The 538,518-nt window shown below is 35.5% G+C and overlaps 1 protein-coding gene and 1 non-coding gene across 2 annotated transcripts; both read right to left on the bottom strand.

Moving 5' to 3' along the window:
- Positions 1 to 24,994: 24,994 nt before the first annotated feature.
- Cand1 (Cullin-associated and neddylation-dissociated 1) lies at positions 24,995 to 439,842 on the bottom strand. Its single transcript, XM_090392833.1, has 32 exons — positions 439,483 to 439,842; positions 435,206 to 435,307; positions 401,148 to 401,215; positions 388,347 to 388,459; positions 370,907 to 371,007; positions 343,050 to 343,116; positions 331,633 to 331,731; positions 307,747 to 307,873; positions 293,132 to 293,294; positions 278,937 to 279,037; positions 269,107 to 269,261; positions 262,854 to 262,971; positions 258,107 to 258,292; positions 255,500 to 255,611; positions 249,845 to 249,938; positions 245,286 to 245,403; positions 226,059 to 226,190; positions 219,107 to 219,240; positions 214,866 to 214,951; positions 196,618 to 196,732; positions 165,960 to 166,045; positions 142,723 to 142,890; positions 142,550 to 142,617; positions 114,785 to 114,879; positions 82,651 to 82,754; positions 71,098 to 71,165; positions 61,912 to 62,101; positions 44,136 to 44,324; positions 38,576 to 38,647; positions 37,411 to 37,582; positions 35,352 to 35,498; positions 24,995 to 25,775 (listed from the first exon to the last, which is right to left on the bottom strand). The coding sequence occupies exons 1-32, from the start codon at positions 439,522 to 439,524 to the stop codon at positions 25,642 to 25,644; spliced, it is 3,726 nt and encodes a 1,241-aa protein (XP_090248959.1). The 5' UTR covers positions 439,525 to 439,842; the 3' UTR covers positions 24,995 to 25,641.
- A 9,673-nt stretch (positions 439,843 to 449,515) lies between these two features.
- TRNAE-UUC (transfer RNA glutamic acid (anticodon UUC)) lies at positions 449,516 to 449,587 on the bottom strand. The gene has a single exon. It is a non-coding gene; the product is annotated as a tRNA-Glu (tRNA).
- Between the last annotated feature and the right edge of the window lie 88,931 nt (positions 449,588 to 538,518).

The raw sequence follows: 538,518 nt of genomic DNA on the forward strand, positions 1-538,518 counted from the left end.
GCCTCCAACCACTGTTTTGTGGTCCTGGCTGGTAAGTCCTGTTGGAGGGTCCGCTGTCTACCGTGAAACAAAGTATTGTTCAGGGACCATACCACAGGTTCCAGTACGGTGCTTTGGTACACTTTTGCGGAGGTTTTGTCTCCTTTCTCGCAGAAATGAAAGTGAGATACCCCCTTTCAATGGCGAAAATCTTCTCATATATTAAAAGGATATCTCTGTGTCTGTTGTTTAGGTACGTACCGCCGGAGAAGTGCGTTTGATTTTATAACCCTCAGCCGCATTTTGGTGTTAGGAGGTATCCGTTAGAATAACGATAGGCTCTCTCCCCTAGGTCATTAGTTAACACAAGTGACTTCGTTCTCTGTGAAACATTCATCTGTCATGTCACTTTCGGTGATCTCACAGGATTATGGCGGAGGTGTGCATTCACTGCCCTCACAAGCTATGTTAGGGTCGACCTGTTCTTTGGTGGTCAAATGGTCAAATACATCTTCTGTATCGTTATAACGGTTAATAATCCGATACACAAACATCCTACTGATCCGGAGTGTTTTCAGCGTGTTGAAAATAACAGGTGGCTGCATTCTAACCTTGTGAAGGGCAATTACTGCTACAGGCTAATAATCTCCCCACTGCATCTTAACCCGTACAGCGAGACAACTCTCTACTGATAAGCACGCGAATGTTGGCTGTGCACAGCCAACGTCACTAATGGAACCGGACACTACCCATTAAAAGTGGAACATTTTCAAGATTTCACAGATGGTCGAGTAGCGAAGATCATTGACGTGATCGACTGGTGTGAGATCACCTCTCTGGTTATTGAAGATCTGAAGTGGGTTGGAAAAAGTCCCATGCAAGACCTTTAAATAAGCATTCCCGATTAACCAACCCTAAATTTCATGGGTCTAAGACAGTGATGGCGAACCTATGACACGGCGTGTCAGCACTGACACACTTGAGGGTTTCAAGTGACACACCTTGGATATTGAAAGATATTGGTATTCCGATGAAAAAACTGCGATAAATCGTGTAAGATATCGCTCTCAGCTAAGGCGAAGGTAGGTTTCGGTTCAATGAAAGAATTACATTTTATAGTTAGCCTAATTCTATTTTATTTTGTAGTTACGTTTTCTTTCTTAACCATTATAATTTCTCCACAGTCATATATTATAAAACTTATAAAAATTATTATCACTATTATACGATACAAACTTATAAATATTATAAATATATTATATAATATTTATAAGTTTGTATCGTATAATAGTGATATTAGTGATAAATATAATAGTGATAAATATTATAAATATAAATATATTATAAACTTAAAGTTTTCATTTGACTTCTGTGTGAAATTCGTTCATGCATGCATTCCAAGTCTCTCGACTGAGTAATACAAGTTCTAGACATATTTAAACCACTTTAACAGAAAATATAATTCGCAGCATTAAATACTGAATTTATCTGAGTAAATAATGAAAACATTTTTATAGTTGGAATAAATTCAGTAAATTTTGTTAAATAATGCAAGTAGTGCCAATTCATAAAGCATTCTGATGAAAGCGAATTCATGGATCTTAAATTAGATGGCTTTGAGTGGTTGGATTTAAAAGATCTCAAATGCAACCAGCTGACTTCCAGTGTAATCCTATCTGGAAAAGAAAGTTTATTGCTCTTAGAAATGAATTAGAAGAACTTGAAAGCGCCTCCGTAGCGCAATTGGAAGAACGACGGTACATTGCACCCTTCGATTGGAATAGGCCTAAGTTCGATTCTCGTCGCGACGGGAGGAATCTTTATGTGGATTTTTTCAATCTAAGGTGAGTTAGCCGATCTCCTACGGAGGTAGCAGGGTTTTTCATCCCGCATACAGACAAATCAGCCCTCCAGAACACACGCAATTTACAGACATAGAATACCAGTTATGGTGGAGGTGGGCGGTAGATGGTGTTGATGGAGATGATTCGTAGTAGAGGTTCGGTGTAGTGGTTGAGACAGTTGTAGGTGTCCTCCCGCGATGAGTCTTCGGACTCCTTGGAGGTATCAGAAATAATAAAAATTATTATTCCTGACACCTCCAAAAATTTTTACCGCGTGTAAAAATTCAGACTGTGAAATTCTAAGCGTGTGGAATAGCCTTCCCGAAAACTTTCATATTCTTAAAATTTTTGCTAAAGTTCTAACAATTTTCTCTTCTACATACTCTTGTGAAATTCTAATTCCTGCCTTAAATAATATCAAATCGAAAGGGAGAAATAGATTGAGCAATGATTTGAGCGCTGCACACACTATAGCCCTTCTATAAAGCGACTTTTTACCAGTACTCAGCAATAGAAAAGTCATTAAATGTAATGTAAGTTTGTAATTTCACTTTATCAAAGTAGTTAAATTTAAAATGCATGTATGCAAGTGACTATCAACAACGTCAATATTTAAAAAAAAAAATTTTTTTTGACACACCCGGGTAAAAAGGTTCGCCATCACTGGTCTAAGATCTAAAGGTTTCCAACTTTATATTCATAGGATTCACATTAAAAAAGAAAAGATAGACGCTGGATTGTGTCTGAAATTACTGCTGAAGGTACCAAGGCTATATAAGGCCAGTGTGTTGTCTCTTAATTTTTTTTTTGGGGGGGGGGGAGTGAAAACGCCGATTTTCTAGGAGCAAATACCTTTTATCCTCTGCAAGAGACTGGCTAATTCACCTGCAGTTGAAAACCCTTATACGAGAGGGAGTTCATAACTCTGTTACTAGTATGTTCTTTCTTGTGGATATATCAGTTGCTTTAATATTATTAGCCATACATGGGATTCAACCCAGTTCCTTTCAACCCCAAAGGCATCTTTGGCACCGAATAAACTACTGAAGCTCTAGATAAAAGATTCCAAAATATTAAAAGAAGAACAGCATACCTTTCATGTCATATATGCTTACTAGAATAATTTAAGTTTGCAGCATTACAGGTTCAAAAATTCGTGCAAAATTAAGTTTAGATTTCTTAATAGTACAAGATTTTATTTGACAGAGTAACATGGTTTGGTATGAAAAGGGTGCGCACTATCTCTACTCATAGTCATCTATGTGGATCGTATTATGAAGGAAAGTGTCATTAAAAGTACCATCAGAATTCTAGATATTCAACTTAGCTCTTTACTTTATGCAGATTATGTTATCACCAATAAAAGGACAAAATTATAAAGGGAAGAAACATTATGGAGAAATGAAGAAACAAGGAGTCATGGAAGAAGTGAAAAGAAGAACAGAAATGGGATGGGAAGCTTTCGGTAAATTGAAGAGATTTTTAAACAGCAAAATAAAAGCTGAGAACAGAGCAAGACTGTTCAGCTAATGTGTATTGCCTGTATGACATACGCAGCAGAAACCTGGCCAGTCAAAAAGGAAATAATAGATGAAATGCAAAACACAGAAAGAAGAATGGAAAGATGTCTACCAAACATAAGACTTAAAGATAAAATCAAAAATGAAGAAATAAGAGTTAAAAAGGACATTTTTAGAGTTTGGAGAAAACATACTTCGAAAGAAATGGAAATGAGCGGGATACATCGCAAGACTCAAGGACCACAGATGGACAAAGGTTTACTGGAGTGGCGGACATATGAAGGTAAACGATCTGTGGGAAGACATGAAAGAAAATGGTCAGATTATATAAGAAAAACAATTGGAACTCTTTCGCACCAACAAGCTCAGGGCAGAAACAATGAAGAGAATTGGGAGACATCTATAGCTAGAAGTGGCTATAAAAAAAAAGATTAAAAGAAGAAGAAAACATTATGGAGAATTTATACAACAAATATTTTTCAGCTATTTAAACAAGTTTTTTTTTAACACAAAGGCTGTAAAATATGGAAACAGGCAATAGAATAAACAAGTTAGCAACATGGCAACCTATCACAATGCCTCTTAAACTCCCCCAGTTTCCTTCTCACAGCCATTTCACCCGAACACAGTTGCACTGACTTGTGAGCATCGCATTCCTTTAAGTTATACCAGCTACAAACACGTAACTCGTTACATGGCATGATGTACCCTGTCCATCGCAGTCGTCGTTGACTTCTTTCCAAGCAGTATAAATAAATATAAATAAAATAAAATCCGCTAATGCCTTTTATTCCCGAAATAAAAATGTATATTTTGGGTACACTTATTTTCCAGTTGAATAAAAACATGTAATTATGGAAAAGGAGCTTATAAATCTCACAGTTCCTTTTCCCTGACTAAGCAGCAGTTAGGTTGCTTAGAAAACATGTGATGCATTTGCTTCCATAGCTTAGAGGAACGCTGTACACACAACTCTCCCCTAATGAAATGCAAAAAAGGGGGAACGGCCTTTCTTACAGCAGTAGTACAATACTTCTAGATGAAAGGCTGTTTTACGTTCGATTACAGGTTATTTGCTGTAGGTTCTAGTTGCAGATTAGAGGATTTTTTGAGCATTTTTACCCAGTTCCCTAACAGATTTTTCGCACAGGCAAGTTTTTACCCTCCTGAAAACTCGGGTTTTACTCCCTGCACCTCATAAAAATATCTTAGATTTCACACTATTTTAGACAATAGTGATCATTAACTCAATTATCAATAATGAATAAGAATCGAGCCTAGCTGCCTGCTGACTTCTAAATGCTTTGCAACAAAAAGCTGTAGTGCTTTTTTTTTTAATAAGATAAGAGCGACCAATCATTTGTAAAATACAACCTAAAATTTTTACAAACACATGATTTACCACAGATGTGGAAAATATTCTTGCAATAATTGTCCCATGGTTAACCAACACTATCGTGCGATTATATACACATTTTTATTTTCAACGTCTTGGCATCATTACTGTAGGAGCTATTAGTCTGATTTCTCAGAATTATTTGGTTTCTGCTTATCCCGACATTAGTCACGTGATCTCATTCCAAGCATGTTTATTTTCCTTAAGTAATTTTCTACAATAATGAATGAGGTATTAATGCTACTATTTTTAATACCGATTGATGGTTATAGCATGTGTGCGTGTGTGTGTGTGTGTGTGTGTGTGTGCGCGCGCGCACATAATCTGTTTAGTGAGGTCATAAACATAACTGTAAGAAACTTAATACACGGTAGTTTCTTACTGTTATTTAAGTATAAGTCTTAATTTGCAAGATTAGAGCAGTCTACATAGACTAGAATTACAGCCGCGAAATTCTTTACGTTCCCCTTTCGTTATTAATACTTGATAATATATATGCATAGCTATATAAAATAAAATCGTTATCGTCGACTGAGCTATGCAGACTCCGGTTTGTAATTGAAAAATTTTTACGCTTTTTGTGTAAAAACATTTTTTGTTTTTATACAAAAAATTAAGGCAGATAAAGGCAACAGTACTGTGATACTGAACACCAAGGACTATGAGGATAAAGTAAACAATCTACTATCGGACTTGTCCGTTTACGGTACTTTAACGAAAGATCCTACATTAAAAAACCACCATCATACAAACGAATTACTACGCAATATGTCCAACTGGCCAACAGATCTGATTAAAAAACTAAAATCCATGCACCTTTTAACTACAAGACTCTATGGTGTTCCAAAAGTACACAAAGATGGTATTCCTTTACACCCTATTGTGAATGGAATCAACTTACCTACCTACTTATTGTCCAAACATCTCTCTAAACTCCTACAACAACATATCCATAACTCAGAGAGTTACATCAGAAACTCACAACATTTTGTGGAAAAATTAAAAAAACATTACCATATCAGAAAATGATCTTCTAGCTAGCCTAGATGTCACCTCTCTTTTGACAAACGTTCCAATGGTGGAGGTCATCAAAATCCTAGGTACCTTGTTCCCACAAGATATAACCTCACTGTACGATCATTGCCTAAATTCAAACTACTTTTCTTGGAAGAATACGATTTACCAACAATTAACTGGCTTGGCAATGGGCAATCCACTTTCACCTTCTTGTGCTGACCTATTTATGGAACACCTCGAAAATAAAATCCTATCTCAAATAATTCCTAAACCAACAATTTGGTGGCGATATGTAGATGACATTTTCATTGTATGGAACCACAAAAAGAATGACCTACTTGACTTCCTCAATAAGATCAACTCCTTTCATCATTCTATTAAATTTATTCTGGAACTTGAAAGAGACAAACAACTGCCGTTCTTAGATATCTTAATTAAGAAGCAAATTAATGACCATATAAACCTATCAGTTTACAGGAAACCTACGATTACAGGTCGCTATCTACATTTCAGCTCCTCTCACCATTTTTCTCACAAAGTCAGCGTAGTACACATGTTAAAGAAAAGAGCTCTCCGCATCACAACAGATAACAAGGACCTTCAAGACGAGTTAACATTGATATCTAATAATCTTTGCTTGAACGACTACCCACGAAAACTCGTCAACAAAATCCTTTTCTCTGAACCACCACAAAGAGAGCGAGAGGATACTCAATATATCAAACTATCGCGATTCCGTATGTGAGTGGCATCTCCAACAAGCTTGCTAATCTCCTCAAACCACACAAAATAAGAGTGATATTCAAACCTATAGAAACAATTCGTAAACTACTAAAATCTCCAAAAGATAACCATCCTTTCTATAAATATGCTGGAGTTTACAATATTCCATGCTCATATGGTTCAAGTTACATCGGGCAGACATCAAGAAGCCTCAAAATTAGACAGAAGGAGCACATTGGTTACGTCAAAAACAACAGACAAGACATATCAGGCCTGTCATCTTATTTTTCTACAACTATGTCATTGAGTGGGATAAAAGCTGTTCCCCTTACTTAGAAGACAACCACTTCCGAATGTTTAAAGAAGTAGCTACAGTCGCTCGCTCTGTTGATAACCTTAGCAGGAACCAAGGTTTAATACTCCCAGAGATATGGAAAACCCTAATTAGATCTCTCAACACAGGAAATGAACTTCAATGCAACCTACAGAACGTTCCTTAGCAACAACTAGTTTATCATGTACACGCGATGCGTGTATCCCTCAAGTTCAATGCTATTTCAGTTTGCAACTATAATCGTTAGAATTTTACAGTTATTCATATTTGTGTAATATTTCTTAACCAGTGCTTGTACTCTGAAGATGCTAACATCTAAAGTTTGGTGAAACTAGTAGGTTTAATAAATATTTATTAGTTAACACTTGATCTATTGTCCAAATAATTACTCTAACATTTTTTGTTGGTAGCATGTAATCGGACTGACATAAATTTCCAAACAAACAGCCGATTGGTAATTTCAGAAAAAAAAAAAATACACGTTTATAGTGAAGCAAGTAATATCAACCACGAGAGAAGACAGGTTTTGACAATTAAAACAACATACTCCAAAAGATCACTCACATTATCCGACAACACAACTGATGAAAATTCAAAACAGTCAGCTGCAATGCAGTTTCCTCATCCAACTATGGCAAAAAACTATAATAAATTTAGTTTAATCCTTTATCCAAGTGTAAGCAAACAAAGTTTGCACCTGAAGTATCTTCAGGACTGAGGCAACTCGTGGTAAGGGTGGACTCAGTTCTCATTACTAGTATTTCCCATAATGCAGCTCTCACTAGTATCTCCCATAATGCAAAGCACATCTCCTCGCAGATAATGCAAAGCACATCTCCTCGCAGACATGTATAATGCTATGCATTAAGGGAAGGCCCACTACCCAGACCGGTTTCCATCTTTATTGAGGTCTCGTCAGTTAGTATCACCACCTCTGGGTCCAGCTCCTACTGACAAGACCTCAATAAAAATCGAAATCGGTCTGGGTAGTGGCCCTTCCCTTAATGCATAGCGTTATACATGTCTGCAAGGAGATGTGCTTTGCATTATGGGAGATACTAGTGAGAGCTGCATTATGGGAAATACTAATAATGAGAACTGAGTCCACCCTTACCACGAGTTGCCTCAGTCCTGAAGATACTTCAGGTGCCAACTTTGTTTGCTTACACTTGGATAAAGGATTAAGCTAAATTTATTATAGCCTAACCAAGTGAGAAAAAAAAACTTCCAACATCTTTCTCTAAATCCAGAGTAATTTAATAATAAGGTGGTACACCGGTTGGCAACTCATATGGGTAAATATGACATCTCCATTGCTTCCACCTTAATATCACCACCTCTGGGTCTGGCTCCCACAGACGAGACCTCAATAAAGGTTGAAACCGGTAGGAAGCTTGCGTGATTAATGGCAATGCTGCAGCCCATGAAATTTTAACGGAGGCTCAGCTATTGCTGTCACCCAGGTCCTGGGTGGGTAATGAATGGTAATGCTGTAGCCCATGAAGTTAACTTAGGCCTGGCTGTTGTATTATCCCCTCAGATGATATATGAGCGGCTCTGCTCGGTGGTGGTGGGGGGGTGAGCCTTCCACGGGTAGAGCCAACACTGAGTTCTTCTCAGTGGCAAGGTGAGGGGGAACAACGCAGAGTTTTTGGAGTTTGACCTGTACTTGAACATTCAAAAATGTGGGTAGTGGCCCTTCCCTTAATACATAGCAGTGTATATGTCTGCAAGGAAATGTGCTTTGCATTATGGGAGATATAAGACAAGTAGTGATGAAAGCTTGGTCCACTTTTACCACGAGTTGCCCCAGTCCTGAAAAACTTTGTTTGCTTACACTTGGATAAAGGATTAAACTAAATTTATTATTGTCTAACCAAGTGGGAAAAACTTCCAATATGGCAAAAAAGGCTTGGATATTCTAATTTTGGTCCAAGTCATGATTAAAAATGTTAGGATATCAGAAATTTTGAATTATTCCAAATGGGTATCAATTCTACTTATGAGATTATAGATTCGATACGATTCTTTTAGACGCTTATTTGAAGCAGTTCACTTCATTGTTCAAGGGTTTTACTACTAACGAATGAGGCCGGTCTAAAGTAAAATTCGAAGTGATAACTCACAAACAGAAACCACAATAACCATCCTCAAATCTTTCCAACGGACACCATAGTGGGTTAAACAAATAATCACGGCGCCGAACTTAATAAGATGTAGGAGCTCCTTTCATTGCGATGACTGCAGCAATCCTACGCGGAATACTTCCCACAAAAGTACTATAACGATCGATGGGAATTTTGGACCATTCTTCCTGTAGTCATGTAATGAGGTCCTGGAAGGTTGTGGGGGTGGACGTCCCTTGATCTCGCCTGACTCTCCAGTTCATCCCACAAATGAATGTTCAGTAGGGTTGAGATCAGGACTCTGTGGAGGTCAGTCGAGTGTTGTGACGTTCAGGTTCACAAACCTCGCAGTTACAGCAGCAGTCTTATGACACAGTGCATTGTCTTGCTGAAAGAAACAATAAGCAATTCTGTAGAAAATCCACAAAGTAGGAAGCATTACATTTACCAGAATGGTCAGATAACTCTTGGAGTTCAATGTTCGTCGCAGCACAAACAGAGGTCCGAGGTCAAACGATGAAAAACAGGACTATATCATCACCGTGCGAATTTCATAGTTGAGGTTACGCACTCTAGTATAAGAGACGTTCACCGGACCTTCGCCACACCTGTCCATCTACTCGGTGTGGCGTGATTTATTGCTCCATAACACAGCTTTCCAAGTCCCACTGGACGCTTTTTTTGCACCACTGAAGAAAACGCTGCATCTTCGGGTAATGTGGGACTTACATATTGCGGTACTATCGTGGAAACCCATGTTGTAACCCTCTGTTTGGATTGTTTTTGTGCAGATTTGTGTTGCAGTCGATGCCGACAAACTTCGCATTCAACGTGTCGGCCGACGAACGGCAGTTTTTACATATTATCCTTCATAACACTCTACGGTCATCACGTTCGGTGAGCGGGGTGAATAACACTGCCAGTAGCACTTGCAGTTGACTCCTTGCATTTCCATTTCAGTATGGTATCTCTGATTGTTGACCTGGGATGGCCCAATTTCTCCCATTTATGCCGGCTACAAGCACGTGACTCCTTACATGCCCGATGCACCCTGTCCACAGGGGGGGGAGGAGTTCCATTGACTTCTTTCCAAGCAGTGTATGCGACTTTAGATAAACCATCAAAGATATAGAAATAGGCTGAATTAAATTTTATAATCACAAAAAAAAAGACCTGGGTTCAATTCCCGTCCATCACGCAAGGAATCATTATCAGGTCTTTTCGACTAATATTGAGTTAGCCAGTCTCATACGGAGGTAGATTATTTTTTCTCTTGGAAACTCAGATTTTTCTTCTCTCAAAACAGGCAAACCGGTCCCATGACCAAACACACACACACATCTAGAGACAAACATTCACTGCAGGGAAAGAAAGGCAACGGAAAACCATCTTGTTCCTTAATCAATATTCCCTAGAAAAGTAGCATATTGCTATCCCATCAATCATAAGGTTGAAGGGAAAAGAAGATATAAAATAAATCATATTTTTTGCTCAGGAATTAAAAAAAAAAAAAATCAGAGCAGTTCATTCAAAAGCGATGATTATACATTTTACCAAAACTTTTTGATGTCCTATTTCAACATCGGGAGAAATATTTTAAGACTCAAAATATTAAATATTAAAATATCATTTAATATCTGGCTATAAAATTTAACTAAGTATTTTTACATCATCATCAAATTCCTGCCATGTACCCTCAAGGGGTGTACAGGATATGATAGTACTACATGAAAAAAATTACATCATTATTAATTTCCTATCTACAATTTTCCTCCAAATCAGTCTGTTACTTGTCAAGACTCCAACATTATCAGATCTTATATTTCTATCGTCTAAAGCATTTTGTACCGTATCAATCCACCTATATCTTGGTCTTCCTCTGGGTCGTTTTGCTGCCAACCTGGCAGAAAACACTTGTTTTGCTAATCTTTCCTCGCCCATTCTATTTAAGTGACCATACCACCTAAGATTAGCTCTGCTAACGCATTCCTGGATGCTGACAATGTCAAGTTCTTTCCTAATATCCTCGTTTTTAATATGATATTGCCATTGATGCCATCTGTTCATGCCTATAATCTTTCTCAGGACTCTCATATCTGTGGTCTCTAGTCTTTGGTCAAGTGTTTTACTTCTGACCCAGCTCTCAGATCCATAAGTTAAAACTGGTTTGAACACTGTCTTGTACACAGCTAATTTAGTGTTCCGACTGATTTCTCTCTTATTCCATATGAATTTATTCAATTGACTTCCCACACCAGCTTTGCTGATTGTTGTCTATTTCTATATTTAATTTACCATCTTCACTAAAAATCGTGCCTAAATAGCTGAAATGTTTTACTTGTTCCACAGGTTCTCCATTCACAACACAGTTGACATTTTCAATGATTCTGCCTATTTTCATTGTCTTTTTATTGCTGACCTTCATACCATATCTATTACAACAACTATTCAATTTAGTCAGAGAATCTTGCAGACTTGTAGCAGATTTATTTAGAAGTATAACATCATCCGCATAAAGCAAAGAGCTTAATCACCTGCATTTGTATTTATAAGACTTTAGTATATCTAATCAATAATGTGACTCAGTTTCAAGAGTTCTTGGTCAAATGTTTTACTTGAGATGCAATGTAGCAGTACCCTATCTTAGAAACAACTGGATGATTACGATCCAGTTGTTTCTACCATAAGGGATAATTCCGTTTTCACAAAAATTGTCCCCTCATCTCGGGACATGCTTTCGAGCCCCGTTTTTCAATATCCGATTCATGTTTTTATGTAACATCCAAAAAACAACTGTTGCAGAAATAAAGAGTATCATCATCTTCTAGTAATTTGCAAGTCATGTAAGGAAAAAAAAAAGCCAAAATGTTGATCACAAGTGTAACAGGCAACCAGTGAAGATGGAAAGAGTAACAGACCGTTTTAAAATGCTTAAATTTTTCTTCCAAAACTTTTGTCATGTACAGTTCGCAAAAATAAAAGAAAAGACGCATTCTCATTTGAAGTCAAATCTCAGATTGAAATCTTTGACACGCAATTAAAATGACACGCAATGAAGAATAGTTATCTTATGCTGTTCAAAACTTATTGCATAAATGGATTAAATTTTCTGACACATTCGCAATCTAAGTTTTATTTAGATGAATTCTATAAATGCAGTAACATAAAAGGAATGGACTCATCCTTTCGAACTACTTAAATCTATGTCCTGGATAACACTAAATAAAACTGTAGAATGGAAAAGAAAACGTCATCACTAGCTTGATAACTATAAATTCAACTAGGATTATTTAAAACTGATCCTTCTACAGGAAGCCTCCGTTTTATGCGGAGATGCGTTCCAAGAAATCCGTGTAAAGTGAATATCTGCGTTAAATGAGGAATATCGTTTTTGATTTTCTATTCATTGATTGATTTTTTTCATTATTATATATTCTTATTGCGTGGTGACGGGCAACGATTTTTGGTTTAAATCTTAAATCCACGCAATTTTTCTAACTCTCGGATAGTTGAACTCTGAGAATGGGCGCTTATCTTTGCAGGGAAATGAGTATCATTTTCACCTGCTTCTTTAATTTTAATGTTTATTTAAAGAGTGTTCTTAATTTAAATTCATGTGTGGCGTCGACGATATTAAAACTGCACTCCAGTTTTTCTATGATTTTTAACTATGAATTCAAATTGATACCAGCACGACTCTATGTACAAGCGTATCCTGATTGTTGTGACTTTCCTTCGCTAGTCTCATTGATATATTAAATAACGATGGATATTACATCTGTAATAAATTATGTAAGCGTGGAAACAATAGCGACGGAAGCGTATCGAAGCGACGTTTACGTATCTCTTTAAAGTAGGGATGCACAGACCGAGCGCCGCATGCGGCCCTCCGTTGATTTTCTGGCGGCCCGCCTCACCGTGTATTATTTTAACTTTCACAAGTTACACGATAGGTAATTTTTTAAAAATGGTACATGCGCAAAGCAAAGTAGCTGTGACGTCACGATTGCCTGTCTACTTACGATAATAGGTTAGTAAAAATGTTAACAAATTTTATAATTCGTCTATTTGTCATGAGTATTTTGTTTTCGTAGGTGCGGTTGCTACAAGGAATTATCACCCCTAGGAAACGGTAGAAAATAAATTCTACAATGGATAAAGCAGGGCCAAGTAGGAAACGCAAACTACAGGATAAAAGACGGCAGTTTCAGGACAGCTGGACTGAAAAATATGGTTTTGTGCGGTCGTTAAATAATATCGTGTGCTTGATTAGCAAAAGTGCTGTAGCCATACCAAAAGAATACAATATAAGGAGACACTATGAAAGTCTGCATTCTACATTTTCAAATCTACCCGAAGAACTACGTAAACAAAAGATTTCATTTTTGAAACGAGAATTGACAGGTCAGCAAGTGATGTTTACAAAATCTATTCAAGATTCGGAAATCGCAACAGAAATAAGTTTTGAAATATCTCGCCTTATAGCAAAAAGGTGCCGACCATTTATAGACGGAGATTTCGTTAAAGATTGCCTGGAGATAGCTGCTAAAAAATTTGTCCTGAATCAGCCAAAAATGTTGAGAAAATTCAGTTAAACAGGATGACTGTGCAAAGAAGAATTACTGCAATGTCGGAAAATGTAAAGGACCAGTTAACATCTTATTCAAAGAAATTTGCCTATTTTTCATTGGCTATTGATGAGTCAACTGACATTACTTCCACAGCCCAGTTGTTAATATTTGCACGTGGAATAACGCAAGAGTTTGAAGTAAGTGAGGAGCTAATTGGAATGAGTTCATTTGTCAGATCAAACGAAAGGTAATGACATTTTCACTGGGCTTTTGGAAGTGTTCCAAAACTGATTTAGATCTGACAAAATTATCAGGTATCATGACTGACGGAGCTCCTTCCATGATAGGAGCTAATTCTGGATTGGTAACATTATTGAAACAGCATTTGGGATGGCACGACGATGAGTTGATACAATTCCACTGTATAATCCGCTAGGAGAGCCTGTGCCCTAAGAAACTTGGATATGAACATGTCATGAAAGTTGTGGTTTCAACGATTAATTTTATAAAATCCCGTGGCCTTAATCACCGACAATTTAAAAAGTTTCTTGAAGACATTGAAAGTGAATATGGTGACTTAATTTTTTACACAGAAGTGAGGTGGCTAAGTCGTGGACAAACATTGGAGCGGTTCCTAAATTTAATTGATGAAATTGAAATCTTCATGACTGAAAAAAAAAACAAAAACGTCCCTGACATAAAAAATCCGGATTGGCTATGTGACTTAGCCTTTTTGGTTGACATTACTAATCATTTAAATACGCGACTTCAGGGCAAAGATCAATTGGTTACTCAACTTTACGGCCACATTGTCTTTTCAGTGCAAGTTAAATCTATTTCAAATCCAACTGAAGTCAGGGAATTACATCCATTTTCCTAATTATAAGAAAGTTTCTGAAAAGTTCAATGTCAACTTCAAAACTGTGTATGTTGAAAAGATTGATAACTTGATATCAGGCATCAAGGATCGGTTTTCTGATTTTAAAAAATTGAAACCATTGCTAGATTTATTTAGCAATCCTTTTGCCATTTTGCCCGAAAATGCACAGCTTGAACTCATCGACATTCAAAACGATGAGAGCCTGCGAAATAAATTTAACGAAGGCAATTTATTAAACTTCTATCGCTGTGTCGATAAAAACAATTATAATGGTTGCTAGATAATGCATTAAAATATGCAAGCCTCTCTGATTCAACATATATTTGTGAACAAACTTTTTTAGCCATGAATATTAACAAATCGAAAAATAAGAACTGCTTGACTGATGAAAATTTAGAATCAATTTTGCGGTTGGCTACTACAAAACTCGAACCAAATATCAAAACAATTGTCAAATCAATGCAATGTCACGCATCAAATTAAATCCACTTACTTTTCATTACCTTTTTTTGTAACAATTATGATAGGTATAAAGAAAATAAACAATATATGGTAGATAACGTTCACGTTTTTTTGGCGGCCCTCCCATAAGTAACAGTGGAACTATGCGGCCCTCGGCCTTAACAAGTTTGTGCATCCCTGCTTTAAAGGGTTCAAGTTCGTCTTGAAATCAGCAACGAAACGCTCATTGAAACGATTCCGCATAAATCGGGGATTACTTTTATCTGAAACGTTATATTGATTAAAGGAAAAATTGCATTTTGCCACGATCGTCAGATTTCTGTAATGAAAACCACTCTGGAATTTATTGACAACAAAGAGGCATTCTACTGAAGAGTGCATGAAACAAGAACGCACCAGATGCATCGGCCGTTATATCAAAATTCCACGAAACAAACTGCTGACTTCGGGTGCAAAAATTTGAACTACTTGTTACGTAATTTACTAAATTTTTTTTTTTTCATTTTACTATTTAACCATTAATTATTACTTAATCAGCTTATTTATCATTACTTTACATAAAATATTGTACGAGGTGAAAACTTTTTAAAAACCTAAATTTTTCCATTTTGCGTTGTCGATTTTTGTAAAGTAGCGTGAATGTTAATTTTTTTTTTTTTTTGAGGAAATCTCGAAACCCGTCGCATTCGACGATTAATGTCCCATTTTTTATTTCTAAATTATAGGCATCCAGTTTGAACATAATTTAAGTATATGTGTTATATAACCAAAATGCTCGCACAACATGTAGTGTGGTAGAGTGTAACTGAAATTAAACTTGAAACATTTTAAGGACTTAAAAAAGTTAAGATTACTCGCAAAACATGGTCACGCATTTTACTGTTGAGCTTTTCTAATACAGTATTTCACTCAGAACACGTAATTTACTTATAGAATAGTACATCAATTTGTTACAGGGATATCGTGGCGTCTTTCGTTCTTTGTATTCCTGTTTTACACTCATGCATGATTAGACCCGCACCATACTATGCAGGCTTCCCAAACCAGATCCAACGGAACAGGCCGGTTAATTATTCTCTCAGTAGTCTCTGTTATGTTGCAGTTTGCTGGATGAAAAAAAAACCGTGCCTTCCCCATATACTGTAAGATCAGCCAGCTCACCTTCAGATGAAAAGTCCTGATAGAAGTTCTTCACGTCCAATACAAGATTCGAACCAAAGCTTTTCCAACCAAAAGGCTTCGTCGCAGCTGACTGAGATGCAGAAGCGCTTCTTTGCCTATATTTTTTAAATTCACTCTACAAACTACCATTTTTCGAAACTTCTTTGTGTACAAGGATAAGTATGAGGAAAGGTCTGTTAGTAGAAGCAAGAAACATGTGAGAGAGTAAAAATTGTAGGCTTGCTGCCAAGATATGACAGTACTGAGTTAATAGCAAATGATTCCATGCGCAGGCTGTGTGGAAGAAATGGAGCGTTTTTAGATGTGTCTGGCAGAAAAGACTTGTTTAAGGAGGATGGCCTGCACTTCAATTCATTTGGCATCAGGAACTTGGAAAAAAATTACTTATCGGTGCGTAGAGAGAGAGTCAGGGAAACTAAATCAAGGGAGGAATAGGGAAAATGTGTGTGAAAGTTCAGCTATGGTATGCAAATATAATAAAAATATGAATGACTTTGAACATGGTTATGCATTTGGCAAAGGGGTGGGTTCGGACCTTTTGAGTATGTCTGGAGGGGGGGGGGGGGAAGAGAAAGTTCTATGAGGTCAAATAGGTTGCATATCTAATTATAAGAATAGGCTAGGTGGTAATTTGTTGTCTATACACAAACGCCAGGAGCATCAGAAACAAAGGGTTGAGTTCGCTACTTTATTGAACACAATGCGGCCTCAGATTGTTGGCATTAGTGAAACCTATCAGGATCGGATATGGTAAGTGGGATCGAGTGTGATGGGTATACTATTTTTAGGAATGACAGAAGAACGAGGGGGAGTACTACTAATGATATCAAGCGACTTAGGGTAGAAACGTATGAAAACAATGTACTGGTACGTTTGAGGCTATCTGGTGTAAAGTGGAAGCTAAAAAATGAAATATATGGTGAGGTGATGCTACAGACCTGGCGGCTCAGTTGCAGGGGACGAAGAAATGCATCGCCAATTTAGCTTATGGGCTATCAGAGTGGTGCTTAGTGATCTGATAACTTTGAATTTAGAGTAATTTTTTTTAAAAAAAGTTGTAGTGTCCATAATGGTGGCCGATGGTGAGACGTGCCAACAGTATTCGCAAGAATATTTAATATTTGGATTTATACCATCATTTACTAATGCAACAACCTATGTGCCTATTAAAGGAATTGCTTTTAAATTGAGAAATTTATTATTGATAACATTCATTTAACATGGGGTCGAAGGATCAAGGATTCCATGAAGGGGTCAAAGGTCTAAGAAGTTTGCAAACCCCTGCTCTAGATGTACATTAGGTATGATGACAGATGCATTTTTGTCAAGTTATGCAACTAATGCTGGAATACACTGATTCATTCATTCTTTCAGTAAACTTCTGGATATCAGCAACATTTTAAATTTGACTGAAAATTCAGTGTGTACACATGACAAATGAACTTCTCTCAGTATTCTGGAATATCTGCTTCTAATCTCAAAGCCATCTTTACAGTGGGATTCGGGTGACCTTGATTTCCATGCTGAAAAGATTCAGCTCCATCTTATATATCATAAAAAGGCCATTTTTCTTCCATCCTACTTTTAATAATGTTCAGGGCACTGGAAAAGGCAAAATTTCTCTTCATGGGATGACCTGGCCTCAGTCTATCATGGCATAAACAATTCAAATATTGCCTTCTTGATTTCTCCCACTCCCAAGTTCTCAGCAGAGAAGAGAAAGTGGATTAATTAACCCCTCCCATCATGTCATTCACTTTCACACCTAGTCAGGATTGGTATAGGTAGTTCAAATTTTTCTTTCAATTCATTCATTCACTCTTTTACTGATAATCTCTGGAACAGCCTCCATTCTAATATACAACTATATATGCTATAAATAACATGACCTGCCCTATCGAAAACCAATGTTAATGGTTCTTTTCCCTGAACTTTGTCATCCTAAAACTAAAACCAAGATTTATCAACCTTGTATATGCAACACAGTGCTACCACTATATTGGATGAAGAGATTTAGGTGTATGAGAAGGAAGTTTTAGAGTGTTGCATAATCTGGATAAGGATTCGGCAATAGGAAAAAAAAAAAAGATGAGATATCAGCATGCATGCATACTAAAGGAATCTTTATCTAAATTGGCTAGATAAAGATGATATATTTGTATAATTTGAGTCATAGCTCAGGAAAGATCTTACAGGAATGGAAAGAATGACTTGTATCTCTAGGGTGATTGTGAAGATTTTAGAGAAGTTGGTAAGAATTTGGATTTAGAAGTGGATGGATAAACAAGCTATACTTTGCAAGGAACAGCATGGATTTACTAAAGAGAGGTCATATCTGAGCAATTTATTCATATTTTATGTTGCAGACGAATTCAATAAACGGAATGGATATACTACGATACTGTTGGAGCTTGTAAGGCATTTGATAGGATACCACATGAAAGGCTGTCGCATAAACTATTTGCTTGGATGGGAAGGGGTATAAATCTACTAGATTTAAGGTGACCAGTGGTGTACCCCAGGGATGTTCTTTGACCATTGTTGTTTAATCTCTCTCTCTATGTATGTATATATATATTGATACTGGGAAGGGCAGGATATCTTCAATTATTTGCTGATGAGATTTACAGCATTTACTCGATGATTTGAATAGGGTCAAAGTGTGGGCAAAAAATAATGGTTGTCAGTTCAATGGTAGTAAGTACAAAGTTATGCACTTTGGTGTGACAAGTTATCCAATGGCACATTATATTGGCAGGATTATGCTTAAAGTAAGTGATAAGGCGACTAGATCTTGTAGTTATGGTGGACAGAAAGTTAAAGTTAATGGACCACATAGGAAATATTACAAATATCACTCAAAGGATAACTGTAATGTTGAAACCAACTGCCATTTTCACCATATAATTATAGCGATGTGAACAACTTAGTCTATGTGCTCTTTGTAGATGTACACAATTCAAGTACATATTCCCATTATTTTTTATCTATATCTTATCTGTCAAAATTTTTGTTAACCACTTTTCAAGCATATTGGCATAAATCTTACTTGGAACATTCAATAAGAAAATGCTCGCATAATTTTTGTATTCAGTTTTTTCTTTTTACAGATGGGTGTTATGAGAGTTCTATTGCAATCATCTTAAATTCAACCTGTTGATCAGGTGTTATGAATTATGCATTGTAACACTGGAAAAACTACATCTGGTTTCTGATGGCTTTTTCTACTTGAAATACTGATGGATAGGTATACTCCTGACTACATTTCCTTCCAGTATATTCTACTTTTCTGTGTTCATCTTTCAAAGCAATTACAGAATCCTTTCACAGTATTCTTTCCTGTATTTTTACTTTTTTTTTTTTTGTTGATAATCTCCAGAACATTCTGCAACCTTCATATTTATCATTTATTATTCTTAAATTCTCTATGAGCACATACTGGTTAAATGACCATGAACATAAAATGTTTTAAGCTTTCAAGTTCACCATGAAGCTCTGATTTTCTGTCCTCTCACAGAGTTTCATCAGATGCTTCCATTGCTGAGTTGGGCATGTTTTTCCACTTAGTCTCTAAGGCTTGGTTCTTCAATTTTCTCCAATATTTGTATATCTGAGTCCATCTCTGAAAGCTGCATGATCACGATTATTACATATTTTTCATTTCAGTATGATGCACATTTTAATCTGTTCAAAACTAAATGTTGATCACTTCCTATTTCACTGGTGTCTGTGTAGCCCATAAGAAATGTATTTGCAATCATAGTGCTAACCTGCCTGAAGGAAGAGCATTTAAAGTTCCATTCTAGCAGCCAATCAAAGGAACTTTTTTTTTTTTTAATTTTTTTTTAAAGCCTTTCGTCTACTAGTTCCAAGTTTATCTCTGGGTTGTGCAAGCAGAGTTTCCCCCTCTCGGAAACTTAGGCTTTCAATCCTGCAGCTCCAAAAATTGACAGTGAAACTTATTACAGATAACATGACCATTGTTATGACTTAGGATCACAAGATAGCAGCAGTTATCTGCTGTATATTCTACTGAAAAGCTTTGATTTATTGATAGTATGGACTTGCTAAGTAAACACTTGAAAGATGGAATTGGCTGCCCACTGGTCTTCAAAAATTAGTCAGGGCTAGAACAGCTGTTTCATATTTTTATTTTTTATTCCTATAACTCAAATCCCCATACACTCTTATCTGAACTACTGTGAAGATATCAACAAACAATAACAATCAGACTTATTTGTGTGTTCTCTCCATGTGAATTTATGCCCATCCTAACTCTACTGGAACATGAAGTTAGGAATGTTGTCCATGTTCTGAACAAAAATCCAGCAGATACTATAATTGCTTGTTTCCAACTTTTCCCCAAACATTCCCATATATCTGGTATTAAATTTCCACTGTGCTGTTTTTGGTCTTTGAGAACCAGTATTTCCTTATTCTCCTCTCTCATTCAAAAAATGACTTCTTTTCCAAATCTTCTTTGAAATTACAAGCACTAATGTCTCTGTATACTTTTAATAACAGCTTCACACATGTAAGAGAAAACTAAATATAATTTATTACTCCTATATTTATTTCTTTCGCTATGCGTTCCTGCTTCCTATGCAGGGTCCGCATGTTACTTAGATGTGACTACTTGTTAGTACCACTCCCAACTGACCTGTCGCCTAGTCTGCTGCTGGGGGGGATATATTTTTTTACTGTAGAAGCGTATGTTCACGGGGCCGGTTTGCCTGCTTGCGGAATGAAAAACGCCAGATAAACTGGCGGAAAAAACCCTATTACCCACCCCCAAGACCGACTAACTTGGCTATGCCTGAGGAAGATCCTCACGTCTTCGACGGAAATCGAACTTGGGACACTCCTTCCCCAGGCATATGGTTGCGAAGTGCAAAGCCACTAGGCTAACCGCACGGACTTATTACTCCTATATATTTCACTCAATATGTCTGTCTTCTCCATGAAAGAAGTTCATGACATATTGAGTGAAACAGACCTGTGTCATAAACCTAAACACTATTTCTAAAGATTACAACAGCAAATTCAGATGAATCAGCTTTTGGCAATTTGTATAACTGACAATTTTGAGTAGAAAGTGGGTATACATTCAAAATTTTGAATCACGAGCAAAGGGGTCAAGTGGTAACAGGATAAAAGGATGCACTAAGTGAATTGTTTGAAGGAAGATCTTTTTGTGAAGTAATAAAGTCAAACTTGGATGTCTCAAAGCCATCACTAGATATTTTTATGCAGGGAAGAATTATCAGAAAGCTTGAAGAGGACTGCAGAATTACTGATATTGCCAGTTTCAAATCTCACATAGCACTGTATCCAGGCTCTGGGCAGCATTTCAAACCAAGGAATGTGTTCCAGACATTTGCTAAGTGGTATGGTTGCTCTCACTCCACTATGGGGCATGAAGATAGATTTTTGGTTTTAACAGCAAAACGTAATCAATGTACCATGGCAGGTCAGCTCCATTCAAGCACAGGTACATGGATATCTCTACAAACTGTGGCAAGACATCTGCAAAAAGTAGGCCTATATGCTTGTAGTCTGCATCCCCTTATCCATAGCTCATCTCAGAGCAAGTTTCCAATGGTTTTGTATCCATAAAAAATTGAAACAAGACACCGATGAGCTAATGTACTCTTTACAGATGAGTCGTTTTAGTCTTTCCTCCAATTCTAGATGAATGACACTTGATCTGGCATGAAAGTGGTACTGCTTGCATTGCAAGAATGTTCTTAAAAGGGATAGATATGAGGTCATGGTGTGGGGAGACATTATGCTTAATGAATGCACTGTGCTACAAGTGTTAGAAAAGGGATTATAGGTGGTTAACAATATTGTAATGAAGTTCAATGTCATGTTTGATTGTTCCATGGTGCTGTAAGCAAAGAATTCATTTTTATGGATGGCAATGCCACACATCACACCTGAGCAGTGGAGATACTTGTAGAGACTGAGGATATCAATCGAATCAATGGCCAGCATGCTCCACAGATCTCAATCCCATAGAACACATGTGGCATGCAATAGGGAGATGCATTGCTGCTCAAAATTCTCCTTCAGAAAACAAACAAGGCTTTATCCTTGCTCTTAAGGAGGAATGAACCAGTTTGCCTCAAGAACTCCTGAATCACTTGGTGCTAAGCATGGTAAGACACTGTGAGAGCTGCATCACAGGGTGGGGGTGAACATATTTGATACTGAAATGTCTCTCCGTGTAGTTTCCTGGATGCACTGTACATCAATTGCTTAACTAGGTCCTTATGAAATTTGCAACTTTTACCAAAACGTACAGCAATTTAATTTGTATAAAATTCATAACACTTTTTTTTCAATACAATTTATTAGTATGCTGGCAATAAATTAATATCTACATTTAGCTGTAGTCATGAAAATGTTTTCATATACAGGGAAAAATGTAGTTCATCCTTATTTTAATTTTTTTTTTACACCAGTGTATATAGGAGGAATAAATTATATTAGGTTTTCCCTCTTACACGTGAAGCAATTATTCAAAAAATATAGTGTCTAATGTGCATGTCTCTATTAAACAACTGGTAACTAATATCTCATCATCCAATTTTCCACATCACTCTACTTGATGTTGCCTGCAATTCAAGATGACCATCTTAATTTTTTAAGAATTTATTCCAACTTGAGTTTTCAATGTTTGCCATGCAGAACCTTAGTGAGCCAGGCTACACACCATCATGACACTGTTCATGATGTATCATAATAATTGTGGTGGTTTAAGCTGAGAAGGAATACAGTATAGCCAGCTACTTTCCAAATTGTAAGCTTATCTTCATTCATTCATTCAGGATCCGGGGTGGGGGGGGGGGGATACCTAATAGCAAGGTGCACCATGAAAAGCTCAGAAGCCCTGATCAAAATTTTAATATTTCTTATAGGCTATATTTTTTTAATACCAATTCCACACACCAAAGGTAGAAAAACATAAAACACAGTGTCATATGCAAGATGGTCAAGAAGAAAGGAAACCACTGACATGTTTTCTAAATAACTGGAGGTCATAATTCCCAGGGAAAACTGTGTAGAGAAGGATGCTCCAAAGAACAGAAACAAAACATATGAGAGAACGGGCTGAGAACCTGGCTCTGTATACCCAAACTGTGACAATAAATGGATGATGACTAGCAGCTGTTCATATGTTTATGAGTTTAAGAGAAAGAGGAGTGTCAGCTACTTTAGCAGAACAGCACCAATGACAACACATACACAGAAGAGGCCTAAAGCAGAAACACACACACACATCCACGGTAAAGGACCCACAATCAAGTGTATTCCCCACACAGATGTCCCAGTGCTTCATTCCCTTACCTACTCAGGACATTATTTCTCAGGTAGGGCAGAATTGAGACTTAGTGTCAGGTGCTGTACAGGTGAGAAATAATGTTCTGGGTGTAAAGCATACTTAATTTTCTAGATGCAGAAGCAGCCATGGATTCAAAATGTCCATGCTAGAAGAGGCCAGAGATGCAAGTCATCCAAAGAAGAGACATTTAATCCCGCATGGAGTTCTGGACAACATCAATGGTCAGAGGAGGTGAAGTGTTGTCCTATCTACACAAAACAAGGTAAGACTTCATCCTAAAGTTGACAAGACTTCCCCCACTTCACTGAAATACAGTGGGAAGATCTGTATCTACCCTTTGTGACTCGGTTGCCAATTACCTCTCTGGTCATTTGAAAGGCATTGTTGTGCCCAAGTGCCCTGTTAAACAAAGATGATGAATGGAACACACGGCCATCAACAAAACCACAGACAGGATTTGTGATTAGTGACAGTAGTTCATTTATGAATAAGATAAAGAACATGAGCAAAAGTATAAAGCTCAAGGGCACTTTGGCACTGGTGAGTAAATCCAAAGAAAGGAAACTACGTTGACCAGAGAGGAAATCAGCAACCCAGTCACAAAGGGGTGACTGACAGGACCATATTATGGATCTAATAAGCAGATCCCCATGCCAGACAATCAAAAGCCTTGGAAATATTCAGAGCAACTACATGCGTTTCACCAGCTCCTCCACAGCTTGGACGGATAGATGAGCAATACAGGGAAGGAGATTTTCAATGTGATGTGGACTGAGTGGTAGAATCCACAATAGCAAGCCAACAACCAACAGCAGACTTCCAGGCAATGAAGGAGCCAACTGCTGATGAACTTTTCCACTATTTTTGGTAGAACTAAGGTGAGAGCAATGGAACAATACCCCTTCTCCATGGGACTGCCTGGATGCAGGCCTGCTCAGAAACACACCTGGTGGGGGCCATCATCAGGACCAGAAAATTTGTTAGCATACAAACAATTTAAGGATCTTGATAAGCCCACCTGACAAAAGATGCCTAAAGCAGAAACTTCTTTAGACCATTACCAGAGTGTAGAGGTACCTTTCCCTAATTATCAGTGCAGGAGGACAACCTTGTCTCAGTGATGCCATAATAGTACTATCTAGATATGAGAAATGTGAAAACACATAGGCGAAATAAAATTTACTTTATTCTACTTAACTGAATGCTACCTGAGCAGCATGCAAATTTTTTTTGCACTTGGCTCTCTTAGAACCAGATAGTCCTATCCAGCTTCTATGTGGGGCTTCCTTCCATTTATTTAACCTTGAGGCTTCAGTAACTGAGTTTAGATCAATATATTTAAATAAGAAAAATTCCTGATGTAAACAGCACACAAGGTAAACTACTAAAATCTCAATTGTTGGTACCTTTCAAATATATTTTCCAGTTTATGCCCTAAATTGTTATTGTATTTCTGGAGTGTAAATGTAGAACTTTATACATCTGTATTTATATGTTTAATAATATAGGTAGTATGTGTAAGCAATAATGAAATTAATATTTAATACTTATTTGTGTGTTTCACAGCATTTGTAAAGTTTACTTTATTCCATTTAAATAACTTGACACCACATTCTAATTGAATATTTTATTAGGAAACTGGCATTCAAAGCAAGGAGTACACTCCTGAATCTGAGAGATGGAACCATTTGTAAGTGATTAACTTGCTGCCATCACCCAAGCAGTCTCATGTAATGGCACAGAACTAGGCAATCTTCTCAGCACATCACTCACAAGCTGCAAAAGATGGCATTATCACAGAAATAACCACTACTGGACTGTCAAAACCACAATGGAACACCTGGCAAACACACAGGCACTGGTACCCTGGTGTGTTTGCTGTTGATCTTGCACTTGCTAATAGTAAAGCGTAAAAAATAACAACAGAAAAAAAAAAGCAAATGTAGAGTTAGTCTACACGTGAACAAAAACTCAGGAATACGCATTAGTTGCATAAATATATATACGTGTATACATTTATATATATATTTAATTAGTCTTCCCAAATAAAAGGGCTGACTGAAGTGGAATAAAATCTGGAGAGAAAGAAGGAAAGCGAAAAGGGAAAAAAAAAGAAAAAGAAAAAAAAGTAAAAAGCATCTCCAATCAGTTCTTTTTAAATGCTGTGGTTTGACATTTCAGTGATGTGGGTTACAGAGGTGTTCCTGCACTCGGTATTTTATTGACAAGTCATATAAAGGGATGGTAGAGGATGGAAATTTAGCTGATGTCCATTAGAGATGCTGATTCTGAGACTGTTCCTGTGCTGTCTTTTTGAATACTGTCGAAGAGTGTCTGGAGATCTGCTGTTGATTTTATTTGTGTTAAAAATTCATTCATCAAAGGATTCTTATCTGAAAAAACAAAACACAAACACTGTTTTAATAGGTTCAATACTTAAATTATATAGGGCATCTCAGAAGTGACAGAACAGAAGAGTCACTAGAATTTCATTTTATAATTTATTATTTTGGTTCTTAATTTTTGTTTGATGTTTTGTTGCATTGAAATATTATGTTCTGTTAATAAATTTTTTCTGCTTAAATGTGGATTCTCTGACTGCACAATTACTTCTGGTCCACTCTGTATAGTAATTACTCATAAAAATATAATTTTTTTTGTGAAAGACATTAAAAATACAACATTTATGTATTATAAAGATTCTTAAAAATACTCAATGCTAAACTTTTGGAATTTAACAGTACTGATGTACTTTAATAAGCAAAAAATTAAGCAGCACTGTTTAATCAGCATTTGGGCCTGGAGAATCTTCACAACTAAATTATTTGGAAACAGTGATTATGCTACTAGTTTATAGTATACCTAAATACCAATACGTTGCGCTAATTTTATGCTGAAACACCAGTATTTTCATTATCAAAGTAATGAGCTTTCTTTATTTTGAACTCTAAGCCAATAATTCAATTTAGATGAAGATAAACTATTTCAATTTGCACATGGTTGCCTTATGCATAAAGCAACCATGTGCCTATGTCAGAATGTGACTGGCCTTGAGCAATGAGATTTCCAACAGTCATGGCTAATGATATCTAACGACCAATTAATGAACAGTTCCCTAAATTCAGAGTTTGACAAATGCCAGCAACGCACCTTGTAAAATGTGTGTTGCTGGCATTTGTCAAGTTTATAAGTTAAATTAGTTAACTTATTGGGCTCAGTTTTACAGGGATTCAAACGCATGTATATATAATGAAAAATTAAAATTAAAATAATAATTAAATAATACTTCATATTCTTGTAAAGTGAATAAAATAATTTCTGTTGAAAGTTGTATGAAAAACTAAAGAGAGGGAATTAAACAAGATTGGAAAGGTGAATCAGCAAAATTAAAAGTTCACAAGGTCTTGCGAACAAAAATTAAGCACCCACATTAGAGACGTTTGAAGGGAGAGAGGTGAAGTGATGTCATCATACAAAGGGGCAATCACGGAAACTTCAGTATTGAAATAAAGGATTAGAAAGATATTTAAGGGAACTGGGAGCTCTCTTTTTATTTGTCCTTTACCTGCTCAGAAGATGGTGCCCTTTGAACATTAGTGCTACATTTACCTCTATCAAACCAATTCAGAACTCCAACTTCACCTCCAAAGAATTGGATTTCCTTGACCTTTTTCTTCACTTCTTCTTTATTCACATTCCTCTTTTCACTCTCAGTTTCCTTAGTTTTTCTCTTGCCAGACATCTAGCTCAAAGGGCACAATTAAACTGCATATAAGCAAAATACAGAGTTATATAGAGTTACCTGTACTTTAAATAATCCAAGAATGGTATTAATAGTGTGAGGTTTTGATGGAATACCTAAATCTTCCAACACTATTTTAAGAAAATTGCGATTAACTATACAGAAATTAAAAAATGTTTTATTAAAAGATAACTGAGTTGAAGTTAAATGGTACAATTCACTTGTCAGACTTAAGTCTACCTTTTGACGAGTAGACAAGCACTAAAAATGGACATTACGGAAACTATTAATGTTCTCAATAGGAAATTGTGCCAAAAAAAATACCTTCACTTTAAAGAAAGATGTAATTTGCATTACTATATATGGTGCATCAGTATTGATAAAGGTTGGAAAATTAAATGATGATGCAAGGCGGCAACTTCGGTATGCACATGGAATTCTACTTGGGTGTAATTAGTATTTTTATCAACAGAAGCAGAGTAACAATGAAATAGAGGGTGCGGAGACTAGTGAAAATTTATTGCATGAGGATGACAACTATGAGGACGAAAATGATCAATGTAATAATCTAAATCATAACAAGACTATACAATAAAAACAAGTCATTACGATATTCTAATGTTCACCTACTAAAAATGTGCAAGCTTTACAAAAATATATAAATCCAAAATATGGTGAAGATCTCACTTAGAATGATTGATCTTAATTTTAAAATTAATTTCTCTCAAGAGGAATTCAATGCTATAGAATAGGCAAAATCAGCCTAGTCTTCCACTGAAGCTTACTGGTGAGGTGTTTTGTTTTCAAGTTGCTAATGCAAGTGCAACTTTACAATTTATGATGAAATCACTTGCTGAACAAAAATTTTCTCCATCCAAAGGATGTATGGTGCATTAAAATTTAATGAAGAATAAGAACTGATTTAGAAAGCACTCTTTTATACCTCCATAATACTAAAGATGAAGAAAATCAAAACTGACAACACAAAACTTTATTACAAGAATTATTTATATTTTTGTTCAAAGACTTTCTGGAACAGTGGAAAATGAAAATGCTGCATTAAGGGCAAAATTGCAAACTCTCCCTTCAACATCCATCTTTGAACTTAAGATTCATTTCACTTTAATTTTTTAAAAGCTTCCATGAAGGCAAATTAGATAGAGGTGAATGGGAATATGAATGGAAAAACTCTAAAATTAGTAATCATGCACTTAATAGAAGAAAAAAAATTCAAGTCTACGTTGAGCGAGATAGGTTAATCACTATGGAGAAAATGCAATAATAATATTGGGAGAGAAAGAGGTTAGAGTTGCATGAAACATAACATGGAGAAGTTTATACTGAAGCCATAGTGGAACTAGATGATGTCTGTAAGGAATTTGGCATTACAGATCTATGTAATGCCAAATGCTAGATTAATCTATATATGGTACAGAAAGATAAGAGGAAAATATAAATTCAATACGTATTTTCCTGAATATGTTGAACTTAAACTGCTCTTCTGTTTTGTCCAATGTACAGATGTATTCATCTCAACATTATGCACAGGTATGAGCATGCATGAGCGTGTGCGCGCACACAGACTCTCTCTCTCTCTCTCACACAGTGAGAGAAAGTTTATAGAAATTACTAGAAAGCCTTTGCAATGAAGGATATTAAACAGCAGAAGAAATAATAAAGCAGGAAAATATAACTGAAAAACAAAGAAATACTGGCCAACAATCAAAAATGCATCTAAAAACAATATATCTGAAAAGTTCAAATCCTGATAATAACAGGATAAAAAAGAAATCAAATATTTATATTTCTTCTTCCTAACATGGAATTTAGGCCAAATGGCCTGTTCCGGTCTCATGCCATCTCTTTCTTGGTCTTCCGATTCTTCTTTTTCCACTTATTTTGTATCTGTATAATATTTTTGGTAGTCTGCTGTTGTCCATTCGATTTAAATGCTCTAGCCATTTTTGTTTATACTGTCTTATGTAGTAATTATTAATTGGTTTTATTTTCAGGGATTGTAAGATTTCTTCATTTGTTTTGTGGTCCCACTTGGTATATCCAGCTGTTTTTCTGAGGAACTTCATTTCTGCTGTTTGAATTCGTTTTTCACCTTTCATTTTCATGGTCCATGTTTCGCTTCCGTATAGTAGAGTTGGTTTTGACAAGACATTATATAATCTGATTCTAGTGTGTTTTTGTACCAGGGACGGCTTAAATATATTATTTATTATGCCATTTACTTTGACAAAGTTTGATATTTTAGTGTCTATGAATTTTTCTTTTTCGTATGATAGATCACATCCCAAGTATCTGAAAGTGTTTACTAGTTCTAGTATTTTATTATCTATCACTATTTTAGTTCTTATTGGGTTTTCTCCTTTGAATACCATTATTTTTGTTTTTTCTTTAGATATTGTCATATTATATTGCTTTGAGATATCATTTAATGATTTTAATGATCTTTGTAAGTCATCTTCTGATGTAGCTAATACTATTTGATCATTTGCAAATAGTAGTGTATCTATCTTCATTTGCGGGGTCATTTGTATACCAAATGGGTTATGCTGTTTCCAGATTGTTAATATTTCATTTATATATATATTGAAAAGCAGAGGTGAGAGGGTACATCCTTGTCGTACTCCTCTTGATATATCTTTCCATTCTGAGATGTGTTCTAATTTAACTGCTATTTTATTTCCTGTATATATTTCTTGAATAGATTGTAAAAGTTGGTTTGGTATGTTTAAATCGGTTAATATTTTAAACAATTTTTGTCTACTAATTTTGTCAAAGGCTTTTTCATAATCAATAAAGGCCACGTGTATTTCTTTTTGAAATTCTCTTCTCTTTTCTATTAATAATTTTAAAGTAAAAATTGGATCTATGCAGGATTGGCCTTTTCGGAAATCATTTTGTTCTTCTAGTAATTTGTCTTCTAGAATGCTGCTTAGTTTCTCTTTTAATATTCCTGCATATATTTTATATCCTGTATTCAGCATGCTAATTCCCCCTATAATTATTGCAATTGTCTTTATTTCCTTTTTTATAGATTCGGATAACCAGTGCTTTTTTTCAAGAGTTAGGGGTTTTTCTGGACATCCAAACCATATTAAAAAATTTCAGAAGTCTTTCATTAAATTTTTCACCTGCATTTTTGTATAGTTCGATATTTATATTGTCTTCTCCTGGTGTTTTCCTATTTTTCATCTTCTTTATTATATTTTTCAGTTCTAACATGTGATATTTTCTACTAGGTCATTCTTTGTCTTATAAAATGTTCATTTTTTTAAATTTTTATACTTAGAATATAAATATTCTAAATAAAATATTCTAAAACTTTGTTGCAGTATGCAAAAACTACAATAAATGAACTTAAACAAGAAATGAAAAAAAAAAAATGATATAGAAAATTTCAAATGCAATTCCAACCCAACAGTTTTGCAGATGACAGCACATTGCACTCCTCCCTTTCATTTGACAAACCCTACTCTAACAACTCACTTCAACATACAGAGCATCAACCACCACTGCCCAAAATTCCGACTTCCAAGCCATCGTCCAATAGCTCAGATAACTTCGTCAACTTCAACGCTAGTAAAACCCAGTTCTGTTTTATTTCTCACAAAAAAAGAACCATTTCCCCCCAAGCATTATTTTTGATAACACTCAAATTCCCAGACAAGATGAGATTTCTCTTCTCGGAATTACCCTGACATCGAGCCTCTCCTGGCATAAACACATCACAACCACTGCATCCTCAGCTTCCAAAAAACTAGGTTTTCGTTACTTCACCTCTAAACAGCTGTTAACCTTATACAAATCACAAATCCACCCAGATATCGAATATACTGCTCTCACATTTGGAGTGGTGGTCCTAAAAGCTCCCTCAAAATGCTTTACTCAATACAGAGGAGAGCAATTAGACTGATAAATGACCCATCTCTTACCAACTTGCTCCCCTCACTCTCACATAGATGTTTGGTCTCCACAAACTTCTATAAACATGGAAATGTTTATAGAATATAAACATTTCCATGAGAAATGTTCATCTGAAACAGCATCAATAATCCCCCCACTCTGTACTAAGCCCATTGGAACATATACAGCTGCTGCCCAACATCCTTTCGCAGTACACCTTGAAACCCACAGAACAAGTTTCTTTTACTCCTCCTTCATCCTTGCTACTGCTATACTGTGGAACAGTCTTTCCCCTGACGTATTTCGCAAGGAATACAATATACAGGCTTTTAAATCAAATGTAAACAAGTTTTTCCTTTCCCAACCCACTACCCATATACGGTACTAACGTACTATAGGTTGACCAGCCAACTTCTCGTATATGGGCCCAACATAAAAAAAAGATTTCAAGATTATATACATGCATGCATACACACACACACACACACCTGTATTTGCTTCAGAAAATTCGCTTTATATAAATTTTTTGCTTTTTGCATATGACTGCATTGTAAACAGGACAAATGTATCGTGTTATATTTGGTGCGATAGTAAAACTTTTGCTTGCATGTATGCAGCATAGTGTCTGTAAGAAAGGAGATCTTTTCATTATGTAGAGTCATTTTCACTCCCATTGTCTCTAATTATACTAATTGTTACTAAATATAGTACATAGACTGTAAAAGTCACTCATGGTACTATAATTAGTAATACAATAAAACCACTTATTTTTTTCCTTGCAACTGTAATAATAGTGTCGGTTGGAACATTTATATGGTCGGTAATAAGTAAAAATGAATCCCATGTATTATAAGAGAACTGCATCCATTCATCTCCAAGAAAATATAGAATCAATGAGATCTCTTATTAATAAGATAGAAGATAAAGGTAGGATTTGTGAACTGGTGGATAATTCTGATGATAATTTGGACATTATTTATGTATATATTATTGTAAAAAGTATATGCTGATCATCAGTGAATAAAAGAAAATTTCTAGAAACCAAAGCAAGATACAGCCAGTTCTTGACTTATGAGAGACCCTGTCCTGAAAATTCCATTGTAAAAATCACTATATGAAAGAAGGATAGGATATGTATACAATTAACATGCCTGAATGTCAAGTGTGTCTGTTCTGTTACATTTTTCACTAATTTTACTTTGTTTATAGCAAAATAATACAATGTACAAATTATAATTTAATATTACTTCAGTGTGCGTACCAGTAAAATAATCAGGTGGAAAAAGAGGAGGCTAGTTCATCAACAATAAATTCTTCATATTCAGGAATTGCAGCTAGGCATTCTGAAGTTGGTTTACCAGATGCACAAATTGGGGAAGGTCTAGGTTCATCTTCAGTGGTGATATGACTGCAGAAGAGGGCTTTTCTTTAAACTAAAAAACATTACATCCAGCTTAGTCTGCACAGTTTGTCTTTTATTGCATTTGTACATAAATTTCTCTATAAAAGCAGTTTGCATCACTGATTCTGTTTACTTTGCTAAATCTCTCCAATGTTGTTAGGGTACATTTCCTCAAACAACCTTATTAACAGAGGCAAATGTCTCTGCCAAAAAACGTTTTTTGGGAAACTGGCTTCATCTTCATGTTCTTTTTCTCTCTCTCTTCTTTTTCTTCCAACTTTTTTACACTTCTGGCTCTATAAGGTCTTCATCTATGAGCTCTTCATTGACATCTTCTACCAACTCCTCTATATTTCCATTGTCAACCGACAACTCTTTAGCTAGCAGTACTATCTTGTATCATATATTTTGAGCAGCTTTTTCCAAACACCATTCATACCCTCTGCTCTCACCTCACTCCATATATATATATATATACATCTCACAAATGAGAGGTATAAGAACCTATATGTGAGGTGCAGATGAGGGTTGAGAAAGAAAAAACCTACTGCCATTCTTCTTAAAGGGCTGTAGGTTGAAATTGTTGGAAAATGTATTATGGGGAAGGCTGTTCCAGAGGTAGATGGAATAAATGAGGAATAGGAGAAGCAGGCTAAATGAGTTTGCAGCTGTATTGAAAAGGGATGTTGGAGATCTGTTGCTCTTGTTTTAACAGGCCTAACATCAAGTGGAGGAATGATGTTTGCCAATTCATTGGAGTAGTGACCATGGAAGTACCTGTAGAAGAGACACAGAACAGATGAAACATTGCATCTATCCAGCTACAGAGAGTTGCAGGTAGATTGAAGGAAAGCAGGTTGCAAAACAGGCCTTGATGCCAAACATGATTGAAAGCCCTGGAAATGTGAAGGGCAAAAGCACACATTTCTACAAAATCTATATCTACATTCTTTGTACAATGTATTAATTGCTGTCAAAAGTCTGAAGTTTCTTGAGAAAAGCAATTCTTAAATAATACATCTTGAAGGCAGCAATAACATCATGATCCACAGGTTGTAGTAGTGAGGTGGTATTTGGTGAATGTATTAACGGGATAACTGCTGTAAGTGCAAGTGGTCATAAGCTGCATACAGTGTAAGTTGAAGGCTGACCGTATAAATAAAATACAGAAATAAATACATATAACAGGCACTATAAATTGTATAAACTGATCTGCTGCTCTATCAACTCATGCACATCCCTGCCATGCTTAGATGAATCACATCTGATCAATCTTATTAGTTCCTTGGATAATCTCCTCCCTATAGTTATAGTTTACAAAGAAAATCTCATTTCCTCTCCTCATAATTTTTTTTTTTTAATTATGCCCGTCAAAAACGCAAATATGCATGCCTAGACTTTACAGGATCACATGCAATTCTTTCTACACTGGCAACTTATTGAACATACACATATAACGTACAACTGTAAATTATTAATAATTCATTTGTCAGTAATGAAAGTATTTCTATTCACACTTGTTCTTTCTTATATCTGCCATTCTCACATAACTTAAACAGTGTTTAATAATTCAAATATGCCAACCAAACATAGAATTTTCCTTAATTACTGTTTTTCTAATATATCTTGAAACAAACAAACAATGCCATGTGATGTGTGGCACATCTGCTGATACAAAAATAAGAAATTGTGATGGGGACGAGATTTTCCCCTCATCTCACCACAAGGTAAATCAAGCTACACAATATCTGTTATTCATTTTCTATGTGAATCTCATTATGAAGGACAAAGCATTAAACTTCATATCAAACTTGGATATATTAAACTCAGTTCTTCATTGTACGCAGATGATGTCATACTCAAAAATAACTTCTAAATTTACAGGATTAATTAAATTACATAACTGCTGAAACAAATTTTGTATGCAAATGTATTAACCAACAACAAATATGGCATCAATGACAGAATCTATCTGAAAAGATATGAACATATCTGAAAAGAACTCAACATTATTACCATTTAAGGATGTGCATGAATTGGAGAGAGAAAAGGTATGCTTAGTTTGGTTTGAGTGGAATTATAGCAAAAACAAACTAAGATTCTAAAGCTGATATGTTATGGCTGTTAACTATATCATATATAATGCTGGGTACCTGATATGTACCTTATGAGATACATCAGAAAATGATGGTAGACTAATCTAAATATCATAAGGCTTAGCTCTGCAGGTTAGTCTGGTAGTTCATGTGTCAACATCAGACATTCTGCTGGAAGAATGTTATTGTAAAATATCCTATTTAATGCTTCATCTTTCTACTTTTTAAACACCAATTAATTTCTCATGATTGATTTTTTTTAAGTACCAATTACTGGACTTTTTGCCATTAATGTTAGTATAATTTACCTGCTAAAAAAAAAAATAAATAAATAAATAAAAAATCACAACTGGTAAGCTTTTCTGTCTTCACTGAAGACCTCATAATAGCTTGTGATATCCTTAATAATTTATTACAGACCTTTTGTTTATGGTTCTAAAGATGGCTTACGAAATACTGACAAAATATCAATTAATTAGATGGCAATTAACCTATGTGTGATTATTTGTTAATTATCTTTTAGTAATAAAATCTTAATTGTACTGAAGTGAAATAGCATTCTGTATACTACTTATCAGGCAAAGATATTAAGTACTAAGAAGACTTTTGTGTAGAAAAAGGGTGAGTATATAGCTGCCCAGGTTCTTAACAAGAATAGGCAGGTTTCAAAGAAACAATTGTGAATTTTCTGTGACTGAATATATTAAATTTAAAACACTCCTAAGTTTTAATCTCATAATATTTAAGTTCTGTATAGTTATAAACCACCAAAAGTTGAAAATAAAGAAAAAAATTCAAACTAAAGTAGTACCTGCATCAGGAATAGCAAGGAGTGCTGCAAATGCCCTCATCGCCGACCTTTTTAGCTCATCTTGTTTTTCAAATTCCTGTTTCACCGAATTGGCCTTTACTTTGCTGGTACATGTGATTCGTAAAGGTTCTATTAGCCGTTCAAGTCCTAAAAAGATTTTATAGCTTACAGAGTAGATCTAAAAACTGTTTCATAATTCTTTTTTATTTTCTCCAACATTTTCATCAACTGATTCAAGAAGTAATTTATTTTTCTAAAATGAATTTATATTATATACTATGTTTACATGTGATGATGTGTGTGATTTTGATGTGTGTGTGTGTGTGTATACCTCACCTATGGATTCAGCTATTTCATATTACCTATATCACTATGCAAGTTATAAAATAAAAACAATTTCCTAAACTTATGTAGCTATGGATAAGTCCCAATAACAAGTAACTCGTTGATAGATTATTATATTTCAAAAAAGATCAGATATTTGCAAATATTTATCTCTAAAGTTAACCATAGTAGTAATCAGTAAGCAACATTAAGTAGAAACAGGAATAAAGTTTTTATCAGATGTGCTCCATGTGTGAACTTCTAGTAATATAGCCTATATCCAAGTCCATATTCAAACTCTTGCCAGTATCTTATGTAAATTTATATTCACTGATGATATGGCTTTATTTCTTGACAGTGGCTGAATGCAAACGATCCCCCCCCCCCAGATAATCCATAGAAAACCTCTCATGAGAGTCAAGAGATCTTGACATCTGTGGAATATGCTATAGCCCATGGTCACAATCAGTTCTCCAGCCTATCCAGCCAACTCTTAGTGCAGTAAACTCATAGAGAACAAACAAACAGTGGAAGGTTTGTGAAGTGAATTTCCTTCAGCAGAGGAATGCTGCTGTCCTATGGCAAAGATTTGGTGGGAATTTATTGTAGTGAGTGATTTCATAATGGTAATTAGCTACAGTGAAAGTTGACTATTCTGTTAATAAGGGCTTTGGTCATGACAAACAACCAGACATTTATTCTGATAATGCACTTTCACTTCTGTCAAAGATAATTCTGGAAAGTTTTGATTCATAAACCAAATCAAATTTTCCAGGATACAAACAGGAGAAGTGTGCTGACTGACTCTGCTGGTTCATAAGCACAATCCCTTTGTATATTTTTTATTCAAAATAACACTATTTTTTAAATAATGGTTTCATAATGTAAAGGAAACTAGAATTTATTAAATGCTCCTATATATTCACTCAATGTAACATGAGCATTATTCAGGGAGAAAGCAGAAGAATTGGCATTTAAAAGAGGAACACATGAATGAGTCATATAGATGTGCATACTTCCATGTGTCTTGGCCACATCTGAATGAGTAGGAGAAAACAACATCAAAATTCCAGGGAAACAGGTATATCATGTAATTTAAAAAAAATTATAAACAATTTTAATCCCAAGATTAAGGAGATGGCATAAGGCTTCATGTAATTCAAGAAACAGACAATCAAATTTAACCTATTGTACTGCAACATCTTTGTTTGATCTCTGGAATCAAACAAAGTTCAGAAGTCCCTTTAAGGTACTTCTGAACTTCTGTAAATCCTTTTAACATCAGACTGCAATCTGACAAAAGGATGACAATTATCGATTATTTTCTGTATCATCGTTTCATTATATCCATTAAGTGATACAGCTTTATTTTGTTTAACTCTTTTAAAAGAAGAGTCAAAAGAACAAATTGTGAATTCTTGATGCACAAGGTTTTTGATAATACCTATATTTTGTGCAGGATGATGTGAACTAGCACTGCACCTCCTCATGAGGCAAATGATATTTTTGATTCACAGCTGTAAAGTAATCTGCAGGTAGAAAAAGAAATTGCTGCTTTAGTAGAAAGCAGCAAAAGTAGAAAACTTACCCCCCCCCCCCTTCCCTAGATGGCATTTAACTGCTTACTGCTTCTAATAAGTAGAGGTATATACTTCTATATAAAATCTGCCCAATTAAACCTATGTAATATTTGATAACGAAAACATATCTAGTTATTAAATTATGTACCACTTACTTTGGAGGACTGCTGAAGGACAAAGAGAAGCTAACCTAACAAGCATCAGGTATGTGAGCATTTTGATATCATAGTGGTCCCTTAGTCCATCTTCAACATGATTTAGGAACTCAAAAATATCAAGTCTGTCAAGGCATGAATCTAAAAGGGTATACATGCACTCAAAAGCTGCCTAAAAACAATAAAAATTCAATGAATGGTGATAAAATAATCACTGAATAAATGCATAAATTACCTACACTTAAAACAAATAAACATATAATAAACAGCATTAAGTATGATAAAACTGCATGTTACTGGTAAGATGCTAATCTAAGATATTTTAAAAGTCCTAATGAGTTCTGCCATCATATTTTCTCTACTGTTAATGTGCCAAACATGTGAAACCATCAAAATGCCAGGAAAGCACTTCCATAGAAAAAGGTATCAAAATCAGGAACTATAGCAGAAATATTATATAACTACCTTTAATACTTTAATAGTCATTTGATAAGATAAGTACTTGCATTTCATCATGATGAAACATGTATTCAATTAAAAAGTTTCATACTAAAAAACAAACCCAACTTTCTTGTAAATTATGTTGAAATTAGTTTCATATTTGATTTCTAAATGCTGTCTCTATATTATTAACATATAATAGTTATTTCCCAATGAACCTGTATTTGAAAAGCATGCTCTCCACAAAAACACATACACAAAAAAAAGCTAAACTTTAACACAAATGTGGAAATATTTAAGATTAGTTTTCGATAAAACTTCTACTAATATTTCTATTAACTATCTTTATTAAAGCTAAATCTAAATAAAGATTACTACTAATCTGATTTTTTTATTTTAATTTTTAATTTTTTTTTTTTTTTTTTTTGCACATAAGCAACCAAGCCTAAATAGATCAAGATTTTTAATTTAACAATTTTAACAATTACAACTAGAAATTTTGCATAAATGATTTTAAACAAATTAAAAATTACTATAATAATAAAGCTTTTCACAAATCAACTAAACTGTCTTAATGAGATTACATAAAGACAATTAAAGCAAAATTAATTTTTGTGTGCTAAGATCATGATATTAAATTTTGAAACTCTGGAAACAATTACGATTTTATAATACTGTTTTATTTTTCTGAAATTAACTGTGCACAGATCTAAGTATAGCTTACCTTTCTGATATCTAATCCATCATCTACTGTGTGCTTAAATGGACCCATTTCAACTTCTCTAATAAGCTCTTTCTGGAAACGAAATGAAAGAGAAAATAAGTGATCACTAAAATTATTATTTTTTTTATACAGGCATTTCCATGTAGTCTGAAGAATCACTAGAGAAAGCCCATGCTAACCATTATTCATACTTCATATAATACTGATTCATACTTCCCATGAATTTATTTACTGACAATGCACTCACAATCACCTCTCCACTCATTCACCATGCTCCAAGCACATAATGAATAATTATGGTCATGTAATAAACAATTTCTTCTACATGTCTTATAAAATCCCTATAGTAATTTACATTTTTATATCAGATCCCAATCTTTTTCTGCCTTCAATCCCAAATGAAGCATTCCACAGAACTATCACCATCTTGGTCACTCACCTTTGAATCCTCTCCATCATTTCATTTTTCAGAAACTCAGACAACCAAGTTGGTAAATAACAGTCCAGATGGTTGTATCAAAGCCTCATAATAACTTCATCTCTGCTTGTCAATATACTTTTTTTTTAAATTACTATTAGTAACATTAGTAATTGTTGTTGTTGTATGCTATCTAGCTGTTAATATCCTCGATCTTTCCCAACATAAGTTCCTTTTATAAAGATTCAGCTGGTGGTATAACATGTCCAAAGTATACTGGCTTCTGTTTAGCAATCAATACTGTAAAATTCGATGTAGCTTGGAATTTTACAAGTGCCTTACATCGACTTTTACAGAGGTCACATCTCAAAAGATTGTAATATAAAAGGAACGTTTGTAAAAAGAATATATTTAATCCTACGATAAATTTAACCTGGCCAAGACATAGTAAACAAAGAATGAATAAAGTTTGCAAGAAACAAAAGAAATGCTATGCACGGAAGGTCAACCTATATGTTATTGTTTAACTAAGTGCTTTTGAAACCATTGTTCACAAGCTCTGTGAATGCCCACCATCAAGGTCATTCTTAAAAGGGACGATGAAATTCACAAGTAGTTCAGGTGTCCGTCTAATTGGATTTTGTGTGTAGTAAGGAGAAGACAGAACGGGTCGGTCGAAACAGAAGACCAAAGAGGCATGCCGAATTCTTCGGGGGCATCAACCCTTCGCGCAAGGTCCTGGAGATGGTGAAATAAAAAGGCATTGAAGATCGACAGAAAAGGTCATTGGCAGTTAGAGGCAGAAATATCAGGAGTAGGATTCAGAGGACAGGATGTTATGGTGAGGCCACACCAGAGGAGAAGCCAATGGGAATGATGAGAGAATAGCCGATGTAAATACCCGAGGCAGTTTCGGTCGGATGTCAAAGCCGCGGGAGGTCAACCGAAACCAATAACCGCAGAGCGAACTTCAAGTGCCGGAGAACTTGCCCGTATGCTGAAACCTCTTGCCTGAGCTATTCGAGTGCAGGAGATTGAAGTCCAAAGTCCACTACTATCCCGATGAAACGCCCCTGAAGCAAAACTCTCCAGAAGGAAGCCTAAGGCCCAAGATGAAAGGAAAAGCATAGGGACTTTAGTACTAGACCTTAGATGAGTATGTGACACAGAGCCTCTGTAAGTTTGTTCCATCTTTTGTAATCTAGGAGATACATTATAGATGGACTGATAAGAATTGAGTTAATAGTAATAAGATGTGTCTATAAAAGAGTCATTTGGCATGTTAGTAATTGGTATAAATTTGTGAAATAACTTGACACAGTTAGCTAACCTCTTTTGTGAGTGGATTAGAATCTCAATAAGTTGATTTTGTAAGCAGAGAGTAAATAAGTAATTGTGCTATAGAGTTATTTAATATTGAAGTGAAAAAGTTTCTCTTTATGCTAAAGGTTTAACAGATAGGTAGAGAGGGCAACCTCCCTATTGTTTGATTGATGTACCTTTTATACTAGTGTAAATAAATGTGTTTTGTTTATATGTCAATAGAGTGCTGCCTGATCTTTCAAATTACAATGCACTGTTCCTAAATAAACGTGAACCTAAGAGCAGGAACCAAGTAACATAGCAGAAGCGTGTAGTTAAGTTCAAATTAGACCACGACTGTTTGTGTTAAAATTTATTAAAGGAATTTGTGTTAGAGAGAGAGAAATCAACCGGCCATATTACTGAGTTTTATGCCAATTAGATGATGCTGGTGTGCAGTCTTAACAAACAAATTTTCCAGTATTCATAGACATACGACTCAGTACAAAAGGTCAATAAGCCTCTTACGCAATAGTAGGATATATAAGGAAAGAGTGTAATATAATAAAATAAAGGTATATACAAATAGCGGAAAATAATAGCCTCATTATTACAGTAACAGAAGCAAACCCATTTACAATTAGGGGCTCGTCCGGGATAGTAACGGGCTTTGGGCTTCAATCTCCAACACTCGAATAGCTCAGACAAGAGGTTTCAGCATACGGGCAAGTTCTCCGGCGCCTGAAGTTCGCCCTGCAGCTATTGGCTTCGGTTGACCTCCCGTGGCTTTGATATCCAACCGAAACTGCCCCGGGTCTTTACATCGGCTATTCTCTCATCATTCCCATTAGCTTCTCCTCTGGCGTGGCCTTGTCATAACGTCCTGTCCTCTGGATCCTACTCCCGATATTTCTGCCTCTATCTGCTGATGACCTTCATTTATTTACATTAATACAATAATACATTAATTAAATGATAGGGAGGTTACTCTTTCTACCTATTCGTTAGACTTTTAGCATCTTCTTCTTCTTCTTCTTCCTTATACCCTCTTTTACCTTGCGGTGTCGAGGGTCCATTGATCATCGGACCTCAATCCATTTACAGGATAAGGTGGTCAAGCCTTATGCCCCGGTGTATCCTATGGCCTGTAGTGTTGAGTTCTCAAGACCAGTTTGCCTGCATTGCGGGATGAAAAACCCCAGAATAAACTGGGGAAAAAACCCTGCTGTCCACGCCCAAGACTGGCTAACTTGGCTATGGCTGAGGAAGATCCTTCAGCTCCTCACGTCACCGACGGGAATCGAACCTAGGACACTCCTTCCCCAGGCATATGGTTGCGAAGCGCATAACCACTAGGCTAACCGTGCGAACCTTTAGCATAAAGAAACAAAATTTCCCTTTTCGCTTGTAAAATTCCAAGCTACATCAAATTTTACAATACTTCTAAGGACCAGCTTCCAAATCAATATATCACCATTGGAAGATATATCATGACTGCTTTAGCAATTTCAACTTACTAACATTTCTTTCAAAATTTTTATCAAGTTTAACATAGCTTCGATCCAATAGCCATCCTACTTTTAATTCCTAATTCACATCGACCATCACTTCCTACCACCTCTATTTTATCTCCTTCAATCAAATTCACTGGAAGAAGCTACTGGTATTTAAATTAAGCTTGGCATTTTTCTTTTCCCTCTTATTTCATTAGAATGAACTATTCCAGATCTTCCTTGCCTCATAGCATATCTTAAATTACTTATTTTCTCTGCTTTGAATCTTAATTCCTGCTGGGTCTTTATCTAAGTCAGTCATTCTTATAACATGTTCACTATAAATATTAAAAAGATAGGATGATAATATATCCCCCCCACCTTATCACCTTTCCCACTCAAACACTGTCCATTTCTTTGCATACTGCTCTCAATAATTCCATTACATTCCAATCAGCTCCAGGAGATTTTCCTTTTGGCAATACCATTTGCTTATATCACCTTGCTTTTCATAATCATAGGTTCCTCAATAAATTTTCTCCATTAAATTTTTTTTCCCAAATTACTTTTTACTATATCCAGTCGAAGGATAAACTATTCCAACTTTATTTATCTTTCTATACAGAGCTCTTTTTCTTTCTGTCATGTTACTTTCTTCAACTGTTTTGTACCTTTGGTTCTGATGTTTGTCTTTTCTAGTTTATCTCTGAAAATCTGCATTCAATTGTCTAACCCATTCTTTGTCTTCCTGAAGTTTTCTTCTTCTTCTATTTGAATAGCCTCTTCTGACAGCTTACAATGTTTCTTTCTTGTTGATTTAATCAGATTTTTCTTTGCTTTATTATCACTATTATGAATCTTCACAAAAATAATGAATTCTCCAGTATCAGAGATTTCCCCCAAATTAAGTCTTAGCATAAATATTAAAAATAATATAAATTAGTTATAATTAATGATTAATTCCAAATTCTATAAATTTTCCTGTTCATTATCTCCTCCAAATCCCTAGCCTCTTCACTTCTTGCAGCCCAGTTCATCAATTTAATTTTTAATCCTAAATTGCCAAGATGAACCAGCAACCATTATTATCTGACTATATACATTGTCAGTCTCTTTAAATTACCCTACATGATCTCGTATCACTTCATTAACTACTGTTTTTCCCAGTTCTACATCATCAGCAAACAATTAGCTATCCCCCCCCAAACCGTTTCCATTATTGTTAATGTACAAATCAAACAGCAGAAGCCTGAAAAAGGTTAAAAATCTGAAAAACTCATAACTAATTTAATGCAATGTTAATAAAAGTGCAATGATTCAACTTTCTTAACTCAAAAGTAGATACAGCACTAAAATGTGTTATCCACATTTGAGAAATGCTGGCATTAGTCCACTTTTATGCTCAATGTTTCAATTAATAATAAAAAAGTTATTAAATTAAATGTTTAAACCCCTCCATGACTTATGGGCCATCCTGTACAATCCAGCTCCAAACTAATTGCACCAACTTCTCATCCTCTTCTCTCATTCCATCTGTTTTTCAGAACACCCTTTCCGATATCATTTTCCTCCAATGAATGCAACCTTCACCCACTTCTTCAAGAAACTCATCAGCAAAGCTTCCTTTCTCCCTAATTACTTGCCCACACATGGCAGTGCTGAGTTAGAGGTTTTTTTATAGCCTCTTATGCATGTGGTTGACATCAGCATTATACATGTCAACTACTGATTATATCTTTTATTTAACTAACTAACTTGTCTTGATGTGCATACAAGTGATGTGAAGTAATTATTAAAAGTGCAATATCATTGATACTACAATGAAATATCACAGATCATGCAGTTAAACATTTTCATGTGAATATATTTATGGAATGGTGGAACATTTTATGGTTGAATAGATCTCCTTATTTCCAAGTAACAATGATTCACAAATGACAATTAATTGCACCAGCATTTAAGAACACATCTTACAATATCACGTCTTAGTATGAAGATTGTGAGGACTATTTATCTTTCCACTTATCTACAAACAATATTCACCAGATACTTTTCCTGCATATCCTCTCTTCACATAGCAATTAAAAATAAATAAAATATAAAGCAGATATACATCTTTAAACAAATATTAAACTGAAATTTTACTGATGTTTAAAATGCAGCTAGTACAATTAATGTGCTAATCATTCTCATACTAAAATTATTTGAAAACAGAATTTTCTCTCTCTGTATATATATATATATATATATATATATATATATATATATTTAAATAACTTTATTATCAAAAATAATTATGTAAATAACAAAAAAAGATATAAAACGTGAAAAGACTGTACAAACTTACCCTAACTTTTGTTTCATTGTACAGCTGAGGAAGAATAGAATCTAAGAGATCTCTCACAAGAGACGGCTTATTGTGAGCAGCAGAATTAAAGGCTACCAGTGCTACTCTCCTGACATTGAGATCAGGATCCTGTAGAGTTTTTAAGAAATCACCTATACAACCACGAAGAAGAGCATCAATTGGTTGAGGCTATTTAAAAACAAAAGAAAAATAAAATAAAATAAAATAAAATAAACACAGCAATCCCATTATATAGCAAAGTGTTTCCAAACTTGTAAATGAGAGTTAATTAACAGAATTTAAAAACTGGTAGTCATTAAGTAAAGCTAATTCACTGTTATAACGTGAAGCTTATCATACATACACTGATCGGAAAGATGTCAACGGACACCATAGTGAGGAACAGCCATGGCACTCACCTTCATAAGATGTAGGACCACCTTTTGCTGCTATGAATGCAGCAATCCTACAAAACATACTTTCCACAAGTGTACAGCAGTTCATGGGAATTTTGGACCATTCTTCCTGTAGACATGTAATGAGGTCCTGGACTGTTTGTGGGGTTGACATTCCTTGACCTCACCTGACACTCCAATTCCATTTCAACCCACAGATGTTCAACATGGTTGAGATCAGAGCTCTGGAGACCAGTGAAGTGTGGTGTCATTCATGTCCATAAACCACGCAGTCACAGCAGAAGCCTCCTTATGACATGATGCATTGTCTTACTGAAAGAGACAATAGTCAGTTCAGTAGAAATGTCACAAAGTAGGAAGCATTGCATTGTTCATAATGTCCATATATCTCTGAGTTTGATGTTCATGGCACCACAAACAGAGGTCCAAGGCCAAAACAGGAAAAACAGGACCATACCATTACACCGCCACCTCCGAAAAACAGGACCATACCGCCACCTCCGAAATTCATAGATGGGGTTATACACTCTGGTAAAAACATTCATTCACCACACCCACACTCATCCATCTGCTCAATAGAGGGTGTATTGAGCAGATGGATAAGTGTGGGTGTGGTGAATGAATGCACCCATTGTATGATTTGTTGCTTCATAACATAGCTTTCCAAGCTTCCGTGTTCCTGTACATACTCTTTGCACCACTGAAGACTTGCTGCATGTTGGTTCAGGTAATGTGAGGCTTGCATATTGCAGTAATACCATGAAAACCTACGTTGCGAGCTGAGCCTTAGTTCTGAATGTTTTTGTGCAGATTCTTGTTCCAGTCAATGCCTGGAACTCTACATTCAATGGATTGGCCAATGAATGGCGTTTTTGCAAATTATCCTTTGTAGCACTCTATAGTCACATTTGGTGAGTGTGGTGGGTCGTCCACTGTGAGTAGCACTTGCAGTTGACACCCTGCACTTCCATCTCAGTATGGCATCACTGCTTGTTCACCTGGATGTCCCAATTTGTCAACAATTTGCCAAACAGACAGGCCTGCAACTGGCATGCTATCATAATGCCTCTTTCAAACTTCGTTAGTTCCCTTTTCACAGTCATTTCACACCCAGACACATAGCACATCACATCCCTTCTATTTATACTGGCTATAAACACAGAACTTGTTACATGGCACAATGCACCTTGCCCATGGGATGTCTGTTGACATCTTTCAAAGCAGTGTATGCATTCCACCTGCACGTATTAAGGGTTAGATAACCTGCTCTAGAGACTAAACATGGCACTTTTCAAACCACTTCATGTTTCCAATAAGGACGGTCACACACACACATAGCAATGAAGATCTTCTATGAACCATAGTACAACGAAGGTCTAAAACTTAACTCTCTATAACTCTATACATGCTAGCCTGGTTGGCTGAGTGGTTAGCGTTTCTGCTCTCCAGCCAAAATGCTGCGGGTTTGAATCTCACCATGGGCATGGATGTTTGTGATTGTCTGTGAACCTACTAGTGGTGGTAGGCAGTAGATGGCATTGGTGCAGATGATGCAGTACACTAGTTCGTGGATTAGCTGGTGGAGGCAGAGAGTTGTGGAGTAGGTGCCTTCCCTCAATGAGAGTTTGGACTCCCTGGAGGTGTCATGTAATAATAATAATAATAACAGTGAAAACTATACTAAGTGTCAAATGTAGAAACTTAGAAAAAGGCATGCTGCTGTGTATGATACAAGTAAAATGCTAAACGATATTAAGATGTTTAATTCATGAATTTAAAATGCTATATATAGGTACTTATAATCAAAGTTTTCAACAATTCTTTTACTTCTGCAGTAAAATTCAGCAATAAAAAAAATCAATCGAAATAAGAATTTCGATATGTATCATTAATCATCACATGGGTTGCTTAAGGATCAAGGCCAAATAACTGGGAGGAGAGCTCCACAATGCCTTTAAGGAATGCAGTGAACTGACTGGGGTTTCTGACCTAACATCCAATTCTCAAGCTTCTTATGTGGTGCACCCATTAAGAGATATTCAAGGGGTACTGAAGGAATGAGGATAGACTGGCAATTTCAGACTTTGCCAACCAAATCGTACTCTACAAAACAGATATCACTTTTTGTCAGGGAACCAGAGTGAACAGTGAAAAGCCAGCTACTGGACCAAACTCTAACTGAACATCAAGAAGACAAAGAATAAAGCAAACATCAGAACCAAAGATAGGATTTGGTTTCGTTTGGTTTATGTTTTATTGGCACAAAGACTATAAGGCTATGGTTAAACTGCATCAAAACAAAAGTTTGCAGCAGTATACAAGATTTACAGAAAGTTATGAAAAAATTAAGCAAAAGAGTATTTACACATAGACAAAATGACAGCAAAGGCTACAGTTGCACACACATAGTAAAAGATACATAAATAAAAAGTAAATAAAGATATATACTAAAATGTACAAAGTTATACAGTGTCTTCATACAAATGAAATTACAGCAAAAGTTACAGCTGTGCATAAGATCAGAGGCCATAGTGGCACACAAAATAATCAAATATACATTAGTACATAAAAATGTAAATGAAAATATGTATTAAACTGTATAAGGTTAAACAATACATTATCTGCACATAAATAAAAAACAACAATACATGAAGTTAAAAAGTTATAGCAATTCACAGATAATCACTCTATATGAACATTCACTGGGCATCATATAGATGCCGTATGGTCACTCTGATGCTCAGTGATGTGCCACACCAGGCCTCACCATGTAGTCCTGTTGTTTGCTTTTCTGGAAGCCTCAACTCTCTGAAGATTGGTCACTCCACACACACACATACACAATTATCTCATTGATCTACCCCATCCTCTTTTTCCAGGAACTTTATCTTCTATTACTGTTCTGAGAAGTTCCCCCTTCCATCCTTTCAACGTGTCCAAAATATTTTAACTTTCTTCTGTCAATATCCTTAAGGAGCCTTAGAGTTCTACTGATCTTTTCTAACACCCATTCATTTGTACGCCTTTCAGTATATGATATCCTCAACAGCCTTCTGTAAGTAACACCACTTACAGAATTATTACTTATATTAATTAATTATTAATTATTACAAAATATTACTTGTACCACCACATTTCAAAAGCAGATATCCGTTTCTTATCTGAATTCTTTAGGTTCCAAGTCTCACATCCATAAGTCACTGTTGAAAAAACAACTGCATTCAAAATCCTCAACTATGTTCCCATAGAGATAGATCAATCCTTCCAGATTTTAGACAAGTTTCTGACTGTTGTTTCAGCCATTCCTAACCTTCTTCTGATAACTTCTGAACAGCAATTCTTCACATTAATAATGGATCCCAGGTACTCAAACTTGCTGACTTCCTCAATTCTTTCTCCATCAAGGTATACTTGTTTCTCAAGAGCTTCCCTGTTTGTATTTCCTTTGAGAACCATAATCTTTGTCTTGGTAAGATTGAGTTTTGTTTGTCTGAAACGTTTGTTTCGTTTCGTTTGAAGTCCTCTGCTATTACTGATTTTGTTAACTTGGTCAAGAATTAGTCCTAGTTCTTCCATGACATTACAAAGGAGTACTGTATTATCAGCATACCTCAGATTACTGATCAATCTACCTCCTATCCTAATTCCTGTCTTGAGCTTATCGAATTCTTCATGCATCATGTCCTCCACATACAGGGTGTTCGGGATAAATTTGACATATTTATAATTAATTATATTTTTCCGTAAGTTACATGTATTAACACACACTTCTCTTCATTTAAAAGTTTGGACCCTTCTTCATTCATATACAAGATGTCAGAAAGGATGGATAGCTGGAACCCACCTGAATCATGGAAGAGAATAACTTGTATCATGATGATTCGTGCCCGCCATCAAAATAAGGATATTACGACTGCTGCCCAATGCTCCCTGAATACAGTAAAAACAATCAGGCATGAACTAGAGACTTGCAATGGTGACTACGAGGATGTAGCAAGAAGAAAGATCCCTAGCAGACGATCTGATTGCGTTCGTACAGCAGAATTCCTCGCAAATCTGCAGGAACAGGTGTTGAAGAACCCTGGCATTGGAATTCGGGCTTTGTTCGTGGAGTTGCTAACTGTAGTCAAGCCCTGGATAACAAGGGTAGCCAATGGTAGGCCGTATGTATGGCAGCAGGATTCGGCCCCTTGCCACACCTCTGGGAAAAGTCAAAAATGGTTGTCTGAAAATTTCTACGACTTCACCAGTCCAAATGTTTGGCCTCCAAACTCCCCAGACCTTAACCCCATGGATTATTTTGTATGGGGTGCAGTTGAAAAAGACACCAATCGCACTTCCAGTAATACAAAAGCCCAGTTAATGGATAAAATTAAAACAGTTTTTGCGGCCCTTCCCAGGGAGACTGTAGCATCAGCTTGTTGGAGGTTCCGAAGCAGAATTGAAGCTGTGATCGATGCTAATGGTGGTTATTTTGAGTAAATCTTGTTGATAGTATTGTAATTAACTCTGCCTATAATGTTTTTTTGTCAATTCATTAAATTTAATAGATACAAAGAAGATTTTCTTTTTCCTTACGAAACTGTCAAATTTATCCCGAACACCCTGTATATACTAAACAAGTGAGAAAGTCCTTGCCTAATTCCAATTCCTTTTCCAATCTGAAGCCAATCAATCAATCCGACACCTGTTCTTACCGTGGCTTCTTGCTCCCTGTACAAGTTGGCTATCAACCTAATAGTGTGTTGAGGAAAACCCATTCTTTTCATTACTTCCCATAGTTTCACATGCTCAACACAGTCAAAAGCTTTAGAGTAGTCTAAGAAACACATTATCAGAGGGAATCTAAATTCTTTATATTTTTCTATGATCTGTCTAAGGCAAAGGATCTGATCTCTGGTGCCCTTACCTTTCCTAAAACCTGCTTGTTCCTCAGGCATCTCTGCCTCAACTTTGGCCTCAATCCTATTTAGCATGATCTTTAATAAAATTTTGCTTGCATGAGATATTAAACTAATAGTTCTATAGTTCTTGCATGCCTTCATATCACATTTCTTATGTAGTGGTATGAAAACTGACTTCTTCCAGTCTCTAGGCCATGATCCTGTCTCCCATATGTAATTAATCTATGAAACACTCTTATCCCTCCATTCCCTGTGGCCTTAACTCTGCTGGGATATTTCATCTGCACCTGGGACCTTATTGATGTTAATCAAGGATAAAATCAATGTGTATACATTGTGTAGGAACAATCAATATAAGAAATATTACTTGTACCATCATCATTTTACTTGTGGTTTAAGCCAATAAGAATAATTTGGTTGGCTAAATCTCAAACTTCTAGCCCATTCTCATTCATTCATAACAGAGTGCAACCAAGAGAAGGTGAGGACTGGACATTAGGTTAGAACCCTGGTTGGTTCTCCATTCCTTTAAAGGCTATGTGGAGGTCTCCTCTCAGTTATACAGCTTTGACCCTTAAGCACCTCATAAGAAGTATTAATGGAAAGGAAATCGAACTTGCAGAACTGGAGAAGTACAACGTGGACATAATTGGCATTACTGAGACAAAGAAGATAAAAACAGGTGAGAAGGGAGGAAAGAAGTAGTGATAGCATTCCACACCAAACATGGACATAAACTTCTTCAGTTTCCAGTAGAGTTATGTGGGCAAATTCCAAAATCAGGAAAGGGAAAATGAAATGTATTTGTGCCTATAGTCCCCAAAAAAATAAGATTCTCCTAAGGAAAAAATAGAAACATTTTTTGTCAACAGAACAGGCAGCTGACAAAGAAAATGGAAAAAGTGTGCTACTTGCTGGAGATCAAAACAGCACAGTAGGAAGTGAATCCCACCAGGCATGTAGGAATGGTTTGGAAAATGGAGAAAAGGGCAAAGTTAATAATAATGGTAAGTACCCCTGCTGTATTTCTTCTCAAGATATGGGCTAATCATTACTAACACAATGTTCTAACATAAAGTTATGCACAAGTTCATGGAGAGATGATGCAAGAAATAAGAAAAGCCTCATTGACTATATCATTGCTGATAATGATATCTTTATGCAGTTTAAGGATACAAGAGTGTATTAGGGGGATTAGAAGTCAAGACCATCACATAGTTCTAAATAGGATGCAATATTCATTTTCAATATTCAAAAGCAACTGACACAATGAAAAAGGAAAAGTTTGCCCTTTTTGGGGATCTAAATAGCAGAGTAGGAAATGATTGTCAGACATACAAAATTTTTTTGGGAAAATTTGGAGAAAATAGCAAAGCTAATAATAATGGCAAATGCCTGTTGGATTTCTGCTGAACATGGACTGGTTATTACTAACACCATGTTCCAACATAAAAATATCCACAAATTCACTTGGAGAGAAAAGGCAAGGAATAAGAAAAGTCTCATCAACTATGTTATTGTCGATAATAGTGATGTTTACTCTCCTTGGTGTAGGACACCAGAGTGTACAGAGGATGTGAAATTGGAAGTGATCACCATTTAGTCTTGAGCAGGATAAAATTGAATTTCATATTGAAAAGAATTACATGTAAGAAAGTTTTAAACCGAATAAAAGTTAAGCAGCTCTCAGATGTGAACTGTAGACTAAAATATACAAAGATTATTGAAGAAAAAATGAATGAGTTTGAGAACAGGAACCAAACATCGGAGATTCAGTGGTAAGCCTTGAAGAAATCCTGATTGAATCAGCCAGAGAGGCATGTGGTGAGGTTGTCTGCAAGGATAGAAAAATCAGAACTCCATAGTGGACACAGGAAATTAAAGAGGCAGTGAAAGAAAACAAGAAAGTATATCAAATGTTTCTAGCAAATAAGTCAGCTTGTGCTCTTAGAGAATACAGAAACAAATGTAAGAAAGCTAAACACTGTGTAAAATTAGCTAAACAAAAGTCATGGGAAGACTTGGGTAACAACATAGAAAATAAATATCAAGAAGGTGGCAAAATATTCTGGTGGTTGTTGAGGAAGCTCAGAAATGGAGGAAAGAGTGTTGTAAAAGGAATTAGAATGATAAAGGTGACATGAAAAGTGGAGAAAAAGATATCCTTGAAGTATGGAGTAATTACTTTGAAAATTTGCTAAATGAAACAAGCAGTGATGACATCACAGTGATAAAAAACACTGACCAGGCATGCAGTCAGGAATAGATATCCATACTTGAAGTAGAAAAAGCCATCAAAGTCTTGAAATGTGGAAAGGCAGCAGGAGTAGATGATATTCAACCAGAAATGCTGAAGTATGGAAGTATAAAAGTCTTACGGTGACTGCACTGCATAGTTCAGAAGGCCTATACAGAGGGACGAATTCCCGATGATTGGAGTAGAGCTCTCATAGTACCCATATATAAAAAGTAAAATAAAACTGAATGTGAGAATTACAGAGGTATTTCCTTAGTGAGTGTTCCTGGTAAGATTTATGCAAGTATACTTCAGAAACAGTTGAGAAGAATTGTGGAAGAAAAGCTTGGTGAAGAACAAGCTGGATTCAGGCCAAATAGAGGCAGTCAGGATCAGATCTTCACTTTACGAGAAAGAGTTGAGAAATCATGGGAATATAACAAAGATCTGTATTTAAGTTTTGTAGATCTGGAAAAGGCATATGACAAGGTGCCAAGAGAGAAGCTGTTCAAAGTGCTACAGTTGTATGGTGTGAATGGAGTATTACATCAAGCGATACTTAGTTTTTATTTGAGTTGTAAGTCAGCAGTAAGAATTGAAGGAAGTACAGGAAGATGGTTTAACGTTAAATCTGGTGTCAGACAAGGATGTACATTATCCCCTCTGTTATTCATTATCTATATGGATCACATCTTGAAGGAAAGTGGTATTAAACCTGGTATCAAAATTGGAGATGTTAATCTCATCTCTTTCTTTATGCGGACGATGTTATACTTCTAAATAAATCCGCTAGAAGTCTGCAAGATTCCCTGACTAAATTGAATAACTTTTGTAATAGATATGGTATGAAGGTCAGCAATAACAAGACAAAGACAATGAAAATAGGGAGAAGCATTGAAAATGTCAACTGCATTGTGAATGGAGAACCTGTGGAACAAGTAAAACATTTCAGATACTTAAGCATGATTTTTAGTGAAGATGGTAAATTAAATATGGAAATAGTAGGAAGTTAATTGAATAAATTTGTATGAAATAAGAGAGAAATTAGTTGGAACGTTAATTTAGCTGTATACAAGACAGTGTTCAAACCAGTTTTAATTTATGGATCTGAGAGCTGGGTCAGAAGTAAAACACTTGACACAGCTCTCTGCTTTATGCAGACGATGTTATACTTCTAAATAAATCCGCTAGAAGTTTGCAAGATTCCCTGACTAAATTGAATAACTGTTGTAATAGATATGGTATGAAGGTCAGCAATAACAAGAAAAAGACAATGAAAATAGGGAGAAGCATTGAAAATGTCAACTGCATTGTGAATGGAGAACCTGTGGGAAAAGTGAAACATTTCAGCTACTTAGGCACGATTTTTAGTGAAGATGGTAAATTAAATATGGAAATAGACAACAGAATCAACAAAGCTGGTATGGTAGGAAGTCAATTGAATAAATTCATATGGAATAAGAGAGAAATTAGCCAAAACATTAAATTAGCTGTATACAAGACAGTGTTCAAATCAGTTTTAACTTATGGATCTGAGAGCTGGGTCAGAGATAAAACACTTGACCAAAGACTAGAGACCACAGATATGAAAGTCCTAAGAAAGATTAGGGGCACGAACAGATGGCATCAATGGCAATATCATATTAAAAATGAGTATATTAGGAAAGAACTTGACATTGTCAGCATTGAGGAATGTGTTAGCAGAGCTAATCTCAGGTGGTATGGTCACTTAAACAAAATGGGCGAGGAAAGATTAGCAATACAAGTGTTCTCTGCCAGGTTGTCAGGAAAAAGACCCAGAGGAAGACCAAGATATAGGTGGATTGATATGGTAAAAATTGCCTTAGATGATAGAAATATAAGATCTGATAATGTTGGAGTCTGGACAAGTAACAGACTGATTTGGAGGAAAATTGTAGACAGGAAGTTAGTAATGATGTAAATTTTTCATGTAGTACTATCATATCCTGTACACCCCTTGAGGGTACATGTCAGGAATTTGATGATGAAGATCACATTTTTACTTTATGAGAAATAAGAATATAACAAGGATCTGTACTTTAATTTTGTAGATCTGGTAAAGGCATATAACAAGGTGCCCAGAAAAAATCTTTTCTAAACACTACAATTATATGGGAAAAAAAAGAAACATTCTACAAGAGCAATACATACCATATTTAAGTTGCAAGTAAGCATTTAGAATTGAAGGAAATACAGGAAGACAATTTGATGTAAAATCAGGAGTAAAACAAGGATGTACATAATCTCCACTCTTATTTCTATATGGGTCACCATATGAAAGAAAGTGGCATTAAACCTGATATTAGAATCAGAGATAACAAACTTAGATCTTTGCTTTATGCAAATGATCTCCTCCTGAACACATCCCATGCAAATCTACATTCCTCTAACTTTCATAACAGCTGTAAAATATGGCATGAAAATCAACAATAATGAAACAAAACTATGAAAATAGGCAGAAATACTGAACACATCAACAGGATTCTGAATAGAGAGTATATAGAACAAGTAAAATATTTCAGCTATTTAGGCACAGTTAGAAAATTAAATTTGGAAATAGACAATAGAATAAGCAAAGCTTGTATGGTCAGGTGTCAGTTGAATTAATTTATATCGAATAAGAAAGAAATTAGCCAATAGACCAAACTAGCAGTACACAAGGTAGTGTTTAAACTAGTTTTAGGTTATGGATCTGAGAGCTGGGTTAGAAATAAAACACTTGATCAAAAACTAGAGACCACAGATATGATGATAGTTCTGAGAAAAAATGGGAGAGTGAAGAATCAATGGCAGAATCGTTAACATCGTTAGCATTCAACAATGTGTGAGCAGAGCTAATCTAAGGTGGTAAGGCCATTTAAATAGAATGAGAGAACATAGGTTAGCAAAGCAGGTGTTTGATGCAAAAGGTGACAGGAAAGAGACCCAGAGGAAGATGAATATCTAAGTGGATTGATTCAGTTAGTGCCTCAGAAATACAAAATGTTAGGTACAATATTGGAGTGCTAACAATTAATATGGTAATTTGGAGGAAAATTGCTAATGGAAGATTAATGATAATGTAAACTTAATCATGTAATGCTGTCACAGTAGCCTGAACAATAATGCAGAGAAATGACCACACTTCTGACCCTATGCTTAATCCAGACTTTCTTTTGATGAGCCACATTAGCAGGAGTCCACCTGGATACTGAATGCATGAGGATAGGCATTCTGCTGCTCAGTTACACAAGGTCCCTGCTGCTTTTATCAGGGACCTTGTGTAACCAGGGAAAACAGTGAAAATGTTAGTTACAGGAACAAACTCAAATGGAACATCATCAGAACTGAAGATAGGCATTATCAACAGAAAAGAAGCATAACTGATAAAGTTATGCTTCTTTTTTAAGAATTAGAGAAATACCATACTATCATAACTGGTGTTAACTACGACAAAGGAAAAAAAAAATCTAATTTGTTAAATAACTATAAGATGTTATAGTTAGACAATGGTGATCAAGGAAAGGAAGGAAAAGGAGCCATAGTATTTAATATTAAATGCAAAGATAAACTTTTTGAATAGTAGCCAATTTCAAGAAAAGTGATGTGTGGAAATTTCAAACAGTGAAAATGGAAAATAAGATAGATATTTATGACTATGAACAATGGATATTTGTGCTTATGGTCCTGCAGAAAGTTCTATTAAGCAAGAAGTGAAGAAGTTTCTCAAGTCATTGGAGAAGGTGGCTGACAATAAAAAAGGAACAACAGGTTCTTGTTGGAGATCTAACAGCAGAGTAAGAAATGAATACCAGACAGCAATCCAGCAGGCACTTAATAGCAAAGCTGATAAGTACCTGCTGGATTTTTGTTTAGGACATGGACTAGTCATTACTAATAATATGTTCCAGCCTAGAGATACTGTATATACAAATTAACACTGATAAATTTATCAGTGTAAAGAAATAAGAGAACACAAGGATTTGAAATAGGAAGTGATTGCTATTTAATTTTGGACAGGATAAAAATCATCATACTCTTAGGAAAAATATGTACAAAAAGCTTTTAAAAAATCAAAGTCAAGCAGTTTTTTAGCAGTGAGCTGTAGACTCAAACAAATATTATTCATGAAAAACTGAGTTTGAAAGCAAGAATCAAATCTTTGAAATTCAGTGAAAAAACCTAAAGAAAACATGATTGATTCAGCCAGGGAAGCACATGCAGTGAAGTGTGTGTGCAAGGGCAGAAAAGTCAAAATTTCATTACGGAACACAAGAAGTTAAAAAGAAAATACAGAAAAAAACATGCTCTTTGTAGCTTCCTCTTATCAGATTTGTCAATCAAAGCTGAGATATATCAGCTTTGATTGATAAATCAAATATATCTTAGGAATCTGTGATTTCACCCACATGCTTCCTCCTATATATTAGTGACCTGCTCTCGTTAATCTCAAATCCCATCCGTAGTTTTACCAATGACAGTACACACCATTCTCTTGCTTCATTTGGTAAGCTTTATAGTGCTCAAATTATTCAAGCTTCAAAATTTTTCCATACTAAACACTAATCTCCTCACCATTTTCCAGTGGGGGCAGGGATAATCTGATGATGAATTTTAATGCCATCAAAAGACAATTCTGTCATGTTTTAAAAGAAAGCCCCCCACACACACTCGTCTGATATTTTGATCTCTAGCTATGATCAATTTTCTTTTGGACTGACTGATTTCCAAATTTAGACCTTTTTGGAACTTATGAATCCCATCCATAGCCTTCAAAAAAGTACCTTAAATTTTTAACACTTCCACCATCTTACCTGCATAACTGCTGATCGCATATAAATCCCAATCTTAGCATACTGTTCTCACATTTTTTGTATCACTGCCTCAAATATCTGGGGTGGTGCAGTAAAAACTTCCCAGAGAATGAAGTTCACACAAATTATGGACTCTACTACCATGTTATAAATAATTATTTTAATTTCCCAATGTTTCGACCTTCATATTAAGGTCATCATCTGGAGTATACACATATATATACACACACAGAGACAAGCTAAATTGCATTTCACACAGTATGCTGAAGAGAGAATGAACTGAATAACGTACTTAAGCTCTTACAAATTGCCTACTGGTTTCACTAGTAACTGACTAGCTTTCTCAAGGCTTGCATAGCACAAAAAAAGGTAAATGCAAAAAAGGTTTAAAAATACAAAGAACTGTTAGTACCTGTTAGGTAGCTAGGGTGGCACATTCGCATGACATAACTACTCAGCATCATGAACACGCGTTACATGCAAACGCGTAATATGATTATTTGCATACTGTAGCTCTGTTGAACTGAGGGAGTTATTAAATTTTTCCAGGTATCGTTCAGAATGGCCCCTCGATTTCTCTTTAGGTTACTTGCCGTACGTAGTACAACTGCCGCTTCTTTAAATACTCGATGTCTGTAATCCTCGTCTACGTAGGGTATGGAGCTGTTATTCCAGTCTATAGTGTGGTTCGAAGTTGAAAAGTGATGTGCCAATCCTGAGGTGATCCTTCTGTTGTGATTAACATCGCCTACATGTTCTTTCTATCTTATTTCCAGGCTTCTCGAAGTCTGTCCAATGTAGGAAAGACCACATGTGCATGGAATATTATACACACCTGGATATTTATAAAATGGCACGCTGTCTTTAGGAGATCTTAGGACCTGTCTTATGCTATTTGTTGGTTTAAATACAACCCTGATGTTATGTCTTTAACAATCTTGCAATTTTTGTGGAAGTTGAACCTATAAAGGGGATGACTGCTGTTGAGATTTGTTAGGCGACTGTTCTTTCTTGTTGGTTATCTTTGTATAGAAATTTGTTGATGATGTGTCTCGGATAACCATTTTGTGATAGAGTTGTAGCTATTTGAGACAGTTCTGTTTGAACTTCTTCCTCGTCAGAGATAAATTTTCTAGCTCGATTTCTTAGCATGTGGATGATGCTGTGTTTCTGTGACCTATGATGGTTAGAAGAGTAATGTAGATATCTTCCAGTGTCCGTTGGTTTTTTGTAAATCGACAGTTTGATACTGTTTCCTTGTCTTTTTACTAGTAAGTCCAAGAAGTGTAGCTGTTCGTTATTTTCTACTTCTAGAGTAAATTTTATTTTATTGTGGAGTGCATTGATTCTGTTAACAAACATATGTAAGCTTTCTAAGTTGTCTTTCCATATGATGAAGATGTCATCCACATATCTCCACCATATAGAAGGTTTAGGAGTAATGCTGGTGAATATTTCATCTTCAAATTTCTCCATGAAAAGGTCTGCACATGGTGGCGACAGAGGGCTGCCCATGGCTAGGCCTTCTAATTGTTTGTATATCTTTATTGAACTTTCCAGTTCAATAAAGCCAAACAAATTAGAAAATTTGATGAACTGTACAAGAAAAAATACCAGACACACAATGGCCTCCCAGTTAACAAAGTGATCTTCAACCTGTCGAATCACTGCCTTTCGAAACATGAATCGGAGATTCTAAAAAAAGGTTTTAACTTTTCTATCACTCCTAATTACATCCCAAAAATGGACTTTATGTGTGGAATTGAAAAAAGTCTCTACCCACTACCACAAGGTGTAGCCAACGACATTAGATTCAAAAGCACTATCATCCTAGCAACAGCAAAACAAACACAACTGAATACCACTCCATATGATAGGAAAGTTATTGGGGACTTAAGGAAGAACAAAGAAATAATAATTATGAAAGCAGACAAGGGGAATGCCACCGTTATCCTTAACTCAAAAGACTACATTAAGAAGTTAAACGACTTACTATCTGACAGTTCCATGTACAAAATCCACACCAGAGATCCTACAATGAAGAACCACAATGAGACAAACTTCCTGATCCGTAACATGAATACTTCGCCTGAAGAACTAAAACGAAAACTTAAATCCTCACATCCCATCACTCCTAGACTGTACGGGGCGTCTAAAGTGCATAAAGAAGAAGTGCCACTTCGTCCGATTGTGGATGGCAGGTCCTCCCCAACGTACCTATTGGCTAAGCACCTAGTGAATTTACTTAAAGGAAAAATTAGACAAACAGAGTCCTACTTAAAAAAATTCTCAATACTTTGTGGACAAACTAAAAAACATAAAAATTACACAAACAGACATAATGGCCAGCCTAGATGTAGTGTCCTTGTTCACGAATGTACCAGTAGAAGAAGTAATGAACATTATCAAAGATCTCTTTCCTGCAGACATCACAAAGATGTTCGAGCATTGCCTACAATCAAATTTTTTCAAAGTTAACAAGATATACAAACAATTAGAAGGCCTAGCCATGGGCAGCCCTTTGTTGCCACCATGTGCAGACCTTTTCATGGAGAAATTTGAAGATGAAATATTCACCAGCATTACTCCTAAACCTTCTATATGGTGGAGATATGTGGATGACATCTTCATCATATGGAAAGACAACTTAGAAAGCCTACAGATGTTTGTTAACAGAATCAATGCACTCCACAATAAAATAAAATTTACTCTAGAAGTAGAAAATAACGAACAGCTACACTTCTTGGACTTACTAGTAAAAAGACAAGGAAACAGTATCAAACTGTCGATTTACAAAAAACCAATGGACACTGGAAGATATCTACGTTACTCTTCTAACCATCATAGGTCACAGAAACACAGCATCATCCACATGCTAAGAAATCGAGCTAGAAAATTTATCTCTGACGAGGAAGAAGTTCAAACAGAACTGTCTCAAATAGCTACAACTCAAGGGGCCATTCTGAACGATACCTGGAAAAATCTAATTAACTCCCTCAGTTCAACAGAGCTACAGTACGCAAATAATCATATTACGCATTTGCATGTAACGCGTGTTCATGATGCTGAGTAGTTATGTCACGCGAACGTGTCACCCTAGCTACCTAACAGGTACTAACGGTTCTTTGTATTTTTAAACCTTTTTTGCATTTACTTTTTTTGTACTATGCAAGCCTTGAGAAAGCTAGTCAGTTACTAGTGAAACCGGTAGGCAATTTGTAAGAGCTTAAGTACGTTATAAATATATGGTCTATGTAACAATAAATCTTTATTTTGTAATACTTTATGACCAAAACATGTACAATTTAGAGAATGAACTGATCAGCAGTTATTTTACTGGCCTGACCTCTAGTGAAAATAAAATAAAATTACAATAAATAAATAAAATAACTACATCAAAGCTATATTCTATTTAAGACAATATCAGTGAAACATTCTTTCATATATATAGTTTTGTTACATTAAAAAAACGATGTCCTAATTTAACAATGACAATTGTTATGTTAGATTTAAGATCCTGGATTACCTATGGTCCTATCTGTAATCAACTCTTAGGGAGAAAGGTTACGTGGGTAGAATATGTGCCTTCCATATTCTTGGGATTTTTAGATCATCATTATTATTAAGATTAGGGTGATTGATAAGAATCTCACAGGCCTCCTTAAATTTACATTCATACCATGTTTTGGTATGAATGTAAATTTTACATGATGTAAACAACAGGTGCTTTTCCAGTCAATTCTATGCAAGTGTTCAGGGCATGATCAGAAAGACCAGCTTGACCATAGTTATCATATTTAATGTGTCGTTTATGTTCCTTTTTTCTGATAGGAATCGTGCATCCTGTTTCTCCTATATAGGGCAAATTACAGATGCAATGAATACGGTGTTCTCCAGGGTGGGCCAGCAGAGGGAGTGGATCCTTGGATGAGTTGAGCAAGTTCTTTAATTTTGCAGGAGGTTTAAAGGTGGCTTTAAGGTTGTATTTCTGTAGTATTCTGTTTATTTTTTTTTCTGATATCCCTTTAATGTATGACATGGTTACAGTTTTATTGTAGTCCAGTTTATTTTTGTTTTTAAGCAAGGTCTTTTACAGAATTTTGTTTATAGTATTTTGGCTGTAACCATTTTTAGGAAGGTATTGCCGATAACTTTTAATTCATCTTGAAGTGCTTTTTCATTGGAGCAAATCTTCAAAGCCCTGTTTTTTTAGTGTATTAATGACTCCCTAATTTTTGTGTTGGGTGGTGGTAGGAGTTTATGTGTGTATATTGGCCAGTATGCATCAGTTTCCGGTAAACAGTGAAGGAAAGACTGCCAGAAGGAAGACGTGTGACAGGTGTATCTAGAAATGGAAGTGTGTTCTGCTTTTCAATCTCAATTGTGAGTATATTTGTGTTGTTTGTTTAGGTGGCTGAGAGAAGTGTCTAATGTCTGGCGACCATGGGTCCAGATAGCGGAAACATCGTCAATGTATCTAAGCCAGACTTTGAGCTTTAAAGGAGGGGAACCAAGAGCACGTTGCTGAAAATGTTCCATGTAAAAGTTAGCAATAGTGGGGCATAATGGTGAGCCCATGGCTGTGCCTTGGGCTCACCGTTATCCCTCTTTCTGTTCCGTAAAACAGCTTTCCCTATATCCTTTTCCTTGATGATTACAACCTCTAGCTCTTCAAGAAACACATTTAACAGATTTCTTATTTCTCCCTAATCATGTGCCCACATATAGAGCAGTGCTGCATTATACATTTCGTGATCTTTGCGTGGGACCGATATTAAAAAAAAAAAAAAAAGAAAAGAAAAGAAAACTGATATCCTTCAATGTGTCAGATGACACTCAATACTATCATAAAGCTTAATTCTATCAAGAAGACAAATTCACTTAACAGGAAGGACTGGTAGGAGTGTTTGAAAGAAAGAAATCCCCTTTCTCACAAACTCTCTCCAAGTGCATTTCACAGGCATTGTTTGTACATGTATCTTTTTTTTTTATATGTTTTCATAAGTCATGTACTATTCCTCCAAATATAGAACATGAGCACATTTGTTATTCAACATCCATGCATGTTTCAGCTCTGCACAATGAACTAACTTTTTATTCTTTTATTCTCCTCTTTTGTTCTGTCTACTTCTGTTCTGTAAAATAGCTTTTCCTATACCTTTTTCTCAATGATTACAATCCCTAGCTCTTCAAGAAACACATTTAACAGATTTCTTATTTCTCCCTTAATCATATGCAGATATGATTAGGGAGAAATAGAGCATATAGAGCAGTGCTGCATTATGCATTTTGTGATCTTTGTGTGGAACTGATATTAAAAAAAGAAAAAGAAAAGAAAACTGATATCCTTCATCGTGTCAAGATAAGCATTTACATCATTGAAGATTAAACAAAAAAAGAACTTACCTGATCCGATATAGTAAACTTCATCGCTGTTACAACTGTACTACGTGCTAATGGTGACTCAGCATTTAGATAGCTCTTAAGTTTTGGCAAAAGATGTGGTGGGTCAATAAGTGTAAGTTTCCCTAGACATTCTGCAACAACATTCCGTGTGCCCTCTTCTGTACATTCACAATGGTTGAATAGCATAGCCCTATAATAATAATGCAATTACCTTATCTGAAAAAATATGATACCTATTATGTCTGTTACATATGTTTAAGACTTAATTAGTACTTAAGAAATTGTACAGTGCATATGAAGCAAGAGCCAGCTAAATTATCTTAATTTGCTGGTTATACATTTTTTTTTTAAATTATTAGTAAGGCAGAGACTTTTAGTCCCTGCCATTAATTTTATTTTTAAATAAGAACCAATGGAGAAATTGTTCTTTAATGGCTTAATAATTAAGTGAATATGTATATTTTTTTAAAATACCTTACTACATATCATTATCCAAGAAAGAACATCACATAAAAACAAGGAACTGCAAGTTTAATTAAAAGTGAAAACCACTTAACTGATTCTTTTTAAGACTTTCATACATATTTCTCATTTTGTAAATTTCATTTTTATCCTGTTCTGAAGATATCCTATTAGCAATAAGTCAAATGTCAATAACTGCTTATTTCTTGCATTGTATGTTTTCTCCATGTGAATATTCATATATATTTATGCTGATTGTGGTGTTCGGTAATTACTCTTATTTTCACATTTTTACAAACATTCTAGATATCCAGGAGTCATTTCCTGCTTTGCTGTTTAGGTTAGCAATGAAATCCATTTCTCATTTTTAAATTTGTTTGCAACACTGTATCTCGAAATTGAATGTGCCCTTATCACTATTTCCCAAATATAACATTTCAAGTTATTATTTAGCACTATCTCACCAGTTCAGGTCTTCATCTTTGTAACACCAATTATGTCAACATGATATTTTTGTTATTCTTCCGCTATGTCAATCTGTTTTCCAATACATGGGCAGAATAAAGTAAATCGTGGCCAACAGCCCAACATGTAACACACTCCAGCACTTTCTAGCAATCACTAGTCTGCTGGAAGTTGAAACTTTAACTTTATTTGATATTCGCCACATCAAATTTGCTAGTTTTCAGCTTTGTCATTTGTTTTTCACGATATTTCCTGATGATGGTTGGCAGTGAAGGTATTGTCAAAACTGTCCCTAAGTCTGAAGTTGAACTGCATATTGTTATGACTAGCGTCTGTTTATATTTCTGCATGTTTAAAGAAAAGTGGATGAATGATGGTGCGAGTTCAGTGGAACAGTGCCAAGGAAAATGCTTGTAGAAAAGGTATAATGCAAAAACCTGAATGAAAAAGAAATTGGAAGGAATTGGGTGGATGGATGGAGGGGGGGGGTAAAGAGAGAGCAATCACCTGTTAAACAAGACTACCCTCTTCTGGGTAGAATCAAGCATTTTAGGAAGGTTTGACACACACAACTCCAAGAATCGGAATACTCAACAGTATTCCAAGATTTTAGGATTCTGAAGATAATTTTGATGGGTTTCTGCCAGGAAAGTTAGTTGTGTGCCATCCCACAAAGAACAATTGGATCATGCCTGAAGATCTGGGTATTATCAAAGATCGGGGGAAGAAACAAACTCTTACAAGAAGCAAGACAGAATTATTTGACTTCAAACTTCTTTGGTTTTTACTATTCATAATATTGTCTCCAGTATAAATCAGAATTAAAAGATTTTTAATGGCATAATTCGTATCAGAATTAAAAGTATTTAGATCTGAAAACAAGTAGTAGCAGAATGACTTATAACATATAAACTGATGATGGAATTATTATTAAACTTATAATGCATATCATGTTGAGATGTCATACATATGATTTATTACTGATCTGTGCTATGTAATGCCCATCACAGTGTAGTTCTCAATCGCTTAGGTCCTCTATGTAGGTTGACCACAGTTGGTTTAAGATAAAGCCTTAATTTTCCTTATAGTGCATTACACATTGTACCATTGCAGTGGCTTCTTCAGATTTTCAAATATAGCTGTTAAATTTAATAAATGGCCTTCAAGTTATCTAAAAAGTCATGAGTTGCCAAATAACATGACTGCTAGTTTATTTCAACGGTATTGATAAAAAATTTTATTATTTTATTAAATAAATAAACTAGCATGTATTGCCAACACATAAAGCTTGTCTACTCATTTCAAATAACCTATTTTTTGCTACTTGTAAGAAAAGATAGGACTGATTTATGAGCTTTCCTTTTCTCTATATCTATGATCTGTTCTTTAATGAAGTTTTTCCTGAATGTCCCATCTGTCCAATGTAACCCATGCACAGAACATTTTATAAACACTATCTTATTACCTTATCAGGAAAAGATTTAAGAGGAAATATTCAGTTGTTTGCTGATGATGCAAAACTGGGGAGAGCAATAGTTGATAAAGGTGATGTAGATATCCTGCAGGATATCTACATCACCTTTTAAATTACCAGATTTAAATAAATTGGCATTGTGGACAAAGGATAATGATTGTCAATTTAATGTTGCAAAATGTAAGGTTATGTACTTTGGGTTGAAAAGGTTGCATACGGTGTATTATATTGATGGTATCGGTTTACATGAAATTAATGAGGTTACAAACTTGGGGATGATGGTGGACAAAGAGTTAAAGTTTAGTACTGCAAATACTGCAAAAGTTGGTAAAATAGCTCAATGAATTACTTGGATGTTGAAAAACATGCTGACAAGTAAAGAATAACGAAGTTATTATCCTTCTTTATAAGGCTATGATTTGGCCACATCTTGACTACTGCACTCAGATTTGGTCACCTGGATTTCTTGGGGACCAGGAGGTGGTTGAAAAGATTCAGAGACAAGTGACCAAGATGGTAACAGGTCTGGAATACTCCTTATGAGGATAGGTTGAAAGTTTGTGGATTACAAAGTTTAGTTGATAGACAGAAAAGAGGGGACATGATAGAAATTAAGATATTAAAGGGGTTTTATAAAGTTGATGCAAATGAAATTTTTCAATATATGACAAATAGAGAACTAGAGACCATTCGTGGAAGTTGTGTAAGAGTGTGGTTAATAGAGATGTGTGGACCAAATTTTTGTGTGGAGAGTGGTGAGTGAGTGGAATGGATTTAAAGAGGGATATGATAGGATTAGTGTATGTAATGGTTGATTTGGGTCTCTTGCGACGAGTCTCCAGAGATGCTGTAAATAATAATCTCTTAAATGGTGAATGAGGGATGATCAAAGTAAAATTGAGGCTTTTGCCCTGGCCTGACATTTGAACTAACATTCAAAAGAGAAGCTATTCAATACGCTACAGTTATATGGTGTCAATGGGGCATTATATCAAACAATACTTAGTCTTTATTTGAGTTGTAAGTCAGCAGTTAGAATTGAAGTACGGGAAGATGGTTTAATGTTAAATCTGGTGTGAGACAAGAATGTACATTATCCCCTCTGTTACTCATTATCTATATGGATCACATTATGAAGGAAAGTGGTATTAAACATGATATCAAAATTGGAGATGTTAATGTCAGCTATTTGCTTTATGTGGACAATGTTATACTTCTAAATAAATCTGCTACAAGTTTGCATGATTCCCTGACTAAATTGAATAACTGTTGTAATAGATATGGTATGAAGATCAGCATTAAAAAGACAAAGACAATGAAAATAGGTAGAATCATTGAAAATGTCAACTGTGTTGTGAATAGAGAACCTGTGGAAGAAGTAAAACATTTCACCTACTTAGGCACAACTTTTAGTGATGGAAATAGACAACACAATCAACAAAGCTGGTATGGTAGGAAGTCAATTGAATAAATTCATATGGTATAAGAGAGAAATTAGTCAGAACACTAAATTAGCTGTATACAAGACAGTGTTCAAACCAGTTTTAACTTGTGGATCTGAGAGCTGGGTTAGAAGTAAAACACTTGACCAAAGATTAGAGACCACAGATATGAGAGTCCTGAGAAAGATTAGAGGCGTGAACAGATGGCATCAATGGCAATATCATATTAAAAACGAGGATATTAGGAAAGAACTTGACATTGTCAGCATCCAGGAATGCATTAGCAGAGCTAATCTCAGGTGGTATGGTCACTTAAACAGAATGGGCGAGGAAAGATTAGCAAAACAAGTGTTCTCTGCCAGGTTGGCAGGAAAACGACCCACAGGAAGAAAGATATAGGTGGATTGATACGGTACAAAGTGCCTTAGACAATAGAAATATAAGATCTGATAATGTTGGAGTCTTGACAAGTAACAGACTGATTTGGAAGAAAATTGTTAGGAAGTTAGTAATGATGTAAATTTTTCATGTAGTACTATCATATCCTGTACACCCATTGAGGGTACATGTCAGGAATTTGATTATGTTAATTCAAAGAAAAAATAGTCTGCACTTTTGTCTGCAAAATGGCCTAAAACTGCATCTTTCACCTCACTGTCATCTGCAAATTTTCTTCTTTGAAGGTCTTTCTTCAGTTCTTGGAAGAGGTAGTAGCTACTAGGGCTAGATCTGGACTGCAGGGTGGATGTTAAATCTCCTGGAAGTCAGAGTCCTTCACCACAGCCTTTGCAACAATAGCCATAAGGAATGAGCATTCCTCATATTTTCTCCTTCATGATGTCGTGCAGTTTGAGCAGAAGTGAAGCATAATATTCTGCATTCGTAGTGGTATTCCTTTCGTTGAAGTCAATCAAGAGAATTCCCCAGAAATTCCAAAAGATTGTTGCCATCGTCTTCTTGGTGGACTGAGTGATCTTGGCTTTTCTCGGCGGTGCTTTGCCTGGTTTGTGCCACTCCATGGATTCCCTTTTGGAAAGCAGATCATAATAAAGGACCGTGGTTTCATCCCTGGTGACAATGGATTCCAGCATTTTTCTCCAATTTCTCTGGCAAAGCTCTAAAAACTTGTGAGAAAAAGGTCACATGATGCTCCTCATGATGTGAAAGATGGTTATTATAGAAAGCCCAACTTTGCTGAGATTTCTTTGACCTTCAGCCATCTGTCATTGAGTAGTTGACTGAAGAGATACATTTTCTTCAGTCATCACTTCACAGGTTGACCATCACAAGGATCATCTTCGATGCTCTCTCTTCCCAGGCAAAACTGTTTAGCCCATTCCTTCATGGTGGAACACAAAGGAGAAGTTTCCCCATAAACGCCATCCAATCACTGTTTGATAGCACTTGGAGAAAGTCCTTCTTTGTCAAAAAACTTTATCACAATGCAGTACTCAATTTTTAACATTACAGCCACTTAGAGTGCCACGTGTTAATCAATTTAATGTTTCTAACTGAATGACATAGGCAGACAGCTGGTACACTAACCTCACCATAGATGGTGATATGTCACGTACAACGTTTTAAAATTGGCGCAAATTTTGTATGCCAGGCTAGAAACTTTTGGGACCTACTTCGTATGTATATATAATTTGCTAAAATGGGAAAAATTGATGCTCCCATTGCTAGATCCTTCTTTCTGTTCATAGCAGGTTTTCAAATTTAAACATTTGAAAACTGCTGATGGCATCTGTGAAACACAGCTTTTAGTAGCAATTTTGTCTCTCCAAAAACTTAATAGATTTCGTCAACAAGATCAAGGACACCATTTTTGGATCCAACAGATATGTTAGTGAACTTAGATAAGTATTTTTATCGATATTCCCAGAAAAGGCAGGATATCTAAGTTATGCTTTTTTAAGCAGGCTTTAATATTCTGATTGAATCAACAATTCCAATGAAGGAATTATTGTGTCTTCTTAGTTTTGGTGGACTTCTGATGAATCAAGTGCTTCAGTTCTCCTTTGTGCTGGTCGTGATGGGGGGGGGGGGAGAATCAGAGAACATATTATTATTATTATAAAATCCTTCATGGAGTCAGACTCATTGTGGGAGGATCCACTGTTATACACACAGTTTATCATATGCCTTAAATATGTTCACTGTCTCTGCACTCACCACACTTTCGGGCAATGCATTCCAATCACTCATGACTCTCCATGCAAAAAACTTGCTCCTCACCCTCTTGCTTACACTCTCCTTATACAGTTTCTAGCAGACGACCTCTTGTTTTCTTCCTATCTTCACCCATTCCATGCAAAAACACCCTTACATTAATCTGGTAATAACCTCTTAACAGTTTATATATCTTGATCATATCCCCTCTCTTCCTTCTATCCACCAATTTCTGCAAATTGCATTTTATTAATCTGTCTTCACACTCAACATTCCAGAGACTAGAAACCACCTTTGTCAATCATCTCTGAACCTTTTCCAATCCATCTCCATCTTTTTGAAAACCAGGTGACCAAATCTGCACACAGTATGTGGCCTGATCAAAGCTTTATACAAGGGACATTCTTACTTCTACAAGTCAGTGCCCTCTGTGTCATTCCCATTATCCACTGTGTTGTCCTCACAATTTTAATAACATGTCCATGGAATTTTAGGTTCTTGTCTACAAACACGCCCAGATCTCTCTCTCATCTCCAAGATATTTCCACAGATTGTGTAATCTACATCTCATCTCTGCTTCCCAAACTTCAAAACCTTGCACTTTATCAACATTCTTACTAAACGACTTAAGGAAATTACAAAGTGCAATAGAATATACATTAAAATAAACTTTAATATATTTCCGATATTTCGGCAACTTCACGTTGCCATCTTCAAAAGGAACTTACAATAAAGATATGTGCACACAGGCACAAAACACGATAAATGAGAATGAAGCGAGGTGGCTATGGTTTTCCTAAAAGTCCTGATGGTGCCCCCTAGCGGGCTATGTAGGTATTCTTGGCCGTTGGGCTGAAGATCTACTGATGCAAGCCTCCCAAATTTGGGGCAGTCTCATGCAACCAAACTTGTGAGGTTTGGCATGTTTCTTAGGGCTAAGGCTGATTCCATGAATAGTATTTCATATTTGAATTTGCTACGGTGTATTATTGTGGCTTTCTTCCACCGTATTCTGTGGCGCGTATCCAGAGCATGGTCTGCAAGACAAGAGTGGCTATACTGGTGAAACCGGATGTAGTCCCTTGTTCTGAAATTCTGATATTCGCTGAACAACTTACAGCTGCAAGGGACCTGGTATACACCAGGTAGGTCTAAGGGGAGTGGTTGGTCTTTAGTGGAGTGGATAAGGGATGCCAATTTTCTATATGGTCTGTAACAAGAGGACAAGTCATTTTTTTTAAGATTTTGGTAATTTTTTCCGAGGTGTCTTGGATGTAGGGAATGGTGATGGATTTAGAGTAATCCTTGTTGTGATGGGGGGGGGGGGGGGTTGTGGTTTACTTGTTTCAATATTTTTGGATTTTTTTTTTACAGGGGTAGCCATTGACTGAGAAAGTGTTGAGGATGTGATTTAGTTCATTGGTTAGGGCATTGTCATTTGAATAGATTAGTTTAGCCCTGTTGTATAGTGTCTTAACAACTCCATATTGTTGTTATGGGGGATGGTGGGATTGTTGGTGAATGTATCTGCCTGTATGGGTGGATTTTCTATAAACTGAGAAAACCAAGGTTCCATCAAGCTGGCGGGTGCCTAGGAAAGGGAGGCTGTTGTTTTCCTCTTTTTCCAGGGTGAACTTGATTCTAGGGTGTTGGTTGTTTAAGTGTGTTAATAAGGAGAGGAGTGTATCAGAGCCATGTGGCCAAATAGCGAACACATCATCTACATAGCGAAGCCATATGGTTGTTTTTTTGTTTTTTTTTGTGGGGCAGAGTTTAAGGCTTTCTCTTCAAAGGTCTCCATAAAGAAGTTGGCCAAGGGTGGGGAGAGTGGTGAACACATGACTGTCCCTTCTATTTGTTTGTAGAATTTTTCCTGCCAAATGAAATAGCCTGAGTTCATTGTGAACTGAAACAGGACTGAGATATCAGGAGGAAATTTAGCTTGGATTAGCTTTAAGGTTTCTTTGAGTGGACATTTGTGAATAAGGAAGAGGTGTCAAAACTGACCATTATGTCAGTATGCTGGAGTGTAAGGTTTTCTATACTGGCTTTGAAGTGGGCTGAGTTTTTTTATGTGTGATGGTGTGTTGCCAGTATAATGTGTGAGCGCTTTGGCCAAATGTTTAGCTAATTTGTATGTGGGGGAATCAATGCCATCCACTATGGGACGTAATGGCACATTTTCTTTATGTATTTTTGGGTGTCCATATACAAGGGGGGGGGGGGTATAGAGTTATATGGTTTTAATTTGTTAGTAACTTCTACAGGCCAAGAAGTGACCTTCTTAAGGAGCCTGTGGAGTTTTCTAATTTGTGAGTTGGTGGGATTGTATTCAATGGGGAGGTAAGTAGTACGATCTAAATATATAGAGCTTTAAGCTTACTTGTGTAGTCCGTTTGGTTAAGTACTATAATGAATTTCCTTTATCCGCTTTGGTGATTATTATTTCTTTGTTCTTCCTCATTTCCTGCAGAGCTTTATATTCCTTATTGGATATATTGATTTTTCTACAAACAAATAGTGGGGACAGCCATGGGTTCACCACTCTCCCCACGCTTGGCCAACTTCTTTATGGAGACCTTTGAAGAGAAAGCACCCCCCCCCCCCCCCACCCCCCCCCCCCCCCACCCCCCCCCCCCCCCACCCCCCCCCCCCCCCACCCCCCCCCCCCCCCACCCCCCCCCCCCCCCACCCCCCCCCCCCCCCACCCCCCCCCCCCCCCACCCCCCCCCCCCCCCACCCCCCCCCCCCCCCACCCCCCCCCCCCCCCACCCCCCCCCCCCCCCACCCCCCCCCCCCCCCACCCCCCCCCCCCCCCACCCCCCCCCCCCCCCACCCCCCCCCCCCCCCACCCCCCCCCCCCCCCACCCCCCCCCCCCCCCACCCCCCCCCCCCCCCACCCCCCCCCCCCCCCACCCCCCCCCCCCCCCACCCCCCCCCCCCCCCACCCCCCCCCCCCCCCACCCCCCCCCCCCCCCACCCCCCCCCCCCCCCACCCCCCCCCCCCCCCACCCCCCCCCCCCCCCACCCCCCCCCCCCCCCACCCCCCCCCCCCCCCACCCCCCCCCCCCCCCACCCCCCCCCCCCCCCACCATAAAAAAATTTTTTTTTGGAAAAAAAAAAAAAAAGCTGCAATGATATATAATTTTTTTAAAAGTAACAATTACTTACCATATTGATTCTACAAAAGGCTGTAAAGTTTTAACTGAAGTTGGACTAGCAGACTGGCAAGTAATTATCTAAAGAAACAAAAACAATAATAATAAAAAAAAAAAAAACTGTCACTGAGCAGAACTTGGGCAATTCACAGAACAAAACTGCTCTATTTATAAGTAACACAAAACAAAAGATATTATTTAAAAAGAATTTACTATGAATAGATATGCATAGCCAGTCAAAAACACTGCTGCCAAATTCAAAATTACTTTCATATTCGAAATATTAATTTCAGATGTCAAACAGTATGAGAATCATTTTTACAAATAATGAAAAAATCTCAAATAAAATTTTAAAATGTTTTCAGTTTTTGTTTATATCTCCTTATAATAATGACATGAATTAAAATTCCAATCTACAAATTACTTTTACTGTCTCTATAGAGGATTACTTTTACTAAGAAACAGAAAGAAAATCACAGCTTTGAGAAAGGTTGCACTACATTCCATATTTTATTCAATTTATATCAGTAGTTATTTTGTCAGTATGTATCACAATGATAGTGTGTGTATGTGCATATATATATATATATATATATATATATATATATATATGACTAAATTTACATTATTGTTGGATAGATTCACTCACATCAATAATTTTCTTTCAAATTAAGCTGCTAGTTGTTAGATTTCCAATACTGTTAAGTTTTTAGATTTCAGTCTTAACTGCATCAATCTACCTGGGTCATGGGATCCTGTTGATATTTTTCCTGTCATCAAACACTTTTAAAAACCTTTTCTCTTCCATTCAATTGATCATATCACCTTAGATTATTCTGCTTACACATTGTAATGCTAAAAATGTCGAGTTCCTCTCCAAAATGGTTGTATCACAATTTTTCCTTAGAACCCTCATCATATTTGTGGTCTCCAGTTTCATTGCTATCAAAGATCTCTGAGCTTTGGCTCATAGATCTATAGTTTTGACTATATCAAATCTTAAAAACTACTTTCTATTTAGCTTGAAATACTGTTTCTTTCATGAAATATCGATATCCCCTAGTGAACATACAAGAATGTAGAGGATATTTTGACAATATAATTAATATTTATAACTTGATTCTGATCAATCATCTTCCAAACTGCCTTGTAATTTGCCAGGTCTCTAATTAGATCAATTTGTACTATCTAAGGCACTCCCAAGTGCATCAACACACCTATATCTTGGTCTTCTGGATATTATTCTTATTTTTGTTCGCACCGGTTTTGCTAATCTTTTATTTCCAATTCTCTTTAAGTGACTATATCATCTTAGACTGCTATGCTTATACATTCTTGAATATTAATGTCATAATCTTGCCTATCTTCATTTTTAATATAATTTTGCCTTGAATCATCTCATTATCCTCAGATCTCTCACATCCACGGTCTCCACTGATATGTTAAAACTTATTTGAACACCGTCTTGCACACTGCAAGTCATCTGGCTGATGATGGGAAGCCAATTAAACTTATTTAACTAGCTTCACACCATCATCTATTTCTATATTCAATTTGCCATATTTGCTAAAAATTGTGCCCAAATAGCTAACCAAGTAACTTTTTCTAATTGCATTTGCAGAAGTGAATATATTAATGTTTTCTGTTTGCTTGCCTATTTTAGCTGTTTTAGTTTTTTTTTTTTTTTTACTGATTTTCATACCAAATTATTATAACAATTATTTAACTAAAGACACCTCTTGAAGGCTTAGCAGATTTATTTAAGAGGAAAATGGGTTCTGCATAGGGCAAAAAATTAAGCAAAATATCTTCTATTTGTTTATTTCTTAATGACATGCTTCATATGAATTATAGTGGAAACAGTGTAGAACAATTTTCACCAATTTTTCTTACATAACGATGAATAAGAATATTTTAATCTTTTCAGATTAAAATATTCAGTTTTATTTATTTTTTTCCATAAATTGATAGAATGAGAGCTCTACTCTAATTACTTGGGATTCAATATTATAACCAGGCCATCAGAATTATGAAGAGTTGCCACCATAAACTTTTATTTATTTTTATAATGACTTGAAACATGAAAGGTCACAAGACTAATAACTCAACAATGCTATATGTGGTAAGTAGTTAAGGAGAAATAAGTAATCTGTTAATATGTTTCTTAAAGAGTTGATGATTGTACTCATTGGGAAAAACACTATGGGGAAGACTGTTTCAAAGTACAGTGGTGGATGGAATGAAGGGAGATGAATTCATTCGGTATGTGTGGAGTTGGACAGGATATGGGTGTTGACCAGTGGCTGCTCTAGTTCTTAATGACATAATGGTTAGAAGAGAATGCGAAGGAATGGTAGTAGCCAGTTCAGCAGAGCAATATCCATTAAAGTACCATAGAAAAGGCATGCACAGTGTAAAAATAGAATGCCTATGGGAAAGTGACTGAAGTGAGTCTGTGTGAGAGAGAGGAATTAGCTATTAAACAGATTGCTGTCTTCTGTATATCATCAAGAATTCTTAAGAAGGTTTTGAGTTCACCACCCCAAATGTGAGAACAATATTCCAACACTGGTTGGATCTGAGACTTATGAAGTGATAGGAGTTGAGCAAGAGAGAAGTAATGTTTTGAACAAATAAGCATACCAAGTTTTTAGCGGCCAAGGAGATTACTGATGTAATATGTTTGTACAAGGATGAGCTGAATGTGAGCCCCCCCATACCCCCAGAAAACTGATCTTGAGAGGATACTGGAACATTATCAAAATGTGAAAGAGTGAAGAAGGATTTTTCTTGTGGTAATAAGACAGGCCTGAGCTTTAATTGCATTTAAATTCACTAAGTTGTCTTCACTCAATTTGAGAATGGTGAGGAGATCAGTATTTAAGTCATTAGTTATGGAAGATCTTGAGTGAAGACAACTTAGTGAATTTATGACAGTATCCATTCTTTTTCATTTGAGTATTACAGGGTTTCACAAATGAAAAAGAATGGATATTGTGATCAGCAAATGAAGATTACGAGCAACAAAACTATGAATACGACTTGAAGTCAGAGAGAGAGAATCATTGATGTAAAGGAGAAAAGCATGGGTGAGTGCACATAACCCTAGGGTACTCAGCACTGATCTTGAGTGCTATGTGTGTGATAAGGTTAAGTTAAAATATTAAGAGCAACCACATGGATTTCTCAAAATCTTTCCATGGCCTGCTGTAGAATGAGAACAGCAGAATCTATATTGATGATTGCTAATTAATTGGTCTCTAGTTGGAAGATGCCAGTTGTTCATGATCTTCTGTATCATTTTTGAGAGTACTGAGGTGAGGGAAATGAGATGATAGTTTGATGGCTGACTTATCTCCCCCTTTTTTTAAGATACAGGGTGGATAAAGGCTTGCTTCCATGCCAATGGATAAATTCTAAATGAATATGACAGCATATACAGGTGATACAGGATGTTAATACCACCATATGTTGAATTTCTTATAGAATATCACTACTGCAACTGCCTTTTCATGTTTCAGGCTTCTAATGGCATTTTATATAAAGTAGTGATGTATATTCCTAGTCTTATGCTAGGAGTGCAAAATCATTTGTTTACCTTATTTAATAATTTTTCAAAGTACTACAAACATTAGGTTGGGAGTAGCAGACAAATATCACTATTGCCAGATAAACCTCAAATCATACTATTGTTCTAAAATACGGCAAAGTTCCACAGGTGATTTTTCTGAGTTTTGGGATTAAAACCCTTCAAAATCATTGACAGCCATAAGCACAGTTTCAAGTGACAACTAAGAATACTTCCAAAGTTAGGGAATAAAGATGCTTCACTTGCTTCCTGAGGAATAAAGGGTGATTTGTTCATTATCCACAACTTCAGTTTGTATATATCTTTATATATTATTTTTTTTTTTTTTGTAGTCTTATCCATTTCTAGGCTTTCTTAGTAAGCCTTCATAGAATAACTTTCCAACATTTGGAAAAGTTCTCCAAAACCTCTTTATTCCATGATTCTGCCCACAAGAAGGCAGAAAGATTAATTAACTCAATCTATACATGTCTCTTATTGCATACAGTGTCACATGTTGCATGCACTTTTATAACTACTTTTTCACTGGCATAGTTTGAAAATAAATAATGAAAATAGTGGGGACTTACATCCATCCTGGATATCAACAACATAAACTCATAAATTACCAAAATTCATACTTCATACCTTTACAGTACATATATATACAGTCAACTATATCAGGTTGTGCTGAAGGAAATAGCAAATTTCCTTCAGCACAGCTTTCTTCTTAAAGGACTTTGGCTGGCTGGGACCTTTTAGTAGTTTGTTATAGCAAATAAGTTGGTTATAATGGTGCTAGAGTTAGAGTGAATTGTATCAATTACCAAATATGTTCAAGGTCAGTAATGTTTGTGAGAGAAAATCAGTATCCACACCAAAGCCCCAGTCCTTCTAGGCTGAAAAAAAGGAAAAAGAAAAACTTGTAAATGTGACCCAAGCTGAAATGGGTAATAGAAGATTCACCATATGTTACACACATACACACCAGCATGCACACACGCACTGCTTATCTTTGAGATCTCCATTCCACATAGCCTTTTAAGGAGTGTGGGTAATCAACTGGGGTTCCTGACCTAATGTCCAATGTGCATCACTGCATCATTAGGTCAGAAGTTGATGCTCCCCATTAGTAGTTATTTGCCTGAATACTGAACAAATAAGGTTTAACTGGCAACATTGATTTAACTGGCTACACTATATTTTGTACTGGTTTAAACCAAAACAAAATTATGGAAGTACATGATTAAATTTCATGCCATCTAGGACTTCATCAAATTTCTGATATGTATCCAGAGAGGGAAGGGGGAACAGGATATTATGATATTAATACATGAAAAGTTATACATATAATAATTAATACATAATGCATCATTACTAACTTCCCATAGACAATTTTCTTCCAAATTAATCTGTTATCTGTCAGGATTCCAATATCATATCTTATATTTTGGTCTTCATCAAGATCTTTTTTCTTGACATCCTAACAAAAACACATATTTTGTTAACCTTTCCTCTCTAATTCTGTTTAAGCAGCCATACCACCTGAGTTCAGCTCTGGTAATACATTTTTGAATGCTGACAATGTCAACTTCTTTCCTAATATCCACGTTTATAATATGATACTGCTCCGATGCTGTCTGTGCACCCATCTGATCTTTCTCAAAACTCTCTTATCTGTGGTCCCCAAGTCTTTGATCACAATTTTTATTTTTAACCAAGTTCCCAGTTAAATAAGTTCAAATTGGTTTGAACATTGTCTTGTATATAGCTAGTTTAGTGTATTGACCAATTTTTCTCTTATTCCATATAAATTTATTCAGTATGTGGTCTATTTTCATATTTAATTTGCCATCTTCACTAAAAATTTGCCTAAATATGAAATGTTTTAGTTGTTCCAGGTTCTCCATTAAGGATGTAGTTGATGTTTTTCAATGTCCCTGCCTATTTTCATAGGCAGTCTTTTTTACTGTTGATTTTCATACAAAATTTATTACAGAAGTTATTCAGTTTATTCAGGGAATTCTGCAGACTTCTCCTAGATCTCTTTAGGAGTATAACATCATCTGCATAAAATAAAGAAATGAGAATCTCCAATTTTGAATCTCTAATTCAGCATCCATATGTGATCCATATAGATGATGAATAACAATGGAGATGGTGTACACCCTTTTCTCACATTTGATTTAACACTAAACCACTTCCCATATCACCTTCAATTCTAAATGCTAACTTATAACTTCTATATAGCATGTATCACTTGATATAATGTTCCATTTACAACATACAATTTTTGAACAGCTTTTCTCATGGCACATTGTCATAGTCTTTTCAAGATTTACAAAACTTAGAATACAGATTCTGGTTATATTCCCAAGAATTCTCGACTAAATGCATTAAAGTGAAAATGACGGCGACTATGAGAGCTCTACACCAACCATCTGGAATTCAACTCTTTGACCAGGCCTTCTGAATTACGGAGTGTAGTCACTAAAACTTTTATACTTTCATATTTGAGCATTTCTAGTTTGAATTACTTTAAAATTTCAGGTTTTTGATGCCTTTTTCTACCTCTAATATGCACTCCTGATTGCATTCCTCTTGAATGTTTTCTATCAACTTCTTGTTGCATTTAGCAATGCCATTAGTTTTCTTAAGTAATCATCACCATTATCCTTTGATTTCTTTTATAGTACTTTTGACTCAATTTCTATTTTTTTCAATATCCTCAAGGACAATATTTTGTCACTTTCTTAATATGTACATATCTTCTATTGTTACTAGTCGTCCCATGACTTTTGTATAGCTACTTTTACATTTTTCTTTCCATTCTCTCAGAGCACATGACGATTTACTCACCAGGATCTTTCCATATGCTTTCTTCTTTTCCTTAACTGCTTCTTTAATTTTCTGATTATCCTTATAATGTACATTTCAAAATCCCAATATCTTCGTTACTCTTCTCTTTACATGTTAATGTTCTGATGAGACCTCAAAAAAGGTTGAAACCGGTCTGGGTAGTGACCTCTCCTCATAATGTAAAACAGTACTACATCTCTTAAGAGCTGTGTGTTTTACATTATGAGAAAATATCAAGAACAGTGAGGGATCTTGCTCCACCTTTGCAACGAGTTGCCGTGGTGTGGCACTACCAAGCGGTCACTTACGCTTGGATACGCTGACAGTTCGTCGGCATGAAACGTTACAGATCATAGTTTTCGATCTTAGTTTCGCTTACTGGCTGAAAAACAATAAGGGATTTTTATCCCCTTAACTTATGTTAATGTTCGTTTCAGCTTTGCAATTATCCTCCAATTTGTACTTGCAGTTTTTGCAATGTGACCTTTGAACTCCACTTTCTTAACCAGCATAACTCCAAGATCAATAGCCTCATTAATTTCTTGTAACATAATCCTTTAATATGCCATTGGAAATTTCATCATGCCAAAGTTTATAACTTTTATACTTACCAATAGTGAATTGACAGCCATTATCATTTGCCTACTATTTCAGCTAATTACTGATACACAGCCCTTACAGAACATCTTCTATTAGGGCTTTCGCAGTATCATTAATACATAGATTGAACAACAATGGTCCAAGGACTGATCCCTGGAGTACATCTGGTCACCTTAAATCTAGCATATTCTTCATACCCACCATACACCACTTATAAATCAATAGGTTACATTTTGGAAAATTATGGAGACAGCTACCATGTTTGAGTAAAACAAAATCCATTCGACGTTTCGACCTTTATATCAAGGTCATCTTATGGAGCATATATACTATATACAGAGAAACAAGCTGCACTATAATCTACATGTTGCTAAAGTTACTGACCAACTGTTACAACAATTATTGGCCTGACCTCTGGTGAAAAAAAAAAACTTACTACATCAATGCTAGAGTCCTATTATTAATATTATCTATTGGTTGTAAAATTACATTGGGAGCAACAACAAGTCTATATATATAGACTTGTATTCAGCCTACCTATTTATATATAGATATAGGTAGGCTGAATGTGTGCCATTCAGATTCTTGGAATTTTCATGCCACCATTATTGTTGATATTTGGGTGGTTTATCAGAATTTTGCAGGCTTCCTAAAATTTTCTTTCATAACAGGTTTTTGTATGGTATAAAGAGTGGGTACTTTTCCAGTCGATTTGGTGTAAGGTGTTGAGAGTGTGATCTGAGAGGCCTGCTTCACCAAAATGGTTATATTTAACGTCTTAAGTGTTCTTTCTTACGTATAGGGATTGTATGGCAAGTTACAGGTGCAGTTGTTAGATCTTGAATGAAGAGTTTTCATTCTAGAAAATTTTCATTCAGGATTTAACAAGTATAATAAATCTACAAAGAGATGCTTGTGCTAAGTAAAGAAGCAGACTGTAAAAAGTGCTATAAATCGAATACCTATTATGGAATTTATTTAATCTAAGTAATATGATCTGTTTTGTAAACTGTAACAATTAAGAGGTATTCTATATGAAATATTTGTCATGAGATAAAATCAAAGGTTCAAAGTCCACTGACGAAACATTCGGGTGAACGTTTGGCCTAAGGCAGTGGCACTTGCACGGAGAACAGCGCGCGCTCGTATTTCTCGGAAGACATGGAGGAGAAGATCGTCCCATGTGCACAAGGAGACGGGGTATAGGGGACCGTCCAGCATGAAAAGGATCAGTACTGTGTGCAAGAAAAAACGTAGCAGTGACGAGGGCGCCAAAGGTGCAAGATAAAACAAGTCTGCTCCCCTTCAAGAGGGCTTTTTCGTTCTTCATGGATGTTGGGTCTCTCTCTCTCGTCTTCATGGATTCCGGACCACCTTCGGTAGTTTGATGTCGACAACCGTCATTCCAGAGTCCTGGCTCGGCACATTTTTGGAAAGGAATAACTGAGTACGGCAGTCGAGTCGACAATGCAGACGACGACAAATGGCAAAGGGACGAGTCAAGAGCAGGCACAACGACAGCCTTTCGAGATAGCCAGATCGAAGGGCCGCCATGAGTGACCACATGGGTCAAAGCCAGACTGAGATGTTCTAGTCACATTAGAGGAAATAGGACCGAGCGGTGCAAGCTGAATTAAGAACTAAGTAACGAACCTGTTGAACATCCTGAATATTGGTGATGTACAGCTTTTAGTTTTCCTTTTCCTTTTGAAGAGAAGAATTGTTGCAAGATAGTGTGCAAGGACATAATCACTTAAAAGTGAAGAACTTTTAAGTGATTATTGTAGATAGCAATTGCATAACTCCAAGTTATGCAATTGTTTCTTTAGAGAATGTTAAATAGATGCATTATGTCAATAATGTTATGTGAAGTGATTAACGAAATTAAGTAGAATAATTGTATAGATGCAAATTTTGTCAGTATAAATATATGAAGGGAATGTTTAACCTTGTAGAGAGAGCTCATGATAGAATCCAGCTGAGCTGATATTCAGTTGTCCTAAATTGCTGCATAACTTAGAATGATATTAATTTAGTAGAGTGGTATGTATGTGAACTTGTAATCTTATGATCTCAATAAATATGCTTTGTATTTTACCTGAAATTGAATTCAATGCACCACTCATTTAATCTAGAACCAGAGTGGGATAGAATAGTAAGTCAATAACCACGACTGCAAACAACAATTGACAAAGGTGATATAGACAATCAAGTGCTAAGTATTAATGGTAGATTGATCATTGCTGTATGTTTATCTGAGAGTTTTCCTTGGTTAAGGAAACCTTCTAACCTAATGATACTGGCTGGCACAGCAAAACAAATAAATTTGCCAGTATCTAGTCGGGAAATATTTCCAGACAGTAATAACAAAGGATTTCTCTCCAGTCCGAGGTAAACCCTTTGTCTAAGTAGTTAATGCATGTGATCAATCTAGGGATCGGCCAGATTGTATAGATAACATCTATATGTAGCACCGAAGCTCGTATTAAAGTTAGGGTCTCAGACGTAGATAAATAAGAGAAAAGGTATATAAAATTAAAATAAATAAACTATGGAGAAAGGGACGTAACACAGTGGATGCAATAAACTCCAGGATGTGCCAATGGGAGGAGAGGATCCTTAGAGGAGTTGAATATGTTTTTAAGATTTGTAGGTGGTTTAAAGGTGGTATTGAGATTATAATGGTGTAGGATTCTGTTGATTTTTTTTGATAACCCTTTAATGTATGGGATGGCTATTGTTTTACTGTAATCTAGATTCTTTTCTGATGATATTTTATGAAGTACTTTATTAATAGTATTTTTGTTACAGCCATTATTTATAAATGTGTCGCTGATGATTTTTAGTTCCTGTTTCAGAGCTTGCTGGTCAGAGCAAATTGTTATAGCTCTGTTTTTAAGGGTGTTAATGACTTCATATTTTTGTGATGGGTGGTGGTATGAATTAGCATGTATGCATTGGCTAGTGTGTGTCGGTTTGCGGTAGACTGTGAAGGAAGACATGTGACCAACGTATCCAAGAATGGGAGCGAGTTCTGATTTTCAATTTCGACAGTAAATTGTAAGAGTTCATGTTGTTTGTTCAGGTGGCTAAGGAATATGTTTAGCGTTTGTCGCCTATGTGGCCAGATAACGGACACATCGTCAACATATCTAAGCCACACTGCAGGTTTTAGAGTGGAGAAATTAAGAGCACATTGCTCAAAAGTTTCCACATAGAAGTTAGCGATTGGGGGGAGGGAATAGTGGTGAGCCCATGGCCGTACCTTCTTTTTGTAGGCAAAATTTATTTTGCCACACGAAGTAACTGGAACGTAGTATGTGGACAAAGAGGGCCGTAATGTCGGGTGGAAATTTGTTCCGTAGGAGAAGACTGACTAGTAAATCATCTTTGTCGAGTGTTATGTTTTTAGTTTTGCTTATGACGTGTTGTGTGTTCTTTATGTAGGAGGGGGCAATGACCTACCAACTCCTTGAGTGTTGACACTAATCCGCGCTCAATAAACAATGACTGATACACCACGTTCCATGCTTATGGTGTTATGCATCAGTTTTAATTTATTTGACTGTGTTACTCCATTTTTCTTTTTTACTAGTAAATGTTAGTGTGTACTGTTATACTTGTCCTGAAGAAGCCCAGACAGAATAGCTGGTGAAACTTGTTGACAATTCGTGCATACCATTTACAAATATCTGGTCAACAAATAAAACCAAGAAAAAGCTAAAGTTTTAATGTTTAAGTGACCAAATACAAAACAAACATATACTCTGCATATTCCACCAAACACACAGAAAAACTTTCAAAAGCTGAAAACCAGATTATATCTATGGCAAAGTGGATTCTCTACCATTTGCTATTGATGTTTTATTGTTGCACCCACCTCTTGTCTCTAGTAACAGGTCAGTATAAAAATGATACTAGGCATTTACAAGAATACAGTGCAGCAGAATCTGGAACAGTTACAACTTTGATAATTTTCTGAGTTGCTGCAAATGAAACAGAACTTAATTCAAGTCCTGAAAGGCCTTAAATTGAACTTATGGATAAAAGAGTTACAGTAGTTTTTTTTTTTTTTTAATTTAGTTGCACAGAATTTTGTTTTCTATTTTTCATGTTATTCAGCATTACACAACACAAAATCTCGCTATAGTCAACTCTTAGGGACCAAGGGAATAGTTCAATCAAGAGTAGCACATTGTTCTACAGTGAATATCCTTTAGCATAACATTGATGTTATGGGACTCGTTTAATAGATTTAGTGAGCAAGTGAGTTCCCTAGAGTGGTGTTTTCTATATTAAGTGAGTGCTGGCTGTATGTAGCTTTATTATCACGAAATTTTCCATTAAACATTTTTATTTGTTGAAACAGTTGTTTCATATCTTTTCTTTATGAATAGAAGCACAAATGCTCAGGAATTGTTGAAAAATAAATTTGAATAGATTCAATATTTCTCTCTCTCCCCCTCTCTTTTTTCAACTGCTCTGCTTTAATTTAAAAACTATCACAATTAATTATATAATTAGGAGTATACTTCTCACCTCTTTAAGTGAATGAAGTAAAAGATACTGGCGCTTTGGTTGGGCTTCAATTTCTCGTAGCACAAAAGGAAGATATTCCTGCAGATTACCTACTGCAACACTTCCTATTAGCAAATAAATAAGCATTAATGTCTGAATACAGAAAATATTTCTGAAATAAAACTGTTTTGTAGTCTAATTCCCTTTCATCGATAAAAATTAAAAATGGTAAATATTCCTTTTAATGAAAATTTTCTTTTTTTAACAGTAATGACTGGCCACACTGAGAGGGGAATGGACAGGAGATTCAGCTGATGGGCTTAAAATTACCTCATTCAAGTTGGAACAACTCCAAGGAGGCTGAGAAAAGAATAATACAGGAAAAACAAGAAACAGGAAGAGAAGAAAAAAAAAAAATATATCAATGAAGTATTAACTGATTATTTAGGAGAGAGAAGAGCTGTACACATTTAAAATGTAAGAAAGTAAAGGGAAGAAATTTTAAACCTAATATATATCCAAGTGCAACTTATTGTTCTAAATATAAAATTCGGCAAATAAATTTCTCATAAGAAAGATATTACTTCACTTCTCCTTACTTTTGATAATATTCAGATCTCTAAACATAATCAAAGTTCTCTTCTTGGGACAACTTGCATTTCTAGTCTTTCCTCATAGAAATATCTCAGCCATAGCTGGGATTTGGGATGTACACCTAAATATCCCTAAGCATTCTTGATGCTATCCAGAAGACAAACCAATTAACTGATCTGTTCTGCTTGTGCCTTTATATCTTTTCTATAGGCATTTTCACAGACAAACATTTTTCTGAACATTGTCTGGCCATCATCATTCCTCCACTTTCTTCCAAGAGTAAGAATATGCGTGGCTGCTGGTCAACATCACTTTACTGTTCAGCTTCAAATATAATTCTCATTCTCCTCATTTTATATCTTTATAAAATGAGGATAAGAATTAGATTTACAACAACGGGATAAGAAGATTAACAGGGTAAGATTTCTTCTTACCCTGTTGCCTATATATGCTATGAGTTGTGCATCCTTTTGTGTGTGTTTGATATAAAATAGTAATATCAAAGGGAGGATTTGAACTTCTAAGAATGCAGTTCAATATCTAATTTTTTCTTCCAAGTAGTAGTGTTGGTTAAATCTTTCTCCAATACAGCTGAAGGAATTTGTGAAAGTTATAAAAATAAAAAAAAAATCAGCTAACGCCTTTTTATTCCCGTATACAGGGAGTAGCGAGGCCATTTAGCCTTATCTAACTTTTGGAGACTGAGTGGGCAGTTTCAATCTCCACTGGTACCAATCAGAGATAGATGGCCCAAGGCTATCACTAATTAAGTGGTACACAGTGAAGAGAGACGGCTCAAATGTGCTGCCATCTCGTGGTCCCTAATACAATATATTTAATGTCTGAAATAATGTTGGTTCTACGGTCGATTTTCTTGAGTTTACAGGATGAAAAAACCGAGTTTCCGGGAGGAAAAACCCGCTTGCCCGTGTCAGGGATCGACTAACTCGGGAACCTGTCGAAAAAAGGCTTAGAAAAATTTCCTCTAGTCACCGACTAGATTCGAAACCAAGTCTTCCTTCGTGCGGCCAAGCGCCACATCCACTGAGCTACACAGGCTCTGGAATTTGGAATTTGTGAAAGTTATAAAATTTTATTGCTTTAAAAACTCATGGCTGCTATATTTGCAATTTACACACAAAAAAGTTACAAGGCAATGTAAATTCTTTCAAAATTTTCACTGTAAAAATGAATTACAGCATATGAATGTTTAGGGAATAAAATATGAATGTTCATCCAACAGAAGTTCAAAAGAACTTGGCAGTAATAAAAAATAAGTGATCCTACAATATGAATAGCAAATACAACAGGACACAGCACTACTTTGGCAGGTCTATTCCTAATAAAGCAGAACCTAATTATCAATCAACCATATCTCCACTGTGAAGTGAGATGAACAAATACTGACACCCCTTTTTCAAATTTATAGGTCAAATTTTAACAAATTACTATATCTTTTACTATACAAAAATGTACAATATCAATAATAATAAAGATCACTTATCCATTCTACACTTATCTTCATTATTGATAAGGCAAAAAAATAATACCTTTCTCTATAATAGGCAAATAAAGTAAAACAATTATTTTTTCTTCAAATGGTATCTCCAGTAAATATTGGAGATACCATTCTGCAGTTGTCTAGTTTTTCCAGTTCAATATTGACTATTGGATTTGTATATCATGCATGTTTACACAAATGTGCATGATCCTTTACAAGATTACAAAGATATCTATTGAGAGGATGGAATGCAGTTCCCAGTCCACACATACAAAGTTGTGAACAGCTAATCAGAAGAATCAGTCAGAGGTCCATAAAAGCAAGAAGGAATGTCCTTAATAGTGAACATGCCTGCTACTTTGTATATCTACATTACTTTCTCTTAATTTTGCATAGCTGAAGAAAGACAAAGAAACAATATTCATATAGAAACAGTTACACAGAGCTTACTCAAAAACTCCATTTTGACTCAAGGCATATTTAAATATTAAAAATAAACATGCTGTTCTAATTCAACTTATTAACAAACTAAATTTACATAAAATGTTACAAAAATATTACACCGAAAAACAAAAAGAGTAAAAAATGACCAATCAGAGCAACTAAGGCATTGAAACTTGTATGTTACAGCTGACTCCTATGAAAACTCACAGGTAATCACAGAAATGATTTGTTACAGTGCATAGTGTTATATGAATTTCTTTTAATATGACATTCTAACTATGTTCTTATTTTTAGAGGGACCTGTGGCATAGTATAATTATTAAAAACAACACGTAAGTCCAGTAATAACTTTAATTAATAAATAAGGTAGATATTTTGTACTAAAACTAATAGTACATCTTCAGTGTTACAAACAGATAGGAATAGAATACAAGTAACTCGGTGGATCACCTATTAAAATACAATGTTGTCGCGAGCTAGGAAATGAAAGAAATTAATAAATAATTAATATTTAAGATAATTAGTTTTTTAATGATCACATAAAATAAAAGTCTCCAAGATCTTCGAGAGAGAGAGGCAATCATTTCGATTTAAATTCGGTCGGTGTAAAAAAGCTTCACAACTTTTTTTAAAGAGACGTTCATATTTGAACCTGCATCTATGAAGGAGAATAGCTTTATCCCACTGGATATTATGGGTAGTGGTAATACTGTGTTGTGCTAGACCAGACTTCTGAGGTTTGCTGTAATCAATATAATATTGATGTTCTTTAATTCTTTTTTTACATAACGGCCAGTTTATCCAAATTAAGAAACATTGCATTTACAAGGAATTTGGTAAACGCCAGCCAAAGACAGAGAGGACAGTTTATCTTTTGTAGAAGGCAATAAGGAAGAAATTTTGTTGGTAGGAATATAAGTGTTCAATTGGTACTTTTTTAAAATTCTACCTATAGGTTCTGAGATTCCTGGAATGTAGGGGATTGGAACTCTGTGAACTGTTGAAAAAACCTTAGGTATTGGAACATAAGATTCAATTATCTGTTGGAGTTGATTAGGGTGGTAATTATTAGATACCATTAACATTTTAATGATGGAAAGTTCTTGTTGTAAGATTTCTGGAGAAGAGCAAACTTTATGTGCCCTATTAATTAGAGATTTAAGAATGCCAAATTTTTGAGATGTATGGTGAGCAGACTTTTTATGAATTTATCTGCCAGTAAATGTGGGCTTTCGAAAGACGCTTGTAGATAAGGTACCAGAAGAAGTTCGAGTAAGCAGGATGTCCAAAAGTACCAGAATTTTTCTTTTCCATGGTGAATTGGATATGAGGATGAAGGCTATTTATCTGTTGTAGAAAGGTGGAAAGCTCATCTTCAGTATGTGACCAAATGGCAAAAACATCATCGACATAACGATACCAAACAGATGGTTGAGGGTGAATGGATGAAAAAAAAGTTTCTTTGAATTGTTTCAAAAAATAGTTAGCCAAAGGTGGAGACAAAGGACTACCCATGGCAGTACCTTCAACTTGTTTTTCCAACTAAAATAACCTGAATGGATAACAAATTCGAAAATTTTTGCGATATCTGGAGGGCAATCTTCATATAATAAATTGACTGTGTTGGCTAATGGGATATTGGTAAACTTCTTCTGGTACCTATCTACAAGCGTCTTTCGAAAGCCCACATCTACTGACAGATAAATTCATAAAAAGTCTGCTCATTATACATCTCAAAAATTTGGCATTCTTAAACCTCTAATTAATAGGGCACATGAAGTTTGCTCTTCTCCAGAAATCTTACAACAAGAACTTTCCATCATTAAAATGTTAATGGTATCTAATAATTACCACCCTAATCAAATCCAACAAATAATTGAATCTTATGTTCCAATATCTAAGGTTTCTTCAACAGTTCACAGAGTTCCAATCCCCTACATTCTAGGAATCTCAGAACCTATAGGTAGAATTTTAAAAAAGTACCAATTGATTCACACTTATATTCCTATCAACAAAATTTCTTCCTTATTGCCTTCTATAAAAGATAAACGTCATCTTTGTCTTTGGCTGGCGTTTACCAAATTCCTTGTGAATGTGATGTTTCTTATTTTGGATAACCTGGCGATTCTGTGAAAAAAGAATTAAAGAACATCAATATTATATTGATTACAACAAACCTCAGAAGTCTGGTCTAGCACAACACAGTATTACCACTACCCATAATATCCAGTGGGATAAAGCTATTCTCCTTCATAGATGCAGGTTCAAATATGAACACCTCTTTAAAGATAGTTGTGAAGCTTTTTTTTACACTGTCCGAATTTAAATCGAAATGATTGCCTCTCTCTCTCTCTCGAAGATCTGAGAGACTTTTATTTTATGTAATCATTAAAAAACTAATCATCTTAAATATTAATTATTTATTAATTTCTTTCATTTCCTAGCACGCGACAACATTGTATTTTAATAGGTGATCCACCGAGTTACTAGTATTCTATTCCTATCTGTAACACTGAAGATGTACTATTAGTTTTAGTACGAAATATCTACCTTATTTATTAATTAAAATTATTACTGTGGACTTATGTGTTGTTTTTAATAATTGTAACTATGTGTCTTTTGGTAGTTTGTTACAATGAGAGTCAACTCATGGTAAAATCCGCTAAATACATGTATTCTCTAGCTTGCCTGTTTAGCGGAATGAAAAATCTTGCTACTTACAGTACCAGTTCCAACCTTCAGTTGAAAGGACCAGACTACAAAAGAGAAAAGGAACAGAAACTTATAAACAAAAGCATAGTAATAAGACAGGGAGAGATATCTCTTCTTCCTAAATATTATTCTGTAGTTCAATGATATTTGAGAGTGCCATTTTTGGTTAAAACCTAACTTCAACCTTGGTAATTTGAAAAATTAAAACTTTTTTTTTCAGACTATTGGATCCTGAATGAGAAAAAAAAAAATCTACATTTTGAATTAAAATTTATTTTCTTATGATTAGTAACAACTATTTAAATGAACTTTCAAAGATACTGTAGCCCAGACAATACAAAAACAAATGGAGGAAAAATTGCTATTTATCATCGTCATCAAATTCCTGACATGTATCCCCAAGGGATGTACAGGATATAATAGTACTACAAGAAAAACTTACATCTTTACTAACTTCCTATCCTCAATATTCCTCCAAATCAATCTGTTACCTGTCAAGACGCCAACATTATCATAATAATACAAATTAAAGACACCAAGAAATATATTCTTGGTTAAATCCTTTATCCAAGTGCAAGTAAACAAAGTTTGGATCTGAAGTATTTTCAGGACTGGACAATTCATATAAAAAAGCTAATGACTTCATATCACACAATGTGCTTTGCATTATGGGATACTAAAGCAAGTGATGTGAAGTCACTTAGCTTCTTTCTTTGATTTGCCCAGTCCTGAAACTAGTTCAGGTGCAAACTTTGTTTGTTTACACTTGGATAAAGAATTAAACCAAGAATATACTGTATTTTTCCGTGTATAAGACCCCGATGAATCCTACTTTTTCTAACCCAAAATTAAGAAATCAATATTTTAAACATCTCCACTGTCTAATCATACACTCAGTGGTAGGAGGTCCAAACTGTATCTCTGAAGATTTATTTCCATGTTCTTTTGTATAATTGATGACTTTTAACTTGAATTTTGAAGAACATGACAATTGTTTTTTTATTTTTGGACATTTTTATAGGCTAGTGCTCAAAATATTGTTAATGCATTAACTTACCTCACCAACAAGTTCCAAACGTATGAATGCTTTCAGAGTTCCGATTGGTTTATTCAGAATCAGCTGTTAATGGCGTCAATCGACAGAATTAACAAAGGCTAGTGATTGGCAGAAGCCTGTTCGCACAGATAAAGTACGGCAGTTTCGCAACAGCAGGTCTCTGAAACAGTTACCCCCCCCCCCCCTCCCCATGTATAAGATGATCCCCAATTTTTGGTCTAAAAATTTTATAAAAAAGTATAGTCTTATAAAAGGAAAAATACGGTAATTTCATGGCATCTTTAATTTATAGTATTACCAAGTGGGAAAACTTCCAACATTATTAGTTATTATATTTCTGTCTTCTAAAGCATTTTTTACTGTATATCAAAATCCACCTACATCCTGGTCTTCCTCTGATTCTTTTTCCTGCCAACCTGGGAGAGAACACTTGTTTTACTAATCTTTCCTCTTCTATTCTATTTAAGTGACCATACCACCTGAGATTAGCTCTGTTAACACATTCCTGGATGCTAATAATGTCAAGTTCTTTCCTAATATCCTTCGTTCCTAATATGATATTGCCACAGATGATGTCATCTGTTCATACCCCTAATCTTTCTCAGAACTCTCATATCTGTGGTCTCTAGTTTTTAATTTCTAACCCAGCTATCAGATCCATAAGTTAAAATTGATTCGAACAGTCTTGTACACAGCTAATTTAGTATTTTGACTAATTTCTCCCTTATTCCATATAAATTTATTCTGTTGACTTCCTACCATACCAGTTTTGTTGATTCTGTTGTCTATTTCTATATTTAATTTACCATCTTGACTAAAAATCATGCCTAAGTAGCTGAAATGATTTACTTGTTCCACAGGTTCTCCATTGCAGTTGACACTTTCAATGCTTCTACATATTTTCATTGTCTTTGTCCAGTTATTGCTGACCTTTATAATAAATCTATTACAACAGTTATTCAATTTAGTCAGGGAATGCAGACTTGTACCGGATTTATTTAGAAGTATAACATCATCCGCATAAAGCAAAGAGATGAGATTAACATCTCCAATTTTGATATCAGGTTTAATACCGCTTTCCTTCAAGATGTGATCCATATAGATAATGAATAACAGAGGGGATAATGTACATCCTTGTCTGACACCAGATTTAACATTAAACCATCTTCTTGTACTTCCTTCAATTCAAACCTGCTGACTTACAACTCAAATAAAAACAAGTATTGCTTGATATAATACTCCATTCACACCATACAACTGTAGCACTTTGAACAGCTTCTCTCTTGGCATCTTGTCATATGCCTTTTCCAGATCTACAAAACTTAAATACAGATCTTTGTTATATTCCCATGATTTCTCAACTATTTCTCGTAAAGTGAAGATCTGATCCTGACAGCCTCTATTTGGCCTGAATCCAGCTTGTTCTTCACCAAGCTCTTTTTCCACAATCCTTCTCAACCGTTTCTGAAGTATATACTTGTGTAAATCTTACCAGGAACACTGAGTAGAGAAATACCTCTGTAATTCTCACATTCAGTTTTATTTCCCTTTTTATATAAGGATACTATGAGAGCTCTACTCCAATCATCCGGAATTTGTCCCCCTGTCCAGACCTTCTGAATTATGCAGCGCAGCCATTGTAAGTTTTATACTTACACACTTCAGCATTTCTGGTCGAATATCATCTATTCCTGCTGCCTTTCAACTTTTCAGGCCTTTGATGGATTTTTCTATTTCAAGTATGGATATGTATTCCTGACTGCATGCCTATTGAGTGTTTTTTACTACTGTGCTATCATTGCTTGTTTCATTTAGCAATTTTTCAAAGTAGTTATTCCATACTTCAAGGATATCTTTTCCTCCAGTTTTCATGTCACCTTTGCCATCTCTAATTCCTTTTATAGCATTCTTTCCTCCATTCCTAAGCTTCTTCAACAACCTCCAGAATATTTTGTAACCTTCCTGATATTTATTTTTTATGTTCTTACCAAAGTTCTTCCCACGACTTTTGTGTCTGGCTAGTTTTACAAGTTTTAGCTTTCTTACATTTGTCTCTGTATTCTCTAAGAACACAAGCCGACTTATTTGCCAGGAACTTTTGATATGCTTCTTCTTTTCCTTTACTGCCTCTAACTTCCTGTGTCCACCACGGAGTTCACATTTTTCTATCCTTGCAGACAACCTCACCACATGCCTCTGTGGCTGAATCAATGTTTTCTTCAGGATTTGCCACTGAATCTCCAAGGTTTTTTCCCTGTTCTTAAACTCTCATTTTTTCTTGAATAATATTTGTATTTTAGTCTACAGTTCGCATCTGAAAGCTGCTCAACTTTTATTCACTTTAAAACTTTCTTACATGTTCTTCTTTTAAATATGAAATTCAACTTTATCCTGCTCAAGACTAAATGGTCATCACCTCTAATTTCAAGTCCTGCACCAGTGAGAAAACATCCAGTTCCCCATTCTGATATTTGCCACATCACTCTATTTGATATTGCCTACCATTCAAGATTATCCTCATATTTAGTGTTAAATACTATAGCTACTCCTTTTCCCTGAATGTTACTGCCTGAATATAACATTTTGCATTTATTGCTCAGAAAGATCCCACCAGTTTTTGTCTTTTTTTCTTGCTGTCACCCCTATTAGTGTCGATCTGGTACTTATCCAATTCTTCTGCTAGTTCCATTTGTTTGCCATTCAGATTTCTTATGTTGATAGTACCAATCTGGAACTCTGCTGATGTCGAGTTGGAATGTATTTCAGATTTTGTTCCAGTAGCTGACTTTTTGTTGTTCGCCCTGGTTCCCTGGCAAAAACAACAGGGCTCTTGTTTAACCAGGCAACACCCCAGCCCAGCATGAAATTTTGCCATCTTGTACTATCATTTTAAATTGTGGTTTTAGCCAATAAGAATACAAATTGGTCGGCTAAATCCCAAATTGTAGCTCATCGTCGTTCGTTCAGTATCCAGGTAGATACCTAATAGGGTGCAACACAAGAAGGTGAAGAATGGACATTAGGTCAGAAGGCCCTGGTAGATTCTCTGCATTCCTTTAAAGACTATTTAGAGATCTCCTCTCAGTTATACAGCTTTGTACCCTCAAGCACCCCAACAGCTGTTTATTATCAACATTAAAATAATTATAAATTTTTTTGTATTGCACTAATTTTCACACGTTATGCTTCAATCTGTCCAGTTTCCATTTGAACAGGGTCCTTTCTATCATACTCTGGCATGTATCACATGCCTTGAATGATTCTTACTTATTTAAACTAGTGGCTGTGGCTTGTAATCATTTTTCTGCTGAGACTAGTTATATTTCTGAAATGTTTGCAATTTAAGTGTTCAATAAATATTAATTTTAACATGGCTACATTTTTTATCACAACTAAATAAATAAAATATCGTAATTGTGAAAAAAAATAAAATAAAAGATTTAAAAGTCAAATAATTTATTTTTTTTCTATTGAAAAAGCATATTTCTGGCTGTTTCTTAAAGGAATTAAGTGCATAGTGGGGTTTCTTCTTATGGATTCTCACTTTATTTTAATTATAATTATCATCAGAACCTCCATGGAGAAAAGACACATTGTGGGAGGTCCCTGTGTCATATACACACAGCTCATCATATTGTGCCTTAATGTATTCACATTCTTTGCAGACACCACACGCTCTCAGGCAATGAATTCATATCATTCACCACTCTCCATGCGAAATATCTGCTTCTCACGCTCCTTATTCACATCTGTCATCTACATTAATCTGGTAATAAGTCCTTAGTAATATGCTCAATCATATCTGCTGATATGATTGAGACACATTCTTCATCCCCTTCCTCTTATCCACCAGTTTATGCAAACATTTACACTTCCTCAATATGTCTTCATATTGAACATTCCTAAGACCAGCAATCAACTTAGTCATCTCTGATCCTTTTCCAATATCTTTTCATCCTTTTGAAAACCAGGTGACCAAGGATTAGTCCATATGTGGCTTGATCAAAGTCTTATATAAAACAGAACCATAACACCCCTAATTCTACACACATCAGCATCATTGCCATAATCATCTGCCCTGTCCTTACGATTCTAAGTGTGGCCATGAAATTTTAGGTCCTTATCCACAGAAACTTCCAAATCCCCATCTTTACCCCCTTCCTTCAAAATGTTCCTACTAATTGTATACTATGCATTCCATCATTTTTAATCTTTTAAATCCCAAATTTTAAATCTTTACACTTTGCAATATCAAACTGGCAATCCCAGTTCTCTCCCAAACATTGCATCATCTGCAAACGACTGCATATTACCATTCAAATCTCTCCTGATATCATTAACATATAAGTTAAACGGCAATGGGACCCCAAAAAGATCCTTGGGGCATAGTAACTTTCCTCTTCTGGGATAGCACTCTTTCACACATAACATGCTGATACCTATCAGACAGCCAATCTCTTATCCAATGCAGTAATCTACTATCAAACCTCATTCTTTTCAGTTTAATTACCAACTTGTCATGGCAATCTACCAAAGGCCTTTGCAAAATCTAAATATACCACTGTGCTTGCATCACCTTTATTCAATGCATTAGTTACCTTATTATAATAAGTAGAGAGATTACTAAACCATTTTTTTTAAATATAATATTTTACATTTAGTAAAAACTTTTATTAGAAAAAATAATTCAAAATTTTATTTTTTGTATTTTTATTTGCTTACAGTAAATTCAAGACAAAAAAAGTGCAACAGAGTACCATTTCATATTTAAGTAACAATGTTTTGTGTTTTAACATGACTGCATAGACATGCCCATTCATTAAGTTACTTAACTTCAAATGTAACAAGAACAAAAACACTCTTGCTATAACTGTGCATTACAGAAGACTGATTGAGGTCTACAATAGTACATGAATTCAATAAACAGTTTAGATTACCCAGGGTATTACAATTACCCAGGTTACACTGTACTGTACTGTTTTTAATTTACTAGTCATGAATGAATTTGAAATGTTTCAAAATGAATAATGAATCACATACTGGCCTTCTAGAGTTCATTTTTTGCTTCAAGTATTTTATGCGTAAAGTGATTTTAGTAGAGAATAACTTAATGATGGATGTTCCGTTATCATTGATACTTGTGTCATAATTTATTATTCCCATCTCCTTGCATAAAATGCAACTACATTCTCCACATTCATAAATATAAACAGGATACCTGAAAGCTCACAAATGGAAATATACACACACAAGTTGACAAAAGTATTTGGGCACTTAATGTACCATGCAAAATATTCAGGGAGAGCCTGCCTAAGTCTGCTAATAAAAGGTGGAATGGGCTGCATATTTTGCACTGTAATCGATGGCAATGTTCAGTTGAACTGACAGGCCTCCAATGTGGGATGGCAGTTGATGTCACATCAGTAGTCTTTCTGTCTGTGACATTACTACCAGTTTCAGTATACTGAAATCCACTGTTGTTTATGTCATTTGTAGATGTTCCTGCTGTAGTAGCACTATCTACAAATGCCCTGGGAAGCCACCAACACTGACTGACCGAGATTGACAAGCTCTGTCTTAGAATATTCAAGCGTCCCACATGTCATCAGCAATAGACCTTGCAGTCAACCTGGAAAATGCTACAGGAACATCTGTCAGCACTAAAACTGTCCACAGAGAGTTGCGTGCCTTAGGTTACCACAGCAGAGCTGCTGCAAACAAGCCACATATCACCCTCTCCTCAATGCCAAATGATGTTTGTGGAGCGACGAATCATGCTTCCAAATGTTTCAATTTGATGGTTATGTTTGGATCTGGACATTATCTGGGAAATGGTTCCAGAAGGACTGCATTATTCCAGTAGGATGAGCTTCCACAACTGCTAAGTTTGATGAAGGCTTGGTAATGGTATGTTTCAGTTGGATGGGACTTGATCCATTTTTGGATGTGTCCAAAACCATAACATCTGATGGCAACCTGGACAACTGTACTTTGGCAGTGACCCTTGTATGTTTCAGTATGACAATGCTTCATGCCATACTGCACTGCATGTCCAAGACTGGTTTCCACAAAACAATGTTGATGTGTTGGAGTTCAGACCTCAAACCCCCCCCATCAAACATCTTTGGGATGAATCAGAATGCTGAATTTTCTCCAGACCACTAAAGCCATCACCAGCATCAGCAATGGAGCTTTGCATGAGTAATGAAAGAACATTCATGTTGCAGTGTATAAGAAATTAGTTGGTTCACATATTTACACCTTTTAGTAAGATAGTTATCACTGATCATAAAAATAATTACCAAATAAAACAAAACTTTAGCCCACATATGGCATTTATTTGCTATAGGCCTCGTGGTCTCATGTATGGGAGTGAGATTATATATATATATATATATATATATTTTTTTTTTTTAAAGAATAAATTTTAAATGACTTTAAACCGAGATAAAATATTAAATTTTAATGATACAACTAGTTTCAGACTTTTACAGCCTTCTTCAGGTATCCACTAAAGATAGAACACAGTAATAAAAAAATTGATTTTTTTTATTACTGTAATAAAAAAATAAAAAACACAGTAATAAAAAACGATTACAAAAAACTGAGAATTACAGGCAAAAAATGCAATACAAAAACGTTGTATTTTTCAAGTCGTTCTAACTAACGTGCTATTGTTTGTTGTATGCGTATTTGCAGGTTCTCGTGAGCGCCAGTATTGAACAACTGCAGTATGGCTATCAGGGATGTTATAACTCAAATTGCAGTTCAAATGTTCAGGAATAAGGAGGATTTCTCTGGACTCCACGATTTTCCTTTCAAACTCATCACTACAGCGAAAAATGTTTTCGGATTTATCCCAGCAAACTGAGTGACTCTGTAGATCGTCATGAGGGTTATTAGAGAAAAGAACATGACTGGATAGCGCAGATGCATGTGATCTTTTATAGGCGATGTCTCTCTTATGCTCCTAATATGCAGTTCAACAGATTTGTTAGTCTGTCCAAAATAAGGAATATTACAGTCACACCATAACTTGCAAACACCTGGATATTTCAGGTTATGATGAATAGGCTTCAGATGGCTTATAAGAGAACGGACTTTAGGGAGTGTAGTGAAAAACGTCCTGATGATGTATTTTTAAGGACTTTAGCCAATTTATTGGAGAATGAACTAATGTAAGGTATTGAGATGCTACCTTTAAAATCAGTAGTTTCCGTAGTACGCTGCCTAGGAGGATCCAGAAGAAATTTCTTAATCGTTTTTTCAGAATATCTATTTTGTTTACAGATAAGAGAAAGTTGTTCAATTTTTTTTGGGAGTTCATCTGGTTCATTTAAAAGAGATCGTGCTCTGTGTCCTAATGTAGAAATAGTTCCGAGCTTTTTTGGTGGAAAGTGATGAGATTGACAGTGCATATATCTGTTAGTATGAGTTGGTTTTCGGTATATGGAGATTTTAAATCTATCAGAGCATCGTGTAAGAATTACATCCAGGAAAGGAAGACAGTTATTTCGTTCTAGCTTGGCAGTGAATTTTATATTAGGATGCTGGTTATTAAGATGTTGAAGAAAATCCATGAGAAATGTGTGTCCGTGACTCCATATAATGAAAATGTCGTCAACATTCGGCTTAAATGAGAAGGACGATATGGCTTTTGTTTCAAAATCTTCAAAGAAAATGTTTGCTAGAACTAGGGATAAAGGGTTGCCCATTGCTAGGTCTTGGTTTTGTTTGTAAATGGAGTCCCTATATCTGAAGTAGCCAGATTGAATACAGTGCTTTAATAAAGCAAATATCTTTTTAGACAATTTGTCCTTAAGTAATGTTAATACCTCCTCAGTGGGGACGTTAGTAAATAATGAGATAATGTCAAAACTTGCTATGATATCATTTTCACTGATTGAAATATTTTTGATATGAGAAACGAAGTCTGTGGTGTTTTTGATGAACGATGAAGATTTATTGGAGAACCACTTGAGGTATTCTGCAAGATGTTTCGAAAGCTTATAAGTAGGACCATCAATTCCTTCCACAATTGGGCGAAGAGTTATATATATATATATATATATATATATATATAACTAGATAAAAATTATTGATTTCTAATGTATTCTGAAACCCCACCTCTCCCCTCAATTTTGGTTTCAGTTGAAATACATACCAAATTTGCAAAAATGTAAAAACTATGAAAAAATAGTTTTCACTGAGTTTTTATTATTATTATTATTATTACCACGGGCTACTCCAGGAGTCCTTAGACTCATCGAGGGAGGCCCTAAACATCATGTTCACACACCTGTTCAACATTCTCACAGTATCTATCATACCTTGCCTTGAACTCGCTCACTGTCATAGCACCCACAACAGACTCGGGCAGCTTATTCCACTCATTTACCACTCTAAAAGTAAAGAACCCAGCTCTAACACCTCTGCTAACCACGCTCTTGCCCAGCTTCCATGGGTGTCCTCTAGTTCTCCCACCACCAGTCCTGATCACAAAAATATCATCTGAATTAATCCTATAGAATCCTTTTAGCAATTTGAATGTCTCAATCATATCTCCCCTTTTTCGCCTATCAACTAGTTTCTGCAACCCACAAATCTTCAACCTGTTCTCATATGGTGCATTCCATAGACCTGCTATCATCTTAGTCACTCGCCTCTGGATCCTCTCAACCTCCTCCCCATCAAGAAGGAACCGAGGTGACCAAATCTGGGCAGTAGTCGAGATGAGGTCTTATCAGGGCTCGGTACAGAGGTACAATAACTTGTTTTTCTCTGCTCGTCAAGGTATTTTTCAACAACCAAGTGAGTTGATGAGCTGATTTAGCTACTTTCGCAATGTGCCCCCTAAACTTCATCTCCCTATCCACCAACACTCCCAAGTCCCTGGCCTCATCAATCTCTTGGAGTACAGTTTCACCAATGTGGTATACTGCTGCTAATCTTTTCACTCCGAAATGCATAACCTTACATTCTGTCACATTAAATTGACATCCATTCTCCTTAGTCCAGAACTCCAATCTATCTAAGTCATCTTGCAAGACTTTGACATCTTCCGCATTCACTATCGCCCTACCCAACTTTGCATCATCAGCGAACAAATGAACTGACCCACTTAGACCATTCCCTATATCGTTAATGAACAGATTAAACAGCAGTGGTCCAAGAACAGAACCCTGTGGCACACCACTAGTCACAGGCCGTTTTTTGGACTCTACTCCTGAATAAACTACTCTTTGATATCTCTCCATCAACCACCCAGCTATCCATCTCACCAACCCTATATCCATTCCCATATGTTGTAGTTTACGGATTAGAATTCCATGTGGTATCCTGTCAAACGCCTTTGCCAGGTCCAGCAGTATCACTGTAAACCCATTTCCCTTATCCAGTTCAGCCGTCACCTTGTTATAAAACTTGAGCAAGTTACTGAGGCATGATCTACCCTTCACAAAGCCATGCTGTCCTCTGTACAGTATCTCATTTTCATCAATCCATTCCTGTATTTTTCCCTTGACTACTTTCTCCAAGACCTTGACAACGACTCCTGATATGCTGATCGGTCGGTAATTTGCAACCATAGTCTTGGATCCTCCTTTATGCAGTGGAACTATTTTCCCCTCTTTCCACGCCTTCGGGACTAAGCCAGACCTGAGACTCAGATTAAACAACATGGTCAAGGGCACTGATAATTCATTAGCCGCTTCATGCAAGACCCGTGCCGGTATACCATCCAATCCCACAGATGTATTCACATTAAGGTTCTGTAATAGACTATTCACCTCCACTTCATTCATCACAATTCCCATATAAACTAATGGTTCCTTCATTTTTTCAACGTCACCACCTGGATGATATACTTTTGCAAAGTGCGCGCTCAGTAACTCCACTATATCGGCTGGTTCAGTGAACTCTTTACCATCGTCATTCCTTAAAATCATTTTGCTTAATTTAGTCTTTCTTTATAAGTTTTATAACAATACTTACTAAATAAAAGAAAACTTTAGCCCACACAGTGTGGAAGTGTTATAGACCACAATTTGTGGTATGCCTACTGATATGCAGAGAGGAAGTACAAGGTAATATTCATCCTCGCCCAGCATGAACATGTTAAATTATTCTTAAATCATTATCAGAAATTATGAATTACAATATCCAGACATTCTGATTTCTGTCGCTGTTTATACTTCCTCATAAAGTAAGAGCAATATACATGTCTCTGAATGCACCCAGTCAAGTAAAATCTTTCCCACTTTCTTCTTTACAGATAGACCCCCCCCCCCCCACAAAAAAAATCTACATATAAAAAGATTACAAAATCCATATAGCAGGTACTTACAAAGCAAATATATAGAGATCGCAAATTAATCTTGACACAAGGTTCATTAGAGCAAATTTAGAGAAAAAGTATTCACAACAATCAGTTCTTTCAGAGCTGGATGCTAACAGGAAGATCTGTTAACATCCATTCACTACCATTATTATGGCAAGTCAGGGCTGGCAGGACACCCCATCACACAGGATTAGATGGAACAAAACCAATGTACTATTTATAAGTTGTTACAGATCAGAAAGATTATTTTTAGAGTTAGAAGAATTCTCTGAACCTGAACAAATATGGTTGAATTAATTTGCCAAAAATTTGGTGTTATATTGCTTTTTCTATTTTATTTCATTTTTTTTACCTTGTCCAGAAACCTTGAGACCAAACATGAAACTTTTTCAAGCCACTTCAGGCCTCCAATAACCAAGGCATGGTCTCACATCAGACAATGGAATCCATCCCCCACCTAAAAACAATCACAAACATCCATGCTCATGGTGGGATTCAAATTCACAGTCTGTTGACTGGAGAATGGATATGCTAATCGCTTTGCCAACTAGGCTGATTTTGGTGTTGTAATATCATTAAAATAAGTTATGAATAATGTCCAACACCTATGGCTAAGATCAGCTATAATGTTGGCAAAGTGATTAGCATATCCATTCTCCAGCCAACAGGCTGGAGAATGAGAATCATTATACACTAGTTCCCATAAAGAAATTCTGAGCCTTATTGGGAAATCTTTTTTTCATCAGATGTTAAAGAATTATTCAAACATTGTTTATACTCTAATTTCTTCAAATGGAATAACCATCTTTACAATCAACTATTTGTTTGGTTGTGGCTGCATTATTCTATCCTGTAGCAAATCTATTCATGGAAAAATCTTTAAGAAATTTCCTATTTCTAGTTAGCCAAAAACCTGCTATCTGATGGAGATATGTCAATAACATATTCATCACCTGGAAACACAGATGTCTCTGACCCAAACGATTTTCTTCTCTCCCTCAAATTCATTTCATCATGATATCAGGAAATGATGGAAAACTACCTCTTCTAGCCAAGCACTAAAAAACCAGAAAGCAGAATTTCTTCAGATATTTATTTACAGAATAAAACTGTCAAACTAGATACTTTCATTGACCTCCACACTCTTAAAAAGAGGACATTTACCATTCTCAGGAAGAACTCTAATTACTAACTCATTTAGCTTATCCTTAATGGTTATCCAAAGAAGAGAATTTATAACTATTTACAGAAAAGCCACCTCACCAAATCTCTTAACATCCAGCACAGAGACACCATATCTATTCCATATATTGAAAGACACCAAGAATTGCAACACTACTAAAATCAAACATCAACATTACTTACAAACTAACAGCCCTAAAATCTCCTAAGATTGCCAAAAGATGGCAATGCTTTCTATCTAGTCTACCAAATTAATTGTTCACGAGGTTTGCTGTATACAGACCAAACTAGCAGAAATTTTGAAATGAGAAAAAAAGATAATTTCAGTGATGTGGCCCATAAAAAGAAAAAAAAAAAATCTAGCTATGAATGATTTGCTACAAATCACAATATGGAATGGTATATAGCTACATGTCCTATTTAGAAGAAACTTTTTATCAAAATGTATCAAGGAATCCACTGAAGTAATCCATTTGTACAACTTCCTCAACAACAAACAACAATGGAGATTGATCTTGAATAACAGTTTTTACTTCAAACTCTAATATGATCTTTTAACACACAAATTCTTCTAATTATCTATAAGTTCTCTGAAAGAATATGATACACAATGGCACATTACTGAGCTCATCTTTTCATATTGTACTCTTTATATAAATAGGTTCTTACCATGAAGAAGCAACCAACTATCAGCTAGCAAAATTAGTCAGTTTGATTAATAACTGGTGTAATGTTAATGACTGATTAATAAAAGTCTACTTTTATTTCAAAAATAACAAAGCAAAGCTAATTTATTTTTGAGTAGTTTGCTAGAATACAAGGTGTTTTTAAGTAGCATGAATGGAAGGGTACTAACCTACTGCTGTGTTCTTCATTAGTGCAAGAGAAGATTCAGATTGTTAGTCTGAAAAATAAGAAAGGAAAAAGAAAATGGCCAAGTAATCTTGGTAAAAGTAGACCACACTTTTTCATCTATACCAACATTTTTGAACTGAGATCAGTAAAAAAAGAAAAGATGGCATACAGGAGTGCAACCTGGACTTCAATAAGAAGTGGAGATGCATATTGATTACCTATATACGTTGATGCAACCCATTCATACATAAATGTGTTGTGGACATACCTACCTAAAAACATGTATACATAAATATAGTATACAATGAGGGAATGTCACAAGTGCAAACACATTCATAAAAAATAAATCAGTGGCTATGTAAGACAGGCCCCATTAGACTTTAATTAAAAAAAAATTCAAAATTTTAAATAAAAAATGTCTTTCTGAAACCTGTTCAAAAAATGAAATATAATTTGTTAACTTGAAGACCACTAATGCACTTTTGGCAAAACAAGGTAAGAGAGTCGGTTTCACTATATGAAGTTCTTTGGTCACTTTCACAGTTATTCTGCTTATTTCTGTAAGTAGAAAGCCAGTGAACCTTCCTGCTATGCTGACATTGTCACTGATATTTCATAAACAGTAAAAAAAATTTAGATGCCTGATGTAGAAGGATAGATTCTTAACATTTTTCTGAAGGTAAGAAGGGAGAAGTCATGTTCTTACAGAAAAAAATAATTTTTGCCCATTTGGTTTAAGCATCTTATTCAGGATAAATATATAATCGATAACAGAATCGGCTTCCTAAGTAGGCCTTTAATACCCTATCAAAATCAGGGTCATATGAATACAAATAATTTCACACTTTGCATTCATCATCAACAATTTTCTTCAGGTTTAGCATCACAATCTCTTTTGCAGTATCTGTATACACACACATTCCAATACAACAGATTCTATGATACGGTGCAAAAAAAAAAAAAAAAGCACTGAACTTCAACATCCCCTTCACAGTACACATGCTATGAGATATGCCATTTGACTGCATGCACATTAACAGACAAGCATGTGTAGAGTCTACGGCATTACATTTAGCTGTAGCAATGGTGTTGACGTTTATTGTTGAGCATATTTTCGTTATTAACGAAAATATGCTCAGTTGGTAGAGCAAATGGTCCAAGCCTGTGACATGTTTGTGAGCAGTCTGTTCATCATATCCATAAGCATGCCCCAAGCAACAGCGTCATCATTGCCTTAATCAAGAGGTTCCAGTGTACTAGGAGTGTTCTGTCGCAATGCAAAGGGCATTTGGGGAGACCACAAACTGAAATGAGAATCACAGGCATGTACTGGAGCAAGTGTTACAGTCTCCAAAATGCAGTCAATGCTGAACATCAGTAAAACTTGGGATACCGAGGGAGTCACTACAGATAATCCTTAAGGAGCTGGGCGTCTTTTCATATGTCATTCAGGTGAGTCAGTTTAACAGCAACGGATTACACTGCATGACATGCTGGCCAATGTCTATGAAGATCCATCTTCCTCTATAATGTCTGATTCATTTTTTTAGGCAATGGGGGGAGGGGGCTCTTACCTTTTCTATAATCAGCAGTGATGTTATTTTCATCTTGCTGAAAAAAGCAAAGAAGAGCAATAGTTGAAATTACTTAATGGTGAAATTAAGAAGTGAAAGCAGTAAAGCAAGCTTAGTAAGTCAAAATAAATTCGGGTAATATAAACTTTAGCTGTAGCAATGGTGTTGATGTTTGTTGTTGAGTATATTTTTGATAATAACAAATATATGCTCGGTTGGTAGAGCAAATGGTCCAAGCCTATGTTTGTGAGCAGTCTGTTAATCATATCCATAAGCATGCCCCAAGCAACAGTGTCATCATTGCCTTAATCAAGAGGTTCCAGTGTACTGAGAGTGTTCTGCCGCAATGCAAAGGGCATTTGGGGAGACCACAAACTGAAATGAGAATCACAGGCATGTACTGGAGCAAGTGTTACAGTCTCCAAAATGCAGTCAACGCTGAACATCGATAAAACTTGGAATACCGAGGGAGTCACTACAGATAATCCTTAAGAAGGTGGGTGTCTTTTCATATGTCATTCAGGTGAGTCAGTTTAACAGCAATGGATTACACTGCATGGCATGCTGGCCAATGTCTACGAAGATCCATCTTCCTCTATAATGTCTGATTCATTCTTTAGGCAATTGGGGGGGGGGGGGCCTCTTATCTTTTCTATAATCAGCAGTGATGTTATTTTCATCTTGCTGAAAAAAGCAAGGAAGAGCAATAGTTGGAATTAATGGTGAAATTAAGAATTGAAAGCAGTAAGGCAAGCTTAGTAAGTCAAAATAAATTCGGGTAATATAAACTTCAGTCTGATGAAGTGAAAAGGAAACATTTCAAAATGAACTGAATTTGAATAAATCAAAACTGAAATATTAACTTATTAATTTTATATCAGAATTAAGAAATTAACCATATTTCAAAATAAAATGAGAAGTGTAAATAGTTTTCTAGGAAGTGACCATATATGGAATTAACCAACTTTTCTCATTTAAATGGGATGCTTACGGGTCAAGGTTTTTTAACTGAGAGACCTCCACATGGCCTTTCCTTTAGAATTACACGGTGATCAGCATTCATTTTAAAAATTTATGGAATTAACAACTATGTTAAAAAACCTTTTTTTTTATTATCCCAACATTTCGATCTTCACATCAAGATCATCATCTGGAGCATACATCAATATACAAGACAAGCTGAGTTACGTTATTAACTGTAAGCTAAAGAAACAATGCTTTGATTACATGTTATTCTACTGGCATGACCTCCAGTGGGGGAAAAAAAAAATATTACAAATTACATCAAGCTAAATTCCTGTCATTGTAAATAGAATTTAGCTTGATGTAATATATATTTTTTTCACTAGAGGTCATGCCAGTAGAATAACATGTGATCAAAGCATTGTTTCTTCAGCTTACAGTTAATAATGTAACTCAGCTTGTCTTGTATACTGATGTATGCTCCAGAAGATGGTCTTGATGTGAAGATCGAAATGTCGGGATAATAAAAAAGTTTTTTAACGCGGTTGTAAATGCCATAAATTTTTAAAATGAAGGACCTCCATATGGCCATAAAGGAATGCGGAGAACCGACCAGCGCTTCTGACCTAATGTCCAATTATGGTGCACCCTGTTAGGAATCTACCTGGATACTGAACGAACAAGGATGGGCTGGCGATTTGGGATTTAGCTGACCAAACTGTATTCTTATTGGCTTAAACCACAATATTAAATGACGGTACAACGTGACAGAATTTCAAACCGGCTGGGGCGTTGTCCGGTTAAACGTGTCCCCCCCCCATTCCTTTCACGAGGGAACCAGGGCGAACAGCGAAAACTCAGCACTGGAACAAATCTGAAAAAACACCCCAACTCAACATCACCAGAGTTAAAGATCAGTACTATCACCATAAGAAGCCTAAATGGCAAAGAAATGGAGCTAGCTGAGGAATTAGGTAAGTACCAGATCGACATAATAGGGGTAACTGAAACAAAAAAGACAAAAACTGGTAAGATCTTTCTGAGCAATAAATACAAAATGTTATATTCAGGCAATGACAACCAAGGAAAAGAAGGAGTAGCCATTGTGTTCAACACTAAATACGAGGAATCTTCTTGAATGGCAGGCAGTCTCAAGTAGAGTGATGTGGGCAAATATCAGAATGGAGAACTGGACAATGAGACTTATTTGTGCCTATGGTCCCACAGAAGGTTCTACTAAGGTAGAAGTGGAGGAATTTTTTTGAGGATCTCGAGAAAGCTACTGACACAATGAAAAAGGAAAAGTTGGTCCTTGTTGGGATCTAAATAGCAGAGTAGGAAATGATTGTCAGACATACAAAAATATATTAAGAAAATTTGGAGAAAACGACAAAGCTAATAATAATGGCAAATAACTATTGGATTTCTGCTCAGGACATGAACTGGTTATTACTAACACCATGTTCCAACATAAAAATGTGCACAAATTAACATGGAGAGAAGAGGCAAGAAATAAGAAAAGTCTCTAATAAATTTAGTTTAATCCTTTATCCAAGTGTGAGCAAACAAAGTTTGCACCTGAAAGTATCTTCAGGACTGGGTTAAGGTGATACAACACCAGGGCAACTCGTTGCAAAGGTGGAGCAAGCTACCAACACTCCTATCTTAGTATCTCCTATAATGCAAAACACATCTCCTTGCGGATATGTCTAATGTTATGCATTCCCTTAATGCATAACATTAGACATATCCGCAAGGAGATGTGTTTTGCATTATAGGAGATACTAAGATAGGAGTGTTGGTAGCTTGCTCCACCTTTGCAACGAGTTGCCCTGGTGTTGTATCACCTTAACCCAGTCCTGAAGATACTTTCAGGTGCAAACTTTGTTTGCTCACACTTGGATAAAGGATTAAACTAAATTTATTATACTCTAACCAAGTGGAAAATAAACTTTCAACAAGAAAAGTCTCATTGACTATGTTATTGACGATAGTGATGTTTTCTCCTTGGTGCAGGACAGCAAAGTGTACAGAGGATTTGAAATTGGAAGTTATCATCATTTAGTTTTGAGTATCATAAAATTGAATTTCATATTGAAAACAAGAACATGTAAGAAAGTTTTAAAGCGAATAAAAATTGAGCAGCTCTCAGACGTTAACTGTAGACTAAAATACATAAACATTATTCAAGAAAAAATGCAAGTTTGAGAAAATGAACCAAACCTTGGAAATTCAGAGGCAAATCCTGAAGAAAGCATTGATTGATTCAGCCAGAGAGGCATGTGGTGAAGTTGTCTGCAAGGATAGAAAAATCAGAACTTGATGGTGGACACAGGAAGTTAAAAAGGCAGTGAAGAATAAGAAGAAAGCATATCAAAAGTACCTGGCAAATAAGTCAGCTTGGGATCTTAGAGAATACAGAGACAAATGTAAGGAAGTTAAACACTGTATAACACTAGCAAAACAAAAGTCATGGGAGGACTTTAGCAAAAACATAGAAAATAAATATCAAGAAGGTGGCAAAATATTCTGGAGGTTGTTGAAGAAGCTTAGGAATGGACGAAAGAGTGCTGTAAAAGGAGTTAGAGATGATAAAGGTGACATGAAAACTGGAGAAAAAGATATCCTTGAAGTATGGAGTAATTACTTCGAGAAATTTCTAAATGAAACCAGCAGTGATAGTACAGTAGTAACAAACACTCAACATCAGGAATACATATCCATACTTGAAGTAGAACAAGCCATCAAAGGCTTTAAACGTGGAAAGGCAGCAGGAGGAGTAGATGATATTCGACCAGAAATGCTGATGTATGGTGGTATAAAAGTCTTGCAGAGGCTGCACTGTACAGTTCCGAAGGCCTGGACAGAGGGACGAATTCACGATGATTGGAGTAGAGCTCTCGTAGTACCCATATATAAAAAGGGAAATAAAACTGAATGTGAGAATTACAGATGTATTTCCCTACTGAGTGTTCCTGGTAAGATATATGCAAGTATTCTTGAGAAACGATTGAGAAGAATTGTGGAAGAAAAGCAAGTATATTTCAGAAACACTTGAAAATTGTAGAAGAAAAGCTCGGTGAAGAACAAGCTGGATTCAGGCCAAATAGAGGCTGTCAGGTTCAGATCTTCACTTTACGACAAATAGTTGAGAAATCATGGGAATATAACAAAGATCTGTATTTAAGTTTTGTCGATCTGGAAAAGGCATATGACAAGGTGTCAAGAGAGAAGTTCAATACGCTACAGTTATATGGTGTCAATGGGCATTATATCAAGCAATACTTAGACTTTGAGTTGTAAGTCAGCAGTTAGAATTGAAGGAAGTACAGGTATGTGGTTTAATGTTAAATCTGGTGTGAGACAAGGATGTACATTACCCTTCTGTTATTCATTATCTATATGGATCACATTATGAAGGAAATTAGTATTAGACATGACATCAAAATTGGAGATGTTAATGTCAGCTCTTTGTTTTATGCAGATGATGTTATACTTAGCAATAAATCTACTACAAGGCTGCAAGATTCCCTGACTAAATTGAATAACTGTTGTAATAGATATGGTATGAAGGTCAGCAATAAAAAGACAAAGACAATGAAAATAAGCAGAATCGTTGAAAATGTGAACTGCATTGTGAACGGAGACCCAGTGAAACAAGTAAAACATTTCACCTACTTAGGCACAATTTTTAGTGAAGATGGTAAATTAAATATGAAAATAGACAACAGAATCAAGAAAGCTGGTATGGTAGGAAGTCAATTGAATAAATTCATATGGAATAAGAGATAAATTAGTTGGGACACTAAATTAGCTGTATAGAAGACAATGTTCAAACCAGTTTTAACTTATGGATCTGAGAGCTGGGTCAGAAGTAAAACACTTGGCCAAAGACTAGAGACTGCAGATATGAGAATCCTGAGAAAGATTACAGGTGGGAACAGATGGCATGAATGGCAATATCATATTAAAAACGAGGATATTAGGAAAGAACTTGACATTGTCAGCATCCAGGAATGCATTAGCAGAGCTAATCTCAGGTGGTATGGTCATTTAAACAGAATGGGAGAGGAAAGATTAGCAAAACAAGTGTTCTCTGCCAGGTTGGCAGGAAAACGACCCAGAGGAAGATCAAGATATAGGTGGATTGATACAGTACAAAGTGCCTTAGATGACAGAAATATAAGATCTGATAATATTGGAGTCTTGACAAGTAACAGACTAATCTGGAGGAAAATTGTAGATAGGAAGTTAGTAAATTTTTCATGTAGTACTATCATATCCTGTACACTCCTTAAGGGTACATGGCAGGAATTTGATGATGATGAAACAAAAAAGACAAAAACTGGCGAGAACCTTCCGAGCAATAAATACAAACTGTTATATTCAGGCAATGACAATCGAGGAAAAGAAGTAGCCATAGTATTCAACACTAAATACAAGACTAATCTAGAATGGCAGGCAATATCAAGTAGAGTGATGTGGCAAATATCAGAATGGGGAAGTGGACAATGAGACTTATTTCTAACTATGGTCCTACAGAAGGTTCTACTAAGGTAGAAGGGGACGAATTTTTTGAGGCCTTATTGCCTGCCATTAGAGAAACAACTAACACAATGAAAAATTGGTCCTTGTTGGGGCTCCAAATAGCAGAGTAGGAGAGGATTGTCAGACATACAAAAATATTTTGGGAAAATTTGGAGAAAAAAGCAAAGCTTATAATAATGGCAAATATCTGTTGGATTTCTGCTCAGGACATGGACTGGTTATTACTATCACAATGTTCCAAAATAAAAATGTGCACAAATTCACATGGAGAGAAAAGGCAAGGAATAAGAAAAGTCTCATTGACTATGTTATTGTTGATAGTGATGTTTTCTCCCTAGTGCAGGACACTAGAGTACTAGAGTGTACAGAGAATTTGTCTTGAGTACGATAAAATTGAATTTCATAATGAAAAGAAGAACATGTAAGAAAGTTTTAAAGCGAATAAAAGTTGAGCAGCTCTCAGATGGTAACTGTAGACTAAAATTCACAAATATTATTGAAGAAAAAATGAGAGTTTGAGAACAGGAACCAAACCTTGGAGATTCAGTGGCAAGCCCAGAAGAAGAAACTGACTGATTCAGCCAGAGAGGCATGTGGTGAAGTTGCATTCAAGGATAGAAAAATCAGAACTCCATGGTGGACACAGGAAGTTAAAGAGGCTGTGAAGGAAAAGAAGAAAACATATCAAAGGTTCCTGAAAAATAAGTCAGCTTGTGCTCATAGAGAATACAGAGACAAATGTAAAAAAGCTAAACACTGTGTAAACTGCAAGAAGATGGCAAGACTGGAGGATGTTGAAGAAGCTCAGAAACAGAGGAAAGAGTGTTGTAAAAGGAATTACAGATGATAAAGGTGACATGAAAACTGGAGAAAAAGATATCCTTGAAGTATGGAGTAATTACTTCAAAAAATTGCTAAATGAAACAAGCAGTGATAGCAAGTGGTAAAAATCACTCTACAGGCAGGCATACAGTCAAGAATACATCTCCATACTTGAAGTAGAAAAAGCTATCAAAGGCTTTGAAATGTGGAATGGCAGCAGGAGTAGATGATATTCGACCAGAAATGTTGAAGTATGGAGGTATAAAAGTCTTACAGTGGTTGCACTGCATAGTTCAAAAGGCCTGGACGGAGGGACGAATTCCCGATGATTGGAGTAGAGCTCTCATAGTACCCATACAGAAAGCGAAATAAAACTGAATGTGAAAATTACAGAGGTATTTCCCTACTGAGTGTTCCTGGTAAGATTTATGCAAGAATATTTGAGGAATGGTTGAGAAGGATTGTGGAAGGGAAGCTAGGTGAAAAACAAGCTCAATTCAGGCGAAATAGAGGCTGTCAGTATCAGATTTTCACTTTACGACAAATAGTTGAGAAATCATGGGAATATAACAAAGATATGTATTTAAGTTTTGTAGATCTGGGAAAAGGCATATGACAGGGTGCTAAGGAAAAAAAAGCTATTTATTATGCTACAGTTGTATGGTGTCAATGGGGCATTATAAACAGGAATACTTAGTCTTTATTTGAGTTATAAGTCAGCAGTTTAGAATTGAAGGAAATACAGGAAGATGGTTAAATGTTAAATCTGGAGTTAGACAGGGATGTACATTGTTTGTTGTTATGTTCCATTCAAGTTGTTTTCGACTCCTGGTGATTCTATAAACATACATTCTCCATTCAGATCAGTCCTGCCATATCTTTCAGAATCTCCAAGCGTATTCCAGTTGCATCTTTAACTCCATCCACCCATCTAATTCTTGGTCTTCCTCTACTCCTGCTTCCATCAACTTTAGCAAGCATCATCATCTTCTCCAGACTGTCATTTGCTCGTAATATGTCCAAAGTGACAATTTTTGTTTGATGATCATAGGTTCGAGGGAGCAATCTGGCTTTATTCTGTCTATCACTGATTTATTGGTTTGCTTTGCAGTCCATGGTATTCTTAGTGAGCATTTCCAAACCCATAATTCAAATGCATCTATCTTCCTTCTTTCACTCTTTCTCAGGGTCCAACTTTCACATTCATACAGTACCACAGGGAATACCATTGCTTTCACGATTCTGATTTTTGGTGCGAGGCTAATATCTTTAAAGATCTTGCTTAAATTTATCTTAAAAACGTTAGAAGATTATTATTCTTTCCGAGTAATAATCTTCTTCTAACATCTTCAGTACAATAACCATCTTGATCAATTCGGGATCCTAGGAACACAAAATTGTTAACTGCTTCCATTTTCTCCTCATCTACTTCAAAATCATTAAGTTCACATGTTGCCATAACTTTTGCCTTTTTGAGGTTAAGTTTAAGACCATATTTAGCACTTTCCTCTAACTTTCATAATAACTTCCTCCAAATCTTCTTTGCATTCTGCTAGCAAGGTGGTATCATCTGCATACCTCAAATGAAGGCTCCTCCAGCCCTGCCATTCTTAAAATGTATTCGCTGTACAAGTTAAACAGGTACGGAGATAAAATACATCCTTGTTGCACCCCTTTACCTGTTGTTAAATATTCAGTTTCTCCAAGATCTGTTTGGACAGTAGCTTCTTGTTCATAATAAATATTCCTCAGAAGGATAATGAAATGTTCTGGGATTCCCATTGTTCTTAACACATTCCACAGTTTCACATGATCTACAGAGTCAAAAGCCTGGCTATAGTCAAGGAAACAAAGGTAGACATTCTTTTGATATTCCTGTGCTCTTTTTTCCTATTATCCATCTGACATTGGCGATTTGATCTCTTGTTCTTCTGCCTTTTCGAAATCCTGCTGTTCATCTGATATTTCTCTCTTCATGAATGGTTCCAGTCTTTTGTGAATGATCTTAAGTAAGACTTTTACTTGCATGAGAAATCAGTGCTATAGTTCTGTAATTTTCACACTCTCTCACTTGCATTGCTTTTCTTCAATAAAGGTATCTAAACTGATTTTTTCCATTCCCTAGGCCATTTAGTTGTGATCCAAATTCGCTGACATAGAGCTGTTAAAATTTTAACTGCCTCTTCTCCCAGGGCTTTGAGCAGCTCAATAGGTATTCCCTCTCCTCCTGGTGCCTTCTTACTGGATAGCTGTTGCAGTGCCAACCTCACTTCACTCTCCAGTGGTACTGGCTCCTGTGTATAATCCTGCTCTTCAAATTTCTCAGTAATTTTGGAGTCCTTTCTATAAAGGGCTTCTGTATACTCTTTCCATCTTTCTTTGATGCCTGCAGCTTCTGTAAGATATCCTTTGTGTTTACTTTTCAATATCGTCACCTTGGAACTAAACTTCCCTGTTAGTTCTCTGATCTTTTGAAAAGATCTCTTGTTTTTCCTTTCTTGTTTTGGTCTTCTATTTGTTGGCATTCCTGGTTCAAATATTTTCCCTCATCTCTTCTGGCTTGTCATTGAAACTCTGCATTCAAATGCCGTACTTCCTGCAAATTTCCTGTGGCCTTCATTTTCCTCCTTTCCTGAGCAGTTTTGATGGCATCTAATGACAGCCATTTAAACTTCTTCTTACAAACTGTTGGAATATTCTTCTTTGCTTCTGTTTTAATTATATCTTTAATCTCTTCCCATAGTTCATCTGGTTTTCTTTCACACAAATTGAGTGTGTTGAATCTGTTCTGTATACTAATATTGTATTCAGTGGTATGTTTCCAAGATCATATCTGATCGATGTTTGTGTTGTTTTCAGTTTCCATAATTTCACATGTATCGTAGTCACGAATAACTCATGGTCTGTTCCAGAGTTTGCACCTGGAAAAGTCTTGACAGACTGAATTGCACTTCTCCATCTTCTTTGTCCAAGTATATAGTCAATTTGATTTCTGTATTGTCCATCAGGTGATATCCATGTGTACAAACTTCTTTTGTGCTGTTTAAAGCAGGTGTTAGCAACAAAAAGAAGTCTCTGCACAAAACTCAACCAGTCTCTTCCCTGCAGTGTTACGAATACCTAAACCAAAACGACCTGTTATTCCTTGTTCCTCCAGTCTCTCCCACTTTTGCATTCCAATCTCCGATAAGTAACCATAAATCGTGCTTTGGTGTTGCATCTATCACTTCCTGTAACTTGCCATAAAATTCTTCAATGTCTTTCTTCTGGTGCCTCTGTAGTGGGTGCATAAACCTGAATGATGATCATATTCATTAGATGTCCACTCAACTCTGAGAGAAATGATTCTGTCACTCACCTGATTATAACTTAATATATACCTAGCCATCTTTTCCTGAGTAAGGATGCACGTTATCCTCTCTGTTATTCATTATCTATATGGATCACATTATGAAGGAAAGGTATTAAACCTGATATCAAAATTGGAGATGTTAATCTCAGCTTTTTGCTTTATGCAGATGATGTTATACCTCTAAATAATTCCGGTACGAGTTTGCAAGATTCCCTGACTAAATTGAATAACTGTTGTAATAGATATGATATGAAGGTCAGAAATAACAAGACAAAGACAATGAAAATAGGCAGAAGCAATGAAGATATCAATTGCATTGTGAATGGAGAACCTATAGAACAAGTAAAAACATTTCAGCTACTTGAGCATGATTTTTAGTGAAGATGGTAAATTAAATATGGAAATAGACAACAGAATCAGCAAAGCTCGTATGGTAGGAAGTCAAATGAATAAATTTATATGGAATAAGAGAGAAATTAGTCAAAACACTAAATTAGCTGTATACAAGACAGTGTTCAACCAATTTCAACTTATGGATCTGAGAACTGGGTTAGAAATAAAACACTTGGCCAAAGAGATCGCAGATATGAGAGTCCTGAGAAAGATTAGGGGCATGAACAGATGGCATCAATGGCAATATCATATAAAACTGAGGATTTCAACTTATGGATCTGAGAACTGGGTTAGAAATAAAACACTTGGCCAAAGAGATCGCAGATATGAGAGTCCTGAGAAAGATTAGGGGCATGAACAGATGGCATCAATGGCAATATCATATAAAACTGAGGATATTAGGAAAGAACTTGACATTGTTAGCAGAACTAATTCTCAAGTGGTAAAGTCACTTAAACAGAATGGGAAACGAAAGATTAGCAAAACAAGTGTTCTTTGACATGTTGGAAGGGAAAAAACCCAGAGGAAGACCAACATATAGGTGGATTGATACAGTAAAAAGTGCCATAGAAGATACAAATATAAGATCTGATAATGTGAGTCTTGACAGGTAACAGATTGATTTGAAGAAAAATTGTAGATAGGAATGGTGATGTAAGTTTTTCATGTAGTACTGTCACATCCTATACACCCAGTGGTGAGCTATAAGGGGCTCGTGCAAGCCCTTTGTTAAATTTTTCTCAAATTTGCGAGCCCCTTGTTCTTCTTATTTTTTCAAAAAATAAAAAAATAAATAATTTTTTCGAAATATATTAAGCGACAAACTCATACGGTAGTGTATAGATTATTTGGAATTATTGTTTCAACACCTCTATAACGAATGCGCCCAAGTTTGAAAATAAAATAAGCGCATGCACTATCTTTACCCTTCTCCCTTCTGGTAGCCAATTGTATGGTAAAACCGTTGATTATCAATTGAAGTATAAAAACAAAAGAGAAATATAATGTATTTCAATATTATTATGTTTAGATAATATTTATTATTTATAGATTGTTTGTCATAAAAACTCTTATCGCAAACAAAACAAATTTTGTTTATAAAAAATGCGGACTATTTTATATGTGCGATTATAAAAGATTTTATTCTTATATTTTGATAGTTAAAAAATGTTTTTCTTATGTAAGATAAATTAACACAGATGATTGTGTGCAAATATTTCATGTTTAGATCATGAAATATTTGTTTAAAAATGTAGCTTTTACAGGTTGATTGTCCCCTCATACTTTTTGATTGGCATTTGTACACAAGTTGTACTAATAAAAAAATTTTGTGTGAAATACGTCTTTTTTGTGTTCGAAGATACGAGCCCTTTGTTAAAATTTCCATAGCTCACCACTGTATACACCCCTTGACGGTACATGTCAAGGGAATGAGCTATGTTACTGTGAATATCTGTCAACTTCAAGCAATGAACTGAAGATTCTTTTTGATGGTCTGGTGATGCTTTATAATCCTATTACACACTGTCCTTCTAACTGTTAATTAATCTGACAGATTGTTGACTTGTTTCCCCATTAAAAAAAAAAACTATGTATTTCCTTACAGAACCATATTTCTAAACTAATGATTATTCCAAAGTATGAATGCAAATTAATCTTCTGTATGTCAGTGCTTGCAGGCTTATGTTGCAAGACTAGTAAATTGCAAATTAATTTAACTGAACAGCATTTTGCTTTCTAATCATCTTTAAGAGGATTTAATATGTTACTGAAATAGAAGAAAAACAATATGGAAATAAATTTTAGGAAATTAGTTTACCTAATGCAAAGGATGCAGCAGTTTTGACTTCTTCACTTAAAGAGATGAAGGCATCTAAGAGAATGATCTTTAAATCTGTTATGCTGCTGAGATCCCTAATTAATAAGAAAGGAAATAAAAACAATATAGATGCTGTTCTTTCAGAGTTGGCTTGAAAATAATTTCAAGTCAGCTTCAAAAATGTCAGATAAAGATACTATATATAAACCAGAATTAAAACAGTATTAGTTAATTACTCAGGCCAGCAAAATTCGAGTCATGAAAAGTTGTTTGGAAACTATTAACTGTTTCTGATTTATTTTTGATGGCTGATTTATTCCGTAAGGATTTTTCACAAAATGGATCTCAATATTACAGAAAATAGCTTTAAAATGCATTATATTAAGTAAAATAACAGTATTTAAAATTTTCCGTAAACTTTTAGAATGAAAGTATTGGAACAAATTGTTTTAATTAACGTAATTAAAGATTAATCTTTAGTACATATTTTATATTTCATTCTGGTGTCTTTTTCTTTTTCCTTCAAAGCTTCTTTTTGAACTTTTTCTGTGAAATTCTTTTCCCAGGTCATCTCTGTGCAACATCCAGCAATAGTCTGCCATCATGTTGACATTCCACCTGCCCTGATGTCTTGGTGGAATTGCTCTCCTTGCTCTTCGCTGACAGTTCCCAGATTCTCAGGCAAGTAGTCTAAATGAGAGTTGAAAAAGTGCACTTTTAAGCTCATGGAGCATCCCAAATCCTTCCACAATCATTTTATAGTTGGGTCCCTTGTGATTTCCTAAAAATTTGGTTACCACCTCTTTCAAAGCTTTCCATGCTTGTTTTTCAACAGTTGCCATTTTTTCTTCAAAGAGTTTATCCCTCATAAGTTTCCTGATGTCCGGACTGATAAAAATAACTTCTTTCAATTTTGCTATAGATAATCCTGGAAATTTTGCACAGATGTATTTAAAACACTCTCCTTCTTTCGACAAAGCCTTGACAAATTGCTTCATCAATCCCAGCTTTATGTGAAGCGGGAGTAAAAGGATTTTTTCCTGAGCAACCAAAGTTTTGTGTAACACATTTTTACTTCCAGGTTCTAATGCGACTCTTTCTGGCCATTCCTTCTTGATCCAATGTTGCTCTCGATCTCGGCTGTCCCACGCGCACAAAAAGCATGGGTATTTGGTGTATCCTTTTTTATAATAATCATAGATATGACTTTAAGAACACAGCAAACTCTCCATCCATGATCATTGTACTTTGCTGAGAATGAAGGCTAAATTTTCATATCGTTCTTTCAAATGCAAGGAACGTGCTATTGGTACTGAAGCATACTTATTGTAATTATGGAGAAGCACAGGGTTGAGGCTTCTTTTTGAGGAATTGATAAACAACCTCCAATCAATGACTTCATATTTTACGTTGAATTTGCTTATCAGTCTGGGAATATCGCTACAGTAAAACTAAATCATCTCCCTCTGAAAAGTAAGGAAGAAAATCTCTTTCTTCTTAGAAAATATGCCACCTTTCAGAAATATAATAACCACCTTTCAGAAATATAATAACCAAGTAATCAACGACTAAAGTTCAACTAAAGAATCACACAAGAAAATGTGTCTGTGACAATAGGAACGTCATCCATTATCTCGGCAAATCAGATTCATAGTAGCCACCTGCACTTTTATCTGCATTCTTCCCTCCCTCTCTTATCTTAAGAATGAGAAGTTTCGTGAAAATTTCTTTATTTACCACAAAACTTCAAAAAAGCACTTATACAACAAATTAGCTGTAAATAAAGAAGAAGAATGAAAATAAATACCAATGTGCTGAATTTGAATCCAAATACTACTAATAAAAACAATAAAATTAGAAATTGGGTAAAATTGGTGAGTGATGGAATTTTTTTACTATTTTTTCTGAACTCAGCACCTAAAAATCTATTATTACTTCTCAGGCAACTTTTCCATCGTAGGCCTGTGTTATCAATTATTGATTTTTCTGTAGGCTATCTATCTACAGTTCTTTTGCAAAGCAGAAATTTTAGTGAACACACGCACGCACTTAAATTTCGAGTAAATATGTCTAAATATGTTTCAAAAATTAGGCATTAATTCAACCATTTAGAATACTTTTGATTTAAATAACACACATTAACTTGAAGGTTAAATGACTGTCACAACATGTAAAAGAAGAACAATTTTATCACCAATATTTTATTTTCACTTAATGACGAATTATCAAAATTAGAGCAATTACAATGATTACAAAAGCATCCAATGCTCTGAATGCCCTCTAGGTGCAATGGGGAAGAGGGACAAGGATTGTTGTTTTTAGAAGAGAACAAGTCTCAAAAATCTCTCAGTTTTTGCAGCCAAATTTATTTAAACTAGGAGTGTTCAGTAGAGCACATGCCATTTCCAGAATATACTGTATCACTTTCTGAAGCTATGTCCTCATAATATAATGGTTTTCCTCGATCTTATAGCACAAAGGGTATCAAGCACATGATTTTGTTCTGCATTTATCATACTGATTTATAAATATGTAGGTTTGGTCTTCTTTTTATTTTAAGCTTCAGATCTACCAATTTTATATTGATATACAAGTTTACAATGGAAGCTAGTTTGAATGCTGATTTATGGGCAGTTCACATTTGAAATTTATTACCCCCCCCCCCATAACTCATCCTCTTCAGTGTTTACTGATGGAATATCTCTTACATGTAACTTCTATATTAAAAAGTGTAGACTTCAGAACTTCTTTCCAGTCAATGTAGACAACAGCCATTTATCATCTTCAAAAGACTGTTTCTATTAAAAAAAAATGGTGTTTGGATAGAAACAGTCACCTACCACGATATGAACTGGTCAGCAGCTTTGGTGCCTTAGATGAACAATTACATTCAATCCTAACTTTTCATAGTTTATCATAGTTATACACTCACACAGTAGTCTAAACAAAAACCAAGGCCTCATCTTGCATGACAATTGATATATTCATCTGTCATAGGCGTGCTTAAGGGTCAAAGCAGTATAACTGAGAGAGATCCTCCACATAGCCTTTAAAGGAATGCGGAGAACCGACCAGGGCTTCTGAACTAATGTCCAATCATCACCTTCTCGTGGTGCACCCTGTTGAATATCTACCTGGATACTGAATGAACGAGGATGGGCTGCCAATTTGGGATTTAGCCAACCAAATTGTATTCCTATTGGTTAAACCAAAATAGAAAATGATGGTACAACATGACAAAATTTCATGCCAGCTGGGGCGTCGCCCGGTTAAACAAGGCCCCCCGTTGTTTTCGCAGGACTGGGGCGAATAGCGAAAAGTCAGCTACTAGAACAAATCTGAAAACACACCCCAACTCAACATCACCAGAGTTAAAGATCGATACTATCAACATAAGAAGTGTGAATGGCAAAGAAATGGAGCTAGCGGAGGAATTAGATACGTACCAAATCGACATAATAGGGGTGACTGAAACAAAAAAGACAAACACTGGTGAAATCTTTCTGAGCAATAAATATAAAATGTTATATTCAGGCAATGACAAACAAGGAAAAGAAATAGTAGTTATTGTATTCAACACGAGGCTCATCTTCTTGAATGGCAGGCAGTGTCAAGTAGAGTGATTTGGGCAAATATCAGAATGGAGAACTGGACAATGAGACTTATTTGTGCCTATGGTCTTACAGAAAGCTCTACTAAAGTAGAAGTGGAGGAATTTTTTGTGGCTCTAGAGAAAGCTACTGACACAATGAAAAAGGAAAAGTTGGTCCTTGTTGGGGATCTAAATAGCAGAGTAGGAAATTGTCAGACATACAAAAATGTTTTGGGAAAATTTGGAGAAAAGAGCAAAGCTAATAATAATGGAAAATACCTGTTGGATTTCTGCTCAGGACATGGAATGGTTATTGCTAACACCATGTTCCAACATAAAAATGTGCACAAATTCACATTGAGAGAAGAGGCAAGGAATAAGAAAAGTCTCATTGAATATGTTATTGTTGATAGTGATGTTTTCTCCCTGGTGCAGGACACCAGAGTGTATAGAGGATTTGAAATTGGAAGTGATCACTATTTAGTCTTGAGCAGGATAAAATTGAATTTCATGTTGAAAAGAATGACATGTAAGAAAGTTTTAAAGCGAATAAAAGTTCAGTAGCTCTCAGATGTGAACTGTAGACTAAAATACACAAAGATTATTGAAGAAAAAATGAAAGAATTTGAGAACAGGAATCAAACCTTGAAGAAAACCATGATTGATTCAGCAAGAGAGGCATGTTGTGAAGTTGTCTCCAAGGATAGAAAAATTAGAACTCCATGGTGGACACAGGAAGTTAAAGAGGCAGTTAAGGAAAAGAAGAAAGCATATCAAAAGTTCCTGGCAAATAAGTCAGCTTGTGCTCTTAGAGAATACAGAAACAAATGTAAGAAAGCTAAACAGTGTGTAAAACTAGCTAAACAAAAGTCATGGAAGGACTTTGGCAAGAACATAGAAAATAAATATCAAGAAGGTGGCAAAATATTCTGGAGGTTGTTGAAGAAGCTTAGGAATGGAGGAAAGAGTGCTGTAAAAGGAGTTAGAGATGATAAAGGTGATATGAAAACGGAAAAAAAAGATATCCTTGAAGTATGGAGTAATTACTTTGAAAATTTGCTAAATGAAACAAGCAGTGATGACATCACAGTGATAAAAAACACTGACCAGGCATGCAGTCAGGAATAGATATCCATACTTGAAGTAGAAAAAGCCGTCAAAGTCTCAATATGTGGAAAGGCAACAGGACATTTCTGGTAGATGATATTCGACCAGAAATGCTGAAGTATGGACATAAAAAAATTCTTACAGTGGCAGCACTGCATAGTTCAGAATGCCTGGACAGAGGGACGAATTCCCGATGATTGGAGTAGAGCTCTCATAGTACCCATATATAAAAAGGGAAATAAAACTGAATGTGAGAATTACAGAGGTATTTCCCTACTGAGTGTTCCTGGCAAGATATATGCAAGTATACTTGAGAAACAGTTGAGAATTGTGAAAGAAAAGCTCAGTGAAGAACAAGCTGGATTCAGGTCAAATACAGGCTGTCAGGATCAGATCTTCACTTTACGACAAATAGTGGAGATATCATGGGAATATAACAAAGATCTGTATTTAAGTTATGTCGATTTGGAAAACGCATATAACAAGGTGCCAAGAGAGAAGCTATTCAATACGCTACAGTTATATGGTACCAATGGGACATTATATCAAGCAATATTTAGTCTTTATTTGAGTTGTAAGTCAGCAGTTAGAATTGAAGGAAGTACAGGAGGATAGTATAATGTTAAATCTGGTGTGAGACAAGGATGTACATTATCCCCTCTGTTATTCATTATCTATATGGATCACATTATGAAGGAAAGTGGTGTTAAACATGATATCAAAATTGGAGATGTTAATGTCAGCTCTTTGCTTTATGCGAATGATGTTATACTTCTAAATAAATGTGCTACAAGTCTGCAAGATTCTCTGACTAAATTGAATAAATGTTGTAATAGATATGGTATGAAGGTAAGCAATAAAAAGACAAAGACAATGAAAATAGGCAGAATCTTTGAAAATGTAGACTGTGTTGTGAATAGAGAACCTGTGGAAGAAGTAAAACATTTCACCTACTTAGGCACGATTTTTAGTGAAGATGGTAAATTAAATATGGAAATACACAACAGAATCAACAAAGCTGGTATGGTAGGAAGTCAACTGAATAAATTCATATGGAATAAGAGAGAAATTAGTCAACACTAAATTAGCTGTATACAAGACAGTGTTCAAACCTGTTTTAACTAATGGATCTGAGAGCTGGGTCAGAAGTAAAACACTTGACCAAAGACTAGAGGCATGAATAGATGGCATGAATGGCAATATCATATTAAAAATGAGGATATTAGGAAAGAATATCCTTGACATTGTCGGCATCCAGGAATGCATTAGCAGAGCTAATCTCAGGTGGTATGGTCAATTAAACAGAATGGGCGAGGAAAGAATTGCAAAACGAGTGTTCTCTGCCAGGTTGGCAGGAAAATGAAACAGAGGAAGACCAAGATATAGGTGGATTGAAACGGTACAATGTGTCTTAGACGATAGAAATATAAGATCTGATAATGATAATATTGGAGTCTTGACAAGTAACAGACTGATTTGGAGGAAAATTGTTGATAGGAAGTTAGTAATGATATAAATTTTTCATATACTATCATATCCTGTACACCCCTTGAGGGTACATGTCAGGAATTTGATGATGATGATGATCTATGTCATATATCAGATCTCTTCTACACTAGAAATTACCTACATGACATAAGAAACAATGGTCTACACACAACAAATATTCTAATGTTTCACACATTTTACTGTGATCTTGTCTATGAATTATTTTTAAAAATAACTATTCTACGTGTTTTCAGACTTCTCATTTGCTGTTTAAAAGTGCTATTTCCTGATCATGCTACTGGAGGGTTGATCTGGTTGGGAAAAGTGGTTAGCATATCCACTCTCCAGCAAGAGGCTTGGGTTCAAATCCCACCAAGGGAATGGATGTTTGTGATTGTCCTACTAACTATTTACCATATGTACTGCTGTAACCTGTGTTCTGGTGCAGTATGACCTTTGATGTTATTGTGCAATAAAAATCAAATCAAAATCAAAAATCAAGCTGGTGGAGGTTAGACAGTAAGACATGCAAATGAATTATCTTAATTGTTATTAAAATAAAATTTTGTAAATGATATATTTCTCCTATATCACTTAGTTTGTGTTAATAACTTTATAATGCCATATTTAAGTCATCATTGTCATCATCAAATTCCTGCTGTGTACCATCAAGGGGTGTACAGGATATCATAGTACTACATGAAAAATTTACATCATTACTAACTTCCTATCTACAATTTTCCTCCAAATCAGTCTGTTACTTGTCAAGACTGCAACATTATCAGATCTTATATTTCTATCTTCTAAGGCACTTTTTAACGTATCAATCCACCTATATCTTAGTCTTCCTCTGGGTCGTTTTCCTGCCAACCTGGCAGAGAACACTACTTGTTTTGGTAATCTTTCCTTGCCCATTCTGTTTAAGTGACCATACCACCTGAAATTAGCTATGCTAATACATTCTTGGAGGCTGACAAAGTCAAGTTCTTTCCTAATATCTTCGTTTTTAATATGATATTGCCATAGATGCCATCTGTTCATGCACCTAATCTTTCTCAGAACTCTCATATCTGCTGTCTCTAGTGTTTGGTCAAGTGTTTTAATTCTGACTCAGCTCTCAGATTCATAAGTTAAATCTGGTTTGAACACTTCTTGTATATAGCTAATTTAATGTTTTGGCTAATTTCTCTCTTATTCCATATGAATTTATTCAATTGACTTCCTACAATGCCAGCTTTGTTGATTCTGTTGTCTATTTCCATATTTACTTTACTATTTTCACTAAAAATTGTACCTAAGTAGCTGAAATGTTTTACTTGTTCCACAGGTTCTCCATTCACAACACAGTTGACATTTTCAACAGTTCTACCTATTTTCATTGTCTTTGTCTTTTTGTTGCTGACCTTCATGCCATATCTATTACAGCAGTTATTCATTTAGTCAGGGAATCTTGCAAACTTGTAGTGATTTTATTTAGAAGAATAACATTGTCCACATAGAGCAAAGAGCTGATATTAACATCTCCAATTTTGATATCAGGTTTAATACCACTTTCCTTCATAATGTGATCCAAATAGATAATGAATAACAGAGGGGATAATATACATCCTTCTCTGATACCAGATTTAACATTAAACCATCCTCCAGTATTTCCTTCAATTCTAACTGCTGACTTACAACTCAAATAAAGACTAAGTACTGCTTGATTTAATGCCCCATTGACACTATATAACTGTAGCATTTTGAATAGCTTCTCCCTTGGCACATTGTCATAAGCCTTTTTCAGATCGACAAAACTTAAATACAGATCACTGTTATATTCTCATGATTTCTCCACTATTTATCATAAAGTGAAGCTCTGATCCGGACAGTCTCTATTTGGCCTGAATCCAGCTTCTTCATCCCCAAGCTTTTATTCCACAATTCTTCTCAACAGTTTCTCAAGTATAATAGCATAAATCTTAAAAGGAACACTCTGTAGGGAAATACCTCTGTAATTTTCACATTCACTTTTATTTTCCTTTTTATATACGGTACTATGAGAGCTCTACACCAATCATCGGGAATTCGTCCCTCTGTCCAGGCATTCTGAACTATGCAGTGCAGCCACTGTAAGAATTTTTTTACGTCCATACTTCAGCATTTCTGGTCGAATATCATCTACTCCTGCTGCCTTTTCACATTTTAAAACCTTTCATGGCTTTTTCTATTTCAAGTATGAATATGTATTCTTGACTGCATGCCTGGCTAGTGTTTTTTACCACTGTGCTGTCATCACTGCTTGTTTCATTTAGCAATTTTTCAAAGTAATTACTCCATACTTCAAGGATATCTTTTTCTCCTGTTTTCATGTCACCTTTATCATCTCTAAGTCCTTTTAGAGCACTCTTTCCTCTATTCCCAAGCTTCTTCAACACCCTCCAGATTATCTTGTTACCTTCTTGATAATTATTTTCTATGTTCTTACCAAAGTCTTCCCATGACTTTTGTTAAGCTAGTTTTACACAGTGTTTAGCTTTCTTATATTTGTCTCTGTATTCTGTAAGAGCACAAGCTGACTTATTTGCCATGAACTTTTGATGTGCTTTCTTCTTTTTCTTCACTGCCTCCTTAACTTCCTGTGTCCACCATGGAGTTCTGATTTTTCTATCCTTGCAGACAACCTCTTGCAGACTCAATCAGGGTTTTCTTCAAGTCTTGCCATTGAATCTCCAAGGTTTTGGTTCCTGTTCTCACACTCTTTCATTTTTTTCTTCAATAATCTTTGTGTATTTTAGTCTACAGTTCACATCTGAGAGCTGCTCAACTTTTATTCCCTTTAAAACTTTCTTACGTGTTCTTCTTTTCAAAATGAAATTCAATTTTATCCTGCTCAAGACTAAATAGTGATCACTTCTAATTTAAAATCCTGTGTACACTCTGGTGTCCTGCACCAAGGAGAAAACATCACTATCGACAATAACATAGTCAATGAGACTCTTCTTATTCCTTGCCTCTTCTCTCCATGTGAATTTGTGCACATTTTTATGTTGGAACATGTCATTAGTAGTAACCATTTCCTGTCCTGACCAGAAATCCAACAGGTATTTGCCATTATTATTAGGTTTGCTCTTTTCTCCAAATTTTCCCCAAATATTTTTGTATATTTGACAATCATTTCCTATTCTGCTATTCAGTCACCCCTTTTTTGTTATTTCAGTTGCTTTGCCTAAAGCCACAAAAAATTCCTCCACTTCTACCTTAGTAGAGCTTTCTGTGGGACCATAGGCACAAATAAGTCTCATTGTCCAGTTCCCCATTCTGATATTTGTCCACATCACTCTACTTGAGACTGCCTGCCATTCAAGAAGATTAGCCTCATATTTAGTGTTGAATACTATGGCTACTCCTTATTTTCCTTAATTGTCATTGCCTGATTATAACATTTTGTATTTATTGCTCAGAAAGATCTCACCAGTTTTTGTCTTTTTTTTTTCAGTCACCCCTATTATGTAGATCTGGTACTTATCTAATTCCTCAGCTAGCGCCAGTTCTTTGCCATTCAGGATTCTTATGTTGAGAGTACAGATCTTTAACTCTGGTGATGTTGAGTTGGGGTGTGTTTTCAGATTTGTTCCAGTAGCTGAATTTTTGCTGTTTGCCCTGGTTCCCTGGTAAAAACAACCACCTCCTTGTTTAACCGGGCGACGCCCCAGCCGGCATGAAATTCTGTCATGTTGTGCCATCAGTTTGTATTTTGGTTTAATCCAACGAGAATACAATTTGGTCAGCTAAATCTCAAACTGCCAGACCAACCTCGTTCCATCAGTATATCCATTTAGATACCTAACAGGGTGCACCACAAGAAGGCGAGGATTGGACATCAGGTCAATAGCCCTGGTCGGTTCTCCGCATTCCTTTAAAGGCTATGTGGAGGTCTCCTCTCAGTTATACAGCTTTGACCCTTAAGCACCCAATTGGGTGAATATAGTCAGAAACACTAATCAGTAATTGGTTTCTATTTGTATAATAAATTTTATTCTAGGATTTAAGCTATTTATCTGTGTTAAAAACATACTTAATGTGTCCTGGCTGCATGGTCAAATAGTGAACATTATCAATTAACAGACAAATTCTACTGCTTCTCTACAAATAAAGTCAGTGAATTACTAAAAATACTAAATTGACCATCTGAAATAAATAATAAGTTATATCTACACTGTCCTGTGTATTCTCCATACACAGTATATACGAAACACTGAAAGTCAATAAAAATTATACACCTCCCTACATACAACTATGTCAAATGTTTAGTACAAAACTAACACAAAACATTATTATTATTATTATTACGGGCAACTCCAGGGAGTCATTGGACTCATCAAGGGAGGCCCCAAATCATATTCATCACAACTATTTGATATTCATACAGTATCTATCATACCTCGCCTTAAACTCATTCACTGTCACAGCATCCACCACAGACTCAGGGAGCGCATTCCACTCATTCACTACTCTAAAAGTAAAGAACCCAGCTCTAACACCTTTACTAACCACACTTTTGCCCAGTTTCCATGGATGTCCCCTAGTCCTCCCACAACCAGCCCTGTACTCAAAAATATCTTCTGAATTAATTTTATAGAAACCCTTCAGTAATTTGAATGTCTCAATCATATCTCCCCTCCTCCGCCTATCAACCAATTTTTGCAACCCACAAATCCTCAACCTGTTCTCATACGGTTCATTCCACAGACCTGCTATCATCTTGGTCACTCGCCTCTGGATCCTCTCCACCTCCTCCCCATCAAGAAGAAACCTAGGTGACCAAATCTGAGCACAGTAGTCTAGATGGGGTCTTATCAAGGCTCGATACAGAGGAACAATAACCTGCTTGTCATCGTATTCTTCAGCAACCAAGTGATTTGATGAGCTGTTTTGGTCACTTTTGCAATGTGTCCCCTAAATTTCAATTCCATATCTACCAACACTCCTAAATCTCGTGCCTCGTCAATTTCCTGGAGCACGGTTCCACCAATGCAGTAAACTGCCGCCAATCTTTTCACCCCAAAATGCATAACCTTACATTTTGCCACATTAAACTGACATCCATTCTCCTTAGCCCAGACCTCCAATCTATCCAAATCATCCTGCAAAATTTTGACGTCATCTGCATTCACTATTGCCCTACCCAACTTCGCATCATCAGCAAACAAATGAACTGTTCCTCTCAGATCATTTCCTATATCATTTATGAACAAATTAAACAGCAGTGGTCCAAGAACAGATCCTTGTGGCACACCACTAGTCACAGGCCGTCTTGTGGACTCTACTCCCGAGTAAACCACTCGCTGATATCTCTCCGTCAACCACCCTCCTATCCATCTCACCAACCCTATGTCCATTCCCATATGCTGCAATTTACTGATTAGAATTCCATGTGGAATCCTGTCAAAGGCCTTGGCAAGGTCCAGTAGAATCACCGTAAACCCATTACCCTTATCCAGTTTAGCTGTCACTGTGTTATAATACGTGAGCAAGTTACTGAGGCATGACCTACCCTTCACAAAACCATGCTGTCCCCGATACAGTATCCCATTTTCTTCTATCCAATCTTGTATTTTCCTCTTGACTATTTTCTCTAAGACCTTGACAATGATTCCCGATATGCTAATCGGTCGGTAATTTACTACAGCAGTCTTGGAACCACCTTTATGCAGTGGAACTATTTTCCCCTCTTTCCACCCGCTCGGGACTAACCCAGACCCGAGACTCAAATTAAACAAAATGGTCAAGGGTACTGACAATTCTTTAGCTGCTTCTCGTACAACACGAGCTGGTATACCATCCAATCCCACAGATGTATCGACATTGAGGTTATGCAATAGACTACTCACCTCCACTTCATTAACCACAATTCCCGTATAATCTACTGGTTTATTCGTTTCTGCAATGTCACCACCTGGATGATATACTTTTGCAAAGTGCTCACTCAGTAACTCAACTATCTCAACTGATTCAGTTACCTCCCTACCATCGGCATTCTTTAAAATCAATCTGCCATGTACATTTTTCCTTTTACTTGCTACATAGAACTCATTCCGTTACATGTTAGAACTTGATTAATATATAATGAATACATGAATATACTGTATAACTGAAACTGGTGTCTGTATGACTACTGCAGTCCTAGTGATGCTGATAGTAACTGGTGCCTTTGAAGACTCATATAATCAGACACCCACCCTCTCAATAACAACTGATCTAGTCTGAAGATTTTTTAATAAATTGTAACAGTTTGCTTTGTTTTGAATGTAATTTTAATGCTATTAAGCGCTTCTTTAATGAAGACTAAATTATTCTATTCATTCAAGAAATGCTTCTGATCTACAAAAAAAAAAAAATAAATAAATAATTAATTGATTAAAAAAAAGAATGAAATTTCCAGAATAGATTTATGCATCACATCTGAATGAAAATATCAAGAAATGAACTGTAAAGCATATTCCCAATTATGCACAGAGATAAAACCAAAAAAAAAGTATCAAGCGCCAAAGATGTCATTGTTTTAATCTGTTTGATTTTATTTTTTTAACTTCACTTTTCATACTTATAAATAAATCCAGTACAAGTCTGCAAGATTCTCTGACTAAATTGAATACCTGTTGTAATAGATGTGGTATGAAAATCAGCAATAACAAGACAAAATGACAATGAAAATAGAGTTATGGAAAATAGACAACAGAATCAATGGAAGTCAACTGAATAAATTTATGTGGAATAAGAGAGAAATTACTCAAAACACTAAATTAGCTGTATACAAGACAGTGTTCAAGCCAATTTTAACATATGGATCTGAGAGCTGGGTCAGAAGTAAAACACTTGACCAAAGACTAGAGACAGCAGATATGAGAGTCCTGAGAAAGATTAGAGGCATGAACAGATGCCTCTAAGAAATTAAAGATACCAAGAAATTATATATTTAATCCTTTATCCAAGTGTAAGCAAACAAAGTTTGTGCTTTAAGTATTTTCAGGAATGGGGCAACTCATAGTAAAGGTGGTATGACTTCACATGACTTGCCTTGGTATCCCATAATGCAAAGCACATCTCCTTGTGGACATGTATAATGCTATGCATTATGGCAGGGGTGTTCAACCTGTCGATCAAGCAATTTTTGGTCAATCTCTTGTGTATTCCTCCTTACTTTAATTAAATTACAAATTTAATTAAAACTGAAAACATAATATTTTATTTATCATTAATTTTGCATTATTTTTAATTCACTTTAAGTGCATTGCTATTGTTTATTTATTTTTCGTTAAAATTGTCAAATCAGTAATTTTCTTATAAGTCCGGGTAAATGAATTAATTTGGATCAGTGGAAGTCAAACAGCGAGCCGAGTGAATACGATTATAAGCAAAGTGTAAAAACTCGATTGTAGCTTAAATATTAAATATTCCAAAGCACATTACATCAATTTTTTACTTAGGTTAAGTCCCATGTGAATATTGTAAAAAAATAAACTTTGCTTGTCTCGGTATAGTTTGAATTAGAAGTTTTTGTAAATAAATTTTTTGAAGCTAACTGTATATACTGCTTTAATAAGAATATGTTAGAGTGTTAAAAACAAAGGCAATATTTTTGTCGCCGAAGCTGTACATGGTGGCATTAGAAAGATTGTTATTTATACTTGTAAGTATGAGAAAGGCTTGCAGACTCTAAATGTAAACGTCTCCGAAGTCAGTCAGAAAGAGTTCAAACAACTTTCCGATGACCAGCAACTTACAATCAAAAGAAAGCGGAGGAGAACAAAAGGTGTGCCGAACTTGAAACTTAAGATGAAAGACTCACATACCGATTCTTTGGGGGGGTTGCCAAACTTCATGCGAGGTCTCAGAGGAGGCCTAATAAAAAGGGACTGAAGCAAGCAGAAGGGGTCCCAGTTCCAGAATTGCTGTCAGAGAGGAGGCCGCCCGGTCTAGAGTCGCTGTCAGAGAGACTGCCTGGATCCACGTTGCTTGAGAGAGTATCCCACTTCCAGAAAGGAGCTTCTCGGTTCGAGACCACTTCTAGGCCCCAGACAAGGTTTCAAATTGCCGAAAGGAAGAGTTCCAATTGCTGGAGAAAAGTTTCCATGCCAGGTTAATGTCAGACATTCACCAGTATGTTGCGTTTTCATTACAATTTGATGAATCAAACGACTTCACTGATATTGCTCAGTTAATGGTATTTATTCGCATGGTATTTCAAGATTATTCAAGTAAAGAAGAACTTTTGAAAATTATACCATTATTGGGAAGGACTAGGGGAGAAGACATTTTTTCGGCATTTGATGAATTTGTGAAACAACACAAACTTTCGCTTTGTAAACTTGTGTCTATTACTGCTGATGGTGCTCCTGCAATGATAGGTAATATTCAGGCTTCATTTCATTATGTAAAAACGATGATAAATATCCAGATTTTTTAACATACCACTGTATTATTCACCAACAAGTAGTGTGTAGTAAAAGATTAAACACAAAAGATGTTTTGAATATTACATTTAAAATTGTAAATTCTGTTTGAAAAGCCCTGCAACGGCGGTTATTTAAATTACAGGTAGATGATGATAGGGAACTTCTGTTGTACAATAATGTTCATTGGCTCAGCAGAAGTCAATTTTTAGAAAGATTTCTTGTATTAATTAACGATATAAAAAATGTTCTTGATGAAAAAGGAGGTATTTATCCACAATTGAGTGATAAAAGATGGTTGTTACACTTATCATTTTTAGTAGATTTCTGTACGAAATTAAGCAATTTAAATTTAGAGTTACAAGGTAGAGATAAAAATTTAATTGAAATGTTAAGTTCAATAAAAACTTTCCAACAATACTTTCTTTTATTAAAGAAAAATATAAATGACCGCGAATTTAGGCATCTCCCATATTTATTAAAATTTTTTGAACAAAATCAAGAAATGCTTCGTTATGATTTAAAAGAATTTATTCGTTTAATAGAATTAGTTGAGGAAGAAATAAATTCAAGATTTAAAGATTTTAATAAAACTGAAATGATTGTATCTTTTATCAGTAATCCATTTCAAGAAAACTTGAACATCACAGAAATTTTAAATAAAATTAGTCAGCTGTTTGATATAAACCAAGCTGAAGTAGTAATTGAGATAATAAACATTCAGAATAGTTTACATTTAAAATCAATAAACAATAAAGTCCTTTGGAAGAATGCACATGAAAAATTCCAAATATTAACTGATATTGCGCGAAAAATTCTGTCGTGTTTCGGATCAACATACTTGTCAGAATCCGCTTTTTCAAATATGACCGTTATAAAAAATCAATTAAGAAACCAAATTACAAATGATTATTTGGATGATTGTCTGCGATTGGCCACTTCTTCATATCAACTTGACTATGAAAATATTGCGAGGTCCAAACAATGCCAAATTTCACATTTAACTTTTTTTTTAATCAACCAGCATTTCCAGTAACTTGTGAGTTTGTAATCAATCTGTTGTTTTTTCTAACTTTGGTTTTCCAAAATAGAGAAATAAATATTTTATTCCAACATATTTTTTTTTTTTTGTTGTATTAAAATAATTAAAAGTGATAGATAAAATTTTTAAATACACAAATAAAGTTTTCAGTTGTGTATTTTTTTTAGTTGTTTATTTGTGCGTAATTAGATATCAAGTTGGGGGAACGTGATCTATATAAGAGAGTAGATTGCCGAATAATTTTTTACAGAAAAGTAGCTTGTTTAGTAAAAAAGGTTGAACACCACTGCATTATGGGAAGGGTCACCACCCAGACAGGTTTTGACCTTTATTGAGGTCTCATCAGTGGGAGCCAGACCAAGGTAGAAGCAATGCAGAAGTCATGTTTTTATATACGAGTTGCCAAAATGTGTCACACCTTATTATTATAATACTCTGGATTAGATAGATAGTTGCTGAAAGTTTTTCTACTTGGTTCTACTATAAATTAAAGATACCAAGAAATTATATACTTGACTTGAGTGTATAAGAAATTATACACTTGGATAATGGATTAAACCAAGTATATAATTTCTTGGTATCTTTAATTTATAGTATGAATTAGTGGAAAAGCTTTCAACATCTATCTATCTATAATCCAGACTATTATAATAATATGTCAGCCACATGTTTAATCCTAGATCTGGTCATTTTATAAGTCTTTGTTAATGCCATAGCTACTAATTTTTATCCTGTTGAAGCAAATAACTACTTATGTATTAGTATATTTATAAGTCTGTGAAGAAAAAATTTATGTATTTTAAAAGTGATACTAAACCATTTATTTTTTTTTTTTTACTGATACTATTTTCTGCTATGTTTTCATGTCTAACGCTTATTTGTCTAGAATCACTTTTATGGAAAAAAGCAATTTCTTCTCTGCTATAAAAACTAAAAACTTTTAAATAAAGTAAAACCCTTAGATCCACACTATAACAACATTATTGAATTTCTGAATTCTGACTGACTCTGAAACATTGCTGGATGTACAGGGCAAGTGAAGACATGGCAGCAACTCGGAAAACAACTGCAAAATGTTTATGTTAGAATCAATATAAAGAAATATCTTGGAAAAATAAATACTTCTCTCTCAACTTTCCAACCTTTAATGTCCACTATTAATGATCAAATTCTGCATATTCTATCACAACTTACTGGTCTTGCAGTATGACTGTATGCTCTCTAAAGATAAAGTGATGCATGCACATCCTGTCCTCTCACAGGTCATATTCCATAAAGACAAAATCAGTGATACTTGACAAAACAAATACAGGTAACCCTCGTATAACACGGTACTTATACAACGCGGTTTCGATATATGACGGTCTACAAACTGTAAGAACCCTTTATCTTTTCATATATTTTTCAACGCGCGACTTAAAAATCAAATTTTATCTTCATTAAACTTGTGTCTTCCCGTATCGCGTAAGTAGTGAATTTATATTAGGGGAAATAAAATACCATTTAGCACGCATGTAACTTAATTGTTTACCGTATAAAGTGCTTATTGTTGAAAGTTGTCCTTGTTTTCTCAAGGAAAGCGCATTAAAAATCATAAGTGTGATCATCTCAAGCTGAGCACGTTATTTTTTTGGTGAGTGACATACAATATATAACACTCTTTTATGTGAAAAACTTATTTTTATAGTAATGGCCACTTAGAGCTCTTTTGCGATATGGTTAAAAACAAAATTAGTGAATTAATTGATGGGGAAATAGATTTAAATGAGGAGAAACTGGTACAATTACGTCAAAATGAGGAAAGTTTTGATGAAGATTCTCATTGCGATGAATCTGTTAAAGAAATTAGCAGAATTATTGGACTTGGTAAGAAATTTATTTTATGGATAATGATTTCTCAATGGAGCGCTCTGGAAAATTCACACGACAATTGGATATTTATTTAGCTCCGTATTATGAACTTAATAAAAAATTGCAGCATAGTGATAAGGAAGGTCTTATTACTGACTGCTTGATAACTAAACCAGCCGAAGTATGCAATGAGAATTATGACAATGATGCCCAAGAGATTTCAAGTGATGACGATGTCCGGCCACTCGTAAATAAAGATTATCTACGAAATGTTAGTTTTGAAGAGTGCAATGACGATTAAAATATGCACTGCATTTTATTTTGCCTAAAACATTTGTGCATTATGGGCAATGAAGTTTACGCAAAATTTATATTTTTATAAGTGTACATTTCTAAATCACTTAAGGAATTGAACAACGTAGATCCGAATATAAATTACACTTTAATAAATATTTCGGCAACGTCACGTTGTCATTTTCAAAAGGAACTTACAAAAAGGCACGTGCAAGCAGGCACTACAACACAATAACTGAGAATGAAGCTATTGTTTTCCTAGAAGTCCTGATGGTGCCCTCTAGCGGGCTAAGTAGGTGTTCTTGGCTGTTGGGCTGAAAGTCTGCTGATGTATGCCTCCCAAATTTGGGGCAGTCGCATACAACCAAATTTGTTGAGGTTTGGAGAGTTTCTTAGGGCTGAGGCTGATTCCATAAATAGTCTTTCGAATTTGTATCTGCTACGGTGTATTACTGTAGCTTTCTTCCACTGTATTCTGTGGCATGTATCCAGAGCATGGTTGCAAGACCAGAATGGCTGTACTTGTGAAACCAGATGTAGTCCTTGTGTTCAGAAATTCTGATATTCGCTGTCCTGCCTGTTTAGCCAAAGTAAGGCAGTTTACAACTGCAAGGGACCTGGTATACACCAAGTAGGTCTAGGGGAAGTGGTTAGTCTTTGGTGGAGTGGATAAGGGATGCCAATTTTCTGTAAGGCCTGTAACAAGAGGTGAGGTCATGTTTTTATGTTTTTTTAAAATTTTGGTAATTTTTTCTGAGGTGCCTCGGATGTAGAGAATGGTGATGGATTTAGAGTAATCTTTGTTGTGTGTGTGTGGGGGGGGGCTGTGGTTTGTTAGGTTTTAATATTTTTTGGATTTTTTTGGGGGATAGCCACTGGCTGAGAAAGTGTTGAGGATGTGATTTAGTTCAGTGTTTAGGGCCATGTCGTTAGAACAGATTAGTTAAGCCCTGTTGTATAGTGTTTTCACCACTCCATATTGTTGTGAGGGGGGGGGGGGGTTGTTGGTGAATGTATCTACCTGAATGGGTGGGTTTTCTATAAACTGAGAAAACCAAGGTTCCATCAGGCTGGCGGGTGACTAGTGTGTCTAGAAACTTAGTGGAAATTAACGAAGCTATTCGTGCCTTTGAAGATGAGCTTTCGTGCACTTTAAATCACGAACTGTAATCTATTTTACATGACGTTTCATGTACCGCTCCAGACAAAGAATTTGAAAAAATATGAGGCCGACAGATGAAAAAATTTAAAAAATTAAAAAAGAATTCTACCGTCAATCCAAAACTTGCTTCCAACACAGTAATCAACCTTTCTTCAGTCACCCTGAAGCAATCAACGCGCTTCCACGTGGCCACAACTTTGCCATTGCTCCCAAAAAAATACCTAGTGAGGATATTATGATCCAGATCAAACGTGGAATTCGCAACCTTCCACATCAAATCGCCAACAGTGTAAGAGTGGATGTAGCTTGTGTCCTCTCCAAAGCAAGAACACCAAAAACCAACATATCCAACAAGGAATTTAAAGCTCTACAAGAAATGAGGAATAATAAAGAATTAGTTATCACCAGAGCGGATAAGGGAAATGCAACTGTAGTACTTAACCAAAAGGACTACAAAGGTAAGCTTAATGCTCTTCTATTAGATCGGGCTACCTACCTCCCTATGGAATACAATCCCACCAACTCACAAATTAGAATACTTCACAGGCTCCTTAAGAAAGTCACTTCTTGGCCTGTAGAAGATACCAACAGATTAAAGCCATTTAACTCTATACCCCCCCCCCCCCGTATTTACGGACTCCCAAAAATACATAAAGAAAATGTGCCATTACATCCCATAGTGAATGGCATTGATTCCCCCATATACAAATTAGCTAAACATTTGGCCAAAGAGCTCACACACTATACTGGCAACACACCATCACACATAAAAAACTCAGCCCATTTCAAAGCCAGCATAGAAAACCTTACACTACAACACACTAAATCACATCCTCAATGGTCAGTTTTCACGTCTCCTCCTTATTCACGAATGTCCCACTCAAGGAAACTTTAGAGCTAATCCAAGCTAAATAATTTTCTCCCGATATCTCAGCCCTATATCAGTTCACAATGAACTCAGGCTATTTCATTTGGCAGGGAAAATTCTACAAACAAATAGAGGGGACATCCATGGGTTCACCACTCTCCCCACTTGGCCAATTTCTTTATGGAAACCTTTGAAGAAAAAGCTTTAGCCTCTGCCCCACAAAAACCAACCATATGGCTTCGCTGTTGCTGATGTGTTCGCTATTTGGCCACATGGCTCTGAAACACACCTCTCCTTCTTAACACACTTAAACAACCAACACTCCAGAATCAAGTTCACCCTGGAAAAAGAGGAAAACAACAGCCTCCCTCACACTAGTCACCCGCCAGCCTGATGGAACCTTGGTTTTCTCAGTTTATAGAAAACCCATCCATACAGGTAGATACATTCACCAACAATATGGAGTGGTGAAAACACTATACAACAGGGCTTAACTAATCTGTTCTAACGACATGGCCCTAAACACTGAACTAAATCACATCCTCAACACTTTCTCAGCCAATGGCTACCCCCCCCCCCCCAAAAAAATCCAAAAAAATATTAAAACCTACAAACCACAGCCCCCCTCCACAACAAAGATTACTCTAAATCCATCACCATTCCCTACATCCGAGGACCTCGGAAAAAATTATCAAAATTTTAAAAAAACATGACCTCACCTCCTGTTACAGGCCTTACAGAAAATTGGCATCCCTTATCCACTCCACCAAAGACCAACCACTTCCCCTAGACCTACCTGGTGTATACCAGGTCCCTTGCAGTTGTAAACTGTCTTACTTTGGCCAAACAGGCAGGACAACGAATATCAGAATTTCTGAACACAAGGACTACATCTGGTTTCACAAGTACAGCCATTCTGGTCTTGCAGACCATGCTCTGGATACACGCCACAGAATACGGTGGAAGAAAGCTACAGTAATACACCATAGCAAATACAAATTCAAAAGACTATTTATGGAATCAGCCTCAGCCCTAAGAAACTCTCCAAATCTTAACAAATTTGGTTGTATGCGACTGCCCCAAATTTGGGAGGCATACATCAGCAGACCTTCAGCCCAACGGCCAAGAACACCTACTTAGCCCACTAGAGGGCACGATCAGGACTTCTAGGAGAACAATAGCTTCATCTCTTCATTCTCAGTTAATGTGTTGTAGTGCCTGTGTGCATGTGCCTTTTTGTAAGTTCCTTTTGAAAATGGCAACGTGACGTTGCCGAAATATCGGAAATATTTATTAAAGTGTAATTTAATTTATATTCGGATCTACGTTGTTCAATTCCTTACGTGATTTAGAAATGCATAACCAACGTATAAGCCTGTCTATGAGTATAAGTGTACATTATGAATTTTGTTTCATGGTTTATATGTTTTCTTAACTTACATGAATTACTGAATGAAATAAAAATATTTTTTTTGTTGGATATGCCATTCTTTATATAATCTTAAAAAAAAAAAAAAACGGTTTTGGAACCTAATCCTATTTCTATGTGATCTGAGTCTCGCATAATGTGATTTATATAATGCGGCATTTCTATGGAACCTAACATCTGCGTTATACGAGGGTTACCTGTATTTGCAATGGTCAGTACTCTCCAACAGATGAGAAACATAAGATAAACATAAAAAAATGCTTTACAACATAAAAACAGAATCAGCAATAATACATTAATAAATCAGAAAATTAAGTGACTTTTCTGATCCCCCCCCTCAACTAAAAATTCCAATTCGTTACATTTTTGAAGTATGGCTATGAGTATGGTTGTGTCAATGTCCTTTTGAAAATCTTTTTTGCAGAGGCAATGGGTAATCTTCACCCCACAATCTCTTTAAATGACAGTTCAAGTAGTGAAGAAACCGCAATTATTATTAAAAAAAAAAAAAAAGCTCACACAGTTCAATACCTTCTTTCTTTAACAAGCAAATATTTGGAAACTTAACTGATCTATTCTTAAATATTCATCAAGCTGATTTTCTTCATTACTGCTTTAAATGAAAGCTGAAGTAGCATAGATTTGCAAAAAATTTCATAGCTCATACATTTCAATTTATTAAATAACCAACTTTGGAAACAGACAGTATCCATGATCTGTAGGAGAAGTTGTTCTCTTGATAAATTTTTAAATAATGTAATAATACTTTTTTCTTTCATTTAATATTAAATGAAATAAAAAAAAAAAACCCATTAATATAGCCTGTCAGAATCATTCAACTTTGCAAAGTTGAAAAAATACAGTTTTTAAATTAAGCATCCTTTAATATTTCACCCTGATTTTGTTGATTTAATCAAGAATCACTAGTATTTTTTTATGATTCTAAGCATTTTGTTTTCTCATGATATTTGACAAGTAATACTGTTTGTCCAGTTTGCTGAAATTTTTATGCAATACACATCTGTATTGCATAAAAATTTAGTTATCAGTATATCAAATTTCCTCCTTGTTAATTTTAAAAGTATCCCTCCCCCATTTACTGTATGAAAGCCATTAATAAATAGAACAGTGCTATACTATATACTTTTGTGGGTACCCATGTTATGTTTGCTTCATGGCATAACTACATAAAACAATAGAATTTAAGGTCAACTGGTTTTACTTGTACTATTATAAACTTCATCAAGAACCAGAATTAATTTTTTTTTTTTATTCTGTAATATCAATGCATATGATTTGTGTACTATGTACAAGTTTTATTATTTGGTAAGCATGAAGATCAGACATAGTTCACAAATCAATTCTTGATTTTTGTTGTAGTGAGTTGGCATGTATAACACCTATGCTATCTCTTTGAGCTTTCTTAAATGTGTGGACATTTTGGCTTCTTGCCATAGTGCCATATGTTTTTTTTTCTGTGATATGAAAAGCCAAACCAGATTTGTGGTTACCCCTCCCCACCACCACCCACCAATATTTTATAACTGCTCACATTTTCTGAATTTCCAGGAACCTACTAGATTGACTGGAAGCAAATGCCACAGGACAGATTTTATATATTCCCTGTATATTATGGGAAGGAGAAAGAGATTAAATTCCCAAGTGCACACTCTTTTTAATCTAATATGCATTAATCATTTCCTCCTTAAATATTGTAATCACTTCACCATGAAAAAAACCCCAAATAAACTAGTTCTGTCAAAGCTGTTCATTGTTTAATCGCAATTTTAAAAAATTTTGACCAGCAGCAGTTATACCATTTCTGTATTCCTAATAAGTATTTTGAAAGAAAGAAGCAGCAGCACAAAATATAAAGTCCCAGACAAGACAGCGTTCCAGATAAATGAAGACAATGTCTTAAACCTGAAAAGGAGGACCTTATTAGATGATAAAGCTGGAAAAACAACAGAAAAGATTTGTTTTTCAACCTTTTCAGGTTGAAAAACAACAGAAATTAATTTTGTTTTAACCTTAAAACAAAGTAAGAAACCCAAACAGAGAAATTTACAAATAGGAACATTTAATTGTAGAACATTAAGAACAAAAGAAGATTTGGTCATTCTCGAAGAAGAGCTAAAGAGAATAAAATGGGATATAATAGGATTAAGTGAGGTAAAAAGGAAGGATGAGGAATTTATGCAACCTAAAAGCTGCTGCAAATTATGAAACAAATACAAAAATAGGAAGAGTAGGATTTATCATCAAAAAATCCTTAAAAGAAAAGATAGAAGAAATAAATTGTATCGAACAGAATTGCCGAACTCCAATTGAAAATCAACATAGGTACAAGCTAAAAATAGTACAAATTTATGCCCCAATGAAATTTATTCAGAGGAGGAGAAAGAATAGTTTAATGAGGATATGCAAAAAACAGAGGATAAAAATAATAAAAAAACATTTTTTGATTATAATGGAAGACTTTAATGCAAAAATAGGAAATAACCCTTTCCCAAATTGAAATGACTGGAACTCATGGATTAGGGGAGACAAACAGAGAAGTTAAAAATGAAATAGACTATATCCTCTGCAACAGGAAATATATAATACATGTATCAGTCATAAATCAGTTCAGAATAGGACGTGATCATAGACTAGTAAGAGATAAAGTTGTGCTGCCCATCAAATCAGAAAGAAAGAAATTAGTAAATACAACCAAAAAAACTTGACCCTAAGACAATAATTGCAAAACACAAATATAGAAACACAATAAATCAAAAATTAGATAAAATAAACATTTTTGAAGAGGATGTTGATAAATCAAATCTAGCAATAACAGTAGTAACATCTGCAAATAATTTTAAGGGTACGTCAGCAAAGAATAAAGAAAACAATCTTTCACAGGAAACCATAAACATGATGAAAAAGAGAAGAGATATGAAACAAGATAAAAACTCTACTTCAAAAATAGAATATGCATAACCGCAAAACTGTAAGGAAAAGAGTAAGACATGAAATCAAAGCTTATAACAATAAAAATCAAATAAATAATAGAAATTCATTATTTATTTGACCATTACTGTACCATTCATCAGGCTTCTAAGAAGAAGCCTGATGAATGGTACAGTAACAAGAAATCCAAAAGGAATTATCAAAAGACTGGAAGAATTTTACAAAAAACTTTATAAAGCTGAATCATATAACACCATACAAAATAATAGAAGTAACTCCAATATTGAAAATAATTTTGAACTACCAATAACTTATAAAGAAGTACATGAAGCTATATACCAAATGAAAAATGGAAAAGCTCCAGAAGAATATGAAATCCAAAGTGAGTTAACACGTTCGCTGCCACACTGCTTTGGCATAGTCTGTTCCCGTACGCCGAGCAATTTCACTTCTTCAAGGTCAGTACAGTAATCTCGTTGCCGGCGGTAAGCGTCATACGAGTATACTCGTAGTTGGCTTGTGCACAGCATATACCATCTATGAGAATACACAGTTTTGATGCTAGCTCCACAAGCCAAGCATTTTCGCTTCTTCAAGGTCAGTACAGTAATCTCGTTGCCGGCGGTAAGCGTCATACGAGTATACTTGTAGCTGGTTTACCAACTACGAGTATACTCGTAGTTGGCAGCGAACGTGTTAATAAAGAATGCTGGCAAAGAATTAATAAAACATCTAACAAACCTTACCAACTTGTGTACTGATAAAGGGAAAATACCTACAATCTGGAATAATGCAATATTAAAAAAAAAAAAAAAAAAAAAAAAAAAAAAAAAAAAAAAAAAAAAAAGCCAAAAATTACAGACCAATTAGCTTATTATCAGTTTTGTATAAAATACTTACAAAAACAATAACTAACACAATAACATCTATTCTGGATTTAAAATAACCAGTAGAACAGGCTGGATTCAAAAAAGGATATAGTACAATCGACTATATACATGCACTGAAGCAATTCATGGAAAAAAACAGAAGAATATCAAAAACCTCTGTTTAGCATTTATAGATTGTGAAAATAGCCTTTGACAGCATCAAAACTTCTGCAATAATAGAAACTCTAGAAAATCAATCCATACCAAGTAAATATGTGGAAATGTTAAAAGAATACAAAAAAATGGAACAGCAACTATAAGATAACAAATAAAAAGCAACAAGATCTCTATACAAAAGGGGATAAGACAGGGCGATTCTATATCCCCTAAAATTTTTACGGCAGCATTTCAGGAGATGATTCAAAAAAATTAACTGGAGTTCCAAAGGCATGACAATAAAAAGTGAAAAATTAACCATTTTGAGATATGCAGATGATACTGCATTAATTTCAGAATCAGCACAAAACCTAGTTTAAATGATAAATATTCTAAACATAGAAAGCAAGAAGATAGATCTTAAAATAAATAGAGAAAAAACAAAAGTTCTGTTCAACAGGTACTTAACAGCAAAAACAATAAATTTGATGATGAGCCAATAGAAATAGTCTCCTCTTATGTGTACTTGGGACAACTTTTGACATTTAAAATAGATTACAGAGCAAAATTAAAAGAAAAATACAGTTAGCCTGGTATTCATTTGGGAAACCGAACTCATTTTCAAAAATAACTTACCCATCTGCCTGAAAAGTAAAGTATTCAACTAATGTATATTACCAGTACTCACCTATGGCTCAGAAACCTGGGCACTAACTACTAAACAAATACTGGTGATGGAAAGAAGAATCGAGGGAATCATCCTAAGAATAACACTAATGGATAAAAAGAGGAAGGAATGAATCAGATCACAAACAAGTCTTGAATACAATACAAATTGTAAAAGCATCCAAATGGAGATGGGCAGGACATTTGGCTCAAGGAACGAACAATTGATGGACCAGAAAAATAACAGAATGGATACTAACCAGAAAGAGAAGACAAGGACACTCAAAAACAAGATGGGCAGATTAAATAGAAAAATTGGCTGGAAAGAGATGGATGGCAGCAGAAGACCGAGAAAATTGGAAGATCATGGGGAAGACCTTCATTCAGCAGTGGATTGAAAATGGCTGAGAAAGGAAAAGAAGAAGACATTTAATTTGTCAGTTAATATAATATTGATGTGCTTGTATAGGTATGAGCCTTGTTCTGATAAAGAAGCTTATTTGATTTGTGATTAATTTCAAAAAAATTTAAATGAAGAATTTTGAAATAGGGAAAAGCAAACTAAACAGCTTGAGGCTAGAAAGGGCAGGGGGAGAGAGAGAACTTAGTGCTTTGGTATGGTCAAACTAATACACAACTGATTTAAAATAATTGAGATTGTGGTTAACAAATAAGCCTTTCAAATACAAAGCAGTTCTACATCCCAAAAGAACTTTTACTGGGTGGTAAAAATGCAACAAAATATAGGATAATCCTGAATACACATCAGTCATCTGATAACACTATTATTATTGCATGTGACATCACCATGGCTAAGTCTCATTGTGGAGGTTCACCCTACACATATCAACTGTTTACATCATAATCAATTATTTATGCCTAATACCTAAAGTAAAACTAATCACTTTCAGGAATGACCCATCTAACTCACAATGCTTATCATACATTTAAACTCATTCAGTGATGCTGCAGCTCACTACCCTCTCTGACAAGATACTTTGCTTGTCACAAAAAAAATCTGTTACTTAATGTTCTGCCAACTGAATTCACATTAAACTCCATGAATGACATCTGGTTCTTTTAACTCTTTCTATATATTGAAAAATATCCACTCCATCTACTCTATAACCTTCCTCCCACACCAACTTATATTTTCTATCTTACCTTTCATCTACATATGATCATAACTTTTTTTTTATGAAAGCAAATGTGGTGAAACTAGTGGTGAAAAAAAGATAAATAAAAACAATAGAGTGAAGATATTCACATTGCTATCAAATGAATTTTGCACTATTTTGAAATAAATGAAATACTTATAAGACAAATGGAAATAAAGTTTTTTGAGAGTGGAGGTGTACATGTATACCTCCACTCTCAAATTCAAAATCCACTCCCACTTTTACATCAAAATTAAAAAAAAAAAAAAAAAAGCAATGCCCAACTTTAACCTGTGGCACTTGAAATAAACATATTTACAATGTTTATTGTAAATATGTTTTTAAATAAAATAAACCAACTTTATTGCAATATTCTTTAACTGGAGCACCTCTAACACAGGAATTGAAATTAAAAACAAATTATTTACATAATGTGAAGAGTTGAAACTATCAGTTTTGTTTTTAACCAACTACTTATGCAAAACAGACAAAAAAAAAAAAAAAAAAGGCAGCTAATCACTACAAACACCGAATGTTACACTCCTGGTTGAGAACACACAACCAGGTGGATTTGACAATTTGTTATTCGGTTATAATGAAGGACTCAGTTATCTGATAATACATAAGTCACTGTACTTCCAGATATGAAGATCAGACTAACAATAACTTTACTTGTATATAATAAACAAACAATACTTACACATTTTTTCCAATTTCTCCAACAGCAAGAAGAGCAAACAACTGAATAGAATCCATACTTCTATTCATCTAGCAAAACAAAATGCATTATAAGATGTACATAAAATTTCTGAATTGCATAATTCCAGCAGAATTATTTCAAAATTATCACAAAAAAACTGAAAATACTTTTACCTGTAATTCATGTAAGAACTGATGAACAACAGAGAGAGCTTCATTTGGACAAGTTACAGTAAGGGCAGCAACACATTTGGCAATTGAATGGTAAGCTTGTTTATGTATTGCATGTGAGGGAGCACCTTGATTTTGTCCATTTACTTGATAGATTGGAGCAGTTAATCGCTAAGTAAGAAACAAATAAACATGAGAAAGATAACTAGTATCCGCAATCAACATATGCATTACTCAATTGGGAAATATGACTATGTTTTGCACTATTGTGTATTTATCTAATATATGTCTGGCAACAATGCAGGAGTTATGTGGTATAGCAGTTTAAACAGCAAGTAAATCACAAACATGATCACTTGAGAAAAGCAAACAATTCCATGAATATTTCATTAAAAAAAGAATAATACATTAAGCAATTGTAATTTAATTTTTTTGACAATTAGCTAGTCATTTCAATTTAGAACAATTAGGGCAGGATTAATAGATACTTACAGAAAACAATTAGAAAATGGTACACAATTAGTTGAGACACATGTACAACAATATAATGATCACAGATGGAAAATGTGAAGTTTGGCAGATAAATATACATATATATCTAATGAAGTTAAAAATGTTCCCATTAAGGATGACAAACTTCCCATGTTTTCTAGATGGGCGTAATTCTTGAATATGTAGGAAGACTTCAGAAGATTATTTAAGCAAGCACTCAAATTTGTGTAGCTACATACCAAAGTGTGTGCCATCACTTTGTTATGTGGTCTGTACCCAAGGCAAAATTTTGCAAACCAGATATTTCATATTGGTGAAATCAAATCTAGTTCATACAATCTTGTTTGAATAACAGTATGTTTTATCCAAGATATTATTGAACTTAATTTCAGATAACAACTAGATGCCAAACACATTGTCCACAAACTGAAGCCGACAAGCTTGGGGGGGAGGATAAAATGAGTCAAATTTAGTGAAATAGGATTACATATTGCTTGCATTTCCATGTACATTTGTCTTTTATGAAAAATATCCTAAATGAATAACATGATCAAACAGATAGATTACATACTGAGAAACTTTTTTTTAAAACATTTAAAGTTTAAAAAGAAACTTAATTCTATCTCCTCTCAAGTTCAAAAGTAGGCTTATTTCATTCCATCAAACCATTCATGTGAAATTTGAAATGTGGAATAAGCAGGCCAGTCAAGTTAATGCATATCACAACACAAGAAATTGAGAAGGAAAAGATAAATCAGAATTAGCCACATATACAACAGAGACAAAACAAGCACTGTGGCACAATACAGAAATGGCCTACAGTGATTAAAATTTCTTCCTAGGAAAATTGAAAAATCGTCGGAAATTTTTAAAAAATTAAAATTAAATCAATGTGACACGAAATGAAGAATGATCCTATATCAGGCTCGGTTGTATTTCATATAAAAAAGACACATGCAGATATCAGACATTTACATTACATTGCTAATCATAATGGCTTATAAAATGCACATGAACAACAATGCTAGTCAACTTCTATGTTCCCTACTACTGATATACTGTTAATTTGCTTGTTGTATGCCCATTCACTGTAAAAAGTATAGTTTTATTTCATTCTCTTTAAGATTGTACTATACAGCAATCCCTCAATTAATGAGCCACCGATTAGTGCATCATATTTTCTGATAGCCAAATTCGATTAGTGCACCTATATATCTTAAAAAGAAATGTTACAGATTTTAAATATTTCAATCTATACATTTTTTATGACTAACTATTTAAAGAAATCACTCCCCAGGATGAAATAATTTAGTTACCGATTTGAAACATTTTACAAAGTTATTTTTTAATGGCATACTACACTATGTTCCAATTTACCGCCAACATTTTTGTCGTCTGCTTTACATAGCATTTTGCTGATCATATCAGGTGCAATTGTTTTGGTTACTTTTTTATTTTAAATTACTTTCCTAACCTTTAATCATGAGTAAAAGAATTAGTGAGCAAAAAATAGAAGTGTGAAAATGATTCGAAAAGTAATCTCATTGGAAGAAAAACTTGAAATAATAAAGAAAATGATCTAACAGATAAGCTTAGGCATTGATGGTTATTCATGACTTATTTTTCACGGTATTAACAACACCACAAACACTTTTATCAACAAAGATGTTTTATTAACGCTAATATTTCGCTGATTTTCAACTCAGCATCATCAGAGCACAACACACATGTAAACGCGACAGTGAGTGAGTGAAACAATATAATTGCACAAGACAAAAGATCTAAAGTCCTATTTTTGGCACCCTCTAACAAAAAAAAAAAAAAAAAACCAGCAGTTATCCAGGAGTTTTTGTTAGGATAACCGTCTCCCAAATTTTTGGCAAATTAATGCAACCATATTTGTTAAGGTTGGGAGAATTCTTCAAAGCCATTGCTGACTCAAAAAATAATCTTTCAGCTCTATAACGACTCCTAAATAGCACATTCGTTTTCCTCCATCTAATCCTGAGTGAAGGAGTGTCCAAAGCGTGGTCTGCCAGTCCCGACTTGCCATAGTAATAGTAGCGAATGTATCTTTCATGTTCTTCCAGGCAGATGTTCACTGATCTTCCTGTTTGCCCATAATAGGCCAAGTCACAGTCATATGGAACTTCATACACTCCTGGGTGTGCTAAAGGATGAAGTTTATCCTTTGGTGAGCAGATCAGAGTTGCCAGCTTGACATGAGGTTTGAAGGTGGTGCGAAGGCCATGTTTCAACAATACTTTGGCTACCTTTTCCGATGTACCTCTGATATAGGGAATACAAATGGTCATGTTGTATTCTTGTGTATTAGGGGAGGGCAGAGTAATGGGCCTATGTAGTATTTTATCTATTTTGTAGGGATTGTAGCCGTTGGCTAAGAACGTATGGCGCAGGTACTGGAGTTCAGTGGTCAGAGCTGTATCGTTAGAACAAATGGCTCTGGCTCTGTGTGTAAGTGTTTTTAAAATGCCGTACTGTTGGACTGGATGATGATGCGATTGTTTATGTAGGTATCTTCCTGTGTGTGTAGGCTTTCTGTAAATAAAAAAAGATAGTGATCCATCTGAAAGGTGGGTGACTAATGTGTCAAGAAATGGTAAACAGTTATTTGATTCTTTTTCTACTGTGAAGTGAAATTTAGGGTGTTGGCTGTTTAGGTAGGTGACAAAAGCATCCAAAGTGTCTTGTCCATGGGGCCAGATGGCAAACACATCATCTACATAGCGCAACCACACTTGTGGCTTGTATGTAGCTGTGGTAAGTACATTGTTTTCAAAGTGTTCCATGTAAAAATTTGCTAACGGGGGAGAGAGGGGGGAACCCATAGCAGTACCATTAATCTGTTTGTAGAATTTCTCTCCCCATGTAAAGTAACCTGCATTCATGGTAAATTGAAATAATTCAAAAATATCTGGGGGAAATTTAGACTTGATTAAATCAAGAATGTCTATAAGTGGTATATTGGTAAATAGGGAGGTAACATCGAAACTAACCATTATGTCTGAATTTTTTAGGATTAAATTTTTAACCAGTGTTTTGAAATGGATTGAATTTTTGTAAAAAAATTCAATCCATTTAATTCACAGCTCTATCACAGCTCTACAACAAGAACTAATAAACGTGTTAAATCCTGAAATATGGACTGTCCCAGCAGATCTCCGAAGTTGCAGCAAAAAAAGAATTCACAAAAGTAAAAAGCAAACACCTAAAAAAATTTGAACTACTACAACAGCGCCAACATACGAAGTCCCGACCGCAACTTCGACGAGACCATGTGGTCGTAAACCTATCGTCGGAAACACTCACTGAAGAAGCCAAGAACGCTCTCAGTTGGACATAACTTTGCTGTCGTGCCCAAACAAATTCCTAAACTCGAAATTATGATGAAAGTAGAACGGGGTATCCACGATCTTCCACCAACAATGGCCAATAACGTGCGACTAGACATAGCAAGTATTATAAACAAGGCTAAGCCTCCAAAAAGCAATATGCCACGTAAGCAAATAACTGCCCTAAAAAGTTATATAATAATAAAAATGTTATTATTACAAAAGCCGATAAAGGAAATGCAACAGTTATCATGAATAAAGAAGAGTATAACAGAAAAATGCAAGATCTCATATGTGACAGTTCCACATATCAAATTATACATCGAGACCCTACGATGTCGCAAAAGAAAAAAAGTCCGAAAATTACTGAAAAAAGTGACATCATGGCCCAAAGAAATCATCAGGAAAATAAAACCAATTCATGTTAAAACACCCTGTATTTATGGATTACCAAAAATCCACAAAAATAATATTTCCCTACGCCCCATAGTTGATAGCATAGATAGTCCCACATATAAACTGGCCCGGCATTTAGCTAAGTCGCTTGCCCCTCTTACTGGCAACTCCTCTACTTTTGTAAAAAATTCAATCCATTTCAAAACACTGGTTAAAAATCTAATCCTAAAAAATTCAGACATAATGGTTAGTTTCGATGTCACCTCCCTATTAACCAATATACCACTTATAGACACTCTTGATTTAATCAAGTCTAAATTTCCCCTAGATATTTTTGAATTATTTCAATTTACCATGAATGCAGGTTACTTTACATGGGGGGGAAATTCTACAAACAGATTAATGGTACTGCTATGGGTTCCCCCCTCTCTCCCCCGTTAGCAAATTTTTACATGGAACACTTTGAAAACAAAGTACTTACCACAGCTACATACAAGCCACAAGTGTGGTTGTGCTATGTAGATGATGTGTTTGCCATCTGGCCGCATGGACAAGACACTTTGGATGCTTTTGTCACCTACCTAAACAGCCAACACCCTAAAATTCACTTCACAGTAGAAAAAGAATCAAATAACTGTTTACCATTTCTTGACACATTAGTCACCCACCTTTCAGATGGATCACTATCTTTTTCTATTTACAGAAAGCCTACACACACAGGAAGATACCTACATAAACAATCACATCATCATCCAGTCCAACAGTACGGCATTTTAAAAACACTTACACACAGAGCCAGAGCCATTTGTTCTAACGATACAGCTCTGACCACTGAACTCCAGTAACTGCGCCATACGTTCTTAGCCAACGGCTACAATCCCTACAAAATAGATAAAATACTACATGGGCCCATTACTCTGCCCTCCCCTAATACACAAGAATACAACATGACCATTTCTATTCCCTATATCAGAGGTACATCGGAAAAGGTAGCCAAAGTATTGTTGAAACATGGCCTTCGCACCACCTTCAAACCTCATGTCAAGCTGGCAACTCTGATCTGCTCACCAAAGGATAAACTTCACCCTTTAGCACACCCAGGAGTGTATGAAGTTCCATATGACTGTGACTTGGCCTATTATGGGCAAACAGGAAGATCAGTGAACATCTGCCTGGAAGAACATGAAAGATACATTCGCTACTATTACTATGGCAAGTCGGGACTGGCAGACCACGCTTTGGACACTCCTTCACTCAGGATTAGATGGAGGAAAACGAATGTGCTATTTAGGAGTCGTTATAGAGCTGAAAGATTATTTTTTGAGTCAGCAATGGCTTTGAAGAATTCTCCCAACCTTAACAAATATGGTTGCATTAATTTGCCAAAAATTTGGGAGACGGTTATCCTAAGAAAAACTCCTGGATAACTGCTGTTTTTTTTTTTTCGTTAGAGGGCGCCAAAAATAGGACTTTAGATCTTTTGTCTTGTGTAATTATATTGTTTCACTCACTCACTGTCGCGTTTACATGTGTGTTGTGCTCTGATGATGCTGAGTTGAAAATCAGCGAAATATTAGCGTTAATAAAACATCTTTGTTGATAAAAGTGTTTGTGGTGTTGTTAATACCGTGAAAAATAAATCATGAATAAAGAAAATGAACAAGGCGAGTTCAGAGTAGAGATAGGACAAGAACACAAAAATGGGTGAATCAACTGCTGAATACAAAGAGAAAGTTAAGACTGCTTCAAGTTCATCATGCATGCACTCGAAATCAAAGTATTATAATAATTGAATTAGAGACTAATTTTACGTGGATCGAAGATTGTAACCAAAAACGGATCCAGCTAAACACTGGCCTTATTAAATCAAAAGCATTAAGTCTTTTTGCAACCTTGAAAGAGAGAGCTATCAATGATGGAAAAGAAGAATTCCACATTAGTGCTAGGTGATTTGAGCGTTTCAAAAAGAGAAATAGCCTACATAATGTTCTAATCACAGGAGAAGCTACAAATGCAGATAAGGAGATATCCAGATTTTGAAGAAAATTGTGTAAGGAGACTACTGTGATCAACAAATATTTAATGTCGATGAAACCGGCCTTTTTTTTGGAAGCAAATGCCTTCCAAGACTTTTCTAGCCAAATCTGAGAAATCTCAGCCTAGTTATAAAGTTGCAAAGTCGAATGAAATCTGCTAGCAATATGCAAGCCATTTGGAAGCACATTCTTCCACATCGTGTAAATGACTTTAGAGGCTTTTCAAATGAATTTAAGTTAATTAAATCTCATTCTGAGAAGTTGAGTGATTCTGACATGCTAAATTTAGATGCACAGAGGAAGATATGAAGAAAATTTAATCACTGACAAGCCCAAAGAGGTTTCACAGAAACAATTTGAAAATAGTTTTCGTACAATCGAAGTTTTTAAGTGCTTAGAAACTGACACTGGTGAAGAGAGAGCCAGTAAAATTTGCAGAAGAGGCAATAGGGTCATACCGTCAGTTGGATGAAAAAAAGAAACAGAATGCTCGCCAAACTACGTTAGCTCAATTCTTTGTAAAGAAGCAGAATAATAAATTTATATTCTGAATATGTTTTATTGTCTTTCAGCTTCGTGGTTTTCCTTTAACTAGGCCTGAGACATACCCTAATTCTTTTATAAAAAAATTAGGGGTCAAAAAAGAAATCTGAGGAACGAATTATACATTTTCCCATATATTCGATTAGTGCGTTTTCTATTAATGAGCCTGTTTTAAAGAACACATTAGGCGCACTAATCGAGGGATTGCTGTACTGTACATTGTTATCAATTTCTTATGTACTCTCACGTGTCTTGGCTACTATGACAGCACAGGTGATTAAGTTTACATTATTAATCTCCAATCAATAGTTTTCCCAAAAATTATTCTATTACTTGTCAGCACTCTAATATTGTTGAATTTAACATTTTATGCATCTAAGGCACTTCTAAAGGAAGATGAGATGAGAAGGCACTTCTAACTGAATCAACCCACAAAGACTTTGGTCTTCCTCTGGGTCTCTTTCCTGCCATCTTGGCATTAAACAGCTGCTTTGCTAACCTATGTTTCCCCTTTCTATTTAAGTAGACATATACATCTTAGATTAGCTCTGCTGACACATTCTTGAATGCTAACAATGTCAAGTTCCTTTCTAATATCTTTATCTTTAATATGATTCTGCCACTGATGTTAATCTAGTCATCATTGATGCTATCTAATTTTTCTCAGAACGATCATATTTGTGGTTTCTAGTCTTTGATGAAGTGCTTTATTTCTCACCCAACTCTCAAAGGCATAACTTAAAACTGGTTTGAACACTGTCTTGTACTGCTAGTTTGGTATTTTGGCTAATTTCTTTCTTATTCCATATAAATTTATTCAACTGGCACCCTACCATACCAGCTTTGCTTATTCTGTTGTCTGTTTCCAAATTTAATTCGCCATCTCCACTAAAAACTGTGCCTAAATAGCTGAAATATTCTACTTGTTCTATAGGGTCTCCATTGAGAATGTATCTTTGATTTTAATGCCAAATTTTACAGCTGTTATACAAGTTAATTAGAGAACCCTGGAGCCTTGCACTGGATATGTTTAAGAGTACATCATCATCTGCATAAAGCAAAGAGCCAAGTTTGATATCTCCAATTCTAACAAAACTTAATGCCACTTTCTTTCATAATGTGATTCATATAGATAATGATTATTATTATTGTTCCGGGCAACTCCAAGGAGTCGACAGACTCATCGAGGGAGGCCCTAACATCATGTCAAGAACAACTATTCGACATTGACACAGTATCTATCATACCTGGCCTTGAATTCATTCATGGTCGTAGCACCCACAACAGACTCTGGAAGCTTATTCCACTCATTCACCACTCTCCAAGTAAAAAACCTAGCTCTAACTCCCTTGTCAACCACGCTCTTGCCCAGCTTCAATGCATGGCCCCTAGTCCTCCCACCACCAGTCATATTTTCAAAAATATCTTCTGGATCAATCTTATGAATGTCTCAATCATATCACTCCTCCTTTGCCTATTGTCCAATCTCTGCAACGCACAAATCTTCAACCTATTCTCATAAGGTTCATTCCACAGACCTTCTATCATCTTGGTCACTCGTCTCTGGTTCCTCTCCACTTCCTCCCCATCACGAAGAAACCCTGGTGCCCATAACTGGGCACAGTAGTCCAGATGGGGTCTTATCAAGGCTCGATACAGAGGAACAACAACTTGTTTGTCTCTGCATATTAAAGTATTTTTCAGAAGCCAAGTGATTTGATGAGCTGATTTAGTCACTTTTGCAATGTGTCCCCTAAACTTCAATTCCCTATCCACCAACACTCCCAAATCACTGGCCTCATCAATCTCCTGGAGTACGGTTCCACCAATGTGATATACTACTGCTGCTATTCTTTTCACCCCAAAGTGCATAACCTTACACTTTGTCACATTAAATTGACATCCATTTTTCCCAGCCCAGTCCCCCAAACTATCCAAATCATCCTGTGCACTCACAATTGCTCTACCCAACTTTGCATCATCAGCAAACAAGTGAACACTTCCTCTCAAATCCTTTCCTATATCATTGATGAACAAATTGAAAAGCAGTGGTCCAAGAACAGAGCCCTGCGGCACACCACTAGTCACAAGCTGTCTTTTAGACTCCACTCCTGCATAAACCACTCTCTGGTATCTCTCCATCAACCAACCTCCTATCCATCTCACCAACCCTATATCTATCCCCATCTGCTCCAGTTTACTGATTAGGGTTCCATGTGGTATCCTGTCAAAGGCCTTGGCAAGGTCCAGTAGTATCACTGTAAACCCATTACCCCTATCCAGTTCAGCCGTCACTGTGTTATAAAACGTGAGCAAGTAACTGAGGCATGATCTACCCTTCACAAAACCATGTTGTCCCCCCTCCTCATACAATATCCCATTTTCATCTATCCAATCCTGTATTCTTTTATTGACTAATTTCTCTAAGACCTTGACAATGATTCCTGATATGCTAATCGGTCGGTAATTTACAACAGCAGTCTTGGAACCACCTTTATGCAGTGGAACTATTTTCCCCTCTTTCCACCCCCTTGGGACTAACCCAGACCTGAGACTCAAATTAAACAAAATGGTCAAGGGTACTGACAATTCTTTAGCTGCTTCTCATACGACACAAGCTGGTATACCATCCAATCCCACGGATGTATTGACATTGAGTTTATGCAATAGACTACTCACCTCCACTTCATTCATATAATTGACATTGAGTTTATGCAATAGACTACTCACCTCCACAATTCCCATATAATCTATCTGGTTTACTCGTTTCTGCAATGTCACCACTTGGATGATATATACTTGCAAAGTGCTCACTCAGTAACTCAACTATATCAACTGATTCAGTTACCTCCCTACCATCGGCAAAGATGATGAATAAGAGCGAAGATAAACATCCTTGTCTTACCCCTGATTTTATATCAAACTATATTCCTGTATTCTTCAATTCTAACTGCCGACTAACAACTTAAATATAGACTATGCAGTGCTCTGTATAATGTTTCATTTTATATTGTCATACCCCACGTGCCCTCGAGAGCACAGAGATCTGACATATGCCAGTTTACAGGCCGAAGTTACCCTGTGAGAATGGCCAGTCCTCAGCAGAGTGCCAGCAGCATCGAATGATTGTCCCCTTCCAACTACTAATTGCGCTCAGACTTGCTTAACTTTTTGCATGAGCCATTAGTAGCAGAAACTCTACAAATCAACCAACCTTTGCTAGTATAATGTTTCATTTACTGCATATATAATTGTAATGTTTAGAAAAGCTTTCCCCTGGACATTTTGTTGTATGCCTTTTCCAAATTCAACAAAACCGAAGTACAGATCCTTCTTATATTCCTATGATTTTTCAACTATTTGTCATAAAGTGAAAATATTATTTTAACCACTAATTGCCCTGAACAAGTTTCTCTTCCATAAATCTTAAATGGAATACTTAGTAGAGAAATTCCATAATTCTCACAATCAGCCTTATTCACTTTTTTTATACATGGGAACTATGATATCTTTAGTCCAATTGTCTGGAATTAGAACCTTCTGGCTAGACCAGAGGTGGCCAACCTATGGCGCATCGCATGATTAGAAGTGGAGCACTGAACCCTAGAGAAAAATTTTAAAAAATTTCTATACGATTTATATATATATATATATATATATATATAAACACACAATTAACCTACCACCGAATTCTAGAGTGTGCACTTATTATACTTGTTTGATCTTGAAGCAACAGGCACCGGCAAATGCTGACATGCGTCACCAGTTACTCAATCAGTTTACAGCTGACTCTCGTGTCATAACGTTCGATGAACTTTTGATTCGATGTGACTGAACAATCCCGCGTTTTCAAACTTATATGTTTTTATTAACAGTTCTTTAAGTTTAAGATAAGATTTCTGTTTTCATGAAGGCTTAATATAGTTCTGTAAATTTAAAAATAAATTTTTTCATTTTGAACGCGTATCTCAAGTTCTTTCCCGCTCCCCTAATTTGCTGATTACTGAAACCTGCAATTATTCAGTGTATTTGTATGTGTGGGTTTTTATGTTTTTTTTTTTTTTTTATACAATATCTTTCCTTTTTATTTATATATAGTAAGTCTATTCCTAAAATTTAACTGATCATTAGCAAAGCTTTCATAATGAGGATGTTTGGGTTGTGTGTGTGTGATTGCCAGCTGATCGACTGTTTTATGGCAGGAAGCGATCTCGTATTTCATTGGACATAATATATTACGAGAGAGAGACGAAAACTCTATGAAAAAAAAAAAATGATTTTTAAACTTATAGAACTGTATTAGGCCTTCATGAAAACAGGAATCTTATCTTAAACTTGTAGAACTGCTTTTGAATGTTCATAATGTTAAAAACGATAAAATAATTTAATAATTTAAATAAATTATTTAATAATAAGCTTTACTTTTTGAGATAATTTTTTTTACAGTTATCCACTACTTTGCAAAAGAAAATGAGCAGAAGAAAAGCAGAAGGTGATAGCAAAAAAGGCATGATCTTAACAGACACTATAGAAAACATCAAGCTGAATTAGAAGAAAAACTGAAGTTAGTTTCTGGGTCTGAGTTGCGGAAAGAATATGTGGTTAAGAAAAAGGAAGAAATAAAAAAAGAGACAAAATATACAGGGTGTTCGGGATAAATTTGACATATTTATAATTAATTATATTTTTCCGTAAGTTACATGTATTAACACACACTTCTCTTCATTTAAAAGTTTGAACCCTTCTTCATTCATATACAAGATGTCAGAAAGGATGGATAGCTGGAACCCACCTGAATCATGGAAGAGAATAACTTCTATCATGATGATTCGTGCCCGCCATCAAAATAAGGATATTACGACTGCTGCCCAATGCTCCCTGAATACAGTAAAAACAATCAGGCATGAACTAGAGACTTGCAATGGTGACTACGAGGATGTAGCAAGAAGAAAGATCCCTAGCAGACGATCTGATTGCGTTCGTACAGCAGAATTCCTCGCAAATCTGCAGGAACAGGTGTTGAAGAACCCTGGCATTGGAATTCGGGCTTTGTTTGTGGAGTTGCTAACTGTAGTCAAGCCCTGGATAACAAGGGTAGCCAATGGTAGGCCGTATGTATGGCAGCAGGATTCGGCCCCTTGCCACACCTCTGGGAAAAGTCAAAAATGGTTGTCTGAAAATTTCTACGACTTCACCAGTCCAAATGTTTGGCCTCCAAACTCCCCAGACCTTAACCCCATGGATTATTTTGTATGGGGCGCAGTTGAAAAAGACACCAATCGCACTTCCAGTAATACAAAAGCCCAGTTAATGGATAAAATTAAAACAGTTTTTGCGGCCCTTCCCAGGGAGACTGTAGCATCAACTTGTTCGAGGTTCCGAAGCAGAATTGAAGCTGTGATCGATGCTAATGGTGGTTATTTTGAGTAAATCTTGTTGATAGTATTGTAATTAACTCTGCCTGTAATGTTTTTTTGTCAATTCATTAAATTTAATAGATACAAAGAAGATTTTCTTTTTCCTTACGAAACTGTCAAATTTATCCCGAACACCCTGTATTTGTGAAAAGAAGTTGTGAAAGTGTGGCAATACTGGACGTGTCTTATGAAATTGCCTTTGTGTTGGCTAAAAAACACAAGCCTTTCTCTGATGGAGAGGAAGTTGTTAAGCCCTGTCTCGAAAAATTTGCAAAATGTCTTGGTGATAAGAATGTTGAAAGAAAAGTAAACCAAATTGCTCTGTCCGAGCAAACAATTACAAGACGCATCGAAGAACTTTCCCATGATGTTAATGAGCAATTGAAAGACCATGTTCATGCTTGTTCTTTCTTTTCTTTAGCCTTGGACGAATCAGCTGACATATGTGATGTAGTCCAATTAAGCATTTTTATAAAAGGAATTGATGGTAATTTTAACATCTTTGAAGAACTTATCAGTCTTGAGTCACTTCATGGAAAAACAAGAGGGTCAGACATATTTGACAAAGTAAAGTCATGTCTAGAAAATCAACAACTAGATTCTAGCAAGCTCATCAGTGTTTGCACTGATGGAGCACCGTCAATGGTAGGTAGAGTTTCTGGGACTGTAACCTTACTTGAAAGGTTTTCAGGTCATTCTCTACTAAAGTATCACTGTATTATACATGAAGAATCTCTGTGTGGAAAAACTCTAAATTTGAAGCATGTTATGATACCAGTTGTAAAGTGTGTGAATAAAATTAGAGCAAGAGGGTTAAACAGAAGAGAATTCAGAGAATATTGTGAACTGCTAGATATGGAATATGGTGATCTCATCCTTCATTGTGAGGTTCGCAGGCTTTCTGAAGGACAAGTTCTCAGTAGATTTGGGAAGCTGAAAGAAAGTGTTCGTAATTTTCTGGAAGAGAAGGATGAGCTGCATGAGGAAAAAGCCCTGTTGTGTGATGGCAAATGGCTATTTGATTTAGCATTTTTAGTTGATGTTACCAGCCACCTCAATGATCTAAATTTGAAACTGCAAGGCAAGAACAAATTGTTTCCTAGCTTAGTAAATGACATCAGTGCATTCAAAATGAAATTAAAACTGTTCATCTCCCAGTTAGAAAACTGGGATTTAAGTCAATTTCCACATTTAAAAGAACATAGTGAATCTGTTGAAGATAATGGCAACTTTACAGAATATAGTGAGAAACCCAGATTATTGTAAGAGTTCTTTAACAGTCGTTTTAGCGATTCTACCGAAGAAGAAGACTGCATACTTGCATTTATAAATCCTTTTTCACTTACTGAACAAAAAAATCTCGACGAAGCCTAGTAACATACAAATTGAACTTATTGATCTCAAAACCAATTCTTTATTGAAAATGAAATTTAACGAACTTTCATCACACCCAGATGCTTCTGATATAATTAATTTCTGGTGATCGTTGCCCTATGAACATTTTCCAGACCTGAGAAAATTTGCTCAGAGTTATATCTGTCGTTTTGGAACTACATACAGATGCAAACAAACATTTTCATCAATGAAAATGATTAAGAACAAACTACGGTCACAACTGACTGATTCAAATTTGAAAAACTGTTTGATACTTTCTGTAACTGATTTAACTCCAAACACTACAAGCTTAGCAAAAGCAAAGCAATTTCAAAAGTCTCAATAAAATAATTTATGTTTATCTTGTCTTTATATGAAATCCTTTTATTTAAAACTGCTAAAAGTGTCTATATTACCATATATATAATAAATCATTTTATGCATAACTGTTAAATATATCCATATTACCATATTTTAAAAGGGCTGAAAAGTGTAAGTTTGCATGGTGCATATTAACTTAAAAATGAAAAAATTGATGCATGAACTATAAAAGGTTGGCCACCCCTGGATCAGACCCCCTATGAATATTGCAGTGTAGCAGCTGCAGAACATCATCTACCCCAGCTATCTTTTCACATTTCAAGTTTTTGATGGCTTTTTCCACTCGAGTATTGATATGTACTCCTGTTTTTTTTTTTTTTTTTTAAATACTTGATTTACACACACAAAAAGCCATGAGACCTATACCACATTAGTGTCATGTGTGGGCAAGAGGAATGTAAGAAAGGAGGAATTTGTTCACATTATCTTGAACAGCTCAGGGTTGTAATCTTTGGGGAAGGCAGAATGGGAGAGAGGAGACTGCTCCAAAGGACAGAGGTAGATGGAATGAAAGAGGAGGCAGTGAAATTGGTTCACAGAGTTTCAAGATGGAGTGGGAAAGAGTGTTCATTAGGAGTGGCTCTTGTTTTAATGATTTTGGAGGAGAGTGGAAGAAATAATAGTGGCCAATTCAACAAAGCAGTGTCATGAAAGCATCTGTAGAAGAGACACAAGGCCGAAACTGAACATTTGCGAGACATGAGAGGGATTGAAATGGGTATGTGAGAGAGGGATTATTAATTAGCTGGAATGCCCACTTCTGGACAGAATCTTGAGCAATCTTAGAGAGGATTTTGGTGCATCACCCCAAATATGGGAGCAATATTCCATGGCTGGGTGGATTTGACTTTGTAAAGAGTTGGCAGCTGGAGGTGTAAAGTAGTGTCTTATGCAAAAAAAGTACACCAAGTTTTTTAGTGGTTGCAGAAGTAATAGTTGAAACGTGTCAGGAAAGACTGGAGGTGCAGATCAGTACAAGAAGAGAAATTTGATCGTGTTTGGATATCTCAGTATTATTGAAGGTTTCGCATTCAGCTTGAAAATTTTCTATTATGGGTTCTGTACCTGACTGTTTCATTTAACAGTCTTACAAAGTAATTACTCCAGACATTTAGGATATCCTTAACTTCAGTTTATCATTTTAACAGTACTCTTTCTTCCATTTCTAAGCTTTATCAATAGCCTACAGAACATTGTCACATTCCTGATATTTATATTCTTACTGAAGTTTTACCATGACTTTAGTTTAGCTACTTTAACACACAGCTTAGATCTTTTACATTTTTCTCTGCATTATTTCAGAGAATCTGGTGACATATTTGCTAGGAACTTTTGGTATGCTTTCTTTTTCTGGGATGCTTCTTTAACACCAAAGCATTTTTATTTTTCTATCTTTGCAGATGACTTCGCCTTCCGTGGAGCCATAATCACAAATGAATTTCACTGTCCATTTTCTCATATTGAACTTTGCCCATATAACTCTACTTGAAACCATTCTTCTTATTATTTTTTTTGTCTTCTTTATCTCAGTGACGCCAATTATGTCCGTACTTCTCCCTTTCTGCAAAGTAGATTTACTTTCCATTAGTGCTCCTTATATTGATGGTAGCTATTTTTGTTTTTCTGATATTGGGTTTCTTCTTCTTCTAGACGTTAAGTTGGAGTTTATTCCAGTAACTGACTTTTCATTGTTTGTACTGGTTCCCTGAAGAAAAGAGTGGAGGCCTTGTTTAACAGGGCAATGCCCCAGCCAGCATGAAATCTCATCATGCTGCACCATCGTTGGATTAAGCCGATAGAGAGTATAATTTGGTCAGCTAAGTCCCAAACTGCAACCCATTCTTGTTCGTTTAGTATCCAGTACACATCTACAAATGGAGTGCTCCACATGAAGATGAAAATTAGACATTAGGTCAGAAACCAATCAGTTTTCCACATTCCTTAAAGGTGATGTGGTGGTCTTCTCCCAGTTATATGGCTTTGACCCTTAAGCGATCCTATATTGTACATGAAACTAGTAATTATTATAATAAACTGTGATTTGTTCAACCAACATTTCTCATATATTAAATATACTGGACATTAACTTCAAAATAACAGACTAATTTGGAGAAAAATTGTTAATAAGAAGTTACTATCATATCATGTACACCTCATATCCTCAAGGGGTGTACATGATATGATAGTACTACATGAAAAATTTACATCATCACTAACTTCCTATCTACAATTTTCCTCCAAATCAGTCTGTTACTTGTCAAGACTGCAACATTATCAGATCTTATATTTCTATCTTTTAAGGCACTTTTTACAGTATCAATCAACCTATTTTGGTCTTCCTCTAGGTCTTTTTTCCTGCCAACCTAGCAGAGAACACTCCTTTTGCTAATCCTTCCTCACCCATTCTGTTTAAGTGACCATACCACCTGAGATTAGCACTGCTAATGCAGTCCTGAATGCTGACAATGTCAAGTTCTTTCCTAATATCCTCGTTTTTAATATGATATCGACGCCATCTGTTTATGCCAGTAATCTTTCTCAGGACTCTCATATCTGCGGTCTCTAGTCTTTGGTCAAGTGTTTAATTTCTGACCCAGCTCTCAGATCCATAAGTTAAAATTGGCTTCAGCACTGTCTTTTATACAGCTAATTTAGTGTTTTGACTAATTTCTCTCTTATTCCATATAAATTTATTCAGTTCGCTTCCTGCCCATACGTGTTTTGTTGATTCTGTTGTCTATTTCCATATTTAATTTACCATCTTCACTAAAAATCGTGCTAAATAGCTGAAATGTTTCACTTGTTCTACATTCAAATTGCAGTTGATATTTTCAATGCTCATGCTTATTTTCATTGTCTCTGTCTTATTATTGCTAATCTTCATACCATATCTATTACAACAGGTATTCAATTTATTCAGAGAATCTTGTAGACTTGTAGCAGACTTATTTAGAAGTATAACTTCATCCGCATAAAGCAAAGAGCTGACATCGACATCTCCAATTTTGATGTCAGGTTCAATACCACTTTCTTCATAATGTGATCCATATAGATCGGGGGTCTTCAACATATAACCAGCAGAGCTCTTTGTCGTGGCCATTCAGCCATTTTGAAAAAATAACTACTTAACGCAATTAAATAAAAAATAATTTCAATAAAGCCCACAGGACACTAAGCTATACTGCGATATTTAGAACTGTAAGATGCTTTCCAAAGGAATGCTGTGCATTTTATACTTCACATAAAATCCTATAAAAATAAATATTAAATAGACATGCTTCTTCAGTCATCTACCAGTGGCAAGCGATACTTAAGTACAAGTACTAACGTCGCAGGTAGATGGCAGAAGCAGTAGTTCATTTGAGTGAGCTGTCGTGGGTTCTCGATACTTCGTTACTTTCATATAAATACAAGAGGATCTCATCCACAGTCAGTCGTGAACAGCGTGATATTCGTGAATAAGTGCATGCAGGTTCGTCGTGTCAGCCATAGCCTATTGTGATTTTATATTTCCCGACTTTTTTTATTAGTGTGAGACATATTCAGTGGATAATAACCATTACACGACCATTTTGGATCATTTTTTGGGTTCACCTTCCATCACTATGGCGTCTACAAGTAAAAAGAGTAAATCAAGTGATTCTTTCGGGATTTTAATGAAAAGTGAACCAATTTGTACTTTTTTGTGCCGATTGATGATAAGCAAGTGTTTAATTTGTCGTGAGTCAGTGTCAGCATCAAAAGAATACAATATAAATCAACACAAGACAAAGCACGTTTCCAAATTCGATCACCTTCAAGGACAGCTGAATCGTCTCCAAATTGATTTAAAATGCCAGCAGAGTACGTTTAAAAAGAAGAGGGAAGAGAGCGAAACGTGGGTCAAAGTAAGTCATGTAATAGCTGAAAAAATTGCTAAAAAATCAAAAGTCTTCTTGGACAGCGAGTTTCTGAAAGAGTGTCTCATAGCTGCTGGGAAAATTCTGTGCCCAAATAATAAGGAAGTGATTAAAACACCGAGTTTGTCTGGGCTAACTGTAGCACAACATGTCAAAGAACTTGCCAATGATATTGAAGGAACTTTAAAAAATCAGTAGTCTGAATTTACGTAATATTCACTTGCTTTAGATGAGAACACAGATGTGAAGGATACAGCAAAACTGGCTATCTTTGTCCATGGCATTGTTCAACAATACACTGTGACCGAAGAACTGCTAGTGCTCATACCTATGAAGGGAACGATGAAAGGCACTGATATTCTTGAAGCCACCAAGAAAACGCTCCAGCATTCCAACCTCAGCTTAACCAGCCTCAAGGGTGTGGTAACTGATGGTGTCCCTGCTATGGTGGGAAAGAACGAAGGGTTTATTGCGCTGCTACAGAAAGAACCGGAACTAGAAGGAAAAGATTTTGTTTATTACTACTGTTTAATCCACCAGGAGAATTTGTGCACAAAAACTATTGGATTTGAGAATGTCATGAAAGTTATTGTGACGTCATCATTAATAGGGCAACAGGGCTAAATCATTATCAATTCCAAGAGTTTTTGACCCAAGAGTGTGAAGTGGATCACGGCGATGTGGTTTATTATAGTGATGTGCATTGGTTGAGCAGAGGGAAGGTTCTTAAAAGTGTCTTTGACTTAAGGAGCAAAATACAGAAGTTCATGCAAACCAAGGGAAAGCCGATTGTGGAATTCAATGATCCGAAGTTGATGACAGACTTTGCCTTTGTGATGACATCTCGTTGCATATGAATGACTAAATACGCGGCTTCAATCCAAAGATCAACTGATGCACGCTCTGTTTGATCACATTGTAAAATTCGATGTAGCATCATAATTCTTACAATGTTTAATTGCATCGATTTTACAGGAGTCACATCCGAAATTCAAAGAATTGTAAACTTGTATATAATAGATGTAAATAATAATATCAGCCCATATAAAATTAGCCAAGAAAAATTTACATGATACTGTAGATAGAAGATATATGAGTGTGTATTTCAAAAGAAAATCCCTTAGAGTGCAGAAGTATGTTAGAATTACCTACATAAGTAATACAAAATGCCCATCTGTAGAGACCCCAAGGAATTAAACATGCTAAAATAAAGTAAACAAGTATCTAAAAACAGAAGTTTAGGGGCAATTACCTTAGAGTTCGGAAATATATTTGATGTATCATTTGGTATAGGGTAGAATGGAAATCCATTGTAACCAAAGCAGTCCGACACCGCCGTCAAGGTCGATAGCAAAAGGGCCAGTATACATCAGAAGCTGTTACGCTATACTGAAAAGGGGATTAAACTACACTTCAGGGAGATAGAAGTCGGAACTTTCTAGAAGGAAAGGAGTTAGCACGTGATAGGTATGGGGATCTCAGACCTTAATTCAAAGTTTGTGCGGAAATATCTGGGGTCTAAGAAACTTCGCGCAGGGTCCCACGAGAGGCGAAATAAAAAGGTCAGCAATGGACTGACAGGCATCAACTAAGGTGAATCGACTATTGTGCATCGGGAGATTTGACGCCAAGAGAAGAGGGGGAGGTCGATCTATGGAATCCCGGTGAATTCGTGGAGGGTAACCGGAGGCGAAACCTTATAAAGCAAGTAGCAGCTCAGGAACCGGATAACAAGGCTTTGACCGTCAGACCGTACGTCCTGTGCCTACAACACTGAAAGATCGAGCACCAGCCCTGCAAGAAATTCTAGAGGAGAACACAGTTTCCATGGCGCATCTGAAGCGATAGAGCAAGCCTTAACAAATGGATGGGGGATCCAGAATAAGCCCGAAGAGAAGATACGACTAAAGTGCAATTGTGCCTACGAAAGAATTAATGTGAGTTGAATTTTTTGTTGAAAACTTTCTCTTACTTATGATGTGAAGGACTGTTTTGGATAGACTGAATTCTTAGGATTGAAAGATGTAATAGATTGAAAACTTATTAGCATGAAGTGAATCTGCTTTTTAGAATAATTGAAAGGATATTAATGAAAGTTTAAGCTTACGTTGTATTACATTGAAATGGTTTAAAAGAACTGATAAGAAAATTATAGAATTTAGAATTGTAATAGTATGAAAAGTTAGTTGCTAAGTGAGTCTTACATTTTTTTGTGAAAGTTAGAATTGGAGATTTTATTAGTCAAAGCATGATAATTCTTAGATTGTAAATGGGATGATAGTTATTTGATATATATAGAATTAATTGTTTGATGATTTATGTCTTTGATGTTTATAACATGCCTAAGAGTTGTCCTATATGATGTTTTAATTTTGATACTTAGCCTGAGAGGAAATGATAGTAACATCATTTAAGTGTATAAATTGTATTACTGTCTTAGTCTAAATAAATATGTTTGTTTTATTCATAAGAAGTGCCGTCTGATCTTTTTTTAGCAACTGTAAGTATAAGTATAATATACTGAAAGTAGAGAAAAGGAATTAAGATTAACTGACTATATAGAAAGGTAACGGATAAGGATAAAGTATAATAAAGTTAACGAAGGAAAATATAGGAACCAAGTATAAAGAAATCGACAGACAGATCAATAGATAGATATATTACAACATCGATATACAAATTAAAGAAACATTAGTAAATCTACATTAAATAAAGAACATAGAAATATTACAATGGCACAGTAACAATATATTAAATCAAGAAACAAGGAAATTAACAAAATCAAAGCTTTTGTGGCCAAGCTCAAACTTTGGGAAGCACAACTCACAAAAAAAGACTCAACTCGTTTTCAGCTTCTCGCCAAGTCCAACTGTTCGTCTCTTGATGAATACACTACAAAATTAGCCTTGTTACGAAGTGAGTTCGAAGAGAGATTTAGTGATTTTCGTAACCAACAGTCTTCTTTAGATTTATTTTCAATGCCATTCAGTGTCAATGCAGCCAAAATGCCAGGCCCAGTACATATGGAGCTGCTTGAACTCCAAAACAACTCTTCTTTGAGAGAAAATTGCTTACATTTTACAAAGAGTATATTTCTGAAGACGTATTCCCTAATCTTTGCCAGCATGCTTTGAAGATGTGCTCTTTGTTAAGAAGCACATATACTTATGCGAGCAGTTCTCCAGAATGAAGCATTTGAAGTCCAAGATAAGAAATCAGATTACAGACCAACATCACCAGAATACTCCGAGCATAGCAACTTCTAACATCGAGAAGCTGGTCAAGGAAAAGCATTGCCAAGTTTCCCATTGACATTATAAAAAATGAATGTTTTCTTCATTAAATTGTCTTTTTTCAAGTGTTGACTGTATTTACTTATTATGAACCCATCTCCTAGCTACAATATTCAATATTCAAGCTGAGTTTGTTTATTTTTATAAGATTTTATGTAAAGTATCAAATGCACAGGTTTCCTTGTAAATCTGGAAAGCACCTTACAATTCTAAATACTGCAGTATAGCTCAGTGGTCTTCATTGAAATTTTTAATGCGGTCTGCACTATCTGAAAAGTTGAATTCCCCTGATATAGATAATGAATAACAGAGGGGATAATGTACATACTTGTCTGACAACGGATTTAACATTAAATCATTTTCCTGTACTTCAATTCTAACTGCTGACTTACAACTCAAATAAAGACTAAGTATTGCTTCATATAATGCCTCATTGACACCATATAACTGTAGCGTATTGAATAGCTTCTCTCTTGGCACCTTGTCATATGCCTTTTCCAAATCGACAAAACTTAAATACAGATCTTTGTTATATTCCCATGATTTCTCCACTATTTGTCGTAAAGTGAAGTTCTGATCCTGACAGCCTCTATTTGACCTGAATCCAGCTTGTTCTTCACCAAGCTTTTCTTCCACAATTCTTCTCAACCATTTCTCAAGTATACTTGCATATATCTTACCAGGAATAGTCATTTCCTACTGTGCTATTTAGATCCCCAACAAGGACCAACTTTTCCTTTTTCATTGTGTCAGTAGTTTTCTCTAAAGCCTCAAAAAATTCCTCCACTTCTATCTTAGCAAAACCTTCTGTGGAACCATAGGCATAAATAAGTCTCATTATCCAGTTCTACATTTGCACTGATATTTGTCCACATCACTCTACTTGAGACTGCCTGCCATTCAAGAAGATTGGCCTCTTATTTAGTGTTGAATACTATGGCCATGTTGAATACAAAGCCAATAAGAATACAATTTGGTTGGCTAAATCCCAATTTGCCAGCCCATCTGCGTTCATGTAGTGTACAGGTAGATACCTAACAGGGTGCACCACAAGAAGGTGAGATTGGACATTAGGTCAGAAGACCTGCTCAGTTCTCTGCATTCCTTTAAAGGCAATGTGGAGGTCTCCTCTCAGTTATATACAGTATTGACCCTTCAGCACCCCTAATGTAAACTTAATTGGATAAAATACTATTCACAGATCCCGTATATGTCCCTTGAAAGAGAATTTCAGGAAAGCGAGACTGTCTACAAATTTCTATGAAATTAAATTTTGCATGGAAGTGTATTCAAGAGGTCCGTGTCGTTAGCTGAGTAGCTATGCGCTTCACAACCATATGCCTGGGAAAGGAGTGTCCTGGGTTCGATTTCTGTTGCTGAAGTAAGGAGCTTAGGATCTTTTTCAGACATAGCCAAGTTAGCTGGTCTTGGACGTGGACCGCAGGGTTTTTCATCCTGCAAGCAGGTAAACCGGCCTTGAGAACGCACTGCTTCTACAGACATAATATACACCAGGAAGCATAGGGCTTGACCACCTTATTCTTGTACAGTTGTGGTTAAATGAATAGGAAAAAACCCTGAACACCGAAAGGTAAAAGAGGGGAAAAGAAAGAGGAAGGAGAAGTGTATTCAAGATTTAAATGAATTTATTTCATTTAACATGGGGATAATAATAGTGCACATATGCCTGGAAAATGTGCAGAGATAACAATGAAAAGTACTTTATATTTAAGTACTGTCTTTATTTCTTATGACAAGCCCCATTACCATTTAAAAATATGATCATTAGTTATCACATTCTTAGGAACAATTTCACACTTCTGTATTTAAACAAGTCATGAAGAAACAGGAACTAGAATAATTTTAACTCTCATGTAGTGACAATTACAAAACATGGTATTAAAAAAGATCTTCCCCACTGAAATATACTGCATTTCCAGAGACAAGTTCAACAGATGATATCCAATATCTAGGATATCAGGTATATTAAGAATACATTTTATACAAGGAATGCCATCAAGAAACCTTTGAAATAAAATAATTTAAAATAGCTTACTCTTAATAATTCCCTGTATCCAAGTCCTGGAAGTTTGGACTGCACTAAAGCCTGAAAAAATTCAAGCATGGCATTCAATGCAGCACCTGCAAAATTATCAGAGTCAATGAATATATATATATATATATATATATATATATAAATCATAAACATATAAAGAGAACAAAATCATATCTATCTGTACTGCAATAAAAAACAAATGATTTCCACATTCTGTACAGGTAGCCTGATATTTAGGACATTACATCAGTAATCTACTTTGAAGCTTTTCAATTATAAACCAGCAGAATCTTTGCTCATCCCCATAAATTTTTCCACTATCGAAAACCATTTTGATATTCAAATATGAGTCAGGTATATAAACTTCTCATCTCAATACCCATTAAGTAGTTTCAGTGGTTGTGCCAGATGGAATTGTCTATTAATTGCATGTGCTCTCTAGGAACAATTTATCTGGCTGGTCTATTTCATGGGATGAAAAAAAACCTTGCCATCTCTGTATGAGACTGACTAACTCACCTTCACTTGAAGTTATAAATGTTCCCAGCATCCTAGATGCCATTAAAATTCCAAGTCTTTCTAAGTGAAGGGCAAATGTCACAATTTCCCTGCACTATCAAGGTGAGTCTTAGAAGTAGCAGCAAGAATTCACCGCTATTGATTAGATGCTTTACAACTCTCAATCAAACTCTATCCCATTCCATCTTCCTTAATATATACTGCTTGGATAGAAGTCAATGGACACCACAGTGTGAGGAACAAACAGCCATAGCACTACCTTATTAAGATGTAGGACCTCTTTTCACTGCTATGACTGCAGTAATCCTATGGGGCATACTTTCCACAAGCATACGATGGTGATCAATAGGAATTTCACTATTCTTCCTGCTGGCATCTAACGAGGTCCTGAACTATTGACAGATAGACATCCCTTGACCTCACCCAATTCTCCAGTTCATTCCACAGATGTTCAATAGGGATGAGATAGGGCTCTGTGGAGTGTAGTCATGTTCATGTCCACAAACCATGCAGTTACAGCAGCAGCCTTATACATGGTGCATTGTCTTGCTACAGTTTAGATACCTCTCAGAGTTCAATGTTTGTGGTGCCACAAATAGAAGTCCGAGGTCAAAGCAGGAAAAACAGAACCATACCATCACACCTCCATCTCTGAATTTCATGGGTTTATGCACTCTGGTAAGAGATGTTCTGCCACACCCGTCCATCTGCTCGGTAGAGGGTGTAGTGCAATTCATCACGTCATAACACGGCTTTCCAAGCTTCTACATCCCATTGTACATGCTCTTTGTACCACCAAAGATGATGCTGCACATGCTGGTTTGGGTAATTTGAGGCTCGCATATTGCAACCCTACCATGGAAGCCCATGTTATGGGCCTCGGTTCTGAATGTTTTTGTGCAGATGTGTTCCAGTCAATGCTTGGAATTCTATATTCAATGTATCAGCCAACACCAATGAATGGTGGTTTTTACATATTATCCTTCATAGCACCCTACAGTCACATTCAGTGAGTGTGGTGGATCATCCACTGTGGGCAGCAGCAACACTTGCAGTTGACTCCCAATATAGTATCACCGATTGTTGACATGGGATGGCCCAATTTGTCAACCGTATGCGAAACAGATAATCCTGTAATGTGGCATCCTATCACAATGCCTCTTTCAAACTCCATCAGTTCCCTTCTCACAACCAGTTCATCTGGACGCAGTTGCACTGACTTGAGAGCATCATATTCTTCCAATTTATATGGCTACAAATTCATGGCTCGTTATATGGCACAATGCACCTTGTCCATGGAGGTTGGGTGGGTGCCACTGACTTCTTTCCAAGCAGTGTACGTGGCCAAATGGAATGTTATGAACAAACAACATATTCTATACCTAGCAAAGTAGTTAACGTTATCTCTAGTCAATTGCATGTTATCTAGCTTGGAAAAAACACTAGATTAAGATCTCCAGCACTTTTACTTTTGGCTAGAAAGTCCTTTCCTCATGTAACAGACTGATTCAAACTCTAATCTTTCTATTCAAAAGGTTCTGTGACTGCTAAATACACTACATAGGTGGTTAACTAACTAAAACTAATTCAGATAGGGACAGTAAAATTTGCTGGTTTACAATACACACTGGAATAGCTATTTTGTTAAGCCTGCACAATGTTGTCTGGAAAAAGAAAACATATGTGAACTTTAGAAAATATGAATCATTTTGCGCAATTAACAGACAAAACAGTCCTCATAGACTCAAGTACTTCGATCTTAATTCAAAACAGCCTAATCCAATCCCAACACAGGGATTATATGTAAGGAAATGAAAGTGCTTTTGCTTATTTCACTAGTACACTTAACAGTTTGATATTTACACCCAAGAGATTCTGCAATGATAAATATTTGCTACCACACACTAAATGTTACAGTGTGAAAAGTCCTAAAAACTTTCAAAATAGGTTATTAAATGTGAAATCTCTTGGGTGTAAATATTTGTCATTATTTGCTCTACTCATAGGAGCCTCTACTGTTCAGTTGATAACAATGATGCTCTTTGAATAGAAAGACTATTTAAAGAGCAGAATTGAAAGACTGGATTCAAATCTTGACCAGAATGCATAGAACCCTTATAAGTGCTTCTCAAATAAAGGTGAACTAACTTGATTCATATGGAGGTGGCTGGGATTTTTCTCCCTGAATTTCAGGTTTATTTCACAAAACAGGCTAACCAACCAAAGAAACGTGGCAATTAATAAACAAAACAGTCCTCATACTCATGTGCTTTGATCTTAAATCAAAACAGCCTAACCCAATCCCAACACAGGGATTATATGTCAGTAAATGAAAGTGCTTTTGCTTATTTCACTACACCTAACAGTTTTTAATATATAACTTAATTTAATTAATTTATATAATTTAATATATAACAGCTTTTCTATTAAGAATCAAAATTGCAAAAACACAAATAAATCTGCACAAACACTAAGTGGAAAAGATTAGACTGAAAACCTAAAGTCCTAGGTGGGATGCCCTTTATGGGTGCTTTTGGCTAGCCTTAGCTGTGTTGGAGGAGGGGGGGGGGGGCTAAGAATTACAGTTTCCCAAATTTGGGGAAGTTTAATACAACCATATTTATTAAGATTAGGTCAGTTTTTAATTCTGCTGCTGATTCTAAAAAAAAATCTTTCAAATTTGTACTTTTTGTGGTGTACTCTTTTTCCATTTGATCCTGTGCAAGGTATCCAAAATGCATGGTCAGCAATTCCTGGATTGCCATACTTATGGAGACAGTTATACCTTTTTATATTCTTCTAGGCAGATGTTAGCAGTTTGACCATAATATGATAAGTTGCAGGACCAAGGAACTTTGTAAACGCCTGGAACAGAGAGAAGAAGCAGAGGATTCTTGGCAGAGAGGATGAGGGTAGCCAATTGTAGATAAGGTTTAAATGCCATACAGAGATTGTACTTTTTTTTTTTAGAGTTTAGGCCATTTTTTCTGAGATGCCTTGGATATAAGGAATGTTATAAATTAATAAACAAAACAGTCCTCATTATCATTGTAATGTTATCATTACAATGATAACATTACTATAGTCAATATGTTGAGAGGAATGAGAGAAGGTGGGAGGAACAAATAATTTGTTGATCTTTTTGGCAAATTAACAACTAGACAGAAAAGTCTGGCAAATAAAGGAGAGCAGCAGAAAGATCGGTGTCGGCAGAACAGAAATTAGAGGCTTTATTAACCAGGGTTTTGATAACACCATATTATTGAGAGGGTGGATGATGGGAAAGTTTGAGTATGTGTGGGTGAGTTTTCTGTAAACTGAGAAGGAAAGGGTGCCATTGGGAAGACATTTGTATTCGGCAATAATTGTATTTTAATAGGTGATTCACTGAATGTTCGTTACTGTATTCCATTCCTATAACTGTTTGTGTGACGCTGAAGATGTACTATTAGTTTTAGTATGAAATATCTGTATCTTTATTAATTAAAAGTTATTACTATGGTCTCACATGTTCTTTTAATAATTATACTATGCCACAGGTACCTCTAAAAATAAGACGTAATTAGAGTATCTAGAAATAGAATGTCATTTTCTTTTTCTATAGCGAACTGGATTTTAGGGTGCTGTCTGTTTGTTGGGATGGATAAGGAAGATGTCTGAACCATGTGGCCAAATAGAGAACACATCATCAATATATCTCAACCAGATAGAAGATTTGAGAACAGCAATTTTTTGCATGAGCATGTTTTTCAAAATGCTTCATATAGTAATTAGCTGAGGGAGGGGAGCCCATGGTCTGAAAAGTTCTTGGACTAACAATGAAAAAACGATTTTATAATTTCAAAATTATTTTGAAATTATCTCCCTTAAGACTAATACTTTTATTCCAGTGATGCTCCAGTGCCATTATCCCATCCATGTAGTGGTTCTTAGTAAGATCTGCAAAATACTCGTCTCTCGATTCGAAGAAAAACGCTGACCAGCAAGGAGAAGAGTTTTAGTTTTGGGAAGAGATAGAAGTCAGAGGGAGCCAAATCTGGGGAATAGGGTGGATGTTCCAACAATTCACAGTGCAGATCCCTTAATTTTCCCATTGCCAAAACACCATTGTGGGCAGGTGCATTTTTTTTTTCCCTTCTGCAAACCGGTTCTTTTCTAACAAATTGTTTCGTTCTAGTCTGGTTAAAAGATCAAAATATTCCTCGGTTATTGTTTTACTCTTTTCAAGATAATTAATAAACAAAATGCATTTAGCATCCCAAAATACCAATGCCATGACCTTTCCTGCTGATGGAACAGAATTTGTCTTCTTTGGCGCTGAACAACTGGCTTCTGTCCACTGTTTTGATGGATTCTGGTGTGTAATGGTGAATCCAAGTCTTATTTTTGTTAAAATGCTCCAAGCACTGTTCAGAGATTTTCATGCGAGTGAGTTTTTGATCTGCTGTGAGCAAGCACAGAACCCATCTTGCACAAAGCTTTTTCATTTGCAATTCTTCATGCAAAATATATCCTACATGTTCTTTTGAAATGCCTATAGTCTCTTCAATTTCACACACTTTGACTCGCCGGTCATCCAATACCATATCATGCACTTGATCAATGATTTCAGGTGTTTGACACCTTTTTGGACGTCCTTCATGTGGATTATCTTCAAGGTTGGTACAGCCACGTTTAAACTCAGCAGCCCATTTATTAATTATCGAAAATGTAGGAGTGCCCATAAACCTTTATGAACTTCGAATGAATTTCTTTTGCCATTAAACCTTCTTTTATGAAGAATTTTATAACTGCATGATACTCAATTTTATTCATTTCAAAGGATACAGACAACACTTTTGCTTCAGACAGCTGTATAAAACAAACTATTTGATAGAATGACTTGCAATTTCACATGGATGCTTATAACAGATGTACCAACTTAGAAAAAAAAAAAATCTTGCCAATGGTGTTGCCATTTATGGTCGAGGCCGAGAACTTTTCAGACCACCCTCGTAAATAATATCGTTCCAAGTGAAGTAGCCAGAATGAATGGTAAAATTAAAAAGATCAATGATATCTGGGAGGAAAACATTTTTTTTAGTAAATTTACAGTTTATCATCTGCTCATACCTGAGACACATATATTTGCTCTCCCAAGGATCCTCTACCTCCTCAAGGTTGAGGATCCTTGGGAGAGTGAATATATACCTCCATTGGTACCAGGTGCCTACCAAGTTCCTTGTTCCTGCAACTCATCATATTATGGTCAAACTGGGAGATCTGTCTAGAAGAGCATAAAAATATATCTGTCACCATAAGTATAGTCAGTCAGGGCATGCTGATCATGTGCTGGATGCTTTGTACAGAATCAAATGGAATAAAACTACATTACGTCATCACAAAGGATAAATTTGAAAGACTATTTTCAGAATCAGCACAAAATTAAAAACCAAACCTAATCTTAATAAATATGGTTGTAAACTTCCCAAGATTTTGAAAACTGTAATTCTTAGGTCTCCCACCGAACACAGCTAAGACTAATCAACAGCACCCATAGAGGTTATCCCTCATAGGACTTTAGGTTTTCAGTCTAATCTTTTCCACTTAGTGTTTGTGCAAATTTGTGCGTTTTTGCAATTTTAATATTGTTCCCTGACGATGTCTCAGTAACTGAGATGAAATTAGGAATGATTAAACAGTTGTTTAATTATTGATATGAGCTGTATTTTTAATATTAAACCTCATAATAAGTTCAAACTGACATGTAAGTTTAAATAGCCATTTAAAAAAGTTTTTACTTATCATGCAATAATATGAAAATCATTATTAACCCTTCTGGAAATGACGTGTACATATTATTATTATTATTATTATTATTGTTCCGGGAAACTCCAAGGAGTCGACAGACTCATCGAGGGAGGCCCTAACATCATGTCAAGAACAACTATTCAACATTCACACAGTATCTATCATACCTTGCCTTGAACTCATTCACAGTCGTAGCACCCACAACAGACTCTGGAAGCTTATTCCACTCATTTACCACTCTCCAAGTAAAGAACCTAGCTCTAACACCCTTGTCAACCACGTTCTTGCCCAGCTTCCATGCATGGCCCCTAGTCCTCCCACCACCAGTCATATTTTCAAAAATATCTTCTGGATCAATCTTATAAAAACCCTTCAGTAATTTGAATGTCTCAATCATATCACCCCTCCTTCGCCTATCGTCCAATTTCTGCAACCCACAAATCTTCAACCTATTCTCATAAGGTTCATTCCACAGACCTGCTATCATCTTGGTCACTGGTCTCTGGACCCTCTCCACTTCCTCCCCATCACGAAGAAACCCTGGTGCCCATAGCTGGGCACAGAAGTCCAGATGGGGTCTTATCAAGGCTCGATACAGAGGAACAACAACTTGTTCGTCTCTGCATGTTAAAGTATTTTTCAGAAGCCAAGTGATTTGGTGAGCTGTTTTAGTTACTTTTGCAATGTGCCCCCTAAACTTCAACTCCCTATCGACCAACACTCCCAAATCCCTGGTCTCATCAATCTCCTAGAGTATGATTCCACCAATGCGATATACTGCTACTATTCTTTTCACCCCAAAGTGCATAACCTTACACTTTGCCACATTAAATTCACATCCATTTTTCCTAGCCCAATCCTCCAAACTATCCAAATCATCCTGTAAAATTTTGACATCTTGTGCACTCACAATTGCTCTACCCAACTTTGCATCATCAGCAAACAAGTGAACACTTCCTCTCAGATTCTTTCCAATCTCATTGATGAACAAATTGAAAAGCAGTGGTCCAAGAACAGAGCCCTGTGGCACTCCACTAGTCACAAGACGTCTTTTAGACTCCACTCCTGAATAAACCAATCTTTGATATCTCTCCTTCAACCACCCTCTTATCCATCTCACCAACCCTATATCTATACCCATCTGCTCCAGTTTACTGATTAGGGTTCCATGTGGTATCCTATCAAAGGCCTTGGCAAGGTCCAGTAGTATCACTGTAAACCCATTACCCCTATCCAGTTCAGCCGTCACTGTGTTATAAAACGTGAGCAAGTTACTGAGGCATGATCTACCCTTCACAAAACCATGTTGTCCCCCATTCAATATCCCATTTTCATCTATCCAATCCTGATATGCTAATCGGTCAGTAATTTACAACAGCAGCTTAGGAACCACCTTTATGCAGTGGAACTATTTTCACCTCTTTCCACCCGCTCGGGACTAACCCAGACCCGAGACTCAAATTAAACAAAATGGTCAAGGGTACTGACAATTCTTTAGCTGCTTCTCGTACAACACGAGCTGGTATACCATCCAATCCCACAGATGTATTGACATTGAAGTTATGCAATAGACTACTCACCTCCACTTCATTAACCACAATTCCCGTATAATCTACTGGTTTATTCGTTTCTGCAATGTCACCACCTGGATGATATACTTTTGCAAAGTGCTCACTCAGTAACTCAACTATCTCAACTGATTCAGTTACCTCCCTACCATCAGCATTCTTTAAAATTAATCTGCCACGTACATTTTTCCTTTTACTTGCTACATATCTAAAAAACTGTTTAGGATTCTCTTTAGCCTGCATGGCCAATGTTCTTTCGTAATCCTTTTTTGCTTTTCTTACCACACTCGTCACCCTTCTGGCCTGCGCTTTATACCGTTCATGTGCCTGCCGGTCACCCTTCTCCTTAAATTCCCTCCATAGTCATTTCTTTTTTTGCAACTCAAGCTTAATGGTGTTATTCATCCATTTAACCCCTACTTGATTTATTATTCGGACTCTAGGTATACAGTCAGCCATTGCTTCATGCAAGCACTTCTTAACTAAATCCCATGCACTATCGACTTCTAGTCCTTGCAGTTGTACATGCCATGGCACTGAACCAATCAAACTCCTAAGCATGTCATACTTTCCAGCCCGATAATTCCACATGTACCCTGTCTTAACTGAAAATTCTACACCTTTAGCCACCTCCCAAGTTAAGACCCTATGATCACTCTCACCGATTGGTGGCAATGTGGTCATATTTGTTACAGCCAAATCCTCAGATGTAATTACTAGGTCAAGCACTCTCTGACCCCTAGTATTTTCCATTACATGCTGTCGCAGATAGTTATCCCTTAATAACCGCATAAAATCCAGTTCCTTCCTCCCGTGTGTCCTCTCCTCACTCCAATCAATGCGACCATAGTTGAAATCTCCCATAATAATCACCCTCCTTCCACCCATTTCTTCTATTTGCTTGTGCATACTGTCACCCCCATCTTTTCCATCACCTGGTCTATAGCAGCACCCAATTGTATATTTAGTTCTGCTAGCCATAATCTCACACCAAATGGCCTCAAATGTGCTCTTTTCTCTATCCTGCAATTCAACTTCTATTCTCCTTGGCTGTAGCTCATCAGCTATCATCAACAATACTCCTCTCCCCATTTTATTCTCTCTGTCATTCCTGAACACACTATACCCATCACATTCAATCCCACTGGTTAAATTATCTACAGTCAGCCATGTTTCACTAATACCTATAACCTGTGGTCTGGAAGTGCCAACCATGGCCAAAAACTCTTCCTTCTTGTTCCTAATACTCCTAGTATTAGTGTACATGAATTTAAGACCCCCATTAGCCCCAACCCTACCTTGATGCCTTATATTAACTATCCCACTCAGATTTGTTGTCCTTATTTGCTCTGGCATATTATATTCATTCTTACATTCAACTGCCTCCATAAGGACTGTATCTCTACTCCCCCCCCCCCTAACAAATCTAGTTTCCCTGAATTTGCACATCCACTACATTCAGCAACACTTTCTCAAGTCTTCTTACACTATATCCATTCAAATGCAAGCCATCCATCTTATATAGATCCTTTCGCCCATCAAACTCACTCCACACATCCATAAATTCCACACCACTCGTCATACATAACCCATGCATAAAGTCATTCGCAGTTATAGCCCTCCTTTTAAACATTTCACTGTCATACCGTGGCAAAAGACTCATCATTCTAACTCTCTCACTCTTTTCTTTTGCTACCTCAAACAATTCATTCAGGTCTTCTATCATTTCCATTTTATCTCCTTTCAAATCATTCGTACCTGCCACAACAATCATTTCTTTCACCCTTTCCTTTTGCTCTCTAATAGACGCAGTTACGTCCTTTATGGTCGCACCAGGTTGGTACGATTTTGTCAAATGCTCTACTAACACACCTCGTACTAACGAGTCTCCATACAGCACTCTATCCTTCATTTTGTTCATGTTCACATTCATACGTCTATTTTTCCTGTCATACCTTTTATTATTGGTTGGTTCATTCAGTCTACTTTTGTTCATGCACTCTAGCTGCTGTTTTGCTCTTTCTATTGCACTATTCAACAACGCGATCTCATTCAATACATCTAGCTCATCTTTTTTGTTCTCTGAGAAACCATTTATACTATCATTCACACTTTCTACATTCACACTCTCACAATTTTCATGTACAACCTTGCCGTTTCTTGTCATATCCCTATTTCCTTCATTCTGAAGGTTGACAAAAATATCACACTCACGATCCGAAATACACTTCAATTCCTCATTCTCCCTACATTTTCTACACACATTCAATCCTTTATTATCATCTAACCACACTCCGACCGCACTCCGCAAAGCGTACATTTCACAGCTAGTACACTGACTCATTTCTTTTATGCTACCGTTCTTTGATAACGATGGCGAACCTTCATTACTGGCCGCCATTTTCCTTATATCTCAGTCAAAACATGTATGCAAAGTGTATGATGCTTGATATATGTCATCCATTGTGCCATTTGGTGGGGTGGTGGAATATCCATTACTATTTTATAGTAAAATAACAAAACATTGTTTGGTGATGAGACTTAAAAAGATTTGAAAGTGACTGAGAGTGTGAGAATACAACCTCTGGCATGAGAGTTGCTTTGGTATTGTACTATTTAAAGCATGATGATTTTTGCCTGGACATGTACATATTCACTTTCTTTAGCACTAAAGAAAGTGGATATGTACATATTCACTTACATTAGTGCTACTGATTCTTTTGCTGGCTTATCAGCTGTTTTGAAATGCTGGTTATTTGCAGAGACCTAGCAAGAACAAAAACTATCCTCAATAAATCTCATGCAAGCTGCATTTTCATAAATGACTTTTTGAGTAATGTGTAATCTAAATATAGAAGGAAAGTGCCTAAAAAAAAATTATTTGCCATCAAAACCCATTAAAAGAAGAGATAATAAAACAGCTTTAACATGAGCTGCTTAGGTATTGCACTATTTAAAAGTTAGCAAACTGTCCCATACATTCACTTTTTTTTAAAAAAATATTTTTATTAATATGTCACTAACTTCACAAGCAATTTTAAACTGTTGGCTCTTATTAGATAACAAGTAGAAATCCTCATGTTGGAGGCTTCATGGATTTTTACAACACTCAAAAAGAATTAAAATAGAATTTAATACTTCCTATATTTCGTCCTAGTCACTAGAACATCTACGAGGATTACAAAAACAATTAATGTAACATATACACAAATAACAAACAATACTAAGCCCAACCACGTGGGTGACACTAAAGTCCTATCTAGGTAGAGCACCCTCTAAGTGGTAGTAGGTGGCCTGGAATGTAAGGTGGGAACTCTGGTGATGAGTGTTTCCCAAATCTTCGGAAGCTTAATGCAACCATATTTATTGAGATTTGGTTGGTTTTTGAGAGCTGCTGCTGCTGCTTCTAAGAAAAGTCTCTCTTTCTTGAATTTGCTGTGGTGGAGCATGGTGGTTTTCTTCCATGGTACCCTGTGGGTGGTGTCCAAAACATGGTCAGCCAAGCCTGAATGGCCATAGTTGTGTTTGAAGATGTAAGACTTGTGTTCCTCTCGACGGATGGATGCTGATCTGTCTGTCTGTCCAAAGTACGCCAGCTTACAGGAACAGGGTACTTTGTAAACTCCAGGCAGAGAGAGAGAGAGGAGGGAGCTGATCTTTCGTAGAACGGATAAGGGTAGCCAGTTTGCGGTGGGGCTTATATGCTGTGTGTAGATTGTACTGTTTTAGTATCTTGGCTATTTTTTCGGATGTGCCACGTATGTAGGGTATGGTGATGGCATTTTTAAAATCTTGTTGATGAGAAGGACGGGGAATGGGGGAGGAGTTGATTATTTTTTTGATACTATGATCGCTGTAGCCATTGGAGAGGAAAGTGCTGTGTATGTGGTTAAGCTCAGTAGTGAGGGCGGTTCCACTGGAACAAAGATTGTGGGCTCTCTTGGTAAGAGTTTTAATAATGCCATATTGTTGAGAGGGGTGGTGGTGGGAGAGTTTGTGAATGTATCTGCCTGTGTGTGTGTGGGTTTTCTGTATACGGTGAAGGTAAGTGTATCATTAGGCAGGCGTGTGACTAAGGTGTCTAGGAAGGGTAAACAATTGTTCTTTTCCTTTTCCATAGTGAACTGGATTCTTGGATGTAGACTATTCAGATGACTGAGGAAGGAGTCTAACGTGTCTGGGCCATGAGGCCAAATAGAGAACACATCATCTACATATCTTAGCCAGATAGAAGGTTTGAGTGGGGCTGAGTCTATGGCTCGTTTTTCGAAATCTTCCACATAGAAATTGGCAAGGGGGTGAGAGGGCATGGGATAAGCATAGAGGGAACTGCCATGGGACCCATGGCAGTTCCCTCTATCTGCTTGTAGATTTTGTTGTTCCAAGAGAAATACCCAGAGTTAATGGCAAAAGAAAAGAGATCCAAGATGTCAGAGGGAAAAATGTTTTCTAAGAGAGATAAGGTGTCAATTAAGGGAATATTGGTAAACAATTGTTTACCCTTCCTAGACACCTTAGTCACACGCCTGCCTAATGATACACTTACCTTCACCGTATACAGAAAACCCACACACACACACACACAGGCAGATACATTCACAAACTCTCCCACCACCACCCCTCTCAACAATATGGCATTATTAAAACTCTTACCAAGAGAGCCCACAATCTTTGTTCCAGTGGAACTGCCCTCACTACTGAGCTTAACCACATACACAGCACTTTCCTCTCCAATGGCTACAGCAATCATAGTATCAAAAAAATAATCAACTCCTCCCCCATTCCCCGTCCTTCTCGTCAACAAGATTTTAAAAATGCCATCACCATACCCTACATCCGTGGCACATCCGAAAAAATAGCCAAGATACTAAAACAGTACAATCTACACACAGCATATAAGCCCCACCGCAAACTGGCTACCCTTATCCGTTCTACGAAAGATCAGCTCCCTCCTCTCTCTCTGCCTGGAGTTTACAAAGTACCCTGTTCCTGTAAGCTGGCATACTTTGGACAGACAGGCAGATCAGCATCCATCCGTCGAGAGGAACACAAGTCTTACATCTTCAAACACAACTATGGCCATTCAGGCTTGGCTGACCATGTTTTGGACACCACCCACAGGGTACCATGGAAGAAAACCACCATGCTCCACCACAGCAAATTCAAGAAAGAGAGGCTTTTCTTAGAAGCAGCAGCAGCTCTCAAAAACCAACCAAATCTCAATAAATATGGTTGCATTAAGCTTCCGAAGATTTGGGAAACACTCATCACCAGAGTTCCCACCTTACATTCCAGGCCACCTACTACTGCCCTTAGAGGGCGCTCTACCTAGATAGGACTTTAGTGTCACCCACGTGGTTGGGCTTAGTATTGTTTGTTATTTGTGTATATGTTACATTAATTGTTTTTGTAATCCCCGTAGATGTCCTAGTGACTAGGACGAAATATAGGAAGTATTAAATTCTATTTTAATTCTTTTTGAGTGTTGTAAAAAATCCATGAAGCCTCCAACATGATGTCCTCACAGCACTTAAGCCTCTACACACGTTAAGTAGAAATCCTATTTTCAATACAATGAAACTGCACATTTGAAATTTGTATTTTTCAATATAATTGTAACAAAACTACATTTGCCATTCAGAATACAGATAATGTTTTCTGTTGCTGTCAGTTTTTATAGTGTGTGTGTGGTAGTCAGATAGTTGCATGAGTTGTTCCATTGCTCACAGATTGTGGAACCAACAGTCAAACAGCATCCCAGAGATACACCCTCTGTCCAAAAAGAAACTGAACTTTTCGAAAATAGAAGAAACTAGTGGCGCCACCTGTTGCATCTTTTTGTTGTCGAAAGCAGCAACCTTCATTAGTGTTGTGTCAACTGTCTATGACACTTGTTTCATTAAAAGTCAAGTTATAGTGCCAAGAGTGATAGTGTGTTCTGACGAACGGTCGGAAAATGAGTTTCGAACAGAGAGCTGCAATTGACTTTTGTGTTACACTTGGTAAAAGTTTTACTGAAACGCATCAAATGCTCCAAAAAGCATATGGTGATGAATGCTTATCCCATACTCAAGTTTACAATGGTTTAAGCGATTTCAAAGTGGTCGTGAGATGCTTGAGGATGACGAAAAGCCGTGCTGTCCAAAAACTGTACCGAGCGAAGTTAACATCAAAAAGTGCACGATTTCATCAAAAAAAAAACTGAAATTGTCCATGAGATTGATTGAAGATAAACTGGGGATTCCAAAATCAACTGTGGACAACAGTTTGACCAAGAGTTTGGGCTTCGTAAATTGAATTCGCGATTTATTCCCCACAAGTTGACCAACGACCAAAAAAAGTACCGAATTGAACACTGCAAGGACCTCATTAAAACTGCTAGTAAGAACTTCCTTGAAATGATCATTACTGGTGATGAAACGTGGTGTTTTGAGTATAAGCCGAAAACAAAGTGCCAGAGTGCTGAGCAGAGACAGACCATCAGAAGAGGGGGGAATCCTTACTTTTGGCTTGGAGAAGTCAAAAGTAAGGACAATGCTGATTTGTTTCTACAATTCCAAGGGCATTATCCACAAAGAATTCGTTCCGCCTGGCCAAATGGTCAATGGTGAGTTTTATCTCAAAGTTTTGAAGCAATTGATAGCGAGAATTCGTCACGTACGGCATGAATATTGTGATGCAGGCAGCTGGTCACTTTTGCACGATAATGCACCATCTCATTGTTCGAACACTGTGAGACAGTTTTTGAGCAAAAACCAAATTCGTGTGTTGGATAACTCGCTGTATTCACCTGATTTAGCATTCCTGTGACTTCTTTCTCTTTTGCCCGACTTCATTTGCTGATGAAAGGAAAGTGATATGACACCATTGAAAACATTCAACCGGCAGTAACCATGACCCTCAACAGTATCCCAAATACCATATAAAAAAACTAATTTAACAAATTAATTGACCGTGTCAAATGCTGTATTGAAGCTGAGGGAGAGTATATTGATTGAAATAAATGATTTGAATAATTATAATTGGCATGTGTTTTATTTTCTATCAAAAGTTCGGTTTCTTTTTGGACAGAGGGTATACAGTGAAGGAATGCCACAGACTACAACTGCAGTGGATGACTATTCTCCGATTATCTGCTTGATGAAACAGGGGTGCTCCTCAAATCAGCTACAATCTGACTTCACATCAGCTACAGAAACATTGCTATCTGCTTCCATTGCGCCAGAAGGCTTGCTCCTATTGTTACTATTCCCATGCTGCAGGGTACAACTTTGAAATAGGCTAGGTTGCACATCAACTGAACTCAAGACCAATAGATCAGTACTGTTAACAGAGAAGTCCCAATTTGTTCTATGAAGCAATACCAGGCATGCTTTGATCTGAAGAGAACAAAGGACACGTTATCATCATTCCAGGCTCTATTCCATTCCACTTTAAGATTGCAGCCTGCTCACCACAAGGAAGGTGCATATTCCTCCATGCTTTATTTCCCACTACATACTCCAATTACCAATGTTGTTTTGATGGAAATGGCAATATTCTTTCTTTCTTTCTTTCTTTTTTTTTCTTTCCAAAAAAGACAGTCTTCAAATTCAACTCTTAAGAGAAAAATTCTTTTTAATTTTCTAAATTTTATCTGTGTTAATTTTATTTTTCTATCAATTTATTTCATTCAGTGTTAATTTTATTTAAAATTTTTATTTTGAAAGATTATTTTTATTCTTTTCTTTTTCAAAAGTCAGTATTTTGTTTTAAATTTTGTATATAATAGCTTTCAATTTTGTTTATTTTATTTCTGGCAATAGACTGGCCGATTTCCCTGCCATGACTGCTTTTTGGTGTTATCAGCACGCGACCTCTTTATTGGCATTCACACTGAAGATGGTTCTCTCCGAAACACCATTCAGCTCACACACCATTGCTACACTCCTTCCTTGGTCTTGGCAGGGTGTGAAGCTCAACGCTTCACATAAACATACATCAAAATTTGCTTTGACTGACTCAATGTTTTTCCATGAGAATTTTGAATAAAAAAAATCTGGAGTCAGAATCGAAACACCTGTCTCATACAACATGTTTGTTCCGATTTTAAAATTGTGGCATGACCACAGAATGATGTGACTGGTCAAAACAATCAGCCAGTTTCAGTTATTTATTTTTGTGGTTTTTTTTTTTTTAAAGTAGTACTAATTTTTTAAATGTTCTGCTTAATTTAAAAAAGATTAAACATGCTCATAATTTTATGTCCAAACAATACTTTAATTGCATCCTAAGAAGGGACTATTTTCTGTTGGTGGAATTGGCCATTTTCCATGAGAAAGTCATTTTCTGTAATCTTATAGTGGATCAGGGTATAGGATCTGCAAAAGGGAGGCTTATGACAGAAGGCAGTGTGATGGTGAGGGAGGCCTCTCATTGGGTAGATGTACTGATCTGTACGCGATTCGTATGGAACAATGAATGCTGCAACTTAGAGATGCCTTATAGAGAGGAGTTTGAAGACCAATATCTTCAAGAAGAGACTATTGTATGTGTGTATGTATGGATTGGCCAGCCAGGTCTCCTGACTTTAATCCTATTGAGCATGCCTGGGATGCTCTAGGTAGGCATGTTGCTACTCTCACTACCCCCCCCCATCCAATCCCTCAAAACCTCGAGGAATTTAGCAAAAGCAATGGTTGGTATTACTGAGTTCCTGGACATTATAAACAGTATGAAATATTCTTGTGTGTGATGTATTGTTGTGAGGGATGACCATATTCCTTATTGAGGCACTCTGACAATCTCATTTTGACCTCTTGTTTTTTGACCATTGTCTTCATGTGCCCATTTGTTTCTGAATTAAACTATATTATTTACAATTTTTATGGGTGCTTTTTCACATCTCATATACTGCATTGTGCTGAATTGCATAAAAATTCAGTTTGAGTTATGAGTATTTTTGAGTTATTTTTCTCTCCGTTCCTTAATTTATGGAAACCAGTGTATAACATACACACAACTCCTACCCGTGAAAGGCTGTAAACCTGTAGTGTATTAGTACTGCAAGTGGGCCAAAAGGTTATTTTTATTTAATTAATTTATTTATTTTGTATTTATGTAACTGAAAATCCTGCTATAGAGACCAAACATGGGATTTTTTCAAGCCACTTGAGAACTTCAATAAGTGGGGAAGTGGTCTCTCACTGGAATGTTTATTTCATTTCACCCACAGACATTCACGAATATCCATGCTAACAGCAGGCTTCAAACCGACAGCCTGCTGACTAGGACACAAGTATGCTAACCATTTGGCCAGTAAGGATGGCAAAATTTGCTACTGTAGTTGTTCAAAGAGCCCTGAAGACTGCTTTCTTTCATGATGTGAACCATATGAACACTGATGAATAACAGAAATGATTGTGCAACCATGTATTACACTTGATTTTGCATCAAATCCTCTTCCTGTACTGCCTTCAATCGTAACTTGTAACTTACCAAGTATAGAGGCAATTTACAGCAGTGGCACCCTGGATTATGCTGCTTAGATTTTTTTACTCCCTAATTTTATTTGAATATATTTTGGTACCGTCTGAATCGAACGCGTAACGGTGAAAGACAAAACGAAGCTAAGTTACTGTATTTAGTTATATTTCATTTTATTTAATTATATTTAGTACTTAAATGTTCTGATGTTTGTACTTTTTTCCCTCTTATTTATTAATTGAATAATTATTAAAGATTAGGGTATAATTTGACAAAACACGTCACAGATAAGTACGGCACCTGTGCGAAGGAAAATGGCGGCCAGTAATGAAGGTTCGCCATCGTTATCAAAGAACGGTAGCATAAAAGAAATGAGTCAGTGTACTAGCTGTGAAATGTACGCTTTGCGGAGTGCGGTCGGAGTGTGGTTAGATGATAATAAAGGATTGAATGTGTGTAGAAAATGTAGGGAGAATGAGGAATTGAAGAGTATTTCGGATCGTGAGTGTGATATTTTTGTCAACCTTCAGAATGAAGGAAATAGGGATATGACAAGAAACGGTAAGGTTGTACATGAAAATTGTGAGAGTGTGAATGTAGAAAGTGTGAATGATAGTATAAATGGTTTCTCAGAGAACAAAAAAGATGAGATAGATGCATTGAATGAGATCGCGTTGTTGAATAGTGCAATAGAAAGAGCAAAACAGCAGCTAGAGTGCATGAACAAAAGTAGACTGAATGAACCAACCAATAATAAAAGGTATGACAGGAAAAATAGACGTATGAATGTGAACATGAACAAAATGAAGGATAGAGTGCTGTATGGAGACTCGTTAGTACGAGGTGTGTTAGTAGAGGATTTGACAAAATCGTACCAACCTGGTGCGACCATAAAGGACGTAACTGCGTCTATTAGAGAGCAAAAGGAAAGGGTGAAAGAAATGATTGTTGTGGCAGGTACGAATGATTTGAAAGGAGATAAAATGGAAATGATAGACGACCTGAATGAATTGTTTGAGGTAGCAAAAGAAAAGAGTGAGAGAGTTAGAATGATGAGTCTTTTGCCACGGTATGACAGTGAAATGTTTAAAAGGAGGGCTATAACTGCGAATGACTTTATGCGTGGGTTATGTATGATGAGTGGTGTGGAATTTATGGATGTGTGGAGTGAGTTTGATGGGCGAAAGGATCTATATAAGATGGATGGCTTGCATTTGAATGGATACGGTGTAAGAAGACTTGAGAAAGTGTTGCTGAATGTAGTGGATGTGCAAATTCAGGGAAACTAGATTTGTTAGGGGGGGGGGGGGAGTAGAGATACAGTCCTTATGGAGGCAGTTGAATGTAAGAATGAATATAATATGCCAGAGCAAATAAGGACAACAAATCTGAGTGGGATAGTTAATATAAGGCATCAAGGTAGGGTTGGGGCTAATGGGGGGTCTTAAATTCATGTACACTAATACTAGGAGTATTAGGAACAAGAAGGAAGAGTTTTTGGCCATGGTTGGCACTTCCAGACCACAGGTTATAGGTATTAGTGAAACATGGCTGACTGTAGATGATATAACTAGTGGGATTGAATGTGATGGGTATAGTGTGTTCAGGAATGACAGAGTGAATAAAATGGGGGGAGGAGTATTGTTGATGATAGCTGATGAGCTCCAGCCAAGGAGAATAGAAGTTGAATTGCAGGATAGAGAAAAGAGCACATTTGAGGCCATTTGGTGTGAGATTGTGGCTAGCAGAACTAAATATACAATTGGGTGCTGCTATAGACCAGGTGATGGAAAAGATGCGGGTGACAGTATACACAAGCAAATAGAAGAAATGGGTGGAAGGAGGGTGATTATTATGGGAGATTTCAACTATGGTCGCATTGATTGGAGTGAGGAGAGGACATACGGGAGGAAGGAACTGGATTTTATGCGGTTATTAAGGGATAACTATCTGCGATAGCATGTAATGGAAAATACTAGGGGTCAGAGAGTGCTTGACCTAGTAATTACATCTGAGGATTTGGCTGTAACAAATATGACCACATTGCCACCAATCGGTGAGAGTGATCATAGGGTCTTAACTTGGGAGGTGGCTAAAGGTGTAGAATTTTCAATTAAGACAGGGTACATGTGGAATTATCGGGCTGGAAAGTATGACAAGCTTAGGAGTTTGATTGGTTCAGTGCCATGGCATGTACAACTGCAAGGACTAGAAGTTGATAGTGCATGGGAGGTAGTTAAGAAGTGCTTGCATGAAGCAATGGCTGACTGTATACCTAGAGTCCGTATAATAAATCAAGTAGGGGTTAAATGGATGAATAACACCATTAAGCTTGAGTTGCAAAAAAAGAAACAACTATGGAGGGAATTTAAGGAGAAGGGTGACCGGCAGGCACATGAACGGTATAAAGCACAGGCCAGAAGGGTGACGAGTGTGGTAAGAAAAGCAAAAAAGGATTACGAAAGAACATTGGCCATGCAGGCTAAAGAGAATCCTAAACAGTTTTTTAGATATGTAGCAAGTAAAAGGAAAAATGTACATGGCAGATTGATTTTAAAGAATGCCGATGGTAGGGAGGTAACTGAATCAGTTGAGATAGTTGAGTTACTGAGTGAGCACTTTGCAAAAGTATATCATCCAGGTGGTGACATTGCAGAAACGAATAAACCAGTAGATTATACGGGAATTGTGGTTAATGAAGTGGAGGTGAGTAGTCTATTGCATAACCTCAATGTCAATACATCTGTGGGATTGGATGGTATACCAGCTCGTGTTGTACGAGAAGCAGCTAAAGAATTGTCAGTACCCTTGACCATTTTGTTTAATTTGAGTTTCGGGTCAGGGTTAGTCCCGAGCGGGTGGTAAGAGGGGAAAATAGTTTCACTGCATAAAGGTGGTTCCAAGACTGCTGTAGTAAATTACCAACCGATTAGCATATCAGGAATCATTGTCAAGGTCTTAGAGAAAATAGTCAAGAGGAAAATACAAGATTGGATAGAAGAAAATGGGATACTGTATCGGGGACAGCATGGTTTTGTGAAGGGTAGGTCATGCCTCAGTAACTTGCTCACGTATTATAACACAGTGACGGCTGAACTGGATAAGGGTAATGGGTTTACGGTGATTCTACTGGACCTTGCCAAGGCCTTTGACAGGATTCCACATGGAATTCTAATCAGTAAATTGCAGCATATGGGAATGGACATAGGGTTGGTGAGATGGATAGGAGGGTGGTTGACGGAGAGATATCAGAGAGTGGTTTACTCGGGAGTAGAGTCCACAAGACGGCCTGTGACTAGTGGTGTGCCACAAGGATCTGTTCTTGGACCACTGCTGTTTAATTTGTTCATAAATGATATAGGAAATGATCTGAGAGGAACAGTTCATTTGTTTGCGGATGATGCGAAGTTGGGTAGGGCAATAGTGAATGCAGATGACGTCAAAATTTTGTAGGATGATTTGGATAGATTGGAGGTCTGGGCTAAGGAGAATGGATGTCAGTTTAATGTGGCAAAATGTAAGGTTATGCATTTTGGGGTGAAAAGATTGGCGGCAGTTTACTGCATTGGTGGAACCGTGCTCCAGGAAATTGACGAGGCACGAGATTTAGGAGTGTTGGTAGATAAGGAATTGAAATTTAGGGGACACATTGCAAAAGTGACCAAAACAGCTCATCAAATCACTTGGTTGCTGAAGAATACAATGACAAGCAGATACAAGCAGGTTATTGTTCCTCTGTATCGAGCCTTGATAAGACCCCATCTAGACTACTGTGCTCAGATTTGGTCACCTAGGTTTCTTCTTGATGGGGAGGAGGTGGAGAGGATCCAGAGGCGAGTGACCAAGATGATAGCAGGTCTGTGGAATGAACCGTATGAGAACAGGTTGAGGATTTGTGGGTTGCAAAAATTGGTTGATAGGCGGAGGAGGGGAGATATGATTGAGACATTCAAATTACTGAAGGGTTTCTATAAAATTAATTCAGAAGATATTTTTAAGTACAGGGCTGGTTGTGGGAGGACTAGGGGACATCCATGGAAACTGGGCAAAAGTGTGGTTAGTAAAGGTGTTAGAGCTGGGTTCTTTACTTTTAGAGTAGTGAATGAGTGGAATGCGCTCCCTGAGTCTGTGGTGGATGCTGTGACAGTGAATGAGTTTAAGGCGAGGTATGATAGATACTGTATGAATGTCAAATAGTTGTGATGAATATGATTTGGGGCTTCCCTCGATGAGTCCAATGACTCCCTGGAGTTGCCCGTAATAATAGTAATAATTTTACCACTATTTAATGTGATGTTTAGCAAATTTTACATCCCAAATGACAGTACAACAATAGATCTAAAGGAACTGAAGAACTCAAGACCACTGTGAATACTTTGAGCTTATCACCATAAAGATTTACTCTACTTTCATATCAGCCAATGCAAGTCCTTGTGCATAACATACAGATATGCCTAGAGCCCATTTGGCTGAGAAAATCAGCCAAATGGGTACATTTAAATTACAAACACAAAATGATTCACATGTTGTTTGAAGTAGTAGAACAAAGAAACCATTGCATCGCTCAACTGCTACCTATCTCTATCCATGACAACTGGGTAATAAATTTGACAAACAGACCATTCACCAGCAATGAATATTTTAGTGAAGGATTCTGGATTTTGCCTTGTCTCCTTGATGGATACCTTACTTGGATATTATGGTAGCTATGGAAAGGCACGAAAGAGTTATGCATGCATCACAGTTTGAAGCTGCCCAGACCTTATACAAAAGCACAACCTCCTCTGAACACGCCCTTCTCAGAAGTACAAGCTCTTTGTCCCTTACACACTAGTACTGTCATCACAAAGGCGTAATGCCACTGTTATAGTGGATATCACATAGTATAATCATAAACTTAATATCTTACTCAGGAAGAGATCAACCTACAGTGTATTCAGCAGAGAACCAATCTGGACTCGAATAAATAAATAAAATAAATTATTGGACATGCACAATCATGGGATGCTACCACTGTTGAGAAATAAATTCGTTATGCTCATCCTACATCTCAGTGGTCTTCCCTAGGTCCATAAAGTTGGCTATCCATTACACCCTATAGTAGACTTGGCTTGGCCCTCCCAGTTACTTTCTTGTTAAACACCTAACGTTCTTTGAAATCTCATTGTCCACACTAGCTCTTACATTAAAAACAGCATTGTCTTCAAAGACAAAATTAAAGAGATCTTTATCTGCTGGATAATAAAATAATGGTTTACACTGATGTAGTTTCCTTATTCACCAATATACCACTTCAAGACTGTTTAATTTTTATGTGATTTCTCTGAGGACATTGTTAACCTGTTTAAATTCACCATCAACCAGCTATGTTGCATGGCAGAATAAGCTGTACAAACAGATGGAAGGAAACGCAAATGGGAAGTTCTATCTCACCAGCTTTGGCTGGTTATTTTATGGAATAACCAGAAAACCAACTCTTCAGTATCATTTTCTCTCAATCTCATATCTGGCTTTGATTTGTGGATATCTTCAGTTTGGTCCCAATCAGAGAAAGAATTACTACACTTTCTGGATAAAGTAAACTCCTTGTACTTCAATATCCAATTCACTACTGCACTTGAATCCGACAGCAATCTTCCCTTTTTTGGATACCTTAATAATCCATATTCCTACAGGTAGTACTGAATTCTTAGTTTATACAAAACCTTCCTTTACTGGCAAATACATCCATTCATCTTTGCACTATCATCCATTGCAGACAAGCATTATCAAAAATCTTAAGCACAAAGCTTACTGTTCTGCAAATTTCTCTGTTAGATGAATTAAATAAAATAAAAATCACTCTGATGATTAAATGGTTATAATGAAACTACCATCCAGAAAATTATCAACAGTTATCACTCAGCTAGGCTACAACTTAATGGGAAAAGAATTTCCATACCCTACCTTAAAGTAACATCAAAACAAATAGCATGGATTCTTTGCATGTATATATAACATTTTTTTTTCTACCAAATTACCAGCTCTCTTCTTGTCAGGTGTCTACCAAGTGCCCTGTTCATGTTGACTTGGTTAATAGACTGGACATTCTGCTAAGATTAGAATCCAAGAACATCAGTACTACATTAAATTTTTAGAATCTGACAAGTCTGGCATTGCTTCCCATGGCATTAACACTAGGCACAGTGTTCTATGAAACCAGACCAAACTTCTTCATTCCAACAAACTTCAAAATTTGATCATCTTCCTTGAAACACGAACATTGTCTGAACTTTAATTACTCCAAATGTATGTCAATTTCAAAGTTCTGGGAAATGTTGCCATTAACTATTCATTTCTTTTTAAAATAATGATTAGGTTATTTAATTCTTATGTACAGTTAAGAGATACCTGTGCCATGAGAGGTTCTTTTAATCCACTGATTGCATTCTATCTTAATTAACTATCACTGCCACTGATGATGGCAAGTAATATTCAGGCTGAAATATACAGCTTTAAATAATTAGTATTACTTATTTTCTTGTGTTTTTGTGTGAATTAAAGGAACTTAGTTATAGAAACTATTCAATTTGTTCTTATGAAGTCTAATATTGCATTATCCTGTCAAGTCAGTTGTGATTGAGACATGAGCTAATAAGCACATGCTATGTGACATGTTTTGCATGTAGTTAGTTAAATGATCTTGTTTCTCCTTGATAATGTCCATGTAACATTGGATGAAATATATTGGAGTTTTAATACATCCTACATTTTTTCTATACATGTAAACTGTCTAAATGTATAATAATAGTCCGGAATAGTCTGACTTCTGTCGAAATTTGTGCTACGTTGTTTTTCTGGAATACGAGTGTCCTTCAGTGGTTGTTTTTGAAGTTAGCTGTTGTCGCTATATTGTGTATTTTGGTTACCAAGAAGACAGGGTCGGAATCGGATGCATGACGGTGGAAGAGAAAATGAAGATAACATAAGTTTTCATTACAAAGATAATAAGCCAAAAGGCTATTTTACCGGCGAATTTGTTAATTAAGAGGGAGATGTTAAATCCCGTTTTATTTTATAGCCGGGTACGAAACTCGGGTCGAAATCCATCGACATCCATAGAGTTTCAATGCCAAAAAAACTATCAGTAGAAACAAGTGTAAATGATCACTTGGATACACCAGGGCAACTCCATGCAAAGGTGAAGCAAGCTCCCTCACTAACTTTAATATTCTTTCATAATGTAAAAACCCAGCTCCTAAGAGATGTATATATATATATATATATATATATATATATATATATATATATATATATTGTTTTACATTATGAGAAGAGGTCACTACCCAGACCAGTTTCGTACCCGGCTATAAAATAAAATGGGATTTAACATCTCCCTCTTAAATAAGTTTTCATTATTTAGTTTTATTTTATTAATATTTAGTATACTTAAATGTTTTGTTTATATTTGTTTGTACTTTTACTTATATAGTTATAATCCCTTATACTTATTTAGCATTTAGTTGTAATAGTTCCTCGACACTATTTTGAATAATGGTGGCAGCAGCAGTTAAAATTGCAAATGGCATATCGCCAAGTCCTCCCCCATTTAAGGACTCCATTTTGTGTGATATCATATGGGATTTTGTAGCATGCGGGACTTGTGGAATGTATGTGTCTCGGTGGTTGTGTATGTGGCAGGTGAGAAAAGAGGAAATACATATATGTACAAAATGCAGGCAATTGGAGGAACTTAGTGAGTTAGAGATGACTATAACTGACCTTGTTGAGTCAGAGGTAGGGGATTCTCCACGTAGAAAGATGAGTGGTATGATAGAGGGAGAGAATGGAGAGAGAAATATGAATAAAATAATGGGAGTGGGGAGTATGGAAAGGTTGAAGGATTGTGAAGTTTTCGGAGATGGTCTCAAATGGGAGGATGGCAAATATGAGTGGCTGACTTGCAGAGAGAGAGATAAATGAGCTGAAAGAGCAGGTGGAATGTCTAGGGAATGAGACGAGAAGTGTTAACGATGAGATTAGGTGAATGGAAAAGATGAATGCAAGGCGAATCAGAGCAGGAGTGAGAGAGAGTTATGGGAATGATAGAGGAGGAGAGAAAAGGAACAGTAGAAGAGGGAATGAGAAAGAGTTATGGGAATGGTAGAAGAGGAGAGAGAATGGGAGAGAGTTGTGTGAATGTTAGAAGAGGAGAAAATAGGATAAGTGGAAGAGAGAAAATGATAGAAGAGGGGAGAATAGGAACAATAGAAGAGAGGGAATGATAGAAGAGGAGAGAATAGGAACAGTAGAAGAGAGGGAATGAGAGAGAGTTATGTGAATGTTAGAAGAGGAGAGAATAGGATAAGTGGAAGAGAGGGAATGAGAGAGAGATAAGAGGAGAGAATAGGAACAGCAGAAGAGAGAATGGAAACGGTAGGAGAGAAGGAATGAGAATGGAAACAATATGAGAGAGGGAATAGAGTGATGTCAGGAAGGCAGGTAAGTAGGGGAACACAGAGAGAAAGTGTTAGAGGAGAGAGAGTGAGGGATTCATTTGAGCAATCGAGGAACAGGGTGGTAAGAGGTGTAATGTATGGGGACTCAATGATCCATGGTGTTCAAGATAGAATTCATGAGGAATGTTTGCCTGGAGGAATGATAGAAAGTGTGGCTATGGCAAATTAAGAGGGGGTGAAAGGATGGATGAGATGATTGTGATGGTAGGAACAAATGACTTGAGAGGTAATGTAAATTGGGCAGCGAGAGATATGAGATTCTTGCTTGAGGTTGTACGAAAGAAGACACAGAGAGGAAAGATAGTGTGCATGTTGCCTAGGTATGACAGTGACGAGCTGAGCAGAAGAGCAGTAATATTGAATAACATAATAATGTGTCAGAGAGGATTGGAATATGTGGATGCTTGGAGGGTGTTTGAGGACAGAAAGGAATTGCATGTGAAAGAGGAATTGGTGTCTGGTGAGATTGCCATTCTGAACGAGTCGGTGTGTCAATGCAGGGAAACTAGAATGCCCAGGGTGGATGGTAGCAGGGGGTGGCCTCTTGTGGGAATGGATACTTGGGAGAAGGGGGATGACATCAGGTAATGATGAGCCCAGTGGAGTCTAGAGGGGATAATGCTGGGTATAGAAACAGTGGCATTTTTATGCTTTATACTAATGCCAGGAGTATCCAGAATAAAGGAGAGGAATTGGTGGCGCTGATAGCATCAGCCTAGCCAAAGATTATTGGGATCACTGAGACATGGTTGACAAAAGAGTATATGATAACAGGAATAAAAGTAGCAGGGTACAGCATTTTTCAGCAGGATAGGAAAGGAAAGTGTGGTGGTGGAGTACTGCTTATGATAAGTGACTTATGTCCTCTAAGAATGGAGGCTTTGGAACGCAGTGACACTAATGATTTTGAAAGCATATGGTGTGAGGTAGAGGTGGGCAAGACAGGATGTTTAGTGAGGCGTTGCTACAAACCAAGGAGCACAGAGGGTGGGGACCAGGAGATGTTTAGACAGTTGAGCTTGGCAAGTGCAAGAAGAATGATTGTTATGGGAGATTTTCACTACTGCAGTATAAATTGGGGAGAGGAAGCATGTAGCAATAAGGGAATGGAATTTCTAGAATTCTTGAGGGACAAATATCTTAGGCAACATGTAATAGAGGGAACAAGAGGTTTTAAGAGTTTTGGATTTGGTCATAGCATCAGAAGAGTTGATAATAACTGAGATGACATCTCTCATACCAGTTGGAGAGTGACCATGTGGTTTTGACTTGGAAGATGAATAGACCTGCAGGAGTATCAAAGAGATGGGAATGTCTGTGGAATTATAAGGCAGGAGATTATAATAGTCTTAGATGTCAACTTGGAGAAGTTTCATGGAGGGACGGGATATCATTAGTGCTTGGTAAATTGTGAAGGAATATTTGTTACCAGCAATAGTAAGTTGTATTCCACGAGTGAAGAAGAGGACATAATTTGGAGTAAAGTGGATGGCAAACAATAACAAACAGGAACTGCATGCGAAAAAGAGACTATGGAAGAGATATAAGAAGACAGGTGAAGAGAAGATGCATGAAGAATATAAGACAGAGGCCAGGAGAGTGACTAGTATGGTAAGGAAGGCAAAACTGGAATATGAGAAGAGATTGGCCCTAAGATCCAAAGAAAATCCTAGGGAATTTTTTAGCTATGTGGCCAGTAGGAGGAGAAATGATTGTGGAAGAATGACATTGTGGGATAAAAATAGGAATAGAGTGACTGATACAGAGGACACAGTGGAATTGTTTAATGAACACTTTATTGGAGTATTTCATCCTGGAGGAGTAAATTTGAATACTAGAGGGACAGGGCAGGTTCGGGGTTTAGAGGTGCAGGAGGAGAACGTGCTCCACCGCTTTACTGTGGAACTGGATGGTATTTCACCAAAAGTTTTGAGAGAATGTGCTAAAGAACTGACAGCTCCTTTGACCTGGCTTTTCAATGAAAGTCTGGCTACGAGAAAGGTGCCCCAGGAAATCAAGGAAGGTAAGATAGTGCCATTGCATAAGGTGGAAGCAGACTGGAAGTGTCTAATTATAGGCCAGTTTGTGTGTCATCAGTAGTTGTTAAGATCTTGGAGAAATTAGTTAGGGACTGTATACAGCATTGGGCAGATGAGGGTAATGTATCTGTGAGAGTCAACATGGATTTGTGAAAGGGCGCTCTTGTTTTAGTAATATGCTAGCCTTTTATAATAAAGTTACAGGAGCAGTAGATGAGGGAAAAGCATATACTGCGATTTTCTTGGATTTAGCGAAGGCATTTGACAGGGTGCCACATGATAAGCTGATATTTAAGTTGCAGCACATGGGTTTAGATGTCAGGTTGGTCAACTGGATTCAGGATTGGCTGTCTGATAAGTATCAGAGAGTTGTGTATGGTGAGGCAGTTTCAAGGAGGCAGAGGGTTACAAGTGGGGTCCCACAAGGCTCAGTACTGGTACCTATATTGTTCATCATCATCAAATTCCTGACATGTACCCTCAAGGGGTGTACGACATTGTCAGTGGATTGCAGGGGGATATTCAGTTGTTTGCGGATGATGTGAAGCTGGGAAGGGTTATTAATAATAGTGCAAATGTGGTAGCCCTGCAAGAGGATTTGAATAAGCTAGACAGATGGGCAAATGAACGGGGGTATCGGTTTAATGCAGCAAAATGTAAGGTCTTGAGGTTTGGGACACATCGATGGGATGCTGCATACTCTGTCGGAGCTAGACTGGAGGAAGTAGGGGGGGACAAGAAATCTGGAGTTGATGATTGATAGAAACTTGAAATTCAGGGGATATATTGCAATGGTGGTGAAGGTAACACAGAGGATTGCCGCAATAATGAGAAGGATGCTGACCTGCAGAGATAAAAGAGTTATCATTCCGTTGTATAATACAACAGAATGATAACTCTTTGAATATGATACAATGGAATGATACAACAGAAGACCCTGATCAGACCACACTTAAACTATTGTTCTCAGATTTGGTCCCCAGGATTTGAAGGGGATAAATTAACTGTGGAAAAGGTACAAAGGCGGATAACAAAGATGGTTTCAGGACTGTACAATGTTAATTATAAGGATCAGTTGAGGGACTGCAGAGTTTGGTGGATAGAAGAAGGAGAGGTGATATGATTGATACTTTTAAGCTGTTGAGAGGTGGTTACAGGGTTGACACTGGGGAGTTCTTTACTTGGTTGAACAGCAGGAAGGAGTGATGACAAGGGGCCATTCCCTGGAAGTTATGAAAGGAAACTGTGAGCAAGAGGGCGAGGAGTGGTTTCTTTGCATGGAGGGTGGTTGAACCATGGAATGCATTGCCTGATAGTGGTGAGAGCGAGAATGGTCAATAATTTTAAGGAGTGGTATGATAGACTGTGTTTCCTAGGAGGAACTCCCACGATGAGTCTTTTGACTCCATGGAGGCCTGAATAATAATAATACTCAGAAAGGAAATTTCAATGCAAAAATTCCATTCTAAAAATGCATGCAGTTTTTGCAAACAGTTGCAACACAAAAAAAAAGGCAGGGTTGGCTTAGCTAGCAAAGGCTATATGCTGCATTTCACTAGCCTGCGATGTTATTTTGCTACACTGCAAAAAACCTGATATCGTGAGCATGGTTAGGTTTCAAATATCACTAAGTGCATTTGACCTTTATCATGTTCAATTATGTGTCTAAAATCATTTTTCATTTAATAAATTAAAATAATTTATTTGTTATTATCACTCGGTATCAACCATATTATACTAATTATGAAACTGTTTTACAAAGAAGATACTAATATTGTGATTTTTTTTTTCCATTTACATCATACATGATAGCTTATGGATATATATTTAAAAATTACTACCTTTCAGCTGCTCTGGAAGTTGCACACAACTGATACTAACGCTCTAATTTATATTATCTGAACCATACATTTTAACATGCTAAAAGATCACAAAATTGACATCAGAAAAGAACTAGATATTTACAGATAAATGATTACAGGGTTGAACATCTCTATATTCTCTATATTCCCTGAAAATCAAGGAATATAGAGAGAGATGGAAGGAACATCTATCTAGGATAGAAAGATATCAGCTACCAAAAGAGGTGGATAGATATCGACCAAAGGGAAAGAGGAAGACAGAACAGGCAAATGCCTAATCCTTGAAGAAAAGAAACAGAAGAAATGATTAATGCTATTTTGCTGCTAAACAAAACAAGTAAACTCACTTAAAAAAAAAAGCCAGCTTTGGTCTATATGTAAATTTCAAAGGTATTGCAAATAAGCTGGCCTGGTTGGCCTAGTGGTTAGCATACCCACTCTCCAACCAACAGGTCACAGGTTCTAATCCAGATGCAGCAATGGATGGTTGTGATTGTCTTTAGGTGGGAAATGAATTTCATTGCCCGGTGTGAGATCACCATCCTGCTTGTTGAAGACCTGAAGTGGCTTGAAAAAGTTCCATGTTTGTTCTGTAGAGTAGGTTTCTGGACTATCTAAAGATAAATAAAAAATATATAAAACTGATGAAAATGGCAAAAAACAGTATAAAAAAAGTACTATAGGATTATAATAACCTTTCATGGGTGGGACTACACATAAAAATAAATAAAAATAATAACTATTTCAAACTATATCTCTTGAAAGAGACTTAATAAAGCAACTTTTATGCTATTTATAACAGTAATGCCCCCACCACCCCTGAATCAATCCTAAGATTAAAATAAGCAATAATAATATAAACTCATTAGTTAAGTCAAATTTACAGAAGGATTTTGAAATGTTTTAATTCTACTGACCTTGCAATAATGGAGAGCGGATTAGCACCAATATTTCTGGCAAGATAGCATCAGTGACATTGAGCAGCGATTGTTGTCGAATTCTAGATATGGAGGTCAATAGGCTCATTGTAAGCTAGAAGCAAATTGAATAATTAGAAATTATCCTAATTGAAAACAGTGACAAAACAATTTTTGTTAGAATGATAAAAAAAATATCACTTGTAACATTGCTTCTTAATGTAAAAAATACTCAATAATCAGAGGAAAAATGCCCTACATTGAATTCAGTGATTTAATTTTGTTTTTATTTCAATTTTAGGCTGATTACATGTTGATTCACTCTGCTCCCTTTTTTTGAATTTCTTAATTTGTACCTCACATCTCACGAATTTTAATTTTTGAAGATATGTTTTTTATACTAACACTTCAATCATCATAAGACAATCTGAGCTGTTTGAAAATTAATGGAGCAAGAAATGTGATTTGCTTTAAATTATCTTATGATTATTAAATGAAATATGTGATTAGATACAACATTTTTATGATGATCTCAGGCAGTACAAGTTGTTCAAGCTACCTATAGTAAAGTAGAACCACAAATGATTCAAGTCAGGGAGAAAACATCAACATTAGACCTGAACTTTAGACCATTTTCACCTTAAGACAAATAGTTGAGAAATCATGGGAATATAACAAAGATCTGTATTTAAGTTTTGTAGATCTTCAAAAGGCATATGACGAAGTGCCAAGAGAAAAGCTATTCAAAACACTACAGCTGTACAGTTGTGTGGTGTCAATGGGGCATTATATCAAGCAATACTTAGTCTTTATTTGAGTTCTAAGTCAGTAGTTAGAATTGAAGTACAGGAAGATGGTTTAATGTTAAATCTGTGTCAGACAAGGATGGATGTACATTGTCCCCTCTGTTATGTATTATCTATATGGATCACATTATGAAGGAAAGTGGTATTAAACCTGATATCAAAATTGGAGATGTTAATCTCAGCTCTTTGCTTTATGCGGATGATGTTATACTTCTAAATAAATCTGCTACTAGTCTGCAAGATTCCTTGACTAAATTGAATAACTGTTGTAATAGATATCGTATGAAGGTCAGCATTAAAACGACAAAGACAATGAAAATAGGCAGAAACATTGAAAATATTAACTGCATTGTGAATGGAGAACCTATAGAAAAAGTAAAACATTTCAGCTACTTAGGCACAATTTTTAGTGAAGGTGGTAAATTGAATATGGAAATAGATAGCAGAATCAACAAAGCTGATATGGTAGGAAGTCAACTGAATAAATTTATATGGAATAAGAGAGAACTGTTGGAAGTTTTTCCACTTGGTTATACAGCAATCCCTTGATTAATGTGCCTAATGCATTCTTGTTGATTTCAAGTGCAAGCATGATGAAAAATAACCTATGGGAAAAAGTATAATGCATTGTTCAAATTTCTTTTTTGACCCCTACATTTTTTTTTTTATAAAAGAATTAGGGTATATTTCAGGGCCTAGTTAGAGGAAAACCATGAATCTGAAAGATAATAAAACATATTCGGAATATAAATTTGTTATTCTACTTCTTAACAAAGAATGGAGCTAACATAGTTTGGCAGGCATTCTGTTTCTTTTTTTTCATACAACTGATGGTATACCTCTAAGCATTGCTGCTTAAAAACTTCAATTGTACGAAAAATATTTTTAACTGCTTCTGTGAAATCTCTTCGGGCTTGTCAGTAATTAAATTTTCTTCATATTCTTCAGGATCTTCCCTCTGTGTATATAAATTTAGCAGGTAGGAATCACTCAATTTCTCAGAATGAGATTTAATTAACTCAGATTCTGAAAAGCCTCTAAAATCATTTGTACAATGTGGAAGAATGTGCTTCTAAAAGGCTTGCATATTGCTAGCAGTAATTTCATTCGCCTTTCTGACTTTATAACCATATTTGTTGGTCACAATAGCCCGTTTCTTCCACAATTTTCTTCAAAATCTCTGGACAATTTGCAACCACCTCCTTATCTACACTTGCAGCTTCACCTGTGATTAAACATTATGTAGGCTATTCTCTTTTTGAAATACTCAAACCACCCAGCACTAGTGTGGAATTCTTCTTTTCTACCATTGATAGCCGTTTCTTTCAAGGTTGCAAAGAGACTTAAATTTTTTTGATTATTAGGTCAGTGCTTAGATGGATCCATTTTTGATTACAATCTTCGATCCATGTAGAAAGAAGTCTCTCTAATTCAATCATTATAATACTTTGATTTCAAGTGCAAGAATGATGAACTTGAAGCAGCCTTACCTTTCTCTTTGAATTCAGCAGCTTTGCTTAAAATTGCTCTTATAGTTGATTCACACATTTTTGTGTTCTTGTCCTATCTTTGCTCTGGACTTGCCTTATTCATTTTTCTTTATTATTTCAAGTTTTTCTTCCAATGAGATTACTTTTTGAATCTTTTTCACACATCCACTTATTCGCTCATTAATTCTTTTACTCATGATTAAAGGTTGTGAAAATACATTAAAAAAGTACGGAAAACAATTGTAAAGGAGGCACAAGGTGTGATCTGCAAAATGCTATGTAATAATTTTTAAGATGTAAATACACAAAGATTATTGAACAAAAAATGAAAGAGTTTGATGGGTCATTCTATTTCCAACTCTATGTCTTCTCTTTAAAATTCTCTCCTACCACTTTAAGGCCTCAAGATGGCAGCCCCATCACCAATCTAGACTGCAGATGGCCAATAACCCTCTCAGTCAAAATTTTAACCCACTAAAAAGACTCACGAAGATAGTAAATGGACGTATTGCTTGATATAATGCCCCATTGACACCATATAACTGTAGTGTATTGAATAGCTTCTCTCTTGGCACCTTGTCATATGCCTTGGCTTGGAATAAGGATTCGAGAAGAAAATTATCGAAAACAAAAAAAAAGTAGAAATACACCTATTGGAATATAGCTACCTGGAATGTGAGAAGTATCCACCACAAAATCATAGAACTGGACTAAGCACTAGAAGAAAGAAATGTAAAAATAGCAGTAATTAGAGAATCTAAAAAAAAAAAGCAGAGAGGAATAGACAAAACTGAAAATTACATCTCTCTCTCTCTCTCTCTATATATATATATACACAGTGGGGTAAAAGCAGAAGAGGGAGCTAAATCTGGTGTAATGATCTTTCTACATAAATCTCTTAGAAACAATATAATCCATTACAACTTTTGAAGCGATAGAATAATAGAAATGAGAATTAAAATAGACAGAGGCTATATGACAGTAATTGGAACTTATGTACCTGAAGAAGGAAAAGAGGAGGACTCAGAAAACTTCTACAACCAACTGCAGAACATATTAAATAAGACCAATCCTAAGTATCACATTTTGGTAATAGGAGATCTCAACAAGAATTGGCAATAAACCATATAAACCAAACACAGGACCTATCGGAGAACTTAACTATAATAGAAATGGAAATAGATTAAGAGATTTTACTATAAGCAATAACCTTAAAATAATGAACACCTTCTTCACACATAAAGACATCCATAGATACACCTGGGAAGCAAGAGACACAAGAAGCATTATTGATTACATAATCAGCAATATTAAAATGTCAGAAATGATAATAGACACAAGAGTATACAGAGGATCTGAAATAGAATCAGATTACTAGCTTTTAATTGGAAAAATAAAATGGGAACCAAGATGGAAAACAACAAAAAAGCAAGGAAAATAGAAATTTTGAATCCTTCAAAGTTAGACTTTTGGACAACAGTATATTAAAGACTTGTACCAAAAAAGAATAAAGAACTGGATGACAAGTATAAAACAAAATCAGAACATAGAAGAAGAATGGTCAAACCTAAAAACCATAATGACAAAAGTTGCAAAAGAAAGTTTAGGAACAAAGAAAAAGTGGAAAAGAAAAAGAGGCCTTAGGAACTGGAATGATGAAATTAAAAGCATTATTGAAGAAAAGAAAAATTCATATAAAAACTGGCTCAACCAAAAACAATAGAATCAAAAATCGAATACAGCAGAAAAAAAGCAATAGCAAAAGCAGCATGCAGGAGAATAAACAGAAACAGATGGAACAATTTTTTTAACAAAATTAGAGAGAGACTGTATGGCTCAAAAGACCTAATGCATATAAAATCCTCAAAGATCTAAGCAATGAAATTAGAGAAAAAGCAGATATTAATACCATTAAAATAGAAACATGGCAAAGAATGATGAAAACATTGAAAACAGAAAACTACCCTTTGTAACTCCCTCCAGAAGAAGACAATACAAACTTGGAACTTATCAAATATGCAGGACTTCAATTCTCACTCGGGTTACCTAACTTTTATAATATGATCTGGAAAGAAGGAAAATGCCCACAAGATTGGACTGAAGCAATAGTCATCCCATCCACAAAAAAGGATACAAATCTGATTGTAACAATTATAGTGGAATCAGCTAACTTAGTACCTGTTATAAAGTATATGCAAAAATCTTAGCATATAAACTTAAACATATAGTAGACCCAAAATTAATAGAAGAACAAAATGGATTTTGTTCTTCTATTAATCTAGAATGGATTTTGTTCTTCTATTAATCATAGACTCTGCATTTACGTTAAAATTATTAATCAAAAAACACAGAGAAATGAACATAGAAACACACATAGCTTTTATAGATTACACCAAAACATTTGATAAAATTATCAGAGAAAAACTATGGGAAATCTTAAAAGAATATGAAATACCAAACCAACTCTTTAGAGCCTTATATAATATATATCAAGATAATAAAATATCTGTGAAGTACAATAATTCAACATCAAGCTGGAAACCAATAAATCGAGGAGGACGTCAGGGTTGCCCTCTCTCGCCAGTTTTATTTAATATATACATAGATAAAATTATAAAAGAATGGAAGATAACTAATGAAGGAGGATTCAAGATAAACCGTAACACCAGATTAGCTACTCTTCTTTTTGCTGATGACCAAATAATCCTTGGAAACAATGAAGATGAACTATAAAATGGCAAGCAGTCTCAAGTAGAGTAATGTGGGAAAATATGAGAATGGGGAACTTGACAATGAGACTTATTTGTGCCTAAGGTCCCACAGAAGTTCTACTAAGGTAGAAGTGGAGGAATTTTTTGAGGCTTTAGAAAAAGCAACTGACACAACGAAAAAGGAAAAGTTGGTCCTTCTTGGGATCTAAATAGCAGAGTAGGAAATGATTGTCAGACATTCAAAAATATTTTGGGAAAATTTGGAGAAAAGAGCAAAGCTAACAATAATGGCAAATATCTGTTAGATTTCTGCTCAGGACATGGACTGGTTATTACTAACACCGTGTTCCAACATAAAAATTTGTACAAATTCACATGGAAAGAAGAGGCAGGGAATAAGAAAAGTCTCATTGACTATGTCATTATTGACAGTGATGTTTTCTCCCAGGTGCAGGACACCAGATTGTACAGAGGATTTGAAATTGCTGATGACCAAATAATCCTTGGAAACAATGAAGATGAACTATAAAATGGCAGGCAGTCTCAAGTAGAGTAATGTGGGAAAATATGGGAATGGGGACTCTGGACAATGAGACTTATTTGTGCCTAAGGTCCCACTATTTGGACCACTAGGAAGTGATCACTATTTAGTCTTCAGCAGGATAAAATTAAATTTCATATTGAAAAGAATGACATGTAAGAAAGTTTTAAAGCGAAAAAAAGTTGAGCAGCTCTCTGACGTTTCTCTTGTAAACTGTAGACTAAAATACACAAAGATTATTGAAGAAAAAATGAAAGAGTTTGAGAAAAGGAACCAAACCTTGAAGAAAATCCTGATCGATTCAGCTAGAGAGGCATGTGGTGAAGTTGTCTGCAAGGATAGAAAAATTAGAACTCCATGGTGGACACAGGAAGTTAAAGATGCAATGAAGGAAAAGAAGAAAGCATATCAAAAGTTCCTGGCAAATAAGTCAGCTTGTGCTCTTAGAGAATGCAGAGACAAATGTAAGAAAGCTAAACAGTGTGTAAAACTAGCTTAACAAAAGTCATGGGAGGACTTTGGTAAGAAAATAGAAAATAAATATCAAGAAGGTTGCAAAATATTCTGGAGGGTGTTGAAGAAGCTTAGGAATGGAGGAAAGAGGGCTGTAAAAGGAGTTAGAGATGATAAAGGTGACATGAAAACAGGAGAAAAAGTTATCCTTGAAGTATGGAGTAATTACTTTGAAAATTTGCTAAATGAAACAAGCAGTGATGACAGCACTTTGGTAAAAAACACTGACCAGGCATGCAGTCAGGAATACATATCCATACTTGAAGTAGAATAAGCCATCAAAGGCTTGAAATGTGGAAAGGCAGCAGGAGCAGATGATATTCGACCAGAAATGCTGAAGTATGGTGGTATAAAAGTCTTACAGTGGCTGCACTGCATAGTTCAGAAAGCCTGGACAGAGGGATGAATTCCCAATGATTGGAGTAGAGCTCTCATAGCACCCATATATAAAAAGGGAAATAAAACTGAATGTGAGAATTACAGAGGTATTTCCCTACTGAGTGTACCTGGTAAGATATATGCAAGTATACTTGAGAAACGATTGAGAAGAATTGTGGAAGAAAAGCTTGGTGAAGAACAAGCTGGATTCAGGTCAAATAGAGGCTGTCAGAATCAGATCTTCACTTTACGACAAATAGTGGAGAAATCATGGGAATATAACAAAGATCTGTATTTAAATTTTGTCGAATTGGAAAAGGCATATTACAAGGTGCCAAAAGAGAAGCTATTCTACGCTACAGTTATATGGCGTCAATGGGGCATTATATCAAGCAATACCTAGTCTTTATTTGAGTTGTAAGTCAGCAGTTAGAATTGAAGGAACTACAGGAAGATAGTTTAATGTTAAATCTGGTGTCAGACAAGGATGTACATTATCCCCTCTGTTATTCATTATCTATATAGATCACATTATGAAGGAAAGTGGTGTTAAACATGATATCAAAATTGGAGATGTTAATGTCAGCTCTTTGCTTTATGTGGATGATGTTATACTTCTAAATAAATCCGTTACTAGTCTGCAAGATTCACTGACTAAATTGAATAACTGTTGTAAAAGATTTGGTATGAAGGTCAGCAATAAAAAAGACAAAGACAATGAAAATAAGTAGAATATTTGAAAATGTCAACTATGTTGTGAATGGAGAACCTGTGGAACAAGTAAAACATTTCAGCTACTTAGGCATGAGTTTTAGTGAAGATGGTAAATTAAATATAGAAATAGACAACAGAATCAACAAAGCTGATATGGTAGGAAGTCAAATGAATAAATTCATATGGAATAAGATAGAAATTATCAGAACACTAAATTAGCTGTATACAAGACAGTGTTCAAATCAGTTTTAACTTATGGATCTGAGCTGGGTCAGAAGTAAAACACTTGACCAAAGACTAGAGACCGCAGATATGAGGGTCCTGAGAAAGATTAGGAGTGTGAACAGATGGCATCAATGGCAATATCATATTAAAAATGAGGATATTAGGAAACAACTTGCTATTGTCAGCATCCAGGAATGCGTTAGCAGTGCTAATCTCAGGTGGTATGGTCACTTAAACAGAATGGGAGGAAAGATTAGCAAAAGAAGTGTTCTCTGCCAGGTTGGCAGAAAAACGACCCAGAGGAAGACCAAGAAATAGGTGGATTGATATAGTACAAAGTGGCTTAGACGATAGAAATGCAAGATCTAATGATGTTGGAGTCTTGACAAGTAACAGACTGATTTGGAGGAAAATTGTAGATAGGAAGTTAGTAATGATGTAAATTTTTCATTTAGTACTATCATATCCTGTACACCCCTTGAGGGTACATGGCAGGAATTTGATGATGAGTCCGGAACAGGCCACTTGGCCTATAAGCCTGGAAAGGAAGAAGAAGAAGATAATGTTGGAGTCTTTACAAGTAACAGATTGATTTGGAGGAAAATTGTAAATAGGAAGTTAGTGGTGATGTAAGTTTTTCATGTAGTACTATCATATTCCGTACATCTCTTGAGGATACATGTCAGGAATTTGATGATGGACAGGTCACTAAAACACAATAGAAGAGCAGCAAGTGATGGATGGTGAATATAGATGACATCATTAACTGCTACTAGCTTTGCAGAAATGTATAAACTCTGCAAAGGAATTCTTGTAGAAAGGCTTATACGCTGGTTAAACATGATAACTAAATACTTAAGGAATTGACAGTGTACACTAGAAATATAAATTAAATCAACTTTAATATATACTTCCTGATATTTCGGCAACGTCACGTTGCCATCTTCATGGGAACTTAAGATAAAGACACGTGCACGCAAGTACTATATAACAGCAAATGAGAAACGAAGCGAGGAAGCTACAGTTTTCCAAAAGTCCTGATGGTGCCCCCTGGCGGGCCATATTAGGTGTTCTTGGCCTTTGGGCTGAAGTTCTTCTGATATATGTTTCCCAAATTTGTTGAGGTTTGGCATGTTCCTAAGGGCTGAAGCTGATTCCATGAATAGTCTTATCCTGCAAAGGAATGACTGAATTGTGTCTTCAGATCAAGCTTTAATTAAACTAATATAGCTGACTCACTGTAGAAAACTCATAGGAACTAGAGGAATAATTTGCTATAGCAAGAAGTTTGTTAGTAGTGTCTGCTATAGAGCAAACTGTTTATTCTCACTAGCAATACACACACACACACACACAGCAATCCCTCGGCTAATGCGTTCTTTAAAACAGGCACATTAATCGAAACCGCACTAATCGAATATAATAACCTATTTGGGGAAAAGTATAATTCGTTCCTCAAATTTCTTTTTTTAACCTTATTTTTTATAATAGAATTAGGGTATATCTCAGGGCCTAGTTAAAGGAAAACCATGAAGCTGATAGACAACAAAACATTCAGAATATCAATTTATTATTCTACTTCTTAACAAAGAATTGAGCTATCGTAGTTTGGCAGGCATTCTGTTTCTTGCATACAACTGACGGTATGGTCCTATTACTTCTTCTACAAATTTTAGTGCTTCTATCTTCATCAGGGCTAGCCTCTAAGCATTGCTGCTTAAAAACTTCGATTGTACGAACATTTTCAAATTGTTTCTGTGAAATCTCTTTGGGCTTGTCAGCGATTAAATTTTCTTCATATTCTTCAAGATCTTCCCACTATGCATCTACAGGGCGGAATCATCCAATTTCTCAGAATGAGATTTAATTAACTTAGATTCATTTGAAAAGCCTCTAAAATCATTTTGCACAATGTGGAAGAATGTGATTCCAAATGGCTCGCATATTGCCAGCAGAAATGTCATTCGACTTTGAGACTTTATAACCGGCTGGGGTTTCTCTGATTTGGCCAGAAAAGTCTTGGAAGGCATTCACTTCCAAAAAAGGCTAGTTTCATTGACATTAAATATTTGTTAGTCACAATAGTCCCTCTTTCCCTTTTTCCACAATTTTCTTCAAAATCTCTGGATAATTTTGTCATGTTGTACCATCATTCTATATTTTTGTAGATAGGAAATTAATAATGATGTAATTTTTTCATGTAGTACTATCATATCCTGTACACCCCTTGAGGGTACATGGCAGGAATTTGATGATGATGATGATCTCTGGATAATTTGTGGCCTCCTCATTATCTGCACTTGCAGCTTCGCATGTGATTCAAACATGTAGGCTATTTCTCTTTTTTGAAACGCTCAAACTACCCAGCACTAGTGTGGAATTCTTCTTTTGCATCACTGATAGCTCTTTCTTTCAAGGTTGCAAAAAGACTTAATGCTTTTGATTTAATAAAGTCAGTGTTTAGCGGGATCTGTTTTTGGTTACAATCTTCGATCCATGTAGAAAGAAGTTTCTCTAATTCAATCATTATAATATTTTGATTTCGAGTGGTCTGCATGCATGTGAACTTGAAGAAGTCTTACCTTTCTCATTGTATTCAGCAGCTTTGCTTAAAATTGCTCTTATAGTTGATTCACCCATTTTTGTGTTCTTGTCCTATCTTTGCTCTGGACTCGCCTTGTTCATTTTTCTTTATTACTCCAAATTTTTCTTCCAATGAGATTACTTTTAGAATCATCTTCACACTTCCACTTTTTTGCTCACTAATTCTTTTACTCATGATGAAAGGCTGTGAAAATACTTTAAATTAAAAAATTAAGGAAAACAGTCGCAAAGGAGGATGAGATATGATCATCAAAAGGTTCTGTAATTAGCTGATGAATTACATTTTGGCGGTAAATTTGGAACATAGTGTACATGGAAATAGTGTAGTACGCCATTAAAATTCACTTTGTGAAATGTTTTAAATCAGTAACTAAATTATTTCATCCCGGTGAGTGGTTTTTTAAAATAGTTAGCCATAAAAATCTACAGAGAGAAAAATTTTTTAAATCTGTAACATTTATTTTTAAGATGTATATAGGCGCACCAATCGAATTTGGGTATAGAAAAAAATTATGCACTAATCGGGGGTTGCTGTATATATATTAATGTTGGTTTTGAATGAAGTATTTTTAACTAAAGCCATTTCTTAAAAGCAGCTGATTAAACTGTAACAAACTTTTTGTGTTACATATACAGGGGTGTAAGTCCATTTACCCCACCTCTTTTTTTCTCACATTTGGTAATTCTAAAGGGTCCTGAATGAACAGAAATTCTATGTTGCAAACATGGAAACTATGTGACACTGTATAAAGAGTATAAATTCACTAAGGAATTAATTAATAATTAATGTAGCTGGCATGCCATTCTGCTGAATCTCCAAAGAACATATATTAATGCCTGTGGATCTGTGCATTCACAGAGCAGCTGGTTGGCTTGTTTTGAGAAAAAAATGACATGAAAAACCCAAGCTTCCAGGAAGGGGAACTCTTTGCCTCTGTATGAGACCAGCTAACCCTTTGATTGAAAAGAAGTGATAAAGGTTCCTCATGTCATAGATGACCATTCGAACATCAGGTCTTTCCAACCAAAGGAGTTGTCTATACCAACTAAGCTACAGAGATTCTATACAGAAATCTAAAGTACAAGAATATAATTCTTCTTCTTCTGCAGCTTCTCCCACTTAAGTGGGGTCACTGTTGATGATGAGTCTCCTCCACATCCTCCTGTCTTGGGCTGTCACCACATCCAAGTTCTTCATCCTCAAGTCCTCTTCTACCAGCTCACTCCATCTCTTCTTTGGCTGCCCATGTTTCCTCCTCCCTTGCAAATCCATCTGCATGACCCTTCTTCCAACATATTCGTCCTCCCTCCTCATCACATGACCAAACCATCTCAACCTTGCCTCCTGTATCTTTGCTCCTAAGTTCGTAACTTTCACTGTTCCCCTAACATAGTCATTTCTCAGACGATCTTTTCTGGTCACACCGCACATCCACCTAAGCATTCTCATCTCTGCTACTTCCATCCTGCTGATGTTATTTTTCCTCAGGGCCACAGTTTCTATAGCATACGTCACAGCTGGCCTCACTATTGTCCTATAAATTTTGCCTTTCAGATTGATCAGCACCCTCTTATCGCATAACACTCCAGCCATCTCTCTCCAGTTCCTCCAACCCGCTTGTATCCTACATCCCACTTCCTTCTCAGCTCCTCCATCTTCTTCCACTGTTGAACCTAAATATCTAAAGTCCCTCACCTTCCTGATGACATTTCCTTCCAGCTCCAGATCTGTCTCCTGGCCGCTGCCCATTGAGCAACACATATACTCTGTCTTACTTCTGCTCAGTCTCATACCTCTCTCTTCCAGTACTTTTCTCCATCTTTCCAGTTTAGTTCCTGCTTCTTCTCTTCAATCTGCCCACAACATTGTCCAAGGCGAATCTTCTCTCACCTCCTCCGTCACAATCTTAAACAGAAACGGAGTTAATGCTGACCCTTGATGCAAGCCAACTGTTACTTGAAAACTTTCTGTCTGTCCCAGACAGGTCCGAACGCTTGTCTTCACATTTCTGTACATCTCCCGCACCAACCTGACATATTTCTCCGGAACCTTCTTCTCCCTCAGACACCTCCAGACTTCTTGCCTTGGCACTCTATCGTATGCTTTCTCCAGATCAATAAATGCCAGATGTAGCTCCCTTTGTTTCTATCGAAACTTTTCCTTCATCTGCCGTAACCTAAAGATAGCATCTGTTGTTGATCTACCAGGCATGAAGCCAAATTGTTCCTTTGCAATCTCCACCTCCTTCCTCACTCTTCCATCAAGAACTCTTTCTAGGATTTTCATTGTGTGGGACGTCAACTTTATTCCTCTATAATTTTTACAGTTTTGTGCATCTCCTTTACCCTTGTAGATGGGGACAAGAGTACTCTCCCTCCATTCCTCGGGTGTATATTTTCCTGTTGGTAGACTTTCATTAACAGGTCCCACAGCAGGTCAATTCCCTCTTCCCCCAGTGCCTTCCATGCCTCCACTGGAATTCTGTCGGGGCCCACCGATTTTCCATTCCTCATCCTCTTCATGGCCTCCGTCACTTCCACTCTACTGATGTTCTGCACCATCCCCTCAGAAGGCTGCCCATCTTCTCTGTGAGTCCTTGCATTTTCCTCATTCAAGAGTCCCTCAAAGCATATTCTCCATCTGTTTCTTATGTCCACATCCCTCCATAATACTCTTCGTTCAGCATCTTTGATCTGCCTCACATGTAAGATGTCCTTTGCTGCTTTATTTCTACATTTCGCTAGTTGGTAAATTTTTCTCTGTCCTTCCTTTGTTTCTAATTGATCATACAGATCTTGATATGCCATGGCCTTCGCCTGTGCCACAACTCTCTTGGCTTCTTGCTTTCTTTCTCTGTACACTTCTCTATCCTCTTCCACTCTTGACTCATCCCACTTCTGCTTTGCCTTCCTCTAAGCTGTCACTGCCACTTGTACATTATTATTCCACCACCAACCCTCCTTCTGCTCTCTAATCTTTCCAGATGTTTCACCAAGCACATCTCGATTGCACAGCTCAGGATTACTTTTGAATTATGTTTCCACCAATCTTGTACACTTTCCAGTCCATCTGAAATCCTCTCTAACACCCTCTCCCTAAAACGATTCCTCACACTCTCTTCTTTTAAGCGAAACCACTTAATTTTCTTCATCCCATGGCTTCCAGAGGTTCTTATTTCTTCGATCTTATTTTAAAGTCTGTGCACAGCAGTCAGTGTTGCTGTGCCACTTGATCTGTTGGAATTACTTTACAATTTGTCACAAACTTAAGATGTTTTCTTCTAGTCAAAATGTAGTCAATTTGTGAACTATTGTTACCACTCCTAAATGTTATCAAATGTTCTTCCCTCTTGTAGAAAAACGAGTTCACAATTGCCAGATCAAATGCTACTGCAAAGTCCACAACCCTCTCTCCTTCCTGGTTCATCAAAGTACAAGAAAATAATGATAAAAAAATAAAATAAAAAATAATAATAAAAAAAAAGTTTACAACAAATCAGGAATATTTTGATGTTCTCAGATTTTCTAAAGCATAAATCATCAATCATCAATGTTAATAACATTCCAAAAAAAATTATCCCTAACTACCTTCTATTTTTGCTTCTGTTGCTTATTAGTGTTCTGTTCTATATTATATAAATTACATGCTAAACTACAAAGCAGGAAATTATGACCAATTGAGGAGTATACTGAGTTCAGTCGAACAGGATTGGTTGCTGAATGGAAAGAATATCGACAGTGCATGGGAAACATTTAAACAATACTTAAATGATGCGATATCAGAATGTGTCCAGAGAGTTTGAAGAAAAAATAGAGTAGGAGTCAAATGGATGTGTATTCTTATTAATTATATGCAGTGTTATCAAGAGATTCATAAGAAAAGGACGATATGGAAGGAATACCGTTTGCATAAGGATGACATCTGTTATGAACATTATAAGCAGCAGGCTAGAATCACAACTGTTGTACGGAAAGCAAAGTTTGAGTATGAAAAGAAACTGGCTCTGCATGCTAAAGACAACCCACAAGAGTTCTATATGTCAATATGCTGCAAGTAAAAGAATGAATGAATATGAAAGAATAACTCTTCTAAATCCAGATGACAAGAGGGTTACAGATGAAGAAGAGGTTGTTCAGTTAATGAGTGCCCATTTCGTTAAAAGCTATCAACCTGGTGAACACAATATTGAGCTCACTGTTACCTCTTCACTAGATGAAGAAATGCAGGTGTGTGAGGCCGAGGTATTAGATCTTGCTCAAATTGAATAAGAATTCAGCAATAGGGACTGATGGAATATCAGTACATGTGCTAAAAGAGTGTTCAGCTGAACTGGCCATTTTGACCAGGATGTTTAATATGAGTCTCAGAACAGGGAAGATTCCGCAGGAATGGAAGGAATGTATGGTGATTCCATTGCACAAGGGTGGTGCAAAGACCAATTAGTATCTCAGGAGTGGTGGTGAAGATTTTGCAAAAATTTATATGAAATTATATATTTCTGGATCATGTGACTATTATTTTGCAGCAATGCTTCAGGATATCGTATATTAAAACCATTACTCATTAATTGATCCCTATCAGCGAAAAAAAAGGACAATAAAAGGTGTGGATTTTAACACGTTATCAGTACACTGGAAGGTAAATAAAAAAGGTTGGGTTACAAAAGAAATTTTTAATGAATGGCTCCATCAGTGTTTTGTTCCAAAAGTTAAACGCTATTTGATGGGGAAAAAAATCTGGACTTTAAAGTTTTATTAATTATAAATAATGTGCCTGTCCATCCTGTTTTAGAACACCCGAATGCAGAATTTTTTTTTCTGCCACCTGATACAACATCGTTAATACAATGACTAGACCAGGGTGTGATCACTACCTTTAAAACTTACTACATAAGAAGAACATTCCAATACATTTTGGATAAACTAGATAAGGATAATTTACTGAACAGTTATTGATGTGAGGAAGAAATTTTCAAGTTTGAATTGCATCAAATTTGCTAAGTTGGTGTTATCAGAATTGAAACCATCAACTTTAAATGCATACTGGAAAGCTACATGGCCAGAATATGTGAAAAACCCTGTACCTTTGCACACAACTGAATATCCCAATATCATCAGATTAGCACATGCTGTTGGCAGAGAAGGATTTGATGATTTTTCGTCTGCAGATATTGAAGAATTAATGGTTGATAAGACTGTTAGCGATGACGAAATAATAGAAGCTGTCCTTGAGAATCTCGTTGAAAAAGAAAAAAGTGGTGATGAGGAAGAGATTCTACTCACTGCAGGATTAATTAAAGAAGTGCTTCGAATGGTTAGTAAAATTGCAAAGTCATTTTCTTACACATGATGGGTGCGATATGAAGAATTAAAGAAAGATCTAGTCAAAACAGGATTTCAACGATTAATTACGGAGTTTGTGATAAAAATAAAAAAAATAAATAAAAAACCAACCTTCAGAATTATTGGAAATTAGCGCTAATTTAGTTCCTTTTACTGAAGAAAATGTTTCATCATTACAGTATGAACAGGACGGCCAAAGTGTTTCAAGTGATTTAATTCCAGTCTCACACACAAGAATGCGGCTACTGTCAGAAAGTGGCAGCGAATAAAATTTAACTAATAATCATATGAGCGGGTGTATTTGGACCTTTTTGAATTTCTGTTTTATTAGTGACACACTATTTTCTTTAAGAGATGCATATATATATATATATACAGTCGGGTCTCTTTTTATGCGGTAGATACGTTCCACAGAAAACCGCATATAAAAAATAGCACAAAAAAGACCTAACTTAACATTGAAAAATTAGGGATACATGTCATACTTTTCTAAAACCACATAAAACTGAAGCAATAAATTAAAATAAACCTACAATCGCATAAAAAAGTTTATAAAAATTCAGGAAAATAAGAATGTTGAGGTTTGTTTTAAAGCTTTATTCGTTTAAGTTTATTGAAAAGTAACAATTTGTTTTTTACATTTTGTCATCAGAATTAAAGTCGCTATTAGACAATATTCGACAACGTTTGCAAACTGGTGCAAAATCACTTTCATCACCAGAAGAGATCGTCAGCGCATCAGATCTGTATGGTAAAGGCAATGGTTCTTCACAAACAGAATTAACTTCATCCTCGTTCAGCACTGATTTTTTTCTTCTGACAATGTAATCAGTGATTAAACTTCGTGATGAAGATTTTACTAATTTTTATACAGCTCGTGATATCCAGACATACAGTTCTTCAGCTAATGTTCAAATTTAAAGGCTCGTTCAGAATTTGTGTCATGAACAAGAAAATGATTTTCCAATTTATTGCACAGTTCAAGACCTTCTCGAATTATATTTGCAGTGAGGGAAACAGGTTTTTCTTCCACTTCACCATCGTTTTCTGGATCTTCGACGATATTCAATAATATCATCACCACTTAAGGCATTATCCACAAGCAGTTCGTCTACATCATTCTGGCTAAATGTTTCAAAACCTTCTCCACCAATTTCCTGCGCCAAAGTAATGATTTCAGCCGATAATGTAGATGTTTGCATGGTTGCACTGTTTGCAACACATCCAAGCCAAGCTGCTTTCCAGCAGGCCTTTAAAGTTTGGTCTTATTTCAGTGATAGCAGATGCAACATGATTTACGCAGTCCAAAACAGAAAATTATTTCCTAACATCAGTTACTGTTAATGATTCATTTTCTAGTTTATCCAATATAAATTGAAAAGTGTGCTTAACGTAATATTTTTTAAAAATGGCAATTATGCCTTGATCTAATGGCTGAATAATGCTTGTTGTATTGGGTGGAAAAAACACTACCTGCACATTTGGATGTTCTAAATGCGGATGACTTGGTGCATTGTCATCAATTAATAAAACTTTAAAATCGAGAGTTTTTTGCTTCATATATGTTTCCACTACTGGTACAAAGCAATTATTGAACCATTCAATAAATACAGCAGTTAAGATGAAAAGCCAAACGGCTTTTCATCTTAACTGCTGTTTTTTTTTGTAATTTTATCCCCTTTACTTACTCAAATACAGCAGTTGTTAACCAGGCCTTTGTATTAGCCATCCAATGTACCGGTAGCTGTTTTAGATCTTTGCCTTTTAGAGCACGTGGTCTTAGAGTTCGATTTACTAGGAGGAGTTTCAACATTCGATCCCCTGATGCAGTGCTACAAAGTAACAACGTTACTCGATCTTTGCTTGCTTTAAATCCACTTGCTTTTTTTCTCGGACTTTGCGATGTAAGTTCGACTAGGCATTTTCCTCCAAAACAATCCTGTTTCGTCAGCGTTAAATGCTTGATCAGGACAATATCCACCATCTCCAATAATTTTGGCTAACTTCTCTTGAAAATTTTTGGCTGCTTCTTCATCTGCTGCTGCAACCTCGCCTGTAATCTTCACATTATGAAGTGCATTCCTTTTTAAAAACCTGGTTAACCATCCTTTGCTAGCCAAAAATTCTTTATCAGCCTGGGAAGCGGAAGTAGACGGACCCTATTGCTTCATCTGTTCATAAAACCGGAGAGCTTTTTATTTAATTAAATAAACACTTATAGGAATTCTTCTTTGAGTTAATTCTTCAATCGAAATTATGAGTGCTCTTTCCGTTTTTTCTAATAAAGTATCTCCTGAGTACGATGATAATTTGGCACTTAGTTTTGTGCCAGAAATGACAGATTTTCTTATTGCGACTTCATTCTTTTCAACTGCTCTTATAGTAGACTCGCCTAAATTAAAATGTTTACCAATCACTGTAGATCCCTCTCCTTTTGATAAGCGATCTAAAATTGCAATTTTCATTTCCAAAGAAATTGCTTCTCTTTGGTGCTTTTTTTACTCCATTGGGACAAGTTAAATCTTTAAAATAAAAATTAGCAAAATTTAGACTTTCGATAATGAAAAGACAAACACTTACTCACATGCAAAATTAACCTTCACGGACACTCACTGCTTACAAGTTGTTCATTATGTACAACGGTACTAATGTTTTTAAGTTAAGCACCGCATAACTTCAAATCTGCATAAAAAGAGACCCCGAGTGTGTGTGTGTGTTTTGTTGGAAAATAACTTATTGTTCATATCGGATTTTCACATTTGGAACCATTCCATTTTTTCATATGCACTGTATTCTTTTTTACACAGTTTTCATTTACACAATTTTTTCTGGAACCAATCTACCGTGTAAATGGAGAATTGGATGTACTTTACATATAATATATATATAAACATTAAATAAATATACATATATATATATATACCTGAGATATATGAAGGTCACTTTCACTAATAAGTGGTGGCAATTCGGCCATAACAATATTGATCATATCCTGTGTAAGGGATTCACCTAATGAGAACAAAAACAGACTATTAAGTTCCCATTCATTTGGAAAGTTTTACTAACATTAATGGCAAAACAGAGGTGCTTAAGGGTCAAAGCTGTATAACTGAGAGGAGACCTCCACATAGCCTTTAAAGGAATGCGGAGAACCGACCAGGGCTTCTGACCTAATGTCCAATCCTCACCTTCTCGTGGTGCACTCTGTTGAGTATCTACCTGGATACTGAACGAACGAGGATGGGCTAGTAATTTGGGATTTAGCCGACCAAATTGTATTCTTATTGGTTAAACCAAAATACAAAATGATGGTACAACATGACAAAATTTCATACCAGCTGGGGCGTCGCCCGGTTAAACAAGGCCCCCGTTGTTTTCGCCAGGGAACCAGGAAGAACAGCGAAAAGTCAGCTACTGGAACAAATCTGAAAACACACCCCAACTCAACATCACCAGAGTTAAAGATCGGTACTATCAACATAAGAAGCCTGAATGGCAAAGAAATGGAGCTAGCGGAGGAATTAGATAAGTACCAGATCGACATAATAGGGGTGACTGAAACAAAAAAGACAAAAACTGGTGAGATCTTTCTGGGAAATAAATACAAAATGTTATATTCAGGCAATGACAATCAAGGAAAAGAAGGAGTAGCCATAGTATTCAACACAAAATACGAGGCGGATCTTCTTGAATGGCAGGCAGTGTCAAGCAGAGTGATTTGGGCAAATATCAGAATGGGGAACTGGACAATGAAACTTATTTGTGCCTATGGTCACACAGAAGGTTCTACTAAGGTAGAAGTGGAGGAATTTTTTGATGCTTTAGAAAAAGCAACTGACACAATGAAAAAGGAAAAGTTGGTCCTTCTTGGGGATCTAAATAGCAGAGTAGGAAGTGATTGTCAAACATACAAAAATGTTTGGGAAGATTTAGAGAAAAGAGCAAAGCGATCAATAATGGAAAATACCTGTTAGATTTCTGCTCAGGACATGGACTGGTTATTACTAACACCATGTTCCAACATAAAAATGTGCACAAATTCACATGGAGAGAAGAGGCAAGGAATAAGAAAAGTCTCAATGAATATGTTATTGTTGATAGTGATGTTTTCTCCCTGGTGCAGGACACCAGAGTGTACAGAGGATTTGAAATTGGAAGTGATCACTATTTAGCCTTGAGCAGGATAAAATTGAATTTCATATTGAAAAGAAAGACATGTAAGAAAGTTTTGAAGCGAATAAAAGTTGAGCAGCTCTCAGATATGAGCTGTAGACTAAAATACACAAAGATTATTGAAGAAAAAAGAAAGAGTTTGAGAACAGGAACAAAACAATGGAGATTCAGTGGCAAGCCTTGAAGAAAACCCTGATTGATTCAGCTAGAGAGGTATGTGTTAAAGTTGTCTGCAATGATAGAACAATTAGAACTGCATGGTGGACACAGGAAGTTAAAGAGGCAGTGAAGGAAAAGAAGAAAGCATATCAAAAGTTCCTGGCAAATAAGTCAGCTTGTGCTCTTAGAGAATACAGAGACAATGTAAGAAAGCTAAACAGTGTGTAAAATTGCTAAACAAAAGCCATGGGAGGATTTTGGTAAGAATATAGAAAATAAATATCAAGAGGGTGGCAAAATATTCTGGAGGTTGTTGAAGAAGCTTAGGAATGGAGGAAAGAGTGCTCTAAAAGGAGTTGATAAAGGTGACATGAAAACAGGAGAAAAAGATATCCTTGAAGTATGGAGTAATTACTTTGAAAATTTGCTAAATGAAACAAGCAGTGATGACAGCACTTTGGTAAAAAACACTGACCAGGCATGCAGTCAGGAATACATATCCATACTTGAAGTAGAATAAGCCATGAAAGGCTTGAAATGTGGAAAGGCAGCAGGAATAGATGATATTCGACCAGAAATGCTGAAGTATGGTGGTATAAATGTCTTACAGTGGCTGCACTGCACAGTTCAGAATGCCTGGACAAAGGGACGAATTCCCATTGATTGGAGTAGAGCTCTCATAGTACCTATATATAAAAAGGGAAACAAAAATTGAATGTAGGAATTACAGAGGTATATCCCTATTGAGTGTTCCTGGTAAGATATATGCAAGTATACTTGAGAAACGGTTGAGAAGAATTGTGGAAGAAATGCTTGGTGAAGAACAAGCAGGATTCAGGTCAAATAGAGGCTGTCAAGATCAGAACTTCACTTTACGACAAATAGTGGAGATATCATGGGAATATAACAAAGATCTGTATTTAAGTTTTGTCGATTTGGAAAAGACATATGACAAGGTGCCAAGAGAGAAGCTATTTAATACGCTACAGTTATATGGTGTCAATGGGGCATTATATCAAGCAATATTCAGTCTTTATTTGAGTTAAGTCAGCAGTTAGAATTGAAGTACAGGAAAATGGTTTAATGTTAAATCTGGTGTCAGACAAGGATGTACATTATCCCCTCTGTTATTCATTATCTATATGGATCACATTATGAAGGAAAGTGGTATTAAACATGATATCAGAATTGGAGATGTTAATGTCAGCTCTTTGCTTTATGCAGACAATGTTATACTTCTAAATAAATCAGCTACAAGTCTGTAATATTCTCTGACTAAAACGAATAACTGTTGTAATAGATATGGTATGAAGGTTAGCAATAAAAAGACAAAGACAATGAAAATAGGCAGAATCGTTGAAAATGTCAACTGTGTTCTGAATGGAGAACCTGTGGAACAAGTAAAAATTTCAGCTACTTTGGCACGATTTTTACTGAAGATGGTAAATTAAATATGAAAATAGACAACAGAAACAACAAAGCTGGTATGGTAGGAAGTCAATTGAATAAATTCATATGGAATAACAGAGAAATTAATTGAAACACTAAATTAGCTGTATACAAGACAGTGTTCAAACCAGTTTTAACTTATGGATCTGAGAGCTGGGTCAGAAGTAAAACACTTGACCAAAGACTAGAGACTGCAGATATGAGAGTCGTGAGAAAGATTAGAGGCATGAATAGATGGCATCAATGGCAATATCATATTAAAATACGAGGATATTAGGAAAGAACTTGACATTGTCGGCATCCAGGAATGCATTAGCAGAGCTAATCTCAGGTGGTATGGTCACTTAAACAGAATGGGCAAGGAAAAAATTGCAAAACGAGTGTTCTCTGCCAGGTTGGCAGGAAAACAACCCAGAGGAAGACCAAGATATAGGTGGATTGAAACGGTACAATGTGCCTTAGACGATAGAAATATAAGATCTGATAATGATAATATTGGAGTCTTGAAACTGATTTGGAGGAAAATTGTTGATAGGAAGTCAGTAATGATATAAATTTTTCATGTACTATCATATCCTGTACACCCCCTTGAGTGTACATGGCAGGAATTTGATGATGATAATGGCAAAACAGAGGTCAGCATGTCTGCATAATGATTAATCATTTAAATTAAACTAGGTAAATCAAACTAGTGCAATATATACTTGTGAGATACATTCAAGAATGTATTGGCTTGTCTCAGTCCTTAAGAGTTATATTATATTTGTCATTAATTATAAGTACATCAGCAATACCATCACAATGCCGTTTTTGATATTCATCAGTGATAAGATTAAGAAACATTAAGCACTTGATATGGCTGAATGAACCCTGAGAAATTTAATACAGTTGATTCACCATAACAAACTCTTAAAGAGCACAAGAGTTGTTTGTTACAGTGGACAGGCTGCTATAGTGAATTTTCTTTAGCATAATACCATGCTTATGTAGCTTTGGTCAGAACTTTCCAGTAGTTTATTACAGGTTAGCATCTTGTTATAATGGTGTTTGTTGTAGTACAGCCATCTCAACTGTATATTCAGCTTTTAAAAAGAGATAGTTATATTCATAAGATATTAATGTGTTAATAATATCAAGCATGAATTTTTTAAAATATTTATCATAAGTGTAGTCTTTATTAAAAGAATCTGAGATCTGACTGACTGATAAACCTTTAGTACAAAATACATTCTTTTGTTTCTCTGCTATTAATATTGGAATATTCTTGATGAAAAAGATTTTTATTACAGTTAAAAAATATAGTAATAATTTATTATTTCAAGAAATAATTGATAACTGATATTAATAAATATAATGAAGCTTCAATATGTCTAAACTACTTACTATAGTTCTTGACAAGTGTATCAAGTAAAGTCAATGTGCTCAACTTAAGCGCTCTTTGATTTTTACGAAGAAAGGAAGCTAAAATAGGCATTGATTCTCCCAAAATTGGCCTTAAATTGATTTTCAGTGGTGAGCTAGATAGTATAAAAAAATAGGATACTTTACAATTTAAAAACTATTCGTTTTACAAAATAAATCAAGCAATTATTTAAAAAAAATAATAAAGATAATGTAACATATTAATCATGGCAACATTTCTTGCATAAATGAGTGAGTGAAAGGAAAAAAAAAAAAATCTGACCTCCATTTTTCAGGGTATTTTAGAAAATGTACATAGATAATATCTACCTTGCCTACATGTTTATCCATTATCATGTTATTCTTCCACTTGGGATGAATAGGTTTATTAAAACTTGGGAACCTGATTAAAATTTGCCAAGCAACCACAATTTTAAGTTGAAAAATTTGGTATTTCAAATCTATTAAAATTTAGAAAATCATTTCAATGTTAGTTTATTATTATTAATTATTACATGGCTTTCATCACCCATACCTCTCCTTAAAGTCATTCCGCAACAACCATCATTTCTTCTGGCAACCCATTCCATTTATTTACCACTCTCCAAACAAAAAATTTAACATTTACACCCTTACTAATCACTCTCTTGCACACTTTCCAGGGTGTTTTCTACTGTCTAGTCTAGCATCTATTTCATATAACCTCTTTGGTAACTTACGTATTTTTATCATATCTCCTGTTTTCATCTTATCAGCAAAACCTAGTAACCCACAAACTTTGCATCTAGAATTCCATTTGGTTTATTTAATTTGAAGTTTGGTTTGGTTTTTGAGGTTATATTGCGAGTGGTCGTGTAATTTAGTGCTTGTGTGAAATTAGTGATTAACTAAGAAACTAAGGCACCAGACAAGGTTAAACCTCCCCTGTGAAAAGATTGTGATTTCTGGTCCAAGTATGCAGGCGTTGGGGGTTCGAATCCCACTCCTGACAAACATTTTTGACAGATTGATTACAGATTTAGGTAACAGATTGATTTGGAGGAAAATTGTAGATAAGAAGTTAGTAATTATGTAAATTTTATGTAGTACTATCATATCCTGTACATGTCATGAATTTGATGATGATGTGAAATTAGTGATTTTTATCTCTTTTGTTGTGTTTTTTTTTCATCAGAAAATTAGAGTATTATATATGTGGCGTTGGCACACCACCGCGCTTGGCCGCACGAAGGAAGTCTTGGTTTCGAGTCTAGTCGGCGACTAGAGGAAATTTTTCTAAGCCTTTTTTCGACCGGTTCCCGAGTTAGTCGATCTCTGGCACGGGCAAGCAGGCTTTTCCTACCGGAAACTCGGGTTTTTCGTCCTGTAAACTCAAGAAAATCGACCGTAGAACCCACATTATTTCAGACATTAAATATATTGTGTTAAGGTTAGGGACCACGAGATGGCGGCACATTTGAGCCGTCTCTCTTCACTGCGTACTGCTTAATTAGTGATAGCCTTGGGCCATCTGTCTCTGATTGGGTACCAGTGGAGATTGAACTGCCCACTCAGTCTCCAAAAGTTAGATAGGGCTAAATGGCCTCGCCTACTCCCGTATATACGGGAATAAAAAAAAAAAAAAGGCGTTAGCTGATTTTAAAAGTGTATTAGTGTAGATTTGTGTTTTTAGAGTATTAGTATATTTATAATATTTTAGTTGTGATATTGTTGGCATAGCACCAACGAGATGAACAATAGTGGCAAAGACCACATTGTCTGGCGATTTGAATTTGCAGGATATTATTTAGCGAAGTGTATGCATCAAGAAAAATTAAAGAATATGTGGAAGAAAATTGAAACCGGAGAGAGAGAGAGAGAGAGAATGTATAGTGTTTTAAAAGTGAGTATCTGTTAGGTGACGAGAATGCAACAAATACCGAGGATAAGATGGGAACGAGAAATGATGTTAATAATGTCAAACGCGTGGCTGTGGAAATAGAGGAGAACAAAATGGATATCAATAAAGAAATAGCACGCTTAAATGTTATCCTTCATAGGACAAAGTGCAAAATTGAAAAACTGCAAAAGCAGCAAGAGTTAAAAGAAAGAAGCAAGTGATTCAAAAGAATAATAAAGACACACCGAACAAACAAGAAAAACAAGTTAAGGAGAAGATTATGTACGGAGACTCAATAACGAGGGGAGTACTTAACAAAAGTATGACAAAATCGTGTTTCCTGGAGACAAAAATTCATGATATTAAGCCACGCCATGCTATCATTTCCTTCGACTTACCTTTTTATGCAAAAAGGCAGGTCGAAGGAAATGATTGTCTTGGGTGGTACCAATGATTTGGGAGCCGACAGAGGATTTGAAATTGAAAAAGAGTGTACAGAGGATTTGAAATTGGAAGTGATCACTATTTAGTCTTGAGCAGGACAAAATTGAATTTCATATTGAAAAGAATGATATGTAAGAAAGTTTTAAAGCGAATAAAAGTTGAGCAGCTCTCAGATGTGAACTGTAGACTAAAATACACAAAGATTATTGAAGGGAAAATGAAAGAGTTTCAGAACAGGAACCAAACAATGGAGATTCAGTGGCAAGCCTTGAAGAAACCCTGATTGATTCAGCTAGAGAGGCATGTGGTGAAGTTGTCTGCAAGAACAGAAAAATTAGAACTCCATGGTGGACACAAGAAGTTAAAGAGGCAGTGAATGAAAAGAAGAAAGCATATCAAATTTCCTGGCAAATAAGTCAGCTTGTGCTCTTAGAGAATACAGAGACAAATGTAAGAAAGCTAAACAGTGTGTAAAACGAGCTAAACAAAAGTCATGGGAGGATTTTGGTAAGAACATAGAAAATAAATATCAAGAAGGTGGCAAAATATTCTGGAGATTGTTGAAAAAGCTTAGGAATAGAGGAAAGAGGGCTATAAAAGGGGTTAGAGATGATAAAGGTGAAATGAAAACGGGAGAAAAAGATATACTTGAAGTATGGGGTAATTACTTTAAAAATTTGCTAAATGAAACAAACAGTGATGACAGCACAGTGATAAAAAACACTGACCAGGCATGCAGTCAGGAATACATATCCATACTTGAAGTAGAAAAAGGCCACCAAAGGCTTGAAATGTGGAACGGCACCAGGAGTAGATGATATTCGACCAGAAATGCTGAAGTATGGTGGTATAAAAGTCTTACAGTGGCTGCACTGCATAGTTCAGAAAGCCTGGACAGAGGGACAAATTCCCAATGATTGGAGTAGAGCTCTCATAGTACCTATATATAAAAAGGGAAACAAAATTGAATGTAGGAATTACAGAGGTATCTCCCTATTGAGTGTTCCTGGTAAGATATATGCAAGTATACTTGAGAAACGGTTGAGAAGAATTGTGGAAGAAATGCTTGGTGAAGAACAAGCTGGATTCAGGTCAAATAGAGGCTGTCAAGATCAGAACTTCACTTTACGACAAATAGTGGAGATATCATGGGAATATAACAAAGATCTGTATTTAAGTTTTGTCGATTTGGAAAAGTGATATGACAAGGTGCCAAGAGAGAAGCTATTCAATACGCTAGTTATATGGTGTCAATGGGGCATTATAGCAAGCAATACTCAGTCTTATTTGAGTTGTAAGTCAGCAGTTAGAATTGAAGGAAGTACAGGAAGATGGTTTAATGTTAAATCTGGTGTGAAACAAGGATGTACATTATCCCCTCTGTTATTCATTATCTATATGGATCATATTATGAAGGAAAGTGGTATTAAACATGATATCAAAATTGGAGATGTTAATGTCAGCTCTTTGCTTTATGCAGACGATGTTATACTTCTAAATAAATCTGCTACAAGTCTTCAAGATTCTCTGACTAAATTGAATAACTGCTGTAATAGATATGGTATGAAGGTCAGCAACAAAAAGACAAAGACAATGAAAATAGGTAGAATCGTTGAAAATGTCAACTGTGTTGTGAATGGAGAACCTGTGGAACAAGTAAAACATTTCAGCTACTTAGGCACGATTTTTAGTGAAGATGGTAAATTAAATATGGAAATGGACAACAGAATCAACAAAGCTGGTATGGTAGGAAGTCAACTGAATAAATTCATATGGAATAAGAGAGAAATTAGTCAGAACACTAAATTAGCTGTATACAAGACAGTGTTAAATATGCAAGTTAAATATGCAAATCCATAAGTTAAAACTAGTTCAAACCAGTTTTAACTTATGGATCTGAGAGCTGGGTCAGAAGTAAAACACTTGACCAAAGACTAGAGACCGCAGATATGAAGGTCCTGAGAAAGATTAGAGGCGTGAACAGATGGCATCAATGGCAATATCATATTAAAAACGTCCAGGATTGCGTTAGCAGAGCTAATCTCAGATGGTATGGTCACTTAAACAGAATGGGCGAGGAAAGATTAGCAAAACAAGTTCTCTGCCAAGTTGGCAGGAAAACGACCCAGAGGAAGACCAAGATATAGGTGGATTGATATGGTACAAAGTGCCTTAGACGATAGAAATATAAGATCTGCTAATGTTGGAGTCTTGACAAGTAACAGACTGATTTGGAGGAAAATTGTAGATAGGAAGTTAGTAATGATGTAAATTTTTCATGTAGTACTATCATATCCTGTACACCCCTTGAGGGTACATGGCAGGAATTTGATAATGATGATGATGAAAAAAATCTACTTCATCTTAAAAGATTTTAAATTTGTTTTCATTATTTCACAGGCCCGAGTTGGGAAGTGCTGCTCTAGTTAGCCAAGCATTATTTTCTTAACATGTTAAGTGACCAAATAAATTTTGAAAACAAAACAACCAGTTTGCTGATATTGGAAATACACTAGAAAGTGAAAAAACTAGAAAACTTATATGTAAGAGAATAACTATAAATGAACATGCTCCAATTGTACGTGTTTGGATTCCAGTATAACTTTTTTCTATTTTTCTTCTTAATCTCACTATAGTAATTTCTCACTATAGCAATCATGGAAAGACCATAAGAATAGTTTGCTATAATGAATTTTCTTGATTATATGATTATGTTTATCAGACTCTGCTTGGGACTTTCTGGTATTTTGTTCTAGGAGTCTTATATAACTATTTGCTACTGTGCTTAATTAGTATCAAAGAAAAAAATACTCATTTTCAGGCTTCCTATAACTACATTCACTGAAATAATTTTCCAGTAAGCATGGACTAAATTTCATTATAGAACAGGATGATAAGCCAACAGAAATAACAGCATCATTTTATTTAACATTTATATTAATACTACAAAAACGTATCATAAAAATCCTTTTCCTCTTTTATCATTTATTGTTTTAATGGCATTAAAGTAAGTGTGAGAGCATGCAGACATTTGGAAAGATAAAAATACAGGCAGCCCTCAGTTTACGCCTCACTTCCGTTCCTGAAAAAACAGACGTAAACCGAATCGGTGTAAAACAAACCCAATTTTAACGGGAGGTAAAGAGTTATGTTCCACTCAGTCAAAAAATATGCACATGAAGTATGTGTAACATTATTATATTTAAAGATTTGATAATACATACATATATATTTGTTAAAATAAAATTATGAAAATATATCTCCAGCTGTCTTTTTAGGATCCTCAAAAATTGTTTTTGCTTTCTCAGTTATAACAGCCTGCGTCAGAGGAATGTTTTTCTGATTCAAGTCATCCACCCATAATGATAATCATTTTTCCTTTTTTTCATGAAGTTTACCACTGCTATAACTTACATGTTTTGCATTTAGTACTACCGTACATTGTTATGCAGAAAGTTTCATTCTATCTGCATTTTTCAAAATTGTAGTAACAGTTGATGGAGGTAAGTTCATACTTCTACAGACATTAGCACGGGTCTGCCCATCTTCCATTCTTCAAATTACCTCCATCTTCTTTTCAAGTGTGATTGATTTCCGCACCTTCTTACCACCGAGTTCTGCCAACTTTTCTGCACTTCTTTTATCAGACATGACATGTAATTATGTACTTAATTTAAATATCTATGTAAAAAAAAAAAAAAAAATTTAAATAGAACAATTAGGTAGATTCAATACTAGATTTGATACATATACATTGTAACAGCTCGGTAAAGCACGTGCAGGCATCCAGCGTTATTGTGAATCGGTGTAAATTGAACCGCAGTAAACCAAGAGCTGCCTGTACTTTTCTTTCCAATTGATGCAAGTCAATTGTCAATTCTCACTGCAATCACTCGCTTTCTGCATTTTTTTTACAATGTTTTCCTCAAAGTATTGTTTCTAATTCTAACATAAGAAAATTCTTCAATATTATTCTTTCAAAACGCATCCACTACAATTCAAAATGGCCATGGAATTGCAACGTAAGTGTGTTAGTCTGGATGGATAAGTAGAAATATTTCTGCCTCTCTTCTAACAGGATATAGCTTCCAATTCAATGGCAAGTGAGTCCTCTGGTGGCATATAATTTTTTACTGTGCAGTGTGAGACGATTGTTTTATTCACTAGGAATCTAAAATGCTTAAAAAAAGACTATCAGCTGCATAGAAGCAAAATTTCTGGATTATTTAATCTGTAAAATTACACAAACATTTTATGTGCAAGATCCTCAGCAGGTTTTCAAGGTAAACAGCCCCTAGTAGATAAAGTAACGTAGGTAAGGGAAGTCAGCAAGACAAATCAGTCATCCAGACAAGGATTGACTCTGAAAATTGAGCAAAACTGTCAAGTGATGAAACAATTGAGCCTGGTAAAAACTGCGATGGATATTTTAGCATATATGCAAACTCAAAGATTAAATATTCTAGCATTCAGTAAGTTCATTCTAATAAATTAAGAAAACATTTTAAGAAATAAACATGAAAGACATGGTCAGCAAATAATATATATATATATATATTTTTAATTAGCAATAGAGCTCCATATAAGGTTTACAAGGTTCAAATTGCTTACCCAGCAACCTTCGTCAGGGCCTTCACTGTTGTTAATCGTGTAATTTCATTCCGAAGCCTATCTAAGAAAATTGGAAGACATGTTTGCAACTCAGGTTGTAGATAATCTCCTAAATTACAGATGATCTGTCCCCTTGAAATAAATTAAAAAGCATTAATTATACGTAAAGGTAGAAAAGAAACCACCTTCAACAATCAACAAAACAAAAAAAATACCAATATTAAAATTTAAAACATAATAACATAAAAAACTAAGTATGATTTCACGTATGTAAAGAATCATTATAACAGAAACTTCATGTACCAACTCTAGGCTTATATAGTGGCTTGAGTGCAGCTAGATGCAATCAGTTCTCTTTGAAACCGTAGTCAATGGATCATTGAAATTATACTGTAGTATACAACAAACAAAATTGTTAACTACAATATTTTAACTTTTTTTTTAGCTTCCTAGATTTGAGAGAATTGTGGAACATTTCCTCACTTTATTACATAGTATATTAATATAATTCACATAAAATTACATCCTTTAGTCATATACTGAAATATATAGAAACAAAAGGTCATGTATGAACTACCTTCATGACTGACAAGAAATTACTTCATAGAATGGTCCCAATACAAATTTGTATGGTAATTATTTATTATAATGAAAGACAATACTGTTAAGTGGATACCTACATGAAATCTTAGGATTCATAAAAGGAGGTACATCCTATTTAATACAATGGTTATCATACCTCTCTTTAAAGTTATTTGCCACCAGTGCACTTAACCACTTCCTCTAGAAACATGTTTACTATCCAGGGAAAGTGATTTCTGCTTTAATGGATATACGGAAGGTTGCGTTTTACAAACTTTCTAATGTACTATAACAAGGTGTTGAATATATTGGACAAGGGAGATGCATATACAGGGTATACCTAGATTTTGCAAAAAGATTTTGATAGATTGCCAAACCACAAGTCACTAAACTGAAGTAGATGAGATTGGATGATATACTAATGGGTTGGGCAAGTGAATGGCTAACAGATAGGTATCATCAAGTTAATGGTGGGAACTATCTATAAAGAGGAAAGTCACTAGTGGTGTGCAACAATGATCAATTCTGGGACTATTATTATTTAATTGGTATATTAATGATATTGGAATAGGGCTAAAGAACGATATACAACTGTTTGCAAATGATGCAAAACTGGAGAGAGTAATGAGTAATCAAGAAGATGTTGTCGCCTTACAAGAGAATTTGAGAAGATTGTATAAGTGGGCAACAGTATGGAACTGTCAATTCAACATTGCCAAGTGTAAGGTTTTGAAATCTGGTAGGCAACAATGGGATGCAAAGTACACACTCAGCAGGTAAATCTTGGGGGAAGTTGACGAGATAAGAGACCTTGGAGTGGTAATGGACAATGATCTAAGTTCAGAGGTCACACTGCACAAGCTGTGAAGACATCACATCAGATTATGGCAATGAAGTGGAGGACCTTAACTTGCAGAAATAAAGAGGTTCTCTTTCCATTGTATAAAGCCTTGATCAGGCATCATCATACAGATTACTGTGCACAGATTTCGTCCCCCTGGTTTTCATGATGATGAGAATATGATAGAAAGGATCGAGAGAAAATTGACATAATATGTCAAAACATGTTATGACTATCAACTGAATGTATTTTCAGTTGGTTTGTTGAATGAAGAAGGGGAGGAAGAAAAGGAAAAAAAGCACTTTCAAGTTGAGAGGAATTGTTCCACTACTTATCTTATACTGGTTAATTCAGTCATCATCAAATTCCTGATATATACCCTCAATGGGTGTACAGGATATGATAGTACTACATGAAAAATTTACATCATTACTAACTTCCAATCTATAATTTTCCTCCAAATCAGTCTGTTAAATGTCAAGACTCCAATATTATCAGCTCTTATATTTCTGTCTTCTAAGGCACTTTTTACTGTATCAATCCAGCTATATCTTGGTCTTCCTCTGGATCTTTTTCCGGCCAACCTGACAGAGAACATTTGTTTTGCTAATCTTTCCTCTCCCATTCTGCTTAAGTGACAATACCACCTGAGATTACCTCTACTAATGCATTCCTGGATGCTGACAATATCAAGTTCTTCCCTAATATCCTCGTTTTTAATATGATATTGCCATCGATGAAATCTGTTTATGCCCATCTTTCTCAGGACTCTAATATTTGCAGTCTCTAGTCTTTGGTCAAGTTTTTTACTTCTAACCCAGCTCTCAGATCCATAAGTTAAAACTGATTTAAACACTGTCTTGGCTAATTTAGTGTTTTGGCTAATTTCTCTCCATATAAATTTATTCAGTTGTCTTCCTACCATACCAGCTTTGTTGATTCTGTTGTCTATTTCCATATTTAATTTACCATCTTCACTAAAAATTGTGCCTAAGTAGCTGAAATGTTTTACTTGTTCTATAAGTTCTCCATTCACAAAGCAGTTGATATTTTCAATATTTCTGCCTATTTTCATTGTCTTTGTCTTTTTAATGGTGCCCTTCATACCATATCTATTATAACAGTTATTCAATTTAGTCAGGTAATCTTGCAAACCTGTAGTGGATTTATTTAGAAGTATAACATCATCCACATAAAGCAAAGAGCTGAGATTAACACCTCCAATTTTGATATCAGGTTTAATACCACTTTCCTTCATAATGTGATCCATATAGATAATAAATAACAGAGAGGATAATGTACATCCCTGTCTGCCACCAGATTTAACATTAAACCATCTTCCTGTACTTCCTTCAATTCTAACTGCTGACTTAGAACTCAAATAAAGACTAAGTATTGCTTGACATAATGCCCCATTAACACCATATAAATGTAGCATTTGGAATAGCATCTCTCTCTCTTGACACCTTGTCATATGCCTTTTCCAGATCTCTGTTATATTCCCATGATTTCTCAACTATCAGTCGTAAAGTGAAAATCTGAATCTGACAGCCTCTATTTGGCCTGAATCCAGCTGGATCTTCACCAAGCTTCTCTTCCACAATCCTTCTCAACCATTTCTCAAGTATACTTGCATATATCTTACCAGAAACACTCAGTAATGAAATGAAGCCTCTGTAATTATCACATTCAGTTTTATTTCCTTTTTTATACATGGGTACTATTAGAGGTCTACTCCAATCATCTGGAATTCGTTCCTCTGTCCAGACATTCAGAACTATGCAGTGCAGCCACTGTACGACTTTTATACCTCCAATTTCAAATCCTCTGTACACTCTGGTGTCCTGCACCAGTTGGAAAACATCACTATCAACAATAACATAGTCAATGAGACTTTTATTCCTTGCCTCTTCTCTCCATGTGAATTTGTGCAAATTTTTATGTTGGAACATTGTGTTAGTAATATCCAGTCCATGTCCTGAGCAGAAACCCATCAGGTATTTGCCATTATTATTAGCTTTGCCCTTTTCTCCAAATTTTCCCAAAATATTTTTATTATGTCTGACAATCATTTCCAACTCTGCTATTTAGATCCCCAACAAGGATCAACTTTTCCTTTTTCATTGTGTCAGTTGCTTTCTCTAAAGCCTCAAAAAATACCTCCACTTCTACCTTATTAGAACCTTCTGTGGGACCACAGGTACAAATAAGTCTTTGTCCGGTTCCCCATTCTGATATTTGCCCAGATCACTCTACTTGAGACTGCCTGCCATTCAAAAAGATTAGCCTCGTATTTAGTGGTGAATACTCCTTTTCCTTGATTATCATTTCCTGAATATAACATTTTGTGCTTATTGCTCAGAAAGATCTCACCAGTTTTATCTTTTTTGTTTCAGTTCCTTATTATGTCGATCTGCTACTTATCCAATTCCTCAGCTAGCTCCATTTCTTTCCCATTCTGGCTTCTTATGTTGATAGTACAAATCTTGAACTCTGGTGATGTTGAGTTGGGGTAAGTTTTAGGATTTTTTCAGGAGTTTTAGGTTAATTCAGTCTTCAGGGTAAAAAAAGAGAATCTACTGAAGTTTCTCTAGACTTCAGTGAAATCAAATCAGATCTTTCCACAAACAATAGTTTATGCCATTATTTTAAGTGCACCACAAAGGCATGCTCACTTTTAGATGAAAATTATATATTTATAATAATAAATGTATAATTATATATTTTATATTTATTATTAAAATAAATAAATAATTAATAAAATAAAAATACAGTAAATAATAATAAGTCCCTGAAGTTGAATCAGTTAGTATATATACAGGCTATGGGTTTGAATCCCATTGTAAGCATGGATGTTTGTAATTGTCTTTAGGTGGGAGATGAAATTCACCGCTGTGTGAGACCACTACCTTACTTACTGGAGACCTGAAGTGGCCTGAAGGTGTTCCATATTTGGTCACTGGAGCAGGATTTCTAGATTATGTAAAAAATTAATAATATGCAAAAAAAAAAAAAAAAAAAAAAATATATATATATATATATATTTTTTTTTTTGATTCAGCCAGAAAGGCATGTGGTGAGGTTGTCTGCAAGGATAGAAAAATCAGAACTCCATGGTGGACACAGGAAGTTAAAGATGCAGTGAAGGAAAAGAAGAAAGCATATCAAAAGTTATTGGCAAATAAGTCAGCTTGTGCTCTTAGAGAATACAGAGACAAATGTAAGAAATCTCAACACTGTGTAAAACTAGCTAAACAAAAGTCATGGGAAGACTTTGGTAGGGACATAGAAAATAAATATCAAGAAGTGGCAAGATATTCTGGAAGTCATTGAAGAAGATCAGAAATGGAGGAAAGAGTGCTATGAAAGGAATTAGAGATGGCAAAGATGACATGAAAACTGGAGGAAAAGATATCATCGAAGTATTCAGTAACTACTTTGAAAAATTGCTAAATGAAACAAGCAGTGATAGCACAGTGGTAAAAAACACTCAACACGCATACAGTCAGGAATACATAACCATACTTGATAACTAATAATTAAGGAATTGACAGCGTACACTAGAAATATAAATTAAATAAACTTTAATATATACTTTCTGATATTTCGGCAAACGTCACGTTGCCATCTTCTTGGGAACTTAATACAAAGACACGTGCACACAAGTACTACATAACAGCAAATGAGAACCGAAGCTAGAAGCTAACATTTTCTTAAAGTCCTGATGGTGCCCCCTGGCAGGCTATATTGGTAGTTCTTGGCCTTTGGGCTGAAGTTCTTCTGATAAATGTTTCCCAAATTTGGGGCAGTCTCATGCATCAAAATTGTTTAGGTTTGGCATGTTCCTAAGGGCTGAGGCTGATTCCATGAATAGTCTTTCATATTTGAACTTACTGCGGTGTATTACGGTGGCTTTCTTCCATCTTATTCTGTGGTGAGTATCCAGAGCGTGGTCTGCAAGCCCAGAGTGGCTGTACTGGTGAAATAAGATGTAATCCTTGTATTCTGAGATTCTGATATTTGCTGTCCTGCCTGTTTGGCCAAAGTAGGACGACTTACAGCTGCAAGGGACCTGGCATGTTGTGTGTTCTCAAAAAAGCAAAACCTCCAAAATCCAACATATCCATTAGTGAATACAAGTCACTACAAGAATTGAAGAAAAACAAAGAAATAGTGATCACCAAAGTGGATAAGGGGAACACCACTGTGGTACTCAATCTTAATGACTACACAGGTAAGCTCAAGGTTTTACTATTAGATCGATCCACTTACCTCCCTATTGAATACAATCCCACCAACTCTCAAATTAGAAAACTCCATATGCTCCTTAAGAAGGTCACTTCTTGGCCCGTGGAGATTACCAACAGACTGAAACCATATAACTCTAGACCCCCCGCATATATGAGCTCCCAAAAATACATAAAGAAAATGTGAAATTACGCCCCATAGTGGATGGCATTGATTCCCCCACTTACAAACTAGCCAAGCATTTAGCCAAAGCGCTCTCACACTATACTGGCAACACACCATCACACATAAAAAACTCAGCCCACTTCAAAGCCAGTATAGAAAACCTTACACCCCAACATAATGACATAATGGTCAGTTTTGACGTCTCCTCCTTATTCACGAATGTCCCCCTCAAAGAAACCTTAGAGCTAATCCAAGTTAAATTTCCTCCCGATATCTCAGCCCTATTTCAGTTTACAATGAACTCAGGCTATTTTGTTTGGCAGGAAAAATTCTATAAACAGATAGAGGGGACAGCCATGGGTTCACCACTTTCCCCACCTTGGCCAACTTCTTTATGGAGACTTTTGAAGAGAAAGCCTTAAACTCAGCCCCACAAAAACCTACCATATGGCTTCGCTATGTTGATGATGTGTTCGTTATTTGACCACATGGCCCGGATTCACTCCTCTCCTTCCTAACACATTTAAACAACCAACACCCTAGAATCAAGTTCACCCTGGAAAAAAAGGAAAACAATAACCTCCCCTTCCCAGATACACTAGTCACCCGCCAACCTGATGGAACCTTGGTTTTCTCAGTTTATAGATAATCCAACCATACAGGCAGATACATTCACCAACAATCCCATCATCCCCCCCCCCCTCACAACAATATGGAGTTAATAAGACACTATTCAACAGGGCAAAAATAATTTGTTCAAATGATCAAGCCCTAACCACTGAACTAAATCACATCCATGACACTTTCTCAGCCAATGGCTACCCCCCCCCCCAAAAGAATCCAAAATATACTTAAACCAGTCATCCATAACCCCCCCCTTCACAAAAAAGATTACTCTAAATCCACCATTCCTTACGTCAAAGGCACCTCAGAAAAAATCAACAAAATCTTAAAAAAACATGATTTGACCACTTGTTACAGACCACACAGAAAATTGGCATCCCTTATCCGCTCCACTAAAGACCAACCACTTCCCCTAGACCTACTTGGTGTATACCAGGTCCCTTGCAGCTGTAAATTGTCCTACTTTGGCCAAACAGGCAGGACAGCAAATATCAGAATCTCAGAACACAAGGATTACATCCGATTTCACCAGTACAGCCACTCTGGGCTTGCAGACCATGCTCTGGATACTCGCCACAGAATAAGATGGAAGAAAGCCACCGTAATACACCGCAGTAAGTTCAAATATGAAAGCCTATTCATGGAATCAGCCTCAGACCTTAGGAACATGCCAAACCTCAACAAATTTGGATGCAAGAGACTGCCCCAAATTTTGGGAAACAATTATCAGAAGAACTTCAGCCCAAAGGCCAAGAACTACCAATATAGCCCACCAGGGGGCACCATCAGGACTTTAGGAAAACGTTAGCTTCCTAGCTTCGGTTCTCATTTGCTGTTATGTAGTACTTGTGTCTTTGTATTAAGTTCCCAGGAAGATGGCAACATGACGTTTGCTGAAATATCGGAAAGTATATATTAAAGTTTATTTAATTTATATTTCTAGTGCGCTGTCAATTCCTTAATTATTAGTTATCATGTTTAACCAGCGTATAAGCCTCTCTTCACGAATTATAACCATACTTGAAGTAGAAAAAGCCATCAAAGGCTTGAAATGTGGAAAGGCGGCAGGAGTAGATGATATTCGACCAGAAATGCTGAAGTATGGTGGTATAAAAGTTTTACAGTAGCTGCACTGCATAGTTCAGAAGGCCTGGACAGAGGGATGAATTCCTGATGATTGGATAGTAACCCTATATAAAAAGGGAAATAAAACTGAATGTGAGAATTACAGAGGTATTTCCCTACTGATTGTTCCTGGCAAGATTTATGCCAGTATACTTGAGAAATGGTTGAGAAGAATTGTGGAAGAAAAGCTTGGTGAAGAACAAGCTGGATTTAGGCCAAATTAGGATCAGATCTTCACTTTATGACAAATAGTTGAGAAAGCATGGGAATATAACAAAGACCTGCATTTAAGTTTTGTCAATTTGGAAAAGGCATATGACAAGGTGCCAAGAGAGAAGCTATTCAATACGCTGCAGTTATATGGTGTCAATGGGGCATTATATCAAGCAATACTTGGTCTTTATTTGAGTTGCAAGTCAGCAGTTAGAACTGAAGCAAGTACAGAAAGATGGTTTAATGTTAAATTTGGTGTAAGACAAGGATGTACATCATGCCCTCTGTTACTATATGGATCATATTATGAAGGAAAGTGGTATTAAACATGATATCAGCATTGTAGATGTTAATGTATGCTCTATGCTTTATGCAGACGATGTTATACTTCTAAATAAATCTGCTACAAGTTTGCAAGATTCCCTGACTAAATTGAATAACTGTTGTAATAGATATGGTATGAAGGTCAGCAATAAAAAGACAAAGACAATGAAAATAAGTAGAATCATTGAAAATGTCAACTGTGTTGTGAATGGAGAACCTGTGGAACAAGTAAAACATTTCAGTTATTTAGGAACGATTTTTAGTGAAGATGGTACAAAGTGCAAAGTGCCTTAGAAGATTTGGAGGAAAATTGTAGATAGCAAGTTAGTAATGATGTAAATTTTTCATGTAGTACTACCATATCCTGTACTCCCCTTGAGGGTACATATCAGGAAGTTGATGATGATGATATATATATATATATATATACACTATAGGTTTGCAAATAGCCTTTTGTGGCTGGGAACTACATTATAAAAAACATAAGATGAAAAAGATGGAATAAATTCATTTATTCCATTTGTGACAACATTTGAAAGTCACCAATGCTGATTATGAGATTGGGAAAGAGGCAGTAGAAATAAAATTTGTGCCTGAAATTGTGCACTATGAAACTACTTTGAAGCTAATTTACAACTGAAAACAGACTTCTGATATAAAAATATAATCAACAGAACATGAAAAACTTTATCAATACATTAAATTGTATCTTCTTCTTCTTCTTCTTGAGTATTCTGCAATTGAGCAGGTTCTTCTATTAGTTGCAGAAACTTTCCTTCCACTCTCTTCTGAGCCTTCTCTTTCAAAGTTGTGTACCTGTCTCCATTCAGCATATCATCTAGCATTGTTTTCCTCACTCTTCCTCTGGGTCTTTTTCTGTCTATTTTTCCTTCGATGGCATCTCTGATGATTCCATTCCCTCTCAGAATATGTCCGATCCAGTTTCCCTTGCTTCTTTTTATCCTCCTTAACAGACTTCTTTCTTATTCTACTCTTTTTAAGACCTCTTCATTAGTTATTTTATCTGTCCATTTGATTTTTTCCATCCTTCTCCAAATCCACATCTCAAAGCTTTCCAAAATCTTAATTTCTTCTTTCTTCGCTGTCCAAGTTTCAGCTGCATAGAGGGCAACACTCCACACAACATTTTATTAGTCTTTAGGTTTCTATCCATTTTACTTCTGAATAAATTCCATTTTCTATTAGAGGCATCTCTTCCCATCGCTATTCTTGCTTTTATGTCACTTTTACATCTTCCATCACGGCTAATAACACTTCCTAAATATTTAAACGTCTTTACTTGATTCAATTTTTCCCCATTTATTCTGATATCCATATTTGCCTCTTTCCTTGCTATTTTCATTACCTTTGTTTTTCTGATGTTAATTTTCATTCCATAATTGATACAGGATTCCAGTAATCTGTTCAACAAATGTTATAGTCCTGTTTCAGTATTTGATAATAATGCCTTGTCATCAGTGTATCTTATTGCAAATATCTGTCTACCTCCAATCTTTATTCCTTCTTCCGAATTCTCCAGTGCTTCTTTAAACATTGCTTCAGAATACATGTTAAACAAAATTGGTGACAGAGAACAGCCTTGTCTTACTCCTCGTCCAATGGTACCTGATTCTGTTGTATCATATATAGTGAAATAATTAGCCTTCTGTCTTTCCAATCTATACCAATCTTTTCCATTACTTCCACCATTTTATAAAGTCAAAAGCTTTTTCAAAATCTATCTAATCTATTTCAAAATTACATTGTATATTGTCTAAAAATAACTTCACTGTATACAGTATAAAAATATGCATTTGTAATCAGATTATTGTATAGTTGATATAATTCATTATCACAACAACTGAACACGGGAAAATTTCACACCTAAATCATCAGCTTTACCACCAAAGTACCAGACAATCTTCTCCATTTAATGTCCTCACTGCCTAAGTGGATAGCATACTATTCTCCACCTAACAGCTCTGAATTCAAATTCCACTATGGGCAAAGAGGTTTGTGAATGTTCTTAAGTGGTAGATGAACATCATTACCTGATGTTTGACCATCATTCTGCTTATTAGAAGCCTAAAACGTAGCTTAGAAGTGTTTGATTTGGTCTTCAAAGCAAAAGTTTCCAAATGGTAATCCTAAGCCCAGGGGTGGCCAACCTTTTACGTCCCACGTGCCAAACAACTTTTGTACCCTTAAAAACTAAAACTATTAATTGTAAACTAACTGACAAAAACCTATGATGCACCACTGTTGCTAACACTTGGCACCTAAGGATCAAACAAGTGAATGTGCAAAAGATGTGCACAAAACAATAAAATCGCTAAAAAGAATTATTAAGTTTTAGCTTTTTTTTTTCTCTACAAATCAGTTTTTGTTAATACTTTTTTGTATAAATAGGTTTTACTTATTATCATTATGTGACACCTCCAGGGAGTCCAAAGACTCATTGTGGGAGGGTAACTGCTCTACACTCTGTCTCCACCACTCAATTCACCAACTACAGCGAACCGCATCTACAACAACGCCACCCATCGCCAACCACTACCACCACTAGTATTTTCACAGACAATCACAAACTTCCATGCCCACGGCGGGATTCGAATCCGCAGCCTTGTGGCTGGAGAGCGGATACGCTAACCACTCAGCCAACCAGGCTGGAATTTAGGATCCAATGCACTACTTTTGGCACATGCTCTATAGGTTAGCCATTCTTAATCAGTTGTCCTAAATACACATGGAGGTCCTCTTCTCACAATAATCAAATCAATCCTGTGCAAGTTCTCTGCTATATAATGTTCTTCAATCATTCACTCATTGTCTTGTGTCCTTTCGCACTACAACACGAAACAGGATGACTGCTGTTTCTATTCTGTCAATATCCAAACAAACATACAGAAAATCTTCTCAGCATTTTAAAATTATCATCACACCATCCCAGTCTTGGTTTTAATTGAAAAGTTTTAAGCCAGACTAAGTAAAAAAATCAAGTGCCATAAAAACAAAAAACTCTAGCTTCAATCCATGACTTTCCTCTAAACAGTTAAAATGCAAGCACCTATTAATCACATCCACTCAAAGTCCAACTACAAGCTTATAAAATCAACCTTGTCCTCCTCTTTCATTCTCTTTAGTCCTGTCCTTCGGAACACTCCTACTCAGATAGTGTTGCTCAAAGACCACTGCTAGCAGAAAATCATCAACAGCTCCCAACCTCCTTTTCTCTCAACCATGGAGAGCACTAATACAATTCTCATTTTGCAATCTCTTATGCATGGGGTTAATAGATTAAAAAAAAAAAAAAAAGAGACACCGAGCAATTATATGGAAAATATATACATAAAATAATATAGTTTTAATTTATTTGCTTTTGTATATGCATCTGATCTATGAAAGGTTGTTGTAAACTTGTCATACATTACTGCTGTGAGTTTGCAAAGGAATTAAATAATACAGAAATCCTAGAGCCACACACGGAACTTTTTCAAACTATAGGCATTCACAAACATCCTTGTCCACAGTGGAATTCAAATCCACAACATATTGATTAGAGTAGATACATTACCCAACCCAGAAGATGAAGACTGGTCAGTTATTAAATATTTTAACCATTAACACTAAATCAATGACAAAGAGCAATATGGATTAACGTAAATTTGGGGAGGACCACTTCAGAAAGCAATAAGTTCTACCTGAATATCAACTCCTCCTCCACTATCCCACTGTCATTAATTGTTGGTTAAAATTTTAGCAGCTGAGCATAACACATACTGAAGACAGATCAATACATTAAGGTTTGAAACAAACCACTTGAATGAGCCAAAAGAAAAAAATAATAATTATATTCCTTTCATGATTTTTTTAACATAACTCAATGCAAAATAATTATAAGTTCAGATTTGATCCATATTTCCTGGCTGAATGAATCTTATCACACTGTCCTCATCATCACTCATTCACCTTTCCCAAATGACTGCTGTTTCTGTTCTGTCAATACCCCAAAACATACAGAAATTATTCTATGTACCATTCAAAATTCCCACCCACTATCATTATTCTTTTTGGCTTAAGGACAAAGCAAATTGCTATAGATGTTAGTAGGTCCATATGTTTGTTATTTTGAGGAATTCAAAACAGGCTGTTCAGGACAGCGCAATCTTAAATTAAAAGATTAAGGAATACAATTGAAAATAGCAGTAATCACTGAAACAAAAAAGAAATTAAAAGGAACCATGAGAACCGAAAATTTTAATGTGATATACAGTGAAGTCAACAGAGACCAAAGAGCACAAGCAGGAGTCATGATTGGATTCATAACTCCCTTTCAAAACAGTTAAAACATTATAAATTATGGAATGAAAGAATAATAGAAGCTAGAATAAAAATAGATAGAGACTATTTAACAATAATTGGTTTATATGCCCCGGAAGAAGGAAGAGAACAGGATAATATTGATTTTTATAATCAGCTACAAAACACATATAATAAAATAAATAAAAATGATTACGTAATTTTAGCAGGAGACTTAAATGCAAGAATTGGAAACACGAAAATTAATAATAATATAGGAATATATGGAGAACATACTCTAAACAGGAATGGTAAAAAATTGATTGACTTTGTAGTTTATAATAACCTAAAAATAATGAATTCCTTCTATAAACATAAAGACATACATAAATATACTTGGGCGGCAAGAAGATGGAAATCAATATTAGATTACTTCATATTAAATGAAAAGACATCAAAATTTTCACTAGATATTAGAGTTCGCAGAGGATATGAAATAAGCAGTGACCACTTCCTTGTTAAAATACAATTAAGATTACCACCTAAATGGCTACAAGTAACAAGAACAGAAAGAAAAATTGAAACATTTGTTTATAAAACTAGACTACTCAATGACACAAATGTACAATGGCTATATGAACAAAGAATTAACCAATATCTAGATAAAATAAAACAAAATGAAGAAAAAGAAATAGAATGGCTTAATATAAAAACAATACTAAATACAGCAGTAAATGAAAGCTTAGTAAAGGCCAAAAAATTCAATAAAAGGAAAAAACTGAAGATCTGGGATGACACGATCAAAGAAATAATCAAAAAGAAAAAAGAAGCCTATCACAAATGGTTAAGCAGCAAAAGATGAAATGTAATATAAAAGAACAAGAGTCATAGCTAAAAGAGAAGTCAGAAAAAGACAGAAAATCATGGAACAAATTTGTTTCTAATTTAGAACATGATTTATATAAAATAAGACCCAATGTATATAAGATTTTGAAATACTTAAATGCAGATACCAAAGAAAACATAAAATTAAACACTGAATTGAAATTAGAAGAATTTCTAAATTATTACACAGACCCATGGACAGACAAATATTTTAAAAAAGATAACTGGCAAACAATTAACGAAAATGAAAAGGAAATAACTAAAGAAGAATTAGAAATCAGCCTGAAAGAAACAAGAAAATGGAAAATCACCTGGAGAAGATAAGCTAGGTTCAGAACTATATAAATACGCAGGAACAAGATTCAAAGAAAGACTTATTATTTTTAAATAAAATTTACTCAAATGGTATCCCCCCCCCCCCAATAGAATGGAAAAAAGCAATCGTGATTCCTATCTTTAAAAAAGGTAATAGAGATGACCCTAAAAACTATAGCGGTATCAGTATACTAAATTCCTGTTACAAAATATATAGAAGAATCTTAAATAGCAAACTAATGAAATATTCCGAAAACTTTATTTTAGAAGTACAGAATGGATTTAGAAAAGGATGATCATGTATAGACCCGGCCTTTTTCTCTATTATTAATTTTGCCTAAAATTAATAATAGAGAAAAAAAGAGAATACAATTTAGAAACACATATTGTTTATTGACTTTGAAAAAGCATTTGACAAAGTTAAAAGAAACATATTAGTTAACATATTAAAAGAAAGACAAATACCAAATAATATCCTAAAAGCTATCACAAGTATATATGAAAATAATCAAATACAAATAAGATTAAATCACGAGCTATCATATTCGAGAGAGATAAACCAAGGGGTCCAAAAGGGATGTCCCTTTCTACTTAAATGAAATAATAATAAAATGGGATAAAAACTTACATCAAGGAATTAAACTTTCTCCTACAGTAAACTTAAACACTCTCCTCTTTGCCGACGACCAAATAATAATTACAAATTCTGAAGATAACTTACAGAAAGCTATTTTAGATCTAAATGAGATATCCAAAGATTATGGTATGATAATATCAACAGAAAAATCAAAAACTATGGCCTTTAATGGACAAGATCCAGCAAGAACTAAAATAGTAATAGAAAACAAGATCTTAGAACAGGTGAATTCATTTAACTACCTAGGATGTATGATCACATATGAAAATGAAAAAGATATAACGTAAAAATTGCAAAATATTTAAAAATAACAGGTGTAATAAACTCTATATTTAAACCAAACCTAGTTCAAAAACAAACCAGACTAAAAGTATACAATACATTAGCCCTACCAGTCTTAATGTATGGAAGCAAAATCTGGACAATAAAACAAAAAGACAAACAAAGATTAACAACAGCAGAAATGAAGTTTATGAGAAAAACCCTATTTGATCACAAAAGAAATGAAGAAATTATGAAAGAATTAAACCAAGAACCAGTAATAGAAAAAATTAAAAAATATAAACATAAATGGATGGAACACGTTCAAAGAATGAAAATAGAAAGATTACCAAAACAAGCCTTAAAGTACAAGCCATTAGGAAAAAGAAAACTAGGACGTCCTCTTAAACGATTCAAAGATGACTTCTAAGGCCGGAACAGGCCATGCTAGGCCTAAATCCTTGATATGCATGATGATGACGACGAGGAATACAATGTCTCAAACAGTGTATGATATAGTTTTTAAAACAATTAAATTTTTTTTTTTTTTTTTTTGAGAGTAATACTCATGGCAACTATTACTGAAAGTTGTAAACTATTTGTGTAAGATATATAACCCTCCACTGTCACTGATGTTTTGCTTTAAGGTTTGGCATTCAAAGTAAAATATTCACAGAACACTGTATTCCAAAGACAACAGTGTTCACAACAGTCAGGAAGTTATTTAAGTGACTGAGTGATTTTGACATGTTGCTTGTTTGATAAAAGATAATTAACTTCAAATAATCTTTGCAACAGGAGAACTTTGTCAGTTGGATTTCTTTGCCCATGTCAATTAAAACAATGTTAAGATGAAATACCATGGAGTCTCTTTCTGTAGGGTAATAACTATATATGCTATGCTACTAAAACCTCATCTTCTTTATTTTTTTAAGCTTTAAAAAAATTCAAAATATTTAGCAAGCCTTCAGTGACTCAAGATATTTCTTAAAATGATAGTTAGTACACCGATTCAATAATGAACTCAAGAGTTACCATATGCTTTCAACAATACTATGTTTCTATCAGCAACACTGAAATTGTACTTCTTAAGACTAATAATGACAATACAGGTATCCCTCGATTAAAGAGGTTAATTAATCCCTCTGTTGCGTCCCATTTTACGATTTTTATTCTATCTAACAATTCCCGCTTATCTATGTTCCACTATTATCTACGCACGAGATATCACCAAAAATTTTACTAATACTTGAGTTATTTCTCCCCTTAGTACCCCTAATATTTGTATTTATACTGCGCCTTTTGGGATATTTAGTTTGAGATATTATATACAAAAACAAAAACAAGGAGAAAGAACTCAAATATGTCTGAAAGTGTAACTATGTTGCAGTCGTGACACTTTATCTCGTTTCTTAACATTAGTTTCCCTTGTGATTAGGTTCGTAATTTTTCAAGTGGTGCATTGGACAGCAATTTCAGACAACTCTTTCATCATTGAACAAAGGTTTATTAAATTCCTTAACATGGTACAATTCAAATTTTATGATTACTCAATTTAATGCTAAACTAAATACTTACAAACTAACATTAGCTTATTACAAGTAATTAGGCTATGATCCTATAATGAGTATTACGATCATGCCACCATAACAATTCAACACATAAATTCACTTGACATGGACAAATAAGATTAATTCACACTATTTAACTATTCAAACTTAAGTAGATTAACTAAACCATTTACTGCACTAACACACAACTATGACATTTTAACTTTCCAATACAATAGACATGCAAAATTCTCAGGACACTTAATTTTTCACTTAACATTAACACTAGCCAGCTTACTTTTAATATATTCTGTCAGATACTAAAGTCCTAGTATAAATTTTCCTTGGTCACTTCAACAGTTCCGTATCATCACAGACAAATTTTAGTTAACATTAGATATATTTTACAGTACCTTTCTTTCTTGGGTTTTTCATATGGGCCTTTACCTTCTTCTGATTGAACTAGCTTGGTGTAACTTCTCCGATAATCTGCTACTCCTATGTTCCCTTTTGAGTTGAACTATGCTTAGACACACTCTTAATCATCTATATATCGGCTGTGCAACTCGCGACGTGGACATCCATTTCTTTACATCCATTTCTCCGTTTTTCGTAGTTGTCACTGAAGTTGGAACAGAAAGAATATGCTTTCTTTTCCTCGACTTTATGGCATTCTTCGCTTCTCAAATAGGAAATACGGAACCGAAATTCCGCTCACTTTCGTTTCCGTGTTGTGACGTGGAGATATAACCCCTATCTCGCCACTCAGGAAAACACCGTGAAATTCCTACGAAAGAGCTCACGAAGGGCTCTCCTGGAACAGAATCAAAACCAAAACCAAAAAAGCCTCATGGGGGGGGGGGTTTCCCAACCCTTTCATACCTGTTCTCCTAACGGCACTTTTTCTAACTTCCGCCCCTACTTGTTTTTACTTCACCAACCAATTAGGGTGGCATTTTTCTGCCAAACATCCTTTGATCGGTGAGCCCGTAACAATGTCTCAATCCGGGAATCGGCCCTGAGCGATATTCTGTTGTTTTCCTTTGCTAGCCTCTTTAATCCCCCTTCCAAAATTTTTCTATGAATTTACTTAACTTAATCTCTAGCCTCTCACATACCATTTCTTATGACTAATCCTTTTCTGTCTTATTTAGTTAAATTTTCTCTTTTAAATCATATCACAATATTAATATACTTTCTTTTGTTAGTTAGTTTAACAAACACCTTCATATTATATATATTTTATTGGATGCAAGAATCTTTCTTTTTCTTTTAATTAATTCAAATATTATCTTTTATGCAGGGTTCTAATTTATTTTATTTATTCTTCATGTTACACCATGATAACTGAGAATTTTACATTCTCAAGATATCATGGTGTAACACCTCGATGTTGCCGCGTATATCAAAATCGAGTTATTCAAATCTAATAATCAATGGTAAAAATTACAATTCGTCCATGATCGATTACTGTATTAATAATTCATTTAATATGGTACTCTTTTAGGAAAGATAAAAAATGAATGCAAAGTAAATGTTTAATAAATATTTGTACCTATTTACTGCAATTTTTTTTATCAAAAGAAGTTATTAAGAGTTGTTTGAACAGTTTGTTTTTTTCTTATCGGCATAAATTCTATAAAATGGCAAACAAGCAATAAAACAAAAAGAAAAAACACTGCAAATATAATACATGGCACAAATTAAGTGGATGTTGAATCCAACATTATTTCATAGCGGGATATAGACAGTACAAGAGTTTCGTGCCGAATATATAGAAACTAAATGTTTCGGCAGATGCAAGCATAAGCAACCTTATGGGCAACTCGTAGTAAAGGTAGAGTAAGCTCCACATCATTTTCCTTAATATTTTCCATAATGTAAAGCACATCTCCTAGAGGACATGTATGATAAATAAGCCTTTGGCTCTCTATTTCAGTAATACATGGTTTATTTATTTTCAGTTACAATCTAGAAATTATTGAACAAAGAATAAAAAAACAACTAAACCATACTATACTGACATCAGAGGTTGCGGTATCTCTCAGATACAATTTACTGTCAAACATACAAACCTTTACATAACAGGCGTTAAACCAAACAGTGTGGAACATCATGGATAACATATGAATGCACAGCTACTCATGATCTCCAAGCTATATACTGAATTGTGTAAGAATATTTATATTAAACATTTTGTATGTATCTGTCAGATCAACTGTGAGCTCCACAGGGTTAAAGGTGTGTTAATCAAAACTCTTGCTGTGTATATCAAGGGATTGCCGCAATTAATTTCGGCGCAGTAATCAAATCCCGTGTTAAGCAAGGGATACCAGTATTATAATCATTTTGAATTAGGTCTTTTAATTACAGCAGTGCATATTGAAGGAGCATGTTCTGAATATAAGCAAGTTCTTGAAGTTTACTGCTCTGAGAAATCTTCAGCTTTGAATAAAAACTGCAAATCTTTTGATTAGTTTAGTTTAACAATAAATCAATTGAGTCATCTAATTTTGAACTAAAATTCAATGATGTATATAAGTTTTCTAGTCTGTGAGAAGAATTTTGTAGCAGTTATGGATAATCCCCTAAAATGTAAAAAAGCATACAAAAGGATCTTAGGACATTGTATACATTTCTATGTTGTTGTTGTTTTTTAAATACAGACAAGTCATTGCTGGACCTAAATGGATTGAAAAAATACAGAATGTTCAAGAAAAATACATTGCAGATATGTATAAACAACTCAGTGTAGTATTACAAAATTCCAGAATATGCACAATACGAAACTGTTATGAATGAAAATGTTAAAATGAGGAAGTTTATTGGTATTGAAGGAAACAGTGCCAATGTCAAACTAAAACACAGATGCTCACTAGCAAAAAAACTAATGTACCAATTTGAGCCACACACCTAACATATTTTATATGGTCTACCAGAAACAAAAATACAATAATGTGGTTATGAATTCACCATATTGGTTAAATGAAGATCGGTTAATTGAGACTTCCACTGTAAACAGAATAAAATCTTAAAAATGTGTGTTAATGGCATAGCTTAATAGACTTAATTATCCTCATCCACAGTGCCTTGGATTTAAGTTTAATTTTTTGGTTGTAGTGTATATAATAATTAATAACAATTAGCATCATACTTACATGCAAGATATTGCTCGTTCTTTTACTTCCTGATCAATATCTGCTGCTTTTAGCCTGACTAGAGTACACTGATAAAGATCTGTGACAAATGGTGAGAAGTTGAATGACGTTGGATGATCTAAATCAAGAAGAGAATAATCAAAAACCATTTATATGATAATATAAGTCTTTTCTATAATGAGCATATGCTTATACAATTCTTTGACAGTGAGGAACTGCCTATCTTAATAATACTATACCACAAACAGAGTAAGCTGTAATCTGTGACTGCATGTGATAGCGCAACAGACAGTATGAAAGTTATCTGTGGGAGAATGAATGGAATTTTGCAGACAAGGGAGAATTTTCTCTCTACTAAAGAATATGGGAGTAGCAAAGGAAAAACGATAATTAATAAAATTCCTACCAAAAGCTGAAGATTCAAAATATATGCTGGCCTGGTTGGCATACCCACTCTCCAACCAACAGATCACAAGTTTGAATCAGCTGTGGACATGGATGTCTGTGATTGTCTTTAGGTGGGAGATGAATACCATTGCCCAATGTGAGACCACTGCCCCATCTGGAGGCCTGAAGTGACTTGAAAAGTTCCATGTTTGGTCTCTAGAGCAGGGTTTCTGGACTTTGTAAAAAGTAATATATATATATATATATATATATATATATATATATATATAGATTTTTTTTTATTTTTTTTTATTTAACAAGTTAAAATAAACATTACACGATAGGCAACAATGACTATTTACATATTATAAGTATATATTTACAGAGAAAGAAAAACATTTTCCTTTCGGGTGTACAATAGAGATATAAATGAATATTCAAAATTAACAGTTCAGTTTCAGTTTGAGTTATCATTCAGATGAAGCACATTGTCGTCGTCAATCCAGAAGAGGGTACCAGTTGGATTCCACTCCTCTAGGAATTTAGCGACAGTTCTTGTTTCTTCGAAGTGCTCAAGTTCCAATAGAAGCCTACTTTTTAGTTTCCGACGGAGGATGTGCATGAGGGTTTGTGCAGTTTCAGTGATGGATGGGTGCTGGTTACCTCTTGTCTGTTTTAGGTAAAAGCTGTAGATGACGGCCTTAGCGCAGATGAAGATGAAATTGCATGTTCTGTGTCTGTTTTCTTCTGTGTGGACTAAATTCCAGTAGTCTTCTTGGCTGTGCGTGTAGTTACAGGTGCTAGAGGCGGTATTCAGGGCATAGGTGATTATCACTTTGTTTGCAGGGCAGGTCAGATATGTGTGTTCCAAGGTGCCTGAAACGTCACAGAATGGACACAGATCCGTTTCTCTTAGCTTAAATTTGTAGAGCTTTGAAGGAGTTGGCAAGATGTTATGCCATAGTCTCCACTGTATTTCGGAATCTGGTTTGGCACATTTTGATTTATATGGCAGATCCCACTGAAAACTGTGTGGTATATGCAGCCTTGTAGATGAGAGTGTTAAGGCTGAATATAATAATCTATCTATCTATATATATATATATATATATATTTTTTTTTTTTTTTTTTTATTGTAAACATAACAATCTTATATACAGGATTAACCGGTTTTTGGTTCTCTGCAGTCAGACAGAGAGGTTACATGCTCATACTCTTGTTGAGGTATGTTACATCGAAGTCACTTATAAGGCTAATTACATTTTTTTTTTTTTTTTTTTTTTTTTAAATTAAAGCCATTAAGAATTATTTTAACTTGATAACATAAGAACATAAATGTGGAAGAACACAGAAGTTACTATTGCACAATATTATCTATTAACATGAGAGTGCCAGCTGATTAACTTTCGCACTGTTAAGCACAACAATCCTTCTTTCTTCCCCCTTTGCAATGACAGGTAAAAATCCGAACGCTACGCACCTCTACAACTAGGCCTGAATTCGCTCACATCAAGAGCTTTAGAAGACAGGCTCTAATGCACTTTGGCGACAATACAATCGGCTCCATACCCAAAATAATCAACACAGAAATAGACGGAGTACCCTACACCTTTTATATTACTGTTGCTGCTCAGTGCTTTTACTGCCACGAAGAAGGTCATGTAAGGAAGTTATGCCTGTATATACCCAGAAATGAGAAACCGGTTAACAATACTACTAACCCTAGCGGATCAGAGAATCAGAAGCAGCAAGCAGCCAACCCCAAAAAACAGAGCATCCCTAACAAACAACAAAGATCTCAAAGAAACAGCTCTCTCAGTCCAGTACCGAGGAGACAAAATCAAGTGGTAGCACTAAAGAAACCCAACTTTCGAAAGAACCTCCACCAACATCGATTAAAAGCAATCCTAGAGAAAAGGAAACGGAACACAGACAACTAACTAACTCTGATAAAGATACAAATAACGAAGAGGAGCAAGAAACAAAAACGGAAAAAAAGCCAAAGACAAACCAGAGCAGCTGCAGCAGGGAACCTTTGCCTCCAGGCATTCTGGAACCCTCCCAACAGCCTATAGAGGGGGATGAAGAGATCGAGCTTCTTGAGTCCTCAGATGATGAAGAGGAAACTGGAAATGCAGGTCTTCCTCACACTGAAGGCCCACTTACAAGTGAGCAGCTTCAGAGCTTTCTTAAAAAAGTTCGAGGCTCTTCACAAAAACTGCTGACAGCCTATGACTACACCGCTGACATCAGTGGCCTTATCACCCAGCTGGAAGAATTAAGAACTATTCTGGCAGGAAAAAGAGGGAGAAAAAACCTATCTATATATATATATATAGATAGATAGATAGATAGATAGATAGATAGATAATCAATAAAAATGAGAAAAAAAAATTCCTTAGTTCCCCCCACACACACACACTCAGTACCAATGTACTATAGGTTCACAAGAAACCTTTTGTGGATGGGAAAACAAAACAAACAAAAAAAAAGCTGGATATAATATTGCAATTAGCTTTCTTGAACTTTTCTTTTTACACTAAATTTCAAAACAAGCACAATATCAACACATCCAAAACTAAACTTGATGAAAGGGCCAAAAAATAGGAAATGCTTGCCAAACTACTGGCTATAACTTGTCCAAACATGTCCCCCCCCCCCTTTGCACATTGACAGTTTTGTTGCATTGTTACCCATAGGAAAACCAGTCTTTATCATTTTTCTATTTTCTTTTATTCTGATAGTATTTACCCTGTAGTATGGATATTATCCCATTAGAATAAATTCCTGAGAGAGAGAGAGAGAGAGAGAGAGAGAGAGAGAAGACAAATCTTTGTTAAAGTTGGTCTCCTCCCTTAAGAATTACTGTTCCAATTTCATTCACTTCAGTTCTTTCTAAATTACGGAAAAATCATTAACAGTGAACTCCTACAATATCTAAATACCTCTCGACTAATAAATGATTGCCAGCGTAGATACTAATGCTGTTGATCGATGAGAAATCTTATGTCACCCACTTGAGACAAACACAAGTTTCAGGAATTTCTTCTGGATATTTCAAAAGCATATGAATGTGTTTGGCATAAAGTCCTATTAAGCCTTTATATGCTTTCTAACCTCTCTACTGGGCTGCCAGCTTTCTGTTTGAACATATTATGCATGATGGTAGATGGATCTTTATCCTCAAACTCTATGAGAGAAAAGAAATTCTTAAGACATTTCATCCCATCATCTTTGACATATCTGACAGTCTGTTTTGGCCAAGCCATTTAGGTTTCTTATAATCCTAATTTCTGATAATGATGGAGTGGTTAATTCTACTTCTGCAGTCCATGATACTTGTCAAGTATATTAACACTGGCTTGTCTATCTTTTACAAGAGGGAAAACTTGAGTTGCTGACAGAGTAAAATCCCTTATAAATGTTCCTCAAATACTATATGGAATTCAAACGAAGGTCTTTCCAACCAAAGAATGGTAGCATTACCAACTGTGCTATAGAGATGCTAGTATGTAAGTAATATTAGTATGTTTCTATTTTCATATTTATCTCCTTTTAACAAATATAAAATGATATGTTCAGGTATGGTGGATCTGGAAAAGAAGGAACATCTAGCATACTCCATATTAAACATATAAATTATTTGACAGGAGATGACTGCTTTCAAGTCAGTTCTTGTTGAAGATCTAAAGTAGCAGAGAAGGAAATGAACCAGGCTAAGAAAAGCTTTGAAAAAAATATGAAAAGGGCAAGACTAATAATAATGCTCAGGACATGAACTAATTACTACTAAAATAGTGTTCCAACATAAAAATGTAATAAATTCTCACTGGATAGCAATAGCATACACAAAACAAGAGGCCTTGTATTGTACCTGACAAGAAATTATGTTTATATCCATATTTTATCTTAGAGTAATATGCTTTCTAACTTGGCAATAAAACTTCCTACAGTAATCTAGTAGATAGTAAAAAATATAACATGCCTTTTGCTGCTTGGCCAAACAATGACCTCCACTAATACTTGCTGAGTGGAGGTTACTAATAACCTCCACTCAGCAAGAGTCTTAATCCTGCAATTGTTTTAAACAATTTAAAACAATTGCAGGATTAAGTCACCTTTTGATCTGTAGTGATAATCTATTTAATTATAAAAATTTGTCTGATACCTACCTAATGGCCTGATGACTTTGACAAGCTGTTGTAAAACTAATAGTGCCTCAGATGTTATCTTGTAGAACACATCTCCAACTGCATGAATAATAGGCTAAAAAAAAATTATGAGTGTTTATTTAAAAAACATTCTCAAACTTAGTGTTAAACTGCAGAAAGCAACAATGTTTTAAACTGCTGGACCTTTATGAAGTATACTCATGTGAAATTCTAAATGAAATGAGCACAGTAAACAGAAAACAAACAGTAAAGATTGTAGGATTGTTTATGGGGGAAAGGGAGTTAATATAAAAATTTTATCTCTCTTACTATACCCCTCCCCCTCCACAGACACACCAACTTATATTGCGAGCATCTTGCCTATTTGATTCTCAGAGAATAATGGAAATGTGCCCAATGAATTTTTGGAAGCTGCCACTCAAATCAAAAGTATCAAGAATACTAACATTTCAAGTAAAGCAAATAGTTAAAGGCAATCCTCTGTTAACTGAATCAGATGATAACTATGAAAAGAAAAGGAATCTCTTAATGAAAGTGAGGATCATTCATCATAAAGTGTAATATAGACTTGTACAATTGTACAGAATTAATTTTTTTTTATACATATGGAGGGGGGGGGTGGAACTGATATGATTATAACTTGCTGTGAGAATCATTTTAATGAAGTGTATTAAGTTATTTCAAAACTCATTTTTAGTATAATAGTCAACTACTAATTTTTACCATTACATTTGTGGCACATGAAACATTATACTGACCAATTTCTAACTCAAAACTTAAAATTCCAAATTACATTTTGGACAGCAATACACCCCTTGAGGGTACATGGCAGGAATTTGATGATGAAGATGAAAACAGTAAATCTTCTGTCACTGCTAATACATATGAGGGTTGTTCGATAAGTCTGTGCAAAAATGAAGAAAACAATTTTTTTGGGACAAACATTTTTTTATTTTTCAACATAGTCTCCTTTGAGGTTTATACACTTAGTCCAACAATGCTCTTGAGTTTTTTGACCCTGTCCATATAAGTATGATTTGTCCAACTCTTCAAAATAGGCAGTTGTTTCGGCAATCACCTCATCGTTTGATGAAAATATCTTTCCTGCCAGCCATTTTTTCATGTTTGGAAACAGATAGTAGTCAGAGGGAGCCAAATCTGGAGAGTAGGGGGAATGCAAAAGGACTTCGTAACGTAAATTGAACAATTTTGTGGTCACAATTGCAGAAGAGTGAGCAGGTGCGTTGTAGTGGTGAAAAAGAATCTTCTTTTTCGCCAAGTGTGGTCGTTTTTCCTTAATTTCATTATTTAAATGATCCGGCAAAGACACATAATACACTCCGGTAATTGTTTTGCCCTTTTCCAAGAAGTCTATGAAGATTATGCCACGAGCATCCCAGAACACGGTGGCTGTAACCTTTATTGCTGAAGGAATGGTTTTCGCTTTCTTTGGTGCAGATTCCCTGCTTGCAACCCATTGTTTTGATTGTTCCTTGGTCTCAGGCTGGTAATGATGGATCCATGTTTCATCTACTGTTACAAAATGACACAAAAATTCCTCTGGATTCCGTTGAAACAGCTTCAACCTGTCCTTGCAACAGTTCACACGTTGAAGCTTTTGATCCACTGTGAGCAAAAGCGGCACCCATTTTGCAGATGGTTTTCTCATATGTAAATATTCATGTAATATGCATGGTCATTTGAGATGCCCACAGCCTTAGCAATTTCACGCACCTTCACTCTTCTATCATCCATCACCATATCATGGATTTTTTCAATAATTTCTGGAGTGGTGACCTCAATAGGGCATCCAGAACATTCAGCATCACTTGTGCTCATATGGCCATTCGAAAGTTACTAAACCACTAATAAACCATTCTAATCAAAGGTGCAGACTCACCATAATGTTTATCAAGCTTAGCTTTGGTTTCCTGAGCTGTTTTTTCTTTCAAAAAGTAATGTTTAATCACTACACGAAATTCTTTCTCATCCATTTTTCACAAATCACAGTACTTGATTGATTCAAATGAAAGCCAAACACAGAGTAATAGATCTATCTGACTGAAACTTAGTGTGTGATCCTCCAACAGTTGTCAGCAACTAAAAATAGCCTTGATACGTACTGGTGGTGCCATCTCTCAGATTTGCATGGACTTATCAAACAGCCCTCGTATATCAGAAATTTCAAAAATTCCAGCTTTTGTTTGATTAAGGAGGGCATAATCTCACAAGCATAGGGCTAAACAGACACCCCTGTCATTCAAAGTAAGATGCAATGACTGCATAAGCTCTTTTATAGCTTAGGGGCCATAATAACCTTAAATTGCCATTCCATCATTTCTGACTTTGCAAACAAAAGAATTTCATCTCTCTTCTTCACTATCTTTTTTATTATATCCACTGATAGAGCCTGGTTCTGCAGGTGCAAGAAATTCCTTATATCTATCTATATATATGTCCTGAACTAACTTATAAATCTGAATTAAATTCTTCACTCCATCTCCTATTACATAAATTCATTCTCATAACTACCAGGGCACAATTCTCTACACATTTTATCAATCTTCTCTAAATAACCTTGTTTGACATCAATTAAAAACCTTGACCTGAGACTTATATAATGGTAACATAATTTCCCTTCTCCTACAAGTGAAGCTTCTTTTAATTAATCCTACAATATGCTGAACTTTATATAATATATATAATAGCAAAACTAGCAATGATAATAATCATTATATAGCATACAAACCAAGTTATTTATTTGTCCATGACAGGCGACTGAGTAACACAAAAGGGACACTGAGATATAACATACATATAACTTCTATACGATTCCTAAACTTAAATTTAACTATGACACTACTATAAAAATCATAATCCAAATGACTGACTATTCTATTCAGCTACACATCATTAGCAAAGAAAGAAATTTTAATCTTACATTTTAACCTAAATCATATAATAAACAGGCACTTTAAAATCTTTGCGATGCTGTGCTCCTAACTATCTGGCTCTTAGAAGACTCCTTTCAACCACTACTTCTTGATCTCCCTCTCTCTCTCTCTCTCCATCGACTAATTTCCCTAAGTAATTAAACACTTGATTGGCATATTTTAATCAGCCAGTTTCACATTCTTATATGTTATTAAAAGTTTTGCTGAAATCCAAATAAAGCACATCATAGCCATTACCTCAACCCTTAAAAAGTAAACATTTCTATCAAGGATACAGATACAATTTCTAATAGTTTCTCATTACCTAGTTTGCAATACTACTTTCTCATCCATCAGATAATGGGTTGAGTCGCCTATGAATAAGAAATCTTTGCCACCTGGCTCTCTCTCTGGCCATTTCTGTCATCTCGCTCTCTCTCTCTGAAGCTTTATATTTGTGCCCTTTCTTTCAAAGACTGTAACCAAGTTCTTTTTCAATCTGCCTCTTGATCATCTTCCTCCAAGGCTATATTTGGTATTTTCTGAGAGGACATTTTCTGGAGGTGTCCAAACCACCTTACCAGCCATTATGGATCAAATCCTCATACACTCTCTCATACACTTCGTATCCATCATATATTTCAATGTAATATCAATGGTATTACAATTTTAATATACACTTCGCATCCATGGTAACTTGGACGTATATATACATCTTGGCCGGTAGCGTGGTTAAGAATTATCATATTTTCTGTATGGTTTAATTTGTGTTCGACTTGCTCATTTGTTTTGTGTTCTGACCAGTGAGCCTAATATATTTTTCTTAAGCATTTCATTTTGAATGCTCTGATTTTCTGTATTTCTTTCTAATTGAGTCTCCACATCTTGGCTCAATATGTCGCAATATGTATAATAATGAGTTTAAACAGTTTAAGTTTGAGATTTTTTGAAATAGTGTTTTTTTTTTCATATTTTGTTTAATTTATTCATATTAGACCATATTATGTTAAGCCTGTATTCTACTCTATTTCCTTTACAAGATTATGTATAGATAAATGGCATTAATCTTTTTTTAAACTCCTGGAGCTCTGTCTTTCTAACTAAAGGGCTGCAAGTTTGAATCCCACCACAGGCATGAATGTTTGTGAATGTCTTTAGATGAGAAAAATTTGAATACCTGATGTAGAATCACTATAAGAGATTCTACACCTGCTTATTAGAGACCTGAAGTGCATCAAAAAAGTTTCATGCTCGGTCTCTAGAGTACGCTTCCAGAGTACCTAAACCTTAGCCCATTCATGATACCAATATACTATAAGATGAGTCTTTCATGGATAGGACTCTCATTATAAAAAAAATATTCCTCTTGTGGCTATCAAATGCAGTTAACCCTAAGTATAGCAACAAACTACTGAAAAGTCCTGACCAAAGCCTATCTTCTTTATCTCACAGTGCTATTCAAAATGAAATTCACTTCAAACTATCCACTACACCAGATTATTATTATTCCTGCAGTCGTGAGTCTACTATGGGAATTTGCTGTTGTGGTTTGTCTTATTTAAGTTTATCAAGTTAGGTTAATCAGATCTCTAGCAGTTTGTTGTGAAGAAAAATACACCGAGTATTATGAGCCAAACAATCAGAAGGTGCAAAGCAAGCAATCACTTTTAAGCAGGGTAGTGTGCTGGTGTGGAGGGACTAAAGTTATGCACAGTAGATTTCTTAGACACATAAGATCACTTTTAAGCAGGGTAGTGTGCTGGTGTGGAGGGACTAAAGTTATGCACAGTAGATTTCTTAGACACATAAAAACATTATTACACTGTTCAAGTCTAAAAAGATCTGACAGACTATGCATTATTATCCTTATTTGGAGAACAATATTATTTAGCACTCCTAATTAACACAACACTGCTAATTAGGTTAATTAATGTGCTTTTGCCACTTAGTCTATGTTTAATTATTATTATTATTTAATCATAACTATTATTACAGGTTAGTACTACACTCTGTGGGTCTTACAGAGATGAAGTTTCTTGCCAAAAACTTGGGTTTTTTTAATGTCACAAAGCAAGCAAGCCAACCAGAAGAATGCACAATTAACAGACATTATACACTGTCTTCACTGCCTTAGTTGCTTCAGCTGAATTTAAAACAACCCCACTTGCACTTTTGTTCATCTTTTAAATTAATTATGTACTAAGCAAGCTCAAAAAATATTAGGCAAAAAATTCTATTTATATTAACTAATCTCTTCCATTTATTAACTGCAGAAAACAAAAGACCACTATCAATGTCCCATGCTACTCAACAACCAACAGACTGAGGAGAGAAGAAGAATCCCCTAAACTTTATTTCTCAATGTCCTTCACTAAAAAGAAAGGTTTTGTATCACTTAACCCTGCATTGCATTATACCTTAAGAGCACCGCTAATATTATTTTAAAACCTGGGAAAAACACTAAAATGAACAAACTCTTTACACACTTTGCAATTTACATATCTAAACTACCTTTAATAAATTATGTACTCCACTTATTATATACATATAATGCACTATCAAGGGTTGGATGCACATAAAAAATAAATTAAATAAAATAATAATAATAATAAATGAATTTCAGTAAACCATAGTTATATTAAATTTTATTATCTCTAATGGAAGCATTCTTTAAACAATCGCTTTCTTAATAAAATTGTTATATGAAGGAAATATCACTCACAGTTACAAGAGCTTCTATATGTGGATGGAATACTTCAGGATTGTGATAACTTAAAAGGCAATTTAAAAAAGCCAACGTGTCAATTTTCATGTTTGAACTTGAATTTTTATCACTGCAAATAAAGGCATAAAAATATATTACAAGCATGGATTTAGAATATATGCACTGAAAATTTAATTATTCTTTGAGTAGTGAAGACTATTATGCATATAAATATGACAGAATAACAGCAACATGTTATAGAAGTTGTTTGCATTAAATAAATATGGATGCCATAATAAAAGATAACATTTTGAGGATTTTAATATTATCAAGATGGGCAGTTCCTGCTTTATGAGTTTATTTTTTTCTCAGGTATCAACAAAATCAAAAATATATATATTAATTGCAATAAATAGATGCCAAACATTCTTAAATTAAACAGAAGTGGTCATTAATATTGCTAACCAAACACAGTGTGAGGTTTCTATAACTGACAGTTATCTGCTTCAAGCAGATAATGGAGAGCTCAGATGTGGAAACCTCCATGAAACAGCAAAAGGTGATAAAGCTCGGTAAAAAGAAGATTTAATTCCTCAATCCCCTTTGTTTCTTCACTCTCAATGGTGCTTGTTGAAGCTTTACAAGAAAATCTCAATTGCTTTACAGAAAAAAAAGCAAGTGAGATTTTCAAGTCACAATATTCAAATTTCAAGCCCAGCAGAAAAGTTGCTATAGATTTAAAAATAGGCTTAGGCAAAAAATGGTTATCGTGAAATTTATAACAGAATGGGAAGACTCTTGGAAACATAGAAACAAAACTCATTTAGCTTGCTCCATTCTAAAGGCTATATTTTAATTTCTTTGAATAAATAAATAAATCACAGTTTAAGCATAAACTACTGTTTTGTTGACCTGAATTTAAAATTTGGTCACATGTCATTGTTGAGAATATACGAGGGTAGTCTGAAAAGTTCTCAGCCTCGACCATAGATGGCAACACTATCAGCAAGATTTTTTTTTTCTAAGTTGGTACATCTGTCATAAGCATCCATGTTAAATTGCAAGTCATTCTATCAAGTAGTTTGTTTTATACAGCTGTCTGAAGCAAAACTGTTGTCTGTATCCCTTGAAATGGATAAAATTGAGTATCGTGCAGTTATAAAATTCTCTGTGAAAGAAGGTTTAATGCCAAAAGAAATTCATTCAAGGTTCATAAAAGTTTATGCGCACTCTTCTCCTTCATTTTTGACAATTAAGAAATGGGCTGCCGAGTTTAAATGTAGCTGTACCAGCCTTGAAGATGATTCATGTGAAGGACGTCCAAAAAGTGTAACAACACCAGAAATCATTGATCAAGTGCACGATATGGTATTGGATGACCGGCAAGTCAAAGTGTGTGAAATTGCTGAGACTATAGGCATTTTAAAAGAACGTGTAGGATATATTTTGCATGAAGAATTGCAAATGAAAAAGCTTTGGCAAGATGGGTGCCACGCTTGCCCACAGCAGATCCACTTGCATGAAAATCTCTGAACAGTGCTTGGAGCATTTTAACAAGAATAAAACTGATTTTTTTTGCATTGATTTATTACTATGCATGAGACTTGGATTCACCATTACATACCAGAATCCAAACAGCAGTCAACAGTTGACAGAAGTTGGTTGTTCAGCGCCAAAGAAGACAAAGTCAGTTCCATCAGCAGGAAGGGTCATGGCATCGGTGTTTTAGGATGTAAAAGCATTTTGTTTATTAATTATCTTGAAAAGAGTAAAACAATAACCGGGGAATATTACTCCAATCTTTTAACCTGACTAGACAAAAAAATCTGTGAGAAAAGACCCAGTTTGCAGAAGAAAAATATCATCTTTCATCAGGACAATGCACCTGCCTACAAAGGTGTTTTGGCAATGGGATTATTAAGGGATCTGCACTATGAATTGATTGTTGGAACATCCACCCAATTCCCCAGATTTGGCTCGCTCTGACTTCTATCTCTTACCAAAACTAAAACTCTTCCTCACTAGTCAGCATTTTTCTTAGAATCAAGAGGTGATTGCAGCTGTAGGGGGTATTTTGCAGATCTTACTGAGAACCACTACAGGGACAGGATAATGATGCTGGAATAAATGTATTAGTCTTAAGGGAGATTATGTTGAAAAATAAAAATCATTTTGAAATTATAAATTCGTTTTTCATTGTTAGGCCTTTTCTGACCACCCTCATAGTATATGATAAGATCTACAAATCATAAATTTGGTGAATAGATTCTATTAGAATATCATAGAACAAAGTATGAGTTCAATTAACTCAAACTCTAGGAGCAAAGACAAAAATGTTTGGTTTATAGCTTCTCACTCTTAGCATAGCATTAGCCAATTTGAATCTAAGAACTAACAAAAAAAAAAAAAAAAAAGCAATGAAGTTATTTGACATTATCAAGAAAGTACAAAAACATTTTAATTCTAGAGAAGAAAATGTGAAAGCAGGGGAAAATATCTGAACAAGCAACACCTACAAACTGGATTAGTAATCAAGTTTATTTATGCCTATGTATTTATATGCTCAGAGTTATATTATTTGTCTTTATATATTCATGGATTGTATAATCAACAAAATTTACATACCCTAAGGAATACTGAATACCAGGTATAAGAGCAGGGATGTGGTCTGACAAAGCCCCAGGCAGGACATTTACTAGTTCTGTTAATACAGCAAAGCAACCTTGCCGAGTTTTGATGCTTTTCTCTTTTAACTGCCTGTGAAGAGCTTTCACTATAGCTGGAACTTGGTTTTGCAGCATTCTAACAGGACTATTTAAAAATAATACATACAAACAGTTATGCTAAAATACTATCAACTGGAAACTTCAATAAATATTACATTATTACCTTAAAGGAAACTTATTACTTGTACTTTTTTTTTTTAAATTGAAAAGTTCTTATATCCATCAATTATCAATATATTTTTATTTCATATTTAATGAAAACTTCAGTTATAAAGATAAAGTAACATTCCAGTAGTTCAAGTAAATGAACATGGTATGCTCATATATACAGTACTCTCAACAGCAAAATCAAAACAACAGAACACTATAACAGTTTGCTATAGTTAATTTTCTTTAGACCAGCATCAGGATTTTGGTTAGGAACTTTCAGCAATTTGTTATAGTGGTATTATAATGAGGGTCTACTATTATATTTGTATCAATGTCTTCCCTTCCACCCCCATACAAATATAATAGTAGACCCTCATTATAATATTCCTGTATGTGTTGGACTGTTATTTGCCTGTTAAAAGTAAAAAAATTTATATTGTATTAATTATTTCTTTACACACAGATAGTACAACACGACCAACTCTTGCAATAGCAAATTCTTAACAGCAACAGAAATAGTTAGTTACAGTGGATAACAAACTACTACTCTCTTCACTGGTAAACACTTGTCAAGATAGAAACTCATAATCAGAAAATACTCTCAGTATTTAGTTATAGCAAGTTTGATATCAGTTAAGAAATTAGCCAAACAAAAATTGGATTCTCGTTGCAGCACTTGCAAATTCTTGTATTAGTTAGAGTAAGCAATGCTTGCATGATAAAAAGTAGTTTTCTTCAATTTTCTTGCTTAAATTATGAAATATCCTGATTCTACCTCAAATCTATTATTCTCTGGTCTGGTTTTATGTAAATCCCAGTCAGAAAAGATTGTAAGCCTATAGTACATAACCATGAGTGAACTATGGATATTTTAAAATTTGTATTTTTATTAACTTTTATTTTATTTATTTATTTTTTATTTATTTATTTATTATACTGTCCAGAAACCCTGCTCTGGAGACCAAACATGGAACTTTTTCAAGCCACTTCAAGCCTGAAGTGACTTGAAAAAGTTCCAATAAGTAGGACAGTGGTCTCGCACCGGATGATGAAATTCATCTCCCATCTAAAATACTCGCTCTCCAGCTAACAGGCTATGGGTTTGAATCCTGACATGTGCATGGATGCTTGTGACTGTCTTTTAGATGGGAAGATGAAGTTCATCATGTAATGATGGAACCGCCTTCATGCTTACTGGAAGGATGAAGTAGCTTGAAAATTTTCCACATTTGTTCTCTAAAGCAGGGTTTCCAGATGTAAAGAAAATAAATAAATAAATAAATAAATAATAAACAATAAAAAACATTTCACAATAACTTTCATCCAGGCTGCTGTTTTGGAAAATTGAGAAAAATGTTTTCTGAAATCTCCAACAACAGGATTACTACTTGTCCTCTCATTAAAAGCTTAAAGTGAGAAAAAATGGCTAGTCCTTTTCAAAGAATAAATTCTTCTATTCATTGAGTAGGGCTTGTACAATGAAATTTTATTGCTTTTTTGTTCAAATTAAATCCTCAGTTATCTCAGCCAGATAATTTTAAAATTATACTAAAAGTTTTCATTACTTTATGAAGAACTTTTTTTTTTTAAATTGAACAAATTAAAGTTAGTCGATTTTAGCTTATTCTTTGATTATTTTAATCAAACAAGATAATTAAATTTTGTGTGTGTGTCCCACTCACAAAAAATTTAATTATCTTGTTTGATTAAAATAATCAAAGAATAAGCTAAAATCGACTAACTTTAATTTGTTCAATTTAAAAAAAAAAAAGTTCTTCATAAAGTAATGAAAACTTTTAGTATAATTTTAAAATTATCTGGCTGAAATAACTGAGGATTTAATTTGAACAAAAAAAGCAATAAAATTTCATTGTACAAGCCCTACTCAATGAATAGAAGAATTTATTCTTTGAAAAGGACTAGCCATTTTTTCTCACTTTAAGCTTTTAATGAGAGGACAAGTAGTAATCCTGTTGTTGGAGATTTCAGAAAACATTTTTCTCAATTTTCCAAAACAGCAGCCTGGATGAAAGTTATTGTGCTGTCTCCCCTTCTGAACAGGAAAGTTAATGGTTGATAGCTGTATGAAAAAGATTATTACTTAAATATTTTACAATCAGTAATATAGAAATTTATGGATTTGATGGATTTATAAAGTGGCTTAAATCCTGAAGGCAACTGCTAGAGGGCTTAAACAGGTATTCTTCAGTTGATGGCAATGGGTAAACTACTTACAGCATACAGAACCGCTAACAACATTACATCATTAATGAATACTGAGCAAAGTGGATATTAGATCTAGCATTATTTCAAAGCCAAATGTAGAAACTATGAAAGTTTCGTAAGGTAAGTTGAACAGAGAGTTTACGGGAATACAATCCCTGGGATTCAGGAGTTGCCTTACTGAGGATAGATGCCACCCGAGCATCTATATATTCGCCTTTTATTAGTCCATTTTGATAAGGTTTCACTGGCTTGATAGCTGTTTTGAACTGGCTGGTTCGAACCATTCAGTTCAAAACAGCTATCAAGCCAGTAAAACCTTATCAAAATGGACTAATTAAAGGCGAATATATAGATGCTTGGGTGGCACCTGTGTCTTTTAAGCAGTCCACAGTAAGGCAATTCGTGAATGCTGTGGAGTGTATTCCTGTAAGCTCTCTGGTCAACTTACCTTACGAAACTTTCATAATTTCTAATTTCGGCTTTGAAATAATGCTGGATCTAATATCCACTTGCTTATGTAATTTTCCTTCGCCGAACTGAAACCCTTTGGCTCTTTATTTTAGTAGTTAATGAATATATTATTTGATGAGCACTAAAGAGTTCAGTGTGACTTTTTTTTAACATGGCATCTTTGCAACAATTCAGTTTGGGAAATTTTTGCTCTACTACTGTTTTCCTGATTCAATTAGAAGTGATGTTACTGTTAAGTGGAAATGCCTAGGGACAACAGTAGCAAAACTGCAACCAGGTAGGCCATATAAAATCACAGAATGGGACATCCAAGGGCTGAAGTTGATGGTAAAATATGACTGCCTCCAGCGGAAACACTCACTACTTAGATCTGAAATAGCTCAGCAAGCTGCACCAGCACCACAACTATTCATCAAGGGCTACAGAACATGGGTTTCCCTGGTCACACAGAGACATGGAGTAGTCATGAGTGGAGTGCATTGAGTGAAAGTGTGGGGAGTACAGAAAATGTGAATGGGTTTAAGGCATGGTTTCATGATCCCCCCCCCCCAGGGAGTGTGGACTTCTCACAATGTCTTATGAATCCATGAAGGTCTGATGATGATGATAACAATATCAATAAGGGTAATGCCAAGTGTTGTTGGGTGTAGTGGCATAAGGCTTGCCACCATTGAACACTGGAGAAGTGGAAACGTTCTCTGGAATGATGAATCACACTTTACTATCTGGCAGTCTAATGGACAGGTCTGGGTTTGGAAGATGCCAGGAGCACATTACCTGCTCAAATATGTTCTGCTAACTGTGAAGTTCAGTGGAGGAGGCTTCATGGTCTAGGTTCTGTTTTTCATGATCAGCAAAATGCTATGTAAAGCAGACAACATAAAGTTTGGCAGTAAATTTGGAACAGAGTGCACATGGAAATAGTGTAGTAGCCATTAAAAAATAACTCTGTAAAATGTTTCAAATCGGTAACTAAATTATTTCATCCTGGTGAGTGATTTTTTAAAATAGTTAGCCATAAAAAATGTATAGATCAAAAATTTTTAAAATCTGTAACACTTATTTTTAAGATGTATATAAGTGCACTAATCAAATTTCAGTATTTATAAAAAATGACACACTAATCGGGGGTGCATTAATCGAGAGATTACTGTATTGTCATTTAAAGGAAATGCCAAATTGCCTTTTTACTTATGTCACTCCTACACATCAGAGGCAGCAGGCCGGGCAGGGAAATAACAAATAAATGTGTGTGTGGACAGTGCTTACCTTTCCTTTTAGATATAATTAAGTTACCACACTTCAGTGTATAAACCTTTTGAAATTAAGTAATGTTATAAATTCTGCTTGTTTCACAAAATTAAAAATGAACTCTGTCAATGTTTTAATCAAAGTGCTGAAACCAGTTAATGATGGCACACAATGGAAGTTGTGTTACTGAATTTCCAAGCATGCACAAGAGAACTGTGGTGGTTTCTGTGTCTTCTTGTAGACTTTTTTTTAGCACAAGATAGGGGAAGTATATGATGCATGATGAGAAACTACTCTTGTTTCACATCTCTAAGAAGGAACTTTGTAGTGCATTATGGAATACAGGCCAAAATGACATTCAGTGAATTGCTCTATATACATGTTGATTAGTCGAACATGCACGCTTTCATTACCTTACACTTGGATGAAACACTGATAAAGACAAACAATATCATGTCAAGTATAAATATACTCTTCACAGTAAAACTTAAGTTTGAGGGACAATGAAGCATTAGAAAATTACAGAACTGAATGAGGTTAATAATTACCCTTCTTCGTGGTCCATTAAATTTGGATCCATTCCTACGACAGGAACAGAAGGCCTCGTCTGCTTCAGTAAAGCCATATAGGCATGAAAAATATCCACTTTAACATTTTCTTCACGTTCTGTGCAAGAGATAAAAAAATCATAAATTCACAAAAATTTATCTCAGTATATTTTAAATAAGATAAAACTATTTAGCAGTTTTATCCTATTCAAAATCCTCATTTTATCCTCTAAGAATTTACAATGAAAGAATAATAAACATTTTCAAAATACACTGAATATGTTACATCTCCAAGCTGAATTAAAAGATCGCGCGCACGCACACACATCTGATTTTTTATGACTGAACCGATGTTATCCTCAAAGTAACCACAGTTCTGAGAGGAATGGCACACTGAACAGTATAAAACAAGTCAATCATCTAAGCTTATGTTTAGATGATTGACTTGTTTTATACTGTTCAATGTGCCATTATACTTGTTTTATACTGTTCAGTTTGTTTTATACTTGTTTTGGTTATCTGCCTTTAAAGGTCAAAGGCAGATAATTAAAAGGAGACCTCCACATAGCCTTTTAAGGAATGCAGAGAAAGAACCGGGATATCTGACCTAATGTCTAATCCTCATCTCATTAGAAGATATCAACTTGGATAAACAATGAATGAGTATGGGATGCAATTTGAGATTTAGCTGACTTAATGTATTGTGGTGGCTTAAACCAAGAAACAATGATGAAATGCATTTATGATGTGGCCTAAAACAAGCCCACCTTCCTTCATCAGGGAACTAGAGTGAACAGTGAAAAGTCAGCTTATGGAACAAACTCCAACTCCATATCAACAGAATAAGATAGACACAATTAACATAAGAAGTATCAATGGAAAAGAAGCAGAACTGACAAAAGAATTAGAGTGGTACCATGTCGACATAATTGGTGTCACAGAAACAAAGACAAACACAGGCAAGATTTTTCTTAATAACAAATACAAGAGGCTATATTCAGGAAATAATGATCAGGAAAAGGAAGGCACAGCTGTAGTATTCAACACTAAACAGTAGGATAATCTTCTTGGTAAAACCCCAAAGAAGGTTTTACCAAGGAAGAAATAAAAGAATTTTTTCTAAAGATGGAAACTGACATAAAGAAAGAGTTAGTCCTTGTTGGAGATCTAAACAGCAAAGCAAAAAATGAATACCACACAAAAATGTTATTGGAATATTTAGAGAAAAGAGCAAAGCTAATGATCATGGTAAGTAACTGCTAGATTTCTGTTTAGTACATGTTCTAGTCATTACTAATGACATGTTCAACATAAAGATGCACAAAATTTCATGTGGAGAGATGTAACAAATAAGAGAAGGCTCATTGGTTGTGTTAATGTCAATAGCATTATCTTCCCACTAGTTCAAGAAACATGCATGTACATGGGATTTGAACAGGAAGGGATTAATATTTAGTTTTGAATATACTTTTTTCATTAAAAAAAAAATTAAAGTTAAGTAGCTTTCAGAGGCAAACTGTACTCATATATACAAATATTATTCAAGAAAAATATGAGTTGGAACATAGAAACCAATAAAGCTTGGAGATTCAGTGGAAGACTGAAAAAAACATTGATTTAGTCAGAGATCATACAAGTGAAAATTGTCTAAGGATAAAAAATTCAGAAACAGTGGACTCAGGATTTAATGGGCAGTAATAAGAAAAGGCATATCAAAAGTTCATAGCAAAAAAGTCAGTATGTACTATGAGAAAATACAGAGAAAAATGTAAGAAAGAAAAATAATATGTAAAGGTAGCCAAACAAAAGACTTGAAAAGACTATAAGAATATAGAAGATAAATAGGAATGGAGGAAAGAGTGCCTGTAAAATGAATAAGAGATAAAACTAACATGAAAAATAAAGATCTTGTTGCATAGATTTCTGTGGGGGACATTTTTAAAATTATTTTTCCAGTATAAAAAACCACAAACAAAGATTTCAAATGTAAACTATGTTTTTATTTTAACTAGTTTCGTGAAATACTTTGTTTCGCTTCATCAGGAAATAATATGAATAAAGTAAAAACTAGAAAGCAAGTAATTACTAGTGAAAAATGTTTGAAAATGTTTAAACAATGAAAGGCATGCATTCACTATTATGCTGACTGCTGTAACATACTACTGGTAGATACAAGTGTGTCATGATGGATTAACGAAGACCAGACGATGTGAAATCATCCTTTCTTTTTTGTTACACTGTATAGGATGTTTCATCATTTCAGCTGATTCTTTCAATGCATTTGAGTAAAAAATGGTAACCAATGAGGAGCATTTCTACTTGGTGTTTTGTTTCCATTATATGTGTTGCTAGCTCTGATTTGTACTTTCTTTCATTCTCAATGTCCTTGAAGTGTTTCAATTGGCATGTCTCACCAGATCTGCCAGTCTATCCTATTGTAGAGTAGACCACAACTGTAGATGATCTTGTAAACACCTGGTTTCTTGAGTGGTGGTTTCAGATGTTCAGAGATTTTGTTGAGTGGGGGTAGAAGGTGATTTTTAAGTTTTGTTGGAGAAGCAATTTTATCTTTGAATGACTGTATATATGGAAGAATCATTGCTCCATTGTATTCTTTTTTTTGATTGTTGAAAGGAATTTTTTTTTTTTTTTTTACTAATTCTGTTATGGTCATTTTTTGGAAGGACAGAATTAAGATAATGTAGGTCTTGGTTTCTTGTATCTATGTTGGTGGAAATTCTATAGACTATCACAGGAATGAATGATGTCCATTTTTTTTATGCTGGGTGGTGATGACTTGTTGCATGTAGGTAATGTTCTGTTTAGTTGGTTTCCTGTAGACTAAGTTTGAGTGTGTTTTGTTCTGATATTTCAACATGTATCAAAAAATGGTAAAGACCTATTTCTTTCTATTTTAACTGTAAATTTAATCCAAGGATGAATGCTGTTCAGGAAGGAAATGAAATCTTCTCATTGTGTAATAGTACCAGGCAAGATAAATATTTATTGTACAATGAAACCTGTGGAAAATTCATGAAACAAACACATGTAATAACCACAGTAATAAGTTTTAATAAGTAAATATTTCATCTTAAATATCTTAGGACATCGTCAGTACAGTTAATTCAAACAATACTAGGAATAACATACATACAGTTAGGGTGCATGATTACAATGGAATCCCAATATGTGTGCAGTAGTGTGTTATAGAATTAAATTAAAATATATCTGGGAAAAAAATAGATTACATTAAAAATAAGATAAAAAAAAAATTAAATTTTAGCCTATTTTTTCTACCCACTAGCAGGTGAAGGCCTCTCCCATTGTGGGAGGTTTTGGGTCTACTGCTCCCATGGTGACCCAGTCCATATTGGGAGAGGACATAACAAACATCCATGCCTACGTGGGATTCGAACCCACAGCCTGTTGGCTGGGAAGCGGATATGCTAACCACTCGGCCAGCCAGGCTAAATTTTCTAGTCAAAAAAGCCAACCAAATTTTCTAGTACCTTCACAAAAATAAGATAACATATATAAAAAATTATTTTACACAATTTTGTATAACAATTTCCCATACTTTAGGAATAGCAAGAACATCATTATGGTTTAGATTTGGTCTGTGAAAGGGCTTCAGCATTTTCTTTATATAAACATTCATGTTTATATAAAGATATATGTAGAAGTTTGGTCTTTTTACAATGGATCCTATGGTTCCATAGGAATCATGAGGAACAAGGTGTACAGGATGTCTTAATTGTGATGTCAACAAGGTGATAGGATTTGATGACATATTACCATGTGTCTTAAGGGAATGTTCCAGGGAATTGGATAGCATTAGCAATAAGACTCTTAAAACAGCACAAGTTCCAAGGGAGTGGAAAGAATGTAAAATTGTTCCACTGCTTAAAGATAGTGATAAGGCTGTGGCTACAAATTATAGGCCAATCTGTATATCTAGAGTTGTGAAGGTACTAGGAGAGACTGGTGAGAAGTAGGATACAGAAATGTGTTGATAACAGCAGTATTTCGTGTGGTTATAAGCAAGGGTTTGTGAAAGAGAGATCATGTTTTATTAATTTATGTACTATAACAAGGCGACAAATATCTTGGACAGGGGAGATGCATATACAGTAGTGTACTTGGATTTTGCAAAAGCTTTTGACAGATTGCCACATGACAAGCAGTTAAATAAACTGAAACAGATGGGATTGGATAACAGACTTCTGAATTGGATCAGTGACTGACTATCAGATAGGTATCAAAGTTATATATGAGGATGCAGTATCCCAAAAGAGAACGGTCATTAGTGGTGTGGTGCAGGGATCAGTTTTGGGAGACCATTGTCGTTCTATTTGTATATTAATGATACTGGAATGGGTTTAACTAGTGATATCCTACTTCTCACAAATCTTTCTAGTACCTTCACAACTCAAGCAGATGTTATGGCCTTACAGTAAAGGATTTGAATAGATTGCATGAATGGGCAGGTAAGTGGAACTGTCAAGTTCAATGTTGCAAAGTGTAAGGTTTTGAAATTTGGTAAGCAATAATGGAATGCAAAACATACACTTGGTGGGGAAACTTTAAAGGAGGTAGAGGAAATGAGAAATCTGAGAATGGTGGTAGATAAGGACCTGAAATTTAGGGGCCACATTGCATATGTTGTGAAGACATCACATCAGATAATGGCAATGATGCACAGGACCCTGACATACAGAAATATAGAGATTATGATAGCATTGTATAAGGCCTAATATGGATTATTGAGCACAGATTTGGATGCCAAGTTTCATGCTGATGACGATATGTTAGAAAGAGTCCAGAGAACATTCCCATAGGTAGTCAGTGGTCTTTGGAATGTGAAGTACGAGGACAGTTGAGAGAATGTAAATTGCAAAGCCTCATGACTAGGAGGAGGAGGGGGATATGATCGAGGCATATAAGCTAGTCAGGAGTTATCAAGCTGACATAGAAGAGATTTTCATAGAATGGGAGGGAGGGAGGAGGGTAGAATAAGAGACTATTGCTGGAAACTGTATAAGGAAGGTGTGAGCAGGTTCTTTGCAAGGAGAGTGGTTGGTGAGTGGAATGCAGTGCCTGAGTGTGTTGTGAATGTAGACACATTGAATCAGTTTAAGACATGGTTGGATGAGCATTGTGTGATAGTTTTTTTTTTTTTTTTTAATCTGATCCACACAGTCTATTCACATTTTGCTTGAATAGATGAGGGTCGTAATCTTTGGGGAAGGAAGAATTGGAGAGACTGTTCCAAAGGACAGAAGTAGATAGAATAAAAGTGGAGGAAGTGGAGTAGGGTCGGTGAGTTTTAAAGTGGACTGTAAAAGGGTGTTTGTTAACAGTTGCTCTTGTTTTAATGATTTTGGAGAATAGTGGAGAAATAATAGTGGCCAATACAGCACAGCATTGAAAGTATCTGTAGAAGAGGCACAAGGCAGAAACTGAATGGGGCTGTGAGAAAGGGATCATTAATTAGAATGTGTGTACCTCCCACAATGAGTCTGTCTCCATGGAGGTCAGACAATAATAATAATTTTATACTGCAAGTGGGCTGTGCTGTTGATGGTTAGCTTTGTGGTGCAGAGTGCCCTCCTTCAATGAATCTTTGAACACCTTGGAAACATCATGTAGTAATAGTTTTCTAGTTAATGAATTCAGATTTTCTCATCAATATCCTTAGACAGTATCCTTAAATATTTCAGAAAGTTAAAACTCAAAACAGTATGTTCAAAATGAATATAGAACAATTAAGATTATCAACCAAAAAGAGAGGGAGAAAATTTTTTTTTAAAAATGCATCTTTAGAAAAATATAAAGCTCATCAATACAATATGGTATAAGAAGAATGAGGACAAAAACATCAACACAATATGCATAAGAAAAGGAACCAATATAATGAATTGATTCCATGATGTTTCAGTGTCTTTTACATCCTGAATTAATATCATGGGACAGAAAACATTTTTTAATATAAAAATATATAATCAGAGATATTCATAATAAAAATTAAAATTATGAGAGTGATTTTAGAGACAAGAAAGACACCATTCCAAATATCTTATATTTTAATTTTGTATTTAAGCAACAATGAAATTTCTAAAGTTAAAAAAAAAAGGCAAAATTTACATGTGTTTCTATACATGATCAGGCATTCATTCATTTTTATTAATAGTTCTTAATACCTTTTTAGTGCTAATATTAGAAATCTTTCCATTCCCCAACAAAATTGCCTTACCTTTGAATCTAGATATAAGTGAAGGTGAGATTGTTTTATAAAATTCTATAAGCATTTCATGCCGGGTTGCAATAACTGCTTCTAAACATTTTGCAGATGCTCTTCTCACTTTCCAGCTCATGTCATCATCATCACTATATTCATCCTCACTTTCCCTAAAGATTTTGTTCAGGACAGAAAGAACAAACTTATATTATTAAGCTTTAATACGAAACTATTGATAATAATATACATCATCACAGTATTAAAAATGAAATTACATGATCCTTTATAAATCTCTTGAGGAGTGCAAGACTGAATCCCTCTCCCCATCATACCATTAGTTAAATAGCATTTAACTAATGGTATGATGCTTACTGATAAACAAGTTGTTTCTCTCCTTAGAAAGAAAACTACCACTAATATAACTGAACATTTTAGTCAACATGCAAATGTAATACAACAGATATACTAACTGACAACATTACAGTAAACTCTCTCTTGCTATAATAAACGGCTGAAAATTTCTGACCGAAACCTTACAAACAATGCCAAGGAAATTTTCTATAGCAAACTCCACTATAACAAACCTGAAGCTCCAACAAGTTTGTAAGTGAGAATTGCCTATATGTGCTTTTTGTAAACGTAAGAAACTAGTAAGCATCCACACAAATGCATACCATCTGCTGTAGTAGTAAAGGCCTGATATAGTAGCTATTATTTAACCTAAAGCTTGTATCCACCCCCCCCCACACACACACACAGACTTATACTCATGAGCAACATGGATGATGACTCTTGAAAAGATTTTTCAGAGGAACAAAATTCCTCTGAAGAATCTTTAAAACAAGAATTGGAAATTATTAAAGATACTGCTTCATTAAATGGATACAATCCAAAAACAACTCAAAAAATCATCAGTCACTTCCCTACACATCAACCAAAGGCATCTCTGAATGTTTGTCAAAAATTATGAAGAAATACAAACTTGCTGCTACCTACACCCTCTATCCAAAAAGAAACTGAACTTTTCGAAAATAGAAAAAACTAGTGGTGCCACCTGTTGTATCTTTTGGTTGTCGAAAGCAGCAATCTTCATTAGTGTTGTGTCAACTGTTTATGACATTTGTTTCATTAGAAGCCGAGTTATAGTGCCAAGAGTGACAGTGTGTTTTGATGAACAGTCAGAAAATGAGTTTCAAACAGCGAGCTGCAATTGAATTTTGTGTTAAACTTGGTAAAAGTTTTACCGAAACACATCAAATGCTTCAAAAAGCATATGGTGATGAATGCTTATCCAGTACTCAAGTTTATGAGTGGTTTAAGTGATTTCAAAGTGGTTGTGAGATGCTTGAGGATGAGATTGATTGAAGACGAATTGAGGATTCCAAATTCAACTGTGCACAACATTTTGACCGAGAATTTGGGTCTTCGTAAATTGAATTCGCGATTTGTTCCCCACAAGTTGACCAACAACCAAAAAAAGTATCGAATTGAACACTGCAAGGACCTCTTCAAACTGCTCATAAGAACTAAAACTTCCTTGAAATAATCATTACTGATGATGAAACATGGTGTTTTGAGTATGAGCCCAAAACAAAGCACCAGAGTGCTGAGTGGAGACCACCAGAAGAGGGCATCTGAAAAAAAAGTTGCTTGGAGAAGTCAAAAGTAAAGACAATGCTGATTTGTTTCTATGATTCCAAGGGCATTATCCACAAAAATTTGTTCCGCATGGCCAAGTGGTCAATGGTGAGTTTTATCTCAAAGTTTTGAAGTGATTGATAGCGAGAATTCGTCGCATAAGGCATGAATATCATGATACATGCAGCTGGTTACTTTTGCATGATAATGCACCATCTCATCGTTCAAACATTGTGAGACAGTTTTTGAGCAAAAACCAAGTTTGTGTGTTGGATCACTCGCCGTATTCACCTGATTTAGCACCCTGTGAGTTCTTTATCTTCCCCCGACTTCATCTGCCGAAGAAAGGAAAGCGATACGACACCATTGAAAACATTCAAGTGGCAGTAACCAATACTCTCAACAGTATCCCAAAAACCGATATAAAAACCTCATTTAACAAATTAACTGACCGTGCCAAACGCTGTATCGAAGCTGAGGGAGAGTATACTGATTGAAATAAATGATTTGAATAATTATAATTGGTCTGCGTTTTATTTTCTATCAAAAGTTCGGTTTCTTTTTGGACAGACAGTGTCCAAAAAGACTAATCAACCAGATTCAAAATTTGTTACCTTCTCCAAAAGACAAACTCTCACCTATGATGCTACCTGATGTACACAAAGTTCTATGTTCTTGTAAGATGTCCTACAATGGACAAACAGAAAGATCTATAAGTAAACATATCTCTGAACATCAAGACCACATCTGTCCTATCAAACTGCACAAATCTGGCCTTGCACAACATGGAGTTGAAAACGCTAACCATAGGATCCAATGGAAAAACACCAAACTGCTACATAGATCCCTATATAAACATGAGTGTTTATATAAAGAAAGTGCTGAAGTCTTATGTCACAGACCCAATCTTAACTGTAATGACTGTCTCACTATCCCAAAAGTCTGGAAAATTATCCTCAATTGTATAAAAAAAACTTATCAGATATAGACTATTCGTATTTGGTCTTTATATACTGAAATAAACAGAAAAACTTATTCTGATTATAAGACCATCGGTTTAATACACATATGTACAAGAACGTCAGCTAGTTTCACTAGCATACTGTCTAGCTTTGTCAAGACTAAAAAGATGAAAGAAAATAATAAATGCAAAAAAACAAAAGAATACAGTAAACCGTTAACAACAGTTAGGCAACCAAATCTAACAGCTTGCGTGACGATGTATGTATGAAGCGAGATGCTTCAGTCATTATTGTGAATATGCGTTACATAGTTTTTGCCATACTGTAATTCCACTATACTTAATGAATTAATCAGATTTTTCCATGTATCTTTCAATACTGCTCCTTGATTTCTGTTCAGGTTATTACCTGTTCGTAGGACCACTGCTGCTTCTATGAAAATTCGGCATCTGTAATCGTCCTCTATATATATGGCATTGAGCTGTTTTCCCAATCTATTGTGTGTTTAGAGGTTGAGAAGTGATGCACCAAACCTGAGGTATCTGACCTGTTTTTAAGATCCCCTAAAGACAGCGTTCCTTTTTCAAATATGCAGGCGTTTATAGAATACCATGCACTTGTGGACTTTCCTACATAGGCCAAACTTCAAGAAGCCTGGAAATTAGACAGAAAGAACATGTTGGAGATGTAAATCACAACAGGTCAGATACCTCAGGTTTGGCGCATCACTTCTCAACTTCTAACCATGCAATAGATTGGGAAAACAGCTCAATGCCATATATAGAGGATGATTACAGATGCCAAATTTTCAAAGAAGCAGCAGTGGTCCTACGAACAGGTAATAACCCGAACAGAAATCAAGGAGCAGTATTGAAAGATACATGGAAAAATCTGATTAATTCATTAAATATAGCGAAACTACAGTATGCCAAAAACTATGTAACGCATATTCACAATAATGACTGAAGCATCTCGCTTCATGCATACATTGTCACGTGAGCTGTCAAATTTGGTTGCCTAACCGTTGTTAACGGTTTACTGTATTCTTTCGTTTTTTTTGCATTTATTATTTTCTTTCACCTTTTTTTTTAGTCTTGACAAAGCTAGACAGTATGCTAGTGAAACTAGTCGACGCTCTTGTACATGTATATTAAACCGATGGTCTTATAATCAGAATAAGTTTTTGTTTATTTCAATTTATCAGATATATTTTAATTTAATTTGAATTACAGTGAAATATTTTATAGTCCTCAAATATGCTACTATATGCATAGAGTGATTCAAATATAAGCATGTGCACTAACTGTTCTTTTTCCTAGAATGTAATTCCTAGTATTGTTTATAATAACTGTACTGATGATGTCTTAAGATACTTAAGATGAAATATCTACATATTAAAAATTTAATTACTGTGGTATATGTGTGAATTTTTAGTTATGAATACTCCATAGGTTTCACTATATAATAAAATGAATTAGTTCTGATAACAGTACCCTAACCACCAAACATGACCATATTCATAACACTTTCTTAGCCAATGGCTACAATCCCCACAAAATTTTAAAACCTGTAGCCATAAATCGCCTCCCCTTTCAGAGCAGAGATTACTCTTAAGATATATTACCATTCCATATATCCAGGCAAATCTGAAAAATTGACAAAATTTTAATCCTAAGGATTTTCACCTTATAACTACTTACAGACCATATAAAAAATTGGCTTCCCTTATCTGCTCCCACCAAAGACCAGCCACATTCCCTAGACCTGCCAGGTCACTTGCAGTTGCAAGAAGGCCAAACATGCAGACAGCCTGCATCAAAATTTCTGAACACAAGGACTACATCCAGTTCCATCAATTCGGCCATCAGGACTTGCTGACCATGCTTCGGACACCCACCACAGGATATGCTGAAAGAAGGCTGCTCTATTACACTGCAGCAAATATAAATATGAAAGGCTATTCCTCGAATTTGCCTTAACCTGAAAAACATTTCAAACCTCAACAAATACGAGTGTGTAATTCATGCACAGTTGAAGTAAAGATAACTATGTCATCTGCAAAGCATAAATGGTTTAATATTCATTTATCTTCAGACCTTTCCCTTTGCAATCAAGAAATTTAAGTATTTCTTCTGGGCATGATGTGAATAATTTTGGAGATATTCTTTCACCCTGTCATCAAGTATTCTACATCACCTTTTTTATGTATCGGAATTAGGGTAGCCTTCTTTGATGTTTTAGTAGATCATTTTTCTTCAGACATAAGGTAAGTAGTTTTGCTAAGATTTTGTAGATCATTTCTTTACCTGCTTTTAGAAGTTTAGCAGTACACTCTCTTTGAATGCTCCACATAACTTCTTCTGGTAGAATCTGTGACACTTCAGTGTACATATATGTTTTGATCTTTGAAACATTTTTCTTCTTTTTGACAGTTTATTTGAATCTTACTGCATACCATACAATAGTCACTTCCAATGTTGGAGGTGCTTATAACAGAAAAGTCTTGAAAGATGTTTTTTCTTATTGCTGAGGATAAAGTCAATTTCGGTAGTTTTTCCATGTGTTTTTTCTTGAAAAAAGAATTCATGATGTACAGGTTTTCTTTTTCTGCAAATTTTACTAACCTTGCCCCTCTATCTTTCATGCCATATCCAAAATTTCCCATTGAGCTTTCATCTGATTGTTATATACCAATTTTAGCATTAAAGTCTCCCATTACAATTCTGAATGATGTTTTCCTTTATTGTAAAGTTGGGATACATCATGTTAGAAGTCTTCAATTTCTTCATCAGTATGACTTAATGTTGGGCCACAGACTTGATCCTAAGAATGTATCTGTTTGAGATCTGGACAACAATACTTGCTATTCGACCAGATATACTGTCAAATTCTATTATGTTGTTCTTCAATTTTTTTGTTAATCATGAATCCAACCCACTGATTCTTTCCTTATATTGGCCTCTATAATACAGTATGTTTTTTAATTGAAGACATAATCACCATTACGTCTAACTTCACAGTCTGAGAATCTCCCATTTTAGTTGCTTTAGCTCTTCAGTTAGCCATGCTTTACTGCTCAGAGGCCTACATTTTAAAGTTCCAAGGTCTAGTTTCCAATGGCAGAATGATCTGGTTACCCGGGGTTTCTTAGCACCCTCTGCCTTTATGTTTAATTGCCTACTGCCATATGTAGTAACAATCTGGCCTCCAGGGAATGAAGGCCATTTTATTCCTGTTTGATTCATCATGGATGATTGGGCCATAATTCACCACGCTGGCCCACTGTGAGTTGGTGAATGGCAATATTTTCGCATGGGATCACCAGCCCCAAAACCACTGGTCTACAGCTCTTTATTCAACATATTCAGAGCTGCCCTGATATCCAACAGATGGTAGTTTCCACCTAGCTAATACCTAGAGAACATACTCGGTAGCCAGTGGGAGCCCCAAGAATATTTTAGTATACATTGTTATTTCCTGAAAAATAATAGTTGAATCTTTCAGAAACTGAAAGATTCAATAGTACTTGTTTAATTTGAAAGTCATACCGAAAATGCCCTTGACACTGGGATGAAAATAGTATAGAATGCTAATATAAAAATTGTGTAAGTAAAATCCATATTAAGTTATTTAATTATCATGGCTGACATTACAATTCATTAGTTACTGGGACATTGTTTAATAAGATGATGCCCAAGCCAGCATGAAATTTTACAATATCACACTGTCATGTCTGCTTTCTAGTTGAAGTAAATACAGAATACATTTTGGTTAGCAAAGGACCAAATTGACAGCCTATTCTTGTTTGATTAGGACTAAGTGGATGTTTACTAACCAGGCACACTACATGAAGGTAAGGACTGGACATTAGGTCAGAAGCTTCAGATGGTTCTCCACATTTCTTGAAGGCTATGTGGAGGCCTCCTCCCAGTTATCTGGTTTTGACTCTTAGGCAAAAAAAAAAAAAAAAAAAGCCTTTCTTTCTTTCTTTCTTTCTTCTGGTTACCTGGGGATTCTTAGCACTCTCTGCCTTTATGTTTAATTGTCTTCTGCCAGAGATAGTAACAATCTGGCAGCAGACAATTTTATTCCTGTTTGATTCATCGTGGATAATTGGGCCATAATTCACCACGCTGGCTCACTGTGAGTTGGTGAATGGCTCCAACTCACAAAAAAAAGAACTGTATTCTCAGTTTGAGACTTTACAAGTCTGTATGGAATACATCCACCCTGAACTGCGATGCAGCTCTCACAATATCGTACCATTCTTAGCACCAAGTGATTCAGGAGTTCTTGAGGCAAACTGGTCCACTCCTCCTTCACAGTAAGGATAAGGTCTTGTTTGTTTTCTGGATGGGAATTTCAAGCAGCAATGCATCTCCCTATTGCGTCCCAAATGTGTTCTATGGGGTTAAGATCTGGGAAGCATGCCAGTCATTCAATTCAATTAATATCCTCTGCCTCCAGAAGTATCTCCACTGCTCGTGTACGATGTGGATAAAGGATGCAGATTACAGGCCTTCAGGCATATAGGCCTAGTCACAAATGTCTTACCACAGTTTCAGATATCTGTATACTTGTGCTTGAATGGAGACTACTTGCAAGCTGACCTACCTTTTGCTTTTATAATCAAAAATCTGTCTTCGTGCTCCATGGTAGAGCGAGGACAATCTGTTAGCAAATGTTTGGACACTTCATTGATTTTAAATGTTACCCAGTGCCTAAATACAATGCTATGTGCAATTCCAAATTCTCTTGCAATATCAGTAATTCTACAGCCTTCTTCAAGTTTCCAATAATTCTCCCCCATGTGATCCATCATCCAGACGATGTCTTTGAGACATAAGACATCCAAGTTTGCAACTTTATTCCTTCACACACAATTTTCTTAGTGCAGCACTTTTCTTTTTATCCTGTTGATTGCTACCATATAAACCCATTGTGCACTATTTGAAAATTTGAATGTGTACTTGCATTCTACTTGAAATCATAAGTTATATAAATTTCCACAAGCTGATTCATCTGAATTTTCACTTGTAATCTTCAGAAATAGTGTTTGTCTTTAGGTTTGGGACACCAGTGGATTTATGTTGTAAGGCAGCAGTTAGAATTGAATGAAGTGCAAGAAGATAGTTTGATGTAAAATCATCTAAAAAAAAAAAAAAAAAGGTGCACATTTTCACTCTTATTCATGACTGTATTATGAAAGAAAAGATATTAAACCTGACATCATTGGGATCAGAGATATCAAACTTAGCTCTTTGCTTTATGCAGATGATGTTGTACTTCTAAACACATACAGTGCAAGTCTCCTGGATTCTGTAATTAAATTGAATAACAGCTGTAATAAATTTGGCATGAAAATCAGCAATTAGAAGACCAAAACTATGAAAATAGGTAGAACACATAAAACTCCAACTGCATTCTGAATGGAGAGCCTATAGAACAATAAATATTTCAGCCATTTAGGCACAGTTTTCAGTGAAGATGTAAAAATAGACATCAAGAATAAACAAAGCTGATGTGGTGGGGAGCTAGTTGAATAAATTTATACAGACTTATTATAAATTTATATAGATAAATTAGCCAAAACACTAAACTAGCCATATAAAGTCAATGTTCAAAACCAGTTTTAAGTTATGGATCTAAGAGTTGGGTTAGAAATAAAGCACTTGATACAAGGACCATAGATATTAGTTCTGGAAAAAATTAGAAGACTGAACAAATGCATCAATGGCAGAATCATATTAAAAATGAAGATATCAGGAAGGAACTCCACATTGTAAGCATTCAAGGATGTTTGAGCAAAGCCAATCTAATGTAGTAAACAGAATGAAAGAGAAAAGGTTGTAAAACAGGTGTTTGATGAGGATGGCAGGAAAAATATCCACAGAGATAGAATAAGATACAGGTGGATTGATTCAGTAAGAAGTGTCTCAGAGGACTGAAACATTAGCTGCAATGTTGGAGTGCTGACAAGCAGTAAACTATTTTGGAGGAAAACTGGTGATAGGAGATTGGTAGCCATGAAACTAGTATATTATACCAATTAATTGCATGTAATCTTTTGCTTGGTTTGTCTGCTATGCAGAATGAAAAACCTTGTCTTCATATTAAACTGGCCAGCTCTCCCTTCATTCACCAAATCTCTATAATGATTCTTGGAATCCTGAAATCAGGTCCAGATCTTTCCTAGGACAGATGCTACATAGTTATGCTAAGAGATTATGCTTACCATTTATATGCAGATGCGTTACTAGGATTTTCCTCATCAGATGAAGAAGAGCATAACAGCAGTATCCAGTGTATCCAGTACTGCTATTCAGACAACTGGGGTTTAGCTGATCATTCCTTAAATGAGTACATTTTATTTGCATAATGATAATACCTTATTCAGAAAAGACTTAGAATACAAATGTAAGAAAATTCTTAAATCAGGAAACAATTCATTATCACCAGGTGAAGAGGCTATATATGATGAAGGACATCGGGTGGAAAATCTTGGACTTCTTATCACTTTCTCAGTGAAAGCGAACAATAGCTGCATATGACAGAAAAAAAAATTGACAGACCTTAAGAACATCAACACTACTCCTAGAAAGATATCTGCTTATCCAAGGAGTTCAAGGTCTCATCAAAGAAAAGCCCATTCTGAAACTCAAATCTATCACATCTCTCCTTGAACATATTTGCTGAACACACACTCATAACATCGAATAGCCCATTACACAAACATTCACAACATGTCACTCTGCCTATTCCTCAAACTCTGAAGACTGCATTCCGTCAATCTGTCCTCACATGAACAGTTGCATAGGCCAATTATTATTTTGGTTACTAGCCACTGAATCTTTTCAATTATCTCCCCCATTTCCTTGGAACCCAGGTGACTATATCTTATGACACACCAAGATGCAACAAGAGATACCAGGTTAAGGAGGTTAAAGCCCACACCACCCACACAAATATGCATCATGCATTACCTGTATTCCAGACATTCTAGGTAGATCTGAAAATTTTCAGACATCTTACCAGCTCTAACAATTTAATATATGAACAAACTGTTAAAAAAGCTTTATAAGGATTCCATGACTGAGCACACATTGTTAGAGCAACAATGTGTGCTCAGTTTTGTTATTTAAAATAACAAAAGATTATTTTTAATAACTAAGAAAAGTAAAATGAGATAAAATCAGTAAAATTGCATGTGTTTAAAGCAAATTCTCAAATACAAATCACACCAACCCATCTTCATCTTCACAGCCATCCAAATCCATACTGTCATCTCCATCATCATAGTTGTAGTTAGGATCATAGCATAAGTATTCTAAACATATCTTCATTATCTAAAAAATAAATTTCACACAAAATGCAATCAGTCACACTGTCACAAATTTCTAAAACTACTTTTTGAGAATTAAAAAGATAAACCGTTTTTTTTTTTTTTTTTTTGATAAACAAAAGAGACAGTTTTTATCAACTAAAGAAACAAGCTACTTAGCTATTTTTAATGTATAATATATATATTAAAAAGGTAAAATATGATTTTTTAATGCTTCACATTAACCACCTTACTGGCCATTATGGATCAAATACAGATCCTTATATGCTTTGTATCCATCATATATTTCAATGTAATATCAATGGTTTTACAATTTTAATATGCACTTCGCATCCATGATAACCTTCACGTATTGGCCGGTAGCATGGTTAAAGAAAAGTAATATATTTTATTTTCAAAATTACTGCCATTTCTTCACCAATTTTCAGAAATGCAAACAAAGCAGCATTTTTAGCTTTCTTTCTCAATAGAATTATAATGGGGAGAAAAAAAAAATCCTTCATCAAGTAGCTTTGAACCTAGGACTACATTAACAATGAAAATTAATACGCAGTAACCACATATAGACAGGTGCTAACAAGATTTAGCACCTGATATAATTATTTACCATACAGTTGCATATTGCATCAAAATTTTTTGATGTTGATGCGATATTTCTATTATTTTGACAAGAACTGTCTTGTCTATGGTGAATTTATATTATTAAAAAATCTCAATTGAGTGGCAGTACTTTTAAAAATCTAATGCAAGTATCAAAAGTTAGTATTCATAGCACATCAACTTGTTTCTGGATTACAAATTCGAGAACTATGTTTAGGCAAATTCTGCCACTACAAAAAGTCCAATCAAAACTAAACTTTAAGCAATTCAACAAATTACAGTCAACTCTACTATAGCAAACTTGCAGGACTACAAGAATGGTTTGCTACAGTTAGCAATCTGCAAGAGAATTTCTTTTAGCATAATGTTGTACAATGTAGCTTCTGATCAGGACTTTTTTTTTTTAGCAGTTTATTATGAAAGCAAGTTTGTTAGAGTGATGCTTGCTGTAGTGAGAGCTGAATGTTCCAAGTTTATTAAATCCTATTCAGCCCATGCAGAATTATTAATACCCAATTCAAATCATTTTGCCAAGTGTTTATTTTAGTAAAAAACATGATGTGACTAAACCAAAACTGAACCATATGAGCATATCCAAAATACCAAATTTTATATAAATTCAATCCACACAAAGCAGTTACTGTACTACATAATTTTTACACATTTCCCACTTCATCTTTGCCGGCAAATCTCCGAGTTATAAAATAATAGAACGACTTTCCATATTTTTGTTTGGATTCCAAATACCAAAACTTGCACACAGATGGCAGACAAAATAAATCTAATAGGGGCACAGATATTTTGTAAAACATCTAAAAAAAAAGCCAGGCACAAACAAATGAAATAATATGGCTGACTAAAGAATATTTCCACATAAATCGATGACTTCACAAGGAAATTTTTCCTTCAACCAGTTAATGCAAATATTGGCCACATGGACTCAAATGTTTGCAACACCTTTAAGATGCCCTTAAGAATCTACTACAACACTTACATCTCTTTCATCCTTTAAAATGCGTAGTATGATTATCTTTGAAAAGCAAAACCCAATACTATACTGAAACTTAAAGGGGAGAAGGACTGTGATACTTTTCAGGATTTTCTCTGCTCCAATAACTACTGTTCCAGGTGTTAAGAAAACCATTTAAGTGAAGAAGACACTCATAATGTGAATAGCACATTATGTAAAAAAAAAAAGCATTTGCTGTCACACATTTCACACTTGCTTGCACAGAAGTCCAGTGACTTCAGTAATCATCAGAGAGAGAGATGACTAAATTACCACTTTTGTACAAGAAAATTTAAGTACTTTCCTTAGTTGCCACTGTGTTGCGGTTATTTATGTTATTTTAATTTTTATCTTTTGGAATGCTATGTCATAGCATTCCTCTTTCAATATTTTCTATGTATGGTTTGCTGATGGATATCTACTTTTTTCTTTATACTGATTTGAAACATTCCCTTTCTTTCAAACTACCTAACAAATTCCTTAATTGTTGAAGTTGCAGGTGGTATTTTATGGGAAAACATTTTCCTTCCCTCTTCATGCAAACTAGTCATTTTATTTGCAAAATTTTCTTAACAATTATTTTCTATAAAGTGACAGATAACTCACTCCATTTCCCTGAAAAATTAAAAAAAAAAAATTACAAGTAGGTGAATAGAATAAGTTATCCCTGTAGCCACATCAGAAAAGAAATTACAACTCCTTGTCATTTTTTCTACTTCAAGCATGGATATATATATATATATATTCCTGATTGCATGCCTGTTGAATGTTTTTTACCACTGCTGTCATTTATTATTTAGCAGTTTTTCAAAGTAGTCACTCCATACTTCAGGGATATCCTTTCCTCCAGTTTTCATGTCACCTTTGCCATCTCTAATTCTTTTTATAGCACTCTTCGTCCACTTCTGAGCTTCTTCAACAACCTCCAGAATATCTTGCCACCTTCTTGATATTTATTTTCTATGTTCTTACCAAAATCTTCCCATGACTTTTGTTTAGCTAGTTTTACACAGTGTTTAGCTTTCTTACATTTGTCTCTGTATTCTCTAAGAGCACAACCTGACTTATTTGCCAGGAACTTTCAACATGCTTTCTTCTTTTCTTTCACTACTATGATGAGCACCCCTTTACTTTTTCACCTTAACACGTTCATAGCCAATATCGCGTGCTGCGTGTCCTCACCCGCTGGCCGATCACGCGATATCGCGTGGTGCGAGTCCTCACCTGTCGGTCGATCACACGTTATCGCGTGGCCGTCGCTATCGAGTTTCTAAGCAGAATAGTATAGCGGCCACAGCGAAACGGCACGTAATATTTATATTGGCCACTAGGGAAGGGATTGACTCGTGGAGTGGGGATGGCCGCCAGCCATTGTCTATTATTTATGTTAGCCAGTGCGCACAGTGGCGGCGTTCGGACAAGGCGACGATTTTGTTTAATTATTCGTTGATTTAGCGTGCTTGAAGTTTGGTTTTTATTTATTTTGAGTATTGTTTTTTTTTTTTTTTTTAGTAAGCTCCCTATAAATGTTGATTTTTGATAATTATTTTTTTCTATTTCGCCACACAAAATTCCAATTTTCAGCTTGGCAATGAACGTGTTAAAGGTCAAAACCGGTCTGGGTGGTGACCCTTGCCATGATGCAAAGCATTATACATGTCTGTAAGGATATGTGCTTTGCATTATGGGATATTAAGGCAAGTGATGTGAAGTCATTAGCTATGAGTTGTCCAGTCATGAAGTTACTTTACATGTAAACTTTGTTTGCTTACACTTGAATAAAGGATTAAACCAAGAATATAATTTCTTGGCATCTTTAATTTATAGTATAACCAAGTGGAAACACTTTCAACTTCAAAAAAAAAAAATAAATAAATAATAATAATAAGCTCTATCAAATCAGGTTTGATTTGATAGAGCTTATTATTGGTCTCTATACCATGATAGCTGCTTTATCCTAATGTGGCTTGGAATCCAACAGAAGCATACATCCCAGTGTAGAAAAGGTACATGGTGGTAGTGTATTTAGTGGTTCCTATGCTATGTTGACTACCTCAATATCTAGAACTTGTAAGAGCTTTTATTTGCAAACCAAAGAGTCTGATGGTCTGCAGTAATCAGTGCAGACCATCAGTCTGTAGTGTTGTACAGATTTTCCTCATTGTGGATGAGAAACAGGTAGCCACGTGCAAAATGGTATGACAGGGATTTTATTTTACTGCATATAACAGGACAGCTATTGATGTCAAAGCAACAGAAGTGATTCATTTTCTCCAACATAGAGGCAAGGAACATGTGAAGTTCAAAACGCCCCAGTTGCAATTCTAATAGCTTGATAGTGGACAGGGTGTAGCTATTGTATGGTACTCTCCTGGCAGAAGCATAGCCTTGAGAGGGGAGACCAATAATCAAATTCTGATCTTATCAATGCCCTATACCAACAGAGCAAAGAATATCGGTCAGCACCTACAAGAGGTGGAAGATGGGGTGCAAAGGATGCTTTTTGCTATACACACTTATATTTTGCAACTGACTTACATGAGGGAGGAAGGTAAGTTTATTGTCATATATGTACTTCTTCAAGAAGTTGGCAACTGGGATTAATGTTTGTTCTAGTCAGAGTTCTGGGTCACCTTGAAAACCACATCCATGGCAAAAGTACACACAAACTGCCTTATGTTGTGAAAATATAAACTCATTAATAAGTGCTGATTTCTAGATAGAGTCAATGGCTTGTTGCAGTGATCTTTCTATGCCCCTCATATTACATGAATGACAGAAGATGGTAGTCATCTGCATAAAGGGCATTACTTACTGTTGGAGGAAATTGTTCTGTTATCAAGTTGACCTTGATTGCAAAATATGTGGCACTTAAAACTAAACCTTGTTATAACCCTTCCTTTTGAGTATATGGTTGGGAGAAAGCTGTTCCCAATCAGACTTGTAAGATTCGGTTTGATAGAAACTTCTTTATAAAAAGAGTAGATTCCCTCTGAGGCCAAAATTGTGTAGGTCTTTGAATATTCCAAGTCCAAGCAGTATTGTAGGCTTTTTTCCATATCAAAGAAAACTGATACTATATGGTTGTGCCACTTTAAGGACGGCATCTCAAATGCCTCTAGTGGGACTAGATGATCAGTAGTAGAATATTTTCAAAAGCCAGATTGTGTTTGAGAAAAAAAGTTGTTTCTCTCCAGTGTTAACATTTTTTTCCAGAATCTTGCACAAGCAGCTAATCAGAACAACTAGACAGTAGTTATTTGAGGATATTGGATCCTTCTTGGCTTAGGAAAGGCAATAATAATTGCCTTTTGTCAGCTACAGCAGAATCTGCTCATTGTGATAGTGGATAACATCGATCGGCTATTGTTATCAAAATCAATCAGTCCCAAAACATACCATTTAAAATGAATTAAAAATAATCCATCTGTTATAATCAAAGTTCCAGTTATTGTTATCAAAATCCTCGAATGTTTAGCCTTTTGCATCTCAGAATTAAGAACTTTAAGGGTTAATCAGGAGAAAATTTGACAAAGAGCATTTGTTGAAATCTGACTTGTGTTAATCTTCTTTTAATCTTATTCTTCCATAAATCTTATATCGTCCAGGCAAATGCAGGTGGGCATAAATACAGTTGAATTACGATTTTTTGAGTTTATTTTCATGCTCTCTTTCAGTAAGTGAATTTGACTAAGTGGTCACTGAAATAGCCCTTAGCATTATGGCAGAAGCAAATAAAAAATGTAAAGATTTATCTTTTCAAGGAAAGCATAGAATTTTGGAGTGCTATGATAAGTTGCCCAAAATAAGACAGCGTAGTGCAGCTATACATTTAAAAATTTCACAACCACTCTTGTGTAAGATCTTAAAAAATAGATCAAACATTGAAACTTCGGCTCTTACTAATGAGAACATGGATCAGAAGAGAGCCTGATCTGGTAAGGAAACACAAGTTGAATCAGCATTAAAAATTTGGTTTAGTAATGTTCGTGGAAAGAATGCTTCGATTAACACGTTCATTGCCAAGCTGAAAATTGGAATTTCGTGTGGTGGCCAAATATTTTCTACTTGATAGTGACGTCCACGCGATAACGCGTGATCGACTGTCTGGTGAGAGCTCGCATCACGCGATTGGCAATGAACGTGTTAATGGGCCTTTGATGCATCAAAAAGCAAAACTTGCAAAAACAATGGGCAAAGAAAATTTCACTGCAACTGATGGATGGTTTAACAGGTGGAAAAAGTGAGAGAATATTGTGTACAAGCACATTCATGGTGAAGAAAAAAGTGCTGATTTTTTTTTTTTTTTTTCCAGCTGATGCATGGCTTAAGAGTGAGTGGCCAAAAATTATTGCTGAATATTCTCCTGAGGATATTTAAATGCAGACGAAACAGGACTATTTTTGCGCAATGCCTGAGCATACTTATTTGTTTAAATATGAAAGTGCTGAAGGATTTAAATCTTCAAAAGAGTGAGTGACAGTTCTTTGTTGTGCTAATATGAAAGGTGAGAAATGAGAGCTCCCAGTGACTGGACAAAGTAAAAAATCCTTGGTGTTTTAAAGGTATCAAAAGTTTTCCTGTTGATTACTGTTCTAGTACAAATGCTTGGATGACTAATGCTAATTTCAGCAATTGGTTAGTTAAGTGGGATCTTCAATTAAAGCAAAAAATTGTCTCGTTAGTAGAAACTGCACTGCAGACAAACAATTTATCATTAAAGAACATCAGAATAATCTTCTTGCCTTCGAACACTACATCGTTAATTCAACCATGTGGTAATGCATCACATGAGCTTTTAAAGCTTATTATTGTAGGAAAGTTTGTGCGAGAATTACAGCTGATATAAAATGAACTTAATATAAAGCCTAATCTGATGCAAGTGCAATTGCAAAAAAGATTTCCCTTCTAGATGCATTGCATTTGGTAGCAATGTCATGGAAGCAAGTCTCAGAGAAGTCTATTGAAAACTGCTTTCAAAAAAAGATGGCTTTTTTAAAACAAACTCTGAAACTCCTTCTTCCAAAGAATTTGAATATCTCACAAATGAAATTTTTGATAAAACCCCAGACAGTATGTCAAAAGAAAAATTTGAGAATTGGTTGGATATTGATAACAACATTGAAATGGTGGCTATAATGACAGATTCGGAAATATGTCAAGCTGTTTCCCATGAGAAGTTTAAACTAGCAGAAGAAAGTGAACCTAATATAAGTATATAAGAACAAATTTTAGAAGCTCCTCCAACCAATGCCCAGATGCAAGAAGCTCTACTAATACTTCGTCACAGTGTACAACAGAGCAACAAACTTTGAAAGGCATTATGAGTATGTGCAATTTATTCATGAACTACTAAATTAAAACATATAACAGACAACACTAGATAACTTTTTAAAATAAATTTTATGTTTTAAGTGGAGTGGAGGTTTCTGTGGTTTAGAAGTTCATAAGGCATATTCCGGTAATTGGACCACATTTTTTTTATTAAGCTAAAAGCACCATAAAGAAATAAAACCCGACAGTTTTGTAAGTCGTTTGACTTACATCTTCAGGGGTAAAAGGTAACTTAAAGTTTAAAACAACAAAAAAGAAAAATTAATAGTTCATACTATACAGTTGTAGCTGTCAGACTGTTCATAAAATTAAAAAATCGGAATGCAGATTCAAAGCAGTGCTAAGTTTAAACGCCCCTAACCAGCCACGACGTCTATAGATGTCGAGCTAAATCTGGATACGAAGCTTTAAAACCCATTGAATAACATGGATAAGAAGTGCAATCTGGTGTCACTATTTCATCCACATTGGCCGGTAGGGAGGTTAAACAATGCTGGATGATGCCACGTTCTGTTGCTCACGTTCATAATGTCTGAGGTCTGACTGAGGTATATTTTTTATCAAAGCTGACCAAACTTGGTGTAGAATTAAACCTTGGTTTTTATTGCATTGTACTGGAATTCTAAGCATGTTTGCAGCTTCTTTAAATTTCCTTATCTAACAGTTTTTTTCTATATAAGACATGTTTGTTTTCTGCCAGAGTACATTGTGGCTGGTGGAAGTGGTATGGAAAGCTAGATCTGATTTGTGTTCTCTTCTGTTTAGTATATCCTTTTGGTGTTCGTTCATGCGTATTTCCCCAGATCATCCTGCCTGTCCTATGTAGCAGATGCCGCAAGAACAATAAATTTTATAAACACCTGTGGTTTTTAAAGGATGATGTGGAGGTTTCGGGGGATATAGAAATCTTGAAATTTTTTCAAGCGGCAGAGAGGCTACTTTGATGTTATGTTTGTTTAGTAATTTAGCCATCTTGCCTGTAATATTCTTGATATATGGAAGCGAGATAGCATTTTTGAAATCTTGTTTCTGTGAGATGCTTGTAGGAAGTGTGTGGAGGATTTTTTCGATAGTCTTGGGTTCATAACCATTTTTTTTTTCAGGATCTGTGTTAAATATTCCAATTCTTCGTTTCTCTGTGTTGGAAATATTATAAGCTCTGTCCCTCAGAGTTTTTATTAGACCTATTTTTTGTGAAGTGGTGGTGTGAGGCTGCATTAAGAAATCTTCCTGTGTTGGTGGGTTTTCTATATATTGAGAAAGAAAGTTTATTATCTTTTCATTAACTTCTAATAAAATGTCAAGAAAAGGAAGTTTTCTAAATTCTTCTTGTTCTAAAGTAAATTTTATATTCTTATGTAAATTATTCAGGTAATCTTTGAATTCAGGTAATGAGTTCATCTGTTGTTCCTGGCCATATGATGAAAATATCGTCTACATAGCGTTGCCAAATTTTTGATTTTTTTATGATAATTGATTAAAGCATTATTTTCAAAATTTTCCATAAATAGGTTAGCTAAAGCCGGAGAGAGGGAAGAGCCCATAGCCAATCCTTCTTTTTGTTTCCAAAATTTGTCTCGATACATGAATAAAGTATTATTTATACAATGTTTATAAAGATCTATGATGTCCAGAGGAAAGAGGTCTTCAAGGAGATTCACAGTTTCGTTTCTTGGAACATTTGTAAATAGGCTGATAACATCCAAACTTGCTAAGATGTCTGAAGGTCCAATGTAAATATCTTTTACCTTCTCGATAAAATGAGCACTGTTCTTGATGAAAGAAGATGTTTTTCCTGTGTGAAGTAAAATGATGTTGGTGAGATGTTTTGCTGGTGAGATTATCATAAAAAACCAAAAATTTGGCAATGCTATGTAGACGATATTTTCATCATATGGCCAGGAACGACAGATGAACTCATTGCTTTCAAAGATTACCTGAATAATTTACATAAAAATGATGTTGGTGAGATGGCATTGGATGTGTTATGCTCGAACATGTTTGAAAACAATGAATTTGTTGCTGTGGGAGGTATCTTCAGAAAATACCTGAAGCTTTCTTCTGAGATTCTTTGGCTACTGTGCAGTCATCATTCCACCATTGGAAACAGACTAGATGTTTCAAGAACTGCAGCTGTGGCTGATTGTGTAATACACTGTCACATGATCCACTACATCACTGATAGCAAAGGAGATGACCATCGCAGAATCAAATTTTGCTAATAATGAGGTAGCCAAGTCAGCTTACTCAATTTTCCATAGTGACATCCATGGAGTCGCCCATGTAGAAAGTGATCACTCCCATCTCATCAGTTTCCCACATAAAGAGTAGGAAATGTTAGGGTGAGCAGACAGTTAAGTCGAGAATGTTTGGGTAGGCATATGGAAGAAAGTACTCCTTCCTGCATTTAGGAAGAGGAGATTATTGTTACTGAGCATGCTCAACAATTCATCTGGTGATGTTTGTTCAAGAACTATCCCACAGTGTTGTGTCCATTTAAATCTCTCATTAAAAGTAAGAAAAATGGTAACTATAATATAACATCTTCGATATCATCTTGAGAAATAAACTGCTTCTACGCTGCTGTTTAGTGCTATTTCCCGGAAGGGAATGTGGTTGCCCACAGGGATGGTGACTTCTCCATAGGCTGATTCATCCCCTATCCAATCCTTACAAATGATGGTAACATTACAGAATGTTGGATCATTACTTGGCTGCATGTATGTTTCTTACAGGCTAAATGCAGGAAGGGAATGTGGTTGTCCACAGGGATGGTGACTCCTCCATAGGCTGATTCATCCCCTATCCAATCCTTACAAATGATGGCAACATTACAGAATGTTGGATCATTACTTGGCTACATGTGTGTTTCTAACAGGCCATCATACAGAAGCATACTGATTTAAACTTCTGCAAGAGAGAGTCTTGATGTTTTGTCAGAATGTTTTCATTGTTTCTTTTTTGTGGGTTATAATATGGCCTAACAGAATGAGGAAAAGCTGGTGTAGTAGGAAGTCAACTGCATAAATTTATATGGAATGGGGGAGAGAGAAATAACTCAAAAAAAAACTAGCTGTATGAGCTAGTTTTTTTGAGTCATTTCTTTGAACACAATTAGCTGTGTTCAAACCCATTTTAACTTATGGATCAGAAAAAAAACACTTGATCAAAGATATGCGAGTTCTGAGAAAGATTAGGGGAGTAAACAGATGACACCAATGGCAACATCATATTAAAAACTAGAATATTAGAAGGGTACTTGAAAAATATCTCAAGTTCCCTCCTAATATCCTGGGAATCAACAATTCATCATGTCAGGTGGTATGGTCACTTAAACAGAATGGGAGAGGAAACATTAGCAAAAACAAGTGTTTTTTTGTCATAATGGTAAGAAAAAGACCCTGAGGATGATCTAGGTCTAGTGGATTGATATAGCAAGATGTGCCTTAGAAGACAAAAACATAAGATCTGATGATGTTGCAGTCTTTGCGGATAACAATTAATTTGGAGGAAATTTGTTGATTTTGGAAATTAGTAATGATCTAACTATTTCATGTAGTATTATCATAATATCCTGTACACCACCCCCCTTCCCGAGGGAACATATCAAGAATTTGATGATATACATTTTGTTTCAAAGGAGATATTCATAGTCTTCTACATAAGGTTTTTGTCATATGATATTTTGCATAATTTAAGATTCTCTGTAGTAAAATCTACTTGGAGACAAGAACAATAGTATGATCATGACAGGACCAGGAACAATTCATTAAATGGAAGAACTGTTTAAACCAACTGCCAAGTAAGAGTCTATGCCAAGGATCATTCTTTATGGAAGTTTTCTAAAGAAAAGTAAATCGATGGTAAAACTTTTATACTGAAGCCTGCTAAGGTAGAACATGTTTATCTTTTTCATTTCAAGTTAGGAAAAGAGATTCCTCTTTGAAGATGGATTATTTTTTGAATTAAAGCAAGGAATTCACATTTGAACTGAATGCATTATATATGACTACCTCTAACTGTACTGTACATATAACCTTTCAGATGCAGTATACATACTAGAGTGGTCTGAAATGTTCTCGGCCTAGCAATGAAAAAACAAATTTATAACTTCAAAATTTTTTTTATTTTTCAACATAATCTCCCTTAAGACTAATACATTTATTCCAGGGATGCTCCACCACCATTATCCCATCCCTGTAGTGGTTCTTAGTAAGATCTGAAAAATCACCTCTTGATTCAAAGAAAGACGCTGACCAGCAAGGAAGAGTTTTAGTTTTCGGAAGAGAAAGAAGTCAGATCGAGCCAAAGCTGGGAAACAGGGTGGATGTTCCAACAATTCAGTGCAGATCCCTTAATTTTCCCATTGCCAAAACACCTTTGTGGGCAGGTGCATTGTCCTGATGAAAGATAATTTTTTCTTCTGCAAACTGGTCTTTTCTCACGGATTTTTTTGTCTAGTCTGGTTAAAAGATTGGAGTAATATTCCCCAGTTATTGTTTATTATTTTTAATAAACAATGCGATGCCATGACTTTTCCTGCTGACAGAACTGACTTTGTCTTCTTTGGCGCTGAACAACCAGCTTCTGTCCACCGTTGACTGCTGTTTGGATTCTGGTGTGTAATGGAGAATCCAATAGTCTCATCCATAGTAATAAATCGATGCAAAAGAAATCAGTTTTATTCTTGTTAAAACGCTCCAAGCACTGTTCAGAGATTTTCATGCAAGTGCGTTTTTGATCTGCTGTGCAAAATATATCTTACCAATACCATTTCATGCACTTGATCAATGATTTCGGGTGTTGTTACACTTTATGGACGTCCTTCACATGGATTATCTTCAAAATTTGTACAGCCACGTTTAAACTCAGCAGCCCATTTATTAATTATCGAAAATGAAGGAGAAGAGTGCCCATAAACTTTTATGAACTTCGAATGAATTTCTTTTAGCATTAAACCTTCTTTCACAGAGAATTTTATAACTGCATGATACTCAATTTTATCCATTTCAAGGGATACAGACAACACTTTTGCTACAGATGTTACAAGTGTTCTCTGCCAACCTGGCAGAGAACACTTGTTTTGCTAATCTTTCTTTGCCCATTCTGTTTAAGTGACCATACCACCTGAGATTAGCTCTGCTAACGCATTCCTGGATGCTGACAATGTCAACTTCTTTCCTAATATCCTGGTTTTTAATATGATATTGCCATTGATACCATCTGTTCACACCTCCAATATTTCTCAGGACTCTCATATCTGCGGTCTCTAGTCTTTGGTCAAGTGTTTTGCTTCTGACCCAGCTCTCAGATCCATAAGTTAAAACTGGTTTGAACACTGTCTTGTATACACCTAATTTAGTTTCTGACTAATTTCTCTCTTATTCCATATGAATTTATTCAATTGACTTCCTACCATACCAGCTTTGTTGATTCTGTTGTCTATTTCCATATTTAATTTACTATCTTCAGCAAAAATCGTGCTAGGTAGCTGAAATGTTTTACTTGTTCCACAGGTTCTCCATTCAGAACACAGTTGATATTTTCAACGATTCTACCTATTTTCATTGTCTTTGTCTTTTTATTACTGACCTTCACACCATATCTATTACAACATTTATTCAAATTTGTCAGGGAATCTTGCAAACTTGTAGCGGATTTATTCAGAAGTATAACATCGCCCGCATAAAGCAAAGAGCTGACATTAACATCTCCAATTCTGATATCAGGTTTAATACCACTTTCCTTCATAATGTGATCCATATAGATAATAAATAAGAGAGAATAATGTACATCCTTGTCTCACACCAGATTTAATATTAAACCATCTTCCTGTACTTCCTTCAAACCTAACTGCTGACTTACAACTCAAATAAAGACTAAGCATTGCTTGATATAATGCCCCATTGACACCATATAACTGTAGTGTATTGAATAGCTTCTCTCTTGGCACCTTGTCATATGCCTTTTCCAGATCGACAAAACTTAAATACAGATCTTTGTTACATTCCCATGCTTTCTCAACTATTTGTCGTAAAGTGAAGATCTGATCCTGACAGCCTCTATTTGGCCTGAATCCAGCTTGTTCTTCACCAAGCTTTTCTTCCACAATTCTTCTCAACCATTTCTCAAGTATACTGGCATATATCTTGCCCGGAACACTCAGTAGGGAAATAACTCTGTAATTCTCACATTCAGTTTTATTTCCCTTTTTATATATGGGTACTATTAGAGCTCTACTCCTATTTGTCAACACTACTTTCTATCAAAATTTCTCTTATAAATGAATCTGTTATTTGTTAAATTTCCAACATTTGTTAGCTTTCACATTTAGTCTTCCAAGATAAACAAACTGCAACAATCTGCTTACATCTTCATCTTTCTGTGGTTATAAATTTAATTCTCATAATTCCAACATATTTCATTCACTCCTTGAGGTTACCTATCAAAAAATGAAGCTGTCCAAATGCACCAACTTTCTAAGAGATCCAAAGACAAAGAATATTTATCATTCCTGATGATAAGATGCGAAATCTGAGAAACTGGTTGAGTCATTCACAACATATGTCATTTAGGTTTGGAATATTAAAAACTTTTCAATCCTGCAAATTTCCTTCATATACATCTATTGGTTACTTTCTTTATATTGAAACAAAGATATTCTTCTTAATTTTCAATTTCTCTATATATAATGAAAAAAATTCATTCATGACACCAGATAGAATGATGCAATAATTTCAAGACAATAGGTTTTGCTTTGTTTAGTAATGATGTGCACTACTAATTCCAAATATTTTAAGCTAAAGTCCAACTTATGCCATAAACACTTTTTGAAAGGAGTGATAAAAGAGAAATACTTTAGACAAGAGATAGATTTTAAATAACAAATGTCAACTTTGTCTTCATTGAGTTTTATTTTCAAAGCAGTCATCTCTTGTAAATGGAGCATGTTTCCGAAGTCATGGAACAGTCAAAAACAAATGTTAATTCAAATGTTGTAAGTGAAAACTAGAATTAAGAAGGAAACTAGACAAGAAATGTGTTTATGTAGAATTCTCTTTATTTCCTTATTAAAAATTATGATTTAAATTCTTGTAAGTGTAATGGAATAGGGTAAAACTTTTCTTGCAATTAGGAGGATACCACAAAACTTACTGTGGGCACATGAGGTGATATTTCTTTTGGACAACGACGAACAAATGACTCAAATGCTTGTAAACAATATTCCCGCAACTCATCATCATCAACTCTACAGTATTCTACAACCAAAGGCATAACTCTTTCTAAATGTTCTCCAAACCTATGACCTGCCTGCCTACTGAAAAATATAAAAAATAGATTTATAAATTATGTTATTTCAGTAGGAATAGTACATGCACTAAAAATATAGAATAAACTGTATATTCAAAAGTTATCACAAACATTTAAATAAAAAATGTACTTATTTTGAGTAAAAAAATTTAAAGGCATGTGGGCTAAATTTATGGAGTTATTTGAATAAAAACAGCTATAGTTCTCAATGATGAAATTAACAGAACATAGCATATTTACCAGGTAAATGTGTGTATTCAAGATATGCAATTCATATTATAACAAGTTCTCAAAAATGCCTCAACATACAAAGCAACTTGCCTCTGTGTGACATCGGTATACTAGTCATTATTATGATGTACAAGTAGATTATGTACCAACTAGTTTCACGCATTAAGAATCAGCATCTTTGCTTCTTCAGAATAGTAGATTACGAAAGTACTAAAAAGAACTGAAACAAAAGTCAGTAAAGCATTAGAAACGATCAAAACAAGGCCTGTAATGAATGGCAATTACTGGTACTTGTTTTCATCTTTCTTTTGATGGTCTCTGTGGATATTCTGGAAGTAGTTGTTGAAGTTGAATTCTAGCATGTTAGGTGATCTGATTAATGATTTAAGATTTGGAAGGATGGATCCATCTTCCCAGTAACAAAGTTGAGGATTTTGGATGCAGTTGTATTTTCAACAGCAACTTATGGATGCAAGACTTGGAACCTAAAGAAGTCAGATAAGAAAAGGATATCTGCTTTTGAAATGTGGTGTTACAGAACTGTTGAGGATATCACATACCGAAAGCTGTACAAATGAATGGGTTAGAAAAGATCAGTAGAACTTTAAGGCTACTTAAGGATATTGACAAAAGAAAGTTAAAATATTTTGGACACGTTGAAAGGATGGAAGGAGGATTTTCTCAGAACAGTAATAGAAAGTAAAGTTTCTAGAAAAAGAGGAAGGGGTCACACTCCACACACACACACACCAACCATCAATGAGATGGATGGTGTGTGGAGTGATTGATCTTCAGAGAGTTGAAGCCTACAGAAAAGCAAACAACAGGGCTACATGGCGAGGCCTGGTATGGCACATCACAGAGCACCGGAATGACCATACAGCATCTGTGGATGCTCAGTGAACATATAGATAGATCTAATCATATACGATGACTATTTTTTTGAAGAAGCCAAGTGAATGAATGACCACAGCAGATTTCTTGATTTAACGTAAAGGGCATAGTGGCTGCATCGTAATTGTATAATTTATGATAGTTTAATCATGTGCAAACCCATATTTTTCTTTCCTGTTTGCTCTTTTTTCCTTATGTCAAGACCTGCTTATTTGACTTATGTCAGAATATGAAATTCTATAAGTATTTGAATGTATATGGAAGGGAAGAGATCTAAAGGTTATAGACAGTTTAGATATTTTTGCAACCTATCCTGATATTATGATCCTTGAGTAGCAGAGTATACTGATGTACGGGATGCAGTATGGAAACAGACTTTCAGTTCTGAATGTTAGGACTGTGGTAGGGAGAATGTAGAAAATTATATCTTCTGTACAGCATTCCTGGTATATCCATTAAGGACAAACTGTTGGAGAAAAAGAAACTGTAGTTTTTTGTTAAGAGATATGATTTGTGACTTGTGCTTGGGAGAAATGGTGAAGAGAATGCTGCTTCCTGTTAAGAGGTAGTTTCTCTGCACTCTCTAATTCTAAATTGTGTTGAATTTTTAGATAGAATAAACTGAGAGAATGAAGAAAGTTCTTTAAATCAGATAGATCTAAAAATGTCATCAACTGATCTCCACTAGGTGGCAAGTTTTGGATCTGCTTGAGTAAGTAAATGTTTTTCAAAGTTTCCCATTAAAAGATTCCCCATAGACAATCCAAAAAAGTTGGTTCCACAAACAATTGTTCATTTAAACAAGATGAACTGAAGGCGGTGCTTAAACAGTCATGTGACATATGGTGAGAAGTCTTCAGTAAAACTGAAGATTTCATCATTGACACAGAGACTTGCAAGGGTATCAGACAAGATGGAAATCTACAAGTTTATGAATTGTTGATGTAAAGAATCAGAATACCTAATATTTAATAATTTAAATATATCGTCATCATCAAATTCTTGCGATGTACCCTCAAGGAGTGTATAGGATATGATAGCACTACATGAAAAATTTACATCATTACTAACTTCCTATCTACAATTTTCCTCCAAATCAGTCTGTTACCTATCAAGACTCCAACATTATCAGAGCTCATATTTCTATCTTCTAAGGTACTTTTTACTGTATCAATCCACCTACACCTTGGTCTTCCTCTGGGTCTTTTTCCCTGCCAACCTGGCAGAGAACACTTGTTTGCTAATATTTCGTCTCCCATTCTGCTTAAGTGACCATACCACCTGAGATTAGCTCTGCTAACGCATTCCTGGATGCTGACAATGTCGAGCTCTAACAATATCCTCGTTTTTAATATGATATTGCCTTTACTTTTGACTCAGCTCTCAGATCCATAAGTTAAAATTGGTTTGAACACTGTCTTGTATACAACTAATTTAGTGTCTTTTGACTAATTTCTCTTTTATTCCATATAAATTTTTCAATTGACTTCCTACCATACCAGCTTTGTTGATTCTGTTTATTTCCATATTTAACTTACCATCTTCACTAAAAATCATGCTCAAGTAGCTGAAATGTTTTTACTTGTCATTTTCAGTGTCTTTGTCTTGTTATTGCTGACCTTCATACCATATCTATTACAACAGTTATTCAGTTTAGTCAGGGAATGTTGCAGACTTGTACTGAATTTATTTAAAAGTATAATATCATCTGCATAAAGTAAAGAGATGAGATTAACATGTCCAATTTTGATATCAGATTTAATACTACTTGCCTTCATAATGTGATCCATATAGATAATGAATAACAGTAAACCTTGTTTACTATACTCATAAGTGATTTCGATTCAAATATTAAGCATAAAGTTTCTCTTTGCTAACAATATGAAGCTTGCAGAGTTATCAGCTGTTCAGATGACATAAGCTCTTTACAAAGCAATCTTAAAAGAAAGGGTGGATAAAGAAGTGGATTCTAAAATTTAATGTGAACAAATACAAGTATATGCAATTCAGTAAGAATATAATATCAACCCATAACTCGTACATGCCACATGGTCACTTGATGATGTAACAAACGAATTCTTACCAGATGGGCCTATTGTGGGTTTTCTCTGAGGCAACTGAAGACCAGTTACTCCAGTTACATCCAACAATCTTATTAGAGTCTACCAGAAACAGATCATTTAATCTAAAACTTGTTCTTACCACAGCTTCATGCTTATTGTACAAACTAGCTAAGAATCTGATAATGTGTTGAAGGAAACCCATCACCCTCCACAGTTTCTCATACTGAATATAGTCAAAATCTGAATAATTTACTAAGCACATTATCAAAGGAAGTTCCCTATACATCTTAATGATCTGATCTCTGGTGCACTTGCCTTCTCTAAAACCTGCCTGGAGAATGAAATATAAACCTTTAGTAATGGGCTAAGGATTTTGTTATTGTTATTTTTTTTATTTATTTATTTTTTTTTTTGCATAATCAAGAAACCCCACTCTAGAGACCAAACACTGAACTTTTTCAAGCCACTTCAGACCTCAAATAAAAGTGATGGTGATCTCACACCTAAAACCAATCATATGTTCATGTCCAGTTAGATTTATCACAGTTTGTTGACTGGAAAGTGAGTATGTTATCATTCAGATGACCAGGCTAGCTATTCTACTAAAGATTATTTACAATAATTTTAATAGAACCATTAAAAAGTATTGTCAATAATTCTTAATTGAACCATTCTAGCATGAGAGATTTAAATTTCTATAGTTCTTGTACTCCTTTATATTCTCCCTTCTTGTGCAATGGTATGAATACTATTCTTCAAATCTCTAGACCATGCTTCTTTCTCTCATATCCTTATAATCATGGGATTAATTAAGGCCACCTCCTATGGCCTTAAGTGTAAGCTTAAACTAACCAAAACTGTTGTGTGTGTGTGGAGACAGAGAACACATTTTTTTACTTGGTTATAAATTAAATTAAATTTGCTTGTTTAATCCTTTGTGAGCAAAGAAAATATATCAATGAAGTATCTCCTCAACTAGGCTTTTGTATATAGCTGATGACATCACATCAATTGGCTTAGTATGCATTCATTTTTGAAATTATGGATTCTACAACAGTGTTAAAATAACTCTTTTTATTATCCCGACGTTTCGATCTTCATATCAAGTTCATCATCTGGAGCATACATAAATATACAAGACAAGCTGCACTACATTTCAAACCATAAGTAAGAGAAACAATGATTTGATCACATGCTACTCACCCACATGACCTCTAGTGGGAAAAAAAAAAAAATTACATCAAGCTAGATTTAATTTATGATTACATGAATAAACATTCTTGATTACAGATAGTTTACCTTCCAGTAACAGTGATGTCCTATTTCTATTATTACAATTGTTATTTTTGATTTTAAAAAATTATTTATAAATTACAACATGAATAAACATTCTTTCTTACATAAATATAAAGAGCCAATAGGCTTCATTTCGGCGATATAAACATTATTTAAATTAAGGGGATATTAAATCCCACAATGTTTTAAAACTGAATAAGAAACTCAAAGATTGGAATCAGAGTTTCATGCCGAATATAGTACAATAAACTATAAAAGTATCGGCGATTACTAGCGTGAGCTGATGCAAGTAGTCCTAGTACGTAGTACAAACTCGGACAACTTGCAGCAAAGGAGGTAAAGTTCTGATCGCTATTCTTGGCATTTTCCATAATGTAAAAACACATTTCCTAGGAAATGTATGCTGTTATTACATTATGGTGGGAGGTCACTACCCAGACCGGTTTCAGCCTTTATTGAGGCTTCATCAGTGAGTAGCTAGACCAAATTAATACCAAAGCGTATAGCAAAAAGAACTTATATACTCTGTATAGCAGAGTATATAAGTTTATATACTCTGTAAACTTTTGATTTTCTGATTAGCAAAACAAGTGTTCTCTGCCAGGTTGGCAGCAAAACAACCCAGAGATATAGTTGGATTGATACGGTACAAAGTGCCTTAGACAATAGAAATATAAGATCTGATAATGTTGGAGTCTTGTCAAGTAACAGAATGATTTGGAGGAAAATTGTAGATTGGAAGTTAGTAATGATGTAAATTTTTCATTTAGTACTATAATATCCTGTACACCCCTTGAGGGTATATGTCAGGAATTTGATGATGACTGTAGAAAATCCAGGATACTAAATCTAAAATAACTTTAATACTAAAAAATAGGACATCACTGTTAAAGAAAAAATCTGTAAGAAAGAATGTTTATTCATATTGTAATTTATAAATATATTTTTTTAATCAAAAATAACAATTGTAATAATAGAAATAAGACATCACTGTTACTGGAAGGAAAACTATCTGTAAGCTAGAATGTTTATTCATGTAATCATAAATTAAATCTAGCTTGATGTCTCACCCCCCCCCCACTAGAGGTCATGCCAGTAAGTAGCATGTGATCAAATCATTGTTTCTCTAGCTTATGGTTTGAAATGTAACGCAGCTTGTCTTGCATATTTATGTATGCTCCAAATGATGATCTTGATATGAAGATCGAAACACCGGGATAATAAAAAGAGTTATTTTAACATGGCTGTAGAATCCATAATTTCAAAAATGAATGCTGATCACCGTGTAACACCAAAAGAAAGCCTTAGTATGCATAATGTTAAGCACAGATCCTTTCAGGCATGTATAATGCTATGCATTATGCAAAAGGTCACCCAGACCAGCTTCCACCTTTTATTGAGGTCTCATCAGTGGAAACCAGACAAAGAGATAAACACCAAGGTTTAATTAATGCAGAAGTCATATAATTCCTATATACAAGTAGTAAAATGGTGTATTACCTTATTATTAAAATACAAACCAGAGGATGTGTGTTTTGCATTGTGGGATACTAATGCAACTGATGTGAAGTCATCAGCCTCAATAAGGCTGTTCATGTATTTTGTTTGCTTACAATAAAGGACTAAACAAGATAATTTCCTGGCAAGATTAATTTAATTTGCAAGAGGAAAAAAAAAATCTACATCTATCCCTAATCCAGAGTATTTTAATAATAAACTGGTACATGAGATATATATATGATGTCTGTCTTATTTCACTGAACATTATTATCTCTTCTGGATCTGGATGATGTCATTTTAATAATGCTCATCTTTGGGCTTGATTCCAGGAAATAGAGCAGTCACAGTTTTTGCTGTCACTGAATAGAATCACTAATGAGATTTTTATGAGTTTTGGAGTGATCATTCTAGATCTTATAGATCACTGAGTTTTTGAAGAGAGGTAGGATTGCAGAAGCTCTTTCTATGGAAAGGGCTTCTGCAATCCCACTGGTAAATGGCCTATTATTAATATCAGAGAGATACAAGTTGAATAGACAGGCTTTAGAAAAAAAGCTAACAAGAAATGGTGCTTCACTTGTAAAACAGTACCATAAGCTTCTTTTCCTACAAGTCTCAGTGAGGCCAATACTGGATTAATGCTCCCAACTTTACATACAAATTAAATAATCAATAATAACAATAAAAATACAGATCTTTGTTATATTCCCATGCTTTCTCGACTATTTGTCGTAAAGTGAAGATCTGATCCTGACAGCCTCTATTTGGCCTGAATCCAGCTTGTTCATCACCAAGCTTTTCTTCCACAATTCTTCTCAACCGTTTCTCAAGTATACTTGCATAGATCTTGCCAGGAACACTCAGTAGGGAAATACCTCTGTAATTCTCACATGCAGTTTTATTTCCCTTTTTATATATGGGTACTATGAGAGCTCTACTCCAATCATCGGGAATTCGTCCCTCTGTCCAGGCTTTCTGAACTATGCAGTGCAGCCACTGTAAGACTCTTATACCACCATACTTCAGCATTTCTGGTCGAATATCATCTATTCCTGCTGCCTTTCCACATTTCAAGCCTTTCATGGCTTTTTCTACTTCTAGTATGGATATGTATTCCTGACTGCATGCCTGGTCAGTGTTTTCTACCACTGTGCTGTCATCACTGCTTGTTTCATTTAGCAGTTTTTCAAAGTAATTACTCCATACTTCAAGGATATCTTTTTCTTCCGTTTTCATGTCACCTTTATCATCTCTAACTCCTTTTACAGCACTCTTTCCTCCATTCCTAAGCTTCTTCAACAATCTCCAGAATATTTTGCTACCTTCATCATATTTATTTTCTATATTCTTGCCAAAGTCCTCCCATGACTTTTGTTTAGCTAGTTTTACACAGTGTTTAGCATTCTTGCATTTGTCTCTATATTCTCTAAGAGCACAAGCTGACTTATTTGACAGGAACTTTTGGTATGCTTTCTTCTTTTCCTTCACTGCCTCTTTAACTTCCTGTGTCCACCAGGGAGTTCTGATTTTTTTATCCTTACAGATAACCTCACCACATACCTCTCTGGCAGAATCAATCAATGTTTTCTTCAGAGTTTGCCACTGAATCTCCAAGGTTTGATTCCTGTTCTCAAACTCTTTCATTTTTTCTTCAATAATCTTTGTGTATTTTAGCCTACAGTTCACATCTGAGAGCTGCTCAACTTTTATTCGCTTTAAAACTTTCTTACATCTTATTCTTTTCAATGTGAAATTCAATTTTATCCTGCTCAAGACTAAATAGTGATCACTTCCAATTTCAAATCCTCTGTACACTCTGGTGTCCTGCACCAGAGAAAAAACATCACTATCAACAATAACATAGTCAATGAGACTTTTCTTATTCCTAGCCTCTTCTCTCCATGTGAATTTTTGCACATTTTAATGTGGAACATGGTGTTAGTAATAACCAGTCCATGTCCTGAGCAGAAATCCAACAAATATTTGCCATTATTATTAGCTTTGCTCTTTTCTCCAAATTTTCCCAAAATATTTTTGTATGTCTCACAATCATTTCCTACTCTGCTATTTAGATCCCCAACAAGGACCAACTTTTCATTTTTCATTGTGTCAGTTGCTTTTTCTAAAGCCTCAAAAAATTCCTCCACTTCTACCTTAGTAGAATCTTCTGTGGGACCATAGGCACAAATAAGTCTCATTGTCCAGTTCCCCATTCTCATATTTGCCCACATTACTCTACTTTAGACTGCCTGCCATTCAAGAAGATTAGCCTCTTATTTTGTGTTGAATACTATGGCTACTCCTTCTTTTCCTTGATTGTCATTGCCTGAATATAACATTTTGTATTTATTGCTCAGAAAGATCTCACCAGTTTTGGTCTTTTTTGTTTCAGTCACCCCTATTATGTCAATCTGGTACTTATCTAATTCCTCAGCTAGCTCCATTTCTTTGCCATTCAGGCTTCTTACGTTGATAGTACCGATCTTTAACTCTGGTGATGTTGAGTTGGGGTTTATTTTCAGATTTGTTCCAGTAGCTAACTTTTCGCTGTTCGCCCTGGTTCCCTGGCGAAAACAACGGGGGACTTGTTTAACCGGGCGACGCCCCAACCGGCATGAAATTTTGTCATGTTGTACCATCATTCTATATTTTGGTTTAACCAATAAGAATACAATTTGGTCGGCTAAATCCCAAATTGCCAGCCCATCCTCGTCCGTTCAGTATCCAAGTAGATACCCAACAGGTTGCACCACGAGAAGGTGAGGATTGGACATTAGGTCAGAAGTCCTGGTCGGTTCTCCGCATTCCTTTAAAGGCTATGTGGAGGTCTCCTCTCAGTTATACAGCTTTGATCCTTAAGCATCCCCATGTATAAATTATATATGGAAAATATATGGTATCAGATAATACCAAAATACAGGTAACCCTAGTATAACGCGGTACTTATACAACGAGGTTTCGATATAATGTGGTCTACAAATTGTAGTAACCCTTGTTGAATGCGGTTTCATAAGACGGTCTACAAACTGTAGTAAACCTTTATCTTTTCATATATTTTTCAATGCACGACATAAAAATCAAATTTTATCTTCGTTAAATTTGCATCTGTCCGTATTGCGCATGTAGTTATAGGTAGCAAATTTATATTAAGGAAAATACCCTTTAGCATGCATGTAAGTCAATTGTTTACCATATAAAGTATTTATTGTTGAAAACTGTCTTCGTTTTCTGCCAGGAAAGTGCATTAAAAATCATAAGTGTGTTAAACTCAAGCTGAGCACTTTATTTTTTGGTGAGTTACATACAATATGTAATACTTTTTTTTTATGCAAAAAAAAAAAAAAATTATAGTAATGGTCACTTAGAGTGTTTTTGCGATATACGTGCTTCTTAATAGGGATAAACCCACCCACTGTAAACTGCCAAGGTAACAATTGAACAACACTGAAGATACATTTGGTTTCAATCAGCACATGAGACTCAACCTTCACGAACTTCTTCATAAGTGCTCCAATGTCTTCAATAGTGAATTAAGTGATAGGGAAATAGATTTAAATGAGGAAGAACTGGTATAATTAATAGATGACGTTGAACCAAATGGCAGGGAAAGTCCTGCCAAAGATTCTGATTGTGATGAATCCATTAAAGAATTCAGTTTAAAGAAATTAGCAGAAGGATTGGACTTGGCAAGAAAGTTATTTTATGGATAATGATCTCTCAAAGGAGTGCTCTGGAAAATTCTCAAGACAATTGGATATTTGTTTAGCTCCATATTATGAACTTAATAAAAAAATTGCAGCATAGTGGTAAGCAAGGTTTATTACTGACTTCTTGATAACTAAACCAGCCGAAGTATGCAATGAGAATTATACTAATGATGTCCAAGAGATTTCAAGTGATGACGACGTCCGGCCATTCGTAAATAAAGAACATCTACGAAATGTTAGTTTTGAAGAGAGTGATGATGATTAAAATATACACTTTCTTTTATTTTGCCTAAAACATTTATGTATTATGTGCAATGAAGTTTACAAACAATTTATAATTTTATACTATGTATTTGTTTCATAGTTTATATGTTTTCTTAACTTACATGAATTACCTGAATTAAATAAAAATATATTTTTGTTGGATATATCATTGTTTATATAAACAATGATATAAACACACACTAGCTGTGTGTGTTGAAAGTTTATTCTTCACTTGGTTAGAGTATAATAAATTTAGTTTAATCCTTTATCCAAATGTGAGCAAACAAAGTTTGCGCCTGAAAGTATCTTCAGGACTGGGGTAAAGTAGTACAACACCAGGGCACTCCTTGCAAAGGTGGAGCAAGCTACCAGCACTCTTATCTCAGTATCTCCTATAATGCAAAACACATCTCCTTGCGGATATGTCTAATGTTATGCATTAAGGGAAGGGCCACAACCCAGACTAGTTTCGACCTTTATTGAGGTCTCTTCAGTGGGAGCCAGGCCCAAGTGGAGATACCAGGCAGAAGTTCTGGTAGCCTTGCTCCACCTTTGCAAGGAGTGCCCTGGTGTTGTACCACCTTACCCCAGTCCTGAAGATACTTTCAGGCACAAACTTTGTTTGCTCACACTTGGATAAAGGATTAAACTAAATTTATTATACTCTAACCAAGTGAAAAATAAACTTTCAACATCTTTCTCTAAATCCAGAGTAATTTATTAAAAAAAGGGTGGCACACCATTTGGCAACTCCTATAGGTAGAGATGACCTGCTAATGCTTCTGCCTGGTATCTCCACTTGGGCCTGGCTCTCACTGAAGAGACCTCAATAAAGGTCGAAACTAGTCTGGGTTGTGGCCCTTCCCTTAATGCATAACATTAGACATATCCGCAAGGAGATGTGTTTTGCATTATGGGAGATACTGAGATAGGAGTGCTGGTATCTTGCTCCACCTTTGCAAGGAATGCCCTGGTGTTGTACCACCTTACCCCAGTCCTGAAGATACTTTCAGGTGCAAACTTTGTTTGCTTACACTTGGATAAAGGATTAAACTAAATTTATTATGTGTGTGTGTGTACAGTATACTGATCTATATGCTGCTCTGTTTATGCCTCAAAATTTTATCAATTTGAACAGCATTTCTCTCAGCATGTTGTAACATTTTCCAGCCTGGTTGGCAGAGTGGTGAGTGAATCCACTCTCCAACCAACAAGCTGTGGACATGGATGTTTGTGATTGTCTTTAGGTGGGAGATGTATTTCATCACCCTGTATGAAACCACTACCACCACCATCCAGCTTATTGGAGGCTTAAAATGGCCTAAAATGTGGCTTAAAAAATTCCATGTTTGTTTCTAGAGCAGGGTTTCCAGATCATGTAAAAAATGCAACAAAAATATATAAAATTGATGAAAAGAAATAAAAAAAAAAATCACGAATGGGAGTCGCACCAACAAGTTTTCATCTTTTTAACCAATATCTACAAAACTTAAACACAGATCCTTGTTATATTCACATGACTTCTAAATCTTACCTGGAACACTGAGAGAGAGAGAGATAATTCCTCTAATTCTCACATTTACTTTTATTTTCTCGAATTAATTCCTAATTAGGTAGGACAACCACTGTAAAACTTTTATTTGAGCTTCACTGAACACTTTTAGTCAAATAGTATCTACTTTGTAGCATTTCCACATTTCAGGTTTTTCATGGCTTTTTCTATCTCAAGTAGAAAAATATCACCATTCATCTATCAGCATTCTGTCACTTCTTGTTTCATTTAACAATATTCAAAGTAATTACCCCAAATGTCTAGAATACCTATCTTCAGTTTTCATGTTACCTTAATTATCACTTTGGATTTATTTTACACCAATTTTTCTTCCATTTCTAAGCTTTTTCAATAGCCTGCAGAACATTTTGCCACCTTTCTGATATTCATCTTCAATATTCTTCCCCCTCTTCCCACAATTTTTCATTAACTATTTTTACACATTGATTACTCTCAAGACACAAGATGACTTACTTGTTAAAAACTTTTAATATACTTATTTTCCAGGAAATCTTAAACTGCCTGAGCCCACTATGAAGTTCTGATTTTTCTGTTCTTGCCCCCAACTTCACCACACACTCCCTTGGCTGAATAAATGAATGTTTTCAAAGTTTGTCAGTGAAAGTTTGGTTCCTGTTTTCAAACACTTCCATTTTTTTCTTGAATAACATTTGTATATTTGCAGTTCACATCTGAAAGTTTGATATCCATTTTAAATTTGTGCATATTTTTCTGCTCAAAACTAAACAGTATTCATTTCCTATTTGAAATTCCCTACACACCCTTCAGCTAGTATGAAAATATCACTATCAGCAATAACACAATTAAAGAGGCTTTTTTTTTTACTTCTTGTCTGCATTCTCTACTTGTGAATATGTACACATTTGGAATGTATTAGCAATGATTAGTCCATGTCCCAAAAAAGAAATCTAGCAGGGACTTAGTATTATTATTAGTAGTTTTGCATTTTTTTTACTCCCAATTTTCCCATCACATTTCTATACATCTAGTATTTATTTCCTACTCTGCTGTTTAGATCTCCAACAAGACCAACTTTTCCTTTTTCTTAAGTTAGATGCCTTCTCTAATAACCTGACAAGTTTCTCCACTTCTTCCTTAGGTGAAACCTTTTGTGAGACAATAAAGGTTGAAATTGGTGTAGGTAGTGGCCTTTTCCATACATTATGGGATACAGTATCAGGGCGATTTGATGTGATGTCACATGCCTCCATATACGAGCAACCTACTGTGAGGGTATTTCATATGCTCAAGTTTGGGCAAAGGATAAAAACAAGAATTTCTTATTAACTATAATTTACTTTGTAACCAAGTGAAAAAACTTGCTACAGCACTAGCAAAACATGCTTTGGATACTCCATATAGGACCAGATAGAAGAAAAGTACAACAGTACATCTGTTTCAAATTGGAAAGGTTAATTTTGGAGATGGCAGCAGCAGCAATGAAACATTCCCCTGAGAAGGAGATCAAGAAGACTAGTCAGTAAAGTGAAGACAGGAGATCATTTCAGATACTTGGAACCTATATTCATAAGTCAGAACATGTGAGAAAGATGTAGATAATCATATCAACCAGGCCCATAATCTATTAAGCAATCGAAGAGTATGTTGTGCAGTCAGGACATCTACAGGAAATCAAGAAAGTGCTTTTTTTTTGGGGGGGGGGGGGTGATTTAAATGAGAGTCAGAAGATTCGAGCAGGAGCTGTGGAGATGAGTGGTTTATTATAGAGTATATCTCATCTTCAAAGAATTTGGAACAAGACCGCTATGGAGAGATTGAATCTGCGATATAATATGGTACAGTACTCGAAGCACTGATCTTTACAGTGGTATGAATTTAATGAATGCCCAAGGAGAGATGACTGAAGAGAATAATGAAATGATTACAGCCCAGAAGACTATCGGAAAAGAGAGTGGCCTTAACTTACATGGAAAAAGATGGGGAAGGTGATACAAGCCAATTAGTAACAAGAAGGTTCTTGAGAGGATCATTCACAATGTAGAGGAGAAACTACAATGCATTTCCACTACTCTGAAATGGAAATGCATTTAAAAGTGGGATACTAATTTAAACCACATGACTACTATCTTCAGCCCAGAGGATGCTAATGAAAATGAACTTATTTTTAATGCTTTCCACAGATTTCACTGAATTTTGCTTTGAAATGAATATATTATTTTTTTTAATATTATAAAAGGTTCCAAAATCTATACTGCAGTGTGCGGGCAAATTGTTTGACTGCAATAAATGCTTCAAATATTTATACCAGGCATAATGCCATAAAATATCATATTTAAACAAATGTTCAGAGGAATTCCTCTACCAAAAATACTTAAAACAATAAACTATTTTCAGAGGTTTTGAAGATTTAAAAATAATGATTGCCCAAATACCAAAAAATGAAGAGTATCAAATTCTATATTTGGTTTATTACAGCCTGTTTGCATAAACAGATTCTACATGCTATTTTGAAAGAAGATAAATTATGCACTTCTGCCTTCTCCCAAAATAAATCCTAAATGCACTCATTTTCTTATATTTTTTTATTCGGTGATGATAGTTTATACATTAAATTCACTCCAGAATCAGGCTCAGTTAGACCATGGGCTAGAAAACAACATGCCAGGTCAGATCTGGACTAAAAATTTTCATGCAGGTCTCCACTAGAGACAGGGGGGGGGGGGGGGGTGTTCTCACCCACAAAGTTCAAAACAATGATGTCTGCTTCCTGAAAATTTTTCATAAACTTGATTCTTCACATACAACTTGTCCATCTATCTATGAAATCAATAGCTATAAACCATTAAGAATTTAAGTACCTGAATTACATTATTATCTTATCTATTTACATTACAAATACTACTACGGTGATTTTCATGTTTAATTTCCATATTTTTCACATTTAAAAAAAAAAAATAATAAAAACAATACCTGATAGCACCAATACACTGTATACATGTTCTAGTTGTGGAAGTGGAGGTATTCTTGCCAAGTTCCTCCAAAAGTGTGTCAATTAGTTTATTAAATAATAGTTGGCTGCAGCTCATTACAAGGTAACCTGAAAGAGAAGCACTTTATCAACAAAACTGAATGTTTTATTGATAATGTAAAAAATTATATTTCAATAAAGGAATGCTCAGCTGAAATTGTTTATGCCTTTGACTTGGTTACATAAATGAGTCATAGGAAAAATACCCCTGGAGCAAAATGAATGTCTGATCGTCTTGTAAAAGAATGGTAAAAAAACTAACATGTTTAACAATCTCTGGATTGTGAAGATTTTAGAAAAGTTGTATGAGTAATTTATTCATACTTTACAATAATGTTATGACTGAGATAATGAAAGGCAATGGATGCACTATGATACTGTTGGACTTTGCTAAGACATTAGACAGGATACTATCATATAGGATACAGGATACAGGATAGATAGTATAGGATTGGAATATAAAATATCAGGGGCATGAGTGTCAGATCTAAGGCGATGAGTGATGTTTCCTGGGGATCGGTCCTTGGACCACAATTGTTCAATTTATACATTAATAATAATGGGAAGAAATAGACAGGAGATCATAGATGCTACTGATATGCAGCACTCACAGAATGACTTGAATAGGATGGAACTGTGGGCAAATGATAATGGTTGTCAATTCAGTGTTAGTAAGTGTAAAGTTATGCACTTTAGCGTGATGAGATTTCCAACACCATATTGTATTGGCAGGATAATGTTTGAAGAAACAGATGAGGATAGGGACTTATGGTTATGGTGTATAAGAAGTTCAAGTGAATACAACCCAGAGGATAATTACAATGCTGATGATCACATCCTTACACTGACATGTAAAGATAAAAAAAAGTCATTTTGTTTCTTTAAAAGACCATGATACAACCACATCTGGACTACTGTGCACAGATTTGGTCTCTGGATTCCAAGAGGATGAAGATGCTGGAGAGGGCACAAAGAGGAGTTACTAAAATGGTATCAGGTATAAGAAAGTATGTGAGCTGGTGCTGGTGATATGTGTGGCCTCGATAAGTCCTTGGCTTCCCAGGTCTCTGATAAGAATAAATTTCCTTTAGAATTTAGTAGTTTCCATGGTTATTATTTATAATCCGAAATAAACTGGTATAACCACAGTAAAATATTGATTTGTTTACAGTGACTAGTTAAAACAATTTCCAGGATCTGCCTCCTCAGGATTAAAATTACATAAAATATATTTTAAAAATTTTAAATAATCATTAACTATATCATTCAAAAGGAAAAAGCATGTTTTACTAAAACACACTAATTAGAACACATGCACACACATGTCAAACATGGGTGCCATTACATCTGGATGACACAAATCTGGCATTTTATCCTACATCTCTGCTAAGTTGAACTGTCATTGAGTCAACAATGTGTGGTTGAGTATTAAACTTTGCAATTATTTCTGAACTTTCCTTGAAACTTACAGATGTATCTCATACATAAGATATAAGACTCTGGAAATCTCCATGGAAGAAACATATTAGAGATGTACATCCCAATGATTTATTTTCAGACTTTTCCAATATTAGACAAGAATTCCATATTCATATAATCATAAAAACTGCAAATAACACACACAGGAATAATCTATCTGAATGTGTCAGACTGAAACACAGAAATGCAGGTATTGAATAACTCATCATATTATATAACACACTAGATTATGTACAAATACAACCTAAATATTTTCTTTATAACAGTTATATAACAATATAACAATTATCATTACTAAGGAAATTTTCCTTAGTAATGATAATATGTAACTTTCCAAGTTTGTTAATAAGCAACTTCATTATATAACAACTTTGTCTTTCAGTAAAATAAGCTTATTATGTACAGAAAGAGACTAATACAGCTGTAGTTACCAAAACATAGACATCCTGGTTGGTCGAGTGGTCAGAATATCCACTCTCCAGCTAAGAGGCTGTGGGTTTGAATCCTGACAGGGCATGGATGTTTGTTATTGTCATACTAACTCTATATAGAAAGGGATTCTGCAACTCTACCACTTCTGCTAGCAGAAGGCTTCCCTCCCAAAACTCGCTGAGGTACAGGAGTGATCATACATTATCAAACTGACGTCAAATCTAAGTAACTAACCAAAATATAAGACTCAGCCACTATGCACCATCTGCTGGATGGTTCACATACTGAATGATGACTCTAAAATACAAAAAAACAGTGTTTATTTTCTTGTCAGATGGCACATGAAATGTTAAACAAGCTTTTTATTTCAACATGACAAAAATCTAATGAATAAGTGGACAGAGTTATTCAGATAGAACAGAAATGAATATGGTATATTTTACCTGTTGCTTTAAAGGGTCACTTAAGGATCAAAGCAAGACATCCATATAACCAGTAAGGACATAAAGACCAGTCAAAAGAATTAATGTCCAATCCTCGCCTTTTCAAGCTACACCAATGATGGGTTTCCAGTAGAATGAGCAAATAAAGATGAGATTCATGTAAAAAATAAAAACATCTGAAAAGTGAAAGGCAGACCATAAGATGGCCAATAAATAAGTAGATCCAATCATATGTTCCTGGAAAAATGTCAAGAGTGACCACAAATTTTTCCAAGACTTGCATCCACAGGTGGGGTAATCCTGGCTGGGAAGTCTGCTATAGAATGATAATGATGGAATTCATATTGGTGATCACTTAATAAGTTAACTGTTATTCATTTTAAAAAGAATGAGGTAATAGAAATAGGATGACTGGGGGGGATAGGCTAAATGTAGGCTAGCTTTTATACTGTGGAATGGATGCCAGCTGGGCATGAAAGCATCAAGAGATAATATAGGATGGGAGAGTTCTGAAACACAACTTAAGGGAAATAGCATTAGGTCCAGAAGACTTTTTTGACGTTATGCAAGATTCATTTGATGTCTTTTTTTTTATTTTTCAGTCAGATTATATCACACAAACACATCGTTTTAAATAAACATGCTGTCTTGAATATACCAAACTTGATTCTCACAAAAGGGGGCCTTTTGTTTTCATAATTCACAAGTATTCTCTACAGAAACATTCCGTATATCTCAAGTCAAAAACTACAGCTTTCATTGCCTATAGCACTGTCCATATAGTTATGAAAACCATCAATACAGCCAAATGCAACTTTTAAAGGGCCAAATGCAGAAACTTGTCATTGCTCAAATGACAGTTTTCTCATACTTCACTGAGGCTGCAACTTCTCTCCTGTTATGTTTCCATCTTTCTTTCCCATTCTCATATCACCACTGTAACATCATCCATAAATAAGGTTGACCTCCTGGCATCATTCCTTATCTCCAACTGTTGTATAGATGACATAGGTGTAAATCACTTACCACTATACCAGGAACAGTTCACTGCATGCCTTCTCTGATTATTTGAAAGAGTCAAGAGTTAATGTAGGATGGGCGAATTCTGAAGCTCCACTTTTACATACAGTTTGGGGTTACAGGAAATACCATCAGACCCAGAAGACTTTTTTTTTAACATCAAGGTTAGTTATTCAAGATTCATCTGATGTCATCCAGGCAAATGATCAGAGAAGGCATGCAGTGAACTGTTCCTGGCATAGGTGGTAAATGATTTACACCTAAGTCATCTATACAACAGTCGGAGATAAAGAATGATGCCAGGAGGTCAACCTTATTTTTCGACGATGTTGCAATGGTGACATGAGAAAGGGAGAAAAAGATGGAAACAAAGCAGGAGAGAAGCTGTACCCAACAGCCTCAGTGAAGTACGAGAAAACTGTCATTTGAGCAAAGAAGTTTCTGTTTGGGCCTTTCAAAGTTGCATTTTGATGTATTGATGGTTTTCATAGCAGCTATTATGGACAGTGCTATAGGCAATGAAAGCTGTAGTTTTTGACTTGAGATATACTGGATGTTTTTGTAGAGAGTACTTGTGAATTATGAAGGAACCCCCCCCCCCCCATTTGTGAGAATGAAGTTTGGTATATTCTATGTGTATATTCAAAACAACATTTGTGTGATATAATTTGACTGAAAAAAAAAGATTCCATGTTTTTTTTTGAGAAGCAAAAAGAAATTTAGGAGCCTTACCTCTTGAATAGTCTGGATGTAGGCTTCATCATCATCATTATTCCATTTTGTAAATTCTACTCACAAAAGGTTATAAATTTACAGTACATCAGTACTATAGAAAGATAAGGGATAAATAAATTGAAAATCTTGATCTATATTATTATTATTATTATTAGACCCCCAGGGAGTCAAGGACTCCTCAAGGGAGGCTATACATCACCCACACCAGCTGTCATATCCTCTCTCAAACTCATTCACACTAGATACACTCACTACTTCAACAGGCAAACTGTTCCATTCACTTCCAATTCTATGATAGAAAATCTACTAGCTCTTACCCCTTTGTTAAATGCACACAAACTTACCTACCACGGATGCCCTCTTGTCCTTTCCCCACATTCCATATAATAAAAATTTTATCAACCGATATTCTGACCTCAAAAATTTATAGATCTCTATCATATCATCTCTCCTTCTGTCTACCAGTGTTTGCGGTCCACATACTCTAAATAAATCTGTCCTCGTAATGTACATTCCATAATCCCGATATCATCTTTGTAACTTTTTGCAGCCTTTCCATAGCTTCTTTAAACCTTTGGAACCCAGGAGAGACCAAATCTGTGCACAAAAGGTTCAGTTGTATCAAGGACTTGAGGAAAAATGACTTCCACATCCTTACATGTCAATGTTCGTTTCGACATTGCAACTATACTCTGAGTTGTATTTGCAATTTTTGTTATGTGACCTTAGAACATCAAGATCTCTAGCCTTATCAATTACTTCAAGCATAATCCAACCAATATAATATGCTGTTGGATATTGCATCACATCAAAATGCATAACTTTAATGCTTACACCAAATTCAAATTATCCTATAAATGCTGTATATATCAGTAGCACCGCAGATTGCCCTGTTTACTTTTGCATCATCAGCAAATAATCGAAAATTTCCTGTCATGTCCTTCTAAATATCATTAATGTAAAGATTACACAAACAATGGTCTAAGAACTTATCACTGGGGTACCCACTGGTCACCGCTCGCAAACTCACATCCGCCATATACCATTTTCTGATATCTGTCAGCCAGCCAGCCACCCACTTAATCCAAGCCAATAGATTATATTCCCAATCTAATATTCTCCAGTTTATGCAACAGATTTTCATATGGTATCCTATGAAATGCCATAGCAAAGTCAACAGCTTCACAACATATCCATTCCCTTTATCCAGCTCAGCCATAACATTATTATAAAACATAAGAAAATAGCTTATATTTTATAATTATGACATGACCTCCCTTTAGCAAACCCAATACTGTTCCTTGTTTGTCCATTTGTCCACTCATTTCAGTATGCAAGTTCTTACCAACTTCTCTATAATCTTCACAATCACTCCAGAGATGATGATATGGTGACAGACACATCATACCACTCTCGTGCAATGAGATTATCATACATTTTTTCCATTCTTGTGGGATCCATCCTGAGCTAAGACTCAAATGATACAAACATGTCAAGGGCCTTGCCAGTTTTTCTGGACATTCCTTTAGCACATATGTTAATATCCCATCTGTCCATATTGCTGAATTCTTATCCAGGTTATGCAACAGCTCTTCAACCTTCTTCTCATACACCTCTAACTCTTCATCTGGGTATCTTAGCAAAGTGAGCACTCATTAATTGAACAATCTCATTAGCTTCTGACACTAGAGTACCATCTGTATTCAGTAAAGTTTTTTTTCCATATTCATTCTTTCTTCTACTTGCAGCATAATGATAAAATTCTTTTGGCCTGTGCAGCCAATTTCTTTTCATACTCTAGCTTAGCTTTCCATACCATACTCATAACTTTTCTGGTCTGCACCTCCCCTTACTCTTATTCTCCAATATTCCCTTCCACATTATCTTCTTCTTATGGATTACATGCTTAATAACATTGCACATCCATTTCATTCTCACCCTATTTGTTCTTTGAACTCTAGAGACACATTCAGATACTGAATTAAGTACCTTTTCAAAGTTTCCCATGAACTGCTGATATTTTTACATTCAGTAACTGATACCACAGTACCAAATGGTGTAGTCTCATAATTTGAGTTTGTCATAATTTCCAGCTTTGCAGTTCAGCATGTAAGGTGTCCTGATTGTTATATCCTGGCTACTTCCCAGGTTAGTGCTGCATGATCACTGTGACCAACCAGTGTCAAAACAGTCACATCCTTAATTGAGATACCTGATGCTATTATGAAATCTAACACTCTTTGTCATTGAATTAATTCTTTCACATGCTGCTTGAGAAAGTTGTCTCCCAAGAAATTCTCCTTTGTGCTTATGAGTTTTCTCTGCTACCCAATTTTCATCCTATTAGCCTCCACTTCACACCATATAGCATCAAACTCACTGCTACATGGGACATTATTAATATTATTGCTTTCACACATTTTTCTACCCAACTAGACTCAAGTCATATGATATCGTTAATAGTACTCCCCCCACCCACCTATCTCTTCTGTCATTCCTAAAAATACTATAACAAGCCCATTATAAAATTGTAATAACTCACGAAAACAATAAGTATAAAAAATGAAATTGGACTATATAAAGACGATTAACCCTACTGTTTAATTCTCTTTGTGCTGTTGTTATGCCATTAATTTAGGCCACAATGTATTCATCATACAAACAAACTAAACCACTTTGTTTGCAATGCTCCTGGCACCTGTGTATAGATATATCAGGTTACCTTCTCACTTTTTTGTATACTCTGTTTGGCTTGTGGGGCAACTATCTCTTTTCCATTCCCAGGCAAACTCTAAACACCTGAATGCAAGTGTAGTGCATCCCTTTAGCAGATACATAACAATGCTAATTTTCGTATCACTATTAAATCTGCACATCCTAGCTGCTGAACTCACACTAATATCCTCAGCATTGAGTAAGATGACATAGTAAGATGATCTAGTTACTCTGACTTTCTGCATTAGGTTTCATTCCAATATATCATTTTTCTAGCCACCTGATTCCAAATTCATTCAAGTGCAGGCCCATCCCTCTTATACAACTCTTTCCTACCATCAAACTCACATTCATTTTTTTCTACACAGCTTGTGCATTGAATCATTTACTATCATAGCCCTCCTGAACTCATTGCTATCGTATCTTGGTAATAAACCAACCATTTTTACTTTCTCACTTTTCTTTCCTGCTTCTATCATCAAGCCTTTCATATTTTATCTCATACTATATTTATCGTTATTTAAGTCATCAGTTCAAACAAGTACTACCATTTCCTTTACTTTTCTTTTCTGTTTTGCTATTGCCTTTGTTACAAATCTAACATACATTTAAATCAAATCAAATAATTAAATTTGCCAAGCACAAATTTAATTATTGAATCAGCATACCATATTGCTTCTTTTTTTCTTCTTTTCTAATCAGTTTATCTTATTATTATTCATTCATAACATATGAAACATGTAACTTTTTCCAAGTCACTTCTGGCATCCAATAAGTAGGGTAATGGTATTGAGTCTTTACCACCTACTGACATTCATAGGTGAACCCCAACTTGTGAACAAAACATGTTCTTGGAAATGTGCAAGATGAATGCTGGAAGTTTTTCCACTTCGTTATACTATTATGAATTAAGAATATAAGAAATTATATTCTTGATTTAATCCTTTATCCAAGTATAAGCAAACAAACTTTGCACCTAAAGTAATCTCGGGACTGGGCAACTCGTATATAGAAGCTAATGACTTCATATCACTTTCCTTAGTATCCCATAATACAAAGCACATATCCTTACAGATATGTATAATTTTGTTGGAAGTTTTTTTTTTCCCCCACTTGGTTAGACTATAATAAATTTAGTTTAATCCTTTACCCAATTGCAAGAAGTAAATTCAGGACTGAGGCAACTCGTGGTAAAGATGGACCAAGCTCTCATCACTCCTTGTCTTAGTATCTCCCATAATGTAAAGCCCATTTCCTTGTGGACATGTATAATGCTATACATTAAGGAAAGAGCCACTACCCAGACCGGTTTTGACCTTTATTGAGGTCTCGTCAGTGGGAGCCAGACCCAGAGGTGGTGATACCAAGGTGGAAGCAAGGGAGAAGTCATATTTACCTATATGAGGTGACAAAAGGTGTCTCAACTTATTAAAATACTCTGGATTAGAGATAGATGTTGGAAGTTTTTCCTTGGTTATACTATAAATTAAAGATGCCAAGAAATTATATTCTTGGTTTAATCCTTTATCCAAGTGTAAGCGAACAAATATTGCAGCTGAAGTAATGAAACCAGTCCTGAAATTACTTCTGGTGCAAACTTTGTTTGCTTACACTTGGATAAAGGATTAAACCAATTCTACAATTCTACAAATTAAACCAATTCTACAAACAGATAGAGGGGACAGCCATGGGTTCACCACTTTCCCCACCCTTGGCCAACTTCTTTATGGAGACCTTTGAAGAGAAAGCCTTAAACTCAGCCCCACAAAAACCTACCATATGGCTTCGCTACGTTGATGATGTGTTTGCTATTTGGCCACATGGCCCAGATTCACTCCTCTCCTTCCTAACACACTTAAACAACCAACACCCTAGAATCAAGTTCACCCTGGAAAAAGAGGAAAACAATAACCTCCCCTTCCTAGACACACTAGTCACCCGCCAACCTGATGGAACCTTGGTTTTCTCAGTTTATAGAAAACCCACCCATACAGGCAGATACATTCACCAACAATCCCATCACCCCCCCTCACAACAATATGGAGTTATTAAGACACTATTCAACAGGGCAAAAATAATCTGTTCAAATGATCAAGCCCTAACCACTGAACTAAATCACATCCATGACACTTTCTCAGCCAATGGCTACCCCCCCAAAAAAATCCAGAGAATACTTAACCCAGTGATCCACAACCCACCACCCCCTCCCCTTCACAAAAAAGATTACTCTAAATCCATCACCATTCCCTACATCCGAGGCACCTCAGAAAAAATCAACAAAATCTTAAGAAAACACGACTTAACCACTTGTTATAGACCACACAGAAAATTGGCATCCCTTATCCGCTCCACTAAAGACCAACCACTCCCCCTAGACCTACCTGGTGTATACCAGGTCCCTTGCAGCTGTAAATTGTCTTACTTTGTCCAAACAGGCAGGACAGCAAATATCAGAATCTCAGAACACAAGGATTACATCCGATTTCACCAGTACAGCCACTCTGGGCTTGCAGACCACGCTCTGGATACTCGCCAGAGAATAAGATGGAAGAAAGCCACAGTCATACACCGCAGCAAGTTCAAGTATGAAAGACTATTCATGGAATCAGCCTCAGCCCTTAGGAACATGCCAAACCTCAACAAATTTGGGAAACAATTATCAGAAGAACTTCAGCCCAAAGGCCAAGAACCACCAATATAGCCCGCCAGGGGGCACCACCAGGACTTTAGGAAAACGTTAGCTTCCTAGCTTCAGTTCTCATTTGCTGTTATGTAGTACCTGTGTGCACTTGTCTTTGTAATAAGTTCCCAAGAAGATGGCAACGTGATGTTCGCCGAAATATCGGAAAGTATATATTAAAGTTTATTTAATTTATATTTCTAGTATATGCTGTCAATTCCTTAAATATTAGTTAGTATACAGTTTTATTAAACATTTCGAAGCATAGCTAAACAAAAACCTAAACTAATACGTTAAAAAAAAAGCTTTAACTTTGCAGTCGCACCCAAATACACGTGTAAGGTTTATTTTATTTGCAAAGTAAAAATGGCTCTTTACTTTCTACCGTAACCTGTTGCTAATGGTATCAGACTGAAAATGCAGTTCTTTTTTCTTTTCATCATCATCAGGAAATCACCATCATCATCAAACCAGACAAAGGCAATAAAACAGTTACTGTGGACGCTGCTGACTATGTATCAAAGATTCTACTATTGCATTTGGACTCGTCCGCTTATGCTCCATTAGACCACAATCTGATTTAGGCCAATCATAAAGAGAACAATGATCTTTTATGTAACATACTCAATCTGACATGCAGATTTAAAGAAAAAGTTGAAATCCATGCATCTATTAACCCCATGACTTTACATGGTACTGAAAGCTCACAAGGCAGACATTCTTCTTCTTCTTCAACCAAAAGTGAATGGAATTAACTCACCTACATATCTTTTATACAAGCACATTTCAAATTTAATTAAAGACCCATATTCGACACATTGATCTTTCATGAAGAACTTACTTTATCCAGAAACTATCTGAAATTGCCATCAAGCCATCCTAGCTAGTCCCGATATTGTTTCCTTGTTCACTAAATGTCTCTGTAGATGAAGTCCTAAAGTTTATTAGATAGATTGCTGTCTCCACCATGTGCTGATTTATGGAAATTTTGAAAAACATTTTCTTATGTCAACAAACTTCAAGCATTCAGTCTGGTGGAGACCGTTTCACTATATTTTCATCATCTGTAAATATAGTACTGCCCATTTAAATGATTTCTTTCCTCTATTAACTCATATCACCAAAAAATTAAATTTGCTTTGGAACCAGAAAGTGAATGAAGTCCAATTCCATTCATCTATGCACTACAAAAACTGGACAACATTCATAAACTTAAAAAAAAATTAAAAAAAAAAAACTTGTACAGAAACAGTTATTCTCTAATCCAACTCCACATTAAAATCCTGATATTCATTACAGGGAATCAGTTTCCAATCTTCACATCAGTAGATTTTCTATCAGGATCACTAATTCCCCTCGATGAATGCTTATGATATCAGGATGGGTTATAAACCTGTTCTGTCTATGTGAAATTGACTCTGCTCTGCTAAAGACAACAACCCAATCTACAAATATCCTGGGGTATATGGAATTTCATGCACTTGTGGCCTTTCATATAAAGGTCAGGTTTTGAGAAGCTTTGAAATAAGACAAAGAACATGCTGGAAACATCAACAACAATAGAGAAAACAAGTTAGGCTTTGCTTATCATTCCCCCCCCCCCACACACACACGTCAGTGAGTAGAACAAGAACTCTACATCTATAAAAGACAACTTCATCCTTTCAACAAAAGAATCTACTGTGATCATCTCTGCACATGGCATTGCTTAATAGGAATCAAGGAAAGATCCTGCATGATATTTGGAAATGGCTTATCAATCTATAAGTACTTCAATTTTATATCTAGCTTGCAAAGAATTTTTATTATCAGTTCAAATAATTTTGTTAATAAAAGTTATCTAATTAAAATAAAACTCGAACTGTACTGACAGTAGATCATGTATAATCTAAATCCCAAATAGCCATAGCAGTTGTTGTTTGCCTAGATGTCCAACTGCAGGGCAAAGCCCCCCCCCCAACCTCTCCTATCCTTGGCCACTCTTGTCCATGTGACATGGAGCCGTTTTTCGATATCACCTCTCCATTTTTTTCTCTGTCTTCAGGTTTCTGACTCTTTCTCTCAGCAGCTACTCTGTTGCTCTCTTTGACCATCTATCATCTTGATATCTTGCCAAGTGGCCTGCCCAATCCCATTTTGATTTCCTAGCTCACCAAATGACGTCTTATTTTTGTTAGGTCTCTTAAGTTCATGGTTAAGAATTTAGGGAAACACAACACATGTGTTAAAATAATTACTTTACTTAATATTAGGAAAGTAATCAGAAAAATACATATGTATAAGGAAAAAAAACATGCTACTGCACTTTACAAAGGTAAAATGAATCTAAGCTGCTTATTAATCTTTTATCTAGCCTGACCTCTGGTGGGAAAAAAAAAGGTTAATAATATTAAAAATTTTTTAAAAAGTATAAAATAAAATAAAGTTTAAAAAAAAAAGTAAATATAAAAATAAATTAAAAACAGAACTACAGTAAACATTTCTAGTCTTCTTGTAGTGAGATATCCTTTTGGACTTGTTCTGGTGCTATAGGGGTTGCAGATGGGTCCTCCACATTCTTGGAATGATTAGTCCGTCATTTTTGTTCAGGTTTGGACTGTGTTTTAGCATTTCACAGGCTTCTTTAAATTTTCTCTCAAACCAAGTTTTGGTGCAGTGTAGGGATTTGGTGCCTTTCCAGTCAATTCTATGGTATGTTTGGAGTGTGTGGTCTGATAGACTTGTTTTTCCTACCTACCCTACATAGGGGAAACAGGATGCACTATCTCAATCAGAAAAGACGAACACAAACGACACATTAAATACCTCCATTATGGAAAAACAGGCCTATCAGACCATGCACTCCAAACATACCATAGAATTGACTGGAAAGTAATCAAGTTCCTGCACCATACCAAAACCTAGTTTGAGAGAAAATTTAAAGATGCCTGTGGAATGCTAAAATAGTCCGAACCTGAACAAAAATGTTCAGTTTTGGACAGTTCAATCAAAGAATGGAATGAGCAGTCTGTGAACAGAATGTGGAGGACCCATCTGCAACCCTTATAGCACCAGAACAAGTCCAAAACGATATCTCAATATGAGAGGACTTTAGAAACGTTTAATGTAGTTCTGTTTTTAATTTATTTTTACATTTACTTCTATTTTAATTTTTTTTTTTTTTTTAATTTTTTAATATTATGAACTTTTTTTTTTCCCCACTAGATGTCAGGTTAGATGAAAGATTAATAAGCTGCTTAGATTTATTTTACCTTTGTAAAGTGCAGTAGCATGTAGCTTGCTCCTTATACATGTATTTTTCTAGTGATGACCTCAATACAGAGTCAAAACTTCAAACAAAAGTAATTATTTTACCACATGTGTTGTTTCCCTAAATTCTTAACCATGAATGCTGATCACCATGTAATCTTAAAAGAAAGAAAGGTCTCTTAAGTCCTTGTTTCTTATTATATCTAATCTGAATACTCCAAGTAAGCTCCTCTCCATTGTTCTTTGGCAAACTTAGTTTTTTTTTTTTTTTTTTTTTGTCTGTGTAGTGGTTAGTGACCAAGTCTGGGAACCCATAAGTCAAAGTTGGCAGGACAATCATATCTGATAATTTTCTTTAGACAAATAGGGACGTTTCATCCAATGCTTCATTCCCCAGTAGCTTATTCATCAATTCTACACTGGATTTCAAGGTCAAAGCGACTTGATGGAAATCATTTGTCCTAAGTATTGATAGTTCTCTACATATTCTATTATAGTATTATCAACATCAATGGGAATATGTTCATGGTTTGTCATTATTTTTGTTTTATGATTTTTTGTTAGATCTATTTCCTTGCTTTTTATGCTTAATTCATTGATCATCAGATTAAGTTGAGAGCAATGTTCCCTCTAAGCTGTGCGCATGTGCACGCGCACACGTTTTACAACTAGCGCACAAAGCAAAAAATATGAGCACACTAGATTTTCAAGATGAAATTAAAATTTATTAATTAAAGAAGTCCCACCTAAACATTAACCTATAAATTCTTTAAAAAAATATGGTAACTCGGCAACGCTCAAGCCTATAACCTCGCATTTTTTATTACATTCTCTAAGTTGCACAAAACTTATAAATTATTTAACAGTAATCCTATTTGAGGCTAGCGATTTAATGCCAAAGTGAAAGGGGGGGGGGGCTTAAATGTGTAATTTTTAAGTAGCATATAGAATGGCACGCGGTTTGTTAACATCTCAGGCCTGACTCATGGAAAATTCCCAAACGTGATTGGCTGATCAAATTAGTTCAAGATCATGATGAATTAAAACAATGGTTTCATAACTTTAATAAAAATAATTAAATACTTTTAAAAACTTAAATTACAGTACAATTAAAAATATTGTAGCATTTCAAAATTCTCTAATTTTTAAAAGGAATTTTAAAATAGTAGACTAAATAATAACATTCGTGTACATGCACTGAGATACAACCAAGTTAATTAAATGTAGCCTCTAGGCATATCTTTTAGCTCATGTTGCCCTCAGCAATGTTTAGTGTTGGTTCAGCTTTCGCCTTGCCAAGTTATTCAGTGAATAGTGTACATTTGTAAATTTATAAAAACAATAAAAAACATTCTTCAAATAACAAAATTGCAAAAAACTGATGCACTATGTCAAATTCAAAGGAAGCAAAAGGTGTGAAGCGAAAACGAACTGCTAGCTGCTTTAAATGTGAATGGCTGGATGAAATAGTGTAAACTGCTATGGCAAAAGCTCGTGAGTTGATAAACATTCAGCTGTGTGAAATATTTATGTATGATGCTACAACTGGTGTTGTTTGTATTTATTGTCGTGATGCAAAGGTTGCTGGGGATTTTGCTAATGGGAAGAAGTTTGATGTCACTTGGAAGTTGGACTTTTTGAAATGTCGTTTGACAAGTAAAATACATCTGGATGGTGTACACAAACTTAGGCAACAAAATTGTTCATTGCCAGCTACAGGAGTACTGCATATGCTACATGAAAGTTCAGATGACCGAGAGAGAAAACGATCAAACCCAGAGAAGATTAAAGTTCTTATTTACAGTGTCTTATTAGTTGTTAAGATGAATAACACTTTACTTTCAGTTCAACATATTAATGAACATATGGAAAAGTATGTTCAACTCCAGGACAGCTGGCAAAGCAAAAATGATGCGTATGAATTTCTGGAAACAATCAATTTAATTGTTGAAAATGACATGTTTGAGCAAATTGCATCTGCAAATTTCCACACCTCAACCATTGATGAAAGCACTGATATAATTGTTAACAAATGTCTCATTCTCTATTTTAAGTTTAGACCTAAAGATTGTAATGAATATAAAACATATTTTGGCAGAATAATTCAGTTGCAGGCATGTGATACCTCCATTGTGTTAGCTATTAAGCAGTTTTTTTTTATCAAGAAAAGAAACTTGATCTCCAAAAAATGGTGATGTTTACCTCTGATGGAACTGCAGTGATGCTGGGCAAAGTTAACGGTGTCGCTGCAAAACTTAAATTAGAAGTTCCACATCTTGTCCAGCAACACTGTGTAGCTCACCGTGAGGATCTGAGGATCTGTGATACGTGGAAGGAAATTAAACTAATCAGAGATATTGATACATTAATGAGAACAGTGAACACACTCTTTTCCCATTCCACAGTGAAAAGACATGAATTTAAAGAAATTGTCGAGGCGTCTGAAAATGAAGCTATTGCCTTCAGACCACTCAATGAAGTGCGGTGGCTATCCAGACATTTTGCATTACAGGCAATAATAAACTATGAGGGACTGATCACATATTTTGAAAAAGACAAATCAAATGATCCCGTGGTTAATTATTGTCACAATAAATTAACTAACGCGACATTCAAAGTAGCTGTTAATGTTTTAAGTGATGTTTTTGAAGAAATGGCTTCCCTGTGCAAAATCTTACAAAGGAGTAACCTTACACCACTAGACAGTTATCATTTTGCCAGAGGGAAGATTAACAAAATCAGGAATCAGTATTTAGAAGGTGATGCTTGCTGGAGTGACAGAGTAAATGCTTTACTTAAACAAGAAGAGACTGAAACAGTAGATACTAGGCCCCTGTTAAATTTTATAAATTGTTTATGTGCACATTTAGAGGACATTCTCATCCCTGAGAATGAGATACAAGAATGGTCAGTGTTTAATATCTCCTCTATTTCACATTGTGATTTCTCATTTGGTAGTGAACATGTTAATGCCCTTTGTCTTAAATATCATGATTTTCTGGATGATACTATAGAAATAATTAGTCAGTTTAATGATTTCAAATTTTTTGTAAAGAAAAAATGAAATGCAAAATGATATCAAATTTTACACAAATGGTTGTATTTGCTCTTCAAAATGACCAGTTTTGTGATTTGGCAAAGTTGATGGATATTGGAGGAACCTTCTTTGCATTTAGTGCAGACTGTGAGCGAGGTTTTATTTGAATCAAATAAATTTGATTCAAATAAAATTTGAATCAATTTTATTTGAATAATGAATCAAATAAAAAACCAACTTAGAAACCGTTTAGGAGAATGTCATTTGGATATGCTAATGAGAGTGAAAAGTTACCAATTATATGGAAATTCAATTAATTTAGATAGTGTGTATAAAGTGGGTGAATGCCAAAGATGGAAGAGAGAAAAAATAAAGAGATAGAAGCAAGAACTAAACAAGAGATGAAAATTAGTAACGGACTCATTATGAATGTTTAACAAGGTGAGAATTAGTAATGGGAATATTTTATTATGCATGTTTAGAGTTATTTGCAAAGTTAGAAAATTTAATTAAAGGTAATTAGTCACTAGTGTTATCTTTTTTTTTTAACTTTATTTCTTACTTCTAATCTGTTAGCTCTGTGATTGATGTCACACAACTTACTTGGTGATGGTAATAATACACACACTTAGAATCCTATCTAGTACAGTCGGTATCATGTTGGCCTCGTATGCGCGAAGTCCCCGGATCGAGTCTTGCCCGAGGCTTGTGAATCGTGATTTCTGACTGTTTACTGGGGAGGCTACTGCCGTGTGTGGGAACACAGTGGGGAGTTAGGGTGACCTGGCTGACGTCCCATTGACACCAGAAGGTAAAGAGTGAACTAAAATCTTTTAACTTTTTCTGCTTAAATGATTAGTATGGTGAACTTGTATGGGTGTGCACATACTTTTCAAAAGAAGGCAAATTTTGCACACACTCACAGCAAAAAATTAGAGAGAACATTGGTTGAGAGCCATCTTCAGTAAACAGAATGACATCATTCACAAAACAATTGTTTAATATCTTCCCCTGAATATTAATACCGTAATCATCCCAATTCAGGTCCCTGAAAATGGCTTTGAGGACTGCTGAAAACGTTTAGGAGCAATGAGATCACCTTGTTTCATGCCTTTCTCCATCCTAAAGACGTCGCTGCTTCCCTCCAACCTGATAGATGCCTCAATATTTTCATAAATGGTTTGAAGTAGCTGGATATATTTTTCCTCGATTCACATCTTTTAAAGCACAGAAAAAGAGGGTAATGTTCTATGAAATCAAATGCTTTGTTATAGTCAATGAAGGCCATATATAAAGGTTTATTGTATTCTAAATATTTTTCTACTGTTTGATAAGTGTGTGTAGATGGTTTCTTGAAAACCTGCTTGTTCATATGGTTGTTCAGAATCCAGAGGTTGAAAATTCTTTTGAGGATTATTCTTGTAAAAATTTTACAGTTGTGTGATAGTAAACTTATAGGTCTGTAGTTGTTTATATCTGATTTCACGCTTTTTATGTGAAGAAGAATTATTTCTGATTTCAGCCATTGAATAGGAAAAATCTCATCCTTTAGGATTCTATTGTACAGTTTAAGTAATAATGGTAATAAGATGTCCAACCGATATTTGAAAAGCTCTGTAGGCACTTCATTTGGTCCTGGACACTTATTGTATTTCATTTCATTGATAGCAGTTTTGATTTCTATTTCTGCTATGGGTGGAATATTGACATTTTCCACATGCCCATTGTTGAGTTTGATCCAATTATACAGCTTGTATAAAGGTCTTTGTAAAAATCATTGGTGATGCCTTGAATTTCTTTTCTATTGTTTGTTGTGTTTCCATTTTTATGTAAAAGACAGGGAATCCATTTTTTGCCTTCAGAAAGGCCATTTTAGCTATTTTTAGTGAGGTTCTATTTTCTATTGCCTTGGATATTTCACTTGTATTGAATTTTCTCAAATCATTTAGGATTTCTATTTACAAATTTTCAAATTCTGAAAATTTAATCTTATCTCCCAATGAATGTAACTATTTTTCTTTAGTAATTCTCTTTCATCTATTAATATCTTAGTTTTTTTGAGCGATCTTATCATTCCTCCTGCCAGTAGAGTTATTTAGAGGTTTAATTGAAGACTTAATAATAGTTTCGATAGAGTTGCAAAGATCTTGAAGATCAGTTTCTGACTGTCAGATTTTGAGAAGCAAATCGCTTTTGTCAAATTTTCTTTGTATTTTTCTTTTAATTGGTCTGTTAATGCAATGCACTAACATTTAGCTCATTTGGTTTGATACACTTGATCTTGATTTTCTGTTTTCATAATGAGATCATTCCTCTCACCATTCTATGATCATACTAAATTTAAAATTATTAAGCACCTGTACATCTTCTGCAGCTTTTCCCACTAAGTAGGGGCGCTGCTTGTGGTGAGTCTCCTCCACAACCTCCTGTCTTGGGCTGTAGCCACATCCAAGTTCTTCATCCTCAAGTCCTCCTCCACCATCTCCTTCCATCTCTTCTTTGGCTGTCCACGCTCCTCCACTGCACATCCATCTGCATGACCTTTCTTCCCACATACTCTTCCTCCCTCCTCATCACATGACCAAACCATCTCAACCTTGCCTCCTGTATCTTTGCTCTTAAGTTCATAACTTTCACCATTCCCCTTACATAGTCATTTCTCAGATGATCCTTTCTGGTCACACCGCACATCCACCCTAAGCATTCTCATCTCCACTACCTCCATCCTGCTGATGTTATTTTTCCTCAGGGCCACAATTTCCATAGCATACGTCATAGTTGGTCTCACTACTGTCCTGTAGATTTTGCCTTTAAGATTAATCAGCACCCTCTTATCGCATAGCACTCCAGCCATCTCTCCCAGTTCCTCCATCCCACTTCCTTCTTAGCCTCACCATCCTCTTTCATTGTTGAACCTAAGTATCTAAAGCAGAGGTCGGCAACGCAGTGCCCATGTGCGCCATGGCGCACGCAGTGAATTTTTAATGCGCCCTCAGAGAAATTATTGTAAACTGCTTTCGAGCTTGCAGCAGTAATTTTGCAGAGTAGATCGCAGTATATCTGAGACATACATTCATTACTAGTGTGTGCTAAAATGCAAGAAAACAAAGAAAAAACTACAAATATAATACATGATGGTACAAATTAAGTGAATATTGAATCCAACATTATTTCATAGCAAAATATAGAAACCAAGATTTTCGTGCCAAATATAGTAGGGTAGTGAGAGAGGTCGCATTGATAACTAGATGATGTCAACAACTCAAACTACTTATTATCAGAGGTCTCTCGTCCACTCGCATCTGATCTGACAGATACATGCTAATTGTTAATATGAATATTCTTGAACGATTAAAGAATATTCATGTTAACAATTAGCATGTATCTGTCAGATCAGATGCGAGTGCCTTGCTTTATCAATCATAATGGCAAATGTATTTGTTTATTATGCAAAAATAGTGTGGCTATTTCTAAAATAAGACATTTGAAAACCATTCATGCCAATTGTAATTTTAATTATTTAAATCAGGAGAAGTCGGCAACACAGCGCCCGCGAGCGTCATTGCGCCGCAGTATTGTGCCCTTCATATTAAAAAAGGTTGCCGACCATTAATCTAAAGTCACTGACCTTCCTGATGACATTTCCTTCCAGCTCCGGATCTGTCTCCTGGCTGCCATCCACTTTGCAACACATATACTCTGTGTTACTTCTGCTCAGTCTCATACCTCTCTCTTCCAGTACTTTCCTCCAACTTTCCAGTTTAGCTACCACTTCTCTTGAATCTGCACACAGCAAGATGTCATCTGCATACAACATAGTGCAAGGTGCATCTTCTCTCACCTCCTCCGTCACCACCTCCATCACGATATTAAACAGGAAAGGACTTAATGCTGACCCTTGATGCAAGTCAACTGTCACTGGAAAACTTTCTGTCTCTCCCAGGCAGGTTCGAACTCTTGACTTCACATTTCTGTACATCTCCTGCATCAACCTGGCATATTTCTCCGGTACCTTCTTCTCCCTCAAACACCTCCAGACTTCTTGCCTTGGCACTCTATCATACGCTTTCTCCAGATCAATAAAAACCAGATGTAGCTCCCGTTGCTTCTCTCGAAACTTTTCCATCATCTGTCGTAACCAGTGCTGAGCTATAAGGGGCTCGCAGGGACTCGGCCAAGCTCTTTGTTAAATTTTTCTCAAATTTGAGAATCCCTTGTTCTTCTTGTTTACTTTTTTTATTTTTCAAAAAAAAAAAAAAAAACAATTTTTTGAAATATATTAAGCGACAAACTCATAACTATCATAAATAAAATATTATATTTATTGTTACTACCATTTTAAAAATAAGAATTCACTTTTGGTAATCGCATATAAATAAATAGGACTATAAAATAATGCCCCTTGATTGGTACCATTGATTATCACTTGAAGTAGCATTCAAACCAGTTTTAACTTATGGATCTGAGAGCTGGGTCAGAAGTAAAACACTTGACCAAAGACTGGAGACTTCAGATATGAGAGTCCTGAGAAAGATTATAGGCGTGAACAGATGGCATCAATGGCAGTATCATATTAAAAACGAGGATATTAGGAAAGAACTTGACATTGTCAGCATCCAGGAATGCGTTAGCAGAGCTAATCTCAGGGGGTATGGTCACTTAAACAGAATGGGCGAGGAAAGATTAGCAAAACAAGTGTTCTCTGCCAGGTTGGCAGGAAAACGACTGAGAGGAAGACCAAGATATAGGTGGATTGATATGGAACAAAGTGCTTTAGACGATAGAAATATAAGATCTGATAATATTGGAGTGTTGACAAGTAACAGACTGATTTGGAGGAAAATTGTAGATAGGAAATTAATAATGATGTAAAATGCAGACTATTTCATATATGCGATTATAAAAGATTTTATTCTTATTATATTTTGAAAGTTAAAAAATGTTTTTCTTATGTAAGATAAATTAACACAGATGATTGTGTGCAAATATTTCATGTTTAGATCATGAAATATTTGTTTAAAAATGATAGCCTTTACAGGTTCATTGTCCCCTCATACTTTTTGATTGGTATTTGTACACAAGCTGTATTAATAAAATTTTTGTGTGAAATGCGGCTTTTTTTTGCTCGACGATGCGAGCCCTTTGTTAAAATTTCCATAGCTCACCACTGATTGTAACCCAAAGATAGCATCTGTCGTCGATCGACCAGGCATGAAGCCAAATTGCTCCTTTGCAATCTCCACCTCCTTCCTCAGTCTTCCATCAAGAACCCTCTCTAGGATCTTCATTGTGTGGGACATCAACTTTATTCCTCTGTAATTCTTACAGTCTTGGGCATACCCCTTACTCTTGTAAATGGGGACAAGAGTGCTTTCCCCCCATCCCTCAGGTATATTTTCCTGTTGACAAACTTTAATTAACAGGTCCCACAGCAGGTCAATTCCCTCTTCCCCTAGTGCCTTCCATGCCTCCAGTGGGATCCTGTCAGGGCCTACCAATTTTCCATTCTTCATCCTCTTTATAGCTTCCTTCACTTCCACTCTACTAATGTTCAGCACCATCCCCTCATTAGGCTCCCCATCTTCTCGGTGAGTCCTTACATTTTCTTCATTCAAAAGCCCTTCAAAGTATATTCTCCATCTGTTTCTTATATCCTCATCCTTCCTTAATACTCTTCCTCCAGAGTCTTTGATCTGCCTCACATGTATGATGTCCTTTGATGCCTTATTTCTACATTTTGCCAATTGATAAATCTTTCTCTGTCCTTCTTTTGTTTCTAGTTGGTCATAAAGGTCTTGATATGCCATGGCCTTCGCCTGTGCAACAACTCTTTTGGCTTCTTGCTCTTCCTCTCTGTCCTCTTCCACTCTTGACTCGTCCCACTTCTGCTTTGCCTTCCTATTAGCTGTCACTGCTTCTTGAACGTTATTATTCTACCACCAACTCTCCTTCTGCTCTCTAATCTTTCCGGATGTTTCACCAAGCAATAGGTGCCGGTCCCAAGCCCGGATAAATGGCAAGGGTTGACGTCAGGAAGGGCATCCGGTCGTAAAACTTCACTGCCAGCTCTAGAATGATCATTAAGCACCTGTACATAAGTAGGTAAATAGGCTTGTATTTAGGAAGAGAATGAAGTCAATTTTCCTCTTGCTATTACCATTAGGAGAAATATGAGTCCCCCATCTATTAAACTTCTTTTTGAATACTTAATTCATTATTGTTAGATTATAACTTGCTGCTAAGTTAAATAATTATCCCTGTGAATTTCTAGAACCATAGCTATGGTCCCAACACCTGTTTGTCCTGTTGTGACGTCCTTAATCCTATTATGGCATTGAAGTCTCCCATGACTATTAACTCTTGTATTTCTCTTTGGAAATTATACTTGATAGATGATTATAAAACTCTTCTATTTCTTCCAAACTATGTTTTGAGGTAAGGGCATAATCAAACTTGAATAATCAAACTCTCTTCGTTTGAGTTTTATTTTCGGGCTTGCAATCGTTTCCGAGTGTCCTTTGAATTCCACTATATGTTGTTACCGTTTATTTTTTGTTATGATTCCCACTCCATGAAGATCCATGGTTTTGCCTTTATGGTAAAATATCATGCCAGAGTTTCTTTCAAGAATCTTTTCAAATAAGTGCCTGACTTCTGATATTCCAATTATATTTCATTTTAGAAATTTAAGGGCTTCTTCCAGTTCTAGCAATCTTTCCTCAGATTTAAGTGTTCTAGCATTTAGAGATTTTTCCAGTTAGTGCATCCAATGAAGGCCTTCCAGAAGGATTTGAGCCAACACTATCATTTCTCCTGGGAAGATTTGTCAAGTTCAGTTTTAGCCCTGGGCAGTGCATCTCTTCTTTTTTTCTCTTGGCATAGATTGAGGGGATATGGTCTAATTTCCCACGTTGACCAAACTTCTTGGGAGATGCATTTTTTTAGCTTCCTACCAGCTCTTAGATAGACTGGCTCTAGCATGAGGAACAGATGTCTTTTGCATTTGCCCCTAACCTGGAGTAGTCAGACACTGCAATGTTTAGTAGATAGTGGAAACTACAGTTTGAAAGGAAAGAGTCACCCCTCCTTGCCCTCAAATTGCTCTACTAGTACTGGGGGGGGGGGGAGTATGAGGTAAGAGAAAGTAGAGGAAAGAAGAGTAGAAGACCTGTCTACAGATATAATATACAAAGTATATACTGTAAGAAGTAAGATCAGGTCTAGCTCAGGTTTGCCATGCCCATACTCACCAATGTGAGTCCCTGAGAGCACTTGACAAATTTACTTTATCATTATGAATACATAGCAGTGCAATATATAATTTCTGTAGATTCTGCCAATTTGTGCACCTCATTTCCCAATCAATGAACATTCTCTCAGAACTTTTCAAATGATTTATAAATTCATTTATACATGAATCTCATTCAGTATGGCTTTCATATATGTTTTATATGAAACACACCTATATACTCTCACCTTTTCATATCACTTATTTTCATTAACTTTCATGCATTTCAGTTTCTCTTCTAACAAACACTAAGGATCTGTTTATCATTTAGTATGTAATGCTGCTACAAGTGGTCACTCAGCCACCAATAATAATAAAAGAAGGATAATATATATATATATATTAATCTTTTTTTGACTGACTGAAACCAAGAAAATAGATAAGTTAATTTAATGGAGCACATAACAGGTTTTGTCAAAACGACTTCTTCAGGTGTGGTAACACTAAAAGCAAATTAAAAAAAAAAACATAAAAACACTGTGCCATTATAATAACAGACTTGTAAACTGAATTTAAGTTTGAATTATATATATATATAATTTATCTCCTTTTATTGCAGCTGTATGAAAATATGGTCCACTCACCAAGCAAACTCAAAACTTTTCTAATAAGTAATGAAGTTTAACAGTGGGTAATCATTTGGAACTACTCATAAATACTAATACAGTATTTTAAATCACTTAAGAAATCTATATAAGAGCAAAAACATTTCACTGGTGGAAAGGAACTTAGATATCTAAGAATACTGACCAATTGCAGTTATTGAGCGTTTCCTAACAGCTAACCTTGGACTGGCTAACTGTGGAAGAAGAGCTTCTTGTATTGATGGATGAAAACTAATAAGCAAACCTAAAAACAAAGAAACAAACAAAAAAAAAAACTATACTTGATAATAATATTCAGGATGGAAAATTTATTTTATTTGTTAATCACTATAAAATTTGGCCAAAATAACTGAATAGCATATGGTTACTTTTCTAATTCAAAATCATGTTATCAGAAATGATTCTGTGCAGTTATTATATTACTCCATGATACATTTCAAAAAATTCAAGAATGGGAACACACATTATAGAAATTTTTATTGATAATATAAAATATTATATAAAATAATATCAAATATTTATTGATGAGATGTTTCAGACAGAATCACTGTGTTCATTTTTAATGAAATCTTAATTAAATGTAATTTAAACAAGTAACGTATAAGAATCAGAAAACTGCATTATAGCTGCTTAGGATAACAATTGCCTACATTGTTAGTACTTTCCCAAATTATCGTTTTTTTTTTTGGTGCATTTCTATAGTAGGTCAAATCCACATTATCTTTGAAAAAGTTAACCGAGAATGTATAGTACACTGACAGCATGGAGTTAGGAGAAATTTATTTTGTTCTCTATTTCAGATTATATCTCATCCTGGGCAATGGATTCTAATTAGACAGCCCATTTTCGCAGGATGGGATCAAAAATTCATAATCCAAATCAGTTCAAAGCTGTAACAAATTGATGGTGACTATTTAAAGATCAAGTATTTCACAACTTCACAGGAAAGTAGTGGAACCACAGCAGAAAGCCAAGATGAACAGTATCCATGGAAGTATTGATAGAAGAAAAATGTTGCACTCTATAAGGAATAGAGAGAATTAGTAAGGGTATCAAGCAGTTTAACTGCTGTCTAATGAGCCCAACATTTAGGAAGTTTTTGAGCCACCTCTCCAAAAATGGGAAGAAGGTTATATTGCTAAGCAATTCCAGAACTTGCATGAAATAAGAAGTTACTCACTTGAGTAACTTCTTGCATGAAATAAGAAGTTACTCAAGTGAGAAGTATATTCTAGAGCAAAAGTTCAGCTTTTTTTGGATGCTAAGGCAATTACACATGCAATATGTCTATATCACTGGTTTTTCAAAGGACTTAAAAACCCAGTGAAACTAACTAACTTATCTTTCTTTAGCCATTACAAAGATAAGTATATAAGGAGTAATTTGCTGTTGATATAATGTACATTAGTTTCATAAGCATTTACGGCTTAAGGCTTATTGGTGTGTGATTATATCACTCATACATGGGAGGCTGCAAAGCTTACAACAAATAAATTGGCTGGGAAATACACACACACACAACAATCTTTTTTTTTTTTTGAGTGATTAAAAAACCCTCTAAGTTTCTAAAAGGGAGAAAAAAAAAAAAAACTAAAATTTCCTCACATACTAAATGGGATTCAAACCTAGGTTCAATACTGTCCATTAATGGGCTGGTGATACACAATATACAGCCACTGGACAGTGTCTAGAATCAAGGGTTGCAGCAAAGCAGGTTTTAGCCACTTTATAAGCATATCCTCCCTAGTCAGAGCAAATGCCAACTAGATCCCTAAGCGATGACTTTCAGTGCCCAATGAAGCACCACTTCCCCTGCTTATTGAAGGGCATGAGGTGGCTACTGCCAAATTTGGTTTCCAAAGAAGGGTCTCCACTTTGTTCTTCCCTTTCTTTATACATATGGTGCTGGTAATGGATTTGTTGGACATATTAACACGCTATAATCAATTGAGACGATAAACTGCTTGCCTTTGAGAAGGTACAGCAGTAAAGCTGTTCTGCAGGCCAGCCACTAGATACATGAGACTAAACCTGATGGTAATGTATCAGGAGGCCTTTGTGACTGGCTGGTGAATAAACCTGTTTCTTACTCTCCAGTCTGTGCATGGAGAGAGTGTATGATGTAATTGGAACTTATACAGAGGAATACATATCATATACTTCAACTGAAAATTTGAATTCAGAATGAAAGGATGTATAGGAGAGTGGTTCAATGTTAATTCAGGTGCAAGGCAGGATACATAGAAAAAGGTAGACCTGGATCTTTATCAATATTCATACCAAATTTGGAACAGAAATTAATTTAATAATTTGTAGGATTTATTTTGACAAGTTTGGTATGAAAATTATTTTAGTACATAATATATCGTGAGTGGTCAGTGTAATTTAGAGCTCATTTAAAATTGATGATTTTTATCTGTTGTATTGTATTTTTCCTTAGAAAATTAGAATTTTAACTTATTTAGAGTAAATTTTCGTGTTTTTAGAATATTTAATGTCTTCATAACATATTTTTATTGTAATTTTTAATATTAAATACAGGTGTAAAATGGCACCAAAAATGCAGAAGAAACAAAATGCTAACAAGAAGGTTTTCTCCACTAAAGATGATATTGAAAATAATTTAACCTCTGAGATTGCTGGGCTAAAGCAGAGTATTAAACAGATGATGAGGGAACTGCAGAAAGTTGAGCACCACTTGGAGGAACACAGGAAGAATAAAAAAAGTTCAGCAGCAAAATGAAAAACAAAGCACGGAATCAGTAAGTTAGTGCATAATAACAAAAATCTGGTAAGTAAAGGCGATTATAAAAAAGAAGGATGTTATTTGGTGATTCTATCATAAAATATGCCATTGATGAGCAGGTTATAACATCAAGTTTTCACAGTGCAATAATTAAAAATATAATGCAGGCAATTCAAAAACAGAAAAGAAAAGTAAACGAGATTGTAATTGTAGTAGGCACTAATGACTTAACTAGTGATAAGTTCAGTATGAGAGAGGACATGAAAGGGTTGTTGGAAGAGGTGAGAGTGAACAGTGAAAAAGTGAAAATAGCAAGTATATTACCTCAATATGATAAAAATGAATTAAGAAGAAGGGCTATGATGGCAAACGATTCGATGTGTAGCCTGTGTAGAAGGAATGGATGAGAGTTTTTGGACGTGTGGAGTAAGTTTGAGGGAAGATTGGATTGGTATAAGAGGGATGGCCTACACTGTTAAGTAAAATGAACACAAAAATAGCTGTAATCCCAGGAAGACTCACCTTCACACTTCAACCTTTACATGTATCAATAAACAAACCATTTAAAAGATTTATGAAGGAAGAATGGATCAAGTGGATACAATCACCAAATTTTGAAGAAACATCTACAGGTAGGAAAAAGAAGGACACAATTTCACAGGTGTGCGAATAGGTCAAGAGTTTTCATGGAATGAAATGAAACCTGAAATAATATTTTCAAAAATATGGCATTAGCAATTCTCTTGATAGTACGGAGCTTATTATTTCAAGCAATGACTCTGTTTCTGATGAAGAATCAAGTTCAGAAAATTTTGAGAGTGAAGATGAATAAAGATTTGAAAAGAAGATGAAAAGATGATTAATCAAATTTATTAAATATTATTTTGTTTATATTATTAAGCCAGAAATCTGCTTTGTTAGTATGGGATCAGTATAGATGCCATAAAACCAAAGCTGTTAAGCAAAATGAACATAAAATTAGCTGTAATCCTAGGAGGACTCACCTCCACACTTCAACTTTGTATCAATAAACAAACCATTTAAGATTTATGAAGTGTGAAATGGATCAACTGGATACAATCGCCAAATTTTGAAGAAACATCTACAGGTAGGAGAAAGGAAGACACAATTTCATATATATTATTATATGTTGGAATTTTAATGATTTGATGTTTTTTTAAAGAATAATTGTTTTTTTATCTAATGAATGGATAATACACGCATAAAAATTTAAAATAAAAAAATGTATATTTACGTAAAAAATTTGATGCATAATTCATGCATCTCATGTTGTGAAGAATTTTATTTTCTAACGACATGAAAAACATGATGCATCTTATAAGACAAAAAATATGGTAATCTGAGTCTCCACAGGAATGGAAAGAATGTATGGTAATCCAATTATGCAAAGACCGATGTATCCAACTATCGACCAGTCAGTATCTCAGGAGTGGTAGTGAGAATTTTGGACAAGCTGGTTAGGCTTGTATTCAGAAATGGGTTGACAGAGAATATCTGCTTTGCAATGAACAGCATGGGTTTACTAAGGGAAGGTCATGTTACCACGGAGTTAAACAAGGGGAATGGATACACCATGATACTTTTGGATGTTGCTAAGGCTTTTGACAGAATGCAGAATGGAATATTGTTGCATAAATTGGAGAATATGGGATTGGATTATTAACTATTGACATGGATAAGAGAATGGCTGACAGACAGATATCAAAATGTGGCAGATGGGGATGGGGGGGGGGTCCAGAATCTGCAAGGCTCAAGGTAACCAGTGGTGTGCCTCAAAGGATCAGATTGAATAACATTGGACTTGGTCCAGTGTTATTCAATCTGCACATTAATGGCATTATGAAGGATTTGATATGTACCATACAGCTAGTTGCAAAGATAGGTAGGATAATCAGGAGTGATGATATGCAGTACTTGCAGAATGATTTGAATAGGCTGGAATTGTGGGCATGTGAAAATGGATGTCATTTCAATGTTAATAAATATAAAGTCATGCACTTTGGTATCATTAGATAACCAGTGTTGTATTATATTGGTAGGATTATGCTTGACGAAACTGATGAGGTTAGGGATCTTGGAGTTTTAGTAGACACGAAGTTGAAGTTTAAGCATTATATAGCAAAAATTGTAAACACAAACTCAGAGAACAATGGCAATGCTGAAACGAACCTTGACATGTAAAGATAAGGAATTCATTTGCCTCTTTACAAAGCCTTGATAAGACCTCACTTGGACTAGTGAATTCAGATATAGTAGAGCTCCATGGTAATTCTGATATAGTAGAGTGCAAAGGAAAGTGTCAAAAATACTATCAGAATTGTAGAATACAGATTATGAAGACAGATTGAAAAATTTGTAGGTTGCAGACACTAGCAAACAGGAGAAAGAGGGGTGGATATGATTGCGACTTAAACTTCTGAAAGAGTTATACAGAATTTCAGTAGATGGAATTTTTTATTTTATGGAGGGTGGGGAAAGGATATGTGGGCATCCATGGAAGTCGAGAATGAGTGCTACCAAGAAGGGAGTTGGAGTAGATTTTTCTCTCATATGCATGATTTGGAATAGACTGTTGTTGGATGTTGTGCATGCAAGTAGCATGAACAAATTTAAGAACAGATAAGGCAGCTGGTGCGAATAGTATGATCTCCCTCAATGAGTTCCTGACTTCCTGGAGGAGTCTCTTAATCTACTCTATAATATAAAATGATAAGCCTTTTTTTTGTAACGTTTTTTGTCAAGTTATCTGTTTTGAAACTCAGGGGCTAACCCTGAGTGTTGAGTCTTCAAAATTCGAGTCATCAGAATTCAAGGAGAACCGGCCTACCAGTAGGGTAGGCCGGTTCTCCTTGGGGAGGGGAGAGCCCCCCCTAGTAATAATTATAAATTTATAAAGCTCAGATTTATTCAAATCTAAAGAACAGATAACACATTTTACTATGTAAGCACAACTTTTCAATTAAGATGAGTAAACACAGAAACAGATATAGCTGATATGATGAATCCAGATGAACGAATTTAATTGGAAAACGAGATAAATCAGCTGAAACACTGGCAGTATTATCAAAGTGATATTAATAGGTGTGAGAGTTGGTTGGAAAGAACATGGATGATCAAAGACATGAAGCTGCAGATATTAGAGCATACCGAGGAAATTAGAGATGTGAGCAGATAGAGTAAATAGACGACTTTCATAGTACATTGTCAGACAATCTAATCCTTATTCCACTTATGGTATTAACATGTGACAGGTTCAGAAGCTTTCATGTGTGGAATGCATATAAAAGGAAAGAATAAAAAAGATGGCATTAATAGTACAATTAATTAAAATGAAATATCAGAAAAGAACTTGACATTACTATTAATAGTCAAGAATGTATAAGTACACTAGTGTCCAAAATTGTGGAAACCTTTTGGAAAAAGTGTATTTTTGAGGTTCGATGGCTCATAACACTTTTTTTTGGTGTAATACCATAAAATCATACATCAATGGAAAGATAATTTAATCGAGAATGTAATGCAACAAAGTTTGTTCAATTATCTGTATTCTATGAAAAGTTATAGCCAAATAACCAGAAAAAAGAAGCACAACTTGCTTAGGTTGATACGAAGTAGCTTTCTTTCATTTGAATGTAGCCAATGAGCATGAGTGTTTAGAGAGCCAATCGGGTGTCATCTTGTTTTGGCAATGAGCCAATAAGGTCACAGTAGGATTCAGCTATTGATGTCATGTATTGGAGCTGAGAGGACATTTGTCAGTGTGTTATGTGATTGCTATCAAGTTGGTTGATTTTTTTTGTGTTCCTTCATTTAGTGAGCTTAAAACGATCTGGAGTTGTATGACATCAAAAGGTGTGGGCAGAATTTGCATGATTAATGGGAATATAAATGCCCAAAAGTAAATAAATGAAATACTTGAGCCCAAACTGAAGCCTTCTGCACATGATCTTTTCCAAGATAATGAAGTATTTATATTTCAACAGGATTCAGCTCCATGTCACGTTGCTGCTGTGTGCAAAAAGTGGTTTCAAGATAATCATATTCCACTGCTGGAATGGCATGGGAATAGCCCAGACCTTAACCCAATCGAAAATCTATGGAGCCGACTAAAGAAACTTGTAAGTCAGAAGCAACCCACCAATAAAACCAAATTAATAGAAGCAATAATTCAATCTTGGTATCACATTATAACAACTGCAGAACTAAAAAAACTTGGTTCACACCATGGGAAGGCGTTGTAAGGTCATAATTAATGCTAAAGGTTACCCAACTAAGCATTAACTCACATTGTGAGAATTTTTGTATATCTCATTTTTTCTGTGTTTCACTTTTCTTCTTTATAACTGCTGTTCTAATAAAAAATTCTTCATAAAAGTTATTGCATTACATTCTTGATTAAATTATCTTTCCATTGATATATAATTTTATGGTATTACTCAAAAAAAAAAGTGGTGTTATGAGCCATCAAACCTCAGAAATACACTTTTTCTAAAATGTTTCCACAATTTTGCCCACTAGTGTAGTGCTCTCTAAGATGGTTTGATCAACTAAAACAGAATGGAAGATGAAATATTGGAGAAATAAGTACTTGAAACATAAATGGTAGAAAGATAATCAATTGATCTTCAGAAGATTGCAACAAGAAGTGATCAAATAAAAATCTGAAACACAATAGATCAATTTGGAAGATGTTATAAGAGAAAACACAATCACAACATGTTAAATATAATGAATGATTCTAATTTGACAGTTTATACGTACATGCATACAAGCAGGCACGCACTCGCACACATTTTTTTTATTGCTTTTTTGTTTGTTGAGGAAGGATTTTAGATTCTCAGTACTTTTAGAATAATATTAGAAGCAATAGCCTCTAATATTTTTCATGATCTCTCTCTCGAGAAAGAGAGAGGGGGGGGGGCATGCAGTACAACATTCTTCGACAGAATATTACCCATACAAAGAGAACAGAGATGTTTTAAGTAAATAAATGTTTCAAGAAATCATAAAGCATTCCCTCATATATTTCTTCCTTGTTACAATGACATCAGGAGGCAAAGAAACAATCGACTAACAACATTTAAAACTGATGTGCCATGTGTTTATTTACTCATGCCTTGGTCACAGATTAGTATACAGGATGTTACACTATTAGAGAGAATACACTATTAAAAGAAACAATAGTTTTGTAATGAAATACAAAATTATAAATCATTCATTAAAAAAAGTTAGATTTCTACATCCACCAAAACCTCTACATCATGAAAAAATCAGGTGTTTATGAGATTCATTGCTCTTGTGGCATTCGTTACGTAGGCCAGACAGGAAGGTCGGGAGAGATCCACATATCTGAACACATAAAAGACATCAAAAAAAGAAGAGAGCATAAATCAGGCTTGGCATTCCACACAACTACTACAGGCTATCGAGTACTTTGGCAACAAACAAAGATGTCATATACTGATCGCAACTGTTTTACAAGAAAATTTAAAGGAGCTTCGCAAATGCTTAGGATTCCTACACAATGCAATAAAAATAAAGGCTTAATTTTAAATCAAGTATGGTCTGCCATCATCATCAAATTCCTGCCATATATCCTCAAAGGGTGTACAGGGATGTCATATCCTGCAGTATGGTCTGTTTTCATCAAAAATTTAACTGCCATAGACCTAGAATATTTACATCACATAGCAATGCTCCAACACACATACAGTAAAGAATTTACCATTTGTATTCTGGTTTATCAAATATATGTAACAGTTGTAAAGTTAATAGGCTTTTGATGCGTATAACTTTTCTGTACAAGTACCCCTGATGACGTAAGTCTTACGAAACTTGTTGGGTTTTAATTGCTTATTTTAATTAAGCTCTTTATTTACATCATAATGTGGTCTCAATTCCAAAAACTTCCCACAGAATACTGATATTTTCCTATCCTTATGCCAGTATATTTTCTTCAAAATCTGTTGACAAATTTCACTTAATATATTCACTACTTCTTCCCCAGCTGCTCTTAATAATTCAACATGTACTAACCCTTATTTAATTCATAATAAGAAGAACCCAGTCTCCTAGCATGACAGCCCTGGCTGAGAAGCCTCCAGTGCATACTACCCAACATGCCAGACTGCAGAACTACTTTACTGCTATATATTTGAATGAGGGGGAGGGAATATGCACATGGTTAATCCAAAACATGAGACTTATCTTTGAGAGTCTCCGTAGCTCAGTCGGTACAAAAAAAAATCCTTTGGTTGGAAAGACCTGGGTTTGATTCCCATCCATCACTCGAGGAACCTTTATCTGGTCTCTTTCGACTAAAGGCAGGTTAACCAGTCTCATACAGAGATAGAGGTTTTTTTTTTTTTTTTTATTTCACCAGGAAACTCTGGTTTTTATCCATCAGAACAGGCAAATCAGCCCTGTGAACACACACAGATCTACAGTCATGAATACTCACAACAATGTGGAAGAGAGAGGTCCTCACCACATTCTCCTTAGACCCATAGCCAACCTCCTGGATGGAGATAATACATGATGAGACTTATCTTTGCTTAGCAATACAATGAGTTCTTCTTCAGCATTACAGCCCCATATAGGGCCTTGGCCTCCCATTTTTGGGTTTCATAACTGACTATGAGGTGGGATCGTTACCCCCACGCTCAACCATGTGTAACTGTCTGTGAAGCATTGTGTTCTTAAGACCGGTTTGCCTGCTTTTCAGGAGGAAAAATCCCAAATAAACTGGGGAGAAAAACCCTGCAGTCCACGCCCAAGACTGGCTAACTTGGCTATGTCTAAGAAAGATCCTTAGCTCCTCATGTCAGTGACGAGAATCGAACGAAGGACACTCCTTTCCCAGGAGTATGGTTGCAGAGCGCATAACCACTTGGCTAACCATGCAGACAATACGAGTTACTTCACAAATTTTCAAAACATTAATTATACAGAATAAGAATAAAATATATATTTCACACTAAAAAGTCAAAGTAAACTTTGACAACAATTACAAAATTAGAGAAGGTGATGATGACATATGAAATGTAGTTCACCTTTGACAAAGTTACCTCAGTAGTATGGTACTTCAAAAGACATATCTTAATAGACCACAATGAACTCTGACTACAGAAAATCTTTAAGACCCATATGAACAATTTATTACAGCAACAGTCAGTTATAGTAATTTCCTTTAAAACAGGATTAGAAGGATACTGTCTCAAGTGAAGATATGGTCAGGACTTTGATATGAGAGCCTGGTGTATTGTCTTTTATTTGTGCTTTAATTAAAATTAGTCATCATCCATCAAATTACTGATATGTACCTTCAGGGAGTACAGGATAATTATGATAGTATTACATGAAAAAGTTACACCATTACTAATTCCCATCATCATCATGCATATCAAGGATTTAGGCCTAGCATGGCCTGTTCTGGCCTTAGAAGTCATCGTTGAATCGTTTAAGAGGATGTCCTAGTTTTCCTTTTCCTAATGGCTTGTACTTTAAGGCCTGTTTTGGTAATCTTTCTGTTTTCATTCTTTGAACGTGTTTCATCCATTTATGTTTATATTTTTTAATTTTTTCTATTACTGGTTCTAGGTTTAATTCTTTCATAATTTCTTCGTTTCTTTTGTGATCAATAGGGTATACTTTGCAGTTTTTCTCATAAACTTCATTTCTGCTGTTATTAATCTTTGTTTGTCTTTTTGTTTTATTGTCCAGATTTTGCTTCCATACATTAAGACTGGTAGGGCTAATGTATTGTATACTTTTAGTCTGGTTTGTTTTTGAACTAGGTTTGGTTTAAATATAGTGTTTATTACACCTGTTATTTTTAAATATTTTGCAATTTTTACGTTTATATCTTTTTCATATGTGGTCATACATCCTAGGTAGTTAAATGAATTCACCTGTTCTAAGATCTTGTTATCTATTACTATTTTAGTTCTTGCTGGATCTTGTCCTTTAAAGGCCATAGTTTTTGATTTTTCTGTTGATATTATCATACCATAATCTTTGGCTAAATGCTCAACCTTGTCTCTACCTGGTGTGTATCAAGTTCCTTGTAATTGTAATCTTTCTTACTTTGGACAAACTGGACGTTCCATAGAAAAAAGAATTCAAGAGCATCAGTCATCAATTCAACACAACAAACCTGAGAAATCTCGATTAGCTCAGCATGGTTTAGAAACAAACCACAACATTCTTTGCTCCAAGACTCTCCTCCTACACAGATGTCACTACAAATTTGAACGTTTATTTAAAGAAAGTGTAAGAGGCCTTACTTCAACGTCCTAACTTGAATTGTAATGATTGTATATCTATATCAAAAATTTGGGAAAGTTTAATCAGGATAACACATTATTATTATTATTTTTTTTTTTTATATATCAGTCTAATGTTATTTAAGATCATTCTATAAATTTCTGAATTAATTTCTTTAATTATGTTTTAAAAATGTTTACTCTTCTAATACTTAGCGATATGACATCAAGATCAATAACAATTGATCATTCATACATTCTATGTATGAATGATCAATTGTTCGTATTCCACTTTGTTTTTTAAAAACTATTCCTATGTAGCCACTGAAGATGGTCTGTAATATTCAGACTGAAATATTTGGCAAATTAAACATTATTCTTGTGCTAACGTATATATATTTCTAACTTTTCATTGTTCTAAAAATTAATCCATTTAGTTCCATTGTATCCTCTGAGATGTATATATCCTGCATTATCATAAAGCAATAATATATAATATTTGGAAACTGCACTTTGAACATCAATACATACCACCAAACCTACTCAGCAGATCTCCTAAAATGTCTAAAGCCTCGAGCTGAACTGAAACATCTTCTTGCTACAAAGAGAAGTTTTCAGCTTTAATCCTTACTGAACTATTTCACAAATATTACATTATGTAGAGTGTATTCCTATTTTAAAACTGATGATAACTATTGCCTAGATCTATGTAATAATCAGACATTTTAAAATGAGAATATTATTGACAAAGTTTACACATGGCTATGTGGGTGTAAGATTTTATGCTGCATAAAATATATCCTTCCAATTTTGCATTGAAACACTGATTTTATTAAATGAAATATTAGTAAGTATAAATACCCATACATCCGATAATGAAGCCTAGACTATACAGACCTCAGGAAACACTAGACAAATGTTTTATATGTGAATATTTACTTACATATTGACCTGACTTTTTTCTTTGTGCTAAATTTTATTCTCAAAAACATGGATGGTGGATATCATCATCCCCAGTCCATTAGAACTGTCACCATCACAGTCAGTGCTACTATACGCTACAAGGGGATCTCTGTGTTTGTGTGTGTGTGTGTGTGCAATAAATGTCAAATAACATCATGTTGGAGGCTTAATGGATTTTTTACAACACTCAAAAAGAATTAAAATAGAATTTAATACTTCCTATATTTCGTCCTAGTCACTAGGACATCTACGGGGATTACAAAAACAATTAATGTAACATATGCACAAATAACAAACAATACTAAGCCCAACCACGTGGGTGACACTAGTTTTTGTAATCCCCGTAGATGTCCTAGTGACTAGGATGAAATATAGGAAGTATTAAATTCTATTTTAATTCTTTTTGAGTGTTGTAAAAAATCCATTAAGCCTCCAACATGATGTCCTCACAGCACTTAAGCCTCTACACACGTAAATGTCAAATAAAGCGAATTTCGTCTTAACAAAATTCCATTTATTTTACATTTATCTTATTTTATAAATAGCTTTATAGGCAGATTTTTTATCTTAAGATCCCAGAATTTTATAACTAGAATTCTCTGATTACCTGAGAATTTTAGCTTACAATATTTGAAACAGCTTCCATTGTTACCTGTTTTAACAAAATTTTTCATTAAGCTTAAATTATATCATTTGGATCAAAAATTGGTTGCATTCACTATTTTCCCCACATTTTTAACTACTTATTGAATTTTGCATGAAAGAGGAGTAAAGTAACAAAATAGTAATAAGGAGACAAGTTTTTAAATCTCTTAATGAAATAACTTAGTTTTGCTATTTCATTTGCAGAAGCAAGATTCTATATATTCTGAAGTATTATTAAGGATTAAAACCAGATAACTGGAGAAGACCTTTATATAGCCTTTTGATGAATTAAACAGGTTTCTGACCTTAGGTTCAATACTCACCTTCTCATGGCACACTCCATTAGGAGGTATTTACCAAGATACTAAACAAAGAAGGATGAGCTGGCAATTTACGATGTTTAGCAAACCAAACCGTATTTTGTTTGGCTTAAACCAAAAGGCAATGACAGTATAACAAGATGAAAAGCCATGCCAGCTTGGGTATTGCTCATTCAAATAAGGATCTTACAGCCACTGGAACAAATTGAAACTCTACATCAGCAGAATTCAAGATAGCCACCATGAACATAACAAGCAACAATGGAAAAGAAGTGAAACTGGCAGAAGAATTAGAGAAGTACCATGTCAACATAATTATTGTCACTAAAATAAAGACAAAAGCAAGCAAAATTCTTTTAAATAACAAAAAGATGTCATATTCAGGCAATGATTATCTGGGAAATGAAGGTGTAGCTATAGCCTTCAACACCAAACATCAGGAAAATAATCTTCTTGAATAGCAGGCAAACATTAAGTAGTGATGTGGGCAAACATCAAAATTGGAAATTGGACAATGAACCATATTTGTGTTTGAGATCCAATAGAAGTGTACTGAAAGTTTATAGCAAAATTCTACTAACAAGAAGATAGAACAATGTTCTATTCATTAGAGAAGGCAACTGATATAAAGAAAAAGGAAATGTTATCCTTGGAGATCTAAACAGAAGAGTAGAAAATGAATACCAAACATACAGAAATGTGCTGGGAAAATTTCAAGAAAAGGGGAAAGCTAATAACAATGGTAAATACATGCTGGACTTCTGTTAAGGACACAGACTATTCATCACTAATTTTTGATGATTTTGATCCTTTTAAAAACTTCCTTACATGTAATATTTCACATGTAACATTCATTCAATATGATATTCAATTTTATTCCTCAAAACTAAAGAGTGATCACTTCCTATGTCCAATACCCATATACTCTGCTTTTGTATCCTGAACCAACATGAAGATACTGCTATCCACAGTAATTTCAATGAGCTTTTTCTTATATATTCGCTCCGCGTAAATCTGTGTGCATCTGTTGGAACATACCAGGAATAAGAAAAGGCTCACCGATTAAGTTACTATGAATAGCAATATCATCATGCTGGTTTAGGATACAAGAGTGTACAGGGTATTTGAAATAAGAAGCAATCACCATTTAGTTTTGAGTAGAATAAAATTGAATATCATATTGAAAGAAAGTTTTAAAAATAATCAAAGTTCAGCAGATTTCAGAGGTGAACTGGTAGACTTAAGGATGTAAAAAAAAAAAAAAAGGAAGGAAGAAAAATTAGGGAGTTCGAAAACAATAATTTTCAAAGATTGCAAAATGAAACTAGTAGTGACAGCATGGTGGTAGAAAACACTCAAGAGAAATGAAATGAAATCAGGAGTGAGTGTCAATACTTCAGGTAATAAAAAAGCCATCCAAAAACCGGAATTGTTGAAAGAATACTTGTACAGATGATATTCAACCAAAAATGATCAAATATGGAGGTATAAAAGTTTTTAAGCAGCTACACTACATAATTCAAAAAGCATGATCACAGGGTCAAATTCCACATGATTGGAGTAGTGCTCTTATACATACCTACCAAAAAGTAATTAAAATTGAATGTGAGAATTATAGCCTTTTCTCAAGTATGTTTGTATAAATCCTACCTGGAATACTCAGTAAGGAAATTCCTTAAGAAGAATTGTGGAAGAGAAGTTGAAGAACAAGCTGAGTTCAGGCCAATAGAAGTTTGTCAGGATTTTCACTTTTAAGAAATACAGTTGAAAAATTATAGTTCATTTTAAAAATTTATAACCGTGTTAAAAAAACTTTTTATTATCCCGACGTTTCGATCTTCACATCAAGATCATCATCTGGAGCATATATCAATATGCAAGACAAGCTGATTTACATTATTAACTGTAAGCTAAAGAAACAATATTTGATTACATGTAATTCTACTGGCATGACCTCTAGTGAAAAAAAAAAAAAAAATTACATCAAGCTAAATCCTATTTACGATGACAGGAATGGTTTCAGATGGTTTTCTTTCAGAAACAATGATGTCCTATTTTTAGTATTACAATTCTTATTTTTGCTTTTAAGATACTGGATTTTCTACAGTCCTGTTTATAGTTGTTCTTAGTGAGGAACGTTTCGTGGGTCGAATATATACCTTCCATATGTTTGGGATTTTTAGACCATCATTATTGTTCAGATTGGGGTGGTTGATAATAATCTCACATGCTTCCTTAAATTTCCGTTCATACCATGTTTTAGTGCGATGTAGACAGCTACATGCTGCTTATGATATGGTGGGTCTTGTTAATTATGAATGAAGTATTATTAATTATAAATATCTTCATTCACAATTTAACACTGGTACATGTGCACCAAATGTGACGTTGGACTCTGTGTACAGCCCTGTTTTGAAAAATATCATTCCATGCTAAATTTTTAGGATTTTCATACCCTGGCACTTGGTAGGCTTAGTAATAACTGTGTTATAAATAATAGTGCTCTTTATATTTTGATTAATTTCTACATAAATTAATGTGTGTAATTTGCATAATCAAGTGGACACCCCATGATTATGCAAATTTTATAAAACACTATTATTGCCATTTTTGTGAGTGAACAAGTGTATATCAAGAATGCATGATGCTGCCTGAACTTCTTACTTCAGTAAGAATTTTAATTGATTTTATTTATAAATTTTTTGCAAAAATTAATTCAGCACATGGGACAATGTCAGTAGAATATAAAATCAGCAGTTAAAGGGTTAATTAACTAAATACCTGCTATAACAAATATGGCATAGAAATCAGCAATAAAAAGATCAAAACTGTGAAGACAGGCACTAACAGAAAATTTTAACCATTCTGAATAGAGAAGAAATAAAACATGCCAGCTATTTAGACACATCAAATATGACAAAAGACAGAATTAGCAAAGATGGTATGGTGAGGAGAGAACTAATAAATTTATATGGAATAAGAAAAATTAGAACACTAAACTAGCAGTAATGTTTTAACTTACAGATCTGAGAACTGGGCAAGTAAAACAGTTAACCAAAGATAGTAGCCCACAAATATGAAAGTTCTGAGAAAAATTAAGGGAGTGAACATGAAGATATTAAGAAGGAAGTTGACAATGTAGAAATTCAGAAAAGTCTGAGCAAAAAAGCTAATCTACTGTGATATGGTAACATCAACAGAAAAAAAGAAGTGGCTTAGAAAATCGAAATATAAGAGCTGACAATATTAGAGTACTGATGGATAACAGACTAAGAGGAAAATAGTCGACAGGAAGTTAGTAAACATATAAACTTTTCATGTGGTATAGCCTAAATATGCTCCTAGAGACAACACAGGAATTTGATGAAGTTGTAATATACTAGTATTCTAATCCAATGACTTGAAAATCACCATGTACTGTATTTGGTATGCATTTCATGTCTTATAGTTTTCTGAAAAGAAACTGCATTTTCAACATGTTTTAGTTGCCTAGCAAAAACCTCAGGAACTAAAAATAACATGTTGGGTCTCCTCCATATAATAGATAACACATATGGGTGAGGAAGAGAGTTAATTAAAAAAAAATCATTTAATACAGAATTTTTATTAATATTTGAAATTATACTTATTATGCTTTAAAATATTATTTTAAATATAATATTTAAAAATATAAAAATATTATTAAAATATGTACAAATGTAATTAAGTGTACTCCTCTTCCCCTTCTTGGCTTCTCATATTAAGCAATTGTTTGCCTGTAACGTTTTCCTTGATCGGTGTCCCTTTGGTTTATATTTCCAAACAATATTTGGCCATCTGTCCTTATTCAATCCTTCTATATGATTTTTCCAATTCTATCGTTTGTGATGTCTTCTGTTATGCTAATTATGGATAACTGTTTTCTTATTTCTTCATTTCTTGTCTATTCTTTTATAGCCTGCAAGCGGTCTTAGGAACTTCATTTCTGCAGCTTCCACTTGTCTTTTATCTCGTACTCCCCCAAGTCCATGTTTCACTGCCATATTTCAGAATTGGTTTGGCTATTATTTTATATAGTTTTATTTGGGTTATTCTAGATACCTGTTTACTGAAGTGTCTATTCAAAGTTCCAATGACTGCTAAGAATTTTTGCTTTTCATATGCAATGTCGATTTCTCCATTGGGGCTTATGTAATTTCCGAGATATTTAAATTTGTTCACTTGTTCTATTACTTTGTTGTGGATGACAAGTTTGCATCTTTTAATTTCTTTACCTCAAAATGCTATTGATTTCATTTTAATTATTGAGATTTTCATGTCATACTGTTCTATTGTTTTGTTCAATACATGTAATTTTTCTGTAATTAGTCTTCATTTTCAGCAAAAATAACTTGATTGTCAGGATACAGAAGGCTGGTTAATTCTTCATTTCCTATGATTTTGTTTTTCCTCCATTCTCTTGAATTTTTTTCCATACATATATATATATATATATATATATATATATATTGAAGCATTAAGTACACATAATTCTGAATTCTGTAGAATAAAAATATAGGTAACTCTTGTTAAATGCACTTTTTTGCATATATGTGGTTTTATTTCAGTACATAAGGACTATTCCTATTTCCTGTCCAAGGTCATGGAAGCTTTCAAAACTACATGTGCCTTGTTTCCTACCTCTATTTGCAGTGCTCAGTGTCTATTTTGTGTCACTATTGCCTTATTGGGTCTATGTGGTATTGTCTTTATTTATAAATATAAAGATTTGACAAAAGATGAAAAGCAACTAACATCTTTTGCTGCAAGCTGTAGTGAAATACAACTGCTATAAAAGTCACTATGCATTGCACAATCGCAACACGACTGTCGAGATTGCAGTTCCAGATTAAATTGGCACCAAAGAATTTCATGATTTCTTCAAAAGAAAAATAGCAGAAGGAGGCAACACACTGAAGCATTTGTTTAATCCAGATGAAACCGTCCTGGTTTGAAAGCATGTGCCCATATCCATCAAAAAGACAGTACCTGGGTTTAAAGCTACCAAAGACTGCTGCACATTGTTTTTGGGAAGAAACAATGCTTCCAAGGACTATAAAATAAGACTTCTCATGGTGTTTCACTCAGAAAGCCTGTGGGAACAACAGGCAAATCTTGCCATAAAGGCAAGATTGCCTGTTGCTCGAAGGCGAATAAAAAGGGCTAAATAACATCACAGATTTTCAGTGAATATTTTTGAGAGTTTTAAGATGTATTAATCATGAAAATAAAGAACTACTTTAATAGTTATTTGATACTGATAATTTTATTTACTACTTTTATGCCTTAAATGTATGAAAAATAAGTGCATTTTAAATTAAATTAATCATGAAAGATCAGAATCTGGGAAGCCTCTATTATCCATGTTAAAACTCCCATTTTACATATTTTCGACCTACTTGACACTTCTCACGAATGCAACTCCCCAGCATACGAGTTACCTGTATTTAACTCTAAACCAATCTAACTTCATAATGAGTGCCAATTATTTGCAACTAACTCAGGAAGGGATGTGTTTAATTAGTTTTTAGAGATTGAAAAATTTTTAATTAAAGAAAAACCAAATAAAAATTTAAGAGTGAAGAAACATAATAGCTCTTAGATATATGAAGTACAAGGAAACTGATACACTTCCTGTTATGTAAACTAGATTGCTTTCTTTCATGAAACGTGAAAGAAACAAATATAGCTGCAGAAACAAACTCATCACTACAACATCTGTGCACCACTTTTTTTTATAACAAGCTTTTCAAATTTTATATCTCCATCCTCATTTTTTAAGCACAGGTCACATTGCAGACTATCCACTTCCTGTTATCCCCATGTCTGTGCATTTGTCATCATCATCAAATTCCTGATATGTAACTCAATGTATGTGTGTAAGGGGGGCATGATAGTACTACAGGAAAAAATTACACCAATACTTACTTCCTATCAAAACAGTTTTTCTCCAAATCAATCTGTTATCTGTCAAGACTCCAACATCATCAGATCTTATATTTCTGTCTTCTAAGGCAATTTTTACTGTATCATCCATCTACAACTTGGTCTACCTCTGGGTCTTTTCCTGCCAACCTGACAAAGAACACTTCTTTTGATAATGTTTTCTCTCCCATTCTATTTAAGTGACAATACCATCTGGGATAAGCTCTGCTAACACATTCCTCAATGCTAACAATGGCAAGTTCTTTCCTAATATCCTCATTTTTAATATGATACTACCACTGATGCCATCTGTTGAATCCACTAATCTTTCTCGCAACTCTCATATCAGAAGTCTCCAGTCTTTGATCAAGTGTTATATTTCTAACCCTGCTCTCAGATCTGTAAGTTAAAACTGGTTTAAACACTGTCTTGTATGCAGCTAATTTAGCTTTTGGATTAATCTCTTTCTTATTTCATATAAATTTATTCAGCTGAATTCCCACCACACCAGCTTTACTAATTCCGTTATCTATTTCCATATTTAATTTACCATCTTCACTAAAAATTGTGCCTAAATAGCTGAAATATTTTACTTGTTCTATAGGTTCAGAATTCAGGACAGAGTAACTGTTTTCAAAATTTCTGCCTATTTTCATTGTCTTTGTCTTTTTATTACAACAGTTATTCAATTTCACAAATTTCAATTTCACAAATTTCAATTTCAGTACAAATCTTACAGACTTGTACTGAATTTATTCAGAAATATAACATCATCTACATAAAGAAAAGAGCTAAGATTAACATGACCAATTTTAATATCATATTTAATGCAACTTTCGTTCATAATGTAATCCATATAGATAATGAATAATATTGGAGATAACGTACACCCTTACTACAGGAAAAAATTACAGAAATATTGTATAATTTTTTACAGAAATTTATTAATATAATCCTACCTACTAGTTTCGCTAGTGACTGTCTAGCTTTGTCAAGGCTGAACAGTACACGCCAAAAAATATGAGAGAATACAGAAACGTTGTTAACTGTTAGGCAGTTAAGTTTGAAACTATGCGTGACAATGTGTGCATGCGTTGAGAAGCTTCAGTCAGTATCATGGATACGTGTTGTATACACACGTGTTACATGATTTTTTGCGTATTGTAGTTCCGTTAAACTGAGTGAGTTGATTAAGTTTTTCCATATATCTTTCAGTATGGCACCCTGATTTCTGCTGAGGTTGTTACCGGTTCTTAATACCACTGCCGCTTCCTTAAAAATTCTGTAACCATAATCATCATCCAAATATGGCATAGAGCTATTTTCCCAGTCAATTGCATGGTTGGAAGTTGCAAACTGATGTGCTAAGCCTGAGGAGACTGTCCTGTTGTGATTGACATCCCCAACATGCTCTTTCTGTCTGATTTCCAGGCGTCTTGAAGTTTGCCCAATATATGAAAGGCCACATGTACATGGAATTCTATGAACATCTGGATATTTGAAAAATGGTACACTGTCCTTAAGAGATCTTGATACTTGTCTGATGGTAGTATGTTAGTGGTAGGCTTAAATACCACTCTGATGTTATGAGATTTTAACATTCTCGCTAATCTTGAAGAAACTGAATCTACATAAGGGATGACTACTGTTGAAGCGTATTGGGTGACTGTTCCTTGTTGTTGGAGGTTGTCTTTATACAGGAACTTGTTGATGATGTTTGTAGGAAAACCATTCTGCGATAGTGTTATAGCAATATGAGAAAGTTCTGTCTGTACCTCTTCGTCTGAAATGAACTTTTTGGCACTGTTATTATATTAGATTCCAGACCACGATTATCCTTGCAACAGCAAAACAACCAAAACAGAACACCACTCCATACGTTAGGAAGGCCATTCGTAACTTACAAAACAACAAAGAGATAATCATTACTAAAGCTGAAAAGGGGAACTCCACAGTCATTCTAAACTCAAAAGACTATTTCACTAAGATAAACAATCTCCTGTCGGACAGTTCTACGTATAAAATACTAAAGAAAAATCCTATCATGACAAACCTGCTGATGAGAAATATAACTGGTTGGCCTGAGGAATTAAAAAGAAAACTCAAATCTGCACATCCCATAATTCCTTGCCTTTATGGTGCACCCACTGCGTCCAATTGTAGATGGCAGATCCTCCCCTACATAATAGGGGTGACTGAAACAAAAAAGACCAAAACTGGTGAGATCGTTCTGAGCAATAAATACAAAATGTTATATTCAGGCAATGACAATCAAGGAAAAGAAGGAGTAGCCATAGTATTCAACACAAAATACGAGGCTAATCTTCTTGAATGGCAGTCAGTCTCAAGTAGGGTAATGTGGGCAAATATGAGAATGGGGAACTGGACAATGAGACTTATTTGTGCCTATGGTCCCACAGAAGGTTCTACTAGAAGTGGAGGAATTTTTTGAGGCTTTAGAAAAAGCAACTGACACAAAAAAAAATGAAAAGTTGGTCCTTGTTGGGGATCTAAATAGCAGAGTAGGAAATGATTGCGAGACATACAAAAATATTTTGGGAAAATTTGGAGAAAAGAGCAAAGCTAATAATAATGGCAAATATCTGTTGGATTTCTGCTCAGGACATGGACTGGTTATTACTAACACCATGTTCCAACATAAAAATGTGCACAAATTCACATGGAGAGAAGAGGCTAGGAATAAGAAAAGTCTCATTGACTATGTTATTGTTGATAGTGATGTTTTCTCCCTGGTGCAGGACACTAGAATGTACAGAGGATTTGAAATTGGAAGTGATCACTATTTAGTCTTGAGCAGGATAAAATTGAATTTCACATTGAAAAGAATAAGATGTAAGAAAGTTTTAAAGCGAATAAAAGTTGAGCAGCTCTCAGATGTGAACTGTAGACTAAAATACACAAAGATTATTGAAGAAAAAATGAAAGAGTTTGAGAACAGGAATCAAACCTTGGAGATTCAGTGGCAAACTCTGAAGAAAACATTGATTGATTCTGCCAGAGAGGCACGTGGTGAGGTTGTCTGTAAGGATAAAAAAATCAGAACTCCCTGGTGGACACAGGAAGTTAAAGAGGCAGTGAAGGAAAAGAAGAAAGCATACCAAAAGTCTCCTGTCAAATAAGTCAGCTTGTGCTCTTAGAGAATATAGAGACAAATGCAAGAATGCTAAACACTGTGTAAAACTAGCTAAACAAAAGTCATGGGAGTACTTTGGCAAGAATATAGAAAATAAATATCAAGAAGGTGGCAAAATATTCTGGAGGTTGTTGAAGAAGCTTAAGAATGGAGGAAAGAGTGCTGCAAAAGGAATTAGAGATGATAAAGGTGACATGAAAAGTGGAGAAAAAGATATCCTTGAAGTATGGAGTAATTACTTTGAAAAACTGCTAAATGAAACAAGCAGTGATGACAGCACAGTGGTAAAAAACACTGACCAGGCATGCAGTCAGGAATACATATCCATACTTGAAGTAGAAAAAGCCATCAAAGGCTTGAAATGTGGAAAGGCAGCAGGAATAGATGATATTCGACCAGAAATGCTGAAGTATGGTGGTATAAGAGTCTTGCAGGGGCTGCACTGCATAGTTCAGAAAGCCTGGAGAGAGGGACGAATTCCCGATGATTGGAGTAGAGCTCTCATAGTACACATATATAAAAAGGGAAATAAAACTGCATGTGAGAATTACAGAGGTATTTCCCTACTGAGTGTTCCTGGCAAGATCTATGCAAGTATACTTGAGAAACGGTTGAGAAGAATTGTGGAAGAAAAGCTTGGTGAAGAACAAGCTGGATTCAGGCCAAACAGAGGCTGTCAGGATCAGACCTCACTTTACGACAAATAGTCGAGAAAGCATGGGAATATAACAAAGATCTGTATTTAAGCTTTGTCGATTTGGAAAAGGCATATGATAAGGTGCCAAGAGAGAAGCTATTCAATACGCTGCAGTTATATGGTGTCAATGGGGCATTATATCAAGCAATACTTAGTCTTTATTTGATTTGTAAGTCAGCAGTTAGAATTGAAGGAAGTACAGGAAGATGGTTTAATGTTAAATCTGGTGTGAGACAAGGATGTACATTATCCCCTCTGTTATTCATTATCTATATGGATCACATTATGAAGGAAAGTGGTATTAAACATGATATCAAAATTGGAGATGTTAATGTCAGCTCTTTGCTTTATGCGAATGATGTTATACTTCTAAATAAATGTGCTACAAGTCTGCAAGATTCTCTAACTAAATTGAATAGCTGTTGTAAAAGATATGGTATGAAGGTCAGCAATAAAATGACAAAGACAATGAAAATAGGCAGAATCATTGAAAATGTCAACTGTGTTGTGAATGGAGAACCTGTGGAACAAGTAAAACATTTCAGCTATTTACGCACAATTTTTACTGAAGATGGTAAATTAAATATAGAAATAGACAACAGAATCAGCAAAGCTGGTATGGTGGGAAATCAATTGAATAAATTCATATGGAATAAGAGAGAAATTAGTCGGAACACTAAATTAGCTGTATACAAGACAGTGTTCAAACCAGTTTTAACTTATGGATCTGAGAGCTGGGTCAGAAGTAAAACACTTGACCAAAGACTAGAGACCACAGATATGAGAGTCCTGAGAAAGATTATAGGCGTGAACAGATGGCATCAATGGCAATATCATATTAAAAACGAGGATATTAGGAAAGAACTTGACATTGTCAGCATCCAGGAATGCATTAGGAGCTAATCTCAGGTGGTATGATCACTTAAACAGAATGGGCGAGGAAAGATTAGCAAAACAAGTGTTCTCTGCCAGGTTGGCAGCAAAACGACCCAGAGGAAGACCAAGATATAGGTGGATTGATACGGTACAAAGTGCCTTAGATGATAGAAATATAAGATCTGATAATGTTGCAGTCTTGAGAAGTAACAGACTGATTTGGAGGAAAATTGTAGATAGGAAATTAATAATGATGTAATTTTTTTCATGTAGTACTATCATATCCTGTACACCCCTTGAGGGTACATGGCAGGAATTTGATGATGATGATGAGATCCTCCCCTACATACCTATTGGCTAAACATCTTGCCAACTTACTAAAAGGAAAAATGAGACAAACAAGAGTCCTATATTAAGAACTCTCAACAATTTGTAGAGAAACTGAAGTACATCAAGACATCACAAATGGACATAATGGCCAGCCTGGATGTAGTATCTTTATTTAGGAATGTTCCAGTGGAGAAGGTCATTAACATTATTAAAGATCTCTTCGCTACAGACATTACACAGTTTTTCAATCATTGCCTTAAATCAAATTTCTTCAAAGTAAACAACACAGTTTACCAACAATTGGAAGGCCTAGCAATGGGTAGTCCACTGTCACCACATTGTGCAGACCTATTCATGGACAAGTTGGAAAATGAAATTTTTATCAAAATTACACCCAAACCATCGATATGGTAGAGATACGTTGATGATATTTTCATCGTTTGGAATGAAAACATGGAAAATCTACAGGTGTTTTTAGAGAGAATAAATTCTCTTCGCAACAAGATTAAATTTACTCTAGAAGTTGAAAAAAAAAAACAGACAACTCCCCTTCCTAGACATACTGGTGAAAAAGCAGGAGAATAATTTTAAACTTTCTATATACAGAAAACCTACAGATACTGGACATTATTTACATTATTCTTCCAACCATCATAGATCACAAAAACATAGCATCATTCACATGTTATGGAACAGAGCCAAAAAGTTTATTTCAGACGAAGAAGAGTTACAGACAGAACTTTCTCAAATTGCTACGACACTATCGCAGAATGGTTTTCCTACAAACATCATCAACAAGTTCCTGTATAAAGACAACCTCCAACAACAAGGAACAGTCACCCAATACGTTTCAACAATAGTCATCCCTTATGTAGATTCAGTTTCTTCAAGATTAGCGAGAATGTTAAAATCTCATAACATCAGAGTGGTATTTAAGCCTACCACTACCATACTACCATCAGACAAGTATCAAGATCTCTTAAAGACAGTGTACCATTTTTCAAATATCCAGATGTTCATAGAATTCCATGTACATGTGGCCTTTCATATATTGGGCAAACTTCAAGACGCCTGGAAATCAGACAGAAAGAGCATGTTGGGGATGTCAATCACAACAGGACAGTCTCCTCAGGCTTAGCACATCACTTTGCAACTTCCAACCATGCAATTGACTGGGAAAATAGCTCTATGCCGTATTTGGATGATGATTACGGTTACAGAATTTTCAAGGAAGCGGCAGTGGTATTAAGAACCGGTAACAACCTCAACAGAAATCAGGGTGCCATACTGAAAGATATATGGAAAAACTTAATCAACTCACTCAGTTTAACAGAACTACAATACGTGAAAAATCATGTAGCACGTATCCATGATACTGACTGAAACTTCTCAACACATGTACGAATTGTCACGCATAGTTTCAAACTTAACTGCCTAACAGTTAGCAGCGTTTCTGTATTCTCTCATATTTTTTTGTGTGTACTGTTCAGCCTTGACAAAGCTAGACAGTCGCTAGTGAAACTAGTAGGCAGGATTATATTAATAAAGTACCAATGGTCTCATAACCACAAAAAGTATCATTTTTAAGTATTTTTACAGAATTATTTAATATTTAATTAATACCACTTTCCTTCATAATATAATCCATATAGATAATGAATAATATTGGAGATAACGTACACCCTTGTTGCACACCTGATTTAACCTCAAACCATCTCCCTATATCTCCTTCAATTCTAACTGCTAACTTACTGCTTAAATAGACTATGCACTGCTCAATATAATGTCCTCATATTCATGTTATCTTAAATAGAAGCGGCAAAAAGCTAGCTTGATGTAATTTTTTTTTTTCCAAGAGGTCATGCTAGTAGAAGAACATGTGATCAAATCATTGTTTCTCTAGCTTACGGTTTGTAATGTAACTCAGCTTGTCTTGTATATTTGTGTATGCTCCAGATGATGATCTTGATATGAAGATCGAAACGTCAGGATAATAAAGAGTTAGTTATAACACGATTGTAAAATCCATAACTTCGAAAATGAATGCTGATCACGTGTAACACTAAAAGAAAGGAAACATACAATGTCCCATTTACACCATATAACTGTAGTGTTTTGAAGAGCTTCCCCTCTTGGCACCTTGCCATATGCTTTTTCCAGATCTACAAAACTTAAATACAAGTCCTTGTTATATTCCCACGATTTCTTAACTATTTGTCTTAAAGTGAAAATCTGATCCTGACAACCTCTATTTGGCCTGAATCCAGCTTGTTCTTCACCAAGCTTCCCTTTCACAATTTTTCCTAGCTGTTTCAAGTACACCTGCATAAATCTTACTAGGAACACTCATTAGAGAAACACATCTGCAATTCTCACATTCAGTTTTATTTCCCTTTTTTATAGATGGGTACTATGAGAGCATTACTACAATCATCTGGAATTCTACCTTCTGACCAGGCCTACTGAATTATGCAGTGCAGCCACTGTAATAATTAAATACCTCCTGTGGTCAAATTTCATCTACATCTAGATTAACATTGCCAATTTTGATATCACTTTTAATAACTTTCCTTCATAATGTACTATCTTTCGTAAAGTAGATAGATCTAGATAATCTGATCTGTTTAAGTTAAGACAATGTAGTAATGTTTCATATGTTTCTTTATAAAGATGTCTTATGAGGAAATGACTTTCATGAAGGGATAAGGAACAAAAAAAGCTTTAAACTTTCTATGACTGTCCATCTAGATTATATGGTCTACCGAAAGTTCATAAACTAGGCATTCCATTAAGACCATTTGTTAACTGTATAGAATTATCCACTTATAAAATATCTAAATACTTATCCTATTTACTTCTGCTAGATCTTCAACTTATATAAAAAAAAAACACTTTGGATTTTAAAAATAAAATTTCTGATAATCATCTAGGGCCTTCTGATATTATGATCAGCAATATTGTTGTCTTTGTTTACTAATATTTCTTTATTAGACACAACTGAATTACTCCAAAAAGAATTTCCATCTTTCCATGCCTGCTGAATTTCTGTTTAGGACATGGACTAGTCATTACTAACACTATATTCCAATAAAAATGTACACAAATGCACATGGAGAGAAGACATTAGATGTCTCACTGACTATGCTATTGTGATCATGATATTTTCACACTAGCTTAGGACATGCTTAAGTATATATGAGGATTTGAAATCAGAAGTGATCACCTTTTAGATATAAAAAGGATAAAATTGAATATTATACTGAAAAGAAGTGTGGAAGTAAGTTTTAAAAAGAACCAAAGTTGAGCAGCTTTTGGAGGTGAAGTGTAGACTCAAATATACAATTATTAAAGAGTCTAAAAACAATCAACTTTGGAAGATCAAATGTATAGAATGTATCATATGATGAAGCAAAAGTCATGTGAAGATTGTTAAGAACATAAAAAATAAATATCAGGAAGGTGGAAAATACTCAGTAGGCCATTGAAAACAGCTTAAATATGGAGAAAAGAACACTATAAAAGACATTAGAAATGATAAAGGTGACATGAAAACCGATGTTATCATAGCTGTTGGAGTAATTACTTTGAAAGACCATTAAATGAAACAAGTAGTGGCAGCATGGTGGTGGAAAACATTCAAGAGGAATTCAATTACAAATACGTATTAATATTAGAGGTGGAAAAAGCCATCAAAATCCTGAAATGTAGAACGACAACTGGAGTAGATGATATATGACAGAAATGCTGAAATACAGATGTTTAAAAGTTTCAAGTGGCTACACTCATAATTCAGGTCCGGTCAGAAGATCAAATTACAGATGAGTGGAGATGTAGAGCTCTCATATTACTCATTTATAAAAAAGGGAAATAAAAGGCAAATTAAATATGGAAATAAACAACAGAAGTAGCAAAGCTGGTAAAGTAGGAAGTCAACTGAATAAATTTATATGGAATAAGAGAGAAATTAGACAAAACACCATACTTGCTATATATAAGGCAGTTCTTGAACCAATTTTAACTATAAATCTGAGGAGCAGGTTTAGAAAATTCAGCACTTAATCAAAGACTGAAGACTACAGATATAAGTTCTGAGAAAAGTTATGGGAATGAAGAGATGACATCAATGGCAGAATCAGATTAAAAACAAGAATATTAGGAAGGAATATTACCTGTGTGTGTACTTGCGATGATCTTAATATGAATGTTGATATATATCAGGAATTAAAGTTATTAATCTTCATAACATTATAACACATAATTCTTATCTTCAGATTTTTTCAACCTTTAAAACTTCCTTTTCTAGGACAATTTTCCCTATTTTTAATGAAATTGTTATTAAAATAGTTCTCCTGAGCATTTTCCAGCTTCCTGATATTTATCTTCTATTTCCTTAGCAGCATTTCCATTATTTTGTTTATTTACATCTACACATAACTTAGGCTTTTTACATTTCACCTACATCTCTATTCTATAAGAACATATACTAACTGACTTACTATTTTAACCTCATGAATTTCTTGCTTTTTTCTATCCTTTAGTAGAACTTCACCACACACATTTGCTGAATGAATCAATCCATGTTTTCTTCAGCTTTTACCATGGGAAATTTGGTTTAGGAATTGGTTCTTGTGTTTCAATCTCTCATATTTTAAACTTTTTTTGTTTGTTTGTTTGATTGTACAATTCACCTCCAAAAGCTGCAGCTTAATTCAATGTACATAAACTATCATACATATTTTTGTTTTCAGCATGATATTCATTTTTAACCTGCTGAATATTCAATAATTCATTTTCTATTCAACTCCCCTGTATGTTCTTGTATACTGAATCAATGTAAAGATAATCACTACTCACATACATAATCAATGAGACTTTTCTTATTATTGTGCATTCTTACCAATTTATTTATGCACATCTTTATGTTGGAACATGGTTTTATTACTAGTCAATGTCCTGAACAGAAATCAAGCAAGTACATACCATTATTATTAGCTTTACTCTTCCATTCAAATATTCCGAAATAATTTCTATAAATTTGGTTTTATTACAAATTTTTTCCCTTTTTAATGGCAGCTGCCTTCTTTAATGACTCGAAAAATTTCAATGTTTCTCGAATAGTTTAGCAGAACCTTCTGTGAGACCATAGGCACGAATGTCTTAATTTTTCCAATTTCCCATTTTGAAAACTGCCTACATCACTTTACTTGAATTTGCCATCCATTTAAGAAATTTATCTTTGTGTTCATTATTGAATATTACAACTATGTCTGCCTTCCTTACCTGGATTACTGAATATATGAGGAGACAATGTAAAATGTCTCCTAATTTTTTTCTCAGAAAATATGACTCATTTAACAATAGCTTTTACATGGTTTAATCCACTATTATTCAAACATCTCCATCCTTATCTATACACTTTTTGCCACTGTATGATGACTTTTTAAGAGGCTTTACTCCATTGGCAGAACACCTCATGAACAGCCTGTTTCCATGCATGTTTCTGCAAAATGGCATTCTTGGAGAAGAATGTATTCAGAAGGTATTCAGGTGTTCTGTTGTGTTCTTCTGAATACCTTCAGAAGGTATTCAGGTGTTCTGTTGTGCACAAATTGGTATGAAATTGGCATTGTCATGGGAAAGGAGGGCTTTCTGGTGGGCCAATCTCTAAGACAAATTTTTTCAAGTTCTGCATCATCTCCACATATACTATTCTGAATGGTTTGTGGTGGCTCTCCCAAAGATGCGTCCCAAAACACAGTTGCCACAATTTTTCCCAAGGAGGGCTGTCTTGTGAATTTCTTCTTGTGCAGAGAATTGCGATGGTGCAACTCCACTGAATTTCTCTTTGTTTTGAGGTCATAATGGTAAAACCAAGTTTCATCACCTATGACTACACGTGACAGGAAATCCTCTTTCAATCATTCTCGTAGTGATGGGTGAAGTTCTGTACAGATGTCTTGCCAGGCCTCTCTGAGTCCTGGCAAGACATCTGTACAGAACTTTGATGTTTAACATTTTCAGGATCCATCATGCACAAATCATGTGGTAGCCAGGGTTTTCCTCCTCGTCAATAATGATGGTCATCACTGCTGGGTTTCTGATACCCAGCAATTGCAAGTTGTGATGCGATGATCCTCAATCGTGACTGTAACTCTTGTTGTCTGTCACCACTGCAGTCATTGGTCAGCTGCTTCAGGACCTCTCTGATCTCAGTTTTGCCACTTGTAAAGTGTCTGACCCAGTGTTTTAACTGTACTCACATCAAAACCATTGTCTCCATAACAAATTTTTTTTGGAATGGATATGAATATTCCACAGTAAAAATTTCAATCACCACTGTTTTATATGTGCAATTCGAACTACTTGTGTGCTGCACTCTCATTTGACCAATTGCAGCACCACTTCACTGGATTTGAGCTAGAAATTACTACTTCCACTCAGTGAAATGTAAAGGATTTCTACTATACTTGAATCAAAAGAGAAAAAAAAAACAGGTAACACTGCCTTTGTACTGTCCCTCTTAATATCTGATAATGATTACTCAGTAGCATCTGATCTGCTTTCATCTTTTCTGTTCCAGTAATATCACGACCGTGTTATGGTGGAAAGATCTATATCCTCAAACTTTTCCACTATCTCTCTCTCTCTCTCTCTCTCCCTCTTCTTTCACTTAGTCTCTTCCTTCTGTATATCAATGAAAACAACTTTTCTAATTAATCTGAAATCTAATTAACAGTTTTGGTGATGACAGTAAATTGCACTTTGCAATATACAAATCACCATGAAGGATTAAAATTTGATGTTTTAAGGATACTTGTGACATTAAGACTGAATAATATATGCACGTAAACACAAGAAAGATATTTAATTAACCATCTTCAGTGGCACTACAAGAACAGTTTTTTAAAAAAAAATACAAGGTGGAATACTAACAATAGATCATTTAAAAATAGAACAAGCGGCATGATGTTATATCACTAAGTATTAAAGGAAATATTTTTAACTAGAGACATGATTGAAATAAAAATATTAATTAATAATATTAAATAACAAAATTAATATGAATTAATGAGTTATCCTGATTAGACTTTCCCAGATTTTTGATATAGATATATAGTCATTCCGATTCAGGTTAGGACAATGGAGTAAGGCCTCTACGCTTTCTTTGAATAAACTTTCAAATTTATAACGGGATCTATGTAAGAGGCGAGTTTTGGACCAAAGGATGTTGTGGTTAATTTCAATTCCGTGCTGAGCCAATCCAGAGTTTTCAGGTTTGTTATGATAAACGGAGGATTGATGTTCTTGGATTCTTTTTTCAAAAGAACGTCCAGTTTGTCCAAAATAGGAGAGATCACAGTTGCAGGGAATTTGATAAACTCCAGGAAGAGACATAGTTGAGCGTTTGTCTTTAGGAGAAGGAAAATGGGAAGATAATTTGTTAATAGGTGAATACGTAGCTGTTAACTCATATTTCTTCAGAATTCTTGCGATAGGTTCTGAAATTCCGGAGATGTATGGAATTGGAACTCGATGTATTGGATCTTTGTTGTTTTGTAGTGGATTATAAGAATCGAGAAGATGTTGAGTACTCTTTTCGGAAAAGCCATTGAGTTTCATGTGTTGTTGGATAGTAAAAGTTCTTTCTGTAGAAAATTAGAAGTAGAACAATTAGTTTTAGCTCTTCTGATTAAACATTTTATGATTCCTGTTTTTTTTGACAAGGATGATAGGCTGATTCTTTAAGAATTTAATGACCTGTGAACATTGGTTTCCTGTAAACTGTAGTTGTTTACATTTCCATGGTAAACTTTATACGATGATGTAAGGAATTGATACTGTTTAAAAAAGAAGGTAAGGAGTCTTTGTTGTGCGGCCATACAGTAAAGACGTTATCTATATATCTTACCCAAAAGGATGGTTGAGGGAAAATAGATGAGAGGAGGACTTTTTCTAGATGTTCTGAATAAAAGTTGGCTTAAGCAGGAGAAAGAGGACTTCCCATGGCCGTTCCTTCTACTTGGCTGTAAAATTTGTTTTGACATAAGAAATATCCAGAGTGTATTATGAAATTGAATAGTTTTATGTCTTCTGGAAAGATGTCAGCAAGTAATTTTAAAGTCTCCATGAGAGGTACATTTGTATATAAAGATTCTATATCAAAGCTCACCGTAAGATCTGTAGATTGCAATGAGACATTTTTCAATTTTTCTACGAAATCTGAGGAGTTTTTTTAGAAAGGAACTAGAGTTGCCTATGTGAGATTTCAATAATTTAGCTAGATATTTGGCTATACGGTAAGTAGAAGAATCAATACAATCTACTATTGGACAGAGAGGAAAGTCAATCTTATGTATTTTAGGAAGACCATAAAATCTAGGAGGTCTTGCAAAACGAGTTTGAAGTCTTTCAATTGTGTCTCTAATTAGCAGCTTTAAGTTGGTTACAGATTAACGATAAACTGGTGTTCCGGTAAATATTATGAGCACCAGGAGATTTTATAGTTTCTTTAATCTTAGCGAAATTGGGAATAATCTTGTTGTCACGGCATTTTTTTAATGAAATTTAAAGATTAAAATTAAAAGATTAAAGAAACTATAAAATCTCCTGGAGCTCATAATATTTACCAGAACACCAGTTTATCGTTAATCCATAACCAACTTAAAGTTGCTAAATGCGCAACTTTAATATTTCTGATCTTTGCACCTATATTTCCACAAACTTGGATCCACATCTTTCACAACAGTTCTAAATGTGGCTAAACATTCTACTCAACTAGCATATAATAAACTAAGTCAACATCTAAACCGAAAATATGATGCTCTTTCGTCTAAACAATTCAAGCCCTTCAAAACTCCAGATAATTGGATTGTCAATATATCCGGACATCCTCTAACTGATAGCGAAATCCTCATCCTGTCAAAAGGACATGATTTTTCTATTGTTCCTAACAAGATACCATATCTAGATTTCCTAGTTAACATTGAACGGAATCTCAGTCATCTAACTTGTGATAAAGCTAATGCTCTTCACCTAGAAGTCGCTTCTTCTCTACTTAAAGCCAAACTTCCTCCTTCCAACATATCTCTTTCTGAAATGAAATCTTTACAGTCCTTGAGAAAAAACAATCACCTCATTATCACCAAAGCTGACAAGGAGAAAGCAACGGTAGTTATGGACTCAGCAAATTACAGAAGAAAACTTTCTCTTTTACTTCGAGATCACTCCACATATCAAGAACTTGATTATAATCCAACCAACAGACAACTAAAGAAATTAAATTCTCTCTTACATGAAGTCATCAGTTTAGATAGAGACACAATTGAAAGACTTAAAACTCGTTTTGCAAGACCTCCTAGATTTTATGGTCTTCCTAAAATACATAAGATTGACTTTCCTTTTCGTCCAATAGTAGATTGTATTGATTCTTCTACTTACTGTATAGCCAAACATCTAGTAAATTATTGAAATCTCACATAGGCAACTCTAGTTCCTTTCTAAAAAGCTCCTCAGATTTCTTAGAAAAATTGAAAAATGTCTCATTGCAACCTACAGATCTTACGATGAGCTTTGATATAGAATCTTTATATACAAATGTACCTCTCATGGAGACTTTAAAATTACTTGCTGACATCTTTCCAGAAGACATAAAACTATTCAATTTCGTAATACACTCTGGATATTTCTTATGTCAAAACAAATTTTACAGCCAAGTAGAAGGAACGGCCATGGGAAGTCCTCTCTCTCCTGCTTAAGCCAACTTTTATTTAGAACATCTAGAAAAAGTCCTCCTCTCATCTATTTTCCCTCAACCATCCTTTTGGGTAAGATATATAGATAACGTCTTTACTGTATGGCCACACAACAAAGACTCCTTACCTTCTTTTTTAAACAGTATCAATTCCTTACATCATTGTATAAAGTTTACCATGGAAATGGAAGAAAACAACCAGTTATCTTTTTTAGACGTTCTCCTCATCCAGTCTCCTTCAAATACTCTTACAACTACAGTTTACAGGAAACCAATGTTCACAGGTCGTTAAATTCTTAAAGAATCAGCCCATCATCCTTGTCAAAAAAACAAGAATCATAAAATGTCTAATCAGAAGAGCCAAAACTAATTGTTCTACTTCTAATTTTCTACAGAAAGAACTTTCTACTATCCAACAACACATGAAACTCAATGGCTTTTCCGAAAAGAGTACTCAACATCTTCTCAATTCTTATAATCCACTACAAAACAACAAAGATCCAATACATCGAGTTCCAATTCCATAAATCTCCGGAATTTCAGAACCTATCGCAAGAATTCTGAAGAAATATGAGTTAACAGCTACGTATTCACCTATTAACAAATTATCTTCCCATTTTCCTTCTCCTAAAGACAAACGCTCAACTATGTCTCTTCCTGGAGTTTATCAAATTCCCTGCAACTGTGATCTCTCTTATTTTGGACAAACTGGACGTTCTCTTGAAAAAAAGAATCCAAGAACATCAATCCTCCATTCATCACAACAAACCTGAAAACTCTGGATTGGCTCAGCACAGGATTGAAATTAACCACAACATCCTTTGGTCCAAAACTCGCCTCTTACATAGATCCCGTTATAAATTTGAACGTTTATTCAAAGAAAGCGTAGAGGCCTTACTCCATCGTCCTAACCTGAATCGGAATGACTGTATATCTATATCAAAAATCTGGGAAAGTCTAATCAGGATAACTCATTAATTCATATTAATTTTGTTATTTAATATTATTAATTAATATCTTTATTTCAATCATGTCTCAAGTTAAAAATATTCCCTTTAATACTTAGTGATATAACATCATGCAGCTTGTTCTCTTTTTAAATGATCTATTGCTGGTATTCCACCTTGTATTTTTTTAAAAAAAAACTGTTCTTGTAGTGCCACTGAAGATGGTCTGCTATTTTCAGACCGAAATATTTGGTTAATTAAAATCCTTCTTGTGTTATATGCATATATTATTCATACAAATTACCAAATCTCTTCAAATCTAAATATTTACTTCAACAACCACAAAGCATACCCTCTAATCATTCTTCAGATAGCCTTGGTATTTTTCAGGCACTGAAGTTAACATCTTGTTTTATTTTCCACAGAAAAGAACTCTTTACTTCCTGTCATATTTTTAAGAACAACTATATCTCTAGACAAGGCAAGATTTTTGTGCTTCAGAACTAACTTCTAGTATTTCTTGACAAATATAATACAACCATAACCACCTCATGTGCCAAAGAATTAGTTGAATAATGTCTCATTTACATCACAGGCTTGAACAGTTTTATTTTGGTACCTAATATTTCCAGATGTATAAAACTGAAACCTTAAATCAAGAAATATAACAGATACCTGTTATGTTTCTTGATTTTTCAGCAACTTATCGTGAAGTTAAAATCTAGTCATGATATCTTATATTTCACCTGAATTCAACATGTAATTCACCAAGTTTCTCTTCCTCGATTTTATTTATTCTTTTTAAATAAGCTTGCAGAAATCTTACCTAGAACACTCAACAGAGTCATTTCTTTGTGATTCTTCTTTAAAAACCAAGCCTGCTAATTCTGAAATTTGTTTCTGGCAAAAATCACTGCTTGTTTTATTTAATAAATTTTCAAAGTAATTAGGCAAGACAGTTGCTATTCAATATAAATCAGAAGGCCTGTTAACCAGGAGGTATAAACTATAATACAGGCATATTCCAGTCATATGACACGTTAGGTTCCCGACCAACTATTGTATAGTGAATCACTGCTTTCCCTCCCCCTCACTTGTAGATGCATGCAATGGTTCAATAATATTTTAAAGCAGTCACATAAGAGTAATTGAGGCAAATAAAGCATTAATTTACATCAACTGTGCAAATGAAAAATTCAGGATAATTTTCACACATATAAAAGTTATTCCAAATAGCTTGGCTTAAGGAAACATGCCAACTAGTTTGGTAATCAATCTACAATTTTAAAAATTTTCCCCTTTCAGTAATACACCCTCTGTCCAAAAAGAAACCGAACTTTTGATAGAAAATAAAACACACAGCAATTATAATTATTCAAATCACTTATTTCAATCAATATACTCTCCTCAGCTCAGATACAGCATTTGGCACGATCAATTAATTCATTAAATGAGTTTTTTTTTTTTATATCGGTTTATGGGATACTGTTGAGGGACGTCGTTACTGCCGCTTGAATGTTTTCAATGGTGTCGTATCGCTCTCCTTTCATCAGCAAATGAAGTCGGGGGGAAGAGAAAGAAGTCACAGGGTGCTGAATCAGGTGAATATGGTGAGTGATCCAACACACAAACTTGGTTTTTGCCTCAAGAACTGTCTCACAATGTTCAAATGATGAGATGATGCATTATCGTGCAAAAGTAACCAGCTGCTTGCATCATGATATTCATGCTGTACGTGACGAATTCTCACTATCAATCACTTCAAACTTCGAAATAAAACTCACCATTGACCGTCTGGCCAGACGGAACGAATTCTTTGTGGATAATGCCCTTGGAATCATAGAAACAAATCAGCATTGTCTTTACTTCTGACTTCTCCAAGCGACCAGATGCCCCTCTTCTGTCTTCAATCAATCTCACGGATGATTTCAGGTTTTCTTTGATGAAATCACTTTTTGAATGTTAACTTCACTCAGTCCAGTTTTTGGATGGCCCAGCTTTTCGTCATCCTCAAGCATCTCATGACCACCGCTTAAACCATTCGTAAACTTGAGTATGGGATAAGCATTCGTCACCGTATGCTTTTTGAAGCATTTGAAGCTTTTGGTAAAACTTTTGTCAAGTTTAACACAAAATTCAATAGCAGCTCTCTGTTTGAAACTCATTTTCCGACCGTTCGTCAAAACACACTGTCACTCTTGGCACTATAACTCGGCTTCTAATGAAACAAATGTCATAAACAGTTGATACAACACTAATGAAGGTTGCCGCTTTCGACAACAAAAAGATACAACAGGTGGTCCCACTAGTTTCTTCTATTTTCGAAAAGTTCGGTTCCTTTTTGAACAGAGGGTGTAAGATTACCAGAATGGAAAAATATTACACTTATGGATACTTTAGTATTAACTAGCATAGCTAATACTAAATAGCACTTTTCACTTTGTTTATAACTGTAACAACAGTGGTGCAAGATAAGTTTATCCTGCAGCCTATCTCAGTGTTCAATACACCATCATCAATAAATTTAATAATCACAGCATGTAATGTAACAGGTTTACGCAACTTCTTTTCACTGGAAGCAACATCACTCCTCTTGAATTTTATCTGTCATTATTAAAAGCAATAAAATAAAGTAATTTTGTAAACAGTTTACAATTCAGAACAAAATACCAAAACACACAGATGCAGTAAGCAATGACACCCTAAACAAACAGTTCATGAAAACTGTGCATTGGTTGATTCATGGGAGTGTCATGTCACTAAAGTCATCATATGAATGAATACAGCATTGTATAAATGGGCACTGGTCATAATTGAAAAGAGTCATATGAGTGGATTGTCATGAAGCGAAGAATCGTAAAGTAGGGTATTGTTGTACCTCCATATTGGAGTGTTTCTGGTCACACACATCTACTTCTGCTGCCTTTCCACATTTCAGAAATCTGAAATCATTGCTCATCTCATTTAATAAATTTCTGAATTAGGTAACACAGCGACTACTCTACATACAGAAGGCCTTGTCAGAAGGGAGAATTCTGGATGACGGGAATAAAGCTTTCATGCTATCCATCTATATATATATATATATATAAAAAAAAAAGGAAATAAAATTGAATGAGAGAATTATAGATGAATTTCCCATTAAGTGTTGCTAACACTTAATGGGAACCCTACAAAGCAATAAAAGAATTTCCATAACTTAGTTGGTAACGATTATGGAGTTTAGTTAAAAAGACCTGAACTTAAACCCATCAAGGATGTGAAGAACATTTAAAGGGCCTTCAACTGAAGGTGAGTGAGTTAAGTGGTCTTATATAGAAGTGTTAGGGTTCTTCTCCCTGGAAACTCAGTTATTTCATTGCACAATATAGAAAAATTTACCAGAGAATACACACGACCAGCAGACTTAACAGGCTCTGCATACAGGATTAATCATTCAATCAAAGCATTCATTATGTTTCTATAGAGCCAAATTATGACTTCTGCATTGCTTCAACCTTGGTATCACCTCTGGGTCTGGCTCCCACTGAAGAGACCTCAATAAAGGTCAAAACCAGTCTGAGTAGTGACCCTTCCCATAATGCATAGCATTATACATGACTACAAGGAGATGTGTTTTGCATTATGGGATACTAAGGCAAGTGATGTGAAGCTTTGTCCACCTTTGCTACGAGTTGCCCCAGTCCCAAAGATACTTCAGGTGCAAACTTTGTTTGCTTACACTTAGATAAAAGATTAAACTAAATATATAATTTATAGTCTAACCAAGTGGGAAAAAACTTCCAAAAATCCATCAGTCTCATAATAAACAAATAGCATGGCTAGCACAAAGCAACTTGAAGGTCACATTATTTCCCTTTTTTTAAGGCTATAAAAGTACTGTACATCAAAAATATGCCACAGAGACAATCGAGAGGGAATTTTACCTCGAAGTTTTGAGATATTTAAACATTCGATACCCAGAGATATGAGTTCTAAATTGACTATTTTATCACTACACGCTTCCTCGTCTACATCAATTCATCCATCAAGGTTTAGCAAAATGGAAGACATTCACTTAATATGCATTCCATTTAAAATAACAGAGAAACTTCATGTGGGAGGATATTATCAAACTGGTGATGAAACCTCCAAAAACATCAATATTATGCCACAACGTAAAACTTTACATAAAGAAGATGCTGATTAAAGTTCATATATTATTTGTGACAAAGGAGAAAAGAAATAGCATACATCAGAAGAAAACAAAACATTCAAGCCATACTGGAATGATTTTTTTTCTCTATTTTTTAGTTAGATTATATACAGATGAAACCATTAATGGGGTAAAATATTACTTAAAACAGGAAAAACAAACATCACTGCTCAAAAAATATCATACTAAAGAGAATAAATTCCAATAAGTCTTATTTTATTTCCATCTTGTATACAGACAATCTGATTTCCTTATCCCACACAGTGAATTTAGAAAACATACCATCACTTTTATATAAATTTTTGTTTATTTTGGAGATGAAAGCATATGCAAGCCAAAAACATAAATCATTAGAATCTAGATATGATGAAGGAATATATTGATGCTCCAATATTTATTAGTTATCAAAGAAGGAAAATAAAATAAAAATAAAAAATTGCATAGACAGTGACTTTTGCAAAATAAAATCTTAACTACAATTATCTTAAATTACATAAATTCTAAAACCTTAACACTTCTCTGCGCTTTAAATATCCAGTGCATCACTATGTTTATCAAACTGCTTACCTTAGCAATTGCATTACTTAAACGACCAGTAATTTTTTTACAAATACTAGCTACCAATCCTGTGGAGGAAGGAGGCAATTCACTGATAACTGTTTTCAGCCCTGAAATATGAAATCAGTATCAAATTAGAAAAATAATCAGAACTGTATTTAAATATACTTTTTGTATAAATATTATATGAGAATCCACTTTAAAAATGTAAATTCTTTTCATGATAGCACAGTTTTTACAAATATTCAATAATTTTTTTTTATAATTTTAATTGTGCAAATTTTTTTCTATAATGAACATAACAGAATATTTCCTTCTCATTTTTCTCATTTATTTATTTGTAATGGTGTGTTGTTTAATATGAGAAAGCAACTAAGGCTATAAAAGTAAGCATATTATGTTTGTTAATTATGTGTTCTCTGAATGGTTTGTCTGTTTTGTGGAAATAGAACCCAAGTCTCCAGGACAAAAAGTTCTACCATCTTCATGAGTTAGCTAAATCAACATTTCTTCACTCCAACCTGCACTGCTGATTGGCAAATTTATATAGGTATGATTTTAATGGACAGCAATTAGGAAATGAGCTAAATAATTTACTATTAAAAAATATAATAAAATAAAATAAATCCCCATATTCTTTTTATAGGACAATTTTACCTGGTTGGTAACCTATGCATATTAGGATAACACAGATGGTAAAGGTTAGGTAAGGCAAGAACACTGCTATGGAAAGTTTTATTATTATTATTATTATTATTATTATATTTTTTTAATTATGTAACACATCCAGGGATTCCAAAGACTCATCAAGGGAGGGCACCTGCTCTACAACTCTCTGTCTCCACCATTCAATCCACCAACTACAACTATCATCATCATGCACACCAACGGCATCTACCACCCATCACCACCAGTATTTTTTTTTTACAGACCATCACAAACATCCATGCCCAAGGCGGGATTTAAACCCACAGCCTTTTGGCTGGAGAGCGATACGCTGACCACTCGACCATATTAATTTTTTCAATTAATGTGGAATTTTTTTTTTTTTTTTTAAATGCCATACAGCCTTTCACAAGCAAGATAGTAATGATGTTACAAAAAAAATAAAAATTATCTACTACCTAAATACTTTCACAAGCATCTATGTTACAGTAAGCTTCAGATCCATAGGTGTTCATAGGTATGGATAAAATCCAGAAATTTTATCCATAAAATTTATGCTTTGTGTGTAATATGGGTGAAAAATATACTATACTTGACAAACTAAATTCTTGTTTTCATCCTTCTTGTGCCATGTATGAGCAGGCACAAGTTTACATGTGAACTATCTTCAGAACTAGGTTATATGTATACAGAAAACAACCGACTTCACATGTAGTTTTTCCATGTATTTCATACCTTCACTGGCCTAACTCCCACTAATGGAACCTCCAAAAAAGAAATAAACTGATCTGGGTGGTTACTCTTACCATGACATGACATTATACACACCTGAGAAGCAAGAGCTATGTATTATGGGATGTTCCAGTTGAGTACAATTGAGAATTTTTTTAAATATACAATTTCTTGTCAAATATAATATATTTTGTTTTGACTGCTCAGCAAAACGGCAGCAAGTATGCATGTTCAAAATAATTTTCAGGATTAAGGAAAACAAAAGTCCAATCTAACTCCACTGGATTTCTTTTAACAGAAATTTTAAATTATTATTTTAATAACTTGTGCACTGGAAGTATTAAACAATCAGATACCAACATGCAATAGCACAAAACAGACAAAATAACGTGTTCTCCAACATCCTTTATTTGGTGACAGATGGAACTTTGCAATTAATGCTGGATTACCAAAGTCTCTGTTTTCTCACTCCTTCTCTTCCTTCTTTATATAAATGACTTTTTATTTAATATATCAAACCTATACATAAGAGGCAGAAGAGCCTATAACACATCACTGTCATTGATGGGGATGCAGGTGATGGTTAGGATAGTTGTTTAACATTTTTCTTGAAAAGTTGGAGGTTGTAGTTGTTGGGAATGAGGAAAGCAGTTCCAAAAGACAGTGGTAGATGGAATACAAGAGGAAGAAGGCATGGTGTATTTGCAGTTGTACTGGGAAGCTGCTGTTCTTGTATTAACAAGACTAACAGAAAGTGGAGAAATGATGGTTGCCAGCTCAATAGAGAAATCCAGGGATGTACTTGAAGAAAAGACACAGATCTGAAACAGCATCTGCAAGACAGAGGTCAAAAACAATGAGGGAGAGACCATCTATGAGCTGTATACTTCCTCTAAATAGCATGGAAAATTTTCAGAGAGATTTTAGGTGCACAACCCCAAACATGTGAAAAGTATTCTAGTGATGAGTAGTGGATTTGTGATGTGTAAGTTAATAGCTGGATGTGTAAAACTAAACATAATGAGCAGAAAAAAATAGCCTGCAAAATACCTAGTTTTTTGCAGGCTGAGGAAGCAAATGGTCTACTGATGTGATGTATTTATGCCAGAAGAGGGTGGAGAATTGTGCTAAATGTCAGCCCAAAGAGAGAGAAAGATTTGATCCTGTCTGGTGATTTGTGTATTACCGAGGGTAAAGGTAGGTGAGCTGAGATACTTTAGTGAGAGAAAAGGCAAGAATGCATTTTAGTAGCATTAAAGGTGACTGACGAGGTTATGCTCGCTCCACTGAAGGACTGTATAGAGATCACTGTTTAAAGCAATGTTTCCCAACATGGGCAATTAGAAAATGTTGCATTCATCACCTACTCAAAAAACTCACCATTGTCAGCGATAAATTGTCGATGTTGCAACCCTGACTTTCCGAGAAAAAAAAGCTGACATCACTAGTACAGCAGTCAACATAAATACAGTATCAAGAACTCTCAGAAAAGCAAAATAATGAGTCTATTAGAACTTTATTCAATATAAAAGGAACAATGGCATGGCTTTCTGATGAGACAGAAACGAAATACCGAAATTCAACTAGTTTTGCAAAAAATACTGTTGCTCTTCCCGTCGTCATATTTAGTTGAATGTGGCTTTAGTCTGTAAATGACTTGCTACTGAAAAAAAGAAATCATCTGGATATCATGGGGATTTGAGATTGAAAATTACTATATTAGTACCTCAAATAAACTCTTTGCAGACATCAAGCTCAAGGATCACATTAACTTGGATTTTATTTATATTAGACTTTTTCAGAACTTGGCTGACTATTATGCTAGAGGGGGGGGGGTATCAAAATCTTTGGGACATGATCAAAAAAATGTTGGGTAAACACTGGTTTAAAGCAATGGTTACAGATGATATTGAAGGCTTAGGATGTTGGAATACTGCATGCTTTGTCAAATGAATAGCGTGTGCTATCATCAGTAAAGCTGAAAGCTGTGGATAGGAATAGTGGTGAATGAGAGTAGATCATTTATGTATAGAAGAGAGAGAGGGTAGGTGATTAGAACAAAGCACTGAGGCACTCCTGTATTGGTAGCAAAGCTCAAGGAGAGGACCCATCCATCATGATATGCAATGAATGACCAGAGAAAAAGCTGACTATCTGTAATATATAAAATATATTACAGAAAATGGCATGTGGTTTGAAGGAAGGCAATTTACTGAACAGGTCCTTATGCCAGATGTTATCAAAAACTCTGAACCTTTCCATGTGGCAAGTTTCCAGTGGTGGGTAATGTAAGGCAAGAGGCCAGCCATGGATCTAGATTGGTAGATCCATATTGGTAGTTGCTGATTAACCATTTTAGATCTCTTGGTAGTGGAGATGACTATTGAAAACTCCCCCCCACACACACATTTTGAAGAGAAGTGAGGTGATAGTAATCTGTCAGCAGTAGTCTGATTGACTTCTATCCCCACTTTTTTGGATAGACTGGATGTATGTTTGCTTCCACACACTGAAACGGTGGGCAGCTGAGTGCATAGAAGATCATACAGAATAGGACCAATGCTAGCTCTGGAGCACCACTGGAGAGAAATGATCCAATGGGACCAGAAGACTTTATTACCTAAGTTATTTAGTAGAAGCAGTGCTTAAGGGTCAAAGCTGTATAACTGAGAGGAGACCTTCACATAGCCTTTAAAGGAACCAGGGCTGTGACCTAATGTCCAATCCAATCCACACTTTCTCGTGGTGCATCCTGTTGGGTATTTACCTGGGTACTGAATGAACGAGGATGGGCTGGCAATTTGGGATTCAGCCGACCAAATTGTATTCTTACTGGCATAAACCAAAATACAAAATAATGATACAACATGACAAAATTTCATGCCGGCTGGGGCGTCGCCCGGTTAAACAAGGCCCATGTTGTTTTCGCCAGGGAACTAGGGCAAACAGTGAAAAGTCAGCTACTGGAACAAATCTGAAAACACATCCCAACTCAACATCACCAGAGTTAAAGATCAGTACTATCAACATAAGAAGCCTGAATGGCAAAGAAATGGAACTAGCTGAGGAATTAGATAAGTATGAGATTGACATAATACGGGTGACTGAAACAAAAAAGACAAAAACTGATGAGATCTTTCTGAGCAATAAATACAAAATGTTATATTCAGGCAATGACAATCAAGGAAAAGAAGGAGTAGCCATAGTATTCAACACTAAATACGAAGCTCATCTTCTTGAATGGCAGGCAGTCTCAAGTAGAGTGATGTGGGCAGATATTGGAATGGGGAACTGGACAATGAGACTTATTTGTGACTATAATCCCACACAAGGTTCTACTGAGGTAGAAGTGGAGGAATTTTTTGAAGCTTTAGAGAAAGCAACTGACACAATGAAAAAGGAAAAGTTGGTCCTTGTTGGGGATCTAAATAGCAGAGTAGGAAAAGATTGTCAGACATACAAAAATATTTTGGGAAAATTTGGAAAAAAGAGCAAAGCTAATAATAATGGCAAATACCTGTTGGATTTCTGCTCAGGACATGAACTGGTTATTACTAACACCATGTTCCAACATAAAAATGTGCACAATTTCAAATGGAGAGAAGAGGCAAGGAATAAGAATACCTCATTGCCTATGTTATTGTTGATAGGGATGTTTTCTCACTGGTGCAGGGCACTAGAGTGTACAGAGGATTTGAAATTGAAAGTGATCACCATTTAGTCTTGACCAGGATAAAACTGAATTTTATATGAAAAGAACATGTAAGAAAGTTTTAAAGTGAATAAAAGTTGAGCAGCTCTCAGATGCGAACTGTAGACTAAAATACATAAAGATTATTGAAGAACAAATAAAAGAGTTTAAGAACAGGAACCAAACCTTGGAGATTCAGTGGCAAGCCTTCAAGAAAACCCTAATTGATTCAGCCAGAGAGGCATGTGGTGAGGTTGTCTGCAAAGATAGAAAAATCAGAACTCCATGGTGGATACAGGAAGTTAAAGAGGCAGTGAAGGAAAAGAGATAAGCATATCAAAAGTTCCTGGTGAATAAATCAGTTTGTGCTTTTAGAGAATACAGAGACAAACGTAAGAAAACTAAACACTGTGTAAAACTAGCTAAACAAAAGCCGTGGGAAGACTATGGCAAGAAATATCAGCAAGATATTCTAGAGGCTGTTGAAAAAGTTGAGAAATGGATAAAAGAGTGCTGTAAAAGTAATTAGAGATTATAAAAGTGACATGAAAACTGGAGAAAAAGATATTCTTGATGTATGGAGCAATTACTTAAAAAAATTGCTAAATGAAACAGGAATGCAATCAGGAATACATATCCATACTTGATGTAGAAAAAATCATCAAAAGCCTGAAATGCGGAAAGGCAGCAGGAGTAGATATTCGACCAGAAATGCTCAAGAATGGAGGTATAAGTCTTGAAGTGGCTGCATTGGATAGTTCATAAGGCCTGGACAGAGGGACGATTTCCTGATGATTGGAATAGAGCTCTCATAGAAAATCTCTATAAAAAAAGGGAAATAAAACTGAATGAGAATTATAGAGGTATTTCCCAAATGAATTTACCTGGTAAAATTTATTTAAGTATACTTGAGAAACAGTTTAGAAGGAAAGCTGATGAAGCAGCTGGATTCAGGCCTAATAATGGCTGCCAGGATCAGATTTTCACTTTATGACAAACAGTTAAGAAATCATGGGAATATAACAAAGATCTGTATTTAAGTTGACAAGGTGCCAAGAGAAAAGCTACTCAAAATGCTATAGTTACATGGTGTCAATGGGGCATTATATCAAGCAATACTTAGTCTTTATTTGAGTTGTAAGTCAGCAGTTAGAATTAAAGTACAGAAAGATGGCTTGATATTAAATCTGGTGTCAGACATGGATGTACATTATCCTCTCTGTTATTCATTATCTATATTACTATTACTATTATTACGGGCAACTCCAGGGAGTCATTAGACTCATCGAGGGAGGCCCCAAATCATATTCATCACAACTATTCAACATTCATACAGTATCTATCATACCTCACCTTAAACTCATTCACTGTCACAGCATCCACCACAGACTCAGGGAGCACATTCCACTCATTCACTACTCTAAAAGTAAAGAACCCAGCTCTAACACCTTTACTAACCACACTTTTGCCCAGTTTCCATGGATGTCCCCTGGTCCTCCCACAACCAGCCCTGTTCTCAAAAATATCTTCTGAATTAATTTTATAGAAACCCTTCAGTAATTTGAATGTCTCAATCATATCTCCCCTCCTCCGCCTATCAACCAATTTTTGCAACCCACAAATCCTCAACCTGTTCTCATAAGGTTCATTCCACAGACCTGCTATCATCTTGGTCACTCGCCTCTGGATCATCTCCACCTCCTCCCCATCAAGAAGAAACCTAGGTGACCAAATCTGGGCACAGTAGTCGAGATGGGATCTTATCAAGGCTCGATACAGAGGAACAATAACCTGCTTGTCAACGTATTCTTCAGCAACCAAGTGATTTGATGAGCTGATTTGGCCACTTTTGCAATGTGTCCCCTAAATTTCAATTCCTTATCCACCAACACTCCTAAATCTCGTGCCTCATCAATTTCCTGGAGCACAGTTCCACCAATGCAGTAAACTGCTGCCAATCTTTTCACCCCAAAATGCAAACCTTACATTTTGCCACATTAAATTGACATCCATTCTCCTTAGCCCAGACCTCCAATCTATCCAAATCATCCTGCAAAATTCTGACGTCATCTGCATTCACTATTGCCCTACCCAACTTCGCATCATCCGCAAACAAATGAACTGTTCCTCTCAGATCCTTTCCTATATCATTAATGAACAAATTAAACAGCAGTGGTTCAAGAACAGATCCTTGTGGCACACCACTAGTCACAGGCCATCTTGTGGACTCCTGAGTAAACCACTCTCTGATATCTCTCCGTCAACCACCCTGCTATCCATCTCACCAACCCTATGTCTATCCCCATATGCTGCAATTTATTGATTAGAATTCCATATGGTATCCTGTCAAAGGCCTTAGCAAGGTCCAGTAGAATCACTGTAAACCCATTACCCTTATCCAGTTCAGCCGTCACTGTGTTATAATATGTGAGCAAGTTACTGAGGCATGACCTACCCTTCACAAAACCATGCTGTCCCCGATACAGTATCCCATTTTCTTCTATCCAATCTTGTATTTTCCTCTTGACTATTTTCTCTAAGAAAATAGTCAATCTTGATAATGATTCCTGTTATGCTGATTGGCAGGTAATTTTCAACAGCAGCCTTGGAACCACCTTTGTGCAGCAGAACTATTTTCCCCTCTTTCCACCCCCTTGGGACTGACCCAGTCCTGAGGCTCAAATTAGACAAAATGGTCAAGGGCACTGACAATTCTTTAGCCGCTTTACGTACGACACGAGCTGGTATACCATCCAACCCCACAGATGTATTGATATTGAGGTTCTGTAATAGACTAGTTACCTCTACTTCATTCATCACAATTCCAGTATAAGCTGCTGGTATACCATCCAACCCCACAGATGTATTGATATTGAGGTTCTGTAATAGACTAGTTACCTCTACTTCATTCATCACAATTCCAGTATAAGCTGTTGGTTCTTCCATTCCTGCAAAGTCACCACCTGAATGATATACTCTTGCAAAGTGCTCGCTCAGTAATTCCACAATATCGACTGATTCGGTTACCTCCCTACTCCCCCTTGGGACTGACCCAGTCCTGAGGCTCAAATTAGACAAAATGGTCAAGGGCACTGACAATTCTTTAGCCGCTTCACGTACGACACGAGCTGGTATACCATCCAACCCCACAGATGTATTGATATTGAGGTTCTGTAATAGACTAGTTACCTCTACTTCATTCATCACAATTCCAGTATAAGCTGTTGGTTCTTCCATTCCTGCAAAGTCACCACCTGAATGATATACTCTTGCAAAGTGCTCGCTCAGTAATTCCACAATATCGACTGATTCGGTTACCTCCCTACCCTCAGCATTTTTTAAGATCATTCTACCATGAGCATTTTTCCTTTTACTTGCAACATGTTGAAAAAACTGTTTGGGATTCTCTTTAGCCTGCATGGCCAATTTTCTTTCGTAATCTGCTTTTGCTTTTCGTACCACCCTTGTTACCATCCTAGCCTGAGCTTTATACTGTTCCTGCGCCTGATGGTCATCTTTCTCCTTAAATTCCCTCCACAATTGTTTCTTTTTTTGCAGCTCAAGCTTAATAGTGTTATTCATCCATTTAACCCCAACTTGATTTATTATTCGGACTCTTGGTATACAGTCAACCATTGCCTCCTGCAAACAGTTCTTAACCACCTCTTATGCACTATCAACATTCAGCCCTTGCAGTTTTACATGCCATGGCACTGAGCCAAGTACACACACCTAAGCTTGTCATACTTACCAGCCAGGTAATTCCACACGTACCCTGTCTTAATTGTAAATTCCACTCCTTTAGTCACCCCCCAAGTCATGACCTTATGGTCACTCTCACCAATTGGTGGCAACATGGTCATGTTCGTTACAGCCACATTCTCAGTTGCAATTACAAGGTCCAGCACTCTCTGCCCCCTGGTATTTTCCACTAGATGTTGCCGTAGATAGTTATTCCTTAATAACCGCATAAAATCCAATTCCTTCCTCCCATGTGCCCTCTCCTCTTTCCAGTCAATGTTACCATAATTGAAATCACCCATAATAATTACCCTCCTTCCACTCATTTCTTCTATTTGCCTATGCATACTATCCCCACCATCTATTCCATCACCTGGTCTATAGCAGCACCGAATTGTATATTTTGTTCTGCTAGATTCTATCTCACACCAAACAGCCTCAAATGTGCTCTTTTCTCTATCCTGCAGTTCAACTTCTATACTCCTTGGCTGCAACTCATCAGCTATCATCAATAACACTCCTCCCTCCTTTTTATTCACCCTGTCACTCCTGAACACGCTATACCCATCGCATTCAATCCCACTAGCGTTATCATCTTCTGTCAGCCATGTTTCACTAATACCAACAACCTGTGGCCTGGAAGTGCCAACCATGGCCAAAAACTCTTCCTTCTTGTTCCTAATACTCCTGGCAATAGTGTACATGAATTGCAGAAGCCCATTTGTCCTGTCCCTACTTTGATGCCTTATACTAACTATCCCATTCTGATTTGTTGTCCTTCGTACTCGCTCGGGCATAATATACTCATTCATACACTCAACTGCCTCCCTAAAGTCTGCATATCTACTCCCCCCCACCCCTTAATAAATCTAGTTTCCCTGAGTCTGTACATCCACTTCCACATCATTCATCAACACTTTTTCAAGTCTCCGTACACCAACTCCATTCAAATGTAACCCATCCATGTTATATAAGTCCTTTCGCCCATCGAACTCATTCCACTCATCCACAAATTCCACACCACTCTCCATGTATAACCCACGCATAAAGTCATTGGCAATTATGACAAAGAGTATGAAAATAGGCAGAAAAATTGAGAATATCAACTGCATTGTAAATGGAGAACTAATAGAACAATTAAAACATTTCAACTACTTAGGCACACTTTTTAGTGAAGATGGTAAATTAAATATGGAAATAGACAACAGAATCAACAAAGCTGGTATGACAGGAAGTCAACTGAATAAATTTATATGGAATAAGAGAGAAATTAGCAAAAACACTAAATTATCTGTATACAAGACAGTGTTCAAACCAATTTTAACTTAGAGCTGAGAGCTGGGTTAGAAATAAAACACTTGACCAAAGACTAGAGACCACACATATGAAAGTCCTGAGAAAGATTGGGGGTGTGAACAGATGATATCAAATGCCAATATCATATTAAAAAGGAGTATATTAGGAAAGAATTTGCATTGTTCGCATCCAGGAACGTGTTAGCAGAGCTAATCTCAGGTGGTATTGTTACTTAAACAGAATGGGAGAGGAAAGATTAGCAAAACAAGTGTTCTCTGCCAAGTTGGCAGAAGAAGACCAAGATGATTATGGTAAAAATTGACTCAGAAAACATATATATAAGATCTGATAATGTTGGAGTCTTGGCAGATAACAGATTGATTTGGAGGAAAATGATTGATAGGAAGTTTGTAATGATGTAAGGTCTTCATATAGTACTGTCATAATATCCTGTACACCCCTTGAGGATACATGTCAGGAACTTGATAATGATGATGAGTAATACTAGTACACTGTATGCTTTTCATGAGTGATTAAAAAAAAAACAACTAAACTTTCAATTGTCCATCACTCTCCAAATTATATAAAAATGAAATATTACATATTTCATAATAAAATCTCTACATAATACAAAAATGAATTTTTTTTTTCTTACACGAGAAAAACTCTCACTGACTACATACAAAGAATAAACAATTTCACATAGCACCATCTGGCGACTAGTATCAAATTATATTTAATTATAGCATTTTAACTTATATGTGAATACAGAAAAAAAAATCAACTAAAGTCAATGGGTGAAAAACCTAATACATTTTCCTACTTCTGCAAAGGAAAAATAAGTATATAGGTAAACAGGGGAAGGTGGGAAAAAAAAAAGATTCAAAAGAAACAAAAAAGGTAACCTAGTTGGACAGGGAACTTCATATATTTATTTATCAAATTAAGATTAAGAATAGTACGAATGCTGTGACTTGACTTTAACGGAAAGCAAAACTTGACAAAGAAATCAAAAGAATTGCAATAGGTGCAGGGCACTAGAGTGTACAGAGGATTTGAAATTGAAAGTGGTCACCATTTAGTCTTGAGCAGGATAAAACTGAATTTCATATGAAAAGAACATGTAAAAGTTTTAAAGTGAATAAAAGCTGAGCAGTTCTCAGATGTGAACTAACATTTTGAGTAGCTTTTCTCTTGGCACCTTGTCATATGTGTTTTGCAGGTATACAAAACTTAAATAGAGATCTTTGTTATATTCCCACGATTTCTCAACTATTTGTCATCAACTATCCCCAAATCCAGATAATTTTTATTTAGGATGATTGGAGTAAACTTAATTTTCAGTAATTAAAACTTTCTCTTTGATTATACTATGTAGATGTTGCAAATGTTATTTGGAATAGCACAAAGCAAGAATTACTGTTTATCTACTCTATACTATAAAATAAGCTGAAATTGGAAACGGATGTGACGTCGGCTGTAACATTTTTGTGTAACTTTTTTGTCAAGTTATTTGAAACTCAGGGGCTACACTGAGTGTCGAGTCTTCAAAATTCGAGTCATCGGAATTCAAGGAGAACAGGCCTACCAGTCTGGAACATGCAAGGGGAGGGGGGCACATAGGCGCCAGGAGCTCCCCTTTTGAAGATTTGACGCTCAGGGGTTATCCCGAGTGTAGAGTCTTCAAAATTCGAGTCATCACAAATCAAGGAGAACGGCCTACCAGTCCGGAACACAGGGGGTTGGGCGCCTTAGGCATCAGAGCCCCCTAGTTCTACATATAATAATTGACATACTAGAATAAAATATATTTTTGTGAAGAACTGCTGGAGAGGAATATCATTTTCAGATATATTCATCAAAATGTGCATTCCAATGCTTTCTACTTATGTACAACGCAAACCACCATTTACAGATCATTACATACCTCTCTCATCATTGGCACACCATTCAACTCAAAAATATGGAACTGTTAAATTCTTGGTAACATAGAGCTCTCATAAAATTTGCTCCTATGCAGTATTTCTTCCAAAGTAATGAAATTAGAATTTCTGCTCTATTAAACAGTTATAATCCAAGAAGTATACAAAAAATCATTAAGTTTCACTTTACATATTCCAAGTGAGAAAGAAATTTACACTATCATTATCACACAAATTACACAATTTCTATTCTGTACATAGACATTTTTGAGCATATAGCAAAGATTCCAAAATGTTATATTCAGGCAATGACAATCAAAGAAAAGAAGGAGTAGCCATAATATTCAACACAAAATACGAGGCTAATCTTCTTGAATGGCAGTCAGTCTCAAGTAGAGTAATGTGGGCAAATATGAGAATGGGGAACTGGACAATGAGACTTATTTGTGCCTATGGTCCCACAGAAGGTTCTACTAATCTAGTAGTAAGACTTATACGTTGGTTAGACATAACTGGTAATTAATTTACGGAATTCACAACGCATATGAAGTATATGCGTTCTAGACCCCCCCGATTATATGGACTCCCAAAAATACATAAACAAAATGTGCCATTGCGTCCCATAGTGGATGGCATTGATTCCCCCACATATAAATTAGCCAAACATTTAGCCAAAACGCTCACACACTACACTGGCAACACACCATCACACATAAAAAACTCAGCTCACTTTAAAGCCAGTATAGAAAACCTCACACTCCAACACACTGACATAATGGTCAGTTTTGACGTCTCCTCCCTATTCACTAATGTCCCACTCAAAGAAACCCTTGAGCTCATCCAAGCCAAGTTTCCTCCCGATATCTCAGCCCTATTTCAGTTCACAATGAACTCAGGCTATTTCGTTTGGCAAGGAAAATTCTACAAACAGATAGAGGGGACAGCCATGGGTTCACCACTTTCCCCACCCTTGGCCAATTTCTTTATGGAGACATTTGAAGAGAAAGCCTTAAACTCCGCCCCACAAAAACCCACTATTTGGCTTTGTTATGTGGATGATGTGTTTGCTATTTGGCCACATGACTCAGACACACTCCACTCCTTCCTAACACACTTAAACAACCAACATCCCAGAATCCAGTTCACCTTAGAAAAAGAGGAAAACAACACCCTCCCCTTCCTAGACACTTCAATCACCCGCCAGCTTGATGGATCTTTGGTTTTCTCTGTTTACAGAAAACCCACCCACACTGGCAGATACATTCACCAGCAATCCCACCACCCCCCCTCACAACAATATGGGGTGATAAAAACACTATATAACAGGGCAAAATTAATCTGCTCAGATGACAAGGCCCTGACTATTGAACTAAACCACATCCTCAACACTATATTAGCCAATGGCGATAACCCCAAGAAAATCCAAAAAATACTAAAACCTAATAACCACAACCCCCCCTCCACAATAAAGACTACACCAAGTCTATCACTATCCCCTACATCCAGGGCACCTCTGAAAAAATAACTAATATCCTCAAAAAATATGACCTTACTTCCTGTTACAGACCATATAAAAAGTTGGCATCCCTTATCCGCTCTACCAAAGACCAACCACTTCCCCTAGACCTACCTGGTGTATACCAGGTCCCTTGCAGCTGCAAATTGTCCTACTTTGGCCAAACAGGCAGAACAACAAATATCAGGATTTCAGAACACCAAGACTACATCCGGTTTCACCAGTACAGCCGCTCTGGGTTGGCAGACCATGCCTTAGATACCCACCATAAAATTCGTTGGAAGAAAACAAAAATAATCCATCGCAGCAAGTTTAAATACGAAAGATTGTTCAAAGAATCTTCAGCAGCTCTAAAAAACGTTCCTAACCTCAACAAATTTGGGAGCATGAAACTGCCCCAAATTTGGGAGACTTTCATTATGAGAACTTCAGCTCAACGGCCAAGACTACCAAATTAGCCCACAAGAGGGCACCATTAGGACTTTAGGAACAGAATTAGTTTATTACTTTCTTCCTCATTTGCTTTGTTCCTTAGTGCACATACCATATCTTTATGTTCCCGAAGATGGCAATGTGACATTGCCGAAATATAGAAGTGATTCATTAAAGTATCTTTAATTAACATACTTCATATGCGTTGTGAATTCCGTAAATTAATTACCAGAAGGTTCTACTAGAAGTGGAGGAATTTTTTGAGGCTTTAGAAAAAGCAACTGACACAAAAAAAAATGAAAAGTTGGTCCTTGTTGGGGATCTAAATAGCAGAGTAGGAAATGATTGCGAGACATACAAAAATATTTTGGGAAAATTTGGAGAAAAGAGCAAAGCTAATAATAATGGCAAATATCTGTTGGATTTCTGCTCAGGACATGGACTGGTTATTACTAACACCATGTTCCAACATAAAAATGTGCACAAATTCACATGGAGAGAAGAGGCTAGGAATAAGAAAAGTCTCATTGACTATGTTATTGTTGATAGTGATGTTTTCTCCCTGGTGCAGGACACTAGAGTGTACAGAGGATTTGAAATTGGAAGTGATCACTATTTAGTCTTGAGCAGGATAAAATTGAATTTCACATTGAAAAGAATAAGATGTAAGAAAGTTTTAAAGCGAATAAAAGTTGAGCAGCTCTCAGATGTGAACTGTAGACTAAAATACACAAAGATTATTGAAGAAAAAATGAAAGAGTTTGAGAACAGGAATCAAACCTTGGAGATTCAGTGGCAAACTCTGAAGAAAACATTGATTGATTCTGCCAGAGAGGCATGTGGTGAGGTTGTCTGTAAGGGTAAAAAAATCAGAACTCCCTGGTGGACACAGGAAGTTAAAGAGGCAGTGAAGGAAAAGAAGAAAGCATACCAAAAGTTCCTGTCAAATAAGTCAGCTTGTGCTCTTAGAGACTATAGAGACAAATGCAAGAATGCTAAACACTGTGTAAAACTAGCTAAACAAAAGTCATGGGAGGACTTTGGGAAGAATATAGAAAATAAATATCAAGAAGGTGGCAAAATATTCTGGAGGTTGTTGAAGAAGCTTAAGAATGGAGGAAAGAGTGGTGTAAAAGGAATTAGAGATGATAAAGGTGACATGAAAAGTGGAGAAAAAGATATCCTTGAAGTATGGAGTAATTACTTTGAAAAACTGCTAAATGAAACAAGCAGTGATGACAGCACAGTGGTAAAAATCACTGACCAGGCATGCATTCAGGAATACATATCCATACTTGAAGTAGAAAAAGCCATCAAAGGCTTGAAATGTGGAAAGGCAGCAGGAATAGATGATATTCGACCAGAAATGCTGAAGTATGGTGGTATAAGAGTCTTGCAGTGGCTGCACTGCATAGTTCAGAAAGCCTGGACAGAGGGACGAATTCCCGATGATTGGAGTAGAGCTCTCATAGTACACATATATAAAAAGGGAAATAAAACTGCATGTGAGAATTACAGAGGTATTTCCCTACTGAGTGTTCCTGGCAAGATCTATGCAAGTATACTTGAGAAATGGTTGAGAAGAATTGTGGAAGAAAAACTTGGTGAAGAACAAGCTGGATTCAGGCCAAACAGAGGCTGTCAGGATCAGATCTTCACTTTACGACAAATAGTCAAGAAAGCATGGGAATATAACAAAGATCTGTATTTAAGCTTTGTCGATTTGGAAAAGGCATATGATAAGGTGCCAAGAGAGAAGCTATTCAATACGCTGCAGTTATATGGTGTCAATGGGGCATTATATCAAGCAATACTTGGTCTTTATTTGAGTTGTAAGTCAGCAGTTAGAATTGAAGGAAGTACAGGAAGATGGTTTAATGTTAAATCTGGTGTGAGACAAGGATGTACATTATCCCCTCTGTTATTCATTATCTATATGGATCACATTATGAAGGAAAGTGGTATTAAACCTGATATCAAAATTGGAGATGTTAATGTCAACTCTTTGCTTTATGCGGATGATGTTATACTTCTAAATAAATCCGCTACAAGTCTACAAGATTCTCTGACTAAATTGAATAGCTGTTGTAATAGATATGGTATGAAGGTCAGCAAAAAAGACAAAGACAAAGACAATGAAAATAGTCAGAATCATTGAAAATGTCAACTGTGTTGTGAATGGAGAACCTGTGGAACAAGTAAAACATTTCAGCTACTTAGGCACGATTTTTACTGAAGATGGTAAATTAAATATAGAAATAGACAACAGAATCAGCAAAGCTGGTATGGTGGGAAGTCAATTGAATAAATTCATATGGAATAAGAGAGAAATTAGTCGGAACACTAAATTAGCTGTATACAAGACAGTGTTCAAACCAGTTTTAACTTATGGATCTGAGAGCTGGGTCAGAAGTAAAACACTTGACCAAAGACTAGAGAAGACCGCAGATATGAGAGTCCTGAGAAAGATTAGAGGCGTGAACAGATGGCATAAATGGCAATATCATATTAAAAATGAGGATATTAGGAAAGAACTTGACATTGTCAGCATCCAGGAATGCATTAGCAGAGCTAATCTCAAGTGGTATGGTCACTTAAATAGAATGGGAGAGGAAAGATTAGCAAAACAAGTGTTCTCTGCCAGGTTGGCAGGAAAACGACCCAGAGGAAGACCAAGATATAGGTGGATTGATATGGTACAAAGTGCCTTAGATGATAGAAATATAAGATCTGATAATGTTGGAGTCTTGACAAGTAACAGACTGATTTGGAGGAAAATTGTAGATAGGAAGTTAGTAATGATGTAATTTTTTCATGTAGTACTGTCATATCCTGTACACCCCTTGAGGGTACATGGCAGGAATTTGATGATGATGATGATGATGATAGCAAAGATTCTGGAGAAATTCCAATTAAATGCAACCCTTCAACCAAATCAAATCTACTACTGTATCCAAAAAAATAAATCTGTTACCGCCATCTGATGTGTCCCAAATTCCATGCTCCTGTAAAGGATCTTTGTTACATGCTTAATTGTATTAAATAAGTTTTTTTTTTAATGTTTTCAAATAGTGTTTTATCTCAACTGCAGCATTACTGTATTCCCTCCATGTTTAGTACATGCATTTCACTGTTCGGTTGTATTCTCAAAACTGATGTTCTACAATATGTAAAACAAATATTTGTTATTGTTTCTATTAAGTTTTTTTTTTTTTTTTAGTGTGGAATATGTGTATTAAAATAACTATAATGTTTTCAAATTAAGTTAAGTTAAGTTAAACTGATTACCTTTATCCCTTGCTAAGCTAAACAACAAGAAAGTGAGAAATAACTACATGTTATAATTACATATAGTCATATCTATATGTAATTATAGAATATCTAATTAAAGGTGAATATCTAATTAAAAACAAATTTGAACAATTATTCTATATAAAATTAAAACAGGTTTACCAATGCTAGAGATATCCCTTAGCTGTTCCTTTTCTGAAACCATGTTATTACAAAGTGTGTCCACTATTGTTTCAACTTGGTACTCCTTGACTTTATTTACTAGTGGTCCAAGGCTATATGCAAAATTAACAAGGACATACACATAAAAACACTGATAATAAAAATTTAGAAATAATCAACTAGTAGTTTTGTTCTAGTAACAAACTTTTACCAAAAATGAAACAGGTTCCTATTAAATATGTATATTTTTTTTCTTTTCATTTCAGGACAGAAAACTAACAGTTTTATAATGTGTATGTCATGAACCCTCATTTTAAGTAATACAAAATACAAAAGTTCATGACAGTCTGGATGGCCAGGTGATTAGTATCTCCCCTCTCCAACCAACAGACCATACAAATTCAAATCCTGTTGTGGACGTGAATATCTTATTGATGTCTTCAGGTAGTTAAGTAATTTCCCTCAGTGTAAGGGCTAAACTGACTTTGAAAACGTCCGCATTATTTTCTGTATAAAAGCATTTCCTTCCAGATTAATTAACACTCAGATCACTCACAGAATAAACGTACAACAGGTTTACAGCTTGTGGGATACGACAGGACAAGTGACAATATGGCAGTGAAAAAAAAAAGTATCAAAAAAATTAGTCAAACTTTATCAACAAAAATTCATGTTAATAAAACATTTAGCTGATCATGTGGATGATGATGCAAGTTCTGCTATCAAAAACAAGCCTTTTCAGGTGAAGTAGATTGTGGTGCAGGTAAACTTAATCATGAGGATAAGTTGACTGTTAAAAATTATTAATAATAAAATTATAACAATGAGACCTTAGGATATTTCATTTTATCAGTTTGTTACTGGGTTTAGTCTAATATTTAATCAATTAAAAAAAGAAAAGAAAAAAGAACAATGGACATTCCAAATCTTATATCTGATCATGAGATTTTTCATCAGTTTTATGCCCCAATTGTATTAAGTGAGAAATAACATCTGCTACAATAAGTGCAGTAAGAAATCATCAACTCAAAATAGTGTCAAGATATTTTTTTAATGGTTTTTATTACATATGGATGTCCAGAACTTTGTCTTGATTCATTTGTATATGGAACCTAAAAACTTGGTATCACTAGTTTTGGCTTATACCCCAATCATAGCCTTTTGATAAGGCAGCCACAGATATTGTTGGGCAATGACCATATCTAGGTGACAGTTATATCTTCCTACTGGTAATCTGTTATTTTTTTATACTAGATACAGGGAAGTTATTCTCATATGCAGGGGTTCCCAACCCTATGTCCGCGGGGCCCGTCGACGAATTTGTGTGCCCGCCGCTGTTCAACCGTGTGCCGTATAGTTTGAAATAATCATGCAACAATTCATGGCATACTATATGACGCATGCGTTAATGACACATGACGAGTATTAAATGTATACAATGTAAAGTAGACGTGCATTCAAAGTTGTTCATTCCAGTTTATGAACTGGAATATTATCATATTCTCCTAATTATGAAGCACTGGCCAATGAAATGCAATGCCAAAGATCACACTAACTTACATATATAAATTTTTATATAATATAAACTTTTAAGTAATAAAACATTTGATTATAATGTAAACTTTGTATGTATTCATTTAAGAAACGAATTCAAAAAATTTGCTTGAAAAAATAGATGGTGCCCGTCGCCCTATCGGTATTTTAGAATGTGCTCTAGGAAACAAAAAGGTTGGGAACCCCTGCTCATATGCATCAAAGAACTGAGAAGACTATAGTCCACATGGAAGGAATGTTTACCATTGGTTGGTGACAGTTTCAAATATACTGGGAAGCTAATTCTCAAAAACTAAATATCAAAAATACAGAGTGTATTTTGTAATGATGAAAGAATCACTTAGAAACAAAATTATTTTGATATATAAATGAAAAATAGTTAAGTGGCATGATTTGTATTAATTTTAGAGATGCAGAATCAATTTTAATTAAGAACAACTTCTGGTGAAAAAAACAAAAGATTTCTCCAAAATGAAACATCTATTATTCTAACTGATTTGTATATCAATGTGTTAAACGAACAAATGAAAGACACTGTAACACAGAAGAGAGGCATACATGATTGTATCTGATGAACTTCCCAAACAGAGGAAATAGCAATAATTTTTGTGAACCTCTCTGAAATCTACCTAACTTTTTAAGTTGGGTGGTTTCAGAGAGGTTCACATGCTTCTTTTGAAGAGATGTTCATATTTTGATGAACAGTGACGGAATAAGGCACATTTTATTTTGTTTGGTGGTCTGTGGAAAAACCGTGATCTGTTAATCCACATTTGTATGCTATAGCAGTTACACTAATTATGTTCTTTCTGTTACCTTTGACAATATTCAATTCTGCCCATAACAGTTTAGATGGAATAAATTTTGTGCATTCAAGGCAGGGAAGGTGGATATAGTGTCTTGAGGAAATAAAACACATGGAAAATTAGGTATATCAGTCATATATTATAAGGATGTGTACCTTTCTTCAATTAACATTCCATCATGATCAAAATATCCGGACACCGCCCCCCTTCATAGTAGTGAATATGGATACACACACACACACACACATTATAATCATGGCTCATGCAGGTATAAAAGGAAGCACACGATTCTGCAGTCTTTATAGACAAATATTAGTAATAAAATGGGTACTGTAAAGCTCAGTTACTTTCAACATACCACCTTTGCATTAACTCAGTTCGGAATTTTCTGCTGCAGCTACCACAAGCAACTGTAAGTGATGTTATTGTGAAGTGGAAACACCTAGGAACAACATCAGCACAATCATGACCTGGTAGGCTACATAAAATCATGGAGCAGGACTGCAGACTGCTGAAGCATATGGGCATGAAAGAACTCCCTGTCCTCAGTTGAAACACTCACTACCGAATTCCAAAATATCTTTGCAAGCGCAACTGTTCGGAAGCTTAAGAACATGGGTTTTCATGGCAATACACAAGCCTAACATCAGCAAGGACAGATGCCAAGTGTTGGATGGGATGTTGTAGAGCTCCTCCTATCCCCGTTGGACTCTGGAGCAGCAAAAATGCATTCTCTGGAGTAATGAATTCACACTTCACCTGGCAGTCCAATAGACAAGTCTGAATTTGGCAGATGGTGCAGTGTGGAGTAGTGGAAATACATTCTCTGGAGTAATGAGTCAACTTCACCATCTGGCAGTCCAACAGACAAGTCTGGGTTTGGCAGATGCCAAGAGAATGCTACCTGCCTAAATGTGTTATGCTGTAAAGTTTGATGGAGGAGGCATCATGGTCTGAGAATGTTTATCGTGGGTCAAACTGAATCCCTTCCATTCCAGTGATGGGGAATCTTAATATTCTTCTAGACAATTCTCTGCTTCCAACTTTATAGCTGGAAGTAGAGAATTGCCTAGAATGTCATATTTGGTGAAAGATCTTTCTGTATCAACATGACAATATCCCCATCCAGAAAGCAAGGTCTGTGCAGAAATGGTTTGTTGCAATTGGTGTTGAAGAACTTGCATGACTTGCACAGAGCCCTGATCTCAAACTCATCAAATACCAGTGGGATGAATTGGAACGCTGATGGCTAGCCAGGCCAAACTGTCCAACATCAGTGAACAACATTAACGTTCTTCCTGAAGAATGGAAGGGGATTACAACAGCAATGTACCAAAATCTAGCAGAAAGCCTTCTCAGAAGATTAAAGGATTATAGCAACAAAAGATGGATACACACGAATCAAATTCACGCATGTCACCCAAGTGCAGAGAATGGAAATACAAACATTGTGGCTTTTTTTATTTTATGTTATTTTGTGTGTGTGGGGGGGGGGGGGTTATAGAATTTTATTTCACAAGAGAGAGAGACTAAACCACTTAACGAGTAATATGAAACAATACATTCATATTCCTTTCAGTTGTGCATCATCAAACCAAATGATGTTGCCTCTATATATATGTCTGAGAGGAGAAACAATAGGAAGAGTGACTGGTGCTGTGGAGAGGAGAGGAAATGCATTAGAGTTAACTGTGCTACCTCGTTTATACTTTCTCACAAATGATTTGTGAGGAAGTATAAATGAGATAGCACACAGGATTTGTAATATTTACAAATCCTGTGTGCTATCTCCAATGACAGTAAAGTAGAATAGTGTGAGAAGGAAAATTGTGAGTGTGTTGCCAAAGTATGAGAGTAGACAGCTGAGAAGAAAAGCAATGATAATAAATTGCATGATAGTTAGAATGTGCAGGACGAGAAGACTTGAGTTTGTGGATGTATGGGATTGATTTAAAAGTAAGAGAGAGATGTTCACTGCAGATGGTTTGCATTTGAGTGAGAGTAGTAGTGTGAAGCTGGGTAGATTGCTGATGAGAGAAGAGTGCACAGTCAGTCAGGGAAATGAAAATTAGACAGAAAGACTATGAGTGTAAGATACCAGAATTGATGTGAGATAATGGACAAAGGAAGACAAGTGCAGAGTCAAGGTAAGAAACTGTGGGAAGGGGGACCAGTGGGAAGCTACTGTGCTCATACACCAATGCAAGGAGTATTAGGAATAAAGCTGCAGAGTTTGTGGCCTTGATACAAATCAGTGGTGCTAGTCCACAAATCAGTGGTGTTAGCGAGACATGGTTAATAGAATGCGATGGTTATAGCATGTTTCGAAAAGGTGGAAAAGGTATGAGTAGTTGGGGTATTACTGATGATTTCAGAAAGGTTATGTCCTCTCAATGTGGAATTTGAAAAAAGAAGTGATGATAATGGCTTTGAGGCCATTTGGTATGAGATTCAGGTTAGCACAAATTTTAAATATTTAATGAGATGTAGCTACAGGCCAAGGAATGAAGATGATGATTCTGAAATGTTCAGACAGATGAGCAACAGGAGGGTGATAATAATGGGTGACTCTGGCAGCATGGACTGGAAGCAGGAAATATGCATGAATAAGGAGATCAAATTCCTTGAGCTACTTATGAATTAGCCATGAGAGAATTATCTTATGCATATAATATGAGATAACATGAGAGAATTATCTTATGCAGCATGGTTGAAGTAATTACTTGGGACTTGAGTGTTTGCCTCATACAGTTAGAACAAGAACAAGAGAGCAGTGTGAAATTAAGAGCAGGGACAATGACAAATTAAGGAAACAGACTAGTGAAGTGTAATGACTAAATCAGTTGAATGGAAGAGAAATCAACAGTGTCTGGGACTTTGTCCAGAATCAGTCACTTAAGGTTCAGAGGATAAATCAAGTAGAAGTAAAATGGATGAATTATTGAATTATGCAGGAGCTTTTGATAAAGAGGACATTATGGAGGAGAAAAAGAAAACAGGGAACCCCTTAGCAACATGAAGAATATAAAGTACAGGCTAAGAAGATGGCGTGTAATAAAGAAATAGAAATTGACATGTGAAAAGAGATTGGCTAAAGAGTAAAACAAAACCCTAGAGAATTCTACAGTTATGTTGCTAGTAGAAGAAAGGGTGGATATGGAACTACATAGAATATTAAGTAACTGTGATGTTAATAAGGCTGTGTGACTGAATGGGATATCACCACATATACTACAGGAATGCACAAAGAGCTGGCAGTGCCCCTTGACTTAGTTGTTTAATAGAAGTCTAGCAACAGGAACAGTCCCAGGAGAGTCAGAGGGAAAAAATAGTACAAATGCATAGGAGAGAAGTAAGTAAACTCCAAGTAAGTAGCATCAAACTATAGGCCAGTGTGTACATCAAGTGCAATGATAAAGAACAAATATATGGGCAGAATACAAACCTGAATTGATGAAAATGGAAATCTTCATAGAGACAGCATGTGTTAAGAGTGACCTGGTTACATTTTATAATAGGGTGACTAATATACAGAACAGAGAATGCTTATACCATGATTTATCTGGATTTTGCTAAAGCACTTGATCAAGTACTGCATGATAACCCACTATTAAGAATGAGTAGGATAGGGATGGTAGCTTGGTAGTCATTTGGTAGCTTGGTTACGGATGGTTGGCTGATAAGACCCAACGAGCCGGGTAATGAGATGCAGTTTCCCAAAAAAGAAAGGTAACAAGTGACACAGGGTTCTATTCTGGGACCACTGTTGTTTAACTTATATATCAATGCCACTGTTTGCTGATTATGCTAACATAGAAAAAGCAACATCAGGAAGTTCTGACATGTTGTCACAAGAGAATTTTAATAGGCTGCACTTTGTGCTGAAGAATGGGAGTGTCATTTCAATGTTGTTAAGTGTCAAGTTATAGAGTTTGGTCAGATAAGATGGAACTGGTTTTACCATATTGGAGGAACTTTGCTTCAGGGGGTGGAAGAGGCAAGGGATCTGTGGATTGGGAACTGAAGTTCAGAGAACACATTGCGAAAGTTATAAGGTTATCCAGAAAACTGCTATATAATGTGAAGAATGCTGACATGTATAGATAAGGAGGTGACAGTTCCACTGTATAAGGTACTAATTTTAGGTGGGAGATGAATTTAAATGCCTAGTGTGAGACCACTGACCTGCTTATTGAAGACCTGAAGTGGCTTGAAAAAGATCCATGTTTGGTCTTAGGAGCAGGGGTTCCAAACTATTAAAAAATAAATAAAAATACAAAAAATTATATAAAATTAATAAAAAAGAAAGAAAAATTCCTAGCCCAATCACAGCACAAATGTATTACAGGCTTACTGATAACCTTTCATGCTCATGCGTGTGAGGAAAATAAAAATTAAGAAAAAAGAGGCCTGATTTGGATTTATGTGCCAAAATCTAGTTACCTGGCTATATTGGTGATAAGGAAACATTGGAGAGAGTTAGAGGCAAATAACTAAGACTGTCTTAGGACTGGAATAATGAGTATGAGGACAAATTGAGAGAAAGTAGTCTTCAGATCTTGGCGGATAGGAGGAGTGGTGAAATGATTGAGAAGTATAAGTTGGTGAGATAAAGGTAATTATTGCATAAAGATCCCTGAAAACTGTACAAAGTCATGTGAGTACAGAAGTGAAAAGAAGATTTCGGCCTTGGTAGGTTGTTAATTAATGGAATGCATTGCCAGAGTGGGCAGTGAGTGCTCCAACACTGAATGTATCGAGTAAGGTACGATAGTGATTGATCTGTGAGTATTCAATCTCCTGTAATGAGACTGAAGAAGTAATACTATATACCAAAGTTTTAGTCAATGGCATCCACTTTTAAGTTTTTTATTTTTTTAATGTGAATTCCATTCATGAAAGGATGGAAATGTATTACTGATTTAGTACCATGAGTAGACTAAGGGTTAGATAACCCAAAAATCCTAGAGGACTAAACAAGGTACTTATTCAAGCCATTTCATGCTCCAATAAGCAGAATAGCCTAAAACAAACTGAAAAAAAAAAATCATCTACCAGGAAAACAAATAAGATATTTGTTTTCCTCTCTAACTTCTTGAGTCCATGACATTCAGATTGTTCTATCCTTGCAGACAACTTCATCGCACACACTTCTCTGGCTGAATCAATCCATACTTTCCTTCAGATTTTTCTAATGGTCTTCTAAGGTTTCGGTCTTGCTTTCGAACTATTTCAAGTCCCCCCCCCCAATAATATTTGTATATTTGAGTCTACAGTTACGTCCGCACAGTTAGCCTAGTGGCTTTGCAACCATATGCCTGGGGAAGGAGTGTCCCAGGTTCGATTCCTGTCAAAGATGTGAGGAACTTGAGGATCTTCCTCAGACATAGCCAAGAATACATATCCCCCCCCCACCACCAACGACAGGTCAGTTAGGAGTGGTACTAACAAAGAAGTCGCATCTAAGTAACACGCGGACCCTGCATAGGAAGTGTGAATAATGCGTAGTGAAAGAAGAAGGCTACAGTTCACCTTTCAACTGCTCAAACTGATTCACTTTACAGCTTTTACATACATTTTTCAATGTGATACTCATTTTTATCCTGCTCAAAACTAAATGGCAATCACTTTCTATTTGAAATCCCATGAATAAATACTCTTGTATCCTGACCCAGTGTAAAGATTATCTTGACTGGCTTGTTGTTTCATTCTGGGTGTATCTACGAATGCAGGTCACCAAGTTTACAGGGATGGTGATCTTGGGCCATTCTTCTCCGTTTGTTTCCTATCACTCTGGTTAGAGGGTCTTCCCATCTAGTTGGAAGTCTACCAGGTTTTCTCTTGGATATGACAACAAGTGTGACATGGTAGGTCCACTTGTTGTCGCTGAGTCTTGCAATATAACCTGCTCATTGTGTCTTGTTGTCATATATGGTTTTCATTCTTTTACTCGGGTTAATTTTCTGATAGTTGTATTTGTGATGTGGTCTTTTTTACTTATCCCTAAGATTTTTCTTTCCATGGCATGTTGGATGGTTTGTAGACTAAGTTCTCCTTTTCGTGTGGCGCTCTAAGTTCTGGAGGCACGGGTTAAAGATGGGAAGACACAGCTGTTAAACATACTAACTCTTATTTTGATATCTAGCTTAGGATCTGATTATGGTTAAAGGAGGTCCATGTAACTCTTTTTCTTTTTGATATTTCTTTAGAAATATCGTTGTCCATGTTTATTGTTTGACCAAGGTATGTATACGATTCTACACTTTCTATGGTGAAGTTATTTAGTTGGATGGTGTGGGTTTGGCAGTATTCATTTCTCTTCCATCTGGTTTTGTCAGGGTGAATTTTTACTCCAATTTTGTTACAGACATCATGCACTTGATGAAGCATTCTTTCAAGTTGTGGAGGGTCTTGAACTATGAGTACTATATTGTCTGCAAACATTAATATTTGGAGCAGCTCTCCATCAATGTTTATGCAAGTCGATTTTCCTTAAAATGCTTTCCACAGTACACGTAAAAAAGTTTGGTGATATGACATCCTTATCACACACACACACCTCGGTTTATGGTGATAGTTATAAGGTCGTCAAGTAAAGTTATTTATGTAGAGTTACCAGTGTTAATTTCTTTAATTAGATTGATGTAGCCTTGTTCTAGTAGTATCTGTAAAACTTCATTATGTTCTATGGTGTCGAAGGCTTTTTTAAAGTTTATGAATAGAAAGCAAAGAGGAATCTTGTATTCTTTGCATTGTTTACTAAGTTCAGTGACTACTTGTAAGTGATCTATTGTAGAATAACTACCTTTTCTGAATCCTGCTTGTTCTTTATTATTATTTTCATGAAGGGTGGTTTTGATTCTATTTGATACAATTTTTGTCATTAACTTATATGTGATAGCAGACACACAGGACAGTAATTTTTGATGTCTATTATGTTGCCTTTTTTACCATCAAAAAGTCATCTTCCATTTTGATGGTATTTTTCCTTCTTTTAGGTACCAAGTAAATCTTTGGGCCAGAGCTTTATAAAGTTGTGGACCACCGACCACTATAAGCCATCCTACAAATTGACTCCAAAAGAAGAAAAAATACAGGCAATCTCAAACTTGCAAAGACCCAAATATTTAAATCCTGATTTGTTAAAGTAATCTGTTGATCAAATACAATGAAACACTCCTGGAAAAATCTATCCAAGTGCATGGAAAATTCTAAAGTCAATCAAGAGCACCTCAAAAAAGAAAAACTTTCTATACAAACCTTGAGTTTACTAAAAAAAAAAAAAGAGAGAAGACGACTAAAAAATAAACTAAACTCACAACTTGAATATAAAATTTATTTGCAAAGTATTAAGAAAGAAGATACCAGAGGACTATCAAACCTACAGGAAAAAAAGAAGAAACACTGCTGAATCTAAAAAGAGTAGAAAGAGAATTAACTATGAAAAGGCTAATCCCAACAGCAGTACTAGATCAAGATAGAAGAAGACACACAAACAGAACAAAAATGGAAAATATAGTACAAGACTTCTACAGTGACCTTTTTTGCATCAATATCCTTTACCCAAACCAAAACTTGATAATATGTATATACGATGTACTAGAAGTGCTCCCAGACGAAACAGAATGTGCACTCAAAAACATGAAACCGAATACAGCTCCCAGCATCAATCAGATGAAAATTGAGAGCATTCAACAAGGAGTATAAAGATAAATATTGATAATAACATAATCAACAAGACTTTTCTCATTTCTCATGTATTCTCGCTAAGCAAATTTATACACATCTTTAGGTTGGAGCATAGTGTTAGCAATGACTGGTTCATGTTCTGAACAGAAATCCATCAGGATAACTTACCATCTAAAGTGACTGACCCCCCCCCCCTTCCACACACACACAAAAGTTTCTAAATGTCACTATTCATTTTCATTTTCCTATTGCTTAACTCTTCACCAAGAACTACTTTTTTTTTGTATTTCTTGTTGTCAGCTACCCATCCTAACAAGCTTATAGTAGAACTTCTTCATTTCTGAGTTAAGTTTTCTTGAAGAAAAGTATCATGAAATACTGAACTGACCTCCTAATCTTCTTCCTTACAGTGCAAACAGTCAATCAATTCATCCACTTGAATGCATCATGTCTGAAGAAAGCATCAATCAGTTTGAAGATATTTCTTAGTCCATGTCATAGCAGAAGTGGGTCTTGAATTAATATCTTCTTTATACTATACAAAAGTCACAAACTAAGGATCATCTGCAATACTGATAGATGCATATACTGGGGGGGTTGCTAGATTTGATTCAAAACATCCTCAAAGACAAGGATCAATTTACCAATTAATAGAGTTAGTAATATACCGTTTGTTTTTTTTTCCCACCACTTCCTCTCCATAAGTTAGCTGGTTTGCCGATAAACTATCGTGTTTGCTGGCCTGGTTGGCCGAGAGGTTAGTGTATCCGCTCTCCAGTTAAAAAAGGCTAAAGGTTCAAATCCTGCTGTGGGCATGGATGTTTTTGATTGTCTGTGGAAATACTAGTGGTGGTGGGCAGTAGATGGCTTTGGTGTAGTTGCAGTTAGTGGAGACAGAGATTTAGTGTAGGTGTCCTCCCTTGATGAGTCTTTGGACTCCCTGGAGGTGTCACGTAATAATAATATCTCCAAAGACATGAGATTCCTTGCATTACACTATTTTATTATGATTATTACTATATGATATCTCCATGGAGTATAGAGACTCATTGTGAGAGACCCACACTAACTTTTATGCACACAAAACCTATTATACCTCTCCTTAAACTCATTCACTGTTGGGGCATTTGCAAGTAATTCTGCTGATCCATTTCATTCATTCACCACTCTCCATGAAAAAAAATCTAGCCTGCATATTTGCCAGTCTTCCTCAAAAGCAGCCAATGTGGCTTTCTTCAGATAATAAATAGCTGGATATTTAGTCAGCTATGTAAATAAATGCTGCTTCAGTTTATTTTCTTCTGAAGACAACTTGACTAAGACTTTCATATAATGTGCACGCATGCACGTGCACACACAGTGCATGAGTTAAATCACACACACAAGCACGCACAGCGCATAAGTTAAATTCAGTTGTTTTTTTTTCCAGTTTGGTTCCCTCAAATCATTTAATAAACTGAAATCAAAATGTGTACTATTGAAATGACAACACAAATTCTCACAATTAAATATTTTGTGAATTTTTTTTTCAGTCATTCTGAATATTCATCAAATGCCTTCAGAACACTGAGAGACACTAAATATCCATAATCTGATATATCAGCTTTGTAAATCAAGCATTCTTTCTTTATGAAATATCAGATTCACTTTTGAAACAATAGTCTTCTGCCAAAACTGTCTGCTCCTATTCAACTTCATCCAATTTTTCGAATAACTTGATGTAAACATTTACTCTTAACAACAATCAGGTATATTTATACAAATACCCAGCATTAGAATTACATAAGAAAATATATAGTATTAAAATAAATACTATATAAAATATAAATATTATATTAATATAAAAACAAAGTGCATTCGCTTTATTGCTCTGATGCCAGCAGTACAACATTAGGAAACTAAAGAAATTTAAACAGCCAAACATCTGCAATGAGGTGAGAAGGTTCAGCATAAATATATTTTTTAAAAAATTGAAAAAAGAATTAATCAGTCGATTATATTAATAATCTATCCAGTTGTTTCATGTTCACTCTGAAGATGTGATGAAATACACATTGTGAACTTTATGCAGAGTGGTGTGCAATTAGGAATGGATTGCTTTTAGAGATAGAGTACAAGTGATATATGGCCTCCCTGAGTCGCAGACTCCCTGGAGGTCACTCTTAATAATATTAAAAACATTTCACTTGTAAAAGTTTACATGTATAAACTACTCATTATGTCTATAATAAACAGAATTAGAAGCAAATGTAATTCTAATGCAAGAGAGTTACAAAATCGAATGTAGGAAATAAAGCTCTTGAGACAGCAATGAATAAATATGTCTTGGCCTTTCAAGCTTTGAAATTCAAAGACAACAAGAAGTGCAAACAACATTAAGATGCAGTTGACTGATGTTCAAAAGTCTTCTTTCATCATCAAATTGTATCCAAGTTTGTCAGGGTCAAATTCTGTTTCTTCATTATTCTACTAATACTAATTAGTCATTCATTTTAAATGTCTAAAAATTAAAAGTGTCAATAGTTAAAAAAAGTAAAGTATATTTATCTAAAAAAAAAAAAAAATCAAGCAATGAATATGCATAGAAAAATCAGAACAAAGAAAGTATCTTTCTATGGTAAATAACAGGTTTTGACATTAGACAGCATGCATCTGAGATTAAAAGGAAATAGACATTAAATTATTAGATTTCAGTCATTTGACCTCTGGATTATATATATTTTTAACAGTATATTATTAATAAAATACATACCATTTAACAGCAAGATTTTGGACTTCTCCATTTTTGTCCTCTAGCAATTTAAGTAGCATTTTAACAACCTAAAATAAAGTATGAAAAAAGATAAGATAATAAATGCACAGATTTATATATTAGGAATGGACTAAGAGCATAGTTTAAAAAAAAAAAAAAAAAAAAAAAGGCAATTATTTGTTGAACTTGTTTATTTGTGTCATCAAATTATTTGTTTATAAAAATTTTTAGGCAGTTTCTTTGGTCTGTAGTATAGCAATCTGGTACAGTCAATGTAATGTAATCCATGGTATAATGCTATGAATCACCCAATGTAATCAAATGCAAATACAAAAATCAAATTCCATACAAGATAAACATTTTTCAGGTATTATTATCTCAAGTGTCAGAATAACTGCATTAAGCTAACTTCTTCCTTTCATCTGTATTTAATCAGATCTTATAATAATATAAAATCACAGTAGTCACATATGTTTGTGGGAGCTGGCTTTTATTTTATATAAAAGGCACTAAAAAGTGAGTGGATGTTATTTTCACAAACTAGAAAAGCAGTATATTTATATAAAAATACATAAATGATTTATGAACAGTGCTAATAATCACATAATATTAACAGCATTAGCATGCTTATATTTGCATAACAACGGGATTTGTAATACAGCATGATTATTAGTATGGTACTTGTGATTTTGTAGTTGCATTAAAAATAAATAAATAAAAAGCTGAATCTTAAGCTAAGGTGATTGTTTTCTGTGGCAACAGAATGATAAATTTATCAACCATAATAAAAGTGGTAGTAAATAAAAATCTTAAATAATGAAAATGTGTAATAACACCAACATCAGAAGGGAATGATTTGCAGGGTGTATAATTATTTAAAGCTCATAATCATATATGACAAAAAGAGTACTATGGGTAGGCCTAGTGCACTAAACACAAGTTCAACTAAGTCAGTGGGATTGTGACTGCATGGATTTTAGTTGGAAGGATCAAAGCGAAATTAGTTAGGGATAAAAAGGGATATATTATAAGAAATCTAGTTATCCCTGATTAGTTATATAGAATGAGATTCTGCTATTCTATGCACCAGTACTTAAGTGAGCAATAAGAAAAATAATTATGAGCTATGCACTTCAGAATGAATTTAAAATCTGACATACTCAGCCAAATTGTAAGGTTTACCATCAAGAAACATCAGTGAAAGAACACATTTTATGCTCTGCAAATCTTCCCACATTCTCTGCAAAGAAAGGTGAGCATTCCATAAGGCAACATGTCTCTTCCTGCATATATATATATATATATATATATATCATCTGGGTGAAAACACGTCCTGTATTTCACCACTGATAGGTCTTGGTGCTTATACCTTCAGCTTCATTTGCAATCTATTATTATATTGTAATATGCAGGTAATTTGTTATTAAAGACTGATAACATGAACATTATCCACAAACAAATAAATCAAATGCATTACTTCACTGTAATTTTAGACAAGACATTGAGCAAAAGACTTAATCATCATTAGAGAACATATCATGGCTACAGTAATATGGTCATTACCAGGTTTTCAGCCAGATAAAAAAAAAATACTACATTCTTCATATAGCTAATCATTTTTCCATTATCAATTACATGTTCATAAATAGTACCAACTTAAAACCAATTGAAGATAACCATTAACAGCACTAACAGAAAACAGAAAAATGGTGCTAACAGAAAATTACAAAAACATGGTGACATAACTAAAGTTACTGAGATGAAGACAAAATATGCATGATCTTTATTAAATAAGATTATTTATTTATACTAAAGTTACTCCCTTCTTAAAGAAAGATGGTACCAGCTAAAGTATCTGACACTAAACATGAAAATAAACTTACTGGAAGAGAGTACTGAGTAAAGACTATCTTCCAGTTTGGGCTTAAATTGAATAATGTTCATTTGAAAAATGAACTGCAGTCGAAAAAGTAATATTTCCTAAATCTTGGATCACTTGATACAATCATGATTTTGAAATGTGCCAAAATAATTTATTTTTATATTCTTGAAATGAAATGTTTATGGTTCTTCCAGCAAAAACAGTGGATTTTTAGACATAAGATATGCACATACGGGGGAGGGAGGAATGGATAAGAGTCATAAGTTTGACAAATGGTCTGAAAGTAGTGGATTACGTTTGAGTGTTTCAAACCCCACACAAATACACATGCACCAAAAAAAAAAAAAAGTACTCTGAACAAGTGAAAAAAAGAGATTTATTAATGTAGAATCAATGAAAATAACAGAAAAAATGCAATATTTTATCCATTTTTTAAGTCATTAGCCAAAACGTGTTGCATTAATGATTTCATTTCAGCAGGATGCACCACGGTCATAGCATATAACTATAGACCTATTAGTCATTGACTATTGTTCAATTGGGTTATGGTATCATATCAAGTTAACCAAAATGTGCAAAGGATTAATTTTAATAGCTCTAGTCCAAAAGGCTGGAATCTTAAATCACAGCAACTCAGGCAAACTGTCTGTGATCTGAGCCTTATATAATACCAAAAACTCGTATTCCTAATATATACCCTCAATTACTCCTATCTGTCAATTCAATATTATCATATTTTGTTTGAATCTACTAAGTGCAATAATCCACCTATTAGTCTCCTCTGAATCTTTTTCCTGTGATTATGGGATCTCAGATTAGCTCTGCTCATATATTTCTGAATGTTAACAATGTCAAATTCCTTCCTAATGTCTTCATTTTAATATGATTCTGCCATTAATGCTGTTTGTTCACTCGCCTAATTTCTTTCATAGCTCTCATTTTTGTGGTCAGATTGGAACCCACAGCAGCCTGTTGGTTGCAGAGGGGATATGCTAACTACCTACTAAAATTTTAGTTCTAACATTGTCCACTGTATTCATATGTATTCACTGTATGTGTATATACATAGTGTGTGTATGTGTAAGCACATACACACATAGCTACTTAGTGCTATGAAGATGCTGGTTAGAAAAAAAAAACTTATTTCTAACTTAACTCTCAGATCCACGAGTTAAAATTGGTTTGAACACTGTCTTGTATATAACTAGTTTAAGTGCTTGGCTAATTTCTCTCATGTTTCATATAAATTTATTAAGTTGACTCAACACAACACCAGCTCTGACATTTAAATATGCCATCTTCATTATTTCAATTTAATTTTTAGTCTTTAATGTGGTTACCACCCATAAAAATTCCATGTAAACCTGTTACATTCATAATGTGAGTGAGCAAAGGAATTTTTTCCCACATTTTTTAATATTGATACTAAATCCAGTATCCTATGGGATGAAGTTTATCTTCTCCATAGAATCATTTAAATATGAACATATTTTCAAAGAAAGTCTTGAAGCTATTTTACATCAGCCTAATCAGAATCAGAATGATTCTCCTTCAGAATGATTCAGAAAAAAGTCTGGGAGATTCTCATCTTATATAAATATCAAGAATAGTTTTTTTTTTCCTCTTAAATATTATTTTTCTAGCATATGCCAACTGTTTTCTAACTAATGGCTGTATTTGCCCAGTATTCCTATTCTTTGAATTTCTTGTTTCTATGCACTGATTATGTACAGTTATTATCATGTTATTTTCTTTGTTTTAACCCTTCAATTATCCAAATGGCAAATTACTATCCTGCTGTGGTAATTGAGAAAATACTGTATATGTTATGCACTGGCTTATTCATCACATATGGATGATTAAATTTCTATAAAATGACACTTTCACTTCACCCCCCCCCTTCTCTCTCATTCAGGTCAGTCAACTTCTTCAAAAACTGAATTTCACATTTATTACCACTCTAGAGATGCTTCCTATCACTCTTCATTCTCAACAACTCCTGCTCAAGTTCTTCGATCCCACATCCATTACAGCACCTTACTTTTCTTGACATTTTCTCTTTCATCAAATACCCCAGTCTATCGCACACTGATACTGTTTTCTTTCATTCCCAGAGCCTAAAGTTTATTCACATTTTTTGGTGTGTGTGTGTGTATATATACATATATGTAGAAAGTATTTTACCTTGGGTATATTTATACCCAAGGTAAAATACTTTCTACATTTATATCTCCTCCTGAGATTTTTATTTAATAAGGTTAAAACACCTTATGGTAACTTGTTCTGGTAAAATACTTATAAATTCTGTATTACTAAAATCTTGGTATTCCTAGCCTGGCTCCCACTGATGAGACCTCAATAAAGGTCGAAACCGGTCTGAGTAGTGGCCCCTTGCCTTTAATACAAAGCATCATACATCTCCTCCAGGAGATGTGCTTTGCATTATGGGTAAATATTAAGATTAGTGATCAGAGCTTATTCTATCTTTACCATGAGTTACCTTGGTCTTGCACTACCTGCAGGGTCAGCTAGACTTGCATTATGTGCAGGCGCAAACTTGACTTATTTGTCTGTTTGCTTACTTGGGAAATGGAGTAAAACCAGGTTTAAAATAGCTTGGTATCTTTAACATATATACATATACAGGGTGTTCGGGATAAATTTGACATATTTATAATTAATTATATTTTTCCGTAAGTTACATGTATTAACACACACTTCTCTTCATTTAAAAGTTTGGACCCTTCTTCATTCATATACAAGATGTCAGAAAGGATGGATAGCTGGAACCCACCTGAATCATGGAAGAGAATAACTTGTATCATGATGATTCGTGCCCGCCATCAAAATAAGGATATTACGACTGCTGCCCAATGCTCCCTGAATACAGTAAAAACAATCAGGCATGAACTAGAGACTTGCAATGGTGACTACGAGGATGTAGCAAGAAGAAAGATCCCTAGCAGACGATCTGATTGCGTTCGTACAGCAGAATTCCTCCCAAATCTGCAGGAACAGGTGTTGAAGAACCCTGGCATTGGAATTCGGGCTTTGTTCGTGGAGTTGCTAACTGTAGTCAAGCCCTGGATAACAAGGGTAGCCAATGGTAGGCCGTATGTATGGCAGCAGGATTCGGCCCCTTGCCACACCTCTGGGAAAAGTCAAAAATGGTTGTCTGAAAATTTCTACGACTTCACCAGTCCAAATGTTTGGCCTCCGAACTCCCCAGACCTTAACCCCATGGATTATTTTGTATGGGGCGCAGTTGAAAAAGACACCAATCGCACTTCCAGTAATACAAAAGCCCAGTTAATGGATAAAATTAAAACAGTTTTTGCGGCCCTTCCCAGGGAGACTGTAGCATCAGCTTGTTCGAGGTTCCGAAGCAGAATTGAAGCTGTGATCGATGCTAATGGTGGTTATTTTGAGTAAATCTTGTTGATAGTATTGTAATTAACTCTGCCTGTAATGTTTTTTTGTCAATTCATTAAATTTAATAGATACAAAGAAGATTTTCTTTTTCCTTACGAAACTGTCAAATTTATCCCGAACACCCTGTATATATATATATATGTGTGTGTGTGTGTGTGTGTGTGTATTCATGGGCATTGACTTGGTTACTGTGATACATTTAAAAAAGATATTTAATGACTATCAAACCGAGAATAAGTTAGAAAACTTTAATGATACAACTAGTTTCAGCTTATTATGGCCTTCATCAGGTATCTTTGTAGATAGAAGAAACAATAATAAAAACTGAAGATTTTAAAAAACTGAGAAGCACAGATAAATTGCAATACATAATTGAAATAAAAAATGTTGTATTGTCTCAATTATGTATTGCAATTTATCTGTACTTCTCAGTTTTTTAGAATCTTCAGTTTTTATTATTGTTTCTTCTATCTACAAAGATACCTGATGAAGGCCATAATAATCCGAAACTAGTTGTATCATTAAAGTTTTCTAACTTATTCTCGGTTTGATAGTCATTAAATATCTTTTTTGAATGAATGAATAAATAAATAAATATATATATATATATATATATGTCTAATGCAAATGCCCATCTAGGCTGACTTATCTTAACCCTGCAGAGGTCGCAGTCAAAAAAATTGCAGTGTAGGAAACGTGTAATACATTCATTACTAGTATGTGCTAAAATACGATATAAAAAAAAACAAACACTGCAAATATAATACATGATGGTTTATTTATTTTCAGTTACAATCTAGAATTTATTGAACAAAGAAAAAAAAAAAAAAACCAACTAAACCAATATTATACTACTGACAGACTTGCTGAACACAGTAAGATGGCCTATTCGTGACAATGACCAGTCAACCATATAAATGTTAACCCATTAGGAAAGATATCCTGCAGAAAACAGGGAGGACATGAAAGAGTTACTGAAAGTAACAAGAGAAACAAGTGAGAGAGTTAAGATAATGAGCCTGTTGCCACAGCATGACAGAAATGAGCTGAGAAGGAGGGCCATAATAGCTAATGGATGTTTGGAGTGAGTCTGACCGATTTACAAGAAGAATGGTTTACATGTGAATGGATTTGGTGTTCAGAGTCTGGAAAAAGTATTCCTGAATGAAGTGAAAGTGGATGTGCAAAATCAGGGAAACTAAAACTTTTATGGGAGGAAGCTGTTGAGTGGCTACTACATCGATGACAGTGAGGCAAGTGGGTGTAAGAATATGCATAAAATGCCTGAGTTAGCCAAAGGTAACAAACCAGAATGGGAGAGGTAGTATAAAGCATCAGGCATTGATGTATAAAGTATAAAGCATCAGGCATTGATGTATAAAGTATAAAGCATATTGGCATTGATTAGTTCATCCTGGCCAAAGGTTATTGGCATTAGTGAGACATGGCTGACAGAAGATGATACGGTTAGTGGGATAGAATGTGAAGGGTATAGTGTTCAGGGATGACAGAAAAAAAAAAAGAATGGGGGAGGAGTATTATTGCTTATAGCTGATGAACTGCAACCAAAGAGAGTAGAAGTTCAACTGCAGGCCAGTGAAAATAGCACATCTGAGGCCATCTGGTGAGAGATAGTGGTCAGCAGAACAAAATACACACAACTGGATGCTTTTATAAACCAGGGGATGTAAAGGATGATGGGGATAGTGTGCATCAGCAAAGTGGAGGACAGTTAATTATGGGGAACCTTAACTTGGAAACATATTGGAAGGAGGAGAGGACACATGGGAGGAAGGAAATGGAATTTATGCACTTACTATGAAATAATTACCAGAGGCAGCATTTAATGGAATGTACTAGAGTTTTGAGAATACTAAATTTAGTAATCACATCAGAGAATTTGTCTATATCCAATATGACCACATTGTCACCAACTGATGATCACATGGTCTTTACCTGGGAGTTGACTTGATGTGTGGAATTCCTCAGTACATGGAATTATAAGGCTAGTAAGTATGACAAACTTAAGACATTGTTTGGATCAGTGCCATAGCATGTGAAAATGCAAAAACTGAGTGTTGATAGTTCATGGAAAGTGGTAAAGGATGGTTTGAGGGAAGTAATACAGACTGCATACCTAGTCAGGAAAATAAAACAAGCAGGAGTTAAATGGATGAATACTATCCATTTAAAAATTAAATCATCCATTTAAAGAACTTAAGGATAAAGGTGACCAACAGGCACATGAGCAGCACAAAGCACAGGCCAGAAGGGTAAGTGCGGTAAGAAAGGCAAAAGCAGAGTATGAAAGGAATTAGCAGTGCAGACCAAATATAACCACAAAGAGTTCTTTCAGTATGTTGCAAGTAATAGGAAGAATGCTTATGACAGAATGATTTCAATGAATGCCAATGGCAGGGAGATAACTGAATCGGGCAAAATAGTAGAATTACTAAGTGAACACTTTGCAAGAGTATATCATCCAGGTCCAGGTGGAGACATTGCAGTAACAAGAAGCAAAGGCTTATATGGAAACTGAGGAAAATGAAGTGGAGGTGCAAAGCATATTACAGAACCTTGATATAAATACAGCTATGGGATTAGACAGCATACCAGCTGAAGCATTAAAAGAAGGTGTTGGGAAATTGGCAGTGCCTTTGACCATGTTGTTTAATCTAAGTCTCAACTCTGGGTTAGTACTAAGGGGATGGAAAGAGGGGGAAAATAGTTGCATTGCATAAAGGAGACTCCAAGACTGATGTAGCAAATTACCAACTGAGCAGCATATTAGCAGTTGTAGTCAAAGTGCTGAAGAAATTGGTGAAGAACAAAATACAGGAATAGATAGACAGAAATTAAATATTATACAGGGCAGCAACATGGTTTTATGAAGGGTAGGTAATACCTCAATAACTTGCTCATGTTTTATAATACAGTGACAGATGAGTTGGATAAAAGTAATATGTTTACAGTGATACTGTAAAAAGATTTTGTTAGGATACCACCTGGAATTCTAATCAGTAAACTGCAGCACATGGGGATAGTTGTAGTTAGTGAAGTGGATAAGAGGGTGGATGATGGAGAGATATCAGAGAGTAGTTTATTCGACAGTAGAGTCCAGTAGGCCTGTTACTAACAGCATTCCACGGGGCTCAGTTCTTGGTCTGCTACTATTTAATTTGTACATTAATGATATAGGAAAGGATCTGAAAGGAACTATTCAGTTGCTTTCTTATAATACAAAATTGAGTAGAGCAATAGTTAATACAGATGTTAAAATTTTGCAGGATGATTTGGATAGACTGGCAGTCTGGGAAAAGGAGAAGCTGTGTACCACAATGATAGAACTGCAATTGATAAAGCAAGGAACATGGAAGTTGATAAAGCAAGGAACATGGAAGTTGATAAAGCAAGGGATATGGGGATGTTAGTGGAGAGGGAGTTAAAGTTTATAGGGTATACTGCAAAAGTGGTGAACACAGCTCACTGGATTACTTGGTATATGTAATACCCAGAAGAGTAGAGACAAGCAGATTATTAAACCTCTTTATATAGCTGGTAAGGCCCATCTTGACTCCTTCGTGCAGATCTGGACAGCTGGGTTTCTTGGGGATGAGGAGGTGAAGAGGATCCAGGGACAAGTGATCAAGATGGTATCAGGTGTATGGAATGAACCTTATGAAGACAGGTTGAGGATTTGTGACTTACAGAAATTGGTTGACAGGCAAAAAAAATGATGCAATTGAAACATACAAATTACTATTACTAAAGGGTTTTTACAATACTGATGGATGGCTCCTGGGAGAACCAGGAGCCATCCTTGGAAACTGAGAAAGAATGTTGTTAGCAGGGTTGTCAGGACTAGATTTTTTTTGCTTGGAGAGTGGTAAATGAGTGAAATAGGTTGCCAGTGTCTGTTATAGGTGCCATGAATGTGAATGAGTTCAAAGCAAAGTATGATAGATACTGCAGAAATGTTGAATAATGCACGATGTTCAGGGTTTCCCCTTGATGAGGATTCCTGGAGTCCTTGATAAGGACTCCATGGAGTAGCCAATAATAATAATAATAATAATAATAATAATAATAATAATAAAGAACTCCATGCTGGCACAAGTTAGTGCAGTTACCAATGCAAAACAATGTTCTGAAGAATAGGTACTATCACAGTAACCACAAGTAACTTCTCATGGCAATCTAAGTGATTACTTCACTTAGATTACATGGCAATCTAAGTGAAAAAACTATCAGCCAAGTAATCTTGAAAAATAACACAACATACTTCTTATAGTTCACAAAACACAATACCCAATGACAATAACTTTGTCTCATGAACCTACCCACTACAACTTCATAAATCTGTACACAGAATGAAATATACAGAAAAATAATACCACCAATCTCTTGTAAGTTATAAGGTTATGATTCGGTCACATGTTAACTACTGTGCACAGATTTGGTCACCTGCATTTCTTGGGGATCAGAAGTGTGGAGAGGATTCAGACATGAGTAACCAAGCTGGTGATAGATCTGTGGAATGTCCTTTTTGAGGATAGATTGAGGGTGTGTGGGTTGCAGAATTTAGTTGACAGGCAAATGAGAGGGATATGATAGAAACTTATAAGTTACTAAAGGGATGTATTACAGTAAATGCTATAAGATTGACACAGAAGAAATTTTTCAATACATGGGGAGTAGGGGGGGGGAAACAAGGGGTCAGACTTGGAAGCTGTCTAAGAGTGTGGTTAGTAAAGGCATGCAGACTAGATTATTTTCTTGGAGAGTGGTGAATGAGCGGAATGGGTTGCCAGAGGTGGTTGTGAGCACCCTAACCGTGAATAGGTTTAAGGAGATGTATGATAGGTATTGTGTTAATGAATAGAAGGGGGTTTCCCATGATGAGTCTTTTGACTCCTTGGAGAAGCTATATAAATAATAATAATAATCTGGAATCTATGTATATCTCACAGAGCATGAAGATTTCATTTGGTTGTTATCGTGGGCTGAACACTCTTGAGGGTACATATCAGGAATTCCATGATGTAATTATTGCCAAAGAAACTGAGACTAACAGGCCAGTATATTATGTCTGCTAGTTTTATATGTATGAGACTGGCTAAAAGTTGTAATAAATAGCAACAATATTTGCCATTTGGTTGGAAAGGTGTGGGTTTGAACCTCATCTAAGATGCTGGGAATTAGGATATTTGTTATATCAATTTTATTTCAGACTTTGCTCATTTAAATTAAACCATGAGTATGTAAAACAAATAGAGAATAAAGAGAAGATGGTTTGGTAAATGCTTAAAGTTGGACTGTATTGAATGTTGACCAACAGTGTGCATGTTCTTAACAGTTTTTTTTTTTTTTTTTTTTTTTGGGGGGGGGGGTGAAGGCATGATGATGGTGAGTTCAGCAGAACACTGTCCATGAAAATATCTATAGAAGAGACATAAGGCAAAATTAAAGCATCTATGAAAGAAAGAGATTGAAGCAAATCTGTGAGTGAGTGAGAGAGAGAGATCATCAATTACCTCAACACATTATAATGTGTTGAGGTAATTGATGATGTGTTTTCCTTGTTTGATAATGTGTTTTCCTCAACACATTATCAAGCTGATAGCTAACATGCACAGTGAGCAAGAAGTCATGGTAAGAACAGGTGTTGGATTAACTGACAAGTTTCAGGTTAACAAGGGAGTTAGGCAAGGATGCCTGCTCTCTCCTCACCTGTTTAGTATCTATGCTGAGGACATCATTCATGAAGTACTGAATGAGCTCATCTCATCTCATCTTCCTTATACCCTCTTTTACCTTACGGTGTCGAGGGTCCATTGATCATCCGACCTCACTCCGTTTACAGGATAAGGTGGTCAGCCTTATGACCCCGGTGTATCCTATGGCCTGTAGTGTTGAGTTCTCAAGGACAGTTTGCCTGCTTTGCAGGATGAAAAACCCTGCTGTCCACGCCCAAGACTGGCTAACTTGGCTATGGCTAAGGAAGATCCTTCAGATCCTCACGTCACCGACGGGAATCGAACCTAGGACACTCCTTCCCCAGGCATATGATTGCGAAGCGCATAGCCACTAGGCTAACCGTGCGGACTACTGGATGAGCTTAACACAGGAATTAGGATAGGTGACAGATTGATCAGTAATCTGACGTATGCTGATGATATATTCCTTTGTAATGACAAGGAAGAACTAGGATGAATCCTTTAAGTTAATGAGATCAGCTCATTCCTGATCTTCATTCATTCCCAACTTCAGCTGAATCCTGGAAAGACAAAGATTTCTGTTCTCGAAGGAAATACAGACAAGGAAGCTCCTGAAAAACGTGTACCTTAAAAGAGAAAGAATTGAGGAAGTCAGCAAATTGAATACCTGGGATCCATTATTAATGTGAAGAACTGCTGTTCAGAAGACATCAGAAAAAGAAGACTTAGAATGACTAAAACAACAGTCAGAGCCTGCCTATCCTGGAAGAATGGATCTATCTCCACAAGAACAAAGTTGAGAATTCCGAGTGCAGCTATTTCTCCAACAGTGACTTATGGATGTGAGATTAGGAACATAAAGAGGTCTGATAGGAAAAGGATAGCAGCTTTTGAGAAGCAGTATTACAGATGGCTAATGAGGATATCATATACTAAAAGGCTCATTAAGGAGCCTTAAAGTTCTGCGAATCTCTTTCAGTACCAATCCATTTGACTTTCAGTATACTTTGGACGAATTGAAAGGATGACTTCTTAAAACAGTAACATAAGGTAAAGCTCCTGCAAAAGAGGAAGGATTAGTAGCCCTTCAATGGGATGGATGGTGTGTCTGATCTTCAGAGTTGAAGCCTCCAGAAAACTATATGACAGGACCACCTTGCAAATAATGGTATATCACCACAGAAAGCAGTATCCATATGGCATCTGATATCCAATGAGTAGATGGATAGATGACAGTATCAGCATTCTTAGAGAAGTTTTAGGTGCACCACCTCAAATGTATGAGCAGCATTCCAGGGTAAGGGAAATTCAAGATGTAAATAGAGATAGCAGTAGTACACAGAAAATCACATATACTAGTTTTTTTTTTTGGAGGAAGAAGTTATTGCTTAGATGTGTTTTTTGCCAGAAAAAGTGTATAGCTCAGTGAAAGGAGAGAGAGAGAGAGAGAGAGAGAGAGAGAGAGAGAGAGAGATCTAATCATGTTCGGAGAGCTGGATATCATTAAGAGTTCTTGATACGCAATATCTAACTAAATCGAGACCTTTCTTGTAAGAAATAAGACATTTTTTATAGCTGTGAGGTTCAGACGGAGATTATCCTCACCTCACCAAAGAGCAAGGAGTTCAGCTTTTAAAGCATTGGTTATGGAAAATTTTGAAACTTCTCATGATTATTTATGTACTCCAAGTTTTGTCAAATGAAGAAGAAAAATAGATATGGTCAAGCAAAACTATAGACAGGATTGACATCATATGAAGAAAGGAAGACATGAACCATAACATGTAGTGAATGACCAGAGAGGAAACTAGCAAACCATTATCCATAATATAATGGTTTGCTAAGTAGGTGTTTATGTTGCTCCCACAAATGAAAGGTTATTTGCAAACCTATAGTACATTTTGTACCATATAAAAGAAATTAAAAAGAGAATAGTCAACTATTTTGAACATATTCTTAGACATAACTGCCTACAAAGGACACTTCTCAAAGAAACTGTTGAGGGAAAGAGAAGGAGAGGAAGACAAAGACTGGAGTGGATGAAAAATATAGAAGACTAGACATCATTATCAAATTCCTAATATAGTACTACATGAAAAATTACTAACTTCCTATCTACAATTTTCCTCCAAATCAGTCTGTTACCTGTCAAGACTCCAACTATCAGATCTTATATTTCTATCTTCTAAGGCACTTTTTACTGTATCAATCTATCTTGGCCTTCCTCTGGGTCTTTTTCCTGCCAACCTGGCAGATTCCTGGATGCTAACAATGTCAAGTTCTTTCCTAATATCCTCGTTTTAATATAATATTGCCATTGATGAATTTGTTCATGCCCCTAATCTTTCTCAGGACTCTCATATCTGCAGTCTCTAGTGTTTGGTCAAGTGTTTTACTTCTGACCCAGCTCTCAGATCCATAAGTTAAAATTAGCTTGAATACTATCTTGTATACAGCTAATTTAGTGTTTTGGCTAATTTCTCTCTTATTCCATATAAATTTATTCAGTTGACTTCCTACCATACCAGCTTTGTAGATTCTATTGTCTATTTCCATATTTAATTTACCATCTTCACTAAAAATCGTGCCTAAGTAGCTGAAATATTTTAATTGTTCTATAGGTTCTCCATTCACAATGCAGTTGATATTTTCAATGTTTCTGCCTATTTTCATTGTCTTTGTCTTTTTAATGCTGACCTTCATACCATATCTGTTCCCATAAAATTCCCTTACTAAAGTTATTCACTTTAGTAAGGGAATTTTGCAGACTTGTAGCAGATTTAATTTGAAGTATAAAGCAAAAAGCTGAGAGATAATGAGTAAGAGAGGGGGATAATGTACATCCTTGTCTGACACCAGATTTAACATTAAACCACCTTCCTTTGACTTACAACTCAAATAAAGACTAAGTATTGCTTGATATAATGCCCCATTGACACCATATAACCGTAGCATTTCGAATAGCTTCTCTCTTGGTACCTTGTCATATGCCTTTTCCAGATCTACAAAACTTAAATATAGATCAAGGATATCGTTTTCTCCTGTTTTCATGTCACCTTTATCATTTCTAATTCTTTTTACAGCACTCTTTCCTCCATTTCTTTCTGAGCTTCTTCAACAACCTCCAGAATATCTTGCCACCTTCTTGATATTTATTTTCTATGTTTTTACCAAAGTCTTCTCATGACTTTTTTTTTAGCTAGTTTTACACAGTGTTTAGCTTTCTTACATTTGTCTCTATATTCTCTAAGAGCACAAGTCAACTTAATTTCCAGGAACTTTTGATATGTTTTCTTCTTTTCCTTCAATGCCTCTTTAACTTCCTATGTCCACCATGGAGTTCTGATTTTTCTATCCTTACAGACAACCTCACCACATGCCTCTCTGGCTGAATCAATTAGTGTTTTCTTCAGGTGGTTGCCACTGAATCTCCAAGGTTTGGTTCCTGTTCTCAAATGCTTTCATTTTTTCTTCAATCATGGACCTATCTCTCATATGAGGAATGCAGCAGAGAGGTGCAGAATAGGTGGAGACACTGATAATCGATCTCCTAGAGGGAGAAGACCTGACATGACAGGTCTCACACTGGGTGATGAAATTCATCTCCCACCTAAAGACAATCACAAACATCCATGCCCACAGTGGGATTCAAATCTGCAGCTTGTTGGTTGGAGAGCAGGTACACAAACCACTCAGCCAACCAGGCCTGTGCCAAATCTGATGAAATGCCCTGATATGTCAACAGCAACCAGATGAATTTCTCCAAACATTGGAAAGAACATGAAATAAGCAGTGATAGATTTATCAATTAACAACAGACAGTCATGCAATTTCTCACCAAACTAAGACCTTGACAGGTATCACCCAACATATTCAGACATGCAACATTACTGCTCTAAATTCTCACAAAGAAAACATGAAAGTGATATTACATACTTAACTGATCTATAAGCTCTCTTATTGCCCATTAGATTCAATCTATTATATTATCTAGCAGTGCAATTCATGGATTAACTATTTTAAAACTAAAATGTTGGGATTTCACTCATATTATAATGGTAAAAGTAATGCAAAGAAAAGAAATTAGCTCTCTCCTCTGGATATCATATGAGGAAATAAAATTTTTCTGTAAAATAAAATGCACTTAATACAGAGCTTTTACCTTAATTTTACCTATAATACCAATCCTAAGCATTTTTGTCCTACATGATGGTTTAAACATCAGTGGTAAACTTTCATTCATAGGATTTTGAAATAAGTCAAGATCAATAATGAAAAGCTTTACATCATATAATTTTCTGAATTTGTTATAAGCAGATGTTTAAATATGAAAAACAGTTTTCAGATATAGTGTTCAGCATTTTTTGTTTTTTTTTAATGATTAAAACAAGCTATCAAACTGCTAAAACACCTTAAACAGTTTTCAGATATAGTGCTCAGTTTTTTTGTTTTTTTTTAATGATGAAAAAAAAAACCCTATCAAACTGCTATCAAGAGATGAAGAAATTCCATACACATTTATATAGAACTTTTTATTTGCATTTTTAATGCTAGGGTAAAAATTTATATTACATATTAAACAATCTAATGAATTATAAATAGGAGTTGTAAATTCTTCGATTGAACAATGTAAGGAGGGTGTGAGCAGAGGAGCGAGGAGTAGATTCTTTGCATGGAGAGTGGTTAGTGAGTGGAATGCCGCATTGCCTGAGTGTGTTGTGGGTGTAGACACATTGAATCAGTTTAAGGCATGGTTGGATGAGCATTGTGTCCACTAGTGTGTACCCCCCCCCACGAGTCTGACTCCATGGAGATCAAATGTTAATAATAATGTGCTACTGCTAATCAACTTGAACAAGATACTGAAGAATTCTCAGATAACTATGCAAGCAAATAATGCTATTCAGTAAGAAAAACTATTTACCCTCTTAAAGTTTAGGATATTCATATTTTAAAATTTGGTGTGCATTCTCAGATACAGTGCAATAGCACTTTGAGAGATCTTATTTAGCATGACTTCCAATTAATGTGACCTTATACTACATCAGTAATAATAATAATACATTCCATACAAGTAAAAATCAAAATAACATGGAACACATTTATGGCTGCCAGTTTAATGTGATCAAGTGTAAGGTGATACGCTTTGAGAGTAGATCAGAAGCTATATACTACATTGATGGAACTGAGTTACAGGAAACTGATGAGGCCAGAGGCTTCGATGCGATTGTGGACAGGAAGTCGAAGTTTAGAGAACATATTATGAAGGTAACCAACATTATGCAGTTCTTGAGGAACACACTAACAAGCATATATAAAGAAGTTATTGTTCCCCTATATAAAGATTTAATAAGGCCACACCTGAATTCCATGGGGATGAAGAAGTGAGAGAGAGGATCCAGAGGGGAATGACAAAGATCGTGGCAGGTCTATGGAATGCTCCCTATGAGAACAGTTTGATGGCCTGTGGGCTTCAAAAATTAGCTGACGAGCAGAAAAGGGGAGATATGATAGAAATATGTAAGTTATTAAAGGAGTTTTACAGGATTGACAATGTAGACTTTTTTTCAGTACATGAAAGGAAGGGAAAGAACATGGGGTCACCCATGGAAATTGTGTAAGAGTGTGGTCAGCAAGGGTGTTAGGAGTGATTTATTTTTGCATAGAGGGTTGCAAATGAGTGGAATGGATCATTGAGAGTGCTTTGTCAGTGAATGATAGGTACTGTGTGAATAATGGATCTCCTGAGATGAGTCTTCTGACTCCATAGAGATACCTTTATAACAATAATAATAATTTTATATAAAATAAAAAAGAAACTGGCTAAAAACAAGAATATAAGTAGTGTTCAAACTAATTTTAACTTAAAGGATGTGAAAGTTTATTTAGAAATAGCTGAGTGAAGACTATTTTTTTAATGGTACAACTACAGCTATGATCATGCTACTGTCAATATACATAATAAATGAGCAGCAGGTCTAAAATCTGTATATGAAAACAAATCATAGATAAAAATCAGTGTAGGAAGAAATGTAAAAAAAAAAGTGCAGCAAAATTCATAATAAAAAAAACCCAGCTTTTTAAAAGCATGAAAGAATAAATTAAACTGATAAAAACTAATACATATATAATTTATATGAAATGGTAAACATTCATGTTCTATAAAAATTTAAAACCAATGATGACATTCAATGAATCTGATAAAATCTGCCTAAGTGTATAGGGCTCAGGCAGATTATGAGAGTGACTAAAATAATACCTTCACTTATTGGAGAAATGAGGGCAATCGATTAAAATATGATCGATGGTTTGGTCTAGCATCAAACTCGCATACAGACATGTCACCACTCCTCAACAGGAAGGAGTGTGTGCAACATGATTATGACCTATGCACAGTCAAGCAAGAACAACTTCCTCTTTACATTCCCTGTGTAGACTAGACTAGACTGCCACAATTTAATTTCAGACTTGATTTGATAGAACCACTAGGATAAATGCTTGTACAGATGATCTGCCTGTAACTGAGGTAAGGTACAGGTGAAGCTTGAGAAATGAGCTGACATAGCTGCACCATCTGCAACCTCATTTCCCTTAATCCCAATATGGCTTGGAATCCAACCGAACTGCATAACTGAGAAAGGGTATGTTGGATTCAAGAGTATGCCAGATATTTTTAGCTCTATCCTTATTAACTGTAAAGAGCTCTGTGAACCTGTATATATTATGCACCTTTGGTACTAAAGCAATCTTATGTATTTTAAAGCAAGCTCTATAACAGTGTTTCCCAATCTTTTTTAAGTTTCGACCACTGCTCTTTTATAATAGCTCAGTAAACTGTGATCCCTGTCATATTTGCATAAAAAGGCATTTTTAATAGAGTAAAGAAAACACATTAAAATATATGTTTCAGAATATAATTCTAATCTAATATTTAATTAATCTAGCATTTAATGCAATAATTGTACTTGCATCTGAGAAATCAGCTTCAAAATTAGCGGTGAGTGTTTGCTAAAGCCAACCTCATGTCATCTCCACATTCAGTCTGTTTCTTGCCTTTGTTTTGATATAAAGAAGCATTAAAAAATCCACTCTCACAGAGATACGTAGAGGCAAATGGAAGTAAAACTCAAAAGGCAAGCATGGTGACATTTGGATATGACTGATACGTAGTCAGCACTCAACTCCAAGTGGCTGGTTTCCGTCATAGTGCTAGTTTAAGGTGGTTGGCTATTGGTAAACTAAGTTCACCCCAGTTTGCATTAAACGGCCCATCACAGACATTATTGAATTACATCACTGAAATATGGCAGCATTGACAAAACATACAGGGTGATCTTCAACTACTTCGATGATCCATATTCAACAATCTTATTCAAACATAGAGACACCAATTAAAACTGAATTTTCATATTGAATTTTGCATCATAGTGAATATTTTTTTCAGTTTACTATTTGTAACATAGAATTTTATTCTAATGATAACACTGTATTTGTATATTTTATTTTTAGGGAGTGAATCAAGGTCTGCCGCATCAGAAATTTGAAAAAATATCTAGACTTGCCATAGCAAATAATTAAAATAATATAAAACATTTAATATGTATGAACGTAGTGGATATTTTTTAAGTATCTGCCACGGTGGACCTTAAATCACTTCTTCATTTATCAAAAATCAGTGTTACAACCAGTTAGAGTATTGCAGTGTACTGAAATAAGTGTTGAAAACCTTCATGGTGAAATTTTCTATAAAAACAATTGCAGCTAAAAACAACTGCTGCAATCCACAGGTTGGGAACCTAGGCTCTACAGCATACAGCTCAGCTGTAAAACTGTAAAGTATATTATAGAGTATTATAAAGTTATACTCTAGTGGAACCTGTGTAGATATAATGCTACCTGGAAACAGCAGATGGTCCCACTAGGTTCTCTGATTTTGAACTGTGTAGACAGACACAAAATTAGTTTTCCCTTCTGTGTGCTTCAAAGAGCTGTTGGTAGACAATGGGAAGAGTGGAATATTTTTGTAAGTAGCTTATAGAAAATAAAAAAAAACTACGTGGTTGCATGCATGAATGCCATGCTGGTAGTATATTTAATGGTTTCTGTTATATGTTGTCTACTCCAATATCTTGAGTTTGTAAGACAGCTTTTATTTGCAACCGAAGAGTTTTATGGCAGTTTGTCAAGTGTTGTACAGATTTTGTCATGTTGGATGAAAACTAGTTGGCCATGTGGGGTGGTCTGGCAGAGATTTTGGAAGTTTTTTTTTTCACTTGGTTAAACTATAAATTATATATTTAGTTTAATCCTTTATCCAAGTGTAAGCAAACAAAGTTTGTGCCTGAAGTATCTTCAGGACTGGGGCAACTCGTGGCAAAGGTAGACTAAGTTCTCATCACTTTCCTTAGTATCCCATAATGCAAAGCACATCTCCTTCTGGATATGTATAATGCATAACATTATACAAAGCACATATCCTTGTGGACATGTATAATATTATGCATTATGACCCTTCCCATAATGCATAGATTATACATGTCCACAAGAAGATGTGCTTTGCATTATGGGATATTAAGGAAAGTGATGAGAACTTAGCCAATATTTGCCACGAGTTGCCCCAGTCCTGAAGATACTCACGCACAAACTTTGTTTGCTTATACTTGGATAAAGGATTAAACTAAATACAGTAAAACCCTGTTTTTACATTTTCCTGCCATTTACGTCATTTTCTACTGGTCCCGTCTTAAGGCCTATTCTCACGATGTTTTGTTTTCCCGTCATTAACAACTTGATGTGGATGTTATTTCCCATGATTGGCGTTTTTTTTCCTCGGTGGCAATACCGATTTTTGAATCGATTTCAGCGGAAATCTGTGCATTTCTGTTCTCAGGTGGCATTGCTTTCGGCTGTAGTTTCGTTTCCGCCATCACGGTGACTTGCGCGCATGCAGCAGTACTGTAGTGATGAGCGATACCGTGATTTTTCAATCACAGTATGAATTGATATTGCAGAATTTCTGCAACTTAATTTAGCGTGTGAAAGTTGCTTTCAAGTTGCGGTGGTGAATTATCCATGTTAGTAACATGAAGAAAAAAGACAGAAAATGTATTTCGGTAGAAGAAAAGATGGCAATTCTGCGATGTGTAAACTGCCATGACAGAACACGTGTGCATTTAGCATAAGATCTTGGACTCTCCGTGTCCACTTTGAACACGATAGTAAAAAAACAGGTCAAGCATTGAACTCAATGCAAAGCAATCTGGCGCTAAGTAAAAAAAAAAAAAAAAAAAAAAGCAAAAACAATCGAAAATTAAAGATTTTTTTAAATAGATAAATGTAAGTACATTGTAAATTCATTTATTTTCAGTTATTAAATTTTGTAATCTAGTATGTAGACTCACATACTAGCAGTAAGTCATCTTTTAGCCTTTTTTTAATGTTTTTTTACATTTCCTGCTATTTGCACTTTTTTCCATCAGTCCCCTGAAAAGTGTAAAAAAGGGATTTTACTGTATATAATTTATGGCAGAGATTTTATTTTCGGTACGTACAACAGACAGCTGTTGACATTAAAGCAACAAAGGTAATTCATTTTCCTTAACATACAGAATAGGAATAGGTGAAGTTTGAAATAGTCCAGTCATAATTTTGATGACTTGATACTGTATAGGGTCTAATGCCATTAGACTTGGAAATCATAATCAAGTTTTGATCTTCTCAGTCCCTCCTGTACAAAGGAAGCAAAGTACATCTGTTAGCACCCAAAGATGTGGAAGACAGTGTGTAATGGATGTTCACTGTTTTATATCTCACAGCTGCCTTATGCGAGAAAGGAGAGTAAATTTATGAGCCCCAAGAACATCGCTATGGGTATAACTGGAATAATTGTTTGTCCTAGGCGGAGTTCTGGGCCAGGATGAAGACCACACACAAAAGTGCACATGAGCTATCTTTTGCTGTGAAAATCTGAACCCATATGCCAGCACTCATTTTGAGAGATGGTCAATGGCTTACTGCAGCTGTCTTTCTATGACCCTCATGTTACGTAAATTATAGAAGAGGGTAAAGTCATCCACATAGTGTTCATTACTTACTGTTGGAGAAAGTTGTTCTGTTATGAACAACTTTGCAAAATGCATGATAAACTGAACCTTGTGGAACTCCCTCCTCTTGAGATATATATGGCTAGAGAGTTATTCCCAATCAGAGTTAGAAGATTCAGTTACATAAAAAGTTCTTTAAAAAAGAAGCAGATTCCCTCTGAGACTAAAACTGCGTAGGTCTTTCAATATTCCAAATCTCAACGCGGTGTCATATGCTTTGTCCTTATCAAAAAAACTAATACTAAATGCTCACATTTTAGGAAGACATCTCTAATTGATGTCTCTAGCCATACTAAATGATCAGCAGTAGAATGCTATTTTCAGAATACAGAACACAATGTGTTCTAAAAAAAGGCTGTTTCTCTCCAGAAACCTTAAAGACAAGAGTTAACCACTTTTTCCAGAATAATGCATGAGCAGCTGGTGTCAGAGAAATTGAATTGAACAGTAGTTTTTTGGGGATTATGGATCCTTTCCTGACTCAGAACATCCAATAGTAATAGCTTTTTGCCAGATACCTGGAAATAAACTTTAACAGAAAATTCTGCTGTAAAGGTACAATAGTTGATCCATGAATGATGGCGACAGATGTTTTACCTCATAATGGATGTTAATGGACAACAGTTGGACAGCACTTTAGCAAAACAGCTTTCATTTCTTCTTTATGGAATAGACTATTGTATTTGTGAGTGTGGGGAGGGGGGGGGGAACTTGAGGAAGGATGTAAGATTATTGCTGATGCTTTGGAAAAATCTCCCCAAGAACACTAGTAATTGCTGTTGGATCACTAACTGTGCAACCGTTATATTCTAGTATGGGCAGCTGGTGGGTGGTGTACTAGCCTTTCATTTTCCAGATTTTTCCCATACTTAACTATTGTGGATCTTGTTACAGAAGATGTATATTGGATCCAGAATTACTTCTGGCTATGCTGACCCAGATGTGTCTTGTTCTGGCTCAAGCCATTTGAAAGCAATTAGGTTTTTTTTTTTTTTTTTTGTCATGGTATCTGTAGGTACCATAGCTTTCTTCTGGGCTTCTTTGGCTATTATGTAATTATTCCATCAGGGCTTAGGAAAAATGGAAACCAACTAGATATTTTAGGAATTGCAGCTTATATAATATGCTACTATATGATTCACTGCACCGCTGATAAGAGATGAGCTGACCTTTGCAGAATTAAATTCTGCTACTGAGGAAAAGGTGGACCTGTCAACTTGTTTAATTTTCCACCGTGATGTTTGTAATGTAGTACATGGTTGTCCATACAGAAAAGTGGATATCATGGGAAAGTGATAGCTCCCAAAGAGGTTGTCATCAGTCATTAAATGGTTGAAAAAGGGAAGATGAACAGACAGTTAAGATGAAGGCTATAAATGTTCAGTTAGGCATGTGGAAAAAGGTATTGCTTCCTGTGTTTAAGAGGAAGAGATTATTATTGTCAATCATACACACAACGTTTTCTCTGATGACTGTATGAGCACTGCCTCAGAGTGTTGTATGTTTAAATAAGGTCATCTTGAGAAACATCTATAGCAGGAGAAAGGTAGATGCAGCATACTGTTATTACAATTCTGACTGAGTTGGACTGCACTTGCTTCTATGTTGAAGTGGGAATTGCTAGATTAGGGGATGTCTGTTCACAAGGATGGCAACTCCTTTGTGGGAAGGTATATCCCCTGTCCTTATGAATGATGGCAACATTACAGAACAATGGATTATCTAAGTTTTGTGACCAAACTTCAAAACGGGGACATGGACAATGAAACTTGCTTAGGGTACCACAGAAGGTTCTTCCAAGGAAGAAGTAGAGGAATTTTTTGAGTCATTAAAACAGGTGGCTGACAAAGAAAATGGAAAAAGTGGTCCTTGTTGGAGGTCTGAACAGCAGAAACACCAGGCATATAGAAACATTATGGGAAAATTTGGAGAAAAGAGCAAAGACAATAATAATGGTAAGTATTTACTGGACTTCTGCTGAGGACACAGACTAGTCATTACTAACATGTTTCAACATAAAGATGTGCACAAGGTCACATGGAGAGAAGACACAAGAAATATGAAAAGCCTCATTGACTACATTATTGTTGATGCTGATATCTTCATGCTTGTTCAGGATACAAGAGTGTCCTGAACAAGGATAAAAGAGGATTTGAAATTGGAATTTCAAATCCTCTACTTAGTACTAAGTAATGAGTACTAAGTAGATCATTACTTATCATTACTTAGTAATGATCAACATAGTACTGAGCAAGATAAAAATAGATATCACATTGAAAAGAACAGTATGTAAGAAAGTTTTAAAAGAATAAAGCAAAGCAAAAGCTCCTAGCAAATAAGTCAGCAGATGCCCTAAAAGAATAAACAGAAAAATGTAAGAGAGCTAAGCTGTGTGTAAAATTAGTTAAACAAAAGTCATGGAAGACTTTGGTAAGAATATAGAAAATAAATATCAGGAAGGTGGCAAAATTCTAGAGACAATTGAAGAAGTTCCCAATGATTGGAGTAGAATTCTCATAGTGCCCATCTAATAAAAAAAGGGAATAAAACAATGTAAGAATTACAAAGGAATTTCTTTACTAAGTGTTCCAGGTAAGATCTATGCAAGCATATTTGAAAAGAGATTGAGAAAGATTGTGGAAGAGAAACTTGAAGAACAAGCTGGATTCAGGCCAAATTGAGGTTGTGAAGATCAGATTTTCACTTTGAAGAAAAATAGTTGAGAAATCATGGGAATATGACAAGAATCTGTACTTAAGTTCTATAGATCTGGAAAAGGCATACGACAAGGTGCCCAGGAAAAAGCTTTTCAAAACACTGCAATTATATGGAGTGAATGGAACATTATACTGAAAAATACATAGTCTTATTTAAGTTGTCAGTCAGCAGAAAATATAGGAAGATGGTTTAATGTAAAATCAGGGGTAAGGCAAGGATGCACATTATCTCCACTCTTATTCATCATCTATATGGATCACATTATGAAAGAAAATGGCATCACACCTGATATTAGATTTGAAGATATCAAACTTAGCTCTCTGCAGATGATGTACTCTTAAACACATCTAGTGCAAGTTTCCAGGATTCACTAATTAAACTGAATAATAGCTATAACAAATTTGGCATGAAAATCAGCAATAAAAAGACCAAAACTATGAAAATAGGCAGGCATAGAAAACTTTATCTGTATTCTGAATGGAGATTCTATAATATTTCAGGTTAAATCTTGAAATAGACAACAGAATAAGCAAAATTGGTATGGTGGGTAAGCAGCTGAATGAATTTATATGGAATAAGAGAGAAATTAGCCAAAACATCAAACTAGCAGTATACAAGACAGTGTTTAAACCAGTTTTAAGTTATGGATCTGAGATTTGGGAGTGAATTAAGGGAGTGAACCGAAGGCATTAATGACAGAATCATATTAAAAATAAGATATTAGAAAGGAACTTGACATTGTTAGCATTCAAGAATGTGCAGCAGAGCTAATCTAAGGCGGTATGGCCACTTAAATAAAATAGATGAAGAAAGGTTAGCAAACAGGTTTTTGATGCCAAGATGGCAAGAAAGAGACCCAGAGGAAGACCAAGGTCTAGGTGGATTGATTCAGTCAGAAGTGCCTTAGAAACACAAAATATTAGATATGACAATACTGGATTGCTCATAAGTAATAGATTGACTTGGAGGAAAACTGTTGATAGATTAATAATAATGTAAACTTCATACAGTGCTTTCATAATAACCTGAATACCCTCTTTGGGGTACATATCACGAAATTGATGATGATGATGGATTATCACTCAGCTTCATATGTTTCCTGCAGGTAGAACCATATTACTTTACACTTCTGCAAGAGAGCCTTGATGTCACTGATGTTTTGTCGGAATCCATGACAATTCCATTGCAGGAATGTTTCATTATTTCTTTTTGGTGGCATCATTTGGCTTCCTATGTTGGGCATTGAAGTGTTTGTTCTTGTAGTCTTTATTCTCATGATCCTTACTACCACATATGGCAGAGCCACAACAGGCAATTTGAGAATGACTATATTTCTAATATTTAACCCCCCAACCAGCCAGGATGTACATATACGTCCAGATAAATCTGAATACAATTCTGTAACACCTATTGAATAACATGGATAAGAAGTGCAATTTGGTCTCACTATTTCATCCACCTTGGCTGGTAGAGAGGTTAAAGCTGTATAAAGGTTTTGGGATATAGAGCTTTACTGGACAGTTGAGATATCCTGCTTTGATGAACAGACGATGATGCTTTTGGTTTGCTGAGAATAAAGATGATGTTCCTGGTGGGAACTAGATGCCCATCCCTACATATGAGGATTTCTCTCACAGCTGTCGCTCCTTGGTCTTTAAGTTCAGAGCTGATGATCTCATCAGGAACATCAAGAAGATCCCACTCTGATATTACACTTTTAGAAAGCTTTATCTCGTGGGAGGATAACTGTAATTGGTATTCCTCAGATAGATGTTACATGGAGTAATTTATGATTGTGCTACTATAGCTTTTTCAATAAGAATATATCCCCTGAATGCAGTTTCTTAACAGATTTTGGAGATCCTGCCAACCTTTCTGGATAAAGGTGACATTTTTTCAAGTGAATGCTCCCTCTGTTAAATGCAGAATTAAGAAAAGTAGTATATTCGTTTCAGCTTCCGATGTTTTTTGTAAGAAAAAGCATCTTAAGTAAGAAACAAACAAAGATTGTTTCTTACTTAAGATTGATGATTCTAAGGTTTCTGAACCTGATCATGCTCAGGAGCAGTTTATTTCAGCAACAGAAGTTCTCACTCACCATGAAGCCAGCCACACACACATGGATGCCCACTTTCCAGCAAGCAATGACTGCACCAGTATCGCTCCCAGGGAAGACCTGGGAGCAATACTGGCACCACACCATGGGGAAGGAGACTTACAGATGAGCATGATTGCCTCCAAAGGTACAACACCACTGACCTTTAGAGGCAATCATACTAGCCAAATGATCCTGGCTGGCCCATCCAGAACTATTTGCCTTGCCAAAGCAGAGGCAAAAGTAGTGCAAGACTAACATGATTACCCTGCCCTTTTCTGAATGTCTATATGTCACACTACACAGCAAACACGGTGACAGAGCATTGGCAGTCTGGAAAACAGGATAGTAAAAAAGACTCAGGAGAAGTAGAAAGAAAAATATGAGAAGGAAAGGGTGGAAAAAAGAATAAGAACAAAAAAAAAGGCTAGTACCATGAAGAGGTAGAAGACTAGAGTTCTGAAGAAAATTGCCGATGGCAGAATCGTTAAAAATGAAGACATTAGAAAGGAATTCAACATGATTAGCATTTAAGAATGTGTAGGCAGAATTAATCTAAGGTAATCTAAGTATGATCAGAGAGAATGGGAAAGGAAAAAATTAGCAAACTTAGTGGAAGGAACTGCACGGTTAGCAAAGTGGCTATGCACCTCGCAACCACATGACTGGGAAAGGAGTGTCCTGGGTTCAATTCCCATCACGATCAGACACAGCCAAGTTAGCTGGTCTTGGGCATGGACTGCAGGATTTTTCTCCCCAGTTTATCTGGGGTTTTTTTATCCTGAAAGCAGACAAACCAGCCTTGAGAACTCAATGCTTCTAAAGACATAGGATACACTGGGAGGCATAGGACTAACGACCTTTTCCTTGTGTACAGTAATGGTTAAATGAATAGAAAATTCTCGACACCGCAAGGTAAAAAGTAATATGAAGTGGAAGTAAAATTTAAAGAGTAAGCTAGTAATAATGTAAACTTAATTGTGTTAAATGCTATTATACACCCTTTCAAAGTATGTATTGAGAAATGAGGTTAAAATTAAACTTTTATACCAATTTAGCAGTTAAATTCTTAATATAAATGAATATGTACATAGATAAGTTTATGCAGTGACTTGCAAATGATGGTATTCATCTTGTTGACTTCTGAAATTTTGTGTGTGTGAGAGAGAGAGAGAGTAGAATTCACAATGTTTTATGCTTATTCTCAGGTCTAATATTATATTTACAAGTCTTAAAGTACAAGACATTAGGAAAAAGAAAACCAGGACGTCCTCTTAAACGATGACTTCTAAAGCCGAAACAGGCCATGCTAGGTCTGTTTCTAAATCCTTGATATGCATGATGAATATTATATTTACATACACAATACTAAATACTTTACTAAATAGCTTATGTATTACATATTTCATTGCATAGATAGTGTTTAATTCACCAATATCATCATATAACTTTTGAGATAGTTGTACAGAAAGCTAAGTATGAAAAGAAACCGGCTCTGCAAGCTAAAGACAACCTAAAAGAATTCTATTATTATGATGCAAGTAAAAGAAAGAATGCATGTGAAAGAATAACTCAACTGAATGCAGACAGATGCATAAGAAGCTGTTCAACTAATCAGTCCAAATTTTGCTAAAAGCTATCATTCTGGTGTATGCTATCTTATGCTTGCTGTCACCTCTTAATAGATGAAGAAACCTGGAGTTGTGATGAATATTTTGGAGGCAACCATACTAGTCAAATAATTTGGGCTCACCAAGTTACTAGCCAAGATGGTTAGGGCCTGCATACAGAAACAGGTTCGCAGAGAATCTCTAATTTATAACGAACATGTTGGAGCAATTTGCTCACATTCTATAATAATGTTACCACTGAATTAGACCTGGGGAGGGGGATACTTTTGGATTTTGCTAAGACTTTTGACAGAATACAGCATGGAAGACTATTGCATTTATTGGAGAATATTAGCTTGGATAAGAAGATGACTGACAGATATCAAAAAGTGGTATATGAGAGATGTGAGTCTGCAAGATTTAAGGTAACCAGTGGTATACTATAAGGATCAGTCCTTAGCCCATTATGACACTGGGAATGATTTGACAGGTGACATACAGCTAATTGCTTAGGATGCATGCAAACAAAAGCAGGATTAATCAGGAATGCAGCTGATATGCAGTACTTGCAGAATGATTTGAATAGGCTGAAACTGAGAGTATCTGAATTGAAAATGGCTATCAGTTCAATGTTAGAAAATGTGAGGTTGCACACTTTGGTGTGATGAGATATTCAATGTCATATTATATTGGTGGAGTTATGCTAGAAGAAACTGATCATGCTAGGAATCTTGGAGTTTTAAGGAGACAGGAAGTTAAAGTTCAAGGGCCATACAGCAAAGATTACAAATACAACTCAAAGGATGATTGCAATGCTGAAACGGACCTTGACATGCAAAGATAAGTCATTTTGTCCTCTTTACAAGTTCCTGAGACGACCTCATTTGGACGTGTGCGTGCAGGTGTGGTCTCCTGCATCCATGGTGATATAGTGGAGTGAGTTCAAAGGAGAGAGAGTTGACAGATAATATCAGGATTGTGGAATAACAGATTATGAAGACCAATTGAGAATTTGTGGCCTGCAGACACTGGCAAATAGGAAAAAGAGTGGTGATGTGAATGAAATTTCTGAAAGGTTGCAGAAGACAAGAGGACATTCATGAATGAATGAATGCAATTAAGAAAGGGGGGAGCCAAATTTTTCTCTCATAGTGGTGCATGATTGGAATTAATTGTGAATGGATGTTGTGTGCAAGTAGTGTGAATCAATTCAAGAACAGGTATGACGGCTGGTGCAGGTAGTATGTGATTTCCATCACTGACTCCCAGGAGGTTTTCTTTTAATAATAATAAACCACACATATAGTAGAATATAACAAAACCATGACCTATAGAGAAGCTGATCATACTTGGAAGTGAAGAGGGATACAATAGTTGTTCTTACATGACAAAACAACCAATACATGATTGCCAATGCACATCTCACCTTCCATTGCATATAAATCCATGAACAAAAATTTGGGAAGCGTGTTAAGAGATTGCAAAGCTTCCCCATGAATACTCAAAAGTCAACATAAATTAACAGCTTTAGTATAGTAGTTAAAATCTGATTAACATGTATGTACATATAGATAGATAGATCAGTACTGTTGTGGGGATATTATATACATATAAGGTTTGATAAGTTAGATATAATTCTGGTGTTCGGAAATACATTTTTGACTAATCTTCCCGTTTGACCATAATAAGACAATTTGCAAGAACACAATACTTGGTAAACACCTAGTAGCAGAAATTGTGATAATTTGTCTTGTGAAGAAGGCAAGATGTTGTGAATTTGGTTGATAGGCTTGAAGGTGATGATGTATTGGAATGTCTTAAAAATCTTTGCCACTCATTCAGAAACACCTTTAATGTAAGAAATAGGAGATCTGCAGACTTCTTTCTTGGAGGAAGATGAAGAAAGCAGGTAACGATTTTACAGTATTTTTTGGATTATAACCATTTAACAGGACCATTTGCTTCACAGTTTCCAATTCTTGGTGAAGAGATACTTCTAAAGACAACTTTGATATGTTCTAGATACGAAGGATTTTATAATTCCATATTTCTGAATATAATCACCCATAAAAGTCAGTTTATGGCAGACAGAAAATGAAAGTATTCCATCAGGTACATGTCTGATGTATGTATGTATGTCTATAAAAGATATTCTTCCTGATAATTCTTTCTCTAAAAGTAAATTTGATTCAGAGATGTACATTACTAATTTTATGCAGGAGTTCTGATTCTGTGTCATCCCAAATAGTGAAAATATATCTGCACATTGTAGCCAAAGAGAAAGTTTTGGATCCAGAATTAAGATCCTTTCCTCAATGCATAAGATATAAAAATTAGTTCAATTTGGCAAAGAGGTGAGCCCATTGTAGTCCCTTCAACCCATTTGTAAAGTTTATTTTTGCAGATGAAATATCCAGAAGCAATTATAAATTTCAATAAATTTATAATGTCTGATAAAAATTCTTGCCATAAAAATTCCACTGTCTCAATAAGTGGAATATTTATAAAAAGGGAAACAATGATGAAACTCAACGTAATTATGGACTTTACAACCGTGTCATAAATAACTCTTTTAATTTCCCAACGTTTCGATCTTCATATTAAGATCATCATCTGGGGCATATACAAATATACAGGACAAGCTGAGTTACATTACACACAGTAAACTAAAGAAAGAATAATTTAATCACCAGTTATTCTACTGGCATGACCTCTAGTGAAAAAAAAATACAAATTAATTAATTATTTAGAAACTACATCAAGCTAAATTCTAATTAAGATACCATGAGAAAACATTTTCTCCTATAGATAGTTTTCTTTCAGTAACAATGATGTCCTATTTTTAACATTACAATTGTTATTTTTGATTTAGGATTCTGGATTATCTACAGTCCTGTTTATAGTTAGCTCTTGGAGAGAAAGGTTCTGTGGGTAGAATATGTGCCTTCCATATGCTTGGGATTTTTAGACCATCATTATTGTTCAGATTGGGATGGTTGATAAGAATCTCACAGGCTTCCTTAAATTTGAGTTCATACCATGTTTTGGTGTGATGTAAACAACTGGTGCTTTTCCAGTCAATTCTATATAAAAGCACTGGAAAAGCACCAGTTGTTTACACAAATTTAAGGAAGCCTGTGAGATTCTTATCAACCACCCCAATCTGAACAATAATGATGGTCTAAAAATCCCAAGCATATTCTACGCACAGAACCTTTCTCTCTAAGAGTTAACCATAAACAGGACTGTAGATAATCCTGAATCTAAAATAACAATTGTAATATTAAAAAATAGGACATCATTGTTACTGAAAGAAGACTATCTACAAGAAAGAATGTTTTTCTCATGTTATCTTAAATAGAATTTAGCTTTGATGTAGTTCTAAATAATTAATTTGTATTTTTTTTTTTACTAGAGGTCATGCCAGTAGAATAACCGGTGATCAAATCATAGTTTCTTTAGCTTACTGTGTGTAATGTAACTCAGCTTGTCCTGTATGTTTGTATATGCTCCAGATGATGATCTCAATATGAAGATCGAAAACGTCAGGAATTAAAAGAGTTATTTATAACATGGTTGTAAAGTCCATATTTCTAAAATTAATGCTGATCACCATGCAACACTAAAAGAAAGGATCTAAAGGTTTTATGCAGTTAATTTTTGAAAGAAATTTTGTAGAATTCTGTAGAATAAAATAATAATAATATAGTCAGTCTCTTCACCAACATACGCAGAAACGACACAGTGGATATATTTGGAAACTTTTTCCCACCATAGAACTATTCAAACACAGAACTGAAAACACCTCATTCATTTTTCAAGACAAATATTTCCCAGCAAAGGTTGGTCGATTGGTAGAGCCTCTGTTACTAATGGCTCACGCAAAAAGTTAAATAAGTTTGAGCGTGGTTAGTAGTTGTAAGGGGACCAATTGTTTGATGCTGTTGGTACACTATCCCTGGACCACATACACAATTTTCAATGTGCTGACCTTTCTTGTGTACAACAAATTGCATCTGGTGTGCAACATGCTCTACAGCTGAACGTAAGGAGTCAGATTGGATATTCATAACAGCCCGTTTTATGTTCTCTTTCAAGACATGCAAGTTGGGAACGCCACCAACATACACAACAGATTTCAAATACCCACACAGCCAAAAGTCACATGGAGTGATGTCTTGGGATAGAGGCAGCCATGCGGTCAGAACTGACTGATAATCCTCTCATTACTGAAATGCTGCCGTAAAAGGCGCTGTACTGAACGTCAATGTGTGGCTGTGCTCCATCCTGCATAAAAATTATGGAGTCCAAACATTGTCTTTGCTGCAATGCAGGAATGACAAAATTTTCCAGCATTCGTCGATAAATCTCTCCACTAATGGAGCAGGTTACAGGACCTGTAGGGGTAATACGCTCAAAAAAGTATCGTCCTATTATGAAATCGGCTGTGAAGCCACATCACATGGTTACTTTTGGAGAATGCAGTGGTACTTGCTGGATCACTTGGGGATGTTCAGATGCCCAAATTCTGCAGTTGTGAGTTTTGACCAACCCATTCAGATAAAAATGAGCCTCATCACTCCACAATATTCTCCAAGGTCAGTCATTGTTGACCTCCATTCGGGCAAGAAATGTTAGCGCGAAGGTCATGTGCTTATCATAATCTGTGGTAGTTAGTGCTTGCACACGACTGAACTTATACGAATAGAAGTGAAGCATTTTCCGTAAGATTTTCCAGACTGTACCATAAGCCATATCAACTTTGCGAGCTATGGTATGAGCGCTTGGACAAGTACTGGTCCCTATGTCATCAAACACCACAGTAGCAACGTCTCTTACTGTCTCTTCTTGCACTGCTTTCCATCCTCTGCCAGGTCTAACTCCTAGTGATCCAGTTTCTTCAAACTTCTTAATCATAGCTCTCAGTGCTACAGCTGACACAGGACCTGTAAGCAGGTTATGAAGCCTTCTAAATTCCAGAAGGGCTGCTACGACATTGCACTGCTTAAGGGTAAAAAAACAACTTAACAGGTAAAGCATGCTGAGACAAGGTAGGATGCATATTGAGCACAATTCGTCAGTCATTCGAATAACTGCCTGAACGTTTTCAATCCCTCTTTAAGTGGAATTGGTGGCGCTGCTATCACATATGCAGAGTAAAATTTGCATAATCCTTTTTACCTGCATTTACTGCAAATATTTGACTGCTTTTGGCTCCACCAGCGCCAAAATTTCCCCTATCAGCGACTTTTGGTACTAAATCTTTTTTTTTTTCCGCAGAAATCATCCCCCCCATGCCTTCAAAAGTCTCAATATAAAATTTGGTCTCATTCCGTTTATTGGTTTTAGCTACAGATGCCTTCAAAGAGGGAAAGTTATTTTATGGCCACCCGTATATAATTATATTCATATATAATACCTTGTTTACCATATATTTTTGGTGAGATCTCTACTAATCACTGAATAAGTATTTTAATTCTGAAGATGCAAATTCATTTTTCTATTGTAGCCTTTAGAATCCAAAATAAGATGTTGCCTTGCCTTTGTCAGCTTTATTATTATTTTTTTGACCTCCATGCAGCCATAAGACCCACTGCAAAAAAAGGATCAGAAAATTCTCCACTAGTTGGCAACTGGAATCTAACTTGAAACACTTTCTTCATGCAGCCTAACACTACAGATGCTAATGCCATTTCTACAGGGATACACTGATCTTCCATGGCCTTTCATGATGACAATACTCCTGTTGAATTATCACAACCTCAGTGCTTTCAATTCCAAAAGGGGGAATCAATTCATGAGCCTTAGCACCAAAAATAACTATGGCAACTTTAAAACAAAGTCTATTAGCTTCATTGCTAAAAGGATCACCAATATCCCTTTCTATCCCAACTTTCTAACCTAAGGAACTCACTTAGGAGAAACAGCACACACTTGATAAAACATGCTAAAATATCCCTGTGATAATACATTGTCTTCTTCCATTAATGGCTGACCAGATAAATTAGCCCCATTTATCCATTGGGCAGTTTAGTTGTATCTTTATAAGAGCATTTACAATAAGGTTAAATGTTTAGGATTCTATTGTAACACATGTATTTTTATGTTCAAATTTCCATTATTATTCTTTATCACACACTGATGATATGTAAAAAGAAATATTTATGTTTAATAGCTTTTTTTATTTTTTATATGGCTTACATGTTTTTGGTTTAAAAATGGAGTTCTTTGCTGTTTAATGATGAATATGACATGATAGACTGGTTGGCTGAAGAGATTGTGCCTCTCTGCTCCCCAACCAATAATCTGTATATCTGTATGTTCAAATCCCATTGTATGGATGCTTATAAATGATTTCAGTTGACAGAGAATTTTGTTGCCTGATGTGTGCTTACATATTCCTCTGTGAAACTTCAAGAAGCTTATCCACAGAGTAAATGCCATTGTTCTAAATAATAACTTTAAAACTAAATATTAAAAATATTTATCACAAAAATATACCTTTCTTTCACTGTCATCATCTAATTTGATAGAATCCTTTTGTAATTCAGCCATTAAATCATTTGTTGCCATAAAACGAAAATCTTTATCACTGGAAGTCATCTAAAAATTTAAAAAAAATTAACTAATAAAGAATGCAATCATGGTAGTTGTAAGATGTTTACTAAATAAAGAGAACATGTTTTAACACTAAAGGAAAGTAAAATAATTAGGGGTAAACCATCAGTATTCATTCCTATAAGTCTTTAACTGACTCATTTTCTTAAAGCAAACAGCTGTAACCCTGAAAGAAAGTAGGGTAGTCTTTTAGTTCTTTGATTTTTGCAATTTTGCAAGATAATATTTCTTATTATCTTACACAAAGTCAAATGTTGGGAAATAAGATATTTTAAAATTAAAAGATCTGTGCATTTACTTATTTACTAGATTCAAATGCTACAAACTTGCCTCCTGTCCAAATGGCAGTTGAGCCTTTTAGTCCCTTGCCAAGGGGCTAAAAGGCTCAACTGCCATCCATGTTTCCATAGCTCTCATATACAGACAGTACCATTGTAACAACACCCAAAGACAAGGCCTACTTACTTACTGGCATCACTCTTCTCCTCCAACTCATGCACAGATGACCATGCAAGCCATTTCCCCAACCACTTTATAACTGTTTGTCCCATACCAGCTCTAGTCTGTTCAAAAAGAAATCACAATTATCTAATCCTGTTGGCATTTCCCACTTTCTTTGCTGTGCTACACAATTATGTTAAAAAGTTAACACCAACTCTATGCTGCCTCTTCAATCTTTCCTACTCGGTAGGCATCTATCCTACAAAGGGAAACCAGATTAATTACATATTCATTCCAAAAACTAAGGTGATAAAAATCAGCCAACAAACACCATCTACTTGTTTTTATTTTAATTTTCTTAAAAAACATGGAGAAGTCATCAACAGCCAACTTCACCAGCTGGAAGCCTGCCAGCTAATTAATAACCAGCAATATGAATATCCATCTCCCTTAACTCCCAATGTACCGTTGATCTAAAGTTCACCACCTGCCTTTGGACATAGCTATACAAAGGTCTGGAGATCATGCATTTATGATCAAATCTGGGAGAGAGGCCTGCTCAGCAAACTACCTTCATATGGTATTCAGATCTGCTGTGCAATTTGTTGCCTTGCATATCTTATCTTACTAAATACAGTATATCCTCAAAAGCCACTATGAAGCAATGGAATCATCATCAAAAAAAATCATTGCTGTAGAGTTCAACTGCAAATGTGTAAAATATCGAGCTTGTTTAAGATAAATATTATATTTAAAGGGAATATGGCATCCTTATTTTTCAAATTAAGATACAAAAAACAAGTTTCAAGCAAATGAAATTCACATTTCATGCAAGTGATTACAACAGATTTATGGAATAATTACCATTCTAAGTGAAATAACTAATTACTTTAAAATTACTAACTCTACATTTCAGCCTTTATATGTCCTCAAGCATGACAACACCATTACCATAAACTTAACCTCTTATGATTAAAAAAAAAAAAAAAAAAAACTTCAAATCCTGATATTAGCAATCTAACAGGATTTTCCACATTCTACACCTCAAAACTAATGAAAAGATCTCAATAATATACATAACTCTGGAAACCTCACAAATGGCAGCACAAAGACATGAAAAATAGCAAAATACCAAGAAATAGGCATAAATCCCCTGGTAAGTGAAAAACAAAATTAAACGTTGTAACATGAATGTATCTCACAGTAAAAAAAAAAAAAAAGACATATCTGATATCAAAATCTGAAGTATTAAAGTCAGTTCTTCATTTCTGCAGATAACATTATACTCCTAAATAAATTCAAGAGATAAGTCTTTAGGAATTCTTAATTGAATAACTGGTGTAACAAATGTGATATGAAAATCTGCAATAAAAAGGTGAATATTATGAAAAACAAGGTGGGAATGTGGAAAACATCGACTGTGCATTTTCAACTGAGAACATACCGAACAAGTAAAACATTTCAGCTATTTATGCACAATTGTTAGTAATGATGGCAAATGAAATATATAAACAGATAAAACATGCAAAGCTAGTATGATAGGGAGCCAGCTAACTAAAGAGAGAAATTACCAAAACACTAAACAAACAAATGAAAATCTACATAAACTGTAGTTTATATTTTATACATTTTTTATATTTTTATACATAAGATAAAATAAGATTATTTTTATACATAACATAATTTTATAGTTTTATACATAAGAATGTATAAATCTCTACATAAGAATATCAAGCCAATTTTAACATATGCATGTGACAGATGAGTCTCAAAAATAAAAGTTGATCAGACTATTGAGAAAGTTCTGAGAAAAACTGGAGTGAACAGATAGCATCAATGTCAAATCCCATTTAAAATGAAAATAATACAAAGGAATGACACTGTTGGCATTCAAGAGTATGTGTGTTAAGGACAGCAAAACAGACATTTTATGAAAGTATGGCAGGAAAAGACTAACATGGAGATCTAGGGGGTATTGATGCAGTTAGAATGCCATAGAAGTTGGAAATGCCATATCTGATAATATGAGACATGAAAATAAGATTAATTTGGAAGAAAATTGCTGATAGGAAGCTAGTAATAATATAAACATAATTATGTAGTACTAGCATAGTTTCAGCATTCAGGTGAATAAATACTAACAGGGTATACCATAATGTAAGGATTGGAGACATTTTGTCAGTTCTCTGCATTCCTTAAAAAGGCTACACTAAGGTCTCCCAGTCATCTAGCTTTCAGCCATAAGGAATCCAGGATGATCAAGTGACATGAGGAAATTTCCCCATTAGAGAAATTTTCACCATTTATTAGAGAACAGAAAAACAAATAGATTAATTATCATTATCAAATTAATGATATGTGCCTTCAAGGGGTATTTTCTTATCCAAATTATTCTTATCTATCCATCAGGACTCCAATAGTGTCTGATCTTGAGGCACTAAGTGGATCAAGGAAAATAAAATTTAAAACAATAACTGGGAAATACCCCTAATATCTGAAATTAAAAAACCTCAAAAGGCATATTTTCCAATAAACTAACAGAATTCATTATGTATTGCCCAATTAAAATACAGCATTATTTAATGCCCATTTAAGAACTGTGTAGGATGAAATAAAGAATACACGATATATCTCAATATGGTAGGACATTCCCAAATAAATGCCTTTATATAAACTGTTTTAACTGCAAAACACTTTTGCATAGTAATTTAAACCTGAAAAATTCTCACAGAAAAATCATAAGCTTCATCCCCTTTATAAGTAACACACACTTGAAACACATCAATGAAATATAACATTCTCTGTTCGAGTTTTACACAAGTATGAATATTCATTAGATGTCTTTCAGATTCATTATTTATATTCTATAGATACAAGTTGAAATCTGGACGTTTCATCCTACGTATAACAATTAAACTTGGATATGCTTCGTTGCTACAACTAGTTAGATGATTCTTATGATCTCTCAATTATATCCATGAAGCCATCGCTGTTGTCAACAAGTGTCACAGTCCTATTCCAAGGCGGCTGTATACTGGACAACACTCATTAAAATAAAAAAACAAGTATTTTTAAGTACTACCAATTTTATCACAGATGCTTTAATTTCAAAAGAATTTATCTCTTAGAAAAACTGCGAGAAATAATACGTAATATTAGAAAAGTAATGTGAACTTGTACAGTGAAGCGATTTAAACACTGCATTCCCAGATATACGGAAAGTTGACAATAAACTGGAAGAGACTATGTATGTTTTCTGTGGCAAAACATTAGAAGCCACATTTGGAACGGCGAAAAAAAAATTGGACTCGTTACCTACATTGCACTGATATACCGGATGTTTTTAAAAATCCGGAAAGAAAACGAAATCTTAAATGTCTCAAGTCAGGAGTGCGAAAATTCCTTGGGGGTTAATATTCTCTTCCATGAAGACTGAACTAATCGCAAGTTGCATAAGATTAAAAATATCAAATATATGGCAAATAAGAGCATAGAAGTTCCATAAACAAATTGGTGTTATCCTTTAATCTTCGATTATTTAATATTATTGTTACGAATTTAAAAAAAAAAAAATAATATATATATATATATATACCACCCGGTCACGGGTATTTTAACCCTAACTACAGACGGCATTGCAATTACATTGGTATACAAAAAACTTAAGAAATTACGACAGTTAAATAAAACAGACACATCATTAACGGAGAACATCTTACCTTTTCCAGCAAATTTGCTATGTGATAGGAGACGCTAGCCATTTTGATAAACTTTACGCTAAACGATTTGTATAACAATATATATAAACTTCGTTCTGCCTACATTAGGACAAACACTTTTCGGCTTCGTCCCTACACTACTCTCGGCAACTCTCATGATTGAAGAAGAGTTTCGAGATTAGGCTTCCAATCACCATCTAATGCAAATAGTAACGAAAAATGTCAACACCAATTTAAATTCTTTCAGAAATTCCTGAAAATGTAATCACAACTTTTATCATATAACTATAACTGATAAAAAAATAAAGCTGATTACCGACTTATATATAACTCTAAGAATATGATTCTGTGAATGTTAATAATTCACACAGCAGCGAAAGGAAAATTTTGGAGGTTTCGAGCACACGGGCGTGTATCAGTGTTAGGTACCAAAATAAATAATCTGGGAAGATTCGGATATAAATATGCATTATTAAGAAACGCTGGTGATTTTTGTTATTAACTACTTCAATGGAAAGCTTCTTTTTTTTAAAAAAAAAATTGTAGTTGGAAAATATCAGTACATCATACTTTCTTTGTAACAATACAATAAAGTTGACCTGTATGCAATGAAAAATGTTAAATTCTAATCCAATTGTGTTTCAAAATGGATTATTATTATTATTATTATTATTATTATAAGGTGCCTTCATGAGTTAAAAGACTCATCGCGGATTAGTTTAGAAATATTCTAAACTTTGAGCTCAGTTAGTGATACTTCCTTAGATTCGTTTTGGAGATGAAATTTTAAAATACCGTCAAACTGAAATAAATTGAACCAGTGGCGCACTCAGGATTTAATCTTGGAGGGGGCCAAGCGCTCAGGATTTAACCTTTGGGGGGGCCGAGTTGAGTAGACGTTTTGCGAATACACACTACACATCGCATACGACCTATAACTGAGCATCTGCAGTGATCGCTAATTCATAAGTAGCACACAACATAAATAAAAAAAAATGAATTTTAATTAGGAAAAGATTTTTGGAAATTTTTCTAGTGTTTTTTCCTTTTCTTTGGGGGTACCCGGGCCCCTTGGCCCACCCCCCCCCCTCTGGGTGCTCCACTGAATTGAACTCATTGATGTATAAAAGTACAAGCAACCTAAAACAACTTTGGTTATTCCTGATTTTGTCATGTCACCTAGATATAAAGTTGTGAAGCACATAAATATATTAGTTATAATAATAATAATAATAATAATAATAATAATAATAATAATAATAATAATAATAATAATAATAATAATAATATATGAGATTTTGTACCATACTTGTCACATACACTCTGAATTTCGTCTCTCTCTCTCTCTCTCTCTCTCTCTTTAAACCGAGATCACATTTAGGTAGTAAATGATTTTCATCACTAGGTGTGATCCCGCTCTCTTATTGGAGTTATCAGGTGAGTTAGAAAAAGGTCCGTGTTTGATCTCTAGGGCAGTGTTTCCAAATTCTATAAAGACCACCCAAGATACTCTAATTTACGATCTTTAGTGGGTGAAATAAAAGAAAAGGAAATGAAAGAAAAATTTAATTGCTGTCAGGATGCATAAAATGTGGCAAATATTGGCACCTTTTCCAGATGCAGAATTTAGCATCTGAAATGATCAAATAAGGTTTGTTAAATCCTTTCCTTGAACAGCTTTTATTCGCTAACTTCAAACTAGTAAAATCACATAATGAGCATACAGTGTTTATTCAAACTATATAAAATATGTTATTTATTTTGAATAATAAGACTGATGTTCAAATTAAAGTTTAACTTATACATGAATTAAACTTTATATATAATCTATTTTTATAGAAATTTTCACGACTTAGGTATCTAAAAAATATACAATTTTATTTTAAAAAAGTTGATATATTTCATCCAATGTAACATGGACTTCATCAGTGAGACACACCGGTTACAGCATTCAAAACATGAATCATTAGAATGGGCCATGAAGCATGTGCTTACTAGCTCGTGTCTCGGGTGGCAGCTGAAGTAATAGAATTTCAATATTAGAGTTCAAAGGAACGATTGTACAAGGTGAAAGATAAAAATAAATTAAAAATCAATAATTAAATAAATAAACATTATGAACGGTTAATGATAATCACTTCCTAAAACCTCGAGATTCACATACGAGCAGTGCGGTGATTGTTTGGGTGATTTCGTAGCGTTTCACATGTTTCAAGAAAAAGACGATTAAATTTGAACCTGCTGAAATGAAGAATGTTTGTCTGGTTCGAAAGAATTCTGTACCTAGTGTAAATAGCATGAGAAGCAAGGGCAGACTTGTCGGATTCGAAAACTGCAATATAGTCTAGACGTTTTTGGATTCTAATGAAAGAAGAACGGCCCGTCTGTCCAAAATAGCAAAGATGACATTAGCAGGGTACGCGATAAACACCTAAGGAGAGAGGTAGTAATGTATCATTTGTAGATAGAACGAAGGAAGACAGTTTCCGAGTTGGTTTGAATGATTGAATTTGTGAAGAATCCGGGATATTTATTCTGAGGGTTCTTTAATGTAAGGTAAAAAAATTCTTTATACATCGGATTGTAGTCTGGTAAACCGATGATAATTATCAATAATTTTATGGTAGTTACGTTATATCCATTAAATATTAGGTTTCTTTTAATTTTATTGAATTCATCTTACAAAATTGAATCAGAATCAAAAGAGAACACTCTCTGCCAGATTACTTTTTCTAATGCAACCACGTCCGCTTTTAGCTTATCATCAACGTAAAGAGTGTCACACTTCTTCGATTTGAAGCAAGAAAAACTGTTAGAAGGATAAAATTGTTTAGTATTATCGTCCAACCTTTTAGGTCCATTGAGATCAATTGAAATCTCCTCATTAAATAACATCCATACTGAACAATACACTGAAAATCGTCGGCACAAAAACAACACTGAATAATTTTATGTTGACAGCAATATAACCTTGAAGAAATGTTTTTGGTTTCATAATGTCATATTCCGGCGATTATAATAATTGTGTGAGAATTAACAATAAAAAGAAAAAGACTATGAAAACTTACAGGAACTCTGAAAATAGCAGTTGCATCATTATTGAAAAATACAACAAGTAAAATATTTCAGCTAATTAGGCACAATTTTTTGTGCAGATGGTCCCAACTAAATATGGAAAGAGACAACAGAATTAGCAAAACTGGTATGAGAAGTAGCTAACTGAATAAATTTTATAGCACAAAAGAAATAGGAAGTGCAAACCAATTTTAATTTTGATTGTAATAGCTGGATTTAAAATAAAACACTTGATCAAAGACTAGAGATTCCAGATATGGAAATCTGAAAAAAATTAGGGGAGTGAATAGATGGCATCAGTGGTAATATCATATTAACAATAATGATATTAGGAAATAACTTGACATTGATGTCATTCAGGAATGTGTAAGAAGCTAATCTAAGGCTTAAACTAACGTCACTTAAACAAAATGGGAGACGAAAGGTTAGCAAAACACGTGTTCGTGGCAGCATGGCAGAAAAAAGACTAACAAAAAGACAAAAATTTAGCTGAACTGATATACTGTGCGACCACAGATGCGAGATCCCTCGACACTTCTGGCATGTCAGAAGAAGGCGATTCCATTCTGATAATAGGGTAATCAATGCGTTTCGTGGGATGAGTGTTTATTATTATACGTCGGAAAATGAGCTTTTCTTTTATGAAAATTCAAGTTTTTAAAGTGGTAACTAGTTTGCTTGTACAACAGTTGGAAAGTTTAGGTATAAAACACGTGATTTCGCGGGTTGGTAACGAATTCGTACATCGCCTGATTCCTTTCTCAATTTCAACATGAATCGACTCTTCTTAGCCCAATGCCAGCAGAGGATATGGCGTCTGTGGTCGAACAGTAGTAAGAAGTAGCTTAGAAGACTGACATATAAGACGTAATGATACTGGAGTCCGGATAGCGTAATTTGGAGGGAAATTGTAGAGAGGAAGTTAATAATAATGCAAACTTTTCGTGTAGTTATACTATTACACTATCCTGCGGACATTCCTAAAGGTACGCAATCACCAATTTAGTGATGATAAGGATAATATTATAAGAATATATTTAGGATTTAGAATTTAGACAGCCACAGTTGTCTTTGTGCTCTCATCTTGAACTTTTCAACAGTTTCCGAATATATGAATTCAATTATTAGTGACATCAAAACTTTGTGATGTAATTCTATGGTGAAACATTTGGCCCAGGAAAAAGGGTCAAACTTTTTTTCTGAACACTTTTTTTTTGCAAGTTACAACCTAATAACATTGGTGAATTTCATTTGACACTAATATATATTTTTAAAAAAATCAGCTAACGCCTTTTTATTCCCGTATAGGGAGTAGGCAAGACCATTTAGCCTTATCTAACTTTTGGAGACTGAGTGGACAGTTCAATCTCCACTACTAGCCAATCAGATATAGCTGGCCCAAGGCTATCTCTAATTAAGTGGTATGCAGTGAAGAGAGGCGATCAACAAGTACCGCCATCTCGTGGTCCCTAACCCTATCACAATATATTTAATGTCTGAAATAATGTTGGTTCTACGGTCGATTTTCTTGAGCTTACGGGACGAAAAACCCGAGTTTCCGGGAGAAAAAACCCGCTTGCCCGTGCCAGAGATCGACTAACTCGGGAACCGGTCGAAAAAAGGCTTAGAAAATTTTCTTCTATTCGACGACTAGATTCGAAACAAAGTCTTCCTTCGTGCGGTCAAGCGCCGTGGTGTGCAAACGCCACATCCACTGAGCTACATAATTAGTATCATATTTTTCGTTAATTTAATACTCAGGTTCATGATAAGCCCTCATTCTGATTTATACTTTTGATCCTATGTTGTGAAAATCATATCAGTTTTTCAAACTGTGCTGGATTTATCAGCATGACTTCCATATTACTAAACCCATAGATTATACAAGGTACCATTACATGATAAGTTTACAATCATATCTATCCGATAAGAATTAGATATGCGTTAAGAATTGGAGTTCACAAAGGAATGTAGGTACACATCAGCAATTTTACGTAAGGTTTGTGGAAAACTATTTTAATACGGAATTATTAAACAAAAATGCAATTTTTGTTCTTAATTTTTAAGTAATTTAGGAAATTTTGAATTTGTCTGCATTAAAGCAGAAGCAGCTATGACTATGAGAATGGTGTTTTATCCTTTTAATTGTTTGTTGTTTTGATCTGTTATCGTATATTTTTATGGTTCTATATTGTACCTTTCCCTCTCGTTTATGTCACTTAGGTATTTGCACTTTTTGGCGAACTCCAAAGTGGTGAAGTTGACTTTTGATGATTTTTTCCATTTCATTTGACACAAGTGAAGCAAACAGCAATGAAAAAATATTTGGATTGATAGCTTCTGTTTCCTATCCTTGAGGATCGATTGATTAGAGGCACTTATTTCCATGCTTCAGGGTGAATGTCAGACGAGCATGAAGGATTGTGAAGAAGAAAGAAAATGAAGAGGGTGGGCGTCAGTTTTGAAGAACAAGTTTTAAGCACAATCAGGATAAGATTCGGCTAAGAAATGATATGGGATGTAATAGCCCTTAACTTAAACAAGTCATATGTCGCCGAATTGAAGCCTTTGGCTCTTCATCTATCTAACAATCAGGATGATACCATCAGGACCAGAACATGTATTAGTATCTAAACGATTGCGGATACTTCTGATAAAGAATCGAAGAGACTTACAGTGAGCAGTTCTTGAAAAAGTGTACAGACTGGGTGCTTTGTCTTGATAAGGAATTGGAGATTGGGTGCTTTGTCTTGATAAGGAATTGGAGGAGAATGATATCAAATCAGCCTTGTGTTGGGATGATGTTACAAGAACACCATCTTGATGTGTTAAAGGTAGAAACATAAATGGGGTGAAGTTGCTCGCGGTCGAATTGGAAAAGGAGCAAAAGGCTCAACTGCCATTTGCGCGCAAGCGTCTACGCTTGTTCGTTTCATAGGTTAATTTGGAATTCCTAATGGTCTTTTTATAGCTGTTGCTTATAGGCCGAGATGGAGACGCAAGAAGATTTCGATTTCTTTTCTAGCTCCTTGCGATATCTTAAATTCTTTCCTTAGACTGCCATAACATTCTGAGGAAAGAATTGTTGGAAAGACCAAGGTATGAATGAATTCTTTGGATTAATGAGGATGAACGACATACATTCTTGTGGTAGCAAATCGTAGGGATAAATACAGAATTTGCATGGAGCAGTTTTTAGGATGATAATTCTTGAGTTGTTTTGGGATCATTATTTTATAATTTTGAGCAAGGTTCTGAAAAAAAAATTTATGAACTGTTTAAGTGTTACAATGAAGTGGAAATCAAATTCTTGATTTCCACTAGGAGTATCAAATGCAGGTGGAGAGCAGATTGTTGAAATTAAGGTGGAAGAGACTTAGACTGTGAATCGAGTACTGTATATTGTGTTTGTTAATTTCGGAAGAATATATTTTTTGTGAGTAATAGTAAACATCAGTTAACCGGTCTCATTTTTTCAGCCGGAAAATCGGGTTTATCGTCCCTCAGAACAGGTAAACCGGCCTGTGAATACACATGGATTATAAAAATACATACTTAGTCCCTCATTAGGAGGGCTAAACCAGTCTTAAAGGACGGTTGAGGAAATGGAGGAACCTCGCACAAATAAATAATTAAATACGATACTGTTAAAAGAGGTCATACCTTTTCTCGTTTTTTTTTTTAAACCTCATTCGACTAAGGACTCAATAAATTTTTACGAACTTTCAAACTAAATATTAGTGCGTCTCAAAAAGACGAGATATTCCTATATATTTATCCTTCTTCCCTTATGATATGATGGATGGTGAACTGGTTTCTGAACACACAAATATAGCACCTGAATTCGCGATCATAGTTCAATTAGTAAATATTTACGTGTACAACCGCCTTTTAGATGCAAGTGTATTTAATATTATAAACCACTGTTTTTTTTTTTTAACGTGGTTATCACCCACGAAAAGTTATTACTAAACCTATAGCACATTTGTACCCTGAATTGGCAAGTTTTTTCTTTTTCCTGAATTATATATATTTTTTTGTATTTTTGTTTTTTACATTATCCAGATACCCTGATAGAGACCAAACATGAAACTTCTTTCAGCCACTGCAGGTCTCCAATAAGCCAGACGGTGGTCACACACCGGCGATGAAATTCATCTTTCACCTAAAGACAATCACAAACATCCATGACCACGGCAGGATTCGAATCCGTGTTAAATAGGTGTTAATAACACCCATTATATCGAATAGCGATTTATGTTAGCAATTTTTTTTATTTTGTTTGTCGTCCCCTCCCCCCCCCTCGGCAAAGACACTTGTAACGTAGAAAGGAATGCATCTATTCTGCATATTGTGAAATACCAACTTTGAAGGTTATATTGAAATTAAAATACCTTATACTCCCTTATAGGAAGCATAAGTTATTTTATATAAGGTAATTACTCCCTTAGGGAGCAGGCAAGACCTTTATATTTATATAAAGGACTACTAGAATTGGGCTAAGAATTTTTTTTATTTCTTAATTTTTACATAAAGTTAGCGGTTTGTTTTATATCCTTTTTATTTAATTTTTACATAGTCCGAAAGCCCTGCTACTCTAGAGACCAAACATGGAACTTTTTCAAACCACTTCAGACTTCCAATAAAATTTATCTCTCATCTAAATTTACTGCTGTAGCTCAGTTTGTTTAGAAAGCGCCTGTTTGCTTAGAATGACATACGTTCGAATGCCGTCTAGGACGCGAAGAATTTTTATCAGAACTCTTCAAGTAAATGTGAGTTACATGGTCTCTTATGATGGCGGTGGATTTTTCCCTCCCGGAAACTCGAGTTTTTCGATCCTCAAAACAGGCAAACCGTCCATTATACACACTTCCCTGCAGCCATTCGAAACCGAAAATCTCAAGGAATAGGTCGGACAACCCTTATTCCAGGAGTGCCTTATATATGTAGATGTGTGTGTTCACGGGCCACTTTGTCTCTTCTGAGGAACGAAAAATCTGGGTTTTCAGGTGAAAAAAAAAACCTTGTACTACCATATGAGAGCGGCTAATTCACCTTTAGTTGAAAAAGACCAGATAAAGGTTACTCACGCCATGGACGGGAGTTGAACCCAGGTCTTTTCGACCAAAGGACTTCGTCTATACCACTGAGCTACGGAGGCTCTTCAACACATCTAGACAAAATATTCACTCGTTAGGGAGGATGAAACAGAGGAATGGCAAGTCTAGTGTATTAATTGTCTAATGGCCCTAATGACAGACTAGAATTGGATGGATAGAAATTTGCCACCGTGACAAAGATTAGATCAGGGACGACTTGTGCATAGGCACTACGGAACTGCAGCAACCCCAATTTTTCTCGATATATATAAATATATTTATTATTTTATTTATATTTGTTTGTAATATTTAATTTTATCATCAACAATCCTATACAATTCTCTTATTTCGTAAAAAAAATAATAAAAATCCATCTTGTAGCACTTAAGAGGACAAAGGACGCTAGCAGCACTGTGTTTACCACAGTGTCATATTGCTAGTATTTGCTACGCGCGCAAACATATGCACGTCATAGTCCGTCGCGCAGTTCCACTGTTGTTTATATGCAGTTTGCGCCAGTAGTACAGTGTTCGTAGTGCTTATCGTGTTTACTCCGTCTCTTTAAATATTTGGACATCACAATTAAAGACATAACATTTGTTATATTTTTTTATTTTAGAACATTATTGGGGTTATGATAATGGATTTTATTTTTAAGTAATTTTGAATTATACTAAACTGTATAATTTTATCGATAATAAACAATATTGTTTCATGTTTAATTTTTTTTTTTAATTTTTGTGTATGTACACCCCACCTGTCCAAAAAGAAACCGAACTTTTTGAAAATAGAAGAAACTAATGGCGCCACCTGTTGTATCTTTTGATTGTCGAAAGCGGCAAGCTTCATTAGTGTTGTGTCAACTGTTTATGAAATTTGTTTCATTAGAAACAAATGTCATAAACATATTTTTTCATGAAAAAATATTGTTTATTATCGATAGAATTATACAGTTTAGTATAATTCAAAATTACTTAAAATAAAATCCATTATCATAACCCCAATGATGTTCTAAAATAAAAACTATAACAAATGTTATGTCTTTAATTGTAAGGTCCAAATATTTAAAGAGACGGAGTAAACACGATAAGCACTACGAACACTCTGCAACTGCAAACTGCATATAAACCACAGTGGAACTGCGCGGGCGAGAATTCAAAAGTATAGACAATGTCGATTTGTTGCTACGATTCCAAGGGCATTATCTACAAAGAATTCGCTCCTGGCCAAACGGTCACTGGTGAGTTTTATCTCGAAGTTTTGAAGCGATTGATAGCGAGAATTCGTTGCGTACGGCATGAATATCGTGATGACCGACCGTTCATCAAAACACACTGTCACTATAACTCGGCTTCTAATGAAACAAACGTCATAAACAGTTGACACAACACTAATGAAGGTTGCCGCTTTCGACAACAAAAAAAGATATAACAGGTGTCGCCACTAGTTTCTTCTTTTTTCGAAACGTTCGGTTTCGTTTTGGACAGAGGGTGTATATTTTGAAAGTTGCAGCACCCCCACGATTTCAATTTCAAGACACGATCCCCCCACTGGATTAGATTGGCTGCAAATTGCATTATCCACTATTTTTTTGTGAGTAGTATAATTAACCTGTAAATAAATTTTTAATCGAACGGACTTACAAATATCTTTCGCTGTAGAATTCGAATATGCATTACTACTTATTGCAATATTTGAACTTTTAATCACTCAACCATGAAAATCCAGAAAAAATAAATAACGAAAGCTTTAAACATAATTGTCACTGAGTGTCTATGTTGTTTGTTGAAAATAAAATAAACCAAAAAATGTTTAAATAGAGAAGGAATCAAAAGCTTTTGAGCCAAAAAATATACTTCCCATGCCGGGAATCGAACCCGGGCCTCCTGGGTGAAAGCCAGGTATCCTAGCCACTAGACCACATAGGATATGGTATTTTGTGTTTAAGATTCATCATTAATTCCAATTTAAAAGATCAACTCTTTTGTTTGCTTTTTATTGTTGTTGGCACTGATTTGACAATTAACAAAATGAGAAGGTTAATGAGGTACCTGAGATTAATTCGTCTCCTTACAAATATACAGCAGTCTGTAAATTACCAGGAAGTAAATTATTTCCTACATGCTTCATTGCATACAATGCATATATTACACGTAGCTTCTAAATAATAATCAACAGATAAATAACATTTATATTTATATTTTTATATTAATTTTCATATTTAAATGTATATATGTACAACTATTTATGAGATTTATATTATATATTATATTACGGAGATTGGAAGTTGATCCCAATAGCCACTCATCACCTGAAATGATAATGTGTTGTATTAGGCGCATCCATTAGCTGACAGTTATAGAATAAATGATCGACAGTCCGTTGAAGGTGTAGACTGCAAATGCATACTAGTGATTCCAAAATATAGGATCTACACATTCCGGCCACTGAATTAGAAATCTTTATGCAGATGTACATAATTATCACTTCCTCAGCGTATATACAAAATACTTGGTCGTGTGCTTCACCACATGCTCTAGGCAACTATTAAAGAATACTACTGATGATCAGTAATCGTCACTAGTGTCGATCATAATTGGAATAATAAAGGATTTTTCGGAGTGCAATAAAGGGCTTAATCGGTGTCCGTCTGGCTAGAGCCAAGATTTCGAAAACAGCAGAGCTAAGCTGACTGGTTTCTCAAAAGATAAGATATCGTGGGTGTTTAATCAGCGGAAAAATAACCCACTTTGCTTGTGTAAGAGACGATGGTTCTAAGACAGTCTCAGGAACAAGATCGCCATTGTTTGAGAAGGCTTTTACAAACAGAACTTCCTTTTTGCAGCATTTCACCGAAGCATTTAATGTAGGCTGTTCCCTACTTATATCTTGCCGAATGCGCAGGGAATTTAAGAGGGTTGGAATTGGCAAATGCATGGCTATACGTGCAACACGATATTAAATAAAAGTTTCTAATTCAGTGTCCATTATCTGTATGTAGGCAGTGTCTTAATTTTCCCGTTAGTAGCGTGGTTAAACCTGGAGAAATAACGTCTGTTTTCAGCTGGAGTCTGCTTTTGATACTTGCCACAAATTCTTTTGTTGCTGATCCGTTTTTAGATGTTTTCCATTCTCCTTCTCACAAGTGTAGGCTTATTTTTTTTGACAGCGTTTTTATAGCCAATTTTGAGTACTTTTGGTAACTTGTTTCTAGCCGCTTCTTTTGCCAGCTGATCGACTCTCTCGTTTCCTGTTACCCCAGTATGTGCCTTCACCCAGCAGAACTTGATTTCCCATCCCTCTAGAGTGAGATTCCAAACGAGAGTTTTCTCTGTTCTTTTAATGCTATATGGTTGTTCTGGTTTTGTATACAGTCTATACTGCTTCTACTGTTATTGTAAATTGTTGCTTTTTTTTAAAATTATTTTTATGGGATGTGTTGCGTTCTAATTTCCGGAGATATGTGAGTGAATAAACTGTAGAAAGTTCTTCTTCTTAGTTGTTTGTACAGAAAGGATACAGTCTAAAACAGCATCCTTTCTGTTCAAATATAGTAGACTACCTGTAATATACTACGAAGAAACAACCGACGTTTCCTACTGTTTTACTCCCGTCTGTGTATATGTGGCATTCGTCACTATGCGTGTGTGTGAGAGTATGTGTGTGTGTGTATCTTGAAGATGGAGTTTTATCTGCTGTAGAAAACAACACGGGAAAGACTATTCTATTCCTAAGGACAGGGGTATATGTGATGAGTTTTAGAAAGTTTGGTAAGTGAGTTTGGAGCTGAACTGCAACTGGATTTGAATATATATGTTGAACGTATATGTTGGTGATTTAAGATCGACAAAAAAGGAAAGGTTTAGTGTGGTGTCGACTATTGAACTATTCATTGCTCCAAATAATCACATACGCTGGTTTCATTCAGTATTCTCAACATAAAGTGGAGTTTCTTCCGACCAGTATAGCACATTTTATGAAAGGATACTACGATGTATGGTACGTTAATTTGCAAAATATAAAAATCCGCTGTTTATTATTTGCCAAAGGGAGTAGACAAGGTTGCTTTAGCCTATCTAACTTTTGAAGATCGAGAAACAGTCAGTCATATCCCTTACCTAATCAAAGACAGGTGCCCAAACTCTCAATGATATTAAACAGAATCCTGTGAAGAGCGAAGACAGAAACCTTTCGCCATCTTGTGGTCTCTAGCCCTAACGCAATATATTATTAAAGGAATAGTGTGGGTTCTACGGTCGATTTTCTTGAGTTCACTGGATGAAAACTACTTTTCCAAACCGGTAGAAGAACACCTTTGAAAAGAGTAATGTACTCAGCAACGAGAATTGAACTTAAAAGGGCTTCTTCTTCGAGCGGCCTAACTATCAGGACCGGATTAACGGACAAGCCAGATTTACGGATAAGCTGTAGTTTAGAACTTCTTATTACAAGGAGCTTTCATCTCAGTATACATAACCTAAAATTTATCCAGTAGAGGAGAGGATCCTTAATAGTTATTACTGAGTTTTACAACAACCTTAAATCCCACCCCTACTAACTGTGGGCGCAAACGCTATTTCCTCAGGGGGGGGAGTAAACAAGCCTTCTGCGTTAATTGTTTTAGTGTGTTAATATATTTGCACGTGAATTTGTTAATAAGGTATATCGCATACGAATTTGTTAATTATCGACTAAAAACAGCTCTATCGGGTACCTCTTTCGTCATTTGTCGTTTTAAATGTGAGGGCGACAAATTTGTAATTGTGAAAATGTGCAGTCATTTCTTGCACAAAACGATGTTAACTTAAAAAAAAAATAATTAAACTTTCTATTTTCACACTGTCTCTTTCATCGCGAAGATATTCGCTATTATTTGACATGCATTTTGAATTTTTGCTAATTTTACTTTATTTATTTATTTTTTTCATGAAATCGAAATATTTTTACTTCTCTAAAAATTTAAAGGTCTTTTAGTAAATTATGTTTCAAAATACAGAGAAGTGTGTTTGGTTGCAATAAATGCAAAACTCATTTATACCAATGAAAGAACAAGCTGTGCAGTATTATATTTCAGAAGCCTTCTGCGCAAATCCTTAACAGCTGTACATGTTTCAGAAATGCGGTTTTGAGAGATGCCTACATAATCTCGTGGTAATTTCAATGACTCTAGATCTGTAAAAGAAACTCATCGTCAGCTCAATTCTAGTCACTGTCTAGAGCAGTGTTTCCCAAAGTGTGGCAATAATTTTTCAATAATTAAAAAAAATGAAGAAAAGAAAGTTTAAAACAGAATGTGTCTATTGGCATATATCGACTGAACTCTGTTAGGTGCGCGTATAGCTGACGGCATGATCGCGTGCCAACGGTTTTGTATTAAAAGTTTAAATTCAAATAGTTCGAACCACACGATTGGAACTCTTCACTAAATTTCATTAATCTTGTCGAGCTTTTTTTTAGGCTGTGCTCAGACTAATTTTGTTCCCGAGGAGAGTGTTTTTCTGTGTGTTAGACGTGATCGGACGTATTCCTTTAGACTCTACCTAGTTGAATTTTATATAAGGTTTTTCGGGAAGCTCACATTGCACCAGCACTAACACAGTTCGAGACCTACTATCTCCCCCTCTGCATGAAATATGCACGAGGTCTGACGGCCGGCAGGCCCCACCCGCAATGAGGACCAGTGGTGGATGAATGGTACTTTAGGGAGGTAGGTCTCTGCACTGTGTCCAAGTAAGTTCACGAAACTCCTTTTTCCTTGTTTTTAGGATAGCCATTCATAATAAACTAACTTTTTGTTGGTAGACGCCTATGCTAAGCGTGTCTACGGGATTAGCTAGTGGACCCTCAAAGTCCACAGGATCACTTGCAAACTGCTCGGGACACCCGAGCAACCTATATTTTCTCTTTCTAATCACAAATTAGGCTAAATCATGGACACTCCATATGATGAGCTCGATTTCAACCAGCTATTGGCAGTCTTCAAGCATGTAGGAGGCCTGATGCAAAGGAAATGGCCAGGAAAGGTAGCAATCCACCAAATAGCAGAGGTTGAATCAGAGGACTACCAATCCAATAACCCTCCTCCCAACACCTCACAGGACAACAGCAGAGGAAATTCCACAACAGCTGACATTCACACACTAGAGGACACTGACGACTATCAGGTAGCCAGCAGGAAGAAGCGAAGGGAGGTGGTTACAACAGTAGAGCCCCAAGCGCCCACAGACAAAGTGGCTATCACTGCAGACCATGAAGCACCAATGGGCACATCTGCACAGATTAAAGAACGAATACCACCGGTGATTCTACTTGCTAAGGAACAATGGTCAACAGTTGTGAAGGTCATGAAAAACTTAGAAATTAATTTGACTTCAGCTAAAAACTCAGATGAAGGAGTCCGAATACAGCCAAAAAGGAGTATCGGACTACCGTCTACTTACTAAACCCATAAACGAGCTGTAAATCCAGTACCATACATTTCAGCCGAAAAGTGAAAAAAACTTAAAAGTGGTATTAAGAGGGCTCACAGAAACTATGACAGCAGAAGAAATAGCCTCTGACATAAAAACACAAGGCCTCGAACCGCTTAAGGTCTCTAGAATGTACAGGGCAGACAAGCGTCCCATGCCCCTGGTGCTAGTTGAAATAAGTAAGGACCAAAGAGAAATATATGATCTAAAGACTGTATGCAATCTAGTGATTAAAATGGAACCATGAAGGCGGAAAGCAACTACAGGGCAATGCCATCGGTGCCAGAAATACGAACATTCACAATAATTGTGCAAAGCGGAATACAAATGTGTAAAATGCGGGAACAATCACCCTTCTCACACATGCTCCAAACCACGTACTACTCCAGCCACATGTGCAAATTGTGGTGGACCACACTCAGCAAACTATAAAGGCTGCACTCACCACCCAGATAACCTGGCAAAAAACAGAAAAGCAAACCCTCCACCATCTCAAAAACGTACAGTACTCTTGGAAGGAGGTACCCACCAGCGAACAACATCACACAGCTCATATGCAGCAGCAGTTTCCTCAAAGATCAAACCAACAGATCTACTCCCAACAAACATAACTCAGCTGTTATCCTAGCTGCCACTATAGGGGAGCTGCTAACGACTTTCAGCAAGACCAACCCCAACCAAAGTGATACAAACAAGTTCTTAAAACACACTCAAGTAATATTCTAAATGTTAAACAATGACTAATACGCCTATTTCGAATAATTTCATACAGATCGCATTCTGGAATGCTAATGAACTAAACGATAATCTCCTAGAATTGGAAGAATTTGATGATCGTTATAGAGTGGACATCGTTTTAATCAACGAGAATCACCTCCGGCCATGTGATAACCCCAACTAAGATGCTACGCACTACTCAGGAATGATAGGGGCGGCACAGCTATCTTCATTTAAAAAAAAAGATACAATGCGATCAAGAAAACAACGACCACAAACCTGGAAGAAACTGGAAAGATGCACACCAACAATACAGGTAGAATAAAACTATATTCTGTTTACAACCTCCAGGTCAACCACTACTAGCCGCGGATCTCTCCCTGCTCCTCTACACAAATGAAGCAACAATAATGGCAGGAGACCTAAATGCTAAACATCCAGCGTGGAATAGCAGAAATTCCAACAACAATGGGAGTAGCCTACACAAGTTTGCTATGACAAGAATCATCACCATAGCAGGTCCTGCCGAACCAACACACTACGGACCACTGGGCAAACCTGATGTGCTGGCTATAGCCATCTTCAGGAACATCTCGTACCAATTCCAGTTACAGGTTGTTAATGATCTCAGCTCCGATCATACCCAGTTTGCTAAGCCTAGGTGGGGAAACAGAAATCATCCCCAACCAGTCCTGCACAAATTTTAAAAAGCTCAATGCAACTCTCTGCAACCTCTCGTGACGTGTTCTCTTGACGTTCGAATCCGCCATCTTGCTAAAAGTCACTTTCATCAGATAAGGAAAACTAATTGCAAATTAATCACTGATCTAAGGGTAGAGAAATTTCTATTATACTGCGCCACTCTATCCTTAGATAAGTCTATATGAATTAGTAGGATTAATTCAAAATTAGTTAGCAGTCTTTTCACTCATTCAGGCCGATGTTATTTATTTTCTTTCCTTCTGGGATTCCCGCTAGATCCGAATTTTTGTGAACGGTGCAGTAAAAAGAAATTCAGGCAAACACAATATTTAAATTAACAAACAAAACATTTAATATATGGTTATATAACAATTACATAAATTCCACTTCTAAATATGACAAACCAGTCAAGTTAGCATATCAAGTCAAGTCATTCATATTAATCCAATCTTCCAAACTTTCACATACAAATTCACAATTTCAGAATCACAAAGTTCCTATACCCAACTTTCTGAATATCAGTTATTCAGAAATTCTTAATTAATCCGTTTCCTTGTATCTCTCAACTACACTCTACGATTGACTCATAACAGGCACTAACCACGGCAGATATCATTTCAATGTCTATATTTTCAACTCTCAGCCTCGATGGTATGCTACAGTTAATGTTAGAAACAGCGCAACGGAACTAATACTTAAATCTTCATACACTGAAATAAACTAATATGACTGTCCTTACCAGAAATAATCTTCAGTACTTCCAATATTTTGTGAGCACACTTTCAAATTGTATTTATCACACTTGCGAAACACTAAATAACTAAAACATTACTAATCGCGCTTCAAAAACTCCAGATAACAACTATAAGGTACATTAATTATTCTTATTTTTCATTCATCAACTAGTTTAACTCCGTACAATTCCTTTTTTCGTAGTATAGAAATAAGTCGTAATTGTAGACTGACTGGATTTATTCAGAATTCTTCGTTGAATGTCCAGTTCTCTAATTATCCGATTACGGCAATAATTTCCTTTTATTACTACGGCTGATTTTGCTTTCAACCAACTATAAGATTCACTTATAAAAAAAAATATCTACTCAACTCCTATCCTTAGGAATCTTTTAATTACTTCTACTTCTTTAGTTTACTTCCTTGCTACCTTATAGTTCCAAAGTTCCCTTCCGACTCCTACTTACTACTCCGTATCTCTCTTTTCTTCTCCTCTACAAACGCTCCCCTCACACGCGCTCGTTTATTTCCACGCGTCTCTATGACAACCGATAGACGTAAACATTCTCGCTAATGTTACATTAGGTTATATAACTACATTCAGTTATTACATAACGTTAACTTTCATGAAAAGAATAAATAGAATATTTGCATTCCAATAAATGCGTAGTTAAATTACAAATATAAGTTCTTACAATATTGACAAAACAATAAACAAAACAGCTTAATAATATTTAATACAGAATCTATTTACCATTAAAACATTTCTTTGATTAAGCAATTAAATATTTGACATAATTAAGGTAGTTATATGATATTAATTTATAATATATGTTATTTACATCAAATAATATTTACAAATATAGTTCTTGTGACGGAAAGTCATGTTGGATTCTGAATCAAACAACATTTATTCTATTTTCTGCATAATTAGAATCCAACACTAAGCCTAGGTGGGGAAACAGAAATCATCCCCAACCAGTCCTGCACAAATTTTAAAAAGCTCAATGCAACTCTCTGCAACCTCACAGGCCCTGTCCCAACCATCTCCTCACCCAAAGAAGTAGACACAGCGATCAATAAACTGGAAAGCACAATCCAAACTGGCCTTGCAACAGCCTCCACCGTTAACGCTTTCGTTCAAGCTAACCTGGTCCCAGAAGAGATTCTAAAGCTTATTCGCAACAAAAACAGGATCAGACGTCGTTACCATGCAACTCCAGGATAAACAAGAGCTAAACAGGGTGACAAAACTAGTCCGATATGCGATCAAAGACCATAAGAACCAGCTATGGGAGAGGAAACTAAGCTCCTTAAACACCGAATACAACTCATTATGGAAAATGACTAAAGCCCTTCGCAGCGACCGCGCCAACATACATCCAATCCATGGAGAAAGAGGCATAGTCTACCGAGACGATGAGAAAGCAGAAGCTTTGCAGACGTCCTGGAGCTGCAATTTCAAACAAACTACACTCATGCGGACTTTCGCTTCATCGAAAAAATCCCCAGGCAAGTATGCTGTGCACTTCATCATCCCACCAGCCGGGAAAAGCTATACTACGCCAAAGGAAATATACGAAGTCATCATGAACCTCAATAACAGAAAAGCACCAGGTCCTGATCAGGTTTCAAACAAAATTATAAAAGCACTCCCTCGCAAAACAATAATGCATCTAGTGGCTATCATCAATGCAATGCTAAGACTAAACTGCTTCCCCACTCGCTGGAAGCAGGCAGATATAATCCTCATGCACAAACCGGGGAAAGCACCTCAGTTACCCCAGAATTACAGACCTATCAGCCTCTTGTCAGGCCTTGGGAAAATCGCAGAAAAAGTAATACTAAAACGCCTACAAAACGAAACAGACAATCTAGACCTAATCCCAAAAGAACCATTTGGTTTTCGCACGGGTCACTGCACAACTCAACAGGTTCACAGACTTATAGAATACATAACTACCGGATTCAATTGGAAACAATATATAGGTGCAATCTTCCTGAACGTGGCGAAAGAAAGTGTGGCACAAAGGCCTCATCGACAAACTTATAACTGCAAAATACTCACTAATCCTCATCTAAATCATAAACTCTTATGTGAAAGACCGAAATTTCAAGTGAAACTGCATGGCCTCAGATCCTCTGCAAGAAGTAGCACAGCAGATGTCCTGCAAGGCTCCCTTCTATCACCACTAGTCTTCAATATTTACATCTCACACGTCCCAAACACTCCAACAACCATCATGGCTTTTTATGCAGATGACATGGCAATATTAGCCAGATCACTGAGACCACATCTAGCCACACAACGACTACAAAATGCAGCAAAAAATCTTGAAAAATAGTTTCAAAAATGGAGAATAGACGTCAATGCAGATAAGTGCACGGCCATACTCTTTACAAGGAAGAAAGCAAACCACCACGGAGCAGTCACAATGTTTAATACTGATATTCCATGGCAAAAAGAAGTAAAATACCTGGAAATCAAACTAAATAACCGATTGAACTTCAACTTCCACATCTCTCATGCCTACAACAAAGCTAACTCAGCAATAGCTCAACTCTACCCTCTACTCAACCGAAGAAGCAAAGTCAGTCCAGAAAACAAACTAAGAATATACAAAGCAATCATCAGACCCATATTAACTTACGGATCACCAGCGTGGAGCCACACCTCCCCTAACAACATCAAAAGATTACAAGTAATCCAAAATAAATGCCTCCGAATGATCTTCGATGCCCCATGGTTTGTAAGGAATACTCTCTTCCAGATAGCAGCCAAGTACTTTGCTCAGGCATCACTCCATCCCAACCAACTCATTCGTGAATCATCAGATTACGATGAAAAAGACAGATGGAAACACAAACGCCCAAAGACGGCTCTGATCACAGATTGAAATAATTCTACACACAGCCCTTATTAGGGTGAGCCAGGTGGTCAAAAATTTCTTTCATTTAATAATTAAACCGTATCGTTTACGGGATAAAAAGCCAAGGGATTGATGTCTATCTTGCCATAGAAGTTTTGTTTCCAACAAGGAATTGAATTTTTTGAAACGGGATGTAGTCAAGATTAAGAATTGTAATACGTAGCAGGTAACTACTATGCACGATCATTTATAACATAGTTTAGGTTATCACTTAATTACAGTTTAAATTATGAATTAGTAATAAAGAATAAAGGTAACAGCCAAAACAACAGATTCACTTAGAGAAAATTATAAACACAATAGAAGTAAACGCTAACATGAGACACTCACAACATTGCAAATAGATTCGTCTCATTTGATCGGTATTCGTTTTAGCTTTACCTAAGAACTGTTTTATGTCCAAGGTAGCTCTTGCAATTCAGTGTGAAGTGTGGGTCTTTTGTGCTAATTGGTCATTACGCATCCCATTAATGTATAGTTTCTAAATCGAAAATTAAAAAGTTTTTTTTTTTTTTTTAGAGAGAGGTAAAGGTTTGGTTTGCATTCATAAATAGAATACAGATATTATCAACATTTCAATCGAAAATCAAATTTTCTTGTTTTACTTTAGACATTTTAATTATTATTTACATAACAGGCCTCTCTGTCGCTCTCTGGAAACAGTATTTGCCATTAGAAAACTAGACGAGATCACCACAAGGAAGAATATTATAAGCTGGATTCTAGTCTCCAACCAGAGGAATTTTTTTTTTTTTTTTGCCCTTCAATCAGTTGCTGAGTTAGTCATACATTTGCATAGGCAATTAGGATTATTCTTCAGAAAACTGCTATTAACCCCAATTCAAAAGTCGCCGGTGAAACCATTTCAGACAATAAAATATACCAATCGGGGTTTAGGTTTAGGTGTATGAGACTGTGGAAATTTTCCGTTGTACTCTCTTCCATAATGCTTATCTGATCAGATATCTGATCATCAATGATCTTTATAAAGTTGGTCAGTACTGATGGAGCTCTGCTCAATCCCTTTGATGTACGCAGAGCCAATACCGATCCTCTTCAATTCCCTGTGCTTAGTTTGGTGAGATATGGGAACAGCCTTCATTAAATGCTTTGATCAATTGCTGCACACAGGAAATTCTGTTTATCCATACAAGCCTTCCCACGTGACGGCGATCTCATTCCTGACAAACTGTCTTAGGACCACAGTTATGCCTCTTAGACAAGCAATGTGGATTTTTTTCACTGATTACACACCCGGGATATCTCACCTTTCGAGAAACCAGTCAGCTCTACTATTTTCTAAATCTTGGCTCCAGCCAGACGGGCACCTACGATAAGCCCTTGATCGAATTCCGAAAAAAGTCTTTGTTTTTCTCATTGTGATGAACACTATTGATGATTACTGACCAGGAGAATTCTAAAATTGTTGTCTAGAACACATGGTGACCCACGTGACCAGCTATTTTGCATATACGCTGCGTAAGTGACGTTTACGTATATCTGCATTAGAGTTTTCTTATTCAGTGGCCATTGGGTGTATATTATGATCTGAAATAGTGCATTCAATGGTCGACTGTACCTGTACTCTTCCCAAACTGTGGGCACCGGTCCCCTTGGGGACCGTTAGTTTTGTTGAGGGGGCCGTGAAATAATGAAAAATAATTTAAAATGTTTTAAGACTAATAAGATAAATAATATCTATGTATCTATATAAAAATATAAGATAATGTGCCATGTCAAATATGAATATAATATGCTAAAAATGTAATATATGCATTTGATTTTTGCTATATTAGCTGTGTATGTTTTGTATTGAATATAAATACAATAAATATTATAATATATGTCTGTATTACGATTTTTTTTCGATGGGGGCCGTGAAATATTTAATTTTTAAAAGGGACCTTTACATCCATAAGTTCGGGAAACACTGCTCTACACTACTTAATCGTGACTCACGGGTTTAAAAACTCGAAGTTTCGAGAGCAAAATATTATTTAGTAGTGGAATACATCGACTAAATTGAGAAATGTTCGAAGAATGGCCTAAAAAAAACTTCATTCTGCAACTAGAATTGAAATTATAACGGGTCTTTCTTCAGGTAACCTTTTGAGATGTATATCTTATCTATACAGGTCTTTATATCTCTTGGTATTAGGGAAGTTAATTTTATTTATTTACATATTTATTTTATATTATTTTTTTATTTTTAAATGATTCAATATAAAATAGCTGTGTGAAATCTAAAAAAAAAAAAAAAAATCAGCTAACGCCTTTTTATTCCCGTATACAGGAATAGGCGAGGCCATTTAGCCCAATCCTTTTGGAGACTGAGTGGGCGACTGTGTGAAATCTTATACTGTTTAAAAGAAAAATTACCTTTTCACACAACATGACTTCGAATGTTCAGATTTTTTATTTATTGTATTTTTTTTTAAAGAAGCTTATTTTAAAAATAAATTAAAATAAAAGTAAAAACTAATCAAGCGAAAAGCGTTAGATTTTGAAATAATCAAACTGTCTTTATTATAATAACATAATCAAACGTATTTGAATAATTTTAAATTATTATTACGTGACATCTACAAGGATGTCCTATAACTTATTTTGGGAGAACATTCCACATGGCTTAATCTTCTATCTACACTCAATGCCACAATCCAGCAAACGATTACATGCGTACTAGTATTTGCCTGTATGTGGAATGAAAAAAAAAAAAATAAAATAAAATAAAATAAAAATAGTTAATAAAACTTGCTCTAAAATCGAGGCTATAAGTCTTTTTTTTTTTTTTTTTTTTTTTTTTTTTGTAGAACTTAAGCTTTATAGAAGTACCCACATAAGCGTCCGGCGTCTAGTATAAATGGGTATTAAAAAAAAAAAAAAGCACATATAGTTCGTCTGCTTTTTCGAATGCGTAATTTTACTTCTATTTCGATGCACTCCTCAGCTTTGTTACCGGAAATTTGTAGGAATCGGGATCCCGCCCCCCTTAAACCCTTTATTATGATTCCATTCAAATTGTCTTCAAATTCATTTCCATTCAAATTACCATTCAAATTGTGTTGATATCGAGGGTTACCACAAATTGCCGATATCAATATTTATATGAGTTAAATTTAGTTAAAATAAAATGCATTTAAAAATTTGTCTTTCCACTTAACATTACTTCCTAAAAATGGAGCAACCTATTCAAGAACCTCGGCACAATCTAAAACGCTAAACAACTCTTACAGATAACTAAATATGAACTGTTTTAGTTCTTGTTTTAGTTGTTTTAGTTGTTGTAAATATATCGAGAGAGGTAAATGATAAATGATGACTAGAATATACATAAAAATCCGTACCATAACAAATAGAGAAACAACTGTAACCAAGCTCTAACACTATCCATAAAAATCTCAAACAGCATAAGCAACATGTATTAATCTTATATCCTTCATAAATTCTTATCTTAACATTGAAGTGGAATTACATTCCTAATATATCGTTGTTGTTATTATTATTATTATTATTATTATTATTATTATTATTATTATTATTAAAGAGTGTTTTCTTCAATATTTTGCAATGTTAAATATCATTGTAATTTATTTAACAATGTTACTTTAATGTATCCATATTAATTGTACAATATCTGATGCGATGTTATAATTACTGCAAAATCAATGCAATTATCTCTGTATACTGTCCTGCAACTCATGTTAATATTCTATTAAGTTTCGCAATGTCTGTTTGCAACTGTTCTCAAAGACCCATAAATATTATTATTAACATTTAAAAAAACGAATGTTATTTCTGGCTTCTAAATTCTCAATAATTACATAGAGTTAAATTAAAATAATTTTAAAGATTTATTATATTATATTATATTATATATTTTATTTAATTATTCCGTCATATGACGTCTGCCATTCATTCCTATGAATGGCAGACGATATAGATTTTATGGGACAAATTTACTTCTGCCAAATTTCTCGTACGGTTTTAATTAAAAATAGTTCTAATCAATAAAACTGAAGAATTAAGAAATTCGTATATCATCATACACTGACGAATCCAATTTTAGTTTAAAAGGGAACATTTATTATAATTACAGCTATTTTGCCTGCTTCAGTTTAGGAGTACCCCTGTTTGAATGTCATTGGCTATTTACTCATGGATTCTTAGGGCATTATGAGTGTCGATGTACTAAAAAGTATATGTAGCCTAAGGAATAGAAAATTGCACATACCTTTTTCTGGGTGTTGTGGCTTTTCCTCTGTCTGCGATGTCGAAAACTGCAGAGTGTGTGTGTGTGGGGGGGGGTAGGCAGTTTGGTAGAATAAGTTAGAAAAACCTGGGTTTTTTCGTAATATATAGACCGTTTCACGAATAGTCGAAACGGTCCACACCCCGTCAACCACCTATTTTAAAAAATTAACCCTTTCACTTTTTCCCCACCCTATATAAAAGTATATGTTTCTATATATTACGAAAAAACCCGGGTTTTTCTAACTTATTCTACCAAACTGCCTACCCTCCCCCCCCACACACACTCTGCAGTTTTCGACATCGCAGACAGAGGAAAAGCCACAACACCCAGAAAAAGGTATGTGCAATTTTTTATTCCTTAGGCTACATATACTTTTTAGTACATCTACACTCATAATGCCCTAAGAATCCATGAGTAAATAGCCAATGACATTCAAACAGGGGTACTCTTAAACTGAAGCAGGCAAAATAGCTGTAATTATAATAGTTAAATAAAGAGGAGTAACATGGGAGTTTTCCCAGAAATAATATACATAAAAGGGAACAATTATTAAGAAGAAAAACTGAGGCAAAGTTATTAACATTTCTTATTGTATTAATATATTTTACTTCAGTTTTGTACTAAAGTTGCATAATACAAATTAAAATTCTGAATGAATTTTTAATTTGTAAATTCATAAAGAATATAGATTTATTTATTTTCCATTATTTAAGATTCACTATATTATTTTGCTTCCTCCTGAAGCATTCTCGAGCGTATAATGACAGTTACCGCTTTCGTCCCCTCTTCCCCACGTGCTCACGTCTGCTTCGCCGCTGCTATTTTACAAAAAAAAAAAAAAAAAAAAAGGCTTTGAATCGCACTTTTGTGTGTATTGTAGAATAAATAAGACCTTTTCGCCCCATTTAAAGAAATATAACACAACACTCTTTTATTCTTTTGGTAGGTTGTTTGCTATAAAAAGACTGGAATTCCTATTTCAAAGCTTATCACTTCTTTACACCCAAGAAAAGGCTTCTGGGGATTAATAATAAATAATCTTCCTCCACGTAGTTTGTTCGCACGCCATCTGTTTCGCTTGAAGTTTGCAGATTCACAAACAAATAGATATAAAAACGAAGTCGAAGGAAAAATAAAAGTAGTGAATTATGTTTAGCTCTGCGGTGGGTTATTATTCCCATGAGAAGGGTACATTAAAAATAGCTGAGAGAAGGAGAAAGAGAGAGAGAGAGAGAGAGAGAGAGAGAGATCCTATGTGCAGTGTAAGAAATAAGTCGAAAATCTGATGCGATGATCAAAAGTAAAATATGTTAAGGTAACATTTGTAAAACTGAATTATTGAATTAAAGCACTATTTTTAAAATATACACAGTATGTTTATTGATATTATTGGCATACGTAGGGCATCCAATAGATATAGATCATCTTATTAAGAACGCTCCATCAATTCATCCAAATCAGAATTTCTTTTCTGTCCTTTTAGTGAATTTTTGTTTACTATATTGACTTTTTATATACTAGTTTATAGAATATTAATATAAAAACTTATTTAAGAAAAATTATGCATGATTAAATTTTCTATTCTACACTATCTTACCAAAAGTATCAGACACCCTTTAAATTAAAGATAAATGAAATACTTTATGAAAATGCGCGTCAAGCGCATGTAGGCCATTTCTAGTAGTAGTAGGCCATTTCAGCTTGAATTTCATTTGGAACTCTTTATCGAACAAATCAGTGACGACGTCTAGGTCAGGCACGCGCATATCGATATCGATTTAATTGCGTGCGAGGGCTAGTAGAAATCCCACAGGTCTAGAGACCTGCCAGCAGAAATTTTGCAGAAAATCCTGCAGCCGCAAAGGACTGCCAGCAATACCAAGCGTCGGCTAAACGAAGCAATAGCTATTAAATTGCATCAAAAATCAAAGTCTTACCTTGTGCTCCACTATCAGTAATCAGATCAGTCTTTTCTGAGTAGAACGACATATGATTATATTTAAATATGAGCTTGTCATTCAAAAGCACTCATAGAAAAAAACACAAACCGCTTCTCAAGAAATTTGAACGAGATTGACCCGGCTACTTTATATTTTTCACCTGAGATCGATGTTGAGGGAAAAAAACTGTCCTCAAATGGAGGAAAAACTCAATCTAGTTGTCTCTGCCTTTAATCCATCTGATCAAGGACAGATCCAGGCTCTTAAGAAGCGAAAAACTCTCGCTGCTGAGCCAACAAATGATGTTGGTATGGATGAGGACGCTCCCATTTCAGATCCCTCTGCCTCCCCCAATGAAAAGGTGCCACTGATTATCCTAAGGGAAAAGCAGAGATGGACAACACTAAGATCCACCATGGCTAACTTACAAATAAGTTATAGATCGACTAAAAATGTAGATGAGGGCATTAAAATTCAGCCCACCACGGTGGCTGATTATAGAAATCTTACAAAGGAGCTGGACGCAAAAGGAACACAATATCACACTTTTCACTTGCCTCCGAAAAAAAATCTGAAAGTGGTCCTACGAGGAGTCGATATCCTCGGAGATATTGACATGGATGAAATAGTTACTGACCTCAACTTACAGGGTCTACCTCCCATAAAGGTCACTAGAATGTTCAGATCAAATAAGACACCTAAGCCTCTAGTCTTAGTAGAGATTCATAATATTTACAAAGACATATACAATCTAAAATCAATCTGTGGACTTAAAATTACCCCAGAACCATTGAGAAAGAGCATCTTCTGGGCAGTGCCACAGATGCCAAAAATTTGGCCATGCCCAGAAGCTATGCAAAGCCCAGTACAGATGCCTAAAATGTGGTGAGAATCACCCCACAAACACTTGCACCAAGCCAAAATCCACCCGGGCTAAGTGCGATAATTGTGGGGGTCCCCACCCTGCTAATTATAGAGGGTGTACACATCATCCCAAAAACAGATGGAACAATCCAAATAATCAATCTACCTCGTCATCTAGTGTGAGAGTTCCTGAAGCTCAGGCTCCTCAGTCCTCCAAGAGTGAAAACATGACAACAGGTGCTAGCCCCATTAATTGAGCCCCTTAAGAAAACGAATCTTCAACATCAAGCAAGAACATATGCTGATGTGGCCCGCTCCAAACAGATAGTACAAACCCAGAACCTGGCTAATTCACATTCAAATCTACCAGCTATTATCACCTCTTCTCTTGCAAACATGCAGCAAGATTTCAGCAACTCAAATCCATCACTGTGTTACAAAAAGTTTCTTACAGCAAACCCAATCCATATTATCTGCCCTCTCTGATATATAGGGAAAAAATCACCCCAGATTCGCTTAGGATTATCGCTTGGAATGCCAACGGTATCAAAAACAAGTGCTCCCAAACTACTTTGGTTCTGTTCCTCATATTAATTCTAAAGAAGAAATTGATTCTGCAATCAATAAATTTACTCAACAAATCAATGCAGCCTTATCATCTATCACCTCAAATACACTTACTTCTAAGCCTAAAAGACTTCCAGAAGATATTATGAACTTAATCAGGGAAAACAATAAGGCAAGAAAAAGATACTTTAATACCAGGGTTCTCCAGGATAAAAAGTTACTCAACCAGTTGAATAGTGAGAGAGATACACTGAAGGCCCACAGAAACAAACTATGGGAAGATAAATTTGCCTCCATTTCACCCGGTGATCAAACCGTTTGGAAACTGTTAAGAAATGTCAAAAATAAAAATAAAACTCTTCCTCCTCTCAAATTGGATTTAGGCATAGTTCACTCAGATGCTGAAAAAGTTGAAACTATTGTCAAAAACTTAGAAAAGCAGTGCAGTCCATCTTATGATAACCTGAACTTCAATCATATTTATAAAATCCACCGCCACGTCAGATACGTGCTAAAACAGTGTGATACTTGTACCAGCTAACTCACACCTACTTCTCCATCTGAAATTTATGATATTATAAAGAACTTAAAGAAAAAAATAGCTTCAGGGCCTGACGGCATATCCAACAAAGTTATTAAACTGCTACCCCGAAAGGCCATCGTACATCTTACAACAATAATAAATGCTATGTTCAGGTTTAAGTACTTTCCCTCTGCATGGAAGTTGGCAGACGAAGTTTCTATATACAAGCCTGGCAAGGATCCTCAGCAGCCTCAAAGTTATCGTCCCATAAGTCTGATTTCTAATTTGGGCAAAATAGCAGAGAAAGCTATCCTTTCCAGAATTCAACTTTCAGCAAAACATCCTTCCTTCAGAACAGTTTGGTTTTCGTCAGTTTCACAGTACCACCCAACAAATTCATAGACTAATCGAATTCATTACCACAAGTTACAACTGGCACCAATACACCGGAGCAGTTTTTCTTGACTTAGAAAAGGCGTTCGACAAATTATGGCACTTTAGACTACTATCCAAGTTGATTTTAGCTGGTATTCCATTAGATCTAGTCCAAATTATAAAGTCATTTCTAGTGGCAGACGAATGCAAGTCAAACTAAATGATATATTATCTACCCAGCGACGAATCTTGGCAGGTGTGCTTCAGGGGTCCCTAGTGTCACCGATACTTCTCACCATTTACATGGCGGACATTCCGCACAATCCAGTGTCACCTATCACTGCCCTATACGCAGATGACGCAGCTATACTAGCCAGATCTATTAAACCGTACCTTGTAATCAAGAAACTGCAAGAAAACCTGCAGAGATTAGAGCACTGGTTCTCGGAATGGAGATTATAAGTAAACCCTCGGAAGAATATCGCCATGCTCTTCACTAAAAACTCAATATCTTCCAAAGATGACATCTTCCTATTTAATATCAAGATTCCCTGGAAAGCAGAAGCCAAATATCTGGGTGTACTGCTGGACAGAAAACTAACCTTCAGTCCACATATAAAAGCCTCATGTACAAAAGCATAAAAAATCATTGTACAGTTTTACCCTCTTATAAATTGGAATAGCAAGCTGGATACCAAAATAAAACTGCTCCTTTATCAGTTGATGATTCGACCCATCATTACTTATGCGTCCCCAGCCTGGAGCCACACCTCAAGTACAAATATCCTCAAACTACAGAGAGTGCAAAACAAATCATGATCTTCAACGCACCATGGTATATCAGAAATGTTCAACTCCACCGGGATACAAATATCCCCTGCATCTACTCTTTCCTGCAGTCAGCAGTAAAGTTCTTCTCAGCATCCTCTTCCCATCCAAATGAATTAGTGCAACAAGCAGCAAATTATGATGAGCAGACTTCTCAAAATACAGGAGACCCAAGGCCATCCTACTTCCAAATGAAGATCTTTAAATCGCTCCCACTCAGGCAGAGCACTTAGCTCATAAACGTTTCCCTACACAGCAACCTTATCAGATAGCAGGGATTATAAAAGCATTTTGCTTCACCCTTATAGTCAGCAACGTCATGCGTCTTGCGTGAGCGTCGATTGCTTCAGGTCCAGATGGCATCACCAACAGAATAATCAAATTTAATCTTTTCACAGAGTTATATCGAGGTTATATCGAGCTTTAAGAATAAACCTGGATAAGTTTGATTTTTCTATTGAAAGCCTTTTCTGAGTCAATTAAACACACGAATATTGGTTTGGAAAATTCTATTGATTTATTATTATTTGCTTTATAACGCTTATAAGAAGATAATCACCCACCCACCCACCCACACCTTTTTTAATGGAATCTTTGTGCATTGTAATTTTGTTCAAATTCTTTTGTACCAAGGTTTCTTCTGTATTTTCTAACATTTTTATTTCTTCTTCACCTTCATATAATTTTTACATTTTTCTCTTTCTATAAGTGGTATATTTATGTACTCACTTATTTCTTCACTTCTATGGTCATTTCTCCATGCTGGTTTCTGTGTTTCGTAAAAGTCTAAAAGTGGAACTGGCAGCGTTTTTTTTTTCCTTCTGGAAACTCCTGTTTTCCATCCAGTGAAACAGATAAGCGGCCAGAAGAACACACGCTATCGACAACCCTAATACACTGTGCCGATACCACTAACCTCTCAATCAGTGCATTAATCAGGTTTCAAAGAAGCGGCTCTCACGGAACACTGACCACAACATACATTGGGAAACAAGAAACAGGCAGAAAAAAAAAGTCTTATTTTCTTGTTACATTTTGTTATTCTTTCATAATCTTTCATATTTGACTGTTATTTGATAAAGTATCTTATACTGTCTTATAAAAATTCCACCTTATACCTTTAGTTTCCTTTTTTTTTAATATGTTCTTGTCGAATTTCCTATTAATAATCCATGATCATTTCATGTTTGCAGATGTGTTATTCCCCACCAGGGATGGGGAACCTTTTTTTCTGTCAAGGGCCATTTGGATATTACCTCTAATGTGATGGCTAGTACTGCTTCTCTTTGGTGAGGCGTGTGATGTTAGCTAGTACTGATGATGTTGCTACTCGCAACTGCTTTTCCAGGTTTGCGTCCGTCAGTCTGGAGCGCAGTCTACTGTTTGTGTTGGTAAGTTTTGAAAAGAACTGCTCGCAGCAGTAAGTTGTTCCGAACACAGATGCATATCTCCTCAGTGGAAAATTCATCATTGCTTATGTAACGTTTATAGAGCTGAAGCAGTAGGAGGTTCTTGAACCTAGCTTTCAGCTCATCATCGCTTTGCAGCTGAATAATTTCGTGTTGTAGGTTATCAGGCACATCAGTTGGTTCCACACTGAACGTGTAGCAAAGATGTTCAATTCCATTTTGTTTACTTTTCACGTCCTTGAATCTTTCATTAAATGCCTCAATTAGTTTCGCACATTCACCAGCATATTTCAGTGTCATAGAAGGCTTTTGTCCTTCCAGAGTAGGGAAATGCACCGTGTTATTCTTTTTGTGTTGCAATTTCCACAGCCTTAATTTAGCTTAAAACGATTTCACGTTTGAAAACAGGAAGCTGAGAAGCTGGTTGGGGCCCTGCAGCTTGAAGTTCAGCTCTGAGAGGTACTTGATAATGTCCACCATGAAAGTTAGATCACAAAGCCACTTGCTACCATTGAGTTCCCTGACAGGTTTTCTCTTCATCTCCATGAACTGCTTGACTTCATCCCGCAGTTCGTAAAACCTCATGAGCATGTTCCCGCAACTCAGCCACCGCACTTCACAAGATCACCGTACTCAGACTCAATATCATTCAGTAACTCCTTAAACTGGCGGCTATTAAACCCTCTGCTTTTGACAAAATTTATGCATGACACTACTGTTGACATCACATCGTTAAGCCAGGCAACGACTGTGCACAGACTTTCTTGGTGTATGATGCAGTGGCATATAATTAAATCACTTGGATCAATACTGAGACGATTCAGTTCTTTCTTGACAAATGCAATTAACCCTTCTTGTGAGTCAACCGTGGCTGGAGCTCCATCTGTAGTACGGCCACAAACTTTTCAAATGTTAGCCTAAGTTTTTTCATTGATAAAACAAGTTTCTCAAACAAGTCTTCACCTCTTGTAGTGCCATGCACGGCTTCCAGTTACAGCATTTCCTCTCTCGTGTCAAAATCTACAGTTATCCCACGAACGTAAACGACCAATTGAGCAGTATTTGTTATGTCTGTTGTCTCGTCACAAGTCAGAGAGAAAAATTGGAAATCTCCAGAATCCTTCAATGTTTTTTCAATATCTTGTGCTAAGTCAGTAATCCGATATGAGATGGTTCTCCGAGACAAACTAACACTCTGCAACAATTTTACTTTGTCTGGTGTTAACAACTCAGCAACAGACTCCATGCACTCTTTCACAAACTCTCCCTCTACATGAGGGATCATCTTCTTTCCGATTAGCTCTCGCTCACTACATAACTCGTCTGAATAACGTTGTCTCTGTCACAACGAATCCTAGTGAAAGCAGTATGTTGTAATTCCAAACTCCACTGAAGAGCACTGATTTTATCCAGACACATTTGGCCTCCAATTCATTGAGTTTAGCATGTTATGAGCTGTATTGACGCTCCAGATTGGCTTTTTTCATTACTGCTAACGCATCGCTACAAACTAGACACACAGGTTTGCCTTTGACTTCAAAAAATGGAAAGAGTGACGCTCGGCATCAACTTTCATTTTCTTTGTAGTCGCCATTTGTAAGATGTCACACCACTTAACTTTTAATAACTATCCAGTGTGTGTTTCGCTAGCGTCGCGATTATTTTGCTTTGATCGCTGTTGTAATCATGCATCTTGGATTTGGAACATATCCAAAGTTCGTACCATCGACTCTCGAGAAGCATACGTGTCTATCCCGTCATGTACTCGTATGTGTCGTGTCTATCCCGTAATGGACATTCCTTGCTTCTCCCTTAAAATTTACGTCATTATTATGATCCACTAATATAAATTTATGTTGCTATGAAACAAGCTCCTAGATTTATTGACTTTCGAGTATACCTACTGTTGCCATAGCAGGACCAGACCAAATGATTTCGCAAGTCCCGCTGGCCAGACGTTCCCTACCCCTGGCCAGACGTTCCCTAATTATGTTGACTAGATGTACAATGGCTTTTCTGGGGAGTAGTTTAATCATTTTATTTGTAATTCCATCTAAGTCTGGAGCTTTATTGTTGTTCAGGTGGGTTATAATGTTTATGACTTCTGTTGGAGAAGTAGGTGTGAGAGGTTCTAGGTCGTCTTTCTGTTGTGTTATGGCCTGCCTAATTCGGCGGTGAATCTTGTAGTTGAGATTGATGTTCAAATTTTCATATGAGAGGTTGAATTGAATTTCCAAGCTCTCGGCCGGAGCCTCTGCCTTTTCTTTATCAGTGTGAGCTATTCCTTTCGTGGTTTGAATTGGGGGTAAAAGTTGTCTTTTAGTGCGGAAGGCTCTCAGAAACTTCCATATGGAGTTGTCTTCAGGGTTTAATTTCATTAACTTAGATTCCCATTCTTGGTTTCGATGTTTTTGGAGGACTTCACGGACTTGTCTGTTTAATTTATTCAAATTTGCTTTATCTTGAGGGGCTCTTGTGTTATGATACCTCTTTCTGGATTTGTTTTTCAGTCTAATTAAATCCATGATTTCCTCGGGGATCGGTCCACTAGGGTGAAAGACTGTAGTTTGGGTAATTGACTTTATTGCATTTTTGATTTGACTGGTAAAGTTGTTTGCAGCCATTTCTATCTCTTTTTTAGTGTGAATAGTAGGGACTGGGCCAATGTGATCAGGTAGGATTCTGGAGAGTTTGTCCCAAGATATGAAAGAGTGGGGAGGGGAGAATTGTTCTTGTTTACCAAGTTGAAGCAGAATAGGGTTGTGATCTGACGAAAGTTCATTTATTGTTTCCAACTGATATTGGTATCTGATGTTTTTGAGGACGACTATGTCAAGTATATCTGAAATTCCAGTTGAGCTGTGATGGGTGGGCTCTGTGGTTGTAATCTGACGAAAGTTCATTTATTGTTTCCAACTGATATTGGTATCTGATGTTTTTGAGGACGACTATGTCAAGTATATCTGAACTTCCAGTTGAGCTGTGATGGGTGGGCTCTGTGGGTCCAGTTACAACACTAGAATGTTGCGTTGAGTAATGGTTTAGAGTTCGACCTTTGTCGTTGATTGTGGAGCTATGCCAGGCTGTATGTTTGGCATTAAAGTCGCCGGCCATGATGATGGAGTCTGTGAAGCCGAGAATGGAGTCCAAGTCAGGTACCAGCAATGGAATGCTGGGTGGATTATATACAGCATAGATTTTGATATTGCCAGCATTGTTGGTAATTAACTTCAATGCCTATTATCTCTAGGTTCTTTGTTTGGGGATTGGTCAGAAGATTGTGGCTTGGGTAGTTTTTAATGTATATAGCTGTTCCTCCTCCGCTGCTGGTGAGTCTATCTGTTTTGTACATAGTATAGTTCCGTAATTTGGGATTATTAGCTGGTCTGAGATGTGTTTCATTTATCAGTATTATGTCAGGATTATGCCTGTGAGAGAATTCTTGTAGTTCTAGAATTTTGTTTTTGAGTCCGTTGGCATTCCATGCAGTGATCATGAGAGAATTGGGATGGAATTTTCTTCTGTTCATTGTTGAGGGCTGTCAGAATTGAGTGGGTACCTTGTAGGAATCTTTTCGTGGAGGACGGCGAAGGATTCGTCATACCGAATTCTTGTAACATGGTAGCTAGTGAGGCAGTTAGTACTGATGTTAGATTTGAGCCTATATGGTCATGAGATGCAGTAGCCTTTGTTCGTGCTGCCTCTGCATAAGTTTTAGTCATTTGTTTCCTTTCTTGAATTGTCGAGCTGGAGATAGTTTGGACTGGGGTGTGACTAGCACGGCTGTCTTGAGCATCGCTGAAATGTGTTGGAAGGGTTGTTTTTCCTAACCCTCAGTTATTTGAGTGTATAATGTAGTTTGCGGGGTGAGGTCCTCAATTGGCGCATTTAACTGGAGTGGATCTTGGTTTTGTACACATGACGGTCTGGTGACCCTCGCCCCATTTTAAACACCTGTAATTTGCCTTGCAAAGTTTTTGGGCATGGCCAGCGCTGGCAAATTATCAGAATGATTTCGATAAACCATGTCTTTCAGAAATCCCTAGAAGTTACGGTGGGTCTTATCAGGGGAAATATTCTCGAAGACAAAATTGTTTATTATATCGTGATACCTCTCAGCAGTAACTGAACAAGTTACAGGACCCGACTGGCGAATGTCCTCAAAGAAGAATGATCCAATGATAAACGAAGCTATAAATCCGCACCACACAAGTTATGTGAATGCAAACAAATCTATGGGATTCCATGAAAGTTTTACGTAGCCCATACCCGGCAACTGGAGATAGTCACAGCTCAGTTCAGGTGAAAGTAAGTCTCGTCTCCCCACAAAATCTTCCACGGCCACGAAGCGTCCAACTCCACTCGAGCAAAGAATGTTAAAGCGAATGTCAGTCGACTTTGAAAGTCCTGCGGGAGCAACTCCTCTTTCAGGGGTTCTCTTGAATGGCTAGAAATGCCGGATCTTCCGTAGAATTTTCCAGACATTTGTGTAAAGTACATCCATGTCTTGATACCGCACGTGCACTGCAGTAACCAACGCTGCCATTCATGGCCCGTTCCACAACGCAGTAGCGACTTCATTCACTTGTTGTAAACTGATTGGTTTGATACCTCTGTCAAGTCAAACTCCCAACAATCCTGTTTCTCCAAATCGACTAATCATTCGTCACAGGGCACGTGGAGATAGTGAAGCCCCGTCGAGATTTGTACTACCTAAACAATTGCAACAGTATTGCAATTGTTTAGGTAGTACAGCTTCATTAACAAACAACGCTGGGGCGAGGTGAGTGCTATCACAAGGTGAGATGAATTCCGCGAAAAAAAGATTTAGTACCAAAAGTCGTCGATAGGGGAAATTTTGGCGCAGACGGAACCGAAAGCAGTCAAATATTTCAGTAAACTCAGGTATAAAGGATTATGCAAATTTTACTGTGCTTACGTGACAGCAGCGCCATCAATTCCACTTAAAAAGGGATTGGAAACGTTCAGACAGTTATTCGAATGACTGACGAATTGTGCTCAATGTGCGTCCTACCTTGCCTCAGCATGCTTTACTTGTTAAGTTGTTTTACCTTAAACAGTGCAATTCCGTAGCGGCTCTTCGGGAATTTATAAGGTATCATAACCTGCGTTCAGGTCCTATGTCAGCTGTAGCACTGAGAGCTATGGTTAAGAAGTTTGAAGAAACTGGATCACTAGGAGTTAGACTTGGCAGAGGACGGAAAGCAGTGCAAGAAAGGTCAGCATATTGAAAATCGTGTATGTGGTCCAGGGGACTCTGATTCTGATGAATAAAACATTATTTCCTGTGAGAGTTCAATCACTACATTAACTTCTGTGTCTCTCGCAAGTTGCTGTTTTAGTTTTAATATTATTATTATTCCTATCATTGTAACATGCCACATATCCAGCTGGAATGAGTGACGCGGCTGTCGCTTATGCCGTCGAAATGTTATTATTCCATTTTATCTGCTTTTAATGTGATTATCCACATGTTTTCGGCTCCGTTAGCGCCAAAATTACCCCTACCAGCGACTTTTGGTACTAATTCTTTTTTCTTTTTTTTTCACGGAAATCATCTCCCCATGCCTTCAAAAGTCTCAATATAAAATTTGGTCTCATTCCGTTTATTGGTTTTAGTTACAGATGCTTCCAAAGAGGGGAAAGTTATTTTATGGCCACCCTGTATTATCAACCAGAACGAAGGGAAAAATCCTGTGTTCATCTTTTGAAATCGTCCTGGCCAGTGGTGTATCCAGAGGGGGAGCCAGGGGGGACCTCCTCTCCGAAGAAAAAGGAAAAAGTACTAGAAAATTTTCCAAAAATCTTTTCCTGATTAAAATTCATTTTTTTTAAAATTTATATTGTGCCGTGTCTTCTATTTCTATACTACTTATGATTTAGCGATCATTGCAAATGCGCAGTCATAAGTGGTATGTGATGTGTATTCTCAAATCGTCTACTCAACTCGTCCCCAACCCAGATTAATTCCTAAGTGCGCTACTGCTCCTGGCACCTGTGCCGAGTTGCGTGATATGAAAATTCAATACATTTGGTGTTTACAACGCCCCTAGTGGTGACATTTGGAACTACTTTTTTTTTCCCTTAGATATCGCTGGAAATTGTGCTAATTGCTGTTTGTGAATTACAATTTTTGTAATTCACAGAAAGTGCAGTTGTCTGAACAAAATATGCTAATTAAATGTATTAAGTTCATATTTTAACTTAAGAAACATATAATATAAAAAACGTCATATCAAATTAGGAAAATATTAGAATAAAAAGAAAGATTATTGGAAATACATCAAACTTTGCTTTAACACCTATAAATTTTTAATATAAATTTAAATAAAATAATAATTGGGTGGAAAATAAATTAATTTGGAAATGGTTTTGGGGAATCAATCGACCGTGAGATGCGGTGATTGATTCATTCAATCCAATACCCTTGGAGGGTAATGGATAGCAATGCTGTAGCTAATGAAGCTCCAACTGAGGCTCGGCTATTGCTGTTACCTTCCTGCCATGATCAGAGCTTTAATAATATTGCTGTTACCTTCCTGCCATGATCAGAGCTTTAATAATAGCTCAATAATCTTACCCTACACTGTCCGCTACAGATAACGGGGAATATGAAAAGCATTCTTGCTTCACCCCTTTAAGCCAGTCCTTATAAGGACTATAAGGATAAATTAATTTTGTTCTGATAAATTAATTTATTTCCTTGAGCTTCTTAGCTCAATAACACTCCATCCACACAGATTTACTTCATTCAGATGACGGGATAAAGAGTCAAGGACTCAGTCCATCGCCCAGTTCTTATAAGAACTAAATTAGTTTTGTTCCGTTCGGAATACAAACATAAGGACGAGCATCGGTTTCTAACAAACTTTTAAAATGACCAATTTTGTTAAAACTAAATGGTAGAATAAAAAATTATGGTATTATAATAAATGGAACATCAATTGGATACAACCATATGGAGAAAATTATAACCCGAATAGAACATTACGTGGAAATAATAAAGATGCGATAAATGGAGAATCTCAAGTGGGTGACTTGATATCATTAAGGCATTTTATTGAGTTTGGCACAAAGCTTATTCAGTAAGCATATACTCTTCTGAAACTGGATTGTCAGTTTTCTGTTCGAACTCAAGCTATGTGTGATGGTGGATGGATCTTTATCCTCAAATTTAGAGCTACTTTTGAGATTCCAAATGGCTCTGCGTTTTCATTAACTCTTTGCCTTCTGTATATGAACGACCTTCTTCACCTGAGTACAAATCCGTTCTTACAGTTTTGCTGATGACAGGGCACCGCATGCAAGGTTTTTGAGAATGATAAATAGGAGTGGAATACTGCCACCAGCAAGGTTGTGAACAGGACTGGGTATCAAAAGGAGATTGTTGATGTAAAGGAGGAAGATTGTAGATAAAAGTACAGAATCCTGGGGTAAACAGAATTGATTGAAAAACCTGACGAAAAGAAACCATCCACCAATGGCGCAATCCATATTGGTGATCGCGAATCAATTGGTGTGCTTTCAAGTAATGAAACAATTTCTCAAGAGTGACCAATTTCTGTTTTTTAACTGCCTTTTTTTTAATGCATAAGAGGTGTAATTTTTTATTTATCTGCATATTCAGACAAACTACTTTTTTCAATATGGATGCCATTTTCTTTTATGTTTCATTTATACACTCATTGGAATGAGTATCCACAAAATCACTTTGTTTAAAGTGATTTTGTGGTTATTATATAAAAAAATTGCCGAAAAATTTTCAAAAAATGAAAAGCAGCTGAATTTGAAGTCCAAAAAAATTATGTGAACGGCCAAATTTTTAATGTCATCATCATCATCATCATCATCTTAGAATGCTTAAAGAAGCTGGACAACAAGCCTGTGATGGCATTACGTCTTGACAACCAGCAAATTTGTTCACTCGACGAAATGATCATTTTTACTGACGGTTTACTGAAGAATTACCTGTCTGGGCAATCTTTCTATTTGCATTTTTTAAATATACTTCATCTATTTTTGTTTATATTTCTTGATTTTCTTTATTACTGGTTCATGGTTTAATTCTTTCATTATTTCTTTTATGTTCCAATAGGATATATTTTGTTATTTTCCCCATAAATTTCGTTCCAAATGTCATTGATCTTTGCTTACCATTTTGTTTCATTGCCCAAATTTCACTTCCATATCGTAGTGTTAGTAAAGTTAGTGTACTATAAATTTTATTATGATTTTTATTCTAGTTTATCTTTGTACCGGGTTAGGTTTAAGCACAGTATTTATTACACTTGTTATTTTTAGGTATTTTATAATTTACACATTTCTGTCCTTTTCATGCTTACATGGTGTAAACATCAGGGACGAATGCTGGTCTTGAAATTCACGCTTGCTCTTGTTATCATTCAGGGAATGAGAGGTGTGATTGAAGTCTGATTAGCGGAATAATGAATTACTGACCATTTAAAACTATGTACTGTATTTAGAAGTTTATGTACATTTAATCATACAAATACAACATTTATTTTACAAATGATATTCTATCTTTTTCAATTTAGCTACTTGAACACAAATTCTACCCTACAGTTCTTCTTTATGAACTGGTCAATAACATCGTCATAAAAAGTTGGTTGTAACTTAATTTTTCCAAGCAACACGCACACTTGTAAAAGCTGGCTGAAGCTCACTGGCTAGAGCTACTTTGACTGCGTATGGCCTTGTGTTGAAGACGACGTGAAGGGAGCGGAAATGCCTATGAGCGCGCATGAAATCACAGTGCTGCTGCGAGGACCTGGAAGCTCCTACAACCGAGAAAGCCAAGGTAGCTTTGACTAGACGAGCAAGCATCGGCCTTCGATACACAACGCAAAGCTCAATTATTGCCGCGCATTCCATTTAAGCATTCCATTAAAAGCCTAAATGGAATGCTTATAAATGCATGCATTTATTAACAAATAAATATTACTTCTTTCTCAATTAACGAGCTTGCGCTGCAATCATAGCAAGCATGGAGAATTCGCCCCTGGTAAAGATGGTTACATGTTTACATTCACCCTAAATAAGTAAAACAATTAACTCGCTCCAAAATTCTGTAATATATTTACTATTTTTCTTCAAGTTGAATCTTGACCTTTAAAAGTCACTGATTTTGTTTTTTTCTGTTAAGATTATTGTATCGAAGTCTTCACTTATTTCTTTTCTGTATTCAGAATCAATCATAATAACCTCATCATCAACAATAAGGAGGGCGTGTTTAAATGCATATTAGAGAATAATTTAATACTTATTTAATATTTAATTATTTAATTAATATTTAACTTATTTAATAATAATATAATAAGTACTGTTTGTATTTCATTATATTCATGTGTATTAACAGCTATTAGAATGCTATTTGATATTTCTCTTTCTTGTAATATGTTAAACGAAATGTTTTGTTTTACCTTTTCCAAAACAGTAGATGTAATATGTGTTTCTAGACGTTAATTTCTTCTTCTTTCTATTCATTAATTAATTTTGAAACAAAAGGCTGTATCTATATAAATGTCCTTTTCTAAACCATTCTGTGCTTCCAGAATCGTCTTCCGTATATTTTGTAAGTTTTTATTCTGCTGTGTATTTTAATAGGAATTCAAATGCTTATACGTCAATCATTTTAAGATCTTCTTTATTACATTAAAAATAGGAATTATTAGTGATCTTTTCGCGTATTTCACGTAACTTTCAATAGATGGCGCCAGTTTGCATGGGAAACTATTAAATGAAGTTTTACAAAATTAACCTTAATGTTAACTTTAATGCAAAATATAACTAAAAATAATAAACAATATTAAATGAAATTTAAAAATGAATTGAAATTGAATGTGATAAATTAAAAACATAACAAATATCCATTGTTATTGCATAGTCAAATAAGCAAACAATGATTTGAATCATTAAAAGTTTAGGTAGAATCGAAATATTACGAAAATTCAAACTTTTGGCACTACTTAATAAAAAAACAGATTCTGTTATTAGTCCATACATTTACCCTTTATCAAAACACGTTTTAAGGTTTCACGGGTTAGCAGCTTTCAGGCTGATGATCATGCTAATGATAAAACACAGAAAAATACACTGACCATCTGAATACTAGAAAAAATATTATTTGAAAGGTATGTTTTTTCATGAGTGCACAATCTATCAGAAAGTAAATCATAGTTATTGAAGTAAAGGGCTAATCTTTTGATCTTTAAAATTTGCATTAAAATCTGTTCTAGTCGCCTATTAGAGGAATATTTTCTATGGCATTTTTTCCCCAGAAGATTCTAGATGATTTGTGGTACAGGCAAGTAGGGTTCTTCTCATGGAAATTCTGATTTTTACTCTGAAACTGAAGAAAATTGACAATAAAAGTCACATTGATTCAAACACTTTATGTTATTTATCTTATGAGTTGACAACAATAGTCTAGTGCCACGGTGGCTAAACTGCGGCTCACGAGCCGCATGTGGCTCTTGTTATGTTTTATTGTGGCTCAACTAACAAATAAAAGATATAATTTTTCTTAATTTTCTATCAGACATGGGGGTAATCATCTAATAAAGTTTTTCTGAATGATCATCGGCAATATAGTTATATTTATATTACCTTGTCAGAAAATTTAAAAAGATACATTACTGAATTTCGTACTTCTTAAATTAATAAAAAGGTAATAATTTAAATTTCAAATAATTTAAATATTAATATTTTATTTTTATTCTTCAGTTAATAACCAAATTAACTTCATAACAAAATTTACTGAAGAATCTAAAGCTGTAATAGAGGCTGGTTTTAAAAACATTTAGGTCGTTTCTTAAGAATTTCGTCAGGTACATCAATAATAATTGAGATAATTTTTCATCTGTTTCAGTCACAAGAGACCTTTTTCGATTGCCAAATCTCCGTATTCTACGACTTTATTTTTCAAGTTCTTTACTGTTGATGTTGTCAACTGGGTACTACATTGCCAATAATTAAAATTAATTAGCGTTAAATAATTGTAATGTCAGGTCTGTTGTGGTCCAAGTGGTTGGATTTTTTTTCAATGATTTCAGGCTTTCAATAAGTAAGATGGTGGTCTCACATCAGGAGAGGAAAACCATCTATCGCCTATAGTCATTCACAAACATCTAATTCGCAATGGAGAGTACTTGACAATGAGTGGCTACTTCTAAGACCAAGCATGATCATTTCAAGCTATTTCAGGCTCTGATAAGCAAGGCGGTGTTCCTCATCGGAGATTAGAAATCATATAAAATCTGAACACATTTACAAAGACCCTTGCTATATTGGAATTCGAAGTCGCAGTATGTTGGTTGAGGAATGAAGATATTTTCAACTTTGTACGTAACTGTTTTGCAACCAACAGGTTTCTCAGGTCCAGAAAAAATGTTTATTTTATTCTGCATCAGGAAATACGAATTTCGCTATGCGATTTCCGGTACGTTACTGTCTATTGCTATTAGACCGACTTAGCATCGCCATAGACCAGGTTCTGAGAAGTTTTTCAACTAGCTATCCTTACTAAAATATTCATAAATTTAAAATCTGCTATTTATTAGTAATTATTAAATGTGACTAAATTATAAACGTAATTTAAATCATATATAGTTTAAGCATTCGATATACTCCTCTTTCACTTGTTTTTCAAAACCGGAAATGAGTAAAAAATCTATTGCACAAAATATTATCTCTAAAGTTGTGAAGTGCTATTGTCTTTCTCCATAGTTCAACAAAATTCCGTTTTCCTAATGTTAAACTATGTTCTTTTTATAAACGTTTTATCAATTATGAAATATCACACACCTCAGCCTCCTACAAGTATAAATTTCCCACTAGGATTGTATAAATTATTGAAATCTCTTTGTCCTAGAAATCTTCAAAAATATCGGAAGTCTTTAGATTCAAAGTCAAAATCAAAGCAGAAGATTTCTTCTTTAAAATCTTTAAATTCTAATTAATTATGGTAATTATTGCTATTTTATACCTTTACAGAATTGCTACACGAAACAGAATTTCCCAGAATCGAATAGAAAACGAAAATTCTAAAGGAAGCATTGAAAATGAAGTCTTTCCTTCTTTGTTAATCACGCATTCATTAGAAAATTTCGTGACATGAATAACAGGAAAATTTCTGCATCGACGAACATGTACCCTTTATACAAACACATTTACGTAAGTACTTAGATTTAGTATTCTCAGTTTCACACACTCATCTCCACGAGGTGAACAAATACGCTGTATTCACATGTAATACAAAGACGGCCTTTGATTTACCTTAAGAGGCTCTTATTAACGAAAGCTGTCTCCAAAGGAACTATTTTTAACATGATCGCTATCTGGAGATTATCCATAACAATGAACTGAAACTTGTCAAGCATTCATAATGCACTCAAGAAAACGTTTAAATTGCATAATGTAATTAGCGGATTTTTTTTTCTTTCTAACTTTCTTTCTTATTTTTATTTTATTTTTATTTTTTATTCTGTTGTGTCTTTTTTCCCGAAAGTGACTGCCATGTGCAATAAAATGACCTAAATATTAATTGTGTATCTGATTCCAATCCCGATTTCAGTAATTTTCACCTGCGTTTCATTCGCCAAAGGTATAGCAGACGACATTTAATTTTCGGTTTTCAAGTTAATACAAAGACACGCAGAACAAAGAAAAACTTATTTTTAATTTCAATTTAATATTGAGAATTTAATTTAATGTATCAATTCATAAAATATCCCATTGTAAAATTAGCTACTTTAATTTTTAACTTGCATCTTTGTAGGACTCACCTGAGCTGACTATGAGTAAGAATATTTTTTATAATGCACCAATCAATGTAATTTTACATTTTCAGTTTCATGGTTTCTTTGTTGTTCCACTAGATGGAAGCACGGTATGTTTTTTTTTTTTTTTTTTTTTTTAATATCTTCATATTTGAAATAAAAGTACATGAAATCAATAAATCTGATAAAACGTATTCAAATTCAGAAATAAAGCAAAATTCTTCCTAACGGTTAAACTTTTATTATATTTATAAAGTAATTCGTTGCATATCACAGTTATGTTTTAACAGTAGTAAGCTACTCATCATTTACTTTTGCTTTCTGAAATATATGTCCGCTATTTATTTAAATAATATATATATATATATATATATATATATATATATATATATATATATATATATATATTTATGATATTTATTAACTGGCTTATATTTCTCTGGAAAAATGCTGGTTTCAAACCAGCATTTTTTCTTCAGAGCACAACTGCTGGTTAAGGTATAAACGCGAGAATGAGTAAGGGAAACAATTCAAAATTGATTTTTTTTTTTTTTTTTTTTTAGCTTATTCCTAGTTAGTCGATTTTGGCAGAGGAAACTAGGGGTTTATTTTTTCCTCCCCAATTTTTCATCCCCGAAAAAAAAAAAGCAATTTTTTAAACCAACATCTCAAAAAAAAAAAAGAAAAAGAAAAGAAAAGAACGAAAGAAAGAAAGAAAACAAAAAAACCCCGTGGAACTCACCATTTGAAATAAAAATTGACTAGTTAGGATTAAAGAATATGAAATGGGTATAATTGTTTGTGTACTCTTGCTTACAATTGTTATAATCATCTGTAGTAAAGAACTCAACTACCGATGACGACTAAGGGTCTGCTGTTTACTGATTAAATATTAAAAAAGTATCCGCTTAAAAAAAAAAAAAATCATCTAGCTCTCTTTATTTCTCAAAGGACATTAAATTAATTTTTAGGGTAATTTTTGTTTGTATTTCTTATTTTTATTTATTTATTTTTTTTATAATTCATGGAGTTGACGACATCGTTAAGCAGGGACAATATTTTTACATAGTCGGCAAAATACACGAATCGTCTGCCATCAAGAAATTCAACCGAAAAGCGAATCACAGAAATGAACAGGCTACTTTTCAAACTTCATATAAATTCATGTATAACCTATGTTAAACAGAATTTTAGTTTTAGAAGTAACTCTAGAATCGGAACATAATTTAAATATCCAAGTTCACCGTATGCGATATTTCTTTTAATAATTTTATTTACTAATTCGATTAGTGAATTTTATTAGTAGTATCCAATGAATTCAAAACAGCCTTTATATCTGATTACGTACATCATTAAGCATTTGTTATATCTCGGTAAGAAATAGCAATACGACTTGCCGTGCATAGTAAATGATTCAGTCACATGATAAAGATTTTACATTTGCTTTTATAATTTATGTTTATATTTTGCTTTAAATCACCGTTGAGTGATTTGTAACTCAAGAAGATTTACTTCCAAGAAAAAAAAAGATAGTTTGTAGTTTATTGCAGTCATAAGTGATATCATTATTACTGTGTATATATATTATATCCAAAGATCGCGACTTTCAGCTTCTAATTCCCTAAACAACAAACCCAATTTTGGGAATTTATTTGACGTCCGTTTAGCAATAAAGCCCATTTTATAAGTAAAGCGATTTGTGTCGTAACGTATTGTTCGATGTCTAATTATGTTGCTTACATGTTTTAATATATCTCGATACATCAAAATACAATATTTAAATAAATATATCATTATAATAATCAACGTCTAAAAATTCAAAGCGTATCATATCTGATATACAGTATTTAAAATGTAAATATTTTTCAAATAAATTTGTTAATAGTTATTATCAAATTAAAGATGGTAGTTCGCTAACACAAATAATTTTGCGCATGCGTGTTTATCTCATCAGAAGCTGCAAAGATGGCGAAATTTCAACAACAACAAAAAAATTTCAATCTTTTTTATGATTTGAGTTGGAGATTCATGTACAATGAGATTTATACGATTCTGTCAGATTTATATAGCTTACAATAAACATAAGTAACAGAATAGCTTCTACATGAAGTCATGTACAAGCCGATTGCACCCAGGGTACCGAAGCAAGAAATTTAAAATAGAATAAGATTTTGCTGACAAAAATCAAGAAAAAATTCTTTATGATTAGGATTTTTTTTTTTTTTTGTAAATTATAATCAATAAATATATTAATTAATTTGTAATATTATTTAATAGCATATATTTCCAATACCTATAGCACAAATCCCCGATTAGGAACCCTACTAAAATGATCTCAACTGACCCCCCCCCCCCATTTGCTGCTGCCGGGACAACGTAAACCTATAGGATAATCGCGAACTTCTAAACATAGCGAGGATATTTATCAGTCATTTTTTTAAGAAGACCGCAAAGATCAACTATGCGTAGTAATTTAGAATTGGGCGTACCTTTGTTCACTGTTCACAAAGTGCTGCTGTGACTACGTGTGAAATGTTGAAAAAAAAAATAATAAAAGACCATTTTCTCAACAGAGTCATATTTTTAGGCAAGAGAACATTCTCCAAGTCATTGTGTCTGATAGTTTCATGCACAGAATTCACACAAAATTGGATTTCAAGTAATATAGTATAAATCGTATGAGAAAATAGAAAAATTAATAAAATCATTAATTTGGCTTTTCGACCGTCCTTGTGAAAGTATCAAAGGATTGAACAGTCGCTTGTTTCTTCTTTTCATAAACCTCTCAATAAGAAGCCTTTCTCTTTAGACTTTTAAGAAAAATCTATGCAGAAAATAAAAATATATAGCACGTAAACACTAAAAGGATGCTACACTAAATCTATAGAATATCGGTGCAGAAATTGAGACTGAGAAAATCGTACATAAGGAAAACCATCGTTAGATGAAGTACGAACAACGCAGGCGAGTTAAGTGGGGAAAAAAATATAATTCGCTACTTTACTAGCTCTTTAAGAAAAATTGCGTAATTCCGAATTTACGGAAGTCGGGGACTGCCTGTTGATTTCATAGAATTGGGAATGAGAACCAATCTCAAATTTGTAAACAAAAAATGAATTAGTTTTATTCTGCGATGTGCCTTTCAAATTATAGATCTGCAACAGAATCATGTTTCGAGCCTGGCAAATAATAGATCTATCGCTTTTCGTGATTTCGGATACAAGCCCTTTTTCTGTGTTACTTTAAGCTATTTCTGGGTAGCATTTCAGTAAGATACAGAGGATTGTCTAGCAAAGTACTTAAGAAACATCCACCGTCTACATATTTGCTCAAAAGGCTATTTGCACGGTATTTCAAAGTCGAAAAACGACACCAGTTGAAAGGATAGAATGAAAAGAGCAATCGAAAAAAGCAGAAGGATTTTCCTTGAGGGAAATCGATGAGATATCCGGTGGTTCATTTGAAAAGACGACGCATATTGACTGTAAACCTTTCGAGGACGAGGTCAAGGTGAAATGTTTCATGCCATTTGAACACATAACTCAGTTTAAATGACGAAGAGAAAGAAGATCAAAAATGACGCAAATACTTTTTTTTTTTCAGGATTTCTTATGCTATTTATATCTCCTGAGTAAGCAAGAATGGTAGAAGGCATTACTTTGAGTCGATACATCTTCACGAAATCGGGGAAAATGAAGAGGAGCTGATAGCGTGTCGACCCATTCGTCATCGTGAGAAAGGTGGCAGTGTGCGTGTGAGAAGAGCCGTCAATCAATGAAACGGAAGATTCAAGAAGTCCATTCTCACTTTATTTCAGTGCATTTTTTGCTCTCCTAATATCTTTCCTGTTATCCTTATATTGTATTGTGAGGTGCGCACTATAAACGCAATTCAAACGAAAATGCCAAAAGAGCGCTTAAAGTTTGGTTGTTTATTTTATAATAATTTTATAATAATCTGATTATTTTATAATAATAATCATATATCTTCTTCCTTCTTCCGGTCTCATACGGAGGTAGGGTTTTTTCGTCCCCCAAAACAGGCAAATCGGCCCCGTGAACACACATCGATTACAGTCATGAATAGGTCCTAACCCCCGGTCCCAAATGCCGGTCCTAAGCTCGGATAAAATTGGAGGATTGGGGAAAGCAATAGTGAACTACCCTGTAAAAATCTCACCAGGAATACTTCGTGGGCAATGCCTACAAATTCACCTACGGTCGAAAACGACTGAAAAGGGAAAACCAGTCTTTCAGGGTATTGGATCTATTGGTGTCATATTAGGAATAATTTTTTTTTTTTTTAAGTTGAAGTGAGTTTGTATGGCGCGTATATTGATTATAATAAAGTGTCAGTGGCGCACTCAGGATTTAATCTTGGAGGGGGACGAGTTGAGTAGACGATTTGAGAATACACACTACGTATCGTATACGACCTTTGACTGAACATCTGCAGTGATCGCCAATACATGATACCCGTGATCTTCTCTGGCCCTGCTCGGGCAAACGAAGTAGCGCTCGATCCGCCCGAGCACTACCTGGTTTGCCTTGCGCTCACAGCGGCCGTGATTCTCGAGAGCTATAGGGTGTTCTCACCTTATGTGACCGCTAATTCATAAGTAGTATAGAAATAGAAGACACGACACAACATAAATTAAAAATAATAATAATTTTAATTAGGAAAAAATTTTTGGAAAATTTTCTAGTGTTTTTTCCTTTTTCTTTTTTTGGGGGGAGGATGGCCCCCCGGGTGCACTAATGTACAGTGTTGATTCTGAATTGTGATTGTGAATTATTTTGCAGTGTGGGTAGTCGATATATAACCTTAGTTATTTATAGTAATTGGTCCTATTCGATCTTTACTTTTGTGTTTGTGAACATCAGTAGCTGATTAACAAGTAAGAATTGAATTTCCCGTGGAAAACGTAAACTCGGACGACTTAATCAAAAATTTAGACCGACATCAAGCGCTTGACTTTTTTAAAAAAAAGTTGTTGAAGGAGTTTGAGTCGAGTGGGCGGATATTTAAATCCATATTCATTGGCAAATGACCTGGAAGTTAACTACGCTGGTATAGAAGATGAAAAAATAAACTTCATGGTATTCCCACCTAAGGAGCATCAACAGTTGGATTAACAGGAGGAACATCAGTAAAAGACCAAGAACCGAAGATGATCACAAGAAGGATGCCTCTCCTATAAAGGATGTGCTGTATAAGAATGAGAAGGTTCCTCCAGTCGTTCTACACGATAAAAAGAAGAGGACTTCGGTCACACAAATCATTAAGGATCAAAATGTTGCCTACGCTTGGACAAAAAATACAGATGAAGCTTAAAATTCAGCTTCATCTGTATTTTTTGTCCGGGCGTAGGCAACCACAGTTAGCGATTACTGTCAGTTAACTAAACTTATGGACAATTCAAACTTACAATACCACTTTTGCCCGAAACAGTGAAAGAAACTTGAAGATTGTACTTAGAGGAGTCCTTGAGGGTATCACCTCAGTAGAGATAGCAACAGATCTTATTAATCATGGTTTGACTCCAGTTAAGGTGAATCGGATGTGCGGAACGGACAAAAAGCCGATGCCACTTGTGTTGGAATTAACAACATTCAAAAACAAATTTACGAAATAACGTCAATCTTCAGTCTCGGAATTACTACTGAACCCCTTAGAAAGAGAACATCAGCCGGGCAATGCCATAGATGCCAAACATTTGGCCGCTATTTAGGGCTAACTATAGATGTCTGAAATGTGATGAAAATCACCCAACCAACTCCTATGCCAAACCTAGAACCCATATCTTTCAAATGCGTCAATTGCAGTGGGCCTCATCCAGCCAACTCAAAGGATGTAATTTCTATCCAAAAAAATCGATGGACGGAAAGAAATACACAGCCTTCCTCCCATTCGTCCACCCTTGTCAATCATACTGATCATCCTCCAACTCAAATAAACTCCACAAATCAGGAAGGAAGGCCACCACTGAACAAAAGTTACGCCGATGCGGTGCGTCCAAGAAATCGACACTCCATGAACAAATAAATCCCAACCCAACTGCGGTTATAACCGCTACACTAGCGACCATGCTACAAGATTTAACAAAATCCAGTCCATCACTGAATTCTACAAAAAGATTTCTGCAAGAGACCCACTCTATTCTAACTGCACTTAGTAACGAACAGACACAAAATTCTACCAAACTGTCTCCTGATCGCCGCTTGGAATGCCAACGGCTTCATCAACAAAATCCTTGAACTTCAAGAATTCGCAGTCAGATATACTGTAACCTACAGGTAATTCTAATCAGCGGGAGGCATTTTTGGCCACCAAACAATCCGAAATTGCGATGATACACGTTTAAAAATGATAGACTCGATTCCAGAGGTGGCGGTGCTGCCATCGATATTAAAAACTACCTTTAACATAATGCCATAACCAACCCTGAAACCAAAAATCTGGAGATAACAGGCATTGAAGTTTATACCAAGAATGCTGGAAAACTTAAAATCTATGCATCCTACAACTTTCTGAGTAAAACTTTAACGATGGAGGATTTAGACGCCATCTTAGGTACTACAGATTCCACCATCATTGCAGGGGATTTAAATATCAAGCATTTAGTTTGGAACAATAAAAACAACCAATAGAAATCATCGTATAGTGAACAATTGCATGAGGTTCGATTATGTTGCAGTAGCAGGTCCCACAGAACCTACGCATCATGGTCCTTTTGGCAGTCCGGATGGTCTAGATATTTCTATCCTTCGAAACATCAGATATCAGTATCAGCTGCAAATGCATTTTGCAGCTGATACTGATATCTGATGTTTCGAAGACACGCAGGAACAATTCTCCACCTCCCCCGTCATTTCTTCATAGCTTGGGAAAATTTATCCAGGATAGTCCCTGAACACACTGGTCAAGTACACACCACACAAAAATAGGAGATAGACGAAGCAATAGGCAAATCGAATTAACAAAAAGCATTAACAGCAGTCACCAAGTCTAGAACAACTATTAAGCACAGCCATCTCCCGGATGATATTATGAATCCAATGGGAGAAAAGAACAAAGCCAGGAAAAGTTATCACAACACACATGCTCCACAAGATCGAAAACTCCTTAAAAAGTTGGACAATCTAATCATAGAAGCTCTCAGAACCACAGAAATCAATAAGCCCACATCTCTTAGTCCTGAAGATCACTCCATTTGGAAATTTTTGAAAACTCTCCATAACAAACGTAAACTCCCCTATGCAGGCCGAGCACGGTATGGAATTCCGTGTATGGAATACAGAGAAAGCCGAAGTTTTCGTCAGCAATCTGGAAAAACAGTGCAGTCCAACCATATGAAAATATAAATATCAATCTCGTCTACAAGATTTACCAACATGTCAGACGCACTTTAAGAGAACCCAAACAAAAACAAATCAGAACTGATTAACCCTACTTCTCCAGCAGAATTAATTGACATCTTCAAACATCTCAATAACAAAAAAGCACCAAGTCCATACGGCGTCACAAACAAAATCCTCAAACTACTCCCACGTAAAACTATAGTGCGTCTTGTCAACATCATAAACGCAATACTAAGATTGCAGTATTTTCAACGTGTAAAATTGCCGACATTATTCCTATACACACAGCTGGAAAAGACAAGCAGTTTTCTCAAAACTACCCCCTCCCCCAGCTTGCTATCCAATCTAGGAAAAATTGTTGAAAATATCATCCGATTTAGACTGCAAGAATCAACAGATAAATTAAACATTACTCCAAATGAACAAATTGGTTTCAGACTAATCCACGGTACAGTTCAGCAAATCCATCGACTTGTTGAATATATTACTACAGGATACAACTGAGCACAGCACGCTGGTGCTGGATTCCTTGACATTGCAATAAATCTAATTCAGTCATGCCTCATTGACAGAACAATGCAGGTGAAGATCAGTGGAATAATCTCCACAAACGTAATATTTTAGCTGGAGTTCCACGAGGCTGATTGCTGGCTCTGCTTTTGTTCTCGATGTACATACCAGATATCTCACATATCCTATGTCTAAAATTACAGCTCTATATGCAGACGATACCGCAATATTAACAAGATATCTCCGTGCTCGCCCGGTAACCAAGAAACTCCAAGAACAGTATCTCCAAGCTGGAAAAAATGGTTCTCTGATTGGAGGCCTCAAGTAAATCCCCAAAAAACACAGCAATACTCTTCACCAGAAGGCTAACGTCCGCCAAAGGGGATATTCGACTGTTTAATACTAAAATCGCATGGCAAACAGAAAATAAATGGATCATGGGATATAATTAGAAAAAAGACTATCATTCAACAGTTACATCAAATTCATCTGTACAATAGTATCCAAAGCTATCGCTCAACTTTTCCCCATGATTAATATTCGTAGCAAACTAAATACAAGAAATAAACTATTACTTTAACAGATGGTGATCTGTCCCATAATCACTTATGCCTCGCCAGCGTGAAGCCCTACTTCCAAATCTAACATACTGAGACTACAACAAATACAAAACAAATGCTTACGGATGATACTAAATGGCGCATGGTTCATTAGAAATAATCACATTACCGTGATACCAATATTCCATATAGCTCTCATTTTCTTCACTCTCCATCAGTAAAGTTCTTTTCGAATGCGGCCATGCATCCAAATCAACTGATCAAATAAGCTGCTCACTATAGAATTTGATTATTGCAACCAGAAGTATATACGTATATACTTGTATATAATCTATATATACTTTTATATAATCTATATATACTTGTATATATAAATTATAATAAATACTTGTACATAATCATCTATGGTTTGTAAGGTTGATTCTTGTAATTCTTTTAATTTTTTTTAAAAACCTAGTTTAGTGTAACCTGCTGTGTTTTCTTAAAAATGCTGATGATATTCGTTGTACTAGGTGTGGTTTAATATCATTAATCACGTCTATAATTTTGGTAGATTTATTAATTTTATGTTTTGTATCTGTTTCTTCACGTAACGTATTGCTTATTATAATCAGAATATAATTAATAAATAAAATGCATATAAAATTCAATTCAATGTATAAAAGAATGAAATACCCTGAAATATTTAATATATAAATCAATAAAATACATTCATGCAATATAAAATTCAATTTAAATATTATTATGTATAAAATATAATAATTACTGTACGATTTGAATTATTTTTTAAAATAACATTTTGAAAAATACTACTAAAATGATTTCAATTTTGTAAAAGTAATTAATAATACAAAAGAAAATTTTAAAGAAAGACTTCTAAATCTTTCGTATGATCAGATAGCTAACATAAGAATACGTCAGATGATTTACAAAGATTATTAAATTCATTACGTCACATTACAGAACAACATAATAATGAAAATAGCCAAAGGAATTAGAAAAATGACATCAATGACATTCAAATGAAAGAAGAATTAATAATACGAATGAATTATTAATGCAATACATTAATAATTCATTCTGTTCTTCAATTTCCATTTTGTTCTTCAAATACTTGAAGAACAAAATGGATTTCGGAAGGACAATGATGTACAGATTCTGCTTTTTCTTTAAAATTAATTATTAATAATAGAATAGAATTTTAAAAGAGAAATCTGTTGCATATTTATATTAGGAAAAATCTCTTTAGTGACAAATACATATTATTTAAAATATGCTGATTAATTGCATTAAATTGATATTTGATTTTAAGAAACATATAAAACAAAAAAAACTATCAAATTAGGAAAATACTAGAATAAAAAGAATGATTAATGCAAATACCTCAAACTTTACTTTAACACCTATAAATTTTTAATATAAATTTAAATAAAAGAATAATTGTGTGGAAACGGAAACAGGAGAAGTGTGGTCAATCGACCGTGAGATGCGGTGATTGATTCATTCAATCCAATACCCTTGGGGGGTAATGGATGGCAATGCTGTAGCCAATGAAGTTTTAACTGAGGCTCGGCTATTGCTGTTACCCTCCTGCCATGATCAGAGCTTTAATTGCTCAATAACACCTTATCTCTACACTGTCCTCTACAGATAACGGGGAAGATGAAAAGCAGTCTTGCTTCGCCCCTTTAAGCCAGTCCTTATAAGGACTATAAGGACGGAAACAGGGGTGAAAAACAAAAATTGTTCATCTCTTCTAATTGGATATTTCCTACCTATCATATTATTAGTGGATAATATATCTCTTGTTAGTGGATAATAACCTCGTCAGTGGATAAAACGGTTTTTTGATGGTTCGATGAGAATTGTGAGTCGATAAACTTTGATTTAGATGCGAGAGAGGTCATCATCATCATCAAATTCCTGCCATGTACCGTCAAGGGGGGTGTACAGGATATGATAGTACTACATGAAAAAATTACATCATTACTAATTTCCTATCTGCAATTTTCCTCCAAATCAGTCTGTTACTTGTCAAGGCTCCAACATTATCAGATCTTATAGTTCTATCGTCTAAGGCACTTTGTACCGTATCAATTCACCTATATCTTGGTCTTCCTCTGGGTCGTTTTCCTGCCATCCTGGCAGAGAACACTTGTTTTGCTAATCTTTCCTCGCCCATTCTGTTTAAATGACCATACCACCTGAGATTAGCTCTGCTAACGCATTCCTGGATGCTGACAATGTCAAGTTCTTTCCTAATATTCTCGTTTTTAATATGATATTTCCATTGATGCCATCTGTTCACACCTCTAATCTTTCTCAGGATTCTCATATCTGCGGTCTCTAGTCTTTGATCAAGTGTTTTACTTCTGACCCAGCTCTCAGATCCATAAGTTAAAACTGGTTTGAACACTGCCTTGTATACAGCTAATTTAGTGTTCCGACTAATTCTCTCTTATTCCATATGAATTTATTCAATTGACTTCCCACCATACCAACTTTGCTGATTCTGTTGTCTATTTCTATATTTAATTTACCATCTTCACTAAAAATCGGGCCTAAGTAGCTGAAATGTTTTACTTGTTCCACAGGTTCTCCATTCACAACACAGTTGACATTTTCAATGATTCTGCCTATTTTCATTGTCTTTGTCTTTTTATTGCCAACCTTCATACCATATCTATTACAACAGCTATTCAATTTAGTCAGAGAATCTTGCAGACTTGTAGCAGATTTATTTAGAAGTATGACATCATCCGCATAAAGCAAAGAGCTGACATTAACATCTCCAATTTTGATATCGGGTTTAATACCACTTTCCTTCATAATGTGATCCATATAGATAATGATTAACAGAAGGGATAATGTACATCCTTGTCTCACACCAGATTAAACATTAAACCATCTTCCTGTACTTCCTTCAATTCTAACTGCTGACTTACAACTCAAATAAAGACTAAGTATTGCTTGATATAATGTCCCATTGACACCATATAACTGCAGCGTATTGAATAGCTTCTCTCTTGGCACCTTGTCATATGCCTTTTCCAAATCGACAAAACTTAAATACAGATCTTTGTTATATTCCCATGCTTTCTCGACTATTTGTCGTAAAGTGAAGATCTGATCCTGACAGCCTCTATTTGGCTTAAATCCAGCTTGTTCTTCACCCAGCTTTTCTTCCACAATTCTTCTCAACCGTTTCTCAAGTATGCTTGCATAGATCTTGCCAGGAACACTCAGTAGGAAAATGCCTCTGTAATTCTCACATTCAGTTTTATTTCCCTTTTTATATATAGGTACTATGAGAACTCTACTCCAATAATCGGGAATTCGTCTCTCTGTCCAGGCTTTTTGAACTATGTAGTGCAGCCACTGTATATCATCTACTACTTCTGCCTTTCTACATTTCAAGCCTTTGATGGCTTTTTCTACTTCAAGTATGGATATGTATTCCTGACTGCACGCCTGGTCAGTGTTTTTTACCACTGTGCTGTCATCACTGCTTGTTTCATTTAGCAGTTTTTGAAAGTAATTACTCCATACTTCAAGGATATCTTTTTCTCCTATTTTCATGTCACCTTTATCATCTCTAACTCCTTTTACAGCACTCTTTCCTCCATTCCTAAGCTTCTTTAACAACCTCCAGAGTATTTTGCCACCTTCTTGATATTTATTTTCTATATTTTTGCCAAAGTCCTCCCATGACTTTAGTTTAGCTAGTCTTACACAGTGTTTAGCATTCTTGCATTTGTCTCTATATTCTCTACCTATATATATATATATATATATATATATATATATATATATATATATAGAGAGAGAGAGAGAGAGAGAGAGAGAGAGAGAGAGAGAGAGAGAGAGAGGTAACACTTTGATTTATATATACATATATGACTTTGATTTATAGATGCAATTTAGGAATTGTAGTGATTTCTAAAAAAGAAAATACGTCATTGGATTTTAACGGTAGCTATCGCAGAAAGAAAACTTGTGGAAAACGTTTCCAGTTGCATTCGATACAAAGGAGTGCATTTCGATGGAGATTCACTCAGCGAAAAGTAAGGTTTCGCTATTAATTCTCAATTTTAGTAATTGACCAACCCCGAATCAAAACCTACTAGACGTAATTATGACCGAAGTAGACACCGATGCCCTGATAGAAACACTAGACAAAGGTTTTTTTTTTTTCCCGCTGAGCTTACTCAAAAAATTACTAACAAAATTTGAAGTGGAATGACCAGGCTCTACTTTAACCTGTACTCCACAACGAGGGACGATGAGGAAAGAGAGGATACTGCTAATACAGAGGAAAAACTGGATTTGGTGGTCTCCAATCCCCCCCCCCCCCCCAGGAACAAGAAGAGACCCACCCGCGGAAAAAAAAAAAAAACACAGACGACAGAACCACCCATAGATGAAGGTATGGAGGAAGACGGACACAACTCTGACCCTCCTGCCTCCACTAAAGAGAAATTGCGCCCAATTATCTTAAGAGAAAGATTAGGTGGACGGAACTAAGGGCCACTATGACTAGTCTACAGAGAGCATACACAACAGCAAAGAATTTAGACGATGACATCAAAATTCAACCTGCCACTATAATGGATTACCGCAGACTTACAAAGGAGCTAGACAATAAAGGTGTACAATACCACACCTTCACCCTCGACTCCGAGAGGAGCCTGAAGGTGGTTCTCCGTGGAGTATCAGAGCGCATACATACAGAAGACATAGCCGCCGATCTCTGCTACCAAGACCTACCACCCATCAAGGTCAGCAGAATGACCAGAGCAGACAAAAGTCTGATGCCACTCGTCTTAGTAGAGATCCACCAGGCATATAAAAACATATATGACCTAACATCAATTTGCGGGCTAAAAATCTGCCCAGAACCACTAAGAAAAAGGACCTTATCAGGAGAGTGCCACAGGTGCCAAAAGTATGGTCATGCCCAGAGTTTATGTAAAGCTGAAAATACAAGTGCTTGAAATGCGGTGAGAGCAACCCCACATATACCTGCACCACCCTGGCTAAATGTGCAAACTGCGGGGGCCCGCATCCAGCAAACTACAAAGGATGTATACAACACCCAAAAAAAACAGACGATCTGTTCCCTCTACTAATCTACAAAAACCAGTAGCAGTAACCCCAGCTCCTCAACCCACCAGAGGTCGACAAAACACGACACAGAACCAACTGCCACAACCAGAAGCCCCAATCGAAGCAAACCTCAAACGGCAGACGAAGACCTACGCAGATGTAGTCCGCTGAACGAAGGCCACTCATGAACAATACCACCCAAATTTAACAGCCGTCATCACAAACTCCCTTGCAAATATGCTGCAAGACTTCAGCAAATCTAACCTCACATCGGACTCCAGAAAAAGATTTCTACAAGAAACCCAATCCATCCTAGCAGCTCTCACAAATGCATAAAAACAAAAGCACCCCAGTTTCCCTACAGATCATCGCTTGGAACGCGAACGGACTTAGAAACAAGATTCTGGAACTCCAAGAATTCGCAGTGAGATACAACCCAGATATCATCCTAATAAATGAATCTCACTTAAGACCAGCAGAAAACCCCAAAGTTAGAGGATACCTCCTCCACAGAAACGACAGAATAAACTACAGAGGAGGTGGCACCGCCATTTTCATAAAAACTACATCGATTACCAATCTGTAACCAGCCCCTCAACCAGAAATCTAGAGCTCACAGGAATAGTAGTACCCACTACCTCAGCTGGGAAACTAACACTTTACGCAGCTTACAACCCTCCATCAAAGAATCTACTACATTCAGATCTGGATGCCGTCCTGGGCAATAAAGAACAAGTCATCATTGCCGGTGACCTAAGTGCGAAACACCATGGAACAGCAAAACCACCAACAGAAACGGCTACACCCTCTTCAGCTACTCCAGTTCAAACTCTGCAGTGGTGGCAGGCCCCGCAGAACCAACACATCATAGTACGTATGGCACAGCCGACATGCTTGACATTGCTATCCTACAAAATATTAAGCTATAGTATAGCCTAGACTCTTTAAACGAGCTGACATCCGATCACAATCCAATCCTGCTCCAGCTGGGAAAGCAAGAACAACTGCTGCCCCACCCCACTCCTTCATCTCATGGAAAAAACTACCAGAAGTACTATCGGAACACATTGGACCTGTCCCTCACATCAGATCCATAAAAGAAATTGAAAATTGTGTCAAAAGCCTGACCCAGCAAATCAACACAGCCATAAAGGTTGTCACCTCTACCAAAACCACTCTTAAGCCAAACCGACTACCCGAAGACATCATGGATTTAATTAGGGACAAAAATAAAGCAAGGAAAAGGTACCACAACACCCGTGCACTTCATGATAAAAAGATCCTCAACAAACTGAACAATGAAGTTAGAGAAGCAGTTAAAGCTCACAGGAACGAAACATTGGAAGCCAAACTAGCCTCTATATCACCCGGCGAACACTCCATCTGGAACACATTAAGAAGCCTCAGAAACAAAAACAAATCTCTTCCCCCCACTCAAGTCAGACAGGGGACTAGTACACACGGACGCAGAAAAAGCTGAAGAGATAGCAAAGAACCTAGAAAAACAGTATAGCCCTACATACGACAACTTGGACATCAAGCATGTCTATAAAATCCACCTCCATGTCAGATATGCACTAAAACTCACCGACACTTGCAACAACAAACCTGCAAACACCTCACCGGCGGAAATCTATGAAGTTCTAAAGAATAAAAAAGCCCCTTGCCCAGATGGCATAACAAATAGAATAATTAAACTGCTGCCCCGAAGAGCTGTCGCACATCTCACCACCATAATCAACGCCATGTTCCGATTTAACTATTTCCCCAGTTATTGTAAAGTCGCAGATGTGGTCCCAGTCCATAAACCAGGTAAAGATCCACACCTGCCTAATGGCTATTGACTCATCAGCCTAATCTCAAACTTTGGCAAAATTGCCGAAAAAATCATGCTCTCCAAGCCTCAGTAAACGAGTTAAATATCCTTCCAAAGGAACAATTTGACTTTAGACAACATCGCAGTACTACTCAACAAATTCATAGGATAATTGAGTACATCACCACCGGCTACAATTGGCACCAGCACACTGGAGCAGTTTTCCTCGACATAGCAAAAGCTTTTGATAAGATATGGCACTTCAGATTACTACACAAACTCATCTCAGCAGGTATACCATCAAGAATCGTCCACCTAATTAAATCTTACCTCCAGGACAGACACATACAAGTCAAAATAAACGGTACAGTTTCAAGTCAGCGACGGATCTCTGCGGGAGTTCCCCAAGGTTCCCTACTGGCACCGATCATATTCTTGATATATATGGCAGACATCCCACACAACCCAATGTCATCCATCTTAGCACTTTATGCGGACGACACAGCAGTACTTACCAGATCTCTACAACCACATCTCGTCACTAAAGAACTGCAAGAAAACCTACTAAAACTAGAACAATGGTTCTCCAAATGGAGATTACAAGTGAATCCCCAAAAGAGTATAGCGATACGTTTCACCAGAAGATTGGCAACTCCCAAGGGGGACCTTTATCTATTCAACACCAAAATCCCCTGGCAAACAGAAACAAAATATCTTGGGGTAATTCTAGACAAAAGATTAACGTTCAACCCACACATCAAAGCCTTATGATGCGTGAAAGCATCTAAAACCATCGCACAACTTTACCCTCTAATAAATAGAAAAAGCAAAGTAAATACCAGAATCAAAGTACTCCTCTACCTGCTGACGATCCGCCCCATAGTGACATATTCATCTCCATCCTGGAGCCACACATCCTACACCAACATCCTCAGGCTACAGAGAGTGCAAAATAAGTGTTTGCGCATGATCTTGGATGCACCGTGGTTTGTAAGGAACGTCCTACTGCATAGAGATACAAACATCCCTTACATCTACTCCTTCCTACTAACTACAGCGGAAAAATTCTTCTCAAAGATCTCTACACACCCCAACGATCTAGTTAAACAGATAGCAAACTACGACGAAACAGACCTCTTCAAATACAAGAGGCCAAAAGCCATCCTAAATACTAGCAACAATGACCAATCTCCGTGCCCCCCCCCCCCCCGGGCAAGCTCACAGCTCATAAACCTTTCCTTCAATTCGTCAATAGATCCTTGCTTCAAATTCATGCAAACGTTGATATTTATCAGATCAGTCACATGAGGGATTTTTGTTACCAAATAATCCATTTCGATGGTTGTGATTATCAAACAATAAACCAATGATAAATCCCCTGTACTGGGTCACTTACTAGCGACATCATGCGGTAGTTTTGTATCTTTGCGACATAGTTTTCAAGAATGAGCGAGTTAGTTAATTTGACCTTTTGATGCTAAACGAAAGTACTTGCGAATTTAATTTGGCAGAATTCGATTCTTCAGGAGTTTGGCGCTTATTGCATTCGACTCTATTAGAATTCGAAGCAGCTCGAATCATTCAAAGCTATTAAGTTCGTTTGTCCATCCCTAAGCTATTTTTAGACTTTCTCGGAACAGATTTTTATTAAAATTTGAAATCAGCAATAAAAAATGTCGAGACCACTTAATTTTGGTTTTAGCTGGCTTATTTGTATTGGTAAAATTTAGAGTCGACTCGAAATTAATAATTCTTCATAACTTCTGTAGAATTTAATAAAATTTAGTGTTTTTGAATTTTTTTATGATTTATCGAGACATTTCAATTTTAGTTTCAATTAGATCATTTGTTGCGGCAAAATTAACTGAAACCGAATGAAAATATGCGTCCCATATAAAAACGAATAAGTACAGAAAATTATAACAACACAAAATGTCAGTGTTAACTCTATGACATGATACTTTTTAGTTGTTTATTGTATATGTATCATGTGCCTTATATACTGTATTTTGTTACATTGATATTCGGTATATCCGGGTAGCTTCTTTTACATCAACAATATATTGCAGTCATCCAAAAGTTAAATTGTCCATCAGATAAGGATTTGTAAGTCTACATTTGAAAATCCATAACAAGTTATACTTTAATCAAGGCTGTCAAAAGTCCGATTAAACTCACATTAATGGGAATTTTTAAAGAGAAAAAAAAATGAAGATACATTTGTAGAGTGGTTGGTAAACAGGATTCAAGTGTCATGTGTTTTCATAGGAAAAAACGTGAGAAATACTTTTTGAACTTAAAAAAGTAGTAAAATATTTTAATTGCGTAACTTTCTTATAGCATTGGATAAAAAGACCTGGGTTCGAATCCCGTATATGGCGCGAAAGCCAGGTTTTTTTATTTTTTTATTTTTTTTTAAATTTTGGTCTTTCGTTCCTCAAAACAAGAAAACCTGGCAGTGAATACACACGAGAGGATTGAAAACATATTTTAGATCCACTCCCCTCCCTGTTGTCATTCATTGTCACCAAATCACAATCCACTTTCCCCCACCCCAAGATCGTTTGAATGAGCCCTTTTATAGCAAGTTATAAATCCGATATACATTTCTTCTAATTTTATTATTAGATGGGTAACTACAGCAAAATTCATTTAAATGCAATCTTAGTTGGGGGGAGGGGAGTCACATTTTGAAAGAAAAAAAATATTGGCTAAATTTATTCAGATGTAGATAAAAGGAAATAAAACTAAGGGTTATACTGAGAGGGGAGGGAAGATTGCGAACTATGATAACTTTTTTTTCAAGCCAATATTCTTAGTTCACACTCATTTTATTCTAAGTAAGTTTAGATGCTTCCTCAAATAAGTATTTATTTTCCGAACATTCAGTTTGATTCACCATCAACAGCTCTCCTCTAACAAGAAATTTCGCCCGGTATGACTTTTGTGCCTTTTTGTTCGTGTTTTGGTTGTTTAAGAGGTATTAAAGTATTTTCATGGTGTATGACTGAAGGAAAACAAGATAAAAAACACCCTCTAAAATAACATTCAGAAATAAAAACAAATGCCATGTAGTGTGATGAGGGAGCTAGGACCGTAAAAGCTTTTCTTCGCTTGGTGAGTTGAATATCGATTTCAAATAAAGCATCCCTGATTGAGGCACATGCTCATAGTTTGAAAGAGGGAGATACAGAGAGAGAGAGAGAGAGAGAGAGAGAGAGAGAGAAGGAAGAAGGAAGGCAGTACAGATTAAGAAATTGTATATGCATTAAGTGATATTGGAAAAAATAAATAGTCGTTTTAAGATCATTTACTCCTCTGGGATAGAAAGTGATGAAATTCTTAAAATAAAAGCTCCAAATTATTTTTATTTTTCGTAACAAACCATTGAAAGAATAAAATACCATTAATGCAAAATTTTATATTCAGTATTAGCAACATCTCCCCCTAATAAATAAATAAATAAATAATAACAATAAAGTAAAATGAAATCCACATAAAACTTGGCCAGACCCCCTGGTGCCGAGATAGTACAATCATATTTTTGAGAAAACAGAAATTACCGTCAACTTTTAAAATAAATGCAAAATACGATCATAAATAATAAATCAGTATTATATGACAGTAAGTAGGCGAATTAGGTTTTAAAAAAAATTCTGGCATGCAGTGTTGAGTCAAGCGTCGACCCATCAATCAAACTAAGTAATAGGAAGAAGTATGAATTTGTTGTTATACTAATTTCAAGTGCGCGCAAGTACGTGTTGTTAGTGAAACAACTGGTTTTTAAATTTATTTTTAGCAAACAACAATACCAAAGGTTCTGTATACAATAAATCTCTGATGTTGACTCTAAATGTTAATTGTAAATATCGTCCCCAGATGGCAGCACGAGTGCCCGAGAAAGAATATACAAATGAAATTGGAATGAAAAATAAAAACATCACAATTAGACACTGGACAACACAAAGATAAACATGTTTAGATATTAAAGCGACACCCACTGAAAATTTCTTAATGTTCACCGATAAATTAAATTTGCTATTTAGACTAGTATTTTTTTTTTTTTTTTTAGTTCAAAGTACAACATGTTTTCTGTGCAGCATTCAGATAATTTCTTCTGCAGTCTCTTTCCCCCCCCCCTGCCTCAGCGGAATAATAAGAATGTCAAGAGGCAAACACAAAGAAAATTTAAAGCAGTCAAAATACATTACGCGCTGCGTGGTCTTCTACAAAAAGGTCAACACAGTCTTTAGCTATATGCATCAGACGGCCAAAAGTTTGGCTGCATTCCAAGAAGTCACATAAACGCCAAAGGCAAGCCGCAATCCTAATGTCAAAAATATCGCTTATGAAAATGACCACACGTGTTTTACATCTATTTAATCATACTAAATAATTTCAAGAGGAAGAAGGCTTAATTTTCAATATTTCATTATACGAGATCTCCGGACACTAGAGATCTCTTGGCAAAGTCACATGTTCATAAAATGTATGTTTCTTTTCTTTTTTCTTTTTCCTTTTGTTTTTATTTTTTGTATTATCAATAAACATTAATAATACTTAATAAGATTTTCCAAGTTCCCGAAGTGGACAAACTGTTAATTACACATAAGCAGTGTTTATACAAAATGATTTTTATTTTTCTGGATGAGCAGAATTCTAGATATTTTTAAAATGCTAAAACAGATTTAAAACAAGAGTCATCGCGTTTAATAAAGTTCGAAAAAAGTATACCTCTAAATCTACAGCGTTGGATGGCTTTTTTTTATATCTTGAAGAAAACAACACATAAAATAGAGAACTGTTTGACACACAGTCATCGATAACTTATTACACTATAAAGGAAAAAATATATAATAAAGATAGTATAAGAATGGAAGTTATATATTAAATTGAATTTCTTGCAATTATTAGAGAATTTTTAAATAAAAAAATATAACAAATAGATTTATAATACACCTTTTATATTTTAACATAATTTTAACCTATATAATATCCTACTCGAAATTCCTGTTAATGGTTACGAAGAGCTTTCAGGGCTTGGTTTTCCGACACAAGGCTTGGAAAGCCAAAAGTCCTTTTTAGGACTTCCAGGGTAACAAATGGCAATGCTATAGCCAATGAAGTTTTAACTGAGGCTCGGCTATTGCCGTTACCCAGCCATGACTAGAGCTTTTTAGCTCAATAACACCCCATCCACACAGATTATCTTCATTCAGATGACGGGATAAAGAGTCAAGGACTCAGTCCATCGCCCAGTTCTTTTAAGAACTTTAAGAACTTCCTGTTAATATTAACGTGATTAAGGAATCATTGTGTTGTTGACTACGAATGGAGTTTTAAAAAATGGCGGCTCGCGTACAGGTATCAGTCTCGCGTTTTGATTAGTGTGATATTTTTGGATTTCCGAGCGTTCTTCATTTTGTGAAATATTTGCTACCTATGCTGGTAGATCGATTTGATCTACAGGATATTTACATTGCGCTCTAGGACCCATTTCTCAAACTTTATTCTACCAGAGTTGTTGCCTCCTATCAGACATGTCAAAACCTCTCAATGAAAGCATATTCGAAGAAGTTTACAGAGTATTCCTAAGATTAGGAAAACTGTTGAGCGATAACTGGTCAGGGAAAGTAAAGCTGTTAGATACATCCCCCCCCCCTACAGCAGTCACAGAGGATAGGATGGATGATTTAAATGATGGAAGTATGTTGACTGAACCAGAATTAAGACACTCCACGAATATAGAGGATGCTGCATCCCTGGATAATATTCCGCAGTTTTTGGAAACCAACACAGAATTCCAAAACGGTCACAAAGAAAAGGAAAATCTCCACTACTGCAGATAAACCAGATAATGAAATTAAAGAAAGCGTACCCCCAGTCGTCCTAAGGGCCAAGGTGGACGGGACGTCCGTTGCATCTGCACTGAAATCTTCAGATATCACTTTCATTAAAGCCACAAACACAGAAGAAGGGATTCGCATAAAACCTAAAACGTCATCAGACTACAGAAAAATAACCGAACTTCTAGACAACAACAATAACCTGCCATACCACACTTTTGCACTCAACAGTGAGAAAAATTTAAAAGTAGTATTAAGGGGAGTATCTGAAACATTACAAATAGAAGACCTCACTGCAGACCTCCAATTTAAGGGATTTAGCCCAATTAAAGTCAGCCGAATGCGGAGAGCTGATAAAACACCCTATCCCCTAATTCTGGTGGAAATAAGTAAAGACCAAAAACATGTATACAATCTCCAAACCATCTGTGATCTAGTCATAAAAGTTGAGGCATCGAACCATAAATCAACTACAACCCAGTGCCATACATGCCAGAAGATTGGGTACGCACAACGATGGTGCAAGGCTGAATTTCGTTGCGTGAAATGTGGTGGCAAGCACGCATCAAATGAATGCCATAAACCCCGCACACTTCCAGCAAAGTGTGCAAACTGTGGAGGACCACACCCTGCAAATTATAGGGGCTGTATAGCATTTCCCCAAAACCAAAAGATACAACACAAAACCAGTAAACCTCTTTAAGAACGCACGTCCTCCCATCAAACCATAGTCTCCACAACGGATGGAAGATCGTATGCTGAAGTTACAAGATCAACCTTCCAAAAAGAACCGAAATCAAATCAGTCACAGCAAACCAACAAACCTATCCTACTGAACATAACAAGCCACTTGTTATGTTCAGTAGGATAGGTTTGTCCTACTGAAAAACCAACCCAACCCGACAAACCAACCCAACTGAAGAAGCCACGAATGTCATCTTAAGGCACACACAATCACTCTTTATGGAAATTCTTAATGGATAAGTCTAAAAGAAAACCGAAATCGTTACAAATTGTTTCATGGAAAGCAAATGGTTTATCTATCAAATTACAGGAGCTGCAGGAGTTTGCAGCAGAAACCCAAGCAGACATCATCCTCATAAATGAAACACATCTTCGTCCAAGTGACAAAATCAGAATCAACGGTTCTAGAACTTACCGTACAGACAGATGCTTTGCTAGAGGTGGAGGCACTGCCATCTTTGTGAAAAGAAACATAAAACATAACTCAATAGCAGAACCCCAAACAGTACACATGGAAACTACAGGAATAGAAATACATATGGAAAACACAAACAGCATTACGATATATGCAGTCTACAACCCCCCAAATAAAAAAACTCCTTGAATCTGACTTAGATGTGATACTAAATACAGGCAGTGCAGTGATTATAGCCGGAGATTTTAATGCCAAACATTCAGTCTGGAATAGCAGAAACTCAAATATTAACGGAAGAATACTCAACTCTTACACCACTTCAAGAAATATAACAGTAATAGGACCCACTGAACCCATACATTACGGAGCAACCGGACGTCCTGATGTACTAGATAGAGCTATATTAAAAAACATAGCGCACAGCTATCAGATACAAGCAATCAACGTCTTAAGTTCTGATCATAACCCCATCATATTACAACTAGGCACCATACAAGATTTAACGGAAAACACCACCACATTTATAAATTGGAAACAACTTCCCTCCAAGAAAACCTTGGTCCAATACCGCATATAACATCTGCCGAAGATGTAGAAAAGCAGTGAAAACTCTTGAAAAACAACTACTGACAGCTATAACACAGGTAACAAATATAACCAAATGTACACCATCAAATAAACTCCGAGAGGATATAAAACTTCTTATCCAAGAGAAAAACAGATTAAGAAGACAATATCAGAGAACAATGGACCCAGTGGATAAACAAGCAGTCAATAGAGCAACAAACCAGGTTCGATATGCCCTAAAGGACCATCGTAACCAACTCTGGAATTACAAAATTCACCAATTAAGCACAGAGGACCAATCAATATGGAAAATGATGAAATCACTCCGTTCAAAGCGTTTTACATTTCCTCCAATCCAAGGTGAATCTAATGTTGTCTACAACGACGAGGAAAAGGCTGAAGCATTTGCTGACAGTTTAAAAAAACAACGCAGCCCGAATTATATCAATACAGATATAAATTTCATGAGTAAAATTCACACCCAAGTGTATAAATTAACTCAGAATTCCTCAATCCAATCCAATAACAAATCCGTGCCACCATCAGAAGTACATGAGATTTTAAGAAAACTAATTAACAAAAAGGCTCCGGGTCCAGATGGAATAACAAACAAGGTACTCAAGTTACTTCCCCGCAAAGGGGTTATGCATCTAGTAGCCATCATTAAATGCCATCCTCCAGCTAAATTATTTCCCAGAGCGATGGAAAATTGCCGACGTTTTCCTAATTCCCAAACCTGGAAAAAATACAGTTTCCTGAAAATTACAGACCAATCAGCCTTCTTTCATGCATAGGTAAGATAGCCGAACGTAGGTGCTATTTTCACACGGCTTCAAGAGGCAACAGATATCAACCATGTCATTCAAGATGAACAATTCGGCTTTAGGAAATATGATTCCACAACGCTACAAATTTACAGAGTTATCGAACATATAACCCAAGGGTTATATGAATGGCACCAACACTCTGGCGCAGTTTTCCTGGACATCACTTAGGCATTTGATAGAGTGTGGCATCACGGACTAATTTTTAAACTAAACAAAGTTGGTATTTCATTACCACTAGTTCTACTTATCAAATCATATCTAAATAACAGAAAATTTAAAATAAAACTCAACGGTATCAGATCTACAGAAAGGAGAATCACGGCCGGAGTCCCTCAAGGCTCTCTGCTATCTCCCCTACTCTTCTCCATATACATGGCAGATCTCCCCAAACTGTCTCCAGCTATCACCGCTCTATATGCCGATGACACAGTCATTATTGCCAGATCCCTCCGTCCACACCTGGCCACAATCAAGCTGCAGAGAGCAATCGATGAATTGGAGGATTGGTACACCAAGTGGCGTATCGCAATTAATCCAAACAAAAGCTCTGCAGTACTTTTCACCAGACGTAAAGCAGAACCGAATACAAGCATACAAATGTTTGGTAAAATCATCCCATGACACAATTCTACCAAATATCTGGGAGTTCATCTTGATAGACGTCTAAACTTCAAGTCATATATGAATAGTGTTGCCACTAAAGCAAGTCAGACCATAGCACAGCTACATCCACTTTTGAATAGGAACAGCTTCCTAAGCATTAGCAATAAAATCCTCCTTTTCAAATCGGTAATCAGACCGCAACTAACCTACGCCTCTCCAACCTGGGGTCACACGACTAAAAGCAACATCAACCGACTTCAGATAATACAGAATAAATGCCTAAGAATGGCATTTAATGCCCCATAGTTCATCAGAAACATCCAGTTACATCAAAAACAATATTCCAGATATTAAGACCTACATGACCGGCATTGCGGAGAAATTCTTCACAATCACGGATAATCACCCAAATCAGCTAGTTCGGCAGGCAGCGGACTATAAGCCCTCAGATCGTTTCAAACATAAAAAACCGAAATCCTCCATAGCAAGAGAAAGCTGATACAGCCTCAATGCTCATAATGAGCGGGTAAATTACCCACAATAATCTCATCACCCACTAAAATCTAAAATCCAGATGAAGGGATAAAGAGTCAAGGACTCAATCCATCAACCAATTAAGTTCAATGTTCCTATTAATGTATTGATCTTCTAGCTCTCACATTTTAGTGGTGTCTTTTGTACTTATTTTGTAATTGTACGCAGAACGCAGAACGTTGCTGACTTGATGGGTGAAGCATAAATGCTTTTCATATTCCCCTTTGTCTGAGGGGGAGTTCTTTGAGTGGACAGTTATTGAGCGTTAAGCTCTCCCAGGAAGGGCAATGAGATTAGCTGTGGTCAGCTGAGCATAAAATTGATTTGGATCTTTCGTATTTGTAGAATTCTGTTTCATTGTAGTCTGAAGCTTGCTTGATCAGCGGGTTTGGATGATTGTTTGTCTTGGTGAAGAACTTTGCTGCTAGATCATGGAGGAGGGATGCTATGTAGGGAATGTTGACCTCTCTGAATCTGGGAGTTTCTGATAAACCATGGGGCATTCAGAATCATTCTCAAGCATTTGTTCTGTATTCTCTGCAATTCTTGAATATTCGTATTCGAGGTGTGGCTCCATGTAGAGATGCGTAAGTGATGACTGGGCGTATTACCATCTTGTATATGAGTAGTTTGTTCCAGATATCCAGTTTACTTCTTTTGTTGATCACGGAATAGAGCTGGGCGATTGCTTTGGATGTCTTTGAGCTTATGTGTTTTATATGATTGGTGAATTGGAGTTTTTTGGCAAACATGACACCGAGGTATTTGACGTCATTCTGCTATGGGATCTTGACACCTAGCAGGTGTATGTCTTCCTTGATCTGAAACTTCGTTTTGGTGAACAGGATGGCTGAGCTCTTCAGTGGGTTTGTTTGGATCCTCCAGTCCCATCAGCCATTTGTCCAATGTGTGAATACTGTTTTGGAGTCTTTTGATAGCTAGTTTGGGACTTTGAGATCTTGCTAATAAAGCATTATCATTCGCATATAATTCTGTGATTGATGAGCTTGGATTTTGTAGAATATCTGCTATGTAGACAGAAAACAGCAGGATAGCCAGAAGGGAAACCTGCGGCACTCCTGCCAGGATCTTGCGTCTGGTTGATACGGTTTCATTTATTTTTACCTGCCTGAATCTGTCTTTAAGGTAACTATCTATAATTTTTATTAGATTAGTTGGCATGTTAAATTTGATGAGTTTGTAGAGAAGACCATTATGCCACACCTTGCAGAAGCCTTCGCAGCGTCTATAAAGACCGCAGCAGTGTGGAGGTTCCATTTGAAACCTGTGATGATAAATTCAACCAATCGGTGTATTTGATATGTGGTGCTATGGTTTTTTCTGAATCCGAACTGCTCATTAGGGATAATACCTAGTTAATCTGTTGCTGATTGAAGCCTTGTAAGGATGACTTTTTCTGCAACCTTATCTAGGCTGGACAGTAGGCTGATAGGTCTGTAGCTTTCGGGGAGTTGAAGGTTTTTCCAATCTTTTTGATTGGTGTGATGTCAGCCGTTTTCCATGCTAAGGGAAAATATTTGAATCTGATTATTGCATTGATAATATTGACTAGGTGCACAACGGCTTTTCCGGGGAAGTAATTTAATTATTCTGTTTGTGATTCCATCTGAACCTGGAGCCTTCTTGTTATTCAAGTAGGTTATGATATTTATAACTTCTGCTGTAGAAATGGGTGTGATGAGTTCTGCGTTCTCTTTTTGTTCTGTTATAACCTGCCTTGAATCTTGTAGATTAGATTGATGTTTAAATTCTCGTAAGAGGGGTTACACTGAGTTTCCAAATTGTCAACCAAAGCTTCTGCTTTTTCTTGATCAGTGTGAACTGCTCCTTTCTTGGTCTGAATTGGGGGTATGAGTTGCCTTTTAGTGCGGAGGGTTAAATTTCCAGATTGAGTTATCCTCTGGGTTCAGATTGTTCAGTTTGGTTTCCCAATTTCGATTTCGACGTTTTTGTAGAGCTTCCCGGATTTGTATATTTAAATTATTCAAAGTTGTTTTATCTTGTGGGGCTTTTGTGTTATGGTAACTCTTTCTGGCTCTGTTTTTCATCCTGATCAGGTCCATAATTTCCTCAGGGATCCGACCACTGGAATGAAAAACTGTGGTTTGTGTGACTGAAGTTAGTGCTTTTTTAATTTGGTAAGTGAGGTTCCTCTTTGGTATGGATAATGGGTGTTGGGCCAATGTGGTCTGAGAGAGTTTTGGAGAACTTTTCCCATGATATAAAGGGGGGTGGAGGAGAGAATTGTTCTTGTGTACCGAGCTTGATAAATTGGGACTGTGATCAGATGATAATTCGTTTAGCGTTTCCAGTTGGTATTGCTATCTGATGTTTCTAAGGACTGCAATGTCCAGTACGTCTGATCTTCCATCTGGACTGTGATGAGTGGGCTTTGTGGGTCTGGCTATAACAATAGAATTTTGCGTTGAGTAATGGTTTAGGGTGCGGCCTTTGTCGTTGATTGTGGATCTATACCAAGCTGTATGCTTGGCATTGAAATCTCCAACCATGATGATGGAGTCTGTGGAGCTGAGAATGGAGTCCAAGTCAGATACCAGTAATGGAATGCTGGGTTGGTTGTATACTGCATAGATTTTGATACTGCCAGCATTGTATGTATGGACTTTAACGCCTGTTATCTCTAGGTTCTTGGTTTGTGGATTGGTCAGTGCATTGTGGCTTATGTACTTTTTAATGAATATGGCTGTGCCTCCTCCACTGGCAGTGAGTCTGTCTGTTTTGTACATTGCGCAGTTCCGTAATTTAGGGTTATTAGCTGGTCAGAGATGTGATTCATTTACTAGAATTATATCAGGAGTATATCCGTGAGTGAACTCTTGTAATTCAAGGATTTTGTTGTTCAATCAATTTGCATTTCATGCAGTTATGGTAAGGGAGTTAGACTTATATTTCCTATTGTTCATGATTGAGGGCTGTCAGAATGGAATGGGCACCTTGAAGGAATTTCTTCGTGGTGAATGTTGTAGAATTTGTTTTGCTGAATTCCTGTAGTATGGTAGCTAGTGAGACGGTTAGAACTGATGTAAGGTTGGAGTTTGTAAATTCGTTGGAGGAAGTATTCTTGGATCATGCAGCCTCGGCATATGTTCTGGTCCTTTGGTTTCAGGTTGATTTCCTTTCTGAGCTGTCAAGGTGGAGGTTATTTGAACTGGATGGCGATCTGCACAGTTGCCCAGGGTTTCACTGCTGGGTGATGGATAAGAGGTTTTTGGAGACCGGCGGTTCTTTGGGTGTGCTATGCATCTTTTATAGTTGGTGGGGTGAGGACCTCCGCAGTTTGCGCACTTAGCTGGCGTGGATCTTGGCTTGGTGCATATGATAGTCTGGTGGCCTTCACCACATTTTAAGCACCTAAAGTTGGCCAGGCATAGCTTTTGGGAGTGCCCAAACCGCTGACATCTGTGGCGCTGTTCTGCTGATGCTCTCTTTCTTAGAGGTTCCGTACTAATTCTGAGGCCGCAGCCAGCAGTCAGCTCATATATTTTCTTCTGGGTGTTATCAATCTCCACGAGTACTAAAGGCATTGGCCTTTTATCAGACCTGAGCATCCTACTTACTTTGATTGGGGTCAGGCTTTGGTTGCTTAAATCAGCTGAGATTTCTTCTGGAGTGATTCCTTCTGTAACTCCACGTATTACCACCTTTAAGTCTTTTCACTCGGTAAAGCGAATGTATGGTAAGGAAGATGTTTGGTGTCCAGTAGCCTTGTCATCTGCCTGTAGTCAGTGACGGTGGCTGGCTGGATTTTGACTCCCTCATCTGAGTTTTTTGCCCAGGAATATGTGATGTTTTGCTCCCTGTGGGCTGATATAACAGAACTTAATTTCTCTCTTTCCCGTAGAATAACTGGGGGCACCTTCTCCGAGTTTTTCTGTGCGTTCTGTGTGGGTGAGTCATCCTCCATAAGATCGTCTGCTGTTATTCTCCGTTTGTTTGAGTGCTCTTCTTGTGAGTTGTTATGACGGAGGTTTTTAGATGGTGGAACAGTTATGAATTCCCCTTGAGTTTCTTCATCCTCTACTTCTGGATCATTTGTTTAGGAGTACAGGTTTAAACAACCCGGCCAGTCAGTCTCAAACTTTGCCATGATAAGTTTTAAAACTTCTAATGACTCCTCCTTGTTTAGAGTCTTAATCTGTTCCTTGGTGCCCTCCATACCAATCGAGAGTCTCCTGGAGTTATGTAAGGGCTACAAAAAAAAAAACCCTCAACAACGTGGGGCAGTGAGCCTACGATTCAGTTGATTTTAGTAATTAATCAACAATGGCTATTCGAATGGCGGTTAGGCCTATCGAATCACCCAATTACAGTCCACTTACCTGTGTTGTTAACTTGCTGTTCTTGTATATAATTTGAAAACTATAATCGCGTCTCTGCTAGTTAATCTAGCAGCTAACTTACAAAACCAGAGTTTCACATCATACTTGCATTACAGTAGTAGTCGACTTTCAATATCCTCGATCATTTCACTTTGTAATTGTAAATTCTTCATTTATTTATATGTCAAATGAAACATGAATTAGAAATAAATACTGGATCACTCGCTTTTGATATACGGTATATTTCTAATGAAATTTTCTTGCAGGCAAGTTTTGAGTTTGTTTTTTTTTCTACATTTTTGTTTTCAGTATACTATGATCATCTTTATTTTTTAAAAATTTTAGATTTAAGATTTTATTTAAAATTTTATAATAACCTTCGTAATTGTATGCAAAAGCTGTTATAGAAAAAAACGAATTTTGCTTCATAAAATCTTATTTTTCATATTTAAACTATTACATTCTCTCAACTTATAGATTTACTCATTTGATATAGTTACGCGCGCGCACACACACACACACAAATTTGAATGGCTATTAATTAATATTATTATTTTAATATACTATTATCTTATAAATATTAAATTAATTTTTGAGAATATGCTCAGGAGTTTTGGGTCAATACCACTGATTTACAAAATTCTAAATCGTAAAAACAGGTGTCATTTCCATTATTTTATTATTTATCTTTCACATTAAAAAATAATTATAGACATACTTTTTGTGCCAAGTTTATATTATAGAGGGTTTTTTTTTCCTATTTGTAACGACATTTATTTTGCTTTGTTTTTTTAATGCAATGGTAATTTCCATTTTTTCAATGTCAATTTTCAAGACTATAACTGCCATGATTTTAAATACTTCATAAATTATATATATATATATAAAAAAAAAAAACGAAATGCATATTTTGTTCGATATGCTAATCCCCGGATGTAGTGCTAGTACCAGAAAATATAAACTAAGATAATATAGAAGTGCAAAAGAAACGTGAGATATTAGGAAAAGTGATGTATGATTGGATTCAAGTTCAATTATCCTAAACAAACAAATGCAGTTTGGGAATTTATCAACATGCGTACACATCGTAGATTTACAGGATGTGGTAAATGTATTTTTTGGTTCTTTGTTATTTTTTATTGCAATGAATGATGGGCAGAGCCGTATTCATGGATGTGCGAACTGTGCGGTGGAACAGGGCCCCGCGCCGTTCTATTGTTGATGTTCTATTGTTCGATGAAATAACATTAGGATAAACAGTAATTGGTATAGGGAATAAATTTCAAGATCGTAGCGCTAGAGCGGCAGTATTTGAAACTACTCTAAAATATATAACAATATCGTATAACATTTTTAAAATGCACTAAAATAATTATATAAAACTGCATCAGATAATACTATCAAAGTAGAAGTGGTTTCAATATATGAACAAATAGATTCATTTGAGTTTATGCTAAGCCTTATAGTTATTTCGTATGAGCTTTTGTCAAGAGTTAATTTAGTAAGTAAAGTATTACAAAATGCAAAAATTCCCATAGACGTAGCACCTAAGCATATTAAAGAGTTAGTGCAGTACTTTGAAGAGCAGAGAATATCAGGATTTGATAGCTATTTTGAGATTGCTAAAGAACTGTCCAATCTATTAGAAATAGAAATTAAATTTAATGAAAGTCGAGTACGTCGAAGAAAAGTATTTTTTGATTATGAAACGCTTGATGAATCACACATAGGTGATAACAAAGATAATTTTAGGATAAAATTCTTTTTTGTAATTTTAGATACTGCTCTACAATCTGTCAAAAAAAGATTTGAATTGTATGAAATTCATTTGGATTTCTTTATGATATGAAATTAATAAGAAAAATGACAGAAAATGAATTAAAATGTTGCTGCAAACAAGTGTATCAAAAATTAAATACAGATATTGATGAATCTGAATTTTACAATGAATTAATTATTTTTATAAATATTGTTCCAGAAGATGCCCCCATTAATATTTTAAAATTCATAATTGCAAATAATTTGTCGGATATTTATCCAAATATTACTACGACATTTAAAATATTATTGACCAGTCCAGTTACGGTTGCATCAGCAGAAAGGTCATTTTCCAAATTAAAATTAATAAAAACCTATTTGCCATCTTCTATGTCTCAAGAACGTTTGTCGTCTCTGGCAATAATATCTATAGCGCATGAAATTGCAAAAAAATTGAATTTTGATAGCGTTATAAATGATTTTATTGATAAGCGTATTAGGTTAAATAAAATTTAATATATTAAGATTTCTTTTAAATCTTATAAGCTGTTATACATATATTTCATTCTTTATAGAAAAAAAAGGATTTTTTTTTATATATTTTTATATTATTATTTATATTATTAAATAAATCATTGTTCTGGCGTATTCATATGATAATGTGTACTTACATAATAAAATAATATATCATGTACATACAAACACATCTATTTTTTAACTAATTTTTTCCCTTTACTTAAATTGATGCTAGAGAGCATACTTGTTTATTTATGGGAATAAATATTTTTCATATTTCATTTAATTAATTAATTAACAAGATAGTCTTCCATTTAAAATTTCCATAAAAGTTACTAACTTTCAGGGGCCCCGCTTTTCCATTTCGCACAGGACCCCCCAAAATGTAGAAACGGGTCTGATCATGGGAATACACGCCCAGTTATTAATCATTCTTACGGTAAAAGAGGGGGTTAGTTGCTAATTTACTCTATACTTTCCTAAATAAAAGGCAATTTAAATGAGTAGAAGGTTGAAAATAGGTAGTAATAAATGGGGAGGGGGGAAAAATCTGCTGTTACTCCATTTTCTACGCTAGCAATTTAATTGGCAACCTTGCGAAATCTTTAAAAGCTCAAATTACTTCTTTATAGCTGAAAAATAAAGAGCAAAAAATACTAGTTTTTTTTGAGGGAAATGCCCCATTAATTCTCTTCCTCTTTCCTTCTCTTCATTACATTACTGTTCTCTAAAACCAAATTAATTAATCTGATTTTTATCATTTGTCAATCCAAGATTACTGGATAAGGATATAATATAAAGTTTTATTTATTTATTTATTTTCAATTACTTGATCCTTACATGTATATACACACTTATTATTTTTTCTATCATTTTAACGAAATGAACGCTATATACTATGGCTCCGCATGTAGGGCCAGAAGATGCCTTAGATTCAACACTAGTAAGTTCGCCACGTTGCCAATATCCTCCTCAAGACTAGCAAAGAAAGTATCTTGAAATTAGCAGCCTGAGAGAGAATCCAAAGACTTAGTAGGTCCATATGACTTTGCTTTCACCATACACTATTAAAGGATACAGTTCCAAAAGTAAATTCTGGTATGATGTTGTGTTCTTCTTGAAGTAGAGGCATCAAGCCCTGGCTTTTAGCGTCTTTTTAATGATGGTGCGTGGTCACCAGCACCCACAATCAGGTACGCTTGTTAATCCTGTTACCAATCGATGAAAGATTATTATTACTATTTATTCATTATTTCTTTTTGACTCGTTAACTCGTCTGATAAGAAACTACATTTGCATACATCAGATAACTAAAATTACAATACTAGTATTGGATAAATGGGAGACATATCAACACTAAGTTTATGAATGATTTTCTTTTTAATTACATTTATTCCCAAGAAATATGTGAGTCTAGCAACGTAGATGAATTGAGGATAAAATAATCAGAGATCCTGCTATATCATCCAAACTTGCAATTTTTTTCAAGCCACTTCTTGCCTCCAGTAAGGTGGATCGCAGTGGTCTCATTCTATGCAATGGAAAGTGTTTACTATTTGAATATATTTACGACCAACTATGCCATAATGGAATTCGAATTCGTAGACTGTAGGTTAGAAAGTTCTAAATTACCCAACTGATTCTATTTTCTGTACTTATTAGCGCTTTGATTCTAATCAGAGTCAGTATGTGGAAGAGAATTATATTACCGGATTTCATTGTTATTTGAATCTTGATTAGAGATGGTCTGATTGTCCAATATTTTATAGAAAAGTATTTTTATTACGAAGTTAAGAAAAAAATCTTAAAATGTGGAAGAGAATTATATTACCGGATTTCATTGTTATTTGAATCTTGATTAGAGATGGTCTGATTGTCCAATATTTTATAGAAAAGTATTTTTATTATGAAGTTAAGAAAAAAAATCTTAAAATGTTCAGCAGTTATGTTAAATCAATCATTTAATCCGAATTTTTATATAAATGTATATAAATGTATAATTTTATATAAAGTTTATAAAATTTATATATAACAAAGTCAATTTTTTATAAATTCATTCTACAACATACAAGGAAGCTATTGCACTAATTTATAAACCTTCTTGAATATTTTTAAAAAGCATATATACTTACATTTTTTCATGAATTATGTAGGATCATTGGCATCCTTATGTGTTTATAATCAACTATTCAGCAAATACTACGTGAGTTATTTTCATAGTCTAATTTATTTCGTTTAAATCCTATTAAATTATTCAGAAATGCATTATTCATAAAAAACATGTTTATAGAATGAGTCTAGAAAGGCTTTAGCAGGTCGGTATTTTTACCATTTAATTGGGTGGAATCCTAAAAGCAGTTAATAAGGTACACAATGACTGATCATTCGAGGGCATACGAGGGTGCGGGGACTGAAAAGTTATGATAAACACCTACAACAAAAATGATATTAAAACAACTGATATAACCCCAAGAAAAAACATATCTTAAAACCTTTAACCCTCATGTTTCTTCAAATTGTAATAATTTTTTCTTTTTCTTTTAGGATATATATAAGAAGACATGTCGTAGGTTTTGAAGAAATTCGAAAATACAGAGGTACAGGCTGTCATAAAGTTTTTCATACTGCAAAAAAATTCCGTAACTGACATTCACCCAACTTTGTGTAAGACTTTAGGGGACTGTGCCCCAACATATCCAACAGTTGCCAGATGGGTGGCCAAGTTTAAAACTAACATCCTGAAACAACAGATTCTTCCAGGTCAAGAAGACCTTCCACAGCGATCGCACCTAAAAACAATCGATGCAGTGCATGCCATGATCCTTGATGACAGATGAGTACCAGCCAAAACTTGGCAAAGACTCTTGGGATATCCAGGAAACGAGTTGGGATCATTATCCACCAACATCTGGACATGCAGAGGCTCTCAGCGAAGTAGGTCCCTAAATGTTTGAATGCCGACCAAAAGAGAGAACGCGTGCTGTCATCTCAAGGGACTTGGAGTCATTTTGAGAAATCAGAGGTGCAAAATATTTGGCTCATTTTGTAATTTGATGAAACATAGCTTTATCACTGACCTAAAGACCAAAAAACAGTCAGTGGAGTGGCGACACAAAGGTTCTCCACGACCAAAGATGTTCCGAACCCAAAAATCAGCAGGGAAAGTTTTAAAGTTTTTGCATTGTCTTTTGGGACTGGATGGTGTAATCCTTACCAAGTACCTCAAAAAGGGTGAAACTCTTACAACAGCAGTTTATTCAATAGTTTTGAAGGAATTGAAGGAGATACTGAAGATAAAACCCCGCGGCAAACTGAGCAGGCATGTTGCTTTTGCAGGACACCGCACCTGCTTGCACTGCTCATGAAACGCAGACAATACGCAACTTGGGCTTTCAATGTCTGCCTCTCTCACACTATTCCCCAGACCTGGCCCTATCTGACTATTTCCTATTCCCATCTTTAAAGAAAAACTTGAAAGGAACAAAATTACTACAGATGATGAAGTCATAGCTGCAGCTGAGGCCTGGTTTGTGCAACAAGGGAAAGACGTTTTTCTCAGAGGATTGCAAATCATGCAGCAGCGTTGTAACAAGTGTATAACACTTCATGGGGAATAATGCCTAAGTTACATGGTTCTACCTCAATTCCTTCGTATGGTGATTATCACAATTTTTCAGCACACCCTCGTATCTTTTAAGGAAATGCAATACCAAAGCATTATCTCATTGTAAATAGGCTTAGTATTCATCATGCGTATCAAGGATTTAGGCCTAGTGTGGCCTGTTCCTACCTTAGAAATCAATCGTTTAAGAGGACGTCCTATTTTTTTTCTCTAATGGCTTATACTTTAAGGCTTGTTTTGGCAATGTTTCTATTTTCATTCTGATAACAACTATGGTAGGGAACATAACCATTACCAACGTGTATAAACCCCTTGCCCTCTTGTGGCCTCCACAAGTTCTACCAGTGCACAAACACCCTGAGATACATATAGACGACTTTAACAGCCACCACACGCTATGGAAATATGCTTCCAACAATGAATGTGGAGAGACTTTGACTGAATGGGCAGAAATTCACAACATGCACCTAATTTTCGATGCAAAAGATAGATCTTCCTTCAGGTCAGCAGCTTGGAACAGGGAGTACAACCCGGACCTCTGTTTCGTCACTCAAGACAACAATGGACGACCGTTACCTACATCGAGAAGAGTTCTCTCCAAATTTCTCCGAAGCCAACATAGACCAATTATATTAGAGGTAGGTTTGCAGGTACCCCTTGTCAGATCCATCCAACGTCCCCGCTGGAACTTCCAGAAAGCCGAATGGGATACATTTGTTGCCTGTATTGACAAATATGTCCTTTCGATCCCTCCAACAAGCAGTAATTACAAGAGATTCGTGGGAGCTGTCTTAGCTGTAGATAAGAAGACCGTACTAAGAGGCTTCTGGAAGGAGCATATCCCTGGATAGGATGATAATAGTAATAAACTGTATCAAGAATATCTAGAGTGTTGCGATCCTGACATTGCAGATGAACTCATTCACAGCCTTGACACCAACCGACAGAAGAAATGGACTGAAACAGTAGAAAGACTCGATTATCGGCACTCCAGTAGAAAAGCATGGAGCCTTCTAAGAAAACTAGGTAGTGGTACCTCGACTGTCCGGGAACAATCAGCTATTTCTCCTAACCAATATGCATCACATATTGTCAACACGTCAAGATATACCACCAAGGACAAACAACGCACTCTTCAAATAAAAAGAGAACTTACATATTTGAAACATAACAGACCATCAGACCCTCTATATTCACGACCCTTCACTCTTGAAGATATTAACACTTCTCTAATGGATATGAAACCAGGCAAGGCTCCAGGTTTTGATGGAATTCATCCTGATTTCCTGTTGAAGACAGGCCAAAAAGCTCGACAGTGGTTGGCTTGCTTTTTCTTTGACATCCTCCAGACTGGTAGACTTCCAAAAGAGTTTAAGAGGACAAAAATTATCCCCATCTTAAAACCAGGAAAAATCAACAACAAACCAGAAAACTACCGAGCATCGCCGTGCTTAGCACCTGTTATAAGCTCCTAGAAAGGCTCATCCTCAATAGAATTGCCCCTAAGATAATAGAACAGGTTTTGTCACTCACCACACACACACACACACATATAGAGAGAGGCTATCAACAATGCCGGAAAACAGCTGTAGCTTTTGTAGATCTTACCGCAGCTTATGATACAGTGTGGAGGCATGGCACAGTCTACAAGTTGCTCGTTGCAGTCCCACAAAAAACAATAGCAAAACTAATCAATAACATGCTAAGCAACCGCCTGTTCCAAGTGTGTATGGACGAGAACAAAAGAAGTAAACAAAGAACACTGCATAATGGAGCCAGAACTACCACAAGGGAGTTCTGGCTCCCCTCCTTTTTATCTTATACAGCGCAGATTTGCCTAATACATCCTCCAAAAAGTTTTTTTATGTTGATGACATTGCTCTAGCCACCAGACACACCAATTTTACTACAGTGGAAGATACACTAACAAACGCCCTTTCAGTCCTCGATGAATACTTCAGCAAATGGAGATTATGCCTAAATCCTAGCAAAACACAAGTTTCATGTTTCCACCTGAACAATAACCAGGCTAACAAAGAACTCATGGTCTACTTCAATCACAAACTGCTACGCTACAACAGATTCCCGAAATATCTGGGCGTCACTCTAGATGGAACACTGTCTTTTAAACCACATCTCATTAACACAGCATCCAAGGAAAAAACAAGAAACAATATACTGCAAAAGCTATGTGGAACAACTTGGAGTGCCTCAGCAACAACGCTTCGCTGCACTGCTCTTGGCCTCGTTTACTCTACAGCTGAATACTGCTCACCCGTATGGCTGAACAGCGCCCATGTGTATTTGGTTGATGTCCAGCTTAACACCACTATGCGCCTTATTTCTGGAACTGTAAAATCAACCCCTACCTACTGGCTCCCAGTGCAAAGTAACATCCCGCCTCCACACATCCGCAGATTCAACTTTCTTCTACATGAATACAGCAAAATCATGGAAATTCAAAATCTTCCAATCCATGAAAACATCCCACCCCTAGAAATAAACAGGCTAAAGTCATGACACCCTCCAATCTTAACAGCAAAAAATCTTCATGTTGAAACTTATTTCAACATGAAGGAAAGAGTCCTGGTGTAACACTTCAACAGGGATCTTCTATGAATTAGTGAACCCAACACAGATACCTTCGGGTTTTGACTACCTCGAAAAACTTGGTCTTCCCTTAACCGAATCCACACCAACCATGGCAGATGTGCAGATCACGTTTACAAATGGGGCATGATTGCCTCACCCAGGTGCGACTGTGGATCACCCCGCCAGACAATTAATCATATTACAGCAGAATGTGTCCAACGTGCATACAGTGGAAACCTGTCAGACTTCATCCATGCTACACTAAGTGCATTCAGTTATAGCCTATTCTTGATTCTTGAGTGTCTCTTTTATGACTGTACTATGTCTTATTATTGTACATGTCTATTATTATGTCCATATCTATTAAGGATTAATGTAATGTAACTTTTCATGTGTGAGCCATACGCTAAATAAATAAATAAATAAATAAATTCATTCTTTGAACGTGTTAAATCCATTTATGTTTATATTTTTTAATTTTTTCTATTACTGACTCTTGGTTTAATTATTTCGTAATTTCTTCGTTTCTTTTGTGATCAAATAGGGTATACTTTGCAGTTTTTCTCATAAACTTCATTTCTGCTGTTGTTAATCTTTGTTTGTCTTTTTGTTTTATTGTCCACATTTCACTTCCATACATTAAGACTGGTAGGGCTAATGTATCGTATACTTTTAGTCTGGTTTGTTTTTGAACTAGGTTTGGTTTAAATATAGAGTTAATTACACATGTTATTTTTAAATATTTTGCAATTTTTACATTTGTATCTTTTTCATTTTCATATGTGATCATACATCCTAGGTAGTTAAATGAATTCACCTGTTCTAAGATCTTGTTATCTATTACTATCTTAGTTCTTGCTGGATCTTGTCCTTTAAAGGCCATAGTTTTTGATTTTTCTGTTGATATTATCATACCATAATCTTCGGCTATCTCATTTGGATCTAAAATAGCTTTCTGTAAGTTATCTTCAGAATTTGTAATTATTATTTCGTCATTGGCAAAAAGGAGAGTGTTTAAGTTCACAATATTAAATATACTAATTAATAGTATTTGTTTTGTTGAACTAGAATATAAGTTTCTGTTATCCTTTTCATTAATTGATATCTATATTTAGGATATTTAAATAATTAAATATTTAATAATTAAATATTTACTGATTAATTATTTATAATTATTTGTTATTGATTAAATATTTGAATTAATTTTATACAGTATTTCTAATCAACAATTGTCGACCAATTAGACATTCCTAATAATAATGTCAAATATTATTTCCTTATTCATCTTCCATAATTAACAAAGCATTCCACAACATTATGTCCAAAATATATTTATTTGAAAAAATTAAAATAAAAATTTTGTATAAAATAAGGTTTTAATAAACATAGTAAAAATATTCATAAAATGCAGAAAAAAATAAACTATTATAATACACCATTTGATTTAATTGATAAAAACACTAAACTCATTTTTGTTGAAATATTTGTACCATTCGGATGGGTTAATCGACCGTGAGATGCGGTGATTAATTAATATTTGTATTAATTAATCTTCGAGGGGCTAGTCCTTTTTAGGACTTCCAGGATGACAATGCTGTAGCCAATGAAGTTTAACTGAGGTTCGGCTGTTGCTGTTACCCCCTGGGGCGCTGAGATTCGAGAGTAGTTATGAGTACGCTCTCTTAAGGTTTTTGCCTTAAGGGAACAATTTGAGTCTCCGGAGAAAGTGTTCTCCGGCACGGCCCGCTGAGGGGCTTTGTCTACTCGTCTACTCGGTGGTGGCGTGTGGGTGGAAGGCAAACGCTGAGATGGACGGTCTTTCCCACACGAATGAGTGGCCTAGGGATCGTCCGAATTTTTAGAGACGGCTTTACCTTTAAAAGTGGCAATGCTGTAGCCAATGAAGTTTTAACTGAGGCTCGGCTATTGCCGTTACCCAGCCATGACTAGAGCTTTTAGCTCAATAACACTCCATCTACACAGATTTACTTCATTCAGATGACGGGATAAAGAGTCAAGGACTCAGTTCATCTCCCAGTATATATATATATATATATAGAGAGAGAGAGATGAAAAGATGAAAAGCATTCTTGCTTCACCCCTTTAAGCCAGTCCTTATAAGGACTATAAGGATGTACCATTCGGGTTAACTAAAGTTAATACTACTTGAAGCACGTATAGGCTGTGTTTGCTGTATCGTTGACGAATGGTCATATTCTAAGAACTGAAAACAGACTTTAGATAGACAGAAATAGGGGTTATTAAAGATCTTCGATATTTTTCAAAGTTTCTATTTTTTTTTCCCTTCTGCCATGAAATAAGGATGGAGATATCCGAATTGTTCAAAGTTTTTTCTTTCTTTTTTTTCGGCTATGAATAAGGATGGATTTTAAATGTCCTCTATTTAACATCGCCGAAGTGAAGTCTTTAGCTCCCCCTTTGTCCTCGTGACATTAACTAGCTAAGCCTTCGTAATTTCAAGTTCTTAACTTCCCATTTTCTCTTCAAAACTAAAAGCAAGCCTTTTATATAAAAGTTTCTATACACATAGCCAATGCATTGACTAACAGCCGTTATGATACACGAAAAGGGCGAAACCGTATGAACATAATTCGGATCAGAGGCAGCCAAACCCCTTGGTTTTGTTTCATTTGTCTTATTTCATTAGAAATTAGTTCTACTATGAGAAAAAACACTCCAGTCTCCTATTTATCTCTTTAGTGCAATCTGGATCTCTATGGCATCAAACGATATTTACAAACTGGGTTCATTGTCTGTGTGGATCGGCATATCTGTGGTTCTTTCACATATAACAGGTAACTTTTCAACACAATAGTCTATGCTAGTGTCAATTCGCGATCATAGCAACAACAACAAAAAAAAAATAAACGATGTGCATCACCATCACCCATGACAAATACACTATACATGTTAGCTCTCTTCTTGATAATCACAAACACGAACAATGGACTCTACTCCTAAAATCAACTACTGTCTAGTATATCTCCATCAGCCACCCTCGTATCCACATCACTAATTCCATATCAATCCCCATTTGCTACAATTTATTTATTTATCAGAATTCCATGCGGTATTCTGTCAAATGACTTTGCAAAGTCTAGCAATAGTATGATGTAACCGTTACTTTTTTCCAATTCAACTATCATTTTCTTATAAAAAAGTAACAAAACTATGCTCTCCCCACCCATGCAGAATTCCATTGCTATCCATCCATTCCTGAATTTTATCTTTGACCAACTTCTCCGATACCTTGACCACCTGAAATGCTGATTGGTCTCTAATTTGTTTTCTGTCTTGGAGAATATTAAATAAAAAGCGTTTAGTAAAAAGTGAAAAGATCAATGACCGATTCAATGCATCATATATTTTAAAAATCACTAAATATAATATTAAGAATTATTCGTTAACCTAAATAATATTTTCATAGCATTTAAAAATTTTCTAAATTTTTGGAAGTTGTTTTGTAATTTTAAATAAGTCTAATACAGTAATTACGAATTATTATAAGATTCCTGGTTAATTTTGATAAAAATTTGAAATGATATTCAGAAAGATCGACATTCAAAAAGATCGACAGTGAGATGTGGTGTTTAATGTTTAATATGACATTTAGAATGAACCACGGTGAGATGCGGTGATTAAAATTAATACCCTTGGAGGGTAATGGATGGCAGTGCTGTAGCCAATGAAGTTTTAACCTCAGCTATTGCTGTTACTCTCCTGCCATGAGCCGAGCTTTATTTACATATATAATATATTCAGAAAGATCGATCATAAGATGCGGTGTTTAATATGACATTCAGAAAGAAATATATATATATATATATATATATATATATATATATATATAAAGGAAATCTGCTTGAGACACCAAACATAAACTGTCCCAAGTCATTTCAGGCTTCTGTTGAAAGCTGGTAGCTCACGCTGGGAAATGTTCTCGATGTATTATTATTATTATTATTAATACTGTTGACCACGCTTCTTCAACCACTAACACATATCTTGATATACTAAGTCAGTATAACATAAACCCTACCATTAACTCCCCAACAAGAGAAGAAATATTCAATAACTCACTAACATAATCATGCATTGATCATATCAACATACGGGCTCCCATCCATACATATACATCATCAATAATTAACGTAAAAATTGCCGATCACTACTTTGTCTCAACTTCGTTTTATTATGTTTCCTATCCCCCCTCCCATTACCACAAAAGTCGACAAAACTCGATCATACTAAAGAGCACTGTCGATAACCAAGTAAAAAATACAGACTGGAATTCCCTACTTAAAATAAACAATCCTGTAACATTATACGAGAATTTTCAACTAAAGTTCTAAAGGAACTGGCAGACTCATTCAACCATGCTTTCACAAACAACATCACACAACTCAAAAAAGACAAACTACCATCGATCAACAAAAAACTACCAACACAAAGTCAACAACAAACGATGTATTTTCCACCCATAACAAAACAGGAACTGAAAGAAGCACTCCTAAAACTAAAACCAAAGACCACTCCAGGAATAGACAAAATAAGACTCACAGACCTTATAATACACTTTGAGCAAATAAATCCAACACTTTTGAAACTCGTGAACATAATATTCGACACAGGCATTATTCCACAACAACTAAAAACTTCAGTAATTACGCCAATATGCAAACACGGCAAAAGAAGCGATACTCAGAACTACAGACCAATAGCTACACTACCAGTCATCTCAAAAATTCTAGAAAAAATAACACACACCAGACTACAGAACTATTTAGAGAAGTACAACATCATCTCACAAAACCAATACGGCTTTCAGAAAACAAAAAGCACCATCACTTTATTAGAAGATATCGCCGACGCAATAAACAATGCCCTCGACAAAAACAAATACTCCGTCCTTATACAGCTGGACCTAACCAAAGCATTTGACACACTTGAACATGACATACTACTCACCAAACTATACTCAATAGGTATAAGAGGAACACTGCATACATAGTTCAAGAACTACCTCTCAAACAGAACACAAGTAACAAAAATAGGTACATGTCACAGTCGGAGTATACAAGTAAAACACGATGTACCTCAAGGTGCCATATTATCACCCACTCTATTCAACATATACACTAACGATGTTCATAACATATCCATAAGAAGTCAAATATTTTAATACGCAGATGACACTGCACTACTAGCAATCCACACAGACATTAACGCAGCTCTCTGCAAAGCACAACAAGACCTAAACGAAATCACAACATACTTCCACTGTAAACAATTCTAATCAACGGCATCAAAACACAGATGCTGATGATACACAACCCAAGAATCATACGCCCCGCATCACTATCGATACACTGTCACACATACCGCTGCATTAACAACAAAAATACCTGCCAATGTTCCGAAATCAAACCTGCAACACACGCAAAATACCTCGGTCTGTATATAGATTCCCACCTTAAATGGACAAAACATATAGAATACCTACACACCAAACTCCGGATCATCGCAGCAAAACTCTTCCAAGTTAAAGACATTATTCCACCCAACATAAAAAAACTTCTATATCACGGTATCTGCGAATCCCTACTCTGATACGGAATAACAGTCTATACAAATACATCAAACAGCCACCTAACAAAATTAGAAATACTACACAGGAAAATCGTGTCAACAGTGATCTGGACACCTTACACGCAGCAACCAATATCCGACAAGCACATGGCGATACACAGAATTCTGAGCATTAAAAACCTGAAACACTACATGACATTAACAAGGAATTACTTCAACATCATCTATCGAAACAACAGAGCCACATATCGTATAACACGACCTACAACAACTCTCTACGTCCCCACACCCTTCAACAACTCATACGGTTCTTTTGTGAGATGACATCAGATACCCACGCAACTCAACAACCTACCAAGAAAGTTAAAACACGTAGATAACTACAGAACAGCATTAAAAAACGAACTCTGGAAAATATACCAACAAAGTTAAGAAACCATTAACACTAATATACGCATCACAAATCACTAGCATCCAATGCCTACATCCCATACATAAACAGTAGCAACAACACAAATAGTGAAGGCTAAACCCACCCTCTTCATAAAAGCTAACCCAAGCTTCGAAGTGGATGGGATTAATGTGCCTCATTCATCTACACGTAATCCTTATAAGCAAATGCAAAAATTTGTATGTATAATCATTCTTTCTCAAACTTAAAAATAAAATAAAATAAAATAAAGTAAAAATACAATAAAAAAATTATACAAAAAATTCTGTATAATCTTCATTGTTAATATTAGAAGAACATGTGTTGTAAATACATAATATAAAAACAAAAAAGTATTATTAAAATTTTTTTAATTGAAATCGAATGTAGGAATTGCAGCACTTAGTGCTAAACTCTGTAAAATTATAAGATGCAATGTCACACAAGATGTTTATTGTATGTATAAATATTTTAGCAATCAATAAAAAATAAATATATTTATTATTATTATTATCAAGTTTCTTTGGAATTAAAGATTTAGTCTAAAATGGAAAGATTCATATCATACTGCAGTCTGTGGGTAGTACTTTATATATTGGGTCTTTGTCAGAATTTTGACTGGTTTGCTGCTTTTAATCACGAAAAGTCAATTAAGATGAAGCGAAATGTCTGATTACAGTTTATGTTCTTCTAATCAGTTTATCTGTTTTACAGAGAGGGAAACTTGAATTTCCGAGAAGTAAATACCTTGTCATCTCTGTATAAGACAATCTAATGTATTTCAGTTGAAAGCTTTATATTTTTATCCTATTGAAAATGGCTAAATTTTGTATTTTCTGTGCATTTTAAGATGCTTAAACATTTCGAAGAGTAGCTACGTATTATACAAAGGTAGTAATGGCCTACTAGTCCGTTTTATTTACTTATTTATTATTTTATATTTTTTTAAGGATTAGCCAGCTTCGTATGGAGGTTGTGAGATTAACCTCCGGTGTTTTTGTTTATTTTATTTTTTTCAAGAAAGAAGGCAAACTCAAAAGAAGAACAACCCAATTAACAGAATGATACGCAGAACTCATTGTCATAGTTGTATCGAATTCTGATGTAATTCCAAACATCAATGAATCCAATCCCTCCCATATTTCTGGGAACTTCCTTAAATGTATTTTGCCTTTCCGATATCTTTTTTTAAGGAATGGATGTGTGTAGGTTATATTTTTCACACTGGACACGGGTTTCCATCTTGGGAACAGGGAAACAAGACTTTTTAAGAATTTGCTATAAATGTAAAACGAATTCTTCAGTTTTTGTTCACACTTTTTTTTAATCTTTTCTTTTTTCATGTACATCCACCGAAACAAATAGAATCCTATTATAACCTATAGAATTAATGCAGTTTCAACCGTGTATTATCCAACGTCATCCAAAGGAAGTAAGTTTGGAAAAAAAAATCTTCAAGCAACATACAGTAAACAAACATTCTAAACAAATAATAAAACGCATGGTAAACATGTTGAATACGTTATGTTATTGCTGAGAGAGCACTGGCACTTCTTTCTCACACTATTTGTTGTTTTGTCTAAGTCCGCAGATGTAATTCATATTTTCTGTATGCCTAGGGTTGAAGACCAAACAGAACTTAAGGACATTGCCTTCGGTTCAAAGATAGAACAGAGTCAATGTGTCCCAGGCTAAGTTATGCGGATTATTAATAGCATGCGATAGGAAAAAAAACTTTAAGGGATTTAGACCATATAGGAAGAGATAAATTCGCTCTTTCATCTCATGCCATCGATAAATGTCTAGGACAGAGCCGCTATGCGTTTTCTAGCGGTTGGAAGTACAAAAACATTTTCTTTGAACATAAGGGATGGTCTTAAGAAGTTCCGTTTGGTCTTCATCCTTGGATTAATAAGAGAAATGTAATATTGTTTCACTTTGTATGATAGTGACTAAAATGAAATACTTTCAAGAGAAAAATATTCTTATAAAGAATATTTTTTCTCGGTCCTCACCCTCTTCTCTCTCTTACACTTCAAATGAAGACTGATCCCATCACCAATTTTGTGCAATGCGACTCTCTGCAACACTTTATGGTATAACCATTGTAGCAATCTTCAGAGTGCATGATTATAATGGATTGATTATAATTACTCTTCCGGTATTCTTAAATCACTGGTTTAAAAGACCTCCTCCGGAGCTTTCTTCTCTTTGTTCTATCTACTCATACTTCTCCAATTCGGTTATATTTGCGCTCTTCAGCTTGGCGAATTCAAGTTTTGCCAAGCTGAAGAGCGCTTTTTTATTTATAACACTTAATCTGCTTTGAATTACTAAGGAGACGATTAATAAAATGTATTGTACTTTCAGACTCCCTGCTGTAATATTTCAGCTTGTTTTGTTCCAATTCACAAGAAAATATATTTCTGCTTTTCGTAGTACTAGAAATTATGACAATTTCTTTAGAAAGAAACAACTTCAGCTCGTGTTGTAAATATTGTAACTACACATTGAAAATAAGGCAGATTTTGAACTAACAAATAATAACCTTATCTGGCTGATATACAGAAGGTAGAGGTGTATCACATCCATTAGTAGGTGTTAACACTTTCTAGACCTTCTCTTTTTTAAAACTCGTTGAATAACATGACACCAACAAATAATAAAATTTGAATTTCATAAGTATGAATACTTATTTCGAGAATAGAACTGCTATGAATAGCTACAAACGCTTAAAATATTCACTCTCTCTCTCTCTCTCTCTCTCTCTCTCTCTCATATACACAGTTGCATTTATTATTTTTTTCTTGCCGTTTTCCATTTACTTCCAGTTTCGTGTTCCTTTCACTTTTTGACTATGAATAGTTTAAAACTGTTTGTATTCGGATGAGGCACTTCGTCTTTCTGACATCCCTTTTTGTGTATGTAATAGTTTTCTACATTCTTTGTACTCCATTCAAGCTGTTCAATAGACGGGCTTTCTGTTTATCTCTCTCTCTGTCTCTCTCCACACACACACACACACACACACACACACACACACACACACACACACACACACACACACACACACACACACACACACACACACACACACACACACACACACACAAATGGTGTACATCGTTCACTCATATGAGTGCCTCTACACAGCTTGTTTAGCTGTTTAATCTCTGCTTAATGTCTGTCAAGAGACCTTGTACGATTTGTGTATATGCGTGCGCATAAATATAGCAAAATCAATACACACACACACACACACACACGAGCTGGTGTTGTAATAGTGATATCATTGGAGGGTTTACAGTGACGGATAGTTCGCTTTAAGGAAGAGAAGAAGCGATTGTGTTCTCGAAGGATAATATTCTAACGTCTGTTACAAGTCCATAGTTCAGAACATTAAAGATAATTTTCGTTCTCATTTTTCTTCTTTCGTGTAGCTCAACACTCTGATTCGATTTCAGAAACAGATCAAATTTTGAATTCTATTTTAACTTAACTGTTCCCTTTGCCAGTGTTCGATATGGTTCTAGGGCAAGATTTGTTGTCGATATTCCCTTTACTAACACATCAGCCAGGAATATTCGCTCGTTTAAAGCCGTCATAGTTAAGACACGTGCGTTTTGATTGTATTCATTTGTGATATGTGCAAACTCTTAATAAGCTTCGAAGATTGTGTATCTCGCGGTCGTATGCATCGGAAAATATCTCTAATTAGCAAGATGAAAAATAAAGTCAATAAGGTCTTTATTGAAGACGTGTTTACTTTTTTTTTTTTTTTGGATTTATTATTTAGACTTTACTTTCTTTTTCTTAAATTTATCTAAACGTTGATAAATATTCACGAGGCTAAGTGAAAAGTTTTATAAACTTTTTTCTCCCTTCTAATAATGTTAAATTATTTTCTCAATTAATAGAAACATGCGCACGCCATGCTCTGTTTTTATTATATGTTTTCATCTGTAAAGTGCGTAGGGGGGGGTGGATAATTACAACAGCATTACGTTATTTTAAGTTATTTAAAATAAAGAATCAGTCCAAAGTAAGGTATAAGTTCATTATAATTTCCTAGAGAATATAAATTTAATACAATTAACACAAATAAATTCAGTAAATCCATCTCGTTCGTGTTTCATCTTCTATCCAGGAGGTTAGCTATCATGATGTGATTCATGGTTCCACATATTGTAAGTATTCATAACTGTAGATCCATATGCGTGTGTGTGTGTGTGTGTGTGTGTGTGTGTGTGTGTGTGTGTGTGTGTGTGTGTGTGTGTGTGTATTCACTGGGCCGGTTTGCCTGTTCTGAGAGACAAAAAACCGAAATTTACGGGTGAAAAGAAAAAACCCTACCTCCGTATGACACCACCAGCTAACTCACCTTTAGTCGAAAGAGACCAGAGAAAGGTTCCTCACGTCTTGGATGGGAATCGAACCCAGGTCTTCGTCTATACCGACTGAGAATTTTGAACTGCAGATGTTCAAAATGCAATGCCTATTACATAATATTAAAAAAAAATCATCTAACGCCATTTTATTCCTGTATATATAGGGAGTAGGCGAGGCCATTTAGCCCTATCTAACTTTTGGAGACTGAGTGGGCAGTTCAATCTCCACTGGTACCAATCAGAGATAGATGGCCCAAGGCTATCACTAATTAAGCAGTACACAGTGAAGAGAGACGGCTCAAATGTGCCGCCATCTCGTGGTCCCTAACCCTAACACAAATATTTAATGTCTGAAATAATGTGGGTTCTACCTTCGATTTTTTTGAGTTTACGGGACGAAAAACCCGCTTGCCCGTGCCAGAGATCAACTAACTCGGGAACCGGTCGAAAAAAGGTTTAGAAAAATTTCCTCTAGTCGCCGACTAGACTCGAAACCAAGTCTTCCTTCGTGCGGCCAAGCGCCGTGGTGTGTAAACGCCACATCCACTGAGCTACACAGGCTCTTACACATAATATTAAGTGTTGTTAAATATAAATTATATATATATATATATATATATATAATTAATATATTTTATTGATTAACAAACTATTTTAATTAATATAATACTATATACAGGGGGCCCTCGAGTTACATCGGAGATCCGTTTCTACGGACCGACGTAAGGCAATTTTCGATGCAAATCGGAATTACCATAGCCTAAGTTACTTACCTAACCTAAAACATCCTAAAGTCATGCATATATATATCAAGAAACAGAACTAGGCCATAGAAAAATGAAAGGGAGAACATAATTATTGTATGGTACAGAAAAATGACAAAAATGAAAGAAAAGTAATGTCTAATTTCACTTCTAATGTAACGGCTTTCCTTTTGTTCGACACACTGCCATCGGAAGAGTCTGCCTTACGTTTGGGAGCCATATTGAAGGGTAAAAAGTCACAAAAAAACACAAACCCAAAAGTGAGAGAGCGGACGTAAATAAAGCACGCGGTATACCCAAAGAGTGTATGCTGGGACCCAAGCGACGCCACCTCTCCCAAACAAACGCCGCGTAACGGCGTATTCTTCCGCCGCGCTCACAAACAAGTTCGCCCACGACGTTTGAATTTTACGTCGCGCTGCTTCAAGTCGAAATTTATTTTTTAAATTATTTATGGGATTACTGCCGTAAAGTCGAAACGACGCATGTCGAGGACGACGTAGGTCGAGGACCCCCTATATATCAAAGTCGTCTACTAGCTGTCACAGGAAGCGCGTATTTCAGCATGCGCATGTGTTGTCGTTTTGTCTCTTGGCACATGACGTTATGCTAGGCGTATGCATGAATGAAATAGTAAGCATTTCATTAGTATTGTGAGAGTAATGTTAAAAAAAAGTGTACAAAGGTGTTTTTTTTTTTCATCTAAACACACGACAAGTCTCAAGACCTATAACACGCTAGTTCCATGTGGACAAGTGGTTACAGGGGTTAAAAAAAAAGAAAAAAGATTCCGTAAATGTGTTTCTTGTTAGAGATTATACTCGTGTGTGTGTGTGTGTGTGTGTGTGTGTGTGTGTGTGTGTGTGTGTGTGTGTGTGTGTGTGTGTGTGTGTGTGTGTGTGTGTGTGTGTGTGTGTGTGTGTGTGTGTGGAGGGGGGGTATGGGGAAGAACTCTTACAAAGGACAGAAATATCAGAATTTGGTTCGGTTAATGTGGATCTGAACGGTATAGTTGACCAGAATCTGTTTGTCTAGTTAGCATTTCTGCCAAGGTGTAAGCTCATAGCCTTGGGGATACTCCGCCACTGACGGAAAAATTAGACGATAGAGAACCATCCACCTCCTAATATGCAATGAATGATCATAGTAGAAGCTGGCAAAGGGAGATCATATGATCTTGTAAACAAGGCTGCGTTGCCTTGGAAATATGGGGGGAAACCACAGGAGATTCTCCAAATGTTTTTCCATGGCTTGTGTCCACAGATAGATAATATTAGCAAGAATGCCTACTGTAGAAAGAGAATGACGTATGCATATTATTAATATCTCATTAACTAATCTGTCTTCATATACTCGTAGTGAAGAATTTCTTGTTGACGACCGCTTCCATCACTTTTGAGAAATTTCAGGTGAGGGGTAATGGGACAATAGTACGATGGCTGAATTTTATCTCCTTGTTAGGAAGACTCGAATAAAAGTTTGCAACGTTGAATAAAAGAATACGAGGCAAATATTGGCCGGAAGAATCAAGATCTATAGAAAAAAAATTGAACAAGTTTAGGGTCAGTGTTATCAAGAGGATAGCTTACTTCAGTGGTGCATTTGTAATTGAAATTGAAATTTATTAAGACTGAAGAAGTGGTACAAATGATAATGGAACATGTTAAGAAAACAGGAAAAGGAAATAGAAGGAACTGTATAGTTTGTCGAACTAAGGGCCGTAGCCATACTGGTTACTAGAAATATTTAGTTTAAGCGATACACACAGAATCAAATGACTGTATCAACGAGGGCTCAGGTAACATATTATACACTAGTCATAATTAGACACGTAAGTTTCAATGATCTCTTATAATACGCGTTTAAAATAAAAATCGACATTATTCAGTCCCATGAGTGTCTCTCCATCTTTTGTTCATTTTGTTCATCCATCATTGTTGCCACGTGTTCATAGGATTTATGAAAAATTTCTTTGTTTGCCTTGGGAACTATTAGCACGTTTCGGCTACAGCGTAAACTATAGAATATATTATACATAGAAACATTTAGACATTATTTCGTACATATAATACACAACAATATCGTTTCTGTAATGGCAAAATATTGAGAATGGCAAACAGGTCATTGGTTGAATATGCTAAGTCAGTAATGGCTATAGCTCAAATTATAATTAGAGCCATAGCTTAATTATATACGAACATAAATATAATAATTATTTTGTGTTTAATTCGAAGGCCATTATTGATAAACCACTTATTTAGTTTCAATATATCATGGTTGATCGGATTTTCTAGATCCTCAAGTATCGCTTCAATATATGTTAAAGCCGTGTCATCAGCAAACGATATCATCTTGCCAAAAGTTTGCGTTTACACAGACTATTAACGTATATTAAAATGGGATAGGTCCTAGCACCGAACCTTACGGGATCCATATTTTATTACAATCGAACGTTTTAGATATATCAAGAAACAAAAAAGGCTGCTGTGTACATAACTTTATTTATTCAACTATCAACTATTCATGGAACTCCAATAACGCTTTTTCCGTATTGAATCCGGATCTGAATTCATATTGAATAGGCGCGTAAAAGACATGGAATTTAGCTAGCTACTTAATCGTTTTTCTTTTTTTTTTTAATTAGGATTTCAATAACCTGCGAGACTGTAGATAATATGAATATTAATCTGTAATTTCTAATTTCATTTCTGTTACCTCCTTTAAATAACGTAAGAATTGAAACAATCTTCATTAACCAATCCCCATTCTTTACTTTTATCATTCATACAAGAAAGACATTTCATTAAGAGATATTGTTCTTTTGCATACTTTATTTTTTTCCCTTTAAGTGTTTAGCGAAATTTGTATTGTCTTGTTCAAGCTTCAAATTTTGAAGATTCTTCCTATGTTTATGATAGTGTTCTTTTGTGCTTATCATATTTTTTAGTTCTTCTGTTATCCAGGTTGTGTGAAAGATCTTAGTCATTTATGATTGTCTGCATATTTAATCATTGATATGATAATGCTTCATATAACTGATTTACATCTCATTGATATTTCATATTTTTATATGATCAATACGATTTACTGAGTTGTTCGCTTCTCTCGTATTGCCATCAATATATGCAAGAAACTCACGTAAAGATAATATATGTATTCATATTCTTCAATTTTGAAGAATATTCAAAATTACGGCATTGAACTACAATCTAAGCGCAACTTCCACAGTGCTTCCTGCATGCTTCTATACTTGAACGCCTCCCAGTGTGTGCTAGGCATAACCTGACAGAGTAAGTAGCAGTAGGATTATTCGTAGGGACCCCTTCAGATGCGTCACCAAGAGGTTAAGGAACAAAAACCAAAACTCCTATTCTAGAGACAAAACATGACAACATCTACTTCAAACCTCCAGTAAGAAAAATGGTGGTGTTTCACCCAGCGGTGAAAGTCATCTACCATCTAGAAGTCTAGTAGGCATTTCCTATAACTAAGGAAGGCATACTTTTAAGGCGGCAATACTCGTTTCACCACAGCCCTGCCACAGGAGGATGGGATCGATTTGATTAGGAAAGGCTATATATTACGTGTCGCCAATCCATTAACAGTTCTACGTTAGAATTCACGTATTATATTAATCATTTTAGTAAAACAAAAGGGATTAACATTACCTGTTTTAATGTTATACAAAGATTTACAGCCTTTCATAGTCCGGATTATTATTAAGAAATGAAGAAATATATATTAAAATACTGAAAACGTCTGGCATAAACACTCTACATAAAGTAAATTGTTTTAAAAGGCTTAGAATCGTTGATATAAACTGAGAGGCAGCTAATTTATGGAGGTTAAAAAATAGGAATATTTAATTTAATTACGGAAAATACATACACCGTCACTATACTGTTTATCTATTGACGTCACATTCTGTAGCCAATCGTAGCAATACACATAATAAACCAACCTTTCGTTACAATATATCTATAAAGTTTCAGTATATCTTTTAATATATTATTTAATGAATAAAAAAATTATTATACGCTAACTTTAATTTAAAATGCTAAAAATTTTTATCAAAAAAAAAATCAGCTAACGCCTTTTTATTCCCGTATACGGCGAGTAGGCGAGGCCATTTAGCCCTATCTAACTTTTTGGAGACTGAGTGAGCAGTTCAATCTCCACTGGTACCAATCAGAGATAGATGGCCCAAGGCTATCACTAATTAAGCGGTACTCAGTGAAGAGAAACGGCTCAAATGTGCCGCCATCTCGTGGTCCCTAACCCTAACACAATATATCACAATATATTTAATGTCTGAAATAATGTGGGTTCTACGGTCGATTTTCTTGAGTGTACAGGACGAAAAACCCGAGTTTCTGGGAGGAAAAACCTGCTTGCCCGTGCCAGAGATCGACTAACTCGGGAACCGGTCGAAAAAAGGCTTAGAAAAATTTCCTCTAGTCGCCGACTAGACTCGAAACCAAGTCTTCCTTCGTGCGGCCAAGCGCCGTGGTTGGCAAACGCCACATCCACTGAGCTACACAGGCTCTTTCAAAATTTTTATTTAAATATATTTATTACAGCAATATTTTATCATTAACATAATACACCATTTCAGGTAATTCATTTGTTATGTACTTGAGAATAATCAGAGGTTATCGGGATGCAGGGGGGAGAACGCAGACCGTGAGATGCGGTGATTAATACCCTTGGAGGGTAATGGATGGCAATGCTGCAACCAATGAAGTTCTAACTGAGGCTCGGCTATTGCTGTTACCCTCATGACATGACATGATGAGCTTTAATAACTCAATAACGCCTTATCCCTACATCGGGATGCAGAGGATGCTCACAATGAGCGGGTAAATTACCCACAATAATCTCATCGCCCACAATTTAAAATCCAGATGAAGGGATAAAGAGTCAAGAACTCAGTCCATCAACCAATTAAGTTCAAAGTTCGGGATGCAAAGAACATAACTAAAGGATGTTGATGTTGCTATAAAGTGTAATTCCTCTTTTTTCTTTATAAATATAGAAAATAGTTCATCTTTTATCTTTATAAATATATTATTACTAGGGGTCTCTTCCCCCCTCGACGCCTACGGCTCCCCCCCACCCCCGAGTTTCGGACTGGTAGGCCGGTTCTTGAATTCTGAAGACTCGAAAGGGGGTTCCGGACTGGTAGGCCGGTTCTCCTTGAATTCTGATGACTCGAATTTTGAAGACTCGACACTCAGGGTAGTCCCTGAGTTTCAAAACGTTTCAAATAACTTGACAAAAAATGACACAAAAACGTTACAAAAAAGGCTTATCATTTTATATTATAGAGTAGATTAGTAGTAGTAATAATAATAATTGTATGCACTATGCAACTGTTTAATTTTTTTCATTTTATTAAATAAAATGAAAAAAATAAATATTTTCTATCAAATGAAGCAAAAAAGCAATATTTAAAAATGTTATTCATCATGTGATGCACTTCGTAATACTTCACTTAATGTCTCTTGTCTTTATCTATGCACGAATGTTTACAAAACCAAGAGCGACACAATCCTTCAATTAAATGTTGATGTCATTGCTGTTCTCTTAATCAGAGGTATTCAAATCGTGTTCTTTAAGAATGCTTTTTAAGAATCAACGAGGGTTAATTGTAATGAAACCTAGGTTAAGGTTTGATTAGAATTAAACCGCAAACTATGGCTATGAAGGAGCTTCATTATCTCGGTTATTTGTGTATGTTTATAATTGGTTTGCGGAACGAAAAACCCAACATTCGGGGGAAGAAGAATCCTGTCATCATTCACGTATGCGTACCAATGTCTGGAATAAAGAAGCTCATTCCAACCATTGATACATAAAGTTTAAATTAATAATAATATGTTCGATATGTGTGTGTGTTGTTCTTTATAATTTTGTCTTAAAATTTTGTTGTAAATTTTTAATAACTGAAAAATGACCAATAATAAAGTTCTGTTTTGCCATACATGTATGTATGTTAATATTTTATGTGTATAAAGATAATGTTCTTTGAAAATCCCAATTAAATCTTTGTATTTTATAATATAAAGGTTCACTATAAAGTATATTTAGTTGTAAGGGTTCCACAGACGTTAAAAGATCATCCTAACAAGCCAACACCAGGAAGGACAAACGCCAAGCTTCGGTAGAGTGGTGTAAAGCTCGCCGCCATTGGACTCTGGAGCAGTGAAAATGCATTCTATGAAGTAATAAATTACGCTTTATTGTTTGACGTGACACGTTTGCCTTGTAGCCTTCGACCATAATAATTCCAAAACAATGTCTTATAACCTCAGAAACATTTTTCATTAAATAATTATCGTAATAAGTTATTTATCTCAAATGCATTAATTCAAGACATTTGAAAGCTGCGCAGAATTATCTTATTTCCTTTTTTCCTTCCCCACTCAATTCAAAAGACTGTTAATATAGAGGGCATGAATGAAGCGCACAATATTTGAAAGGAATAGTGCGAACTTGTCACTGTGGGACATGCAACACCTTTAGATAACTATATATATACAGTCTACTTTTGTATAAGCGGAACCAGTTGTTGTTGCTATAGAAACATAGAAGCATTATGGCGTCACTGCTTGCTTCACAAACTAAGCCTATTTTATTGTATATAGAGAAATTAATCCTGTAGGATTCCAACTTGTTGGTTTAGACAGGACATTATATAGTCTGATTCTAAATATGTTTTTGTACCATAGGCGGCGTAAATATATTATTCATTATGCCATTTACTTTATCCTTCTTACAGTAATAATATTTAATACGT

The sequence above is a fragment of the Typopeltis vanoorti genome, chromosome 5, assembly GCF_054136105.1.
Source record: "Typopeltis vanoorti isolate ZY-2024b chromosome 5, IOZ_Tvanoo_1.0, whole genome shotgun sequence".
Lineage (NCBI taxonomy): Eukaryota > Metazoa > Arthropoda > Arachnida > Uropygi > Thelyphonidae > Typopeltis > Typopeltis vanoorti.

Bases quoted from the DNA above. Each gene is read 5' to 3' on its own strand.
- Cand1 (XM_090392833.1), bottom strand. From the start codon at position 439,524: ATGGCTAGCGTCTCCTATCACATAGCAAATTTGCTGGAAAAG. The intron at 371,008-388,346 runs GTAAACCTGTTT...TTCATATTTCAG, and splicing joins AAGGGATATCTCTAGCATTG to GGCTGAAAACAGTTATCAGT. The intron at 166,046-196,617 runs GTCAGTAGAATT...ATAATTTTGCAG, and splicing joins CCGCTCTCCATTATTGCAAG to GTGCTGCATTGAATGCCATG.